At 36.7% G+C, this 522,739-nt stretch overlaps 26 protein-coding genes across 40 annotated transcripts; 10 read left to right on the forward strand and 16 right to left on the reverse strand.

Moving 5' to 3' along the window:
* The first annotated feature begins 1,648 nt into the window (after window positions 1-1,648).
* Window positions 1,649-35,251, forward strand: LOC134743035 (serine/threonine-protein kinase STK11). 2 transcript variants are annotated; one of them, XM_063676306.1, is made up of 6 exons: window positions 1,649-2,410; window positions 13,282-13,467; window positions 15,294-15,430; window positions 17,997-18,185; window positions 21,329-21,727; window positions 27,719-35,251. In XM_063676306.1, exons 1-6 carry the CDS (start codon window positions 1,868-1,870, stop codon window positions 27,756-27,758), a joined length of 1,494 nt encoding a protein of 497 aa, XP_063532376.1. In that variant the 5' UTR covers window positions 1,649-1,867; the 3' UTR covers window positions 27,759-35,251. The 2 variants fall into 2 exon arrangements, with proteins under 2 accessions (XP_063532376.1, XP_063532377.1); XM_063676307.1 differs by having other exon boundaries at window positions 21,329-21,483.
* An 11,175-nt stretch (window positions 35,252-46,426) lies between these two features.
* On the forward strand, window positions 46,427-56,874 carry LOC134743036 (protein asteroid homolog 1-like). The gene is made up of 2 exons (XM_063676308.1): window positions 46,427-46,564; window positions 55,139-56,874. The coding sequence occupies exon 2, from the start codon at window positions 55,147-55,149 to the stop codon at window positions 56,857-56,859; it is 1,713 nt and encodes a 570-aa protein (XP_063532378.1). The 5' UTR covers window positions 46,427-46,564; window positions 55,139-55,146; the 3' UTR covers window positions 56,860-56,874.
* Window positions 56,875-113,636: 56,762 nt separating this feature from the next.
* Window positions 113,637-124,985, forward strand: LOC134743037 (mucin-2-like). Of its 3 annotated transcripts, XR_010127986.1 has the most exons (4): window positions 113,637-113,723; window positions 119,425-119,679; window positions 122,174-124,709; window positions 124,745-124,985. XR_010127986.1 is itself a non-coding variant. In XM_063676309.1 (3 exons), exons 1-3 carry the CDS (start codon window positions 113,681-113,683, stop codon window positions 123,958-123,960), a joined length of 2,085 nt encoding a protein of 694 aa, XP_063532379.1. In that variant the 5' UTR covers window positions 113,637-113,680; the 3' UTR covers window positions 123,961-124,985. The 3 variants fall into 3 exon arrangements, 2 of the variants coding, with proteins under 2 accessions (XP_063532379.1, XP_063532380.1); XM_063676309.1 differs by having other exon boundaries at window positions 122,174-124,985; XM_063676310.1 differs by having other exon boundaries at window positions 119,425-119,649; window positions 122,174-124,985.
* Window positions 124,986-131,436: 6,451 nt separating this feature from the next.
* On the reverse strand, window positions 131,437-168,801 carry LOC134743114 (very long chain fatty acid elongase 7). The gene is made up of 9 exons (XM_063676447.1): window positions 168,639-168,801; window positions 149,136-149,281; window positions 145,988-146,095; window positions 145,079-145,159; window positions 139,326-139,382; window positions 137,754-137,859; window positions 133,050-133,186; window positions 132,562-132,723; window positions 131,437-131,854 (listed from the first exon to the last, which is right to left on the reverse strand). The coding sequence occupies exons 2-9, from the start codon at window positions 149,274-149,276 to the stop codon at window positions 131,714-131,716; spliced, it is 933 nt and encodes a 310-aa protein (XP_063532517.1). The 5' UTR covers window positions 149,277-149,281; window positions 168,639-168,801; the 3' UTR covers window positions 131,437-131,713.
* On the reverse strand, window positions 141,279-435,890 carry LOC134743136 (adult-specific cuticular protein ACP-20-like). 2 transcript variants are annotated; one of them, XR_010127992.1, is made up of 5 exons: window positions 435,800-435,890; window positions 433,604-433,855; window positions 433,170-433,342; window positions 431,959-432,123; window positions 141,279-141,289 (listed from the first exon to the last, which is right to left on the reverse strand). XR_010127992.1 is itself a non-coding variant. In XM_063676478.1 (4 exons), the coding sequence occupies exons 1-4, from the start codon at window positions 435,809-435,811 to the stop codon at window positions 432,066-432,068; spliced, it is 495 nt and encodes a 164-aa protein (XP_063532548.1). In that variant the 5' UTR covers window positions 435,812-435,890; the 3' UTR covers window positions 431,912-432,065. The 2 variants fall into 2 exon arrangements, 1 of the variants encoding a protein (XP_063532548.1); XM_063676478.1 differs by lacking the exon at window positions 141,279-141,289 and having other exon boundaries at window positions 431,912-432,123.
* On the forward strand, window positions 196,623-230,690 carry LOC134743038 (very long chain fatty acid elongase 7-like). Of its 2 annotated transcripts, none has more exons than XM_063676313.1 (8): window positions 196,623-196,765; window positions 215,591-215,669; window positions 216,699-216,889; window positions 217,419-217,499; window positions 217,999-218,161; window positions 223,621-223,757; window positions 226,626-226,808; window positions 229,730-230,690. In XM_063676313.1, the coding sequence occupies exons 2-8, from the start codon at window positions 215,621-215,623 to the stop codon at window positions 229,835-229,837; spliced, it is 912 nt and encodes a 303-aa protein (XP_063532383.1). In that variant the 5' UTR covers window positions 196,623-196,765; window positions 215,591-215,620; the 3' UTR covers window positions 229,838-230,690. The 2 variants fall into 2 exon arrangements, with proteins under 2 accessions (XP_063532383.1, XP_063532382.1); XM_063676312.1 differs by lacking the exon at window positions 196,623-196,765 and adding an exon at window positions 203,140-203,322.
* On the forward strand, window positions 259,118-313,171 carry LOC134743112 (very long chain fatty acid elongase AAEL008004-like). 4 transcript variants are annotated; one of them, XM_063676446.1, is made up of 10 exons: window positions 259,118-259,331; window positions 287,640-287,703; window positions 302,039-302,107; window positions 302,998-303,080; window positions 303,163-303,270; window positions 305,364-305,444; window positions 307,646-307,702; window positions 309,347-309,589; window positions 310,515-310,679; window positions 312,245-313,171. In XM_063676446.1, exons 3-10 carry the CDS (start codon window positions 302,050-302,052, stop codon window positions 312,392-312,394), a joined length of 945 nt encoding a protein of 314 aa, XP_063532516.1. In that variant the 5' UTR covers window positions 259,118-259,331; window positions 287,640-287,703; window positions 302,039-302,049; the 3' UTR covers window positions 312,395-313,171. The 4 variants fall into 4 exon arrangements, with proteins under 4 accessions (XP_063532516.1, XP_063532513.1, XP_063532514.1 ...); XM_063676443.1 differs by lacking the exon at window positions 305,364-305,444 and adding an exon at window positions 306,507-306,590 and having other exon boundaries at window positions 259,123-259,331; XM_063676444.1 differs by lacking the exons at window positions 259,118-259,331; window positions 305,364-305,444 and adding exons at window positions 283,479-283,502; window positions 306,507-306,590.
* Window positions 314,667-319,166, reverse strand: LOC134743110 (formylglycine-generating enzyme). The gene is made up of 4 exons (XM_063676441.1): window positions 318,459-319,166; window positions 317,939-318,110; window positions 317,213-317,372; window positions 314,667-316,019 (listed from the first exon to the last, which is right to left on the reverse strand). The coding sequence occupies exons 1-4, from the start codon at window positions 318,976-318,978 to the stop codon at window positions 315,879-315,881; spliced, it is 993 nt and encodes a 330-aa protein (XP_063532511.1). The 5' UTR covers window positions 318,979-319,166; the 3' UTR covers window positions 314,667-315,878.
* On the reverse strand, window positions 322,702-328,944 carry LOC134743109 (traB domain-containing protein-like). 2 transcript variants are annotated; one of them, XM_063676440.1, is made up of 9 exons: window positions 328,707-328,944; window positions 328,183-328,337; window positions 327,422-327,546; window positions 326,757-326,883; window positions 325,387-325,532; window positions 324,390-324,547; window positions 323,860-323,965; window positions 323,146-323,255; window positions 322,761-322,836 (listed from the first exon to the last, which is right to left on the reverse strand). In XM_063676440.1, exons 1-8 carry the CDS (start codon window positions 328,798-328,800, stop codon window positions 323,249-323,251), a joined length of 918 nt encoding a protein of 305 aa, XP_063532510.1. In that variant the 5' UTR covers window positions 328,801-328,944; the 3' UTR covers window positions 322,761-322,836; window positions 323,146-323,248. The 2 variants fall into 2 exon arrangements, with proteins under 2 accessions (XP_063532509.1, XP_063532510.1); XM_063676439.1 differs by lacking the exon at window positions 323,146-323,255 and having other exon boundaries at window positions 322,702-322,836.
* LOC134743039 (traB domain-containing protein-like) lies at window positions 329,811-342,518 on the reverse strand. 2 transcript variants are annotated; one of them, XM_063676314.1, is made up of 11 exons: window positions 342,355-342,518; window positions 341,615-341,835; window positions 339,622-339,717; window positions 339,028-339,158; window positions 337,510-337,634; window positions 337,159-337,285; window positions 336,559-336,698; window positions 335,564-335,715; window positions 335,209-335,314; window positions 334,221-334,343; window positions 329,811-333,045 (listed from the first exon to the last, which is right to left on the reverse strand). In XM_063676314.1, exons 2-10 carry the CDS (start codon window positions 341,814-341,816, stop codon window positions 334,229-334,231), a joined length of 1,194 nt encoding a protein of 397 aa, XP_063532384.1. In that variant the 5' UTR covers window positions 341,817-341,835; window positions 342,355-342,518; the 3' UTR covers window positions 329,811-333,045; window positions 334,221-334,228. The 2 variants fall into 2 exon arrangements, with proteins under 2 accessions (XP_063532384.1, XP_063532385.1); XM_063676315.1 differs by lacking the exons at window positions 341,615-341,835; window positions 342,355-342,518 and adding an exon at window positions 339,787-339,868.
* LOC134743041 (protein stunted) lies at window positions 342,995-344,515 on the forward strand. Of its 2 annotated transcripts, XM_063676318.1 has the most exons (4): window positions 342,996-343,129; window positions 343,203-343,333; window positions 343,591-343,618; window positions 344,396-344,515. In XM_063676318.1, exons 1-3 carry the CDS (start codon window positions 343,101-343,103, stop codon window positions 343,602-343,604), a joined length of 174 nt encoding a protein of 57 aa, XP_063532388.1. In that variant the 5' UTR covers window positions 342,996-343,100; the 3' UTR covers window positions 343,605-343,618; window positions 344,396-344,515. The 2 variants fall into 2 exon arrangements, with proteins under 2 accessions (XP_063532387.1, XP_063532388.1); XM_063676317.1 differs by lacking the exon at window positions 343,591-343,618 and having other exon boundaries at window positions 342,995-343,129.
* On the reverse strand, window positions 344,563-346,333 carry LOC134743040 (tRNA N6-adenosine threonylcarbamoyltransferase, mitochondrial-like). Its single transcript, XM_063676316.1, has one exon. It carries the CDS (start codon window positions 346,188-346,190, stop codon window positions 344,940-344,942), a length of 1,251 nt encoding a protein of 416 aa, XP_063532386.1. The 5' UTR covers window positions 346,191-346,333; the 3' UTR covers window positions 344,563-344,939.
* Window positions 350,248-373,649, forward strand: LOC134743103 (1-acyl-sn-glycerol-3-phosphate acyltransferase gamma-like). The gene is made up of 8 exons (XM_063676429.1): window positions 350,248-350,385; window positions 351,079-351,297; window positions 351,667-351,839; window positions 352,149-352,310; window positions 366,329-366,529; window positions 367,452-367,589; window positions 371,020-371,239; window positions 371,908-373,649. The coding sequence occupies exons 2-8, from the start codon at window positions 351,117-351,119 to the stop codon at window positions 371,982-371,984; spliced, it is 1,152 nt and encodes a 383-aa protein (XP_063532499.1). The 5' UTR covers window positions 350,248-350,385; window positions 351,079-351,116; the 3' UTR covers window positions 371,985-373,649.
* LOC134743042 (gonadal protein gdl) lies at window positions 375,364-381,107 on the reverse strand. The gene is made up of 4 exons (XM_063676319.1): window positions 380,853-381,107; window positions 380,601-380,761; window positions 380,128-380,261; window positions 375,364-375,583 (listed from the first exon to the last, which is right to left on the reverse strand). The coding sequence occupies exons 1-4, from the start codon at window positions 380,942-380,944 to the stop codon at window positions 375,449-375,451; spliced, it is 522 nt and encodes a 173-aa protein (XP_063532389.1). The 5' UTR covers window positions 380,945-381,107; the 3' UTR covers window positions 375,364-375,448.
* LOC134743044 (osteopetrosis-associated transmembrane protein 1) lies at window positions 381,952-384,462 on the forward strand. Its single transcript, XM_063676320.1, has 5 exons — window positions 381,952-382,266; window positions 382,449-382,762; window positions 383,059-383,294; window positions 383,752-383,923; window positions 384,257-384,462. The coding sequence occupies exons 1-5, from the start codon at window positions 382,196-382,198 to the stop codon at window positions 384,307-384,309; spliced, it is 846 nt and encodes a 281-aa protein (XP_063532390.1). The 5' UTR covers window positions 381,952-382,195; the 3' UTR covers window positions 384,310-384,462.
* On the reverse strand, window positions 384,451-385,969 carry LOC134743045 (chromatin modification-related protein MEAF6). Its single transcript, XM_063676321.1, has 4 exons — window positions 385,678-385,969; window positions 385,342-385,545; window positions 385,219-385,255; window positions 384,451-385,134 (listed from the first exon to the last, which is right to left on the reverse strand). Exons 1-4 carry the CDS (start codon window positions 385,822-385,824, stop codon window positions 384,698-384,700), a joined length of 825 nt encoding a protein of 274 aa, XP_063532391.1. The 5' UTR covers window positions 385,825-385,969; the 3' UTR covers window positions 384,451-384,697.
* LOC134743119 (cuticle protein 7-like) lies at window positions 386,143-430,339 on the forward strand. 4 transcript variants are annotated; one of them, XM_063676459.1, is made up of 7 exons: window positions 386,143-386,310; window positions 386,389-386,466; window positions 386,554-386,631; window positions 428,432-428,561; window positions 428,802-428,836; window positions 429,027-429,187; window positions 429,861-430,339. In XM_063676459.1, the coding sequence occupies exons 2-7, from the start codon at window positions 386,434-386,436 to the stop codon at window positions 430,105-430,107; spliced, it is 684 nt and encodes a 227-aa protein (XP_063532529.1). In that variant the 5' UTR covers window positions 386,143-386,310; window positions 386,389-386,433; the 3' UTR covers window positions 430,108-430,339. The 4 variants fall into 4 exon arrangements, with proteins under 4 accessions (XP_063532529.1, XP_063532526.1, XP_063532527.1 ...); XM_063676456.1 differs by lacking the exons at window positions 428,432-428,561; window positions 428,802-428,836; window positions 429,027-429,187; window positions 429,861-430,339 and adding exons at window positions 386,944-387,369; window positions 387,970-388,185; window positions 389,232-389,837 and having other exon boundaries at window positions 386,145-386,310; XM_063676457.1 differs by lacking the exons at window positions 428,432-428,561; window positions 428,802-428,836; window positions 429,027-429,187; window positions 429,861-430,339 and adding exons at window positions 386,944-387,369; window positions 387,970-388,185; window positions 389,232-389,837 and having other exon boundaries at window positions 386,146-386,197.
* Window positions 392,802-407,985, reverse strand: LOC134743096 (zinc finger RNA-binding protein-like). Its single transcript, XM_063676417.1, has 4 exons — window positions 407,660-407,985; window positions 406,377-407,504; window positions 393,960-394,059; window positions 392,802-392,971 (listed from the first exon to the last, which is right to left on the reverse strand). Exons 1-4 carry the CDS (start codon window positions 407,666-407,668, stop codon window positions 392,865-392,867), a joined length of 1,344 nt encoding a protein of 447 aa, XP_063532487.1. The 5' UTR covers window positions 407,669-407,985; the 3' UTR covers window positions 392,802-392,864.
* A 6,443-nt stretch (window positions 435,891-442,333) lies between the features above and the next one.
* On the reverse strand, window positions 442,334-444,841 carry LOC134742728 (uncharacterized). The gene is made up of 3 exons (XM_063675918.1): window positions 444,750-444,841; window positions 443,222-443,503; window positions 442,334-442,489 (listed from the first exon to the last, which is right to left on the reverse strand). The coding sequence occupies exons 1-3, from the start codon at window positions 444,756-444,758 to the stop codon at window positions 442,469-442,471; spliced, it is 312 nt and encodes a 103-aa protein (XP_063531988.1). The 5' UTR covers window positions 444,759-444,841; the 3' UTR covers window positions 442,334-442,468.
* Window positions 444,842-448,468: 3,627 nt separating this feature from the next.
* LOC134742804 (cilia- and flagella-associated protein 251-like) lies at window positions 448,469-454,201 on the reverse strand. The gene is made up of 4 exons (XM_063675991.1): window positions 454,158-454,201; window positions 451,803-452,010; window positions 449,853-450,025; window positions 448,469-449,540 (listed from the first exon to the last, which is right to left on the reverse strand). Exons 1-4 carry the CDS (start codon window positions 454,199-454,201, stop codon window positions 448,469-448,471), a joined length of 1,497 nt encoding a protein of 498 aa, XP_063532061.1.
* A 2,683-nt stretch (window positions 454,202-456,884) lies between these two features.
* LOC134743133 (histidine-rich glycoprotein-like) lies at window positions 456,885-461,073 on the reverse strand. Its single transcript, XM_063676475.1, has 4 exons — window positions 460,870-461,073; window positions 459,389-459,646; window positions 458,061-458,227; window positions 456,885-457,020 (listed from the first exon to the last, which is right to left on the reverse strand). Exons 1-4 carry the CDS (start codon window positions 460,879-460,881, stop codon window positions 456,954-456,956), a joined length of 504 nt encoding a protein of 167 aa, XP_063532545.1. The 5' UTR covers window positions 460,882-461,073; the 3' UTR covers window positions 456,885-456,953.
* A 3,329-nt stretch (window positions 461,074-464,402) lies between these two features.
* Window positions 464,403-479,615, reverse strand: LOC134742805 (histidine-rich protein PFHRP-II-like). The gene is made up of 7 exons (XM_063675992.1): window positions 479,525-479,615; window positions 478,866-479,102; window positions 478,209-478,375; window positions 477,093-477,225; window positions 468,662-469,003; window positions 467,218-467,384; window positions 464,403-464,529 (listed from the first exon to the last, which is right to left on the reverse strand). The coding sequence occupies exons 1-7, from the start codon at window positions 479,534-479,536 to the stop codon at window positions 464,472-464,474; spliced, it is 1,116 nt and encodes a 371-aa protein (XP_063532062.1). The 5' UTR covers window positions 479,537-479,615; the 3' UTR covers window positions 464,403-464,471.
* Window positions 479,616-488,847: 9,232 nt separating this feature from the next.
* LOC134742807 (cuticle protein-like) lies at window positions 488,848-494,851 on the reverse strand. Its single transcript, XM_063675993.1, has 8 exons — window positions 494,593-494,851; window positions 493,965-494,231; window positions 493,500-493,666; window positions 492,764-492,828; window positions 490,780-490,814; window positions 490,047-490,472; window positions 489,793-489,959; window positions 488,848-489,003 (listed from the first exon to the last, which is right to left on the reverse strand). Exons 1-8 carry the CDS (start codon window positions 494,602-494,604, stop codon window positions 488,934-488,936), a joined length of 1,209 nt encoding a protein of 402 aa, XP_063532063.1. The 5' UTR covers window positions 494,605-494,851; the 3' UTR covers window positions 488,848-488,933.
* A 9,608-nt stretch (window positions 494,852-504,459) lies between these two features.
* LOC134743134 (cuticle protein 7-like) lies at window positions 504,460-505,719 on the forward strand. The gene is made up of 4 exons (XM_063676476.1): window positions 504,460-504,705; window positions 504,927-505,175; window positions 505,326-505,492; window positions 505,602-505,719. Exons 1-4 carry the CDS (start codon window positions 504,694-504,696, stop codon window positions 505,672-505,674), a joined length of 501 nt encoding a protein of 166 aa, XP_063532546.1. The 5' UTR covers window positions 504,460-504,693; the 3' UTR covers window positions 505,675-505,719.
* Window positions 505,720-508,542: 2,823 nt separating this feature from the next.
* On the reverse strand, window positions 508,543-510,747 carry LOC134743135 (cuticle protein 8-like). The gene is made up of 4 exons (XM_063676477.1): window positions 510,524-510,747; window positions 509,493-509,738; window positions 509,058-509,224; window positions 508,543-508,712 (listed from the first exon to the last, which is right to left on the reverse strand). Exons 1-4 carry the CDS (start codon window positions 510,533-510,535, stop codon window positions 508,640-508,642), a joined length of 498 nt encoding a protein of 165 aa, XP_063532547.1. The 5' UTR covers window positions 510,536-510,747; the 3' UTR covers window positions 508,543-508,639.
* A 4,293-nt stretch (window positions 510,748-515,040) lies between these two features.
* LOC134742809 (sarcoplasmic reticulum histidine-rich calcium-binding protein-like) lies at window positions 515,041-517,622 on the reverse strand. The gene is made up of 4 exons (XM_063675995.1): window positions 517,255-517,622; window positions 516,099-516,404; window positions 515,852-516,018; window positions 515,041-515,758 (listed from the first exon to the last, which is right to left on the reverse strand). Exons 1-4 carry the CDS (start codon window positions 517,297-517,299, stop codon window positions 515,110-515,112), a joined length of 1,167 nt encoding a protein of 388 aa, XP_063532065.1. The 5' UTR covers window positions 517,300-517,622; the 3' UTR covers window positions 515,041-515,109.
* Window positions 517,623-522,739: the final 5,117 nt, after the last annotated feature.

The following is a 522,739-nucleotide window of genomic DNA, read 5'->3' on the forward strand; positions in this document are numbered from 1 at the left end:
CGTTTTTTCTTACTTCTAAATCCAAAAAATAAATAAACAAATGTTGTGAAGATTAAATGTGGTGTACATTAATTGGTGTGATTGCGATTTGTGATTTCTTTAAATTAAAACCCATAATACATTTTATTTTACGTTTTATTTACTAAACATGTTTAGTTTTGTACCACCTGCGCGAATTATAGGAGGTATTTCATTGTTTATACGCCTAAAAAGAACGGCCCATTGACATTTTATTTAACAATTTTTTAATACCGTCAAACAAGCTAACTTTGCCTCCAGGGTAATCGCCCCAACGTGATATCAAATATTGGGGTAATTTTTACCAATATGGTATCCCCACGTTTATGACGTCATCTATGTCTATCCCTTACGGGCGCACGCGTATAGCTGGTCTATGTAATGCTAGGTCTATGTATTTGTATGAGATGCATGCATAGACCTATGCATCTCATACAAATAGCAATAAAATCTATATTTATAACTTTATATTTTATCGACGTTTATGCAACGTTAAATGTAAAGTTCGTTTAGAAAATTAGTAAAATAATAAAATAATGATGCTAAATATTAAATGTCCAGGTTAATTTATAAATAGATTTAAATAATGTGAAACAATATAGTCAATATTAATTGACTATATGTCATTTTAGAAAATGCATAAATGTCAATAAATGTTTACAATAATATTTCAATAAAATTTAATTAATTCAATTTGGGTAAGTACATAGCATTATTTCAGTGTTTGGTCATTTAGAAATTCGTCTATTGTCTAATATGCTTTCTCTAGAAGAAGCTTTTTAAGCGTATTTTTAAACAGTTTACCATTCGGTTCCTGTTTTATACTGTCGGGTAGTTTATTTGTGATTCTAATACATTGATAATAAGTGACTTTAGTGACTAACAAGAGGGACGCCGCTATACGTGAGAAACGATAGGATGTATCTCTTATCGCGTCTCACGTATAGCGGCGTCCCTCTTGTTAGTCATTAAATTTAGCAAAGTGTAATAAGCCTTTTACTACACGCACATATAGTTAGTCAAGCAAATCTTGTCAGTAAAAAATGGCGGCAAATTTAAAAAATGTAGGCGCGAAGTTATCGACCCATAGAAAATTTTAATTTCGCGCCTTTTTCTACTGACAGATTTGCTTGACTAACTCAGAATAATGACTAAATTATTCTGAGGACTAACTATATTATATTAACGTGAACGAACGTTATTTAAAATTTTACATGCCTCTGAAGCCATTAAGAGAAAAAAAATTGCACGCAGACGGTGAAATATAGTCGGTCAAACCAAACTGTCAGTAAATAAGAACAAAAAAACTATACTCATCCTTTTCTTTTGGGTGCTAGTACTAGTATAAGACAAAGATAGTATGATTCTCTCTGAAACGACAGTATTTTGACAAACTATATGTGGCTTAAACAGTCCGATACGAATGTTACTAGTCCATAGACTATAGAGTAATACGTAAATAGTTGAGAATAAAAGTGCCTTAACTACTTATTCATATTACGCTACACTCGATCTTGTCGCTTTGTTTTACAGTACTTTTTTGTAAAATAATGGAGTTAGTTACGTTCTTGACAGATTTAACTCCGTAAGAACTGTCATATTTCATTCATTCATCTTGCATTCATCATTCATCCTTGTGGTTTCGTCGAATTTCTCGGTTTACTTACAGCTTTATTTACATTTATCGAAATTAGAAAACGAAATAGTTTTATACCCATCCATTTTCAATACGTTTCGATTGAGAAATAGTGTTCAATGTGACTAGAAAAGAGCTTAAATTTGTGGCAAAGCGGCCTTCAATACGCACAGATTCACAGACATTTTTCCAAATGTATTGTTTTGATAGATAATGGATCCGAGAATGTGCAGAAAAATCAGTAGTAGTGAAAGTCTTCCAGATGCTGAAAATGTGGAATACGAAGTTGCGAGCATCATCGCGCCGCAAGAGAGCGAGGAAAACCTGCTGGAGGGCAGCCCCGAGCTGCGCTCCGTCACCTGGCTGGACGACGACCAGATCGAGGACCTAGATCTTAATTTAGACCAAACTAACCTATTTTTCCATAGAGTCGATAGTGCAGATATAATTTATAGAAGTAAGAAGAAAAAATGCAAAATGGTCGGGAAATACGTTATGGGGGACATATTAGGGGAGGGTTCGTACGGGAAAGTCAAGGAGATGTTGGACTCGGAGTCGCTGTGCCGGCGCGCGGTGAAGATCCTGAAGAAGCGTAAGCTTCGCAGAATACCCAATGGAGAGCAGAATGTGCAGCGCGAGATACAGCTGCTCCGGATACTTAGACATAAGAATGTGATAGAACTAGTCGATGTTTTATTTAATGATGAAAAACAGAAGATGTACCTTGTCATGGAGTTCTGTGTGGGTGTGCTACAGGTGAGTTACCTTACCTTTTAATAAAAAAACCGCATCTATTGACTAATAAAATTGTAATGGAACCTAGTTAAATACATTTATGATTTAAATTAATTAATCATTCATTCAATCAGATCTTGTATGATAACATTATTGTTAATTATCTAATTCATATCATGTATGAGAACATTATTGTTTATTATCTATTTCTGTATAGATAATATTCTCCAATATAATTTATACATTTATTAGTAAACAATTTCATCATAACAACAAGGAAGTAATTAAACAACACTGTTTGTCTAATATTGATATATGTTTGGCCAGCAAGTTGAGTGTTCGCTTGACCTTCCTCTGTTTACAGGATCAATATTTCCTACTGTCCAGCTAGCACTATACATTTTATACATGCTTGAGTGTACACGTTGTTGTTTACATTTACTTTGCCATTTCAAATAAGTCTGACATTAATATTACAAAGTTGTTTTTGAGCTGACTTAGTGGAATCCTATTTATTATTAGATTTTGATGTAAACAACTCTCATGTTATTTATCAGTTATTGTAAAGGTACTCCTGCAAAATGTTTTCTTGCCATTATTGTTATACTTTGTTGTAAACAGATAATGAACAGGCAGCAGCAGAAGTTGCTAAGCGGGTGAGGTGTTCAAAATGATCTTGACGCGACTTTATTGTTTAGAGAATAAGAGTGTGTCAAGGTAATTTTGAACACCTTGCCCGCTTAGCAACTTCTGCTGCTGACTGAACAATGTCTGTTTATAATACAATATTTAGTCAGTTGATTTGTCATGTTGAGATATTAATATAGTCAGAAACATATGTATTATGTATATGATTTTGACTAGCCAGCATAGTAGAGGGAGAGAGGTATAAGTATAGTTCATCACACATTTACATTTTAGAAACTTTAATATGATAATGTTTTTTAGGGTTCCGTACCCAAAGGGTAAAAACGGGACCCTATTACTAAGACTCCGCTGTCCGTCTGTCTGTCACCAGGCTGTATCTCATGAACCGTGATAGCTAGACAGTTAAAATTTTCACAGATGATGTATTTCGTTGTTATAACGAATACCAAAAACAGAATAAATTAAGTATTTAAGTGGGGCTCCCATACAAGAAACGTGATTTTTTGCCGTTTTTAGGGTTCCGTACCTCAAAAGGAAAAAACGGAAACGTTATAGGACCCCTCGTGCGTCTGTCTGTCTGTCTGTCTGTCTGTCCGTCTGTCACAGCCTATTTTCTCCGAAACTACTGGACCAATTAAGTTGAAATTTGGTATACATATGTAAGTTTGTGACCCAAAGAAGGACATGTAACGTAAACAAATGAATTTTAAACATCGGGTCCACTTTAATGGTAAATGACAAAATTAAAAAATGAAGTTTTTCTAACTATATCATGTTACATATCAAATGAAAGAGCTCATTGTGAGAATCTCAAATATATATTTTTTATAATTTTAGGAAAAACAGTTTAGAAGTTATTCAAGAAAATAGGCAATAATGACCATTCCCCTTTATCTCTGAAACTACTGAGTCTAAAATTAAAAAAAAAAAATAACCAAAATAGTTCTTTACCTCGGGAAAACCTTTTTTAAAGGGTTTTTTAAAGACGTTTCACATAAAAAATACATTGTTTAAATTGTGTAATGTACGGAACCCTTGGAAGTTCCAAGTTGGAACGCAAGTCCGACTCGCACTTGGCCGGTTTTTTGCGTAATGGTACGGAACAGTACAGTGGTACAGGAAGGGTTCTGTGCGACCCTTGAAAAAGTGACCAAACACACTATGCAAATCTATATCATTAATCAAATAAGTTTTTCAAATTCTATTTGTAGAACTAATTTGTCTTACCCTTGACAATCATTGAGTTTTTTCTTATTTTACAAGATCAAATAATACCTCATCAATATTTCATAATTCATAATTTATACAATCCATACTAAAAAGTCATGACTTTGTTCATTTTCCACAAAAATAACTACATTACATAATCACATAGGTCAAGAACAACAAATTTTAACCCTCGTTTTGCATGTTTTTCCTAAGAAGAATTATTACATAGACCTAGCATTACATAGACCAGCTATACGCGTGCGCCCGTAAGGGATAGACATAGATGACGTCATAAACGTGGGGATACCATATTGGTAAAAATTACCCCAATATTTGATATCACGTTGGGGCGATTACCCTGGAGGCAAAGTTAGCTTGTTTGACGGTATTAAAAAATTGTTAAATAAAATGTCAATGGGCCGTTCTTTTTAGGCGTATAAACAATGAAATACCTCCTATAATTCGCCCAGGTGGTACAAAACTAAACATGTTTAGTAAATAAAACGTAAAATAAAATGTTGTTTAACTTCCGTGTTGTTCACATTCAACGAAAACGCAAATGCAATTTTTCAACACACATTTATTTTCCAAAAAGAAGACATTAATTAAAAATACAATCTTATTATATATAATTACCAGCGGAATGTCGTTAGCTAGTTTGTAGCCGGTACAACGACATCTAGCGAGAAATTAAGTTATTAAAAATAATATGAATAATCCCTGTACATTTTATAATAACATATCGTTACCTAGTTTGCCGTGGGAACAGCGACATCTAGCGAACGATTGGGCAGGGACATACGTTGTACGCACTCAGTTTGTGGCCAGTACAGCGAAATCTAGCACAAAATCTTATTAATCTAACAAACATTAATCTTAACACTTTAACATTCCGCCCACCAAGGACAGAATGTCCTTCTATAGAGAGACCGCCCACCGTGACGTGACGGTTAGTTTAGTTTAATAAATAATAATTAAGTGTAATAAACATGCGGGACACGAGCAGTTAACTAGAAACAGGTAATATACACAATTTAGAGGTAGGTCGTTTAATTATGGAGTTCCCACATTTCAAGGACACGACTCTGGTCAGGTTATCTGACCCGGGGAACTTCTGAACGATTCTACCAAATAGCCATTTGGTTGGCGGTAAATCATCCTCCTTCACTAAAACGATATCACCAACTTCTGGCTCAGGAGTTTTGACCGCCCATTTATAGCGATGCAATAGATGTACTAAATATTCACTCGACCATCTGCGCCAAAAGCATTGCAGCATTCTCTGAGTCAACTGCCATCGTTTCAAGGAACTGATATTGGACTCTTTATAGTTAACTTCTGGTATTGTTACTAGAGCCTCTCCGATAAGAAAGTGGCCGGGAGTCAATGGACTTGGATCATTGGGATTGCTAGGCAGCACTGATATTGGCCTAGAATTCAAGCAGGCTTCAACTTGGCTAAGAAGAGTGGCCATCTCTTCATAGGTTAGAGTTGACTCACCGATGACTCGTTTTATATGAAACTTGGTGGATTTTATCCCCGCCTCCCATAATCCGCCAAAGTTGGGCGCTCGAGGTGGTATGAAATGCCACGTTGTTCCTTGCGTGGCCAAGGCTTCCGAAATTTCTTGAACCATGGCTGATTGTTCTGACTGAAATAAGTCTCTTAACTCTTTGGAGGCACCCACAAAATTAGTGCCATTATCACTATAGAGTTCAGCACAATAGCCACGACGCGCAACGAAGCGTTTGAACGTCTCGATGAAGCCTCTAGAAGTTAAGTCACTAACAACATCAATATGCACGGCCTTGGTTACCATGCATACAAAAAGACAGATATATGCCTTATAAGCCTTGTGACCTCTGCCTTTGGACGTCCTTAAATGAATTGGACCAGCATAGTCTACTCCGCTCCGGTAAAAGGGTCTGGCTGGAGTAATTCTAACTCGTGGTAAGGAGCCCATCAGTTGGGTTTGCATATTTGCTTTGTTTCTTACACAGGTAATGCATTTATGCACATGGGTTTTAACTAGATTTTTTGCACCTATGATGCAGTATGCAGCCCGTAGGTAATTAAGCATCAACCGCTCTCCCCCGTGCAGAGTTTTGTTATGTGCATTGGCGACTAATAATTTTGACAAGGGTGACGTATGTGGCAGCAGAATTGGATGTTTGATATCCTCTTCTTCATCCAGTTTTGCTAACCTGCCCCCTACTCTAAGCACTCCCTTAACGTCTAAGAACGGCGTGAATGACAAAATTTTTGAAGTCTTAGTTTTAATTAATCCGTGTTTTTCTATTTGGGAAATTTCTAGTTTAAATTCATTATTTTGAGCTATTTTAATGCAGGTGCTTAGAGCTTCGTTTATTTCGGACGCGTTTAAATGGTTACTTCGCGCTCTCGACTTCTCCAATCTCTCACTTCTTGATCTCAGAAATCTCCTGCAATAAGCTATTACTCTTATGAGCTTTTGAAGTGACGAATACTTACTAAGTATACATTCATCTACTAAACGCTGAGCGTGATGAGATTTAATAGTTTCTTCCAGGTGTGTTTCGTTGTCAGTTGGCTTGGTGTATATAATAACATGTTGTTGTAAGAACTGAGGACCATTTTGCCATAACGAATTGCCGATTAGTTCTGCTGGACGAACTCCACGAGATGCACAATCCGCTGGATTCTCCTTCGTCGAAACATGGGACCACTGACAAGGTTCCAGCAGACACAGAATTTCGGAAACTCTGTTGGCCACGAATGTCTTCCAGTGGCTGGGGTGCTTATTTAGCCATGCAAGAACGACGGTTGAATCTGTCCAAGCTCTTAGGTTGCTCTTCGGAACATTTAACACCTTTGCGACCTCCGTTAACAGCTTCGCTAGCAGTACGGCACCGCATAGTTCTAAGCGCGGTATGCTGACTTGTTTTACTGGAGCAACTCGAGTTTTGGCTGCAACCAGCTGAACTTTAATATCCCCTGATCCACTGATCACTCGAAGGTGCATGTAGCAGCGAACGCCAGCTTAGAAGCGTCTGAAAACCCATGCAACTCCACACGGACATCACCTGCTTGAACGTGAAGCCATCTCGGAATGATAAAGCCGGACAGTTGACTCAATTCCTCGCGGTAAGTATACCCATCATGTAATATTTCTTTTGTTGGTTCTTCGTCCCAACCTGTACCAGCTAACCATAACCGCTGAATAAATATTTTTGCTTTTATAACGCATGGTGCGATCCAACCCAAAGGATCGAAAAGTCGTGCGACGTCAGATACAATCTTCCTTTTGGTTACAGGAGCAGATACAGGTGGCAATGTGACTGAGTACTGAAACTCGTCCTTCGTTTTATTCCAGGTAAGTCCTAAAATCTTAACTATATTATCTTGTTTTATTTCCTGATTCCGTACTTCCCTTTCCAGCACTCTCTCCCCCTTCTCATATAAATCTATAGTTCTCTGTACGTCCTCTTTATTACTTGCCCATTTTTGCAAAGTAAAACCTCCTTTCTTAAGCAGAGCCTTCATGTCTTTATAAAGTTCTATACCCTCTTCTATGGTTTCACATCCTGTCATTAGGTCATCCATATAAAAACTACTAGCAACTCTTTTTGCTGCTATTGGGTGTTCATTTGTATGGTCAACGGCGACCTGATTAAGTGCTTTCACAGCAAGATATGGTGCCGATGCTGTTCCAAACGTAACTGTTAGTAATTTATAATCTTGTATTTCTTCGTTTTGGTTATCTCTCCATACAATGCGTTGATAGTCAGCGTCCGGATCAGCCACTCTTACCATGCGATACATCTTCACTATGTCTGCAATCAGACATACGGGATGCATTCTCCATTGCAGAATGAGATGACGTAACTCCGGCTGTAGTGTAGGTCCAACCATTAAACTATCGTTTAAGGATATACCTTTCTCATTTTTACAGGATGCGTCGAATACCACCCGGACCTTGCTAGTTGACTTATCCTCCCTTATAACAGCGTGGTGAGGTAAATACACAGACTGATTTTCACTTTCTCTAGCCGCAGGGACTAACACCATGTGGTCCAACTGTAAGTATTCTTTCACAACCGCTGTATACTTTTCTTTTAGATTATTGTCTTTAGCAAATTTCCTTTCCAGTGACTTTAACCTCTTAATAGCAATTTCTCTTGAATTTCCTTCTTTACAGGCTGGACTCTCGTCACGAAATGGTAATTTAACTACATATCTGCCAAGGTTATCTCGTGTAGTTGTAGCTGCAAAGATGTCTTCACATCGCTGTTCTTCGGTCGTCAACATCTCTTTTGAGTTTAATAAAGGTTCTGATTCCATCTCCCAAAACCGTTTTATTATTTCGTTGTCCGTATCCACTTGTGCATGCAATACAATTTTCCTTTCATTATTATCTGCTGAACCTCCAGACAAGATCCATCCAAAACTAGTACACTGCGCTATTGGAGTTCCAATAGGACCCTTCTTTACACCCTCCTGCAGTATCTGGGCATATACTTCTGCTCCCAATAAAATATCAATTTTATTTGGTGTGCCGTAACCGGGGTCAGCCAGAACCAAATTCTGTAAATGTGGCCATTCCGACACATCTACCTTGCGTGCAGGGAGCATCGTTGTGATTTTCGGCAACACATATGCCATCAACTGAACATTGAAATCCGGATTTATCAACGATTTGAGTTTCAATAATACCATGTAACTTGTCGTTACCGATGCTTCGTCTAACATCGTTATTGTGGACTTGATGGGAATCTTTTTTAGGCCTAATCCTTGTACTGTAGCCTCTGTAATGAATGAGGATTCAGACCCTTGATCTATAAAAGCTCTATAAATTTGAAATTGACCTGTCTTAGACTCGGCTTTTACCAAAGCTGTAACTAAGAGGACTTGGTGCTTTACCTTTCCTTTAGTGAATAGAGTTACTTGTGGCGATTGCGACGTAATATCGTTAGCTGAACTACCAGCCTCCACCTCTATCTCAACAATTTCCTCAGAGGACGCTGCAACTGCTTGATCTACGTTCCTTACATGAGCAGTTGAAGTTGAAATCCCCTTCGGATGAAGGAGTGAATGATGCCGTTTATTACAAATGCGACAATTCATGGTAATTTGGCAGAACCGTACAGAATGATTGGCCCCTAAACAATTATAGCATATACGATTGTTTGCTACGAATTCGTGTCTTTTTTCATAATCTTCCGCAGCAAATTTTTTACAGAAACATAATTTATGATTCTCACTACAAAATTCACACACTACATTTACAGAATCGTTAGCATAAAACGTTTTTGAACTGGTCGCATTAGAAGTTGATGGCTTAACATACATGTTTTTCCCTTTACTTCCAGGCTCAAGAAACTCTAAAGCTCGATACCTACTGGCCAAAAAATCTTTGAATTGTGTGAATGTGGGCAAGTCATTAGGGTTTACATTCGATGTGACACTTAATTCCCACTGCTTACGAGATTCTGGGTCCAATTTTGACGATAGTAAATATATAACAATAATATCCCAAGTAGATACATCAATCCCTAAATTAGTCAACGCGCTCAAGCAATCGGAAGACGTATCCAAAAGTTCCTTTAAGTGGCTAGCCGATTCCGTATTAGCGGTACGTTGGTTTAATAAACGTTTCAAAATGCTATAAGAAAGGTACTTTTTATTACTATATCGCTCTTCCAATAGCTTCCAGCACGTCGTGTAATTTGCCTCTGTTGTCGGTGTATACCTAATTATTTGCTCTGCCTCCCCAGTCAAGTACCCCTTGAGATAATGCAACTTTTGAACGTTATCTAGTGATCTATTATTGTGAATTAAGGATACAAATAGATCTCTAAATGTTATCCACTCGGTGTACTTGCCTGAGAAGCTTGGTATACTAATCTTTGGTAGACGAATATGACTTTGGTCATTATTCACAACACTAAGTTCATTTGATTTACTTATGGTTGCTGGCTGAAGATTAGCCAAAATGAGTTTTAAATCGCACTTATATTCCATATACATTTCTTCGGTTGTATTATAAACATCCTTTTTAATGTAGTCTTGAGATTTTAGCAACGTCTTGTCTATTGTTTGCGATAGTTCTTTATGCCCAACTCTAAACTCTGACCACAATTGTTCTAACAGTTCTAATCTTCCCTCCACATAAATTTGTGTAATCCGATCCTTTGGTGACTTTTTGAAATTAACCTTTGCCTTAGAAATGCGGTCTGAGATTTCCTCTTGATAAGAAATTAATGATTCCATAGTGAACACAACTTCAACTTAACTTACAAATTTTAAATATAGTAAGTGTCAGGTAACTTGTAAACAACACAACTGATATACCTAATAACAGATATTCTAACTACAATCTCCACTCCGCAAATTTTTACAAGTGCTTAAAATCATACAAACAACACCAAATAATTCTAAGTCCAATTCAACTTCTCAAAAATTTTTACAAGTGTTTAGGACTCTGTAGAAAATCGGGCATGGATTCCCCGTACCTCCGTTTTTACCGTAACTATTCTAAGTCCTTAAATTAAAGTTAGTAATTTTTCTAAGTTCAAATTAAATTATCACGAAATAGTTAAAGTCCCAAATTCACTAGATGTTAGTTGAAATTATCTTGACACTTCCTTTTTTTTCTCTAAGTTTTAATCTTCAATGAATTAAGGTTCAATTTTGCATAAATGATAATTCTAAGAGTACTCACGGTCTTCACTTTGCATCACTCAACTGAACATAAACAACACTGTGACGTAGGAGCTCCTTCCTCGTTGATCTCTCCTGACGGATGCGTCCTTGCCGCACCGCCTGTGACTCAGCCTGGACACCGCTAGATGGCACCACTGCACGCTGCTTCACTGAACTCGTTCTCGTCTCCGTCGTATCCCTCTGAACAGCGATCCACTGCTACTATGGGAACGAAGCGAAGAATGGCTCCACGCACTGACTTTTAATTTAGTCGCAACTAGCGCCAAAACTGTCCGATTCGTAAGGACCAATGTTTAACTTCCGTGTTGTTCACATTCAACGAAAACGCAAATGCAATTTTTCAACACACATTTATTTTCCAAAAAGAAGACATTAATTAAAAATACAATCTTATTATATATAATTACCAGCGGAATGTCGTTAGCTAGTTTGTAGCCGGTACAACGACATCTAGCGAGAAATTAAGTTATTAAAAATAATATGAATAATCCCTGTACATTTTATAATAACATATCGTTACCTAGTTTGCCGTGGGAACAGCGACATCTAGCGAACGATTGGGCAGGGACATACGTTGTACGCACTCAGTTTGTGGCCAGTACAGCGAAATCTAGCACAAAATCTTATTAATCTAACAAACATTAATCTTAACACTTTAACAAATGTATTATGGGTTTTAATTTAAAGAAATCACAAATCGCAATCACACCAATTAATGTACACCACATTTAATCTTCACAACATTTGTTTATTTATTTTTTGGAATTAGAAGTACGAAAAAACTTCGAGGTCAAAATTACCCATAAAATTATGATATTTTCATCTGGTATCCCTAACATGATTGTTATGCAGCTAAATTAAGAAGAAGTTTAAAAATGGCTTTTCTCAGACTCCTACCTACCTACGTAATTTGGGCGGATAATTTTACAAATGTTTTGTTAATTTGCGTAAATAATTGTGATATTTTTATTGAAATCGTTTGATTCCACATTGCTTTTAATGTAACGTAATTTTACGATGTTATTCTCACATATTGCGTTAAGAGGAAGGTGTAAAATACCGTACTTACGTGTGAAAGGTTATGATCTCATATTTTTGCTCAGAGCGGCTATTACAGCCGATTACAGAACAATTCACCAGTATTTTATTAAAGTTCAAGCATTCAAAACGCTAACCATCACTATATTTCATAAGAGAAAGCACAATTTCATACAAAACAACGATAATTAAACAAGCAACGAACAAACATGACATGTCACGTACTTATTTGTTTGCCACAACCTCGGTTGTGGCAGCGGTGGAAAAGTGAAACTATGACAAGGACAAACAATAACAGCGCTTTCTCTGCTACTCCTACTGAAAGATACATAAGACTATCCCGTTCGGTCATTTTCCCCCACTCCTCATGACCGATCCAGTTATACTAGATTCATGAATTATTATTATTATTTAATAAGCAGACAGGCAGTTATGGCAACTGATATGGCCTGTATCCAGTAATCATAAAGATATGTAGTTATCATGAACGAGTATTAGATTTAGTGTTATGCTTGTCTAATTTATTTTTAAACTGGTTTACATTTTGTGCTGAAACTACGTCTTCTGGGAGTTTGTTCCAAGCCCTTACTACTCGGTTGCTCAGAAAGTGTTTGTAAGGGTTACTGTGAGACCTATGCCTTTCTAGCTTTAAGTGATGACCTCTCAGACGGTCGCATTAGTAGGACAATTGAGCGCCACGGAGACTTGAACTCACTACCTTGACTATTTTGTGTGCATTAAGACGAAAGTGGAGGACCCGCGCTAAATCGGCTTTTCATACAAACATAGTCCTCATTTTCCTCTGGATATTAACATTATTGAAAATATTTTGTCACAATTTGTTGTATATCAACCACAGCTATGCCCCTACGTTTGATTATATCGAATTTTTAATTATTATAATAGTTAGGAGTATTAAATTTTTTGTATGAAATCTGTTTTTCGCTCCTAATTTTTGCTATAATCAAAAAATCCAAAAAAGTCAAACGTAGGGACAAAGCTATGGTTAATTAATATACATCAAATATGTAAAAAAAATAAAATGTCAATATCCAGAGAGGAAAATGGGGACTACGTTTGTATGGAGAATTAGCCCAGTGGCGTAGCGTGAACTAATCTAGCCGTGGGCGAAATCGCATCCGCGAGGCCCTTTTCTTTCACTGTGCCCGAAGAGGCCTCGCGCGAGGCCCCCTTTGGGCGACGGCCCACTTCGCCCACGCCTAGCTACGCCACTGAAGCGGCCGTCCCATTTCCTCTTAAAGGTTTAAACAAGTGGCATATTTCTTTGTTACCAGGACATGTTAGAGTCAAGTCCGGGCAAGAAGTTCCCGCAGCAGCAAGCCCACGATTACTTCACGCAGCTACTAGACGGGCTGGAGTACTTGCACGGGCAGGGAGTTGTGCACAAGGACATCAAGCCGGGGAACCTGCTGCTGACTCTCGACTCCACGCTGAAGATTACAGATTTTGGTGTAGCTGAGGTGATTCTAAAAATTATTCATGACTGTTTTTTTATCTTAAATTATTCATTATTTTAGATTAATTTTACGCAATTCGACCTAGTCCATAATACACTGAACGATATATGAATCACTAACACTTTATAAAACAAAGTCTCCCGCCGCGTCTGTCTGTGTGTATGTATGTTCGCGATAAACCTACTGAACGGATTTTCATGCGGTTTTCACCTATCAATAGTGATTATTGAAGAAGGTTTAGGTATATAATTTGTTAAGGTTTTGTGTAACCCGTGCGAAGCCGCGGCGGGTCGCTAGTATAATAGATAAATAATTACATGGAAAACATCCATAATCACCTACTTAAGGGAAAAACATTGAACCTGGATTTTTGGTGGCCGGGTGGTCTAGTGTCAGGACACAGGACGTTAGCCGCGTAAGCTGAAGACGCGGGTTTGATTCCCGCCTCAGCCACCGGTGGACTCGCTCACTTTTTCTTTAGTGTATGTTATCTATTTCAGTTTATAATTTATATATAGTAGTGTTACTACTTAAAAAACACAAATCAACAAATATTTCATAAAATAATTTGATTTGTTCCCTAGTTGTATTACTTAGGAATATGAAGTCAAAAGAGTATAAGACTCCTAGCTATATAATTGTTACATATTTGCTGTGACTTATTTTTCCGTGTTTTTCAATAAAAATACGAGTAAAGATTGTTTACTCTTTCTCTAATGCTAAAAAAACGAGGTATAGTGATAAACCTAAATAATTGCATAATATTGTCTTCGGTTACCGCGATAGTTACTCATGAAATAAAACTATGAAAACCCGTTGACCACGAACGCTGTAAAGAGTTCGAAACGTCGGGATGTATTATAAATTCAATATACGCGCTAAATAATTGCCTTTACCGAAATTCAAACCTCTAAAATTAAGGACCTTCAGGTTCGTAGACACGCCCATTTTCTATCCATTCATCAAGGGTATCTAAATTACAGTTATATAAAATCCAACATTCCCTTATGTTGATAGATAGTTAAATATTTGTGTACCGTTTCGTCATCGCGCAATCAATTAATACAGAACGTAAATAAAAGTTATCCAATGCCAGGTAAATATCGCAACACATAAATAAGATGACAATAGATAGCTCGAGTAGATCGTGGATTGTCAGTTTTGTGTAATGATTTATTGATGCAATCCTCTTTAGACACAGCTATTGGGCAATACAATCGAACTAGATAGAAGTCTCTTTGATTATAGGTCGAGATGTTGCTCTTACATCTCAAAAATCTCAATTCAGGGTGGCTAAAAAATAAGTGTATTCCCATTGGTTTTGGGATTATACTGAGCAACTTTTACTATGGGACCAATCACGTATCGCAAATATTGCCCTCCCGTGGAAAATGGAGCAGCCAAAATGTATAAAACAGCCAAATTTTTTTTTGCGATTTCGGGGTTGATTCCATAGTAAAAGTTGCCCAGTATAATCCAAAAACCTCCCTGGCAACGGGAATGCACTTATTTTTTTGCCACCGTGTATAAGTCAAAGTCAATATATTCTTTATTCAAATAGGCCTAGCAACAAGCACTTTTAAATTATATTACGTACAACCCGCTTTCTGAATTATAGCGTTAGTACATATTTATTGGTGGTATGCAATTATGTATCCTGTTGCTACGTTATTATTTTGCGTACCAAACGAACTGCGGTTTTAGAGAAAAAAAGTATTGGTTTCTTGGTTTGAAGGTTTTGCAAAAAAAAAGAACTGATTTCTTACCGATAGTCTTATTAACATCACATCAAATTTCCAGCCAGACTACATTAAGGATTCTGGTTGCAGGCACTAGACATGTTCTTGCCGGAGGACACGTGCTACACTGGGCAGGGCTCGCCCGCCTTCCAGCCACCGGAGATCGCTAACGGCGCTGAGCAGTTCTCGGGCTTCAAAGTCGACATTTGGAGCAGCGGCGTCACACTGTAAGTTCTCAATTGTCACTGTAATTCATCTCTCAACCAATTCACTACACATCTCTTTCTATTTAGTAATACTGTGCAAAAGAGACAGAAGATGTCTCGTGAGAATTGCGACTTCACAACTACACTTTGCGCATGAAGTCTGTACTAGTCCGTAGATTCGAATCGGGAGGATGTGAGTCGTGGGTATTTGACGCGGGGGCGCCAGCGGAAGCGAGATTTGCGAGATCATTTTGCATCCTCGGACCTCGTGTTCGAGCTACTCAAGAGAGAAGAGGGGAGATAACTTTTCGGGAATGGGACCGAATTCGGAGTTGTAGATTTACTGATACTATTAAATCTCTTACGACGCCTAGCAGAATTCTTTTTTTATTTATTGGAAAAATAGATTTTTTGCTTTAAAGTCTGGATTTGAAGCTGTACCGTTACATTCTAAGTTCAACATCACTGTAAAACCTAGAGGGTAAAAAACCTTGTAGGGTCTTCAAAAACGAGAACACATTTTTAGGACTGCTAGAATGCTTCAAAGATTCAAAGATTTATTTGTTCAAAATAGGTATGTTTAAGAGCAACCACTGTACAATACTTTTTTGGATAAATTATTTGTATTTGTAAGATATTAAATAAATATTTCAGTATTATTATGTCGTGCCTATTGGCATACAAATTCAATAAAAATACACACTCTAATCATAATATCACAGACAAACAATAGTCAAAACAGGGTTATCTCATGCAGTAGATCTTAATTAGGTAGGTACCTAATTAGAAAAATAATTATTATGATAATAGTGGTCAGGATCCATTGTCAAAAGTTCAATACATTTTCATTTACAAAGCAGTCAAAAATTCATGGTCTTCGGCCGCTTACGGCGATGAACAGATTCGAGCTACAAGATAGACATTTGGAGCAATGGCGTTACGTTGCAGTGGCGTAACTAGGCGTGGGCGAAGCGGCCCCTCGCCCACGGCCTCGCACTTATCGGGGCGGGGCCCCGCGGGAGGCAACCCTTTTTATTACTTTGGCAATACACAATGAAAGAAAAGGGCCTACAGCTAGATTAGTTCACGTTACGCCACTGTTACATTATAAGTACCTAATTTAGCAATACTTGATTACTGTTACCCTCCGACCCAATGGACATTAAACCTTCAACGGCACAATTGGTGTAGCGCTACATTGTAAGTTCGTTCAGCAATATCACGGTAATGTCACCTGACCGTGCATGCCACGTTGTTTACGTCTAGCTAATCCACTCGCCGATAAATCTATTAAAAGTATCATCATAAATATGTATCACGAGTATGTGTGTTGAATGTTTAAAGTGTGTATTTTGATTGGACTAACTATGTAAATATAAGACTTAAATAATTGGCTAACTGCTTCTTTTTTGAAAAACCCTATACCGAAGTTCTTCGATGAAGCCTCTTTAATCTCCTTGGATAATTTTTACAATGTATTGAAAACTGCAGTAGATTATACTAGTTTTTTTTTCTAAATCAGCAGTTGCTATTAATATCTACACAAATATTTATAGTTTGATATTGGTAGCCTTTTGTATGAATCTGCGCATGAACATATTTGAGGTGACTCACATACTATACGTGTTTCTGGTTTCAATACAAGTGTTAGGCAACAAAAGCTATTTTCGGACAATGATCCGACGAACGCTCTGGATCCATTCCATTTTGGATTTGCATATATATTTAAGTATATTGTATCGCAAGAACGTTATATACTTATTTTGTGCGAAATTCAAAAGGATGCAGGCATCTGAAATGTTTGTGTCCCGTTTATGTTATTGTTCCATTTAAAGAAACGCTTTTTGAATACGCCATGCATTATTTATTGTTTACAAGGAAACTGCTTAAGAATTAGGTATTATGTATGACTATAAGATGTTTTTTCCTTTTTATAATCGCATGTGCTACGCGTTTGTATTGTATATTATTGATAAGAGAGACTTAATAATAATAAGTAGGTTTATTTACCTTCTTATTAATTGTTTTGGCATGTGTAGGTACTTATACTTAAGTTAAGAATACTTAGCTATTGTTGGTCGTATGTACCTAAACCTTTAAAAAACGTTTTTCTTTCAGGTACTTATATAAAAAAAACTTTTTATACTCGTATATGAATTGCTGATTGCCATTTGTTTCTATTACATTTAAATAAGTATAGGTAAATCAATTTAAATTCCCGGTGAATAGTTATAGTAGTTACGAGTACACACGAATTAGTTATAAAAAGATTAACGTTGTAGTTATAAATATGTATATAGATGGCACAGCAAATATTCCGTGCTAATAGATGGCTTTGTTGTCCTTTTTAATTTTTTTATCGTCTCAGGAGGTTCTAAATTGATTAGTCTATTTTTTTATGTATGTTCCCCAATTTGTAGTAGAAAGCTCGACCAATAAATTAACCTTTGTTTGAAATACTTTTTAGTTATTATAAGTAAGGATCCGATATCACACGTGTTTTGGGAATTTGCACATTTATTTGTTTTCGCAAAGTAAAAGTACCATTCTACAAGATTATTCTATTGTACAAGCACTTTGTCCCCAGATACAACATGACGACGGGCCGCTACCCGTTCGAGGGGGACAACGTGTACCGGCTCCTGGAGGCGATCGGTCGCGGCGAGCCGGCGCCGCCGCCTGCGAACTTAGGGCCCACATTACGGTCCCTACTTATTGCGATGTTGCAGCGCGAGCCGCTGCGGAGGCCTAGCGTTCATGAGATCAGGAGACACGAGTAAGTAGACAAACAAGTACAGCAACAGTAGCTAATCGCTCTCTGTCTTTTCTTACTAGACTGAAAGAGGTTTGTGAGCCTAGGCTACCTACGGTCACTACTAACAGCAGCATCGTTATTCGCTCAGTCTTTTCGGACAGTGAAAGTGAAGCACTGTATATCGAGAGTCTACGCTGCGGTCGCAGCTCATCGCAATGCTGTAGTGTGAGCCGTAGAAAACAAATGTATAATAAACAGCCATTTTGTTTTCGCGATTTCGAGGTTGGTCCAATAATAAAAGTTGCTCAGTATGACCTTGTATATTCACTTCGCAAAATATGGATAACGGTTGAAACAACATCCTGTTAATAGAGTTATACGTTTTAAATAGAAAACATTTTCTTCTTCTCCTTCTTCTCGTGTCGATGGTTTCAGACTGTGCGGGACCAGAAGGTAGCGACTTTTATCGCCCTGTCTGTCGCATCACGGAGGTCCCGCTCAGAGCAGGCCTGCGGGCACGCTGGACAGGATATCATGTGCTCCATGTGTTTGTGGAGCCGTCTCACATGGGCATTGGGTGTCTGAGCCGCTTATCAGCATGTTCAAAACATTTTATTACGTTTAAATCTGACATTCTGCGGAGTCCTTTTTCAATCTGAGTTACGTAACTATTACGGTCGACGCTAATTGCGTATTTAATTTTCGTACAATGTTTTTATCTTGTTTGGAAATTCCAATAATACAGAGATCATTATTTATATATCCAAAGTGCGGGTACAAATAACTAAGCAAACACCTGAACAAATAACTCACTAGCATTCCGCCACCTCAGAAAATTATTGTGTATTGTTTAACAGAATTCTGGTGGTAGTTGTAATAAAAGGATAAACTTTAATATTTAAAAGGTATTTTTTTAATTCTAACTACAATACATATACCTACTTCTATATGTATTTACAATACTTGATTATAAACAACATTTTTCATTTTGTCAACCGGGGTGTATATTATACGTATATTTCTTCGAATTTCCAACTCTAGAGCAAGGTACGTAACTACGTATAGTTAGCTGACCGTGAGAAAAACATAGGGAATAGGGATAGGTAACTGGAAGTGCTTGTCGAAAATCTCCTGAGAGTATGAATAGTACACAATGTTCTAGAATATTCGATAACATTCGTGTGTTCTGGAACGTTGCACAATGATCTGAGACATCCTTTATTATGCAGTAAAAAAACTTTGACCTTCAAAGTGTTAAAAGCAAAAAAAAAGATTACCTAATAGGTAGGTATTATACAATCCAAAACTAATTGGCATCAACTTTTAGGTGTTTGAGAAAATAAGAACCATAGGTAAAGGAATTTTAAAAGAATATTTTATGACATAAGAATTTATATGATTTAGAAATAAGACATTTTATTTTTAAACTGATTATGAGCCTCGTAGCTCGAAATAAATGTTTTTTTTTTAAAGGTACATTAGGTACGTAACGTAGTTTGAAGTCATGATTTTCTATTTTGTAAACAAGTCATGACAAAAAAGGGGTCATTCATTGATTGCATCACACGTTTAGGGTGGGGGGGCAAATGTGGCATGTTGTAACAAGGGGGAGGGGGGAGTCACAAACTTTGTAACGTCACTAACTTATTTAAGTTGTTTTATTCGCTGTACAGTTAAATAACATGTTTTTGGAACGATAATCGTTTTAAATGATTTAAATTTTTTACCCTTATCTGTTTTGGGTTATAAAATTACTAATATTTCTTTTGCCAAAAATATTTTGATAAAATATTAATAATACTTAATTCGTTTTGCCGATTTCATTGAAAAAATGTAACGTCACACCAGGGGGGAGGGGTTTGCCAAATGTAACCAAGTGTGATAAGGAGGGGGGGGGGGGGTCAAAAAACCTCGAAATTTGCGTGACGTACTTAATTAATGGATGAACCCAAATGTACTTTGTGTGGTATCGTTAATAATTCAAACAAAAACCATTTTTGAATTTAATTGTGAACTAACTAATAATTGCTAATTTTTGCCAGAAAAAGTTATATGTCTAATTTTTAGTACACATTGTACACATTTAAAATATCTACTTAAATTAAATGGAGTGATTCTAAAAGAAGTAAATTGTATTTATTACACACTTTTATTTAACTTCACTGCGTATATACCTTTGTATATATATATATTATATAGTCCCTCAAATCTTGTAACTAAAATTTGAACCAAACGGACTTAACGGAAACGGAGCTTCGTAACATCCCTGGTTTATGTGTCGTTTTCAAGTAAAAGGTACCACATTGTCGCTTGCCATACGCGGCACGCACATTGTACACTTTCTTTTATATTATATATTGATTGCGGTAGGCAAACAGGCTTACTATGAAATAATTTAACTTTGTTTACAACGGATTTATGATGCTTTTTATGTTTATTGCACAGATTAATTTAACAATACAATAGGGTTGTGGACACATGTTGACATGTATAACTAAATCCAGCTAAATAGATAGAAAATGAGCAATTTATCACAATAAATTGGAAACTTAAAAATATATGGGAATAATAAGAAAAATACAAGACCTCAGTTTCAAATTTTTTTAAACTTCCAAATAGGAAAAAAGTAATGGTACCATTCTATTCCTTACATTTTTTTAAAAAAAATATTGTGTGGCAACAATATTCATAAATAAACGCAATATTTTACCGACAAAATCGCAATTTCCTTCTTTTCCATACATCGCAACAGCTTCTAAGCAAAAGCGACGTTACACAGTGACGTCACGGTGTATTGCCATTTTGTTAGAAGGGTTTCGTCAGTAAAGTGCGGGTGCCAGATTTTGACCATCATTTGTGACTTTTGTATTGCTTTAAGACAATGGGTCCCGTACAGACATTTGATCCTCAAAATAAACCTGATCGATTGATACCATTTATAAAAAATAAAATAAACCGGGCAAGAGCATGTCGGGCCATGCTCAGTGTAGGGTTCCGTTGTTAGTGTTGTCACCCTTCCGTCACAATAGGCTAAACTGGAGCTATTAGTATAGAAGATTGTTAACAACCCTTTGGGTACGGTTTTTACCCTTTGGGTACGGAACCCTAAAAACTACAATACACGAATATGAGAGGATATGAAACGAGTGATTGTTTGTTTTCAGATGGGTTCAAGCGACGCCGCCGCTGGAGGCCGGCGAGCGAGCAGTGAGCCCTCGATCACGGCGCTCCGACGACCTGCACACCTCCACCGTGCTGCCCTACCTCGTAGAGCGGCACTACGGCTCGCAGGACTACTTCACCGGCGACCTGCACCACGGTCAGTGCCACATCATCTCAGGCGAGCGACCCTCCACGACCTGCACACCTCCACCGTGCTGCCCTACCTCGTGGAGCGGCACTACGGCTCGCAGGACTACTTCACCGGCGACCTGCGCCACGGTCAGTGCCACATCATCTCAGGCGAGCGACCCTCCACGACCTGCACACCTCCACCGTGCTGCCCTACCTCGTGGAGCGGCACTACGGCTCGCAGGACTACTTCACCGGCGACCTGCACCACGGTCAGTGCCACATCATCTCAGGCGAGCGACCCTCCACGACCTGCACACCTCCACCGTGCTGCCCTACCTCGTGGAGCGGCACTACGGCTTGCAGGACTACTTCACCGGCGACCTGCACCACGGTCAGTGCCACATCATCTCAGGCGAGCGACCCTCCACGACCTGCACACCTCCACCGTGCTGCCCTACCTCGTGGAGCGGCACTACGGCTCGCAGGACTACTTCACCGGCGACCTGCGCCACGGTCAGTGCCACATCATCTCAGGCGAGCGACCCTCCACGACCTGCACACCTCCACCGTGCTGCCCTACCTCACAATACGCGTCTTGATTCTTTTAAATTTGAGCCATTGCTTGAGCCGCATTCCATTCCGCTGCGGTGACATCTGTAATAAATATTTTCGTCATGGTGAATTTTAACTTTGCAGAGGCGGGCGCGGCCGACGGCTGCGATAGGGTGCGCGCTAGAATTTGCTCGTTGAGTTAGGTTCGTCGCATGCGTGTGAGGGTGACTCCCCCTTACTCCCTTACCAGGAATTATGTCCCTTAAGGTGGTTCGATTTTCATACAAAATTCAATCTGCTTTAATTAAGGCACTACACACTATTACTACAGAAATATTTGCTCATTTATCTACTTTCGAATATTCGTTTGCGCTAAATTAATAGAAAAACTTTGTTTCATACAGAAATCATACATAAATCAACGTAATTTTTTCATCAATTTTACGTATGTGTGTGTCACAAATGTCGTGTACAAATACGTTGCGTGCGGCGTTGCCACTCTGACGTTGGCGACGTTGCCTGGCCGACCTGACAGGATTTGCAGTGCCGTCATGTTTAGTGCATTTTTATTTGACAGTGTTGACACTGACACATAGGGTCATGTTTATTGTGACATCAATTTGTTTGTATAAATTGAAAATGATAGCAACGTCTAAATCAAGTTACAAAAATCATCGGTGTTCTGGTCCGCGAAAATCCAGAAAAATTCGGACTCAATTGAAGCGGAATTCATGATGGTGAAGTTTCGTAAGGTGGGTACAGTTTCATTCCGTCATTGTACATTGTAATTTTCTCGTGCCGATCTTTTTAGAAAATAATTCTCACTTCTTCCGTAATGGTAGATATAAGCAGTGAACAATACCTATATAATGTAATTATTACTGTTTTGGTTGCCGAATAGTCAATGTGTCACTAACTCTAGGTTTTTTTAGGTATTGTGCAAAATGAAGAGGCATTCTTGGAAAGAAAATGTTTTCCTTCATTAGCCAGAAAAAATCAGGACATCCTCACTGCAATGAAGTAAAATAAAACATTTCCTGGGGATGAAAATTATGGAATTTTGTCTATGAGTGAAAAACACAATTATTACTAGGTAAGTAAATGATAGCTTTATTAGAATCCATATTGTTGCATCATCTTTCTTCCTATAACATTAGAGAATTTGTGCTATCATGATATTATTTTTCTTTCAGGTACAGGGACAACTACGGATAACAAATATGAAAAAATGTTATTTCATTTGTTATGTGAATCCATCTACACCAACAAGACATCCACTGCTGGACATAGGCCTCCCCAGGGATCTCCACAACGACTGGTCTTGCAAGACCGGCCAAAAAATCGAGAAATAAATAATATAAATAAACATGATAAATATCCCGTTTTCTATAATAGTTATAATTAGAAGGCAATGTTGTTACTCACTGTACCTACTTGAATCCAAAAAAAAATATATAAAAAAAGTTTTAATTTTATTTTACAATTACTAATTTATTATTAGTACATTACGATACAAGTGCGAAAAGTAGGAAATTGGCAACGAGTGGCGATAAATTGAAACACGACCGAAGGAAGTGTTTTAATCGACACGAATTGCGAATTACCTTTTCGCACGTGTATTGTACAACGTTTTACAGTACATAATTAAGGCCCTTTACATTTTCGATATATGCACGTATTGTACTAATTACCGCACTAGGGCGGTAACGTATATGTAGCACCATATGTACTAAAAAAGTATTTTACAGTACATATGTTGCAACTTTCTCGCCCTAGTGCGTAAAGACCACTTTTCATGCATATGTCGAAAGTTTAAAGGGCCATATGTACTGTAAAACGTTGTACGATACACGTGCGAATAGGTAATTCGCAACTCGTGTCGATTTAAAACACTCTCTGCGGTCGTGTTTTAATCTGTCGCCACTCTTTTAGAATTTTCTCTTTTCCGCACTTGTATCGTAAATAACTATTTCAAACTGCAAGGGTACGATGATAGATCTCAATTCAATATAATTTTGCAACATTTGGCATTATTAGGTTATAAATTGTATGGAGATGAAATCTATCATCGTACCCTTCCAGTTTGAAAAATACTATAGAGGCTGGGCAGTAAGGGATTGCTTTACTTGTAGAACTATATTTAGCGCTTTAAAAAAAAACTGATACCTGACACTTACAAACCTGGACTTCCTTGGGCTAGTGCTACTAAGAATCGTCAGTATTCTCCATCCTTTCTGAGTTGGAAGAACCCAAAAAGGTGAGATTTGTGAAAGTCAGGTTTTCAATATATGTGGCGTTTGCAACCAAACGGGTACCTACTTATTGTTGTCATATTTCCATAAAGCTTCAAAATGAAATCAACCTAATCGACAACCGACAATGTGGTACCTTTTAGTTCAAAACGTCACATATTTTTATAAAACGTTATAAACCAATTTATTAATAATACTGAATATCTGGGAGAAAAAGAAAACATAAGTAAAAACTCAAAAATGCTCGTTTTCCCAGAGATAAGACCTAGCTAGATCGAACCCCTTACAGCAAATTTCATCGAAATCGTTAGAGCCGTTTCCGATATCACTGAAATATATTTCGGTTATATCGGAATCGGACAAGAATTCGAAGACTAAAAGGTATAAGAAACATAACACAAAAAGGACAAAAAAAAGTACCGCTGCCGTACCAGTCTCGAACCCGAATCCTCTTGCACGTATTTCCACGAACATACCGCAACGCCATTGCAGCATACTTACACTGCATGAAATTGTCTACTACAAGCATCACGGAAACACTGTTTGCATGTGTGAGTAATAGTAGGAAATAGCATGACAGAAACATTCTGTCGACTTTAAAAGTGTTTTTTGCACTAATGAAGTATTCAATGTTTATTATAATAGTTCAATATGTATGTAAAGAGTGCGCTAAACATACTTTTAAGTATACAGATACCAACACTATTCCACAAAAAAATAAAACCTGAAAATTTGCGAAAGTGACGCCATCTAGCGGGGTTTAAGCTTTGGGTAACCTAGTCGAACCACCTTAAATTATTTCCTTTACTGTTTTATGTGAATTGCCTTAACGACTAAATTAAAATGTTGCATATCACATAAATATAATGTTAAATTTGGTCTTACCATCGAAAGTCCAATTGGTCTTTTGTGTTCCTGAAAGTTGAGAACAACAACACGAAAAAAATACCTAAATTCGTGACTAGAAATTAGGCACCACCGACATTTTCAGGAACAAACGAGACTATAAACGAACTGAGATAACTTATAACAACGAGTTTTATGTGTGTTTATGACTCCCTTTTTCGAGAAATTTACTAATCAGTCAAAGTGGTATAAATAAAGACAAACTGTCTTTGTTTTTGATTACATGCATCTGTGGTAACGCATTCTGCACTGGTGCCTTAGTAATCCTCTAACAATAGACTTGAAAAAATAAACCTTGGGCGTCAATGTTACCTGAGTAATCCGGCCTACTTTACTTAAGAGGCCGGTGTCGATTTTAGTCGCAAAAATGTAAAATTAATAGATTTAGTCGATGAAATTGTACACCTTTTGTTACCAAATTGAAATAACAAGTACTGGTTTCTATTAGCACGTCTTCTTATCTTGCCTTTTATCAAATCAAGTTTTTGAAAACAGACACTAAATTAGTAATGATTTTTTTTCCGATGGACGTTTAGGTAAACGCGCGTAAAGCACTGATTTTGTCGCTCTTATTTGTAAATTTCGTAAAGTTTGGACTGCTAAAAAAAATTTGTATTACGCATATTCTGTGCTTGACGTTTATCAGATTACATTTTTGTTATATGACTTAGAGTTCCGGGAAATGAAAGTTAAACGAATTCAATTTTCTCCAGAAATTACTTGAAAACAAGTGACAATTTCTCTGAAAATCGACTTAATTTCAACGTAATTTTGATACTTAAACAATCTACAACATTTGCTGAAACTATTCTTATACATCAATTTGTATAATTGACCACCATAATTTTTGATGAATTTTTAAAAACTGCCCCTTCTCTTCATATATTACCGGTGACGCACGCTCGCGACCTCATTATTAAAAGGCAAGATGAGAAGACGTGCTAATAGAACCCAATACTTGTTATTTAGATATTACGTAACAAAACGTGAATAATTTCAACGACTAAATCTATCAATTTTACATTTTTGCTCCAGAATCGACTACGGCCTCTTAATGACTCACTGACTTTAGTAATCAGGGTTTGATTAACATTTTCAGCATAATTTATTCCTTATTATAACTTTCAAGTGCAAGCTGAAACCAGTGGACATTGAAACACACTGTCATTTTGTTGTGATTTCGAACCTCGGACGTTTACTCAATATTTCGTAACGATGCGCGATATATTGTTTTTTGATTTATTGCGATTAGTTTTGCATGTTTTTTTTTTTAATATCCGCATTGTGCTTTAGACTTTTATTTTTCTTTATGCAATTTGGTTATGTTTTATTAACATAGGTTAATGTGCGTTATCCAAACCCTGGTTCACTTGGTTTCTTGTTCGTCCAACCTTATCTGAGGAACGAACGAATGAATCAAATACGATGTTTAATATAGCTTCTTCAGTGTAGGAATTTAACTGACATCATTTTTAAAGTAATTGCGTAATACTGTAAAAAGTAAGAAAGATACTACAACATTATTAAGTATTTCATTCTATTCAATACCAGGTGCTAAAGATATCATTCTGTTTAGTGCCTGTTTCTATTGTGAAAGCAAGTCACGTACCTTCAAATGTGTATTACCTTTGCTCTCTTAGATCAAAGATAGATGGGCCGATGAGATACAGTACTGTTTATTGTAAAAACAGCACGTTATTATTTACTGCTCACACATAACAATTGAAACCTACTAATGTACTTCTACATCTAGTCTAAGGTTCTAGAATAAAGTCATAAATCGAATTTATTTTAATCGAATTTAAACTAACAGTTTATAAATTAATACCAAAGATAGATATAACTCCGTAATAGATGGATACAGTCTAAGGAAAAAACGTGCCTCGAAAATCAAGAAAATTTGATTCTCGTTCAGAGGGCGCTACTAGCTTTGGCTTACTGTCGTATAGATGGCGTTGACGGTTTCGTTTGTTATTTAACAATTTTAACGCATATCAGTGAAAGAACATGGGTCAAAATCATAAAAATAATTAATGCAAATAAAAAAAAACATTTATCCATATTTAAATACATTTTATCGTATTTTTATAAATCTTCATTTTTAGTTTTAAAGTGTGTCGACAGATGGCAGTGAATTTACTGGGGTTACAAAATTTACTATGACAGTACCGCTCTAGTATAAGTTACTCTATGGTAATGCATATACTTGGAAAAATTCGACCTATGCCGCCGTGGCCCGGTGGCCGAATGGCACAGGCACCTGCCGCGATAACAGAGGACGCTGATTCGATTCCAACCTTGGGCACTGGAGGCCTTGGTCACTTTTTCTTAGTATATGACATTTATTTCAGTTTTAAAGAAGTTATTATAGCCATCTACGGATTGCTTTTATCATTTTTATTTTAAATCACTGCGAAAGTTTTTTTTTTCAACCACTTGAGATAAGTGAAATATACATATAGGGGGCACATTTTCGAATTACATAGAAATTAGAATTAAAAAAAAAAAACAGTAGAATACAATCTATAACTCTTTGGTTTGGTGTTTCAGAACTCGGCGACGGTGGCTCCCGCACTCTGTCTACAGCTGAATTATCGGAGCAGTCGTCACGCAAGCACCGCTGGCACTCCGCCTGCGGTCGTCTCCCCTCCTGCCGCCTCACGTGATCCAACTGTCCCCGACCCACTATCAAGGACCATTAAGGTTTAGTCGCCATACAATACCTCCAGAACTCGATGGTGGCTCCAGCACTCTATCAGCAGCTTAATCACCTTCTAGGACCAGCCATTCTACAGTTGCTAAAACGGGAATATTACTTGGGTAGATACACTTTTTCTTGACACTTATTGCCATGGTTACATTTCCTTGCCGCCTCAGGTGATCCTTGCGTCTAAAACCCATTATCTGGGACCATTGCGATGAATTCGCCAATTGCCATACAATAAACACAGAACTCGATTGCTCCCGCGCTCTATCTAAAGCTTAATTGTATGAGCAGTCTTCACTGCTGGCACTCCGCCTGCCTCCCTGCCGCCTCACGTGATCCAATCGTCTCCGACCCACTATCTAGGACCATTGTGATTAACACCTACCACCTACATAACTCGATTGCTCCCGCATTCTATCTTCAGCTGAACTATCCGAGCAGTCGTCACTCAAGCACCGCTGGCACTCCGCCTGCGGCCGTCTCCCTTCATGCCGCCTCTCGTGGTACATGCGTCTAAAACCCACTAACTATTACCAGTACATTCTCTACTCACCAAACAAGGAACATTATTTGGATGGATGAACTTTTTCTTGACACTTACCTTGGTTACGTCTCCTACCTTACGTGATCTAATCTAGAACCATTGCAATTCGGTTGCCACACAATACTTACAGAACTCCATTGCTCCCGCACTCTATCTGCAGCTGAATTATTTGTGCAGTCCGTCTTCGACCCACCGTCTAGGACCAGTAATTCTGCAGTCGCTAAACCAGGAATATTACTTTGGTGGATACACTTTTTCTTGACACTTGTTGCCTTGGTTACATCTCCCTGCCGCCTCACGGAATCCAACCGTCTCCGACCCATTATCTAGGACCATTCATTGTGCAGTCACCAAACAAGGAGCGTTACTAAGCGGTCCGGAACTTTACTTGAGTGGATTAACTTTTTCTTGAGACTTGCTATGGTATCGCCTCCTGTCGCCTCACGTGCATCTGAAACCCACTATCTAGGACCATGGCGATTTAGTCGCCCACACAATACCTACAAATTTTGACGATTGCTTTCGCGCCCTATCTACCTACAACGGAATTGTGGGATCCATTGGCCCGCGAATTTACACCATTCTTTTGTCGCCATTTATATAACCTAAGTATTAGATCAAAACTTACGGTAAAATATGTGAGTGAAACTAACGGCCCTCAATTATTGTTGTAGGTAATTTAAGATTTGATGTAAAATGAATGTAAATTAATTTTATGGTTGATGTAAATGTATTGTAATTATGACAAGATGCCAATAGTGTGCGCCGTAGCGAACGAAACGCTAATGTCTCCCTGTCGCACTAATATGGAAGAGTGATAGAGAGAAATTACCGTTTCGTTCTCTACGGCGCAAACAATGAGGGCTATCGTTTTCTTGCTCACCAGTTGGCGCCTCTGTTGATGGTGGTCCAAAAGACTAAAGAACAGCTGTCAGTCTCAGTCATTGAAGTGACAAGTGACATTTGACATTTCGAACTATGGAAAAGACCCCCCTAGCGCCCCTAGCGGCGAATTCATACGCGTTAGCCCTCATTGGCATCTTAGCTAGGTCCTCTGTACTAACGCAGTTTGGTTCGTTCATGTGCTTTTCTTTATTGCTCGGATTTTATTCGCTATTTGTATGTAGATATATTATGGTTTTCATTTTCGTGTAAGCCCCTATAATTTAAATTTTTGATTTACAATTAACAATTTTTTTACTAATATACCTAATATTACTGTAAATGACATTGTTATACTTAAGGGCTTTAAGTGTTTTCGGCAAAGAAAAAGAATTTTAATTGTAACAGATACTGAAGGGTATTATTATTTAACATTTGCATACACAATTTTGTAATCGCTATCAGATATCTTAGAGCAAACAAGCGCTTAGAAACATTTGAGCACGAACTTATTCAGGACGTTATAAATCGTTCGGTTATTTTTGAGTGCGTGTTTGATGGCGACTACAGGCTTAGAAAGTTCTTGAACTTTGTCTTGTCTATACCTCATGACAATAAATACGAAATGATATTGATAATGCACGAAAGATATAAGCTATAATACATATAAAAGAGGTACTATCCAGATATACAAACAACGTATAAAATATCTAATTAAATCTGTGTAACCCTTAACTCCTATGTAGTATAATCAAAGATTCAAAGAGGATATAATAAGATAGAGCGGTACTGTCATAGTAAATTTTGTAACTACTGTAAATTCACTGCCATCTATCGACATACTTTAAAACTAAAAATGAAGATTTATAAAAATACGTTAAAATGTATTTAAATATGGATAAATGATTTTTTTTATTTGCATTGATTATTTTTATATGGTTTTGACCCATGTTCTTTAACGGACATGCGTTAAAATTATAAATAACAAACGAAACCGTCAACGCCCTCTATACGAGAGTAGGCCAAAGCTAGTGGCGTCATCTGATCGAGAACCAAATTTTCGTGATTTTCGAGGCACGTTTTTTCCTTAGACTGTATCCATCTATTACGGAGTTATATCTATCTTTGGTATAATACATAAAATGTTGTAGTCTACTGACCATTAGTATCCCTTGTTGCAACGACATAAGGACCATTTGTCGTGAAATTTGTATGTTTTGTTTGTGCGTAGGTACCGATAAAGTAACGGAATTACTCGGTTATCATGTCACAAGCGGGTCCGTACGCCACTCCGGAGTTTGAGCAAGACAGTGCTATGCACATATGTAATTAGCATGGACGAATAAAACAACTCATAGTGTTTACACAAAGTCGCGTTCCTCTAAAATTCAGCGCCCTCTATTGAATGAAAGTTGAGTTATTTTGACCAGAGGTCTTAAGCACCGATCATAATGGACGGAACTAAATCTTCTGGTCAAAATAACTCAGTTTCCGTTCTATAGATGTCAGTGCCGAATCAGTTTCCGTTCTATGTATGGCGCTGCGGAAAGCGAACCCGAAATCAGCGATCTCAGTGCCGAAAAATATGGATGGGACTGAGACCTGCGCTAGTGACGCCAACTGGCAATAACCTGAATATTGGAGGAGCGCGTTTTTGTATAGACGTTGTAGGTCTTGTTTTATTCGTCCATGGTATATAATGTTAATGATGTCCCACTCGCAGAGCGGCGTGCTGATCCGCATCCAATATGAAGACCGCTTTATTGTTTTGGGATATTTTTTCAAAGACCGTAAAGCTGCTCTCGGCAAGACAAAATTTCACTGCCGCTTACGATTTGACGGGCATCGTACAGTTATCGCATGTACATGGTCTTTCTCTTGGTATCGTTGAGGCTAGACTATTAAATACAATGGATGTGTCAAAAGAAACCATGTCTCTAGATATGCCAAGTCCAAAGAAACAAACCACAAACTTTTGTATGGTTGGAAACAGTTGCCGTCTCTTTGAAGGGTGATCTCTTGAAAGTATCTGTACTGTTATATTAGCTTGAAAGCAGCTGTTGTTACTTTTAAGACAATCAGAGTTTAGAAAGAAGTGCAATACGAATGTTGGGTCATTAAACCTTTTCGACGCCGTATCAAAAGCTGTCACTCAAACCCCACGTCACCGAAGTGTCAAAACTGAAGTTGAACTTTATGCATATGCACGTAGGTCTATGTTTCTATTGTTGCTCTGTGGTCAGTGACGGATTAATCCGTCTTCGGCGTTGGACCTACGGTGTGCATATACCCGTCATTGGTGTCAAAAAGGTTAAGGTCGAGATATTTCGCGCCTCGAGAGGTGACGAGAAGTGAGTACATTGAAGTTAATATTCTTGCACTGTAGAATAAAATAAATAAATAAACAAGTTAAATTTCGTAGTATTATATTTATAATAGGGTTTGTTAACTAATGGGATTTCACAGAATCTTATTTATATATGAAGTGTCGAATACTTTGGGGACGTTGAAGTATAAATATACATCGCAACTGGTCGATGCGATTTTCTTTTGGGTGTTGCAATTAACGAATGTGTTATATGACATAATAAATGGTATTGTGTAAATGAGATAGCATTAAAAGCAATGAATTATTGGTTGTAGAAGAGCCATCAAATTTAGGAAAAAAATCGTTGCCCTTAGTTCGACAGATAGCGCTATAAGGCGCCATCTGTCGAACTAATTGTAACGGAATAGTTGATTTTGTGTTGAGTTTTTTCCCCGAGGTCCTACTCAACATCAAGGTTCGATAGGATTCCTCGAGGAGCCGGGCTGGCAGGACTAGCCCACCCCGCCATGTCACGCAAAATAGGCGCCAGTCGTCGAATTTCGGAAAATCGCCCGAACTACAATACAATAGTTGATTTTAAGGGGGTTTAATGCTAACTGAATAGATCTTGAAACTCGTGTTACGATTTCTCTTCTCTTTGAATAAAAGTTATGTGTGGCATACTAAGTGTACCGATACAACACGGCAATCGATCTTGTTAGTTTAATTCTCTTGATTTTAATTAGTATCCATATTAATTTGAGCTTCACTGTATAGTGCTTATATAAATTCGAATAAATCCTATGTTCGGAATAAATATTGGGTATTTATGATCCACTTAAGGCCATTAAATGTATAGGTATCGTTTTGTAATAATGCAAAACATGATCTTAAGCGGATCATCAGTATTTATATCTGTGTCGTAACCATGGCTAAGTGTATGAATGGCGCTACACGGCGGCTAAAGGTCACTTTAGTTAATTGTCAGTGGACGAAAGTTCACATTTTTGTTCAAAGTTTGTTGCTTTTAGTTCCCCCACTATACTTTCGTAAATAGCCAATTCACGTCTCTAATCTGGATGCCGATTCCGATGTAACAATTTGTGAAGGTTTGTTAAAATACTACCTTGACGATCGCTTCACTTCGAACGACGATCGATTGGTGAGCGCGAAATGGACTGCATGAAGTTGTGTCATTAGGCATCTCGCTCGCACTAATTATTGCGCGTGTAAATCGCGTCAAGATCGTATCATAATAAGATCAAAAGTTTAACAAATTGTATAATCAGAATTGGCCTTTAGATTTATTATTGCACAAGGTTTCTATGTGAAGCTGGTTACGTGGATCTCAAATTGAGGAATGGTGTATGATTATTGTTATTTTTTACAGTGTGAGTTGTTGATGTATCTCTGTCTATAGTTCTTGCCATATTGCGACTCACACTTCATTACATCTGTTTATCGGTATAATCCATTCGCCGATTTATTGTCAATTCTCGGGTTCCTATCATTATCGCTTAAACACATGACATGAACGCTAAATGTTGCATTCAGCATATTCTAGCAGTAAAACATTTGGATCTTAGAGTCTTTATTTATTACTTTTAAAAAATGGTTTTAAATATTTGATTTTCTCCTTTGGGTATTGTTTGCATTCAAACGATTTATATTTCCAGACGTCTTGTATCTTGCTCATGCTAATTTCTTGTCTATATTGTCTTTAGGCGATATGTCAATAATTCTGATAGGTAACCAAATCTCGCTTAACCATAGTAGATAGGGGATATGGTTGTTTTGATTGTTAACTTTAAAGCAAAGAGTTATTAATTGTAGATTAATAGGTGAAAAGTGTAATAAAAAATCGTGCTAATAATTGCTCGAGGCGAACGGAGCCGAAAACGCCCGAACGCTCTAGTTTCGCCCTACTGTGCCGCACTGGTACGGGGCCGTATAGCATCAATAGCATTATTCACTTTAACTGTCAGTCGAAGCACGAATTTTTCGTAGACTACGATTATTAACTGTTTGCTTTTTAGTGAAGTACAAGTTACTGTGTGATCGCTGCAAACTTAATTATTTGCTAACTGTCCCAATACTTTTATTTTAGCGTACAAAGCAGCCGTTTGTTGAAGTGTCGGTTTTGGTTTAACTTTATCGGAAGCAATGATAGATAATATTTTTTATATAGTGTTTTTAGTTTTCTAATATCAGGTTTACTATGTTTCTTCTTAAATATAGGCAGACCTCTCTTTTCCAAATGCGATGTGTTTTATATAAAATTGTTTTAGCGGGTAGGTATAGATATTATTAATGTAGAATAAAATTTCATGTAGATAATTTTGATGTTAAACGTGTCGAATTAGTCATATTTAGAATTGGTTTACACTAGCCGACTTACTTAATACACTTCTTCGTCCAAACGATAAATTGAGGCCTGACAAAATGATAAAAAAGCTTCAGTAAATGCTGCTGATTGAGGGTCCTATGATAAACTGATTTAGAAAATAAAATACATCAGCTCGACGTTTGATCATCAGAACCACTTCAGCCACATCTAGTGTAGTTTTGTTACTACGGCTCGATTTTTCTTTGACTTAGCACTAGCAGGTTTGTTGTTATCTGTGTTTATATCTAGCTGATTTGTTGTTTGCTGATTATAACAATCGAGCATTACTAAACGATACTTTGTGTGAACCGACTCTGCCGTGACATATATTGACGTGTATTGTTGTTCGATCTAACTCAGGGTTTCCCAACCTTTTTCGATCGAGCATCCCTAAACTAAATGTCATGTTCTCAATTCAACATGGAAAAATAAATTCCACGGCTCTAATTTCCTTGCCACGTACCCTAGGGGGTGCTCAATTGGTTAGGAACACCCGATCTAAGGCCTTGGTCTCCGGTTGTAGGTACTGGAAGATAGTACAGTCGCCATCATATATATCGGAGCGGCCAAAGTGCTCACAAGTATCTGAACACACCTTTGTTGTCAAGGCGTTAGGGTGCGTGTTCAGATATTGTGGACACCTTGGCCTCTCCGATATATCTGATGGCGACTGTACCATTTCTATAGAACGTGAATTTGTACTCAGCGTTACTTACGGCGCCAACCGGGGCCAAGACCTTAACGCGGTTATTACACTGATGCGCATTCGCAGTTCGGCCCGTTGTGCGAGCGAGACAGCGCTATGCACGTGTATAGCGCTGTCTCGCTCACACACCGAATCGGCATGCGGATCCACATCTAATGTCAAAGCCGCCTAATATTTTAATTAATTGTATTTCTAGTTTTGTACTTAGCGTTTACCTCTGTTAGTATTCGGTGTGCGCGCAGTTGTTACGTTGTTCTAGGTGGTTAGGACTGTTCAGCCATATTGTATTCGAGATTATAGCGCGGATGATCTCACATCGCCAAAGGCGCTTTATTTGAAAAACTCAAATAGTCTTATTAGATATATGTATACCTGTTAGGTTATCGTGAGGTAAAAGTGAGGTCTGATTTATATGGTAAAGTATATATGTATTATGTTTACGCTTTAGAACTAAAAACAGATAATGTACAGTGCCTGACTGAACTGATAATGTGAAACAAAACAAAGAGAATATTAATATATTGTAAATAAAAAGCGAAAAATAATGTAATCTCGAGTTTCTATACTATCCCTGCATGCACGATTGAAATAAACGAGTACCTAAACTAATAGTGTCATTCAAGGCACTAAGCAATAATATTGTTCGATTAGGTACAGTCGCTATCAGATATATCGGAGCGTCCGAGGTGCTCAAAAATATCTGAACACGCACTTAACGTCTTGACAATAGAGGCGTGTTCAGATATTTGTGAGCACCTTGGTCGCTCCGATATATCTGATGCCGACTGTACTTACCTACTTTGGAAGTCAAGAACTGTGTTTGCAAAGAGTCTGACTGACCAAGTCAAGCCTAGACAAACTTTATGATGACGAAGTCTGAAAATGTCACGATAAATTATGTCTTTTATGGCGGTTCCACACTTTGTCACGCCAATGTCGGTGCCTTACCTTAGACTACTATAAAATAAACTGTTCAATTTCACGATTAATTAAATTCAATTCAATTATTTATTTAATTCGAATCATTTTGATCCATATAGTGTTAGTAAGTAGATACAACAAAACTTAAAATTAATATAGTTATTTGTTATACAAGGGTGCAAAGTTGTATTTTACCTGCGAGTGTGGACTTAAAACACGAGCAAGCGAAAGGATTCTATAGTTGAACCACGAGCGAAGCGAGTGGTTCTAAAATAGAATCCTGAGCGTAGCGAGTGTTTTAACACACGAGAAGTAAAATACATTTGCATCCGTGTGGAACACAAAACTTTTCCCCTCACTATAGCGAGGAAAGTGCAACATCCACAGGCGTTAGATCATCTTCATCAACTGGAATCACTCATTTTTTTACGATATTATAACAAAAAACTCTGGAAATTCTGTACTACGTGAGAAGTTTTTAAGTAAAACTTTTGTTGACAATGTTGACATTTCTGACGTATGAAATGTCAATGATGCGTTTTGAAATTGCATCGACTTAACTTGTGCGTTCAGAATTATATTTAACATAATTATTAAAAAACAAACGTTTATTATGGAATTTTAAGGTTTATGACTTAAAATCATTAAATAAAGCTAAATCTGGTATTTTTTATTAGATTCTCAAACCATTTATTTAATGATAATTAATATCGAACGAACCATTATTATGAGCGTTTTACGTTTTGTTATCTGTCAAGCTACTTAAACACGCTCCATCCAAGGTCAAATTACTTTCCCCACTAGTGGATAAAATGCGTTTTTCCCCGCTTGTTTTAAAGGATAAAAGACGGCTTTCCGAGCTAGTGAGGGGAAAAATATATTATGTGTGCAGTGTGATTTGGAGAAGGTATAGATAGACTACTGACTAGCGATTGTGTGCTCTATTTATAGATCACGCTACCAGTCACTATTTGAAACATTAATGACATGGGTTCACACTTTAGCTGCGACTGATGTATTATTAAAGTCATAGTTAAAGATTACACGGAAAGCGATTATCTTAAATCGCCATCGGGTTACAAATAATGACAGGCTGCTGACTGGATTCTTAAACTGGTCCTTAAATGTTAATTTTTTTCATACAATTAAAGCCGTTCCATCGGTTTGCCGCTATCACTGTCACATTTCGCAAGAAAGAACGGGAAAGACTATGCGCACCAAGTGTCAATGTTGGTCGAATTTTGTCGATTTTTATTTATTTTGAAAACGTTGCGTTACAATATCGAAATTCGAAAGCGGTAAAACTAATATTTAAGTTATGATTGTGTTTTCTTATTTTTTTGTTTATAGTGTCACATAATAAATAACCGAGTAAAGTTGGATTGAAAGACCTAGTTAGAGGTTACTTTGGGAATTAATTGTACACATATATTTTTTCATGTGAACTACATATATTTTTTCCACGTCTATGAATATCAACGTCTCTTAGAAAAATATGATCATATAAGAAGATTTTTCGCCTTCTGGGTCAGGGAACCGCCTTAAAGGAAAAAGTTAGGTAAGTAGATACACCATAACAGTAGGACAAAACGCGTGTTTAGCACGTCTAAACATATCTTCTAATGTATAAGAACAGTTTCAGCAAAAATTGTTTAAGTATGTAAGGTTCCAAAATTGTTATCACATGTATGTTCACTTTAGTTACATATATACGTTTCATATGTAATTTATTTAAAATACAAAACACTCATTTATTTAATAATGTCTAAACGACTTGACAATTGAGAACAAATTTAATATCAGCGTTGGCTGTAGGTTCGAAAATTGGCGGGTCGTTGCCCACTGGCGGGAAACTTAAAAATTAAAAAAAAATAAAGTAGAAAAAAGGTGAGCGAGGAAAACAAGGGGAGAGGAGCGGAAGATTGTGGAGCGGACATACCTAATTGTTTGTTTTAAATGTTTATTATTATATCTGAGTATAAATATAAGTTTGTCCTGCATTTGTTGGAGTTTTACTGTCTATATCTTACAGTCAGAAGTGAAGAACGGCAAAATTGTAAGTATACACGCCCCAATATTGATTGTGAAATGAATATAGTCAGTAGGTATATTATTTTTCAATAGTTATTGATTGAAAATAAATTACTATGATTGCCATGCAATCAATCACTTTTGAAATTTAATAAGTAATATTTTGGTTTTAAAAACTAATGTATCCATTGAAAATATACGCAGATAATTGTATTGATTGTATAATATTATTGTTGAATAATAAACGTCCTTGAAGTAAATACAACATTGTAGAAATATTATATAAATATAAAACCGCCTTTATTTGCTTAAAACTTTGGAATGATAGATATATCTCCATCGGGATAAGCTAGACTCACAATAGAGATAAAAGATAGTAAATGATTATTTTTTAAAGTGTTCAGTTAGCAACATACTGTTGAAGGATAATTACGTAGGCTATAATTACGATACTTTTATCTATTTAAATTGTAGTAAAGTGTAACGAGTTTCTTATACCTACCTACTATTAACGGATGAAATTTGATTTTATAAAGTAAATCTAGTTACTCAAGTTTTATCTCAATTTCACCATTTTACAAGTTTTTATTTAACTTGCAATGTACCTATGTAAGAATATATGTAACATGTTTGTAAGGGTCAAATTTTGCAAGTTAAATTTGACCCACTTCCCGGTTTTCCGATGAAGCTGAAAATTTGCATACATATGTAAATCGGGTGACAATGCAATATTATGGTACCATCGAGCTGATCTGATGCTGGAGACAGGTGTTGGCCATAGGTACTCTGCACATTGCCTGTGGAGAAAAGTACAGTCAGCGATAAAAGCTTGTACCAAAAATGAAATTTTTGCCAAAAACTTATTTAACTTAAATATAAGTAAGCCACAATCATTACATAATGTTTTCTTTCATGTGCATAACTATTTACGGAGATGGCTGATCAAATGGACAACCCAGATGTTGAGCGACGTATCCTGGCTACGCCGGAGTTCCAGGGCGGAGTTGACGAAGCCGCAGCGCGTAACCAAAGCCACAGTGAGCGTGCGGTGGAGCTCGTGCAAGAAGAGGAGTTGGTGGGCGGTCAACTTTGCGACAAGGAACTCGATCGTCAGGCGGAGAAATACATGCACAGCTACGAGCTTCGCCAATCGCGCAGCCGTGAGCGCCGCAGCCATCGCAGTCTGCGCAGCCGTGAAAATCTCAGCTCGCGGAGTAGTGTGCGTCGTAGTCTGCGCAGCCCAGAGTATCGTAGTCCAGGTAGTCAACAAAATCGAGAGCATCGTAGCCCATGGAGCGAGCGTAGGCGCGGCCAACGCAGCCCGCGCAGTTACGAGCATCGATCCCCATTCAGCACGCGCCGCCGTGAACAGCGCAGCCCCCGTACCCACTGGCAACGAAGCCCGCGCAGCCGCGAGCGCCGTGATCCGTATAGCCCGCGCAGCCGCGAGCGCCGTGATCCGTATAGCCCGCGCAGCCGCGAGCGCCGTGATCCGTATAGCCCGCGCAGCGCGAGCGCCGTGATCCGTATAGCCCGCGCAGCCGCGAACGCCGTTACCCGTATAGCCCGCGCAGCTGCGAGCGCCGTGACCTGTTTAGCCCGCTTAGTCGCGAATGGAATAGCGAACGCCGGCGCCGCATCGTGCATCGGGGCAGTAACGAGCTTCGTTTTTTACCACCAACTTGCGATGTACAACGCCACTCTCGCGAGTATGAACTTCGTAGAACACAGCATCGCGAGGAAGTTGGTTATGTTAAGGTACCTGAAATAAATTCACGACGTTCGCGTAGCCCCTTATTCTGTTCCAAAGACGTAGCGAATCTAATAAACGCTCTTAAATGTAAATCAACATCATAGCCATCGACTCCAGTAGCACAAAACAGTACTATTAAACACATAGGTACAAAGAATATCCTTCCTTAGTTCAATCCTTCAAACAAAACGCAACGCATTGATATTTGGCTCAAAAAGGTAAATGAATGTGCTACTGTCTATGGCTGGGATGAAAGAACAACCATACATTTTGCCATGCAAAAACTACAGGGCTTAGCAAAGACTTGGTATGAAAGTTTGAATACAATTTTATACACTTGGAAAGAGTGGCAAGACAAACTTACTATGGCTTTTCCTTGTGAGCAAAATTACGGCCAAGCCCTGGAGGATATGCTAATACGTAAAAGTAAGTATAACGAAGAAATTGAAACGTATTACTATGAAAAGTTAGCACTTCTACATCAATGCGACATTACTGGGAAGCGTGCAGCCGAATGTGTTATTCACGGTATCAGTGATAGGACAATTAAATCCAGCGCACTAGCTTTACGCTGTAATGAACCTGAACAACTTGCAATTCTTATTGAGTCACAGTCACAGTAATAAACCACAAACTCCTTTGTCACTTGCTGTCAAAAACAAAAATCAAAGTAATGATCTCTCGAGTTCAGCAGATAGTAGTCAAGATACCCAGCATAACCGATCGGTATCCAAACCAAGATGTTTTAATTGCAAGGAAATGGGCCATTCATACCTGCAATGTTCAAAACCTTTACGTCATTGTAATTGTTGTAAGAAAATTGGCCAAACAGAGGAAACTTGTATCCATAAACCAAATAAGAGTACTTAAGCCTGAACAAACTTAAAAAAAAACGAATTTGGGAGCGAGGCGACACTGATAAAATCGTATTTTCTAATAGGTTTAGGGTAACTCATGATGGAGAACCTTCCACGCTAAAAGGGTTTGGTAATGGCTTATGGCGTTATTCATAAAAGTCTTACTGGCCTGAATTTGTCATGAATCGTTTCTTTATCTGTCATTTTGACTTATATATTTATAAGAAATGGATAAAACATAATTTAACTAAATCAGGCCTGTAAAGTTTTATTAGTTATTAATTTTATGATTAAGGGGTTAGTGAATAGGCTCGATGACAATTTTTTGTTAATTGTATGAGTCGATCAGGTCTGTTTGTAAGATCAAATGTCTATATGGGACCCATTGCATTAAGGCCGTTCCATCGGTTTGCCGCTGTCTTTGTCACATTTCACAAGAAAGAACGGGAAAGAACATACGCGCCAAGTGTCAATTTTGATCGAATTTTGTCGGTTTTTATTGATTTTAAAAACGTTACCTTACAATATCGAAATTCTAAAGCTATGAAATTACTATTTATGTTAAGATTGTTTTTTGTTTTTTTTTTTTGTTTATAGTATCACATAATAAATAACCGAGTAAAGTAGGATTAAAAGTCCGAGTTAGAGGTTACTTTGGGAATTAATTGTATCGAGCGAAGTGTCATAATTCGTGTATCGGAAGCTATGTTGTTAAAGATAATATAGTCAAGAACTACATATATTTTTTCCACGTCTACGAATATCAACGCCTCTTAGAAAAACATGATCATATAAGGAGATTTTTCGCCTTCTGGCTCAGGGAACCGCCTTAAAGCAAAACTAAAGTCAGAAATGATAGTCAAGGTCCGACAGTCGTACTTTGCTCGCGAAGCGCTCCTAGCAAGACGATGGGTGAATGTAACGTCACCGTCTAACTGAGAACGCATCTTAGTATGGAAAATAGTAAAATTGCGATTTTGTTGGTAAAATAATGCGTTTATGTATGTAGCTGCTATACAATCTTATTTTTGATGAAATGTATGGAATCGAATAGTACCATTACTTTTTACCTTTTTGAAAGAAAAAAAAAAAAAAAAAAAACAAATTTTGACTCCTGTATTTTTTTTTATCATATCCAAATATTGTTTTGATGTCCACACTATTGTGATAGATTGCTCATTTGCTATCTATGTTGCTAGATTTTGTTATAAAATTTAACATGTGTCATCATCCCTATTTACTAGGTTTTACTATTTTACTACACTTAATACATATAACAGTCGAAAAGTTGTAGATAAACTACATATAGTTGTGTATAAAGATTGCAATTTTTTTGTTATTGGTACGGTTATGTCGGTTATACCCAGTCGCAATACTCACAACCTTAGTGATGATAATGAAAAGCGTTTAGTTCGTCTTCGGTTAAAAAGCACCAATGGCCATTTGGCAGTGCAAGTGTTAAAGCGACTACTGAATTCATTTTTAAAGGAAGCTAATATTAACTTAATTATTTCTATTTTTATTCTTCTTGTGTGTTGGGTTTTTATTGTTTAGTGTAAGTTTTGACATTGTAAATTTACTTATATTTTGGATTTGTAAGTATTTACATACTTACTCTTATTCTAATTGTGTTGATGATTCTATGATTCTAAGCGAATGATTTGAACTTACTGTTATCGCTATGTTGTTTACAAAAATAGTTTGTGACTAACATTTTTTCGAACAAGTGTTACATGTTTAAGTATTTGTGGCATGTAAACGAATAGATATGATGACTGAGCATTTAAGCCCTTCTGAACAGAATAGGGTGCCGGTAAGTCCTCACGAACCGAGAGGCAAAACCAACACCTCATGAACCGAGAGGAACAACCAACACCTCATGAACCGAGAGGCATAACTAATCCCTCATGAATCGAGAGGCGAATACGAGTGTTTAAAATATGTGTTAAGAATATTTGTATTGTTTATCTTTGTGGTCAATGCTTTTATGGTATCTAATTGTAAGGATTTTTATAAAAAAAAAACATGTTTTGTCTTTGAAAAAATGTATCTATTCTATATTATTTTTTGTCCTAATGGGCCAAGTGTAAGGTTTCACCGGATGCGTGTATGGGGGCATACACGTTATCAGGATGGTCGAGTGTAAGGTTCCAAAATTGTTATCACATGTATGTTCACTTTAGTTACATATATACGTTTCATATGTAATTTATTTAAAATACAAAACACTCATTTATTTAATAATGTCTAAACGACTTGACAATTGAGAACAAATTTAATATCAGCGTTGGCTGTAGGTTCGAAAATTGGCGGGTCGTTGCCCACTGGCGGGAAACTTAAAAATTAAAAAAAATAAAGTAGAAAAAAGGTGAGCGAGGAAAACAAGGGGAGAGGAGCGGAAGATTGTGGAGCGGACATACCTAATTGTTTGTTTTAAATGTTTATTATTATATCTGAGTATAAATATAAGTTTGTCCTGCATTTGTTGGAGTTTTACTGTCTATATCTTACAAGTATCAAAATTACGTTGAAATTAAGTCGATTTTCAGAGAAATTATCACTTGTTTTTTGAAGTAATTTTTAAAGAAAATTGATTTCGTCTCACTTTCATTTACACTACTTCAGTCATAATACCCAAAATTTTGTCTATTTAAGGTCGAGTACAAGATAGGTGTAATACGAAATTACCATTTTTAGCAGTCCAAACTTTACGAAATTTATAAATAATAGCGACAAAACAGTGCTTTACGGGCGTTTACCTAAACGTCCATCAGAAAAATAAAACATTACTAATTTAGTCTGTTTAAAAAAAACTATTAAAAGGCAAGATAAGAAAACGTGCTAATAAAAACCAGTACTTGTAATTTCTATTAGGTAAAATTTCACCGACTAAATCTATCAATTTCACATTTTTTGCGACTAGAATCGTTACCGGCCTCTTAGTTAAGTTGTTGACTACGCGCAACCACGCAACACATGTTTTGTTTTTTTTTTTTTTTAACATTTATGGCCTGGATGCGAGTCCTTTAAGCCAGCGCAACACATGTTTTACAGGCGTTACTAAATATGGTATACTTGTGGCAACCGTCTTTATACGCGCATTACCTACCTAACACCGTAGAGTTGACCTCAGAATAATGACTAAAGCAAAGAAGCCGGGCAAAAATAAAAGCTTGGTAAAAGATATCGTATTCACAACACGTTATTACTTTTTGTCTATGAGTGAGTGAGACAACAATCCGCAAGTTCTTTCGTTTTTTTCAGTATTGTCATAAGATGAACTGAGGGAAATGTCAAATGGTCCTATGTGGTTCTATAATATAATCCAGCCAAATAAAATATATGTTCGTTATTTCACAGGTAGGTGTCAACTGTAACAACTTGACATAGTCGTTTTATTTTAGTTGAAATATTTCGGGATGTTTCAGCGGTCATCTTGGTTTATTTTAATTATATTGTTGCTATTCCTGAAAGATTGCTGGAGAACGTGCTGAGTTTTTATTTGTAATGGTTTGAAGTTCCCTTTGTGATAATGTCTTGTGTGATCGAGGGCTGTAAATCGCATACAGGAAGAAAAGAAAATACGCACGAACCGATAACCTTTAATCGGTTAGTTTTGTTCAATTTTGAAGAAATTAATTTATAGGACCTGACCCTAAACATAGAAATCGATATGTTGTTTATGTAATTATTACTTGCATTCAAGTCTATATAGATTTTTGCATATATTTTAGAACTTTTCTGCTAAGTATGAAAGGTTATATTTTTGGCATAGTGATGTATCGACCTCAGATCAATAACCTATCGACATTTACAGCTTTCTTATAGTTTGGCCCAGGACTGTCTCATTTTAATTGATGAGTACAGTCAAGGGCATAAATATATATACATTCCCAAAGTCTCAAAAATATGTGTACGCTCAGACAATAAAATCGTGTTCACATATTTTTAAGCCATTTGTCTGGATCGATATTTTTGCCTTCGACTGTACCTATAGTTTTCTTTGTTCTTACTTACTGACAGATTGTGTTTGCCAGACTATAGTTTAATACTAAAAACCGGTCAAGTGCGGGTCGGACGCGCGCACCAAGGGGACCGTACTTTTTAATATTTGTTGTTATAGCGGCAACAGAAATACATCATCTGTGAAAATTTCAACTGTCTAGCTATCACGGTTCATGAGATACAGCCTGGTGACAGACAGACGGACAGCGAAGTATTAGTAATAGGGTCCCGTTTTTACCCTTTGGGTACGGAACCCTAATAAAAAAGACATTAATGATCATTGATGAATGTTCCTTTTATTAATATTGTTGGTCACAAAACTCAACTTTTTATTTCAGATTTCCAAAGGACGAGGAATAGGGGATATTACTGCAATGTTCTGCCACCAGAGTGCAGCACTAGCTTTTTTAGTGCACCGTAGAGTAACTTATTCATACTGTACCTTTAACAGGGTTTTGACAAGTTTTCAGGGGACCTACCGGAAAACTCGAATCCGAAATTTCGTTATCTAGCAGCCTCTTTATCGCTCGAATACGCAAGAGTGACAGAGATGTTAGATAACGAAAGTTCGATTTTCTTATTTCGCGATAGACCCTCAGATTGTGATAGTGGCGCCACCTACGCCGAGTTTCACGTAATATTCCCTATTATTAAATTAAAAAAAATATATTACACGAACGTTTTTTTTTTTTCATTTCCTATTTGGTACAGTCAGCTGCAGAGAAAAGGTACCCCACGTCCATACTAATTTACAGAACTGTGTATGCAGGGGGGGTGCCTTTTCTCTGCAGCTGACTGTACATGACTAGAAACTATACTTAGTCTTTTAGCATTAGAAAAAACGGTAAACCATTTCCACGTGTCTTTTTATTGACAAGTTTTTTTATAAATATAGCAATATTTTACTTATGAAAGCAAAAGTATGTAAATGATCGTATATTATATTTGTTGTGACTTATTTTCAAAGTGTTTTTCGATAAAACGACACGTTAAGATCGCTCGCCTTCTTTCTAATGATAAAAAAACGAGAGGTATAGTTAGACGGTTCTGAGTGGTAGACTGCAAATTAGATAAAAGCTATATTAGGTACATGCATTAATCCTCATATCAGGCGGCTCTTTGATTCCAAGGACTGCATAGTTTTTATACTTTTTAATTATTTTTAGAATATGAAAATTATAAAAAGTATAAAAGTTATGCAATCCTTGTATTCCACGCATTTCATTTCAACGAGCCGCCTGCTACATATTTCTTGAAATTGCCGCGTTTTTTCATGTTCAACTTTCATTAGCCAGACTATTATCAATTTGCCAATTTCGTGATTATTCTTTTACACGGCACATAAACTTATGCATAATTTATCGATATAGAAAGTCGACACAGTTACATGCCTAGCAAATTATCAAACTTATGACACCGTACGTAAATGAGAAATAACAAGCATATATGCATCTCTTTTCGGCACATTATCTAATTCGTAAGGAAGTAAAGTACGGGTATAGATATTTGCGAAGCATTTTTGCCCAACTTCTATGCTTTAGTCATTATTCTGAGGAGTTGACTTACATAAAAGGCGGGTGCGTACCGGTTATTACAGTCATAACCTTTGACTTGCGTGTACTGTTATGTAACTATGTAACTAAATATTATGTCGGCTTCCTTGTAGTTGCTGGTAGTAAACCGGGCGCTTCTGATAGGCTTTCCAAACCTTCAAATCGGTTTTACATAGAAAAATATTGAATGCAAAATGTGCCGACATGGTGCCGACTGTGCGCACCATAGCGATGAAAAACCGAGCGACGACCTCCACCCACAGTAATATAGGGACAAATACAGGCATTCCGGTACTTCCCCTTAAAGATTATGTCAAGCGCCATTGCGTTCCATTTTACGTCACTTGTTATTTCGCTTGTTATTATTATGAAGAAAGTGATAAATAAAAATGCCACTTAACTGAAAATTTATATTTTATGATTTTTACAGCGTATTTTTATTATCATAAGACCTATCAAAAAAATTAAGTATATCTATTTTTTTGTTTGACAAACTACAAAATGGAATTATGGAACGTATTAGGTAAGGTAACATTCGAGCAAATAAGTGACATTTGATGACAAATATAAATAGAGCAGATTTGTTCATTGTGCATTGAATGTGTTGTGAAGTGTTTAATTTAATTCTCAAATATAGGTAAGGTTACATTCGACAGCTACCTATTATTGACCGACAGAGTTATATTACCTTAGTACGTGGGTCCATAGTCGTGATAAGAAAAATCATTTGAAGCAGATAAAGTGTAAGTATCTATAATATTTTTTAGGGTTCCGTACCCAAAGTGTAAAAACGGGACCCTATTATTAAGACTCCGCTGTCTGTCTATCTGTCCGTCTGTCACCAGGCTGTATCTCATGAACCGTGATAGCTAGACAGTTGAAATTTTCACAGATGATGTATTTCTGTTTAGGCCAAGCAATAAGAAGGTATAGAGGGAAATGCTAGGAACACAATTTTTGACTTCATAGCTTTGTTTTGACTAGTTAGATGAACATATCAAAAGTCCCCGACCGTAACCCTGGTGCTGGGGGGAGGGGGGTTTGAAGGTTAAATTTTTCGGTTTTTTGATTATATCTCGGAAACTATGCGTCTGAGCGACTTGGCCACTTATACAAAATGAAAAGAGATTTATTTTTGTTACAAGTTTTATTAAGTCAAGTTTTTCGATATCTTGCATAGTTTTTGAGAAATCCGCTCTTGAAGGTTTATTTAGGGCTCTCATTTTTATCTTGATTATCTACATCAGTGAAGCTGCTAGGTCAGGTTTGGTAACGTTTTCGTATAAATCGGGGGTGCTGAATTCATTTATGGTATCAACATTGACACCTTTCCGAATTAAAAAACAAGCAATTATAAAAAACTTTGAAGGTGTGAAATTTGGTGTGAAGGGAATTCAGCTTCTTCGCCGAAGTTGAATTCCTGAGGTTAATACTGTTTAAATTTAGGTTTGAAGTCATGTTTGGTATCATTTTTAACTAATTCAAACGTGTAGACCATCCCAAATATTATTTAAATAAGTTCAACGGTTATTGATTCCCCATACAAATTTCCACCCTACTTTTCACACCCTTAAAAAATGATTTTGGTTATAAAAACTATCCTATGTAATGTCCCGGGACTCAAACCATCTCTGTACCAAATTTCAACGAAATCGGTCCAGCGGTTTAAGCGTAAAGAGGAGTTTAAAAAAAATCATTTTTTTAAATTTTGTTTTTAAATGGTGTCAATGTTCATACCAAAAATGAATTCAGTACCCCCGATTTATACCAAAAACGATACCAAACACGGCCTAGAAGCTTCACTGATGTAGATAATCCAGATAAAAATGAGAGCCCTAAATAAACCTTCAAGAGCGGATATCTCAAAAACTATACAAGATATCGAAAAACTTGATTTAATAAAACTTGTAACAAATTAAATCTCTTTTCATTTTGTATAAGTGGCCAAGTCGCTCAGACGCATAGTTTCCGAGATATAATCGAAAAACCGAAAAATGCTACCTTCAAACCCCCCTCTTCCCCAGCACCAGGATTACGGCCGGGGATTTTTGATATGTTCACTTCCTAAATAGTCCAAACAAAGCTACGAAGTCAAAAATTGTGTTCCAAGCATTTTCTTCTATACCTTTTTCGGGCATTCATTTCCTGGCCTAGTTGCCGCTATAACAACAAATACTAAAAACAGAATGAAATAAATATTTATGTGGGGCTCCCATACAACGAACGTGATTTTTTTGCCGTTTTTTGCGTAATGGTACGGAACCATTCGTGCGCGAGTCCGACTCGCACTTGGCCGGGCTCAAGGCGTTAGCCCGGATTACTAAAGACGCCGTTTCGAATCCGGCTTTCACCAGAGGGCTTCGTCACTTTTTCTTAAATATTAAGACGTCTATTTCTAAAAATGGAGATGGCGCTCGCGTCACGTAAACATTGGCTCTGCGATTAATATCAACAAAAAATAGTTTTAGCCGTAGTTTTAAGTGCTGTGAACTTTTATAATATAAGACTTAGTGTAAATTGACTGTGCTATTGTTATCTTAGTGCTAAGTGAACTAATTATCGAATTAATAGCATTCTTTGGTAAAATGAAATACGGTCTACAACAAAAGACTCTAATGTCAGTGAAAGCTAAAAATAGTGGTACTCGGTAAAATTACTCATAAACACTTAACTTTATACCAATAAACTTCTTACCGTGAACATATTTTAGTGATAAAAATAAAGTGCTAAACAAATAACTGTGAACAGCGAAAATAAAAAGGGTAGTCAGGACAAATTAAAATCACTACCGTACTCTCTACCGGACTTAACCCCTACGAATCAATAGACTTTTTCGCCAACGTTCTCCAAGAGTATTTGGCTTAGCGGTCTAACATAGCGACTTCTATAGACAGTTGACTCCAAAAGTTCCGGGTTCGAGACTTGCGAACGTTAAAACTTTTTGCTTTTTTTATTTTGTTTCTTTGTGCCTGCGTTCAAATCCCGTGGACGAGATAACTTTTTGCTTTTTATTTTTTATTAATTTCCTTCACAATGGATTGTATGGCGTGTCCGAGACTGATCACGAATAACCTAGAGCTGCTAACATGCGTAGCCTGCAAAGGAAATTACCATTACCAATGCCTAAACATGACCTCGGCGACGTTTAGGGAAAACCAACATGAACTGATTCGAGCGTGGCGTTGTCCTATATGTGTTAATGTCACAACAAGGCGGAAGAATGACTCCACTCCAGTTCGAAAACAGTTTGATATGACCTCATTAGACAGCACAACCATGTTAGTTGATGGTGAAGCAGAAATGAGCCTGATAGAACTAGACCTGCCTGTTTCAAAACCCCCGAATCATTCGCCTAGTAGTCCAAGCGCATCAATTGAACAAATAAGCGCATTGTTGGATGTCAAATTAAATAAGAACAACATAACCATCATCAACGACCTGAAACAATTAATACACACCGAAATAGGCTCTGCAATAAACGACCTTAGGGCGGAATTCTCACAAAAAAACCAACGAATCATAATAGAGCAGCAAGACCTGAAAAATGAACTTTTAAACACAAAGATTAAGATAGAAGAAATGGAAAAGGATCGTATTTTGTTGCAAGAAGAATTAAAAGCGCTTAAGACTCAATATAAAAACTTCGACAATGCAGGACAAGATGATACATCGAAAAAATTTGTATTATACGGCCTTGACGAATACTACAATGAAACGGACCAGGATCTATACGAACGAATTAGTAACATGTTTGGTGACATTTATAACATAAACGTCTATAGCTCGATAGAATCAGTTAAGCGGATAGGAAAGAAAGGTAACCGTCGTCCACTCATTATTGAAATGTTAAGCAAGCGCCTAAAAAATCACATCCTGCAAAATGCGTATCTTTTTAGGAATACCGGTTACGCTATTGCAGAAATCCTTGATAGCGAATCGCGGAAAAAGAGAAAACACCTGCGAGAGTGTCTCATGATGGCCCGCCGGAATGGAAAACACGCGATAATGCGAAATGATCGCTTATTCATAGATGGTGATGAATATACCCCTCCCACCACCCACATACAGCACCATCTCTATCCTGCTGCAGAATGCGCACCATCTGCAACAAATTTGTTAGTGACAGGCAGCCCCAAGATCAACGATGTAGAGCATGATAAAAATGAAAGTCGGCCGTTTTTTCGAGCAGAAGCCCTCCAAAAGCCGTAGGATTGATATTTTCTACCAAAACGTTCGAGGGCTTAAAGGTAAATTGGCGACCATCAAGAATCTGTTAGCGACGTTCGAAAGTAATATAATAGCGTTAACCGAAACAAGGCTAGATAACTCAGTACACGACTCCGAACTGTTCCCCGGCGACTTCAGAGTGGTGCGCGGCGACCGCGCCGGCCGCGGAGGCGGCGGCGTCCTGCTGGCCGCGCGCGCGCCCTACTCGCTGCGCGCACTAGACTGTGGTGCGCACCCGGAGGATGAAATAATTTGCGCACTCGTTACTAAAGGACACTTCCGTTTTATTATGTGTGTTATATATTTAGCGCCTCGAATACATGAGGATCGATATTACTCCACTTTTCAATGTATAGAGAGAATCATAAATACTTACTCTTATCCTATCATTATTGTAGGTGACTTCAATTTGTACTCGGCCACGATGAGTGTACGAAATGCCTTTGAAAGTGTTCTGTCTTATTGTAATCTTACACAGCAAAATACTGTATTAAATAGTCTTAACCGAATATTGGACTTAGTCCTATCAAATGAAATGATTACTGAGATGACTGTTACTGAGGCTACTGCGGGGCTAGTTTCATTTGAAAAGCATCATACTCCTATTAGCATAGAAATTACCTGTCCTACGATATTTAATAAGCGACCTACCCATCAAATTCACAGTCGATCTACTATCACAACTCGTGAGAGAAATTATCGAAAAGCAAATTTCTTAACCCTATATCATAGGCTGGCAAATTATGATTGGTCGGAACTATATAACATAAGCGAAGTAAATGACTGCGTCGAGTGTTTCTACTCCATTTTGAATGGTATATTGTCTGAATGCGTCCCATTTAAAAGCCCCCAAACAACTAAAGCTCGTCAAAGCTATCCTGAATGGTTTACTCCCGATATTATACAGTTAAACAAAGTAAAAAACTCGTATCACAGACTATTTAAGCAGACGGGACATCAACTATACTACGCTTTATTTGCTTACTATCGAAGAATGATAAACGTCCAATCAGAAGCTGCTATGCTAGCTTTTATCAACAAGTTACAAAATAATATTGCAACGGACCCCTCCTCTTTCTGGGCATATGTTAAAAACCGCCGTGGTTCTAACCAACCTGCTACGTTTGGCGACATGCCTCCACAAGAAGTCGTAGACTCATTTGCCAAATTTTTCAAAAGCGTTTTCCTCCAGAATGCCCCCGCACTGGACGTAACGGCAGCATGCACTTCTGCTACGGCAGAGTCACAAGATACAAATGGTCGGATCGTTAGCATTGACTATATTAGTGATGCGGATGTTCGCACAGCTATCAATCGTCTGCGTCCCAGGTCTACTCAAGGCCCCGATGGCATTCCTCAATTCTTAGTAAAGGACTGCCGTGATGCATTCGTCAAACCACTCAAGTATTTGTTCAATCTGGCATTAAAAAATAAAGCATACCCGTCGGTTTGGAAAACATCAAAAGTCCTACCAATACACAAATCCGGTTCCAAATCTGATATACATAATTACAGACCGATTGCAATATTATCGATATTCGGAAAAGTATTTGAGTCCATTATATATGCCCAAGCAAGAAAGCAGCTGAATGGTTGGTTTTCTGACGAGCAACACGGTTTTCTGCAAAAGCGATCAACCACATCAAATCTGATTAATACTGTCACATTAATAGCCAATAACTTGGATCAAAGAAGGCAAGTAGATGTTGCCTACTTTGACTTCCAAAAAGCATTCGACAGAGTAGATTGTGATATTTTACTTAAAAAACTGTCTATGGCCGGATTTACTGTACAATTACTTCAGTTTTTAGCCAGTTACCTCTCAGATAGGCACCAGTACGTTCAGTTTAATGGCTGCAGATCTACCCCATTCGTAGTCACTTCTGGTATTGGACAGGGAAGTAATCTGGGACCCCTAATGTTCCTAATTCTCATAAACGACTTGCCGACAGAAATTAAATTCTCGACCTGTCTGTTATTTGCCGATGATTTAAAATTAGTTCTCCCGATTGTCGATCCGAATGATCCCACATTGCTTCAGCTTGATATAGAAGCAACTTGTAACTGGGCGTCAAAAAATAGCCTTACCCTTAACATAGACAAATGCTCAGTAATGACATACGCCCGAGTTCGCCAGCCTATAACCTACCAATACACTCTTCAGAGCAAACCTATGAAGCGTACCAATGAAATTAAAGACCTTGGTGTCACTTTTGATTCCCAACTAACATTTAATCCACACATAGCCAACGTTAGTAAAGAGGCTAGAAGATGTCTGGGATTCATAATTCGGCAAGCTAAATCATTTACCAATCAGCACGCCATTACCATCTTGTATAACGCTTACGTGCGTAGCAAGCTGGAGACGAATGCCATCATCTGGAGCCCACATGAGCAACAATACGTGCTTCTATTGGAAAGAGTGCAAAAATCGTTTGTGCGATTCCTATACAAGAAAATATACGGCGCATACCCTTTCCTATATCCAACGCTCTTCATATATGGTATGGTAAACTATACATCCCTTGAAGCCCGAAGAAACATATACTTAATTAAATATTTTTTCCATCTAATTCGCGGTCAATTAACAAACTCCCAGCTGTTAGCACAAATACCGTTACGCGTTCCCCGTTTATCAACTAAACAACTGCGTACTCGCCGCCGCGATCTCTTCTCCATTCCTCCAGCGCGCACGCGCGCGCTCGCCTCCTCTCCACTGCACCACGCGTTAAAATTGATGAATGACATACTGGACAGCGACAAGCAGCTTGACATTTTCTTCTCCCCGGAGACTAAATTTTTAAGTGCAACATCTCGTTACTTGGAAAGTATTGTAACCCCTAGCTCTATTGTAGAATCTGTGACATAATTGTTGTAAACGTTTGTAATTAAGTTTAGATTATATTATGTTATGTTGTATCTTTTATTTGTTAATGTGAATTTAATTTATACTGTGAAAATAATAATGATTTGTTGAAATTTCGTTTGGATTAAATTGTACTGTAATATTTGTTACAATAAAAAAATAGTTAATAATGTGACATGTGACATACATAATGATGATAATTTAGTATAATTTCATAATGACATAATAATATAATATAAGTATGTACCTATTTAATGATATAATTCGTAATGAAACATTTGATAGAATTGTATAATAACAGAAAGATGAATATGTAGAATTATATTAGTGTATAATCACATGAAATAATTACTAACAACACTATTAGCACGTAAGGTTTATCTGTAAGTGCTGATATGTATAATAATAAACAAATAAACAAATAATAAACAAATTTCAGTTCACTCTGCATCAACTTTATTTATTATTATTAACTAATTTTAAACATTACGCCAAATTACATAACGTGATAACCAAAGAAGATATCGATATGTAGAGTTTTAGGTAGGTACGAGCAAAGATAGATATAACTCCGTAATAGATAGATATAGTCTAAGGATAAGAAAAATTACTTATTACGATTTTGACTTATTTACAATATTAGTGGTGGTAATTGCTGTAACTGTTTCAAATTTTAGGTATCTACGTCAAATGGTCTTTGAGAAAAACGCATTTAACTGATTTGCAAGACCGAAGTGATCCCATAAGTGTTCTGTTTGTCAAAACAAAGTTTTGCACCATAGAGTAATTGATACTAGAGCGGTACTGTCATAGTAAATTTTGTAACCCCAGTAAATTCACTGCCATCTGTCGACACACTTTAAAACTAAAAATGAAGATTTATAAAAATACGATAGAATGTATTTAAATATAGATAAATGATTTTTTTATTTGCATTAATTATTTTTATGTTTTTGACCCATGTTCTTTCACTGATATGCGTTAAAATTGTTAAATAACAAACGAAACCGTCAACGCCATCTATACAACTGTAGGCCAAAACTAGTAGCGCCCTCTGAACGAGAATCAAATTTTCTTGATTTTCGAGGCACGTTTTTTCCTTAGACTGTATCCATCCATTACGGAGTTATATCTATCTTTGTTTGCACGGAATACTAAAAAAACGTGCCTCGGAAATCACGAAAATTTGATTGCCGATCAGATGGCGCCACTACCTTTGTCCTACTCTCGTATAGAGGGCGTTGACGGTTTCGTTTGTTATTTAACAATTTTAACGCATATCAGTGAATGAATATGTGTCAAAATCATAAAAATAATTAATGCAAATAAAAAAAAACATTTATCCATATTTAAATACATTTTATCGTATTTTTATAAATCTTTCATTTTTAATTTTAAAGTGTGTCGATAGATGGCAGTGAATTTACTGTGGTTACAAATTTTACTATGACAGTACCGCTCTATCCTATTATATCCTCTTTGGTACGAGTACATAATTAATTACGCCTCATTGGCAACCTTGGTTACCTAGTGTAACTTGTGATTTAGATGGTTTTTTATACGATTAATGAGAAATAATTTACCTCCTTTTAGGGCATGCTTAGTTATTCCTGGTTTCTTTATTTTAAACACGAGAGGGAACGTTAAAGGATTAAACAATGTATCTTTGAGGTCGGGGCCATGGCCATTCTGTCACCATAATTGCTTATTGACGTAATTTAAGGATGTGTGATCGCGTGCCCGTTGTGACTCAATTAATCGGTATCAGTCTTAAAAATAGGCCGTTGAGCTGTACAAGTAAATGCATTCATCATTATTATGTATCCATTATCTATTGTTCGTCCTCATTTGTATTGTATGTATCTCGAGCTCGATAGCTTAAACATTTGCTGTACGTATATTTAATACTATTTTTTACCGGGCAATACGTTTCAAAACTTAATTTTTGAATTCGAGCGCAATACGATTGTACTTTGCGCAATTAAAGAATAGGTACCTACCTATATGCCTAACTAAATTATGTCACATTCTTTTTTTGTTTCTCAAATAAAGAAACTAAAAATATATCCTTTAATCTCATTAAAGTGTCAAAAGGGCTTCTACGTGTTGGCTTCGGCTCCGCGCACGGCTCCCAAATGTCCGGAACACCATTGTTCCGTGATGGGTAAAGACATACAAATAATAATGACACTGGTATCTTAAAGGGTTTGCAATCGTGTTTCAGATATCATCATGAGAATACGGACGTTCTCTAAGTTAGTGGAGGTGAGGGAGCTGACGCCGCGCGAACTGCGAGATGAACCCATCGTGTTGGACGGTCAGAACCTGTTCTACAACTCCTACCAGCGGGCAGGCTTCTCCGGCGCTTTCGGGATCGAAGCCGACCGCTACGCCTGCCACCTCAGGCAATACCTCCAAATGTTTAAAAAGGCTAACGTCAAATGCTACTTCCTATTCAAAGGAGGACACGAGAACATGGAGAAGAGGCTGAAGAAAGAAAAAGACAGCAAAATCGTCCCTGTTCTCATGAAAGAAACTTACAAACAGGTCTTGAAGGAAATGGATTTTGAATACGTGGTTTGTGAGTATGAAAGCAAGAAAGATATCGTTGAACTGGCTCACAAACTCAACTGTCCCATCTTAAGTTATGACATCGAGTATTGTTTTACCGGACTCCAGTACATACCTTTCACTACACTTGAACTTCAAAATGATACCATTCACTGTGGTTACTTCCTATTAGAAACCTTTTTACGAAAATATAAATTGACTGTAGACAAACTCGCCGTATTCATAGTATTGACAGATGAGAATATTTTTCCGGAAGGATTTTTCTCAGAGTTCTTTAAAAGCATTAAAGCTCCTCTTGGGCCATTCCAATGTAATTTGCATTTGATGAGGTGGCTTTCTAAGGGCAGCAAGAAACAGATCTTTGCAACTATCTTCAGGTTTATATCAGCTGAAGACAAAAAGACGTTCATTGAAGAGGAAGCCAAAGTTGGGGCGCAAATAGAACGGCGTGAGTGCGGCGGGCTCGGCGCGGCGTGCGTGTTAGACCGCGACGCCGCCTTCGTGGCGCGCGCCGACCCGCGCTGGTTCGCCAAGGGTGTCGCCGCCGGACATGTCGCTATTGACTACGTCAACCTTTATCGGTCCAAAATATTTGTTGGAGCTCCTCCCATTAGAGGATTTCAACAAGACAACCCCACGCTTCTGGCTTTGGATATTATAAAGTACTCATATGATTTATTGACTAATTTCGAAAACGATGGTTTTAATTTTGTTTATGACGCTGGCCTGGAAAAAGAAACGATTCTCGTCGGAGACACGCATTCCATTCGAAAACCGGTTTACGAAGCGGAAGTTTGTGTATTCGAGAACGGATGGGAGTCAGTGCGTTCTTTTGGGCTGCTCGAGCACTTCGCGCACGAGACGCTGCAGCTGAAGAGCCTGGAATGCCTCGAGAGTGCGCCAGAGGAAACGCGACTGCTGTTACTAGCGCTTGCTTACTTCTCGCGACACAGGCCTTCGTCGCCCGCTGCACTCTCTTCAGCTGTGCTGCTCGCCTACGTAATGCTCGACGTGGTGGCTGACAAGGTCGACAAGAAAAATCTTCCGAAGTTCCCCTTCGACAAGAAGCCGATTCTGGACTCGACCACAGATAGGAGCGTCGTCACTGAGGCCGACTGCGGGATCGCGGCCGCTATAATGGAGGAATACTCCACCACATCCGAAGGTGACGCTGAGCTGATTTTGGATGTAAAACTGCTCCATGCATTGGCGGAATTCCAGCAATGTCTGCTGCAGCTGTCATCACTGAGCGTGCTGTGCGGCGCGGAGGTGCCGGCACCGGTGTTCGCGCGCACGTACAACGGCACGCTGGGGCCCTATTCGAGATGCACAACTGTCAGTTTCGGCTTCAACATCAGTTCAACAGTGGAATGAATCATTTGTTCATCAACTGTGGAAAGTATCATTTGGTTGTACACCAAAACTCATTCATTGAAAAAATTATGCAACAAAAATCAACTTTGTTTTCTTACTACTATACGGTTTAAAATGGCTCTGAACTCTGCGTGGTTCGGTTTGGTTTCGTTGTCACCTAACTGTGGATTGCTAATGTCAAATTTACCTATTTGACAACACACGATTTCTTCCATTCAACTGAAGTTCAACACGAAACGTCACTTAAGAGCCCTTATTCCCTGGAGCGTTCATCGATTTCACGAAATAACACTCAATAGATGGCGTTGACGCGCGGTACGCGAGCGCCGGCAACTATAACGCGTTTTGAACGCAGAGAAGAATAATCTTGATCTTTGTCGATTTCAACAGCAAGTAACATTATTTTTATTGTTATAGCCTCTCTTTTATTTTATATGCATGGTAGTAGTAATTTCAGTTTATTATGTTAAGAACATATACATACTTGTACCCAGGGATGACCAGGGTGCCTAGCCAAGATGCCAACCGTTTAGGTACTTATAGTTTACATTAAAACCAAATCTGCAGCTGGCCTCTGAAATGGGTAATAGAAACGCGATCCGTATGTCTTTCATTTTCCAAATGACCAGGGTGCCTAGCCAAGATGCCAACCGTTTATGCTCCGTAGCAAACGAAACTTAACTGTCTCTGCCGCACTAATATTGAAGAGTGATAGAGAGAGATTACGCTATTGTTCGCTTCGGAACGAACGACTGGAATCTTGGCTAGGCACTCGGGTTTAGTACCAACAGTTTACGTTAAAACCACTTAAAACCAAATCTGTAGCTGGCCACTGAAATGGGTAATAGAAACGCGTTCCGCATGTGTTTTGCTTTCCAGATAATCAGAGTACCTAGCCAAGATGCCAGTCGTTCGTTCCGTAGCGAACGATAGGGTAATTTCTCTCTATCCCTCTTTCATATTAGTGCGACAGAGACGGTTGCGATTCGTTCGCTACGGAGCGTAAACGGTTGGCATCTTGGCTAGGCACCCTGGTCATCTGCATAACGAAACACATACGGAACGCGTTTCTATTACCCATTACAGTGGCCAGCTATAGATTTGGTTTTAACGTAAACTATAATAGGTACCTAAACCTGGGTGCCTAGCCAAGATGCCAGTCGTTCGTTCCGCAGCGAACGATAGGGTAATCTCTCTCTATTACTCTTCCATATTAGTGCGACAGAGACGGTTTCGTTTCGTTCGCTACGGAGCGTAAACAGTTGGCATCTTGGCTAGGCACCCTGGTCATCTGCAAAGCGAAACACATACAGAACGCGTTTCTATTACCCATTACAGTGGCCAGCTATAGATTTGGTTTTAATGTAAACTATAGGTACCTTAACCTGGGTGCCTAGCCAAGATGCCAGTCGTTCGTTCCGCAGCGAACGATAGGGTAATCGCTCTCTATCACTCTTGCATATTAGTGCGACAGAGACGGTTGCATTTCGTTCGCTACGAAGCGTAAACAGTTTTCATCTTGGCTAGGCACCCTGGTCATCTGCAAAGCGAAACACATACGGAACGCGTTTCTACTACCCATTCAGAGGCCAGCTACAGATTTGGTTTTAATGTAGACTATAGGTACCTAAACGGTTGGCATTTTGGCTAGGCACCCTGGTCATCTGGAAAGCGAAAGACATAAGGAACGCGTTTCTACTACCCATTTTAGAGGCCAGCTACAGATTTGGTTTTAATGTAAATTATATTATAGATACCTAAACGGTTGGCATCTTGGCTAGGCACCTTGGTCATCTGGAAAGGGAAACACATACGGAACCCGTTTCTACTACCCATCCAGAGGCCAGCTACAGATTAGGTTTTAATGTAAACTATAGGTACCTAAACGGTTGGCATCTTGGCTAGGCACCTTAGTCATCTGGAAAGGGAAAGACATACGGAACCCGTTTCTACTACCCATCCAGAGGCCAGCTACAGATTTGGTTTTAATGTAAACTATAGGTACCTAAACGGTTGGCATCTTGGCTAGGCACCCTGGTCATCTAGAAAGCGAAAGATACAAGGAACGCGTTTCTACGACCCATTTTAGAGGCCAGCTACAGATTTGGTTTTAATGTAAATTATATTCTAGGTACCTAAACGGTTGGCATCTTGGCTAGGCACCTTGGTCATCTGGAAAGGGAAAGACATACGGAACCCGTTTCTACTACCCATTCAGAGGCCAGCTACAGATTTGGTTTTAATGTAAACTATAGGTACCTAAACGGTTGGCATCTTGGCTAGGCACCCTGGTCATCTAGAAAGCGAAAGATACAAGGAACGCGTTTCTACGACCCATTTTAGAGGCCAGCTACAGATTTGGTTTTAATGTAAACTATATTCTAGGTACCTAAACGGTTGGCATCTTGGCTAGGCACCTTGGTCATCTGGAAAGGGAAACACATACGGAACCCGTTTCTACTACCCATTCAGAGGCCAGCTACAGATTTGGTTTTAATGTAAACTATAGGTACCTAAACGGTTGGCATCTTGGCTAGGCACCCCTGAACAGACCCGATCACCTAGGCGGAAAAATTTAATATTTGTGCTATAGAATGTACCTATGATTACATTGATCACCTAAGGATCAAGATTTTCTAATCGCAGTATACACCACTTCTCGGAACTAGCTCGTTGATTACGAACGAAACAAACGCCTGACGATCGAGCACAGGTCCGTCCCCTAAGCGCGCCCGGCGGAGACTGAGCGCGCAGTGTCGGTGCAGCGTGATTTATACGTCTTTTAAAAATATTTAAATTTACGGTAAAATAGGTCCTATAGTTATGATTATTTTTTTATGGGTTCACATGAAGTTAGAGTTTGCTATAATATTATTTTGAGTTCAAAATATAAGTACAATTTGCGATAAAAAAATATAATGCGACCCTGTTTTCACCGAAAAAATGAAGAAAACTCGGAAGGTATTTTATCAATTTTTTTAAATGAATCTTTGATTTTTAATCATTTTAGCCCCTCGTCCAAGATATGGTGAATTGAATTGTAATCATTCATGTACCAAATGATTCTTGTTTACTGCAAAATTGGCAACCGAAACGACACCTTTCACTGCAAATTTTGAAAAATACTCCCAGGAAAACTCATTTATTTTAGGTTTAAAAAGAGAAAATGCAAACTTTAATTATTTCAGCCGCTAGTTTAGGAAATGATTATTTAAGAACGTTAACAGTTTTTGAATAAATACTAATAGTTACGTCGTAATGTTGAATGAAAAAGGAAGCATTTTGCAAAATACGCTCGTTTGTAGGAATAAGGCCTCTTAACGCATGTCGAATACCGCTCCTGGTCTACAAGGTGCTGCGCGCCGCGCACTGCGCCACGGACCGCCTGCTCTTCCTAGACGAGTTGCTGAGCCCTGCCCCCACCGTCTATGCTTTTTTTAATGGCCTCTTAGAGGCTTATGACAATTTTTTTTAATTATACTTAAAGCAGTTTAAATAATTCTATTTATGTATCATATATGTTACTACATAAAGCTAAAATTAAGGAATGTATCCTATATTATAATCCTATATTACTTACATCACAAAAAAAGTACAACTAATAATTAATAAATCATTAAAAGTCATTTCAGTCGTTATTATTTCTTTTAAGTATTATTAAATTTAGTCTGCACTAATAACTAGGATATTGTTTGCCATAATTCCTACTTTGAATGTTAAATAAGCGACTTAGAGCATCGGTTTTTTGTCTAGAAGTCTTCTACAAATCAATTTTCGCTCATGTCATCTCGGACATGGGTATATTTAGTATCAGTGCATTCAGTATGATGTCCTGAACACAAATATATGAGATAACAAGCGCGAAAGTGGTGGGGGTAGTTGCTGTGACGTCATAAAGTGGGCAGGCAGTACAAAGTTTTTGACTTTTTCTTTTTAACATACCATATGGGATACCAAATGAAAGGGCTTTGTGAGCAGATCACGGCAAATAAACACATTGGATTTATACTAATGTACCGACAAACATGGTACCGACTGCGCTAAGAAGGTTCGACCGTGTGTTCTTATTAGGTACCTATAGAAAATATGTTCATTGCCGTCGTGTAAGGCAATCCAACGTAGGGTAGAAATGGATTTTGGGTCAGTGAGGGCAGCTACCAGATCCCGTGTTGCTAGGGGAAAATGGTCTTAGGAGACCTTCCTTCGATTTCAAATTAATGAAGATTGGCGTTTACAGATTTTGGAAAAAACATACAGGATGCGAGAAAATGGTCATTTTTGACAAACTTTTTTTTTGATGCCAATCGATCCCATTCCTGTCCAGGATTCCAGCCAGAAAAGCCATAAATCGAGAAAAAACTTTCCCCATACAATTTGTATGAAAATGAAAAAAGTTTTTTTTTTACATGTATTTTTTTTATGTCAATCGATTCCATTTCTATCCCGTATCAATAGTTTCTTTCGGGTCAACTTTCGGTAATGTACAAAAAAGACAGAAATTAAAGAAAACTGTTTTCAGACATTTACTATGGAGAGAGAGAAGTAAAACTTTATTCTCATTTATCTGTCACCATAATTCGTCCTCCTATGCTGAATGACCGTATGAAAACACTACAGTACTAAAATTTTAAATAACAATAAAAGGGAATTGTAAGTTATTTCTCTTGGTTCGATTAATTTTTTTACAACAAACAGCAATGCTGGAAAGCTTGAAGCCAATTAGCACCTTAAATTTAAAAAATCGAGCGGGGTATTTTGCGAGCGTTTGTAAAGTGTTATAAAAATGACGTTGAATCAAGAAAGGTTAGAGTTGTAAAAAACCAAAATCCAAAATCTGTAAACGCCAATCTTCATTAATTTGAAATCGAAGGAAGGTCTCCTAAGACCATTTTCGCCTAGCAACACGGGATCTGGTAGCTGCCCTCACTGACCCAAACTCTATTTCAACCCTGTATACATATGTATATAGCCGCATCCTTATTGAATCGCACCAAAATGGTACCTATGCTTCAAAATTTGACTTGGCACCGACTTCAAACATATCAGTTGGTAACGCATATACTTAAAACAGGATAATATTTTATTTTATCCTTTTGTTGTGAAAAGTTTTTTATCTGATGCATCATTTAGCCAAAATGTCGCTTACGAATGCTAATCTTGATTTTTCTGAGAATGGTATAAGGAGCTACGTCAGTTTTATCATTTTACCAGCCGCTTTAAAAAAAAGTACCATTCGATGATTCCTTACATTTTATTAAAAAAAAAATATAGCAACTACTTATATACATCGAAACGGCTTCTTAGCAATAGTGACGTCACAATGTACTTATTGCTATTTTTAACCGACTTCAAGATTTCAAAAGGAGGAGGTTCTCAATTCGGTTGTATGTTTTTTTTAATGCTTGTTACTCCATAGCTCTCTCATTTCTGGACCGATTTTGAAAATTCTTTTTTTGATTTTAAGTATATACATACAGATTGGTCCCGTTTTTGTCAAAACGCAGTTCTGATGATGGGATCCATAAGGAATCGAGGGATCTTCTCAAATGTTAAAGGCATACATATAGTGATATAGTGATATTTTTATCAACAAATCAAGCAGTGTGCAACGCGCACCGATGCATTTGTGGTATGATGGTTGAGGAGAATGGTCACCACGGGCTGAGTTGCCAGAGGTGCGCCGGTCGTTTCCCGAGACACCACTCTTTAAATGAAATTGTGCGGCGGGCAATGGTGTCGGCCAATATCCCGTGCATATTGGAACCTGGTGGTGAAGCCTGGTGGCTTGTCACGGTCAGACGGTAAAAGACCCGACGGGCTCACCTTAGTTCCCTGGCGGAGGGGGCGGTGTCTTTTATGGGATGCAACATGTGTTAGCACATTTGCTGCGTCCCATCTAAGACACACGGTAAAAGCGGCAGGTTCAGCGGCAGAAATTGCCGCCAAAAATAAGCATGCCAAATACTCCGGGTTACAGGGGGCGTACGATTTTGTGACCGTTGCTGTCGAAACAGCCGGACCATGGTGCAGCGAGGCGTCCGAATTGTTCAGAGAACTGGATCGGCGGCTGAGAGAGAGGGAGAGCGATCCCCGATCTGGGTCTTGGCTTGTCCAACAAGTCTCCATTGCCATACAGCGCGGCAACGCTGCGAGTGTGATGGGGACTTTTGGACCAGGCATGCCACAGAATACTTTATCGTTTAGTTTAGAAATGACATCTGTACCTACTACCTATTATTATTCTGATTTAATAAACTATATTTTTATAATATGAAAAAAAAAACAAGCATTTATATTTTAAAAAGTGACATTTGATGAAGTAGAACTGCTGATGATGATCAGAACGGAACTCTTCAATGACGCATAGTTCACGTTTGGCGATTTGTCCTCTTCGTTATGTTTGTTAAGCAAGTTAGGTTTTCAAGACACATTTTTGTCAAACTCGTGTTCTGATGATGGGATCCATAAGGAACCGAGGGAACTCCTCAAATGTGAAAGGCATACATATAGTGATTTTTGTATTTTCATCAACAAATCCAGCATTTACATAAAAAAAGTGCCATTTGGTGATGTGGAACTGCTGATAATGATCAGAATGGAACTCTTCAACGACACATACTTAGTTCACGTTTGGCGATTTATTCTCTTCGTTATGGATCCAGACCCAAACTTGGACCTGGACTTTTTTTTGAACTGCGATCCTCACAGAACCCTTACAAAACCGAACTGCTATCAGAAAAGTGGGTTAGGTTAGAACTGTGACCCTTACAGAAACGAAATGCTACTAGAAAAGTGGGTGGTTTTATCTCCTTTTAGTTAGGCAAAAGATGCTGTCTTTTTCATTTCATTGTCTGGAGTGCACCATCAACAATAAGTAACCTTTCAACGGCATCCCCCATTGAAGTCGGTTTTTTTTTCTTAAAAATTATATAGGATCCTAGCGTTTCGTCAGTAAAGTGCTATTGTCAGACTGACTATCATTTGTGACTTTTGTAATATTGCTTCCAGGCAATAGGTCCCATATACACGTTTGATCCTCAAAACAAACCTGATCGATTGATACCCTTAATAAAATTTGTCAACTAGCCTATTGCAATGCAAGTGTGTGGTGCACTGTGACGTCTGTGACGCAAGAGTCGCGCGGCGGTCGCAGGCCATAATGCGCGGAAGCTGGGCTCCGCATCCAGCCGCAAGTGGACCACTAGGCGCCACGCCTCTGACGCCTCCGCAACCGCCTGGGACGCCTATTTATAGAATCACGTGCACTGTGATGAATGACATTCCAAGATTATATAGGATGTATACCTAGTTGTGCCGTTCTACTAGAATAGAACCAAGTAGATAGATAGTTAAGTATTAAAAAAAGAAAACTTATGTAGGTACTAATGCAGCATTTTAGATATTACGGTATAAAACATTAAATAGGTAAGTATTACATACTCGTATATTGCCATGTGAGCCTATGAGCTATTCATTTGTCAGGTAGGAATTTAGGTACTTTGTCTGCAGCAGGTGTCTATGCCAAATAACCATAATCGAGAGATTGTATTTAGTTCATCCAAGGTTGTCGTAATGTTTTGAAGTCAATTACCTCGGTACTCGATAATTGAATACTCACAAATACTTATCTTATAATGACTTTTCATAAATGCCAACATAGCACATACCTATGCAATTATGAGTTCTTAGTTTACAACTGACCTCACATCGAGAAGCTTTGTGAAGATACACAATAATGATCCAATCAGACCATTTTTCATGACTACAAAAATCAAGGTAGAGTTTTATTAAGAAAGGTAATTATATAGAAAATTATTTATATCGTTTATTAATTTTGTTAAATGTAGATCTATCCACTTCATACATTATTATTAAATCCGTAACTCTCTAAAACCACTATGTGCACATGTGCCTACTTAATACAACTACATTATAGTTTTGTTTACAGCGTATGATATGAAGTGGTTACTCGAACGAACGTAGGTCGTGAAAGGATGTGCCGAGGATAACAGCTTGTCGCTAAAGTCCTTGACGAAGCCTCTAAGTAGGCAAACAGACCCATCGGACCCATCAGACCTGTTTGTATATACACTTAGCTAATGTTTGCGTCTAGCTACAATGTTTTATCTCAAATGTTTTTGGATCTAAGATGCAACAGATACCGAGACGAGTACATAACTGAGTGTGAGTACCTATACTCATAACAATATAATGAACGTTACCGAGGTTATTTAACTTTCAAGTAACCGGTTAGTCATTTGAATTTTGAGACTAATTGAGAAGGTGACCGTCCTTCCTCAACTTTGTTGGTTTTTTCATAGTCTAGGGTTCCAGAGGTCAGAGCAATCTTTCCATCGTCGCACAAAGCTTGTCCGGCGGCGGCGACCTTCTCCAATTAAACACGGGACAAATGCGCGAACATTCGGAATGCATTATGTGAAACAATATAAACTGCAGAGCCATTTAGCACAAAATGACCTTGTCCCTATTGCGATGTAATTGTTTACGTTTACCCGCTTTTATGAGGAAAATTATAAATACTGGAGAGCTTTTTAGGGTTTCGTACCCAAAGGGTAAAAACAGGACACTAATACTAAGACTCCGCTGTCCGTCTGTCCGTCCGTCTGCCTGTCTGTCACCAGGCTGTATCTCATGAACCGTGATAGCTAGACAGTTGAAATTTTCACAGATGATGTATTTCTGTTGCCGCTATAACAAAAAATACTAAAAACAGAATAATATAAATATTTAAATCGGGCTCCCATACAACAAACGTGATTTTTTTGCTGTTTTATTCCGTAATGGTACGGAACCCTTCGGGCGCGAGTCCGACTCGCACTTGGCCGGTTTTTTTAACTAAGTATGTTTATAATACTTCCTAATCCTAAACTTACTCGTACATATTTATTTTAGTATAAAAAGTTGAAAGCGTTTTTAATTGACAAGGCATTTTTCACAGTGAAAGAATTTTATACTAAGTTTAACATGAAATGATTCCCAGTGTATTTTATTTTATTGACATTTGTATTTTTGATTTTTAATGGTTTTTTAATTTTTGACATTTGTATGTATAACTATATTGTGTGTTGTGTATTTTTAATTTTATTTGTATTGCAATTTTTGAGATGTGTTTTTGACATTAAAGATTGATTGATTGATTGATTGATATAAATAAAGTGAAGAGCACTGGTAGAAGAGAGGTTAAGGGGTGCTTAGCTTCGCATCCTGGTTCGTAACAATGATAGTTACCAGCAATATATGAAGGAAAATTGAGAGGGATCAGGCAATCTGGGTTTAAATATCAGATGGATGTCACTTCCATACAACAAATCTTGGAATTATTAGGTACCAACCAAGCTCTGGGTTCTAATATATTTAAATTAAATATTCGTTCAGGCCTGGGGCCCATAAAAATGTTGTTAATAAATAACGAAAAAAATAAATGAATGAATGAAATGTTGCTAATATAATGAAAACAGGAAAGTGCTAAGAGATAAGAAAATCTTATTTGGTGAATACCTACATACTTTTTCATCACACCATCTAGTAAAGGGTCTCTTGATTGTTCAAAAACTGATAAGAAAATTGCATTTTATCCACATGTGAGGCAAAGTAATCAAATGCAAATTTTGAATTATGTTTGCTAGTAGAATTGGGATTTAAATTATGATTTTGAATGATTAATATTATATCCTCTTTGATATTTAATAACATTAATTTTGAATCGATTTGCTTTAATTTTGTTTGATATTTTACAGTTATTTTCTAGTGTTGGTGTAGTGAAAAATTGTGTAGCAAAATTTGTTTAACCCTCGTGCCTTGATACCCGAGCAAGCGAAGGATCCCAAAATAGAACCACGAGCGTAGCGATCTTGAGCGTTGCGAGCGAATATTAGCACGAGAGGTTAAACAACAACTTTGCCCCCTTATAAATCAAATAACTATTAAAAGTATGCGTCTTATACGAATGGAAGACATGTCAGATTATCAGATACGAGCACGTGGAATTGTAGAAGAACGACTGAGCGAGCGCACACGGCACATGCGCCGCTTCATGCATGCTTCGATTGGCTAAAACTGATCATTGCATTAGAAACGGATTGCATGAACTAATCGAACAGGCGTACACTACCACCTATGTGGTGTTGTGTCATCTTCCAAATGGTATTCATTTCCCATAAACGCAAGTATCCCGCGGAGGTCAACTAAATGCCAATAGTTGGTATGCGGAACTGCCGTCGATGTGAGAAAATCCATGAAGATAATTGTCTATTTTATGGGCTAATAAATCGATAACGTTCACCAATTGTTATTTTAAGATTATAGATATAAAGTGTTTGTATTTTAACGAATCTTTATTATAGGTATATTGTTCTTAAGTCCTTAATATTTTGTCATATGGGCATATATCTTAAAATATTAAGGAGAAGTTGTGTTCTCGGTTGCAGCGTTTGATTCGTTCTGGTTCCGGGTTAGATCTCTTGTAGCACAATCGGAATAGGACAAACCTCGAAATCTCCTGGACAGTCTTAGTGGTTAGTCATAGGGACCTAAAATTAGTTTTTGCCGTCACATTATTTAGCCCTAGGAATTTCTCCCACATTCATTTTACTAGATTTGTATTGCGTAGACTTGTATCAGTAGATGTTCCAAAGTTTCAATTAGTGACCTACCGATGTATTTTTTATTGAAATCTGCTCAATAGTTTAGGCACCAGAAGGAAAAATATGGTTTAATATTCGAAGTCCTCTCAAGATTTTTTAAATTGCCGTTTAGGGTTCCGTACCCAAAGGGTAAAAACGGGACCCTAATACTAAGACTCCGCTGTCCGTCCGTCTGTATGTCTGTCTGTCTGTCTGTCCGTTTGTCACCAGGCTGTATCTCATGAACCGTGATAGTTAGACAGTTGAAATTTTCATAGATGATGTATTTCTGTTGCCGCACAAATACTAAAACACAGAATAAATTAAATATTTAAAGGGGCTCCCATATAACAAACGAAATTTTTTGCCGTTTTTATAGATAATGGTACGGAACCATTCGTGCGCGAGTCCGACTCGCACTTGGCCGGTTTTTTTAATGAAATATATGTAAACAGATCGTGAACGTCAAGAGGAATCTATCGATACGTAATTTGAAGAAATCGATCGGGTATCTCGGGCTACAGGGTGTAGAGAATCTTCAGTTGTGAAACCCATTAGCCTACTTTCTGGTTAAGTCGCAGTCAAGTAAAAGGTTGATATTGGGGTAGATCGTGTACAAATGTATAGACAAACATGGAATTCCTATTAATCCAAGTTTTATATCAAGAGAATGTCCGCTGAATTCAGCAAGTATTTTCTAGAAGAAGATTAAATTTTTCCGCCAAGGTACGTAGGACTTTTTTGTGTAGAATTTAAACAATAATGTTTTACACTATATTTCCACAGAATACGTAGATTCAGAGGAAAATGCGAATTTCCCCAGGAAGGCACACATTCCAAGATGGCTGCGGTTCCTCGAGGTCCCCAAATGTCAAACAATCAATTCAATGGACATGAAAAAGGGGCCTTTAATTAACATATCTACCAAATTTCATAACTTTCCAAGAGACTTCGAGGTTTGGCCTATCCCGATTGTGCTATTGGAGTTGGAGAGATCCATGAGGTGGATATCAAAAAATACCCAGCATTAGAAGCTTTCTACCTACACTATGTAGAACATATAATGATACCAATATTAGGTATGTAGAACATTAAGACAATACTGTATTTATTAATCGAGGCATGCATCTCACTTAACAAGCGCAATGACATTCATCCTCTTTATAATCTTTGGTATTTAACCTTAATTATCATGTTCATCATCAAACATGCAAGAGACTTCTATTACCGATCAGTTCAAAGAAGGTACTCGTAGTTCGATAGGTCATGTCATGTTGCGCCGTTCCATGTTTCACAAAAGGTCGCATTGACGCTCATCTTTATTATAGCATTTTTAAGAGCCAATATTTAAAAATTAATGATTTCTAAGCATTGGGGATTTTAGAATATGTAACCCGTAGGTATGATAAAACTTAAACACTAAACGAGCTGCAAAAGTGAATAACAACTTTATGAATCGAATTCATTCATAAAGAATGAATGATGAAGATGAATGAATTCGATTCATAAAGTGGGTATGCAATTTTGCTGCTGGGTGTCCGTAGTAAGCAGATACATTTATCAATATATCCACAAAGTGATGTGTTGATAGCTTTCCTTGCCTTATTTAAATCGGATAAATTACACTTAATACCTACTTGTCCTTAATTACACATACCATAATAGATTTGCCTCTGTAGTGTGCCTCATTTATACACGTAAACATACAATAAACAGCAAAACACAACATACAACAACATTTAATTGTAGACATTTTATTCCTACTTACTTACCATGTTGAAATTCGTCGAAAGAAACAGACAGAGTCCGATATGCCATTATTAAAATTGCGCTTACTTTGCGAGTAACGTTTTGACAATGTGTAACATGCATAAGGCAGGCAACTTACCTACTATCAACAGATATTTGCTAAACCACGCCCAGTTGTCGCCAGTCCCGTCCCGGTCGATCACAATGCAATGTCTCGAGCCATCAGTAATTGATGGGATCAAATCTTAGACAAATGGTTCATAGGTGACGAAGGCAGTGAAAGCGAACGCAATTCTATTGTGAGTTGATTGATTTGATAGATAGACGTGAATCATTTAGATCCATTGTTTCGTTTCCGGTGGTATTTGAATTTGAGAAAACGTTAAATTCGTAATTGAAACCTTTAAATTGCTGTGAGAGTACGCTGTTATCAATTTGTTGCGGACGTTGTTGTTTAGTAATCACTTTTATGTAATAAATAAAAACCGGCCAAGAGCATGTTGGGCCATGCTCAGTGTAGGGTTCCGTAGTTACCTTTTCGTCACAATATTAGGCTAAACTGGAGTTAGTGTAGAAGATTGTTAACAAAGGGATGAAGTTTGGTGCCTTTCACCCGAGTTAAACAATCTACTTTTCATATCTAATACGAGAAAACCAAAAAGGCAAGGCAAATTTGCATCATCAGTATTAGAACTTACTTTCAATCGGAGACTGCATGTCTGGTCATAATAATCCATAGCAAAAAAGCATTAAATTACAATATTTATGAAACACACATAAGTATTTTAGGAAACTGCAGTAATTTTAAAATTATTTGTTAATTAAATATGAAAATCAGCGGGCTTCACTCTTACTTTTTATTTTTTTACTTTTTCTTTCTAAAACTGCCATTAATTAGTCAACGGCATTACTTATTCAGCCAATGAACCATTTGTATCTTAAATTTGACTTTACTTACAATTACAATAATGTCAAATAACTTTAAAAAACCATTTAATGTGTTAATAACGTGTAACTGTGGCTGTAGTACAATGTTTTTACTTCTCTTACTACTTCTAAGTCAAAAACGGCTGAACTGATCATGTTCGTTACAGTTTTCATTTAATTTCTTTTTTGTCATATTTTTTGGACCCATGATTCAAAAATTCCGAAAATATTTACTTTATTAAACAATGTTTGCTAAAGACCCCTATTCGTTTTGAAAGACCTATCCAACGATACCACACTGGAGGGTTGAAGCAAAAAAAAAGATACACCCCCACTTTACGTATAGGGGAGGTACCCTAATTTTTATTGTAAGACTGTTGGATTTATTGATTTATATATCCATGCCAAATTGCAAAAGCCTCGGGCAGACAGTCCGACAGATGGACGGACATGGCGAAGCGAAACTATAAGGGTTCCTAGTTGACTATGGATTATGGAAACCTAAAAAGTGAAGAAGTTACACCAGCAGTAGTAAGGTACTGATAATAACATCTAAAACTAAACGCCGGTAACGTGCCTTCTTTCCTAAGAACGGATGAGCTCAATTAGGTATAGGTAGTAACCGCTCAAACTGGTCACCCATCCCGAAACTATTTATAATAATCACTAACGTGCGCAATCGACGCCACATGGGGGAGCGTTATATAGCTTTTTTACAGAACTTTAGCGCAAACGGGTAGGGTGGCTAAAACTTGGCACACTACTGGAACCTGATTGACACAAGATATTCGTATCGAATTAAGGGGCTCGAACAGGGGTGGAAGTTTAGATTGCGAAAGTACGAAATTGAGGGTAATCGAGGATACCTACTTCAAATTTGATATGTATTCTATAAGTAGTCACCTATGTAAGAGACCAAAACGTGTGCATCTCGGCAACTATTCGGGCCACGCTTGACACGCGCGCACGAAGGGACCGTCGTCGCGTGCCAGTTACCATCTGCGAAATCTTACGACAGGTAATTAAAAGACACAGACGGTAAACAGGGGCCCTATTCGAGATGCACAACTGTCAGTTTCGGCTTCAACATCAGTTCAACAGTGGAATGAATCATTTGTTCATCAACTGTGGAAAGTACCATTTGGTTGTACACCAAAACTCATTCATTGAAAAAATTATGCAACAAAAATCAACTTTGTTTTCTTACTACTATACGGTTTAAAATGGCTCTGAACTCTGCGTGGTTCGGTTTGGTTTCGTTGTCACCTAACTGTGGATTGCTAATGTCAAATTTACCTATTTGACAACACACGATTTCTTCCATTCAACTGAAGTTCAACACGAAACGTCACTTAACGCATGTCGAATACCGCTCCTGTATTACCTCTCTAAAAAATGTAAACAAAAAATTACATGTAGCTTACAATTGGCCGAATTATCAAGTCACGTCACGTCACGTGGGTTTATTTTACATTTTATGATCGATATGGAATAGGTACTAGTTAAGTATAGTAAATTAACTGGCGATGCTAACTTATTAGACGGATACTGGACGTTGTAGTTTACAATTTCAGATGTCATTATCACACACTTTAATAATTATATGTAAGTATACTGATAATGGCAATGATAACGTCCTGTATAAGCAATCAGATTTTTATGTAGTACTACGTAGTACGTAGTACATGTGCAAGTTGAACAATCTTTGTCGATTCCACATGTCGCCTATTTTGTTTTGCGAAATTGGATAATTTATGACATCACCAAACCACAAAAGTGGCAAGTTAGCTACCTATGTTTAGCAGTATTTTATAACTAACTTTGGCATTTTTCGGAATCTAAACAAAATGCAAATCAGAAAGTAGTCGCATTCCGATTGCATACCTAATAGGTACGCAATGTATATTGCTTAGTATGTCATCAGTTCGACTAAATCAATTCAAATCGTAAATCGGGTACACGTTCATAAATATCGATCAATAATTCACACCGGCGAATCAATCGGACAATCGTTGCGAAAGAAGTAAGAACGTGCGCGAGACGAGCGGTAAGTGTGGGAAACACCGCTTCGTGTCGACTGTCGAGTTTAGCCTACTCTAGCTAACTGGAGACGTGTTAGTTATAAAGAATGGAAATCTCCATATTACGCACTCGCGTTTCTTGTCATTTCTGTGTTCTCCCTATACAATTAGTCATGTGTCGGAGGACACCCATGTTTAATTATCCAATTGTAGACGTACTTTTAACGATACTTAAAATCACTGAAAATCCGGAGCATGACAAAGGCCAAGTAGAACCTTGTCAGTTTATATAATTTATTATTATTATATTAATTATTAGTAACACATCTGTTGTTTTTCTATTTGTGTAAAAGTAGATTTGACACAAAGCTTATTATATCAATGATGCGGGATACATACTCATGTGGATTTTCCGGTCCTTATTTTTAACTTGTCTGCCCTAACTAAACTACTTGTAAAGTTATTGCTAACATATGGGTTTACTAAAGCGGTTATTAGGTGGAGGGGGGGGGGTTGCCGTTTACGCTAATAGTAATTAGGTACGAGGTGTAGTAATTGAATTGTGTTCATATTTTTCAACGTTTGTGCCTCATATTGTTACTTTTATTGTTATATTACTTATTCTCTCGATTTATTTATAGGTAGGTACTAGGGCTCCCGGTATCCGTGCTACACGCCAACCCGTGCGTCAGTGTTCTTAGCCCCGGCGGTGCTAAGCGTCCGAACTACACGAATCCGTCGAAGTCCGTGCCCGTGTAGTGCGTTTGGGAACGGACCTGCGTTTGGCTCCGGAGCCGCGGTCCTCGCGGTTTTGTTTTTTTTGTTTTGTTAATGTGTTATTGCTCGATATTAAACTTGTGATTCTTCGTTCTTATAAAGAACCGATAGAATACGCAGAAGAATATGTATACCTAGGTAAATTAGTGTCCTTTGAAGCAAATAGCAACGAAAATGAAATAGACAGACGAATAAGTATAGCTTGGAAGAAATACTGGGCCCAAAAAGAAATCCTAAAAGGGAACTATAACCTTAGTATAAAGAAGACCATAATGGACTCTTCCATTCTTCCCAGCTTAACATACGCTAGCCAGACGGGTCTACACTGAAAAAGTAAAAAACAAAATACTATCTTGTCAACATGCGATGGAACGAAGTATATTGAAACTCAGGAAGATACAAAAAACGAGAAACGCAGACATCCGCATAAAAACTAGATTAACAGATGCTCTTCATTTTAGTTTAAAACAGAAGTGGAATTGGGCAGGACACTTGGCAAGATATGAAGATAGGAGATGGACGCGTCAAACAACTATATGGCTAGGCCCAAAAGGCAAAAGAAAGTGGGGAAGACCAAAGAAAAGATGGGCCGATGACATAATAAGCACAGCAGGAAAAAGCTGGATGTATACGGCAAAGGACAGGGAAAGGTGGAAAAGAATGGAGGAGGCTTTTACCCTCAGAGGGGCCACATAACAAAGACAGTTATAGATAAAGTATAAATTGAAAAATACATTGTTAAGTGGAAAACAAAGCTGTAATAATAATAATAATAAAGAACGTGTCCGATCGTCACTATAGTATACGTCGAGAACGGGCCGGACCCGTGTGTAATTAATATTCGTGGATCCGGACACACGGGTAACCCGGGTACACGGACATTAATTACACGGACCCTAATTACCCGTTCCGAACGAGCCACAAATCCAGTTTCATGTAACCCGAGAACGGGACCCCGGCGACGGATACACGAAACCCGGACGCGACCGCGAGCCCTAGTAGGTACCTATATAACTTGTAGTAAGTATACGAAAAGTGGAAACAATATTTAAATAATTTTTAAGAAAAAAAAACCGACTTCAATGGGGGATGCCGCTGAAAGTTCACTTATTGTTGATGGTGCACTCTTAGATTCCAGACAATGAAATGAAAAAGACAGCATCTATTGCCTAATTATGTAGAAAAGGAGGTAAAACCACCCATTTTTCTAGTAGCATTTCGTTTTTGTTAGGGTCGCAGTTCTAACATCACCTAACCTATTTTTCTGATAGCATTTCGTTTCTGTAATGGTCATAGCTCTAACCTAACCTAACTTACTTTTCTGATAGCAGTTTTGTTCTGTGAGAATCGCAGTTCAAAACCCACCCACCCGCCTAACCCACTTTTCTAGTAGCATTTCCGGGTCCGGGTCTGGGTCCGGATCCGAGTCCGGGTCCGTGTCCGGCTGTCCGGGTCCAAGTTTGGGTCAGAGTTCGGTCCGGGTCCGGGTCCGAGTTGGGGTCCATGTCCAGACCCGGGTCCGGGTCCGAGTCCGAGTCCGTGTCCAAGTTTGGGTCTGGGTCCATAAGGAAGAGAACAAATCGCCAAACGTGAACTATGTGTCATTGAAGAGTTCCATTCTGATCATCATCAGCAGTTCCACTTCATCAAATGTCACTTTTTTTAATGTAAATGCTGGATTTGATGATGAAAATACTAAAATCACTATATGTATGCCTTTAACATTTGAGGAGTTCCTTCGATTCCTCATGGATCCCATCATCAGAACTGCTTTTTGACAAAAACGGGACCAATCTGTATGTATATACTTACAATCAAAAAAGAATTTTCAAAATCGGTCCAGAAATGACGAAGTTATGGAGTAACAAAAAAAAACAACGGAATTGAGAACCTCCTCCTTTGAAATCTTGAAGTCGGTTAAAAACAGACTGGAGCAGAAGCTTTTTTCATACTTATGCTTAAGTTACAAAAATATTTGTAACCTATTTATGTATTGTTGTTTAGGTCGTTGTATGTCAATTGCTTGTCGATTTAGATTTATCGTCTTCATAAAGATTTCCTTTATTTTAAATTTCATCGAATTTATGACCTATTTATGTACAGATTTACGTGTTATTCAACGTTTTTGTAAAAAGTTAACTAATTATGCTGCGTGATTCCTAAGCCTATCCATTGCAACTACGTTAATAATGCCTAATTAAACGTACACACATAACAATTAATTGTTTCAACATGATAAGTTATCTGCTTTCCTCGTGGCCCGCATATTACAGGCATTATACTAACATTATATAAAATTAGAATTACGCAGACGGCAACGGAAAAGGAAGCGATGCACACGCAGCCCGTGTTCGTGTCACTGGAATACGGCCCAGAAGAAAAACACGCACTATGTATCAACGGCACCCTACACTTATCACGTTTCGGAATTAAACAGCTGCATTATCAAACAAAAACTCTTTAAAAACAATCGTTCTCTATATCTTTTTACTAGAGGATTTGACTTTGACAATAGTATGTTTGCTTTCTTTAGTGAAAAGAGCGATGTTTTACCACATTTGGCGTGAAAGTATATAATACTATAAAGAAACGAATTTGATGCGTGCAACCGTAGGTACAGTAGCTTAATTAAAATTTTACATTGTTAAGGCGGATGTCTAGTTATCTGCCTGAGTTGTAAATAACTAGTTGAAGAAATGCATTGTTATTTAAGTTACGTACCAACGTTAACAAAACTGAACACTTTATGGTATCAAATTCACTGGATACCTACTAAGTGGGTAGCGGCGTATAATTAGCCTCATGCATGAAGTTTATATTTGAACGAAATATGTTTTATTCGATGTTTGTTACCGTTATATCATGTTACAAATGCATTTCCGTTTTTAAATTACCATTTAATCACTTAAAATTATAAATAAAAAGTACAAAAATTTGCCCGCGAAAAGCTAGTGAGCGAAACGCTCGAAACGCCACGTGACGTCACGCGTTCGACAGATTAGTGTCATTAGTAGCAAACGTCAGTTGGGCCGCCCAACGTGTGACGTCATCACGCTCTGTCGAATTCGCGCCAAAAATTATGAGCGTTTCAACCGCTCAAAAATTTTCAACATTTTAAATATTTTTTAATAAAATAATGTTAAGGTTTACAAAAGTATTTTTATCATTTCCGGTGTTCCAACGATATAAATTATGAATCCAAAAATAAAAATAAATTCATGCATGGAGCTAATTGTTACTGCTTCTACGGACAAAATAATAATAAACAAATACGTTAGTGTTAATAAACAGATTAGGATGTATGTAGCTAAGAACATCGAACACAGCCCGGACGATTCCGAACGTGCGCGCATTCTGGCAGTTTCGGCCCCCGAGTCGGGCCACTGGTCAAAAGCTCTCCCATCTAGACAGATCGGCACTGTTCTGGACCCAAGTAGCTTAAGGATAGCAATATGCTTGAGGCTTGGGTCCAGAATACATATTCTGGAACACATGTTCCTCATACGTGCGTCTGCGGCAAGGATGTGGACCAGTTGGGCCGCCATGGCCTCTCATGCTCAAGAAGCGCCGGCCGAATATTCCGCCACGGCACTTTTAACGATTTGGTCCATTGCGCGCTTGCCACCGTGTCTGTGCCTGCGGTTTTAGAACCCGTGGGCATGGCAAGGGAAGACGGCAAGCGTCCCGACGGAGCGACGTTGGTGCCGTGGAAATTAGGAAGGGCCCTGGTGTGGGACGCAACATGTGTCGACACCTTTGCGCAGTCCCACATTCAGGGCACCCGCATTCGGGCAGGCAATGCGGCTGACCAGGCCCAAGTACTCAAGCGCCGCAAATACTCAGCGTTGCTCAACGACTGTGAGTTTGCGGCGCTCGCGGTTGAGACTTTGGGTCCCTGGTCAGCCGACATGAAAATATTCATGGGAGCACTGTCGGCGCGGCGGTAACGCCGCCAGTGTCACGGGGTCCATGCCGCAGTCCGACTTGTTAGAAGGGGTATTCTCTTTGTAATTGCTTTTGTTTTTTGTAGGTAAGTATATTTTATAGTTTGTTTTTATTTCATTGTCATTGTCATTTACATTATTTATAGTCTTTGTACTGAACTATTCAGTTTTAAATAGTTTTAATAGAGATCATTAAATAGCTAAGTAATGAGATACTAGCCGACATCGTTTTCTGCATAATTTATTTAAATTACTCTACCAACCCTAAGAAAATATTAAAAATGTTTTGCTTAACTTTAGTAACAAGAGAAAAAAGTACGTTAACTTAATTCTTAATAACGTTCTAATCATAATTTTACTTCGATTAAGTTATACTGGTTAATCACCAAGTTCCAGTGTCCCATCCCGCACCCGCTAGCCTGATTGCTAGTCTACTGAAACTACTATTTAGTAATAAAACAAAACAAAAACCTACCTAAACATAAAATTGTTACCATCCCCTATGCTGTATGCAACATGTCGACAATCAGTTGTCACAATCAAGTGTCTTTAGCACTTAGTTTAAGGGTTTCTCCCTTAAACTAAGTGCTAAAGACACTTCACACGCCTTGCCATTTTGTTACTTGAAATTTCATAATGTCTAATAATACCTACGTATCAATGCGACGCAATACCTAATAAAAATGTCGACCTCAATTGAAGGTAGGAACACAAACGAGCTATGACGATTTCGCCATTGCCTAAATTGAACGCATTACCTACATTATGCCTACATTAATTTCGCGTCGTACTTATTTGACATTTGAAAGAAGATACCTATCTTTATCTTCCACCTTTTGACCTCAAATGGCAAGTTAGATTGTTTGAATTAAGTTTTTTCGTGATCTGCAAATTGTTTGCTTCAATCAATAATTACAATCTTTTCTCATACTAACATACTCAAACTAGCGCTCAGTACCAGAATGGAATTGAATAGAGATCCATAATGGACTCCATTTCAAGAGGACAAGGCGAGCGCATTGAAATGAAATGAAATGCGATGAAAACTTTAGGTATTCATGTTAAATTGCACACTTGTACAGATTACGCAACCAAACATTTAATTTTTTCGATGATCTAGGTAGGTATTCACTGTATTCAATCAGTAGACAGCTCAACAATAAATTAAGTATGAAGCCAAAATTACTGTTACATTTCTTGACACTATTAAAGTATTTCAGTATATATCTATATCTGCCTATTTATTACATATATCGTCGTCTAGTACACACAATACAAGATACAAGCCTTATTGAGCTTAGGCCAGGATTACACTTGTAAGTTTTACTTACGTAAGTAGAGACAAAGCTATTTGCTAGAATGAGATAACGATATTCATATCTCATTCTGTAGTATAGCTGTGTCCCTACTTACGTAAGTAAAATTTACAAGTGTAATCCTGGCCTTACCGTAGGGCTAGGTCGATCTGTGTATAATATTAATTTGTAATATTAATATATATAATTATATATAAATATATAGCCATGTACATAAGTAGAGCTATAAAGCTCTACAGCTCATAATGAAACCTTAATGGTCACAGTTATTTCTAAGTTCATTGTGCATGCAAGATACAACTGCAGTGAGAGTGACCTCGCGGTGGTATGGGTCGTCAGTGAGGTCGGCCCGGCTGCCGCCGACCAAATCAACGTAATCGCACCGTTCACCTCAAAACAAACAAATGCAAAACCTTAGTGTACCTTCGTTCGGAACAATAAACATACTCACACACAATACACACATACAATAAACATTTAGATAATTCATGCGTGATGGCAACGCTTTTAAAGCCGTTTAATAAAAACTATTTAGAGAGAATAAAATCGGCCCATCATTCAGAGAATATATCTGCAAATTACTCTTTATTTGCTATAAAAGCATATGTATATAAACATTTTTTGCATTCGCGGAACAAAATCGAAATGGCCAAGCCGGAGACAGCGACACCAGCCAGGTTTTGTCATGCTCGAATTTATCTAATTTGCAGTTAGGCTCTCGGATCAAAAATTTTAAACAAACAGGTTTATTATGTAAGTACCGAACCAATATTGTATCTAAAAAAGTTATGCCGTATGCCTCAGGCTAGGTTTGAAAGCCTGCGAGCCATACGCTAAGCTCCCGCTGTGGAAGCCATGTTGACGCTTATGGCACCACGGACTCCACTGCCAGTCAAGCGTCGGCCGATTTTATAGACACACGGCTCTTTAGAGCCGGTCGGTCGGCTGGTCGGTTTCGGTCGTTTACGACCTAATCCGCAGAGCTCTCGGTACCGTCTCCATACCAGCAACCCTGGAGCCAGTTGGTCTATCTGCGGCGGATGGCAAAAGGCCCGACGGCTGCTCGCTCATACCTTGGTTCCTGCGGCGGCTCCTGGCGTGGGATGTAACATGCGTTGACACGCTGGCCCCATCTCACGTCTGGCGCTCTGCCAGGAAGCCAGGGTCGGCAGCAGATGACGCCCAAATTGCCAAGTGTCGCAAATATGCATTTTAAAAAACTAACTTTGTATTTGCGGCACTTGCGATTAAAACTTTCGGTCCTGCAAGGACCGCACCGGTCCTTGGTCGTCAGACATCAAAAAACTAGTAAAAGAAATTTCTACCAAACTAGTCTGGGTGTCTGACGACGTACCTACGAGCTGGCGCATTTTTTGCGCAGAAGCTCAGCCTCACTGTGTAGAGGGCGAACGCGGCCAGTGTCCTGGGAACAATGCCTCAGGCTAATTTAGGTTTAGATTTTGTTTAATCTCTGTTTTGAAATTAGTCAAAAAGAAAAAATATAAATGAATTCTAAAAAAATATTCGAAAAGTTTCACAAATAATTTCCGACTGTAGTAAGATGACATAGAATATGTACTTCCGTAAAATGGCGCATTGACGCAAGCGGCGACATACCCGTAGAAAGTTCAGCGAGTAGTGCCTTTTAGCGCATCAGCATGCCTCGTTGTGTCGTTGTGAAATTACCATTCAAATACCAGCCGAAGGGTCATAGGGTATGCCAAAAACATTGCCTAGTGTGAGAGCAAGTGCGTTGACATCTCTTTTTATAGAACGAAGATTTTATTTAGGCGTTGCCAAGTCTGGGGAATGATAAAATGAAATATTAAAATTAATCACCTAGCTAATTAATTCACCGTTTTTATTTTCGACACCAGAAACCGGATTCTATATACCAGTGTAAACTTCCTGGAATGGCAGTTCAAAAATCTGTTATTGATTTATGATATTACTACTTACTTGCATTGAATCATCAGGCAATGGTCGAACGCATGAACGTGTCACTGAAGGCAGTCTCCGATTGGGGTGAAGCCAGCGAATCAGCATTGTCATCCAGCGGGGCAATGCGGCTAGCCCCCTGGGCACTCTACCGAGTGACTACGACTTAGGCCAATTTTTTTATTTATAAGTATTTAACTTAAGTGCTTTATGTTTTACAAAGGTTTAATTAATTATTATTTAATACACGGATGCTGAAGAATAATATAAAATCAGTAATAGATTTTTAAGATCTAAAAGCCTTTCTTGAGTTAATAAAAATTGATTGAAGAAATTGTAAGGTAAAATTTTACTGAAAGAATTTTACCAAGTATAGGAAATTCCTACCATTAGTACCACACTTACTAGAGTTATCAAGTTACTATGCCATCTCTTTCCTAGGTTAGGTTAGTTCTTTGTCCAAGCGAGATGCACCGGTGCACGCGGAAGTATAGGGGTCGTGATATACCGCGGGTGAAAGCGCGCCCGCGGCCCTCGGGTCAGCCGACCAATACGGATACTGATATCAATATCAACGCTTATCCGACTGTTCCTGACCTCCAAGTTGTTTTTAACAAACACTCGAAAAAGCTAATTAAGAGGTAAATTATTTTTCCATGCAAACGTTTTCTCGGCTGTTTACTTGGTGTTCTTTTTTACCTACCCATATACCATATACCTATCGAGTATATGGTTTGAATAGTTATTTTTGACCACCAATTATTATATCTTCAATATCTGTGTTTAAAGAAGTTTACGAAAATTAATGAAAAACTTAGAACAGCCAGATGCCGTTTGACTACGTTTAACGGTTATATTTTGGAAATATACGTATTGTATAGGTATGTTTGTAGATGTAGGTGATAATACGGATATGTAAATAAAAGACACCAAGTATGAAAAGCATTAGAGAGGTACCTACTGAACTATAGTTATTTGTTTTACAAGAGGGCAATATTTTTGTTTAAACGCTCGTGCTAATATTGATACACGAGCAAGCGAAAGATACCAAAATAGAACCACGAGCGTAGCGAGTGGTTTGAAAAGCGGAATCTTGAGCGTTGCGAGAGTTTCAAGGCACTAGGGGTTAAACAAATTTAGTGGCAGTAGTAGTAGTAAATCACTTTATTGTACAAAAAAAATTTTAACATGAAATTCATATACAAATTTTGCCTCAGCGAAACAAAATTATTCACGACACCACACTTTGCCACACATGTTGATGAAATGCAACTTTCTCAGCAGTTCAATCAAGCGAGCCTTTACGAGCTGCGTGGTGTGGTGAATAAATTATTATAAATAAACGATTTATTTTTCACTAATCCCCTAACCTACAGTTCTGATTGCGAGGCATGTGAAGATTGTTAAGATTATAATTTGAATGAAAGGGATATAGGGAGTAGGTGAGATAAGTAGGAAAAGGGTCGGCAGGTACTAACATTGACTATTGAAACTGGCTTCTTAAGATTAGGTAACTTGATGAGTTCATATGTAACAATAACAATACCATAAAGGAAATTGAGAAAGGAAGGAAATAATTATACCTAACCCAAGGTGTATAATCTTAGTGGAGATTAAATTGCATACGTTATTTTTAGGTTCCTTTTAAGATATCCAACCTAAAGTGCTGGGTTAAGGTCAGTAGCAAATTGCTTACATAATTTACATATCCATTTTACTCTGGTTAACGTTTCAAATTCAAATTGGGCTGTTTTGTTCTAATATTTTACTAAGAATTACGAATTAATTACGAACTAAGAATTACGAATTCGTCGGCGTCTACTTGTGTTGACTTCAAGTAATTAATTATCTATCTATAATACCAGAATCTTTTCATCGGTCAAATTCAATAGTGTCTACCGGCATTTATTGTGGTTGTATCAATACATCTTAGTAGGTATTATAGCGGCGTCTAAAATATATTGAAATATAATTAAAGCCTATTGAATGCATTTCTCAAGATGCACGCAGCGCATATTTTTTGCTGCGAGGGTCAGCACTCGGTATCATATACCTACTCATTACTGGTGTTGGGCAATCGAGAATCTCACTGCTTAATATATTAGTTACGCGGGCATAACTTATACTGACATGCCTGTTTGTGCAAGAGATGCTAATCACGGACAACTCTTAATGAATGTGATAATAAGCGTGATGTGAGGTATGGATAGTGAACATAAACATTTAGAAATAATTTTGTATTACATCAAAGTTCACGTTCCAATCCAGAGTTTGCAGAGGTCATAAGCTAATTAAATTAGTTTCTCAGACCTTCCGCATAAAATATCATTTGACATTTACGCCAATTTCAATGGGATGACTGCCGGTGAGAATGACCAAGTGACTGCGCCAAATCTTTGGGTTAGGCTGTGATTGACCCTAGGCTCTCTTAAGATCTTTAAGGAAAGCGCTAAGATAAAGAGGAGGAACGCAGTAACATCTGCGAGTAGCTATCATCATCGTTTTAAAATAACAGAGCCGTTAACAGCTCTTAACTTGGTCTTCTTTGGATGGATGGTAAGATGAAAGTCGCTCTCGTGAAAACTAATGAACTGACTAACTGCGCAGTCTTCCGGGTTGCATTTCACTTTGACGACTTTGATAGTCATACTCTGTTACTGAAGCATATCAAGAAAGTCATCAAGTATCTTTTAGGAAAGCAATCCTATGATGGTAATAAAAATAAGGTGTAATTCAGCGCAAATACAATCATGCGTGCTCGACCTCCGTGGCAATGGTTAAAAATATTAAGTTAATGTAGGATTGTTAGAGGCAGTTGATGAGAACATTTAGTGCGAGGCGGCGCTCGCGGGGCGTCGAGCCGTCGAGGCTAGTGATGGAATCGCCTCGAGCCTTAGTGACTCAGAGTATAGTAGCTAGGTGCCTACTTAGACAATATAGACCCTATTTTATAATTTACGGCAGCCTATGTGGTGAAGAAGGTATATTTGCAAGTAGGTGACCCGCTTTGAGTAGAGCGGTGTACAGTTAGGCCATGCAGAAACGACGCGTAAAGTACAGGGTGCGTAGCCAACGTGCCAATCGTTAACGCTCCGTAGCGTATCGTAGTCATCTCACTCTCTCTCTCATTCTTCCACACTAGTGCGACAGTGACAGTTGCGTTTCGTTCGCTACGGAGCGTTAACGATTGCACGTTGGCTCTATATACGCACCCTGTACTGTACGCGTCGTACCTACAAGTGTAACCTGGAAATATTACATACGATAGACGTCGCAAAGGCACCACGCAGTTAAAGTAACCTTTTATTTAAATAAAAACAATACAAATATTAAGGAGCTATAGATCTACCTATATGTACCATAATACTTAACTTGTGATTTTCCGAGTTTTGTTCCTAGGGATTGTCTTAATTAGAATATTATTTACGTAATTTCTTCATTGGCACATGCTTTGACACATATGGAACGGGCTCGAATCAGAATCTGCACGGCGTTTCGTCCCATCTCCGATAGTGGGCCCCGCGGCGCATCGTCACGCGCGCGACACCCACGACTCGCGACTCTCTCATATTGCCGTCACGATCAGGTTTAGGGACTGCTGCCACGAACTTTTATTAACAAATTGATTTAATGCTTTATTATTCTACATAAGTACAGTAACCAACTCGTATAAAAAGCTGTTGTTATTTAGCAAGAAAATTTAGAAAATAAAATAAAAAGAATAATTAGGTAGAGTAGGTACTTTTAACAAACTAAATCATAGAGCAAGTAGCTGGTAGATAGCGTCCCGATTTATGTACACTATTATAAAATGTTTGTCTCCTTTACAGACCTATAAGTCTGCTGTAAGCTACTCACAGAACTGGCTGCAGGCACCCTATTATACTAGTTTTATTAAGGCACTAAATATTTATAAGTGGATTTATTACACGCCGCCAGCAATAGTTACGATGCTAAATTTTACCTAAAAACACCCAGTAGTTCAATTGGAATAGGTAACATTAATAACATAATTACGTCTGATCGCTTCTACGTTTGCCAAAAATTATTGGATGATTCCTAGAGTCGTTAAGAACCGCCTCAGGGTAAGAATGTTATGAAATGAAATAATTTAAATCGTGTTGCAATGGCGGTGCTATCCACGACCTTCGGCAGCCGTGAGAAGCTCGGCGGCCGCGCCGGCGTGCGATCAACATTGTCTTGGTTAAATAATCGACAAGCAGCGGGTTGCGGCAACTACATCGGCGGACATTTGCGTGTGTCAATACATTATTCGATTGACAAATTGGTTATTGTTCGGTAACCAACGAGGATGTTGGGAGTCGAAACATTACGCGGTTGTTAAGTTTGTAATGTAAATTGAGAATTTATTCAAATAAACATTAATATTAAATAACTTAACAATTAAAACTAACAATAAAGACTAAACGTCTTAAACTAAACGTCTAATATGCGCCTCCACCTCGCATCGTACCCGGCTCAAAAGTCCCCATGATGCCTGCAGCATTCCCTCGCTGCACTACAATTGAGAATATTGAGATCTGTTGAATCAGGTACGATCCGGAGCGGGGGTACCTAGCAGCCCCTCTCCCGCAGACGCCCCCTCAGTTCACCAATCAGACGGCGAGCCTCAGAGCCCCAGGGCCCCGCGGTTTCAATTGCCACCGGCACGAAATCATAGCTTGATTCCAGGCCGGAGTATTTGGTGTGCTTTAGCTTGGCGGTGGATTCCGCCGCCGAGCCAGCACACCCTGCGGTTTGCCTCTATCAGGTGGGCACGGCAAAGGTGCTTACACAAGTCGCATCCCACAAGAGACAGCGTCCCCTCCGCCAGTTTGTAATTGAAGTAAATCTTAAATTGTCTTGTATTGCAAGTGTGCCGCAACCAGTCGTACTTAAGTATATGCCGTTCTTGAGACTATACTGCTTGAACGAACTGAAAACATCGCATTTATTACTCGGAGTATAAATATCAGCCGCTAGTAAATTAAAAAAATGGCTTTAATTAATAAACAAAATTATGGGTAATGTAGGTAAATACGTAAAACTCACTGAACTCGTGCAAAAGTTTTTAATGAACGCAAACGAATATCCGAGCTTTCTTTTACAATCTTTCGTTACTTAAGTACTCGAAGGAAGAAAAATATTAAAAATAAAACCGGGAAAGTGCGAGTCGGAATCGCGTTCCGAGGGTTCAGTACATTACAGAATTTTTAACAAAGTATTTTTTATGTGAAACGTCAGTGAAATGTCTTTAAAAACCCGTAGGGGTCGGATCAAAAACTAAGTAACTAAGTCGACTCACGCTTGACTGCACATTTCTAATAGGTTTTCCTGTCATCTATAGGTAAAGAACTATTTTGTGTATTTTTTTCAAAATATTAGACCCAGCTTAGTTTCGGAGATAATAAAGGGTCATTTTTTGCCTATTTTTAACCGACTTCAAGATTTCAAAAGGAGGAGGTTATCAATTCGGTTGGTTTTTTTTTATGTTTGTTACTCCATAACATCATTTCTGGACCGATTTTGAAAATTCTTTTATTGGATTTTTTTTATATACATACAGATTGGTCCCGTTTTTGTCAAAAAGCAGTTCTGATGATGGGATCCATGAGGAATCGAGGGAACTCCTCAAATTTTAAAGGCACACATATAGTGATTTTAGTATTTTCATCAACAAACCAAGCATTTACATTTAAAAAAGTGACATTTGATGAAGTGGAACTGCTGATGATGATCAGAACGGAACTCTTCAATGACGCATAGTTCACGGTTGGCGATTTGTCCTCTTCGTTATAATTGGTAAGCAAGTTAGGTTTTCAAGACACATTTCTGTCAAGCTCGAGTTCTGATGATGGGATCCATGAGGAATCGAGGGAACTCCTCAAATGTGAAAGGCATACATATAGTGATTTTTGTATTTTCATCAACCAATCCAGCATTTCCATTTAAAAAAGTGACACTTGATGAAGTGCAGCTGCTGATGATGATCAGAAATATCAGAATGGAACTCTTTAACGACGCATAGTTCACGTTTGGCGATTTGTCTTCTTTTTTATGTTTGTTAAGCAAGTTACGTTTTCAAGACACATTTTTGTCAAGCTCGAGGTCTAATGATGGGATCCATAAGGAACCGAGGGAACTCCTCAAATGTGAAAGGCATACATATAGTGATTTTTGTATTTTCATCAACAAATCCAGCATTTACATAAAAAAGTGACATTTGATGAAGTGGAACTGCTGATGATGATCAGAATGGAACTCTTCAACGACACATAGTTCACGTTTGGCGATTTATTCTCTTCGTTATGGACCCAGATCCAAACTTGGACCTGGACTTTTTTTTGAACTGCGATCCTCACAGAACCGAACTGCTATCAGAAAAGTGGGTTAGGTTAGGTTAGAACTGTGACCCTTACATAAACGAAATGCTATCAGAACATTGGGTTAGGTTAGGTTAGAACTATGACCCTTACAGAAACGAAATGCTACTACAAACGTGGGTGATTTTACCTCCTTTTAGTTAGGCAAAAGATGCTGTCTTTTTCATTTCATAGTCTGGAGTGCACCATCAACAATAAGTAATCGTTCAACGGTTTCCCCCATTGAAGTCGGTTTTTTTTCTTAAAAATTATCTTGAATAACTTCTAAACTGTTTGCTCTAAAATTAAAAAAAAAATATTATATAATAATATTGAGCTCTTTCATTCGATATGTAACACGATATAGTTTGAAAAACTTTATTTTTTAATTTTTCTATTTACACCATCCCCCACGTTGGCTCTAAATAAAGGATGAGTCACGCTAGAACGGCCCGGGCCGGGCGCCCGACACATCTTTTTCTATGACAGGTGACGGTGATCACGTGACGCTTTCTATAGAAAACTGAAGTGTCGGGTGCCCCGGCCCGGGCCCGGACCGTTGTAGCGTGAGTCACCCTTAATGTGCATTGTGGAAAACCATGGAAAGTCCGCAATAAACAGTCAGCACAATGGGCGGTAGTCGTAAAATTCTGAAGGTGTCATTTTCTCGCTATTTCACACTGTAAAACGCCTCATTTGCCAATTTAATGAGCTTACGTCACATTATACGCAATTCTCGTAAAATTCTCTAACAGGATTATGCATACTAGAATCGGAATGATTATCTCGACCAATCAAAGCACTTTAATTGTGGGAAAGCTTTAAGAATGGAGCCCGGAAAGAAAGTGAGATCGCTGTCGGCGTCCCGCCACTAGTTAGATGCTTATACAGAAGATTCAGTTTGCTAAACTAGAGCAAAAGCTGAATAGGTACCTAACACTAACCTAACACGTTACTTGAGTAGCAAAAGCGTCGTAATTATGTTTTTACGAAAAGCCTCCTCCGAGCGGAAATAACAAAATTAAATCTGCGGCTGCAATGTGTCATAATTTGCCGTGAGATAGAATTTTACAACATACCTACTTGCATAAAGTTCAACCGAATCTAAAAAGACCAGTTTCGGTTAAGTACTAGCTTAAATTACCTTTGCTTAAGGTTTTTTCACTTTTACACTACACTTACCAGCAGCAGCAAGCCGTTTTCCGAGTGAAGGTGAGCGACCTTTTAACCGGCAGCTTAACCATCTCTCTATTATAATAAGGAATACATTATATTTTTATAGGTAGTGATTGTTATCCTGTAACCTCAACCTTAGCTCCGCGATGAACTCACGTAGAGCATAAGGATGTAAATATCCTTTTTGGTTGAAATCTGTCTATTACAGGGGAACATAGTTAACTATAAAATAATTGACTAAATGCGTTTAGTACCTTAGACTTGGAACCTAGGTAGTAATCCTATCGATTTCAAGATAACATGGAACTTTTGAGCCGGGTACGATGCAGGGTGGAGGCGCATATTAGACGTTTAGTTTATTAGTTTTAGATTATTGAATTGAATTGAACTCTCGGGTGTCAGAGAGTCCGCCGCAAAAAATGAAAATCGGAATTGCTGTATCTGCCTCTCTTTTATTTTGCATATTCGACCGAAAGAGTGGCAGATATTTAAATTATTTTCGTTTTTCGCGGTTGGGCCTCTGTTATCTATTGATCTGCAAGTTCACGAAGAGAGAATTTAAGAGTCAATTTCGGCAAAAACTTACCAGTTTTTGGGTAAAAAATGACACTTTTGACACTGACAGATCAGTATGAATACGGAAACAGATCGAATAACTAAAAGTCGAATTGGCCTGTAGGTGCTAACTTCACAAAAATTTACGACAAGCTACGACGGAGTGAGTGATTTGCGCGCACGCCGGACGGCTGCACCGATTCCCACGCTTCGCTCATGTTATCAGCGGTTATCGGGTGCATCGTGGTCGGCACCCCTGGGGGAGCTCAACCTTTTAAAGTTTCTTGATTTTGAAACTAGTGTTGCGGTTAAATCTCGGATTCCTTTTTTATGTAGATGAATCAACGAGTTATGACGGTTCATGTGAAATGTAAATTACCTATGTGGAATGACGTCTAAAAAACCGGCCAAGTGCGAGTCGGACTCGCGCACGAAGGGTCCGTAGCATTACGCAAAAAACGGCAAAAAAATCACGTTCGTTGTATGGGAGCCCTTTAATTAAATATTTATTTTATTCTGTTTTTAGTATTTGTTGTTATAGCGGCAACAAAAATACATCATCTGGGAAAATTTTACTGTCTAGCTATCACGGCGCGGTTCATGAGATACAGCCGGTTGACAGACGGACGGACAGCGGATTAATGTTGTAAAAATTACACATTTCTATTTACAATCGTTACACTACCTACTACATTACCAGTATTTATCTTGTAAAATTTTGATTTGTAAATTTAAACCGCAAGCATTATGTAGAGGTGATTCAGTTTAAGCACAATTACCAAAGTACCTAATGATTAATATCAGTCTTGCGGTTAGCTGTCCTCATAGTCATAGGTATAGGGTAGGCATGGCGTAGTGAAGTGACACTCACGTTGCAAAACAGTAAATGAGTTTTTTTCACAAGTGCAGCACATATTCACAGCAACAATGCGTGTTCTGGGAAAATCTTAGACGACAATGATTATGTGTGCCTAGTTAAATCTTGATTATAATTTTGAAATCTTTGTGTTTATAAGGGATTTTAATCTTTGAATAAAATTATCCTAATGTTTAAGATATTTGTGTGCTCATGTCAAATGTGGTTAGATTACAAATTTAACTTACTGCCTTGCTCTAAAAGTATATAGGTAGTTATAATCAATTAAACATGTAGGTAAGTACATAGGTACAATATACATATATACCTACATATTATGCATGAGTGGTAGACGCAAGTGGTCGAACTATTTTGAAGGTACCTAACATATTTACTTGTAGGTATTAAGTATATCAAAATTAAGGGTTTATGTACCTAAATATTTTATTTTCATATGCAGGGGTACCTAATTATTAAGAATCTAGTAACTAATAGTTATGCGCGAAAGTTAAACTTAAGTACCTATTAGGCACTTAATAGTCATAGGTATTGTACATTTCACTGCGACCCGTCAATATTTTAAGAGGTTTCATTGCTTCTAATCAGTCTAATCACACTGAACTTTCGACACGCTAGCAAGATACTCGTATTTACAGTCAGTCGATAAGTTTCGACACTTTCGACACTTTGTACTTAATGAAAAAATAACAATAGATCATCAGAGATGCCTCAACAGGTTGCTTCAGTTTGTCCGCTCGCTGGAGCGTCTCGGCAGAGTGTAAAGACAACAGTATACTATCTAAGGCCGTTCAGGAATTGATTTAAATACAATTTTCAGGAATTCTCGTTAGAAGTTCAAAGAACGCAACCACTACCTTACCCCTTACTTATCCAAGGGACGTAGCAAAGGTGACAACTGTTAATCGTTAACGGAAATCGAAATGTAAATATTTTTTGGAAATCATCAAACGACTTTGTTGCACCTGTCATTCTACTTGCTTTTTAATTTGCGGTACCGATACATGACTGGGTCCTTGAATACGCCTTCAGACATGCTAGAATGAGTTGCATTCTCGTGCGTGACTCCAACTCCATGCACCTAGCATGACTTCAATATGGACTTGCGCGCGAGAACGCAACTCATGCTAGCCGGTTAGTCCAAGCTGGCGGTGCCCTTGAAATTTGTAGTGTCATTTATTTCTTTGGGAAAGACCGTGTTCACTCTAGTTTGAAGATGGACTACTTTATATAAATATGTACTCCGCCGCCTCAGCACCTCGAACCATGAACCGTGAAGAGCATTTGGTTCACGGCCACCCATATAGCTAACGGCCACACACATTGTCTTTTGTGTGTTATTCGATTCGGCGCGGGTCAACTTTACTTTAAGAAGCAAATTAAGCAGTTTTGTTCCGGTCAATGAAAACCTGTGTTGTGAACAATAAAGTGACTACTACTACTACTACTACTACTACTACTACTACTACAATGTGTGTCTAATAACACAAACAAAAAGAGATTTCAAGGTTTCAAGCCCTTGTTATAATTTGTTTTAGTAACAAGTAACTAAGATATGGCTGAATCCTTCAAAACAATTGATTATGACCATCGGGTAGCACTCGCTTTTCCACAATATTTGGATCATTGAAATTAAGCTCGTCTTTTCTGTGGACATACCCATAGTTAAGGTCTATAAATAAAGACTTATTTTTTGAACCCTTACCCGCCTAAAAGAATAGATCAATCCTTTTCTATTAACTGATGGTACACCTGGTTACACTAAGCTATTCATGTTGTCCACAGGAAACAGGAATGCCATTTTTTTAGGGTTCCGTACCTAAAGGGTAAAAACGGGACCCTATTATTAAGACTCCGCTGTCCGTCTGTCCGTCTATCTGTCTGTCACCAGGCTGTATCTCATGACCGTGATAGCTAGACAGTTGAAATTTTCACAGAAGTACGGAACCCTCGGTGCGCGAGTCCGTCTCGCACTTGGCCGGTTTTTTATAGTTGTGTAGGTATGCCCCGTTCCATCGTTATATACCTACATTATTTATCCTCCGAGTTTCAATACCTACTCTTCTTCTGCCATGGCCATACCTACAGACGTGCGTTCAACGAATCAATGGCCACGAAGATCTCAATAAGTTCGGAATCTCATGTTTGCCATTAGAATGGGAGCCGAAGTGGGTCATCTCGTCATCTCTCGTCACGCTCTGCACTGCAATCTATTCATCAGACATTATGCACTCGAATAAGAGCCCATATCTTTTATAACTTGACTCGGGGATTCTTAACATATATTTCTATCGGTAGTCCGATTTAAGCTGGTTTCCTCGAGGCGATAAGCTTAGTAAGTTAGCCCCGTGCTGTATGAGTGGATAATAAACAATGCCACCGGGCTCTGAAGTTATTCTACACAGTTAACCGGCTTCTAATCAATGATATATTGATAGGTTGATGAGTAGCATCGTCCTTACGTGGGAAACGAAAATAATATAGGGTCATTCAAGTCTAGAAATCCTAATTAACTTTGATAAAATATTGTATGAAGAATTTGACAGTTTTTTTTTGTTTTTTTGTCGTTTATTCAGAAACCAAACAGTCATATAAACATATCAAAAATGTGATACAAAAGATGTACCGCAACAAAAGAAAAGTACAACAAAAAAACCGGCCAAATGCGAGTCGGAATGAGTATATATATCAGAATATTAGATTATGAAAACTGCTATCTGTGATTATGTACTAAAATAACTTACGTTTAAAAACAATATTTTTTAGAGTAGCTAACGAATTTTGAAAACAATCTATTTCGGATATATGTTTATTATGTATGCCTCGAATTGACAGAAAGCGGACTTTTTTTATTCGATATATTTAGCAGTCCATCAAATGCGGTCGGTGTACCTGTATTGTGTTAATTACTCCAAGGACGTGGTCCTTAAAAAAATAATCCGTCGTAGATAAAGCAAGGTGTCTATGATAGAAAACTAACTTTAGCTTTAACCGCTTGTGGTTGTATCCTGGTCTGGCCGATCTTTAACCCCTGGAGCAGCACCCTAGTTTCACAGTAGGTAGTATGGAACTCCTATACTAGCTACTGACACGCGTCTGTCAGTAGGGCGCTCCACGGGTTAAGGACGACTCACGGTAGACCGGGACGTGTCCGGGCCGGAGCTTCCGGCGCTTCGTTTTCTATGGAGGGCATCACGTGATCACCTGTCATGTCATAGAAAAGTAAGCGGAAGCTCCGGTCTGGACACGGCCCGGTCTAACGTGAGTCATCCTTTAACCGACAAGCTAAAAATATAAAAGTCTAGTAATATTAAGTCTAGTCTCATTAAAAAAAGTCTAAGTATATTACAATATCAAGAAGGGGCACCTAATCTACTTCATCAGTCACTTTATCAAACTTGAAATAACATTAGCGAAAGATGTAAAAATATTTCTAATTCAATGTCTACTTAATGAAATGTAAAGGTCAAGTAGATAATCTTTCGTTACTTAATACTTACTGAGTCGCATGAAACCGATACTCGTTCCTCGTACAGGTGAATTACGTTCAAGTCATGTTACGAAAAATTCAATTATAATAAATCATTTTGCGTTATAGGTAAAGTGTTTAGACAGCTTAATTATATGCGGTTGATATAATTATCGCGAAAGTTTATTCTCACCTCACATTCGTTATTGAATAGGTTAGGCCTATAAATGACTGATTGATTACCTAGGTTTAGGTACTACATACTTATTATAATTTAAGAGAAATATTTATACATTCTTATTGATATTTAAGTAGGTACTCACAATAAGTAAACACTTGTATTTTTAATGCAATAAAGAATATGTTTTTTTTTATAAAAAAAAAACAACTAGTCAATTTTCCTCTCCAAATTTTTATTTCGAGGCAACAAGTAGCAGCTGTGGGCCATGATTGCAGTGAAACCCACGTCGTTTTTGCCGCTGCACAAAGAGCATTGTTAATTAATGAATGGCTAGATAATCAAATTAAATGCCTAACGGTGTCATAACCTGGGTTTACAATAGCGTTTGGTTTTACCACAACAAAATACACATGCTACTTAATTACGCTGGATCAGAAATCAAAGTCTAATACCTTACCTTATTCTTCTCATTCACTATTGGAATAAAACATGAACGGCTTAGTTTTTCGCATGTTTATACCATATATTCACATTTAAAACTTTCGAATACCCTGCTGATTTATAACTGTTATAATATGTAAGTACATGGAGTTAGGATGTTATCATGAGCACAGGATGAAGTTTAAAAATTTGAACATTTAGCTACTTAGTTTTTCAATTACCAACAGCATCTAATCCATGAAAGGATCGATACAAACGAATTGCGACAACCCCAGAAAACATTGAGTATCCAAAGTTAATTATATAGGTCTCATTAGCCAACCATTAGTTAGATAGCCTAGCTCAGGGGTCGACAAAACACGGTTCTCAAGCCAATTGCGGCTCTTCGAGTCATCCAAAAAAATTACATTTGTATAAGTCCTTAGATCACTAAACAGAACATTTGTGACTATTTGAGCTTCCTATATAACTGGTGATTTCTACTGTCGTTGGCTCTTCTTCCTAAATGTTTACCAACCCCCGGCCTAGTAATTATTAACGATTACTTTTGCTTGCTATCTACGAAAGCAAATTCTGTCACATTATTACCAAAGTTACGCTATTCACTGGAAGAGAGGAAGCGTTTCTATGATGCAAACCACGCAAACCTGAATATACATACAGGTATGATATGAGCAATAATTTTTGCTCAATAAGTATTCCGGTGAACATCGAGTATTTTGCTTAACAATGGCACACCCGAATATTAGGCCAATGGCCACATCAATGAATCAAATAATTCGACAGCCAGCTTTAGATAATATTTTGTAAATAGATACCTACTTAAATCGAAACGATTGGCATGGCACTAGTCTATGATACTTTTTAGGAAACAAGTAGCAATTTATTAAAAACCTTTTAATTTTTCAATACATTTATGTTTAGGTAGACATTATAGGTATCCCAATTAAATTGAGGTTTTTGTATTCTTTTTTAAATTAGTGAATGGTAAAACCTTAATGATTACTTACTTCCATTGCACAAAAACATACTAAGACGTTTATTTTCTACAGATAGCCTCCACTTACAATAACTCATCTCTTAACCTTGTTTGTGGCGTGCTTTGTTTTCGGACAAATTAGTTTGAGTGATTGCAGCTAAATGGTTAATAATAATAATTTGAGCGCATCCTTCGGACACGGAGCTGTTTAAAATAATGTAGTTCGGACCTCGCTTCAACGGACCTCCTATAAAGCTAGCTGTGCACTATCCAGCGCATAAATTATGAAATTTGGAACTTATATACCGTAAAATGGGGCTAACGGCCAGGGGCTACTTGTAAAAAAAAAGTTTTATCCATTAATAATAAAATAAAACATATTTTTGATATAAAATATGGAGTTATTGATGTTTTACTCCAAAAACTGTACCGAATAGCTTTCGTTATTCTTTATTTTAGAACTTATACTTACTAGTGGCTCTCTGAGCTGTAGATCTCAAGAACCCCCATGGCACCTTTTTGAAAAAAATCCATAATCTGAATCGTCAAAAAAATTACATAATTATAGAACCTGCTCACCAAATTTCACAAGAATCGCTTAAAAATGCGCACTGTAGAGGAGAACATCCACGAAAAAATTTTTACCCGACCTGAAACGGAGACCTTTGATTTCGATCGATGAATATCTATTGCGTTTGTTCTTTCCGCCAATGTGCCCTTTGTATAATTTTTGCCCCAATGATACAAACTGCTGAACGTAAGTAAAATCTTTATAAATTAAACAGAAGTATTTTTGCAGAACCAAATAACGCGTAACTACATATAAATGTAACCTACGGGAAATATTGAAGTAAGAAAGAACTAAGCTAACTAGTGGTGAATGGAAAAGTAGATAGTAAACTATCACATCGGAAAGGGAGAGAAACGGCTAATCATAGAAGTCACCAAGAATTTTTAAGACAACTGCTACCTCTGGGTTTGTATTAGCTGGCTTTGAAAACAACTACCTGGATGTTGCTCATGCTGGTAGATATTCCATAGCCGGCCTTGGGCTCGACGGATCCGATCCGTTGTGTGCAGCGCAAGAGATTAAATATTCTTCTAATTATTAGTAGTATGTAGCCAGTGTGGGAACACATTCACTACCCTGTCTGATCTGAAGCATGAAATACCTACCTAGTTTGATGGACAGTGTTTAAAAAACAATCTGTAGAAAAACTTCATACCGAAAATCAAACATCCTCTGCTCTGCTGGATATTCTATAGCCTGCCTCGAAGAGCGTCGGATGTAGTCATCCGATGTACGCGAGCGTTGATTAATGGTTCGTCTAATTACGAGCAGTAGGTAATTATCCAGTGTGGGAACATATTCACTGCACTGTCTGAAATGAAGCATGCGCTGAAAATGCTTATGTTTTGGTTAAGGCTACAAAATGAATCGTCCATACAGTTCCCGCAGGAAGTTTACCGTGGAATCGTAGGGTGCCCCGCTTGCCCTCGGTGCATATTCAACCAGCTGCAAAAGTATATGTCCACTGTATGCACAGTGCATGCATGTGTGCATGTAATTTTGCAGCACGCTGTGCAATATGAGACGTTTTTAGAGTAAAATAGCTAGTATAATATTTTTTTAAACGACGCCTAGCACTATACTATGGTCACAGTAAAATTTATATGGCATTCAATCTTATACCTATAATAAATACCTATATAAAAATACCCTTATATAATAAATACCTAGCTAATATAATCTAATGGATTCTTATTCCCTTCTTTTAATAAATATATATTATAGGACAATTTTACTCAGATCGACCTAGTCCACAGTAAGCTCAATAAGGCTTGTGTTGTGAGCACTAGACGACATATATAATACGTAGGTATATATAAATACTTACATACACAGAATACATCCATAACTCAGGAACGTGATGAGCTCACAAATAAATGCCCTTACCATTATTCGAACCCGGGACCTCCTGCTTCATCAGCACTATTGCTACTGCTGCTGATGACTCGCAACAATGCCGTCATTATTGTAATAATAGAATCAGTTCATTTTATTATAACACCTTAACTTATAACAAAAGGTGAATCACAAACATAAAAACTTCCTTTTTAAATTGGAATGCCAAAACAATGGATGAGCTTGGGAAATGTTCGCGGATCGGAATGCGCAGTTCATCCCGAAAGGTCACCGCGAGGTCGCGGAGATTACGATTACGGCTGAATTATAAACACATACAATAGCACGTTAAGAGCAGAGATGTAACGTAATGTAGTTTATTCAATTCAATTCAATTCAATTATTTATTCATAAAATTTTATATTTTAATACATTATGACATTATAATAGGCAAAAATTCCATTACACGTAAAAATGATTAGGCTAATATGTTTTGATGTGTGGTGTGCCTGTATGTTTATTTATATACGACTCATTATCACAAATGCCTATGACGAATGCAGATCTTTACGAGTAGTACAATGTGAACCTAGGAGGGACTGAAAATTTTTAAAGCATAAAAGCTCCTGAAAAAAAATATGTTTAAAAAAAAGTAAAACCGACTTCAAACGGGAAAAAATGAAATATTATCTCGTTTTATATGAGCTAGCAAACTGATACGTTTGAAGTCGGTGCCAAATACGGTCGAATTGATAACCTCCTCCTTTTTTGAAGTCGGTTAAAAAAGTTCTGGGAATTATTAAGAGACTGATTTTATATCTATGTATCTTGTTACGTAGATAATAGGTTAAATGGAGGTGTTTTTGATATAAGTGTCGTGACTTGCCTAGCCCTTTAAACCGTAGTGTAGTATTTTGGAAATAGGAGAATGTAGTTCGAGGTAAATCTAAATTGCACTATATCCATGTATACAGCTACCATGCCTAGATATCAAAGTGATGTATCAATGATAGAGCCATATCAACATCAATTAAGGTGATATTTGTCAACATCAGAATGACAATCATGAGGATTAACTGTTGCTTTATTTACTTGTCCTAAGGCATTTATAATAAATGTTCTCACAATTATAATATTCAAACGTCATATTGTAAGGGAAAAATTCTGGATTTCTTATATGCTCTTACATTAATCAAAGAAATGAAATTAAATGAAATGTCACGATGTTTATGGTACCCTAATATAGCCGAGATCATTTTCTTTTCAATTTTTAACGATGATGGCAGATTTGTGACTTCAGAGGAGTCACGCGTTGCGACGCTTTATTAGCTACATAGTATAAAACAAAGTCGCTTTCCGCTGTCTGTCCGTCCGTCTATCCACGCAACGAATTTTGATGCGTTTTTTAAAAATAGATAGTGATTCAAGAGGAAGGTCTATATATTATGTATAATTTGTAAAGGTTTTGTGCAAATTAGTTGAACTACCCGTGCGAAGCCGGGGCGAGTCGCTAGTTAGCTAAATAATCAAAACTCACTGCGGTGAAGATAATGAATCGTCAAATACCATCGTCATCATGTTTTATTCGAATCTAGAGTAAGTATTTAAAGGAATTTGCAAACGTCCATTATTCAAACAATTATAGGTAACATTTTTTTAGCTTAATCAAATACGTCTTAATGCATGATTTCGGAAGTGTTTGAGTAACCGGAAAACAAGCCATTCAGAACTAACGTTTACCGTGCTCGACGAGTAATTAAATCTAAAATAATTTAATCTATTATGTACCTGGGGCCCTTTTCTCAAAAACTGACAAAAAGTGACATCCGCTTGTATTACAAGTTACAAGCTTTTGAGAAACGGGCCCCAGGTCGTAAAGAAACAACATAAATTCAATGAGAACTACGCACTCGGCCGGTTTTGGGCTATCATAATCATAATCATAATCATTTATTTGCACATAAAAAGGGTTTTACATAGATATTATAAAAGTTACATTGGTCTAGCCTTTTTAGCTGTTTTTGGCAGCATGCAAATGGGTCCTTATAATACATTAAATTTGTATTACATAAGACTACCTTAAATTAACTTAATTAATTACTAACTACATTAACTTAAATTAAACTAGAATAGGATGCACAATAAGTTAACTTTACAATTCAATACAAATTACAATACAGTCCCAGCAATTGATAATAAAATAACTAAGTTCATATGTAATGTCCAGGTAATAAATATTTATAATACAAATTTGACTAATATTATTTTAAACATATGCGCAATAAATTCATTAATAGAGTAGAATGATTTTGTCAGTAGCCATTTAAAAAGCGCTGTTTTAAATTTAGTATATGGCAGATCTTTTATTTGCTGTGGTAGTTTATTGTACCTATATATAGTGACACCCATACAGTAACAGTTTTTCTTAAAAGAAGCAGTTTTTTGCTGTTTGGGTACAATAAGCCTGTTTGTATTCCTAGTGTTTCTAGGAAACACCTCCATGGCTGTCTTAAACAAGTTAATATTTAGTTTTACAAGTTTAGACTTCAAACACATAGAGACAGGGTAGAGGGAGAATATTTAATTCAGAGAAACGAGGTTTACAAGAATTCATTGGGCACACTCCACATATGGCACGAATACATTTTTTTTGACAGATGAAAGCCCTTTGAACATCAACCCCATTTCCCCACACAATCAGTCCATATCGAAGCACTGATTCCACGTAGCCGTGATAGGCCATCAATGCTGTTTTTTGATCTGCCGTTGAGCGCAGTCTGTTCACAACAAAAACAAATCTATTAATTTTGTTACATACATGTTCGATATGTGTTCTATGTTCAGTGTAGAGTTCCACCAACACCAAAAGGTATGGAATCTATGAAGTAAATGCTCGTAATTGTTTTCCACTTACTCTTTAATTCTTCATTTGATTAATGTTACTTAACTGCAATTAAGATGCTGTATCTTTTTATGGTCGACCGACCACTAAATTTCAGGTGCTTATCTTCATAGCGCACATGACTGGTATCAGGCGCGCGTCCATCGCGGCGAGGGCACGACCCGCGCGATGACCCGCGATGGCGCCCTGACAAGTGAAGCAACATACGCATCCAGCTATCGTGCCTTTAAATCAACAGTGCGGTAACTAGAAAACTATCGAGGTTCCAATTACAACCTTAATGCGACACAAATGCGTCTAGAATAAGAATTATTTTTGCAATATGATGCTGTTTTGTTTTTAAAGAGTCTGTTAGCTACTCAACAGCCGGGTTTACATCAAGCAAGTTGACGTACGAGCATGTAAATGGACAAGTTTGATGAGCATTGAGAAGGTGGAGCAAGGCCGTATTATTAAATGTAGAGTATCTAGCAATACGAATGTACCTATTATGAATACAATTCTATTAGAATTTTCACTCCCACCACATGAAGGGGTTTAGGGGTGTAATTAAAGTTCTGGATTTATCTTGGCTATTTATAAACTAAATTTTAGAAAAGAAGATAGACAAATATAATTGTATTTAATAGCCGGTACGTATAAAAACTAACCAACTCAAATCCTGATCTTTAATTACATCCCAAGTGAACTAGAACTTGCCACCCATACTTATAAATCTCAATTCTTTTGCCGGCGAAGTCAACAACGACGCATATTAGGTATTAATATTGAACTTGGCTCTCACTTCACATTTATGTTTTTGATGGGATGACATCAAGGGCCTGACTTACTATACATATATTATTATACTCTTTGGGCCTGACACTCTTTGATAGAGAAAGATAGTCATATTGCGATTCCTATAAGAGGAAAGAGAAAATAGTGCCATGCTTTGTCCTTATCCTTATCACCGACCGGGTTTTTTTTTTATGGTCGGGTTTATGGCAGCATAGGTAGGAGGCGATGGCGAAATACCAAAATTTAATATAAGTGAAAGAGAAAAAGGATTATGCTGCCATATTTTAACATGTCAATACTATGAATATGTCGATCTCTTACCCCCTGGTCGCTCGGTTTCATGTCTATAACTACTATACTATGTCTATTTATAACATTTACTTGGACAGTGGCGAGCACTCGTACATCGTCTACCTACCTATACGGCTACCACCAGTTTGACATTGACATATTCACTAACGTCTACGTAACTGACTTTTTATGCATCTCGCTCGTACTGGCATATTAGTGCGAGTGAGATGTATAGAAAGTAAGTTACGCGGACGTGGGCAAATACGTCAGTTTGACACTGATAAGGCAGTCGTGGTAAAGCTACTTATAGCAAAGTCTAACGCCGCATCCCGCGCTCGTTGCGCCACTAATCAGTCTAATCACCCTCGTGGGCGCCGTAATTGCCCCCAGTTATCGCACTCACCAAATTCCATGCAACTAGTTTGGATTTATCTCACTCGTGAGTTTGTTTTGCAATTTTAGCAAATTGACCGTTTTTTACTCAACTATCACGGTTCAGATGGTGTTAAGTAACGTGTCAAGGGTTAGGTAATGAATATGAGTTTATAATTTACTTGTTTAGTTTACGATTAGTGGTGAAGGGTACACTTAAATATGCAATATTCTTTCCTGTACAATGTGTTCACACTGTTATACTGAACAACATGCAATACTTACCCCAAAGTTGCGAAAAACAATTTGGCTTTCCCATTGAAAATATCTATAGGTACATCTAATCAGACGTAAGGTCAAATCGGCCAATTTGTTTCCCGATTACCTACGGTATGTATTATATACGTATTCACCTCACCAACATGGCTAAGGACTGAAACTATAGAGTAATACATATACATATGTATCAAAGATATACAGGGTGTCCATTGGACACTGCCGAAATGTACATATGCATTAGGGTATTTAGAACCGGTATACAAAGTATCATAACAACACAACTTAACAACTGGTGTAGCGGTTACGTAGAAATTAACAAATTACAACTCGTACTTTGGAGCACCCTGTATGTGTTAGTAGCTCCTCTAAGGTAATAAATAGTATGAAACCTTCTTCGACCTTTTTGATTACCTTTTTTATTTATGACACTACTAAGATTCTGACTTTTGATAAATGTCATCGTTGCTAAACATTTTCGAACGAATAGTCAAAAGCACTGCCTATGATTAATAATACAGCGTGGTTTTTTTTTGGTGTCGATTATTGGAAATAACTTGTTTGAAAATTATTATTTTTATCTTGTTAACTATTCAAAAAAAATATTAACGTTCGAGCATTCCTGAGAAGTAACTCTACGTGGGATTTCAGGGTTTGTCCAATGGCTAAGGACACCTGTATACTTACATATCTTTCTTTACAAATATCAGTAGCCTATGCTACTACATACCTATGTATGGCATATAAAGTAGTTAGCGATCCTTTATATTGGTTAATTTTTACATAACCTATTTAATCTTTTTTTGGGTTCCGTACCCAAAGGGTAAAAACGGGACCCTATTACTAAGACTCCGTCCGTCTGTCCGTCTGTCTGTCAACAGGCTCTATCTCATGAACCGTGATAGCTAGACAGTTGAAATTTTCACAGATGATGTATTTCTGTTGCCGCTATACAAAAAATACTAAAAAGTACGGAACCCTCGGTGGGCGAGTCCGACTCGCACTTGGCCAGTTTTTTTCTATGTATCTTGAATAGGTACTACTAATATATTAGCATATCAATAATGTACTGTAACATTATTAATACACAAGAACAGAGTGACAGCCATACTGTTTTTCGTGATCTATTAAAGAATGGTGGTGCAAGTGAACATGCAACAATATTGCTTGTGGTGATCTCACTGTACGTGACTTTACGTCTCTGTCAATAATCATTGAGTGCAGAGAATCAATCATTAGTCATCAAATCAGACGAGCCCGCCGCTGATGCATTCGTTGCATAAGGAGAAAGAAAAAAATGATTTATTGAAACTATTTTTTGTTCTTCCCCCACTAGACTCGCATCACTACCTGCGCAAAAATAGGAAAGGAATTTTCCGATAATTAGTTTAGTTTTATTTATTGTTCATTGTTACTAAACTGACTGAATGATGATGACTGCTTCCCATCAGGCGGCTCGTCTGCTCGTTTGCTGACTATAACATAAAAAAAAACTAACACTATTGAGTCGACCTAGGTCTGCAGTCTGTGAGCATGTCATGGATAAAGCCAATCACTCAATCAAGTTTGATAAGCCTCTGGTTCTTGCCAAGGAGAAGCGTTACATACCCAGAATGCTGCGCAAGGCCATTGAGATTAAGAAATATCCAAACTTTAATAGGGAAGATGGCTTTTCTCTACCACCAGCTTGGGATCCTGTAGTCCATCTGATAAAGGAGCAAGCGAGACATAGACTGTGAGACCTTAGTGTTGGATGATGCTGGACATTCTGATGTTTTGAAAAGATGTGTCCCGCCGAGTTTGTTGCCGGTCCCATATTGGGATACCCTCCTACAATTTAGGAGGGAATTAAATCTTCTCGGGTCCGTGGTGTAGGGTTGGAATCCGGCGTAGTTTTTTTTTTATCGCGTATATATATATATCTTTACTTGAAAATAATTGTAGTGTATAACTAGCCTTATGAACCGATTTTGCATGTACAACCAGCCTTAAAGTTTGTAGTCTATGATTGTTCATTATTTTAGTATGTGGGTATTTTTGCACTTTGTAATTTTTCCTCAGTCACCCGTTGACCACGAACGCTGTAAAGGGTTCGAAACGTCGGGATGTATTATAAATTCAATATACGCGATATAATCCGTTTTCATAGTTTTATTTCATGACTATTGAGTAGTTCACAGTATCTAAAAAGTATATACAGATGTAGAATTTTAAGAATTCATATTCAGACCAATAAGATGTGCATATACGAAGTTCAGAGGAAGCGATGGTTTTTTTGATTAATTAAATAAAATTAATTAAATAAAAATGGTTTGTAATTTGGACATGAGCCATGAGCATGTATTCTACATATGTATCTCTATCTAACCACGCAATAAACGCCATGTTTCATAAATGGTATGTTTGTATGTAAATTGCTGTGCCCTAAAATGCCCTCCAAGGCGCGCCGCGCGCCACGTAGTGCCGTAGACTTCAACGCGTGCGCAAGTGCGCATACCGAGATCTTCGCAATATTATGACGTGTACCTAAGTGTCCTAAGTACCAATGACATAGCGTACAAAAATTACCTAATACATAAACCTACTTACATAACGAAAGCAGAATTTTTATTTTTTATTTATTAATAATATGTCATTTGATTATAAGAAACAATATAAGTTTAGTTTTATCAACATCATATATTTATGAGCTGAGCTCTTGTCGGTGAAGTTTAGTTTATTTTGTAACTATTTATGAATGCAAAATTACAAAAAACTTTTTACATGACCTTGAATGTAGAACAAGTTGATTACTATTATTAGTTAGTAAAGTAAATAATTTAGTCGTAATTTAAAGTATTTTTACATGCTTTTTCACAATTTGAGATTATGTCCTATATAGATAAATTTATTTAATAGTGTTGATTATTTGATTTATAATTTATAATTTTGTCCTATATTGTATAAATACCTAAGGATTCATTGCGGTGTGAAGGCTTGCAGATGAGCTCTATCATATTCCACGATTACGCCGGGGTTACCCCAAAAAACCCGGAGTTTTTTTTATCAAGTGTATTTCCTAACAGTAAACCTTCTAATCTCTCAGTTCTTCTTTCAGACGAAGTACCTAACCAAAAAGGAAACAAAACGAATGCTCTACAAATAAGATAGTTCACACGTATTTACATGTGTTTCATTTAACAAATGAGCGTTATTTGTAATATCCGCTGATTAGTGAACCCGAGTAGCCCGACCCGAGCTGATTCATACCGTGTACTGACGGCATCGCTACAGGTCAACCAGAATAAGTCTGACCTCTGATTACCTATAGGTTTACTTAGCCATTAGGTAAAGGGTAAAATGGGCGCGTTTTTAAGTCCAAAAAGATTTAATAATTGAAAGTTTGTGCGAATTAAGGTTTTCCAAACGCCACTGCTATAGCGTGCTATAAAACTATCTGAACATTTGATTGCCTCTGTGTATAGGTGTATACCTAGTATATGAGTATTCATATACTACTGTGGTGTAAAAAAAACTCGGTAATAGATGTTGCTAGGTTTTGGTTGGCGAGTATGAGCGGCGAGGGATAATAAGTCATTTCAATGAAATAGGTACCCATTTGGAAAAACCTAGCATAGTATATGATATTAATTTAACAATCTTTGGGTGACGTGTCCCAAAAATCGAGTATATAATTTTTTTTTTTTTTTTATAGACACCTTTAGTTAATTCATTACTATTTAAACGCAAGTTTATATAAAATGCTAACAAACCTGATAGTGTGGTGGGAACCCGAGAAATAGAACTTAATCAGATGCGCTTCTTCGTTGCGCCACTCCATTACGTGTTTAAGGCAAAGAAGTTTCATAGAACTAAACAGGGCTTAAGAGGCCGTAGTCGATTTTGGAGCAAAAATGTAAAATTGATAGATTTAGTCGTTGAAATTATACACGTTTTGTTACGTAATATCTAAATAACAAGTATTGATTTCTATTAGCACGTCTTCTCATCTTGCCTTTTAATAATGAGGTCGCGAGCGTGCGTCACCGGTAATGCATGAAGAGAAGGGGTAGTTTTTAAAAATTCATCAAAAAATCATGGTGGTAAATTATACAAATTGATGTATAAGAATAGTTTCAGCAAATGTTGTAGATTGTTTTAAGTATCAAAATTACGTTGAAATTAAGTCGATTTTTAGAGAAATTGTCACTTGTTTTGAAGTAATTTCTGGAGAAAATTGATTTCGTCTAACTTTCATTTACACTACTTCAAAGTCATAATAATAAAAATGTAGTCTGATAAACGTCAAGTATAGGATATGTGTAATACAAAATTACCATGTTTAGCAGTCCAAATATTACGAAATTTACAAATAAGAGCGACAAAATCACTGCTTTACGCGCGTTTACCTAAACGTCCATCAGAAAAGCAAACATTACTAATTTAGTGAGTCTGTTTTCAAAAAATTGATCTGATAAAAGGTAAGATAAGAAGACGTGCTAATAGAAACCAGTACTTGTTATTTGAATTAGGTAACAAAAGGTGTAAAATTTTACGGACTAAATCTATCAATTTTACATTTTTGCGACTAAAATCGACACCGGCCTCTTAAGGGGCCCACTGACTATCAGTCCGCCGGACGATGTCGGCCTGTCAGTTAGAACAAAAATTTGACAGTTCCGAACAACTGACAGGCCGATATCGTCCGGCGAACTGATAGTCAGTAGGCCCCTTTACCGAGCAAAACCCAATAACTGAAAACATATGTACTTACTTCTGTTTAAACTCTGGCTCGTCCGATCCCTGGGCTATATTACTACCTACAGCTCTATTTTTACTAAAATTACACTACTATGGTATGCAGGGTATATTACTGTAAATAAATTTTCGTGATTTATATTTATAATCGAGCCAATTTTAACCTTTTAAGGTTTTGGTTGGAGTCTGCCCTTGCAAGTATAGTCTAGTTTCCGTGTTATTTTATAATGGCATTTGCCCTTGATTAAAATGTAGGTATAAGAATATTCAATATTTATAAATACTACAATTTTGAATTAGCCCCGTCGTAAACAAGTCTAAGTAAGTGCATTCCATCTTAACATACTGATACTTGAGTGCTTTGGCTAGAGAAATCAGTGACAAAGTACATGTCAGCTGGATTTCATCAGGCTGTCCTCGTAACTAGGCCTACGACGAGTAAAATTCCTGAGTTTAATAGCAGCCAACTTTGCTTTGCTTTGCTTTGTTATTGTCATTTACTCTGTACATACTTTTTATTTAGAAGCAAAACCTACAACCAATGCATAAAGAATTTATAAGTGAAGGCTAACATTTATTATGTATAGTTAAAAGAATCATTACATGTTTCTATACCCACGTAATATGTATAATTTAAATAACTATTATTTAGTTTGGTAAACAGTCTAATATGCTAATAGCTATGTATTATGTTTAAGGACTACGATTTAGAATTATGCACCTACATCTCAGTTCAAAAATATTTGTATGATGTATACATTAGGTATAGGGAATGAGGAGCAAAAAACATACCCTTATCTTTGTCGTTAACTATTCCCGCATAATTATATGGACATCTTTGACAATGACAAGAAGCATCTTGTCATTGTCAAAGACAAGATCAGCAGATTTAAACTTTCACGATTTTTACTCATTATTATTCACAACGACGTTTCTTCGAAACCGTTCCTCCTGTCGTTCCCGCCGTCTTCGAAACGTCGGAGGTAAATTTAAAACTTGTGAATAATAATGACAAGATTTTCTTAAAATTACGTAACAATTTGATGCTGTCCAATGGAAGATCGAAAGTATGATTAAATCAATCCCAATCAAAACCCAGCAGGTTGGAACAGAACAATGATAGGCGAGCCGCAGACTAATGATCATAACGCACGGAGGTCAACTTTCCTACCGCTTTGTCTGCCATTCATCAGCCATTGCGTCGTCGGCGCATCACAAAACTCATAGATAGCGGACCTTTCGCGTACTAAGGCATCCACTATATGTAAGTGGGATCTGTGACTACAAATAATTGTTACGGATACCGGTCACAGTTATACTGGCCAGCCTGAAACGAGCATTTTACCATGATTGGTAAGTGCGCATTCAGAGCCTTAGGTGTAGGTATTCGCCCGTTAAAAGTTCACAAGACACGGGTGTGACACGTCGTACTTTGCGGTCAGTTTTTGCGGTGCCAAAAATTCAAAAGCTTTCGGCAGGATTAATAATTCAGTATTACAGGTATTTTTGTCCTATAAAAGGTGTAGGAGAAAATATTTTAATTTGTATTGTTTAAGTATAGGCTAGTCCTGAAAACTGTAAGTATTCGACCTCGAGGGGTCAGAGCGTTAGCCGCCATCTAATAGAAGGGCCCAAAATTTGTTATTTTTTAAATAATGCTTCAACAGTTGACTTTATGGCAAAAATGTCTATGACGAGTATAAAGACAATAAAAATACGGACATGTAACGTAGACAAATGAATTTTAAACATGGGGGCCACTTTTGGGGGGTAAATGAGAAAATTAAAAATAAAGTTTTTCTAACTTTATTGTGTTACATATAAAATGAAAGAGCTTGTGAGAATTTCAAATATATATTTTTTATAATTTTAAGATATATAGTTTAGAAGTTATTCAAGAAAATAGGCAAAAAATATTATCATTTTCCCCATTTATTTCCGAAACTACTGGGTCTAAAATTTTGAAAGAAATACACAAATTAGTTCTTTACCTATAGATGACAGGAAATTATATAAGAAACGTGCAGTCAAGCGTGAGTCGGACTTAATTACTTAGTTATTGATCCGACCGACCCCTACGGGTTTTTTAAAAACATTTCACTTATATTTTACATATAATAATACATTGTTAAAAATTGTGAAATGGACAGAACCCTTGGAACACGAGTCCGAGTCGCACTTGGCCGGTTTTAAATTTATCGCAACTCGTTGCGAATTTCCTATTTTTCGCACTTGTATTACATACTATAAAGGATTAGTAGGGTGCGTTGGGGTAAGATTGAACGGGTTTTTCAGGCATGGTAAGATGAAAAGTCGCCCGTAATGATTCGGCATACGGACGATTTTTTGTCTTACCCCTCATGAAAAACCCGTTCAATCTTACCCCAACGCACCCTAATGAATAACAATGCTATATGCTATATATACGTAAGTCATTACATACAGTAGTGTGTTATCGTTATAAACTAAGTTATATTATTTTTAATACAAGACGATATATCTAACGTAACCTAGTTTTTTACGATTGTATTCTTCACTAGTTCTTTTTAAAGTTTTAAAACAGTCCCCCACTGCGTCTGTCCGTCAGTATGTTACCGATAAACTCTAAAACTACTGAACGGATTATCATGCCGTTTTCACCTATCAATAGGGTGATTCTGGAGGAAGGGTTAGGTGTATAATTTGTTAAGGTTTACCCGTGCGAAGCAGGAGCGCGTCACTATGTAGGTAGGTATCTAATATTATAAAGGAAACCATTTTTTTTTGCGATTTAATCCTTACTCACTTATTTGTACACTATCAGTATATTTTGTACATGCGCACTGTCTTGTTAACAATCGAAAAGAAAGTGACAAGCACTTGACACGACCTTTCTAGCTCCGCATCGATCGAGGATCTCACGTCTCCCAATTGTTCGTTGTGATCTATTGTCATCTGCACTTGCCAAACGCACTGCCGATGCCGCTGTTGTGGTTTGCTCTTGTGAAAATATATTTTTAACCTGCTTGTATAAAAAAAAGTTGAATGTCACATATTTTAGTTTTAATGTGCAACCACATTACAGTTGCCATACGTAGCAGCAACACGCGCGATGCAGGTTCTGCAATTGTTGTATTCCTATTTTGAAAGATTACAATTGTAAGTCTCAAAACATACATACATGCAATGTGTATAGATCTCCTCTGTCGTACCTACATCGTATGTATTGGTCGCGTGACGAGATACTGTGTAGGAACTGAGATTCAACCAAATATAACCTACCTACCTCCATATTACTGAAATTATTAGTAGATTTTAATAAAATAAATCCATTTGCAATCTAAAAATGTTTTTTTAAATGGAAAACAATAAGTACGAGTAAGTAGACACATTTCATTAAGTTTCAGCATAGTTAATTAACACGACTCTTAACAAATGGCATCTTAAACGTTCCGCAAGAAACTTGAAAGCGTTTTGCAAAATAAAAGCGCTGCAATGAAATAATGAAGTGCTAGAGAACGTGCGACAGATTATCGCGCGTCGTGCACCTAAGGGGGTTATTCTAGAACACTTCGCTTCGTTTATGATTTCTTGAGATCGTTTTTCTTTGCTGTTTTAGGGTAACGTTTTTGCCCTTTTGGCAACGGAATAGTTTCGTCGTGTCGTCGTGTCCATATAGTATCGGTCCGTCTGTCTATCCGTATGTCACAGCCATTTCACTGGTATGCTGGTGAAATATAAAAAGCATATTAAATTAAATTTGGAACGTAGGTTTATTTCGTGTACCGCTGCATAGTTCTTCAGTTTAAACTATAAAAATAATAGTTTTAGGATGGTGCTCTATATATTTAAAAAATATATAAAAATTTGATAGGTTTTCGAGTTGAAATTAAAACCATAATACTCAGGTCTACAGTCCCTTGAACCTGTAAAAAATCAACCTTATGTTAAAGTAAAAAAAATACGGCCGTTTATTCCGCAAAAAACGCATATATTTCGACACACTCACGGAAATCAATATTTATAGGGTACCTACTTCCTGTTGACCTAGAATTATGAAATTTGGCAAGTAATATCGTCTTAAATTACAAGTACAGGGAAAAATCTGAAAACAATAAATGTGTAAAAAAAAACACGCATTTGTCTGTTTTTTTATTTATTTAGAGAATACCTATTTTTGGAAATATTTACTCCGAATCAAGTCTAATATAATGTGTGAAATTTTAAAAGTATCACTGAAATATCAAAAATACTCAAAATTTTCGCTTAAACTTCATTATTGACATAAAAATAAAAATATGTTCCTTTAAAACAGAAAACAGTGTATTTGAAAGCCGAGATATAAAGTGTGTAAATCCAATACGGGCAATAAATTAAACCAGATATATAGAATTTATTCGTGTACTCATTAATTTAGAAGTTTTTTTAAGTTATACTTTATTATGACCCCGTAACTATTTTTTTTTAATTTACCGAGCAGCAATGTACTGCAAACATTACGAGACGTAATATGACATGGCATAGTTAACATTACAAGATACAGGTACATTGCGGGCCGAATTATTTTATTTGGTTAATATTTTCATTGTATTTCTAAGAATAATTATCTCAATATAGGTACTTCTTAGGTCCTATGCTAACCACCGTTTAAATATTCGCCCATATTTATGAACCCAAGTATCACTTCAGGCGCGGCCAGGAGCTCCACGTTCCTAGAACGCGGCTGGCAAAGGCGAAAAAGTGTCTCAACTACATCGGTCCTAAAATCTACAATCAGGTCTCCGACGAGATAAGGACTGCGAGAAACAATAACCTGTTTGTATCTAAACTGAAATCCTACCTAATCGCTGCTGCGTACTATTCGTTGCAAGATTTCTTAAGCAAGTAAAATTATAAGAAAAGTTTATAAAAAAAACCGGCCAAGTGCGAGTCGGACTCGCGCACTGAGGGTTCCGTACTTTTTAGTATTTGTTATTATAGCGGCAACAGAAATACATCATCTGTGAAAATTTCAACTGTCTAGCTATCACGGTTCATGAGTTACAGCCCGGTGAAAGACAGACGGACAGATGGACAGATGGACAGACGGACAGACGGCCAGATGGACAGACGGACAGTGGAGTCTTAGTAATAGGGTCCCGTTTTTACCCTTTGGGTACGGAACCCTAAAAAGTACTGTCGAGTTACTATATGTATAAATACATTCATGTGACATTCATACTCGGACTCAAACTCAACGCAAATACGCATGTGATATACTTAGCTATAAATACCTACTATTATTAATACTAATTATTGTTTTATATGGAATATAAATTATAATTATAAATTTGAAAATGTAACGTGTAAAATTATTATTTTATAAATAAATAAATTGAATTGATTTGAATATTGGATTTACATACACACACACACACACTAGGCATGGTATTGAAATGAGACCTGTTCTGACTTAAAATGTTAAATCAATAACATATCAATTAAATCAAGTAAAGAGTTACAATGTTCGAATAGGCCTCCAGGGCAGTATAACGGAAGATTGCAAGAATAACCCCTGTGGAACACGGAACCACGGGGTTGGGCAACCGCCCCTCATGGGAACCTCACGGCACTAACTGCCGCTAATGAAGATGATTTACTGCTTAGTGGACCTGTTATTACGCCGATTACATCTACAGTTACAGAGAAAACAATGCGTATTTAAATCTTCAACATGTCAATTTATATTAAGAAATATTTACGCCTTCTTTCGGTTTCAAAACTAGACCACGAAAAGACTGCAACGATTTTGTCAGCATACGCAGTACAAGTGTTATCTATACGCCATAAGTTGATAGAAGTTTGACGTTTAATATAACACTTGCACTGCGTGTGCCATCAAAATGGTTGCAGACTTGTCGTTGTCCAACTCTACCTATTATTATATATAATACGGATAAAGCCACGTCATTCAAATCAATAATTAAAGGGGCCCACTGACTATCAGTTCGCCGGACGATATCGGCCTGTCAGTTGTTCGGAACTGTCAAATTTTTGTTCTAACTGACAGGCCGATATCGTCCGGCGGACTGATAGTCAGTGGCCCCCTTAAGGATCGACCTCTCGGAAATATTTGCCACGACCCCGAAAATTAATCTTGCGTACTAATTACCTCTCGTCAATGCCCACCATAGATGTTAATAGATGTTAGTGGTGGCGATCGGTCTCGCCTAGTGGGTAGTGACCCTGCCTGTGAAGCCGATGGTCCTGGGTTCGAATCCCGGAAAGGGCATTTATTTGCGTGATGAACACATATATTTGTTCCTGAGTCTTGGGTGTTTTATATGTATTTGTATATTATACTAGCTTTTGCCCGCGACTTCGTCTGCGTGGACTTAGTAACAGCAGCTAAAGTAAGTATAGCGCCTGGAAAAATCCTTATAGCAATCAATCAATTTGAGCATATTATGCATCCAAATTAGCAGGCACTTCATTAATTATCTCAATTCCACCCCGCTTTTTACTTTCTTAAGGGATGATTTTCGGGATAAAAACTATACTATGTCCTTCTCAGGGACTCAACCTATCACTATGCCAAATTTCATCTAAATCGATTCAGCGGTTTAAGCGTGAAGAGGGAACACACAGACAGAAAGACAGACAGACAGACCGACAGACAGACTTTCGCATTTATAATATTAGTATGGAAGTATGGATATACCTATCGTTGTCTGAGTACCCATAACACAAGCCTTCTTGAGCTTACTGTGTGGGACTAAAGGATCTCACGTTAGACCGGGCCGTGTCCGGGCCGGAGCTTCCGGCGCTTCGTTTTCTATGGACCACCTGTCATGTCATAGAAAAGTAAGCGCCGGAAGCTCCGGCCCGGACACGGCCCGGTCTAACGTGAGTCATCCTTTAGTCAATCTGTGTAAGAATGTCTTAGAATATATATATTTTTTTAATAGATCGTCTCTAATTTCAGTAAACATTAAAACATAGATTCTGACACACGCCCATTCTGTAAACGGAAAAAAACCAGCAGAAATCATAATTGATAAACACCCATACTATCAATGAAATAAAGTGAGCAGAATTCATATTGATTGCTCCTTTGTTCTAACTAATATTGAGACCTTTAATTGATTACACATCTTTGGGTAATGAGTCAAGCAAACAATGCTTCCTATTACATGTAGTTTCAAGAACAATATGATTATTGTTCACTTTCATAGCAAAATAGTACCTTATTATGTTGTGCGTAAGGTATAAAATTTTATTTCAGTGAGACTGGCAATAGTCTTTTTCCATTTTAACTACATATTTGTATGATGATGCACCAAACGGTAGGAAGCGCGGTATGTGTGTAGGCGCGCCCCACGCCCCACGCCGACGGTTTACACGACCAAAATGTTTCTTGTCGAATAATAAACGACAAACAGTTAAGTTTATTGCAGTCTTCTGTCAAGTTACGGATTTTTTTTTATTTTTCATTCTTGGTATGTTATGGTAACGTAGATTGTTACAGCCACCAAATAGATAAGGGGTGTGATTGTTATAACCAGGCGATAATTCCGTAAATAGGTACACCGTAAAATGGGGTGAGTAAGGTTCGCGGGGAGAGTTGGGTAATGAATGGGGAGAGACGGGATGAAAGGGGGGTGAGATGGGATTTTAAGGCTACTGCTACAAAAATAATGTATTCCAATTTAAAATGGAGCTATAGTAATACTTATAATAAAAAAAACGATCCAACAATCTTCCAAAATCACCTTTGTATGAAAACCCATCCCCAATCCATGTATATATGTAATATTTATGAAATCATTTTCCAGTAGATTGATTACCTACAAATTGTGCTCATTCTGAACTTTTATAGCTACGTATCTCATACTATTAATTAGCGAATGCAAACATAACGCAAACGCAACTGATGGTGTGGTCATGCAACGACGCTGCATTTTGATCGGGAGGTCTATTCAAATAATAATATCTTGATATCAAACCGCGTTTTGGGTATGATCTGTCAGCTATCAACAGTGACATTTCTGCAACTGCGACTGTCACAGCTAACAAATCATATCCATAGCCGTTTGATAACAAGAAATTACTATTTGAATTGGCCTCCGGAACGCGGGGGCGCGCGATTGAATGAGTCGGGCGGGCGGCGAGCTTTCAGCGCCCCTCCACTAGGCGGGCGCGCAGCCGCCGTCGGCGCACCGCCAGTCCCTTCGCGACGCTCGCGCCGACATGTCTCCCCTGTGGATCGTGCTCACACTGCTCCCCATTCTCGGTAAGTGTGTGAACAGGTGACAAGTGAACGGAAGTGACTAAACAATTTCCCAAGTGAAATTTCAGTGACTTTTTCTTTCAGCGTATCAAGTTTTTCCATTGTCTAATGTGTGTTGCCATGGATAGCGGAATTAATTGTGTTTTGCGCGATTGTTTGGTCGCGTGCGTGTTCGTGGAAGTTTTTACGGTGCAGGATGTCCGGGCGCATGGATATGTATTTATTCGACGCATCACATTTTGCTGCACGTAACTTTGATATAGACCGACTAAAAACAGACAGCATATATAAAATTCAATGTTTTCAATAAAAACAAAAAGTTGGACAAAGTTTCTATGGATAAAATAATTATCTGAAATAAAGAATTAATAATAATAATAAAAGATACCAATTACTTATTGCTTACCTTAATACTTCATGACCTATTCTCAAATTCAGAATAAACAAAAATGATATGATATCGATCTTAAAATCTCGACTGTTTGAGACCTTTCGCAATATTGCGCGCCCATTAGTGGCAAAGTGCATGTTTATAGGTAATTACGTAAACGCGTCCCGTGTGTGCATCTCCGCTTCGCCTTGCGCAACCTATGCACTTTCCATTCTGCGCCCGCGCCGCCGCGCCGCGCCGCGGTCGCCCATCGCTCGGTAATCGATTCCCCGGATTTGCATAAGCGATTTTCCCACGCTCCGTTCTCTACAAAGTAGAGCGTGATGGTCGCTCAAGGCTCTGTACATATAAAATATAAAAAAACCGGCCAAGTGCGAGTCGGACTCGCGCACCGAGGGTTCCGTACTTTTTGGTATTTGTTGTTATAGCGGCAACAGAAATACATCATCTGTGAAAATTTCAACTGTCTAGCAATCACGGTTCATGAGATACAGCCTGGTGACAGACAGACAGACGGACGGACAGACGGACAGCGGAGTCTTAGTAATAGGGTCCCGTTTTTACCCTTTGGGTACGGAACCCTAAAAACAGTAAAAAAAAAATTGATGCACTTTTATTGCTGACTGTACTTCTTGAGCCCTTTCTAATGAGCCTATACTCGATGACTTTTAGTTGTCCATGTCAGTTCCTATGTCTACCTTCCGACTGCATCATCAGAACAGCTCCGTATTAATATTTTATGGCATTGTCATTATTGTCAGCAAAATTACAACAGTACGCGAAATTTGCGCCAATCCGATACCGGGAAATGTTTCAAATTTGGGTTACAAAATTTGAATTCATAACATATAGGTTTACAAATGTACGGAGTATAGCTAATTAAAATTGTGTAAAAAAACCTACAAAACATATAAAGGTCACCGCAGAGATCTGTCGTAAAGAAAGGTGATAAGGGAGAACTAATTTCCTACGTAACTCTGCTTTTAGATTAAGTAATTAATTGACATAATTAAAAGGTCAGGTTGCTAATTAATCTTCACGCTCCTTCTTGAGACATTCAATTTTAAATTGACCTTAATTTAAAGTAGTAAATAAATCGTTACGTGTGTCGTCAGGTAATAACTAAAACTCCCTATAATACCCAAAAGTTCAAAGCTATCGTGAACCGCAATATGTAATAACAAAACAAGGTTACAAATTATATAGTTAGTGTATATATATTTAGTATATTTTTATAAATGTATTTATTCGTTTTGATGTCAAAGGTATTTCTTTTTTTGTGTACCTACATATTTTTATGCGATTAGCAAGTACCCAATATAAAAGGACAATTAAATACCTAGGTGAAAGTGTTAGAAACTCTTAAAACAATATTGCTAAAGAAGTGTAACTAATCAATCAAGCCTTTATTTGCACATAACAGTTAATAGACGCTACACTTAAGTGTTCGATAAAGTTTTGATAAGTTTCGTAAGACAGTACCTATAAAGTGCAATGATGTTTATCGATCGGGTCACGCACGACACTATGGGAAGATTGCGCTCAAAAAGTTTTCCAGTAAACTAAAATAACCATTTGTAATATAAGCATAGTGCAATTTTAAATGACACTTTTTATTAACTTGTTACTTTTTGGACATGGGTCTCCGGTAAACGTTCTAATGTTACGCTGACTCATCATAACAATGCGTTATGTAATTAACATATTCATCGTAAACCAACGCGCATCTTGCACCTATAGTGTATATAGTTCCTGGTAGGTATTAGGAATTGCAATAGGTCACCATTATGTTACATTCGACCTTTTTGATGACAGCCCTGGCCTTGATGACCTGGCGATAGCTTATATAATAGTAGAGCAGCAGGCAAAGATGTCACTAGTTAATATTAATCAACAATTGGTTTCTAAAATACAATCATGTTGCAATTTGAGATTTCATGGACTACCAAAAAAGACATTCGAATAGCTTACCAGGTCATTAGATTATTTTCTTGTATACATATAGTAAGTAAACAAAATTATATATCTACTTAAATTAGGAATCAGAGTGGGCTTCTATTGATGTTGGTTTGAACATTTAAAATTATTCTTCCGAAAACATATTCGTTCCATACAAATCATACAACACATATAGTATCTGTTGTCATCAATATGTTGCAAGTATATAGGTATCGTGCTAATTTCGGTTTGATACATATTTTACCACATACGTATTGCCCAAACCGTCATCACGAGAGACCGGAAAATCGTGCTTACAACACTGTCATTTCACGCTGCATACTGCATACTAGACAATAAGAGCTTTCCACGCTGCGCCTTCGGTTTCTACCTTTGTTATAGTCTTAATACACAGTCATTGTCTGTATAAACGCCGCGCGCCGTATTCGTAACATTAGATTATACGGTGTTAGGTACGGGTGCTAACGCGTTATATGAAAGTGGTTGTAGACAGAGGTTTTTAGTTAACCGCATTTGTTGATGTTACCTACAACGAATATTTCTTACGGTTAGATAGGTCGGTACCGACCAACGCAATGTCCTAAGGTACTTAGTTTCTAGACACCAATTTATTGGACCTGCTGAGCTGTAATTTGTAGAATACCCCCAATATTTCTTAATAAATTGAGAATACAATGCTCATTAAGAAACAATAAAATTATATATCCACTAACGACAAGTCATCAAACCATGAACGCAAACTAAATACCAAACTATAAATAAGTGGGTAACCATACAAATAAAGAACATACTTAGAGTTTATTCATTATGTAACAGCATAGGGTCTAAAGAGCAAACTACGAATGAACCCATCGTATTTGCATGCAGGCCGGGTGACCTTTCGCCGAGGATGCTACGGCACCTTGCAGCGCTCACTTGCGCAATCCTCGCGTGCGATGGTATCACCCCCCTCCCCCCACGCATGGGAACCTCGGTTAACCTCCACTGGACTAGGTACACGTTCACCCGGATTTAGTGCATGTTAGAGGTAGTTTACGTGAGGCAATCTCATCTCATTACGTTGGTCTACTTTGAGATGTTTTTGCGAGTTGTCAGTTAAGCGGTGATGCGTTAAATGTTTTCTGAGAACGAGGAATGTTTAGATTGTCGTGTTGCGAAAAACACTTAATTTTAAGTATGTACGTGCTAATCTTACACGTAGATGATACTTTATAATAATAAACTTGATACGGGAGGCTTATTGTTATGGCAGGTGCCCGGACACCCAAACTTCAATTCATAGACAACGGTCTATGGATTGAAGTGAAAAAGTGAACAGTATAACGAAACTGTTCACTTTTTCTACAATAGCCAATAGTGTCTATTGTTGCGCCTGTGAATGGGTTCCAGCAGGCGTTCTACCAAGGGGCCTCTACGTGTATCTATATCCCCACGCAAGCCTATCAAAAGACCGGGATTTATAGGCCCGTGAAATCCAAGGAAACTTGATACCATAGCTTAATATAAGTAGGGAACAATATCGGTGCACTAGGGAATGTGACGAAACAAATCTATTAACTCAGCATCACCTGCCCTGCGCATGCGCTGTGACATGTCAGTGACCGCGGTAATTGGATACATCATTATGCAACAGCAAAGCACATTCGCACAATAATTTCACTTGCGACTTACTATTCGGTGTTCAAGTGTTCACTGTTCATGTTTGTATTGTCAATACGGATAACATAGGCATGGAAATGTAAAGTATGCAGCTCAGTAAGGTTTACCCCAGTTATGTTCCTATATTTTTTACTCGCGTACGATAAAACATAACTCGGTACGGTATAAGGTAAACGTACTAGTGTTTGATAGCTCCTTTATCACATCTCTAGCTTAGAATCAAACATTTGGATTAGGACAGTGTACAGCACTGGGACATTTAAGTATCGTAGGGATAGATTCAAAAGAGTTAGCACCATATCTATAAAAATATTGACAACGTAGTAATATAAACTTCGCACCAGCTTAATATTATGTGTCGACCTGTAGGAATTACTCATATATTTTGTTATTCGCCTAATTGTTTAACTCATTAATCCACGTAATTGAAAAGGACATATCCATTGGCCGTTTTATTTACAATTCGTTTTTGTCATTAGCTCATTCGGCAGGAAATGTCTCTTATTATCTAATCCCATTGTAAAAATATAATGTCTGAGAAAGGTCAGGCCTAATGCTGATGCTCAAGATTAGGCAGTTAGTTGCAACACACTTGTGGGTTTGGTGTGAAACCGTGGCGAACTGGCAAATAAATGCAGCTCACATGTTTCTGTAAACGTAACCATGGAAACCGGAATTCCTCTATCTCCGAATCGCAAAATATTATCTTCATTACGTAAGTGTGTAGGAGGTGCACTTCACAATGACCTGACCACGCGCTACCGACATCTCGTTGGTAGGTACTTATTATACTTAGGCAGTAGTGTGCGAACTAGGTGCAATGTACCATTTACACTAACTAGTAAGCCTTAAACCAAAAAACTATACTGGCCTAATCTCATCAGTAAGTAAATGAACTACACGACCCGTTGGTTAACTTGGTTTTAATGAGTCTACCGCAAATTGCACTCACATTTCATTGCAGAAACCTGTGCATGATACAATGCATTAACATAATCATAATGATATCTTATTACTTTGTGATATGGTTCAAAGATTTGATCAACTAAGTGATTAACGTATATACTCATCATTTACTTAATATAAGTAGGTGCTTACTTTTGATCTTTTTAATGTTCCGTGCAAAACTTTGTTTTGACAAACGGAACACTTATGGGATCACTTCGGTCTTGCAAATCAGTTAAATGCGTTTTTCTCAGATAGTGTTTGACGTAGATACCTAAAATTTGAAACAGTTATAGCAATTACCACCACTAATATTTTATAAGGGCTATAAAGTTTTAGAATGTGGATTTATTATTTTCTCATTAACTAATATTAGACCTATTCAACTTATTACAAAACACAATAATTCGTAACAGTTGTTAAATGACAAATAGGTACAAATCATTTATTGTTAGAAATGCAATGGTGTTTGCAATGTTTCTAAAGATAGAAATTACATATAAAACGTATTGTAAAGTACCTATTTTCTTATTAGAATATACTTTTCAAACAAAACTACGTTAACTCACAACTTCTTTTTATTTATTACGGTCACTATTCGCTGTTACAGCTTGTACTTATTTTTATCTAACGATCGACCCTATTAGTATCAGGCTAAAAGAAAAAAAGAAGCGTCTTGCTTCATTATGTAACCAGGACAGCTTTAATTCAGATAAGGATCAGCTGTTCTAACTTTTCCCTTGTATCCAGGGGGCGCGGAAAGGTTCAACTGTCGGGGCCGCATCCTGGGCGCCTACTACGCCGACGCCAAGACCAACTGCAAAGCGTTCCACGTTTGCGTGCGCGTAGCGGGCGGCGGCATACGGGACTTCAGGTTCTTCTGCCCGCCCGGCACGCTGTTCCACCAGGAGGCGCAGACCTGCACGGACTGGGGCGACGACGACCAGCTTGCCTGCCCCGTTGACCTCTACGACGGTCAGTTTGATCTCTACAAGATCGGATCCGGTGAGCGCTTCGCTACTAACAAGGCCTAAACTCGCTAATGTATTTAAGTGATCAGTTGGTTTGTTGACAATAATTTTCTTGCTGGCAAATTGAAGGAAATATTAACTGTGTGAAATCTTGAAACTGATATATTTAAGTACCTTCCTCATGATTCTCTCCGTTATACGAGTACACTTATTATATTAGATTATTAATTTACATTTCAGAAATTTGAACATGAATGATATTATTATTTTTAATGGGCTCGATACACGCTCGACATAATTATTTCGATCTGTTTCGAGGATCATCTGTACCTACCCGAGCAATACCCGTTATACCCGAAGCGAGTGCCCGGCGGCGCGGCGTGTACCTACTTAGTTTAGTTCCACTTGTAGGGTTCTGCTCCGATAGATGATACTCGAAGAAATGAAATTTATCGATAACCGACTTAAATTCAAAGTAAACCGTTTCAAATAAATTTAATAAGTATATGCAAGTCTCACGGGAGTTTTATAGTGAAAAGTTCCTTCTTCCCTTCAGAGCTACGATCATTTCCTATGAAATATGAAAAATTGTATTATCGTGTTTGTTCATAGGTAGTAAAATGAAGTTTCTAACATGTATATATTATACAATTATATAACTAGTATGTAGATAATAGCATAGCAACCACTTAACTCTAATAGTTTCATCCTAATTGTCAACAATGTCAACAACCCAATTGATATTGTAATAACATTTGATCTCAAGGTAATAAGTACATTTGCGAGTGATGCTATAGCAATAATATCAATCAACCAAGTATTTACTTTTAAGAGTAATTTTTATATACGAATGTGTGGTCTGATGGTCTCATTAAAATAAAATTAATTAGCAACATGCAATCGACCTTCCGATTATTGATCTAAATACTAAAGAACCCGGCTGTAATTAATGAAGATGAAGCAATACTAAGCTTATGCATATAGTCTACTAGCCGTGTAGCCATTGCCTATCCAACGGGCCAACCAGTTTAACTGTGACCTAGAGATTCGTATAATCTATGCTTAGTCAAAGAGCGCAATATGGTATTTTCCACATGTTGAATTTTATAACTAAATCTAGTCGAAATAGAAAGAAAATGAGCAATTTATCACAATAGATTGGAAACTTAAAAAATATATGGGTTTAATAAATAAATAAAAACAAATAAAAATAATTTAAAAAAAACTTCTAAATAGGAAAAAAATGGTATCATTCGATTTCTTAAATTTTATTTAAAAAAATGTATGGCAGCAATATACATAAGCGCAATTATTTCACCGACAAAGTCGCAATTTCCTTGTTTACCACGGCGTCTAACTCTTCCAAGCGATAGAGACGTTACATGCTGACGTCATACACGATGTAATATGTCATTTTGTATGAAGCGTTTCGTCAGTAGTGCGGGTGCCAAACTTTGACTATCATTTGTGATTGTGACTTATGTATTGCTTTAAGACAATGGGTCCCATGCAGACATTTGATCCTCAAAACAAACCTGATCGACTGATACCATGCATTCATAAAAATGTGGAATACTCTATATGCTGTCTCATCTGTCTACAATACACGTGCTCTCGGTAAGTGGTTGGAATAATACGCTTGGTGGTAAACGCGGAATCGAATTAATTGCACTGACATTTATACCACTGACCCACTCAAGCGCAGCTGGTACTATGTATCGTTTATATTACTTCTAAATCATACATTTTTTATGAGGCTGTTTTTTAATAAACGTGTAATATGTGATTATCTTAGAAACAACAGTCTGTACGCTAAATTAGGGCATAAGTGGAGATGACCGCTTGCATCATGACTATCATGAGGGCTTGAAAGGTTAAAGCAAACTCAGTCGATGTTAACGCTGTATTTCGTAATGGATTGCAAAAAAACTAAACTTCAGTCTGCGTTGTGCTTTTTGTGGTGATCTTGAAATGTGTAGGGTGACTGCTATAGTTATTGGCTACTACATAGTAATTAGCCACTCCTAACAAATCAAATAGAAACAAGCCAATATAAACCTTATTGTTAAGATGGATGGATGGATGATAGGTCGGCCAAGTACTATGTAGTGGCTAATAATTATAGCAGTCACCCTACCTAGGTATTTTATAAATTACGCTTTTATAAATTGCGCTGCTACCTACGCCATTGCATTGTTATATTACTTATATTAGGTATATTAATACTCAAATCATACTAACTTAATTTTGAAAAATGTACGGCGTGCGTATATTATTAAAATTTTTGCAGTTCAATGCGATACCTACGCGTGATGACGCGATAATTGATTCATGAATAAATTAACTCAATATAATATTTCCTAATAACTGCAGCAATTCATGTATTATACCTACTGTGTAAAATAAATAAAGATTTTAGGTATATTACATTATATAAATACATATATGTTACATATGTACGAGTAGGATAATCAGCAAAAAAAACAGATTTAACAAATATAAACCAATTGAAAATGCTGTGTTCACAGGATTTGACACTAAGAAATTGTCGTCGCCTGGTGCCCGCGAGGAAGAAGCGGAATTTGGTTTACAGCGCGCCGAGACCGGCGACCGCCGTCTCGCCCAGAACAACGGTAACGCCCCCGCGTCAGACCTCCGCGCCGCCCACTCCTCCGACTTCTTCAGCGGACAACGCGACCGCGGCCGCGACGACTCCGCTCCGCCCGCGCCCCAGCCCGCCCCCTCGTCCCCCGCGCCCTCCGCATCCCAACGTGTCTCTTTCAGAAGACCCACCAGCCCCAGGACTACCCCTACTACACAATACACAAATCCGCCGCCCCCACCGCCACCGAAACCATTCAGCAATAACCAATACGACCCAAAACGGAAACTCGTGCGCAAACGCCCCCTTCATGCATCAACTCTAGCTCCCTCGACATTTGTACCTAGCACTCCTCAACCTCAATTCCCAGAATACCAACAACCTGCGAACTTCGAACGTCGGGTCCCGCAGCAGAGCAGACCGAACCCTACTACGGCACCGGCTAGCGTCCCTCCTCAGTATAAAGATGAGTACGTCGAAGTCAGCCGCGTGACCCCTAAACAAAACCGATACTTCTCTAACAATCCCTCTCCTGCTCCTTTCTCCCAACCCACTACCCTGAATCCCTATTTCAGGAAGAAGGAAGGACTTGTTGAGTTGTACAATTATAACGCACAATCCACTCCGGGAATCAACGTTCAAACTGACAACAAACCATTCAAAGTGAGAAACAGCTTCAGTGTGGCGACAGATGTTCCTCAAGAGCAAGACTTTGTGCGTACTAACGTAAATAAAAATAACAATGGTCGAGGCACTCCCACCACGATAGATTACACCACTGCTGCTAACCGCGGCTTTAGCACAACTCCTGCTTACAGAAACTTCAATAGCGTTTCCTACGAGCCGGAAAAGAACAACTTTGTCCAACAGTCAAATGCCAAGAATTTCTTCAACAGCCCGTCGACTCCGGCAACAACGACTACGCTGTATACTACTACTCGCGCAGACCCATCGTATAATCTGAATACGGTAGCCTATAATACGAACGTTGGCTTTAACGCGCAGTCATCCAACTTCGCTGAGAGCGACGAAGACGACGGCCAATACCGCCCCCCGGCCGGCGAAGACGATGGTCAATACAGACCCGAACTGTACGAACGTGAGCGCGAACGTGACCGTGAACTCCTATCTGGAGCTCACTCGCTCAACATCGCTGCAAGCGGAAATAGATTGCCCGAAGATCAACAAAAACAAAAAGGAAAAACGCAGAAACCATCCAAGCCAGTATCCCAAACGGCAGCGCCGAGACCTTTCAGACCCGCTACCACGCCCTCGACTACCGTCGCGCCGCCGTCGACCTTCGAACCCACATACACAACTACGTACAAGCCACAGACAAGCACTCAGCGCGTGTTTGATTACTACCAAACTTACACAACTACCGTGAGGCCCAGTGAGCCACCAGCACCCATCCACGTACCGACTACGGAAAACTTGGAGAACGTGCGCGTGAGGTCGTCGACGACGGCGCCGCGCACCCCTGAGCCGCGGCCGACGACGCGCGCGCCCGCGCCGCCGACGCTCGCCACACGGCCCCCGCCGCGGCCTGCGCCGCAGCCCACGCCGCAGCCGGCACCCAAAGCGCCACACTTCGCCAATCCCGCCAAACCCAAGGAGGATACGAGCTACGACTACGCGTATTACGACTCGGACCCTGGGTTTTCAGAGTACGATCACATAGAAGAATTCGGTAAAACAAAAACAAAAGCGTAATACTGTCGTATTAAAAATTTAACTACTGCCATTAAATTATATAGTCGCCTCTTTAGATGATAATACAAACGTATGTTATGAGTTCATCATTGGTGTGACAGCTACCTTCAGCCTTAAGCCAGATGTAGTCAAGAATTAACTTTTCCTTAAAAATATTCTGTAGGTAAGTCAGGTTATAATACAACTGACCACGCGAATGTTTGCCCCGTGGCGAGTAATCCATCTTCTTTTATTAGTTATTGTGTGAGATAATTGGATTACAGCACGTTACGCAACCAGTGACAAGATATTTATCGCGGATAAAAAGTACAACATAGCAATGTAAGTACATACTAATTGATCCTTTTAAAAATATAGTTACGTTACACCAAGATAATGTCCAATGGCTGCTACTCATAAAACTTTAATTATTGCACCCTAGTAATTTTTAAAAGTACGTAAAAGAAATCGAAAGAGCAGAGCAAAATATTTAGACTGAATAAACCGTGCCAGTTGTATCGATATTGCGTATATCTGAAGAGGCTTTATAGTTACCCGCCCTAAATTATTTGTGATATTATGGATGTTCGAAGTTACTCTTGTCAGTTGGGTAAGTCGCTGTGTACTCACAGGCCTACTTGTAAGAATTAGTATCGGAGCATGCTAGACAGCGAGTCAACCCGCTGTACTCCAATCAACGAGGAGAATTATTATAATTATTCTATAGAAACCCGACAAACATTTTCTCGTCGCTAATACTTTTGTTTTCAGTGATTAAAATGTTACACGGATATAAGACAAATAGATACTCGTAAATGAAAAATATTTGCTTTTATTGTAAAAATTTAAGACTTCAATGGACGGGACAGTTTTTGTCGGGAAACTTCTTCATTGATTGTTAACCGATGTAAAATGCTTGTCAACATTGGTATTTATAACGCTATTCGCGAATAAGAGAATATATGTCCTATGTTTGTACAATAGAGAGTAAGTTATAACGATAGATGTAAAATAATTCAATGTAAATAAAGTTTTCTTAAATACAATGGTTTGCGTAATTGTATTCTCAACCTGGAGCGGTATTCGACATGCGTTAAGTGACGTTTCGTGTTGAACTTCAGTTGAATGGAAGAAATCGTGTGTTGTCAAATAGGTAAATTTGACATTAGCAATCCACAGTTAGGTGACAACGAAACCAAACCGAACCACGCAGAGTTCAGAGCCATTTTAAACCGTATAGTAGTAAGAAAACAAAGTTGATTTTTGTTGCATAATTTTTTCAATGAATGAGTTTTGGTGTACAACCAAATGATACTTTCCACAGTTGATGAACAAATGATTCATTCCACTGTTGAACTGATGTTGAAGCCGAAACTGACAGTTGTGCATCTCGAATAGGGCCCCTGTGCGCGTGTGAAGCTGGTAATGCTTACCCTGCTATACAATGTTTCGCATAAGAAACTAGTCACTTGCCTTGGTACACGCATTATGTTTTCTCATTGACATTAAGTATACCTATTTATCGTAAAATTTTATAAAAAAACCCGGCCAAGTGCGAGTCGGATTCGCGCACCGAGGGTTCCGTACTTTTTAGTATTTGTTGTTATAGCGGCAACAGAAATACATCATCTGTGAAATTTTTTCAACAATATAGCTATCACGGTTCATTTGATACAGCTCATAAAGCCTGGTGACAGACAGATGGACAGCGGAGTCTTAGTAATAGGGTCCCGTTTTTACCCTTTGAGTACGGAACCCTAAAAAGTCAGATAATTTAATTGTTAGTACTTTTCCGCTAATGTCAGTTTGTTTTAGAATTAGTTTTTTTAGAAGTTGGAACTTCATATTTTTATGTTTACCACAAAAGTTAAATTTTATAACAGCTGTGTAAACTTATAGTTTACTCGTACATACACTACATACCAATAAAACATTACGTTGCCAATATTTTCGAAATGGTTATACTCGCATACTCTGTTTACCTCGCAAGGCCAACTATCCACTATACAAAATTTTCCTGTTTTCTTATTTTTAATTAGAACTTGTTTGTACTTATACTTAATTGGGATGAATTTCGTTTAAACAAAAGAAATACTACTTTATAGTGTTAATGAAAGATTCTAATTACCTACCTAGATTGAAACGGAGTGAAAATTGTAATGTACATTGGGCCTTACGAGATCAAAGCTAATGTATAACACTATAGATATATCTCAAAGAAGATAAATAATATTGGGTTGGACTGTGATTGAATTAACGATCGAAAGTTGCTTTATCTCCCATATTATAGTCTCTAATAAGGTCCCTTGGAAATATCATGGGTTCTTAACGAGAAGAGTATCATATTAAAACAGAGTTGGTATATTTTATAGGTTACATAGGTGAATTAATGAATTTTTTCCTCAAATACTGTTTATATATAGGTTTCTTGAAACACTGCCATCTTTTGATGAATAGCGGAACTCCGTAGGTAATATATTGTTAGGCTGAACTTAAAGGCGCTTCATACCATACGCTACTCAACGACAGATGGCGCTTAGTGCAATTAAACTTTAAAGTACAATCAGCTGCAGTGATTACCTGTAGGCCATAGAGTAACTTATACTAGAGCGGTACTGTCATAGTAAATTTTGTAACCCCAGTAAATTCACTGCCATCTGTCGACACACTTTAAAACTAAAAATTAAGATTTATAAAAATACGATAAAATGTATTTAAATATAGATAAATGTTTTTTTTTAAATGCATTAATTATTTTTATGATTTTGAGCCATGTTCTTTCACTGATATGCGTTAAAATTGTTGAATAACAAACGAAACAGTCAACGCCATCTATACGACAGTGGGCCAAAACTAGTGGCGCCCTCTGAACGAGAATCAAATTTTCTTGATTTTCGAGGCACGCTTTTTCCTTAGACTGTAAACATCTATTACGGAGTTATATCTATCTTTGCTGTAGGCCGAGCACGTGATTGACGCGACAGTATCTCGCCGCGAGATGGACTACCCGTCTTTTACTAACTGTATGAATTAAAGGGGGACGGGTAGTCTATGTCGCGCCGAGATACTCTCGCGCCAATCATGTGCTAGCCCGGCTGGGGGCCATAGATATTCATATATATGTCGGCGGAAGATTGTAAAATCGGGCATATCGAGATATTCCTAGGCATATCATAAAACGCCGCCATTTCATGATCTGACTAAGATTAACCCAGGCACATCACGATCTGCCTCATAAAACAAGAACAAGGCGGCAAATCGATCAGACGTGGATCAGACCAATGCATTCGTTGATATTCCTAGCTTCACACCGGGCGCATCGTAAAATAACTTGATCGAGATATTCCTAGGCATATCATTAAACGCCGCCATTTCATGATCTGACTAAGATTAACCCAGGCATATCACTATATTCACGATATGCCTTATAAAAGAGGCGGCAGATCGATAGGAGCAATGTATTCGTCGTAAGTTTGGTTTGCGGCAAGATGGCGGAAAAGCATCAGCTGATCGAGTTTAACTGTTAGTTATCTACGGCATCATACCTACGTGATTTAGCTGTTTTTCTATTCTGTTTTGTTGTAAAAGCGTTAAATATAGCCGCTTAATACAATATAATTCTAATTTATAATTGATATTTATCTTTCCACTTGAAACCCTTGAAGTTTGCACGATATGGCTAGTGGTCGCTAGTCAGATAATGAAACGCCAGAATTTCATGATCTGCCTAGGAATATCATACCTTGAAGTTTGCACGATATGACTAGTGGTCGCTAGGCAGATCATGAGATGCCGGCGTTTCATGATCTGTCTAGGAATATCGTCCCTTGAGGGGTGCACGATATGGCTGGTAGTCGCTAGTTAGATCATGAAATGGCGGCGTTTCATGATATGCCTAAGAATATCTCGATATGCCCGATTTTACGATCTGTCGCCGACATATCTATGGGTAAGAAAAAACCCTTTTCCGAAATGGTAATGTGAAAAATCTATTTTCTACTAGGTACTCTGTAGCAGTCAAAGGGGAGTTCGGTACACCATACTAAATATATGGTATACCGAACTATTTGAGTACTTTGGTTGCTACAAAGTATTGGACGCTGAGTGGTCATTTTTCCATACAAAAGTTCTCGACATTTGCCTCTGGATTTTGGCCCTAGATGAATAATTTTATTATACGAGTTCAATATTACCAGTACCTATTTATGTCTGTACGTTTAGCTTTTTTTGATATTCTTGTTTTTATAAGAACTAGGTTACTGCAAACAGCACTAAAACGGCCAAACAAATGTGCCGTAAATAGACGCTTAGAACACAAAATCGGCATTATTACGCAGGATTTTTCGTCTGAGCTGCAGTTGTCCTTATCGCACTAATCTAAGGAGCCGTTCCCATCAGCCCGAAGATATTTACCTAAAACTTTCAAATCTGAGAAGGGGCTCAGCAAAACTTCGTATCGTATACCAACCTGTGTAAGATCGCATATTTTTCACTATGGGCTCCTGACTCGAACTATAACTATAACGACTTAACACTTTAGTCAACTGTAATAAATTCAACCAATCACGTGTCACCGCGGTCAAGAGAAATACATCAAAGGATAGAACAAAAGACATTAACGCGCTACTATAAGAAGACTATGTACTGAATAAGAAGTGCGTTGATGTCTTTTTTACTATATTTTGTAGTATCTACTGAGATAATTACCTAATTTTGTTTAATTAGTTAGGTTTTATAGTAGAAAAAGTAATACTTCTCATTTATTTAGTGCAATTTTTTTATTTGTAAATTAAAAGAAAAAATACGAGTTTTACTTTAGCTGACTCGTAGAAAAAGTATTGTATACAATAGTGATATAATCAAGCTTTTCAATCTCGTGCCTTACTTAGGCCTAAACATGGTACTCGACTGAAAAGCTCTCCATTAATTACGATTGTATAAAATACTATATTACAACTACAATTATTTTGTAGAAAAATGTAAAAAAAAACTCTTTTTATTATCTTACTTTTTTATTTAAATAAGTATCACAAAGTTTGATAACGTAGCGTTATTTTGACCATTACCTATACACATGATATTAACAATGTCAATTTTGTGTCACTACACTAATTCATGATCAGAAACCTTAGCGATCACCTGATCTTTCAGTGGACAACTAAGGTAAAGGAATTCTTAAATAGGCCAGCCAAATAAGGATAAGCGCCACTTGCAAGTGGCCCTAAGAAATCCAAACCAAATGTGTGAATAAAACGGAGAACACATTTGGTTTTGGTTGTTTGAAAATCGTGTAAATTCAGTTAAGTACTTCAATATTAAGTGGGGGCTCTCACAAAGATGTTCCTGTTACAAATTTAGGTATCAACTAATATAGCTGCCCAGAATCATCTAAGTAGGTACAACTGATTTATCATAGTTTTATTCATGAATATTTACCAAGAAAATTATAATCTTTCATTTGCTTTGTAATGTAATATTATGAAATAAATAAATATCATATCATATATCATATATAAGAAAATTAATCAAAATATACGAAAATTATATTTTTAAATTGCCAATCAATAACATTCCAAATGAACTGATAGTTAAGTCTGGTCTTTTTAAGTATTTACTTAGGTATTTAATAGGATTTAAGCAAAGAAGACTATGCGAATCGGTTAAGTAACATTTAGTTTTTACTTAGAAAAATAACCATGCAAAGAGATACGGGTTAAACTCAAAACTATGGTCAGGTCTTTCCTGTGGACGCACCCAAAAGTTAAGGCCTTAAAGGTTCATTTTCTTATTTAACCCTTATCCATCCATCACAAAAAAAAAAAACAAGTTTGTTTGTCCACATACAATGACCAAAAAAGTGATCGAGCAAACAATACTATTAGGCTTGAATATTATTATAAAACAGTCTTGTACTTAATTAACAACTAGAAAGAGATAATTACTTTCAATTATAAAGATTAACTAAACTAAATTAAGTTGAACTATTTTACAGGCTAGATAAATGGCTTGATACATCAGTATGCTACAAAACTTACAACAATGCCTTGATTATAATAGCCTGACCTAGACAGAAAAAATCCAAGGGTAACCTCCGCGACTACGCTGGAATTAAGTACTATATAATAATGCCGCAGTAGTTCGACAAATGTAAAACCAACCACAGTGTAGCCTTACATTCAGCCGTGAAATATTTACTAGATTTCGTGATACGTCACGTAGTGGCTTGTCAAATCGTAAGTTGAATGAGGAGGCAAATAATTATAACATCGTGAAATAGGTAAGTTAGCAAATTCTAATTAAACATTGAACTTGTACTACAAATCAAACCTTCAACCTCTACGTTCAATCCACCTCTATTTTAAATTTCCTGAATTCTCGACTGAGATGGAGTACGATGTACTATTTACATCGTTTTGTATTGGCATTTTCATCATTATATTTAACGTCTATCTTTACCGGAATAGTTGGATTATGTACACTAGCAAGGCGTCGGTACCTCCCAATGGCACTAACACATTAGACACACACTCGTCCTATTCGACGGAATCGTTAACAAAAATGTTTTCGTCTTTCACGTATAGTTGGATAAGAAATTGTAAAAAATAAATGAGGGCGCCACTTCCTACGTAACTGTCACATTTTTGACGTAAAATTCTTAAACATGGCAACAATTTAGTATGGAATTTTTTAGTTCCATTTTATTTAATTTCCACTATTTTATGTCGCACTATACTCGCACAATTACTAGCAATGTCAACACGATAAGTAGCATTACTGGACTATTACCTCTTTTACCGAGTACATTGTCTGAGAAGAAGCTGTATAACATATGACATCGAAATCCGTTCAAACTAAGCGTAATCGCAGACCATACTAATAATGGTGCGCCTGAGGCGCAGCGCTCGGTACATATTGGAAATACGAGCTGCAGTCATAATCATAAGGAAGGTAATAAGTTCGTTACAGTATAATTAAACTAAGATCAATGCCAGATTCATAGCACGGGAAATCGTAGAAGCAACAATGAGAGGTTTCTGGCGTAACGTAACTATTGTTTTAAAAGGTAGTGTTGAGGTACAATGAGCCTATATATTTTTTGTAGATTATGATTACTACTGATAACCATGCAAGGATCCCAATTATGTAATGGTCACAAATAAACTCGCATGATTTCGGGACAGGTTGCATAAAAACGAGGGTTAAACGACCCTCTCATTTTTACAAACATCGGTCGGTCGTCTCAAACGTGGACGGTTGCTAATGCTAAGCAAGCAACTTTTAGACAACAAAACATATCGGAACAAATTAAAGTTGAACGGTCATCTAAACAGGTAGACGGGTTTTTCCATTGACCTTACAAAGATGTCTAGACTACACTAACCGCAAACCAGATTGATGGCGTGGACGTAAATACTCAACTTCACACAAAAAAAAAATACAGTAAGTAATTAGGTATTACTCCAGTCGTCTATTGGTCTGCGGATAGTCTTAAGTATCTACGTTGTAAATTACGCAGTCACACAACATTATCTACACTGATACTTTATAACAATTCTATATCTAATTATTAACAATAACTTATGATTACCTAATTGAGCTTTCTCCATCGGGTACTCTTATTTAAAGGGCCAGATAAAATGCGAAACGTCTACCCCTTTCGCTCTCCGGTAGCGTTTGGTTACCGGAATGAGGAGCAGAGTTGGCTATTTGAGTCGGTAGTGCCCCCGTGGTTGCGGGTGGATTGTTCTAGGATCTACTTAAGTGCGCGCGGCGGTCACTGCGCGGCGACGGCGCCGGCGACTCGCTGCCGCACGTCGCCAAGCGCGGCGCCATTGCTGAACCCGTTCAGGAGTGGGTACATCATGTCTTTTGATTCCGATTTCGCTGCTTCCGCTGCTACTTTCGCTTTGGCGATCTGAAAAGATATATGATGTTCACAAAACTACCCTTAAATACAATATTTATCTTATCTAAGTTATCTATTTTCTACTGTCAAATTTGGTTAGCGAATTGAGATGTTTGAAATAGTTTTACTCCCACATTATACATTTTAAGAGCTGGATATGTATATTTTTTTGAGTATTAACCTTTGATTTCAGGGTCCTCACAATCTAGTTATGCTTGAAGAGGTTTGTTTACCTAAAATATTTACCAGCAAAGGTAGCACGCCATGTCAAACACGCCTACTTATCATAGAAAAAGGAAGTGGTCATATACAAATTAGGTTCAGTCTTGAACATCAACCAGGAAATATGTTTTAAATATTTCCAGTGACCAAGAGAACAGGTTACGGAAAAATTGCCTAGACATGCAAATGATCAAGGGTGTGACCCTAGGTTATACAATGTAATCAGTAGGTATTATAATCATGATCGTATATGGCAGTTAAATGAATCATCGTTTAAAGTGTAGGCGTTATGCCAATAATGGTAATTTTTATTAAGTTTCTGCTATAGACAGGTATCAAGTAGTTTTGTGATATTAGCATTGAAAAACAATTTGTATTCCTTTGGCAATCATCTAAAAGTAGTATGTACCGTACCGTACAATTAACTTTGCTTTTCTTCAACTAAGCTCCTTTTAAAAGTCGAGAAGAGTTCGAAGTAGGAAGTAGGTACTCACTTTAGCTTTTTCCTTCTTCAGATAAGCCTGTTTGTAGAAGTCGGAGAAGAGGTAGTAGAACAGGACGGAGTGCATGCCAATCCACCAGACAAAGGCGCGCGGATAGTCGCACTCCGTGAATAGCAGTTGGAACGTGTGGAAGAACACAAGCACGAACTGGACCTGAAATAAGCAGTAACAAATTAGTAAGGGTACTAGCAAACTGGACGGGTCAATTTTGGTATTTTGCTAGGATTATACGTTTTCCTCTGGGCGTCACAAAACAAATAAAGCCTGCAGCTAGCAGCCTAAAGCTTACAGCGATACCTACACTTAATTTTGTTCATGTGCATTGTGTGTACCTACTATTTTATTATCCGTTAAACAATAATCATACATGACATAATGCATCTTACCACTCCACCTTCTCTGTACCACTTTTTCGCATTTGTGCGTACTTTAAGTTTTACTGAGTTTTATTTTTAACCATTATATATTAATGTACTAACCATCTGCAGTGCGGTGAGGTATTTCTTCCACCACAGGTACTTCTGCACCTTAGGTCCGAGGGCGGCCAGCAGGTAATACGAGTACATAATGATGTGTACAAATGTGTTCAGCATGCCGAAGAAAGTTGAGTGACCACCTGAAAAAAATAAAAAATAAATTACAGATAAGCATTTAATTTTAGTATAACTAGTGAAACTTTTAGGTTGTATTAGAATTATTTTAAGACACCTAAATCATGAAAAGAAAATGGAGACACAATTAATAAAATTAAAAATATAAATTCGAACTAAAATACACCTAAAAACCGCTGCATATAATGAAATCACGGATGCTGGCAACGATTCCTCGGTTAGGGCAATAGTGAATATGGTGAGTAAGTGATACAAGCGGAAGCTGGTAGTCCCGGTTATAAGTAATTAAGTGCTTGGGTCCCACGGTCCAAGAGTCTGGACACCATGGTACATATTTAGAACAGACACACTGTAGCAGGACTCGAATAATCTCAAAAATATGTTATTGATGAGACGGTTGCTAGTCTGGCACGCCACCTGCGTCGATACACTAGCCCCGTCCCATCTCCCCCAAGAACTTCGACCAAGACTGGGGCGGCTGCCGAGGCGGCTGAAGGCAAAAAGTTCGCTAAGTACCGAGGTCTCAGCCCACAATACCACTTTGTGGCATTTGGTGTCGAGACACTCGGGCCGTGGGGTCCAAGCGCAAAAGTTATTTTTAAAGAACTAAGCAAAAAGCTCGTCGACGCACCTGGTGACCAGAGAGCTGGCGGCTTTCTCTCGCAGCGCATAAGTATTGCCATTCGGCGAGGGAATGCTGCCAGCATCTTTGGCACAATGCCGCGGGGGCCTTACTTAGATGTTTTTTTTATTTAAATTAGTTTTTATAAAATAAAACTATGAAAACGGATTATATCGCGTATATTGAATTTATAATATATGCCGACGTTTCGAACCCTTTACAGCGTTCGTGGTCAACGGGTGACTAAGGAAAAATTACAAAGTGCAAAAATACCCACATACTAAAATAATGAACAATCATAGACTATAAACTTTAAGGCTGGTTGTACATGCAAAATCGGTTCATAAAGCTAGTTATACACTACAATTATTTTCAAGTAAAGATATATATATATATATACGCGATAAAAACTACGCCGGCTCCAACCCTACACCACGGACCCGAGAAGATTTAATTCCCTCCTAAATTGTATGAGGGTATCCCAATATGGGACCGGCAACAAACTCGGCGTCTCGGGTCCGTGGTGTAGGGTTGGAGCCGGCGTAGTTTTTATCGCGTATATATATATATATATCTTTATGAAATAAAACTATGAAAACGGATTATATCGCGTATATTGAATTTATAATACATCCCGACGTTTCGAACTCTTTACAGCGTTCGTGGTCAACGGGTGACACCGACCGGGTAACCGAAGATAATATTATATATATCTTTACTTGAAAATAATTGTAGTGTATAACTAGCCTTATGAACCGATTTTGCATGTACAACCAGCCTTAAAGTTTATAGTCTATGATTGTTCATTATTTTAGTATGTGGGTATTTTTGCACTTTGTAAGTTTTCCTCAGTCACCCGTTGACCACGAACGCTGTAAAGGGTTCGAAACGTCGGGATGTATTATAAATTCAATATACGCGATATAATCCGTTTTCATAGTTTTATTTCATGAGTAACTATCGCGGTAACCGAAGACAATATTAGTTTTTATAATTTTTATTATTTATAAATTGTTATTCTTAGTTAGTTTTAGTTTTATGTTATAATACATACAAGTTGTACGAGAAATGAATAAATTTTTATTGCTAGACATATTGACCGGGATATAGACAGTGATTACCTTTTGTATTGTTTATGAGCTCCCAATATTTCGACGCAGTTACATGCATCTTGTTCACGGGTAACTGAAGATAGCGGGTGGGTGTCAAAGTTGTGTAGACCGCGCTCGGTCTACCCTCATTCTTGCGCGTCGGCTGCGTTCGCTTTCAAAGTTACCATCGGTCGCATTCACACGAGTGCGACCGATGGTAACGGTGAACAAGATGCATGTAACTGCGTCGTAATATCGGGAGCTCATAAACATTACAAAAGGTAATCACGGTCTATATCCCGATCAATACAAGTCTAGTGAAACTAACCGTGAATTATTCAAAACTCTTAAATTTTTATTGATTAGATGCTCATTTGATTTGATACAAGCTGTGCAGCTTTACTAGCTTACATGGTTATAAATAATAAGTACGTATGAGAGTAATTTCTAAACATTATTAAATATAAATAAATGTACCAATAACGCTGCAAATTACTGTAGGACGGTGTAGGTTAACCATAACATGAATCGTTGAAAATGAATAAAAGAAACTAAACTAGGAAATTTTCTCATGATATCCTATGATTTACGTCATACGACATCATTTATTTAACTCTCTAATATACTAATGACTAAATATTTATTTGTAACATGAACATATATAGACATTGCAAGTAAATATGACCGTTCTACAAACATTCATGAATAAATTTCATTATAACAGTTTCCTTAACTAATTTACACTTTACCTTATAACACTAATCTTATAAATACGTATACAATGTCGTGTAAATGTATTAAAACTATTAAAGTCATTATTTACTCGATTCAAGTGCAACTAGAGCTGGATCTGGTCTATCATCATTGTCTTCCTGATTCCACGCAGATGAAGTCGCGGGCAAAAGCTAGTATCGAATAAATAAGACTATGAAATTGAATTACCTATTTATAATACGCATTTACGGCGTGACAATATAATAAAAAAGTATAACGCCTGATGTTGTCTACATAATTTTTACATTTATGGTCATTTTAATATTTTATTAAAGAAAATATAATCTGCATCTAATAACAAATTTTAGTTCAGAATTCCATAGGTAATAAATACATGTCTTTGGATTATACTTAAAAAATGTGTAGTTTTTAACGTATTACGCAACTACATAGTATTTACAAGAAACTCGTTCGAGGAGATCCCAGTATTGCTCTAACCGGTCGTAACAACATAATTATCGAAAAACCAGATAACGCTTTGCAATTGAAGCCGATTTTGATGTTTCATTATAATAGCCTAATATATTTGATATTGCGAAACGATACCGGTTTCAAATCAAGTCGCTAATTATCAGAGAAATTTATTGATGTTAATATTATTCCATAATAATCTTGAATTATTATACAGATCAAATTGAATACTAAGAATTTCACAAAAAGATCGTCAAATATATATATTTTTAGTGTTCCGTGCAAAACTACCACTAACTAATTCACATGACTAAGGATAGAACGGCATATAGGCATAAGGTCGCCAACCTCTGGGATAGAGAAGGCACTTGAAGAAGAAGAAGTGCAAAACTTTATTTTGACAAACGGAACGCTTATGGGATCACTTCGGTCTTGCAAATCAGTTAAATGCGTTTTTCTCAGAGACCGTTTGACGTAGATCTACCTAAAATTTGGAACAGTTATAGCAATTACCACCACTAGTATTGTAAATAAGTTAAACCCGCTTATTTCTTATTTTAGGGGGAAATTTAGGGGGTTGAGGGGTAACCAGATTTTTTATTTCATTTGTAAGAAGGGTACCATTAGAAAACTTGCAAAAAATTGAGTCGATGGACTGATTTTGACTTCATTTTAGACTGCAGTAGTTTCGATAAAAAATGCATTTAAAGTTGCAAGTTTTCATACGCAAATATTCGCCTCTGTATGGTTGATCTTAAAAAAGCAACCTCATTCGAATAGAAATGTTTAAACTTGGAACGGGATTTTTCACATATTTAAGTCATTTAGTAAATTTGTTTGTGGAATTTTATGTGCATAGAGTTACTAAATCGTAGATAGCTAGATAAATTAATTTAGTATTTTTTTAATAGTGTTGATGATTTCAAATTTTGACTATGACTGACAGTTCAGGATCTGATTAGTCAAGTTACTGTCGAGTTAATAAACCTGGATAAGGGTTGTGTGATGGACAGATAGGAACATTCTGAACTGACCGAACAATTATCAGTATAATGGCCTTTATTTAAATCTATAACACGTCTGCAGCTCTATAAAGTGACAGTCGTTAGAGGGGAGAATGATCGTTTAAATATGATCATGTCTATTGTTGAAAATTTTCCAAATTAGACTTATTGGAATTTTTAAAGGAATTTAATACTACGAGTTAAGTGATTTAGATTGTGGTTAAAGATTGTGCACGTGCTCGAATCACGAAACCACTAATTTCGTACTTTAATGTAGGTTATTAACTTTTAAAATAGTTGTAAAGTACTTTAAATAAGTACTATATTGTTACACGTTCCTACTTACTATGTAATCTTTATCATACAACATATTCAGTCTCTTAGACAACATACTCAGGTATAAAAAGTGCTTCTGTGAGGAATAAATGTAACTTTATTGTACTTAGTCTATATTGATCCGGTCAATAACGCCTTTACATTTTCGAACAAACTAGGCCTATTTAGGTAGACCAAATCAGTAATAAATTTATAAATCGTCAAAAAACAAATAAACACATTTTTAAAATTACACACAGCCCTACAGGCTTAAATGCGTCAAGCGATAGCTTTAAACTTGTATTTTACTTTTATGGTTTTTAAAATTGAGAATGTTTGTTAATAAAATAGGTACCTGGTGTGAACTTTACTCCGAACCACACGGACATGGGCATGATGCCGTGGTGGATCACGTGTAACTTGGATACGTGGTCAAACTTCTTTCGCATCACGAAGAAAATCTGTAACAAGCGTCGAGTTCAAATTATGGACACCGTCCGTCTAAAAATATCTTGGTATGAAACCGGTCAGCGGTCAAGAATGAAATTCCAGGCATTCTGGTTATTTTATAATCTATAAATAAAGTGTAATTTACATTCTCAATTTATTTGAAAAGGGCCGTACCGTGCCTGTTGCGCGTGTTGCGAATCTGGGACTTTTATATGAGAAAGATATTTTAATTGAACTTCTTTGTCAAGTTCTTTGTCTAATTCTGTTATAATACAAAATATCTATTGGAAGGCTGAAGTTAAATGTGAACTGATATAATTAGTTTAAGGTAAGATAGAGCTCAAAGAACGTAGTATATTTCCGTGAATAAAACTCAAATATTCGAAAACATCTCATTTACGACTACGATTCATAGAAGCTAGGCGAGGCGAAGCGTACGTAAAGGAAGCCAACAAATTCTCACCTACAATATTAATCAGACTCATAGACTTATGCAAATGCTGCGGTGTGACCATAAAGGTTGCGGAAATAAACATAATCGCCAACAAGTTGCCTTGGTGTTGGTGCACCTTGGCAGTGTTAAGTAATTTATAACTTTTACAAGTCTAACAAAAACTATTTAAAAAAATGCACTAGTATATAAATTTTCACCTCAGCAGCTCGAACAAGCCTACTTTTCTTTTTTTTTTTCTTGCGAGTTTTCTCACTCCAGGAAGTGAAACAAAGTAGCTTTTTAATTTAGTGAAAGCCATGAACTGCCACTTCATACTTCTATTACAATTTTTTTTTTGTTTCTCTGTATTATTCTGTGTAATTCGAAATACATTTTAACCTTTAATATGTTCTCACTACTGAGGTGAAAAATTATATGTGCAACACGAGAGCAAAATTATTTTACATCTCGTGTTTTTCAGTCTTTCGTTTTCTCGGGACTCAAAATAAACACTAGCAAGAAAAACCAACTTTCCTCTCTTGTTGCACAAATAACTATTTCTAATTTGTTTCCAAATCCTTCAAATAATATGAATATACTCGTAACGTCTGTATAACTAGGGAATAGATCAATTATATTTATTAAATATTTTGTTTGTGATATTTTTAGTGACCACTAATTTGTAAATTATAAATACAATTATAGATTAAGATTAAGAATAAATAAAAAAATAATTTGAAACATGTATTATAATTGTATTATAAATGTACATATTAATAATAATAATTATTATAGATACAATTATATACGAAAGAAAATTAACCGCTGTCTGTTCCCAAGGTTGCGAACGAAGAAGACGTTGCTTCCCCCAGCCCTGGGCCTCGATACTTAACTTTTTTTTTCGTTGGTACCTATATAATGTTTCAGTTTATATAATGTATGTATTGCTAATTTAAATAAGTTACATAATGTCCAAGTCAATTTTATAATGTTACAACTTATAATAGTTATCAACATATCACACTTAAATAGTAGAATACTTACAGTATCGAAAAACTCCGTGAATTTAGAAAAGTAGTACCACCAACATCCGGACGCTGTCTGTAAACAACCAATGTATGTTATCATTAAAATATATCATTTACTAGCTGATGCCCGCGACTTCGTACGCGTGGATTTGTATGTTGGTGGTTATATATTCATAATCATAATCATAATATATTTATTGTGACTATAGGTAAAAAAATGTTGAGTACATGTACTCAACATAAAACTTAGAGACAAGAAGAGATGCTCAGAAATAAGAAACACAACTAAAGTGATAGATGCACTCGACCACTCAAGATCCTTAAAATGGAAGTGGGCAGGCCACTTAGCCAGATTAGAAGACCAGAGATGGACCAAAGTGGTGACAGAATGGCATAGACCTCATGGAAAAAGACACAGAGGGAGACCAAATACCAGGTGGATAGATGATATTGTCCCAATAGCTGGACAAAGTTGGATGAAGAAAGCACAAAACAGAACACATTGGAAAAAGTTGGAGGAGGCCTATATCCAGAAGGGGTCCTTAAATTAAAAAATAAATATAAGTAAAATGAATTGTAACTACATGTATACTTAAGGAATAAAAGGCTCTATTATTATTATTATATGTAAAAAAAAAACAAAAAAAAAATTTAAATTTTAAATGAGCATAGAACATTATGCAGCAATGATATCAGTAGGGACGGTAAATCATTTGTTAATAATTATACAGCGCATGAAATTTGTCTTTCACAAAGTACGAAGTTTCAAGCCCCTAACTGAAAAAAAAAATGTTTTCGATAACTCAACACTTAGATTTTCAAGTCCACTATTTAAAAAAAAAAAAATTAAAAAAAAAATGCAAACTTTATTAATACAAACTTTTCAAACACGGTGCAATCAGTTTTCGTCTATTTTAATATAATGCCCTTTTACCAAGTTTCATGTTCCTAGCTTAAACGAAAACTTGTACTACATATTTAAACTTACATCCCCTTTTTAACTTCTCAAACGCCGGAACGTGGATCCAATTAATAATTAGAGTTCAATACCTACTAACGTGGATCCGCGTTCCGGCATTCGAGAGGTTAACACTCTTAGGGGTAGAATTATTAAGAACGTTGAAATATCTTTTTTGTAATATTATACAATGCCTTGCTAAGAAGTTTCAATAAGCATTTGTAATGGATTCAAACTTTCATCCCCTTTTTAACCCTTTTAGGTTATGAATATTTAAAAACGCTTAAATTACTTTTCTTGTATTCTAATAATATGCCTTTATACAAAGACTCAAGTCCTGTACTCAAAAAAAGGTTTGAGCTCCATACAATCTTTCAACCTCTTTTTTACCACCTTGGGGGATGAATTTTCAAAAATGCTGAAATAAGTTTTCTTCCCTTTTAATTAAATACCTTTCTACGAAGTTTCAAGTACCTAGCTTAAAATAAAATTAGGAACTCTACAAATTTTCTACCCCTTTTTAACCACTTTACGGGATGAATTTTTAAAAACGCTAAAATCAGTTTACTACTCTTTTAATGACATACCTTTTTACGAAGTTTTTAATTCCTAGCTTAAAATAAAATTTGAACCCTATACAAACTTTCAAACCCTTTTCAACCCCTTTAAGGAATGAATTTTTAAAATCGCTGAAATTCCTTTTCTTCTATGCTAATAATATACCTTTATACAGAGATTCCAGTCCCGCACTCAATAAAATGAATAAATGTTTGATCTCCATACAAACTTTCAACCCCCTTTTCATTACCTTAGGGGATGAATTTATAAAAAACGCTGAAATTAGTTTTCTTGTATTTTAATAATATATCTTTTAACGAAGTTTCACATTGCTAGCTTAAAATAAAACTTGAACCCCATACAAACTTTGAACCCCCATTTCGCCCCCTTGGGGGATGAATTTTGAAAAACCCCTTCTTAGTGGATACTAACGTTATAAGAACTACCCAATGTGAAAAATGCAGCTCTCTAGGTCCAACGGTTTGGGCTGGGCGTTGCTTTAAGTGAGTCAGTCAGTCAGGACTTTTACGTTTATATATATAGATTAGGGTTCCGTACCCAAAGGGTAAAAACGGGACCCTTTTACTAAGACTCCGCTGTCAGTCTGTCTGTCCGTCTGTCACCAGGCTGTATCTCACGACCCGTGACAGCTAGACAGTTGAAATTTTCACGGATGATGTATTTCTGTTGCCGCTATAACAACAAATACTAAAAACAGAATAAAATAAATAGTAGACAAACGAGATTTATTTGACGTTTTTTTGCGTAATGGTACGGAACCCTTCGTGCGCGAGCCCGACTCGCACTTGGCCGGTTTTCTATTTTATTTAACTAAAATAACAATTTCGCTTGTACATATAATTAATTCATAAATAACTTCCTAATGAACAAATTGAAACATGAGGAAATGAACATATTAATTTTCGTCAAACATACGTAGGTATTGCTTCGTTTATTAAGCCTTAGAAAGGACTCCGTAGAACTAAGCATGAGGATTTTTTGGGGCAATGAATACGGAAAAGAAGCAGTTTACCGAAAAACCTGATGACGTTTTTACCAAAATATTTTTTTTCTATAGGTACGTTTATACGTTTTATCCAAACAAACATCACGTCGGCTCAAATGGGTTTTACAAACTACTTACGTTACTAAGCAAATACAAGTTCCCACAACCAAATGTGTTAATCAAAAGTAAGTAACTGTCGTGTAGGACCTTTTCTTACACTTTTCGACTGATGCTATATTAGGCAGATATGAAGTCCGCCTTTGATGCTCATCAGGACAGTGTATGTATGTAAATTTGCAATTTGCGAGTTATTTAATTACGTCTGTTTAACTACTCTATGAAGAAGTGTGAAACGATTACACGTTTACACGAGTTAAACGAGAATAAGCTTTAATTTATATCATTTACACTCGAAATAAGATGTCGTTTATATTTTTTATCACATACACTTATAAGGACAAGTTCTTCTTCTTGCTCGTGTAGAGGGATCAAACTTCTTAAACTAAATTTTTGTCTGCCAATGTTTTGCCACTTCTAGCCCTCGGGGTGTGGCCCTCAGGAGATCTTAATAATAACATAAGGACAAGTGTAAAATGATTACATGAGTAAAACGAGAATAATAAAGCCTTTTTTTATATGATTTACTACCTGAATGAAAATAAATATAAATTTTTCTACTCCAACACTCTTACTCTGTAGATCAAATGACTGCCAGTGAGATTGAAAATATTGAAATCGACTTCATAAGAAGTACGGCGCGCGGGGCCCCGGTGCGGCGCAGTGTTCTTATAGGATCCTAACAGTGTTCTTTTCTTACGTTTTTAGGAACATTCATTCATACAATATTATGTAACGGTTTTTTTTTATTCTGACTTCTAGGCAAAGATCTACAAACAATTATTTACTTTGATTTTATTTATAATTTTTGATGTTTGCTGTGTCTGAGAAAAAACGGTACATAACTGGTCTTAAAATTATCGTTTTGTAATTTCGGCCCTTGAATTATAAGAACCCTTATTATTATTATTTTTTATTTATTGATAATGGGAAACAAACAGCGAAAAATGACACATATAGATAATTACACTTAAATACATACATAAGCCAAAACAGTTTCCACTACTGAAATTAGATAAGTATGGTTGCTCAGACAAGACTTGTTTGTTAAACTATCTCTAGATCTAGTGCTAAAGAACTAAACAATGCGAATTTAAAACCACAAACGTGACATGCATAACTATAACTTAATTTTACAATAGTAAACTATCAAAATCAATTATATTATTTGCCCTAATAGTAGCAGAGTAATATATTATATTATTTGTTCATTTGCTCTTAATTGTACATACCTGTTGCACAATAGTACATTATGATACAAGTGTGCTAAGTTGGTCATTACACACGAGGCGATATTATGCGCGCGAGCTGTAAGCGAGTGCGCAATAAGAAAGCCGATGTGTGTAATGACCAATGCACACGCGTTTCATACGACGTATTTCAACATACTTGCGAGAAAAAAAATTTTAATAGTTAAAACAGTTAGTATTGTGTGTTGCATCTGTCATACTGCCGGCCGCCCCTCGCCCCGGCCAAGGGCGGCGCGGCGGGCGGGCCGGCCGGGCTGCGCACCGCGCAGGCGGTCGGGCGCGCCGGTGCCCGCCAGTCTGACCAATTAAAGAAGGCTCCCTTTCCATGCATAGTATTAGCAATCAGTTACCTTCTTAACTCAGTCGGATAATATAATGAAAAAGCACGAGTGGAATAATACATTGAAAGAGCACGCGTGTTTAATATCTAGGATTATGAGCCAAAAATCGGTGGAATAAAAACGTCGTTTTGAGCAAGTGTGTTGAAAAATACTATTGTATAACCATCATTATTGGTGATGCGTTCATAGCAAACCAAGGACGTACAAATATCTTTAACCTTAATGTTAATCACAGCTAATAAATAATTTGTAAGCATTTTTTTTGCATAATTATTTACTTGCAGCTCACGTGCTAAGTTTTAAATAAATCATGCTAAATGTTAAACACCGCTATTACCCATTCACAATCTTCAAGGGCTCATTACTGTTTCCGTAATCCGTATAACCGACAGCTCACCAACAATGTGTAGATTCACGCCTACTCTGTAGCGATTCTATCGAGTTTTCCGGTTATAAACTTCATCAAATTTACTGGTGATGTTTTGCAGCATATATTAGCCGGTCACTTGATCATTGTTAATGTCAATAACGCATAGGTACGAATTTGAAGACGAACCAACCTGTCGTGTTACTCCCGATTCGCTATTATAACGTAGCCGACAATAGACCTCTTACTCTAATACTTTTTTTTATCTTATTTCTCTTATGTAACTGTAAATGAATAAGAGTTTTTTCCTTCAGACAAGTGGCTAATCTTACAGGAAAAGATAGTGGAAATACTAATAAGCAAAATAGGTGTATAATGACAATGTATGTCATTATCACTAAGCTTAGAACAAATTTAAAAGTGGAAAAATTACTGCCTTGGTGGCTGAGTTGGCAGTGCGCTGGAGTATCGATCCACAGGCCGTGAGTTCAAGTCTCACCCAAGGCAGTAGTTCTTCCGCTTTTAAATTTATTCTTAGCTTAATAGTATCGTTCGCAGACGTTTCTGCTTGTCGAAAATTAATGTCTGTCATTATCCACCTATTTTGTCTGTCAATTTGGGTATACATATTTACAATATCCTATATCCTTTCAAAATAATATAACTTTAAACCCACTTTTACGCATAAGCTGCGAAAACTGGACGTCCGAATCAATTAAATTTCAAACTATATTCGGAGTAAGGTAACAATAAATTTTTAACAGTTATGAACTTATTGATTGACACTTATAGGCATATATGAAGCTAAAGGCTATAGCTAAACGGTAAGTAAGTAGATGTTAGCTTCATCTATATAAGTGTCAATTCATAACTGTCGTCAATCAATTGTTGCGTTACTCCGACTATACGGTCGGTATGTATTAGCTAACGTCTTCTAAGTACCTATTATTTGCGTAATACTCACTGCTAATTAAGCATAAAATAGGTATGTAAAGCGTCGGCTAACAAACATGACAATGAGAGTTTATATGACTCAAATCCGAGTGGACAGAAAGCTTGGGCCTGAACTAAGACTAACCTGAATTAATTAACACAGAAAAGTAACTGTAGTGTAGGTACCTAAGATTTCAATTGATCTCATTGAGTATTAAATAATAAATAATAATGCTTACCCTCATTGCCAATGGTGACCGTGAGTAGTCTACAGGCTGGCATCGGAAACTATGCGTCGTGAACCATCCACTGGCTATGCTCTGTCACGGGAAAAATATGCAACTATTTATTAATCACATACTCACATCAAATAGCCTTGACTACATGTAACTTATCAAGTTACATGTACAATCTTATGTTAAGATCTAGGTGCAAAATAAATTTAAACGTTTAGGTACGAAATATGTCTGTAAAATTGTAAACATAAGCCCAATACATTATTTACTTATTTTAAATAATGGCTAACCATTCGAATGTCATTTGAGACGTTTCAATCTCAAAGTCTAGGTGCCGCTGAACTCACACCGCAAACAGCGGCAGTAGTAAACTAAATGCAAAGATTCATTCATTGTCTGAATAAGATGAGTAACGTCTAAACAAGTAAAAATTTGACGATTCTTGTGTCGATTAGGTACTACAAAACATATGACGCTGTGCAGCGCCACTAATTATAGGCTGTCACACTCGGGATCACGATTTGTTTTTAGACTTTATTCTTAGGTATTAGTATGTAAATATTTTTATTTTATATAGGTAAATTAACGATTAAACCCCCTTATTTATAAAACATCAATATTTTACTAACCTTTGTTTTGTCTCTTTCTAACAAACAGAAATAATGTCAAGATAGGACGGATAGGGAAACACATTACAGGCAGGTTTGACAAACGTTTATGAATAATGCCATAAAAATATTAACCTTTAATCGTAAAGCCACTGGGCTAGTGCTTAATAAAATATCTTTTATTTATATTTACGTTCTAAACAGCATCGGAGTCATCGGACATGCAACTTAGGTAGGTACCTGTACCTACATATAAGTATACTTAAGGTCAGTGCGACCACATTATAACTATAAAAATAATTACCTCCTGAAATAACCAGATACTGAAGAGCACTTGAAATAAATTGTACCATATAAGCACTTGTTTGAGTTCATACGGCTTTCTGTTTTCCATAATTTTTGGCCCCGCTACCTGTAAACAAATAAAACTATAAAAATTACATGAATCACTGTTTAGTTTTTTTTATCGAGAATTAAGTTGTTGTTTCCACTGCATTCCTAGCGTGATCACAGTAGTTTGTATGAAACCTGTTTTTCGCTCCTTACTTTTATAATAATTAAAAACACGAAAAAAATCAAACGGTCGGGCATAACTATGACTAAAATACGTAAAATTCTGTAAAAATATTTTCCATAATGTCAATATTCAGAAAGGAAAATGAGGACTACTTTTGTATGGAGATTCGATCATCCCCTTTCCTCTTAAGAGTCCCCGGCAAGCTCGGCCGAATTTCACCTTTCCATACAAAGGGAGTTTCGTTCTCGTTTTAAAATTACGTGTTAGATTGTAATAGACCAAAAAATCATGACGATCCACCTCAATGTATCTCTATCGCATATGTCTTTATGTTTACATAAAAAGGAAAAAGTATCCCAATCTGGTAAATGCCATAATTTCAATTTTAAAAATAAAAATAATGTGCGTAGCACGTACAAAGTCAAGTTTCGGCCACTTATAGTGTTAATAAATATGTTAATAACATGGCATTTAAAGTATTTAACAAGTTAAATCCAGACATAAAGAATTGTAAAGATTTTAGAATATTTGACAAAAAAGTAAATGACTACTTTACTAATACGGCCAGTATTACACAATTAATGAATTTTTCGCGAATGCACTTAACTAATTACTCTCGACATTATTGTAATGATTTTTTTAACTTAGTCCTATTGAATGACATGTGCGTACCTATAATTTTAATATGCATAACTTACATACATAACCTTAGATTAAGCAATTTTAGCATGTAAGTACTGTAGAGTATATTGTATAACTATATTTGCATGTACTTATACGTGAAAGCAAATAAATGATCTGATTCTGATTTTGGTTCTAAAACTTTGCACATACAATGACATGCTCCTAGATATACTAGGTCTGTAATTAGTTTATATAGCTCCAGTTTATAAAACAAAAAATAGAGCAAAAGCAACTTTTGTACGAAAAACTTAAATTTTGTATTGTAATTTTGTAGCTACATAAACTAATTACAGACCTTATCCTATTGTAAGTATAAAGTTTCAGAGCAAACTAGCTACTCGTTTTAAAATGAGAGCGTAACTACCTTCGTATGGAGAACCGAGCGGTAGTACTATTAGTTATTCTGTGACCAAGCTTGCCGAGGACCCTTAAGTAACTTTCTTAAAGAAACCGGTATTCTAATTAACTCCATTTTGGAGATAATTTATGATTTGTTTTTATCTGATAAAGCCCCTACGAGCGTGTACACTTGCCTAAGGGCCTGTTTATTTAGTGTTTAGTATGACTAAATTATCTCGGACGATCGATATTCGAAATGTCATATAGTTTTTAATTGTTTGGTGGATTTTAAATATGATGTAATTTTAAAATAATACAAAAAAATATGCCATTCAGTTTCATAGACATAGACAGAAAGAATCATATCTTCTCATCATCATCTATCTTAGACTAGTACTAGCACCGAAAAGAAAAGGATGAGTATAGTTTTTTTTGTTCTTATTTACTGACAATTTGGTTTGACCAACTATACCTACTTACTACCTGCCATACCCCGAAGTTACCGGAGTTTAAAAAAAACATGTATAAATACTATATGTACACTTAATGTATCCTGTAAAGGCATACCTATGTAAATATTAGAACCCATTCATGTTAATAATGTCTCCGGAAAATATTACATGTTAATTACATGTATCATTTTAGTGTATCTACAGTCAAGTTAGTCAAGTGTAAAAATATGAGTGCATACAACTTACTCAAAAATATTTCCCATAGTTCTTAATTCGCTAACATAAGAGCTATGGGACATATTTTTGAGTATGATGGGTGCACCCATATTTTTACACTTGGCTGTACTTACTTATATACTGTCTTGTTTACCCTAATAAGACGACGAGATGACGGAGCTTTTTATTAGAGGAAGGCTTACGTATTATTTTTAACGAGGTAATTTATTTACATTAGTTCGCTCTAAGTCAAGATGCTTTTTGCGCTTAAGCTTCTTAAAACTATTTACTTAGGTGATTTAAACATAATTTTAACGAAATAGATTCTCCCTCTAAAGTTCTAAACAGTTGTCATAAAATGTATTCAGTTTAAACTCCAGTGGGGACTATTCTAAAAGCACTATGAGGGTTCATTTAACATCGCAAATAATAAAATCATTATTGTTATGAGTAGCTGTACCACGAGGTGACACTTGAGGTTAAACTCGATCGCAGTCCAACTCGCTCGCACTGATGCATTAGTTCGTGCGGTAGAGAGGGAATGCGCTAAAGTTCACGCATTCGCTAACGTAAATGTCAAATGCCAACTCAAGGTAGCCGTGTAGGTATCTTCTTAGCTTAAATCATTTGATTTTTTTGATTAAAGTAATCTTGAGTCAGAATCTGCAAAGTCGTTCATATATGGGTGAATCAACTTTTTGTGTTGTTATCCTGTCCCGTTGTCCAAGGGACAATACTGGCACATTGATCGAAGAGATGTTGTATGCCATTCTATTAACATGCTTAGTAGATTGCCCGTTATGGAAATTGGTTATACCTACCACAAAAATGCATATTTGATTTTGATACATTTACATGTCCCGTGTACAACTAATCTTAACCATGGCAACGAGTGACACTAAAAAGTTAATTCACCCAGTCTATAATTATGTTATTATTGGATTAGTTATAACTCATCATTCTCATCAACCTTTATAAAATAGAACTAAACCCAAGCTTAATACAATATCTCGGTCTTTCATGCAACAAAATGTCTTAGAGATCTTGCCCACTGACATCTAGTGTTTTGCGGGATACGGTTTTCTGCAGGATTCCGTTGTAGTAGTATACGTGCTAATATAGTAACGTTCACACGAGCATTCCGTTTGCGGGATACTGCACGCATGCTACAGAAAACGGGATCCTGCAGAAAACCGTACCTGCAAAAACTGGACGTTAGTGGGAAAGCGGCCTTAAGTACTTACTTTGACTACGAATACATATGTAAGACATATCGCCAGCGTAGGCAGAGGGGACGACATCAGGGGCCAGTCTTTGACCCTCGGGTCACTTTTGTTGTCCATCAGGTCATGGTAACCCGCCACTAGCCTACTCAACGTCTCCATTTTCACTGCAACAAACAGAAACTAATTTAAATTTACGACAGTCGGGCAGGTGATCAGGTAAGGTAACTAGCAGCCAGCCAGGCCGAATGTCAAGACAAACTGGCTCTCAGATTAGGTTTAGGCATTTAACGTTCATTCGACCAAATTATGTGTAGTGCCCTTGTACTCATGAACTTACGCAGTGAGTGGACTGATAACAGATGGTTTCTTAAGTATAAAGACAATATATATTACCTAGGGTGTATCACTTATCTATGAAGAAAAAAAAACTTATTTTGTAACTTCTAATAATTACTAAAAGTTAGGTTTAGGTCTAAAATACCGAAATATGTTTAAAATTTGTTTACGGGCCACCATTTAATAGGTATAAAATTGAATATAGGGTTAAAAATATAGTAATTTTGGACTTATTTACAATAGACTTATATTGACCAATATAAGTCTAGTGAAACTAACCGTGAATCATTCAAAACTTTTATTTACAATATTTTATTAATTGTATATTTTAAACATATCAAAACACCCATTTGAATATTTAGGTTTGTATTGCCTCAAAAATTGCCTTACGAAACTCTATACAAAGTTTGTATGGAGTTTTCAAAACATCAAGGCCGGTGAGCGAGCTGCTAAAAGTGACAGCTAACGTAGATATTTTTACCCCCTTATGTACCCAACTTTGTTTGTGTTGGGTATGGTAGGGTACAACCAGTTGGAGGTTAGGCGGGAGCTTGCTCTAGCGTCCTATATATTTAAATTATTGTGCGTTAAGATCAGTAACCCGGAGGTAGTAGGAGGTAGATCAGTAACAGAGGTACTGGCCACGGTGGCGCCGACACCAACCACAGCTGCTAGCCGTCCCGTGCCGCGCGCGCGCACCGACCTACTGCACGAGGCGCCGTGGACGAGAGCCTTGCGGCCCTTGCGCATGCTCAATCAAGTTACTACCCGGATTGATGTGTTCCATTGTTATGAGAATGACTTCATCAAAGTCACTTTGTTTGTGGTCTGTTATACTTAGAAATAGTTTAATAAATATTTTAATATGTCTCTAGTTTACATTTTGCTACACTATCGCAAACTGTTATGATAGCTGTATCGTTATTATTAATAAATAAAATAAAATAAATATTTTGGATACAGTTCGTAATCCGGTTCATATGAGAATCTAGGTAATAAACCTTTTTTTTTTTTCAATACGAATTAAAACAAAACTAAAAATTAATAGTTTATCATACCATCCACCACCTACATGAGACAGTCACCATTCAAGCACCAAGTTAATCTCAATTAGTCATATATTTTTAATAATCGTACATCGCTGTTTTGTTCATGATAAAACTATGTAACGGAAGTTACGACATCTTTTTGCCAGGCGTTTACAAATTAGCTCCTGCATATACTGTAATCAGGCACATACTTATGAAATATCAAAGTTCCTAAGACAATCATAATTAATCAGTTATCTATGAATCTAAACCCGCTCACTAGCCAGCAAGCAAGGCTAATGCTACATGTGGACATATTAAACGCATACCTTTTGTCAGTCATATTGTCTACCGAGTGTCATATACAGTATGTGACTAGCCCCCTCCCCCCCTCCCACACCTGTCACGCAAAATAGGGGCCAGCCGTCGAGTTGCGGAAAATCGCCCAAACTACAATACAATACAACTGAATTTCAAATGTATGATTGATTTATATATAATTACTTTAACGTAGAAAAAGTTAAATAATAACATTAATAACTGTATGAGTAGGTATACTTTTTTTTTTTGTGGATCAATTTTTGTGATCATGTAATATCTAGTACAACTCGAATTTACTACACATCCGAGTGAAAAGCGGATCTAGTCTAGAGAAAAGTTGTTGCCACTGTTAAATCTGTTTGCGAATTTTTGCATACATTCAAGCTTTGACGTCAACAAAGCGGTTAATCTGGTCAAGTCGGAAAATAATAAAAAAAAAACCGGTCAAGTGCGAGTTCGTTTCACTCGCGCACCGAGGGTTCCGTACAAACTAAATTTTCTCATGTAAATAGAATCACGAAAGACTTGACCAGAAGTATACTAAGCGTAATTGTAGACAGCGCCATCTATCGGCTAACTAAATTGCGCGACCTGTATGTATGTTGATTTTTCAGGGATAATTCCTTATCATGTGAACCGATTTCAACAATTTTTGTTTTATTTGAAAGAAGCAGATTTTAGTGTAATCTCATAGACATTTCAAGTATAACATATATACACCCGCAAATGGGCTTAAATTGCAAATTAAATTAGAAAATGTTAATGATAATTTAAAAAAATGTTTTCAATTAGAGGTGTGAGTTTATTTTTCCTGTAATATTTATGATAATGTTATTATTTTTCGTTGGTACGTAAAAATTTTATAATTTTTCGTTGGTAAACTTCGGAGATAAGGGGGGGGGGGGTATTTTTTTCACATTTTCCTTCATAAGTCAATTTTTTATTTCTATGAAAAACTAATAACAAATTGTTTTGTTATGTTTAATTCCAGCTCTTTCAAATTATATCCCACTCGACCTAGTAACTAGACTTTGAAATTTTACCCCCTCTTTATATTGGACATTTTTCATAATTAATAAAAATAAAATAAAGAAAATAACACTTCCAATGTGTTTGGGTTAGCGTTGTTCATAACTATTCCAAATTTCAAATCGATAGCTTCAGTAGCTCTCGAGATATTTAGCAATATGACAGACAGACAGACGAACAGAGTCGCACCATAAGGGTTCCTTTTGTACCTTTTTGGTACGGAACCCTAACAAGATTTGAATCAAATCGGGTTGACCTCAGAAGTTTGCGGCCGCCAACAGGTTTTCGAGTCGAGTCACAAATATTTAATGAGATGCGGAGCAACGAACTTATTTAACGTCATATCAACGTTTTATAAACCATCTCAATTAACTAAAAAAAAATATCTTATCAATTATCATTTAAAATTAACACTACTAGAAACATTTAGACAGCTGTCGCTTCTAGATAATATAACTAGTGTACGAACAGGTGGTGGCATTATGGACAGAGAGGGCAATGGAGTCGCCTAGGTATATTTTATAATTGAATGGATAACGATTAACTGATTGATTTCTCTAAAACGTACCCACACACATAACACAACACACAACAATACGCGCGGTAACGCGTAACATGTCGCGCGAGTGACTAAAACAAGTGAGTCTAAACCGTGATATTATTTAATGTCTAAAACGTACCGTTTCTTATTCAAATAGTATTAAATAATTGAATTTTCAAATTATTTCTCTATTTAATTGGGTGAAAGTCAGACAATGACTGTATAACAAACTACAAATAAAATGAACAGTCTTAAATGGATATTGTCAATTCAACATGCTATAATGTGAACTAAACATGCAATCGGATTAGGACTAACCTCTAAATCTCTTGGGCAGTTATGAGATTCCTAAACATTTTTCCTCCATTTATTTTAGTAAATTTGTATTGCATAGCACTCGTGTACCAATTATGAATCTACTGATGTCTATTTTATTGAAATCCACTCAATAGTTTAGGCGTTAGAAGTAAAAATATGATTTAATATTCGGCGTCCTCTCAAGACGGCTGTATTCTTTTTTCTTTAATAAAACAAGTGTAAACAGGTTGCGAAGGGCGAGAGGAATCTACCGATACGTCATTTTTAAAAATTCATTGAGTATCCTGAGCTACTGATGTACTGATTATCAGTATTTAAACCCATTACCCTACTTTCTGTTTAAGTTGCAGTCGAGTAAAATGTTGATATTGGGGTATAACGTGTACAAATGTATAGACAAAAGTGTTTTTTTTATTTTTATAACAAGATATATTTTTTCGCAAAGATATCTAGGACTTTCTTGTGCAGAATTTAATAAGCTTTAATGTTACACCATTACTTACACCATAATTTCACAGAGACTGTAGATTTAGAGTAAAACTCTATGCTAACATTGTAACTACTTGCAAGACATATAAAAGGCTTTTTTTTATTTTATTTATTAAAGTGAAACTTTTATTCTATCGCCCTAAATTTTTTGGGCTGTCTAGCATGTCGCATAAAATTCTACTTTATTTCTTGTACTTAGAGTTCATAGTCTTTAAAATAACCATTCGACTTTTTGTTTTCGAACATAATGGATACAATACTTAATTAATTAAGGCTGATATTTGCTTGTATTTTCATACAAAGTTTTAAGGACAGTAGACCTTATTAACCTTAAATGAGTGGGTCAAATTCAGGTCAAATTTAACTTGCATGATTTCTTGCAAGGGTTTTCTTCTTCTTGGGCTTTCAGACGGGCTATTCTGTAATAATATCCTATGTAATATGTTTACTAATGTATAGGTACATACGTCGTATATCGTCGGTCTGTTAGATTCTAGATAATTTCTAGACGATAAGGCGCCATTAATTTATTACGTAAGACGATTTTTGCTAGTTTTTGACCCCCTCCCACCCCTATATAAGAAAAAATATGAATAGGCTGACCCCCCCCCCCCCATCCCTATTACGTAAGAATCTGAAGAAAAAAAGAATACACGTTAAAAAATCATTTTTGGAACGTTTATTTTTACCTACAAAGGTACTGGAGCCCGTTTACTAACTCTGCACCGTGTTTGATAGCATAGAGTGTGGAAGTATTATTTTAAATGACATAATTTCATACAAATAAAAAAAATCGCATCTTTGTGATCTTACGTAAGAACTATGAAAACCCCCTACCTCCCCCTTGTAAGAAAACATAAGGTATGTTTACCCCCCCTCCCCCCTAAATCGTCTTACGTAATAAATAAATGGCGCCTTATTGCGAGATAATCAATGCATCTTATTAATGCATTTGCATAACGTAACTGGTTAATGCAAACGATTCCATAAATAGATTCAATGCAACGTAAATATATTTGGAAAAATCCTACAAGTTTAAAAATAAACACGCGATTTCGTCAACAAATCAAAATAAGTATAGGTATTTATTTAATTACTAAAATGTTCTGGAACATTGCAGATGCAGATCAATTCATTATTATACAAACATTTTGCATTCACTATTATTCGCACTGTTCGAGGGTTATACAAAAAACACCTCTCTGTTTCCATTTTCGCTTCTAAGCATTTATTTACATATAAGTACATCTACGATTAAATATACCTACAGACTTATTAAATAAGAGGAAGAGGAAAGAACTAAATGGAACATAATATTTAATATTGTGCAACTTTGACCGTGACTGTTTTAACTACATTACGAGTACTGCCCACTCGGTAGGTATCCTTGCGATGCGAGTTTTTTTATTATTAATTTTTGAAAGCAATTTCGGCACAGCACAAACGTTTACTATATACCTATTTATTTATTTAAGTAAATTAATGCTATTTTTTAAGTTACCAACTTTAAAATTTATATTTTTTCGGTTTAGTGCTCCATTTAGCTCATTTACTGCATTGTCTCCACCACTTAGGTTGTCTGGAAAAAATCGCTTGTTAGGGATAAAACCGTCTTTTGTCTACCAATCGTATTATTTAGTTATATGTTTCCCCTGTTTGGTAAGCAATAAAAAATACATTGTATTGTGTATACCCGCAAAGATCTGATTTGATCTGACATTCGGAAATTTGCCTCCATGTATATTATTTGTAATAATATCCAATAGGACAAGGTGCGCGAAAACATCTACTTTATTGCAGAGGCCTAAAAGCGTGGCAATTTTGTCGCTTGTAACGCTCACCAACAATGGCCACGCGCTTACCAACAATGGGAACGCGCACACACAAAAGGAACAAAGGCTTTTGTTTAACAGATTAGGGTCTTTGGCGAAAAAATCATTTGAGAAGATGCAGACTATACATACGGGGTATTTAATCCAAGAGTGAGGAATATTTAATACTAGATTATTTTTTTCTGTGTTCGTTTTTCGTAAAATAGACATGAAAGTACGAAATCATCTATCGGCAGTTGGTTGGTTTGGGTTCCGTACCCAAAGAGTAAAAACGAGACCCTATTACTAAGACTCCGCTGTTCATCCGTCCGTCCGTCTTCTTTCACCAAGCTGTATCTCATGAACCGTGATAGCTAGACAGTTAAAATTTTCACAGATGATGTATTTCTGTTGCCGCTATAACAACAAACACTAAAAACAGAATAAAATAAACTAGCTACCCGCCCCGGCTTCGCACGGGTAGTTCAACTAATTTACACAAAACCTTTACAAATTATACATATAAACCTTCCTCTTGAATCACTTATATCTATTAAAAAAACCGCATCAAAATCCTTCGGGTAGTTTTAAAGATCTCTACAGAAGAACAGGTCCCTATGTATGCTTAGATCTTTAAAACATACAGACAGCGGAAAGCGACTTTGTTTTATACTATGTAGTGATATTATTAAGTTGTACATATTAGTAACTCTACATTATCTTATACCTTTAAACGAGCAATTCCTGTATATTATGTAAATGTAAAGAAAATCGTAATAACTATTTTCTTAAGACGAAAGGCGACGACTGCCCCGAAACCGCCTGTCCATACAAACGTAATCCTCATTTTCCTCTCTGGATATTAACATTATTTAAAATATTTTTAACACTTGATGTATTTTAATCATAGCTATGACCGTATGATTTTCGTTTGATTTTTTCATTATTATAGGAGCATTTAAAAATTTGTATGAAACCTTTTTTTCGCTCCATACTTTTATAATAATTAAAACACAAAAAAAACAACCGGTCGGGCATAGCTATGACTAAAATACGTAAAATTCTGTAATTTATTTTTTCTATAATGTCAATATCCAGGGAGGAAAATGATGACGACGTTTGTTTGGACAATCGATCATCCGCTTTACCCATAGAATCTTTCTTTAGAGTTTACCTATAGCCATAGAATGATATTGACATTCATGATTGGCAAAATATGAATGATTGCTCATTACTATAAGATAAATGTGATTGATTTTGTGTAAAAGAAATACCTAACAAAACCCTAAAATAGAGACTTTAAATGTTGTTTCTTCTTGTCTACAGGTAAATTATTTTGTATAAACAAATATTGTAGTAGGTTAGATGTTATAAGTTCGATTTCAAAATAAATTGTCGTCTTTACAGAAAAACGCAATTTCGCCTTTGTTTTATTCACAACAGTGAATTATCATTATACATATTTATATATTTCGGGGATCTCGGTAACGGCTCTAACCATTTCGATGAAATTTGATATATGGGGGTTTTCGGGAGCGAAATATCGATCTATTTAGCTAGGTCTTAGCCGGATGGAAAGTGGAAGCCTAGGAACAGGGTTCTGTTTGATGTCCTTTGGAAACTCGACTAAAAATATCTAATTGAATTCCTGACCCCAAATATGTATATTTAGACACCAAGTTTCTGATTCTAGGTGACTTAGAACTCGAGATATTAATAATTAACTATAATTCAAAATGGCCACCATAATATTAAATATGGCCGACGTTGGACTTGGTTCCTATCAAAAACTTACAGCTATGGACCTAACAAGTTCCTGAAAAAAAATTGGTGCTTTTGTCCAGCGTGTCCACATTTACGACAATTTGTTCGAGCACTCTGCCCCACTATTACCTGTTGTTTGAATTCTGAACTTATTTTATTTCAAAGTGTTAGTATCAGAAGTCGTAATAAAATATTAATCAAGTATAGGGTTTCCTGTAATTAGGCCAATTGTATTAGTTAGTTACCGTACTAACCGACTATGCGGTGCGCAGAGCCAATTTAACTACCCATTTTGTAAAAACATGGAATACTAGGTATTAAATGGGGCTAGCGTTGTCTTTATCCTAATCCAATTCGATACTTTTATCTATTCTGTGCATCACGTTCGCACACATTTAGTTCGATATTAACGAAAGAGTGCGTATTATGTATTAAATTGATTTAAATGCAATTAAAATTTGTCAAAATTTTATTCGAAAATTACCCCCTGAGCCTGGTGTACTGGAGGCGTATTCGAATTATAATAACTCAACTTGATTTATTATCTAGGTACTAATACAAACTACAGAGAGGGGCGAAAAGCCAGGAAATTCGCAGCTTGCAACGGAAGTCTTGGAGATCGCGCGGGTTTTAAGACGAAAGTGGAGGACCCGCGCGAAATCGCGTTTTTATACAAACGTAGTCCTCATTTTCCTCCTTGGATATTAACATTATTAAAAATATTTCGACACAATTAGTTGTATCACAGCTATGCCTCTACGTTTGATTTTTTTCGAATTTTTAATTATTATAATAGTTTAAAAATTTGTATGAAATCTGTTTTTCTCAATGATCAAAAAATCGAAAAAAGTCAAACGTGTAAAAATATTTTCCATAATGTCAATATTCAGAGGAAAATGGGGACTACATTTGTATATGGAGAAAGCGGCCGTCCCCTTTCCTCTTAACGTTTTACCTCATTAACTTTGATTAAAAATTTGCTTGTCAAATCCCTCGGCTATATCACTAGCTATTTTATGCTAAAATTTTATTGCCGTGGTATGCATGGTAACATACAATTGAAATTAAATGAAAATTAGGCACGATTTAGTGCTTATAGGTGCGAGCAAGAAGCACTGTGTATCGTCAATAGCAAATCGAATGAAGATTCGAACCTTCGATTATGCCAGGATCGTTTGTTAATTGCGTATTGACGGGCGGCGCGCGGCGCGCGGGCACCGCATACACACGACGTCGTTGACGCCTCGGCCGGCCCTGAGCGTGGCCCTGTCCGCACACTACCCTGTTATATGACACATTGCAATAATCGTATCATACAGAATTATACTTCCATTTCGTATTGTAAGCGAGAAGGATATAAGATGTTACCTATTTTAACTGTATGTGAAAATAATTGCTTAACCCTTAGTGTGGGAAACGGTCGATCAAGTCAAATTTGAAAAATAATTAATTTGCAAAAAGTCGTCTCCAACAATATACGTATGCCATCTGAAGGGCATAACGAATTGTTTTTTGTGCCGCTTTAGACTTTAATGGAAAGTTCCAAATAGCACACATATGAATGACTGTCGTGTTGCGAATAACATAAACAACGAAGTAAACAAATTCAAATTCTTTCCGATTATACAGGGTGGCTAAAAAATAAGTGCATTCCCGTTGCCAGGGAGGTTTTGGGATTATACTGAGCAACTTTTACTATGGGACCAACCACGAAATTGCGAAATAGTTATTTGTTATACAAGGGTGCAAAGTTGTATTTTACCCGCGAGTGTGTAATTGAAACACGAGCAAGCGAAAGGATTCTATAATTGAACCACGAGCGAAGCGAGTGGTTGTAAAAAAGAATCCTGAGCGTAGCTAGTGTTTCAACACACGAGAAGTAAAATACATTTGCAACCGTGTGTAACACAAAACTTTTGGCCTCACTATAGTGAGAAAAGTGCAACATCCAAAGGCGTTAGATCATCTTCATCACTGGAATCACTCATTTTTTTTCTCAAACACGCTATGTAATATTGATATTACGTTCTTTATATTAGGCTGGGAAGTATCACGTCTCCGGCGCGGCTAGACGAGGGGCCTGTAATGAAATTTCATACAAAGTTGCAGGCCTAGGCCGGGAAGTGGCTCTTTTTTAATTTCCATTCTACATATATTTGTCACACAGCATCATGGCATTCAGCCAAAAAAAAAACTATAACCAATATTTGCTTATGGTTCGGAATGACATTCTGCCAATACCCCTTTAAAAAACTAACAATAAACGATAAAAATATTAAATGAATACCTGTTAATTATACTCCATGTTTAGGCAACGATGTATGTGAAGCATAATATCAACATAAAAAACTATGTAATCTTAGTTATGTGGCTAAAACTACAGTCAGAAGGATGCAAGGCGAAAAATCAAAGATACATAAATATGTCTTGAAAATTTGTGTAATAAATTGATAAACTACATGTGTAAAATATACGACACGTGTGATAAAGATAGGTACAGGTGGTAGTTATATTTTGTGCCTAGTTTACTTTTAGTTTCTTTAGAATAAAAACTTTGATTTCGTGGAGATTTCTTTATTTATTTCATTGCATGTTTGAGAAAAGCACTATACATACATCGGCGTGAAAAAGGGTTGTCGGCTTCATAACTATCTGGCCTCACTACGTTCGGCCGTATATATGCATTCGGACGGGGGCCCCTTACTTCCCGGCCTCCGTAGTAATGTACTATTACGATATTATAATAGAAAACTGGAAGTTATGTATTTTCCCCTCACTAGCTCGGAAAGTTGTCTTTTATCCTTTAACACAAGCAGGAAAAACACATTTTATCCACTAGTGGGGAAAGTAATTTGACCTTGGATGGAGCATGTTTAAGTAGCTTGACAGATAACAAAACGTAAAACGCTTATAATAATGATTCGTTTGATATTAATTATCATTAAACAAATGGTTTGATAATCTAATAAAAATACCAAATTTAGCTTTATTTAATGATTTTATGTCATAAACCTTAAAGTTCCATAAGAAACGTTTGTTTTTTAATAATGATGTTAAATATAATTCTGAGCGCACAAGTTTAGTCGATGCAATTTCAAAACGCATCATTGACATTTCATACGTCAGAAATGTCAACAAAATTTTTACTTAAAAACTTCTCACGTAAAAATACAGAATTTCCAGAGTTTTTTGTTATAATATCGTAAAAAAATGAGTGATTTCAGTGATGAAGATTATCTAACGCCTGTGGATGTTGCACTTTCCTCGCTATAGTGAGGTGAAAAGTTTTGTGTTACACACGGGTGCAAATGTATTTTACTTCTCGTGTGTTAAAACACTTGCTACGCTCAGGATTCTATTTTAGAACCACTCGCTTCGCTCGTGGTTCAACTATAGAATCCTTTCCCTTGCTCGTGTTTCAATTCCACACTCGCGGGTAAAATACAACTTTGCATCCTTGTATAACAAATAACTATTTACGTGTCAGAGTCAGTGAGAACGGTTTTAAAGTAAAAATTTTGTTGACACTTGACAATGTTGACATTTCTGACGATGCGTTTTGAAATTGCATCGACTCATTTACTTCACTTATATGCAACATCATTAAAAAAAACAAATATTTCTTATGACTTAAAATCATTAAAAAAAGCTATATTTGGTATTTTTTATTAAATTCTCGAACCATTTATTTAATGATAATTAATGTCGAACGAACCATTATTATGAGCGTTTTACGTTTTCTTATCTGTCAAAAGCTTTCAAATTACTTTCCCCACTAGTGGATAGAATGCGTTTTTCCCCGCTTGTTTTAACACATTCACTGCCCCCAACGCACATGTGCGTTCCCCGTCATACAAGTTTGTTCCTAGGCCACGCCCCCTGGCAGTGAATGCGCTAAAGGATAAAAGACGGCTTTCCGAGCTAGTGAGGGAAAAAAAATTACCCTCCCATAGAAAATCGACCAGCGAAAATCTATGAAACAGCCAAATTTTTTTTCGCGATTTTGGGGTTGGTCCCATAGTAAAAGTTACTCAGTATAATCCCAAAACCTTTCTGGCAACAGGAACGCATTTATTTTTTACCCACCGTGTATAAAAAAATTACCACTGTTAGTAACAACAAAGTGCTTCCTGTTGATGTTGAATAAGATCAGCCTTTGTCGCTATAATTATAATATCTCGTCGTCACGGCAAGATTGAGCAACATTAAGTACCTACTTATAGAGTGTCAATGAAACAACCATTGCTAATAAGGAAAGCCTCTTTGGAGCAAAACCATTAGCAATGACTGAACATTAATTGGAATAAAATCTACGGTGATATCATTACCGCGCAGTTCTTTTCTTAAGGATATCATGTTTTTATAACATCATTCTGTACAGAGTATTTTACACAAAGCCGTACATTATAGGTAACCGTATTCGTCATTTTATCCGCATTTTGTAATAAAGAAAAAACAAACAGCAAAACATTTTTTTATTACGTTGGTCCGGTTTTGCGCAGCGACGGTGAAGATGTTGCCCTTGAAATATTACTCTGTATACATTATACAGGGTGACCTTAGCCATTGGACAAACCCTAAAATCCCACGCAGGGTTACTTCTCAGGAATGCTCTAACGTTAATATTTTTTTAATAAGTACAAAAGATAAAAAACTAATTTTCAAACAAAAGTTATTTCCAATATTTAATCGACAACAAAAAGAAACAACCTGTATTAATCATTAGCAGTGCTTTTGACAATTTGTTCGAAAATATGCGGCAATTATGGATGGTATAGAAAGGATGCCAATCTCTTATGGCAGAATTGTTGCAAAAGTGACCGCTTTCAGCTTTAAATAATAGTTCCTAATCTCTCCGGTGGCGCTAGTTAGGCTCTGGGACATGAGTATAACATGAACCATATAAGGCAACAAATAACCCGACCAAATTACGTAGGTTATTTTTGGTAGTATTTCGGTGTATGGTGGCGCCGCCTAATTACTGTTTTTTGATGGACACTTTTCATACATAGAGATTTGGCTCCTTTATATAGTCTCCATGGCGGCAATGATGACTTTTGTCAAAAGTCAGAATCTTATTATTGTCATAAATAAAAGGTAATAAAAAAGGTCGAAGAAGGTTTCATACTATTTATGACCTCAGGAGCTACTAACACATACAGGCTGCTCCAAAGTAAAAAATCGTAATTTGTTAATTTCGTCGTAACTCGTAACCGCTGCAGTGGGTTATTATGATACTTTGTATACTGTTTTTAAATACCCTAATGCATATGTACATTTCGGCTTTGTCCAAGAGCTAGGGACACCCTGTATAATAACAGGGCTTCTATGTTTTTCTACATATAAGAAAATCCAAATGTCACTATATATTATATCTATTGAGCGCAAATAGAGCATATTTAAAGTACTAAAAACGATTGACGTTTCATAAAAAAAGTCCGGAATTTATTATATATTTTACTAATAATGAGTAATAATACACATTGAAATTAATTAAGGGTTAAATTGGATTTTATTAATATTTCTGTCACTGTTTTTAGGCCAACCAATCGTATTGTTTAGATATACCTATATACTGTCTATTTACATTTACAGCCGTAAAATATGTTTGTATACGGTATAATTTTTCAACGAGTGTTGTTATGAATACAAAATGCCGTTAATGTGTCACATACCTGTTTGTTATGTTTCCCAGATTTGCGTTACGCGCAGTCAACGAACGTTACACTAATGCTCGAGCTATTCCCGATACGAACACAAAGGATGATTTCAATGACAGTAATTGATGTAAATGGTCTAGTTATGTAACATGTCATTTAACTAGTTTAATAGAAAATGGCGCCGTTGTTACAAGTGTAATTATAAAAGAATGCAGATTAACAATCTAATTAGAGATTACTGGCGCTTCATTCGGCGCATCTATACGAGTAAACGCGGAATAGGTACCAAAAATATAATATTTCTGATGTTTTAATTAAATTTTATGGTGATTCACAGAATTTATCTCGTCAAGTGAATTGTACAATTCTTATGAGAATAAATGATCTTAAACCTAAAAAAAAATATCACAGAATTCACGCAATTTTACGAGGTGCTGCATGAGTGTGGTTCAAAATTATTACTCTGAGGTACGAGTAATATACAAATATTGAATGATAAATTAACAAAAAAACTATGTTGCGTATGTATTTTTACGATACTGACAAACGTTTTTGATTTCAGACGTCTTTGGCTATTTAGTTTGGCTCACGCCAGTCACCTCATCTTATTTTATCTAGGTTCCATAGATTATTAGGTTGGTAATTTTGTGTAATTTGATCTAACGCTTAATATGTTTTAATGCGATGGTAAAATAAGTACGTATGTAATAAAGAGCTTTACTTGCGTTTCGATTTCGATATTCCTTTTGTCTTAAACTTAATACTTGATAAGCTAATCTAAATTAAAAATAAAATGTTTAAATAGGAAATAGTAATTGCAATCAAAGTCCAGAGTGTGCCAGCAAAGTGACAGTGGCGGGTATTCAATTGCAACACTAAACCGCGGCGGCGTTGCTTGCGCCACGAGACCGCTCCGCCGTCGCCGGCACATTCCTCGGTGCTCAAGCTCTTGGAGAAGTTCAAAGTCACCAGACCAGTCCTCTCAGCTAACTGAGACGTCATCATGCTCGAGCCTAAGTCTCCATTCCGCAGCGCTTCGATGTGCCCGCCCGACACGCGAAGTTCAATACAATTACATAAGGCCTTCGCTCGTCTTGGGATTATTTGCCCCATGTTTCCGTTACGCGTAAATCGACAATTTCCATTGATAATGACATCTTGCAATAAACTGATCAATTAACTGTGACGCGCGTGCTGCAGGTATAAAACATAGTTATGATTATTATAATTTAGCTGGCTGCTATTTCAGTGTGTGTAGTTTTTTTCCCTACAAGTCGAAATCCAAGTTTATGTAGCTACTTATATTACTTGTGGTCGTTATCTTCAACTACTGTTTCCCTTTTTTATTATGATTCATTCTTAATTACTTAATAAACTTTTGTCAAAACTTTTTTTTTTTTATGTGTATTTCGTATAAACTCATGGGTATATACATCCCGGTCATTTGATAGGCGTGCGTGGGGATACAGATCCAATACGTAGAGGCCCTTTGGAGAAGTTTGCTGTTATGTAATACACCTGCTAGAACCCATTCACGGGTACAAATAGATACCCGTAAATCGGTCCTAACAGGCGTTGGAGCTGTTATAAACACAGTGGAAAAGAGTGCCGGTTATGGTATTGAAGTTTAGCTGGTCAAAAGATTGGGCTATTGCTGAGAGATCCGGACACCTGCCATAACAATGTCTGTACACGTTATCGAGGCAGGCGGTGACTTGCCGCCGACTAGATGGGCCCCTGAAACTGCCGTCGTGAAGACGACCAGAAGCAACACCGGTGTGAGCGGCTCAGGGGTGTCGAGAGGTGTGCGCCGCTTTCTACCCAGTGGCTGTAACCAGCCACTGTGCCAACTCGCGTCTTATGCATCTTTTACTTCCACCCCTGCTCTATATATATATAGCTCTAGCGACTCCTCTCTGGACGGCCAATGAAGGCAAGCCAGAGCTGAGAGTCCTGCGGGTCCCCTTGGGGTCCACTCCGACCGATGAAGACACGCCGGAGACGGAGACCCTGACCGACTCTCGGGAGCACTCGGGTCCGTGGGGTCGTTACTCCCCAACAGCTCGCCACAAGCTGCCTTTATTTTATTATTATTATAATGTCACTTACAGTATACACAAAACATGACACTTAGGAATATACGAATTGAATTATACATAACTATAATAAATTAACAACAACAACAGTTAAGTCAGAACTTAAATAATATTATTATTATCTAATCGGCACTAATGGTGCTCGGGGCGACAATAGCCTCGAGGTAGCGCCCGGCTGTGGCTATTTTGAAAATTACATTTATTTTCACCACACCGGCTGGAGTACTCGGCTTACTCGGGTATCAATATTAGGACGAGCGGTTAAACAACAACTTTGCCCCCTTGTTAAAAAAATAACTATTATTATCTACTAATCCCAAAGTGTCAGCTCGATAGCACCAAAATATTGTATTTAGAAATTCTAAATCGATAAGGATATTAGAAGTAGGTTATGTAAGATTTTTATTAGATTGTTAGTTTGTAACGAGATTTTTAAACCTACTTTAAGGATACTACTCATACCAAAAAATCTCGATTACGAATTATTTTAAAGATCTAAAACGTGCTTCCCATAATATCTCCTATTAGGTACTTGATTATATTGATTGAAACTAACACAATTTTCACTCATAATTTTAAACTAACACTTAATCGCTTAAAAATAAAATCGTGTCGTGTGTGTGTCGTGTGATCGTGTTAGTTTAAAATTATAAGTGAAAAGTTCACGGCTATATCATATAATAATGAATGACGTCCTCGTTCTCATATATTCCCGTGTTACAAGCGATTAACGCGCTTATTAATAGGTACCTAGAGTCCAGCTAAGCTAACTCTGCGACTTTGACAGAAAAAAGCGTGGAATTGTCATTATCATTAAATACGTCATATTATTATTTTATGAAATATTTTGATTTGTGTTTTGTGTGTTGTGTGTGATTACCGCCTCGGCCACCGGTAGACTTGGTCACTTTTTCCTTAGTGTATGATATCTATTTCACTTTACATTTATGATGACATGTTCACTCACGCTTTGTCATATTTATAACAAATGACATGCAGAATTAGCTTAGTCCAACAGCACATTTCTATTGTAATAGCGGCTACACAGAGCATAACATAATTAGGCATTAAAATACTCGTGTGATCCTTTTATAAAACTCATTTCATTCGTTTCATAAACCCACACTCGTATTTTAATGCCTTTCATTATGTAGCAGTCACATAAACTACTATTATTTTTAATTCGTTACTTGCGAAATATCATTTTTATGTGGACAGATCTATTGTTTAGACATTAAGGATTGCAATAAGTCCAAAACTGTGCGGTAAGTTAGGTTTATATTCAAACTATACGCAATTATTTGTAGCAACTTCGTCAACTGGACGGAAACTAGCACTGGACGGTATCTAGCACACCACCCTATTTCATTTAGTATTCGGTAACTTAAACATTTATGATTTTAAAATAGATCTTAACAAGCATTTTGTTTATCAAACAGCATTTTATGTTCTAAGCCTAAAATAAGTAGGTACCTACTTAAATATGAATTTTTGCTATAGATGGCAACAAATAGTGACTGATGGCCATAAGACACATAAAGTCTAAAAGATTTGATGCGAATTTAATAAAGCATTATTTAATTTCATAATTGAATAAGAACGCTATCTTAAATGGGGCATTTTCTATTAAAAGGGACCTTATTGTCGATGGCGCTTACGCCGCACAGCGTCGCGCGGCATTGTATTTATATCGGAGCATCCTTAATAATGGCGTAAGCGCCATCGACAATAAGGTCCCTTTTTATAGAAAATACCACAAATAAACATAAAAGTTTGATTGATGAACTTAAAGTTAACTCAAAGTTCATTGAGATAAAACAAAAAAAGTATTAATTCATTCACACTTCGATACTAAATAAACATTGGATGATTTCATCATAAATCAGAGACGAATGCTATACTAGCAAAATTCATTGAACTTATTATCATATACAGGTGAAGGCTAGTCCTTACAATCACACAAGCATTCAGCCATTAAGTACGTACGATCTCTGTAAGCCGCGAGTCCAAGTTAAGGTAAATCGAGGCCCCGGTCCATGCATGAGACCCATTTTGTTTAGATAATTAGCCAAATTATATAAATGCTTTTTTATATCTATGCCAAGGTGCTACGAAGTATCACGGCTATGTTATAAGTTTACGGACCTATTCGAAATTCAACAAAGTTAAACCAGAAAAATATTCACAAAAAAAACAAGAATGACTGCAAAAAATAAATTTATAATATATACACTTAATTAAACTTGTAAAAGTTGTGATAATTCGACCTTGAAAGCATTAGTGAAAAATTATTATTGATTGAAGTAAAGTTCAAGGGTAACTCGAGCCGGTGTCAGTCATTTCGGACGTCACGCGTAGCCGGTTCAAGATGAGCCGTCATTTTTATTGCAAAATTATTAGCCATGTAAATTATGCCCAAGTTATCAACGAACCATGATGTTATCAAAAAACAGGAACAATCTATCTCGGTTGAGTGATTATAACTAACTGTACCTACGAGTTACAACTTTTCTTTTAATTGAAATTAAATGCTCTGACTTAAGTATAATTTAAAATGCAGCTATAAATTTGATTAAAATTGAAGATGAAGTAACATGAAGTAGGTATTAAGAAGTCAATAGGCGGTAAACGTTAGTTCAGGAGTACTATACTAGTTTACTAGTTAGTGGGAGGAGGGGGAGGGGGTAGTTTTACAATTTCTACGCGGATGAAGCCACAGGTAGAGCCTAGTGTTAAATAAATATTTTTATCCTCACATGGTTCTAACTTCATGAAAGCATTGTTTTGGATAATTGCACTTAATAAGTATGATAATTGAGGATCATGAATGAGGATGAAACTATGAAAATACAAAAACCCTAGTCCTCTCCTCTACCTACCCTTAAAACTGTTACCTTTGTTTTAATTACTTTTTAGTCGCAATTTTTTGTTAAACTTAGCACAGGTAATGAAGGAAGAAAGAATGATGAAATATAATGTATGTCTACCGATACAAAAACGATCGAACTTCGAACGCATGTCTATTGCCAGAAGACAACGACGGTGAAGTAAAAGATATGACATATAAAGCACCGTGACTAACGAAGAGTGCACGACATAAGTCGTCCAAGACAATCATACACTACGATTTGGACTTTCACATAGAAATTTGTACTTAGGATTTGCTATGGTATTGTCCGCTTCTCGACACATTCTGCATAGACTTTACTTTCCGCGACACAAAGAACTTGTCTGTCACCTGTAAGCAAGTTCTAAGAACGATTTAAGCCCAAGACATCATCGTCAATATGGTTCTCGGAGCCAGTCATTATTTACTAGATAAATGTTGAGCAATCTAGGTAAAGCAATTAATATCAATGCTGTCCATTTGAGGACTATTTTCCTTATCTCATGTTCATTGTTAGTAAACAATATCTGGGTGACCGAGAAAACTCGAGGGAAGAATTTTCGCAAGGACGAAACCTAGATAGACTGATTTTCCGTCTTCGTAAGCAGGTTGAGGATTTCAAGAAATTCTTCCAACCATTTTTGACTGATATGTTATGTTACGAACGCCAAGTATACTATTTGTTAATTATAAAATAGTTTACTCAGAGTTTCTTCATTTCGTTTGTCATTTTCTTTAGTTCATGTAAAATTTAAATTAGATAGTTTTCAATTAAAATACTTACCTACTTATAAAGTAACAAACATCATAAAAAATTGGCTTGTAGCTTTGTAAGTTGTAAATCCTAAAAACAGGTACAAAACTATTCGGATTTGAATTTTTGTTTATTTACTTAAATTTGTAAGCACAAAGAAGGATCCGGATTCTACATCCGTTTATATTTTTCCAAATGAATCACTATTATGGCAGGAATGTTTATTGCCTGTATTTTAATCTAGACTGACTGGTTTAGTACTTCATGGCAAAGTATGTAATAACATTATGTACTTCGTCAACTACCTAAGTGCCACTAGATGAAAACACTGCTTGACTTACCTAGTTTTAATCGCAGAGTAGTAAGTATATTAACAACTATTCTTCAATTGAAAGATCAATAAAAAAATAAAGATAATGAACGGTAATAAAACTAGATTACCGAAATGCTAGGTTTTGATAATGAATAAGTATAATCTAAATCTTACCAGCTTTATTAATGCTCCAGCACAGAAATGTTCACTCACGGCACTGGTGCAATAATTCAATAATATTTTATGGATACCTATAGCACCGTCCGCAGCGATCTAGATCTGTCGTGCGAACTGGCGGCGCGGGCGCTTGCGCGGGTCTATTGTGGACTAATAATGAGCGCGCGCGCGGCACGCCGCCGTATATATGCCTGCCCCTGACGTCACTCAGAGATAAGGACTTCGCAGCATCAAACTCCCATAAAGAAACGTGTTTAATCGCGGATTGCCGACTGTAATCCGATAACCGACAAGGGTGCGACGCTGACCAGAGTACAACTCCGACTCTCGTCGTTGTCCCCTATTAGAAGCAACAGTAAAAACCGCTTTCGTAATGTGACGACACAATATTTTTCAAGCATAAGGTAACGAAATGTTAGACATGACGTGTGTGACGTGACGATGCAATTGACATTTAATTTTCTTTTTTTTTATTGTATGCTTTTAATTTGACACTATGAAAGAAGTTTAATTATGAGAACTTTTTAGTAAACACTATATTCTCTAATTCCAAATTAAATAAAGTACCATCAAATATACAATTATACCTACGCTTGCCTAAAAAACGAAGGTATACTTCAAGCTCGTTAATTATTGAACATTTAAAAAATCCAATTTTAAGCTACTTTTTTACTACAATTTTTTACAATTAATATAGTATTTTACACAATCGCGATATAATAGAGAGCTTTTCAGTCGAGCACCGTGTTTAAGCAACGAAGTTGCTTTATCCGTAATCCGTATCGATAAAATTCTTATGCTTGAGTCGGAAGTGCCATAGACTATCCAACGTTGAAAAGAGTAAGGTTGTAGTGTTGCATATGAAGTTGTAATACACAGATTATAGTCGACGAGTAGAAAAACTACCTAATGTTTTTGGAAGAAATTTATTTATTTTACTAGTAATCATCAACATTCAACAGTATCAGAAAAGTGGGAAAACTTAGGCAACCCATAATTTTAAAGAGAGAATATGAAGAAAATAAGTATTGTGTACTATGGGATTGAATCTCATTTAAATAACGCTCTCTACTCACACAACTTTTTTTTAGATGAAATTAAAAACCAGACTGCTGCGGTTCAAAACTTTCATTATCAATTTATAGACTGAAAGCAAAGAATGAGTTCTAAAACAAATCTAAATCAAACAGTGGACAGGTCGGCAGTTTGGATAGCAGGCAAGTCAGAGAGTCAATGAACTTGTTACAGTGCAATTTTTTAAATTATTTAGTGACTAGCTGTTGCCCGCGACTTCGTACGCGTGGATTTGTATGTTGGTGGTTATATAAGTATTTTACATAAGCATAGAACATTATGCAGCAAGAAATATCAGTAGGGACGGTTAATCATTTGTTAATAATTATACAACGCATGAAATTAATTTGTCTTTCACCAACTACGAAGTTTCAAGCCCCTAACCGAAAAATAAAACGTTCTCGATATAATCCCTCTCAACCCTCTTAGAAGATTTTCGCATTTGCAATGGATTCAAACTTTCAACCCCTTTTTGACCCTGTTACGAGATTAATTTTGAAAAACGCTGAAATTACTTTTCCTGTATTCTAATAGTATGCCCATATACACAGTTTCAAGTCCGGCACTTGAAAAAATGTTTGATCTCCATACAAACTTTCAACCCCTTTTTCACCACCTTAGGGGATGAATTTTCAAAATCGCTTAAATTACTTTTCTTGTATTCTAATATTATACAAAGTTTACAGCCCTTATACAAAGTTTCAAGTTTCGCACTCACAACAATATTTGATCTCCATACAAACTTTCAACCCCTTTTTCACCACTTAGGGGTTGATTTGTTGACTCTTCGAAATTACTTTTTATTTGTAATCGGCTATTATGTGTTTTAAGAAGTTTGAAAGCATTTGTAATGGACCATGGTACTCCAAACTTTCAGAAAATACGTGTTATTATTACTGCTATTTTCTGCAATAATTATTATAAAAAATATGGGTCTCCATACAAGGAACTCATTAGCGTCGGTATTAATGGCCGCCATTTTGAATATCTCACTTCTGGTCAAGATTTCCATCGAGGAACCGGCAAATTCGGATTAATCGGGGTCAAATTAGGTTCAAAACCCGGTTGCCAAAAAGTAACATGATTTGCCAGTCGAAATCGATTTTATCGAAAATATGACCTGACTAGACCCATGCGCTTGGCAAAGAATAAAAGCCTATGGAGGAATCTGGTCTTCAACAGAAGGACATGATGTCACTATCCTCAGTATTGAGGGACCGACTGAAGAAGAAGGGATGCACTGAACAGTGCTAAAGCATAGGTACCTACCAAAAATTTATGTACTCTGCGTTTTAAATTTTGTTATCTTTCATTTTATTGAAGTCCTTATTTATTTTAAGTACCTATATACAAGTAAAATTATATATGTAGGGTACACGGAAATAACATGTCTAGTCACTTTAGTAACATTTTGAGTAATCGCGGTTTTAAAATTTGGAACCATGTCAGCATGTATGGTACTTCCGTGACCAGGTTTTTTTTAACAAAAAAAAAGTTGTGTTACATATATTAAGCAAAAGATATAACTAATAGTTTATTAGGAGCTCTACATTTTGAGATGAAAATGTTCTTTCCGTGTACCCTTCATATGGAATCATAAAACAAAACACATTTTTGTTTACACCATGTAATAATTTATTAAAATTTAATATATGAAATGAACTCACCTCTCTTAGTGAAGTTATTAAGAATTCTTACTGGTTATTTTTTTTAGTGACATGACAACTTTTTGGGTTGGCGCCAATTTCGTAAAAAATAACCGAATCTCATAAAAAGTCAAACTTAAAAAGCTCTATGACTCTTGTTTTTGGTAAAATATTACGAGTGTTTATAAACTACTTTTAGATACTTATTTTAGAGGATTTGTGGTTTTATGTCCCATTATAGGGTCCACTACTATACACATTATTAACATAGTTAATCTAAGTAAGAAATAAATTGATATTAGTAGCTATTTAAGCTATCAAACAGTGCGAGTTATGTTTTCTTGTCAAATTTCTCTCAAAACCCATTTCACCGCTATGGGCCAGGCAACGACACCAAATCACCTCTAACGGCGCTATCATTTTATGGTCAAAAATGTCGCAAATCGAGATATAACACGGATCAAAGAATTAAATAAACTAGAAATATATATTTTTTTTTTTACTAGCCTAATTTAGTGTCCCACTGCTGGGCAAAGGCCTCCCCTCGTTTCCTCCACTCGACCCTGTCGTTTGTAGTGTCCCGCCAATCCGGATAAAATGCGTCTAAGTCGTCCCGCCATCTCCTTTTCGGCCTGCCTGCACCCCGGCCAGCACCATCTATGGTGTTCCGTGGGTCCCACTCGGTAACCATTTTGGCCCACCTTTCAGGGTGCATGCGGCAGACATGCCCAGCCCAGTCCCACTTAAGCTTAGCGGTCTGGACACCTACATCTACAACTCGAGTTCTAGAGCGCAGTTCCGTGTTTCTGATTCTATCAGTTCTGCGAACACCTAGTATGCTGCGCTCCATCGCTCGCTGGCAAACCTTGAGTTTGGACTTTAACGCCTCAGATAATGACCATGTTTGAGCACCGTAGGTTAGGATAGGCAGGATACACATGTCGATGAGTTTGCGCTTGAGACACAGGGGAAGGTCGCCCTTCAATAGCGCCTTCATGGACCAGAAGCTCTTCCAGGCGTTGTCAATACGTCTATTGACCTCTATGGTTTGCCTGTTTTCGAAGGAGGCTATCTGGCCCAAGTAAATGTACTCATCAACATACTGTATATCCTGCCCATCTACCGTGACCCTGTGTTTTGCTCCATTGGTCATCAACTGAGTTTTCGCTCTGTTCATTATGAGTCCAACCTCAAGGCTCGCTGTGCTGAGATCTTGTAGCATGTGTTGTAGTTGAGATGCCGTGTGGGAGAAAAGGACGATGTCTTCGGCAAAACGCAGGTTAGTTAACCGTTTATTGCCGACGACAATGCCCAATCCTTCCCATGAGACCGCCAGCTTTTTGAATATCTCCTCTAGGCAACTGGTGAACAGTTTAGGAGACAGCGGGTCGCCCTGTTTAACGCCTTTCTCTATTTTAAATATAGGACCAGGTGCGTGTAATTTAATGTTGGCTGTGCTGTTATTATAAATTGTTTCAACGAGTCCAACGTATGTCGGGTCTACACCCTGATTCTGCATGGCGGAAAATATAGCGGAGTGTTTGACGCTGTCGAATGCTTTGCTATAATCTACAAAACCAAGGTATAGAGGCACGCTGAACTCGTTGGACTTTTCTATTAATTGAATTAAAGTATGGAGGTCCTCTATCAACTGCAACGTGTCCTTTGTTAGTTTATTGTTATTTTTCCGGATTGGTTTTATTTTGTTGCTAGCTGATTTAATACTGTTTATAATAGTATCATATTGTATTTGTACATCGGTTTGAGTATTTGTGTTATTATTAAATGCATCGAAACTGTTTCGTAACTCTATGTTGAATTTATCGTGATTAGAAATGAGCGTGTCTTTGTTTAATCGTCTTATCTTTTTCAGATATTTTTTGCGATGAATTTTGATATTGAATTTCAATTTTGTTCTTACTGGTCTATGGTCAGAACTAAATTTGAATTTGTTGATAGTGGATACGTTTGTTATTAAAGTCCTATCGGATGAAAGCATATAATCAATTTCGTTTTTGACGTTTCCATGTGGTGCGATCCAGGTCCAGCGACGTTGAGGTTTTTTGGGAAAGAAGGTATTACTAATGCTCATGCTTTGTCCAAAGGCGAATTGAATAAGCCTAGCGCCACGATCATTTCTGCTACCAAGGCCGTGTGGTCCAAGTATGTCAGTGTTATCCAGTTCAGTCCTTACTCCGACTTTGGCGTTGAAATCACCGAGGACCATAGTCCATGTTCCTCGGTTTTCATCTCAAGCTTTGTTCAGGAGGTCGTAATACTCTTCTATCTCGTCATCGCTATGCGAATATGTCGGTGCGTAGGCCTGGATTAGAGTCAGAGTGTGATTTTGGGATATACTTAATTTCAACACAGCCACCCTTTCGGAATAGCCTAAAAATTCAACAATATTGTTCTTCCACTTTTTCTTAACGAGAAAGCCAACCCCGTACAGTCCGCCGGCTGTTCCAAAGTGGTAGAACACATTGTCTTCGCGCTCTATTGTTTGTTCGCCGTTTCGTCGAACTTCTGACAAACCTACAACGTCCCACTTAACTTCTTTCAAAGCATGTTCTAATTCAATGAGACGCTCTTCCTTTAACAAGGTACGAACATGGTAGGTTAAAACATTAAGCGTATCGGAATCCGTTTTTCTTGCCAGGGTCGTTGTATTATTTCGTGGGAAATCTCCGCTCGGGGATTCTTAGCACCCCTTTTGCCGGGCACTCGGGGCCGTAACGGGGAGTCGTACTTCATGAGGGGGATATGGACCGTAAGCCCACCACGCTGGTCCGGTGCGGGTTGGTGGGTCGCCAGAGCCTCGTTCGTTATTTAGCAGGGTGACCACGAGCAGGGGAGGTTGGCTTGGGATCCGTGAGATGGAATTTGGACCCCTTACACCCCATACTTTAAATCAGAAATATAATTTGGTATAAGAAATTATTTACAGTTATTAATAAAATTATTAGTAAATAGTTTGTACTACGAAAGATAAAACCACCCATTCCATCCAAGGCAATATATCTACCCTGAACCCTGATATGAGAAATTAACTACACTATTATATTGAACTATTTCACATAGCTTCCATACAATTTTTATTACCCTTAAATATGTATAAACTGGTGGCTTTGTGAGTTTTTTTTTTAACTTGACTACACACTTTGGTCGACATAGTGACCAGTGACTGCTTTTGTTATAGGAAGATTGGTGACACGGCCGAAAGGGCCGCGTCACCACCAAAACGAAAAGGAAAGGAAATTTACAAAAATAAGGATAGACAAATGCAAGAATAGAGAAGAGAAGTTAACGTGCAGCAAAACAATGACGCTATTTACAGAATGGTTTTGAGTCGACTGCAGAGTTACCTACTAAACTACTAATAATTAGTATTCAACTCCGGCAGGGTCTGTTCCTTTCCCAATGGGGGCGGGTAGAGTAGTACCCACAGGTCTGCGCAGGTTAGATTTGTAGCGAATAGTAGGGGAAGTATGTAGCGAATAGTAGGGGAAGTAGGCTTTGTGAGCTGTAGACCTCGCTAACTGCCACGCGCCATGGCCGCCAAACGCGCCAAACAAGCCGCCATTTTGAAAAACCAAAAATTGAATCGACAATAAAATATCGATTGCGAAAAAGCAACATGTAGGGGAAACCAGCCGGGCATTTTACTCAAGCGGAAAAGTTGAGTATAAAACAGGTAAAAAATCTATGAGGTGACACGGTGACAGTGGTGTCATCGTACTTCAGCGGTCTGAAATAATTCAGGGAAATATATATATATACGAGTAGGTAGAGTCAGAACGAGATAAGTCTGCAATGATTTGGATAGCACACGCAGTGCAATTGTTAATTTAAACGACGAACTTCTATGAAATTATGACGTATAAAAAACACTTGCACTGCGTGTGCACATTTCACTTACCTCGGTTTAAATGTTTTACTGCGCGAAGTGTGAATGAGAACGTGGCATAATCACCAGCAATACAAATCATGCTCAATATCCATTTGATTCCAACACAACATTTGATGGCGGACACCTTTGGCCTATTCTCGGCTAGATGGCGTTGACGGATTCGCTTGTAACAATTTTAAAACATATCAGTGAAAGAACATGGGTCAAAATCTAAAAAAAAATATTAATACAAATAAAAAAAATATTTATATCACATTTTTGGTATTTTTATATATATTTTTTTTTAGTTTTGATCGTGTGTCGATAAATGGCAGTCAATTAACTGTGACTACAAAATTTACTATGGCAGTACCCTCTATCCTGTAGGTATATTCTCTTTGGTAATAGCTTTATTTTCCACATAGGTACAACAAAACTTGTTCTCGCGATTGTGGTAAACGGGACTGATAGCACAAATAAGTACAAATTGGCTAGAATTATTTATTTTTGACTTGGCTAATGTTTCTCCTCTTATGTAATGTATAAGTTACTTTGCGCAATAAGGGCGATATAAAATGTGTCCTTGTAGGTGTTATAGGTGTTATGTCATGTGTGTAGGGTCGGTGACGCGGCTGTAATAGTAAATTGTTAACCAAGGGATGAAAGGCACTCATCCCCGCCGAGGTATTTTGGTGCTCGAACGCAGTGAGAGCGCCAATAGTCGGAGGCAGAAATGATGCCTTCCACTACGACTAAGTATACATTTTTATAGTATTTCTTGAGGGTACTTTCAATTAACAATTCAGGCAAAAGTATCGTTATTTATGGAATGGGGAGTCAAATATCAGAATGGAAATTGTATAACAAATCCATTTAAACTCAAAATTTAATTGCTTATCTTAAAAAATTAAAAAAGCCATACTTCGAACGTAAAATGCTCTACTGCAGACACATATCATTTTCTGCACACCTTTTAGAACAACAATGACCCTCTTTCAGAGCATGAGAAATGAAAAGTGTAAATCCACTCGTCTTATTTTAAACGTCAAACTTCTATGAAATTATGACGTATAAAATAACACTTGCACAGTCTGTGCTGTCAAAATCGTCGAAGAGTTATCTTGGTCTAACTATTAATTTTATTTTTTATTTCAAATTCTAATATGCAGTAGTGTTAGACCAAGAAAAGTCTGCAATGATTTTGATAGCATACGCAGTGCAAGTGTTATTTATATGTCATAATTTCATAGAAGTTTGACGTTTAAAATAACACTTGCACTGCGTGTGCCATTACAATCGTTGCAGACTTGTCTTGGTCTAACTCTACCTACCTATATATAGATGTTAAAACCTACACAATTATTGTCTTAAGTAAGCATCCTAAATAAAATAATTGATAAAGAAGATTTATACGTCTCGGTAAGAACCGGTGCGGACCGAAATCGGGTTTGGCCGGCAATGTATACTAAATGTTTGCACTTTGACCGCATATTTGACCTTGTATGTACACTTGTACCGTAAAGTTCATTCCCAGTACGCACTTCCACGTGTACCTTATTAGATTGAGTGCGTGATAAAGATAATAATTATGTAATTATGTATGTATCTGTATCATGTTAACTTTGTTACAATGTAGTTTGCAAATGTTTACAACGGTGACACATGGAATTACTTAGTTATGTGCTATGCCCCGTATTACTGCAAGAGAATTATGTTGTCAGTAAAGTAGGTATAAGTAATCGAATAACTTTTAGCAGCCGGGTAAATAGTGTTATTTACATTCACTTCTAGTTAGATTATTCGATAAAAAAAATTTACACCTACACTTACTGTGACGCGTGACGTCACGAAACTCACGAAAGTGATTCATAAATTAAAAACCACTTATTAGGGTTTCGTACCAAAAGCGTACAAAAGGAACCCTTATGGTGCGACTCTGTCCGTTTGTCTGTCTGTCACATTGCTAAATATCACAACAGTAAGTGCAAAAAGTGAGTTTCGAGAAAAACGCAAAAAACCCTTTCAAGCCGGTTTTTTTTTGGTGTTCTCGTAGTACAAATAAGGTATGTTTATAAATAATACACGAATGTATATTAAAAAATGTAATTCACAATTTCACATCAATCATTAAAGTGCAATTGTATTATACATAAGAAATTAAATTAAGTATCTCTTACTAAGTAGTTGTAATTACTAATTAGTAGTAACCCGTAGAGTATCACAGAAATCAGACTTTTCTCCATGGCACTTAATCTTTGTAACCAATTCCTACAGAGTAATATAATCTAACTTTGTGACTATTTCACATACAAATTCAATGAAAATAAGATCTTTATCTTAGAAACGTAAGTTTCATCTCATCTATATGCTGAATAAAAATACTGGTAAAAAGAGTACAGTAAAACTGTAAAATTTTGAAAAATAGCAATAAATTATTGAATAATTGTTAAAATAAAAAACTGTTCACGTATTCGTATTTCATGCTATATTTTGACATTGAAGCATTTGTAAATAATCATCGAGAACACAAAAAAAGAAGGCGGTTAAAAACGGTTTAAATGGGTTATTTGCGTTTTTCTTGAAACTCACTTTTTGCACTTACTGTTGTTTAAGTATTGCACGGCAGAATTCAGGATATGACATTTTTACTGCATTTTAATTAGTAATTATGCTGAAAATCAATAACTTTTCAAACACAGTACAAATATTTTAGAACATTTATAATGTACTGCATTTTAAACAGTTTTTGGCGTAAGTATTAACTTCTCTTTACTTGTTATTTCAGTATTGACATGAGACCTTTACTGTATTTTAACCAGTAAAGTCTCAAAATTCACAGCCGACAACTTTATTACGGCAGTTTAGTTAGTTTTACCTCAATAATTTACTAAATTCTTCTGATTTACTGTACATGATGGCTTCGATTTTTATATTCCCATTGTCATAATCGCACGTGGACTATATACACGTGTGCGTCTTGACATGGTGGTCCAAGATCAAGAAAAAACAAAAAATCGCAAAAGTAGCACTTACTGTTGTTTAAGTACTGCACGGCAGGCTAAAGCTATCGATTTGAAATTTGGAATAGTTATGAACAACGCTAACCCAAACACATTGGAAGTGTAATTTTTATTTTATTTATTAATTATGAAAAATGCCCAATATATTGAGGGAGCAAAAAGTCAGTCTAGTTACTAGGTCGAGTGGGATGTCATTTGAAAGAGCTTGAATCGAAAATTACAAAACAATTTATTATTTGTTTTTCATAGTAAAAAAAAATTCCTTATGAAGGAAAATGTGAAAAAAAAATACCATTCCCCCTTATCTCCGAAGTTTGCCAACGAAAAATTATATTTTTTTACATAATAATAACATTATCATAAATATTACCGAATAGTACATTATGATACAAGTGTGCTAAGTTGGTCATTACACACGAGGCGATATTGTGCGCGCGAGCTGGAAGCGAGCGCGCAATAAGAAAGCCGATGTGTGTAATGACCAATGCACACGCTTTTCATACGACGTTTTTCAACACACTTGCGAGAAAAAAAAGAAACTCATTTTATCAAATTTTAATAGTTAAAACAGTATTGTGTGTTGCATCTGTCATACTGCCGGCCGACCCTCGCCCCGGCCAAGGGCGGCGCGGCGGGCGGGCCGGCCGGGCTGCGCACCGCGCAGGCGGTCGGGCGCGCCGGTGCCCGCCAGTCTGACCAATTAAAGAAGGCTCCCTTTCCATGCATATTATTAGCAATCAGTTACCTTCTTAACTCAGTATAATACACTGAAAGAGCACGCGTGTTTAATATCTAGGATTATGAGCCAAAAATCGGTGGAATAAAAACGTCGTTTTGAGCAAGTGTGTTGAAAAAAATATAATTACACCTCTATCTTGAAAACTTTTTTTTTAATTATCAGAAAACATTTCCTAATTTAATTTGCAATTTAAGCCTATTTGCGGGTGTATGTTATACTTGAAATGTCTATGAGATTACACTAAAAACACCTTTTACACAAAAATTGTTGATATCGGTTCACATAATAAGGAATTATCCCTGAAAAACCAACATACATACAGGTCGCGCAAATTAGTTAGCCAATTTGCCGATAGATGGCGCTGTATACATTTTACGCTTGGTATACATCTGGTCAAAAGTCTTTCGTGATTCTATTTACATGAGAAAATCTAAAGTTTGTACGGAACCCTCGGTGCGCGAGTTAAACGAACACGCACTTGACCGGTTTTTTTAACCGACTTCAAGATTTTAAAAGGAGGAGGTTCTTAATTATCTTAAACTTCCTATCAACATGAAACGTTTTTTTTACAGTAAGTACACATCTGACATAACATTATTATTATTATTTTTTACCTTTATTTTCGACATTTACGCAGATTGCGCAAGTTAAACTATTCTTGGTCGCGATGGCTGATGTCCCAGCAAAATGTCAAAACCTGATCTGAACAGAGAGACTTCTACGGGTAAAGTATAAATACCCCACGAACGTCTATGAAAATTGGGGTTTAATATCACAAATATCAAAAATCACACGTAATAAATAAATTAAAAATATTTTAACCAGGGAATCCCTGACGGCGAGCGTTTAATAATCGACTTCCTCTTATTTATAAAACTTAACAAGCCTCAATCATTTAATTTATGTATTAACCTTTTTTACAAATACTTAAGGTGGTTCGATTTTCATACAAAATTCAATCTGCTTTAATTAAGGCACTACACACTATTACTACACAAATATTTGCTCATTTATCTACTTTCGAATATTCGTTTGCGCTAAATTAATAGAAAAACTTTGTTTCATACAGAAATCATACATAAATCAACGTAATTTTTTCATCAATTTTACGTATGTGTGTGTCACAAATATCGTGTACAAATACGTTGCGTGCGGCGTTGCCACTCTATGACGTTGGCGACGTTGCCTGGCCGACCTGGCAGGATTTGCAGTGCCGTCATGTTTAGTGCATTTTTATTTGACAGTGTTGACACTGACACATAGGGTCATGTTTATTGTGACATCAATTTGTTTGTATAAACTGAAAATGATAGCAACGTCTAAATCAAGTTACCAAAATCATCGGTGTTCTGGTCCGCGAAAATCCAGAAAAATTCAGACTCAATTGAAGCGGAATTCATGATGGTGAAGTTTCGTAAGGTAGGTACAGTTTCATTCCTTCATTGTACATTGTAATTTTCTCGTGCCGATCTTTTTAGAAAATAATTCTCACTTCTTCCGTAATATAAGCAGTGAACAATACCTATATAATGTAATTATTACTGTTTTGGTTGCCGAATAGTCAATGTGTCACTAACTCTAGGTTTTTTTAGGTATTGTGCAAAATGAAGAGACATTCTTGGAAATAAAATGTTTTTCCCCTCACTAGCTCGGAAAGCCGTCTATTATCCTTTAAAACAAGCGGGGAAAAACGCATTTTATCCACTAGTGGGGAAAGTAATTTGACCTTGGATGGAGCGTGTTTAAGTAGCTTGACAGATAACAAAACGTAAAACGCTCATGATAATGGTTCGTTCGATATTAATTATAATTAAATAAATGGTTTGAGAATCTAATAAAAAATACCAAATTTAGCTTTATTTAATAATTTTAAGTCATAAACCTTAAAATTCCATAAGAAACGTTAGATTTTTTGTAATGATGTTAAATATAATTCTGAACGCACAAGTTGAGTCGATGCAATTTCAAAACGCATCGTTGACATTTCATACGTCAGAACAGAAATGTCAACATTGTCAACAAAATTTTTACTGTTCTTCTCACCGACTCACGTAAAAATCAGAATTTCTAGTGTTTTCTGTTATAATATCGTAAAAAAATGAGTGATTCCAGTGATGAAGATGATCTAACGCCTGTGGATGTTGCACTTTCCTCGCTATAGTGAGGGGAAAAGTTTTGTGTTACACACGGGTGCAAATGTATTTTACTTCTCGTGTGTTGAAACACTTGCTACGCTCAGGATTCTATTTTAGAACCACTCGCTTCGCTCGTGGTTCAACTATAGAATCCTTTCGCTTGCTCGTGTTTCAATTCCACACTCGCGGGTAAAATACAACTTTGCACCCTTGTATAACAAATAACTATTCCTTCATTAGCCAGAAAAAATCAGGACATCCTCACTGCAATAAAGTAAAATAAAACATTTCCTGGGGATGAAAATTATGGAATTTTGTCTATGAATGAAAAACAATTATTACTAGGTAAGTAAATGATAACTTTATTAGAATCCATATTGTTGCATCATCTTTCTTCCTATAACATTAGAGATTTTGTGCTATCATGATATTATTTTTCTTTCAGGTACAGGGACAACTACGGATAACAAATATGAAAAAATGTTATTTCATTTGTTGTGTGAATCCATCTACACCAACAAGACATCCACTGCTGGACATAGGCCTCCCCAGGGATCTCCACAACGACTGGTCTTGCAAGACCGGCCAAAATATCGAGAAATAAATAATATAAATAAACATGTTAAATATCCCGTTTTCTATAATAGTTATAATTAGAAGGCCATGCAATGTTGTTACTCACTGTACCTACTTGAATCCAAAAAAAAATATATATAAAAAAAGTTTTAATTTTATTTTACAATTACTACTTTATTATTAGTACATTACGATACAAGTGCGAAAAGTACGAAATTGGCAACGAGTGGCGATAAATTGAAACACGACCGAAGGAAGTGTTTTAATCGACACGAGTTGCGAATTACCTTTTCGCACGTGTATTGTACAACGTTTTACAGTACATAATTATGGCCCTTTACATTTTCGACATATGCACGTATTGTACTAATTACCGCACTAGGGCGGTAACGTATATGTAGCACCATATGTACTAAAAAGTATTTTACAGTACATATGGTGCAACTTTCTCGCCCTAGTGCGTAAAGAGCACTTTTCATGCATATGTCGAAAGTTTAAAGGGCCATATGTACTGTAAAACGTTGTACGATACACGTGCGAATAGGTAATTCGCAACTCGTGTCGATTTAAAACACTCGTTGCGGTCGTGTTTTAATCTGTCGCCACTCGTTTCGAATTTTCTCTTTTCCGCACTTGTATCGTAAATAACTATTTCAAACTGCAAGGGTACGATGATAGATCTCAATTCAATATAATTTTGCAACATTTGGCATTAATAGGTTATAAATTGTATGGAGATGAAATCTATCATCGTACCCTTCTAGTTTGAAAAATACTATAGAGGCTGGGCAGTAAGGGATTGCTTTACTTGTAGAACTAGTAGTAGTAGTAGTAAATCACTTTATTGTACAAAACAGAAATTGATAACATGAAATAGAACTATATTTAGCGCTTTAAAAAAAACTGATACCTGACACTTACAAACCTGGACTTCCTTGGGCTAGTGCTACTAAGAATCGTCAGTATTCTCCATCCTTTCTGAGTTGGAAGAACCCAAAAAGGTGAGATTTGTGAAAGTCAGGTTTTCAATATATGTGGCGTTTTCAACCAAACGGGTACCTACTTATTGTTGTCATATTTCCATAAAGCTTCAAAATGAAATCAACCTAATCGACAACCGACAATGTGCTACCTTTTAGTTCAAAACGTCACATATTTTTATAAAACGTTATAAACTAATTTATTTATAATACTGAATATCTGGGAGAAAAAGAAAACATAAGTAAAAACTCAAAAATGCTCGTTTTCCCACAGATAAGACCTAGCTAGATCGAACCCCTTACAGCAAATTTCATCGAAATCGTTAGAGCCGTTTCCGATATCACTGAAATATATTTCGGTTATATCGGAATCGGACAAGAATTCGAAGAATAAAAGGTATAAGAATCATAAGATAACACAAAAAGGACAAAAAAAAGTACCCCTGACGTACCAGTCTCGAACCCGAATCCTCTTGCACGTATTTCCACGAACATACCGCAACGCCATTGCAGCATACTTACACTGCATGAAATTGTCTACTACAAGCATCACGGAAACACTGTTTGCATGTGTGAGTAATAGTAGGAAATAGCATGACAGAAACACTCTGTCGACTTTAAAAGTGTTTTTTGCACTAATGAAGTATTCAATGTTTATTATAATAGTTCAATATTTATGTAAAGAGTGCGCTAAACATACTTTTAAGTATACAGATACCAACACTATTCCACAAAAAAATAAAACCTTAAAATTTGCAAAAGTGACGCCATCTAGCGGGGTTTAAGCTTTGGGTAACCTAGTCGAACCACCTTTTACGGATTAAGACAAACGATTAATAGCTGACTGAGGTTTGTATTTAGCGTAATTATAAATAACACCATGGACTTGACAACGACATCGACAATATTACTGCCTCTCTTTACACTGTACTGTAAATTCCAATACGCCACTGCAAATGGGAGTGCCTTTGCTTACACCGCTTACACATATTATAGTGGAGCTTTGAAAGCCAACTTTAATCATAGAAAACTTATAGTTGAATTCAAAAGCATACCCAAACACAGCAGTACTTCAGAATGCATACTCTATCTGAAGGAGCGGCGGAGAAAGGAGACATACTTATTGCTTTTAAGGATGACTGATGCGCCACAATTCGGTAGGTACATTTAGTCGATAGTGACGATAGTGAAGCAGGAGCTCCCGGGTTCGAATCCTGGTACGGGCATTTATTTATTTGTGTATTTATCATATAGGCGTCTAAAACTGAACTCGTAACGCTGCAATGCGTCCTTCTGGAGTCACGCTCCGACATATATAAATAACGGTTGCTAGGTAACAACATTACGAATAAAGAAAGGTCTTAATTGTATCAATTTTTTAGTGACATCTGGTGACGTAGTTTGCTAATCGGAAGTCTCCTTTACGCAATTTTTCTTTCATTCTTTCAAATCTACGGTATACGGTATAGGTATATTCCTAGTGTCGTCCCCCCCCCCCCCCCCTGCTTTATACTCTATTGTTAACTCACTTAGAAAGGGATGGAGATAGAAAATTCGAAATTTACGATCTTCGCGGTAGCTGGCCTGTTTCGACATTCAACCTTGTGTAACTTATGTCTTCCTGGTATCCGGGACCGGGACGCTTACATTTACGTGCCAAACAGTCACCGGCTACGGCGGTTATCACACTAAAGATGAAGCTTCATAAGTTCATAGTGATTCTGATATCAGGAAGGCCAGGAAGACATAAGTTACAAAGGGTCAAAATGTGTCATTTTCATTTAATTATGGAAATTGTGGTTTTAGCAGTTTTATAGTGGTTTTGAACTTTTGATACGGAGTATATAAGTTATTCACAGTTGGCCTTCTATCGACTAATTGTTCGGAACTGTCAAATTTTTGTTCTAACTCTGACAGGCCGATATCGTCCGGCGGACTCATAGTCAGTGGGCCCCTTTATAGGGGATGCACGGCGCCGACCAAGCGGACTCGAACGCAATACAAGGTACCAGGCGAAGGAGGTTTAGAAAGTTATATTAAATATAACTAATAAAAAACTAATAAAGTTTGTCTTAAAGAAACAATATGAGTTCACTAAAAATCAATTTCTACTCCTTCCTATTTTCATTTCCACATTACGAAGTTTCACTTCTTCCGCGCGGAGGGACCACGCACTGTTTTTTTTTAACCAAGGGATGAAAGGCACTCATTGCTGATGAGGTATTTTGGCGCTCGAACGCAGTGAGAGCGCTAATAGTCCGAGGCTGAAATGATGTCTTTCGCCCGAGTTAAACACTCTACTTTTCATTTCGAATACGAGGAAAGTAAAATGCATGTGTTTTTTTTAAACATGACCAAGTATAAACTTTTATAGTATTATTTAAGGGTACTTTCAGTTAACCATTTAGGCAAAAGTGTCATAATTTATGGAATGGAGAGTAAAATATCAGAATGGAAATTGTAAAACAAATCCATTTATACTCAAATTTTAATTCGGTTTGCCGCTGTCACTGTCACATTTCGCAAGAAAGAACGGGAAAGATCATGCGCGCCAAGTGTCAATTTTGATGGAATTTTGTCGATTTTTATTTATTTTAAAAACGTTACCTTACAATATCGAAATTCGAAAGCTATGAAATTACTATTTAAGTTAAGATTGTTTTTTCTTCTTTTTTTGTTTATAGTATAAAATAATAAATAACCAAGTAAAGTTGGATTAAAAGTCCGAGTTAGAGGTTACTTTGAGAATAAATTGTATCTAGCGAATTGTCATAATTCGTGTATCGGAAGCTATGATATTAAAGATAATATAGTCAAGAACTACATATATTTTTTCCACGTCTACGAATATCAACGCCGCTTAGAAAAACATGATCATATAAGGATATTTTTCGCCTTCTGGCTCAGGGAACCGCCTTATGCTAAAAAAATTAAAAAAATCGTACTTCGAACGTAAAATGCTCAGTGCAGACACGTACTATTTTCTGCACACCGTTTAGAACAACAATAAAATAAAATATAAAATATAAATAAATATTGGGGACATCTTACACAGATCGACCTAGTCCCAAACTAAGCATAGCTTGTACTATGGGTACTAGGCGACGATATAAACATACTTATATAGATAAATACATACTTATATACATAGAAAACAACCATGACTCAGGAACAAATATCTGTGTTCATCACAAAAATAAATGCCCTTACCGGGATTCGAACCCAGGACCATCGGCTTCGCAGGTAGGGTCACTACCCACTAGGCCCGACCGGTCGTCAAGTACAATGACCCTCTTTCAGAGCATGAGGAATGAAAAACATATATAACTAACTACTACAGTACATACGACATCAACGTGCGCTCGATTAGATGCTAAAATATAATTTTTATCTTTTATTCAGTCGCAAATCCCTTCGCGCCTACATTTTTTAAATTTGCCGTATTTTTCTACTGACAAGATTTGCTTGACCAACTATAATTTGGAAATATGTAGGTAATCTCTCCTATTAGTTAAGGTCTCTAGCCAGAGAAAAGGTACCGTTCGGAAACAGACTGCAGCTGCACCAGCATTACTGCTGCAGTATTGCAGCGCGACATTATGCCGACTGCATTGCTGCCGCAAATGTCATAAATCCTGGCAGCAACATCGATTTTGACATTTGCAGCAGTAATGCCATCGGCAGTAATGTCGCACTGCAATATTACTGCAGTCGATGATGCATTACTTACTGAATATTATTATTATTGATTATTTGGTATTTGATTGCTACCTACAGCTTGTAGACCGGCAGATACGGGCTTATTCGTCCCTGGCAGCAGCGGGAGAATGGCAGATGTGCACACTTGTCCAAAATGGCGTTTGGCATACGAAGGGATATTAGAACATCACTATAGATATCTCGATGTTGTTCCATTATCCAAGGCATTAATGTCGTGATTTAAATAATATACCTACCTAATAACGTATTCTAGCAAATACATGTTTTTATTCTAAAAGCTATTTGAATGGTGTTAGGGGTTGTCCATAAATCACGTCATACGGGAATAGGGGAAAGGATCTGAAAAAAGACACTTTCTATAAAGCGATCTCTTCTAAACAACCTTAGACTAGCATGGCTGCTAAATTATTTAATAAATTACCTGACTCATTCAAAGATCAGGATGTAAAGGCGTTTAAAAAACCTTTAGTAAAAGTATTGAAAAAGAAGATGCCTTACAATGTAAATGATTTTTTCAATATAGATTTCTCCACAAATTTGTAACTTTATATGATAGCACTTGCCTTATTTTTTCTTATTATGTAAAATTAGGCTAAAAAGGAAAATATGGCAAAAGAAAACGTTGTAAATAGTGTAAATAGATAATAGTAGCAAGGTAACATAGATTAAAGTAAACAAATATTGTACGCCTTAAGGCAAATTATAGTGAATTTGATGATGAGTTACCTTTCTGTAACAACCTATAATTATGCAATAAATGATTATCTTATCTTATCTTATGTGATAAACGGCATTGACAGAATGCTCCAAGCATATGTATAGCAAAAAATGCCAAAACTGAAAAAGAAAAAAGGCCTTGATAAGATTTCGAGAAACTAACTTTTAGCAATGTTTTGGTCCTAACCGCTGCACGCTGTAAAACCACAACTGCTCATCTGAGCTACATCGCGTAGGCATGTATTATGGAGTTGGTTACAATGGAAAATCGACTTATTTTCCTATAGGTAGCGTCTAGATAGTTGGCGTAATATAGACGCTGTGTCAACTGACCTTTGTGTCAACTCATCTCAGTCACCCCTAACATGTAAGTCATCATTTTGTTGACAACAAACAAATGGCACAATATAATTACATTATAATTGGGTACCCGTGAACGCGACCGTATTTAAAACTACATATTATCCAAATAAAGAGATAATGGCCGATCCATGTGATAGGTACTATTTAATTTAATTTATTTATTTTGCTTGAACATACACAGTTGTCATGGTTATACATGTCATTGAGATGCTATAGGTACATATTGTAGCTATAACACGTACATCTAACATATCACAAATAAAGAAACAAATGTAGCCATGAGTGCCATGACAGTTCCTCACTGAGTAGTGACACAGTATTACATAATTGTAATACTGTGGTAGTGAGTACGGTACGTTGCTACGTTGTTATCAAAAGTTGGGATGACGTCAGTCTCTATTTGCCAAACAATTAGTAGGTAGGTGCCACTGATACAGATGTAGTGCATAATTGTTTTCCATCGTAGGTATTTTCTCGGAAACGTTCGTATTTGTCATGCTACTTCAGTCAACCTCGGTACTTTTTGTACCGAGACTGATTGAAATAGTAAGTCACGTTCGTACGTTTCCGTGAAAATACGATGGAAAATAATTATGCACTACATCTGTACCAGGCTGTCGTGATTCGGTGGATCTGAAAAACCGGAGGGCCTAAAAAAATGTTATCTGCCTGTCTATCGCTCGAATATGCAAGAGCTAGAAAATATAAAACAGTAAAAAATAGTTTAATATAAATATAACACCGGAGCAGCAACAATGTTAGGTTAGATTTACTTCACATTTTAATTATAAGGTCTATCTAGCGGGTTAATATTAATACTATTTTTTGCAACGCCCATGTGACACCTCTGTAGTTGCAAGCACTCATAGACTATAGTCGGTGTAAGTTAAGAAGTAAATTGACAGTTATGAATTTATCCTTTTATTTACGAAGCTAAGACCTCTTAGCCTTATTGTCATATATGTAAGTATAATAACTGTCAAAATTTACTTCTTACCTTACTAATAACTGACCCCGCTCAGCACTAAGATCGTACACTTGTTTGTAGAAATAACATCGAATTAATTAAACTAAAAGGGTAATAAATAACCTTTGTACGAGGAATTAAAAAAACCGGCCAAGTGCGAGTTGGACTTGCGCACGAAGGGTTCCGTACCATTACGCAAAAAACGGCAAAAAAATCATGTTTGTTGTATGGGAGCCCCACTTAAATATTTATTTTATTCTGTTTTAGTATTTTTGTTGTTATAGCGGCAACAGAAATACATCATCTGTGAAACTTTCAACTGTCTAGCTATCACGGTTCATGAGATACAGCCTGGTCTTAGTAATAGGGTCCCGTTTTTACCCTTTGAGTACGGGACCCTAAAAACGGCACCCTGAACCTTTCGTGCGCGAGTCCGACTCGCACTTGGCCGGTTTTTTAAAGTACCTACGCACGTAAGGACATAACATGTATTTGACGGACAGACGGACAGCGGAGTCTTAGTAATAGGGTCCCGTTTTTACCCTTTGGGTACGGAACCCTAAAAATATCTCATCTCGAATATATGACGTCGCGTCGCAACGAGCATCGTCATACTAAGTCTGACGTAGCTTGTTTGTGACCTTTGCAAATATTTGACGGACCACTGTTTGATGTTAATGAGATTATGAAATATTCGGTAGGTACCTAGAGTTAGACCAAGAAAAGTTTGCAACGATTTTGATAGCATACACAGTGCTTGTGTTATTTATGCAGGGTAAGATTAAAATTCGTAAGATGAAAGTATCACCTGTGTGATAAGATCAAACCCTTAGAACATAGTAATACAAAATAATACACATATCAGCAGTTAGATGTTTTATCTGTATTTATAATAAACGTAACAGTCCTTACCTTACCTATAGTATGAATTTTTCTACTCAGACCCTAATCCGTTAAACAAAAGTCTTTTGTTTCTTTTATGGAGAGGCGCCTTAGTCGAGTGCCGAGCGCGTGCCAAAGCAACCATGTCGTTAAAAAGCAGCTATCGTGATAGTATTAAGGTTCAAAATGTAACAACTCATTCTGAGATAACGAGTTTGGGTAATGAAGGACGATCGGTTGCCTATGTGTTAAAGCTGCTACATAAATTTGAACCATATTAATAGGACGGTAAAATTTCTTTTTAAACGAGTTTGTTCCCGGTCAGTCAGTAGCGGGAGCATTGGTTTAAGGCGTAAAAATCATTTGAGAAAATTCATACTATACCTACCTATTAGTTAAATCCTACCACTTTTGAAAATCGTTCCGATTGTTTGAATTTCATCGAATTTTGTGCAAATAAATTTATTTATTAATGGTCATAAATCAAATACGCATATTTAGGAAAAACTAGGGTGTCCCAGTTTTTTTCAATGTGCTTGGGCAAAACTGGTAGGTTTGGCCCATAATCGTTTGGCCGCGGGTAACATAATTAATTAATTATGTATACTTATATTACACGCTGTCGCGGTCACCACTAAGTCAGGTTTTTTATCATTTTTATTTTGTATAAAAGCCTATTTTTCAAAGCTTTCCAGTATAATGATTTATCCATCGCATAATCCAATTAGATGGATTATATGCCTTTCATATATTACAATAAATTATATCTAATTATAGGTTATAGGTTGTCAAATAACACTAAATGCCTAAGTATGAACCTAACTTTACCTATGAGTGCGCACAGATATCAATATTAACAGATTAATATGAGATTTTTAAAGTTTGAATTTATTCCAGTATACCGCCAGATTTTGACTTCTGATGATGTCACAAAGACTAAAGATGGTCATCACACACAATAATACATATTAATATGTATGTCCATTGTACATATATCTCGCACCCTACCGGCACAGAACCGAATAAAAAAATGCTACAAATATTAATTCCTACTAATATTATGAATGCGATTGTACCTAAATCTGTCTGCTTGTAATTCTGTTAGGTACCTCTTCTCGCTTAAACCGCTGAACTAATTAGGTATGGAGATACTTTGAGGCTCGGGGAAGGATAAAGGATAATTTTTATCATCAATCATCATCATATTTCCACGCTGACCAAATCGCAGGCAGAAACAAGTTTATAAAAAAAACTATTATGTAGGTTTAAATTACATTCCTCACTGACATAATATAGAAATGAGTAGCCATAGTCGAACACTTTTATAACTCTTGCATATTATTTATATTCTAACAATAGAGATATAATGAAATAAAACTATGAAAACGGATTATATCGCGTACCTATTGAATTTATAATACAGATACAGATTTATAATAGAGATATATTATAGTTACATCTGGAAGGGTATCCAACTAGCTAATAAATGAATGCATCTATGAGCACATGTTAAATTTATTATATTTATATACTTATCGATAAAACAATCGAATGAATGAGGTGGCAAACTGGCGATAATCCACGTCCTTGCAACGTGCTATATCAGAATCGTCGAAGAGGTACTGTATGTCTAGATATGTTATTAAGTAACTGACCGATTAACCCATACAAGTTTTACGCTATAACACATTGAACTCTCGCCCTTTGTACACATACTTATTTATAGATTAACGGGTCTAACTCGATATAATTTCATTATTTTTACCAAATTTTTACCTTATCCGACGTTTCAACTGGGTTGCACCAGCTGACCCAGCTGTGACCAGCAGTGACAGTCATCCGTGGTCACAGCTGGTGAAACCCAGATGGAACATCGGATAAGGTAGAATTACTATAATATGATAATAATATAAGTACTTAGGTCATACATTGTATTATTATCAAATTTCACTTCTTCGGGAACTCCGAACTTATTGAGCCTTCTTAACTAAATTTATTAGGAGACGGACATTTTCATGGTAAGGTACCTACATACATACGTATAAACCGTAGGTATAATGTAGGTAGGTACTTGCAATTTACATTCAACGGCGACCGGAGCACTAAACTAGTTTTATGGGGAATCCAGAGACGATGAAACAAAATAGATTGAAGCAATAATTACCAGCTTCAAGGGCTTCAAGGCATGGAACCCGTTCATGGAACTGGACTGGATGACTGGTCTTTATTTCTCATTACCGAACACAAACAATGGATGCGTTGGTATCGGCATCATTTGATATCATCAAATAACAATATCATTTTTCGGTAAATGAAAACGTCCTGAGGAAAGCGGATCTATCCCTATAAGGCTTAGTTTCCCCTCTGGGTTTCCTCAAACCCATATTTACCCTCGTAAATATTCAAGATTCAAAAATTTATTCTGCAAGTAGGCCTCAAGGGCTCTTTTACAATTCAATTTAATAGGGCCCTTTTCTACCGTACCTACTACTTGTTTCTCTCTTTCCTTCCCATCCATATTCGCCTCCTTTATGGTAAAATGTTCACGAGATTATTCAGAACTGAAAATCAGAATACATTTTTAATAGGTATGTTTTTTGGACCTCAAAACTGAGAATAGTGCTGAAATCAACCGAGAGGTGCACTAGTTGTGAGGGTTAGGCGCCTATCTCAAACGGAATGTCTCATTGGGGTTGGGGAACCCCCATAAAGAAAAAAGATCTAAGTTGCAAGGATCTCCCCTGCTCTGCATACTATCTACTAATACCTATATGCCCTACCGATCAGTCCAAGCGTCATAATCTGAAATGGTAGTGTTGATATGATTACACATATCAAAACTGCTGTACACACTAAACTTTAACCAATAGAGCGGTACCAAGTAAATTTTGTAACCACAGTAAATTCACTGCCATCTATCGGTATCGACACAGGATTAAAACTAAAAATGAAGATGTATAAAAATACGATAATAGTTATTTGTTATACAAGGGTGCAAAGTTGTATTTTACCCGCGAGTGTGGAATTTAACACACGAGAAGTGAAATACATTTGCACCCGTGTGTAACACAAAACTTTTCCCCTCACTATAGCGAGGAAAGTGCATCGACTCAACTTGTGCGTTCAGAATTATGATCAACATCATTATAAAAGAACAAAGGTTTTTATGGAATTTTAAGGTTTATGACTTAAAATAATTAAATAAAGCTAAATTTGGTATTTTTTATTAAATACTCAAACCATTTATTTAATGATAATTAATATCGAACAAACCATTATTATGAGCGATTTACGTTTTGTTATCTGTCAAAAGGTACTTAAACACGCTCCATCCAAGGTCAAATTACTTTCCCCACTAGTGGATAAAATGCGTTTTTCCCCGCTTGTATTAAAGGATAAAAGACGGCTTTCCGAGCTAGTGAGAGGAAAAATGTATTTATATATAGATAAATGATTGCTTTTATTTGCATTAATGATTTTTATATGATTTTGACATTTTTGACCCATGTTCTTTCAATGATATGCGTTAAAATTGTTTAATAACAAACGAAACCGTCAACGCCATCTATCTGAGAGTAGGCCAAAGGTAGTGGCGCCATCTGATCGAGCATCAAATTTTCTTGATTTCTGAGGCACGTTTTTTTCCTTAGACCAAAGATAGATATAACTCCGTAACTCTTATTATATCCTCTTTGCTTAGACTGTATCCATCTATTACCAGGCCTCCGTCACTCGCTCAAGGCCACGCGCTATATGCCTACCGCTCGGCGTATCGTCGACGATACAACCGACAGAGGGCCGCCGAACGCCCGCCTGAGCGCTCGCACCGCACGTTTCCCGCGCTTACGCTTCGAATCCACGTAATTATTGTGCAGTAGTCAAAAAGCAAAGGAAAATTTGTAGTTTTTTTCATTGCCGAGAGACGAAGAAAGGTGAAAATACTAATTTTAAATGTATCTTTATGAATTTTGTCACCATTTATTTCTTTGAACATAAGTAGGTAAATCGTAAATTAAGGAGTTTTTTGAGTCAGGTATTATAAGTGTTGTTTTTAAATATTTGATTGAGTAATAAAAAATGTGGTTGACATTCGTTTTATTACAATAATCATCATAGGTACAACCTTAGTAGTCTAACCCGTTCGTATAAAAATACCGCAAATCGATGTACAGGTTAGCCGTTTGGCAAACACATACTAGAGGCCAAAACAAAATTTTTGACCCGCAGTTCCTAAAAAAATTTCGCTAAAAAAATTTTTTTTTCATACAAAAAAATAATGTTTTACCACTCCCCCAGCGAAATTTTTTTAGGAACTGCGGGTCAAAAATTTTGTTTCGACCTCTAGTATGCGTGTGCCAAACGGCTAACCTGTACATCGATTTGCGGTATTCCTTTGAAATTGGGGTCGAGCGGCTTCCGCTATAGCGCATTCTTACGATGACGCGTTGGCCCGTGACTCGCACGGCGGGCAACACAGTCTCGACTCTTTGTGCGCGTACTTATGGTACATTTTTTCTCGTCCTGAGAAGCAGGTATTATTATTAAGATTCTGTGGCTATTATAGCGTAGGTATTTTCGCTTTTGTATGGGAATGATGTATCTGTTACGTATTATCTATTTATTAATCTGTGCTATTACAGTTATATCTGCTGTTCAATGTGCGCTTGAGACTTCTTCTGCCATCTGTTATCAAGTAGTCACAAATTACTCACTACAAATGTCTTTAGCACCACCATCGCACTGTATAAATACTCTTAGTCTATCTATTCAACACAAGAAGGCGCTAGTATGAAATATTTATATTATCAACGGGCGGAATTGTCATAGCAAAAACCGAGCAAAAACTTTAAAGCCCCTTTAGAAGAGAACAAAATATTTTGATCCATCATTAATGCAGCACGTCAAATAAGTAAAATAAATAAGAACAAAAGCAATAAAATAAAAGACATTTATTTATTTTATTTGATCATAACGTAAATGTTTTTATCCATTTTTCCAGTTAGTTGTTGATGTTTTTCGTCGAGTAGGTATACTCGGTACGATTTTTTTTATGGGTTTTTCAGGGTTCCGTACCTCAAAAGGAAACGGAACACTTAAAGGATCACTCGTGCGTCTGTCTGTCCGTTTGTCACGCCGCACCGCCGCACTCCTACCGACAATTATTTCACTAAACTTAATCCATAATATAACTATATCACTGAACTAAAGACGTATTATAGTTATGTTCCTAGTAAAATAGTAATCGCTTTCGTATAACTATGTTACGACATATATAATTTATATCCCTAGGATTATAACTATAAAACGGCTTTATCTATCGTACTGCGACAACTCTATTCATAGGTGAAAGCCGCATAAAAATCCGTTTAGTAGTTTTCATTGAAATTATTACGATTTACTTACTTCTCGCTTAATAGTTTCTACAAAATACGAGCCTCTACTTGCAACCGCTGTGTGGCGCTGTCATCGTGCACGGTCCCATATGCTACTTTACGTAGCTGTTTAGCGTGAGGAAAGTTGGTTTTCGCGAACTAGTGCTTTTTAACATTTAAAACTTTCGCGGTTTGAACACATATGCACTTTTCGTGGGGTAGTCACACAAATCTCTGTTTTGACATTTTGCTGGGACGTCAGTTAGCCGCGACCACGACCAGTGAAACCTGTGTCGAAACGTCGGTAAATAAAGGTAACAAAATATATTCGCGATAGTGCTTTTTACTTTTCTAGCTTTTTTTAAATTTAATTTTGACCGTAGTAGGGTAAATATAAGTTCCAACGCACAGGGGGTGGGGGGGGGACAAACACTTTTATGCTTTATTTGCTGCAATATATCGAAAATCGTATGACAAATCGATTTGTTACGAGTGGATGGATCCCTTATGATATGGACCATTTTGAATTGGCACATTGAGGCTAGAAGCGTCCATAGACACGGATAGAGGGTAGACATTATGGATGATCAGGATGATGGCAGAATTGTCTCAAAAGTGACCAGCTTTCAGCTGTAAATAATATAAATTATAGTTCCTAATCTCTCCGGTGGCGCTAGGTAGGCTCTGAGACCAAAGACTGTTGTAATGGCTATACCACACCATCGCACCGCACCAAGGGCATTGTGCGACGTACCCATAAGTAAGAGCGAGAAAGATATATCGCTTTCTCGCTCTTACTTATGGATGCGTCGCACAATGACCTTGGTGCGGTGCGACGGTGTGTGACGCCTTAAAGGTCCCTCCACACTCGTGCGCGAATCGCTAGTTCGCTAATCAGCGAAATCGACTCCACACTCGCATTCGTGGCTTCCCGCCGCGTAGTCTGGAGTGAGCTTAATATATAGGAGACTATGACAGTCTTTGTAGTCTGTGACTATGACATGAACCATAGAGGTATAATAATGTAGATATGAAATGGGGGAGGGGCAGCAAATAACCCGACCAAATTACGTAGGTTGTTTCTGGTATGTTGTCAGGAATGTTATAACGTGTTTTTAATTTTATCGCATTGCGTATTTCTGTTTCTCACGGTCGCACGGGTGCACATCTATATAAAATACTAGGTGTATGGTCTAGGTACAGTAGGTATATACTTCAGTGTATGGTGGCGCCGCCTATTTACTGTTTTTTGATGGACACTTTTCATATATAGATAATTGGAGATTGACATCCTTTCTATATCATCCACATCCATAATAGACATAATCGGAGGAATGCTTGCTTTGAAGATAAGTGAAACGAACGAGGAAAATAAATGCATTTCAAATGCTAAATATCTCGTTTTATATGTACCATTTTAGTTATGGATGGTATAAAAAGGATCGCAATCTCTTATGGCAGAATTGTTGTAAAAGTGACCGCGTTAAGCTTTAAATAATAGTTCCTAATCTCTCCGGTGGCGCTAGTTAGGCTCTGGGACATGAGTATAACATGAACCATATAAGGCAACAAATAACCCTACCAAATTACGTAGGTTGTTTTTGGTAGTATTTCGGTGCATGGTGGCGCCGCCTAATTACTGTTTTTTGATGGACACTTTTCATACATACTCATTGAGATTTGGCTCCTTTATACAGTCTCCATGATTTTAGTGACAAGTTGCTATAATTTTAAAACAAATGAATTTAGCTTGGTTTCCAGTTCAATGTTTAAATCCGTCAGCCGTCACATATCCTTTCGTTCTTTCTACTTTGACAAATGAAGCATGACAATATTGGGTTCTGCATTTTGTTTCACCAAGTGACAGCTATATTCATAACCTAAATTAGTCATCGAGTGTAGTTAAATGATAGTGGCGGTGCCTTGATTAAGTGCTAGTTATGTTCGTCAAATAATTTGATAATTAATGTTAAAGTACCATATTTTGGTTAAATAAGCCACTGGGGTTTCCTTCGCCATCGAGCTGTCGGCGACGCTAGCTGAGGTAAGAGACTCAACTTTTCTAATTCAAGAATTTATGTAAAGATCTGTACACGCCCATTAAAGAATTTACTTGTTGAATTCAAATACAATTAAAGCTGTACCTATTCAATTACTGTATTGAAATTACAACCATACTACCACTATGCTTTTTTTAAACAAAGAATAATTTGACTGCTAATTATTTGTTAGGTTTTTGTTTTTTGTATTTGGTAATGGAAATGTTTTTCTTTGTATTTGAACAAATTTTCATAAATAAATTAATAAATATTTCAGTAGTATAAGCTATACTAGAGACATATTCCAGTAATCATCTCTGTGGCTACTAGTTAAATATACAAAATATTGAGGTACAACTATAACATTTAAGCAAGTATAATGCTATGGTATTTGCATTTAATATTAACATTAAGAACAATTTCAATCAGTTTTCTGATAAGGATCCTGATCTTAGCGCTTAGCGAATAATGTTTAGGGTTGGTTGCACCAAACTGTTTGTCATTGTTAAAGAGTTCACAAAATTTTATTGTATGGAAAGTTGCATAGTAAACTGCCGCAGTGTGTCGGGTGACATTGATCAGTCTGTCAAGTGCGGATGGTGTAACTGGCACTTAACACTTAAGTGTTAAAATTTATTATAAAATGTAATAAACTAACATTATTGTATTGGACTGATCTGAAAGTATGAGAGGAAATGGACATAATTTAAATTGTAGGTTGCAATACTGTTCATTCCTAATGCCACCATAATGTGATGCACTGTGTACAAGTTCCGAAAATTTTGACATGAGTACACAAAAGATAGTGCTACAGATAGTACTACTATATAGAATTCTCACTATCTGATAACTAATGTTCCACAGCGAAAGTTCACAAATCATGTTATCCCTCTCTTCTTCTTCTCTTCTTCTTTTCCTGTTACCCCCTGCTGGGGTGTAGGGCCCGAATCTTGTCTTTCCATTGACTACGGTCTTGGGCAGCTTGGGTAACCTCCTCCCACCCCATCCCCAATACACCCAGTTCTTGCTCCACAGAACGACGCCAAGTGGATTTAGGGCGACCATGTTTCCGCTTGCCGGGCATCTTCCAGGTCAGGGCCACTTTGGATAGGTGGGTGTCAGGTTTCCTGAGGATATGTCCAATCCAATGCCATTTCCGCGTCTTTATCTCCCTGTGCACATCATCCCATCATGCATATAATCCCTCTCCCTCATCCCTCTCTAGCATATAATGCCAAAGACGCATTATTATTCTCGCTCACTAGACTGTGTGTTTAATGACTCCTTTTGGAGCAGTTGTGAGCTGCTCGGCACATAAGTAATTTGAAAATGGGGGCATTTCACGTCAAGCGGGCAGCAAAAAAATTGTCAGGTTCTGGATTTTGTTCATAGTTGGATTAATTGGACCTATATGTGAATTAAAAAATTTGGCATCATTACTTTTTTAATATATTGCTTCGTTAACAATTTATACGCATTTGAAAAAACTACAAAATTTGAGGAACGGATTTTTTAAAAATTATTATTGCAATTCTTTCAGTGGATTTAATTATAACTAAATAGTGATTATTTGAGAATATTAGTTGATTTCTTTGAAAATTTATAAAAAAAGTTTTTTTTATCTTTTTTTCATATAACAAACCGGAAGTTAGTATTAAATATCTTTTTTTTCCAATTTCGCATTTTTTTATCTTTTTTATTTTTACACAATAATGTAGCTTATGGTGTACTAATGTCCTATAAATTTTTTTATAATGGCATCTCGATTGGTTTTGAAGATTCATGAAGTAATTCGAAAGTACTGCGCGACGCTCCGTACTGAGAGGTAGTTCTATGTGGCAGTCTTTAATGGCCAATTACGGGTTTTTTTACTTTTGCGTAACGGAATTAAAGCAATAAACAATATTTCATCGGTTAAGATGTAGAAAAGCTAATGATGTATTATTCAATCGTGCCTTGTAGCGCTATCACTGATCAACCATATCTTGGAACTGAAAACAAAACGTTTATGTTTTAACAAAACGCTAGAGGTAACTTAATAACTATAGCTAGGTTTAGGCGGGGTATGTCACATGCTTAAGAGGTCACTTTCGAGTTAGGTCACGTTCTGAGGACGTCACTTTCTGTACGTCACATTCTGAGTTCGTCACATTCTGAGTACGTCACTTTCTGAGAACACCACTTTCTGAGGCCCTCGCTTTCTGAGTTCGTCACTTTCTGAGTACGTCACTTTTATAGCAAAGTAATATTTAAGCGTATACCTGCATTAACAATGGATACCAGCAATCATATTAGCTGTACGGCATAAAAACGGCCGTATGCCGTACAGCTGTTATGATTGCTGGTATCCATTGTTCATGCAGGTATACGCTTTAATCTTACTATGCTATAAAAGTGACGTACTCAGAAAGCGAGGGCTTCAGAAAGTGGCGTTCACAGAAAGTGACGTCCTCAGAAAGTGCCGTTCTCAGAAAGTAACGTACTCAGAATGTGACGAGCTCGGAATGTGACAAACTCAGAATGTGACGTACAGAAAGTGACGTCCTCAGAACGTGACCTAACACGAAAGTGACCTCTTAAGCATGTGACATACCCCGCCTAAACCTAGCTATAGTTATTAAGTTACCTCTAGCGTTTTGTTAAAACATAAACGTTTTGTTTTCAGTTCCAAGATATGGTTGATCAGTGATAGCGCTACAAGGCACGATTGAATAATACATCATTAGCTTTTCTACATCTTAACCGATGAAATATTGTTTATTGCTTTAATTCCGTTACGCAAAAGTAAAAAAAACCCGTCATTGGCCATTAAAGACTGCCACATAGAACTACCTCTCAGTACGGAGCGTCGCGCAGTACTTTCGAATTACTTCATGAATCTTCAAAACCAATCGAGATGCCATTATAAAAAAATTTATAGGACATTACTACACCATAAGCTACATTATTGTGTAAAAATAAAAAAGATAAAAAAATGCGAAATTGGAAAAAAAAAGATATTTAATACTAACTTCCGGTTTGTTATATGAAAAAAAGATAAAAAAAACTTTTTTTATAAATTTTCAAAGAAATCAACTAATATTCTCAAATAATCACTATTTAGTTATAATTAAATCCACTGAAAGAATTGCAATAATAATTTTTTAAAAATCCGTTCCTCAAATTTTGTAGTTTTTTCAAATGCGTATAAATTGTTAACGAAGCAATATATTAAAAAAGTAATGATGCCAAATTTTTTAATTCACATATAGGTCCAATTAATCCAGCTATGAACAAAATCCAGAACCTGACAATTTTTTTGCTGCCTACTTGACGTGAAATGCCCCAATGGTTTTTTGACTCTTTGATAACAGTTCTATGAATTAACCTCTTGCAGTCCACATATAAAAACCTACAGTAAACAAATACACTCTTAATAGATAAATGATAAAAAAAACTATATGAGAATATTTTTTCCTTTGTTTCATTTAGTTATTAGATTATAATCAAGGGGAGGAATTCTTACAGCAAAAATCAACTTAAAGACGGACTGAAGAAAATGATTTATCAATTTTTCCAGTTATCATTGTGCATTGCTCTGTAATCTATTTGCGTGATACTGACTTTACTGTACTCTTTGATAAGCAAATTGCATCACCATGGTGGAACTAAATCACATCAACATCATATATGTTTAGCTTAAGAGCTATCTGGTTGTGCTCTAAGAAAAAAAACATAAATTCAAATCAGCAATTTTTTTTGCTATTAAACAATTAAGTAGTATTCAAAAAGATTTTTTTGAATAATTAATGTTAAATATAGTTAAAAATAAATAATATTAATTCCCTAAAAATCAGGCAAAAATTTATGTTACATTATAAGCATTATTTATTTTATGTTTTATTCCTTTTATTTATGATCTTTATAGTGTAATTAAAATCTACCTATGTTTGCTAAAGTAACATAAAAATGCAGTGTTGGCATTTTAGGTATCAAGGTAGTTTAGAATTGTATTTTATCTCAAACTACTCTATTACTCTCTACAATAACCACTTTTCTTATTTCCAGTCACAAATGTATTTGTTGATTCGGGCTGTAAGTGATATAAAAGAGTGCATTCATATCAGCTATTAATATCTTCAATTATCTGCCAAACGAAATGAAATGCCTTGAAACGAAATGACAATTTAATGAAAAAGACAGTGCTCCCTCAGGAGCGGTCAGGTACGTGGAGTCGCCACTCCCCGACAGCTCATCACAAGCTGCCTGCGTTAAGTTAACGCAGCTATCTAGAAGTTATTCAAGAAAATAGACAAAAAATGACCATTCCCCCCGTTAACTCCGAAACTACTGGGTCTAAAATTTTGAAAAAAAAAAACACAAAATATTTCTTTACCCATAGATGACAGGGAAACCTATTAGAAATGTGCAGTCAAGCGTGAGTGGGACTTAATTACTTAGTTTTTGATCTGACCCCTATGGGTTTTTTAAAAACATTTCACTCACGTTTCACATAAAAAATACATTGAGTCCGACTCGCACTTGGCCGGTTTTTTCCTATGCGTTTTCTTTTCTGTCAGGGGCATGTAAGTGCACCCCCTTGCACCCCCTGCCGGCGCCCATGGCGTTAACTAAATATTTGCTGGTTATTTGTTGTTATGAAGGCTGTAGAAACACACTGCACGGTGTAAAATCCAGCTCTATCAAATTACTTACAATTTATGAAATGTACTTTATTAGCCATGAAATTGCTATATTTAGAGAAAAGTTACTACCCCTGCATAGAAGTTTGTATGCAGGGGTGGTACTTACCTTTTCTCTACTGCTGACTGTACGTGTTTACATACACACCATGGTTGCTGATAGAGATCAAACAAAAATTCTATATTTAGTGAACAAATCAGGTATTCTTGTTATCCTCTCATGTTTTGATTTAATAAAGTAAAATAAAAACTTTTGAGGTCAAAGACCTGAACACCAATGAATACCAATCTATACTTGTTTGTTCAAAAATCCGGCATCTGGACGAATGAATGTGCGTCACAAAATAAGCGGCAGAAACTGGTTTTCAGAAAATATTCCATTAGTTACTTTTAAAAAAAACTGCGGTTTTGGCAAAGATACTTATAAATAAATAAATATTATAGGACATTCTTACACAGATTGACTAAGTTCAACGGTAAGCCCAAGGAGGCTTGTGTTATGGGTACTCAGACAACGATATATATATATAATATAAATACTTAAATATATAGAAAACATCCATGACTCAGGAACAAATATCTGAAGTTCTAGATAAATGTCTGAGTTATAGATCTGATAAATATTAACACCTGAAATAAATTCTGCTTTACAATTTATATCAATTAATATACCTATGCAACAGAATGCGTGTGTGTTAGATAAAATAAATAAACTTGTATTGCAAATACCTACGCAAATAACCTGCAAAAAAATTTATGGAAATAGAGCTGACAGTAGACTAAATTTGGAGCAGCCAAGCTAGCTATGCATTTTTTCTAGAAACTTCTTATAAATCAGCTTTTAATGATATTTCTAATTTGGACAAAACGTTTACATTCATTACATAATTGTTTACGGTTTGTAGGCTCATGTTGAATCAATATGGCAGTTAATAAATATGTAATTAGGCAAGTAATTGTTTTTTTAAACTTGCGTCCTAATATTGCTTTATAATGCCAATGTTCATTTGAGGTGCCAAATATTGTTGCATTTACTACCGTTGGAGGTGGAGGGCGCTCTTTGACGAATTGCATAAAATATTTCGTAAGTTATTTTAATATTTTTAATTCAATATTTCTGTGTATGTACTTAATGTACTATGTATACATGGTGGATGTAAAAAGGATCAAAAATTGAAACATAAATTATTACGCCAATTACTTGTAATTTGACTTATTTATGTGAATTTGTTGGAATGTGTTGATTTCAAAGAACCAAAAACCGGCCATGTGCGAGTCGGACTCGCGCACGAAGGGTTCCATGTTCCATATCATTACGCAAAAACCGGCAAAAAAATCACGTTTGTTGTATGAGAACCCCACATATAAATAGGTATTTATTTTATTCTGTTTTTAGTGTATTTGTTGTTATAGCGGCAACAGAAATACATCATCTGTGAAAATTTTAACTGTCTAGCTATCACGGTCCATGAGATACAGCCTGGTGACAGACGGACGGACAGCGGAGTCTTAGTAATAGGGTCCCGTTTTTACCCTTTGGGTACGGAAACCTAAAAACGCCAAAAACTTCGATGTTTTAGCAAAAACTTTGAAGTCGATTTGAGGTGATCTTTTTGATATTGGACAGCAAATATTTAAATAAAAATGTGAGTGACGTAGTGATGACGCAGAGCAGTCGGTTGTCAGCGCCGGCGCTGCGCTCGCGCCGCCAGTCGCCTGCCGGGCTCGCCGACGGCACCACAGCCCTGCATACACCTGTACGGTGATACGCGAAAGTCGATACGTTATTATTTGTATTCACGAGGTGCATTAATCAAGCACTCCTGTATAAAGGATAGCCGTATACTTTTTCCGTTCGTCGGGCCTCCGAATAACTGCACGTACGTACCAAAATGAGAACATTACCATTTTGTTTTTATTTTGCAATTGGAGTTTTATTAAAAGCGGGTAGTACCTAACTTAAGCAAATTAAAGCTAATGTTTTCATTACTTTTTTGTGTCACGATGTTCAATTAATGTACTCTTTATCCTTAGGGGCCGCCCGCCCGTTAAATTTTTACTGCTCTGAATTAATTTGTTATGAGGTTCCTAATAAATTATTAACAAATTTAGTTCAAAAAAGGAAATTAACTAAGTTTGTTTACAAACATTTAGTAGATTTCATTGATAATATTGTGATCACTAAACCTTAGTGCATAACTATTTTGGTTTAATGATTATTGACCTAGACACGCATAGAAGCCAATCCGACCATTTAGCGCGGCAAGTTTGTTTACAAACTTTGTGGCATGTTGTTGCATACACAGCTAAACTTTCAAAATTAGCTAAATGATTTCAAGTCAGTGTGATTTCGTCTGTGTTACTGCCCGTGCCCGCTGCTATGCAATACTTTAGTGTCGAGGACGCCGCCTCAGTATATTTCAAAACTGAAATAACGCATTATCCTGACCATGTTGCTCAACTTAATTGAGTGTTAAATGTTGATTTTATACCGATTACATGTTTAAATGTACCATATAATGTATAGGTATTATATACCGACTTATAATATTGTTGCTAACAATATAGGTATACCTAACTTAAAATATAATATGAGTACGTATATAATTCAGTAATAAATTTGATTATATTTAGATATTTGTTCTTTTAAAAATAAAAACAAGGAAACTTGTATGTTTCCAATTTGATTCACCCGTTCTTCGTTATCAATGTAACTATACCGACATTTTCAAAAACGTTAACCTTGTGTTAGGTAACATTGAACTTTGGTGTCTCTGTCTCAAGCGTAGGCCTAACTTGTACACAGACGCTCGATCAAACTGGAATGAGGACGACCCTAATTTAAAACATGACAATTCGGTCTTCTTCAGTTACATAAGAGGTCGGCGTAGGCTTCGCGCGTCAAATTGATATGGCGGCTTGTCGTTGTCTTTACGCAATGTCCCAACCTCGCGCTATTGCCTGCCTCCTGCGCAATCAATACACTCTTATCCTTGTTTGCCCTCAGTTGGCCTGTTTACTTAACCTGTCTATCTCTTATTTACGTTATATTGGAAAGACCCAAGTGGCAGCATTGGCAGCCCTACCTTCACATATAAAGTCCCTACGCCTACGAAACAAATAAGAACAATTCACCGGGGGCTGTTTTTCCATCAATTCCAACTGAATTGATGTCAGCTCACCTTTGCATTTATATTAATAAGTTGTTCTAGCTTGCAGAACATTATTTGTATCGATGTTTTGAATTAAGAACATTTTATTTTTATTAGTTTTCCTGGTTGCGTTAACGCCTAGGTACGAGGGGTGCCTTTTAAGTAGTGTCGTTTGTATAATCTAAAGACAATTTAAAATCTCAAGTACTATTATTTATTGTTTTTCTAGGAACTCACCGTGATATTTAATGCACTTTTTCATTCGGTCGATCCAGTCTTGAATGAAACTAGTCTAACCCGTTCGTATAAAAATACCGCAAATCGATGTACAGGTTAGCCGTTTGGCATACACATACCTAAAAAAATTTCGCTGCGGGGGGGAGTAGTAAAACATAATTTTTTTTGTATGAAAAAAAAATTCCAAAACCTATGGTATGTGGTATCAAACGAAAGGGTTTTTTGAGGCGATTCTAAAAATATATCACATCATTACATTTCGGGCATTTTTTTTTAATTAAAACAAAAAGAATTTTCGAAACATACCAAGGTTGGGCTCCTCCAGACACGATATGGCTGATTTTTTTTTTGTACAATATACCACAAATGCTACTTGATATCCTCATGTCTAACTCCAAGAAAGCAATTTTGAAAATAATATCATTAACATTTTTTTTTTAATTTTTCAATTTTACAAAGTGACACAGTTCTACTTCAATACCTATTTCACGAGACTTATGGAACTATACTGCAGATACGGTACATATTAATCATAAAATGATACGTAATATCCATATATCGAACGGGAAATACCTCTTTAAACCTTTAACTGCGCCTTTCATCAGTTGGTATAGTTTGTTTAGTTTTTGACACAAAATATCAAGATTGTATCCTTCAGATACGATATACCCTATCGATTTTTCTTTGTACAATATACCACAAATGATACGTAATATCTTATTATCTAACCCCAAGAAAGCAATTTTGAAAATAATTTCATTTAGATTTTTTATTTTATTTCTCAATATTGTAATATTGAAAAATTATACACATGAAAAATATAAAAAAAAAACTTAAAGAAATTATTTTCAAAATTTCTGTCTTGGGGTTAGATATCAAGATATTACGTATTATTTATGGTATATTGTACAGAAAAAAATCAGTAAGGTACATATATCGTATCTGAAGGATACAATCTTGATATTTTGTGTCAAAAACAAAACAAACTATACCAACCGACGAAAAGGCGCAGTTAAAGGGTTAAAGAGGTATTTCCCGTTCGATATATGGATATTACGTATCATTTTATGATTAATATGTACCGTATCTGCAGTACAGTTCCATCAGTCTAGTGAAATAGGTATTGAAGTAGAACTGTGTCACTTTGTAAAATTGAAAAATTAAAAAAAAATGTTAATGATATTATTTTCAAAATTGCTTTCTTGGGGTTCGATATCAAGATATTACGTATCATTTATGGTATATTGTACAAAAAAAAAATCAGTAAGGTATATCGTAGCTGGAGGATACAACCTTGATATTTTGTGTCAATAACTAAACAAATTATACTAACTGATGAAAAGGCACAGTTAAAGGGTTAAAGAGGCATTTCCCGTTGGATATATGGATATTACGTATCATTTTATGATTAATATGTACCGTATCTGCAGTATAGTTCCATAAGTCTCGTGAAATAGGTATTAAAGTAGAACTGTGTCACTTTGTAAAATAGAAAAATTAAAAAAAAAATTGTTAATGATAATATCTTCAAAATTGCTTTCTTGGAGTTAGACATGAGGATATTACGTATCATTTGTGGTATATTGTACAAAAGAAATCAGCCATATCGTGTCTCGAGGAGCCCCAAACTTGGTATGTTTCGAAAATTCTTTTCGTTTTAATTTAAAAAAAATGCCCGAAATGTAATGATGTGATATATTTTTAGAATCGCCTCAAAAAGCCCTTTCGTATGATACCACATACCATAGGTTTTGTAAAAAAATTTTTTTTCCATACAAAAAAAATAATGTTTTACCACTCCCCCCCACCCCGCAGCGAAATTTTGTTAGGAACTGCGGGTCAAAAAGTTTGTTTTGGCCTCTAGTATGTGTGTGCCAAACGGCTAACCTGTACATCGATTTGCGGTATTCCTTTGAAATTGGGGTCGAGCGGCTTCCGCTAAACCACTTATTCCACTCCGAAGTTAGAGGTCCAAATGGCCGTTTTGTATACGTCTACCGCCTCGTCTTGGGTTCGGTACCGTTGACCACGAAGACATTGCTTGATTTTAGGGAAAACAAAGAAATTATTAGGGCTCAAGTCAGGGCTGTACGGCAGTGTTGGGCGTAATTAATTACTTCTGTAATTTAATTACAAATTGAATTACATGTTATTAAATTGCTTGTAATTGAAATACATGTAGTTGAATTACTTCCAACTGAAATTACTATACACAATTTGTAATTATAATTACATTAATTGGTAATTAAATTACTCAATTACTTTCTTACCGAAATACACACGTAAACCAAAGCGATAATTTTCTATAGAACAATATCTTGTGCTGTTTGTTAAATTTAAGCAGTCGTTATCGGTTCAGAATTGGAAGGTGTCGACTATCGGTAGGTACCAACTATTGGCAGGTGCCAAATATTGGCAGGTGCCAACTATTGGTAGGTGTCGACTATTGGTAGATGTTAACTATTGGTAGGTGTCGACTATTGGTAGGTGTCGACTATTGGTAGGTGTCGAATATTGGTAGATGTTAACTTTTGGTAGGTGTCTACTATTGGTAGGTGTCGACTATTGGTAGGTGTCGAATATTGGTAGGCGTAGACTATTGGTAGATGTTAACTAATGGTAGGTGTCGACTATTGGTAGATGTTAACTTTTGGTAGGTGTCTACTATTGGTAGGTGTAGACTATTGGTAGATGTTAACTATTGGTAGGTGTCGACTGTTGGTAGGGGTCGACTATTGGTAGATGTCGACTATTGGTAGTTATCGATTGTAGGTGTCGACTATTGGTAAGTACCAACTTAGGGATCATCCACATATTACCAAATGTGACGGTACGTGTTAACGAGATAGAAGCTTCTATCTGACGGTATAAGACATGGTGATCTTCGACGATCAGCTGCCATACAGCCTCAATGTTTTCCTGGTTTTCGGACGACCTTCGTCTGTCACTGAGACTAGAGCAATCGCGTTAAAATTTCTAATACCAGAATACCAGCGTTACAGTCAGAACAGAAGGCATCATGCTTTGTCAATGAAAACAGTAGTCAGCTCTTTAAAGCACTGAAGTCGCGTTAAACCTCATTTAAAGTTATAAAAAAATTATCGCACGAAAATTTTCCTATGAAATTATCATTTTCACAACTGACTTGTCAACTGACGACGCTGTACTAAAACGGTTCGGTAATTCGTTTATTTGTTTTTGAATTCTTAGTTCAAATAGTTTGAAATACGATGATAGTTTTTTTAAATAATTGTGAGAGATTTGCAAACGACAAGACTTAAAAGGCGGCCCTGGTATTTAAGTATTATTAAATCAAGTAAGTCGAGAGGTTTTTACATGGTGCGACCATTGGTATTGGTTGTGACTAAGGCCGTTTTCTTATTGTATTCTTATTACACCATCAAAGTATCCGCCCTTGGGTGCAAAATTTATTCTAGCAAGCTAACGTTGGAGAACATTCCATAGCATGCATCTAATAGTAGGGTGGCCGTCTAAGGCAGTGGGTCAGTGGTTCGGGTAGGGCGCGGGCGTTCTTCTGGCGCAACACCCTTACGTAAAGCGCGGACGGCTGCGCCCGCAGTCCGCACGGGTGAAAGTTGCCGGACTCCGCGAGATGGGCCTTCCTCGCCACATGCTCGCTTGTCCTCCAAGGGTGAACTGTGGACTTTGTGCACTTGTGTCACCGTTCGAATCGAGATCACCTGACCATTACCATCTTATGCAATACTTACCGGTGAATTATAAAAGACGACCTTGCCGACGTAAGCACTAGCCGTGATTGTTGTTTATTGATGATCGTGTGTAATACTCAAGGTCTCGGCTTGTTTTTTTGATAAACTGGTGTTAGAACCAGGTTTCATAAACCTGGTGATAAATTCTGTCCTCTATGTCTATAACATATTCAAACTATTTAATATTCAAATTATTTAAGATAATTATTTAGATAATACAGTTTTGTCGTCTAAATGCACATAGTCAATAATTGCTTATTTTTCAGTTCCAATTGAAAAATAGTATAATTCGTAATTTGAATAAGTTTCAAGTGTACGAGTGCATTTGCCGCGAAGATCAGGTCAAGGTCCCGCACAATAGGCGGATTGCGCAAGCGCCGACCGACGGCTAGACCGACTGCGCTGTGCCATCTCGTTATTTTCGGTTAATGTTGGTAATGCCCTAACCGCGTAAACTGACAACCGGCCTGCACTTGCCATTCAGACAATAATATTGTAGGGATATTAGGTATGTTAAAACAATTTGATTATTATACATAATCTAGTTAAATGGGTAGAAAATTAGCAATCTATCATACTGGCTGACGCTGTTATTGGATACGGGTTAATAGCTTATGGACGCACCTTCAAAACTTATTTGGATAAAATATTAAACTTACAACTACGATTGATAAAAAATACCTATATAATAGACAAAAAAACTAGAGCAAACTGTAGTAACGATTACACGATCTTATTTAAGAAATTGAACATCCTGCCAGTGCATGATAAAGTTAAGTACTTAATAGCAACTGATCAATTTAAAAATCCCGAATTCAAAACTCCGCGAGTATACACCCGAGCGCCGAGGGGGTTAAAACGTCGTAAATACGTGGAACCAACCGCTAGCAACTACTATGGTAAAAGGACGCGCAAGTATATCACACCGCGAATAATGAACAATTTATCAATAGAAGACGAGTGTGCTAGTAAAAACATCTTTAAATCAAAAATTAAGAAGTTGCTATTGGGTACAACGCAAGACTAAATATATAAGATAGGTAAATATTGTATATAAATAAATATTCTTTATTGCACCAAAATCATACATTTTACATACATGTAAAACTACAAATAAATTCTTAAAGAATAACAACATATATACCTACAACTTACACTTTGTTAATGTAATATAAAAGTATTAACCTTAGTAAGATAAGTAAAGTTAATCATTAAATTTAGATTAAGGTACTAACATTGAAAATGAGTGCACCATTTCGCCGTTAAACGCAAGTTTGGCGAAACTTGTATAAGTTTAAAATGTTATACTTTTTTGAAAAAAAAAAAAAAAAAAATAGAAATCAAAAATACCTACAAAACCTCAAGATTTCAAAAGCTAGTTTATTTATTTATTTCACAAATAAAAAAATGGTTCCATTCGCCGTGCTTGCGAACGTATATCGCATCAAATTTCAATAAGAGCACCACATAAATATTGTTTTACCTAAATATTCCTTATTTTCCTTAATCATAATGTTTTCCCAGTTTAACCTTTGAAAATAAAATTAATAGGTACGACGTCGATATTTATCTAACCGAAATCATTTTACGCAAGAATCTTCTGCGCTTAATTAATGTAAAAAATTACACTACAACACACACACAATTTGCGCCATTAACGCAAAAGTCACTCTTGCGTTGAGAACTCCAGTTTACCATCTCGTTCACCTCGCCTTTAATACCTACTGATAATCGCTGCACCATTATATTATCATCGCTAATATCGCTAACAATCATGTTGTGCTTCCTATGAACGACTTCGAAATAGTCTACCGTGTTTCCAGTACAATGGCGCATTTAGAGAAACTACTTTAGTACCAGAACCTATAAGAAATAGTTTTTTTTTTACCACGGGACTTAAACAAAATACATACTAAAATGAGTTATCGATTTAAGGGTCTCCGGCAAGCTCGGCCGAAGATAATACGGAAAACACGCGTTTGTGGGAGGCCTCTGGGGCTCGTGAAATATATACTCGTAAACAAATCACCAAATCACGGATTAGCAGAGTCAACTCACTGCATAGAAGTTAGTTTGTTTTAAAGTAAGTATAACTAGGTAACACTTGTTTCCCTCTAAAAACACCGGACAAGTGCGAGTCGGACTCGCCCACCGAGGGTTCCGTACTTTTTAGGGTTCCGTACCTCAAAAGGAAAAAAACGTAACCCTTATAGGATCACTCGTGCGTCTGTCTGTCTGTCTGTCTTTCTTCCTGTCCGTCTGTCACATTCTATGTTCTCCGAAACGACTGGACCAATTAAGTTGAAATTTGGTATACATATGTAAGTTTGTGACCAAAAGATGTAACGTAAACAAATGAATTTTCAACACGGGGGCCACTTTTAAATGTAAATGAGAAAATTAAAAAATTAAAGCTTTTCAAACTATATCGTGTTACATATCAAATGAAAGAGCTCATTGTGAGAATCTCAAATATATATGTTTTAGGATAATCAGTTTAAAAGTTATTCAAGAAAATAGGCAAAAAATGACCATTCCCCCCCTTTATACACAAAATAGATCTTTACCTATAGATCACAGGAAAACCTATTACAAATGTGCGGTCAAGCGTGAGTCGGACTTAATTACTTAGTTTTTGATACGACCCCTACGGGTTTTTTAGAGACATTTCACTCACGTTTCACATAAAAAATAGGTACATTGTTTAAATTGTGTAATGTACGGAACCCTCGGAACGCGAGTCCGACTCGCACTTGGCCGGTTTTTAGTATTTGTTGTTGTAGCGGCAACAGAAATACATCATCTGTAAAAATTTCAACTGTCTAGCTATTACGGTTCGTGTGATACAGCCTGGTGACAGACAGACGGACAGCGGAATCTTAGTAATAGGGTCAAATTTTAGTTTTTTACCCTTTGGGTACGGAACCCTAGAAAACGTCCCCGTAAAAAATAAACTGCGCCGAAGTTTTTTGTGTAGTGATTTCGGTTATCAACTTTGTACCTAATAATTTAACTTCTAAAGGATAAACTTATGAGAAACAATAATTAATGAGATCACTGTTGTCTTACAAATTAATAAACGAATTGAATTGAATTGAATAATTAAGGAAAAAATAAGGAATATTTAGGTAAAACAATAATTAACTACGCTAGCAAAGCTAATTTCCTTTAACGTGCGTGGCTTACTTTAATTTGCGTGGCTTCGGCTAATCAGCTAGTATTTATTCGGTACATTAAGGATTGTTGGTAGAATCAATTTGAGCTGTAGCCATTTCCTTAGAATCATCGTCATCTAGGATAGCCGATGCGTCGTCATACCAAGAACGTGACAATAGCGCGTCACAAACGTGCGCATTAGTGCAAACGTGCTAATATCACAAGCTACGACCTCATATTTACTTTCCATTATACCAATCATTCAATTCGTTAGGTGTGAACAATTGCCTCATACGTGGAGATGCTACTCTATTATTTTGTATGTTTTTATTGTAACATTATTTTTGTGCTTTATAATGCGTAATCATATAAACAGCGAAGATGCAAGTTCTCATCGTTGAAAATATAACTACTTTTGTGAATTACCTCGTACTCCTTTATACAATAATGCCATAGTTGACAAAATATAATTTGCTAATCTCTCGAACGACTTTTACTTACCTATATTTCTTTAAGTACCGTCAAATGGGGTGAATAGGGACGGCGGGGGAATAGGAACAAGAACCGGGAATGACATTTACCTGATAATTTAAAAGAAAATATGTAGGCACAAATTGTATCTTGCGATTGAAAATAATAGTAGATAATATTCTTTTGGTAATAGAACGACTGGAAAAGCATGAAAGTCGTGATATATTGTCAAACTAAAAGTTTAATACTGAGTCTGTCAACGCATGGTTGATATGATATGAGCTCTAAAACTTCCTATAAAAGTAAAGGTTTTACTTGTTTGTGACACTTCTGATAGTGAAAATTTGGTTGGGCATTTAATTGAGAACCTATTAATTACATGGTAAGTATGTATAAATAATCTTTGTTTTGTTAGCAAAAGGTGTGGAAATATATCCATTAAAATTTCGAAAAAATACGAGGTTTATAGGGACGCAACGGGGGTGAAACGGACGACTGAGGGGTAGAGCGGGACGCCTCTGGTAGTTAATAGGGACGCAATAAGTGGGAATAGGGACGCTAAAGGGTGAATAGGGACAGGGCTGCCAAAAATTGTTTTTAAAGTTAGTTATATTCTTTGTTTAGTGTTTTTTGGTAGTAGGCACTTCCGTCTTAAAACAAGCGGAATTTCTGAATGGGACATAGGTAGGTATATAAATATATTAAGTAACCCTTTTTAAATATTCTGACTTGTTACTTTCGTCCGTATGATAAGCTCCCCTTAATAATTAAATAACAATTAAGATTAATCATTCTGAGTGTGATATTTTTATATATATTTATGATTACCTACAACAAATAATTAAAAGTTTATTCTATAATCATAGTTTTATTCGTGTTTTAACTTATAATATTTACCTAAACATTTTAAAGTACGTAAGTACAATAAACTATCTACATAGACCACAGGTAAAGGTAAGTGGGTGTACTGTACTTACCTGTCAACTTATAAGATTTTTGACAACCCTGATCACTTGTCCCTATTCGTACCTTAGTCGTCCCTATTCATCCCGGATCCAGTATAAATAACAATGGCCTGTTTTTTTTAAAAAAAGGACATTAAAACGAAATTATTAAGAAATGTTTTATTATAAATCGATTCTCAAACATAAGACAAAAGTTAACCTTAACATTTGTGGCCCTCGACTAAGAATTCCTTTAAAATCTCTCTCAAAGTTCAAAATTGTCCCTATTCACCCCGTTTGACGGTATGTATACAATATATATTTTTTTATACTAGTGAATCAAGTTTAGTTAAAAGTGCGAAAAGACTAAATTGGTGACACTAAATTTTGATTATGGTCAATAAAACAAGGGAACCGAATATAGTCTTCATCTTCTCAAATGACTTTTTCGTCTAAGACGGTAATCTGTTAAACAAAAGCCATTGTCTCTTTTATGCGAGCTGTTGGCCTTTGTGTGCCATTGTGTGTTGGCGCGTGCGGCGCTCACACACAATGGCCGACCGCTCGCACAAAAGAGACAATGGCTTTTATTTAACAGATTACCGTCTTAGACGAAAAAGTCATTTGAGAAGATGGAGACTATACCTATACCTTACTTTTTATTCACGAATTTTATTATTCCCTGTAGGTTCCTAATGTTTAGTTTTTTTTCTGTCTAGCGTTAGTTTTATTATACAGGGTGATCAATCCAAATGGGTCAGTGTAATCGCGTGTAGTATTTGTTTGTATAATTGATCCTTAAAGTATAAGGACCAAATTTTGCTATGAAATTTGGCCATTTTTTTTAATGCCATTATTATTAAATCTAAAATCGAAGCCATGGTTCCTAGATTGATCGCCCTGTACCTACTAATGACGTATTTTGAAATAGTCGTAACATATTTTAATAGTTCAGTTAACGCAAGAAGTCTTTTATATTCCGAAATGGATTAGTCTTGGAACCCAGTTTGCTTTATTATTTATGTATTTAGGTACCAACTTCGTATTATTAGATTGTCCCATTAAAAATAAAATAATAAACCAAAGAACGTAATAATACTGGTATTTTTTGTATGAAGAAAAAACCGGTTCCGAGCCTTGGTTCTTATGTTATATATTTTACCACCATTTTTTCGCAGTAGTTTGGTTTAACCTCGGCCCTGGCACTTAGTAAGTTAGTATAAGAGCGAGCAAGTTAAATATTCATATTTGCAATAGCGTTACGCGAGATCGACGCGACGATGATATTTCCTATTCCGCATCCGTACGTCACGTTTGTTTCTGCGTACTCTATTCTCACTGCTCTAGCTATTCTGGGTAATCAAATCATTAAATTAGAACTTGTTTGTAACTTGATATTGTATAGGTGGTATTGTAGGTAGGTAGGTATTGTATAAGTATCATTAAATTAATGCCATATTACTGCGTATACTGCATAGCTACGTACCAATAATGGAATTGTTTATAGATACCTCAGTGGCACCTTATTGCTCGGTAACAAAAAAAGATCATATTATGACGAATACTCTTATCAACTTGTATTGTGTTATCGATAGGATTCTTAGATACCGACTCATAGTCTAGTCACTAAATACTCTTTTCGGGGTAGGATAATCATTCGTTATCTTATCGTCTTCGGTATTGGCGATAAATAGGTATTAGACCTGATAGCCATGTAAATAGTCCTGTTGTGATAACAATCTAGATTTAGGTGGTGAAGTGAGTCACCTGTTGATTCATTTTTACATAAGTAAACAGATAGTAATTATATGTAATATTTACTTTTTTTTTTCCCTTAAATGTATTTATATTCCAACAGTGCAGTTTGGGTTGAGAACCGGTATCTAAAAAGATAAAATTGGTCATAAAAACACATAATAAATGCGAATATATTTGAGCAGGCGGCCGATACCTTGGCGACCAAATCAGTAAATTAGAATATCTATTAATTTTTTCTGGTTGAGGTAACTGGTGACCGAAGAGCTGGCGGCTTCTTCGCACAACGTATCAGCATTGCGATACAGCGAGGAAATGCCGCCAGCATCCTTGGTACAATGCCTCAAGGGCCTATTTTAGATTTAAGCTAGTTATTAATTTCGTTTACGTAGTACCACTGTATATATCTTGTATGTAAATAAAGTGTTTATTATTAATTTTCCATATAATACTTTAAAAGTTTAAACTCGCGTCTTGTACACATAATTAGTGTCATTAACGGGTCTAACGCGATTAAATTTAATTATTTTACCTTTAAATAATGAAATTTAATCGCGTTAGACCCGTTAATGACATTAACTAATTTGCCAATTAACTTATGTATCAATCAAACGTCAATCATATATATATACCGCAATTACAGCGTTGTCAACTATAAATGATAACTTCATTATTTTTAATTAGGTCATTTACTTGTTACAGATACTGCGTATATAGAACCAGCTATTCAAAATGACGAGTATCTACAACTGGTACAGAGACCTCTTGGACAACAGGAGTGGTAGGTATTACTTTTGTTAATATGCTGGCTTTAGCGTTAATAAATACATATATCACACTTAACACGTATACAAATATTGAAAAATCACGAGTGACGCGTAAACCCGTACGTACATCAGTTAGATTCGGAATCGATCGATAAATAAACTTATTGTTGAAACTGTTAGTCTTTATGTGCTTGTGTTTCCTTACGTCCGATGGTCCACCTGTACACCTGACTGTATGCAAGCCAGTCGCTCCGAAAACTTTGCGCCAATTGCCAACCGCGCCGGTTGCTCCAAGGTTTACCAGCAAGAGTTTGCTCAACAAAATTACATAAGCCTTAGAATGTTCCACGCTCCAACTTCGCACCGTGGCGGCGTCTTAGCGTAACGAAAACGGAGTTATGTCAATGTTCTAAGCTTCAACACATGTGCCAAACCGGCATTGAACGCAGATCCGCGCTATGACGCCCAAACTAATACTTCTCCTTTATTTATTCACATTTGAATATTATTTACCTGCAATTCTAACTCTCATTACCTACAGACGTTTATATTTTTCAACTGTTGCAAAATCCATTAACCTTTCTGTGACAATTCCGGATATACGTACCTAATAGTTGACGTAGTTATTCTTGTTTACCTAAATGCGGAAAAATCATAATCGCTGCTTGGCTTGTCTAGGTAAATAAATGCAGGTCGTCCTTGTTGGTCCAATGGTCAACTAGTGCTATTACCCGTAGCGGAAGACTTATTGTAATCATCATATATCACCCATTATACTTAATTTGCAGTACGATTGTGTAAAATTCGTGCTCGTAGTTATACAATTAATTAGCGTACGAAATACCAAAAAAAATTATTCAAATTATTTGAGCACCCTGCACCGTTTTAGAAGTGATATATAGAAAAATGGGATGTTCCCACTTTGCGTGACCTGAAACAGTTAATTTATAACAACGTATATTTGAGGGACGATTATTTTTATGGAAATGATTATACACCACGCCCGCTCAGTATTGATTGAAAGAATTATGATTGTGTTCCAGATCCCCGGGTGAAGGATTGGCCGATGACGTCGTCGCCGTGGCCCACGGTCGCGATATGTCTGGGCTACGCCTACTTCTCCAAATCCCTCGGGCCCAGGCTCATGGCCAACAGGAAACCCTTCGAGTTGAGGGGCGTCCTCATAGTATATAACCTATTCCAAACCCTCTTCAGCGCCTGGATATTCTATGAGGTAAATCCCCAAAGTTAATTACGGACTAGATCGATTAGCATTCTGCTACAATACATTTCCGCCTCGACGTGCATGCTGCCTTCACGGATGGAAATGGGTTAACTGTTATGACGTATTGTGAGACAATTAACATTGACGTAAATGTAATTAAGTAATATTCAAACCAATTTAATTCTCCTTGTTGCTTTTTACCGGATTCCTGATAGAATCTGTATCAAAATGTCAATGATTTACTTGTTACCACAATAAGAGCTTATAGGAAGTTTAAATTGTATATCAATTTTATATTTGAACATGTACCTACCTACACAATAGTTTATATTTATAGTACCGAATATTTTATACAGAATGTGTAAAAGAATCGCTGTAGATTCTTACAATAAACGTTTTCTATTCTATTCTATTGAGTAAAAAATAAATTTTTGTGTGCCTAACTACTTTTTCTTGTACGATAATCGTCAACTTTTCACTCAAGATATTATACCTAAACCAAAAATAGTCTCGTGAGCAAACAATTTTTTGATTGCAGTACCTAATGAGCGGCTGGTGGGGTGAATACAACTTCACTTGTCAACTCGTCGATTATTCGCGGAGCCCAACAGCAATGAGGGTTTGTATTTGATCCATGTTATGACTGATACTAGTACTAGGGCCTTAAATCTCATTCTCTAATGCTTAACCAGCTCAATATAATACACATATGCACCATGATGAGAATTGAGAACTAGCTCGGTAGTATTTAATAGTCATAGTCGGAGTCATGCTAAAATGCATCAGTCCCAGAGGTAAACAACCATTTGAATGTTACATAAACTAAAACGAAAAATTGTTTATTGAATACGTGTGGGAACCTTGCTCATGTCCATTCTATTTTCTACTTAACGTTTTATGCGTAATGTCAGTGATAATCGGGGTCGTCATTACTGGTTTAATTAAGATAGAACATCATATAATTAATTTAAATGCATCTGTCCTTTATATCCAATAAGATTTGCGTGGTAACGTTAATCTTCTTTATGACATAAATAATTTAGTATTCATAAATTACCATACCATCAAAAAAGCTTGTGTCAAGGTTGTGTGGAATTAATGTGTGACGTGTTTTGTAGATGGCAGCCACGTGCTGGTGGTACTACTTCAGCAAGTTCACAGAGTTCTTCGACACGCTGTTCTTCATTCTGCGCAAGAAGAACGAGCAGGCTTCCACGCTGCATGTGATACACCACGGCATCATGCCCTTTTCAGTGTGGATGGGCCTTAAATTCGCTCCAGGTAAATAACACAACATACTCCCATACCGTGAAACCGTTCATTTTTGCCCTGTAAAGTAAACTTTCCCATTGAGAAATCGTGAACAAATACATAGCGAATTAAAATAATATGATGGAGCCTTTGCGTGGCAAGTTCTCACAGCGGGGCATGTCTATTTGAAATACATATAACTAATTGACAGATAGTTATAATATTAACACTCAATTTTCCATTCCAATTTTTTTCTTTGGGTTGTAAGTTCACACACGCGCCCTACCCCACCTACCCAGCGCGCGCGGTTGGCGCACGTAGCGTATAGAATAGAATAGAATATCGTTTATTAGCGTGAATTATGGTAGTTAGCAGATATGGTATGGTATGGTAGTTAGCGTAGCCAGTTGTACCTTGTGATAAAAACAAATTTTATTTTGCCTAATTTTTTTATTATTATTTTAATATGTTTTAGACGATTTCTTAATTTAACAAATATTTTATTCCATTTTAGACGTACCTATAAAATATAAGATAAATAAGAGACCCGACTATTGTTAAGTATTGTGTAATTTACGACATGCATTTTTTAAACTGCACGCAACTAATACACAGACATTAAGTTTTTTACTTGTAATACTGTTCGTTGGCATTTTCTCAGTAGCGAAATCTGACGTAAAGTTTTTGTTCTGCGTCAACAAGTAAATTCTAATTAGGAATTGTATTGTCAAAGCATGGGTGGAGCAGATTTTTGCAAACTACTTAATAGAAAAAATAACAATGCTTAGAACTAGCACATAGTTGTAGAAAACAATGAATTATTATAATCAATGACATACGGTGTCAACAAGTCTTAAAAACGAAACATCGCCGTGAAACTGAGAAATTCGACTATTTTCAATGAATATTGGTAGAATAATGAACATTTATAACATAATGTAAAATTATACTGTGGCGACAGCAGTCATTCAAAAGTAGGTAGCTGGAATAAAAACATTATGGTAATAAATTAATAACTTATCGCGAGGAACGGGGTTGATTGATGTTTTAATGAAAACCATAACATAGGATGCCTTTTTATTGTGCACCAAGTTTCATCAAATGCGTTCCGATGTTTCTGGGTGTTCTTTCCCACTTATAATATTAGTAAGATAATATACTTACTTTGTTTTATGATCGTTATAGTTTCTCTCACGAGTAAAATACAAGAACACAGATTAACCAACCAATTGTAATGTGATCGCATATATAGATTAATTTGTATGCAATAAAAAACATCTAAACGTTTCCGACGAATTATTTCAGTGGAAGGCCGAATGCAAGACTGATGCATCAGCGCTTTCTAAAACGATGTCACGTGAGTCATCGTACTTACTGGTGATTAACCGCTGTTCGATGAATTAAGCAGGCTACGCAACTCGGCCATCGCTGGGCTCTCGCGGTCATGGTTAATTTCGTTATATAACCGCTTTGTTACTGAAACTGTACTGGTTGTCGGGGCATTCAGAAGGGCAGGTTAAATAAACACAAGCTAAAAATGAATATATACACAATAGCGAGCAGAAAAACAATACGGCTACTTGAAAACTTAATTAATTGTTAATTTATCATTATTACGATAACACAATACCTTATTAATTTATTCTTCATTTTTGCATTATTTATTATGTATTTTTTATACAGATGCACCGGATATTCGGTTACTATCCGGTATCCGCCCTATCCGGCCCTTATTTTAATATCGGGCCGGATACCAGATAGTGACGCACTATCCGGCCGGATACCGGATAGTTACTTTGCTTGATTTTGGGGTATACAAATAATTTAAAAATTCACATGTAACATTCGCGTAACACATCCAACGTATTATTTGGTTATAGCAAAATACGCGAGCGCACGTGTACTGTAAACGAAGTTACTCCGTAATAACATGATAAAACTCGTTTCGAACCTAGAAATGAGTCCGCGCGAACGTTCCCTACGAAAAAAGGTCAAAACCTGCACGACGCGCACCGGCAATACTCAAAATGTTTCTACGGCCGAATATTCGGCGACCGGATACCGGATATTCGGCCGACGGTCATGCCGAATATCCGGCCAAAATTTTCTTGGAAAAGTTCGTATTTGCCATGCTAGTTCAGTCAAATGGCAGTACGTTTTGTACCGAGAGTGACTGAAATAGCAAGACACGTTCTTAAGTTTCCGTGAAAATACGATGGAAAATAATTATGTAGTGCACATCTGACTGCATAGCGCGTTATAATGCTTTATGTTCGAATAATATGGGTTTGGCTGCACGGTGCTGTTTACCCCGCGACTACTTCGCCGTTTATGTCTTTTGTTGTCCAATGTTCTAATTAAGGAATAATCAGGAATTAAAACTTTAAGATTTAAATATCATATAAATAAACTCCCGTTGCGTCAGCTAGTTTAGAAACTGTTTCATTAGGATCGTTTTCCGATGTGTTTTTTCCACTACACATAACCTTTCTACGTTTTATTTTCACAAAAGTAAATTCATACCCGGAACATACCTTTACTGTACCGTTTTATAATTAAAGTTAGTTTATATTGAATTTGACAAACAATGAATTATGACCACTGTGTTACTTATTCGTTCAGTTAGCATAGTCTACGTGACAACATACTTGTAGAATAATAAGCGGACGTCATTTTGAATAATGATCACAGTCAATATTTTTGATATAAGCGGACACATTGAAAAATATGGATGGGTGGTGGTCATTTTACTCTTTTTGTTGGCACCATCATGTTACATTTCATTCAACTTCTCACACTTGACCAAGTGTCCATAGACGTGTTACACGGTGTTTTTTTTTAAACTCCGTTAACTTCGGGGTATGGCTAAGTACAGTCGCCATCAGATATATCGGAGCGGCCGAGGCTCTCACAAATATCTGAACACGCGTCTATTGTCAAGGCGTTAGAGTGCGTGTTCAGATATTTTTGAGCACCTTGGCCGCTCCGATATATCTGATGGCGACTGTACATTAATGGAAATTGAATGGCATAGTTATTATTGTAATTTTTTTTTTTTTGTAAAATCTTAACTTATTTTGGTTATAAACGTGCTAACTCGGGGCACGTTCTAGGGATTTGATGTCCATTAAAAAGATGTCGATATATATTTTTACATGTGGTCACTGAAAAATCCTCGATTACTATAAAACCGCCCCAATATCAGACGTGATATCGATTTACATATTATGATTTTAAGATAATTCAAGTATACCGATGTAATGTCAACATCTAGATGTTGTTCAACATAAATAAAAAATGTTTTTCACCATTTAAAAATAAAAACATTAACAAACTAAAAAGTATAGTATGATTATTGTTGACAGTAACATCGATATATTTTTTGTGGTTAAAATATTTTGCTACATCACTAGTATTCATTCCCCGTGTTAGCACATGTATTGTTATAAATACATCTCAATCGATTATCTTACTCAAATACCATTATGTCATGTAAATGTCATAAACAATGGTTTCCTTATGATTACCTACTATTTTTCTTTTATTAATAGCATTAAAAGAACAAGCATTGTTTTTTGTGACACTGAACCCTATCAATTAGACAAGTCACCGTTTGACGCAATGAATTAAGTTCTATGACACGTGAACTATTCAAATTAAGCAAATACGCAAATCTCTGTTTACTGTGGAATTCAGTAGGAGTTTGAGTTTTATACAAATAAGGCAGCTAGGCACTTGCATAGAGAGGTACTCTTCTGGTTTTTATTTTATTTTGGTGTCTCCGCCACTTTAATTCTGTAACTTCGCCTTGTAACTTAGCCTGCCGGCTAGAGTAATTTTTCTTAAAGTAAACCAAGTATATAGTAGGTTGGTTTTTTTTTCTTTATTCTCATTTACGTTCCTGATTTTATTAGATTTAATTTAGTTAGCTTATATTTAGTCATATTGTATTTTAGTTAAACATAGTTTTAGTTATTATTAATTTTATATTTTGAAATTAATTCTTACCTGATTGATTTCTATAATAGTAGATAAATATCAATATCACATCATAAGTCTGGTAGTTGTATGAAAAAATTGCAATCTTAGAATTCGTTATGTGGACACCGATATCGATACTATTCTCTCACGGTTGGCAGATTACAACTATACGTAACAAAAGAAATCTTAATTGCACTGTAGTCTATTTACTTTTTATACTGGAGTGACAAATATAAAGCTAATACCTAAACATTTTACTTTAAATAAATTAGTTAAATTTAATCGTAATTATAATGATGCAACGGTAGTGTAACTGTAACAAGGCATGAAGACGGCTGAACGCTCTACTAATTAACCAGTCGAATTGTTTTATCTTATGTAATGCGCAATCCCTTTCAATTGGATCCCCGCGGGTTAACACTGTTTTGTTTATCACACACGGTAATTTATGTTTGGAAACACAATGAGGGCTACCGCGTTTAATTTCGACGCTAGGGGCGCTAGTGTAAATGGAGGTCTTTCAAAATGTCAAATGCATAGAAGTTTGGGGGGTTTCAAGCTTTTTTATCGGAAATTTTCACTCCTTATTCATAATTGTGGTAAATCTTTGTCCATCTTTGATTAATCATGGTAAGCAATAGATATAGCTCAATAAATGTTAGTGGTTTAAAAGAAGTGCCAAGTAAAATATACGCAAAATTAAACAGGTTGATAAAATTACACATTTAGACGTTTAAATACCTTTGTGTATATTAGAACGTAACTATTGATTTTATAAAAATAAGCATAGAATTTTTTTTGAGATCTGTTTTTCTAATTTTTTTTAAATCTACAGTGGCGCCAAACGGCGAGCACAAAAACGGTAGCCCTCATTAAACATTTTTCTTGATCTATACCGTGACACGAAATCTCCAACTACTTATAAAAGTAGTCAAAACTAATGCAATATATCGAATTTATACATTTATGAAATGAATACATAAACGTTAACCAACTATTAACTTCAATTCAAGGAAGATCTCAACGCAATATAATTTTATCCTTATTAAGATCAGATGCATTATTTATTACTTCCTCCAAGACACTAGGGAATTAGCATTAAATCGATACATATTAACCTTTAATCCAGTAGCGTTATTCAATATGTTGTTTTTAGGGTTCCGTACCCAAAGAGAAAAACGGGACCCTATTACTAAGACTCCTCTGTCCGTCAGCCCGTCTGTCTGTCTGTCACCAGGCTGTATCTCATGAACCGTGGTAGCTAGACAGTTGAAATTTTCACAGATGATTTATTTCTGTTGCCGCTATAACAACAAATACTAAAAAGTACGGAACCCTCGGTGGGCGAGTCCGAATCGCACTTGGCCGGTTTTTTAAAATTCCATAGCATCAAAATTCTGCCTTGCCATGTTATTTTATAAAGATTTAAATTAATTTTAAATTATATTAAGCGTGCCAGCATGTTCCTAGAGTTTGAAAAGTTTTAAATATTGTTTTCTTTTGTACAGGCGGCCACAGCACATTCTTCGCGTTGCTCAACACGTTCGTACATATCGTCATGTACTTCTACTACATGGTGTCAGCCATGGGACCCAAGTATCAGAAGTACATCTGGTGGAAGAAGTACCTCACCGCTTTCCAGATGGTATGTCATATTTATTGTTTATAAACATTTTAGTTTAACCCCTAGTAATAACTTGACGCAATTGCATCTATCTACGTCAAAGACAATTTTAAACAATGACAACCCAGATCCTATAAATACAAGGTAAGTGGGTGGATCTATTAAAGGTCTACCGATTAGGTAACTGAGGCGGCTGGTAAGAAGTTATTATTATGGTCTGATCTGGTAGAAGGCTTGGAATATTAAGGGCCCCCGGCAGGCTCGGTTCTCCGTACAAACGTAGTTCCGCTCTCATTTTAAAACGACTACCTAGATTGCTCTGAAACTTTGTACTTACAATAGGATAAGGTATATCTATGTCTGTCATTAGTTTATGTAGCTTCAGATACCATAGTTAAAAAAAAATACAGCGAAATTTAAGTTTTTCATGCAAAACTTGTTTTTGCTATATTTCGTTTGTTTTATGAACTAATTACAGACCTAGATATACCTCATGTCATTGTATGTGCAAAGGTTCATTACAATCCAACACGTAGTTTTAAAATGAGAGCAGAACTACGTTTGTATGGGAAGGTGCAATTCGGCCGAGCTTGCCATTTATTTCTAAAACTCAGCTACTACTACTAGAAAATCACCGCGCAACTTTACCAACCGCACAAGAAAAGTAGGAGATATATATATATATATATATATATATATATATATAGCTTGAGTCAGATTAGAAGAATATTACACTTTTAGACCGCCCCATCGGCATTTCTATTATTATACTGACTCGATTAAACAATGTTTATTATAGTCAGAACATCGTTCATTTCAATTTGCATCATGAATAAAAGGAAAACGCAATATAATGACGACTTGCGTTGCTCTCCTTGTGAAACGACCTCGATGGGAATTGGTTAACAAGTTATTTTGCCTATAACTATGTAATATAATTTTCCCCATTTCATACCCCCATTTGTGACCTGTAAAGTTTGCTTTTACCAATAAAGTTCTGTATTCTGTATGATTTTTTTTTATTAATTGTTACATGCCTTTATTGTGATTAATACAAATCGCGATACAGTTTTACGCGATAAGGTACAAGGAATTTGATTTTTGTGCCACTTCGTACCTTGTGGCATTGACAATCAGTACGAAAGCCGCTAGTTTCATGGTATTGCCACTGTGACAAGGTAGGATGTGGCGCAGAAATTAAATTCCTTAACCGTACATATTCAGACGTTGATATAGGTATACGAAATGTGTATGTGTATGGTTAAATCGTTTAACGCCTACGTCAAGCATTGCCTAGCCCTAACACGTGTAAAGGTTACTTGCGTCCATGTCACATTTGCATAGCCCTGAAGTTTCCACTTGTATGGTATTCACAGATTACCTTCCAATAGACCACACATTAAGGGCCGGTTGCATTGCACCAAACCGTTCGCTAAATTTTATTGGACGGGAAGTTAGCTGAAACCTGTGGTTGATGCAACCGGCCCTTAATCCATACTAATATTGTAAATGCGAAAGTGTGTCTGTCTTTCTGTTACCTCTTCACGCTTAAACCGCTGAACCGATTTAGTTGTAATTTGGTATAGAGATAGTTTGAGTCCCGGGAAAGGACATAGGGTAGATTTTATCCCAGAAATCATCCTTTAAGGGGGTGAAAACGGTGGTGGAATTTTGTAGGGGAAATCGATAAAAAGCGGATTGGCTAAAAAAAAGCTACCCAAATTACTAACTTCACGCAGACGAAGTCGCAGGCAAAAGCTAGCGTCATATAAACACTACTCGCGTTTAGTAGCCATAATAATGGTCGGAATAAAGCATTCTGCCGCCGCAAGCAGCATTGTCTAAGAGATCCTAATAGCTTTATGCGACAGTAAAAAAATTAAACAAAATGGAGTACGATGCAAAAACTGTACGGCTTGCATCGTAGTATTTTACATGTAGGCACCTACATACAAACAAGATACAAATATTTATGTTAGAAGAAGCGTGTTTTTCTATTATGCTCCGTGTAGTGGTAAGTACGTTAGTTAGTAACTTAGTAATCTGCGATAGGAAGATAACTTGTTTAGAGGAACTGGTTTCGCTTTCATTGTCATATTCATATTAGAACGGCAATAGATATATTTTGTGACAATGTAAAAACAACAGGTGTGTGATTGAATAGATATTAGTTGTAGGTATGTATTTCAATGTGTATGTTTGTTTTAATTTATAGGTTAATAATTCATCAACCAATTTATGTATTACGTATATAACGTTTTAACCAATCTAGTAGATAAATAATGAGAATTACTTTATTTAACACCAAAAAAATACAATACTTAAAATATACCTAAGAACTAAAAATAATCTATAAAAAAAAACCTTAACTATAAATAAAACTAAAGTAACCTATAAAAACTACTCGAATATCCCACCCCGCATCGCCATATCTATTAAATCTAATCGATTATTGTAACCGTAACTATTGTAATGTATAATCAGCACGGAGCTAGCTGGCAGCAGTGCCAGCACTTAAAATAACAATTTTACAATTCACAACTTATTTTCTCATTCCGTACTCTGCGTAACGCCCACCATACATTGTATTTGCTAGTGTATTTCGAGTCTAGATTTAGAATTTCTTTTGTTATGCTACCTGCTAAACCGACAGTATGTGCTATCATATCACCCTCCACACGAGGCAACTATTTGTTTGACAAGATTGGACAAATTGGAGTATGTGTATAGTTGCCTGTCTAAATTTTACAGATGTGATATGTGTGATGAATGTTGTGCATTGTAATGTTCCATGGGCCTTTAAACATATGAGGCACTCAGCTTGTCTCCCACCAAGCACCGTTGTTGAACAATGAACCTTATTACAACGGAGCACGTTATTGTTTGCAGGTCCAGTTCGTGATGATCTTCACTCACCAGCTGCAGGTCCTGTTCCGGCCGTCGTGCCAGTACCCGCACGTGTTCGTCTACTGGATCGCCATGCACGGCTTCCTGTTCCTGTTCCTCTTCAGCGACTTCTACAAGGCGAGATACACGCAGAAGGTGCAGAAACGCGCCGATGGACTTTGTATGGTAAGCTTAACATACAAACAGTATCTTAAACCTAAAGGGTTATTTAGACAGTGGGAGAACTCGCCTGCGAGTTTCATAACATTACCTACCTATTCGTCAACCACTATTTTAATTGGTTGCCTTAGTTGTCAACAATGTAACAAAACTTATATGCCTGTTCTCTCTGCTTTATTGATGGAAAAATACTTCCTAGTTTTTCTGTTCGAATTTATCAATTAACAAGACTCAGTCACAGACAAATCTCCTTATATGATCATGTTTTTCTAAGAGGCGTTGATATTCGTAGACGTGGAAAAAATATATGTAATTCTTGACTATATTATCTTTAATATTGTCTTCGGTTACCGCGATAGTTACTCATGAAATAAAACTATGAAAACGGATTATATCGCGTATATTGAATTTATAATACATCCCGACGTTTCGAACTCTTTACAGCGTTCGTGGTCAACGGGTGACTGAGGAAAAATTACAAAATGCAAAAATACCCACATACTAAAATAATGAACAATCATAGACTACAAACTTTAAGGCTGGTTGTACATGCAAAATCGGTTCATAAGGCTTGTTATACACTATAATTATTTTTCGAGTAAAGATATATATATATACGCGATAAAAATAAACTATGGCTAAACGTCGGGATGTATTATAAATTCAATATACGCGATATAATCCGTTTTCATAGTTTTATTTTATATTATCTTTAATAACATAGCTTCCGATACACGAATTATGACACGTCGCTCGATACAATTAATTCCCAAAGTAACCTCTAACTCGGATTTTTAATCAAACTTTACTTGGTTATTTATTATCTGATACTATAAACAAAAAAAGAAGAAAAAACAATCTTAACTTAAATAATAATTTCATAGCTTTCGAGTTTCGATATTGTAAGGTAACGTTTTGAAAATAAATAAAAATCGACAAAATTCGATCAAAATGGATACTTGGCGCGCATGATCTTTCCCGTTTTTTCTTGCGAAATGTGACAGTGACAGCGGCAAACCGATGGAACGGCCTTTATTATATTTCCTAATATTAGGTACACTGACATTGATGGTGGTGAGCTACTCCATTTTGGTCGTTAAGTCCATAACCATTTAAAAGTAGTGTGTTTTGTAAAAGTGTAAAGACTTGCGCGGAATACCGTCTTGCGAAATGACTTAAAGCCTCAAGGCCGCGACTGCCCGGAGATACTACTTTCGGACGCGATTCGATGTGTCATGCTAAACGAAGTTTGTTAATGTTATGCCCAAGTTGCAACACGCCGTTGAACTGTCTGCATCTTTTATGCTCGACTTGTCTCTAACCTAACGGGTGTCAAAAACTTGACACAGAACTACCCGAATAGCATAGCATTAATGTGTGTGGTGCAAGACATAGGGTGAGTTGCACGAAACCGTCTGTCACCCTTAAAGCGTTCGCAAAATTTTGCCGTGTGGAAAGTTTCATAGTTCACTGCTGAGTGACGTTGGTCACTCCGCGAATTCTGGTTGGTGCAACTGGGTTTAATTGAAGTTGCAAGATGAACTGACAAAACTAGACTAGTTAGTGGATACTGTGCGAACTCATTGGTAGTAGCAAAGATGACAATCTCAATCGAGAAACGCCAATCGGAATCGTCAAAAATGTGGCTTAAAACTAAGTTAGAATGGGAATATGTTTTTATCGAATTGGATTTTGCTAAATTAAACGGATGTATATTTACATACAGAAGTTATATCAGTGCGCTTACTGCGCATCTCCGACTTGCACTTATGAGCGATTAAAACCATTGATAGTATCAATTAACTACTCTTTTTATTGACCTATAATTGCCAAAAGACTAAAACAGGGCAGGAAGCTATACCAGGATTTTTCTCGTTCGATTGTTTACTTGTCAATTCACTAAGTGACTGGGAAGCGGACTAAAGGATGACTCACGCTAGACCGGGCCGGGGCCGGGCCGGAGCTTCCGGCGCTTCGTTTTCTATGGAAAGAAAGCACCACGTGATCACCGATCAGCCGTCATAGAAAATTACATGTCGGACGCCTCCTCCGCCCGGGCACGGCCCGTGAGTCATCCTTAAAGCATGGGAGAAACGTTCGGGAATAGTTATTCCATAGTAATTTTAATTTCATTTCTGAGTACGAGGAAATAAAAAGGATCACGCGTGTCTATACACGTGTCTGCAGTTTTATTTTAATTAGTATGTCGTTCAGCTTTTAAGTATTGAGATACTTGCGTCAAGAGACACCGCTCTTCCATTAAGATGTAGCTTTATTGGTACAAGGGGGAAGAAAATTATAAGCAGAGAAACAGGAAGAAAAAGTGCCACGAAATGGTCTCACCTCAGCATGTTGCTGGCGACTTCCAGCGCGGCGCTAAGTTCTACATTGTTTCCACGTAGGGAGAGAATTAATTTATCGATTTACGTCAATTTACAACTAGAGGCTATTGTGTGGAATAAGATGATGTAAAATGACCCATATTTCATTTAATATCGGTTCAGTTGATTAAGCGTGAAAAGGTAACAGACAGACAGTTACTTTCGCGTTTTTGATATAGTAGGGAAGTAATTGTTAATCAATAATCAACAATTACTTAGTTATTTAAAATGCACCGTGGCTGTCCAAATAAACGGGTAAAAATGGCCCTATAAGATGGGTTTTAGGAAATGCTTAACGAAGAAAACAGACAGTATGTTTTGTGTCTGCCTATGCTTCAGAAACAACAATTTGCCAACCCACTCATTTTCTTTTGGTGGGTGTAGCTACCAGTCAGCTGTCACCCTTATTACCTAGACTAGAGTTCAATAAGAGTCGCTAGTATAGTATAGGTGCACGCTGCACGCGCGGTACTGGGTACTGGGTACTGGGTGGGTACTGGAACAGGCTCGCGGTCGGTTTGACATTGTTTGTTCCGTTTGTTGCAGGCGGTGGAGGTGGGCGCGACGCGCGGGTACAAGGAGGGCTCGCAGGTGCCGAGCGCGTACGCGTCGTCGGCCGCGGACGCCTTCGTGCGGCGGCGGCCCGTCTCATAGTGCCCGCTACCGCTACACGCTACAGCCAGTACAGCCTGCACAGCACTGCAGACATGTTACACGAAACTTTCTTAATGCACAAACTCACCGCAACTCGAATGCCTTGTAATTTATCTAAGTACAGAACTATATTCCAAATGTATTATATGGTTTGTTATAGATTCGGCGAGATGTAGGATGTTTAATGAGGTGTGGTCTGTAATTTTTAGTCACAATTGTAGATCTTACTTTGATTTTTTCGCGATATCGTGGACGGGCATTGTGTATTATCGTCACTGTAAATAATAATGTTTTTGTAACGTTCGGGTCTCATCTTACGTTTTGAGGAGGGTAGTGGATTGTTTGTAAATATTATTTTATCGCTTAGGTAGTCCATAATGCGAATAACTGAAATACGTTACCATAAAGTTCTGTAAGGTGTCCAGTGTCCATATTATTTCGGCATTTTCTGAATGAAATGTATTTTCGTAGTTTCTTTCACGTATATGATGTCTATTGTTAATACCAAAAAATGAACAAGTATATGAATCGACACAATGTGTCGGGTCTGTGTGAATACTGTATAGATTGCATTTAAGTTGTGACATTAATATTGTACTTGTTCGCGAGTACGACGTACGGGAGCAGCGGCGCTGCGGCAGGGGCCGCGGGTAGGTTATGTGGATGTGTGCGCGGGCGATGAATCGCCGACTAAACTTAATTATTATTTTGTATCATGTTTTGGTGTATTAATGCTTTGAATGTTGTGCAATGTGAAGTGCCGGTTGCTTGTCGCGACAGATATGCTCAAATGATACTGCGTATTCACTGTTTTGCTATTCTATTTATTATTTTAATAAAGAAGTTTACAGTATTTTTCTCTTGTTTCATCGATTACCCCTACCACACTAGCTATAGGTATCGGCAACAGACTGCAGAATTGACAAACTGTCATCTAATTACAGCAAAATTTTAAAATTAGTGTTCATTTTTTTGTACAGATATCAAGTTGAATAACGAAGTGCAAAATTAATCAACAAATTTTGTCAATATAGTACATTTATGTTTTTACGAGTAGTACTCTATGTAGTTGTGTTTAATTATTCACATCCACTCTCCTGCCAACACCTTTATTAGACGCAATGAAGCATCCATTTTATCCCATTTTACCGATAAAAATGCATAGTAAATAGTCCTAGTATGGACTCGTCATCACCACTCAGGATTGGTGATCCATATTCAATGGCAAAAAACAAACAGTAAACATACCGAAAACCAAATTATCGATACTTAAATAGTTGTTAGCTAACCGACTAACTACCTAGCCTCGGGTCCGACGGGCGCCAATTTCCACATGAACTTTGCCGGCAAGGCTGCTATAATCTGCATAGCATTGCAGATGATTATTAGGGTCTTGAGAAATACATAATGTGGCCGTTTACTTGACCGAGTCGCTGCTAAATTTGTATTTTGCGTAGGTTACTTCTGAGCATAAACTTATTCATTGCCTAGTAAATGTTTAACATATACTACAATGCCGTCTTTATAAAATTAGTAAACTAAAATAATTTTCACTCCACATGATATAATGCAAACCTCACCTAAAGTAAGTATTATTGCTGGTAGGTTTTCATACGAATTCAAATCTCATTATTAACCAGCGGGTTATAACGAGATTCAGTACCGTACTGAATATCATTCAGTGCCGGATTGACCAAACAGCCAAATAAGCACGTGCTTAGGGCACCACGTTTAGGGTAGAACTTTTATAGTACATTATGATACAAGTGTGCTAAGTTGGTCATTACACACGAGGCGATATTGTGCGCGCGAGCTGTAAGCGAGCTGTATGTAATGACCAATGCACACGCGTTTCATACGACGTTTTTCAACACACTTGCGAGAAAAAAAAGAAACTCATATTAATCAAATTTTAATAGTTAAAACAGTTAGTATTGTGTGTTGCATCTGTCATACTGCCGGCAGCCCCTCGCCCCGGCCGCGGGCGGCGCAGGCGGTCGGGCGCGCCGGTGCCCGCCAGTCTGACCAATTAAAGAAGGCTCCCTTTCCATGCATATTATAGCAATCAGTTACCTTCTTAACTCAGTCGGATGATATAATGAAAAAGCACGAGTGGAATAATACACTGAAAGAGCACGCTTGTTTAATATCTAGGATTATTATTAATGTATCGATGTCAACAATTGTTGGTAAACCTTTTTGAGCAAGTGTGTTGAAATAATTATTATTGCACCTATTGCACGTGTATTTTTAAAAATTTTAAGTTGTTGAAAGTTACGTTTTTTGTGGCTTCGTCGCTCGATTTAGAACCGAGATTTTAATATGGGTAGGGGACAAGTCTGTCGTGAAAATGGACAACTTCTAGTACTTTGGATAAATACCTACTATGAATTTGACGCCATATATCACCGGGTCCAGCGCGGAGCGCGGAGTAATTGAATGACGGTAGGTTACAAAAGTTCTGCATTCGATTTTTGGAATTTTTCACTTTTTTTAACATCAAAACACTGTATTGTGTTTACTTTAACTCTGCACGAGGCGATTGGCATGCTTAGGTACATCTACCTATATGTTATCATTATCTAGCTACGAACTTTAGAAATTACTGCCACACCTCAAGTTTCACTTTAAGAGGAAAAGGGCCGGCCGCTTCTCTATACAAACGGACTACGTTTTCCTCTCTGGATATTGACATTATGGAAAATATTTTTACATAATTAGATGTATATTTACCATAGCTGCCCCATGCCCCTACGTTTGGCTTTTTGCGATTTTTTGTTTATTGGAAAAATTAGGAGCAAAATACAGATGTCATACAAATTTTTAAATGCTAACTTTTATAAAAAAAAAACGATAAAAATCTAACGTAGGGGCATAGTTGTAATTGATATACAACAAACTGTGTCAAAATATTTCCAATAATGTTAATATCCAGAGAAGAAAATGAGGACTACGTTTGTATGAAAAGGGGATTTCGGATCCTCCAAATAATACATATTATAGGACATTTTTACACAAATTGTCTAAGCCCCACGGTAAGCTCAAGAAGGGTTGTGTTGTGGGTACTCGGACAACGATATGTATATAAAATAATATATAAATACTTAAATACATAGAAAACACCCATGACTCAGGAACAAATATCTGGGTCATCACGCAAATAAATGCCCTCACCGGGATTCGAACCCAAGACCGTCGGCTTCACAGGCAGAGTCACTAGGTCACTACCCACTAGGCCAGACCGGTCGTCAAAATTTGTTTGTAAACATACATACATACTTACCTACATAACTCTGCATCACTACATAGTATAAAACAAAGTCGCTTTACGCTGTCTGTCTGTCCCTATGTATGCTACGCAACGGATTTTGATGCCGTTTTCACCTATCAATAAAGTAATTCTTGAGGAAGGTTTTAGTGTATAATTTATAAACGTTTTGTGTAACCTGCGCGAAGCCGGGGCAGGTCGCTAGCTTAATTTATAAAACTATTAAGTAGCAGACACCTCTTAACGCATGGATCTGACCGAGATACCTGACCTACTATTGCATCTGACTGTACTTGATATCTACTTGTATCGTCCCTGACTACGTCGTCAATAGCGTCATTCTTTAACGCTAATTATAATCAAATTTGCGCACAAATAAATAAAAAGGTAACTACCTACTTATATGATATGTAAAAACAGCTCCCCAAATTCCAATGTTGGTACGTAAATTCTAATAAGTTGAAATACGGTACACTTATCACCACACGTCACTTCACGGTGTCAATGTGAACCTGGTAAATAATTCGGGTAAGTATATGTACATACTTACACCAATCGAATCTACATACTTGATTTAATTTGAGTAGAAACCAAACATCCCGTTGACGTCAAAGCTTATTTAAATTAATTAATTTATTGGAGCATTAGCATGGATTTCTTAGTTTGCTACAGGTTATATACTTAACGAAATTATACATAATTATACATACAAAATACATACCTATCTACCTACATATGGGTACTTATAATGTAGGTAGATAGTTATTTTTTAGTGCCTGTAACACGAAGGTAAGTACTTACCAACCAGTAAACGTACGTACGTCAATAGCAAACTGTACTTAATTGCATTTTCCATTATCTATTTAAAAAAAACCAGTCGTTTCGGATTACGTACCTTATTGAGAATATTACTGTAACGATTATTAATTTTAACCTCAATTATGGCCGATCAGGGATATATTGTTGGAGCTGACGACACGTATGTACATATATATTTATAAAATAAAATACCTCATTCGTTTGTAATAAAGCTCAAAATCCTGTCTACTTTAACATTGCTACATCCAGCATATTATGTGGTATTCGCATATACAACTACCTACCTAATCCCACCAAAAACATTTTCATGTAAAATGTTGCCAAGACGAGATTATATATGGCTCGTACTGTAAAGAGATATTAGATGTCATGTAGCCGACATGTCTCAATGATAAAGGCTCCTTCTAAATTGTAATTTAAAAAAATGTAGAGCCAAGCTTCTAACTCTACACGCCCTAACTCTACAGGCGTGCTACAAGCCATATCTTCACAAACTCTACACCTAAGTCAAAATATGTGGCTTGACCGTTTCAATTATAGAATCTTTCGCTTTCTCGGGACTCAAAATAAACACTCGCAAAAAAACCAACTTTCCTCTCTTGTTGCACAAATAACTATTCCATGATGTCAATATCCAGGGAGGAAAATGAGATGTACGTTTGTATGGAGAAGCGGTCGGCGTCCACTATCCTCTTAATAGTTTTGCTTTCGGTTCCGCTCTCGCCTACAATAGGATCGTAACATTCCTAAACACTTTAGGCCCTTGAATTATGAATAACATTCTATAGTGCGACATAAAATAGTAAAAATTAAATAAAATGAAACTAAAAAAAAAAACATACTAAGTTGTTGCCATGTTTAAGCATTTGACGTCAAAAATGTGACAGTTACGTAGGAAGTGGTGCCCTCAATAATTTTCTACAATTTCTGGTCGGACTATACACTGGGACAATTATATTTACACCCATTTTTTAGGAAGCTAATAAATTAATTTACATACAACTATAGGTAATCAATCTGTAACCAACACGACATCATAAATTTCCATTCAATTTGCGTCACAGCTTATAATCTAATGATCAATTTAGTATAAGAACTGGCTGTATAGTCGTTATGTTAACATAACCGGTAGGTATTTACCTATATCTAAACACGGAGATAGGTGTAGTGGTAGATGAAGCTCGATGTCGTTAAATATGTATCAACAACCAGAGATGGGCAAAATTTATTCGAATGACGAATAACGAATAAGAATAACAAAATTATTCTACATCTTGGCATAACTCATTTTGTAGGATCTCTGGGTCGTTACAAGTATTGCGATTTCAAAAATGTATAGTCTAGTGATAGTCAATAGGCTAAATTTTTTTAAACAATGACCTACATTCTCCGGCGCTTTGTTTTCTATGGAAAGCATCACGTGTCATGTCATAGAAAAGTAAGCGCCGGAAGCTCCGGCCCGGACACGGCCCGGTCTAACGTGAGTCATCCTTAAGTGTTATAGACCGAAAATTATTCATATTTTACCTTGTCATCTTTTTCATATAACGGTTTTACTATTGACTGTTTTAATTTTGTGGGAAATTTCCCCTTGTGCTAGTATAGGAGCTATAAGATTTGCACTTAATTTTATGATTTGAGTTAGTATGCCATCAAAACTTACGGCAAGTCCTTGGAAAAGTTGATTGTCCGATTCTCCGTTTCGCCCTCTTGCAGCTCGGCCTTCGACCTCACACGTACATCAAGGCGGGTTTTCTGGGGCCGGAATTTCTACCTCAAGCTGAACTTAACTAAAAAAAAGGATAGTCAAGTTTTCGCAAAAAATGCACCTTTTTACTTATAAATACTCTTATTTGTTAACTCGAAACGCAACTGTCGCACTAATATGGAAGAGGGGGTCCCTTTGTTTGACATAATTATTGAGTCATAATGTAATGATTGCCATATTATCATTAGTCATAATTCTGAAACCGTTAACTTTTCAGGATTTTCCTCGGGTTATCCTATAGATAGGTTAGGTTAGGTTTGTTTTATGGCAATCCTGAAAAGTTCCGCGTTTCTGAGAAAAACCAAATTATGACTAATGTCATAATTATGTCAAACAATAGAGACCCAAGGAAGAGTGATAGACACAAAGCGATTCGACTATAATATCGTGTGAATCTTGACCTAATTTATCAAAAAAAAAATTAGGATTATTTTCCGCTGCTGCACAGCTGCACCAGCAACGCTCGGCTGCTGTAGCTTTTTATTTATTTAGCTGCAACTCGAATGTACCTTGGTAAATTTCGTTGATTGTGAAACGTTCAATCCGTGACTCATTTCATCAAAGAGGCTGGTGACATCTCCCATTTGCCGCTGCCGCAACACTGCATCAGTAACGCTGCAGCAAAAACCATGTCGCCATTCGGTTGTTGCCTTGACAGTGACATCGCCCGTTTCCATCATGGAGACTATATAAAGGAGCCAAATCTCTATGTATGAAAAGTGTCCATCAAAAAACAGTAATTAGGCGGCGCCACCATACACCGAAATACTACCAAAAACAACCTACGTAATTTGGTCGGGTTATTTGTTGCCTTATATGGTTCATGTTATACTTGGTTATACTCATGTTCCAGAACCTAACTAGCGCCACCGGAGAGATTAGGAACTATTATTTAAAGTTGAAAGCGGTCACTTTAGCAACGATTCTGCCATAAGAGATTGGCATCCTTTCTATACCATCCATAGTTTCCATGCAACTCACAGCAGCAACGCTACAACAGAAATGCTGCAGCAATTTTAATCTGAACCTTGTTGACCTTGTTGAGATTAGAACCTTATTGGAGACTTTACTACCTAAGTAAAAAGCTTAAACAAAAAAGTAAAAAAGTTATTATTATTACACCTTTGCACAGTGCCGGATTAAGCCAGCGCGGGGCCTGTAGCAAATTCTCAAACCATTTATTTAATGATAATTAATATCGAACGAATCATTATCATAAACGATTTACGTTTTGTTATCTGTCAAGCTACTTAAACACGCTCCATCCAAGGTCAAATTACTTTCCCCACTAGTGGATAAAACGCGTTTTTCCCCGCTTGTATTGAAGGATAAAAAACAACTTTCCGAGCTAGTGAGGGGAAAATAAAATTATAGTTGACGATTTTGATGCAAATATTTTCTTCTTAGTAATTGTGACTGAATCTAATATATAAATAATACTTTTTTATAGTCAGAAAACGTTGGTGCGCGGGGCCCGCAGCATTTGCTACTCTTGCTTCAAGGCTAATCCGGCACTGCTTGCATACAAACATGTATTCGAAACAGGGATTCGAAGCGAATAACTTAAGAGGTTATTATAATACATCCATTTAGCTGGACACTTTCTGCTATCTTGCTGCTAAGAGGGACAAGAAAACAACATACACTATTTGTCCCTCTCAACAGAAAGTGTCCTGAAAAATAAACGTAATAACCATTTTATCTGATCCGACTATTCATATCAATACCATATTGCGCATCTTAACCAATAAAGGAAGAGAAGTGCATGACAGGCCATGACTTTGGCTTCAACTTGACATTCCGTCACATGCGCCAACGTGGAACAAACACTACACTACACCCTGCCAATGAGTTAACCTTTACATGCGTAGATGTGTCAATAGTGGTCGGCTAATATTTGACCAACCATTATAACTTACAGCAATAAACATAGGTACTATATATAGTAAATATAGACGACGCACAGTGGTCCGGATTTCCTTGAAAGAGGAACTTGGGTTAACCAATAGGTTAAACATATTTTAGCCTATTAAAGCTCGGTCTCCCAGATATCAAAGATAGATATAACTCCGTTATCTCCTCTTTGCTTATACTCAACATCGGTATCAAAACAGACGAGTTCTCGAAAAAAGGGTGTCTACAGCCACTGAAAATTATATGTCATTCTATCTTCATTCATATTAGTTATGGACGGTATAGAGAGGACGACAATCTCTTATAGCAGAACTATTGCAAAAGTGACCAGCTTTCAGCTGTAAATAATAGTTCCTTATCTCTCTGGTGGCGCTAGTTAGGCTCTGGGACATGAGTATAACATGATCCATATAAGGCAACAAATAACCCGACCAAATTACGTAGGTTGTTTTTGGTAGTATTTCGGTGTATGGTGGCGCCGCCTAATTACTGTTTTTTGATGGACACTTTTCATACATAGAGATTTGGCTCCTTTATATAGTCTCCATGATATAAAGTCTTAAAATTTAAAAGCTCAAAGTCAAGGGTCAAGGGAATACGTCATATTATGTCTACGTGTCTACTAACGTCATATATATTTTGCTATAGATGACCCGAAGGTTTCATATCCGCAGTCCACTATATGGCGGCCGAAATGCCCAGCTCACCTTGACTATTAAACTAATCAATGACTTATTTACTAAACAATACCTACTTACTAAAATAATAAGTACCCACCACAACTGGACAAAATTCTGACGTCTTAAAAAAACGGAAGGCCAATCAACCGTCTCTCCCTAACGCATGAAACGTTCTCTTTCTCGCTTTACGAGTGGATATGTCTGAATTATTGTCTGAACAATCGTGAGCATGAAAACAGACAGGCCAATTCGAACGTACACTGACATCAAAATGAATTGTCCGATCCGATATCAGATTGTAGGATCCTTACATCCGCGTATTTGGACCGCAGCGGGGGCCCCGCCCCGGGGCGAGCTACTTTTAGCAGTCACATGACAGTCACGTACACTACGAACGCGGAACGAACGAACGAAAATGACAGGGGGATCCGACATGGCTGAAATTATCGGAAGTGCCAATCCGATATCGGATGTCGGATGGCCCCTGTGGCATTAAGTCCGCCTTTTTGCATTAAAGTTGTTTTTAGCAAGAGAGATTTCTTAAATGAATAAAATTAAACACAGAAAAACACATTATGGTGTACATTTCACTTCTATCCGATATAAAATCTTATCCTTTGACTATTCACCACAACAGCCGATCCGCCTGTGAGGATAATGCCTAAAGTAACTACTACAGTAACTTCCCAGTGACGATAATTGGTTTATCTGCAACAAAATAAACTTAAACAGAATTACGTTCAACGATTACACAATATATGTATAATAACATACCTGTATTTACCGACACGGTAGTTTGGTTTGACTCATTGTTTGAAAATGGTAATAAAGTAACTTTTATAAATGTTATTGACGATATTTCAATTTCAATTTATTTATTTTGCTAATATACACAGATACAATATTGGTCATGTCAGTGTGTTACAAATTCATGAGTGCATATTACGCCACAATAGGCATGCAAAATATTAATCTTACACTAAAATTATAATTAGCCTATCTTCTTAGCTAACTAATAGGTATACATTTAAACTTATTACAAATCACAAATTAATATATTATATATTATACATTAATAATCGACACATTGTGAAACATATAAATAATAAAATATTCAAAATTACAATTAAAATAAATGAAACAGCCATGACGATAAAAAAAAAAAAAAATAGTCAACATTATTATATTCATTCGTATATTTTTTCGAAAAATTCCGTTAAGGAATAGAAAGGCCTACTGATTAAAAATGATTTTAAATTCTGTTTAAATTTATCTAAATTACTGCATTCTGTGATGTCGTTATTTAAAGCATTGTATATTTTTATTCCATTATATTCTGGGCTTCTCTTAAAGTGTACGTAATTATTACATTTTGGTAACTCCTTAATGCATGCATCTTGTTTTCACCTTTGTACCTGTATTTAAATTTATTTTTATGAATATGTGTGCAAATTAAGTAGATAGAAAGCGATATTACAGTCATAATTTGGTGTTTTATAAAAAGAGGGCGACAGTGTTCTCTAGGTTTTGCTTTTCCAATACTTCTAACAGCTTTCTTTTGTAAAATAAGTATTGCATTTACGTGAACACTGCTTCCCCAAACCTCCAGACCGTACCTTAAAATACTCTTAAAATAGGCGACGGTATACTTCGCTTAAGGACTGCCGAAGTAAGAGTTTTGGATAAACTTTTAAGAGTATAGCAAGCACTAGCTAATCTTTTTCGTGTGGAGTCTATGTGATTAGACCATCTCAGTTGCTCGTCCAGTTCAACTCCCAGAAACTTTGTATTATCCGCTTTTACTATGGGAAGCGGCAACTCATAAGGTATACTATTGGTATGTCTAGAGAAAGTTAGGTAGTTTGTTTTATCAGTATTTAGTTTGAGACCGTTACTCTCGAACCAAAGAACAAGCTCAGACCAAGTTTCACTAATTTGGGATTTTAACATATTTAAGTCAGGATTTTGAAAAATAATACTAGTGTCGTCTGCATAAAGGTAAGTTTTGCCATAAGTTAAATTTTTTGGGAGATCATTTATAAAAATTATGAAGAGCAGTGGGCCTAGCACCGATCCTTGTGGGACGCCACAGTAGATATTTTTATCATCTGAATTAACTAGTTCTAAGCATTCCGAGTTATTTATGTGTGTTATTTGGACATATTGAGTTCTACCTGTTAGATATGATTTAAGGAGTTTTAGAACTGGACCACGTATTCCATAGTAATGCAATTTGTCAATAAGTATCTGATGATTTACGCAGTCGAACGCCTTACTCAGATCGCAGAAAATCCCAGGACATTTGTGATTTCGATTCAAACCGTTCATTACTTCCGTGACCAGGTCAGTGACCGCTGTGGTAGCGTTGCGATTTTGCATAAAACCGAATTGCTCAGAGCAAAAATATATATTTTGATTAAAATGGTCTATAATTCTAGAAGCAATAGCTCTCTCGAAGATTTTTGAAATTATAGATGTAAGAGAAATGGGACGGTAGTTATTTTTATCAGTTTTGTCACCTTTTTTGTGAAGAGGAATTACTTTTGCTCGCTTAAGCTGTAAGGGGAAAGTTTCTTCCTCAATACAGGAATTAAATATGTGACATAATGGTATACACATAACTTCAATATTGAATTTTACTATTTCATATTCTACCAATATCCCCGCGTGTAATATCCCCGGTGTTGCAGGCGTCCATAGGCTACGGTAACTGCTTACCATCAGGCGGGCCGTATGCTTGATTGCCACTGACGTGGTATAAAATAATAATAATTTTCGGTTAGTTATTATACGATGTTCTCAATTCATAGAATATTAAAGTACGGGGTCATAGTAAGATGTAGTGGATTTATTCCAACAGGTTAATGGGCGAATTGAGAGTAATGGTCTAATAATCGAGTTTAGACTCAGAAATCACATGCTGTGAACAGGCGTGGCTTACTCCGCGATTTGCCCGTGCCGCTACAAGTACATGCGGCCCACCCACACCAATTTTGGTGTCTAAATAGTAGTGGTTGCCGCGCACCGCTACGGAACGGATAATTTTTGATACATTTTTATATATCCGATAGATTTTGTATTAGGTAAATGACCTATGTATTTGACATCTCCTGCAGTAATGCAGTCGACTGCAGCAGTAATATTGCAGCCTAACAATACTGCCCACTGCATTACTGCCGCAATGTCAAAAATCCTGGCAGTGACATCAATTTCGACATTTGCAACAGTAAGGCAGTAATGTCGCGCTGCAATACTGCTGCCGACTGCGATATTACTGCCGACTGCACTTCTAGCACAAATGTCAAAATCCTGGCAGCGACATCAATTTGAAACTTGCAACAGCAATAAGGCAGTAATGTCGCGCTGCAATGCTGCTGCCGACTGCATTACTGCCGCAAATGTGAAAATTCCTGACAGCGACATCGATTTTGATTTTGCGGTATTGTCGGCAGTATTGTCGTGCTGCAATACTGCTGCAATCGGATGCATTATTACTGCAGGAAATTTCAAAATCTGTTAAACTAGTACTTTAAACATAACATACTAATGTGACTATACTCGCTTCTGAGATTACTGATCCAGGGATGATCGTTATCTCAGAAAGGATGAGCAGGGTAACTGGATGTTACTTGTCTACATTTTTTTCTGAAATGAATAACCATTATTAATAAAACATATGTGTATATAAAAAAATCCTTAACCTTTCCCGGTTCTTAGTGTCGTAGCCCTCGAAATGTAAAACTGTTTTAAATATTAATTATCTTAATATTGTCTTCGGTTACCGCGATAGTTACTCATGAAATAAAACTATGAAAACGGATTATATCGCGTATATTAATTATCTTGCTAAAAAAATGTACATAAAATTGAACCCTTTTTCTATTCAATTGAACCATCTCTTTAAAAAAAAATTACATCTTTAAGTATTCGTTAATGGTTCTATTACCAAATATCGTCTTTCTCGTAAATATAATTTCTGCCTTTATACTATTCTATATATTATTCTTTATATTACTCTACGACTGTAAAAACATATATTATTATTACTGTACATAGTATCGGTACCTCTGATAAATCTTGTCATAAAAAAAGAGCTAAAATAAATAATGGGAATGGTAACCCTGGGCATGGTCACCCTATACATATACATGAGCTACGCTTCCGTACGTACCCTTAACTCATCTCTAATTTTTCCACAATGAGCCATAAACCGAATGTCTTCATTGGGACCTTAATTGGGAATCGAACCCAAGGGCATGGTCACCCAACAATACAATAATATCGGCATATCAGGCCTCGCTCTCGGTTGCCTGTACCTAGAGACACAAATACATACCGACGTTGCTGGCGGGTGCGCCGCTGGTCGCACCCGGGGCCGGACGGCCATAACTGGTCCCTCTGGTTTGCTGGTGCCGTCTGCTCCTCTAGGACTCTACTAAGGTCTGCTCCTCTGGACTAAGCTGGCTGCTCAGTTCAAGGTAACTTGCGCGCCTTCCACGGTGATTCTTACTTCGGCCATTTTCCTCACTGGTTTCTTCTTTTGAGTGTAGACGGAGTGGCTGAACAGGTGAGCGGGAACGCAGTGGTAGCCGGATCAGAAGATTCTTCTTCGGTACTTTATTGCAGGGTCGCATTGAGATAACTGATCCAGGGATGATCGTTATCTCAGAAGGGAGGAGCAGGGTAACGTTGTCGTCGATAGGCAAATAGGTATAGGTAGTAGCTATGTCGTAATGTGTCTTTATTTTCAAATGCTTATCATATTCTACATGTATATTTTATACATGTAGGTTGTCGCTGACACAAGCAATATGCGTTTATGTTACGGTAAACCGGAGTGCTACCGTTAAACACTGAAAGTGGCTAATTGCCATATTACACTTCGGACGGTGGTTAATTTTCAAATTTCTAAATTAACCCGTTTCATGAAATACTTTGCACCTGAGTATAACAAAATGAGTATGTGCCATTATAAACGTCCATTTTTTTTTACATGAATGATGACATTACCACACTTTGTTTTTGCAAATGCAGTTATCTTGGTCCAACTCTAGGTACCATGATTTGCAAGTCATAAACTCGCTATTTATACTTTTTTCACGTAAGTTGATGTAAATAAGAGAACATTATCTAAGTACCTGTTCTAATAATCCAAGTGGTACCTAACCAATCTAACCATTTCCCTCTCGTGCTTTAGAGGAGGTCTCTGCCCAGTTTTGGGAAGTTATGTACCTAACTAAATTATTTTTATATACCTAATTTTGGAATCGTGAGGGATAAAATAAAATTAAAGAAAACTATGCGAGTTATATAGGTGTATGTTCTGAAGGGTAGGGTACCTACCTAAACATAATAATTGTGTGCAAAACTTCAACGTACATGGTCGCGTGTACCACAGCATGTATAATAAAGTAATTTACTCAGCGAGCAAGGTAAATAATCGCCTGTGAAGTGGTTCTCCTTACACTATGCTTAATTATAAGGATGTCTACACCTACGACGCACTCTTTAGTTAACTACGACTTAATGATGATTCCTACTCTAAACTATGAATTACGACCAAAGGATCTTGTAAGTATATGTAAATACCTAAGTAAAATATACAGATAACTGCAAGTTAATTACAATACTATGTACAGTGATTATGATTTTAGAAGCTCGTATTCGTATTACGTTTGTATTCTTACCCCAGTTACATTACGGCATACATTGCTCTTATAGCTACCGAGCCAAATCAGCTTTGTGACAAAAGTGCATACTCACTGCACTCACATAGCCTACGAATATAAGTTCAAAAAATTCTAAATCTTTATCCCGAAAACTTATAAATCTACAGACAATTCTAGTCTCGTATTGTAGCAAATTTAGTCATCTTTAACGTCTTGAGAAGGTACTATCAAAAACTAGTCCTTTAGGGTTATAATGGCCCAATTAAATGTAAAAAAAAAAAACGAAATTTTCGCGGTTTTTTAAATTTTTGGCAAAGTTACGTTCTGCGCTCGAGGTCTCAAACTTGGATTATTCATTGAGCCAACATCATAAACAAAGTCTGCAAAAAATCAGAACTACCGGATTCGACGTAAACGAGCTCCATTACAAGAGGCGACAAAGTTACTGGTATTATAGTACGAATCGAATGTAAAAGTTACTAGAAAGTAGGTAATGAAAGTACAGTCAGTTGCAGAGAAAAAGTACCCTCTCTGCATAGTACGCACCAAAATTATTTAAAAAAAATTACCAGGTACACACGAGGGGATAATTTTTCTCTGTAGCCGTCTGTAGTTACTTATTTAAGTAGTAAGTTGGTATCTAAAAATAATTGACCGTATACATTTCTCATCAATGAAACATGATTCTCTTATGAACTACATATGTAGGTAGGTGGGTACTGGAAACGCATATGTGATTAAGTTTGTAAGGGTTTACCTACATCTACTGTATAATTAGCCCTAAACCTACCGACGACAGTTCTGCACGACCACGACAGCAAGTGATATAAGAAAATCAAATTGAACGTGAAAAATTAATTACTTTTCGAATGTCATTTAGCGCCACTTGCACCATCCCGCTTACCCGGGGTTTACCGGTTAAACCATTAGGCGTTAACCCAGTGTCAAATTGTACTGGTAAGGTTTAACCGCTTAACCCCGGGTTAGTGGGATGGTGCAAGTGGCCCTTAGGGTTGTTATGTCTGGCGCCGCATTACGTCCCTAATAACACCTTTCTGAACCCGCTGGAGTCTTAAAAGGCAAATTACCCTGAACAACAATGAAGCTAGCTTTGCTAATTTATAGTGATTAAAAATGCTACCTGAGACCTGTCCTAAACAACGTTGAATCATTTTAGCATAAAGGTAATAAATACATAAATAGGTGGAGTAGAGTATATATATCACGACATCGTTTCTTCCAGTCCCAGATTTTGGAGCTACTCGTACTTTCATTGTCAATACACGATATTAAAAAATGCCATTAGAAAATCTAAGATTATATCGAACGATAGGTATATTTCAAATAGTACGAATAAGCAAAAAGCTACCTGGGGCTTAATCAAATTGAATACATGTTCCACAAACACAATACCAAATACTTTAAAGAAAATAGACGAAGATGGAACAACACTTGAAAACCCCCAGGACATAGTACAAGCATTTAATAAACATTACACATCCCAAAATATTTTAAATACGTTTGATCCTAAAGAATATAAATATAAATTAAATTGTATCCCAAATAGTATTTTTCTAGCTCCGGTTGATTGTAGTGAAATTAAAAAGATTGTGTCCTCTTTGAAAAATAAAAGATCCTCGGGTCACGATAACATACCAATTCAAGTAGTCAAATCATGTGTGGACTATATTGCAGACCCTCTTGTGCACATTATAAATCTTACGCTTGAAACTGGAATATTCCCCGATGACCTCAAGAAAGCAATAATAAAACCACTTTTCAAGAAAGGAAACAAAACCAATATGAGCAACTATAGACCCATAGCGTTATTACCTAGCTTTTCTAAAATTTTTGAAAAGGTGATACACAGTAGATTAACAAAGTTTCTTAACCAAAATAAAATTCTAAACTCATGCCAATTTGGCTTTCAAAAGGGGAAATCCACTACAACAGCCATATTCGAAACGTTAAAGCTTGTATGGGAGAGCGTAAATAGAAAAAACCTTTGTGCCTCCCTCTTGATCGATATGTCAAAGGCTTTTGACTGCGTAAGCTTTGACATTCTTCTAAAACAGCTCGAAAATATAGGAGTAAGAGGAAATGCTCTTCAACTATTTTACACTTATTTGTACAATAGGGAGCAGGCTGTAGAAATTGTTAGTTATAATGCTCAGACAAAAACAGTTGCACAGGTACAGTCATCATTTGAAAAGGTTCAATTTGGAGTTCCCCAAGGTAGTATTCTCGGGCCACTTCTATTTTTAATTTACCTAAATGAACTTACAAATATAGTTGATGTACCGTGTATTTTATATGCAGATGATGTTACTCTTTTGTTCTCAAATGAAAATACATATCAAAGCATGCAAGACCATATAAACAGTGTCCTAACAACAGTTTTAAAATGGCTAAACAGCCTTAACCTCCATGTCAACTTAGATAAAACTAAACTTATACAATTTAGAAATTATAAAACTGTGTCTGAATCTGTTGTAGTGTCAAATGCGAATACCTCAATAGATGACGTAAGCCATGTTAGTTTTCTCGGCGTTGAAATAGATACGCATTTAAATTGGAAGGCACATATAAACGAGATAAATAAAAAGATTTCTAGTAGGTGTTATGCTTTATCGATATTGTCAGAAACTTGTTCCGAAAAAATAGTTATCAGTGCATATTATGGAACAGTCTACCCACTACTTACGTACGGAGTAATTTTTTGGGGCAATTCTGTTGATGTTGATAAAACATTCATATTGCAGAAAAGATGTTTAAGAACTGTTTTTAGAATGTACACAGATGAATCGCTACGTGACGTGTTTAGGGAAAAGCGCTTTTTGACACTTACCGGTATTTATATATTAGAATTAAGTCTATTTGTAAAAAATCACCCTGAACATTTCACAAAGCGCTCATGCAAAGATAATATTAGATCGCAATATAAATATAATATGGTACTTCCGAGAGCTAGCACTTTAATATATAAAAAAAGCACATTCATATCCGCTATTAATGTCTTTAATCATCTGCCTAATGAAATAAAAAGCCTCGAAGGAAATACCTTTAAAAGATGCTTAAAAAACTTTTTAATAGACAAAGTCTTCTATAACCTAAAAGAATTTTATAACTCTGTAAACCTAAATGTATATTAAAATTTAGTTTAAGATTACTTAGTTTAAGATAAAATAAATTGTATGCCCGAAAAGGGTAAAACTGTTGATACCCATAAAAAAATGTACCTAGCTATACTTCTTGTACCTACACAGTTTGAACAATAAATGTTTCTGATTTCTGATTTCTGATTTCTGTTGATACGTGTCAGCCTCATTTAACTACTAATTTTAATAACTTTTTACCCAACTGTGCTTTAAAACGCAAGTGTTAGGGTCCGGAGGTTCAAAGGACAGAGTTTTTGAAAAATCGTATTGCTTTTTTAGATCACAACTTGTCCCGATAAAAAAAGTCACGACACGGTCTATAACGCACCTTAAACAATTGAAAAATGTTTGGCACAAAAGCTAAAAATATGAAAATTGCTTTCAAAATAAAGTTCCAAAATATGTATGATATCCGATCCCCTGCGGTGGCAGCAGTGCATCGCGTTTATACCATTGTGCACCAACGCAACCAAAGCAACAGTAGCCTTTTGGCAATGCCGGAGGATGGTGGGAAAAAGATGGGGACTTGCCCCTCACATTATACTGTGGCTGTACAAAATGGTAATAATGCCAATGATCAGCTACGGCGCGGTGGTATGGTGGCCCCGCACCCAGCTAACTACAGTAATAGACAAACTAAATAAAACACAAAGACTAGCATGTGTGGCTGCAACGGGCTGCATGAGAACTACTCCGACTGCGGCTCTAGAAATAATGCTAGGACTCCTGCCACTACACATATACATACAGAAAGAAGCGGCTGCCACAGCTCTTCGTTTGAAAAATCTAAACCTATGGACATCTTTCAGCTCATCGCACAAAAAGATCTATGAAAATACGATCTTAAAACTGCCCATGCTGGAAGCGCCCATCGACAAAATACCAAAAACTATGATCTTCTGGAAAGATTACGCCATATCGTTAACAGAAGATCCGAAAGAAGGACTAAACCAAATAAACCTAAGAATATTCACAGATGGCTCAAAGACAAACGAAGGGACAGGATGTGGTGTCTTCTCAGAGGACCTGAACATACACATCACAAAGTCCCTTGGTGAACACAATACGGTATTCCAAGCTGAATGTTTAGGAATAATAGAAGCTTGCAATGCTATTACAAGACGACAAGTGAAACACGAAACCATACTAATACTGTCAGACAGTAAATCGGTACTACAAGCGCTATGCAGCGACAAACTTACTTCAGAGCTTATACTTGAATGTCATCGAAGCCGCACTGAAGTGAGCAAAGAAGGCAACAAAGTAACAATACAATGGATAAAGGGGCATAGTGGATCAAGAGGAAACGATGCAGCGGATGAACTGGCCAGGAAAGGTTCAGAAACACCGGCATATGGACCCGAGCCAATCATGCCCCTACCAATATCCTACATACACAACCAGCTAGAACAACATCACAGACAACTGCACAACAAGTACTGGAATGAAATGAAGACATGCAGGCAAACCAAAGAAATTCTACCGGAACTGAACCACAAACTTACCAAAATATTACTGAAAACACCAAGAAGCCAACTACGTAAAATAGTAGGATTAATAACAGGACATAACACACTAAACAAACACCTACATATTATGGGTAAAACGGACAGCCCCATGTGCAGAGCGTGCATGGCAGAAGAAGAAACAACAAAACATATTCTCCTAGACTGTAAACAGGTAGAAGTATATAGGAGCAAATACCTAGGGAATCCATGCACACTAAAGGAAGCAACTAGCAACCTGAAGACCTTGCTAGACTTCGTGGAGGAGCTGGGGTAGTTAGAGTAGCGCTACCTCGTTTCACGCAAAATAGGCACATTGGATGTCGAGTTGCGGAAAATGCCCAGCAAAACTAACTAACTAACTATACCATTGTGCAGGGCAAGCAAAATAAATAAGTAAGTATTATTTATGCTTAATGTCAATAAAAAACTTTTCTTCTAAAATCAGAATGACGCTCCTGTGTTGCTTTTCCCAAAAATTAACACTAATCCTGTTTCGTAGCACAGACTGCTACGAAATGCTACGAAAAGAAATTACGTAACGAAAGAGCTACGAGCCGTTATCCTTAGGTAAAGTTTAGTTTAGAGAGTACAAGGACAGGAGGCGTATTCCGATTGTAATAGCAGGCTATTGGAACGAAGTTTCTTATCGGTCTGTTTGCGAATGGGGGCTAGGCGAAAAATGAGACTAATGAGAACAGAACAGAACAGAACAGAGCATGAGCATGAACATGAACACGTCACCAGCCTTTCTTATATTCGTTCCAACTAGGGAATGCAATCTCGCACCAAGATTGGCGATTCGAGATCTCGCACGGAAAATCTGAATCGAGATCGGGTGTTTCGAGATCTCGACCGTCACACTTTCGAGATCGAGATTTGACAAAGTAATTAAAAATGTGTTATTTTGACTAAAAATCTCTAAGAATTCCGTATATACTACTTATTTAGAGTATTACGTCATTTTATAATTTCAAGATAAAAGCAACAAATTGAATCAACATTTAATAAAAATTCTACTTCAAATAAAACAAAAAATAAATATATAGGTTATTATATTATTACGAGCCTATTGTGTCCCATTGCTGGGCAAAGGCCTCCCCCCTCTTCTTCCACTCCTCCCGGTTTTGAGCTACATCTGGCCAGTCGCTCAAAAAGGAGCGACGGTTTTGTCGGTCTTAAATAAATTATATTAAATTTAATTTAATAGGTAGCTCTAATTTTTTTTTAAATATTTAGATCGTTACGGTTTCACTCACTATTATTTTAGTCGCTTTTGGCGACATGTTTCGCACAATTTTTTTTAAAACTGAAGTCTTGTATTTATTTATAATTCCCATATATTTTAAAGTTTCCAATGTATAGTGATAAGTTGCTCATTTTCTATCTATTTAACTAGATTTAGTTACAAAATTCAACATGTAGAAACAACGTACCCTATTTCGAATACAACTTCAATCTATGTACATGCAAAATGATGACATTTGTTAAAACATAACGTATTTATAGGTGTAATAAAACATAAGCGTTACTTTGTTTTCAATACACTCCATACTGGTTTGTAACTTTGTACTTTATGTACCTTTTCGACACGTGGCCGCGAGGTCGCACGCATGTTTGCTAGGTTTGCTTTAGATTGCGCACCTGAGGGCCTACCGCGAACACCGACATTCGTAAATTGCGTTCATGCCGTTCATCTGTCTATGTTACTCTAATTACGGCTTAGTTGTAGTAAAAGAGAAAAATACCCGCAATTTGCGAACTTCGATGTTCGCGGTAGGCTCTCTGATTAGCGCAACTCAAGCAAGGCTTACATACAGCGCAACCTATAGCAAACATGCGAGTCCGCATTAGCTAGATCCTAGATCAAAACGCTCCTTTGCACAGTGAACGAACTATGCAGAATGTTGTTTTCGATTACCATTATTATAATCAAACATGTATTTGTTTGATATGTATGAAACTTGTAAGATTATGTAGGTACAGCCAGCATCAAAAGTAACGGATCAGATTCTCTAAAAACTTGACAAAAAACATAATTGTAGAACTATTAGACTGTGACATATGTGTCACAATCTAATAGTTCTACAATTATGTTTTTCAAAAGTATGCTTTTGAACACAAACTGTAGAGATATCTCTACCTATTTGGAAAAGTATTCCAAAATGGCACACTTTTACATGGAAAAGTGGCCGTATTGTAAACAGCAATGTGTTCGTTCGTTTCTATCTTCTCTCGTAACTAATGAACATTGAACACCTGAACCGATTATAATGAATGTTCAAGGAGTAAAATTAAAATTATAAAAATACTACTTAGGTATATTTCTATACGTAACAATGGTGTTCCGGACATTCGTGAGCGTGAGTAGAGAGTGTAGAGACCCTCCAAGCGGATGCTGTGCCATGTCACGGGACGCATGCAGAGGCAGCACCCGCCAGGGTGTCAGGACTATTGATTTGATGGAATATGCCTAGTAATGCCTATATTATTATTGTAATTAATTAATTTCTATTTTTATTTAGGTATTCGTCAAGTTTTAGCCTACGTAAGTACAGTCGATGTCAGATGTATGTATATATCGGACAAGACAAGATGCTCATAAACCTAAAGCTAAACACGATTTAATAGTGTGTGCATAAGAGTGCATACAAATTTGATCATATGAAAGTAGAGAACAGCTAAATATACCTACATATATGTATTAAATTTTATGGCAACTATCTTACTGATTCCCACTATATGACTATGACGTCTTGCTGCTCATTGGTTTGTGCGGTTTTTCCACATTCATTTGGAGTTGGCATTATAGCCAGGTATCCGCTAAAAGCCAAATCAGGGGTCACTTGACCGGTGACTAGAGATGGGTAGGGGTGAGTAAATACTGAGTATTTACTCGATATTTACTCAAAGCATACAGGAAATACTCGTATTTACTCATTTTGGTGAGTAAAAACGATTATTAACAAAATTTAAATATTTTGGTGAGATTTAAGTACTAAATTGGTTTTTATTTAATTGTGTTAACGTGTATTAATGATATTTATGTTATAAGAAGCTTATTACGCTTAGTTTTTGGCAAAAAGGTTATTATCAATGAGAGGTAATTTGGAATTTAGCGTATAAAAAGCGATAAAGCATAGTTAACAATTTTGTTTTAAATAAGAAGGTACTTAATTACTTTCAAAGTTACTTAATTACTTACGTTCTAGATAAGTGCATGTTGCAAGCTGATTCACATATTAATATACAGTTTTTAACCAGTTGTTTATTAAAATAAAACTGCGACGAAGATACTTTACAATATTATAGCTCTTAACAGATAGCACGGCGATTGTTACGATAGTATGTATAGTAGTTCTTACGGCTAACTCTTTGTCTATTGTAAGTAAAACCGCACGTGCTACTACCTGTAAAAAAGGTTCGGTCATTGGCATATAATTCTAATAGGGTATTTGACTACTAGTCAAATCAGTTTCTGTTTTCGAACTGTCAAAACGATTTTGCTACTATGGAATTTATATGAAACACTAGCATGTGACGTCACAATCAAATTACCGACTCTTTATAGTTTTATACGGGCGTTAAAATAGAAATGGTGTCTAAAAATAACTGCTGTCTACAACTCGGTCACAATATCTGTGCACCTGACCTCGTGACGTCATATCGGCGGTCTGGGTACGGTGTGAAAAAAAGTTTTTTCGAGAAATGTGGAGGTGTAGCGGCAACGAAGATGCTAACCGTACTGTCGCACCGGGGAGTGCGCGGAGAGGTGACAGGGGAAGCGGGAGAGGCGCCACATTCCAGCGAGGTGCACAGATATTGTGACCGGGTTGTACGTTTCTCTATTAATCTTCTGGTCCTTTATTTCATGCATGGTGTAAAATAATTAATTTTAAATACAGTCAAATACCCTATTGGCTTATCAATATTCGGGAATCTAAAATATTAAACACGAACTTTCATTGGGCATATAATAATATAATTTGGTTGTGTATTAATATTTTAGCGCCAGTAATTTATATGAGCCTAAAATATATAGCCGTTTTCTTTTTAAAATGTGGTCTCCTCCTCCTTGCATCGGTTTCCTCATCACTGAGGGTCGTGGTCACTTCTAGGTAACTTCTAGCTTCTCTTGGACAATTTGCCGCCACTTCTTTCTGTCTGTCGCCGAATGTAGGGCACCGTGGAGCGTTACATTAAGGGCTGAGCGAATTTGGTCTGTCCACCGCATTGGGCTCCTGCGTCTCGGCTTATCGCCTTCGATATTACCAGCTTTTCCAGGTTATGACTGTCTTTCCTGGCAATGTGGCCAAAATTCATAAAAATACGACTCATATTGATTAATTTAAGGCTCCGTTTTTGTTGTCAATTTATTATTTTAGTACCCATAGCCAAAATGGTTACTGAGTGGGACCCACGGAACACCATAGACGGTGCAGGCCGGGGTTCAGGCAGACCAAAAAGGAGATGGCGGGACAACTTGGACGCATTCTACTACCCCAAATGGTGGGAAAATGCCGATGACAGGGTTGAATGGAAAAAACGAGGGGAGGCCTTTGCCCAGCAGTGGAAAGTAGGCTAATAAAAAAATAAAAAGTACCTATTTCTATTTTTTGAAACTACCCAAATTCGATTAATTAGTTGACCGGTTATACGTGCCAATTACAATGGAAAACTATTAATTACGTCCCACGTTTAGGGGGAGGGAGGGGGTCTAGACAATGTGACATGTTGTGACACGGGGGACAGGAGTTACAAACTTTGTGACGTCACTTTAACTTCACTTGTAGTCGAAAATTGTTTTGATTGTTTGTATTCGCGATACAACTAAATAAGCTAGTTTTTGAGACGATATATCGTATCGGTTTCGTGTCATAAAATTTCTAATATTCCTATTATTTAAAATATTTTTATTTAAATAACTATTTTTCATTCAATTTGCTAATTTCGTTGAAAACAAAATTGTCAAATATGTGAAGTCACACGAGGGGGAACGGGATTGCCAAATGTAAAATCACGAAATTCGTGTGATGTAATTTATGGATGACCCCCTAGGCCAACGCTCAAAAACCAGTGCAAGTGCGTAGTTCATTTTGAATCTTATTGCAAGTTCCATAGAAATTGTAATTCAATAACCGGTTTTTTTTTTTTTTTTTATCAGGTAAATACATATAATATGCAACTTAATTACAAAAGTACCGTTAAACCAGTAAGGTTTGTCTCGGTACACCATCCGCAGTAGATTTAATACAATAATAAAATATAACAACAACATAGGAAAGTTCATAACATGCTCAATTTAAGTAATCTAACTCAATTTAAGTAATCTAAATTGACCGAACCGTTTTCTATTGAGTGAGTAGCACGTGCGGTTTTACTTACAATAGACAATGAGTTAGCTGCAAGGGCCAGCTTGAAAATTAACGACTATACATATTATAGCCGTATAGTATACGCGGTCAAAGTTAGCGATTCTTTTTTTTGCAGGTAGTAGCACGTGCGGTTTTACTTACAATAGACAAAGAGTTAACCGAAAGGGCCAGCCTGAAAATTAACGACTATAATTAAATCATAGTTTAACCACACTAAATACATAGTTACGGTATACGGTAAATACGGGCATTTTAGGTAAATATTTGGTGGGTTTCTACTAACTACCCATCTAGTTGCGGTCAACTGCTGCTTAGAAAGCGTCGTTCAACGCTGGGTTCCACTCTCCCGTTAAAAGAAGTGACTGAGGACTGGAATAGAATCCACAGGTCCGCCTTTTAGAATCCTGAGTACACGCAAAAGTGCGTGTTTACGCGGCACTTACGTCCTTTTATGAAGAGTTTTTTAATGAAAACTCAAAAATGACCCGACGGAGCATGTTTTAAGTATTTTTTTCTCAGAGTATTTTCTAGGGTCTATTCTCCCGATATTTTTTTCATATTTTATTAAACTTTGTTCCAAAAGTTATAGAGGGATGAACATTATTTTGGCCTTTGGAGACGGGTTTTTCCCAAAAGTATTAAATTTATCGAAAAAAGTGCATAATAACATTGAAGTTATTTTTAAAGACCAATTTAATGATATGCCACACGTTGGTGGTTTCAAATTTTTTTATTGTGACACTTAGTTACATGTATGGATGGAACTCCCCTCTTAAAATATATTTTCTACTAATTGGACTACTAAATCCAGTACAAAATACACCTTTATTTCAGATTTCTATACCCTGTCAGCAGTGTCAGCACTCTAAATAGTTTATACCCACCAAATTGGGTATAAACAAGTAAATACGGGTAAATTGAGTAAATACTGAGTATTTACTCGCTATTTACTCTTGAGTATTTACTCACTACCCATCTCTACCGGTGACGCAAACGCGCCAGGTAGGTATGTTCGGGTACCTACGTAAATGACGGGCGGGTTTTTGTAGTTTTGCATTAATTTGCCGGTCTCTGTCCGTGATCGTGTGTTTTTAACACGCGTTAAAAACGTTTATGGCACATGTTTTAAAGCAGCGTTTCAGAAATGTGACAAATATCTATCTTAACATTGTAAGTTGTGACTAAGGCTTTGTTTTGTAGAAAACTATTACCTACACAAAAAACAGAAAGTTATTTTTAAAGGCTTTAACGGCTATTATGTACGTTTTCTATATAATCCCTTTTCATTAGGCGAATTTGTTATTTTTTTGCAGAGTAAGGACAATTTTGCTTAATCTTGAAGGTTTTTTTTAAGTGGGGAAGATGCGAGTTAATAAACAAGTTATCATATATTTTCGCCTATACCTACTCCTTGATTACTTCTTTCTAGGTGAATTGAGTAGGTAAATGGTACCTATAAATAAATATGTATCTGTAACTGTCAATTTAATGTTATATACTTTCACACGTAGAAACTTCTTAAAAATTATAGGATTTTTTTTCGAAATTTCAGGCAACTACTACATTGTGTTTAAGTATATAAATCATTATATACATACATAAGTGTATAAAACCATAACCTAACCTACACAAATAAATCTAATCTAATCAATACCTACCAAACTTACGTTTATTTATGTTTATAGACCTAATTTATGGTATATAGTATGTTATAATATGGTAACAAAAAATTTCAAATAGAGGCAAGTAGGCAGTTATCTTGAATAATTAAACATACCATAATGAGCAACACTAAAATAACCGTTCCACATTGTGCTACTCTTACGGTAAATGTCAGTAGCAGTAGGCACCTCCCAGAGGCGTGTAAACGATGAAAGGCAAATAAGGCTTACTAGAAATGTTACCAAATTTATGTAAACCCGCTAGTTCGAATCTTGCTCGTAGCATTTTTTACGTACTTAAAAAAATTGTAATTTGTATTAAAATTTAACTACCTACCGTTAGTAATTATCAGAAATCTCTGAAATACGTTGGGCATTTCTCTTCAGAATCTGACTATTGTCATTTTCATGTCCCGGCGCGGCACGGCGCGGCGTGGAGATGATGTATACAGTGTCTAATACGCTATCTATAGCTGTCGCGTCGTATGATGATTTTAGAAACAATAGTGCTAAAATAAAACTGTTTAAGGAACTCGGCTTTGGCATACAAAAGCTAGGTACTTTCATTTCTTACATGCCTAATATGAATATTTTATCGATGTATTATAAAATAATTAAAAATATATATAATGTTTAAGCCTTAACATCAAGTAAAACTCCATTTAGGTACACCTTATAATAAGATTGCCTTCGGTAAATCTAGATCCGGCTAAGAAATATGTTTTCGTGTTTCGTATTTAGCATTAAAACTTGTTTCGATGTTTGTAGACACGATTAGTTTAGTAAACCTTTAGACGAACTTTTTGGCAGCCATGTGCTACATAAAATGAGCTCGCGTATATAGTTGTGTTGTGCTGCACAGGTTTACGCTCCGCGGGGTTTGCAACAGATCATACTTACGAAATTATGATACACAAGTGTAAATTAGTTCGCCTACCTTGAGGCTCGTGCAATTTGGGGTAGAATTCGGAGTAACAGAAGCAACCAGCCGCGAATAAGACTAAATTAGATTTCAATAATTGGGCGATATCCATTATTTTCTAGTTACCAACTTTTTATAAAATAGAACTATTAATTAAGCAACCTAGGTCAAGCTTACAAGGCTGGTGAATTTCAGAAATGTAGACTAAGTACTAAGACATGCAAAAACGTACAATAGTAATTTCTAAATACTTGATTATTTCTGGAAAGGTCAATAAATGTACATCGAGTCAAATCATTTATTGGAAGAAGTCAGTTCTTCTGAGCCCTTCACACATCACCCAAAGCATAGCATAATAAAATGCTAGGTTGTAAATGGGCTTAGGTATCCGAAGTGCTACTTCTATGTTATCCCGAAGGATTTTACCAACAATATTTTTATATTCATATTATCATATATGCTGCAATTGCCTAAATAACATCATATGTAGTAAACTTATAAGTTATAACACCTTTTACATTACACTAACTAATAAATTCAATAAAATTTAAGTTTCTAAGTCGTACGCACACCAGTATCTTTATCATTATATTAGGTATGTACATTTTTAAACAATGACAAAATAAGTTGAATATTAATTAGCCCTATTTATTTTCTGGCACGTGATCGAGCACGTTTACTTATTTAATAAATAACCTTCATATTCAGGAGGGTTTATTTGAATCTCTAATTATAACAATTTAACAAAAAAAACAGATTTATTTTTAAATACCAGTTTAAATATTGAAATGATACAAAAATATAAATAGGTAAGCGAGAAGATTCGAATAATAGTTTTACGAAACTATGCGTTCCGTATGCAGAATTTAACATGATTCTTTTGTACATAAGTTACATAACTATGTAGGTAGTGGTACGTAGGTACCTAATTAATTGCCTTCAAAATTAGTAAGCAACACCCGATATCAAATATATAGTAGGTACATATTTTTAATATTTGCAGTATATTTATAACAAATATCTAGTCATAAATGGAAAACCTCTAATGAATACAGATATCAGGTGTTAAAAATCCCACTTAGTTGCTAATTATTTATGTATCAATTTTGTTTATCTCTGCATTTGTTAAAGTTCGATATACTTCTTCATTTAATGTATCTATGCCTAAATGGACAAAACACATGTATGTTAATTTTATAATTATATTAATGGATAATATTAGTCTCAAACCGGCAAAAAAAGGTAATATCAAAACAAGTAATTTTTCTTAACTAGTTTAAAAACCGGGTTCATTTGTTTAGCACTGGAAAATACTATTTTAGATTTTCACAGAAGCCTAAACATTTACTGAGGCTTTGTGTATTTTACCCGACTAACTACGGGAAATACTTTAGCAGTCTATGTATGATATGAAATATAGGTTTACATTTTTTGCCTTATTACAAAGCAGTAAGGTGCAAATATGTAAACATATCTTTGACGTCACCTGTACGTGAGCACCAGGTTAGTTAGTAGGGGTCCCGTCTGTCCAGCAAAAAAACTTGTACGAGTATGCAAGGGTAGTCAACTAATTCTGCAGCTAAATGTACACATGTATCTACGTAAGTGAGTAAATGAGTTTTCAATCGATTTGTTTTTATGACGCTGGAAACATTTTAAGCTTACATTTAAATTTAACCGACTTTAAAAGTGGAGGTTCTTTGATTAAAGTTTTTCATCGTTGTTTATCTTGTTATTTATTAACCGGCCAAGTGAAATTTTATTTTTTTTTGTCAGCTACCTACCTACCAAAAAATATATATTTTATGGTTCTAATTATACACGAGTTTGGTATATTTTATATTTTGTATCGTGGAGCCGTAAACATGGGTAAAGACCCATGATTTTTAAAACGTCTCGTCTGTTTACTCTCCAGGGTTAAAAAACCTTGGTTTCGTGGTACATTTCTGGTAATATAAAGTTTCAAAACAGAATATCAACAGAACTAGTGGCTCTGTGAGCTGTAGACCTCGCGATAAGATTCATAAGCTTAAAAATTATAAAAACAAGAAATACGTCGTTGAGTCATTGTCATAGCGTACTCAGTAAGTGCCATAGACCCTAATGACACCTAAGTCCTTTATGCCAATTTCTATCATTTTGAAAAAATTCCTAAAAAACCAGACGACAGAAAAATTATATCTGACTTTCCTGCTCACAAAATTTCACGAGAAGCGGTTGAGATGTTGAGAATTGCGTCCTGTACCTAGAGGAGGACATCCGGACATACACATACGAAAGCAATTTACCCGAGTCAAATCGGAGACCTTCGCTGACTCTTCGGTCAATTAAATCTTATCATTTGTTAAAAAGAGGCTTCCGCTTGTTTTACTGATTACCTATATGTGTATAAAATGGCCCACTGAACGATTTCTTGATACATCAAGTGTTAATTGGTACAGGGTTTCATTTATAAATCCTTCAAGATTGTTATGTTTCAGAAGTGCTGTAGGGTCAAGTCAGCTGGTCAGCAGCCAGGAGTAAAGTTGAAGACGCGAGCGCATGCGATGTGATAAAAGTACGAGGAATCGGCGCGCGCGGCCAGTACCGAGCACACCTGCAGCGTGACCGCCGGCACGCCGCGCCTCCGTCCATACCGTTCACTGCACCGTTTCCGTACGTTACGTCCCATCACCACCCGGTAGTGCATGTGCTCCCCTCTGGAAGATTCGCAAACAAGCCGAGCAGTGCCGCACTCTACGCCGAGCACTCGCAGGTAATTCAATATCATAGGATACCGACCAAGTTTAATTATCTTCTAAAACGCAGTGGCATATCCAGGTGGCCAACATTAAATTTGTGTTTGCTTTTATGGCAATTTGACCAATTATTGTGTGAAATATATTGCGACACTAGATTGTTTGTAAACATTAAATCCAGGTAAGTAATATTATAATTAATTAAGTGACTAATTATTCTCGCATATTCTATTGAAAGCATCCATTGGCTGACGATTTTATTAAAACATCTTCAAGTTACCTATAAAAAAGTGCTGCGATAAGATATCGCAAACTACTCTGGCCATCGAGCCCAGGTATATAAAACAATAACGATACCTAGAGACAGATAAGAAGTACTTAGTCTATTCCACGATAGAAAAAAATTGTCCATTACCTAAGCCATAAATTATAGCAGGTAGATTGAAATTTCTAGGTAAGATACGAAAGCAAACGTTACAGCCGTTTAGCTCGAGTACCCCCGGTGGCCTCGCCGAATGACCCAACCCAATATTCTAAGCTAAGTGTTAATGAGCGGTATGGGTACTCTTAGATGAGGTGGTACGGTCAAAGGTGCACTGTATATTAGAAGCAAGGCGTGGGACGAATCATTATGTTAAAGTACTTAGAATACGAAATTGCCTTTATCCAGGCGTTTATGTCACTCGTAGACTCATCATAATTGCAAAATCCGGTCAATGTTGATTAAAGTTTGTCAACATACGGCTTGAGGACATCCCGCGATTATTAATACGCATCCACCTCGGACAGTTCCAACAACAGTGTTATGCTAATAACGGCAGCGCTAGATTGGCTCTGATTACTAGAAAATACATCTTAGTGAGCGCAATAATAGTGCTAAGAAAGGAGCTCGGTTTTGAAGCCAAGGATCACCCAAGGCGTTCTGTTGGCGTTAGTATTCCCGCCGCGCGTGTGCGAAGCCGTGGGCGCGCAGCGTAAGGTCGCGCCGCTTGCCCATCGGACACTGACTTGACAGGATTATCATGTCATCTACGTACTGATGCCGTAGACAATTTTTAATTCTTTCACTATCATCTACATCGCATTTAATTAAAAACAAACGAATGACCTTAATGCATTTGCAATTGTCTATAGAGATGAAGGTGACCACTAATTCAAGATCATTTCTTTTTTCCGCGTTATTAGTTTTGCATATTTGACAAATAGCTCACAATTTTAGTTTCGTTTCCCTGTACAATAGTATTCGTAGAAAGATGATCACATGAGCAATTAAGTAGCATTATACATAGATGCCTATAAGTAGGTACACTTACCTCTTAAATCGTAGACACCTAACGTTTAAATGTTTGTTTAGTTCTGTTCGTTCTAATAGTGTTCGTTCTAATTACATTTAGTATCAAGTGAGCTGATTGGATTGCGGATGAAACAAATAGCCCTCATTTCTAGCAACTTAATTGATCCTATTAACTACCTACGTCATCTTTTTCCGACCTTCTGACTATCTTAGACCTTTTTAACATGTCAGTAGGTACATAATAATACATTACGATACAAGTGCGAAAAATAGGAAACTCGCAACTACCGATAAATTAAAATACGACCGAAGGGAGTGTTTTAAATCGACACAAGTTACGAATGACCTATTCGCACATGTATCGTACAACGTTTTACAGTACATATGGCCCTTATAATTTTCGACATAGTCACGTAATGTGCCAATTATCGCACTAGTGTACTGTAAATATAATTGTACTTGACCCTGACCGCTTCCGCGTTTATAAATCACATAATTTGGTATCTAATTCCACTAAAACTTAAACAGAGTTTACTAAGCAATTAGTACAAAGGCCTTAAAAAATAGGAAACTGCCGATCGAGTGCGATATAAATGGAAGACCAAAGCCAAGTCGTTTAGAAACACGAGACTGGTAATCCATATTCCAAATTTCCGACCAAAAAGACAGTAATAATCTAAAACTTTAATTAAAGTCGTGGTAGCGACTCAAGCCGTCTTAACAAACCTTTACAATATTTCTGGTGTAAATAGTCCTGAAATATAATATATTGTATTGAAAAATAATACATATATTATTATATTATAATATTCCATTACAGACGCCTCGACTTCCCACGCCCATAAATTGCTATTTTTGGTAAATCACTATGTTACCTCTAAATACCTTGGAAGGAATGAACGCGTATTTAATTGTTGGACTTTTGCACCCAGTTTCTAAGGAAAATTAATATTTCGATTGGTTTCAGCTACCTATTCAATATTTACATGCATACATTCATACATACATATAATCACGCCTATTTCCCGGAGGGGTAGGCAGAGACCACGGATTTCCACTTGCTACGATCCTGACATACCTCTTTCGCTTCCTTCACTTTCATAACATTCCTCATACACGCTCGCCGGTTGAGAGTGCTCTTGACCTGGCCTTACTTCAGGATTTCCCCGATCTGATCAGAGAAAGGAGGTCTGCCCCTTCCAACTCCCGTTTCTACCTCTCCCTTATACACTCTCTTTGTTAGCCTTCTTTCACTCATTCTTTCCACGTGTCCAAACCATCTCAACATACCTTTCTCAATTTTTGTCACTACATCTTCGTTCAGTCCACACTTTTCCCTTTATCACACTGTTCCTAATTCTATCTTTTAATCTCACACCACACACACTTCTCAACGCTCTCATTTCCACTGCATTCATTTGGCTCTGATGCCTCTTCTGCCATACCCAACTTTCGCTACCATACATAAGTGTAGGCACCAGCACCCCTCTATGCACAGCCAACCGTGCGTTTTGCGACACCTTCTGGCAGCTCATAAAAGCGTTAAGTGCCCCATTCACGCGATTTCCAGCATTCACTCTCCTTTCAATATCTTTATCATGCTTACCGTCCCTAGTGAACAAGGTTCCCAGATACACAAACTCTTTCACTTGTTCTACTCTTTATTCACCAATCAAAATTTCACAGTTTGTCGTATATTCTTCCTTTTTAAATACCATTACTCTCGTAAATTTTAAAACGTAATAAATATAAGAGCCTCGGTAGAGAGTATCATTTCGTTCCATTTGGAGTTGAAACTCTAGGTCCATGGGGTCCCAGCGCGCATAAGTTGTTTGCAGAAATCGCGAAGCGTCTGGTTGACGTAACTGGTGACCGAAGAGCTAGCGGCTTTCTCGCACAACGTATCAGCATTGCGATACAGTGGGGAAATGCCGCCAGCATCCTTGGTACAATGCCTCAAGGGCCTATTTTACATTTAAGCTAGTTATAAATTTCGTTTACGTAGTACCACTGTATATATCTTGAGTGTCAATTAAATATCATATGTCTTTCGTCTTACTTACATTTATTTTCATTCCTTTCCTTTCAAAAGATCCAAGCATTCTAGTTACCATCTCCTGCAACTCTTTACCCGATGACGCAAATATTTAATAAAGCAGATAAGGACATAAATATGAAAAAAGATATGAGGTAAATTATTCACATCACGTGTAGGGTAGCTGCAGCTAAATATAATATTTCCTATTATTTTGTAACCAACATGTTGGAAAAACATAAAATAATACCTACTGAAAATTTGACCAAAAATATCTATGAATAAAATTAAATATGCTTGATTTTGTTGATAGTCATAATTCTCTCATATTTCAATCGTCAAATTAATGCTTTCAAACATTAAAATGACTTATTGTATACAATATTTAAAGCTTACAAAGTTTTAGTTGTACTATGAAAGTGGGTAGGTACTTTATGACTTTCATTGACCGACAATTTGAAACATACCTATTGGCGTCTTGTAACTTGGAAATGACAACAGAAGGAATAAATAATTCTCGCTTAAAATTATTTAAAAAATTACCTAGATATATCCTACGTGCTTGCAAACTTGGTAAAGGGTTTAGTAAATAAATACAATCACGTTTTTAGACCAGTTGATTGATTTTCCGAAGACTACTCAAAATCTTAAATCACGAAATCTACATAATACAATTAATGTGCATTATCTGAAAGATTAAAAAAAAAACTAAAATTTCAAGAAAATTTCATAGGAAATTAAGGAAAGTTTCATTTTGGAAATTAAGGAAAGTTTCATTTTGGAAACGGAAAATTTTGATCTCCATACAAAAATTATAGAAGAAGTTTCCGAAAATTTTGAATGTGGAAGTTTCGCAATTTTGGAAACTTTCCGACGGCACATCAGTAATAGGTAGGGACTCGGGTATGTCCTTAAACTACGTCCAAAAGAGAGGTATGGGCACTGTGAATGACATCTCGCTTTGTGTGGTAGGGCACAGGACAGCGGATGTCATTCCAGATCTAGAGCAGAGCCCAACTGGGGAGGTACCTCCACCTTACAGAAAACCGCAGCCAAATAACACTAAACCCTACTAATAGTGTTGTGTTCCTAACGGTGAGTAAGGTTGCCAGAGCTCGAGGGAGAGGAGTGTTAGGGTCGGCAACGCGCATGTAACTCCTCTGGAGTTGCAGGCGTACATAGGCTACGGAGACTGCTTAACATCAGGCGGGCCGTATGCTTGTTTGCCACCGACGTAGTATTAAAAAAAACATACCTATAATAAGTACATACTTACCTTCGTTGGCTGTTCTCAAAATGACTAATATTAACAATTTGTTTATTATTCTTTGGTATCGTGTGGTATCGTTGACATTTAATTAGCAAATAACAAAAGAGTCGGTCAAATGTCAATGAAAATTATAAATGGCATTACAAGTTCGTAAAGACAACCAATTCAGATAATAAGAAAATAAGTAAACCAACAAGTTAACCAACAGACAACAGTATACAGAAATTAATTACATAGATGAACATAAAGTTGAAAATAAAGCAAGGTCAGAGTTGAAAGTCATAGAATACGGGGTTCCACAGGGAAGTATTCTTGGCCCACTTTTGTTTATAATATATATAAATGACCTACCTCGAGTTATAAATGACCAAATGATCTTGTTTGCGGCCGATTCGACAATGATAATAAAAGGTGACAAAAATAAAGACTATGAAAATACTATTAATAATTCGCTTAAAACTGTTATAGACTGGATGGGTGAAAACAACCTAGTAGTAAATTTAGGAAAAACAAAATGCATGCAATTTCACCTCCAAAAGTCAGGGTCCTCGGATGATGTTGTGGTCAAATATAAAGAACAAAATATAGAACACGTAAATGAAATTAAATTTCTTGGCATTCAAATAGATAGTAATGTGGGATGGAGAGGGCACATATGTAATATGTGTAAAAAAATAAACCAGTATGTCTATGTCATAAGAAGACTGACAGAAACGGTTTCTCAGCAGTCAGCTCTCGTCACGCTTATGTATCCTCTAATCTCAGATACGGAATTATACACTGGGGCAATGCTGCTGATTGTGATATCATGCCTTTATTTAAAGCCCAAAAGAAAATTGTACGAGCTATGTTTAAAGTTAACCAAATGACAAGCTGTAGACCTTTGTTTAAGAAATTAGGCCTGTTACCACTCCATTCTATGTATATTTACGAAGCATGTGTATTTGTAAAACAATATATGGACCGATTCACTGTACATGTAAATACTCATCCTCGCCCAGCTACAAATACGCTAAAAATTCTTCCCCCAAGAAATTGTATTTCAAAAACAAGCTTTTATACAAATACCATCTACACAATGGCCCCTAAATTGTTTAACAAATTACCGGATCTGCTCAGAAATGAACAGTCGACATTTAAGATTAGGTTAAAAAAATTATTAAAAGATAAATGTTATTACAATATTGATGAATTTCTGATGGACACTTTGACAAATGAATGATTGACTTATATAATTACCCATTAATCATTATTTATTTTAAATTATTAATTACAACTTATTGATTATTTTTATTTTAAATATAGTGACATTTTTAATAATATTGCATGCGCTAGGTAACCAAAATCATTGTACGTCGCAAGACATATTACAGAGAACAAATTGTTTATAACACCTGTATTCATTACCTGTAATGCACAATTGATGAATAAATGATTCTAAATGATTCTAAAGTAGGTAACTTATTTGATCACGCTTCTTAATTGTAACACTGATATTTAGAAGTAGGCACTGTTGGCAAGTCCATTATAATATATTAATTCCTTTTTACAGTTAGTGTTCTTTAACTTTCGATTTCGGTTACCATGTAAAGGATGACTCATGTTAGACCGGGCCGTGACCGGGCCGGAGCTTCCGTCGCCTCGTTTTCTATGGAAAGCATCACGTGATCACCTGTCATGTCATAGAAAAGTAAGCGCCGGAAGCTCCGGGCCGGTCACGGCCCGGTCTAACGTGAGTCATCCTTAAAAGGGGATAACTAAAAGACTTCACATTTCACCTTACAGGTGCTTATATTGTGCTTTGATATTATAAAATATATATTATGACCATATCAAGACGGCTTTTCGTTTCCTCGTCCATCAATTACTGAAACAGCCACTCGACCTCCGCTGAACAGGCACAAAGTATGTTTATTTGATTACCAATTTCTGTTTTTATTTTTTAAGAATATACGCTATTACGCACGGCATAATATCAGTATTACATGTACAAATTTTATTGATATGTTATCATTATTGAATCACTCCAACAAAAAATATTTGAAAGTTACGGCACTTGCGAGATAGCATTGCGACTAATGTCAAATCAACATCAAATTATTTTCGCCCTGATTTTGGATAGGTGATTATTAAAAAACCATAAGAAACCATTAATCATTAACCGTTACGAATATTTCAAAAGTCGTACATGTCGTAAACGCACAATTCGAAACTATAGTATACCTATATGTACATAGACAGCGGCAGTGCCCAAACAGCAATTTTAACAAGAGCTATAAAAAAAACGATTAAAACTGAAGGTCATATTTCTCAATTGTGTTAAAAGAATAATTGCACTGCACCGAATACCCCATATAATGTAACGCTTGGCTACGAAATGTAAGCTACCTAATGTATAAAGAAAACCCGGTATTGCGTAGCTGCTTGTAAATAATTCCGACACGCACGCAAAAACATAGGAGTTTTTGAAAACCGCAGTGATTCCCTGAAAACTGTACATGAGGCTTTTTTTATTTGACATATCGGAATTTACACGTACAATGACGCTGAATTTCCGTGAATATTTTTTATTCCAACTATTGTGAGGTATAAATGTTTGTTTACAATATTTCCAGGTTGTCTAAGCTAGCTGGCGTATGATGGACGTTAATTATCCACGTGACAAAGAGCAACTGTCATTTTTTATCAACGTCAGATAGAAAGTAATGGACGCTGTTATTAATAAGCTATCACGTGGATAACTGCGATGGTCATAGGTACCCGTACAGGTTATCCAGGACATCTTATCTTATCTTATGGTTTTCGGGGGCCCTTGCGGATACACTTCGATCCATAGGGATCTTTTGTGCATTACCCGCTAGGAAAGATCCATCCGCAACTCAAGAGCTTTTCCCACCATCTCCATGTGCCGGATGATGGAGCTCATGGGTAGCGTTTTGAATTCCTTTGGTTCCAGATAGCCTGTTCCAAAGTCTTTCATTAATTGTCTGGCGACGGCGTGACATTCACACATCAGGTGTTCTACTGTCTCTTCCTCTTCGCCACACATACGACAATCGGTGTTGTCAGCGTGTCCCATCTTGGCCAGGATTCCCTTGACCCCGTAATGGCCAGTAAACACCCCCGTTATTAGTTGGAGGACATACTCTGTGCTCTTGGTTACAAATAGCCCAAAGGTATTCATATTAATTAAGATAAAAAAAAAACCGGCCAAGTGCGAGTCGGACTCGCGTTTGAAGGGCTCCGTATATTACACAATTTAAACAATGTATTTTTTATGTGAAACGTGAGTGAAATGTCTAAAAAATCCGTAGGGGTCAGATCAAAACTAAGTAATTAAGTCCGACTCACGCTTGACTGCAATTTCTAATAGGTTTTCCTGTAATCTATAGGTAAAGATCTATTTTGTATATTTTTTTTTTATTTTAGACCCAGTAGTTTCGGAGATAAAGGGGGGAATGGTCATTTTTTGCCTATTTTCTTGAATAACTTCTAAATTGTTTATGCTAAAATTATAAAAAAATATATTTGAGATTCTCACAATGAGCTCTTTCATTTTATATATAACACGATATAGTTTGAAAAACTTTATTTTTTTATTTTCTTATTTACCCCCCAAAAGTGGAACCCATGTTTAAAATTCATTTGTTTTCGTTACATGTCCGTCTTTGGGTCACAAACTAACATATGTATACCAAATTTCAACTTAATTGGTCCAGTAGTTTCGGAGAAAATAGGCTGTGACAGACGGACAGACAGACAGACAGGCAGGCAGACAGACAGACAGACGCACGAGTGATCCTATAAGGGTTCCGTTTTTTCCTTTTGAGGTACGGAACCCTAAAAATGGAAATAAAAATAGCGCTTCGAGCATGGTTCGTACTTGTTACCTTTCGGATCATCGGTCCGCGGTCACTCTGACCAACTGAGCTACCGAAACGAGGTTGGCCCGTACGATTTTTTCCATTCCTTCCTTTATTTAAAAAAATGTAACTCGCTCGCAGACGTATCTGCTTGGGCACAAAAAATAAATTGGGTTGAATTTCCTAAGTTACGAAAACACCAACGTACTTACTACGTATGTGCGTACCGTTCCGTGTACTTCCGACCACGGTGCTTGTCGAAGTGCAAACATAATACAATAACATTAATAACACGACACGAAACGATAAATTTAGCTCAAAATGCTATTTATTGAGTTTGGTTTCGACTCGGCGCTTAAAATAATTGTAAATTTGAGTTGAGTTCGCGGAAGCGGTTGTAAAAGTTAGGAATCCCTGATTTCTGAACTTACCACTTACTTACTTTTCTTTCATATTATTATGACATCATGGGCTGAATTAACATAACAGATGTCCAGACATAGAAGTTTTTGTGGCAAAATAAAGTGATTGACAAAATGAAATATCGACATGTCTGTTATCAATGGTACCTTAACGTTATAGATATTTATTACATGTTATAAGAAGCTATAGTTATCGCGATACACAACACGTTCGATATCTCCTTATCTTTTGATATATTGGTAGTTTTCTATTCTTTTAGCACGGTATATTACGTTTACGTTTTAATTTTTAAGTATTAAATATGTATATGTAATAATGTAATAAAGAAATTAAGTATGTACCGCTTTGTAATTGATTTGCATTCTTGAAATTTCTCGGTAACTTACCTACAGCAAGTAGAAGTTACATCTTTTAAATATTAATTAATTACTTATCGATAACAGATTTATCGATGTTTTATTTTCTCAAACACTCGTTTGTGCCACAATAACTTCTATGTCTGCAGATGACGGTAAGAATTTTTCGTAATAGATCCTAGAATACCCAAAATGCAATAGGTACCTAACTTTAAAATTTACGTTCAATTCTTAATCGTATTTACGTATAACGTGCGTCATAAATGTCATAATAAGTAATTAATATTAATTATACCTACTTATACTAGTAATTAAACAACATTTGAATGTGATGTTTAGATCTGGCGATAATATGTCTTTGTGCAGAATGTTAACAAATAAAACAGTAAGTCTGACAAGGATATATAAACTCGTTTTGCCTGGTAATACCGGTTATATAATTATATTATAGCTTCACTAATTTATCGTTTTCGTTAAAAAGTAATAATACACTGAAAAAGACAGTAATTTAAAATACCGTCAACCGGGATGAATAGGGATGGCTGGGGTGAAGAGGGACAAAACCTAAATTGTATTTACCTGACAATTTCTTGAACCCCAGCCATGAGCCATCCCTATCCAGCCCAGTTGACGGTACTTGCTCTACTCATTGATTTTGATAATACGTTTGGAGATTTTAAGAGGAAAGGGGACGCCCGTTTCTCCATATAAACGTATTCCCCATTGTCCTATCTGGACATTGGCATTATGGAAAATATTTTTACATAATTGGATGTATATTAACCATAGCTATGCCCCTACGTTTGACTTTTTTAGATTTTTTGATAATGGTAAAAATTAGGAGCGAAAAACAGATTTCATAAAAACAATTAAATGCTCCTAACTCTTATATCAATAATTGGCACGAGAAATTAAACAACAACTTTGCCCCCTTGTAAAACAAATAAGTATTGTTGTACAATGGAATCTTGAGCGATGTGAGGGTTTCAATGCACGAGGGTTAAACAAATTTTGACACCGAGTGAAACACAAAAATTTCCACCACACCAACACATGGAAAATATTAACTGTAAAATATCAAACAAAATCAAAGAAAATCAATTCAAAATTAATGTTATTAATTATTTATCACTCAAAATCTTCAGTTAAAAGTCAATTCTACCAGCCAACATAAGGAAACAACTCAACATTTGCATTTGATTACTTTGCCCCACATGACCTACATGTGGATAAAATGCAGCTCTCATCAGTTTTTGAACTATCAAGAGAGCCTTTACCAGCTGATGTGGTGAAAAAACTTTGTCTTATTTTTACCCGTGTTTTATATTTACCCCACCTGACACTAGTTATGGGTTTATTTTCATAAAAAGCAACCAGTTACCAATCAATCAAATAGCTTGAAAGCAAATTTGTCATGAACCATTAATTCCACACTGCCCACCCAATGAAATCCACTCTACAAACAGGTTTATCATTTACGTCAAACACTTTTTATGCAAATTCGCGAATACTAAGGCTAGTTTATGAAGATGGGCCATCGTGAATCTATTATAGAAGGCCGAAGGCCGGCAATAATCGACCCACACCTCATAAATAGGAAGCAGTAAACTTCAATTCATTTAAAAACGTATAGATATAAATTCTATAAAATAATGCAGATTTTGAAGGGTATGTTTACTATTCTTACATTTTAACTAAAAAATATATTCAACTAGGGAACAAATCAAATGATTATTTTTTGTGTTTTTTAAGTAGTCACGCTACTATATATAAATTATAAACTGAAATAGATATCATACACTAAAGAAAAAGGTACCCCAAATCAAAATATTTCATAAAAATAATTTTGATTTGTTCCCTAGTTGGATAGATGGCAGCACCATCTCTCTCGCTATACCGTAATCCAGTAAACTTCAGTAAAGGATTCGTATAGGTGCAACTTGGTCACTTTTCTTTAGTGTATGATATCTATTTCAGTTTATATAAATATATATTCCTCATGAATAAATATAGTAGCTAGGTGTAGGTATTTAACTACTGTCATGTGGTATTAAATAGAGTTTAATTATTTGTTATACGTAAGTTCTTCCAACGCAATAGCGCGTTGAACTCTTATTAAATCAATTAAATTACAAACAACAAATCGAGTAGGTACAACATGCTGATCGATTGACGTTGTAGTAAACAAGTATTATCATTAAGAAACAATCAACAACTTTGTTTTGTGACTAGTCACGGCCAAGTCACACCACCGGTTCTATAACTATGATTTTACATCTGAATTAAGTACTTACCTGTACATATATGATCACCACAAATAGGAAATATGTGCTACGGACATGAGATGGAATGGAAACCTAAACAAGCCGTGTATATGGTATTGTACCCCACCGTTTTATTTATTTCCGGAATTAGATATGTGGAATAAAAAAAATGCGCTTGGTTTTTAGTGATTTACTCGTAGGTGGGTACGAATTTTTTTTTTAACCAAAATAAACAACAACAATTACAATCATCATCATCATCATCATATTTGTTTATTTATATTAATTATTAATAAATATTATTTGTGTATGAAATATAAAAATATACAAAAAATCTTCACATTGCCGGAGTTTTCTGTTAATCATAGTAAAGCATATATTTAGGTTGATTCGCATGCGAACGCTTGGTTGAACCTCGGCCAAACATGATGATACAGGTATTTGTAAATATGTACAAATCAGATAGAGCTCACATGATCATAACACAAGGAAATTTACGACATCACACCTTACGGTTTGCTTCAGGATTGGTTTCATTTATGATCTTTACCATTATATGTACGCAATGTAGCCGCCAAACTCTAAGCGTATATTATGTTCATTGTTAGACCATTGAATAAGAGGGTAGGCTTTTTTTTGTATGTTAATAGTGACTAAATGTAGGTACTTGTTAAACTTAAGTATATACTTACTTGAAAACCCATGAAATTTTCGGATATTTTTAAAGTTCCGTACCCAAAGGCTAAAAACGGGACCCTATTACTAAGACTCTGCTGTCTGTCTGTCTATCACCAGGCTGTATCTCATCAACCCTGATAGCTAGACAGTTTAAATTTTCACAGATGATGTATTTCGATTGCCGCTATAACAACAAATACTAAAAACAGAATAAAATAAATATTTAAATTTTATCCTTGGTACAATGCCTCAAGGGCCTATTTTAGATTTAAGCTAGTTATTAATTTCGTTTACGTAGTACCACTGTATATATCTTGTATGTAAATAAATGTATTGAGCAATATTTAAATTAAAAATTAAATTAAATTAAATTATCGTTTATTTCGAGCTCATGACTCATAAAATGTTAGTACTTACAATAAAACTTAAAACTTAAGTGGGGCTTCTGTAGTGCATAGCGTCTCGAGCGCTTACGTCATAGTGACGTCACTGACAGTTAGGGTCAGTCGATGACAGACCGCGGGCAGGGCGGGTTGTATCACGTGGTGTCTGCGTAGACGAGCCGTTGGAAATATATTACTTCGTACGATTTACCGTGGTAAATATAGTACTTTACAGCTCCCATACAACAAACTTGATTTTTTTGCCGTTTTTTGCGTAATGGTACGGAACCCTTCGTGCGCGTGTCCGACTCGCACTTGGCCGGTTTTTTTTTATTTTTTGTGTGCGGAAGCGTCTGTTATCTATCAACCAAGCGATATGCCTCATAGAACCAGAATATGTCTGACAATACGTACGATCACACAGTCGTTAAGATTCTAAGGATCAAATTGTACACTTGACGAACTGTCTGCCACGACAAAAGGTTTTGTGAGGTATGTAGTTAGCAAGGAGGCAAGCACGTCCGCGTCGGCCTCGGCAGCGCCCGCGCCTGCAAATGTTTACATTTGAACCGGCGACGTACCTCGCTCGCGCCCAACGGCGGTAGTTGCAAAATTATTGCGCCCGAATTGAGTTCAGGGTCGAGCGTGATGCCTCCGGGTCTTGCGTAAAATTATCGCGCACTTACTGATCGATCTTTAGCAGATAGTGTAAGCTGAAAGCAAGTCCCATTCATGAGTTCTGTGACTTGCATTGTTCTCTCCCCATTCGCAAGTCCCATTCAATGATCGATCTCTGTCACAAAGATATCTTTTGATTAAAAATGAGGATTCAATTCAAGTCTATATGACATTTTAAATTCTGCGAATAAGGAAAAAAACATCATGTGCTTGCTCCACGGCACATCCCTGAAGAAAATACGTTAACCACCATATTTAACTAAGAAATTACAGCATTTAATTCCTCAGGATATGTATGTATAGTACCGGCCAATAATACTTATATCACCTCCATGTTTTTACGGTATAACTTTTTTTTAATATTTTTAGTGACTTTCACCTCACTACTTTAGGTAGTCTAGTAGTATTCCTTTGTACGAGCGATGAGAATAAACGGTCTCATGTAATGTTTTTTTTCATGTTTTTTTTGTTTTAATGTGTTTTAAAGTTGAACATAGTCAACTTCATTTTTATTCGAGCTTTTTCAGTAATATAAGTTTCATTGCAGTAGGTACCTATTCATCGTGGGTATATTTGTATAAAATGACTAGTAAAAAATGCAATCTACAAATTAACCTATATTGTTTACTTTATCTATACAAGTTCATACAAAAACACACGAAGGTGATATATGTAGGTATTATTAGCAGTAATTATTTAGGAAATACATAACGGTGATATTATAAAATAGGTAAAAAAAATTGTCATCGCACTATTGAAACTTCAGTTCACAATTACAAATACACAAATACCTACGTCACATAGAGCAAAAGCGCAAACGGGTCACTCACGTATTACCCAAATATATAAAAAATATATTAAATTGCTGATATTAAAGCCAGAAAAGTTCCCAACTCACAAAACAAATCAACTTCTCATGACCAGTCTTTAGCAATCTCACCGCCATTCCATTTCGTTATCGTCTTCAAATCAACATCATGGCGATTGTTCTAGGTATTTTTATTTTATAATGAACTGATTGCCCCATCGCACCTATTGCCCTTGCGGACCCGCGACTAAGTCAGCGTGGATCATAGACGTCATTTTCAATCGTGACGTCAATTATCTTTAGAAGGTGCGAGATTCTGCAGACAGATACGGGCACAGTATTGCGTATGATTCATATTAAAAGAGTTCATTACACCGGCTCTAAAAGGTCATTCGATTAAATAATGATATCCTAACATTCAAAATATCCACGGACCTCATGCGGACCTGTGATCTACTTCCAGTGTCCGCATGAGGTTCTTGAATTCGGGCTGAGGAAGCCCGAGGATGTGCAGTGACTGCAGCGTTCACTGGGCTCGGTAACTGCCAAGGGCTCATTTCACTTCATTGATCTTCGTGTGCGAAGTGTAATAATAACTACATTTTATTTTATTATCATGATTGATATATAAGAGCGTCTATAAATGAACCGCCTGGGTCCGGAGGAACATAACACTTCCGAATCCGAGGTCAAGTGCAACTAGCATTTGTAGACGATTGAACCACGATTGAACTCACTACCTAAATAATGTGAGTCATATCATATTGCAACCGAGCGTATCGGCACAATTAGTGGGAAGAATTGAAGGTCTTGTTACCTGTCAACCTGTTATTTCGGCCATGCGTGGCCAAATTTTTACGTAATGTTTTGGCTGAATAGGTATCCACCTAAGTAAGTAACATTTAAAAACACAGTTATTGGGCAGGCCGCCATCGCCAGTGAACTTATTTATTTCAGTTTCATCATCCCAGTTTTTTAGGACAGTTTCGTGTTAAAACTTTTTTTAAACATTTTACGTTGTGCTATAACTATGAAAAAATCTCAATTATTCCTTTCTCGGGCATTGCTTGTTTATACATTTATAATAGCTTGCTTAGGAAATTGTTAATGTATATTTGTAACGTAAGTATATGGAACAAGAACACTAAATTGCCTCATATCTAACTCTGCAAGTTATTAGGTTTAAGTATGAATAATGTTCAGTCAGATTACCTAGCCATCGTTGCGAAATAAATGTAATGAGCTCATAGACCCGACAGCAAAGCGACAAATGCTTTCACGGTCGCGCGTAACGTACAGACGGATTTTCATTGAAAGTTATTACAAATTACAAAACGGAATTTTCGTCGAGTAATTGCGTGCAAGCATGCGCACTGCGCCAGTCGCCAGTGTCAATGCCGCGGTGGAGACGCGCAGGCGCGACGCGAGATGCCCCGGTTCGGCTGTTCAACCTGTCAGTGGTGTCAACATGCTTAATAAAATTTAATAACAACATATTTTCGTTGCTAGGTTACATAATTATAAAAAGAATAAGTTCATCATGCAAGGAATTCCAAAACCCTTGCAATTTAGCACATGCAGAATATCGATATTCATTTTAAATACATAAATAACGTTTTACCCGAGTTGGCAACAGTGGCTATTATTCGAGTTTTGATAAATATGCGCATGTCAAAAAAATATCGCAGGTGTTTATTATGGCAATAACGATTTGATGAAACGAGTTAGTCGATACACAAGACAAACACCGTAAATTTACATATATGTACATATATTACCTACTTAGATGATACATACATAGCCATATATGTTATAAAACAGTAGATACCATAAAGTGGGGCTATTTGGAACCCTACCAATTATAGAATTCTTTGAAACCCAAGGAGCCATTTTGAACTATAAAAACTACCTTTACGCGTATTCAGTGATTTTAATGAAATTCGTGAAAGTTATTCCATTCAAAAGTTAAAAAGAGTTTTTTTGTTAATAAAATGCAAGATTTGTTAATGAACGATTTTTTGCAGACTTATCTTGGTCTACCTCTATGTGAATGTAATGATTTAAACTGCATCAGAACTTATGGTTTTTGAAACCCCAAACTCAATTGACGGTAAAATAAACCTCAATTAAGATAAATGTATTTTTATCAACTTTTTCTTGGCTATTTTTACCCACCCACTTATTTAGTAGGAAGCCAAGTTATGCTAAGAATTAAAAAAAATAACTATTTAAGTATTCTGGCCTTAGGTCAAAACATTTTCAAGTTTATATACAAGAAAGAAAACTCAAACAAGCAAGCAGTATTTTACTCGTACCGTACTGGGGCTCAACGGTACAATTTTTAGAGTAAAACATCAATAACTCCATATTTTATATCAAAAATATTTTCTTTAGTATTTTTAATGGATAAAATACATCTTTCTCCATCATTGTATGTACTGCACATGTTTGAATTGTTAACACAGAACGAGTAATGATTTTTTAAAGAGGTGTTTCCAAATGTTTCATGGTTGGAGCTACATATATCGAAATTGATGGGTCTCGCACCGGTTTTTACTGAATTTTGAAGTTTGTGTTGTTTTTAACGTAACACACACACATTTATTTGAGACACTTTAGAAACGACCGCCTAAGGAAATAAAAACAGGTTAACCATAATTTTGTAATAAATTTCGGGACAAAAAAAACACAGTTATGCACACTAAACAAGATTTCCGAAATCTTTTTTTACCTACAAATACCTTTAATTTAACTATAATCACATGTATATGTACTTAAAATGTGCGCTTCTATAATTACATAAAATTTATGTTTTTACAGCAGTAAATCAATTTAAAAAAAAAAGAAAAAAGGAGAAAATCTGAACATATATTTTAGTCAAATCAAGATAGAATATTTTTCTTTTCCTGTCTCTAAAATCTTTATAAAAAAGTTACTAAAGTGTATTTGATAAATCTGTATGGTTCTTAAATAATAACAGACATGAATAGTAGTGTCAATAACAGTCCTATCGTTCGCAAATTAACTTTTTGTTACAGTCCACAAAAAACATATAAAACGTAACTAATGCTTCTTAAGTACATAATATGTAGGGTAGATTTTTGTCCTAGGGCATCTATCATACGTATATCTTTTTTTTTTGCAACACTACCCCGTTAAAAATAAAGCATGGACAACCTACCTTCATAGAAATGTTTACAAGGTGGGTATTTGTTACTTGAAACCAATTAACCTCAAAATATAAAATCGGCAAAATCGAATGCAAATAAACGCCTAAAATTACGACATGTAGCTCAAAAAACTCCCAATGATGTGTACTATTTGGTATGTACATTCAAAAAAGCCTTAACCTACCACGAAGCATAATCTGAATAGAAGTAGAACGATGTTCATTTGCCCTGATTTTCCAACAATAGGTACACTCAAAAAAAAAATTAAGGTTCATTGTGACCAATATTAAATTAGATTAACTATTGTCAGACTAAGGTAAGTCTCTACCACGGCCATGGTAGGATATATAATATATATATATGGGTTCAAAAATTATCATCATTTTTTTTCAGTTAGCCCCGTGGTTCTCAATTAGCCCCAGTTTACGGTTTACGGTACCTAAAACAAACTACCTATTGAATCTTAAACAAAATCACGGATGGCGCGTAACTGATGGTGATGACCTCATAAATAACAAACAATGTTATTGCTTACGTTATTTAAGAGCAATGTTCAAGTACCTGCGCATTAGCACCCCTATGCTAAACACAACCGTATAGTATGAATTTTCTCAGATAATTTTATCGGGCTCGGGCCCTAATCTGTTAAACAAAAGCTTTTGTTTCTTTTAAGAGCGGTCTTCAGCACTTGCCAAAGCAGCCATGTCGTTTTAAAAGCAACTATCGTGATAGTTGCTTTTAAAACAGTTCAAATTTATGTGACAGCTCATTCAGAGAACAATCAGGGTGGGTTTTTCTTTGGAGATAACAAAACGTGTTATCTCCGAATTTTTGCTTTTTGTAAATTTGCTTTTGAAACGGGTTTCAATCAATCAATCAAATATTTATTTGCTATAAGCACAGTTGCATGCATGCAAATACAGTTCAATTTACTTAAATTACAAAATAACACTGATAAAAATAAACAGAACACAAATTACAGTAGATATAAAATTTAAATATGGATCGAGACATGTCAAATTAAACATTAGCAAAGTATTCGTCGATAGAATAATATGGCCTATTTATAAAATATTCTTTCACTTTCATGTCAAATAGTTTCATATCGTCACAGTCCCTTATATCTTTGGTCAACTAATTATATATTTTGTTTGTTCCCGTTACTTATGTCGGGGCTATTAGCAGTACCTTTTGTTTAACAGATTAGGGTCCGAGCCCGAAAAAATCATCTGAGATAATTCATACTATACAGCTACCGCCAGTTTGGCACTGACATAGAACGCTAGCGTGAACGTAACGTACATTCTATGCATCTCGCTCGGACTGGCACATTAGTGCGAGCGAGATGTATAGAAAGTAAATTACCTTATTAGCGTATGTGTCAGTGTTGACTCTGTCAGTGACTCGTGGTACGGGTACTGGTCAACGTTTTATGAATTTTTTATTCCTTCCGGAACTGAGGACACGTGATAAAGAGGTGTAAGTGCCCGCGCCATAATAAAACAATTGCTTATTTAGTCATTTATATAAAAGGTAAGGTATGTTTGCTCTTAATCTTTTATTTATGCTCGGTGACGAAGCAGGCGTAGAGCACAAAGGCAGAATGTCAATAACAGTCGGGCCTCCCCACTGGTTACTTACCAGTTACAATAAATGGTCAATTTTGCATTAATATGCCATAAGACTTACAGGTCCGCAAGCTTTTAGCATGCGAATTCGAAGGAGTACGTACGTACAGTCAACTTAAATAATACCTATATTGTTACACAACAAAGGCCGCAAAAATTAACTGACACTATCTTATTTGTGGAGCCATAAGAGCGTGTCACATATTTTTGCGGTTTTCGAAGAGTAACATGTTATTGCTGGTGACTGTACCTATTTCATTCATTGCATACTACTTTAGTGATTCACATCTAATATTGTATATATAAGTATTAAGGACTTTGTTAACACGTGTAGCCTAGTAGGTACTTATCTATTAATTGGTTATGAATAGTATTGAAAAATATGAGATACAACATACATCATTTTATTACGAATTGATCTATGACGATGGAAAAAAACCGTTTAAATCGAGTCACTCATTATTTAATATGCTCATAATAAATTGACCAGTGATTCAGTCTTATATGGTTTAATAACATAAAAAGTATTATACATATAATATATACATGTCAAAAAAAATCGTCTGTTTCGTATGTTCTCTAGCTAAACCTAGATCTAGAATATATAGCTGTCAATTGAAGGCCGACAAAATTATGATTTCCCCTAATCATCAATTTGGGGAAAAAATCCTACAACCAACCACAAAGACACACTGGCATTAGGCCCATTTGATAGTAAGCGGACGAAGTAGCCTATGTACGCCTGTTTTATAGCCAAGCATTTATATAAAACAACTCAATATACAAACGAAATTTATTCACTAGGCGGGGCTATTAACCGGACAGGTCGTTAGATTTTCCTTATAGTCTCTTTGTCAGGTGCCTTCTACATTTTCTTTGCTTCTTGAAGGCTGTTAAAACTACATTAAACGTTGCGACGACAGTACAAGTTAGGAATATAAATATGTAATTCCAAGTACACTGTATTCCCACGAGAGGACAGTGCACAGTGGTGCGAACCGAGACAAGACTGTCACACTCACCACCGCTTGCTTGTTGATTGTTAGAAACATGAGGACAGTGGAAATATCATGATTGACGTGATTCGTAATTATAATACAAGAATTTGCTTTAGTTGCAGCTTTTTTGTTATTTTTCACTAAACCTGTATTGTATTAAAACTTCCACACCATTATTCCGAATTTTTAGTTAGCGTATTTCGATATTATCTATGATTAGGTATATCGATCGCGTAAAGTAAAGATGTCAGTTAAATTTAAAAATGTAAAGGCAGTAAGTACCTGCTTACAAAATATACAAACGGCAACTAATCATATACAAAAAAAAAATACGTCATACAATTCATAGGTACTTCACGTGCGTCGTCTTGACCGATTTGGACAAAATTTGGTATGGAGATAGTTTGGGCCCCGAGAAAGGACATCGGTAGTTTTTATCAATCATCATCATCATTCCATGCAAACGAAGTCGCGGGCTTCTGCTAGTCATTAATAATTCACAAGACATAACAAGAGTGAAACAAAATATAGGTACCTTGTCGAAAAATAGTCCCATCTTAACGTAATTCTACTATCCTATAGCATATATAGTCGCGTTTTTATTGCCATTTATGTCAAAACCTCACTAAATCTATATAGTAAACATAAGGTAACATTTTTGCAACATAAGTATGTATAGGTATAGAATAAATAGTAGGTAGCCAGCCTATTCAGTTTTATTGACCTTTAATGCATGTGAACTTGAACTGTCACTTGTCTTGTGAGTAAACCTGGGAAATGGATTTTTGGCACGCATGCATGACTACCCGTGAAATGCGTTGAAAGTTTGCTTCAAACGTTTAATAACGTATTTCGTTTCGTATTTGTATGGTAAGATTTATAAATGAACTTTGTATACAAAGACCTGAGTTGTATTTGGTGTAGGTACTCGATTATTAGATAAAGCTATTAACCGATATCGAATACTCCTATAATTATTTCTAGAGCCCCTATACTAGTTTAAACCTACTTACTAAATATATATGTAAGACTTAGATAAGATATTAATTATGTTGGATATAAACACACGTGCTATTGATGTTAGTATTATATGAGGTAGTGTAACTTAATTTATTTTGTGCCTAAATACCAGAAAGCCTCATATTTTACCAAGGATTGATTTCGCATACATTTCGAACGGTGCAGTGCAGGTGGATAGCCTTACTGGTCTCATTAAACCGTACAAGATTGCGTCTACAGATATATTTAGTCACTGTATTAATCTTACAACTGTTATAAATAAATATCCAAGCTTCGCTTTCTGTAATGCCGATTTATGTGTTCACATCTGTCTCAAAGCAATAATATTCAAACGAAATTTGAAATTACGCTGATTATAATCGGTCAAACCTAACTAATGCATAAATAAGTAAGTATGTATTTTACTATCTCCCACTATAGTTGCATTTGTAGGTCGTGACTGACTTTTAGCGAAAAGCATAACAATAGCTCGCTATTGAAGTTAATTAAGTTGGAGTTAAATGTGTCGAAAAGTGAATGTCATTGTGCGTTGCGCGGGAGTGCGGGCTGCTGCGGCCGCGGCGCGGGCGCCGCGCCGTGTCAGCGGTTACATAACCCTACGTGCAGCCAATGACCCACTTGATTCAATAGAACTAATCACAAAAACGAAGCCTTATTATTTTTAACACTATATATACATACCTATACCTACCTACCTATACACCCTATACAGTTCTAGACTTAGGCAAATGCAATCGTTCTTGTGGTTTAGAGATTATCGTTAATAATGTAGTACGATGGGCGATCCAAAAGTAATGATAACTGATATGTAAAACCACTAAAAAAAATTCTCAACATAATCTCCGAGCATGCCTACACACTTATTCCATCTTTTCTCCAGACCGCGAATTCCGTTTAAAAAAATTTTTTTTTCTCGACTCCAAATTGCCTCCACAGCAGCCATAACCACACTGTTGTCCGAATTTTTTTTGTCTCTGAGGTGTTCCTTCAGCCGTGGAAACAGATAAAAGTCGCTGGGGGCAAGGTCTGGTGAATAGGGGGGATGTTCCAGCAATTCGAAGCCCGCATCCTGGATTGCAGCCATTGCAACCCTGGCCTTGTGACGAGGTGCGTTGTCTTGGTGGAACAGTACCACGTAGTTTACCTCGTCGCTTCTCTTTGATAGCTTCCCGCAATCTTATTATTTGTTCTGCGTATTTGTCCTGTGATCGTGGCTCCCTTTTCCAGGTAATCAATCATTATGACCCCTTCGGCATCCCAGTAGTGTAAGCCCTTCGCATAAAAAAACCGCAAATCGATGTACAGGTTCGCCGTTTGGCTCACGCATACTAGAGGTCAAAACAAGATTTTTGACCCGCAGTTCCTAAAAAAATCCCTGCAGCAGATACATTGTTCATATGCAATTCCTCGGTTAAGATTCGTTGAATGCTGCCATACGAGATCCCTGTGACGTTATTTAAATATCTGATCGTCACTCAGTCTGATCAGTTAAAACTAAATCTTCAATTTTTTTGACGTTGTCTTCAGTAGATACGGACGATAGACGGCCGGCCCTCGCGGTGTTCGTCTTCAGTTTATGTCCTACCCAAATTAAACTCCTTGCACCAACGTGCAACTGTAGAATACGGAGGTGCAGAGTCCCCCAATGTTCCCGACAATTCAATATGTATATCTTTAGTACACATTTTTTTCAAACAGAAGTACTTAATAACGGCTCTTAATTCAGTTTTCTCCATTTTCGCGTATTTATTCCGACAAGTCATGAATAAATGGAATGAACTCACTGACAGATATATATATTTTTTTTATTTTTTTTTATTTACTGTCCAGTAACCGCTTTAAAAAATAAAACCTCTTTTTACCTTATTCCGACATTAAAAGTATTCAATTATCATTACTTTTGGATCGCCCCTCGTATACCGATAAATACATTAAGATAATTAACTTGGTAGTTACGACAGTAAAAGTGATGGATGTTGTACGAGTAGGTTATAGCCTTATGGATATTCGATTAAGTTAGCGGTTCTTAAGAGTGCCTATTAAAAACCAGGGCCTATCGCGAACCACGTTCGACGTGTCACATCTCTGTCGCACTTGTAAATTCGTATGTATTAAGTGTGACAGGGAACGTGGAACGTGGTTGGCGGTCGGCCGTCAGATCTCATGAGAACGGCCTTATCATATGACAGGTCATGTCCTATGTCCTATCCTATTTCGACTTTTTAACGCAGACATTATTCAGCCTCGCATTGAAACGAGCTATGGTTGAATGTTTAAGCTCTCAGCCCTAAGCTATTCGGATAAGCCTAATTACGACCTCAAAATTTCCCTCACCTACTTGGCAAACAGATAAGCTCTGGTAGATCAAGAAAGAGTGAAACCAAGTGAAACTGACGTTTTAGACGCGTTGAATAAAAACAAATGAACGCTGTTAGGGTAAACTCGCATTATTTGGTAACACGACTAATTCGGCGATACAAGTTTTGAAGCATGACACCCAGGAAAGCTAGTGAATTAGGGCCTTTTAAATGGGACCTCACGGCTTCACGGCTTCGGCGGCTTTGCCGTGAGGCCCATTTAAGGCCCTAATTCACTAGCTTTCCTGGGTGTCATGCTTCGAAACTGGTATCACCGAATTAGGCGTATCACCAAATAATACGAGTTTACCCTAGTTGTAAATATAAATAAAAAGACAAGCTAAGCAATAATTTAATAAATGTAAAATAAAAACGTCTTTCAATCTATATTTTTTTTTACTTTAGTAATCTGTATATTATTATCTGTTCGATTCGCGTAATGCGATGCTCAAAGCCTATTACAAGACTAAGAAGATAGATGCTCAATCTAAATGACACACAAAGTAATACGTTACACAGTATTGCCTGATAAGAGTAATGCTAATTGATCGACGTTATCTGATCTGAGTCACATGTGAAGAAAAGATAAACCGTGTAGTCGTTATCCAAGTGATAATTTTCTGCTGACGCGAGAAACGTGTTAGTACACCGTTTGCATCACAACTGTCACGAGAATCCCGAAACACGTACCTATCGCGGTGATAACGAAACCTTCTCATTGAGGCTTCTGTAAATAGTTTCGATGTGACTGAGTTTTACGGAAGTACTGACGTCTCGTTTTAACAAGGTATTAAACAATAAAATGTACAATTTGGCATACGTACTCGTACTTATCAGTCATGATTTTGGACATTAGTGAAGTGCCGAGCAGATTGTGAAACGGTAATAATTTGGACAGCAAGTTTTAAAAAGGCTAAATTACGTTAGCGCTGTCTAGATATCGAGACCTTGACAAGGACTGAAGTAAGTGCTAGAATATACTGTATCAAGGTTTTTTTATGTTAGTATCATATCATTCATATAGGGACAAAATCATGTAGAGAAATATAACACAAAATCACTACCTATGTTCTGAAGAATACCATCAAAACTGGGAACTTTACCATTTTAACATAGCTTTTCCCACTTGCGTGACGAAAAGCGAATCATTTTCATTTTCAACATCAAGGCAACACCGACTTTATGATCTTATTTAATGACTACATTTTGTTTTGGTTTTTTTTTTATAAAAATTTTTTTTACAACCAATGATACTGGTCTACACACTAAGTACTTTATTTATTTTAAACCATCATTATGGAAACGATTACTTACAATTATAATTTAATAATTATTACTACAACGATCATTTTTAAATTTCCCGTGAGATGTTTTAGTGCACAGCCATCTCATGAAATCACAAAAAGAAAAACTATTCGTAACATTCGAGATATTTATGTACCTACCTATTAATTAATTTTAATTATATATATGATTATAATTTATGATACCTATGCTTCCCGCATTTTCTACTGTAGAAACGGCGATCCGTGGAAAGGATTTAGGGTTATGCAGCTTCAATCCAGTGGTCCTGACTCCAGTAAATGGTCAGCCACGGCAGACTTTTTCACCTGACTAAGTCCCGTGTTATAGTTAATAAGGTGCAAAAAGCGTGAAAGTTTAAAGCAGTCTAAATATGTATGTCTATGTCACCTATGTTCGTTTCGTGTGTTCCACCGTAGCGTGCAAAATTAAAAACTTTATTAGATACTCAGCCGATTCTGGTGAATGAGATGTCAATCGATTCGTTTTTATGACGCAGGTTAATTTTTAAACCGACTTTGAAATAGGAGGTTTATTTGACAAACAACCTTAGTTGCATTTAAAGTTGTTTTAAAAAAAAAAATAAGTCTTAAGTTTCATTAGTTATTTGATTGTATGATGATACATCGACGTGTGGTAAATGTATTAATCTTGCGTTTATATAACGTTACACAGTTAACACTTACGAAAATTATCAGATATGAAAATTTAACTTTCTATAGAATTTTATTAATTTCTCATATTATCAGTAGTACAATGATATGATAAGAGTGACAATGATGTGTGCTCCAGCCCGATAAGGCATACAACATTGCCAAGAGCCAGACGCTCCTGAACTAGGTCATACCTAATCAAACAACATTAGGTATAAGTACTTGGCAACCTTATAAGTCTACCACTTATCGCAGGTGGTTGGCAAAATAGTTGCGTGGTGATGGTTTTCCTGTAGATGGTAGATGGTATACATAGCTTAGTTTTGTGACCGAATCTAGTTAGATATTTAGTTTTAATTAATCTAACCAAATATTAATCAGCTAGCTAACTATTTACCAGCATTAGTGGTAAATGTTAATTGTAGGTAAGTAAGTTTCTCAATAATTGCCATTGAAATTGCGCGTGACATTGAGTTAATTTACCAAAACAAAGTTGCATATACATAAATTATTCGCATTAGCAAGTACTTACTTAATTGTTGCATCGCTTTAATTAACTGAAATTGAATAGCTAAGTAGGAATTTTCCTAAAAAAAGTTAACGAACAGACCTGTTACAGAGAACTGCTATGTGACTTATGTATAGAGGTAAAGTAAGCTTTTGGATAGGAAGATAGGAACCATTTTTTTCCCCCCGGATGTTGTTTTAGGAACAGAGAGTAAATACAATCAGTATCTAATGGTAATAAAAATAAATAAAATAAAATAAAGTTCATTTATTTCGCACAATAAGGAATCCATATAACATATATAGGTACACAATCTTATAACTAAATTATATTAAGATTAAAAATCAACCTTGTGTCCTGTCACTAACATAAGATTATAAAAACATTAAATTAAAATTTACAACATGGTTTAAACTATAATTAAAATGAACTATTAAAATTTTAAAATTATTATAAAAATCCTATTAAATTACATTTAATATATTACATTTAATTTAATTTATTATATATTTAGGCTAACGTGCATGGAGGACCAGTGCTTCAGAAGGCCACTGTCCCACCTGTTAGCCACGACGGCCAGGAGTCAGCCAGGAGGCTGTGGCGGCTGTCGCGTACCTTGCCAAGCATCGCGGCGCAACGCTTGCGGAGCGTGGCGTGGAAACCGTCCACGCTCGCGTCCGCAAACATCCCGGACCATGAATCTAGTATAACTGGATCGGTCATGAGGGGCGGGGGGAAATGACCGAACGGGATAGTCTTGTATCATTTTTTTTATAAGTCGAGTTCTTAGAAAGAGATTTCAGTTTAAGGTTCTTTTTGTGTATTCTTTAGTGAATTACCTATTTTTTATACACAGACGGCGTAAGGTGAAGGCGCGGCGCAGGCGTGGCGCAGGCATGAGCCGCTTCAAAACGTTTTCATACAAAATGTCGTCGCTTGTCGCCTTCATACGAGTACATTTTGTATGAAAACGTTTTGAAGCGGCATCAGCATCATGCCTGCGCCGCGCCTGCCCTGCGCGTCGTCTTCACCACGCCGTCTCTGTATGATTTGCGCCGTAGGTACGCAAGGTACGTTCGTTGCTCAGTCAGTTTAGTATTAGTAGTCAATAGGGTATTTGACTGTATTTAAAATAAATTATTTTACACCGCGCACCAAGCACCACGCACCACGCACCACGCACCAGGATCGAGAAAACTGGCGCATACTCCACCGATGCTCTTAAATTATGATGATGACGCACCACGCATGAAATAAAGCACCAGAAGATTAATAGAGAAACGTAGTCAGCAGTTATTTTTAGACAAAACTCGACTCGTATAAAACTATAAAGAGTAGGTAATTTGATTGTGACGTCACATGTGTCATATAAATTCCATAGGAGCAAAATCGATTTGACAGTTTGAAAAAAGAAACTGATTTTATTTAATAATAATACCGGCGCATCATTACAAACAACAACTTTTACAGTACATATGGTGCTATACTTTCTCGCACTAGTGCGTCAAATAGCATTTTTCGCCTTGCATATGTCGAAAGTTTAAAGGGCCATATGTACTGTAAAACGTTGTACGATACACGTGCGAATAGGTAATTCGCAACTCGTGTCGAGTTAAAACACTCCCTGCGGTCGTGTTTTAATTTATCGCCACTCGTTTCGAATTTCCTCTTTTCCGCACTTGTATCGTAAATAACTATTTCACTTCTCACTCGCTGCGCTCGAACCAATGAACTGCCTCGGATAAAAATGGATCGCTTTATGCCCTTGTTGTACAATCTACTATTACAGTACAATGGTGCTACTTTTTCGCACTAGTGCGGGAATGAGCACTTTTCGTGCATATGTCGAAAGTTTAAAGGGCCATATGTACTGTAAAACGTTGTACGATACACGTGCGAAAAGGTAATTCGCAACTCGTGTCGATTTAAAACACTCCCTGCGGTCGTGTTTTAATTTATCGCCACTCGTTTCGAATTTCCTCTTTTTCGCACTTGTATCGTAAATAACTATTTCTCTACTCCAGCACTCTTATTTGTAGAGATCAATACGATAATAACCGTTTACCTCCAACTCTGTAGAGAAAATATCTACAGTTAATTCTATCCCGCTACCCATACCACTTTGGACATATTTTATCTAGTTTAATATGTTATGATTTTTTTCTATTATATTTATATGACGAAATACTTGATCTTATTTGATTGAAACAGTCCTGCCAAACGTGCCTTTAGGTTAGGCACATTTTCGTCCTAAAATTTGTTAAGATACCCTTTAAAAGCCTAAAAGGGCAAATAACTATAAATCTAATAAATCAATAAAGTAATGCACATTAACGCAATCAATAATTACGTATATTTAGTACCTAATAAGACTAATTAATTTGGCATTATTATGTTTACCCACTCACTAATCACGTGCTTAATATTTTTTTAACAAAGAGGTATAATTAGATTAAGATTAAGTATTTTACTGACACTTAAATGTGTGTCTCTGACACAAATGAGTTCGAGTGATATTCACTGATGTCACATTTTTTTAAGTCAGAATTCGCCCCCCTGTATATTTACTAACTGCTGCTATATGTTTAATAACAAATCACCATACCGGTTTTAATAGTTTGTATTGTTTGTTCACAGACACTAGTCGTGCCTGCCTGAGTGCAGTCAGTTTTGGAAGTTGCCTCGACAGTTTAATTATAAGGTAAGCAAATATACTTATTTTCTTACTTTTAATTCATTTTTAGGGTTCCTCAAAAGGAAAAAACGGAACCCTTATAGGATCACTCGTGCGCCTGTCTGTCTGTCTGTCTGTCCGTCTGTCACAGCCTATTTTCTCTGAAACTACTGGACCAATTAAGTTGAAATTAGGTACACATATTTCATTTCATTTCATTTCATTTATTTAGCATATAAGTGTTATACCAAAGCGCTTATATACTAGTCAAATCAAATAACATGTAATAATATGTAAGTTTGTGACCCAAAGACGGACATGTAACGTAAACAAATAATGAATTTTAAACATGGGGGCCACTTGGGGGCGGTAAATGAGAAAATTAAAAAATAAAGTTTTTCAAACTATACCGTGTTACACATCACATGAAAGAGCTAATTGTGAAAATCTCAAATATTTTTTTTTTATAATTTTAGGATAAACAGTTTAGAAGTTATTCAAGAAAAATAGGCAAAAAATTACCATTCCCCCTTTATCTCCGAAACTACTGGGTCTAAAACTTTGAAAAAAAAACTAAACAAAATAGACCTATAGATCACAGGAAAACCTATTAGAAATGTGCAGTCAAGCGCGAGTCGGACTTAATTACTTAGTTTTTGATCCGACCCTACGGGTTTTTAACCGACTTCAAGATCTCAAAAGGAGGAGGTTCTCAATTCGGTGGTTTTTTTAAATGTTTGTTACTCCATAACTCCGTCGTTTTTAGACCGATTATGATAATTCTTTTTTTGATTGTAAGTATACATATACAGATTGGTCCCGTTTTTGTCAACACGCAGTTCTGATGATGGAATCCATGAGGAATCGAGGGAACTCCTCAAATGTTAAAGGCATACATATAGTGATTTTAGTATTTTCATCAACAAATCAAGCATTTACATTTAAAAAAGTGACATTTGATGAAGTGGAACTGCTGATGATGATCAGAATGGAACTCTTTAATGACGCATAGTTCACGTTTGGCGATTTGTCCTGTTCGTTATGTTTGTTAAGCAAGTTAGGTTTTCAAGACACATTTTTGTCAAGCTCGAGTTCTGATGATGGGATCCATGAGGAATCGAGGGAACTCCTCAAATGTGAAAGGCATACATATAGTGATTTTTGTATTTTCATCAACAAATCCAGCATGTCCATTTATAAAAGTGACATTTGATGAAGTGGAACTGCTGATGATGATCAGAATGAAACGCTTTAATGACGCATAGTTTATGTTTGGCGATTTGTTCTCTTCATTATGGACCCAGACCCAAACTTGGACCCGGACTCGAACTCGGACCCGGACCCGGGTCTGGACATGTAACCCAACTCGGACCCGGACCCGGACCCGGACCAAACTCGGACCCGGACTTGAACCCGAAAACCGGCTCGGACCCGGACCCAGACCAAACTCGGGCCCAAACTTGGACCCGGAGAGCCGGACACGGACCCGGACTCGGATGCGAACCCAGACCCGGATCCGGAAATGCTACTAGAACTAGTGCTACTAGTGGGTTAGGTGGGTGGGTGTTTTTGAACTGCGATTCTAACAGACCAGAACTTCTATCAGAAAAATAGGTTAGGTTAGGTTAGAACTGTGACCCTTACAGAAACGAAATTTAATTAGAAGACCGAACACAGGCTTTTATCAATAAATAGGTAGGTAAATTAGTAAATATACACAGGTGTGTATTTACATACCTACCTGCTGTGTACATACCTGCATACAAGATGAAGATTGCTTAAATGCTATTAGTCTGACTTGCCTGACTACACCTTTTTACGAATATAAGTACCTTCCTAAAATACCAACATTTTTGACAACTTCATTATTTTAATAAGCTATTAGGCACAAATTCCCGGGATTCGTGGTAATAAAAGGCACATGCAAAAATAATGAAGTTGTAAGAAATTTAATTTTAACACGTTCGCGGACGCGGATTGCATAGCATCCGTTTTTGTACTACTCCTGGTGACGCGGATGCTATGGAATCCGTTTTTCGGTTTAAATTTCTGGGTTGATATGCTTACCAATCCGCTTTGTCACAGTATAATATTATTCACCAACATTTCCTCTACCAGTCACCAGTCACAGAAGGCATACTGTCATATTTCATAGTTTTATCGCAGTTAAAAATTATGCTGTGACGTCTGCAATTGTGCCCCCCTTTTCGTGACGCGGATGCACATTCGCATAGCATGCTATAGCATTCGCCTTTGTATGGGATTCTCTTAGTAGCCCAGCAGGTGCGTCTGGGAGTAGACACGTGCAATTTGGGCGAATTTCGCGCGCGATCGCTATTTTGATGGATTTTTGTAATATCGTAATTAATGTTTTTCTTACAATTTCTTCAAGTTTTTGATTGTGTTTTAATAAACAAACATGCGTACTTGCTCGTAATTGCACTACAACCAAATTTTGATAACGGTTAACGTAAAAAAGTGAGGCATGAATGTGTGTACCTATTATTCAAGTAATTACGTTAGTAGTCATAGTTTTGGTGATATAATTGAGAAATTATAGCCTGCTGGCGCTCAATGACCACCCCTCACAAGGTAAGCCCTATATGACAAGCATTGTGGCATACTTTTCTGTATATTTCACGTCTTGTATTTGGTGCAGATGCATCCGAAAAAGAATATAAATTTGGGTAAATCATCATCATCAATCAGCCTGACAGGGAAAGCGGTAAACACGTTAATTCTAGGACTTAACGTGGCGATGCCGCACAGAGGACGTAGAGCATTTGTTGTCACATAGCGTATAAAAAATATACTTTATATTGACGCGGATTGCATAGCATTCGACTTGCATAGAATAACGCGTCATATAGCAACCTAATTGATATGTGTGTAGTGACGGGAATGCTATAGCAGTCCCAAAATCTCCATACAAAATTTAGGTGTCCAACTGGTGTGACTGAGCGTCCGCGAACGTGTTAAGTGGGTTCTTATTTTCGTAAAGGTGTAGTCACAGTTAGGCATAGGTGGAACCCCGCTGACCGCAATGGGTCATTGAAAAATTACGTCACACGTCACATTAAATTCTAGGTACTAATTATTCAAAATATTTTTAGATAAAACTAATCAGTGAATTAACAAAACAAACTGAACTCAGAGCTCGCGGTTCGCCAAAAACTCTAGAGGGTAGAATTATACATCTATAATAGGGTATTTGACTACTAGTTAAATCAGTTTCTTTTACGAACTGTCAAACCGATATTGTTACTATGGAATTTATATGAAACACTAGCATGTGACGTCACGATCAATTTACCTACTTTTTATCGTTTTATCTTTTTCTTCCTCGGTTCCTCATGGCTGAGGGTCGCGACAACACGAAGTCGTTATTTTGTGCACCAAAGCTGTCCATTCTGCACGATTTTCCGCCGTTCTGATAATAGGCGCCTGGCAGGCCTTCTTCACAGTGTCTACCCAGCGGGTTTGTGGATGTCCACTACCCCGACCTCCATCCACCATGCCAACCATAATGCGCTTTTCAAGGTTGTCCGGACGGGTCTGGGCACGTGTCCAAAGTAGCTAAGGATTGCTGCAGGCAAATGGCTGATAAACGACACTGGATTTTCAATTCCGTCAGGATTGATGCATTATAGTGCGGCGCGCCGTCCAAGGAATATCCAAAATCTTGCGCCAACACCACACCTCAAATGCGTCAATCCTACTCCGAGTACTCGCTTTCAGAGTCCAGGTTTCCGAACCATATAGGAATATAGAGAAGACCAGGGTACGCATTAGCTTTGTTTTGGTTGCTTTGCTGATTCCTCTGTTCCTCCAGATCTTCTCTAACCCCTTAACCGCAGATTTTGCGATTTGAGCTCTTCTGATCACCTCTCGCTCACAATCTCCGTCCGCGGTGATCAGTGAACCGAGGTAGATGAAATCTAGTGCAAGTTCGTTTAACTCGCGCACCGAGGGTTCCGTACAAACTTTCAATTTTCTCATGTAAATAGAATCACGAAAGACTTGACTAGAAGTATCTTTTAAGCTAATTGTGTACAGCGCCATCTATCGGCAAATTGGCTAACTAATTTGCGCGTCCTGTATATATGTTGGTTTTTCAAGGATACTTAATTCTTTATCATGTGAACTGATTTCAACAATTGTTGTTTTATTTGAAAGAAAGTATTTTTAGTGTAATCTCATAGACATTTCAAGTATAACAAACAACCGCCAATGGGCTTAAATTGCAAATTAAATTAGAAAATGTTTTTTGATAATTAAAAAAAGTTTTTGAGATAGGGGTGTGATTTTATTTTTCCTGTAAAATTTATGATAATGTTATTATAATGTTAAAATTTCAAAAATTGTTGTTGATAAACTTCGGAGATCAGACAAGACAGAAATAAGACAGAAAAATACACGCAATTTGCGAAGTTCAGTGTTCGCGGTAGGCCTTGAACCCTTACCAAGGTTACAGTGGTCTTGGACCGTCGGATGCTTTCCAGCCGTATAGGCAAAGCTTTACGAAGCAGCCATGGGTGGAATGACACAGAAAAGTAGGTATGCTTACTCCCTCTAGCGAATAACTACGTCCCGTAGGCTTGCCGAGGCTTTGCGAAAGTATAAATACATTAAATACGCTGTTAACGTCTTTTTTAGTGTTCCGTACCTAAAGGGTAAAAACGGGACCCTATTACTAAGACTTCGCTGTCCGTCCGTCCGTCTGTCACCAGGCTGTATCTCATGAACCGTGATAGAACAGTTGAAATTTTCAAATGATGTATAGTTTGTCAAAGGCCTGTTTTATTTCAAACATAGACAGAGAGAATCATACCATCTTAGTCTTACACTAGTACTAGCACCCAAAAGAAAAGGATGAGTATAGATTTTTTTTTCTTCTTATTTACTGACAATTTGACCAACTATATTTCTGTTTCCGCTATAACAAGAAATACTAAAAATAGAATAAAATAAATATTTCAGTAGGGCTCCCATACAACAAACGTGATTTTTTTTGCTGTTTTTTGCGTAATGGTACGGAACCCTTCGTGCGCGAGTCCGACTCGCACTTGGCCGGTTTTTTACACGACTGTTTATCATTTCTATATAGACCAGCGGTGGAACAAAAATGGGTTTTGATAATATTAAAGTTTTTTCTTTTTCGATATGTCATTGTTAGCATGTTAAATAAGACTTTCGTAAAAAGTTAGAAATTTTTAGGGTGAGCGTTCGGATATATTGAAATATTTTAATTTCTGCTAATAACTTTGTAAATATAGAATTAAAGTTACAAAAAACTTTAACATATTCAATACCACTTTAATTTATACACAATATTCGGTTTTTAGAAATCTGGAACATGTGCTTTCTGGTGAACTTAAAAACATGAATTATTTTGTAAATAAATAATTAGAGTAGCTGATATTGCAAAATTACGATATTATGGATCAGCTTATTATACTTGTAAAAAATTAGAAATGTAGACAATGTGCTTCTCTAGATATTGATATCTGGTTAAGCAGTATAGCCAATATTGAATTAAAGTTTGTAGAGTTAATATTAAACGGTCATGACAATGATCTTAGTTCCCACACAAAAGATTAGAAATATAAAATTTGTGCGTCACTAAATACTGATACGTATGCATTCCGTTCTTATATTTACGTTACATTTCAAACGCGCGGCATGGTTGCGCGCGCCGCGCTGTGCGCCGCCGAGGCAGCGATCAAACGGTATTGATATATAGGTAGATCAACGGTATATAGATCAACGGGCTAGCGGGTAACCTAACCTTGCTAGACGCGTGCAAAATAATATTTCACAAAATTCAAAAAAATGTTCTAAAAGCAATCTGTATTTTTAACAGGTTAAAATTAAGTATCTAAATAGTCATAAAAATAATAAACCAGAACATTTGGTCGTGTCGTGTCTTTAACCTTGCCAGGCGATCTAAAAAGTATGGCACTTACTTGCACGCAAAATTAAGTTTGTTTACTATACAAATTGTATGCATTACAAAGTTATCTTTGCACACAAAATTAAGTTTCTCTACTATACAAAGCGTATGCTTCGCAGTTATTTTTGCACGCAAAATTATGTTTGTCTACTAAACAAAGTGTATGCATTACAAAGTTATTTTTGTAGTAAATTAAAGACCACTAGGTAGGATGTACAGTCAGCAATACTATTCGCTTAGCACCTTTGCATACAAACCTATACAGGGGTGGTATCTTTTCTCTGCAGCTAACTGTACAATGTGATTGTAACTATGAGGATGGTGTATATTTATGATGTATGAGGACATTTCTATTAAAAGTTATGTTAGATTTTGAAATTTTTATATTGAGTATATCTACTTATATAAAAATTTTAATTTCGGTTGTGGAATTTTATATTATATAACATACAAAAAAAACAACAATAAACAAAAAAATATATATAGGGCTGTATCTCCTAAACCGTCCGTCGCAGCGCAAAAATAAAAAAAATTTCGTTCCCCTCTTTCAATATACAGAAAACACAATAAATAAATAAATGAATATTATAGGACATTCTGACACAGATTGACAGTCCCACAGTAAGCTCAAGAAGGCTTGTGTTATGGGTACTCAGACAACGATATATATAATATACAAATACATAGAAAACACCCATGACTCAGGAACAAATATCTGTGTTCATCACACAAATAAATGCCCTTACCGGAATTCGAACCCAGGACCATCGGCTTCACAGGCAGGGTCACCCACTAGGCCAGACCGGTCGTACAATGAAACACAAAAAGAAAAAAAAAACTTTACACGGCTGTATCTCCTAAACCGCGCGTCGTAGCACAAAAACAATCATCAAATTTTCGATCCACTTTAAGAAACCCTCAATTAATATTTAAAAAAAAAAAAACAAAAAAAAACCAAAAAATCTTTATAAGGCTCTATCTCCTGAACCGTGCGTCGTAGCGCAAAATAATAAAATTTTCGTTCAACTGCAGTGGACCCTTAATTAACATTAAAAAAAAAGAAAAAAGGAAAGAAAATTCTTTAGAGGGCTGTATCTCCTAAACAGTGCGTTGTAGAGCAAAAATCGTGCGACGGAGCGCAAAAATAATCAAATTTTCGTTCCACTTTAAGAAACCCTTAATTAATATAGGTATATAAAAAACACAAAAAATCCGTATAAGGCTTAATCTCCTAAACCGTGCGCCGTAGCGCAAAATAATAACATTTTCGTCCGCCTGCAGTGGACCCTTAATAAACATTTAAAAAAAAAACAAAGAAAAAAAAAACAGAAAAATATTTACAGGGCTGTATCTCCAAAACCCTTCGTTATAGCGCAAAAATAATCAAATTTTCGTTCCCCTATCAGAAGCCCCTAAGTAACATACAAAAAACACAATGAAAACATAAAAGAAAAAAACAAAGAAAACAATCTTTTTATAGGGCTGTATCTCCTAAACCGTGCGTCGGAGCGCAAAAAAAGTAAAATGTTCGTTCCCCTCTAAAAAAGATAGATATAACTCCGTAATAGATGGATACAGTCTAAGGAAAAAACGTGCCTCGAAAATCACGAAAATTTGTTTCTCGATCAGAGGGCGCCACTAGTTTTGGCTTACTCTCGTATAGATGGCGTTGACGGTTTCGTTTGTTATTTATAATTTTAACGCATATCAGTGAAAGAACATGGGTCAAAATCATATAAAAATAATTAATGCAAATAAAAAAATCATTTATCCATATTTAAATACATTTTAACGTATTTTTATAAATCTTCATTTTTAGTTTTAAAGTATGTCGATAGATGGCAGTGAATTTAAAGCGGTTACAAAATTTACTATGACAGTACCACTCTATCTTATTATATCCTCTTTGCCTCTAAGAAACCCTTTTTTAATATGAGAAAAAACAAAAAAAAACGAAAAAAATATTTACACGGCTGTAACTCCTAAACCGTGCGTCGTAGCGCAAAAATAATCAAAATTTCATTCCACTTTAAGAAACCCTTAATTTATATTTAAAAAAAAATCTTTATAAGGCTGTATCTCCTAAACCGTGCATCGTAGCGCAAAATAATAAAATTTTCGTTCCATTGCAGTGGACCCTTAGTTAACATTAAAAAAAAACAAAAAAAAAAAAGAAAAATATCTTTACAGGGCTGTCTCTCCTAAACCGTGCGTTGAAGCGCAAAAATAATCTAATTTTCGTTCTCGTTTGAGAAACCCGTAAGTAACATTCAAAAAATACAATGAAAAACAAAAAAGAAAACAAAAAATTAAAACATCTTTATAGGGTTGTATCTTTTAAATATTAATAAGGGTTTCTTAAAGTGGAACGAAAATTTAATTATTTTTACTCTTCGCTCCGACGCACGGTTTAGGAGATACAACCCTATAAACATTTTTTTCTTTGTTTGTTTTCTTTTTAGTTTTTCATTGTGTGTTTTGTATGTTACTTAGGGGCTCTTCAAAGGGGAACGAAAATTAGATTATTTTTGCGCTACAACGCACGGTTTAGGAGATACAACCCTATAAAGATTTTTTATTTTTTTGTTTTCTTCTTTGTTGTTCGATTATGTTTTTGAATGTTACTTACGGGTTTCTCAAAGGGGAACGAAAATTAGATTAGTTTTGCGCTACAACGCACGGTTTACGAGATACAACCCTGTCATAGGACATTTCGATGCTAGTGCGGAAAGTGTGTCATTATTAGACATTTCCGCACGTGTATCGAACGACGTTTTTCAATACAGTTGCGAAAAAATAAGAAAAACAACAAGTAAGGAATTCGAAACTTTTATATTATTAATTCTGTGACATCATTGACATTGACATTATGAAGATGTGTTTTTAGCTGGGTGTTATTATTATTGAACCCACTTTAATGAGTTTTTTTTTTAAATGCATGTTCTATAAGACAATTGTACATATAAAACATTGTACTATTATTACCCAAATATCGTTAATTACGATTATTTGTGTATCGTACATTTATAAAAACAATATCGAATGTTGCCTTTGGAAATTTAAAGCAGAAATAAAAAACGCCTCTCCTTTGACAGGCGTTCCGTTCTATTCAGACAACTTATTAAGAACGGTTTTTCAATATTCAATATATAAAAAAATAGACGTGTTATACCTTAATGATGAAGAGGTAAGTAATAAAATATGAAATATGTATATTTTTCGTATTCTTACTTTAACAGTAGGTTTTTATGTTGATTACTGAGTATTGAGTATTGAAATAATCGTTAATAACGATATTTAGGTAATAATAGTACAATGTTTTATATTTGTAAAACAATACAATACAATGTGTAATAATGTTGTATGTAGTGGGTTCAATAATAATAACAAAATCCATTCTAGTCGAATAAAAGCTATAAAACACCTCTTCATAATGTCAATGTCAATAATTAGAGTTTTGAATGATTCACGGTGGTTTTGAAATATCGGGAGCTCACAAATAATACAAAAGGTAATCACGGTCTATATCGTCAATATAAGTCTAATGTCAATAATGTCACAGAATTAATAATATAAAGTTTCGAATTCCTTACTTGTTGTTTTTCGCAACGGTATTAAAAAACGTCGTTCGATACACGTGCGGAAATGTCATTCTTCGAAAGTATGTAAAGTATGACATACTTTCCGCACTAGCATCGAAATGTACTATTTCTGTTTTTTTTTTCTTTTTTTTTAATGTTAACTAAGGGTCCACTGCAATGGAACGAAAATTTTATTATTTTGCGCTACGATGCACGGTTTAGGAGATACAGCCTTATAAAGATTTTCTGTGTTTTTTTTAAATATATTACTTAAGGGATTCTTAGTGGAATGAAAATTTGATTATTTTTGCGCTCCGTCGCACGGTTTAGGAGATACAACCCTATAAAGATTTTTTCTTTGTTTTTCTTTTTAGTTTTTCATTGTGTTTTCTGTATGTTACTTAGGGGTTTCTCAAAGGGGAACGAAAATTAGATTATTTTTGCGCTACAACGCACGGTTTAGGAGATACAGCCCTCTAAAAAAAAATTTTCTGTTTTTTTTTTCTTTTCTTTTTAAATGTTAATTAAGGCCGTTCCATCGGTTTGCCGCTGTCTCTGTCACATTTCGCAAGAAAGAACGGGAAAGATCATGCGCGCCAAGTGTCAATTTTGATAGAATTTTATCGATTTTTATTTATTTTAAAATCCTTACCCTACAATATCGAAATTCGAAAGCTATGAAATTACTATTTAAGTTAAGATTGCTTTTTCTTCTTTTTTTGTTTATAGTATCACATAATAAATAACCGAGTAAAGTTGGATTAAATCCCGAGTTAGAGGTTACTTTGGGAATTAATTGTATCGAGCGAAGTGTCATAATTCGTGTATCGGAAGCTATGATATTAAAGATAATATAGTCAAGAACTACATATATTTTTTCCACGTCTACGAATATCAACGCCTCTTAGTAAAACAGGATCATATAAAGAGATTTTTCGCCTTCTGGCTCAGGGAACCGCCTTAAGTTGAAAGAAAATTTTATTATTTTACTCTACGACCCACGGTTCAGAGATACAGCCTTATAAAGACTTTTTTGGTATTTTTTTTTATATATTACGACGCTCGGCTTAGGAGATACAGCCGTGTAGAGTTTTTTTTCTTATTGTGTTTCATTGTGTTTTTTGTATATTAAAAGTGTTTTTAAAGGGGAACGAAAATTTTATTATTTTTGCGCTACGACGGACGGGTTAGGAGATACAGCCCTATATTTCTTTTTTTGTATATTTATATAATATAAAATTCAATAACCAAACTTCAACTTTATATAAAAGTAGATATATTTAATATAAAAATTTCAAAATCTAACATAATTTAATAATAGCGTCGTAGCGTAAAATAATAAAATTTTCGTTCAACTTAATTAACATTTAAAAAGAAAAGAAAAAAAACAAAATTTTTTTTAGAGGGCTGTATCTCCTAAACCGTGCGACGGAGCGCAAAAATAATCAAATTTTCGTTCCACTAAGAAACCCTTAATTAATATATTAAAAAAAAACCACAAAAAACCTTTTTAATTCTGTATCTCCTAAACCGTGTGCCGTAGCGCAAAATAATAAACATTTTCGTTCGCCTGCAGTGGACCCTTAATAAACATTTAAAAAAAAACAAATAGAAAAAAAAAACAGAAAAAAATATTTACAGGGCTTAAATAATCAAATTTTCGTTCCCTTAACAGAAGCCCTTAAGTAACATACAAAAAACACAATAAATAACATACATCATAAATATACACCATCGTCATAGTTACAATCACATTGTACAGTCAGCTGCAGAGAAAAGATACCACCCCTGTAAAGAAGTTTGTATGCAACGGTGCTAAGCGAATAGTATTGCTGACTGTACATCCTACCCAGTAGTCTTTAATTTACTGTACTACAAAAATAACTTTGTAATGCATACAATTATTATAGTAGACAAACTTAATTTTACGTACGAGTAAGTGCCATACGTTACTTTTTAGCTCTTCTGGCAAGGTCAAAGACCCGACCAAATGTTCAGGCTTATTTTTTTGTGACTATTTAGATACTTAACTTCAACCTGTAAAAATTACAGATTGCCTCACGAACTTTTTTGGAGCCCTAAAAAATCTTAAAAAATATAAGGGTTGATTTAGCCCCGCTACCCTGCAGCCAGACCTCCAGTGCTAAGTTAGGGTATGATAGGAGAAGTATCAGGCAAATTTTCAGCTTGCCTCAAGGACCTACTCCAAAATGTCTACCAGCTCTCGGACCACTAAGTAACTACAAATAATCAGTCCACATAACAAACATTTTGTACTCATTTTGAAGTCATAATTACATTAATTTCACGTAATATCGGCATCTAATTTATGTGCACGGTAAACAAACTAATGAATGACAAGAAAAGTACGAAGTACTTACGAAGCTGAGCGGGGGGTGGGGCGACCGGGCGAGGTACCTATAGGTATAGATAGATACGAATGCTACGATAGGCTCCCGCGTGCCGCGCCGGCACCTTAACGGACCAGCGCGGCGTATGTATGAATTTCGCGCCTTTTTAAATAGATTTGGCTATAACAATGGAAGCTACACACAGAAATTTCTTACTTTTCATAATATGGTTGCATATATTATTTTATAGTATGAAACTTATCTTTATAGACTTTAATTCAATATTGGACCTTACAGGACAAAAAACGCATATTAAAATTTAAGCAGCAATCCTATTTTTCTAATTTTTCGGCTTTGTCTATTAACTTAAGAATTTAGAGATATTATTGTGGATTTTTAAAACTTTAATTCAATATCGACAAAATAATAAGCTAATTTTAGTTTGACAAAGAAGCACGTTAAATTTTTTTCTAAAAATGTAACAGCTTAAAGAGTCATACATAATTTAAACGATGAAGCTTAAACTTTGCACTTTAATTCAATATTCAAAAAGCATCAATCAAAATATATAAATACCTAATTTATACCTAACGCTCGTTCTAACTTTTCCTCTTAAATTACAAATATGCTTAAAAACATGTCCCCTGCCATATAAGCATCACTTTTCCTTCTTTAGAATTATCATAACTTTAAGGTCAAAAATATGGTCCCACTATCGGTCTAATATATTATTGTAATATCCACATTATTGTGATTAATTGCTCATTTGCTATCTATTTTACTAGAAAAGTGGGAAGTGGGACGTCGCATTAGGGAGAGGGAGTCTGACGCCCGCGCGGGTTCGTACCTGGTGCAAAGGTTGTCCATCGCAATTCAACGTGGTAACGCGGCTAGTGTGATGGGCACCTTTGCGCCGGGGACAACTCGTGGGGGACTTTTTGACTAGGCTTAAGTTTAGTCTTAAGTTTATTGAATTGTTTTTGTATTTGTATTGACATTTATTGAATAAAATTATATAACTTTTACTAGATATTGTTATAAAATTCAACGTGTCATCATCCCTATAGGGTATTTGACTCATTTGACTGTATTTCAAATAAATTATTTTACACCATGCATTGCTAATTCAATTTTTGGCAACACAATACGGTTGCCAAAAATTGAATTAGCAATCTTGAGGACCTTCTCTAGTGACTTCATTGATTCGAATACAGATTTTTTTAGTGTTTCGTGCAAAACTTTGTTTTGACAAACTGAACACTTTGGGATCAGTTCGGTCTTGCAAATCAGTTATTTTGTATTTCGCTTGGTAGGAAAAAAATCACGAACATACAAAGGTCTAAAACATCATCATCATTATCTGGTCGGCCTTCTAGAAGGCGTTTGGGTACTCTGGCCTCGTCCATTCGTAACACGTGCCCTGCCCATCGCAGGTGTCCGATCTTTATGGTCTTAATGACGTTAGGGTCATTGTCCATTTGGTATAGCTCACTCTTACGCTCAGTGAGAGTGAGAGAAGAACACGAACCTAAGGGGCCTTAATCATTGTAACTTGTGTAATTGTGTATTATTTAAATATCTTCTTTAAAAAAATCCCAATATTTTCCCACTCCATGATATAGTTTGTCCAAAGATAGACATAACTCCGTAATAGATGGATACAGTCTAAGGAAAAAACGTGCCTCGAAAATCACGAAAATTGATAATTGACTACCTTTGGCCTACTCTCGTATAGAGGGCGTTGACGGTTTCGTTTGTTATTTAACAATTTTAACGCATATCAGTCCAAAGAACATGGGTCAAAATCATAAAAACAATTACTGCAAATAAAAAAAATATTTATCCATATTTAAATACATTTTATCGTATTTTATAAATCTTCATTTTTAGTTTTAAAGTTTGTCGATAGATGGCAGTGAATTTACTGTGGTTACAAAAAATACTATGACAGTACCGCTCTGTTTGTCAAAGAACTGTCTCATTTCAAACATAGACAGAGATAATCATTCTATCCTTGTCTTACACTAGTTAGTTAGTTTTTTTGTTCCTATTTACTGACAAGATTTGCTTAACCAACTATATATTTTTATTACTGCTATCCTTAAAAATTTCCAGGTTTTTTTTTATTGTGGCAAACATCCTGCCGCACCTGTCAGTCACTCAGTCAGTCCAGTCAGATCAGATCGGCCAAGAAATTGACGGGCTGGGTAGTTTCAGCGATGTTTTATATTAAAATTCCTTTAATTGCTTTCTGTTGTGCTAAATATTTATATAGCTTTAATTAAACTGTTTAAGTTTTATATATATTATCCATGCAAAATAAGTTCAGTGTTTGAATTCAGTCAACTTCTCCGTAAAAGGTACACTAACCTTACTTATCACTTTGTTGCATCGACTCCGCCTACCTAAAACCCCGGGTAAAATAAGTGACTATCAAGTACCTTATTTTTTAATCATCGTTTTCTTTTATTTTGCAGTCACCAACACAATGGCGCTTGTTTTAGAGTATGTAGACCGCATGCATAAATTTATGGATAAATATGGAGGTAAGTGAATTTCATAATTATTCATTTTAGTATTAAGTATGCGCAAGTTTTTTTTACAACTAATATAAAATATTTTTAACCAATCGGGTATATTTTTTAAAATTTTAATTATAATTAAATATTACCTAACATCTTAATGTCGTAAATAATTAATATAATATTATACTATACCCAGAGTAAAACACTTCTTAAGTGCAATAGTTTGACACATAGTGTGACACTGCTCCTAAAATTAACAGTTCAGTGTGTCCGGACAGATTCTATTTACAGCTGACCCATAAAACCCCACCGGTAGCTCTTCTGCAGTTTCATATTAAAACACAAATTTGGGTTATTTAGTTCACAAGTAAAATTTAATTAAGAATTTCTTGATGAAATAATACATGTAACACAAGCTTTTCTCTGCTGAAAGTACTAATTAGTGCTTTAACTTTGCAACTGCATTAGCAATAGAGATGGAGATCTTTATTTCCATCCTAGTACACATTTACATTACATGCTATTTAACATTTAGCCACATCCAAATTTCAAGTCAATCTGAGCACTGGTCTGAGTTTACTTTGTTAATACCTAGCAAATATAAAATAAAACAAGACATGTTAGTTCCTTACACCATGTGCCTATGTTCAGTAGGTTTTTGTGAACCTAACAAATATAATTCAGTTGTCATACCTCATTAAAATAAGGATTGTTTTCTGGTCCGAATGGTCTGGTTACATTTTTTAATTTAGCATTAATAATTAATTTTGATTTCCTAGATAATAACAGTTTCAATTTAGTTACTCTTCCTTGTGTCTATTTACCATGAAAAGAGAATATTAAAAGGGACAGGAAGAACTACTCTAGCCACACATACAATGTTTACTAAACTTTCTTTTCTTGTTTTACAGATTCCCGAACAAATCCATGGTTCCTGATGAGTTCCCCGTTACCTACATTAATATTATGTTTAAGCTATGTTTATCTAGTCAAGGTATAGTACAATTATTTTACATCAATCATATTAACTTATCTGCAACTTGTTCATAAACTTATGTCCATTCTTTTATTTGCAGGTTCTAGGACCAAGGTTTATGGAAAACCGAAAACCATACAATTTAAAAAATATTTTAATAGTATACAATTTTTCACAAGTGTTGTTCAGTACATGGTTGTTCTATGAGGTAAGACCAAAGCTCAAATTTTATATTTAATTTAACCCTTTAACATACCAGATTAAAAAATACACGATTCAAGCCTCATCGCCTCTTTAGTCCTAAAAATTCTGCATAAAATGAAAATACAAAAGATGATGTTGTAGGCAGGGACTGAATACCGGTATATTTTACATACACATTTCGGTATCATGGTTGTTTATGTATATTTTACTTAATTTAGCAAATGTGATCAATTATTATGCTTAGCTTAATACTATTCTATATTATCAAAGAAATGTTCTGAAACCTATGAGATTTAGATTTTTAGTAATACCGGTAACAGTCCTTGGTTATAGGGTGGTCTTTTTTGCCGCATGATACCTAAGTGTTCAGTTATTTAACTTTTTGGACGCCAATGACGGATATATCGGCAGCGCAGGTCCAACCCCAAAGACCGATTAATCCGTCACAGACCACAGAGCAACATAGACCTACGTGCATTCGCATAAAGTTCAATTTTACTTTTGACACTTCGGTGGCGTGCCGTCCGAGTGACGACTTTTGTGTTTGACACGGCGACGAGAAGGTTAAATTTGAAAAGAAAGTATGACGTGTAGTTTTTATGCTTGTTATAATAATATAAATGTATGATAGTTTCTATGATCAGCCTACTGTTCTCATATTAAGTTAATTGTCACTTGCTCAATGCTATTGTTCTGCGTAGGAAGGTCTAATTACTGCTTGAAACTTGTGACATTGTAATATTTGTAATAGCTCCTTAATGACGGTGACGATAGCTGCTATATGACCGGAGCTATCGTCAACAACGGTTCCTATTAGAAGCAGATAGTACCTCGTGTGGTAGCCACTAAGCGAAGTAACGATTCACTAAGCTAAGAGCGCGAGTGACGAAAAATACGCGAGGTAAACCGTTACCTCCCGGTTTTTGTCGTCACTCGCGCGACTTGTTTCGGAGAGCCTCCATTACGTTTCTAGGTTTCCTGACCGATACTCATGCACTGTCTGTGCTTGAAAATGAAGACCTAGGCTCTCCGAAACATGTCGCGCAAGCCACCAGAAATACTTGAGTTAAACCGTATAATGACTGTTAATATACGTTATTTTAACTGAATGTTTCTATGTTTGGATGTATGTTCCTCCATACATTTATACACAAAGATAGTTAATAACCTTGAAATAGTTGTTTACAGTACATATGGTGGTACTTTCTCGCACTAATTTCCTCTTTTCCACACTTGTATCGTAATAGTTATTTTCGATACAAGTGCGGAAAAGAGGAAATTCGAAACAAGTGGCGATAAATCGACACGAGTTGCGAATTATCTATTCGCACGTGTATCACGCAACTCCGGTTCGAGCGGGACATCGCTATATACGTGCATAGCACTCTCTCGCTTACACACAGGAGCGGCATGCGGATCCGCATCACTAACGTAACTGTTATTTTCGTAGTCCGCGTAACTGTTATTTTCACAATACTAGTCTCTGGTTTCTCATGGTCATGAAGAGGGCAATTAAATTAGACCTTCAATGATATTCTTATTGCATTATTTTTATACAAATAGGTATATTTATACGAAAAATACGTTATACACAGAACAACTGTGGAATTTGATGAATTCCGTAGCAAAGCTGGTGAAGTCTGCACCTAAAAAAAAAAACTATAGGTACACGGTATCTACTCAGACTATTGCTGAACCGTGCTTAAATAATTAACTTAACCATTGTAAGTTTATTGAACTTGAAACCTAATTTTCACTGAACATACGTGGGGGGTCAAATCGGTAGCTTTAAAGGTCCTCTATCGTTGGCTTTCGTCTGACCCGTAATAAAAGAGACATCCTGTACCTATAGTTAATTAGTAAACACCTAAGTTCTTATAATATTTAATCTAAAAATTAAATGCACTACGTGTAAGTATTAGCTTTAATTCAACAATAGAAAAAAAATACTTAATTTAACTCAAACTAGTGACTGATTAGTGATTACCTGTGCGGTGTGCCTAATTTATCACTAGTTCGCAAGTTTAACTTTTAGTACGTATAATCTAATTAACAAATCATCGAATCGATAATTTAATTTGAAATGCCCACGGCCAGTGCTTGATGGGGGGCTGGCTGCAGTATTACAGCTTAAGATGCCAACCCGTGGACTACTCGGACAACCCGCTCGCTACGAGAGTAAGTAGGCTACCAGGTAGCCGGGGACCACATGCGACGATACTACTAACCAATACTCACTGTACTTATATAATAATTTTACATTTCCAGGAATTATCTGTATATATAGGTATTTTTAACGTAGTTAGGATGTTCAAGCACTTATTTCAACAACTACCACAGCATGTATAACAAAAGCAAGACATTCGGAAACTTTTGAATTTTTAAATGGTTTTCCATGTCAGTTACATTTGATTATGCGTGACATTTAAATTTTTTAAAGTTATATGAATCTGATGTTGACTATTCGTCGTGCATTTCTGATTTATTAACGGCAAATTGTTAACGTCAGATGAAAAATGACAATTTGTTGAAATAAAGGCAAGATGTAATAGATAAGACCAGTCGTTGATTCACGCTACACGTACCTATGTGGCTCTATTTATTTACATGGTCCAACGATCACGTTTAGACAATTTTCATATCGCGCCGCCTGAATTAACGACTCAGTTGAAAAGTGAACCAAAGTCCTCAGTACAATGAAAAACGTAAATACCGCGCTGAAATACTGAGAACTCGCAGTTCATAGCTCAACTACAGGTGATAAGATGTAGAGCGCGTTAAATGACGTACGCTGACGCGATTATATGTCAAGGTAATGACTATCCTGTCTACGTATAACTCTCAATCGAATCCTAATAACCAAAACTACGGTCACATGTCTCTATACTATGCTAAAACCAAACTGACGACAGGGGTCATAAAACTTCTCATTCGCACTCGCGTGGTCGTGGCTGTCGTGAGAGAGATAGTGATATGGCCTCGGTCCTCAGTTTGGTTTGCGGCTACTATAGTTAAAATCATGTTAATTTCGTGTTGAGCGGTATAGAACAACAATAGTTCATTAGCGGCGTCACCATGCGTCATTCGGATTACGGGAAAGTTATCAAAGTTATACTGCACACTAACCTGTAACAGTTGATTTGATTATGAAGACGATATAGCATGCGGCTATTGTGCTAAGATTGTCGAAGATGTACATATACCAGTAACACAGGGCCAGGTGTCGGTGTATTGTTTCAGATCGGGATCTCTGGATGGTTCACAGGCAGGTATAACTATCAATGTCAGCCCGTCGACTACTCCAAACATCCACAGACAATGAGGGTGATTTACCAATTCAACCTTTTATTTTACTTTCCTGTCAGATTAGCCCCCTCCTTCTTTGACTACCGCTGTTCCCCTACTGTTCTGTTTATCTCTTCCACATCTCCGCACTTGTTTCCCTTTTAAACGTATATACCTCTATTGTTTCAAGTATTTGACCGAGAGACCCGAGAGCAACGACTCGGTGTAAATTTGAACCCTTGTTGTAACATAATTTTCCAATTAGAATCTTATTTACTGTACTGTAGATGTCTTAGCATGTAAACGCATGCATCTGTGTAAATATGAGAAATGCCTATTAAGAAAGGTTTCCATTTAAAATTGGAACCAAGTCGAGGTCATATTCATCGGAATTTTCATAACTTGTTCAGAAAACAAAGCGCCCTGTTTTTACTCTTTCTTTATTCATTATATGTACGTTCTTACGAGTAATTCGTTATTCTTGAATTTAGCGTTTCTTAATCGGCATTTTTCAAATAGATTGTTGTCAAGTCTATTTTATACGTCTGCCTTTGAAAGACAGGGGTGCTTATTTATTTGTCACCTCGTGGAGCCCCGAATCATTCATAGCATTTTGATTGTTATATTTTATTTGATAAACATGAGGTCAACCAGCCCCAGCAGGTTTAATATAGGTTACTATGTAGCCTAGAATGCTACAGTATTAGATACATATACATATAAGGTATTTTTATATAGGTATGTAGACCAGTTTTATGGTGTTTTCCACAAACGTTTTCACTAATAGACTTGACAACTTATCTTCTTGTAGATTCTCCTTTCTTAATACCACAAATGCACGAAGGACTGCACGCTCTCTTGCACCAACATTCTAACATCTTTTTGGTTTTATTATTTCTATGTTCTAACTACCTACCAATAATTCGAGCTAAGTATACAAATTCTATTGTTTTGATTTTTCTTTCTTCATCTTTTTTCACTCTTATAACTTTCTTTAAGAACAACAACTATTTTTTTGTTCATGGTAATAAAAATATTTTATCAATATTTTATTGTACAATATCCGGTTTTAATATATCTTAACACATTTTCAGATGGTACACGCTTGCTGGTGGTACTACTTCTCAAAATTCACAGAATTTTTCGATACGGTGAGTGCATCTTTTTATATATTTTCAATCTCTTGTAGATTTTTGGCCATTGTAAATAACTTTCGACACCAAATCAACTGTAAGACCTATATAAAACTATTAACCACTCGGATCGTCCCGATCAGTTATAGAACTCCGTGGCTACCACGAGTTTGGCATTGACATAAACGATATCGAGACCGTAACTTACTTTCTATGCATTTCGCTCGTGCTCGCATATTAGTGCGAGCGAGATGTATAGAAAGTAAATTACGTGGACGTTAGCGTATATTTATGTCAGTTTTGACACTGTCATGGACTCATGGTACGGGTACAGATTAAATCAATTTCACGGTTTCACATATACCCGATAAAAGTAAGAACCATTCTTTGTTTGGCATGAATTGTGTTTTTTATTTACTGAGCGATCCTGATATGTATTTTTTCTTGACTTAAGTAAAATATCAGACTACTTAAAAATAATTATTGTTCTTTAACGATCAATAAAATAGACTTCAACAACTTAATAAGTACTTATTATTAATTAAACTGAACTGGATTTTCTTTAGTAGGTACGGTTTGTAAATCCAGTACATCTTAAACATGCTGTTGTTACTATAATTACATAATTAGTTATACAGGCTGTAGTTAACTGTAATTAAACGTATTTTTATACATAAACTATTTAATTTATTTATGACAGAATCTACACGTCACACAAATACCTATTCCAAGACTGACTTGTCATATCCGCTGTAAAAGAAAATCTACTTCTCTTCCTTGTTACGTAAACAATGCTAGGATAAATGGTTCAATTAAAACAAAGAGAAACACTTAGAAAGGCCACTAGGTACCTATTCTAAACAGATTCTTTACTGCACGCCTATTTCAATTTAACTTTTTAGCGATAGAAAGAATATAAAAATAGGTACATACACAGTTTTTGATCAGGCACGTTCTGTATATCATATTAAAAAACAAACGATTGAGGCTTGTGCATAGCTGGGCACCGCCTAATTACTATTTGACTACTAGTCAAATCAGTTTCTTTTTCGAACTGTCAAAACGATTTTGATTCTATGGAATTTATATGAACCACTAGCATGTGAAGTCAAATTACCTACTCTATATAGTTTAATACGGGTTTTAAAATAGAAATTGTGTCTAAAAATAACTGCTGTCTATGTTTTGCTATTTCATGCATGGTGTAAAATAATTTATTTTAAATACAGTCAAATATTTATTTATTTATTTAATCTTTATTGCACAAAAGAAAAACTTATCGTACAAAAGGTGAACTTAATACCAAAAGCATTCTCTACCAGTCAACCTTAGGGCAGAGCAGAGAGATTGTGGGCGGTGCTACTACTACTAACAAAATATAATTCGCAAAGCTAAATTTAAATTTAACATACATATGCAAGACCATCAAAATATATATACAATACATATAATATATGTATGTACATATACCTAATATATATGATATACATAATATATAAATTATAAAACTAAAACTAAGAATCCTTCATTCTATCAGCAAAGAAAGCAAGTACAGATTTCTTAAAAGCGAACTTATTTGGGGCTTTTTTTTACCCTATTGTCGACACTTACCTTTTTCGAGCACTGATGTATACTTAAAATAGGTATTGGTTTTCCTTGCAGATCTTCTTCGTGTTAGCTAAGAAGTACGACCACGTATCCACCCTTCACGTGATCCACCACGGCGTGATGCCCATGTCGGTGTGGTTTGGCGTCAAGTTTACGCCCGGCGGCCACTCCACGTTCTTCGGGCTGCTCAACACCTTCGTGCACATCGTCATGTACACGTACTATATGCTGTCGGCCATGGGACCCTCTGTGAGGAAGTACCTTTGGTGGAAGAAGTACCTCACTGGTCTGCAAATGGTAAGTTTTATTTTACGTATTGTTACATTATGGTGGTTAAACACTGGCTGTTATAAAAGGGACAACATAATAAAACACTATCAATATTATCATGTTATACCTGTTACACGATGTTATAAAACGTTATATAACAGCTAGTGTGGGACCACCTTTACACATACATTACTAATATACAGTCGGAATCGGAAAAAACAACGCGCCAAAAGTATCTGCAATCCAATTGTTTTATATATAAGATATATGTGTTTTTGTAGTTACTAGATAATTAGATACTTTTGAGTCAAGACTTTTGACACACAGTCTTATCTGTGACATATCTGCAAACGACGCTTTTAAGTTTATATACGTTTGTTTATAAGCTAAATAGCTAACGTATTCCACTGTCAGACGGTACGAGTATTTCGATGGCGTGTCAACGCCGGGCAATACGCAGGCCGATGGCAAATTGTTTTTTATTTATTTTATACCTTAATGCTATTGGAATAAGAATTGCTTACAAATTATTTAGTTACTCAGATATGTAAATAGTAATCTCACTCAGCATAAAAGTTAGCTCTTAGTTCTAGCAACTTCCTTAAAAGAATCGATGGATGTTAGCATCGCAATCTACTTGTGGCTTTTTAGCATACACTTGGCACATCTCGCACCTGTATAATAGGGTATTGACTGTATTTAAAATAAATTATTTTACACCATGCATGAAATAAAGCACCAGAAGATTAAAGAAACGTAAACGTAGTTATTTTTAGACACAATTTCTATTTTAAGACCCGTATAAAACTATAAAGAGTAGGTAATTTGATAGTGACGTCACATGCTAGTGTTTCATTGATATAAATTCCATAGTAGCAAAATCGTTTTGACAGTTCGAAAAAATACTGATTTGACTGGTAGTGAAATAATTTACCCTATTGTCCGTTTCCAGCTCCAGTTCATAGGCATCATGGTGCACGCGTTCCAACTGCTGTTCATCGAGTGCGAGTACCCTCGCGCCTTCGTGTGGTGGATCGGCATGCACGCGGTCATGTTCTTCTTCCTGTTCAAGGACTTCTACAACCAGTCCTATGGCAATCGCAGATCAAAGCAAAAGGTAAGGTTTTTTAACCTACTGGTGTGGCTGGCGTGCCTCGTTATCGTTGGCAGCATTAGCTGTCTTTGTTGCGCGATTTATTTGAAAGGCTCCGGCAAGCTCGGTTTTCCATACAAACGTAGTTACGCTCTCATTTTAAAAAAAATAGCTAGATTGCTCTGAAACTTTGTACTTACTATAGGATAAGGTATATCTAGGTCTGTAATTCGTTTATGCAGGTTTACAGCGAATTTAAGTTTTTCATACAAAACTTGTTTTTGCTCTATTTCGTTGTTTTATATACGAGAGCTATATAAACTAATTACAGACCTAGATATACCTCACGTCATTATATGTGCAGTTTCATTACAATCCAACACGTAGTTTTAAAATGAGAACGAAACTCCGTTTGTATGGGAAGGTGAAATTCGGCCGAGCTTGCCGGGGACTCTTAAATACCCATCCGCTAACACAACAGGTTGTGGGTTGTGGACTTAGCAAAGACAGAGGGTGTATAAATGCCGTATATTAAATTTACCAAAGATAGATATAACTCCGTAATAGATGGATACAGTCTAAGGAAAAAACGTGCCTCGAAAATCACGAAAATTTGATTCTCGATCAGAGGGCGCCACTAGTTTTGGCCTACTCTCGTAAAGATGGCGTTGACGGTTTCGTTTGTTATTTATAATTTTAACGCATATCAGTGAAAGAACATGGGTCAAAATCATATAAAAATAATTAATGCAAATTTGACTTATAAATTTTAAATGTAAAGTAATGGAATTTAATGGATGTGTCATTTTTAATCAAATTTTATTGAATTGAAGCTAATTTATTTATAATTTTATTTTTAATTAATTTATTTTACAATTTATGTGTGTTTACTAATATATTTTTAAGAACTGTAAACTAACAAAATAAGGGCCGACAGACCTGAAATAAAGATTTTCAATTTCAAAATAAAAAAATCATTTATCCATATTTAAATAGGTACATTTTAACGTATTTTTATAAATCTTCATTTTTAGTTTTAAAGTATGTCGATAGATGGCAGTGAATTTACAGTGGTTACAAAATTTACTATGACAGTACCGCTCAATCTTATTTTATATCCTCTTTGAATTTACCAATCGATCCTTTCCAGCTTTGTAACTGAAATAGCTGCCGCCGACAAATTTTTTTTTTGAAAGTATTATCTACTAATTTATAGAAGAAATCGTTTAATGAACTAACCTAGTCCATTATGAATGTGTGAAGGTCACGGTTAAGTCCCTTTTGTCGATATGATATTATATTCAGGCAAATCAGGCAGTTATAATAAGAATTAAACTAAATTCAACAACAAACCATATTACCATAAGGCCCACTTGCACCACCCCACTAACCCGGGGTTAAGCGGATAAACCGTTAACCCAGTGTCAAATTATACCAGTAACTATGGTAACTCCAGGTTTAACCGGTTAACCCCGGGTTAACGGATGGTGCAAGTGGCCCTAAGTATAGTATTTTACGACGCAACTATCGTAAGCACCCTCTCGCTAGCATGTAAGTATTATTGAAGTGTAAGTATATTTCCGTCGCAGACGGCGTCCGGCGCGAACGGCGCGGCTTGGGCGTCGCCCGCAGCAGCGAAGGCGCTGTCCGCCTCGGCGCCGTACAAGAACGGCAGCCTGAGGAACGGGCTCCTGCACGGCACGCTGCGCGCGCGCACCGTGCTGCCGGCCGGCAACTGACGCGCCGCTGTCGTGCGCCTATCCCCCCTCGCCCCCCAATCCCGAGTTCACGAACCGAGCCCCGGCTCCTAGTGTTAAATGTGATTTTATCTAGTGTACATACGGTTAAGCGGTGTAAACGGTGTATATTTTATTCATAAGATAACGTTAAAGCTAGATTTGTGATCGCGTAAAGTTTTCTACATTACCCGACGGCCGAGCCGCCGTTTGCGTTTGCGAAATGCTTGGTGCTTGCGTGAGATCCGTGACGTTTCACCATATACGAATCGAGTACCTTGCCTATGTTCATTTTAAAGTAGCGCTAGCGATGTTATGAAAACCTAGTTAAAATTTATTGAGATGGTATGATATAATAGATAAATTGATTTTATAAGAATTGATGTAGTTGCTATTGTTCAAATTTTATTATAATTTAATTCCCACATTGCACATATTTTTACATTTTATAATTTTGAGTACAAAAAATGTACTGTGTACGTCAAATGTTCAATGCAAATATAAGTTAATTGAAGCGTTGAAAGGGTTGTGTTGGTTATTTATTGTTTTGTTTAATTTATGTTTTTATTTAAGTTTACCAATATTATTTGTACATAGGATCAAATTAGTAACGGGTTTTATAGTTGTAGGTGTCGATGTTCTTCCTTTGATATCTTATTAGTCTTCCGTTTTGTTTTGTACTTACACTGAATTATCAGGTGCTCTTTGGTTCTGACAGACCATGTTATCAGCTGGAAACGAACTCGCCATGTTAGTAAAATTAAATGAGTTATAAAACCATGTATGGAATCAGTTTTACCAGTTTTTCTTTTTTATACAAAGAAAACGCAAATAAATTGTAAGTAAAACTAATATATTGTTTCCATTTATTACCCCAAAGAGTACACAATCTATTGACAACTTCAGGTCTGGCGACTATAGTACATTACTACAGAGGCCGGGAAGTAAGGGGTTGCCGGCCGAATACACATAAGACTGGATAGTTATGAGGCCGATAACCCCTTTTCACGCCGAGGTATGTATAGTGCTTTTCTCAAACATGCAATTAAATAATAAAAATATGATGATGATGATTGTTTCATGTCCTAATGCGATAGTGGGGTGTTAAAGGGGAACGAAAATTTGATATTTATTGTGCTACGACGCACGGTTTAGGAGATACAGCCCTTTAAAGTTTTTTTCAAAGTTATTTAGTCATGTAGAAATCTTTATAGGGCTGTATCTCCTAATCCGCACCTTTAATACCCCTATTCAATAATAATTTAAAAAAAGCGTAATGGCAGAAAGTCATAACGAACCAAAAATATTGCTAGTAGTTTTTTTTCTTAATGGCTGAATGCCATGATGCTGTGTCACAAATATATATGTAAAATGGAAATTAAAAAAGAGCCACTTCCCGACCTAGGCCTGCAACTTTGTATGAAATGACCTCTTGTCTGGCCGCGCCCGAGAAACTTCCCAGCCTAATATGAAGAACATAATATAAACATTTCATTGCACGTTTGAGAAAATACCTCTATTTATATGCCTTTCCTACCTAAGAGTTGTACTCCATCTGTCCAATATCTTGGTTCAATGTGCATTGCGTCTCACTCTCTTAAGCAAAATGTGAGACCCAAATACACATTGGACCAAGATATTGGACAGATATTAAACCTTAGTGGCAGGATGAGACCACCCACACACGCAAATGTATTTTTTACACGTGTGCGAGATTCAGTGGGGTTGACAACTGTCAAAACTTTTTTATGGATGGCGCCAGCGTAGGTTTCCCCTGTTTCTAGTTCCGTTCTATGCGATTTGGCTTAAAAGCATCCGGTTCATAAAATTCCAAAAAAAAAACAAGAATTGGTGAAACCTATAGATATTGGCGCCATATGTAATAAACATCAATCGGCCAATCCCATTTATTCATCATCATCATTCGTTTCATTCGCCATTCACACTGGAGCCGCAACCGGATGTGGCGCGATACTTTTTTTTATGATATTGCCTCCTAGGCAAACGAGCAGACAGGTAAGCGATTACCGCCGCCCATAGACTCCCGCAACACCACACGGGTTCTAAGTGCGTTGCCGGCCTTTAAGATGGGAGTACGCTCTCTTCTTGAAGTTTTGAAGGTCGTATCGGTCCGGAAATATCGCAGGCGACAGTTCATTCCACAGTTTAGCTGTGCGAGGTAGGAAGTTTCTGGAGAAACGCACAGTTGAGGACTGCCAACCATCTAAGTGGTGAGGACACACTTGACCTTTGCTCATACATAAAAAATAAAGACTTGTAAATAAAAGAACATTTTATTTGGGCATAAAAGTACGCCTACTAATAATATTTTAAAATATCAAAATAATCACAATCCTTGGCAATTTGTAATAAATAGTTAGATACTACCTGAATGTAAAGCAGACATAGTAGTTTATAAATAAATTGGGTAGCAATATCTTAGGTATACGTACTGGATGTATCTACTTAAGTATATATTAAATCGCTAACGTTATTCATTTAGGTAATAGGCTAATAGGTATATTTATTTAATCGACAAAATACTTGGAAAACTGTAGGTAGTACAATTTTTTTTTCGTTTGTGTTTTTTTGTTTGTTTGTTGTGATAATGTGTTAAACGAATATAATATCGCAATTTTTTTAAGTCCACGCAAATTAGTGACAGAATTTTTTTAATGACAAAACTTAATATATCTCACATTAGCATACTTACCAAATATTTTAAGGACTAAAGGGGCCCACTGACTATCAGTCCGCCGGACGATATCGGCCTGTCACTTGTTCGGAACTGTCAAATTTTTGTTCTGACAGGCCGATATCGTCCGGCGGTCTGATAGTCTGTGGGCCCCTTTAGAGTTTCTGAAGTGCCACTGGAAGGAAATTTCCAAAGTCGCAAAATTTATACAACGGAAAATTCGGAAACGTCCCATATTTTTGTATGGAGATTCTAACTTTCGGTTTCCAAAATATAAATTTCTGGGAACATTTGCAACATTTAGAAAATTCACCGCCACTTGCTGATCTGTACTTAGGCTGTTTCGATATGTGTTCGATATGCGTCGACATCTATCTAAAGAAACAATGTGGTACGACGTTTGTTATTTTCTAAGTCACCTAAAGGCGGAAACCTGTAGTAGGTAAGAAGCGGGTCCATTTTCAAACATGGCGACTTCAAAACACGCGTATAAGCATGGCCGTGCGCTGCAGTGGGCATCCGCCTTTAACAGATAGCAAATATCTATATAAACTCAAACAAGGTAAGATTTACTGTATAAACTTTCAAAAGAGACTATCGCAATTTATACATTTTTTATAGAAGAACACTAAAGCCCATTCATGGGTTATGGTAAAGAGTTAACCCTTTGAACGTCACGCCTATTATATGTAACACCTATTATTATGTGCCATTGTAATCTTTATTTGAATGCACGAAGGTTCATACGACTGCAACCGTGCGCATCTGCGGCCGTCTTTAGCGGTCGAGGGGTTAAACTGACTTTGCACACCGGAAGCCCAAATTTCCTGCCGAGCTGTCTTCAGTATTGTGAGATCGCGCAGAGCACCTGTATCGGTAGCAGTATGAGCGATGGCATAAGTATGAACCACCTTTTTTCACCTTTTCTTTTGGCTGAAAAAAATATTAAATTATCAGTATACTATAGGTTTGAAGTTTAGTTATGATTATTATTATTAGTTTTAGTTCTATTGACGTAAGGGAGATATACCTCTGTTTAGAAAGGGTAAAATACAAGTTAACTCGTAGGAAAAGTATCAGAAAAAAGGCCCCCAAATTGCAGGTTTGTCAAAATCATACGAGACATTACCATGGAGTTTGCTAAATAGAACAATATCAAGAAGAACAGTTTTAGGTAAGCTTTTTCTTTAGTGGACTTTCAACTGAATATTTGTTCTCCTAAGGCTCACGGTCCTAGGACTTATTAAGTTTGATGAAATTTAAATTATTCTCAATAGGAACGAAGTTGCATTTGTATTGTTCTGTTGAATTTTCAAATAAAACTAATCAACTCTGTCTTACACGGTACATACGAATTTCACTGACAAATTTTGGATTTTTTCCTTGTATGGCTGGGCCTTAGGAGGCTAAGACATTGAGGTAAGTATTAGGTATTATTCAGAAACAGGACATGCCACCATTGAAACTTTGTTTATTATATACATTATACAATGCACCAACGTGAACTTTGTCAGAATGCACAGTAGGGTAACATCATTACACTGTAAAACGTGTGCCAGATGGTGGCCGACAAGCCCCTTCAGACCGCGTGGCCTTGGTCTGGACGGACCGTGTAGACAGTTGTGTCCAACTAAATTTCGTTTGACCTTCGGACTAGGCCATTTCGCTTAGAGGACGCGCCGTGTGCGCCCGTGTGGTTAGCCATGTGTACTCAGCAGCATTTCTAATAATTCATCAAATACTTTCCTCTCCATTCTCAGAAAATGTATGTTCAGAAATTCATTAAGTTGAAATGACTCGACAAATGCCGTTTTTTGAGCCAGCGTTTCATCCATACCCTTTTCTTTTTTTTGTCTATTGCACTTATGAGTACTAATGCCACGCCAACTTTCTGAAATGTTGATAGACTAGGGGCCATTTTGTGCGCTTGCAATACGTGTTGTCCGTCCGCGAGTTCTGAACACACTGTGGTCTGCCACTGTCTAGCCAGATAACTCAGCCGAATCCATAGACCAAGTTCGGATGGTCTGAAGGCTTGTCGGCGACCGTCTAGCACACACTTAACCCTGTGCATCTGTGGATGTCTTTGGAGGTCAAAGGGTTAAATAATATGTGGTCATACTTACAGCATCTTTAGACCAGGAGTCTTCAGTCCATTCCCACACATTCCCAGCCATATTGTGAAGACCAAAACCATTTTGCTCAAACAAGTTCACAGGATTGGTGCCAATGTAACCATCCTTTGCAGAGTTGTGATTGGGAAAGGTTCCTTGCCATATGTTTGCCCTGAAAGGTATATTGCGTACCATTTAGCAAAGGCATAAGCTCTTAATTAGTGCATTACTCACTACACAGCAGTTTGCTAGACTACCAATTAAATTGATAAGAACAAAAAGATTGGACCCCAATATAAATCTGTTATTTATGATCATGTACGTACCAAAACAATGCATTTTCATCAGAGATCATCTCAATCAACAGTAATTCATAATAAACTAGTCAATGCATACAAAAAAAGTGTTTAAAATTTTAACCTCCTAAGGCCCAGCCATACAAGAAACAACTCCAAAATTTGGCACTGAATTTGAACCTATAGTGTAGGAAATAGAGTTGATTTTGGTTTAGGTGAAAATTGAATGAAACAAAACTGTTCCATTTGGAAATTATTGAAACAACAAATTATTGAACTTTATAAGTACTATAGGTAGGACAATGACTACATGAGCCTCACGAGGTAAAGGCACCTAGCATGCAGCAGCATGCTATATTAAAATAGTAATTATCTACTGTGCACAAAACCAAATTAATATTCAAAAAAATAGAATTTTGGCGTTTGCACTTGTACCACTTACATATGTGTTCTATCAGGAAACAGCTTGTCTCCCCAGGGGTACTTAGTCCCGCGCTTACCGCCGCGGCAGGCGGCCTCCCACTCCCCTTCAGTTGGCAGGCGAGCCCCTCTCCACTTGCAGTATGCTTGAGCATCGCTCCAGGATACATGGATCACAGGATGGTTCATTGAGTCTGTAATTGGAAGGTACAGTATGATGACAATTACTTTTTAAATCTTATCCTTTATGCGCCCCGAGAGATCAAAATTACATTTATCTTGGCAACATATTTTATGACTATAACTTCTGTTAAAAAAATTAACTTCTACAAAAACAATATGTTATTAATTATACTGACAGTCGACCATGAAAACTCACTAATTACGAAATAGTAAATTAATAAAAATAACCTTATTTTGGTACTAAAATAGTTCACTAGGGCTCTTAACCTGTGTAATTACTGAGTTTTGGTTGTTATCTAACGATATACAAATATACAAAAACTTAACAGAATCTTCAGTTAATAATGCATACAAATTACCTTGAATATCTGAATCAGGGCCATAAGGATGCTTCCAATTGGCTCCATCAACTTTATACCACCATGGAGCTTGAGCCACTCTGAAGTCTTGTAATTTTTCTCTGAATGTTTCATTCAAAAACAATGTAAAAACAAAACTGTCCCCAAAAGTTTCTGCTTCAGTCTTATAACTGGTAGATGAAACAAATTTCATAAAGTCCTTATTTGAGATTTCATACTTGTCCATTACAAATTTTTTTAACTTAACAATTCTTTGCGGTCCCTCATTATCAGCTTGGATCATGACATCATCAGTTCCGAGTTGGTATTCACCTGCAGGTACAATCACCATGTCACTCGATGCGTCTTCTTCAACATTAGAGTGATGTTCAGACGGACAATGATCAGCTTCCGATTGCTGCTCATGATCTAGGTATTTACTTTGAAAGCCTTGCGCCCGGTCAACATTACATCCACATTTAGTGTTTTCATTGTAAACATACGCAGTATTCAGCATACAAATAAGCAACAACCTAAACATAATTGTTGTAATATTGATACTCGCAATGTAAACAAAATTCTAAATATGATCGACAGCCAGATATACTAAAGGTATGATATTTATGTTCATAGTTCGAAGAAAGTAGAATATTGCACTTATAATTATAGCAACATTATTTATGAAAAAAACAAATAAAAGGAGCATTAAAATAAATACAAATGAAACTTTTCACCATTCTTTTGAGTTTTTGACGAAGAAGCTGCAGAGAGAGGGACAAGACTATTGTTACTGTCAACTGTCAGTGTCAAATGTCAGAGAGATGTCATTGCAGGGAGCGTTCCTAAAGGGTTCCACTGAGCTTATAACTTACAACCTTCGCTTCGTACAACAAATTCAAAGAGTAGTATAATATATAGGGTGCGTAAGGTGGTCGCCGTACGTGCGTTAAGGACGCAGCTATAAGAAAGCGAGAAAGAGATATTTTGACCGCTCCAAGGTCGCGGTGCGATGCGGTACGGTAGTCTGTTACGACTTTCAGCAATGCATGTATCTGATGTATCTCAAGCCGCATAAGATTTGTACATTGTAGGTCTGTGGAGCGCCATAAGCTGTGTTGGCGGGAAATGAATTTATAGTTTGTCAAGGGACTGTCTCATTTCGGGCGTAAACGGGGAGTCATACTGTCTTTGTCTTGCACTGGTGTTGGCGCCCAAAAGAAGGGGATGTGTATACTTTTTTTTGTTGACTGTGTCAAGGACAAACAATAACAGCGCTTTCTCTCTCAGAATAATGACTAAAGCATAGAAGTCGGGCACAAATGCTTCGCAAATATGTATACCCGTACTTTACTTCCTTACGAATTAGATAATGTGCCGAAAAGAGATGCATATATGCTTGTTATTTCTCATTTACGTACGGTGTCATAAGTTTGATAATTTGCTAGGGATGTGACTGTGTCGACTTTTTATATCGATAAATTATGCATAAGTTTATGTGCCGTGTAAAAGAATAATCACGAAATTGGCAAATTGATAATAGTCTGGCTAATGAAAGTTGAACCTGAAAAAACGCGGCAATTTCAAGAAATCTGTAGCAGGCGGCTCGTTGAAATGAAATGAAATGAAATGAAATGCGTGGAATACAAGGATTGCATAACTTTTATACTTTTTATAATTTTCATATTTTAAAAATCATTAAAAAGTATAAAAATTATGCAATCCTTGGAATCAAAGAGCCACCTGATATGAGGATTGATGCATGTACCTAATATAGCTTTTATCTCATTTGCAGTCTACCACTCAGAACCGTATAACTATACCTCTCGTTTTTTTATCATTAGAAAGAAGGCGAGCGATCTTAACGTGTCGTTTTATCGAAAAACACTTTGAAAATAAGTCATAACAAATATAATATACGATCATTTACATACTTTTGCTTTCATAAGTAAAATATTGCTATATTTATAAAAAAACTTGTCAATAAAAAGACACGTGGAAATGGTTTACCGTTTTTTCTAATGCTAAAAGACTAAGTATAGTTTCTAGTCATGTACAGTCAGCTGCAGAGAAAAGGCACCCCCCCTGCATACAAAGTTCTGTAAATTAGTATGGACGTGGGGTACCTTTTCTCTGCAGCTGACTGTACCAAATAGGAAATGAAAAAAAAAACGTTCGTGTAATATATTTTTTTTATTTAATAATAGGGAATATTACGCGAAACTCGGCGTAGGTGGCGCCACTATTACAATCTGAGGGTCTATCGCGAAACAAGAAAATCGAACTTTCGTTATCTAACATCTCTGTCACTCTTGCGTATTCGAGCGATAAAGAGGCAGCTAGATGACGAAATTTCGGATTCGAGTTTTCCGGTAGGTCCCCTGAAAACTTGTCAAAAACCTGTTAAAGGTACAGTATGAATAAGTTACGATACGGTGCACTAAAAAAGCTAGTGCTGCACTCTGGTGGCAGAACATTGCAGTAATATCCCCTACTCCTCGTTGAAAAGTTGAGTTTTGTGACCAACAATATTAATAAAAGGAACATTCATTAATGATCATTAATGTCTTTTTTATTAGGGTTCCGTACCCATAGGGTAAAGACGGGACTCTATTACTAATACTTCGCTGTCCGTCTGTCTGTCACCAGGCTGTATCTTATGAACCGTGATAGCTAGACAGTTGAAATTTTCACAGATGATGTATTTCTGTTGCCGCTATAACAACAAATACTAAAAAGTACGGTCCCCTTGTTGCGCGCGTCCGACCCGCACTTGACCGGTTTTTAGTATTAAACTACAGTCTGGCAAACACAATCTGTCAGTAAGTAAGAACAAAGAAAACTATAGGTACAGTCGAAGGCAAAAATATCGATCCAGACAAATGGCTTAAAAATATGTGAACACGATTTTATTGTCTGAGCGTACACATATTTTTGAGACTGGGAATGTATATATATTTATGCCCTTGACTGTACTCATCAATTAAAATGAGACAGTCCTGGGCCAAACTATAAGAAAGCTGTAAATGTCGATAGGTTATTGATCTGAGGTCGATACATCACTATGCCAAAAATATAACCTTTCATACTTAGCAGAAAAGTTCGAAAATTTATGCAAAAATCTATATAGACTTGAATGCAAGTAATAATTACATAAACAATATATCGATTTCTATGTTTAGGGTCAGGTCCTATAAATTAATTTCTTCAAAATTGAACAAAACTCACCGATTAAAGGTTATCGGTTCGTGCGTATTTTCTTTTGTTCCTGTATGCGATTTACAGCCCTCGATCACACAAGACATTATCACAAAGGGAACTTCAAATCATTACAAATAAAAACTCAACACGTTTTCCAACAATCTTTCAGGAATAGCAAGAATATAATTAAAATAAACCAAGATGACCGCTGAAACATCCCGAAATATTTCAACTAAAATAATACGACTATGTCAAGTTGTTACAGTTGACACCTACCTGTGAAATAACGAACTTATATTTTATTTGGCTGGATTATATTATAGAACCACATAGGACCATTTGACATTTCCCTCAGTTCATCTTATGACAATACTGAAAACGACCAAAAGAACTTGCGGATTGTTGTCTCACTCGCTCATAGACAAAAAGTAATAACGTGTTGTGAATACGATATCTTTTACCAAGCTTTTATTTTTGCCCGGCTTCTTTGCTTTAGTCATTATTCTGAGCTTTCTCTGCTACTACTGAAAGATACATAAGACTATCCCGTTCGGTCATTTCCCCCTACCCTCATGGCCGATCCAGTTATACTAGTCATGTTCTGAACGTTCTCCTTTGAGGATAGAGAGCGCGCATGAAGTATAGGGGGCAACACAGGAGCCGTCACATTTTTAGCGCGAGGCGTAAATTTAATCTCCAACGCGCACGGTCCTTATAGGACAGTGAGCAGAGCAATATTAGAGTTAGACCAAGAAAAGTCTGCAACGATTTTGATAGCACACGCAGTGCAAGTGTTATTATAAACATCTAACATGGCATGATCAAGAGCAGCAAGTCAAGCGAGTGTTTAATACTTCTTTAGTTTTATCGACATGATATAATTCATTGCACCATGCAATGCTCTATGTATATGTATACCTCAGGTGTTGTTACAAAATATAGGTAGGTAGGTAGGTGTTAGGTAGGTATGTAGAAAAACCTCAATGATTGTTTGTTATTAAGTATTTATTATGCTTTTATAATTATTTACTTAGCTTAAATTATTACAACTGCAATTTTCTTTTAAAAAATATAACTACAAACCTGCCTCAACGGAGCCTAGCCAAATATCAATCTGAAGAAGAATGAAAACACCAGAAAATAAAACGTATATTTGAGGCCATTCCAAAACAATACAGAATACAACGGCTGCTGTGGAATCCTGAAAAGATTAAATTTGTTATTGGGATTCGGAGTAATCAATTCATACAACTTTATCAATAGTGCATTTACCTAATTGAAAATAAGGGCTGGAGAAAATGCGTACCCTAATGTTTAGAAATAAACAAAGAAAAATAAATAAAGAATCATTATCTCGGCCGAGACTCGAACTCGCGATCTCCGACATAGCAACCTAGCCCGCCATTCAATAGGGCGTATTACTGCAATGTACTGCCACCAGAGTGCAGCACTAGCCCCTTTAGTAAACCATAGAGTAACTTATACATATAAATACGGTAATAGTTCTCACCTTAATTATGAGATGGGTACCTTCTAGGTTAACATTTTTTGTGTAAATCGGTTAGAAATTTCCGTAACAAAATACATTTTTTCGAGTTGTCATTGAAATGAAATTATGTACTGAAAATAAGTAACAAAATTAATCTCAGTCGTACAATCTTTGAAAATACATGTAGCAATAATTTTATTACAAATGACATTGACAGGAGCAATGAATGTTTCACATACCCTCTTATATGGCATATTTTTAAAAGGCTTAATACTATTAAATATTTCATCAAATAAATGTGGCAAAGCATGTACGACCGTGACCCTACGATGAACTAAAGATGACACCACGACCGTTTTACTAACTACTTTAAGAAGCAATGATGAGAGCCGACATTTCCTATTTGGAGATAGGTTATTCTCGCCTGGTAACACTACCTACTTACAAATTGAATTTACCAGCAACATACCTTTATAACCCCGCAGTGGTGAAGGCCTCTACTCAGCTACTCACCTTGGAACAAATCGCATGCGATTTTAGATACATTGCCGGCTAAAGTAGGTTCAACGAATTTAATTGATCGATCAAAAGTCGCAATGTATCAAAAGTGTAATGCGATTTGATGCAAGGCGAATAGTGAACGCAGAAAAAATGGTCCGTTCGCTATTCACCTCGCAACTAGCGCGAGTGTGTAAGTGCAGAGTAACAGCTTTTAATTAAACAACGAAATCTTACCTAAGAAGTGGTATGATATCTTCCTGCTTCATATGGCCGTAGTATTTTATAATGCCATCAACATGGCCCATTCCTACGACGGCTAACACCCTTGGATTCTTAGCAGCTGTAAATTGAGTAATATTAAGAGTCTGATGACGTAGACCATAGGGAGAATAGCAACGAATGGAGACCAAGACTGTAAGACTGTTTTTTTTTTGTAGTAGCCATTTCAGTTTTACAAGGGCACTGCACTATTTTTCACAACATAATGTCAAAAAAAAACAGGACAAGTTACCTAAGATTGGTCAGGACCCTTACACCCTTAGCCTCGTTACCCGTTTTCGACTACGCTATTTCTCTGCACCTATTCCTCAAATATCCTGCCTCTCCCTAACCCTCCCTGTACTAAGTGCCCTAACCCTTTTTACACCACCCTATCCGACAATTAGGGTTCGAGAACCTACCCTATATTTTTATTATTTAGCCTATATTGTGTTAACCTACCTAGTCTAAGATACGTTTATGGGAGAAGATATGTATTTACTCACTATTACGAACACACTCCTGTAACGAATAGGCTAGACACCGGTCGCGTTCGTCTACGAACACATGAAATATCTTTTTGAAAGCTGGCACGTCCCGAGTGATCTCCTCAAATTGAGCTGCCACGAACTCTTTATCTTTGTATCTTTCCATTGCATGCTTGCTGTAAATATGTGCAAAATGACAGGTACACTATATCGATAAGCCTGTGACCCGCGACCTCCTTTATTATTAAAGCTATAGGTACCTACTCGTACTTAGAGTAAATCGTCAATTACTGGCCACTGTTTAATAACTGGCCGCTAATATTAAAAATGAATTATATTCACCTATACACAGAATTCATTTTTAGTATAAGGTGTCAATTTAGCCTATATTGTGTTAATTAATTGTCATAAATAGTTGTCATTGTGTTCGTTAGAATTAGAATAGAGTATGAAGTCGGGGAGAAATGAGAGAAATTACACAGGTAGGTAGGTACCTCTACGTATACAGTGTAAAAAAAGGTAATGGGCCCTGGAGGGAAAGTACCTCAAAAAAGTTAAAAGTTAGCTCATTTTACTTAAACTATGTACTCACAGATTTTTTTAAATTCGCTTTCCTCGTCTGGGAATAGGATCGATTAAAAATTGAAAAAATACTAAATATGTACCTATGCGATTTTATGGATATTTTGTACGACAGACGAGTGTAAGACCTAATTAAATTAAATGTTGACACCACGTTGTGTTGTGTTGTATGTTATTTAATGTTTCTTGAAGAAATTTTAACATTAACATGAACTGTATCGACTAGTGGAATAAAATTGCAAGTTTTTTTATTTATTTTAGTCGGTTCGATTCCTAGGCGATACAAGAATTAAAAAAAAACTGTGCATGCAATTTTGTTTATTTAAAAAAATAAAAGAATGTTTCCTTTAATAAAAATGAGCTAACTTAAGGTTGTAAGGCACTTTCCCTCCAGGGCCCATTAATTTTTTCCACACTATATAAAAATACATACTCTAACGGTTTCGATTGGCTTGATGACGTCAAATGGTATAGCACTTGGCCGAGCTCAAAAACGCTTAAAGACTGAAATGCTCTGGCTATCGTTATTTGTATGGGTCTATCACCAAGATAAAGTTTGCATCCTGGTATTTTCTGCATCTGAAAAGTTAAAGACGTCAAGTTACAAGATGTTTTTTTTTAAATTTCGTTAACTTTTAAGAAACTGAATGTCATTGTTCTTATTTAATGGCAATTTGGTTTGACCAACTATAATAGCTTTGTTGTAACACGGACATTATTTTATTTAAATCCGCCAAATAATTAAAAACTATGACATATCAATGATATTTCGAATATCGATCGTCCGAGATAGTAGATAGTTTAGTAGCAAATGTATAAACTCATACTAAACACTAATCAATATGTAAACGGCCCCTAAGACACGCTCGTACACGCTCGTAGGGGCCTTGTTAGATAAAAATGCGTTTTTTTGTACGCGGAATATTTTAAAATTATAAATTGTACGGAGGAGCTGTTACACTTGACAGCTACGCCACCAGTTTCTTTTAAGAAAGTTACTTACTTTAAGCTCGGGAATACACCCTTGAAATTAACGGGCTTTAAAAGAAACACCATGATACTTAAGATAGGTAATATGTATTGTAGTTGAATAAGACTACCTACAAAGGCTACAAGAACCGGAAGCAGCGTAGGAAGGCCCCCCAAAAAGATAGCTGTTGGAGAAGGAGGAGCAGCAGGAGCTTATGTAGGGGTATCAGTTTATACCTACATATTAACTCTAAAATAACCCTTTATGTGCCTTGTCCCGCATCCTTTCCAAGCTGCGTTACGAAGGTTAGATAATTTACTTAATAATATAACCATGTTGAAGATTATGATATTTGTGATGATGAAATACTTTATGCATGTAATTATAGTTAATTGATAAAAGACCGGACAAGTGTGAGTCGGACTCGCCCACCGAGGGTTCCGTACAAATTTATCTTTATTTTAATCAATTTTTAGTTTAGAGATTTTCCCTGTATTTGTAGTGTAAGACGATATTATATTAATTTTCATAGTTCTAGGTAAACGAGAAGTACCTAATACCCTATAAATTTTGATTCTCTTGTGTCGAAATATACGTTTTTTTGCGGTATAAACAGCCGAATTTTTTTAAAATGTTAACTTAGAAGTTTGATTTTTTCACAGCTTAGAGGAACTGTAGACCTTTGTATACGGTTTTAATTTCAACTCAATACCTCCACGCGTTCCCGAGATAAAAGTTCTTGGCAGACAGTCGGACGGACGGACAACAAAAAGATCCTATAAGGGTCCTCCTTTTGAGATACGGACCCCTAAAAATAATAAAAAGAGGCGTACTTCATGGTAGGCCCTGCGGAATTCGCCGCCTGGCGCCACACCCAGTTCCTTCGCTATGTCAGCGTATGTCTTGAGCAACATGCCGTGCAGCATGCCGGACACAACGTTCTGCCCCTTCATGGCGTGTCTAAAGGAAAATAATCATCGTTAGGGTGCGTTGGGGTAAGATTGAAGGGTTTTTTATGAGGGATGACAAAAAAAATCCGTATGCCAAAGCATTAGACTTCTCATCCCCTCATAAAAAGCCCTTCAATATTACCCCAACGCACCCAATCAACATTTAATCTTAAAAGCTAAGGTTTGTTATTGCCCTTATTGCATTTGGAACCCAAAATGTCACGCTTTAACTTAACGGTTTGTGAGTTGTGACGTAAATACGGTCAAGGAAATTAATTTCAGTACCATTTCGTACCTTGTCACAGTAACAAATAGTATGAGGTCCCTAGCGACTTTCATATTGATTGACACTTTACAGGTACGGAAATTAAATTATTTGACTGTAGGTACCTATACATATCTACGGCTATGTAAATTACCTTCAAACATTCATTAAACGGCCAAATTATATTTTTACAGATTAAGTAAGTTAAAACATATCCATTTATCAATTCTTAGGTTGTAGACCATAGTGTCCATAGTAGTAGTAGTAGTTAGTTTATACTTACTTCATTTTGGTTGCGTCAAATTTTTTGGCATCCTCTATGAACTTTTTTTCGTCTAGCTCCAATAACGAAACTCTTTGCCGGCACAATTCCACCAAAATTCCGTTAGGATTCAAGACTTTCACTATCTAAGAAAATAAAAATTAATCCCTTAGATCATCTAAAATTTTAAAGAGTGGCAAAAAGAAAGCTTAAGTAGTCACATTTTTTGATTAGGATTGATGACCTATGATGCAAGCTTTGTTTTCGGCAGTTATATTTTTTATGGACTACGACTTTACGAATCAAAAAAATTGTTAGGTAAACTATAATTGCGTTATTTATAAACGAGTTACTGGCCTGAATGAGGCCTGAATAGGGAGTATTACTGCAATGTTCTGCCGCCAGAGTGCAGCACTAGTACACATACTAAACCATAGAGTAACTCATACATACTAGGCCTTAAACAGTTTTTTGACAAGTTTTCACTTGATGATGATTGATGCATCAAGGCGGTTTGTTTACAGATGGCCTACCAAGAAACGCGAAAATCGAAATTTCGTTATCTGCCTCTCTATCGATCGAATAAGCAAGTGTGATAGAGAGGCAGAAACCGCTTTCGATTTTCGTGTTTCGCGGTAAGCCCTGTGATTGTGCTAGTGACGCCCTCTACGCAGAGTTTTGCGTAATATTCCCTAATGGATCGTTTGTCTTTATCTGTCATTTTAACTTATGTAAGAAAGGGATAAAACACAATTTAACTAAAAAGTTTTATGAATAAATACCTCGGATACATCCTCCACGGAATTTTTGCTAAAGTGCACGGTGCCGAGCAACACGACCGTCCCTTTTTCGTCATTTTGCAACAGAGTCGCAGCGGACGGGAGTTTTAGGGAACTGTTGCTAAAGTTTCTGGTCACTAACGAATTAGGGGCCAATACTGTAACACAAAATAATATTGAAAGGAATAGTATAGTTGTTCAAACCAAATTGGCAGTAAATAAGAACAAAAGAAACTATACTCATCCTTTTCTTTTGGGTGCTAGTACTAGTGTAAGACAAAGATAGTATGATTCTCTCTGGCTAAGTTTGAAATGAGACAGTCCTTTGACAAACTATATGTACTGGATTTACAAGTCACATCATCACATCAACATCATAATTTATTCAGGTCTGAAAGTGTCCTGAGGTGTGTAGTGAGTAGTGTACTATTAGTTATTCTGTGGTAGTGTTATGCTTGACAAACATTAAATATTAGGTATCATATCATTCTCACTTCTCACTTTTCTTTTCTCTCACTTTTACTTACATTGATTTTTTCGCAGAAGAATCTTCGGCAGCGAAAAATTTTCAGTCAAATGCCACCACAATTTGCCGGTGTGTGTCCATATTTGATACCGCATCTCATAATTGGTTCAAGAAATTACACAATAATTTTGGCATGTTCCAAAAGGATAAGGAGAATATGTAATTTAGGGCCTAAAATTCATTTTTAGTTTCATCCATACTTGTTAATTTTATTCACCTAATGTCACTTGAATTGAATGATATTCAAATGTCACGTTGATATAATTTTTTATTTAAAACCGTTGTGCCTTAAATTTATGCCAGTAATCAATCGCAGAAAAAGCGAGGTTTTAAACTAGCAAGAACTTCCATGCAATTTTCATTACATTGCCGTATCAGATAAACATTTTGAATGCAGTATACCTTTAGTAGTCAGCAATGTAACGTAAATTGCATGCAAGTTCTTGCTAGTCTAAACCTCGCTAAAGAGGGATGATGACATGAAATTGAATAAAAAGTTTTTTTTAAGGAAAAGGCTGCGTTGTTTTCTCATTTTTTAGGGTTCGGTACCCAAAGGGTAAAAAAGGGACCCTAATGAGCTGATGTGAATCAAATGAACCAAATGGTCGTAACATCAACTATGTGAAAAAAAATTACAAGCTTTTAATTTAGTTTCACCTGCCCCGTTGACGGTATGTTTGTAATCAAATCTTGCAAGCTAAATGATACCACTTTTCACTGTTCGATTGAGCTGAAACTTTACATTCTTAAATGCACAGATAGATATAATACTCTATGTTAAATGTAAGTTGGGTGACAATGCAATATTATGGTACCACTCTACCATCGAGTTGATCTGATGATGTAGAGCGGAGGTGGCTCTATAATAAAACAACGCAACCTCAATGTGTTTGGGTTGTGTCTCGATGAGTATTAGTTGACTATTAAAAGAAAAGTCAGCTATAACAGCTTGTATCGAAAATGAAATTTTAAATTGGTGGTTCGTAACAAGTCAACTTTTTGATATGAAAAAAAAAGCAAATTGATCCAATGCCTTGAAGAAGACAAGGGAAAAAAACCGTAACACAAAACTGGTTGCTGTATGGTCCAAAATAAAAGTGAGTAATTTAAATCAAGTCTCTTTAATTTCTCTTTACATTAATAATAACAATATGTAAAGCACAATATATTTGCTCACTCTTTCAACAACTAAATTGTTGCATACATTATACTTGAACAGTGCTTTTCTGAGCTCGTTTCGTTAAAGTTTAGGTACAGTTAGTTTATGAAATACGCTCCTGTCTTCAAAACACATCCGAAAATTGAAACAAGCACTTCAATAGTCATAGTACATCTCATACGGTTGCAAATTTAGGTGTATATTAGAAGTCTAAGCGGGTGAGGTGTTCAAAACAATCTGAACATTTACAGAACTTTATTGTTCAGAAAATAAGGGCGTGTAAAGATGATTTTGAATTTTGAACATCTGGCCCGATTAAATACATCTGCCGCTGAGTGTACACTGCGTTCACACCATTTAATTTCACACGGTACGTTATTTAATCACACCTTTAAAACTATAAAGTTATATGTCTAAAGGAATCAGCCGATCGTGAGGTCTAACTACTTCAGAGTTCAACAATATTACGTGCTCTGAAATCGTTAGGACTCATGAGCAACTACCGACTATGAGAACTTATATTGGTTTAGCTTCAGACGATGAATACGCACACTTCCTTAAACTTTGACTAAGTTTGACAATTAAGCTGCATCTTCTAACCCTCTTCATTCATAAAACTTTATTAGCCTCAATTAGTTAGGTACTTTGTTTTATCCTTTTCTTACAAACAGATAAGTCGTAATAACAGATAAAGACAAACGATTATTAGCTAATTGAGGCTGAGAGCGCGTTTAACGCCATTGTAAATATATATAGTTTACTATACTTCATTACTACTAAATATACTTCATTTCCAAGCAATTTTCGTCAATCGAAGTTAAACCAATACTTATAACTATGTGTGTAAACAGTTGTGATCACCAACGTAGTTTGACCCTGAGTGACCCCGACTAAGTTAGATGATATTATTTATAAAATCATAACAGTGACAACGTGTCGTGAGAAGAGTAGAACATTGATTTAACCATTATTGTGCCTTAATTTGATAATGAATTTCCGTATAATATTTATATGGTAATATAATTTCTAAGTCAAAATTCTAAACTATTGTTACGAGTGCGTTAATAAAATATAAACAGTTTTTAGGGTTCCGTACCCAAAGGGTAAAAACGGGACCCTATTACTAAGACTCCGCTGTCCGTCTGTCTGTCACCAGGCTGTATCTCATGAACCGTGATAGCTAGACAGTTGAAATTTTCACAGATGATGTATTTCTGTTGCCGCTATAACAACAAATACTAAAAACAGAATAATATAAATATTTAAATGGGGCTCCCATACAACAAACGTGATTTTTTTGCTGTTTTTTTCCGTAATGGCCAGGCTAAACAGTCAGTGCTGATTAATCCTTGTTTATATTTTGAACGCAACCGCAACAAGCTTGACAAGATTATCAAATGACAAGAACACGTGTTATTCTACCACGAATATGATTTCCTTATTTTATAAATGGATGGAGATAATTAATTACTTACATTATCACAGTCCTTATTAAATTAATTCAAAGAACGGAAAGAATTTAAACGACTCGTCTAACGATTAAAATAGGTATAATATATTAATATATTAAGGGTGGGTTGCACCACGCACAATCAACGACAACTGAATGATCGAGATTAATTATGGCGACTGCAGCTATCATCAGATATATAACTACCTAACATATTTTAACGCATTACGATGATACAGGCAGATTGGTGCACCAAACTGAACAAACCCTAAATCTCATGTCAATAAAAAATTATTTAAATGTCCAACCCAAGTGCAAATAATTAATCGATTAAACAAATCTACTAAAAACATATCCACAAAATTAATGTAGGTAACGAAAAGATGTAAGTTTCATAACTATGATAATTAAATGCAAAATACCAGAGGGCTAGTTAGTACTTCGTCAGAGTGACAATGCGGCCAGGCAGGCCAACTAATTTATTCTAGACCCATATTTTTAGGTTAATAGTTTCTATAAGTGCGTTCGCATAGGTAATAAATGTTTTTCTCTTAGTAAATAAATAGAATGTCATCAAAGAAAATTATTATTGCGTAAAAAGGTCGGTTCTAATTAATGATTTAAAACAAAACAACACGGACTGCATTTTCAACAAAGAAGACTTAAAACAACGAAACAAAACAAACTAAAAGCATTTTCATTATAATTAATTTACAACAACATAGGTATACAAAACCAAAACATGACATGTACATTTCGATATTTTACATCAAATTCCAATAATTATGAATCGAATATTTACAATATTTTCCGTTTGATATCAACTAACAAAGCTCACAGTTTGGCCAAAAGGAGCCGAACAACAAAATGTTTGGCCAAAAGGAGCCGAAAAACAAAATATGCTAAAGCTAAAGCCCTTTCCTGACTTGTCAGTATTATATCTGTCGGCGCCCGATCGTAAAGCTCCTGTGTAATGTTTTGACGGTGGTCACATTAAACAAATAGATAGGCAAGATATTTTCGTTAGATTGCTTCAGATGCCCGAACGGCAAACTGTCCAGAAATAGGAGCTCCGCGACTCAGGGAACGAGACAATGATTTTCACGTTTCAAGATATGCCTAGGGATGTAGGGATTTCATGATCTGGCGGATATTAAGATCGGCCGCTGACATATAGATACGGTACGCAGTATTTCTTCCTGATTAGCGCAGAGGCGCAAGAGCGGGACGCAACCTCGCGTCCATGATCCACCAATTAGGTACTAATGTGGCTTAAGTTCGTTGAATTAAAGTTATGGAAGGGCTGCCAATTTTACAAGCGCGTGAAAATTGGGTAAATAATGTCCTTGTTGCCAAGGTTTTTTTTCTTTCTTACAACTTACGCCATAAATTTATTAGTACCATTATTTAGAATTTGAATGAATGCAAATTTGGTACAGCCCGTAAGATCTTAAAACGGGTTTATAAGGAACGAGTACCATATGTAGATGTAGATCCATTTCACATTTCTCTCGATATAGGAAAGAGTGCAAATTAATATCTCAATAAACATACACCACAATAATTTTAGCAATTAAACTTTCTAATCAGAGACTCATGTTCGCACCTAACCTATTTATTAATAAAATAATAAATCAGATAATTGATGAGCGAGTTTTCATCCAATAATATTTACAGTTTAGTCTTCCTAAATTTATTATATGTGTGTTTCCGATGGTCCAATTAGGTATTCTGAAAATAAATGATTAGTTTTAAGTTGAGGGTTATATTACCGATTGTGTGATTTGTGTGATATTGTTACGTCTCGCCCCTTGACTTCGATTATCGATACGAAGTAATACATAATACATTTATCAGCAGGCGAGCGCAAGCTAATGCCGGCTGTACACACTCGTCGAGACACCCCGAGACAGGCCGAGAACGAGTGTGTACATACTACTCCCTCCTTAAACAACACACGGACCGACCGTGTACGCAATAGACGGTCGTCGTAAAAGCTGCTCGCACTATTAGTGCTTGAGAAAGGAGACCTAGGCTCTCCGAAACATGTCGCGCGAGTGACTAAAACAAGTGAGTAATGAAAGTGAGTGATTTAATGTTAGTATGTCTCACAACAGTTTAAATTCGATTACTCCCTCCTTGTCTCGCTCTTACTCGTCTCGCCGTTCTCCGTCCGTTCAAGAGACTCTCGGCGAGAGGTTCTCGACGAGTGTGTACAGCCCGCATAAGAACTTAAGGCCTTTATAACAAGACTAGCAGGCAAGTTGGTCGAAATATGTATATTTCCTATATATTATTTATTTTATCTTTACATGTATGGATCTCTGGTTATCTGACTTATCTGAAATAAATGTATTTTGATTTTGATTTGATTTTTGTGGAGGTCTGACGAACAGCGCAAACAATTTTGAGTTTTTGATACTACTATCGAATTTGTCAAATTAATATATTTACAATTTTCTTTGACTTATTTGAGTCGGTAACATCATTATTCGGTCGTCTGTGTAGACCAAGGATGTCCAAAATGTTTGATTCAAAATCTACAGTCATGCCTTTTTTCGCGGACACGACCGTATGGAATGGTTCTTTTCGCGGGCCGGATTGGCAGGCTCGAGACCCCTTGCAGTTTGGAGACCCCCAGTGTGGATAGGCGGGTGCATCCGGTACACGGTCACAGAATAAGTTATAGTATTATCATACAGAACGGCCACGCACCGCCCCGCCCCAATTTGAATTACCTCGCCCCGCGACAGCAGATTGACGACCTTTTGCCGACCGCTCAGTACTGTTTTTAAGCAACTTATTCACACAATGGCGCATGCCGCGTGTACAGACGTGCCGTTCACACATAGAAACGCAAGTGGTTTTTGATTTATAGCGCGTACGCCCTGTGAAACGGTACTCACCCGGTACATCACGGCAGCCAGCGGCGCGGCCACAGCCGGTAGCCGGCGTACACCAGCGCGCCCACGCACGCCACGCGCACGGACACGCGGATGATGCGAGTTGACAGTGATTCTGGCGGGATCCTGCGGATACAACATTTTTTTTACTGTATTTAGTTGGCGCTATGGCACGCGGCAGTCATATTAGGATAGATCGATTCTCTAATAAATATCTTATCCCTCCCCCTGCGTGTCAGATTGTCCAACTAAACTTCCAGAAACTTATTGTCAATGGAAAAATAAGAGTAGACAAGAATAAACCAAGATTGACCATGACCATCAGCATGAGAATCCGAATAGATGGAACTTCACGGTGTACTTGATGTCGGGGTGTCGTGACGGTGGTCACTGGTCACGATGGGTATTGGAGTATCAAGTATCGTAAAAGAGCACGCAAAAAAAACCTTTTTTCATGCTAAATGTATGAAGAACATTATCTTCCATTTGTAGATTTTTAGTGCCCTAACCTAGCAACTGGTATCTAAGAAGCTTTTGATCCTGGATAGATATGAAATCGATTGGCATGAAAAAAAATCTCAAAATTAACGATTTTATCGCTAAATTATTTCCTGTAAATGTCATTCGTCCTTAATTATAATGTTAGGTAAGATCTCCTAAGACCATTTTCGCGTAGCAGGACGGGATCTGGTAGCTGCACTCAGTTCCCCTATTAACCCTTTGAACGCTTCATAAACAAAAACGTCACTTACACGCCCCGGTCTCGGGCGCAAACGAGCTAATGTAAACCTTACTCAAAAGCGTGAAGGTTACTTTTGACAGCGTACACCGTAACACCTATCTAGTCGTTCATGGCGCTGTGGGCACGACTAGGTACGACGACTTTAGGTGTTATTGGCGTTCAAAAGGTTTAAAAAAACCACTGTGTATGTATGTATATAGTTGTGATGTGACGAAGCATAAAACAATAGCGTGTGTGTTTGGTACTGACTTGAGCAGAGGCGGGATGTCTTGCGAGCGCACTGTGCCCCAGTGTTGCACGATGCCGGCCACGTGACCGATGCCCACCACGCCCACTATGCGGCACGGCTCTCGTCCTGAAACATGACACTCAATGAGATTTTTTCGGGATTTCTAACCTTACTCACAGAAGAAGTACTGGTATTACGTTACAGAAGGTATCTCGCTTAATGCAGACGCCGCGATCTGACGACGCAGTGACACAGCAACGTATCGCAAATCGTTTGCGATTGTCGGTGAGGTTTGTGGAAACTGGGAATTCATCCGCCATCTCTTCTAGCATGTAGCAACATGTTACGTGTCACCATAGATCATAGAATACTCACGGGGCTGCAGCGCCGCAACCTGCAGAGAGTGGCAGAGGTACATGTCGCGCTCGAGCACGAAAACGCGCTTCAACGCTGGGAATTCTTCTGCCATCTCTTCTAGCATGTCTTCGAGCATCTTCTTTTGTTTACACTTCTCCACCTCCTCCACACTGAAAAAAAAAGATTAAAATACAGCGATACATAGATTAGATACGTAATTTTAAGATTGTGTTTATGTATTATATATAAGAAATAAGGATGATATTTCCACCTGTCCAATTTCTTGGTAAAATGTCATTGCGTCTCACTCTCTCATTAAGACGGCGTCGAGTGAAATCAGCAAAAAAGGCAGTCACCATTTAGTCGCTAGCGTTCACAGCTCTATATAAAAAGTGTTTTTTTACTTTCTTATTGCAAAGGAACGCTTAGCGTTTGAATTCTTCAAAGGAGGCCAGTAGTTAATACCAAACTCAAAATAGGACCTTTAAAAATTCATTAGGGGTCCCAGTAAATTGATGTAGTGTGCGTGAACTGTTTTGTGTGCGTAATGGGGTAATTTGACAGAATCTGAAAATTTACCCTCCTCTACCCCCTCTTAAGAAAAATGATAAACATTGGACCAAGATATTGGACAGTTGGAATACCACCGTAAGCCACTGTAGGGTGCAGCGGCTGACTCAAGTCATGCGGCCAATGACATAAAAACCATAAGAGAGAAAATGCCAAAAATGCAGATTCATTCTTTATGGTAGGAAATCTGGATGTTCACAAAGAACGGCTGCCTCGCGAGGATACAGCTGCGCGAATTACGATCTACATATGAAGATAGGCATGGCGGCCAGGCGTGCATTTGCTTCAAGCGAGGCAAGCCTCCACAGACTTGAGGGCCTACCACGAAGATCGAAATTATGTCATGCCCCTCTATCGTTCTTGCATATTCGGGTGACAGAGCCATTCGTTTCGCCCAGCAATTTCCTCGCGAGGCTGTTTTGTGTGCCTTATAAATCACTCACCTAATAGACTGGTTGGAGGTGAGCAAGTGCCATACGAAGCGTATGGTCTGCCCCCAGGTCAAGGACGCGATGGCTCTGTGCAGAGTGATGTCTATCGCGCGGTCGCCTAGCTGTACCATGCAGTTCGGTATTTTCTTGGCCTATGACAAATTTAATAACCTTTTATTAATTACCAAAAAATAAGTTTATCAACCACAGTTTTTTTAAATTCTTTAATTTTATTACCATAAGTCTTAAGGGGAAAGGGGACGACCGCTTCTCTATACAAACATAGTCCCCATTTTCCTCTCTCTATATTGACATTATGGAAAATAATTCTACCTACATAATTTGTTGTATAATAACCATAGCTATGATATAACCAGCCATAAAGTTTATCAATTGTTGTTTATGTGTGATTATGAATTAGTGATTACACAAGCAGCCCATTAACTCACCTCGCCCATGGCACGTCGGAATTCTCCGCCGTCGCCATGTCTAATTCGAGTGTGATATGAGCAGACATGTTCAGAAGTAGGATGTTAAGGATGTACATGAGGCCGTTGAGCACTCCGTTCTGGGCCATTGTTGCCCTGAAAACGCTTGAGATGTCAAACTCACCTCGGCCATGGCACGTCGGAACTCGCCGCCGGGCGCCATGCCCAGCTCGCGTGTGATATGCGCGGACATGTTCAGGAGCAGGATGTACATGAGACCGTTGAACACTCCGTTCTGGGCCATTGTTGCCCTGAAAACGATACACACTTGAGATGTCAGAGTCCGGTCAACAGATACTGAGACTTCGCACAGATGCAATCGCGTGGCTAAATAAAAAATCATCTGATATCAGTGATATCACACTAGAAAATAGAGTAGCCATATGTATCAATAGGTAACTGCTACTGGAGTTGAGTTAAAAAATGTAACCAAAACCAAATAAATAAATAGGTATACTCTTGAATATGACCTCACCTTATCTTCTTAATGTTAATATTTTTAGCTTCTCTTAAAATTATTTCTTCATCTAGTAATAGTATGTTGGTTCTCTGTTCACACAACTCTACCATTACAATATGCGGGTTCACTTCTTGTATTACCTAAAATATACAAGATTATTAAGCAAATATCAACCTAACTTGAAAAAAAAAACACATTTTCCAACCTGCTTGTATTACACTATTAAATGATTATATTATCTAAGCAATCAAGGTACAGTATTCCCTAAGTAATAATGACATAAGGTTTAATATTGCCTGGATAAACGTTTTTTAACTTCACTATTTTAGGAATCAACTGAGGCATTTGACATAGTTTTTAAGGTTCCGTACCTCAAAAGGAAAAAACGGAACCCTTATAGGATCACTCGTGCGTCTGTCTGTCTGTCTGTCCGTCTGTCACAGCCTATTTTCTCCGAAACTACTGGACCAATTAAGGTGAAATTTGGTACACATAATGTAAGTTTGTGACCGAAAGATGGACATGTAACGTAAATAAATTAATTTTAAACATTTGGGGGGTAAATGAGAAAATTGAAAAATAAAGTTTGTCAAACTATATCGTGTTATATATTAAATGAAAGAGTTCATTGTGAGAATCTCAAATATATTTTTTTTATAATTTTAAGATAACCAGTTAACGCATGATTTTTTCTTTTTGCCTGAAATTAATATATGTCTTACATAATTGTTTACTGATTCTAGGAAAAATAAAAATATAAATTAAAACATCGATTTTCACTGCTTAACCAGTATTAGAATTTACATAGGGTAAATAATAATTTATGTAAATTTATACAATTATTGGTAAAAGATATAAAAAATCTTACTACCATTAGAAATTTATACTATTTGTAATATACCTATAATAAAGATTTTAAATATAAATAATTACAAACCCCGAAAAAACCGCCTAAATTACATATTAAAAATCATTAAATTTTCCCAATTTTCCGCCATTTCGTGTTAAAAGAAATGTCATTTTTTTAAACTTAAATACTGCGCAAATTTCAATAAAACGAAGGAAAGTGTATTAATTTACGATCAAAATAATTATACAGGACCAAATAGAGTTTACCTAATTATGCATAAAATTATATGTTTTTTGTTGTGTACATACATACATCACTATGCATTTAAGGGTTAAGAAGTTATTCAAGAAAATAGGCAAATAATGACCATTCCCCCCCTTTATCTCCGAAACTACTGGGTCAAAAATTTTGAAAAAAATACACAAAATAGATCTTTACCTATAGATCACCGGAAAACCTATTAGAAATGTGCAGTCAAGCGTTAATCGGATTTAATTACTTAGTTTTTGATCCTACTCCTACAGGTTTTTTAAAATCATTTACATAAAAAATACATTGTTTAAATTGTGTAATGTACGGAACCCTTGGAACGCGAGTCCGACTCGCACTTGGCCGGTTTTTATTTATTCTCTATCCAATACAGCCTCTACTCTCTATTCTCCTTTGCTTTACTGATATCTTACCCTGGACACATCTTCTTGAGATTGCAAGCTAAAATGGGCAGTGCCCACCAAATAAACCTTTCCACCGTCAGGGGCATCCAACACAGTGACAGTGCTGGGCATTCCATCGTCCATGGGCAAGTCAGGGACTCCTGTAATTATAGAAATAGTATATCAGGGCTAATTTATGTAGTCATAGTTAGTACCTTTAGCTGTCTGGTATAAGAACTTTAGTAATAGTGGAAAATTTTATGCCTCAGGCGAGAGTAATGGCTGTGGAACAGCCGTTTGTGATCAATTGATTTGTTCGCCTCAGGCAGGCACGGGAGGTTACTTATCATACAGAATTTATTATAAAAATAGATTTGAGAGACAATTTGTTCAAGCGATAAAGAAGGAAATCTAGATGATTATTTTTAATTTTTAGATTCGTCTCAGCCGTGATAATGTCGTAATACTCATGCAATTAGTCAGAATTTTTAAATTTGTATGCTGATGGAAAAATAATAATAACAAGAAGAAAGAAATAACAACAAATATCCTGGTAGATTAGATACAATAAATCAGTGACAAGATAAAAATCATGACTCTTAATACTCTTAAAATTAAATTTACCTTCAATATCACATTCTGGGTTAGAATCAGCAATCTGATTATCTGAAGGGCTCTCTCTTTTCTGATCTGGTGTAGAGGTCACAAACTTAGGTTTCTCTGTAGGGAAAGACATTAAATTATATACTTATTTTTGGTAAACAAAAACTCAAATATTTTAAAAATTACTTTTTATATAATGACTTCTTCTTATTGCGTTTTTCCTTTTTAAAGACATTTTTAGAAGTGTGTCAAGTGTCAGCTGTAACACTAGCTACTGAACTTTTATTTACCCACTCAACTGCGGAGAAGCCCTAACAGTGCATCAGCTTGGATTGCAAGATACACTTATTAGATTACTACTCACTGTAGAATAGTCTGTTATAAGTTTTTGGCTTAGTCTGGTCTTATGGACTTAGTGTAAATTGTGTAGTTTAAGTAAGTTGGGTCAAATTGATGTAAGGATAAAGAAGGGTTCTGGAGTTTTCTTTAGTATTTGAGAATTATGCAATCGTAAATAGACAATACTATTTGAAATTGTGTTGCTCCCAATACGTATTTGCAAGAATGGTTTAAGTACCTACATAACATGTAGTGCATATTACACTGGCCTTTATTGTCATAATAGCCGTAAAAATATATTAGCTCATTCACACCATATAGTAAGAAAGGCATCTGTAAGTAATCAGTCAATAAATATATCTTCTCCTTATACAATATGCAGCTGGCTGTTTAGTAAGATTGCGTGCCGCTTCAGGTACATAGCCTGACACTATTGACTTTTTATAGCAATAAAAGTGTGTCATTATTATGTCTGTTGTGCAAGATATTATTGCAGGTTCGCAGGTGGACGGAATATGTTCATGGACACAAATGCTCTTGAGGACTTGCGTGGTACAGTACAATGGTAGTGGTGGTTAGTTTGTACGTAGTCTCACTACATAAGCAACTATTGTTTTTTTTTATTCTCCAATTTACATCTATATAGTAGATTGTAAAAGTCCTTAGTCATCACTATTTCTCTTTAAACAGGCTTTAATAAACCAAATTCATATTTGTTGCTTTTTGAAACACCAAAAATATTTTTTTTATTGATTTTTGCTATGGCTGTTTTTTTCTTCATAAAAGTTCACTAATAATCCCAGGGCCTCCTCAACAGATGTAAGGTGCATGAGGATAACTTCAAAAGCGGGTTAATTATGAAAATGGCTAACACTTCATACTTCTGCAACACTTATGCTACTATAAGGCATATCATGGCATCTTACTGTTGCTAAAACATTTCCCTTCAACAAGAAGGAATTTTGGCAGGAGGATGTCAAGTTCCGGCGGTTGCACGGCCAGTCCCTTGACACTGCGGGGTTGCGTAATACATCGCAACCATGATGTGTTTTGCAGTCTTTAGTTTTAATTAAAATATACTGTTTGTAATATGTACTTATGCTAGTTTACCCCGGATCGACCGACCTGGCGCTTGAGAACGAGGAGGGCCGACCCCAAATAATGGGAAGAGGCACGAAAAGAAGTAGATGTACTTATGCTAGTTTAAAGGTATTTATCTATGGGTCACTTGTTGCCTGAAATAAAGTTTTCATTTCATTTTAAGAATTTACTGTTGTAAAGTTTTTCTGGTTTGGTAGATATTTATCATCATTACCCCCCATTCAAAGTTACCCCTATGCACCTTAAAGGAGAAATTTAAGTGATTTTTGACAAGCTTTTAGTATGAATGTTAGTGTGGGTCAAATCTTGGAGGCAAAATTTTACCCACTTCCCAATTTCTAATTGAACTGAAATTTTGTATACATATGTAAATAGAATGACAATCATAATGATGACATGGAGCCGGTCTGATGATGGAGACAGGAGGTGACCATGAGAACTCTGTGATAAAACAAAGCAAACTAATTGTGTGTGGGGTTGTTAGAATTGTCTAGATGAATGTTAGTTTGCCATAAACTTATTAATGTTTTGAGTAACCTTGCAATCTTGATGTAAGTTAAAAAAAGTACATTACCACTAGTCCCTGGGCCCATGTTCCCTGTTATATTGAGATGTGTATCACCTCCTCCGTCTTCAGCCCTTATGAACACTTTGCATTCATTGACCAAGTCACACTTGACATTGGGTTTAGGGTTAGGCTTTAATAACAATTCCTCGTCTTCCCGACGCTGCTTTCCAGCCACAGTGTCACTTAGCAGGGAGTCCGCAGCATCCATTTTATATTAGAGTAGGCACCTGAAAAATAACATTATTTTAGCTTTACTCATCTATGGCAGGACTACAAAATCCTGTATATTTTGTACTTCTGTTATTTGTACACCAATGGTGGTAAACGAGTATATGACTGACACAAGGTGTCATGTCAAAGATGGCTCAAGTGCATTGATAACACTATACATTTATTGTATCTTGTTTTAAGTAGTAGAGTATTTTCTTGAGAGCTTTAGCAACCTTACTAGGCACCAGGAAACACAAAATTACATACATCCTTATAGAATAAGTACAAGTTTCTTGTGATTGGTGGCAGTGACGTGTTATTTTCATTTTTAAACCATGATGTACGGAAAATGATTCAATACATTATGTTGCAATAATACACGACTACGACAATATACATAATAAAACGCAACCGTGAGAGACATAGATATATGATGAAATACGCAATTTTGGCTAAACTAGTTTTAAATAAAACTTTTCTTCATTAAAATATAATGATCGAATAAATGTATTTTGTAAGAATTTTACAACACTTACTCTTTGCGCAGGCTTTAATGCACATAAGCGGGTTAGATATGTAACAAGATGCAAATAATATTTAGGGAAAAAAAGAATTCCAACTCTTTTTAAAATGAAAATATCGACATGAACACGAAATCGAAACGATCAACGCAACGCAACGTCACTCGAATATTTTTCGAAATGACACTTGTCACTTGCGTTTGCGTTACCAGTGCTGCCTCAAGTAAAGCTCAAAAATTTTTTGGTTTGGTTTAATGATTTCAAGTCATAAACCTTAAAATTCCAAGAAACACTTGTTTTTCTTTATAATGATGTTGAATGAATTACAATATAGTATTCAGGTTAAGGTATCAAAAACAGGATGTCAACTAAAATAAAATTAAAGACAGATTCAGTACAAACAAATAATGTTTTTTGAGATATGGTGCAGCATATAATATATTAACTTATTAGTACTCATATAAACCATAATATTTATAATGAAAATACTACTATAAATACTAAATGGGATTTCAGTAATTTTAGAGGCTTTTTCATAACCTGGTAACACTGAACTTGATCCACACTATTCAAGACTGAATTATAACCGCTATAAATTGTGATTATTGTCTATGTTTTCATCTTTATTTTATCTGTATTATAACCTAGTCGTCTGTCTAGCTAGTCTATGCCAACTGTTACATCACTTGCTGTGGAGAAGACCACTTTTCAGGGAATTTTCATCTTTTACTCTTGAATCTAGATATCAAAATCTTGCAATAATGAGTGCCTGGAGAGCAGCTGGTCTTAAGTGAGTTATGATCTTTCACTGGGAAATTGGTTTCTTTGGGGAACAGTGCAATGATAGTTTTATTTAATTTTAGCTACATTAACTACTCCAACATCGCCGCTAAGATGCTCCGTCGGGCCCTGAAACCAGATTTCCGAGCTGACGCATTAAAGCGAGATGCATCCCACATTCGCATCACCCCTTGGGCTAATGGCAAACCAGCTCGTGAGTATCCTCTCTACCCTCAAAATATAGGTTGATCCACATTGTTATATGGTATTTTAATGCGGTTGTACTCAATCTATGGATACCTTAAGGGGCAATATGTGGCCGGCAACTATTGGTGTCCCCCTCTTACTCACATGTTAGAGAAAGACACCAATAGTTGATATGGCCCATCTACAGGCCCCATTAGTCTCGAGTGAAAAATAAAAATGATTGCTCTTAAGTATGGATTTGATATATTTGATTTATGTTTTCAGATGAAAATTTATAAATTAAGTATACAGAGTAAGTTAGGAGATGCAGCAGAAATGTGATGAGATGCTTTATTTTATTTGAATAGTAAACATCTTCTGGTCTTATTTTATTAATGTAGTAGTAAGACCACTCAAATGAAGATGAAATAATATGCAATAGGGTATTTGACTGCATTAAATTATTTTACACCATGCATGAAATAAAGCACCAGAAGATTAATAGAGAAACGTAGACAGCAGTTATTTTTAGACACAATTACTATTTTAAAACCCATTTAAAACTGTAGTTGGTAATTTGATTGTGACGTCACATGCTAGTGTTTCATATAAATTCCATAGTAGCAAAATCGTTTTGTCAGTTCGAAAAAAGAAATTGATTTGACTAGTAGTCAAATACCCTATAGTAATTATTAATTAATTAAACCATTACTAACTATTAAGATTTTAACTAATAAATTTCCTTGAGTTGTTTTGATTTGCCCAATTAGAATTAAAAGTAACTTAGTAAATCAGACTGTGGATATGTTGTTGCCTTTTGACTGTGTCCTAATGATTCAAATAAAACTGATTTTATTGAAAGACTAACAAAATAGAAAATAAGAAAAAATGCTAGCAAATCTAACCTAGTATTTTAACGTTTTAACAAACATCAAAACTATCAAATATTATTAATAGGTTTGCTACACTTTTTTTTGTAAATCTTTGCTAAAGTTGATTGCAAGCACAATGAATGTGTGTGTATGTGTGCTCAACTAACATTTCACTGTCCATTTATACAAAATGCTAATTTTATCATTTATTATTGCAGATGCAAACCAGGCGGCACCTAAGTAGACTCAACGGAACCACTAGCAAACATGCATGATGATCGATAATTGTAATTACAGCAAGTGATAGTTTTAATTTATTAAAAACCATATAAGAACAATTTTTTATTTATTTCTTAATATATACATACTGTACAGCAATGTCAGAAATATAGTACACCTAATGCAATTATTTCATTAATAATAGTCATTCCATAGTATTGCTCTCCTTTTACTTTGGAAAGTGGAAAATAAATATAGTAATGGAGACAATTATAACCTCCTAAGATCCTGTAGTGTGTAATTTTTTTTGTAAATATTTCACAATTTTGAACTTTTACTGATTAACCAGTTTGGTGCAGATGGCACGACAGGTGTGTCATCAATGTTTTTAACGTATGGCGTATGACACGAAAGGCGTCCCATCATATTCTATGGCGTAAGGCACGCCTGTCGTGTCATGAAACAATTGTTCGCCAGCCACAGCCAAAAGTTTTTGAAAATGGAGGGTTCCAAATTCTAAAACAAAATAAATGCTTCTGGGTCTCAGGAGGATAAATGTGGCATTTTCTTTCTGATTCTTGTGACTCTTATTTGTATGTCAGCAGCTTTAACATTATTTATAATATTTTTTCCTAGTGTTGCATAAGGATCTACTATAACATCAGAATTCAACATGGCACAATCTTTCTTTAGTTTCAGTTTCTCTATTCCATTCCAGGCTATCATTACACCATTATCTGTACATACTCTAGGTGGTGGACGATAAACTTGATACCCTCTTTTGTCACCAATAACCTTGATAGAATTAAATATATAATCATTACAAGCAACTCCACCTGAAACTACAATGCTCTTATTAAAAGTTATAATTTTGTTAGCTTCACAAAATGCTGCAGCCCTCTCTGTTCTGTGTGCTATATGCTCAGCTACACCATGCAAAAAACCTGCACATAAGTTGTTTATTTCTGGAATAATTCTGTCACCTATAATTCTGTGTTCAGATTCTTTCTCCTTTAATTTTCTTTCAACAAAATCCTTCAGTCCGCTGAAGCTAAAACTACAATCTCTAAGTTTAACCAATGGCAACGGGAACTCAGACATATAAGGCTTGTCAGCCTTTTTTGCAGCTAGTTCAATTGCTCTTCCACCAGCAACTTGTGAGTACTCTGGGATGTTTCTGAGTTTCATGCGGCGAGCGACTTTGTCCATTATTTCTCCAGGTGAATTATCTAGAGTATCACCAAGCAAGAGTACATCATCAACATCTCTGAAAGCTGCTAGAAGACTATTGCCACCTGATATTAACAAGGCTAAGAAGGGAAAAGGAATGTCATGGTACATCCTGGCCACAAGTGCATGTGCTTCCATGTGATGTATAGGTATTAAAGGTTTTTTATGCAATCTCGATAAATGTTTTGCATATCTGACACCCACCTCAAGGCTGTTCATTAAGCCAGGTTTGACAGTGACTGCTACAGCATCTATGCTATCCATACGAATAGATGCTGCATGTAGTGCTCCGTTAACCGCCTTTGCAATGTTGTCACGGTGTAGTTCATGAGCAATTGTAGGATTTATTCCCCCATATTTTAGATGCCTTACATTTTGTGAATATAATGATTCTCCTAATATGTTACCAGCACCATTAACTATAGCACAGCCCGTATCATCGCATGATGTCTCTATTCCTAAAATTAGGGTATTTTCTGAGAAAATAAAGTTCTTCCGGTGAAGTAACCTCACTGATTTGTTTACATGCAGTCTTCTTAAAGGTAAACAGCACAAACCAAACATAGCTGAACATTAAAAATTGGTCGTATCCACTATGTTACTTGTGAAACGTTAAAACAAATTATAAGTTTATTCGATATGCAATAAATAAATACTATTGTTTCACGTTTTAAACTTTGACCTTACTCCTATTTTATTTAGCAATCGCTTTTTGGCAGTTGAGTTGACTGTTGACATCTGTCATTGTCAAATACACAGACCATGGAGACTATAATGGAGCCAAATCTCTATGTATGAAAAGTGTCCATCAAAAAACTGTAATTAGGCGGCGCCACCATACACCGAAATACTACCAAAAACAACCTACGTAATTTGGTCGGGTTATTTGTTGCCTTATATGGTTCATGTTATACTCATGTCCCAGAGCCTAACTAGCGCCACCGGAGAGATTAGGAACTATTATTTAAAGCTTAACGCGATGTCTTTGTAGTCTGTGTTAACGCGGTCACTTTTACAACAATTCTGCCATAAGAGATTGCGATCCTTTCTATACCATCCATAACACAGACCTCAACAGACCACCTCACCATCAACCATAGACATCGAAATGAGGGCTAACGCGTATGAATTCGCCGCTAGTGTAGATGGTGGTCTTTTCCATAGTTCGAAATGTCTAATGTCACTTCAATGACTGACAGCTGTTCTTTAGTCTTTTGGACCAGGGCCCAGTGTTCCTAATTGATTATGATGCTCTTTTGTTTCGTCCAAATATTATCTTTTCTCTTGGTATAAAAAAAAATACTTCTGGTGCTAATAATGTCTTTTTACAACTCATTGAGGAAAAGTGGCAGAATTTCCTTACAATATTTACAGATACCTCGAAACTCTCAACTGACCTTGCTGTTGGCTCTGCGGTTTGGATTCCGCGTTATAAAATTATATTAAGTTTCAAAAGCCCTCCTACCACATCGGTGTTCACAGGGGAAGCAATATCTATCTTTGAAGCTGTTTCATTCATTCAGTCTCACAAAGTCCCGAAAGCAATAATATTATCTGACTCCCTTAGCTGTCTTCAAGATTTACATAAGTTTCCACTTCGCTCCAGGGATAATCTTTTTATCATCCTTAAGACTAGACAGTCCCTATACCAATGTTCTCTACTTGGGCTTGAAGTTGTTCTTGCTTGGATCCCTAGTCATAGTGAAATTGATGGTAATGAGCATGCAGATGCCTGTGCTAAACAGGCGATTGAAATTGGTTGCTTTTCCTCTTACTCCAAGTGCTATATGCAGGACCTCCGTAACTCTGCTAAAGCAGATCTTGTCAGACAGTGGACTGAAGAGTGGGAGATAACTAGCAAATCCACTGGCAATCGCTATTATAGGATCCAACCGAATATTCTTGTCAGACCTTGGTTTTTCAAATACCATAAGATTCACAAGTCAGTTACCTCCTCTATTATTCGTCTTCGACTTGGCCACAATACTTCCCCTGCTTGGCTAGCTAAAATCCATATTCTAGATCATTCATTATGTGAATGCGGCCTGGAGGAAGGCACCCTTGATCACATCTTCTTCAACTGTCCAAATACTCATGCCAGTTTTTATGATTTTCTTCCTGACTATATTCAACGTCCTGTTAACATAAACCATATCCTTACTTTGGTTAACACTACCTTTGTTCATGTCCTTGCTAAGTTTATGAAAGATTTTAATATCAAGCTTTAGCTCCTTTTAAAAGTTTTTACCTGTTTGTTTACCCAAACTTTCCTGTAATGTTCCTTTAAAAAAAAAAAACCTGATCCTGGCAGTTGGCTCATTACTTTCTATAGTTTCTATTGGTTTTTCTGGCCGTCCATTTTTTCTATTTTTATTCCTATAGTAGTTTAGATTCTTCAACCGATCAAGCATCTACACGGACTGAATCAAGTTCTGATACTGAAATTCTGCTCCCACAACCTTGATGCTGGCAAAATTGTCCCAATGGACAGATGCCATAAGAACCAAAAACTGAACTGAACTGAACTGTGTTTTGGACCACCATCAACAGAGGCGCCAACTGGTGAGCAAAAAAACGATAGCCCTCATTGACCGACGACGAGAAAGAAAATTCATATAAAATTTAGGCAGCATAGGATTTTTCCTCTTTTACTCTTATAAATTTCGGTATTTCGCCATCGTCTCCTACCGATGATGCCACCCGGTCGGTGATAAGGACAAAGCATGGCACTATTTTCTCTTTCCTCTTATAGAAATTGCAATAAGACTATCTTTCTCTATCAAAGAGTGTCAGGCATAGACCTAGCATTACATAGACCAGCTATACGCGTGCGCCCGTAAGGGATAGACATAGATGACGTCATAAACGTGGGGATACCATATTGGTAAAAATTACCCCAATATTTGATATCACGTTTGGGCGATTACCCTGGAGGCAAAGTTAGCTTGTTTGACGGTATTAAAAAATTGTTAAATAAAATGTCAATGGGCCGTTCTTTTTAGGCGTATGAACAATGGAATACCTCCTATAATTCGCGCAGGTGGTACAAAACTAAACATGTTTGGTAAATAAAACGTAAAATAAAATGTATTATGGGTTTTAATTTAAAGAAATCACAAATCGCAATCACACCAATTAATGTACACCACATTTAATCTTCACAACATTTGTTTATTTATTTTTTGGAATTAGAAGTACGAAAAAACTTCGAGGTCAAAATTACCCATAAAATTATGATATTTTCATCTGGTATCCCTAACATGATTGTTATGCAGCTAAATTAAGAAGAAGTTTAAAAATGGCTGAACTCAGACTCCTACCTACTACGTAATTTGGGCGGATAATTTTACAAATAATGTTTTGTTAATTTGCGTAAATAATTGGGATATTTTTATTGAAATCGTTTGATTCTACATTGCTTTGAGTGTAACGTAATTTTACGATGTTATTCTCACATATTGCGTTAAGAGGAAGGTGTAAAATACCGTACTTACGTGTGAAAGATTATGATCTCATATTTTTGCTCAGAGCGGCTATTACAGCCGATTACAGAACAATTCACCAGTATTTTATCAAAGTTCAAGCATTCAAAACGCTAACCATCACTATATTTCATAAGAGAAAGCACAATTTCATACAAAACAACGATAATTAAACAAGCAACGAACAAACAGGACATGTCACGTACTTATTTGTTTGCCACAACCTCGGTTGTGGCGGCGGTGGAAAAGTGAAACTATGGCAAGGACAAACAATAACAGCGCTTTCTCTGCTACTCCTACTGAAAGATACATAAGACTATCCCGTTCGATCATTTTCCCCCACCCCTCATGACCGATCCAGTTATACTAGATTCATGGTGTCAGGCTTATGGATGGTATAGAAAGGATGCCAATCTCTTATGGCAGAATTGTTGAAAGTGACCGCTTTCAGCTTTATAATAGTTCCTAATCTCTCCGGTGGCGCTAGTTAGGCTCTGGGACACGAGTATAACATGAACCAAAGATAGATATAACTCCGTAATAGATAGATACAGTCTAAGGAAAAAACGTGCCTCGAAAATCAAGAAAATTTGATTCTCGTTCAGAGGGCGCTACTAGTTTTGGCCTACAGTCGTATAGATGGCGTTGACGGTTTCGTTTGTTATTTAACAATTTTAACGCATATCAGTGAAAGAACATGGGTCAAAATCATAAAAATAATTAATGCAAATAAAAAAAATCATTTATCTATATTTAAATACATTCTATCGTATTTTTATAAATCTTCATTTTTAGTTTTAAAGTGTGTCGACAGATGGCAGTGAATTTACTGGGGTTACAGAATTTACTATGACAGTACCGCTCTAGTATAAGTTACTCTATGCATGAACCAACAAATAACCCGACCAAATTACGTAGGTTGTTTTTGGTAGTATTTCGGTGTCTGGTGGCGCCGCCTAATTACTGTTTTTTGATGGACACTTTTCATACATAGAGATTTGGCTCCTTTATATAGTCTCCATGGTCAGGCTCTTGATCCCTTGATCCGAACATGATCCGAACTGAACTAGTGAATGAAATTAAAGAGTGACATCAAGTGAAGTACTTCGTTCGTTTCATAACTTTCATTCGCGAACTACTCGTGTCGTGTCGTGTCTACTGTCTGTGTCTAGTGCTAATAATGGTGATGGTGAATCTCATCTAAATAAATTCCGTAGTTATTTTAGTGATTCGTATTAACCTGCTTGATGGAATTTACGTACCGCATTTGGTAATCGGTAAGAATAAGACACAATAATGAAATCCTGTTAGGGGAACGTGTATTCTATAATATCGTCGACAGTAATAAAATTCGCGATGATGTATTTTGAACCGGAGATTGTTAATTTATTACTTGTAATTGTAAAGTTGTTTCTTCTACGTAGTAATAACAGCAGTTAAAATATTACTATCTGTTATGATATTGCTACACTATACGTACTACAGTAGGATATTTATATGCCGCTTTTATGAATGAATGCCTGTATTAACTTTGTTGCTGAAAGCGGACGGAAACTGTTATAAATAGCCCCCACGCAGTGTACCGTGCAGCACCATGTGATAAAAGACAACCAATTTTTTCCTACTTTGATAAATAAACAGCATGATAATCGCTAAGGGACACTACGAAAACTGAAAAAAAAAAGGTTTCTGATCAGACGCGAATTACGTACTAAGATGGTACTAAGTAAATAACACGATGAAATCGAATATTATGTACGTTGTTTTGTACTTTGTGCCTTGTAAGTTTGCAGAAAATAAATTTACTTTAGCATGCTATTATCATCAATACAAGGTCCAGTTCAGAAACACACAATACCAATAAACCACTTTAGGTTTCAATTGTGTATTCTGAACCGTTGTATTATTGATGTACTGTCCATACATATATTATTTTAAATCTAATTTGGTCCTAATACTTTTCTTTTCAGATTTAATGACTGCTACAAGTAGCTGACAAATTTGTAAAATGATAAGTTTAGATATAATTAAACAGTCAACCTTCATCCATGTCTGTTTCGCCATATCCTACTTTACGTCAGGGTTGGCGCTCAGCATGGTGCAGGCAACCCTATGGTTTAGCCTCAGACCATTCAACAAGAGGTTGTACAGAAAGATAAATTATTATCTGGCATACTCATTAAACAGCCGTAAGTTGACCATAAGACAATTTGTAAATATATATTATATATTAGACATAATAGAAATTTACCATAGCTATGCTTTTTTCTATATTTTGATTATTGTAGATTTGTAGCGAAAAACCAATTTCATACAAATTTTTAAATGCCCCTAAGTCTTATAATAATCAAAAATTCAAAAAAAATCAAACGTAGGGGCATCGCTGTGGTTGATATACAACAAATTGTGTCAAAACATTTTCAATAATTTTAATATCCAGAGAGGAAAATGAGGGCTATGTTTGTATGAAAAGGTGATTTCGCGCGGGTCTTCCACTTTCGTCTTAAAAATTGCAAAGTAACAATATTTATTAATATGTAAACACGTTTTTTTTTCAGAGTTGGTGTTCATGTCACAATGGTGGGCAAGGACAAAAATGTCTGTCTATATAAAAAAGGATGAATATGAGAAGTATTATGGCAAAGAGCATGGTTACCTTATTATGAACCATAGCTGCGAAATAGACTGGCTGATGGGTTGGCATTTCTGTGATGTGATCCAAGTTTTAGGGGTAAGTTCTAGCCTAGTTTGACTAATAATATTTGAAAGGCAAAAACTGGTCTCTCAAGTTGGGAGTCATTATTGAATGCCTGCCTAGTTGCTTCTCCTATGGAGTGCCCTCCTGCCCTCAATTTTAAATGAGTTAAAGCTTGATTGTTAGGTCTGTGATTGATAAAGTATAAAATGTATCATGCTATTCAGTGTGGTGTTTAACTTGACTTTATTGTTTTAATTTTAAGGCAGAAAATCTAATGCATAAAACCATATGTTTAATACTAAAACCTGGGGATAATTTACTTAGTGACTTAAAATCTTTCAGAATTGCAAAGCATATGCAAAGAAGTCCATTCAGTACATGCCACCCATTGGATGGATGTGGAAGTTCTCAGAATTCGTATTTTTGGAGAGGTCCTTTGATAAAGATAAGGAGATTATTAAGAACCAGATTAAAGAAATATGTGACTATCCGGATCCAGTATGGGTGAGTCAACTATTTATACTTTACCGGTTATAGCAATAACATTACTGATAACCTGCTACTAACTAGCATATTTTAATTTCTCAGTTTATAGACATTACTACATACTATAAAACAATAGTAGATTGTTAACCAAGGGATGAAAGGCACTCATTCCTGCCGAGGTATTTTGGGGCTCGAACGCAGTGAGAGCGCCAATAGTCCGAGGAAGAAATGATGCCTTTCACCCGAGTTAAACACTCTACTTTTAATTTCGAATACGAGGAAAGTAAAATGCATGTTTTTTTTTAAACATGACTAAGTATACATTTTTATAGTATTTCTGGAGGGTACTTTCAATTAACAATTCAGGCAAAAGTATCGTTATTTATGGAATGGAGAGTCAAATATCAGAATGGAAATTGTATAACAAACCCATTTAAACTCAAATTTCAATTGCTTATCTTAAAAAAACAAAAACAAAACGTACTTCGAACGTAAAATGCTCTAGTGCAGACATGTATCATTTTCTGCACACCTTTTAGAACAACAATGACCCGCTTTCAGAGCATGAGAAATGAAAAGTCGTTTTCCGCTGTCTGTCCGTCTGTCCCTATGTATGCTTAGATCTTTAAAACTATGAAACGGATTTTGATGCGGTTTTTTTAATAGATAGAGTGATTCAAGAGGAAGGTTTATATGTATAATTTGTAAAGGTTTTGTGTAAATTAGTTGAATTACCCTGTGAAGCTGGGGCGGCTCGCTAGTTTTTGATAAGTTACTGATACTGTATTATGTTTTTTTGTCTTAATCTCGTCTATAATGAAAATGATTATTTTTTTATCACTTTTATCAGCATGTTGCGCTTGCTAAATTCACGGTAACGGCACCATGTGCGCATGTTTGAATAACCTTACTAAATATACCTATAGTTAAAGTGTCTTGAGAGATCGGAGGTCTTCTTATAAAACACCGATGAGAAGATATTTACTATAGATTTAGATATTTATTCTCATAATATAAAATTACAATATTAATTATCTTAGACTAATCTACACGAATTTATATTATGATCGTCAGTACATATGTACAATTTACATTACAACTATACAACTAATACAACTATTATATTATACTATTATATTATACTATTATATTTAACTACAATTACGAGCTTAATTTAATATTGAGCGCGAGGGTGTACCAGTACACCAAGCGATTTGGAGCTCACGTGTAGCCTGGTTACTGATTCGTTGCTTCGTTTCGAACCGATCTTTGCCTTGAAACATTTTGATTCGAGAATCTTCTCACATGCAGCATCACATGTTGCGTAATATTTACTTTACCTCATACCTGGTATTATGAATAATGTAGTAGATAATGTTCCAGTCCAGACTGCTACAAGTTCGCAGGTTATCGCAATCGCAGCAATTGCGTGTAATATGCGCGTGCGTGCGGCGCAAACTTTGACCGCATGTGTTGAGTTGCAAAGCGATCGATGACTTGGGGTAGTTAGCACTATCTACTATAGTTGGTCAAGCAAATCTTGTCAGTTGAAATGAAATGAAAGCATTTATTTTGGATACAAATAATCCATATTATGTTAGTAGTAACTTATATTAGGTGTGTTAGTAGAAAGTATAATTATAATTACAATTGACATGCACGGACATCCAGTGAGCGAGGACATCAAAAAGACGCGAAATTCAAATTTTCTATGGGACGGATTTTTAAATTTGCCGCCTTTTTCTACTGACAAGATTTGTTTGACCAACTATAATTGCTCAAGTTACAGATGGCAAAATAAACCTTTGCTTTGATACATGATGCGCCAAATAAGTTCGCTTTCAAAGAATCCTTACGTGCTTTCTTTGCTTGCAGAATGAAGGATTCTTAGTGTATTATTAGCTTCATAATATGTGTCGTCGTTATTTATATATATATATATATATACATTTTTTATACTACGTCGGTGGCAAACAAGCATACGGCCCGCCTGATGTTAAGCAGTCTCCATAGCCTATGTACGCTTGCAACTCCAGAGGAGTTACATGCGCGTTGCCGACCCTAACACTCCTCTCCCTCGAGCTCTGGCAACCTTACTCACCGGCAGGAACACAACACTATTAGTAGGGTCTAGTGTTATTTGGCTGCGGTTTTCTGTAAGGTGGAGGTACCTCCCCAGTTGGGCTCAGCTCTAGATCTGGAATGACATCCGCTGTCCTGTGCCCTACCACACAAAGCGAGATGTCATTCACAGTACCCATACCTTTCTTTTGGACGTAGTTTAAGGACATACCCGGGTCCATATATATGTTATTGTCATTTTTTGGGTTTACTGTCATAAGGTAGGTACAAATAGAAAATCGTCCACTTGAAATGACCATTCTGAAGTTGGATCAAAAGTAATAGTATCCAAAGTGAATCTAGTCAAAATGTAATTGTGCTAAAAACCATTTTTAACCAAATTTGTAATCGGAATTTTGTCCATTATATTATGAATTATGTTTTTTCTGAGTGTTGCTATGCCCTTACGGGTGCATGTTGTAACCTAAGATAAGACCTACTGTAAACAGCATTTTTACAATTTACAAACTTTGAACAATATAATCACATTTCTAATAAGAACGGTAGGCATCTGGACCTAGTCCTTTCTAATAACTTGTGTGAGGTAGCTAGCGCGGACCCTCTTGTACCCATAGACGCTCATCACCCAGTCCTTTGTATAGCGATTGAAATTGGTTCGACTGAGCGTCTTTTAAAACAGGCACCGCGTGTAGTACGTCGATTTTTTGCCGCCGATTATAATAAAATTAATTTGAAATTGAGGGAAATCAATTGGGAGACGCAACTAGATACTAATAATATCGAGAGTGCAGTCAATGACTTTTACACCATTATAAATAATATAATTCAAGAATTAGTTCCCTCCAAAACAGTTACAAAACCAAGTAATTTTCCTTCTTGGTATTCCCGTAATCTTATCACGCTAATTAAGAAAAAAAACAAGATACACAAAAAATGGAAAATATATGGACGAGTAGCTGACTATAACGCTTTTTCTAATTTACGCTCTAAAATAAAAAACGAAGAAATTTCTTGCTACAATTTATTTATCTCTAGGGCTGAAAATAATATAAAAGTTAACTCTAAGTCGTTTTGGTCATTTATAAAATCCAGGAAGGATAGCACTGGTATTCCGGATTCGCTCTATTTAGACAATATTACGGCAAACGATGGAGTCAGCACGGCTAATCTATTTAGTGACTTTTTTCATTCAGTATTTGAACCTATCTCAACTTCCATGCCTAGTGTCAATAGCCCACAAAATTGTGTTATTAATAGCGTTCATATTGACGCACCTCTGGTGGAAAAATACTTGAAGAAATTAAAAGAATCCAAAGGCAGTGGCCCGGATGGCATTCATCCTGTGTTTTTAAAACGTTGCAGTAAGTCTCTTGCATTACCGGTATGTTTACTCTACAACATTTCACTTAGGTCTGGGTCCTTACCAAATATTTGGAAAAAATCTATCATTGTGCCTATTTTTAAAAGTGGTGATAAACATAATATTAGAAACTACCGCGGCATTTCCAAATTGTCTATACTTCCTAAACTATTTGAAAAGATAGTTTATGACACGCTCTACCCAACAATAAGACCGATGTTAATGACGCAGCAGCATGGCTTCATTAATAAACGGTCAACTGAGTCTAATTTGTGCGAGCTCCTTGATTATGTTCTGAGCGCAATGGACAAGAATTACCAAGTCGATGCTATCTATACCGATTACTCAAAGGCATTTGATAAAATTTCACACTCTGTCTTATTAAATAAACTTGAAATGTTCGGTATCCATGGAGACTTGTTGCGTTGGCTCACATCGTATTTGCGGGATAGAACTCAGGCAGTTACTATCAAAGGATACACCTCTAGTTTTGTGCCTATTACGTCAGGGGTCCCACAGGGCTCGCATTTAGGACCACTACTATTTAACATATATATCAATGATGTCATTGACTGTTTTTTGAATTCTAAAGTATTATTGTATGCTGACGATACTAAGATATTTACCATTGTGAAGTCCGAGGCTGATTGTGTCAATTTGCAGGATGACCTTAATAGATTGGACAACTATTGTTTATGTAATAACCTGTACTTAAACATAAATAAATGTTCAATTATTACATTTACGCGGAAGCTTGACCCTATAAACTTTAATTATACCATCGGAAACCAACAGCTTACTAGAGTTACGGAGGTTAGAGATTTGGGAGTGTATTTAGACAGTAAAATTCAATTGGTTTCACACATAGATAAGATAACATCTAAAGCCTACAAAATGCTTGGTTTCATTTTTAGGCAAAGTAAAGATTTTAAAAACCCCACAACGTTACTTCTTTTATATAATGCATATGTAAGGTCATATTTGGAATACGCATCTACAGTTTGGAGTCCCAACTATTTAGTGCACATTAATTCATTAGAAAGTGTTCAAAAAAAGTTTCTTAATCGTATGAAGTATAAATTCAAATCTTTTAAGCCCGAGAAATTTGAGTCCTTGCAAGTGAGAAGAGAAAAGCGGGATGTAATTTTCTTGTACAAAATATTAAATAATTTAATTGATTCGGAAGAACTTCTCAGCAAGGTGTCATTTAGATGTCCTACGTATCGTACACGGTCCACCGCTTTACTATCAGTTCCATTCACTCGCAAAAAATATGTAAACAACAAATTTTTAGCAAGAGCATGCAATATATACAATAAGAAATATTCACACATTGATTTGTTCCAGCATAGGTGTAATAAATTTGTTTCTGTCATCAAACAAAATAAAAAAATATAATAAATGGCAAATTTCGTTAACTCGTAGCTAGTAATAAATGGCAAATTTCGTTAACTCGTAGCTAGTAATAAAATTGTAATCTTGTGTTGTATTGTTATGATTGTTATTGTAATTGTACCTATTTGATTTCAAATTCTAAATTGAAAATTGTGCTTGTTATTATTACTCAATGTTATTGTTAAATTCAACTTTAAATTTAAAATACCCAATAATTGTACTTTTTTTTTCGGAGCAAAGGAATTTTGTATTAACTATAAGTGGAAACTCTTTTGGCCTATGTTCTTACTATATCTTTTACCTTATTGTATTATAATGTGCTGTATGTTTCCCAAATAAATAAATAAATAAATAATAAATAAACACATGTATGCAATAAATGATATGAATATGAGTGTACGTAAACAAAAATGGACAAATATTTTTCGACCTGTATCATATTTGACATTTTTACTATTGGACATAATTATTTTTCGACGTTATGCTGGATAGACAATTTTCCTAGTTGATGTATTGTAATTTTTCTACTTTTACGTATAATTTCGTGTGGACAATTTTCCATTTGTACCTAATGATAGTGAACCATTTTTAGGGTTCCGTAGCCAAATGGCAAAAAACGGAACCCTTATGGATTCGTCATGTCTGTGTCTGTCCGTCCGTACGTCACAGCCACTTTTTTCCGAAACTATAATTCCCCATACCAAAGATAGATATAACTCCGTAATAGATGGATACAGTCTAAGGAAAAAACGTGCCTCGAAAATCAAGAAAATTTGATTCTCGTTCAGAGGGCGCTACTAGTTTTGGCCTACAGTCGTATAGATGGCGTTGACGGTTTCGTTTGTTATTTAACAATTTTAACGCATATCAGTGAAAGAACATGGGTCAAAATCATAAAAATAATTAATGCAAATAAAAAAAATCATTTATCTATATTTAAATACATTTTATCGTAAAAACTGTAATAGATGTCATATATTAAAGAAAAAGTGACGAAGCCCTCCAGTGGTGAAGGCCGGATTCGAACCGGCGTCTTTAGCTATCGCGGCTAACGCCATGAACCCCTAGGCCACCCCGCCACGGCGGTGCCCGTCCGAATTTCTCGACTATATGCCATCTTAGCAAGACTAGGCGTCTTTGACCAGCTCTAAGGGCAAGCAGTGCGCGCCTGCACCTCCTAAACGAACTCCTTACGGATTTACGTTGTAGCGAGAGAGACTGGTGCTGCCATCTATGAACAAGTTTGGGAACAAATTAAATTATTTTATTAAATATTTTGATTTGTGTTGTTTTAAGTAGTCACACTACTATATATAAATTAAAAACTGTAATAGATGTCATATATTAAAGAAAAAGTGACGAAGCCCTCCAGTGGTGAAGGCCGGATTCGAACCGGCGTCTTTAGCTATCGCGGCTAACGCCATGAACCCCTAGGCCACCCCGCCACGGCGGTGCCCGTCCGAATTTCTCGACTATATGCCATCTTAGCAAGACTAGGCGTCTTTGACCAGCTCTAAGGGCAAGCAGTGCGCGCCTGCACCTCCTAAACGAACTCCTTACGGATTTACGTTGTAGCGAGAGAGACTGGTGCTGCCATCTATGAACAAGTTTGGGAACAAATTAAATTATTTTATTAAATATTTTGATTTGTGTTGTTTTAAGTAGTCACACTACTATATATAAATTAAAAACTGTAATAGATGTCATATATTAAAGAAAAAGTGACGAAGCCCTCCAGTGGTGAAGGCCGGATTCGAACCGGCGTCTTTAGCTATCGCGGCTAACGCCATGAACCCCTAGGCCACCCCGCCACGGCGGTGCCCGTCCGAATTTCTCGACTATATGCCATCTTAGCAAGACTAGGCGTCTTTGACCAGCTCTAAGGGCAAGCAGTGCGCGCCTGCACCTCCTAAACGAACTCCTTACGGATTTACGTTGTAGCGAGAGAGACTGGTGCTGCCATCTATGAACAAGTTTGGGAACAAATTAAATTATTTTATTAAATATTTTGATTTGTGTTGTTTTAAGTAGTCACACTACTATATATAAATTAAAAACTGTAATAGATGTCATATATTAAAGAAAAAGTGACGAAGCCCTCCAGTGGTGAAGGCCGGATTCGAACCGGCGTCTTTAGCTATCGCGGCTAACGCCATGAACCCCTAGGCCACCCCGCCACGGCGGTGCGGTAGGAGGTGCAGGCGCGCACTGCTTGCCCTTAGAGCTGGTCAAAGACGCCTAGTCTTGCTAAGATGGCATATAGTCGAGAAATTCGGACGGGCACCGCCGTGGCGGGGTGGCCTAGGGGTTCATGGCGTTAGCCGCGATAGCTAAAGACGCCGGTTCGAATCCGGCCTTCACCACTGGAGGGCTTCGTCACTTTTTCTTTAATATATGACATCTATTACAGTTTTTTAATTTATATATAGTAGTGTGACTACTTAAAACAACACAAATCAAAATATTTAATAAAATAATTTAATTTGTTCCCAAACTTGTTCATAGATGGCAGCACCAGTCTCTCTCGCTACAACGTAAATCCGTAAGGAGTTCGTTTAGGAGGTGCAGGCGCGCACTGCTTGCCCTTAGAGCTGGTCAAAGACGCCTAGTCTTGCTAAGATGGCATATAGTCGAGAAATTCGGACGGGCACCGCCGTGGCGGGGTGGCCTAGGGGTTCATGGCGTTAGCCGCGATAGCTAAAGACGCCGGTTCGAATCCGGCCTTCACCACTGGAGGGCTTCGTCACTTTTTCTTTAATATATGACATCTATTACAGTTTTTAATTTATATATAGTAGTGTGACTACTTAAAACAACACAAATCAAAATATTTAATAAAATAATTTAATTTGTTCCCAAACTTGTTCATAGATGGCAGCACCAGTCTCTCTCGCTACAACGTAAATCCGTAAGGAGTTCGTTTAGGAGGTGCAGGCGCGCACTGCTTGCCCTTAGAGCTGGTCAAAGACGCCTAGTCTTGCTAAGATGGCATATAGTCGAGAAATTCGGACGGGCACCGCCGTGGCGGGGTGGCCTAGGGGTTCATGGCGTTAGCCGCGATAGCTAAAGACGCCGGTTCGAATCCGGCCTTCACCACTGGAGGGCTTCGTCACTTTTTCTTTAATATATGACATCTATTACAGTTTTTAATTTATATATAGTAGTGTGACTACTTAAAACAACACAAATCAAAATATTTAATAAAATAATTTAATTTGTTCCCAAACTTGTACATTTTATCGTATTTTTATAAATCTTCATTTTTAGTTTTAAAGTGTGTCGACAGATGGCAGTGAATTTACTGGGGTTACAAAATTTACTATGACAGTACCGCTCTAGTATAAGTTACTCTATGCCCATACTTAACACAAAATTAAAAAAAATGTTTTTTCATCAAAGGTGTTCAAAAATGATGTTGAGGTTTCTAATATCATTTTTTTCTAAACTGAATAGTTTGCGCGAGAGAAACCCTGTAACTTCTAAAATCAGAGAATAATAAAACTAAAAAAAAAATATATGATGTACATTACCATGCAAACTTCCACCGAAAATTGGTTTGACCGAGATCTAGTAAGTAGTTTTTTTTTCGTACGTCATAAATGGTAAACCGCAATTTACCTTTTATTCAATCAACTCAAATATAAAAGTGGGACTCCCATACAACAGACGTGATTTTTTTTGCGTAATGGTACGGAACCCTTAGTGCGCGAGTCCGACTCGCACTTGGCCGGTTTTTTTGTTTGATTGGTTTTGCTGTTGTAATTGTAGCACCGCTCACAATCTCTCTGCTTAGCCTTATGGTTGACAGGTAAAGAATGCGTTATGGCATTAAGACCGCCTTTTGTAATGTAAGGTTTTTATTTTGTGCAATAAAGATTTAATAAATAAATAGGTACATTACCATCATGGAATCTGAGCATGAGCGATATTTTATGCCCCCTCTTTAGGACCGCCAAGAGGCGGGTCTCGCATTTGGCAGTTTTTGTGGGTGGGCAGGAGCCCAGTCAACATTGGGAACCACTGGCTTACAGAACTTACAACAGGATGTAAGACCTATACTCTTACATTCGTATTCTTATCTTTATTTACGAATAGTATTATCACCGAGTAAGGAAAACGTGCAAAGTCCATTGTTGAATAGGTAGGACATATCTATCCATATCTAAGATTATTATGTATTTTTCCTGGGCAGCTCAAGCCGAATTTCAAGGTCAGTTTTGCGACTTTTGCTCGGCTATGGAACGGCAAAACTTATAAAAGCCCTGGGCTCCAAAAGACTAGCTACTGCTTCAAATCGGTGATAGCAAATATAGATATATGTAGCACCTTATGGTTCGGAATCTAAATAAAACCGGCCAAGTGCGAGTCGGACTCGCGCACGAAGGGTTCCGTGCCATTACGCAAAAAAGCGGCAAGAAAATCACGTTTTCTCCTCACTAGCTCGGAAAACCGTCTTTTATCCTTTAAAACAAGCTGATAAAAACGCATTTTATCCACTAGTGGGGAATGTAATTTGACCTTTACGCGTGTTTATGTAGCTTTTGACAGATAACAAAACGTAAAACGCTCATAATAAAAGGTTCGTTCGATATTAATTATCATCATAGAGTAACTTATACTAGAGCGGTACTGTCATAGTAAATTTTGTAACCCCAGTAAATTCACTGCCATCTGTCGACACACTTTGAAACTAAAAATGAAGATTTATAAAAATACGATAAAATGTATTTAAATATAGATAAATGATTTTTTTTATTTGCATTAATTATTTTTATGATTTTGATCCATGTTCTTTCACTGATAAGCGTTAAAATTGTTAAATAACAAACGAAACCGTCAACGCCATCTATACGACTGTAGGCCAAAACTAGTAGCGCCCTCTGAGCGAGAATCAAATTTTCGTGATTTTCGAGGCACGTTTTTCAACAAACCTTTCAACAGCTTCGACAAGTGCGCTTCCCGAAAACAAAATATTATCAGCATCCGTATTATTATTTAAAACCGTAGTGTACTTATGAACCGAATTTAAACCGAATAAAACCGAATTGTCATTGACAGAGGTTGATGTATTCACCGAGACCGAATCAAATAAAGCCGCATTATCACTAACCGAATCAGAACCGACTAAAACTAAATTTTCTCCAACCGAGTTAAACATATTACCCGAAACCGAACCGAATGAAACCGAATTTTCATTAACTAGGTTATGCGAAACCAGGTTTTGAGCCGAAAAACCACTATTAAATGGCCCGAATACCGCATAGTCGAAAATCGTATTTAACGCATATGGCCCACCTGGCCCTAACGTTACAATTTCGCCGGTTAAAATCTCGCCTAAAATATCACATCCTATAATAATATCGATCCTTGATAGATGTAATAAATCCGTGTCTGAAATCGGAACCTTATTTATGAATTTTATTATATTCGCTAACCTGCACATATAGGTTGTAGGAATATTCATAACAATGGCCGTGCAAGATAAAACCTTATTATCATTACCTTTAGGCTTCAAATTCAATACTACCATTTGATCATTAAGCCTACCTTTTCCGCCAACACCGTAAACAGAGGTTTGACAGTTATGTCGCTTTAATAAAAGTAAATTACTAAATGCACTTCTAATTATTGTTAATTGTGAGCCAATATCTAACAAGGCGCGTGTAGGTACAAAGTTACCGTAAGCAGATTGTGCATAAACAATGACAGTAGGTAGTAATATGTTATCCGGTAACTTAGGAACGGATGAAGCGACACGACTGTCAATTAGTTGCTATGCGTTTCTATTCTGCCCAGCAGTGGGCGAAGTCGAGAAATGAGAATCGTTATTCTCGCGTACATTTTGCGTCGCCGGCGCCGGCGCCGTCAAACGATTGTCATTTGAGTCGAAACGGCACGAGTACTCACGACTCGTCTCAAATCGCCCATAAGCCGAATGCGGGGCGTTATTCTCAAATCTGTCGATCGACCGATTGTCGAAATGATCGTTATCATCGTTACAATAAGTATTGCGTTCACCATTGTAATCGAATACACCTGCGGATACGTGACGCGTGTTTTTATTTATTTTTTCATTTTTATTTAACTTGTCGTTTTGGGTCAAACAAATCAATTTATGATGACCAACGTTACCGCAAAAGGCACATGCTACATTACGTGTGCATGAAATAGCCGAATGTCCACCGAAACATCTAAAACAATACCCCTTTGTCTTAACCCACGTACGCCGTTCATCGGGAGTCGAGCCTAGAAATTTAAAGCAATCGAATACCTTGTGACTCGCATTACTACAGAATAGGCACCCGACGGATTGTTTACGTTGCTCATAAGTATTTAACTTTCGAGTCCGTTCATCAGGTTTCACTGTAACCGAATTGTAATCCGAGGCAGTGTCAATGAAATGGCATTCATTTTGAATAAACGTTATAAAATTTTTAAACTCCGGTAATCCATTATTTAACCCACCGTGTTTTTGTTCAAATCTAGTTCTTAACTCTGTGGGTAACTTCCCAAGCATCATATATAGAACCATGTAGTCTTCGATAGATAATCCTAGATTTTTTAGGGACCTGGTACATTCTAATAGCGGATTAAGTAACCCTACGCGAAGATTTCGCGAATTCGTCAAGACGGGCAAATTAATCAAGCGTCCTAAATATCGGTCAATCATCATCCTTTTATTATCATATCTACTCTTTAAAATTTCTAGGGCGGTATCTAGTGACTCGTCCGTCATAGTCAGGTGTTGTATAAGCGTCCGGGGCTCATCATAGACATGACTAAACAAATAGTGATATTTTTGCGTCTTGGAGAGATCATTTCTGGACAATATTAGCGAGTTGAACAAACTAATAAATCCGAACCATTCGAATGGTTCTCCGTGATAGTTTTGGAGATCAATATTAGGCAGACGGCCATGCACTGAACTTTCCGTTGTCATGTGTGAACCATCAGAATTCGGTAATTTTACAGAAAAAGCTTCAAGTTCATTGTAACAGATATTAGCCTTCTTATATTGCTCATCATATACCGACACGCGTGCCTTATCCTTTTCATCATCTAATTTTGTTAACAAGTTCTCATAAGAGTCCGATAGATTCTTATAGTGGTCTTCAAGTTTACGAATACGAGCCGATAATATCCCTGATGAGTAATCCTTTGATTTAATCATAACAGCCGTGTCCGTAAACCACTCGCATTCAATTTAAAATTTTACTTCATAACTTTTAAGCGCCATCTTGAATCATAAAACTTTTCACAACACAACAGGCACGCCGTAATAACAATACCAATACCTATGAATTAAATATGCACCGAAAGCACTATATTACCTACTTAACAACAATCTTAGATAAATCTACTAAAAACCGAACTAACCGCCGATATAGTAATGAATAGGTACTTAAATCAAATGTTCGCGCCGCAATCGAAGACGCGTCTACTAATAGGTACCTAGGTCGATCTCAAATCCGCGCTCTTAGGACCAAAATTTATGTTAATAACTATACTATCATAAACCCCATGTTCAGGCAAATACACATCATCAACTACACAAACAAATAACACGGTAATTACCTGTTGCTAACCGCCTCGAAGCCGGCTTCAATGGGGCATGGGGCAGAGCCCCCGCTCTCGTTGGTTCTTAAATTTAATGTTCCGAGTTCCTTAACACCTTTTACACAAACACAGAACCGCCACAGGTCAAATGTACAGCATTTTCACAATAAAACAGTTTTTATTACAGCGCGACAGCAAAAACGTGCCGCCCGTATTTTGTTTTCTCTTGCGACTTGATTCCCTTTTTAGCCACGGGCGGAGCTCACCGGAGAGTGGCGTGACTGTCGCGCGATCGGCGCAAGGGCGGCGTTTTCCCGCGTCATTTGAATTATGTAGCCGATAGACATGTTTTATTATGCCTGAACAGACTGTATCCATCTATTACGGAGTTATATCTATCTTTGTTATCATTAAATAAATGGTTTGAGAATTTAACAAAAAAATTAGCTTTATTTAATGATTTTAAGTCATAAGTCATAAGGTACCCAAATAACTAAAACGCGAAGCGGCGCGGCGGGCCCATGGCGTTCGCGCCGTTCGCAACGACATCGCCCACGTAAGACACTTCTATAGGTATAGTTTGAATCATTTGAGAATCCCCGCGCCGCATCGTTTTGCTTCGCGTTCGCCTGTTGATCGCCTACGTAGTACGTAGTAGGCTGCGTTACAGACAGACTTCAGCCATCAGCTTACAAGGCTAAAAAATAAATGCATTCACGTTGCCAGGGAGGTTTTGCGATTATACTGTGCAACTTTTATTATGGGACCAACCACGAAATCGCGGTAAAAAAAATTACCGTCCCATAGAAAATGGACCATGTATGAAACAGCCAAATTTCGCGATTTCGGGGTTGGTCCCATAGTAAAAGTTGCTCAGTATAATCCCAAAACCTCCCTGGCAACGGGAATGCACTTGTTTTTTAGCCACCGTGTATATAATATTTGACCTCCTAATGCCCCACATACCTAGATTTGTATTTGTATATAGGAGGCAAACTAGCAGACGAATCGCCTGATGGTAAGCAATTACCGTCGCATCGCCCATGGACACCTGCAACACCAGAGGCGTTGCCGACCCAGTAGATGAGAGTACGCTCTTTTCTTAAAGGTCAGGACCTCCGGAAATATCGCGAGCGACAGTTTATTCCACAGTTTAGCTGTGCGAGGCAGGAAGTTTCAGGAAAAACGCACATTTGAGGACTACACACTGCACACATCCACAGAATAAGTAATAGTATTATCATACAGAACGGCCACGCACCCCCCCCGCCCCGATTCGAATTACCTCGCCCCGCGACAGCAGATTGACGACCTTTTGCCTACCGCTCAGTACTGTTTTTAAGCAACTACACAATGACGCATGCCGCGTGTACAGACGTGCCGTTCACACATAGAAGCGCAAGTAATTTTTGATGTATAGCGTGTCCGCCCTGTGACACATCTTAAGTGATGAAGATGGGAATGGTGTCAAATCAAGAGGGTTAAGCCTAAGTCGAAATAAAGTCGAGTTTATAGATGTCATTGTAGTAATTTAGTACTGCAAATAGGACGAGGGGTATGTCTCCCATTCATGTTGGTTAGCAATATTTTGGTTTTAGCTTGATCGTAGCATAATTTTAAACATCACTTAAATTGTTTCCAGCTGTTGATGACTCCCGAAGGAACTCGCTTCACAAAGAAGAAACATGAGGCCTCCCTGAAGTTCGCTAAGGAGAAAAACCTCCCTCTCCTCAAACATCACTTGACGCCTCGAACGAGAGGGTTCACCACCAGCCTGCCGCACTTCAGGGGGAAGATTCCAGCTATTTATAACATTCAGCTGGCATTTGACAAAGACGCCAAGGTATTATTTTTTACATTTTATTTACTCTTTTCCCAGAGTATGTCTGTCATCAAACCTTGAAAATAAAATTTGAGCCATTTACCTTAAAGCTTACCTAATGTAGTTTGATTCGTCTTGATTCACTCTTGATTAGTGGATGATATCAGTCTAAAAAAAAGGCAGCTTAAATCTGCATAATATTTACCAACTAGTTATGATGTTTATTTGCCCAAATCTGTCATCTTTATCTGTTCTATGCTAATCTATGAACGGGTTGCACTGCACCGCGCACAATCGAAATGTGAGAGGATGACCGATACTCCATACCATACAAACGTAATCCTCATTTTCCTCTCTGGGTACATTAGGTACAGAAATTATTTTTACACAATTTGATGTAACCATAGTGATGCCCATTCGTTAGATGTTTTAAGGTTTTTTATTTATTATAAAAGATAAGTTTTTAAAAATGTTTATGGAATTTGTTTTTTGCTTCTAAATCTTATAATAATCCAAAAATAAAATAAAAAATCAAAGGAAGGACCATAACTATGGTTAATATACATTATATTGTGTAATAATATTTTCCATAATGTCAATATTCAGGCAGGAAAATTACATTTGAAATGTTTTTATGGAGAAGCGGGGTCGCCCACTATCCTCTTAACGGAAATATGTCATCCCATGTTACGATTACAAACGGTTTGGCACAAATCGTCGCTTTATGTACAGTCTTTTACACTTATTATTGAATTACGTATATGTTATGTGTGCTTTCGGTTTCCCGAAAATTTGGAACTACAGTACGGCTAGCATAACAATTAACATGCCAATGAACACAGTATGCGAATAAAAAAATGATATTAATGATAAGTACAGAAATAGGCCATAATTAGCCGTTGCCTATTTGACAATTTCAAACTAAATTGGAGTTTTTGTGTAGAACCCCCCGACCATAACGAGCCTGCTGTACGGCAAGCAAGTGCACGCACACTTGTACATCGAACGGATCCCCGTGGAAAACGTTCCGGAAGACGAGGCGGCGGCCTCGCAGTGGGTGCACGATTTATTCGTCATCAAGGTAAATTTCTAAATGCTATTTAATAAAAGACATAGTGTAAGGTAAGCTTAGCTTAAGTATTTTTTAAATGGCAACATATTTTGTAGTTGCCTTATAATTTGTATGTGGCAACTCTCTTCTTTCTCGATCCGAACCAACGACACATCCCGCGATTACTTTTGTAATTTTATTTTATTTAAAAAGTTCATTTAAACTTAATAAGCGCATTTTGTATTCTCCAAATGCCATAAAACTGTCGTTTATTGTATTTGTTTATTTTTTTGAGTTTGTTTTGTTAAAGGGTTACTCACCGCTGCTGTTTTAAATTAGATTGAAACTGCCCAACTGCGTTACCATTAACGCAGCGCATTCGTGCCGACATTAGGGTGTTTTACTTTACGTTCAGGCCGTGAAACTTCCGATTCAGATTTGCGCGTAACTGTAACTAGTCTTTTAACGCTTTTTAGGTCGACTATGTAATGGAATCTAAGGTAACTAATTTAACCATCTCGATGAGATTAGTAGATTCAAAAAGCCCTTTCGTATGATACCACACACGATAGGTTTTGGATTTTTTTTTTTCATACATAAAAAATAATGTTTTACCACTCCCCCGGGGAAATTTTTTTTAGGAACTGCGGGTCAAAAATTTTGTTTTGACCTCTAGTATGCGTGTGCCAAACGGCTAACCTGTACATCGATTTGCGGTATTTCTTTGGAATTGGGGTCGAGCGGCTTTCGCTACCGCATGCCCGTCATGTTTATCGTAAAAAATTGGGGTACAATATGAAGCTGAAGTGAAACGAACTATAAAAAAACATAGAATATAGATTAGTAGTGTAAGCTTTAAGTAAACACCGGTTTGTATTAACACTTGTTTTTTATTAAATAATTAGGTTTTCTTACATATATGGTTCTTAGCGTTGCGGCAGCTTCTAGGCAAAGAGGGCGGGGTCACCCATTTTACATTACATATCAATTTTTAAAAGATGCGTTCGGAAACGTTCTATACTGATACATTTGTTTCGGATACTATTACCACTGATATTACATCTTCCCCTTTCTTTTTTTAAAAATTTCATACAATCTCTTCCCCCTTTTCTTTTTAACTAACGCTGCATTACAAATGAAAATACAAAATTTAAGTTTTAACTACCACTACAAATATTCTTAAGTTTACTAAGTTGTCTTTACAAAAATAATTTTTTAAATTCTACCTTGTGCCTAATAATGTAAGTATGCTAAAATACACAATGTAAGGGTCTATGTAGCCACACACTCAACCAGTTGCATAGCACCGGAAGACTACCAATCACCCAGGTCGAACATGATACGAAGTTCTAGTGTACCTAACATTATTGTTATCAATAACATCATAGGACCTCAGTCCATTGTTTTTAACAATTTGGCCTTGTAGCCACTTATTACTATTACATTCTTTTTTAAACCAGACTTTCTGACCAACAACAAAATTATTTTTCCTTTTGGTATTAGCATTATAGTTTAGTATATTTCTAGAAACAGTCTTATGAAACTCACTTTTAATATTAATATTCAGTCTTGGCATTAAATATCTAGATGTGACTGAATCCTACCGACTGCGCCATGTAGTAGTGTAAGCTTTAAGTAAACACCGGTTTGTATTAACACTTGTTTTTTATTAAATAATTAGGTTTTCTTACATATATGGTTCTTAGCGTTGCGGCAGCTTCTAGGCAAAGAGGGCGGGGTCACCCATTTTACATTACATATCAATTTTTAAAAGATGCGTTCGGAAACGTTCTATACTGATACATTTGTTTCGGATACTATTACCACTGATATTACAAGTAGGTAGTAGAAAAGTTAGGATAGCTAAAGTAACCGACAATTTGCGTTATTAATTTCTAGGCCAAGTCGAAAATCACACAATTTCCTTCGTTCAAAAAGTCTCATTTGGTAATTGACGAAGAGCAAAGTAAGACCACCATACGTCGTGCAGTGCCGTTCTCTCGACTATAATATTAATGGACTCAAATCAAGAGTGTTTTAAAAGGGTATGATTAAACAGCCAAAAAACATTAACAATTCCAGCAGGTGTTGGCCTGGTGCAGGCAAATATGAAGAAAAACAGCTCCGTAAAAAGCGGTGCCACTGAATGGGCTAGCAAAAAGCTGCCTATCACTCCTACAGAAAATTAAATATAAATAAAAAAAGAACTGATAATTATCTAAATTGAATGTAGCTTTTTATTGTAGTAACCCTAATAACATAGTTTCATATCAATTGCATCAGTTTTTTTATTATTTGAAGTTTCAGTTTTTTTTTCGGTACACCTCCCTTATCTCATAAGACGTGTTGACTATCAGCAATGAGATTAAATTTCAATCGAAGATACTGCAAGCCATAAATTAGTTGTTGATATTTAGATAACCTTCAAGAGTTTTAACATTATTTTAAATTACCTACTTGATAAATACATCAGGCCGAGCTAAAATTTTGTATTTAATATGCGCTCTCTATCACCGAATAGGCTCTTTACATACTTACAGCGATTTGTTGCAGCAATAGGTACAGTCAAGGGCATAAATATATATACATTCCCAAAGTTTCAAAAATATGTGTACGCTCTAACGCCTTAGACAATAAAGTCGTGTTCACATATTTTTGAGCCATTTGTCCGGATCGATATTTTTGCCTTCGACTGTACTTACCTAGCAATATAGTAATAAGCCTTAGAACAGGCTAAGGATTCCATTGCCGACATCGGAGCGTCAACATCTCCTAAAGAGGCGAAACACGTGTTGAGTTTTGTTTTAGTGGTGGATGTTTGTTATATTTGTTTGCGTAAGTAGGTATTTCTTTTCGCGGTGGGAGGGTGGTTAACTTTAATTATAATAAATAAATATTATAGGAAATTTTTACACAAATTGACTAAGCCCCACGGTAAGCTCAAGAAGGCATGTGTTGTGGGTACTAAGACAACGATATACCCGTGTATATCGCACACCGTTGTCCACGAGGAACCCGAAAGATTTTTACCACGCTTTTCTGAGGCCAAAAGAAGGATTTGTCTATCTGTCATTTTGACAGTAAGGAATAAAACATAATTTGTAAGTAAGGAATAAAACATAATTGAACTAAATCAGGCCCGTAAAGTTTTATGAATAAGGGGGATAGAAAACAACTATGACTCAGGAACAAATATCTAAGTATGTCATCACACAAAGCTTTTATAAAATACGCAAGTAAGTATAACGGGTTAGCATTAATTTACTAACACCACGTTGACACGTTATTTATATCGCGAATTAGCAAAACAAGTAACGCCTGATGCTATAATTTATAGACCGCCGACGTCGCTATGCAATCGTGTGGTTATTAACGCGCGTTTGTATCGCTGCATAAAATCGCAGTGTATAGCAGCCTTTAGCAAATACATATGAAACAAATCTTGTTATCCTCTTTTCAGGACAAAATGGCGGAATCATTCCACAACACGGGCGACTTCTTCCTACATTCGGGCGTAGAACGGATCGAGCCGTTCCAGTACTCCATCCGGATCTACTCGCTCATCAACACGCTCGGCTGGGCCGTGATCACGCTCACACCCATGATGTACTACCTCATGGGACTGTTACTTAGTGGGAGACTGTTGTACTTTTCCATTGGTGTCGCTATATTTTTTGGATGTAAGTATAATTAGCTTGAATCAGTCTCTTATGACACGCCATTATAAAGTAATTTGTTTGATAATGATATTTTTTGTGTGAAAAATTTGATCATATTAATTAAACATAAAAATGCTACCTACTTTATGAAAGGTTTACATTATAGGGGAGAGTGGGGTACAGTGAATCTTTTGCAATAACCTTGCTAATAGACTAATAGTGATTGTTATTTCGGGGTTGGTCCTACAATATAAGTTGCTCAGTATGGCCTATTATATATTCATCTCGCAAAATATTGCCGGGAGTTAAAAAAAGAAACCTGTATAGTAGTATACTCTAGGCTAAGATAAGAAAACGATAAAATTTGAAGTAGAAATGGCGCAACTACAGCTCTTGCAAAAAAGTGATCCACTGTGCCGCACTCCCCCCTACCTTATGTAAATGTCACGTGAGAGTGACAGTTTTAAGCTAGGGTGACTCGCTTTGCTGGATCACAATAATTACCTATTCATTACAAACTGAAATATATGTAATATCATATATTAAAGAAAAAGTGACGATGACTTCCAGTGGTGAAGGCCGGATTCAATCCGGCGTCTTTAGCAATCCGGGCTAACGACTTGAACCCTTGTTTCCAAAGTAGTCTATTCATTACAGAAATAATATGAATGTGTACTTTTTTGTTTCAGTTTACGTCATCTTGCAGAAGTCTATTGGCATGTCAAAGATTAGCCAGGGCTCATCTTATGGGACTGAAAAGAAATAAACGTTACATTATATTGTTACAGTATTGACAAGGAATATTATAGTTCATACTATAAAATCAAATAACGAAAATTCTTTATATAAATAATGTTTTATACAGTTAACAATCGGCCTTTTCTATAGTTCGTTTTTTATTAGCATTAGAAAAAAGGTAAACCAATCTTGACGTGTCTTTTTATTGAAAAGTATTGTAATACGCTTTTAAAAAATTAGTTTATATTACTTATGAAAGCAAAATAATGTAAAAGATCGTATATGATTTATATTTGTGACATATTTGCTGTGACTTATTTTTCAAAAGTGATTTTTAATAAAAAGACACGTCAAGATCGCTTACCTTCTTTCATATGCTAAAAAAAACGAACTATAGTTGTGTTGAACACATTCAGTGCCAGCGCGTAACACGCGCTACGAGCGTAGCCGATAACGTGCAAAATCTCGCTCTTATACGACTACGAATAGAGAACCCGACTATCGGGTCACTGACACTGAATGTGTTACCTTGGTATTGTAGCTGTAATGTTGCAATACAAAACACAACGGTATTATATTTGGTGATAACGTAAGGGGCTAAACTGTTTATATTTGATTGTTTAGACTAATGAACCATTTAATTTGATACTCGGGAAAATGGGAAATTTAAAAAAAATTGACATGGTTTAAAGTTTTGGTTACATTCTACTTAGAATCTTGAGAAGTACTATAAATTCTAGTAGCAGAAGATTGTCTACAGACATAAATATGATATGTGTGGTAAATAAATAACTAAACCAACAAGAACATATACTATGTATAAGTGTGGACTATTAGAAATTAGTGGTGATATCATTTCTGAGCGGAATATGTCCTAAAATTCTCACAATCTGTTTAAATTTCCCACCTAGGTATTGTTTTTTATAAAGTCTATTGATTAAAAGCAGCGATCCGAAACAATGGATGCAATTAACTATTTCAATCTATTTATCTATTTGCTGAACGCATTCCTTACATTACATGTGATTTGTGAAGAATCACTTTTTTTACTTCTCGCACAATGTTTTACTACCAGCACAAATGCCCGAGGTGGGCTTATTTTAGTTTTAAAACTTTACCCATCCTAGCTAAGCTGATTTTAAAGACTGATACATAATTATGTCCTAACAGGACAGCTTTTTGTAAAATATCAATATAATTGCATCCACATAGTTTCGCGAGAATTCGTGTAAGTAATATTTTTATAGATTCATGTTCCCTTCATTTTTTTTTTAGAATAAGACTTGTGGTGTTTGAAATTGTCCAACTGGAAAGGATATTTTAACTCTTTATTTTGTTATTCAACGATTTTAGGAATATATCATTGAGTTTGGTCAAAAGCCAACAGTAGGTAAGTATTTTAGAAAGTTAGCCAAACCAATTTTAATGGTTGGATTTGGAGTTATAAGTATGCCAATACGTTTACGTTTTTTCTGAAGATTGTTTACAAATCCGTGCGCAAATATTTTCTAATGTCTACCTAACGTTATTAAGTAAGATAGTTTTGGCATAAATAAAGCGAAAATTTTTGAATACCAATTTAGGTACTTACTTACCTATACCCTATTTATTATAAAAAGCACAAAATTTGTGATAGGTTATTTGTATCATTATTGGGTTTATTTATTGTTTTTATTATATGGTTACAATCTTGCACTGTAGTTTTTATTTTGTCCCATAACCAAAAAATCGTTACAAGATCAATGTTGTGTGTAAACAAAATAATAGTTATTTGTTTTACAGAGGGGCAGTTGTTGTTTAACCTCTCGTGCTAATATTGATACCCGAGCAAGCGAAAGACCCCAAAATTGAATCACGAGCGTAGCGAGTGGTTCGAACAATGGAATCTTGAGCGTTGCGAGGTATTCAAGACCCGAGGGTTAAACAAATTTTGCCACCGAGTAAAACAACATTTTTTACCACACCAAAACAAGAAAAATACTAACTGAAAAATATCAAACAAAATCAAAGCAAATCGATTAAAAAAATATATTATTATGATGATGATGATGATGATCATTTAAAAGTCAATTCTACCATCAAACATAAGAACACAACTTAAAATTAGCATTTGACTAATTTGCCTCACATAAAAATCGAGCCTACCAGCTGCCGTGGTGAAAAAAAAAGTATCAAAAAAGTTGGTTGAACGAAGAATGTTCTTGTTATGTGCGTCTCTGGGGTCATGGGGTGCATGTGGAGTTAAATTTAAAAATGTACACTAACACTTATTAAAGTATTTTATTACTTTTTACAAATTATCCAACATACCTAACAAAACATTTAAGCTTCTGAAGGAGTTTAGGAAGTGTTTAACATAATACATATTAGAGTCTGTGCGGAAAGAGAAGAGTCGTAGAATGTATGCGCTCCCCTACATTCCAAGACTCTTCTCTTTCCGCACAGACTCTAACTAGATTATTATATTATAAAGTCAATATACAACTTTTATTGATGATCAAATTCATGTTCGAGTCCCAGTGCATCAAATCAATAAATAAAGAGTCAGAAATGAGAGTCAAAGTTGTACTTTCCTACAGTGTGCTTGAATATGTTATGGTATGGGAAAAAAATAAATTCCTCTTTTTATTGTAAAGTATTGATAAAGTCAGAAACGAGTACATTCGTGGCAGCTTCAAGGTAGCCCCTATACCTGAAAAACTCACAGAGAACCGACTCAGGTGGTACGGACACGTGATGCGAAGGGGCGAAGAGTACGTTGCCAAAAAAGCTCTGAACCTGCCGGAGAAAAAGAGAGGCCAGGAACGCCCGCCGTCAACATGGTGGACCAGCATGACCCAATTACTTAAGAGGAACAATTTACCCGATCCGACAACCCTCGACAGAATCTCGTGGCGCAAAATAATTAGGAGAGCCGACCCCACCTGAAGTGGGATGGAGCAAGGAAGAAGAAGAAGAAGATTGTAAAGTATTGCATTAAAGTATATTCAATTTGTAATGTAATATTAAAAAAATATCTTTATTTCAGACCAGGAGCGATCCATATTTGGTTAGTAACATTTTAGCCTTAACACTATGTTAGTAACCTATATCTACTTAGACCTCCCAATGAGTACTTCTGCCCAGTAACTAATGAGCGGGCAGTTGAGGCGCTCAATATAATTTTCATTGATAATATTAACTTACAATTTGATTCCTAATTTTATCATAAAAAAATAAAATCAAACCTTTTCTTCATATTTTAGCCCATATAACCCCATTGTCGTAAACGACCCACTGAATAGGAATCGCTCCTACTCATTAAAATTTGCAGGGAATGAGCCTGAGTTCAGAGCTAAAACAAGTTTTGGGCATATATGGGTTAGATATGCTATGATAATTATCATTCTCAATCCAATAAACTAAAATATGTTATAAAATTTAATGGGTCACATCTCTATTTATGTTAGGTACACATAAAAAAATATTTATCCATATTGAAAAACACAATTGTCAAGGAATGTCCATTTTGCTTAGCCTCAATATGAAATCTAGGAGATACATTTGCACTTTAACTTCAATAGGTTTATTTGTGACAAAAAACCCCGGCACTCCAGCTTTTTCCAGTGTCACTTGTTGATCGCTCACCTGCAAAATGATTAACATTTAAAAAAATTGTGACTAAAAGCACTTTACTTTTAAGGACAAGGGATTTGCTCTTTAGCCAACGATACCTAGTTGCAATCCTCTTAACTCCTTTTAAAAGAGATGAGAGGTCTGCAACTAGCTGACAATATGGCATATGTAAGCCATATAGATAGTGATGTTGGCATAGTTGGAAATATATATGGTCAATACAGAAGTGGAGTAGTGTTATTGATAATATTTTCAAAGTACAGTATAAACTCTATATAGCAACACTCAAGGGACCAGACACTTTTGGATGTTAAAGAGAATGTTAAACAGAGAGAAGTAAATATTAAATTAAACCAACTAGAGCCAAAAATGTTGATGTTAGTGTAAGGCCTGAGTGGACGCTCGAGTTGGGGGTGCAGTGGAGCGGAGCGCACGGCGCGCATGTTAAACAAATGCGAGCGGCCTCCATACACACTGCTCAAACCCCTTAGATGCCACACTGCACGCCCTGCTGAACGCTCTGCTTCGAGCGTCCACTCAAGGCCTTACACTTATAGGAAGTGAAACATTATATCAAGTGACGTTTTTATGCGGTTTACACTGTAGTTGTATGCTGCTACCTGTTTTATTGCTATCTCTAGTTCATATTAATTAATACCGAACGAGATTTAAACAAATTGCTTTAAATTGGTGTATTTTCAATTTATCGTCTAATTATGTCACTTGCTTGACGTTTTTGCTTTTGTTATTATTGTTTAATATTAACATTAAGCGAACTTGCCCAAGTTTGACGATCACTGACCGGCCCACCTGGGCAGTCTTTTGTTTTGCGCTCGGTCTTATCGCCATCTGCATTTGCTACCTCTTGTTTACGCCTCGCTCACTGTTCACTACCTACCTCTTTTCTTTATATTCATTGAATATTGCCTTTAATCATTTATTCTTTCGCGCTTATTATAACGTCCTTATGGCTTATTATAACTGTATGATTGACTCGCAAGCATCTATTATTTTTTTCATAATGAGAATACCGTTGTTTTGTCAATGTTGGGTGATGCAGTATTATATTTACTTCTATTTTTACTCAATTTTAGTCATTAAATTAATCTCAAATGGGTAGTTCAGTAATAGATAAACATCCTTGTATTTATTATCAGAACGTTAGGGGGTTGAGGTCTAAAACTTTTACATTTTACCGTAATCTTAGTACGGCATCTTTTGACATAATAATTCTAACGGAGACGTGGCTGGTGGACGGTGTGTTGGACTCGGAATTGTTCGACGACCGGTATGTGGTCTGGCGGCGGGACCGGGATCTCGCCCTGACCGGTCAAAGCCGCGGGGGCGGTGTGCTCATCGCCACCCGTCGGGAACTACCTGTGACCCCGCAGCCGACGTTCCAGTCGTCTGCTGAGGATTTGTGGGTTACACTTTCGCTTAAGGACACCTCCAATAGGTTAGTAAAAGTTCATTTGTGCGTACTATATTTGTGTAATCAAAATAATGGTAACTCATTTTCACAACAATTAGCTAACTTCTTAAATAAATTAAGTGAGTTGATGTTACATCGTCCAGATGACAAGTTTATAATAATTGGTGATTTTAATATGAGCGGTATCCGGTGGATAGGTCGAGACTCGGTGATGGTTCCGTCTTCCTATGCTAGTAATGATGAATGTAGCCTAATCGATGAAATTCATACTCTGAATCTAAATCAATATAACGGTATTTTAAACCGGTTCGGTAAGTTACTGGACTTAGTATTATCTAATGATTTTGTACGCGTTAGTAGTTGTGATGTACCCCTAGTTCCTATTGACCCGTATCATGACCCCTTAACTATTCGAATTAAGTTAACCACTGTCCTCCCGCTTCATACAGCCCCTCGGGTTAAATATTTTTACAACAAAGGTGACTACACGTCTATTAATAACGAGCTAGCTACCATCAATTGGGAGACTGAGTTTTCCGACCGTACTTTAGACCAGGCTTTGGATTTCTTTTACGTAACTTTTAAGAAACTTAGGGATAAATTTATACCCAGTAAAATAATTAAAAAGGATAACTATCCGGTATGGTATTCCGTTTCCTTGAAGAAAGTAATTAAAGAAAAATACAAATATTTCAGGAAATATAAAATATACAAGAATCTATCAGACTTAATTTCATATAACGTTCTTAGGGAAAGAGTACGTAAATTAGAAGATACATGCTTTACTTCGTATATACACCGGGTAGAAAATAATATTGCCACTAACCCTAAACAATTTTGGTCTTTTGTGAAGTCTCGTTCATCCTCTCAGAGTTTACCCAGCAGCCTTAAGTATGGAAACAGAATATTTAATTCAGGCTTAGATATTTGCAATGCTTTCTCAGATTATTTTTCTACCACCTTCAGAGCCTCAAATAATAATAATACCGATCATTCACCCTATCCCAGGTATGACTCAGTGGCTAGTTTAAATAGCATTGAAATTAATCCGGACGTTGTCTCTAATATACTACTAAAATTAGATCCTTCTAAATCAGCGGGTCCTGATGAGCTACCTGCCCAGTTCCTAATTAACTGTGCTAAGAGCTTGGTGTGTCCCATTGTTTTACTCTTTCGGCGTTCATTCGCCGAGTGCTCAATTCCCTCAATATGGAAGTCGGCTTTTATCACCCCCGTTCACAAAAAGGGTCCGAAGACGGAAATAACTAACTATAGACCAATATCGAAATTATGTATACTTTCAAAAGTGCTAGAAAAAATTGTGTTTCAACAAGTATACGATACTTTTAAACTTTCTTTTAGTGATTATCAGCACGGTTTTTTGCAACGAAGGTCAACTGTATCCAATCTTGTTTTACTTAATGATTATGTCACTGAAGCTATGGATAGTGGGCTTCAGGTTGACGTCATATATACTGACTACAGCAAGTGTTTCGATAGAATTGATCATAGGTTGCTTATATCAAAGTTATATGACATGGGAATACATGGGGATTTACTGAGGTGGTTCTCCTCTTATATCAATAATAGGTCTCAGGCTGTCGTGGTCAACAACTATATATCTGGATGGGTATCAGTCCCAAGCGGCGTCCCGCAAGGGTCACTGCTCGGTCCGTTATTATTCAACATTTTTGTTAACGATATAGGCAAGTGTTTTTTGCACTCTAAACTTCTCTGCTTTGCAGATGACATGAAGATCATTAACGAGATAAAATGCAACCATGACTCAATATTATTGCAGTCCGATCTTGAACGTCTCGATGAGTACTGTGAAGTGAATAAGTTAGAGCTTAATCCCTCAAAGTGCTTTTCAATTACATTTTCCCGTCAACGCAATGTAACCTCCACATCATATACAATAAAGGGTCACCCGCTTGAGAAAGTAACTTATATGAAGGATTTGGGTATTATTCACGATTCTAAACTTATATTTGACAAGCACATAGATAGTATTATTAGTGGAGCACTAAAAGCGCTAGGCTTTATAATGAGAAATTCTATATACTTCACCCAAGCTAAAACCCTGAAAGTGCTTTATTGCGCATATGTGCGGAGTAAACTGGAGTACGCGTCACAGGTCTGGAACCCCTGCTATAATACTTACGTTGACCGAATCGAACGCGTTCAAAAAAAATTTATAAAATATTTATGCTTTAAACTGAAATATCCCTATAGCTCATCTAATTATTTAAGTATTTGTAAGAAACACCATCTAGTCCCATTGCAAAAAAGACGTGACATATCTGATATTACCTTTCTCCTGAACATCACCAGTGGTGTAACTGACTGTTCCGAGCTACTTAGTAAACTTTCTTTTATTACCCCCTATCGCTCTAAAAGGTACCATCCCCCAATATCTGTTAAGACTGCATCCTCCAAATATAGACAGAATAGCTTCCTGGTTCGCGCGAGTCGAAGGCTAAATGAGCTATCGAAAGAACTTGATATCGATATATTCAACTGTAAAGTTCCTAATGTGAGGCATAGTTTGGTTGAGCGGTGTTTTATGTGAGCGACATTTCTATTAATGTAATGTTACTCGTAGATGTAATCTTTTTTTCTTTTTTTTTTTTTTTTTGTTTCGTTTTCATTACGCGATGAAATGCATGGAATTTATCAACTTAGTGTATTGGCGCCTTGTCACTAAATATGTATTCTTCATTTGAATCTGATCAATTTTACTTTAGAGTGTTTTTTATCTGGAACTATGTGACCTCTGTTGTTATTGAATAAGTATACCTATAAGTAGAAGCCCCTAGAGGGGCTAATGAACTAAGTGTTCAAAACTTAGGATTATTGTAAGGCTTCCATCGCCATTAATTTTCAATTTGGTATGTTTTTTATTTTATGTTATTTTTTCTCTCTTTTTTGTACGCATGTGTGTGTGCGTAAGTGTTAGCATTAGTTTAAAATTGAATATTTTGTTACTACCTGTGAGTTCCTGTAATTGGCTTCCTGTTTTAATCTTGTTGTTTATTGTAAGTGTATAGCTGTTGGTTCTCCTTAACATAAATAAATAAATAAATAAATATTTTAAATTGTGTATGCTTGCTTAGCAACTTACTTTTTGATCCAACTGGATTACAAGTTTCATATCTGTTTGTTTAATTTCTTCTTTGTGTTTTGTGAATAATATTGCCTTCTGCAATTCTAATTCTTCTTGATTTGGAGTACTATTGACCATATTTTGAATTTCCACTGAAACAAGTGGTAATATTATAGTTTCTGGAGGTTATTTTTGTAAGTAATAAATCTTCACTCAAAAGAACTTAAAGCTGGATAAACTTTATGTAGACTTGACTAATACACGTGCAAATTATTTGTTTTGTACAGACAGTATCAAATGGATGAAGTGACAACCAAAGTGGCTCAATATTTGCAGGTGTGTATTGGTACACATGCTTAATTATTTTTATTGTAACAAAGGTGTAATGATATTTTTGGCTGCCACTATATATTTGATGCTGACTGTACATTCAATGAAATCTTCAATAACACAAATACTTGTAAAACTATAAACATAAGAACACATCTTACATGTATGTCTGCTTATTATTTGCAACCTTTGCTGGAACAAATGTTTTTCAGTTACATGTTGTATTTCCATTAAGCCTTTGACTATTTCAAAAACAGTGTCGTTCAAAAGACAGTTAGCTAGCCCAGAGAGAAGCTCAATGGGCACTCTCATCTGGTACTTGCTGAAAGAAGGATTGAGGTTATCATGAAGTTATTGTTGCTATCATATAAGTATCATAGTGGCTTGAATCGAGCTGGAACACAGATCCTTACGGTGGGAGCTCCCTGGCCATATCCTGTAATTGTTCCAATAAAAAATACAGTTTTCTTTGCAAGACTTCTGGTGTCTGTTCAACAAATTCCATTGTTTTCCATTAAAGTAGGTAAATGTAACTTTCAGAGTAAATATAAAATTACTATATCCTACTATTACTGCTAATCTTATTCAACGACATTGAGAAGGAGAAGAGAAACTGAGAAACACGAAATCCTCAAAGCAAGTACCCAAAGTTTCACATTACAATTTACAACATTTACAACACAACAAAATGAATGAATGAGGAAATAATGAAGTTAACAATTGTCAAAACACGAAATGAAAGCTTATATTCTTAACGTTTTAGAAAAGATCTCAAATGGCATGAGCAAATAATGGGAAAGAGAAGTATATAAATACCAATAAATACAATGCCGCGCGACGCTGTGCGGCGTAAGCGCCATCGACAATAAGGTCCCTTTTCATAGAAAATGCCCCATATTTGTCTCATTCTTGTGGTTATGGATGGTATAGAAAGGATGCCAATCTCTTATGGCAGAATTGTTGCAAAAGTGATCGCTTTCAGCTTTAAATAATAGTTTCTTATCTCTCCAGTGGCGCTTGTTAGGCTCTGGGACATGAGTAATGGTATAACATGAACCATATAAGGCAACAAATAACCCGACCAAATTACGTAGGTTGTTTTCGGTACTATTTCGGTGTATAGTGGCGCCGCCTAATTACTGTTTTTTGATGGACACTTCATACATAGAGATTTGGCTCCTTTATATAGTCTCCATGCTTGTGGTCTTTGCATTTAGGGCACTCCACACTCATGCGCGAATCGCGGCGCGAAGCGACTAGGCTGATAGGCTCCACATTCGCGTTCGCGCATGAGTGTGGAGGACCCTTTGAGATGTATAGCTCCCTCCACACTCGCTTCCCTCGCTCCGATTTCGCTGATTAGCGAACTAGACTCCACACTCGCGTTCGCGCCGCGATTCGCACACGAGTGTGGAGAGGCCTTATGAGTACTATTAGTCATTCTGTGGTATGGGCGCTCTATCTCTGACATTGACGGGATAAATTTGACAATGACGTGACAATCAAATCAAAACCATATCAAAACAGACTCAAGACTTCGAACGAGAAATTTTAATCGCTAACCCTTTGTGTTGTGTTAATCCCAAAAGTTGAAAAAAAGCTTAAAACTCGGAAGAATACTTACATTATTTCATTAGCAAAATCTGTTGGTGTGCAATTGTAATCAAGTTTTTAATGTGTTATATGGATTTTCATTGCTGAATAAGAACATAGTTCAATAGTTTTATCTCGAGTTCACTCAGGAATAACAACCAAAATGTACCGAAATGGCTTTATCTGCGTTGTCTTCATCTTGAACTTCCAATTATTTACAGCTGATGTGCCATTGTAAGTAGTACTTGTTTTGCTGCTGATTAATACATATCCTGAATTAAACTGAACATTTTTCTTTCTTCATAGGTACTTTCTGACCAACCATTCGGTTTAAAACTAGTAAACAATGTATATGTACCTACTGTAATTAGCAGTTAATAGAACTTATTATTCAACGATTTGCATTATCTTTTTAGGTCATTACTCTACAGAAATGCAGGTGGTGGTGGGTTATCTAATGACTCAGTCAAATGTACAGAACTGCTGAAAGCATTCGCTCATTCGGCTTCCAACTTGACAATGTGCTCCATTATTTATGCCAGGCCTGTACGGCTCTGTGAGAAGTGTGTCAATGAATATGTTAATTTTGTATTGGATTTCAATGAGTTTTTGAGTGCAGAGGATAATGGCACAACTTGCAAATCTTTATTTATATCTCAGGATACATTAGATGCGGTGCTTGAGTTTCAGACTCACATAGCATCTGTTTGGGATAAAGGAAATTGTAACAGTAAGTATCACATATTGTGAAGCATTTATTATTATTCACATAGAGATTTTTTTTGGGTGGATATTTTAGGTACAACAGGGCCCAGAGGATTAGTTAGTTCCCGATTCGCCAGATTCTTGTTTTGTAAAATTTTTGTTTATTTGTGACATACTAAAGTAAATCTGGTAAAACAAGAATCTGGCAAATCGGAAACTAATTCCCCAGAGGTATACAAAACCCGTCATCTCTATTTTTTTTTTTTATGGTGAACTGTAGAGTATAAACTGCACTTTGCTTAAACTGATTATATATTTCAGATTGTTTTGAGTGGGATGGAAGTATCCCTACAACATCCAATAATACAAAAAAGTTCGACAAATTACACAATGAAACTATGGTTTGTATTGTTGATAACGTACATAAATATGGTAATAAAACAGACAAGGTGTGTGAGAACTGTATGCAACTGTATGTTGAACTGGATGAGTTCTACAAGTCACTGAGCACTGATGGCATTGGTGTTGATAGTGTTTGTATGGATGTCGTGGACTTGGTGAGTTATCTCTATTTAATGTATAATACAACTGTTTAACCGATTTGTTGTGTGTTCTATTTTCAAAAACTTGGCTGTGGTGGGTGAACAATTGTCTCAATGACACGACAGGCGTGCCTTACGCCATAGAATATGATGGCACACCTTTTGTGTCATACGCCATACGTTAAAAACATTGATGACACGCCTGTTGTGCCGTCCGCACCTAACCGGTTGATACAGGACTCTTGGTTTTTTTTAAAGGTCATCATGCTTAATAAGTTCTTGGGGGCCAAGCCTTAATGGCTGCTGATGCTGTCATGGGCACTCCAACTTACTTTCTATTTCTACAGGTGGAGATCCCTGGTATTATATATCAGTATTCAATTTATGCTTGTTCATAAGCTTCCAAATGTGATACTTAAGACATAATTATACTTCATTGTAAACCGGTTTTTTAGAATTATATTTTTTTTAGATGAACACCACAAGGTCAGTATGGAGTAAAAACCTGGACTGCTGCAAGTTAAGAAGGGCTCCAGAAATAGTATTCTTGTGCTGTTCTGCTATTATATCAGCTCTGCCAGTACTCTTCTATTTAGCTATGAGATATTGTGGGCCAATAAGAGATTTGCCTAATGTTTTGAAACGTAAGTATGGTTATACAGAGAATAGTTCATATATTTAACCTTTCGTATGCTTAGGAGCAGATCTGCTCCATATTCTATATATATTCAACTTAAACATGAAGTTGTCACGACTGCTATTTTTATTGAAGATCCCTGCAGTCTTAACAATTATAAGTTTAACATATGTAATTGTATAATCAGTATGGTCAAAGAAATGTATCTTTGGTATAGTTAACTGTACAAACTGATTTCTGTTTAGGAAAGGCTTTAGAATAACATCTTTATTTTTGTGTAGGTAAATAATGGATTAATTTTACTTCATCCATTTAATTTGTTGATAACTCTTAATTCCAGAATCCAGATTCAAGCAGACATTCATGAGGTCCAGTACTGGGAGGATTAATTAACACTTTCACTGCAAACAACTTGCTAGGTGGCTTCTTTTGTATAGCAGTCGGTAAACTAGGCAATGAGTGTTAAAAGTAATTATAAATAAGGGACAAACATATTTTGTAAAATAATGCCAAAGAAATCAGAAATAAAAGACATTATTTTGTTAACATCTGTATTTTATTGTTGCATTCCAGAAAGGCTATCACAATTGGCAGTGACTTCACAGCAAGACTTGTTTTCTTCATGCTGTATTGGATATTTGCGATGAAAAATTTGTTGCATGATAACATGACCAGTTGTCCTAGCCATGCCGGAATAATAGATTGTCCTTAGGCACATCATTCATAGAGTTGTAGTTGTACATTGTAATATTATTGCATTTTAAAACTCATCTAAAAAGTTTTATCTGTGTCTCGCTTTCTTGTTATTATTCTTCTTCACACTACTGCTACTATTACTATTATTTAGTTTATGTTTTAATGAGTTTGGTGTTGTGTCTCCCTTGTTCATCATGTTCATACTTGAATCTTTGTCTTTAGGGGTACCAGGTCTGCTGTCTAGACCAACAGCAGACAGCATTTTGCTGTCACTGCCAAATGCTTTTTGCAGCATCCCAGAAGAGACAGCTATTTTCTGGGTAGCATTTTGTTTAGTTTGAGAATGGCTGATGACCTTTTCTATGCCATTAGTATGTTGTTTGCCAGAAGGCTTAGAGGCAATGCTTTCTGTAGAACCATGAATTGTTGTGTGGTTCAAACTGCCAATGTTCAAGTTGGAGCTGATTTGTGTGTCTGATGAATCCTCATTTGTTTGAGACTCCGTTTCACTATGCCTTTCATCTGTAAAGAAATGGTAACAAAATCATTAAGTATTATCTTGATAATGGTGTTTAGTTGCGACATCATAAATATTAATATACTTACTCTTTGCTTCCGCTGGATCAACAAGTCCACTAACAGCCTGCAAAAAATTTGAAGTCAATAAATGAAATATTATAACTATTATTAAGTGTTTTAAACTACTAGTAGATTTAGAGAGGAACTTACTGCCATAGACGTAATGGAAGACTTAGAAAACAGTCGTTCAGCTTCTTTGAATTTCCGATTGCGCTTGTCTGCTTTTGAATTGGTGCTCTTGTTTGTAGTCAGGTATCGGTCCCAGCCACGGATTATGTTGCCATAGAGTTGCGTGTCTTCTAGGTAGGATCCTTCAAAGGCATATATTTGCCGTTCCAAGTTAGCCAGTGTCTCCTAAAAAGCAATAAATTTATAGAAACATCTCTGTATGTTTATGTTCATGATGTGTGAATGTGGTGTCATTTATAGGAGGTAATATTGTAAGACATTCCAAATACATTTTTTAGAATATTTGTGTATACTAACAGCCACTTCAGCCTTTCTCTTTACTAAATCAGCAAGTTCTGCTCTTGTGTCAGCAACAGACGCAGAACTTTGTTTTGACGCCATATTGATTTTAGCAGCGCGTACACTTTGGGTTTCATCAACAGGGCTTTGCGGTGACACAACCATATCGTTATTTGGTGATTATTTACTTGCTCATAATATCAAAAACAGTGATCAAATTAATACAGCAAAACTTTATATCACAACATAAAACGATAAAATAGGCACACAATATCCATTTCCAAGAAGCACTCGCTTTCACTTTTGACAGATAAGAAAAGACAAGACAACCAATGGGTGAACGAACTGAAGAATGATTAGAACGAATGTTTTTTTTCTATTTGAGCAATAGTTTAGTGCTGTTGAGTGTTGCATACTAGTAGTGTTTTAATGGTTGTGCCGAACAGTGCAGTTTTGACACCACTATCACCACTGACAGTAGGGTAGAGGCGAGCACGAGCAGATGAAAATATTGAAAATGAAATTGAAATGTGATAAAGTTTGTGCCTGATTTATTGTATCATTTGTATGTTTTTACTAATATGAATGAAATACTTAACTAATAATTTAAATGAACTATACTTGTCCATCATATAATATTCTATGAACTTTGTAAGTTTGGTGTATATTTTCGTCTCATATTCATCAAAGTAGGATTGTAGTTTAAGTATATAACATCTTATCTTTCAGGCAAACAAATTTCAAGGCAGATATGATAGATTCGACACTTAAGAAATGGCTATAAGTTACATTCCCCGTGTGACACAGGTATACAAAACCATATTGACAATAATATTCTTAAACAATATGTTTATTCTTTAGTGCAAAAAGTGTATTTTATTGTTTACATTCTAGTTGGACGCGGGCGAGTTAGATGAGCAGCTGGAAGAGCTGCTTAAACAACAATTATTTAATGCTACAAAATATTTAGAGGTTTGTTTAATCATATATTTTGTTAAATTAGAACTGAATTTCACTGTAGTAAACATTGAGTTATTATTACTGTAGACAACATACCAAACAATGAAATTGTCGCAATCACAACCTGCACCACGCGACCAAAAAGCGCGTAAGCGCTGTAAAATTCATAGCGCTTACACGTTTAGGTCGCAAGATTCACGCTCTGCTTCTATGGTTTGATGCCAAATCGGCAGCAACTCATGGCGCAAAATACTGGTTCTCTTTGCCGGTTCTATACGTTAGTTATAATAGTTCAATGATAGTAAATTAATATAATGATTTCAGCCAGGTATTCTGCAGCCAGTACTACCTGAATTAGAACTACTTCTCCGAACATGGATATTCAAATATTCAGTCTATGACAACAAATGCACTTTCGGACAAAAAATGCTTTCGTTGAAATATAACACAAATAACTTCTCCAAGTCCAAACTTTACTGGTATTATGGGTACACAATTGCATTAAAATATTTAAAAGATAGAGCTATATATAGTTGGACTTCTAATACTAAAGTACAGAATTTTGTACAGCAGTTAGAAACATTTCAGTTACTTGGAGACATTTTAAATTTTCTAAGGTTTATAAGAAGTGGCAAATATCCAGTGCTCGTAGATTTTATTTTGGGTTTGGAGTTGACGGCGGATAAGCTCACAAGAGAGGATCTGACTGATTTGTCATGGACACGAGAACTTCTATGGCATAATTTTATTGTAAGTATTTTTAAATATTTTTGTTCTTCATAATAATTATCATAATAACCTTTATTGCGGAAACTAAAAATTTTGGTCCATTTTTCCTTACTATCCCGTGTCATATGTATGTCATTTATCAGCTGCATTTCAAAACCCATTCACTTTCATATGTTTGACCATTATAAGTGCTTGGCTTAGTACACTCAAAGATAGATATAACTCCGTAATAGATGGATACAGTCTAAGGAAAAAACGTGCCTCGAAAATCAAGAAAATTTGATTCTCGCTCAGAGGGCGCTACTAGCTTTGGCCTACAGTCATATAGATGGCGTTGACGGTTTCGTTTGTTATTTAACAATTTTAAAGCATATCAGTGAAAGAACATGGGTCAAAATCATAAAAATAATTAATGCAAATAAAAAAAAACATTTATCCATATTTAAATACATTTTATCGTATTTTTATAAATCTTCATTTTTAGTTTTAAAGTGTGTCGATGGCAGTGAATTTACTGTGGTTACAAAATTTACTATGACAGTACTGCTCTAGTATAAGTTACTCTATGGTACACTAAATTTTTTTTAAATATTTTAACAAAAGCCCCTGTATCTTTTTTAGGAACTAATAGGCACCATCATATCTTTGATGAACATATTTGGTCTCGGAAGACGGCTCAGCAACATATTGAAGTATATGTGGTGGCATGTGAAGCCAGTGTTAAAGCCAGGGCCACCCCTTATGACCCACCTCACTGTATGTGCCTGTTGCTCTACCAGACCGGTTTTACCCCATACCATGGGCTGCTCACATATCTTCTGCTATTATTGCCTTTCGGTGAGATTGCCTTTGTGCCCTTTTTGATTACCTATGTACAGACAAACAATTTGATTTCGGACCAGTTTTATTCCTTGCCATACTGACAATAATGTGTTTTTCACATGTCTTTCATATTTATTGTCACTGTGACATGGGACTTGTTGTGAAGTGTAATAGAAGTCAAATTGGTTGTCCATACATTAAACACTACATTTCATTGAAATAATTATGAAATTTGGTTGCCAACATGCTTGATTTATAAATCATTTATAAATCTGGGATTTATATTCAATATTTGCTCGGAAAACATAAAAACTCAAAAATGCGCGTTTTTCCAGAGATAAGACCTAGCTAAATCGATTTTTCGCCCCCGAAAACTCCCGTATAGCAAATTTCATCGAAATCGTTAGAGCCGTTTCCGAGATCCCCGAATACGAAACGAGCAGTTCTTGTATACACGGTGTTACTTGAGCCACTAAAAACCTGAGACACCCCAACAATTTTTATTTATTTTGAACTCATCTTGAGTATTTATTCTTTAATCCGATAAATATTTAAAAAAAATATTACTTGTTTAGATTTCTTAACAATTCTATTCAACTGGTAATTCTACACAAGATGCTTCGTCGTGTTAGTGACATCAAACAATTGCTAGTTACCATCGTAAACACTGTTACAGATCATTTGCATACCTTACTGCAACGAGATAAGGTTTACCAATGGCCAGTTAAGGGTGTTGCTCATTGACAAAGAACGTGTCAAATGCTAGTTATTGATATTGTTGCATTACAAACCTGTAGAATGGGCATGTAAAAATAATAAAAATTATAAAAAAAAAACTACCCCCCATTCAAATATAGCGCGATAGATTCTCCTATCGATACTGAACAAACTGTTTTTAGGTTTTCAGTGGGTCATGAAACGCCGTGTATACATATAAAGTATGTATAATATTCAATATAAATAAACTACCTGAAACCTGTAAATGAACAGTTCAGCTACTTAATGCAATACTTGTAAATAACTAGGCAAGTGTTTTAATAGTTTCTCTCTTTTATTTTCAGACCAATAGAATGCTAGATCCAGACTTTGCATGTCCTAAGTGCTTTTATATAGGAAAGGAGATAAATAGATTTACAATGGCTTAAATGATTAAGAGAAATTAACATTTTATTGATTTATGAGGTGGAGGTATTAATATTTAACAGCTGTGGAAGTGTGGACTAAGGACAAGGGTACAGTCAGCATGATCAGCATCAAATAGATAGTGACGGCCAAAGTGGCCGAATATATCGCAACACACCTTTGTTACCATATAAGTAAGTAATAAACTGTAACATTTGGTTTTATTTGTGATATTTGTTAAATATATCAATTTGACTATTAGGTACATTCAACTGATGTGACCTATTCATATAATTTAAACAACTAAGTCATCACAGTGTAGGAGGAACACCACAAAAACGTATAAATTGAAAATAATTATAATAGAGTAGCTGGTAATGTTGGTATTTGTATGTATCTCGTTGCCAGCCTTGTTTTCGAAGGATATTCTGCTCTCATAAGCCAATTAGCAATTAGCGGTATTGGTGACTTGTTATAAAACAAAATGGTAATATAAAATTGTTTATTGTGTACAATTTGTACAATCTACGTATTTTGTTTACAAACTGCTATCTTTTATTCAATCGTTACATTCGTACGCAATCTACTATGTATAATAATACTTACATGAGATACAGATACAAATCTTACATTAAATTACTTACAAACTATAGAGCACATTTAAACTAGGTCACTTTTTAGGATAACTTGAGAAAATAACTTTTTAGTTTAGATAACTCAAGTTACTAAAATTACGAATCCGATGGAACTCCGGATGCGCTTCGATATGGTAAAAATATTAAATAAAAATCAATGAATCCATAGCATAGCGGGATTCCGAAATCTTCATACATCTATCCTTTTGCCGAACACTTTCCCTTATCTTCCTGCTGGAGGGACAGGGAAACAGTATGTAGGGCAAACCTTCACTTTTCGGTGATACTTGGTAATTCGGTGATACTGCATTATTATCTTACACAGCTCTCACCATGAGGAAATGCAAGCTATGAAATTGATGGCAGCTATTAGTTTTGATGCTTGCAATCGGGTTGGCAGTGATTTAATTGCTTACATTTCACCGTTGTGAGCTTAGCGTAAGATAATAACGCAGTATCACTGATAAGCCAAGGTTTGCCCTACCTACATTACTTTGACTCTCAGCAGAATATTTCCTGAAAAAAGGATAGATGTAATACCTCCATGTAATATCCCGTAGACCCCTACGACGAACGACCATCTTTTTCGCAATAAGCAATGTTGAAATGAGATAGATAACTAATAGAATAGACTATTATCCATTTCACATGCGCAGATGTCGCGGTGTCACTTGCTTGCCCCGGCTCCATAGTTGAGGTTAGCTACTGTCGAACGGCATATTCATTAAAGGCCCCGTTTAAGCTTCGTGTTCTTCTCTCACTCTCACTGAGCGTAAGCGTGAGCGAGATGGATGTGCCTGCTCGGGACCGCAGTCCCGTCAGTATCTTTCACTAGAGAAAATCTTCAAGATTGCTAATAAAATTTTTGCCAGCCGTATTGTGAATTTGTGATTTTAAAAAATGGTACGATTTTTCAAAAACTCCCGCTCTGAACTACGGCACCTTAAAGGAGCCCACTGACTATCAGTCCGCCGGACGATATCGGCCTGTTAGTTTTTCGGAACTGTCAAATTTTTGTTCTAACTGATATCGTCCAGCGGACTGATAGTCAGTGGGCCCCTTAAAGTTTCTGTTTGCTTAGGTACATGCTTAACATTTCTCAAGTAGTAACGACATGTGTGTCTTATTGCGTACACGCAATGCATATTAATTATAATTTAAAACAAACATTGCGGTCACGTCCGTTGATTATCTACTCATTGATTAGCTTCGGAAATGCTATTAAATTATTGATAAATAAAAAGTTGGCGCGTCCTGTTTTGGAAGAGGCCAAAAGTTATGGCACAATCCTATCCACATACAATCCATAAGAAGTAACTAAGTATTTACGATTTCTTACGAATCTATAAAGGAAATCTAGCAGTATTAAGTAGGTATCTATACTTAATACTAAAAAAATCTCAATAAACCTATAATTTCATTAAAATTCCTGTGTAATTTTAACAATTTCTAAAAGGCATACATATCATACGTACTACTGTTACATTGCACTAATGTTATTAAATTTAAGTAAGTAGTGAAAATTTAAACTAACTATTCTTTACAATTTTATTTTGCAGGGACTGAAAAATACATACCTATGTATTCTTTGGCACAGCGACCTTGTCAGTAGAAAAAGGCGACAAATAAAAAAATATAGCCGCGAAGAGTTGACTTCCCATAGAAAATTTAAATTTCGGGCTTTTTTCTGCTGACAAGTTGTGTGTGTTTCATGGTGTTTCAGTATAATTTTGCAAGCAGGCCTGATTTTTTGACATTAAATAAAACTATTTGTTAGCTAAGAGAGCTCTAGATAGAGGTAGAATTTAAAATAAGCCCTAATTTTACTTGTTTTTACTACATGTCGGAAGGATAAGATACCTATATATATTACCGTCGCGAAGGGTCGAAAGATAATCTTTTGATATGTTGTATTAGCCAGCTTAAGTTGTTTATTACCTTGGCTTATCTAATTGGAACTGTGATATAGTGATATTAGTGATATCTACATTTTCGCACATACATATACCTATTTCATCATCGGCGGGTATATAAGAGCAATTATTTATTGGAACTGGTTTCTGGTTTTGCAAAATTGCTTGTTTGTTTTAAGTGGCTCTATTTTAAATCGCCGATAACCTTAAATATTCCTATATGAAACACAGTCATGCACACTACTTTTAGGGCCACTTGCATCATTTCCTAACCCGGGGTTAACCGGTTAAACCTGCGGCCGTAGCACATTTGCATTATTATCACCTGTCACCATGCCTGTCACGTTCTAACAAGTATGTACTTAAGTGCGAAAGGGACAGACATAGTGACAGGCGATAAAAATGGAACCATGCTATGGTGCAAGTGGTGCTTAGATATCTAAATAAACTGCTTAGGGCCCCTTGCACCATCCCACTAACCCGAGGTTAACCGGTTAAATCTTTAACCCAGTGTCAAATTGTACTGGTAACCATGGTAACTACAGGTTTAAGCGGTTAACCCCGGGTTAGTGAATGGTGCAAGTAGCCCTGTTAATAAAATAAACAGCACCCATTCTAATCATAGACACGAGAGGATGAAGTTTTAGAATCCTGGGTAACTATAGTAAACCATAATTATTAAACTGTTCAGCGATTAGAGTAGGTATTAGAGCGATTAGAGCCAAGGTACTCAACAACTTTGCGTATATGGACGCCAGCAATATTAGGCGCCTAAATTGATGCTCCTGTGCCTATTTCCCATTTCTTGCAGAGCGGAAGTGAACGTTCACTTCAGAAGAACCTATAAGGAAGTGTAAGCTGCATATTAATAATATACTTAATTAGAAGTTACTCTGGTACTCTTTCGCCTCTATTTTAACTGCTTTTACACGGAAAGCTCTGTAATATAGCGTTCCTGGGTCAGTTCTTCAATTGCACTGTTATTGAAATCCATTGACGTAATCCCCATCGCCCATTTAGGGCACTAGTGGTGTCTGTCGTTGCGCACGTTGGCGTGGAAACCGGTCTCCCAGTCGGCGACGTAGTCGACGGTGCGCACGGAGCCGTCCGGCTCCACCAGCGAGTACTGACCTGGATAACGAGACACTTATTGACAGGATTGATGACACATTGCGCCGAAGGCGGCAATTTAGAAAGGATCGTGTAAATGTATCTGCCTACGCTTTAAATGTTTTCTGTCATTAATATAAACAAATCATCAATATCATTATCACATTATATCATCACATCTCAATCAGAACATTTAGCGTAGGTAGATGCTTTACAAATTCTGTCGTTAATATAATGTAATCATCAATAGGTATCATTATCACATTTATCACATTATATCATCACATCAATGCTCATTTACCTACTCTTAATAGTAGAAATCGCGATTGACAGGGCACGAGGATCATCGAATAATAATTTCGTTGTAAGTTAAGAACGTAGTAAGTATGACAAACATGCCAACACTTATTTCAGGTGCTACAGGTTGGCTCCAAGTAATGGCCAGATAGATATGGGTGAAATATGAAACCTTCAAAACCTTTCAGTTTATTCTATTTAACACTGAGGGCAGCTTGTCCTGTAACGACTGTCCCCATTATTTTATAAAATAACTACCTTTGACGAATCTCCTTCGTACTATTTCTTCTGGTGCTTCAAGTCGCCAATGTGCGGGATCTCAAGGCATACTCGAACGCGTAGCGAAGGTGCACATTCTGCAACGACCGCCATCGTTATCGTATAACATAACGTTACCCTTGACGACTTCTCCATTGCGCTGTTCCTTTTGGGGCTTGATGTCACCGGTGTGACTTGTTCATGACGTACCTACTTTACCACTGAGCGCGGGTGCACGTCCGGTAACAACCGTCACAGTTATTAGTTAGCACAACCTTAACATAACATAACGTTACCCTTGACGACTTCTCCATTGCGCTGTTCCTTTTGGGGCTTGATGTCACCGGTGTGACTCGTTCATGACGTACCTACTTTACCACTGAGCGCGGGTGCACGTCCGGTAACGACCGTCACAGTTTTTAGTTAGCACAACCTTAACATAACATAACGTTACCCTTGACGACTTCTCCGTCGCGTTGTTCTTTCTGGTGCTTGATGTCACCAGTGTGCGGATCGTTGACGGCGTATTCGAACGCGTAGCGAGGATGCGCGTCCTGCGAAAGATCATTATCATCAGTATTCGTTAAGGTTCCTACCATAAGGGCTAAATTAGTAAAAGCTATAGAAGTTATATTGTCTGTTCTACCTATTTATTGATAGAGCTAGGTACTAATGTTGTTTAAATTATAGGTATTTGGTATTTGTAACTGAGATTGTCACTAATCTTTACCTATTTCTGTGTTCGGTTTTATGGCAAGCTCCGTAATAGGTTTTGGCTACCTACCTAAATACCTACATTCAGAATGTACTACTTTTCGAATTCGGTTCAACGAATAGACAGCACATTATTGATATAAACAGTGTTACATATGTGGATTATGTGGAAATAATCTGATCGGTATATTTGATACTGCAAACAACTTTCAAAATCATTAGGGTTTGGATTGATGGTTTAGGTAAGAACCCTAAATACCGCAAATATGTTGACCATTATTTAGTTGAATAATTTTATGTTATTTCGGTTTGCATCAATTACATAATAAACCAACGTAGGTATTAAATGGCGAAAAAAATGCGATTATGAAAAAACTTGAGTATTGTCCCAAAATTGATGGTAATTGATTGTCAAATTGATCGATTGACAGTTAAAATCGATCTGCAAAACATAGGTAAGTACCTTAATTAATTTAGTACCTACAACCTACAAGAATCATATAGACAAATTAACACTAATTATTGACAATCAACATCCGGCATCATTGCAACGAAGGGCAGACAAACCAATAAAACATATTTAAGATGCGTGAAAAGCGCGAGCGGGGTTAGGCAGGCTTAGTTGGGCCGCCTGCGCATTTCGATCCACAATCCATCTCGCATAATGCCGTGGGAATGCCAGCTAAAGTTTAATCGAGCTTTCGTAAACCACAACCATGCGCTGCAGATTGTTACTTGGGAATCAAATTATCATTTCTGTTTCTTGTTGGTACTAATTGGTTATAAGCCTGATCATACTACCTGACCCACCTGTCACTGAATTGTTCATTAATTGAGAAATAAAAAGGTTAAGTTGCTTAACTGATCGTAACTATGGTGTTGTAAAAAGGGCTAGAATCGGACCAAGCTAAGCTGCATCATGGCATTTGCAATGACAAAGTGTGGCAATGTGATGCAGTGCATGTATAAAGACATTATCTCAATTTCCTTTATTTAATGTCACTAGGTACCTACGTTATAATACTTATACATAATTTGTCTGATTTTTCATTTTCATTCAAAGATTTCAAAAGTAAAGATAGGGCCCCGTTCATATAATTCTGAGCGAACATGTGTGCACCAACGAACTGGCCCACTTCATAGGGCCCGTCTTTACGAAGTACAATATAAGTTATATAAGTCAATGTTTGCTCCACAGATATGCGCACACGTTTAGCACTTAATAGGATTAGTTAAGGTATATTGTAATTTTTTGTCGACAAATTAATTGTCGTCGTTTAATAAGGCTTTGTGTCAGTCATGTAGGTAAGAAAGTTAATTAAGTGTCAACGTCCAAAGTAAAATGTCACGATTAAAAAAGTAGGTACGGAAAAGTACAAAAATCGATAACTTTTTTTAAATGTGAATAAATGTGACTCAGTACGAAAGTCGTCGGATTTACCGGCACAGTTTGTTTGGTTGTTTCACGCAACGTTTATAATAGAATGATAAATATAGTTATAGCAATATTTAGCAAAAGAATAATTATTTTGCTAAAAAGACTGAAGTATGAATTATACTTCACAGAACCATGTAATAACGACTAAACCACGTTTATCAGTATGAAACTTTAATCCGATCATTTAGGATCTCAAGTTCGACTCAAATCTAGGACGGGAAGATCGCCGACTATACATTTGTACACAATACTTACTCTATACATTTGTACAATTTACTAGGTACTTATATCCGATTATTCGATTCTAGTCAATATTAGCAAAGATAGATATAATATAACTCCGTAATAGATGGATACAGTCTAAGGAAAAAACCTGCCTCGAAAATCAAGAAAATTTGATTCTCGATCAGATGGCGCCCCAACCTTTGGCCTACTCTCGTATAGATGGCGTTGACGGTTTCGTTTGTTATTTAACAATTTTAACGCATATCATCGAAATAACATGAGTCAAAATAATACAAAAATAATTAATGCAAATATTGCAAATAAAAAAAATAATTTATCCATATATACCTTTTTTTTACAATGTAAACCTGTATATTTAGTGGTCATAAATACAAAAAAAATACCAAAAAACAAATAAATCCTTAAAGTAAAAATTATAAACTAAATTTAAAAACTACATAAAACTAATACTTATACCTTTTTTGATATTTTTATTTTTAGTTTTAATTGTGTGTCGTGTGTGTGAGTGAATTTACTGTGGCTTCAAAATTTACTATGACAGTACCGCTCTATCCTATTATATCCTCTTTGATATTAGATATAGGTATACCTACTAATTAACGTGTTATGTCTATACACATAAATAAATAATGGACTACTACTTGTGCCATATGTGCCTTTACATATTATATGATATAATTTCATGGTACCTAATGTACCTATCATATGTTTTCTTACATACCTTTACATAAATATTATATAAATACGTATCATGCTATTTAGTAAAACTTGATCATGCTGTTGCGTTTTGGTATCATAAACAAGTCATATTATTGCAAGATATCTACATAGTTCGATATTTGACACTTTTCTACTGTCAATGAAATACATGCCTATCGTATTCATGTATGTTATTGAGAAGCTTTCGTAAGTTGATTTACTACTTAAACCATACCCGATATTTTAGATGAGGTACTTATATGAAGAACAAGTAATTAGACACGGGATATATCTATTAAATCTAAAAGTCACATTGAAAAACAAGTCTTGGGAAGTGTTATATAAAGTTGAAATTCCTAATAAGTTTCCATTGCAGTGGCGACCTTTTTGTTTTAAAGTCACGATATAGACCTGTACCGCTGGCTATATTTTGACCCCTAGGTTATAAAAATATTAAAGTCAATTCTGTTTTCGCTTATGAATACTTTGTTAAGATGTAAATCTTACATTTTGTTTTGTGTCATATATATAATTTGCTTTTCTAGTAATTTGTTATTTTGTGGTAATTATTTTTTATTTTGAATTATTTTGGAGAAAAAAATATTCGATAGAAAACATGTAACTGTGTTGCATTTAGGATAGTTTTTTTAGTGTGAAAACATAGTTTGTGTCAATTACGTCCACTGCAATCTGATACTATGTCATAATATTCTAAATGAGACAAAAAAAAATTAGAGTTAAAAAAAATTACTTAGGTCGAATTTAATCGTTTAAATAGGTCCATTAAATGATTTTGTGTCTTATTAAGGCATAGCTTCATAAGATATTTGATGATTTTGTTGTAACAGGCTGTCACCGTTACAAAAGAATATTAAAGATATTAGAGTTTACATCTTATTAATTTGAAATGCGGGATAAATAAGATGTATGAATTTGTGTCACTTGCATCCACTGCATAAACAAATATTACAAAAATATTATTTGCGTTCAAACGAAGCTAGCGGGCGGTCTGAATGGGCAACGGAGGCCGTGCAGGGTGGGGCCGCGGCGTGACCTTGCCGTACGCAACGCATGTTTACTTCGCCTGTGCGCCAAATTAACGCCACTTATTCAAAGAAGTTACGCAAACAACACAACAACAAGCAACAAGCAAGCAAAGAATGCGTCGAATTATCTTTTACCTATTTAAAACTTATAGATATTGTACAATGTCACCATTATGCAAAAGAACTGTAAGTACATGTTTGATTTGCGAGCGAGCTGGCAACATTGCGCAGGGAAATCTTAAAAATATCGCGTTTACGTGAACGCCACATACATTTGTGACAGTGATAGGGAAAAGGTACCACTAAAGTAAAATTTGGTTATTAATACCGTGACTTTCTTTCATTCTTTGATAAAAAAAAATTGCTATTTATGCAACAAGTGCGGCAATCATCTTTACGCACGTGTATCATACAATGTTTTACTATGCATTGTGCGAGTAAATAAAAAAACATATCATGGCAAATAAGTTTAATTATTACAAGAAGTGTTTTAAATCGACACGAGTTGCGAATTACCTATTCGCACGTGTATCGTACGTTTTACAGTATATATGGCCCTTTAAACTTTCGACATATGCACGGTAAGTGCACTTTTCCGCACTAGTGCGAGAAAGTAGCACCATATGTACTGTAAAAAAAAAATTGAAAACAAAAAGCACTAGTGCGGAAAAGCAGTACTTTCCGCACGATATGGCTCCGTAGGAAACGCACTTTTCGAGCACATGCATTGTAAAAAAAAAATATAGGACTGTATCTCCTAAACCATGCGTCGTAGCGCAAAAATAATAAAATTTACGTTCCCCTTTATGTAACCCAAAAGTAATACATGAAAAATACAATGAAAAAAAGAAACAAAATCTTTATATGGCTGTATTAGCTGTATCTCCTAAATCGTGCATCGTAGCGCAAAAATAATCAAATTTTCGCTCCCCTTTAAGAAGCCCCTAATTAAGATTTAAAAACGCAAAAAAGAAAAAAAAGAGGACAAAATCTTTATAGGGCTGTATCTTCTAAACCGTGCGTCGTAGCGCAAAAATAGATGTTTCGGTCCCGTTTATGTAACCATTAATTTATATTTAAAAAAAAAACGCAATAAAAAAAAAACAAAAAAAAACTTTTTAGGGCTGTATCTCCTAAACCGTCGTAGCGCAAAAATAATCAAATTTTCGTTCCCCTTTATGGAACCCCTAACTAATATACAAAAAACACAATGAAAAAAAAAACAAAAAAAAATCTTTATAGGGCTGCATCTCCTAAATCGTGCATCCGTAGCGCAAACATAATCAATTTTTCGTTCCCCTTTAAGAAACCCTTAATTAATACTTAAAAAAAAACAAAAAAAACAGGAAAAAATCTTTATAGAGCTATATCTCCTAAACCGTGCGTGGTAGCGCAAAAATAATAAAAGTTTCGTTCCCCTTTATGCAACTCATAATTTATATTTAAAAAAAAACTCAAAAAAAATTAAAAAATCATTTTAGGGCTGTATCTCTTAAACCATGCGTCGTAGCGCAAAAATAATAAAAATTTTGTTGCCCTTTATGAAGCCCCAAAGTAATATACTAAAAACACAATGAAAAAAAAAAGAAAAAAAATAACAAAAAAACTTTATAGGGCTGTATCTCCTACACCGTGCATCGTAGCGCAAAAATAATTTAAAAAAAAAGCCTTTAAGAAACCCCTAATTAAGATTGAAAAACGCAAAAAAGAAAAAGAGGAAAAAAATCATTTTAGGGCTGTATCTCCTAAACCGTGCGTCGTAGCGCAAAAATAATAAAATTTTCGTTCCCCTTTACGGAACCCCAAAGTAATATACAAAAAACACAATGAAAAAAAAAACCAAAAAACTTTATAGGGCTGTATCTCCTAAACCGTCGTAGCGCAAAAATAATCAAATTTTCGTTCCCCTTTGTGGAACCCCAAACTAATATACAAAAAACACAATGAAAAAAAAAAACAAAAAAAAAACTTTATAGGGCTGCATCTCCTAAATCGTGCATCGTAGCGCAAAAATAATCAATTTTTCGTTCCCCTTTAAGAAACCCTTAATTAATACTTAAAAAAAAAAAACAAAAAAAAACAGGAAAAAATCTTTATAGAGCTATATTTCCTAAACCGTGCGTGGTAGCGCAAAAATAACAAAACTTTCGTTCCCCTATACGGAACCCCAAAGTAATATACAAAAAACACAATGAAAAAAAAACAACAAAAAAATCTTTATAGGGCTGCATCACAGAATAACTAATAGTACTACCGTACAGAAAATTCACTCCTTCACAAAAGCCAGATTTAGGTATAAAATTATACCTAGACTCGCCGCCTGCAAGCAAAATAGAAACTTATAACCGCGCACGAACCGTGAATCTTCTTTGCGCGCCGCAGTTTTATGACCGAGCTGCGAGTGTCGGCACGGGGTTGTCACTTGACAAGTTTTTGTACCTATACCTACTGATTTATTATTTTTAAGATAAATATGTAGGAATTACAAACGTTGATTCTGTAAACATAAAAATTTTAGCCGGAGATAGTATGTCTGATTCTCACGGAAGTAGGTATGCCACAGAAGTATGTATGTATGTAAACACTTTATTGTACATAAGACAGATTACAAACGCAATAAAAGAACAAAAATATATACAATGTACAAAGGCGGACTTATACCTATAAGGGATCCCTAAAAGTACTTATTCCTTTGAAAATATGTCGGTCAATATAGTCAGGAATTTAAAAAAAAGGTTTTTTCTGCTTCCTTGTTCTTCCGTTTATTCAGACATCCGTAAACAGAACATTATCTTTTATACAGATTAGATCGCGATTTAGGTTTCGAAGCCATTGCGTATTTACAATTTTGCGCGAGCGCCACGTGACACAACTATCGTGCGAGCCGAGCGGCAGCCCACTGCCATACACCGTCCCGGGCGGTGCGCCGGCCAAATATACCTAAACTGCGCAGTGACACCCCCCTGGCTGCATCTCCTAAACCGTACATCGTAGCACAAAAATAATCAAATTTTCGTTCCCCTTAAGAAACCCTTAATTAAAACTTTAAAAAAACCAGGAAAAAAACTTTATAGAGCTATTATAGCTATATACCTATATATAGATATAATATCTCCTAAACCGTGCGTGGTGGCGCAAAAATAATAAAATTTTCGTTCCCCTTTATGCAACCCATAATTTATATTAAAAAAAAACGCAAAAAAATTAAAACATTATAGGGCTGTATCTCTTAAACCATGCGTCGTAGCGCAAAAATAATTAAAAAAAAACCCTTTAAGAAACCCGTAATTAATACTTAAAAAAAAACAAAAAAAAACAAGAAAAAAACTTTATAGAGCTGTATCTCCTAAACCGTGCGTGGTACCGCAAAAACAATAAAATTTTCGTTCCCCTTCATGCAACCCATAATTTATATTTAAAAAAACGCAAAATTTTAAAAAATATCTTTATAGGGCTGTATCTCCTAAACCATGCGTCGTAGCGCAAAAATAATAAAATTTTCGTTCCCCTTTATGAAGCCCCAAAATAATATACAAAAACACAAGAAAAAAAAAAAGAAAAAAATAATAACAAAAAAACTTTATAGGGCTGTATCTCCTAAACCGTGCATCGTAGCGCAAAAATAATCAATATCCGTTCCCCTTTAAGAAGCCCCTAATTAAGATTTAAAAACGCAAAAAAGAAAAAGAGAAAAAAAAAAGAAAAAAATAATAACAAAAAACTTTATAGGGCTGTATCTCCTAAACCGTGCATCGTAGCGCAAAAATAATCAATATCCGTTCCCCTTTAAGAAGCCCCTAATTAAGATTTAAAAACGCAAAAAAGAAAAAGAGAAAAAAATCATTTTAGGGCTGTATCTCCTAAACCGTGTGTCGTAGCGCAAAAATAATAAAATTTTCGTTCCCTTTTATGAAACCCCAAAGTAATAACAAAAAACGCAATGACAAAAAAAAGAAAAAAAAAACAACAAAAAAAACTTTAGGGATGTATCTCCTAAACCGTGCATGGTAGCGAAAAATAATCAAACCATTAATTTATACAAAAAAAAACGCAAAAAAAGTGATTTTTTTTATAGGGCTTGATCTCCTAAACCATTCGTCGTAGCGCAAAAATAATTAAATTTTCGTTCTCCTTTATGAAACCCCAAAGTAATATACAAAAAACACAATGTAAAAAAGAAAAAAAGAAAAAAACAATAAAAAAATCTTTATAGGGCTGTATCTCCTAAACCGTGCGTCGTAGCGCAAAAATAATCAAATTTTCTTTCCTCTTTATTCAACCCTTAATTTATATTTAAAAAAAAAACGCTTTCACTAAACTGCTGTAACTCGGAAACTTAGAATCCACAAAGGGGACTTTACTAAATTATGACACATATTAAAGCCTGACCAGTAATATATGATCATTGTCAAGAGGGCGCTGTTCATTCTCATGTATAGGGTGACAGTTCAGTATAGTATGAAAAAATATTGTATTTAATGAACATCATCATCATTGTAATTAATGTTGCTTGCCACGCTTAAACATAACAAAAATCACAATACATTGCGTCTTAAAATAAACTTAAAAAGTCTACTAAAAATCGAAACAAAAGTAATTTTTAAGTCGCTGATGTGACATTCTCAATCAAAAGGTAGGTACCACTTTGTCGTTACCATAAAGACGAAATTTGATTATATCTTTATACAAATAACCTGTCAGAGAAAGTGGTACCTTTTGATTAGGAACGTCACAAATGTTGGTCAGTATGAGGAGTGCAGCCTACAGTTTATTTTTAATTATATTTATATACCTACTACGGTAAGATTGATAAGACAATGTAATTATGCCTCCGAATGAAATAAATACACTGTATCGCAAAACTAAGTGGCGAGACAGCTCATAATGCCATCTCTTTCACTCTTGGTTGGTCTAACAAGGGTAAAGGAGATAGTATTAAGATCTCAGTCGCAAGCTGATATTGCGGCAAGTATAATAAGCACCCCACCCGCGTAGGTACCCTTCCCCGCGCACGCCCTTCTTGCTCAATTGAGTTTTATTTTGCCAGATAGTAAAAAACCGTGGATCAAAATGACCCAAATTATGAATGATGTCTCAATGTGGTATTATAATATTGTAGACGTAAACTTAATAATATGAATTTTTTTTTGTGGCAGATACAGGGTGTTAATTAGAAAAAATTTTTTTTTAAATAAAAGCGGTGGATGAATTTGACACAGATTTGTTTGAATAACATATGTTCTGTAAAGTACAACACTTCACTTACCGACTCTAATATTTTTTTAGGCGTTTTAGGATCAATATTAGGTATTTATTAAATGCCATTATACCCGTGGATGAAAATGACACAAAATGCGTGTGTACGTCGGAAGCCACTTTGCCTTTACAGGGAAACAAAGAATTTCGTCTCGAATATTTTTTTTACAGAATGCTGATTGAAAAAAGAAATACCTAAATTTCTACCTAAGCAAATACCTAGGATGACACAAAATATTATTTTTAGGTTTAGTATATGGTCTGGAAACTATATATAAAAAATAAGCAACATTAATATTCTTATAACCTCAGAAGTTATTGGTACAGGTCTAATAGATGTTTTGCTGTTGTGATGCAACCCGAACTTGAGCTAGTTGATGTCTTTTGTGTGACGAAAAAAAAAAGCACTGCAAAGCTCGTTCTTTGACCTTTGTAAAGCACAGATGTTTTACAAATAGGGTACACATATTATGGTGAGGTGTGTAACTTAACCTAGGTGTATTTCTCTAGGATAATGTTCAAAGTACAATCTTAAAACTTGAACGACAACAGATTTTTCTTCAGGATTGACTAGGAAAACTTAAAAAATTAAAAATTTATGAGTTAGGTTTGCCTACGTTACGTTTTCTACGTTTCAAAATATTTTCTGAAATAAATATTTTTTTAAGCAAGTTAGGTAGGTAACAATCGGAAATATTGGAATTGCATAAGCGAACTCCCACATGGTCTCACGATTAAGTACCTACTTACAAAAACCGCATTACGCATAAGCGGGATTGTAACGAGAACTGCCTTTTTGTCTCGACTTTTATAGTCGAAATAAAATTCACAGCAAGTATGTTGTTTGTACTTTGCATCAAGCGGCCAGTCCTAATTCAAAAATGGAATAAGTTTCTGTCAACTTAAAGCCTAACTTAGGGCCAGTTGCACCCACCACAAATAACAGACTGATCAACGTCAAGCAGCAGAGAACTATGAAACTTCCCATACAATAAAATTTAGCGAACGCTATAACGGTGACAGACGGTTTGGTGCAACCCGACCTAAGTCTTTTGCGAGTACAAAGTTTTTGTGAGATTCGTCGGAACGATCTCAACACGGTATTTAACTGAAGAATATTAGGTTGAGTTTTTTGAGAATCCGTAACATTGCATCGGTACCTTGTGTCGTATTTACATGTCACAAGTCAACTCAAGTTTCTAAGATGACAATAGTTATTTGTGCAACAAGAGAGGAAATTTGGTTTTTCTTGCGAGTGTTTATTTTGAGTCCCGAGAAAGTTAAAGACTCTAAGTTAGAATCTTGAGCCTAGCGAGGTACTCAAAAACACGAGATGTAAAATAACTTTGCTCTCGTGTTGCACACATAATTTTTCACCTCAGTAGATTTCGAATTACACGGAATAATACAGACAAAAAAAAAGTATGAAGTGGCAGTTCATGGCCTTCACTAAATTAAAAAGCTACTTTGTTTCACTCCCTGGAGTGAGGAAAGTAGGCTTGTTCGAGCTGCTGAGGTGAAAATAACTACCATCCATTAGCAAAATTAGACAGTTCACAGACTTTTCACAAGAGTCGTCGATATGGTCGTCATGTCACGGACTGTTATTAAACAAGTTGAATTTTCACTTGAGATTGTTTACGTTTACGGAACATCGGTTTTATGCACCACGCACGTTAAAAAACATGAATTTAGTTTAAAGCAACGACGAACGGTTTCGAAATATTAATTTTGTCACATCAGTGGATCATCAACTACCATGGATCGTAATCTTTAATTTTGATGTTTCGTTTCGACATAGCGTCTTTTATCCATTTAGTTAATTGATGCAGGCACTAACTTATTAAAAGAGTTACTATTTTGATTTGATGCTGTCACTTGATTTAATGAAAGTGATAATCATAAAGGAAACACTAGAGAAACAATATGAACACAGTGGTTGACTGGTAGAGAATGCCCCAAGGCATTAAGTCCGCCTTTTGTACTTTTTACTTGTTCTTGTGCAATAAAGTTTGAAATACATAAATAACACTGAACAATGAGATATAAATTTGAATCGTGACATATTTATTGAAATAAAGATCGATGTACGCTTGCAGTGCATTGTGTGCTGATTTAAACCTTGCGAGGCGGAGCTTGATCGATTGAAGAATTAACAATAATAAACCAAAATGTAATTTTATTTCGGTGTTGAGTAGAACGAATGACATGATCGATTAATCGATTAGGTATAATATCATATTATTAGTTTGTTTCTTTGGAATAATTGAATATGTATCCACTTATGTGGGTACCTAGCCCTACTGGTATGGTTCGAGTTTAAGGCAAACAACTGGTGGTATTCTTTGCCCAGACATAGTAATTATTCAAATTCAGAAAAAAATACCGAATAAAGAGAAAACGAGTAGGTATTGCTTTCTGCTTACACGGGTAGCTTGGAATGTTTAACCGTGATTTGTGGCTAAACAATAACCGAGACGACACTTCAACAAGTTCAGACAATGTACCAAATTGGGTAACTAGACCATTTGAAGCTCCACCGTAGATAATGATGATAACTTTTAACGCATATTAATTTTGTAGAACAAACAGCGTGACTTACATTATTAAGAGGCAAAAGTAAATCAGCTAGGTCCTCTGTAGGTACATTTCACAATTTGCTACCGTTGCGGTACGGGGTAATTGGTCAAGATTTTGACGTGCGTAAAACTCGTCCTGGGAGTCAAATGAAGTCGATCAAATCTGTTACGTCACCTATTAGCCGGGATATGAAGTAATATCATGTGTACTGTAATCCGGGACGCGGTGATTAGGTGCATTTTGTACCGTGTAACATTTTTTAGTTTTAAGACCTCTGTAACCCATATTGACAAATAAATTATCAATCAATCATAAGATGCCTAATTATTGATAAGTGGCAGATTAACCGGTGAAGGAAACTTGGCTAATCGGAGAGATCTACATGATATTATTGCAAACACTTCGACAACGACAAATAACAGCGATTATTGATGGTTATTTTTTTAGTGACAGACGTTTCGATTATGCGTAAATTGAAGTTGTAAGAAGTTCTTATGTACTTAGTAAATATTTCCGCGTTGAAGTTATCTATATATATTTAATAATTTCACGGTTTACACATGTTATGCATGCATAGCATGTCGCGCGAGTGACTAAAACAAGTGAGCCTAAACCGTGAAATTATTTAATGTTAGTATGTCTCATAACAGTTTAAATTCGGTTATCTATATATATTTATTAAAGCGATAGCGCAGAGCCAAAAAGATTAAAAGGTACGAGAAATTAACTTCAATAATTTTTCGAGGATTTAAACCCGTGGAAACTATCTTTTTACTTCAAAAATAGATTTTTTTAAATTAGGACTGTACATCAGTGCATAAAAACTATGGATGAAACTCCTAATAAAAATGAATGTCTATCTACGAAATAAGGAAAAATTGGAAGAACTTACATAATTCTGCAGGAAGTCCGTGTGAACATTTTTGACATGAGCGATCCTCGCTGGAGCGGCCACGGCGATGTTGTGGTTGATGGCCACCGGCGCCGCGGCGTACTGCGCGATGCTCCCGCCGCCGGAGTGATGGCTGATAGAGGACGTGGAGTACGCCACTGATTGACCCGCGTGCTGGGAGATGACTGGAGCAGCAAACTGGGTTACTGCAGGCGCGACATGGGCAACTGCTGGTACAGCGTACTGGGATACAGCAGGGGCGAGCTGAGCAGACTGGTATTGAGCTATCACTGGCGCTCGGTATTGCGAGGCCACCGGCGCGACGGGCGTCAATCTAGAAATCGGGGCAGCTCTATACTGAGATACAGCAGGTTGCGCTACCGTGTATCGTGACGGCTCAAAAAGTTGGGGAGTCTGTTGTCTCAGGGCGGGCGATGTCGCGTACCCAGCAGATGGAGCCGCATACACCTGCGCCACGACTGGGCTACCCGTTTCCTCCGAACTGTAAGCTGCTGCTGACCCGGCAGCGTAAGACGCCTGTTGCGACACCAAGTTCTGAGACAAAAAGTTATTTTTGGGCGCAGCCAATGTAAATCTGGCAATCAGCGGAGCTGCTGTCACTTTGGCAATGATGGGCGCCTGGGCATACGTTGCGAGAGGTGTCACGGTTTTCCCAGAAGAGGCTGCTGCAGATAAGCCGGCGGAGGTGGCGTAGCCGTGAAATTCTCTCTGGGCTGAGTACGCAGGAGCAGCATTTGCGTGTGAAATCAGTGATGAGGTTTGGAATGTCGGTGTAAGTTGCGGTTGAATGGGTGCTGATACTTGATAAGCTGCTCCTGCTTGATATCCTGCTGCGGCTTGGTATGCAGCTCCCGCTTGATAGCTGCTAGATCCAGAATACTGATACGCAGGGGCTGAGAGCACTTGTTGCGATACTGCAGGACCAGCCACTTTTACTCCCGAGGTGGTGAGCTGAACGGCTGGTGGTAGATACGAGTATCCGGGACCGGAGCCCGTGTGGCCGTTGTCACAGTTCGGAGCGGCTTGCAATTGGCTCAAGTGGTAGTTAAGATCCGGATCGTGATACGCGCACACACTCGTAAGCGTCAACGCGACCGCCAATATTACCTGCAATAAAAATAAAAATCGCTTGAAGGGACAAAGGAAACACTTAATGTGTGTCAACTGTTCTGCATTCAGGACTGGGTCATTATGGTTTTTGGCAGTATTCAATTTAAAAGGGCTAGCTATAAAATAATATATTATTTTGAAATCCAGCTTACCGTATTCATTTTCGTTTTTTTTTATCTCAGTGGTAAAATTTACCTGAAGTCTATATCATACAAATTTTGTATCTCATAAAAAATTAGTTGATTCCGCCAAAAATATTGATGTATTAGCCAAAGTTGAGCGTGAGCCGAAATGAGAGCAAAGTGAGTCGGCATAGACTTATATAGCGATCTCATATGTGTAAGAACGGGTCATACTTTTTCACGTTCGCTTGCGCCGGTGGGCGCGGCCGCGCGCGCGGTGTGCGGCGACCGCCGACCTAGCACAACACACAAGCGCGCAGCCCGACTGAGCTCGAACACCGGTCATAGTTCAACAAAGTCCTTCAATAAACTTTAAGTACGTCCTTTGTCATCATTATCGAGGCATGGATTTGCAATTTGCTTAATTAAATCATTGTACTTGTTAACAATCAATTTGTTTTATAAGTACATAATAATAAAACTGACTATGTATTATTTACAAACTACAAGCAACATTTCGTACCCAAAGGGTAAAAACGGGACCCTATTACTAAGACTCCGCTGTCCGTCTGTCCGTCTATCCATCTGTCCGTCTGTATGTCTGTCACCAGGCTGTACCTCATGAACCGTGATAGCTAGACAGTTGAAATTTTCACAAATTATGTATTTCTGTTGCCGCTATAACAACAACGGTGCGCGAATCCGACTCGCACATGGCCGGTTTTTTCAAACGGCCAGATGGTCTACTTTCCTCTTTCGGTCGAAATCGGTCTGTCAGTTGTTCGGAACTGTCAAATTTTTGTTCTAACTGACAGGCCGATATAGTCCGGCGCAGCGGACTGACAGTCAGTGGGCTCCCTTAAAGACACTTTCGTGTTACGATGAGGGTGGTCAAGTGAAGTCGTGCTTGGCTTGGTCCTACCACCTCGCCTTATTTCTGTATCGACACGCACTGCTTTGCATATATACCTAAGTATCTATATTATTCGTGCCAAAGCGCATTCGGCATATAATAAACCTAATAATAACATTTAACGTGGATTATGAAAACTAGGTTTATTACCTACGATTTAAGAACATATGAGTAGAATGCAATGCGTGCGACATTTATAGTTCGCAGGTATAATGAAGTGACTTTATATTACGTTTGCAAATACGGGTGCGGAGAATTTAATACGCTCACATTATCCTAATCCCCTTTGATTAGACATTAATGCGGACTGATTTGTGTATACATTAATTATAACCACCAACCTACATATTTTAAGTTGCATTACACTTAAATTGATGTAGGTGTCATGCTGTTAAAAAGTTTAAATGTGTTTTTATTCTTAATGTGATTCATTATTTTTTAAAGTGTAATTTCTGGTAATCATTATTATATATTTCTTGTTTAGCATTATAAGACCAGGATTAGGCCCACACTATATACTGCATGTACATTTCACATGCAAGTTGTCAATTGTGCAATGCAGTTGAGATCAATCAGTCAATAACGAGTTGACAAGAGCAGTAGGTTCAGATCAGGCCTCAGTTCATCACCATTCAATTAGGCTAGAAATTTTAAAATTGGTAAGTAAGGTACCAGTCCACACGCGACCACATTGAATTTAATTGAAATAGGAACGAAATTACAAATTTTATTGCTAATCGTAGAATAAGGAACATGAGCATCAGTGAGCACAAATATGCGGGACTTCTTCTTCTTCTTCCTCGCGTTATCCCGACATTTTTGCCACGGCTCATGGGAGCCTGGGGTCCGCTTGACAACTAATCCTAAGAATTGACGTAGGCACTATTTTTTACGAAATCGACTGCCATCTGACCTTCCAACCCAGAGGGGGAACTAGGCCTTGTTAGGATTAGTTCGGTTTCCTCAAGATGTTTTCCTTCACCGAAAAGCGACTGGTAAATATCAAATGATATTTCGTTCATAAGTTCCGAAAAACTTATTGGTACGAGCCGGGGTTTGAACCCGCGACCTCCGGATTGAAAGTCGCACGCTCTTACCGCTAGGCCATAACTTATGGAGAAGCCGGGCATGGAAATGACATCTGAACAAGCCGAATTTTTCGAGATTCGGATCTTTCAAAAGGTTATTATGTTATTATTAATGCAATACCAATATTATTAAATGTAACAATTCTTGATTCAAAATTTGTGTTTAAAATGTATATTTTAATTGATTGTTACAGCTGCAAATACAAATCAATTATAAATTTATGATATAATATTCAATTTTCTTTAATTTAATTTAAATATGTTTAACGAGACTACACAATTAAATAACAGTAAACTATTAAACTTAAAATAAACGCCTTATAATTAAAAAATATCTTTTGCTCCATTGAGATAATTAGATATTTCACGGCACTTATCTGTATTATCTTATCATGTTCTCGGTCTCAAAAAAATCACATGCCAAGATCGAAGAAGTAAGTACGCGGGGATCAACGTACCTACGAATATAATCCGGTAATCATTGTTGCTACATAGGTATTAGTCACTTGTTACTTATTCATCTGTACTGAGATCGGAGGTCGCTCTATATGACAGTCGGCACACAATTCATTAGCGCTCGCTCGAGATAAAAGGTTATTAATTAATCTGTTAAGGGCTTGGGGCTATGTATTCCCACGTCAAGTTCCAACTAATTAGAGAAAAACGAGATTAATCGCATCGACTAATTGTTCTTTTCATTCATTTATTTAAGATTACAATGTTTGCATGAAAACTACATAGTTGCGCAACTGAAAGCTCTGTAAGGATTGTGAAAATCTATCTTGTTATAGTGAGACAGTTTCCTAACAGCCGAACGCACATGTTCCAGTCGGCAATTTACGTCGTTTAAAAGAGGTTTGGCGGCGCCTTGCACAAGGCTGCAAGCCCCTAAGCTCTTTACAGCTTACATGTAAATTACGACACCCCACGCATGCTCTTGGAAGGACTCGAAACACATTAGCTGGGCCGCCGACTCGCCGCCGTTTGAATGGCTAAAACCATTCAAATAGCGCTGGCGTGTTTGTGTTAATTGAATTGGTGCAGAGAAGCGGATATTACCAAATGTAGGGGCAGGAATTTCGTAGGTTATAGATAAAACTTATTTAATAGCAGCCTTCAAGTAACTAATCGGATCGCATTGAGTTTGCTTTATACATTTACATATGCACATACATAACTAACTTTTTATGTGTGCTTGTATGTTTGAAATTCTTGGATAATAATGTTTTGCATTCCTTTGACAGCTTCTTTATTTACTGTAGCCGCAACATCACTTTCAGTAACTTTCTCGAGTGAAACAGACCCCCAGGTTTAGTTTGGTTTGGCTTATTATTCAATCTTATGGTGCTGGCCGTAGCTTAGACTACTTACATAATATATAGGTATTAAGTGCATTATATCGTATTTTATACCTGCATGAGACCGGTAACTGTCAGCACTGAGCTGTTAATTATGAGGCTCGCTATCCTTTAAGTGTTTTGCAGAGACAGTAATAAAATTTGCAATTCGCTGATTAGGAGATAAGGCCGGTCACCGTGATATAGATTTGCCATCGGGCTTCTAATTGTGCGACAAACGAGTGTAGCCCCACGAGCTATAAAGAAACCTGATTGATAATAGATGTGTTCCAATTATCGAGTCTTTCTAAAGTACTCTTAAGAAAAAAAAAAAACATTTACGGCTTTACGTAATTTGGTGCGAGGTTCGCACAGCGATTGGGACAATTTATTGTGTTCGGCGAGGTCGGAGCTATCAAATTAATTAAAAGGAGGAAACCTTTCAATCCGCTCGCATAATTGACCTCATCAGCCCGCTTTGCTTTTTTCGCGGTCGCGATTAAACTGAATTGAAAACATTAAAGTACTTTTCACACCACATGCTCGACATTGCCCAATTATAATATATCATGCAAACCTCATCTAAAGTAAGTCATTATTGCTGTAGGTCTCTATTTGGATTTTTTTTCATACGAATTCAAATCTCATTGTTCACCAGCGGGTTATAATGAGATTCAGTACCATATTATGACCCGGCGGATTATAATGAGATTTAGTACAACCCGGCGAAATTAGAACTTATTTGAAAATCGGACTGGCCACTACAAGCCATATACGCAAAACAAAGAAAATAAAACAAAAGCCGCGAGTGTTGCAATACGCTGCTGTCAGGAGGTTGAAGTAAAAAGATTATAATTTGTAAGTTTTTTTTTAAATGAGGTACCTACTTTAAGTTTTAATAAAACGTTATTTCTAGTAAGTAGCCTTGTTTTTTCTTGTCTCGTAAAAGGTGAGAAAAGTAAAGTATCCTCCTTTGGGATAAAGCTGTTTTCGTCTTGGACGAGCTTGAATCCCTCGCTGCACTCAGGACTCCGTTATATCAGGGAATATCGCGCCCGTGACATAAAACACTGCTTTATACCCTCAGTGTATTATCTACTATTAAGTACTACTGACAGCATAAAGTCTTGATTACATAATAAATGTCAGTCTAAGTGCTAGTTGGTATATATGAGCTGAGGAATGAGCCCTAGGTGTTTAATCCATAAGCGCATTGAAGATTTTCTGCACTGACACACTTCTTCAATATGAACTTGAGAGCATGTATCTAAGCCACTTAAATAATCTAGTTCTAGATAAAAAAAATTGTTTATCACATGTCACTAGATATACTTAATGACATCATCACAACACATAAATAGTTTAGGTATATGAAAAGAAAAACCATGAAATCGGATTATATCGCGTATATTGAATTTATAATACAAATATATGTATGTATATATATTATAAATTTAATATACGCGATATAATCCGATTTCTAACTTCTTCATGGTAACTATCGCGGTAACCGACGACAATGTAAGTTTAGCTATAGCTAATAAATAAGTGTCTAATATCACTACCTATGTAAAGTTTTGCGTAAGTACCTAATTAATAAATCATGAACAGCGAAGAAAAATTTTGATCATTGGTATGTTAACTAAATATGAATAAAATCGTTAGGTTTGGTATTTATATGAATGAAATTCATAGCAATGTTGATCATAGCTTATGAACATAGCGTTCCTAATTAATAAGCGTTAATTATCGTTAATTTTTTTAATTATCGTTAGCTAGCCAGTGTGTGTTGTTGGCGTACGTGTCGCCATTATTTTTACACAGAAAACTAGCGCCACGGTTTGCCGCGGTACTATGCTGAGTGGGGATCCTTTTTGGCGTCCAAATGTTTTTTGTCTGCATGCTTTTCTTTTTTATGTACTATGTTGTGGCGTCAAATAAATGTATTTTCTTTCTTTCTTTCTTAATAGTCAAGCATGGCAAGCTTCATTCCAGATTTCACGCTCCGCGCTGGCCATGAGGCGCTGTAAACTTAATACAAATTTACACATGCTTTTGTAAACTGTCCAGTGGTTATCTTGTAAGTTTATCAACATGCAACCAGCTCATTGGACCGACACCCATGATTAGCGATTAATCCAGCTCTGTCGCAAGCTGCTGACTTCCTAGTAGTATACGCCTAATCGAAATTGAAAAGCTCAAACGTTCCAGTTTGAGAAATTTGCAGGCCACGTGCATCGTGACATAACTTAGCTATTATTTATAATCATATGTATTACAGCAAATTTGCATTCGGACACGTAAAACATGAAAATTTCTTTGGTTGTCTGTAACTTATTGATATAGGTTACCTAACCTTAAACAATCCCTTTATATCACATGACCACTGCGTTCACACATTGTATCGCACTAAATTGCCAAACTACATCTCTGGGCAAACCTAGGTACCGTCTCCATCAGATAATATATATCTGAGCGGCCGAGGTGCTCAAAAATATCTGAACACGAAACTGACGCCTTGACAATAGAGGCGTGTTCAGATATTTGTGAGCTTCTTGGCCGCTCCGATATATCCGAGGCGACTGTACCTCGGTACTTACCTAATATTTTTAAATTAGAACGGAACGATGCGAAAAGCACTGACATATATATATAAACAGGCTGTCGAGAACAAATTGTGTCCGCGAGGTGTCCGCCATTTTTTGCGTTTGTCGTCATTTACTAAGCTAAAGAATAAGCGCAGCTAGCCAGTAGCAATGAAGTGCATGCACTTATTGAGGTGCTGAAACATTTTCTTCGAGAGGCCGCCTTTAGTGTACATATAACCTCAATGGCGTGAAGTACCTATTTGAATGGTTACATATGCGTAAAGACTTGTCCTTTTCTGAATAAAGAACACGAAGTGTAGGTATCATATATGGTGTAGGTAATTTGTAATACTTTATTCAAATGTCAGAGGACAGGACACATTAATGAGTGTCCGAATTGTCGGTTCTTTAGAATATACTCACATGTTATTTTGCACCATTTAGACAGATATAATGAACACCTAACATTGACGTGCACTTTGTTAATGCACCTAACCTGACTCAAAATTTAACTATGTACGAAGGAATAAATAAATAAATAATTTTCTTGAAGCTAAAAGTACATAAAGGAATTCAGGGCCAACGTCCTTATGTTTAAGAGCCAACAGGAGCCGAGACCAAACTCAATTTTGAGATTTGAAAGAGAATATCGTCGTCGCGCTGACGGGGGCGGTACCGCGTACCGAGGGACTATCCCAGTGTGTGTGGTGCACGCACACCGACGCGCACGTTATTTGCGCTCCTCGCCGGCCTCACGCCGCTCGCGTTTTTAGTAACTAAATTCAATATCCTTCTACAACCTGCAATCTAATTAACATTTCGAGTTACAGAATAGTAAAAAAACATAACATAACATGGACATACAAGAAAACATTGTTGTATAAAAACATACAAGATAACGGCTGTTAAATTAATCCAATTAAATATTTTTAAATATGATAAACAAAAATATTAAATTATAGTCGTGAGTATTTTAAAAGTAAAACTCCCTTATACCTTGATTTTAAACAAAGTATTTTACTTATAACTTACTTGGTTCGTATGAATTAGTGACATACCTAATTAAAAAAGAAAGCTATAACTCCCGCGGGAACAATATAGGCCTTTTCCCTTCAGTACACCTGCATGAAATAAGATCTTTTCGAGCAAGCGTCTTGAAAAACAAATTTGCCGCTCTCCGGCTCCGTTGAATAGAAAAAAAGAAAGCCTCAGGTTAGATAAAATTATCATAATAAAGAAACATGTGACATGTGATATTTCTTACTTTGATGTAATTATACAGTTTTATTGATGGTCCGTTTTTTTATTTATGTGTCAGATTTTGACAAAAATAGGTATAAATTGAAGAGCTCCTAATTCTGATCGGAATAAATATGAAACCCAATAAATAAATAAATAATAATAAATATTAAATCAATATTATAGGACATTCTTACACAGATTGACTAAGTCCCACGGTAAGCCCAAGGAGGCTTGTGTTATGGGTACTCAGACAACGATATACATAATATATAAATACTTAAATACAAATAGAAAACACCCATGACTCAGGAACAAATATCTGTGCTCATCATATCATATCATCGAACCCAGGACCATCGGCTTCACAGGCAGGGTCACTACCTCCTAGGCCAGACGACCGGTCGTCGCCCAATATTTTGGGACAATAGTCTAGTCTACAAAAGGTTCAAGGTGGTGAAAAAAATAGTGTAAGCTGTTCGCATAAAAAAACCGCAAATCGATGTACAGGTTAGCCGTTTGGTACACGTATATACTAGTCAAAACAAAAATTTTGACCCGCAGTTCCTAAAAAAAATTCCCTTAGGAGGGGAGTGCTGAAACCTTTTTTTGTATAAAAAAAAACTTTTTTTTTAAACCTATCGTATACTTCTCATCTATCATACGAAAGGGCTTTTTGAAGCGATTCTGAAAATATACCACATCATTGCATTTTAGCCATTTTTAGGGTTCCGTAGCCAAATGGCAAAAAACGGAACCCTTATGGATTCGTCATGTCTGTCTGTCTGTCGTCCGTCCGTATGTCACAGCCACTTCTTTCCGAAACTATAAGAACTGTTGAAACTTGGTAAGTAGATGTATTCTGTGAACCGCATTAAGATTTTCACTCAAAAATAGGAAAAAAAAATTTTAGGGGTTCCCCATACTTAGAACTGAAACCCAAAAATTTTTTTTTTCATCTAACCCATACGTGTGTGGTATCTATGGATAGGTCTTCAAAAATGATATTGAGGTTTCTCATATATTTTTTTTCTAAACTGAATAGTTTGCGCGAGACCGAGAGACACTTCCAAAGTGGTAAAATGTGTAACCCAGGGGGGGTTACACACTTGGGGGGGTAACTTCTAAAATAAGAGAATGATAAAACTGAAAAAATATATGATGTACATTACCTTGCCAACTTTTACCGAGAACTGGTTTGAACGAGATCTAGTTAGTAGTTTTTTTTTAATACGTTATAAATCGTAAACCGCAATTTACCTTTCACTCACGTTTCACATAAAAATACATTGTTTAAATTGTGTAATGTACGGAACCCTCGGCGCCCGATTCCGATTCGCACTTGGCCGGTTTTTTCTTAAATTGAAAGAAAAAGAATTTTCAAAACATACCAAGTTTGGGCTCCTCCAGATACGATATGGCTGATTTTTTTTGTACAAATGATACGTGATATCCTCATATGTAACCCCAAAAAAGCAATAAAAAATTTATTTAGTTTTTTTTTTTCAATACAAAGTGACACAGTTCTACTTAACCCTTTAACTTGACCCCAAACTTGGTGTGTTTTGAAAATTCTATTTGTTTTAATTTACAAAAAAATGGCTAAAATGTAATGATGTGGTATAATTTTAGAATCGCCTCAAAAAGCCCTTTCGTATGATACCACACACGATAGGTTTTTGGAAAAAAAATATGTTTTTTTTTTCATACAAAAAAAATGTTTCAGCATACCCCTCCTAAGGGATTTTTTTTAGAAACTGCGGGTCAAAAATTTTGTTTTGACCTCTTAGTATGCGTGTGCCAAACGGCTAACCTGTACATCGATTTGCGGTTTTTCTTTGAAATTGGGCTTGTACGGCTGCCACTTATAGAGATACTAACTCCTAAAAATACGTATGATACCTCATTGGATTCAGAATGATGTCTAGAAAAATGTATTCGAAGCGTTTATTCCCACATAAAAAAAGTTCAAAGCTATTAACAAAAAACGGCCAAGTGCGAGTCGGTTTCGTACCATTACGCAAAAAACGGCAAAAAATCCCGTTTGTTGTTTGGGAGCCCCACTTAAAAAAATATTTTATTCTGTTTTTAGTATTTGTTGTTATAGCGGCAACAGAAATACATCATCCGTAAATATTGCAACTTTTTAGCTATCACGGTTCACGAGATACAGCCTGGTGACAGACGGACAGGCAGATTGACAGACAGACAGACAGATATTATTTTAAAGGTATTAAATATTCTTTTAAAATTAGGAAATAATATGGTGTATTTAAAACATATCATGGAATATACTACGGTTATAAATTGATATTATGTAAAGTAATTTTTTCAACAAGTTAGGCAATTATTAAGTAATATTGTCTTCGGTTACCGCGATAGTTACTCATGAAATAAAACTATGAAAACGGATTATATCGCGTATATTGAATTTATAATACATCCCGACGTTTCGAACTCTTTACAGCGTTCGTGGTCAACGGGTGTCACCACCCGTTATTAAGTAACCACATTTTTTTCGAACTTTCGTCTTTGTTGTAAATAAAAAAAGAAAGAAAATAATTGGCGTAAAAAGTATTTCGCCTCGTGGAGCCCCTTTCATGAGATCACGTCACAAAAGTTTTATAGTTATTTGTTATACAAGGGTGCAAAGTTGTATTTTACCCGCGAGTGTAGAATTGAAACACGAGCAAGCGAAAGGATTCTATAGGTGAACCACGAGCGAAGCGAGTGGTTCTAAAATAGAATTCCGAGCGTAGCGAGTGTTTCAACACACGAGAAGTAAAATACATTTGCGCCCGTGTGTAACACAAAACTTTTCACCTCACTATAGCGAGGAAAGTGCAACATCCACAGGCGTTAGATCATCTTCATCACTGGAATCACTCATTTCTTTACGATATTATAACAGAAAACTCTGGAAGTTGTGTATTTTTACGCGAGTCGGTGAGAAAAGGTTTTAAGTAAAAAAATTGTTGACAATGTTGACATTTCTGATGTATGAAATGTCAACGATGCGTTTTGAAATTGCATCGACTCAACTTGTGCGTTCAGAACTATATTTATCATCATTATAAAAAAACAAACGTTTCTTATGGAATTTTAAGGTTTATGACTTAAAAACATTAAATAAAGCTAAATTTGGTATTTTTTATTAGATTCTCAAACCATTTTTTAATGATAATTAATATCGAACGAACCATTATCATGAGCGTTTTACGTTTTGTTATCTGTCAAGCTACTTAAACACGCTCCATCCAAGGTCAAATTACTTTCCCCACTAGTGGATAAAACGCGTTTTTCCCCGCTTGTATTGAAGGATAAACGACAACTTTCCGAGCTAGTGAGGGGAAAATAAAATTAATACTTTGTTTAAAATAAATTTTTGAATAATAGTGAAAATTGTAAAATATAAAGCAATATAATAATACGTACTTAGAACTGATACTTTTCTAAATAAAGAATGAATAAACTAAATTGTGTAATTAATTTTTAGTGCAAATCACCACAATTTGCTTCTAAAGAGCAAATCTGTGACCAAAAATTATATATAGTTTTAATTTTTCGTTCGTATATTCAGATTTGTATATGAAAATGTGAAACTATTATTTCTAAAATAAATTATTCGTCCCTAATTTACACAAAATTTATACCAAATTTGATCTCATATCAAGAGATAGGTAGAAATAGAGGCAAACTGGACCGCAGAAGCCAACTTTTCCCCTCCCTTTTTGGGGGGTAGCCAGGACTTAATCTCGTAGCTAGTGCGTCAGCTCAGCTTTGTATGAACCAAGGAATAATAAATAGTGTTAAACGATATCCCCTGAGGCCAAAGTGCATACTCACTTTACTTACTTCGCCTACTAAGAGGCAAATCGCGACTTTGTTATGGTTTATCGATAACTTATCACATCACTAGATTATCGACTTTCAATGTCGACTATTGCCCATCACTTTTCTGTCCGTGTACGTATTTAGAAACTTGACCCCGCCCCCTTTTTTTTTTTTTTTTTTTTTTGAACCTGACGGGCTCTATTGCAGGGGTGGCAATTAGAGCGGTAGGACTGTGTGGGGGGATGGTAGCCTGGGGAAAATCCAGGACCCTTCCGCATCACACGAGACGGTTTTTGCTACGCTGGAATACTCCTAAAGAGTTTTCGCTCCAGCGCAGATCGGTTGAGCGGTCTCAACCTGATCTGAGGGTGTAAAGGGAATCGAGCTAATGGGAGTTTTGTCGCTGGTTCGCTACAACCTAGCCTAGCCGAGAAGACTCCAGCAAGAAACTCAGCTAGGCCCGACGACTGTCGGAATGATGCTAACCGGTACGCGGCGGTACCGGGTTGATAACGGACTGAATGTGTCGATGTGGTCGCGTGGTGGACGTCCCCGCCGGCGGGCAAGCCTTTGTGTACGCGTTGTGTCCGCGATGGACGCCGCACGCTCAGCGGCCATCCTAGTGATGGACGCTGAGATTGCGTCGTCCGGATCCGTGAGTGTGTGCCTGGGACGACGGACCGAGCGTCCCCTAATCAGTGTGGATCGGGTTACTTCAGAGGGGGGAGGTGGAGGAGTGGGAACGTAGTTCGAAGCCTTCCTAACTAACGGATTTCTGTGGTGCGGAGCGTTATCAAAGTAACGCCGCGAAGTCTGCTTAAAGAAACCGTAAATGGAGTTAAGCCCCGAGTCACGGTGCAAACTGAGGTTCGTCTGGTACCACGGGGCACCAGTCGCTCTACGGAGGAAACGATTTTGAACGACCTGAAGCGGCTTGAGACTTGACATACTCACGTGTGAGAATGCCACACTTGAGTATGTCATGATTGGACGAACACAAGTCTTGTAAAGGGTCAGCTTATTTCTAAGTGACATTTTACTAAACTTGTTAATCATCGACCCGAGCCTTCCTAATACGAACGACCCCGCCCCTAAAATTAGTGCGATAAGGACAACTGCAGCTTAGGCGAAAAATCCTGCGTAAAAATCTCAAAAATCGAGGTTTCGTACTCGACTGTTTCCTCCTCCAAAACTTAAGCAATCGTAACCAAATTTGGAAATCTAAATGATTATGAAATTGTCTGTGTCGGACTGTTTTGATTTTTTGGCTAATTGATACCAGTTTTGAATACCACGCCTCTCATTGCGGCATAGTCAGTGAGGCCATTTTTGGCCATGTTTGAAGGGCTCTAGCGCCTTAAAAAACAAAAATATCAAAAAAAGCAAAACACACCGACACAGATATTGACAATATTAATCTGTGTTGAAAAAATCATTCCTCTAGCTTCAAAAACCAGGGAGGAAACAGTCGAGTACGTTTGTATGGAGAAATGACCACTCCTGTTGGCTCTTAATGTAAACTCTTATGAATTGAGATCGACTGGCGAACTATTAGGACTTATTTAGGACAATGCGGAACACCGACACATTTATTTCAAGCACTTTTTAAAAACAATGTTGACATACGTGTAAAACAAAAATAAGTAGGTTACCTAGAAAAATCAATTGGAATCTACCGGTCGGTATATAGACCTATCTATCAATACCTATTAGGTACCTAGTGTACCATGTGAATCATGTGATTCATTTTTACAAAAAATAAAAATTGTATATCAAATATACAATTAAAAAAAAATCTTTATCTTAAAACTTTATGACGGATATTACCATTATTTTGTACACTAGTCTCTGGTACACAGGGTTTACTGCATTTCGAGCACGCTGTAGAAATAATGTAAGACTCTTGCTTGACTATCATTTCTCATTTTGCATTACTTTCATAGTTTCAGTCATGTTTCAGTAGTTATTATTATTCAGACATTACTGACATTAGATACTCATATAAATTAGGATGTATTTATCCGGGCAATATGTCGTTTTGAGCTTGTCACTTTACTTACTAGTTAAGTACCTACTTGCACTAAGTAAATAGGTACTATAACTACTAATGCGACCAAAACGTGTCACTTAAATAGACATAATACATACGACAAACAAATTATCCTTATCAGTAATGCAAGTCAGTCTATTTAAATTTAATAGAGCTATTTGATCTGTATCAGATTAGCCATTATTTAGAGGTTACATTATTAATTTTATTGTTCAGATAGTTAGTAGACAAAGTGCAGGTTCTCTATTCCCATCACTTACCGAGTCTCTGGATTAGACAAACCAGGATAAATTAAGACCTCGATATCAGCATTAATTGTGCGTTACGAAGGACGCACTTATACTGGCAAGCCTAAGTTGCGCCATCTTCTCGGTATCACAACAGCCCGGTAGGCATATTCAGATTCTAAACATTTAATATGAATGCGAAATCGTCTTTTCATACAAACGTAGTCCTCATTTTCCTCTCTGGATATTAACATTATTGAAAGTATTTTGATACAGTTAGTAGTATATCAACAACAGCTATGACCCTACGTTTTTTTTCGAATATTTAATTATTATAAGAGAATAAAATAAAATAAATTAATTAATAAATAGATCGTTTTTTTTTTATAGATAATCGAAAAAAAGTCAAACGTAGGGCATAGCTATGGTTAATTATACATCAAATTATCTACTTACCTAAAAATATTTTCCTAATGTCAATATCCAGAGAGGAAAATTTGGACTATGTTTGTATGGAGAAGCTGCCGTCCCCTTTCGTTTTCTTTCCTTTCCTCTTGCTCGCTGGTCCTGAGGGACGTCTTGGAATTGATATCATATTAGTATCAATCATCAAACAATCTGAATACGCCTCTGGTCGAATCGTTATAGATATCAGAAGGGTCGAACGGTGGATTTCGTGAAATACTTTCGTTTGATTATAGAAACTCTTATGGCCGTGTATCAGGGTTGGTTTTCACACGAGACGTGTGTGCTAGTGCTAGCTAGGACAACGGTATCTGGAACGTGGATCGGACGTGCCACTGACTGATGGATATTGAGCAACTAATCGGCCAACGAGATCTGTGGTTCATACATAAAGTAAATTAGCTTCTGCCCGCGACTTCGTCTCTGTATTATCCTTTATTATAACTTAAGCCGTTAATGGGTACCTACCTTTTTACGACTAAAAGGGTTATAAAAGAGTTAGTTATTGTCTGTTAAGAACCTTAAGTGCATAATGCAGGTGCTTTTTTTTATACCACGTCGGTGGCAATCAAGTATACGGCCCGCCTGAAGCCAGTTACCGTAGCCTATGGACGCCTGCAACACCGGAGGTATTATATACACGCGCGTTGCCGACGACCCTTTAAAAACATGTACACTCCTTTTTTGCTTACTGCTTATTAAGATCTAAAGGTTGTAAAAGTTGCTTAAGGCCATAACACAAACTGCCTAGGCTGTATTATAACGTCTAAATAGCTACAATACCTCTCTATGGGATAACTATCTCTTGTAAACCCTTTTTTACAACTGTGACCTATAAAACCGTTAATATAGCGTCGTTTTACGTCTTTTAGTTACAAATAAAGTGCTAAGTGTCGCCTAAATGTTTGTTGGGATAATATTGTCGAAAAATTTGGTTAGGTACATATTATTTCAGGTAATTTTGTACTTCTAAATTTCTTCCAAAGTTCAGCCGTTTTACAGACATATAAATTAAAAGTGGAAAAATTCACCATCTCGGGCGAGACTTGAAGTCGCGACACTCGATCACTAGCCCATGCTCTGCCAACTGAGCATCTGCATCTGATGATTTAGTATCGTTACTAGTGAATTTCCAATATGACTTGGAACACCGGTAGCCGTTTAAGAAGTGCAACACTTACGGTAGATGTCGCTAGGGTGCCTCCCTAAGGCGTTAATGGTGGAAATATTCGCTGTCCCGGGTGTAGTCTCGGTAGCTCAGATGGCAGAGCATGGGTTAGTGATCCAGTGTCGCGACTTCTAAGCTTAAGGGTCTCCGGCAAGCTCGTTTCTCCATACAACATACAGTCCTACATACTGTCAGTATTTACCTACAGAATATGTTAGTTGCATTAACTGGTGCAATCAATATTATTTTTCCAGAACTCTTAAATCTGCACTTACATGTAATAGCAGTCAATTTACGATAATATCTAATTGGTCACTTAACGCTTCAATTAAATATCAAATTCAAGGTTATAGACAATTGCATTAGAATAAATTGAATGAGTCACACTTATAAACCATAATTTAATTGACATCCTTGCGAATATTTGCGACAGAAACAAAGGTCAATGCAGATTCTGATCGTGTGGAGTCACGCCCTTATGTTACTCAATTCGATATCTCATGAAATTCAAATATAGAGCGCATTAGAACAGACCTACACACCTTCGGTCGTGACATTCGAATTTCAAAGACAAATATACTCCTAACCGCAAAGGTTAAATATGATAAAATTGGAAAGACAATGTTGTGCAAAAGAAGCACGTTATGTCGGTGGCTTGATGGATTATCTTGTTCACGACTTGACGCCAATTGCCTACTTACCTACCTACTCTGATCGCTGGCAAACAATGCTAATAAATAATAGAGTGTAGGTGTGTTGTGTAAATAAAACGTAAATATGTAAACTTTTGTGTAACATATCACTTTTCCAGTCTGTGAATTCATATATGCAAATTGTGTTTTAACCTGTAGTCTGTACAATAAACTGATTGTCCTGAAGACGACATACGACGAAAAGACGTTTTAATTGATTTTCTTTCTTAGGAAGACGCTCCACCTTTTTATCTTAGCGTGTCTTAGCACTAGCTTAACTGACCGTTAAAAACTACTCACACAAATTGTATCATGCAAAATCTAGTATTATTTTCAATCGCATTTTTTACATTTTTACGTTACTTGCTTGATCACAAATTTGACTGTCTGTGAACTGCGATTGGAAATTAGCAGCAGGAGCATTAACAGTAGATTGATAACCAAGGAATGAAAGGCACTCATCACTGCCGAGGTATTTTGGCGCTTGAACGCAGTGAGAGCGCCAATAGTCCGAGGTCCGAGGCAGAAATGATGCCTTTCACCCGAGTTAAACACTCTACTTTTCATTTCAAATACGAGGAAAGTAAAGTGGTAAAATGCATGTGTTTTTTCAAAAACATGACTAAGTATAAATTTATATAGTCTTTCTTGAGGGTACTTTCAATTAAAAATTCAGGCAAAAGTATCGTTATTTATGGAATGGGGAGTCAAATATCATAATGGAAATTGTATAAGAAACCCATTTAAACTTAAATTTCAATTGCTTATCGTAAAAAATTTAACAAAATCGTACTTTGAACGTAAAATGCTCTAGTGCAGTGCAGACATGTATCATTTTCTGCACACCTTTTAGAACAACAATGACCCTCTTTCAGAGCATGAGAAATGAACAATTTTTTAAATACGGTCTTGAATTGATAATGACTTAATATTAATTACATGACATCTCGCTCATTTTTTTGAGCATTTCTAAAAAAGTATGTGCAAATTTAGACGTTGATAAAGTGATAGATGTAATTTTTATACTCACCAAATTTTCTAATGATTTACAAAACTACTTTTGATTACTTTTACAGTTAGTACCTATTTTGTCGAGTATGTATTTTATGAATTATCTAACTTAGTCAACAATACAATAATAATAAAAACTGGTAACAAAATAGGAAAGTTCAATCTGTCATTTACCTATAGTATGTTTCAAACTCGATGGGTACGCTGATAGGTGTCATATGTCAATACAATTTTGCGAGATTTGGCTGTCATCCTATACTATATATAAAACCTACAAGAAATTGTACAAACATTGACTACCTAGGCGTCCGACATTTCATTTTCTATGACGGCAGATCGGTGATCACGTCGTGCTTTCCATAGAAAACGAAGCGCCGAAAGCTCCGGCCCGGCCCCGGCCCGGTCTAGCGTGAGTCATCCTTAATGTCAATGTCGCTGGCAAATTGTAAGAATCCGCCATTTACAAACGGCGCCGTCATTTTACAAACGTGAAACGTTAATCAAATTGCCGAAGGCAAATTGTAAAAAGTCGGCATTTTGTAATGGCTCCTCTGCACGATGGCCTAGCCACAGAATAAGTAACACGTACCCCGATTCGAATTAGCTTGCCCCCCGACAGCAGATTGACGACCTGTTGCCGACCGCTCAGTACTGTTTTTAAGCAATTTACTCACACAATGACGCATGCCGCGTGTACAGACGTGCCGTTCACACATAGAAACGGCGCTGCCGAAGAGCAGGCCTTCCGCCCTCACGTGGAAAAGCACGGTCACTACACTTCGGCGACCAGCCTCAGCCGCTCGCCTCGCTCGTTCTCGCGCTCCGTCACATCAGGGGCGAGGGGACTGCTCTCCCTCCGTGCCTTCGGTTTCGCAATTGCCCTCTAGGGGTAGGAAAGACAAGACTACGTAGATAGTGGGGTGCTCTGATTAGGTTTTTGGTGACCTTGAGATTTTGGTGGCCGTCTGGATGGTGGTGTGATATAAAAGTTAATATAAATTGCTCATAAAACAGCAAACCATGGTCACCCTCAGACAATCATCACGTTCACGTTGACACTATTGAGCGCACTAACAATTTGCCTTCGGCAATTTGTATACCGTTTCACGTTTGTAAAATGACGGCGCCGTTTGTAAAATGTCGAATCTTACAATTTGACTGCGACATCAATACCTAATGTCTTGTGTGTCATTGCAGCTGCCAAATAAATGATTTATCTATCTATCTATCTAATGTAAATAATGATCGTATTTTTGAAACTGCAAATCGCTTTTGGTAATTTGTAAATGTCCGCGTTCTGAATACAAGTTTTTATCCGTGTAATCATTAATTAAGAAGTATTTTTAAGTTACACTACCTATGGATAAAATCATAAACATAATTAATACTAAACTTAATTATGTACAATAAAAAGTAACCTAAAATTAATACTACCTACAAAACTAAAACTAATACCTAAAAAAGAAAAAAAAAAGAAAATGGGTGACCTAGCCCAATATGTATATATTAGGCTAGATCACCCAGGTCCGATCCCTGTGAAAGAGTTCCCATAAGGCTGGCTGCGTTCCCCCTTTTGATGGCTATGCCGATCCGTTGGGCGTAAGGGTGACCTAGCCCAATATGTATATATTAGGCTAGATCACCCAGGTCCGATCCCTGTGAAAGAGTTCCCATAAGGCTGGCTGCGTTCCCCCTTTTGATGGCTATGCCGATCCGTTGGGCGAGGAACGAGCCAGCCCTATGGTCCCCGGTGACCTCAAATATTTTTTTTGAGAGCTGCCGAATACAAGTTGCATCAGCGGATGTTACAAACAAAATAAATGTACCTAAAACGAACCTTGCCGAATGTAAATTAATGTTATTTTTGCTCCATAAAAATTAATGCGAAGCAAGAAATCAAACCAGTACGCTGCTTAATTTACTGGTAGGTACGATGTTATTTATTTCAGTGGAAACCTTGAAGTTGCCACATAACAACTAACTTTAACTTTTGACTGCCAGATAATTTGTATCTATTAGGTATGAAATTATAAATACTGAATAGAAGAAATATTGAAATTCTTTCTTTTTATCGTAATAAATTCGCGTTTTTGAAAACGGATTTAATAGTTTCCATGTTTAGTACCTAAGTTAGCATATTTTGTTTTGTTTTCCTTCACCGAAGAAATTTACATGTGTTCAACCAAGAACTTGTGCGATGCTCGGTTCGAACTTCAAACCGCCGAACAAAAGTCATGCCTTTGGTTTGTAAGTTTAATAATCAATTAATCATATATTATATAAGTATATACCTAATGTACTTACTTACCTACTGAAAAATTAAGGTTTTTAATTATTACCTTGATTATTGCAAACGACGCCCTCTAGCGACGTACGTTCATACTTTTAAGAATGGTGGATATCGACGTATTGAATGCTGTTGGAGCGAATCACGGAGCGAATATACTCGAAAGTATGCTACGCCAACAAGCGCGAGCGTTTCGTATAAATCGTACAGATGTAGCTGTAGTCGCGTGTCGGACTCGCGCACTAAGGCCGGAACCCTTCCATTACGCAAAAAACGGCAAAAAAATCACGTTTGTTGTATGGGAGCCCCACTTAAATATTTATTTTATTCTGTTTTTAATATTTGCTGTTAAAACGGCAACAGAACTACATCATATATGAGAGCATAAATAAATGAAATTAAATCATCTATGAAAATTTCAATTGTCTAGTTATCACGGTTCATGAGATACAGCCTGGTGACAGACGGACAGGCAGACAGACAGACAGACAGATAGACAGACAGACACATAGACAGACAGATAGCCAGACAGACAGACAGCGGAGCCTTAGTAATAGAGTCCCGTTTTTACCCTTTGGGTACGGAACCCTAAACTAAAAACGAAGTATTCGATAGGGTATTATACTTATTATTTGTGTCTATCATAATGTAAAGTGTCGTTTTAGTTACTGTATTGAATTGCTCCATAGCACTAACTTTTTGTAAAGCAAGCAAAGGCAACCGTCACGCAATAGGTGCAGGTTTTTATGTTACAATTCCTTAAACTAATGTGATAATTAAACTAGTTAACGACCCGTACACTTAACCCCTTCCTAATAATAATCAAATGAACGAAGATCCCCGATAACAGTTAAGTAAATAGACTGGAAACATTTTCTGACATGCCTGAATATTAAATAGACATTCTAGTTTTCTGCCGTCTGTACTTTGATGGACTGAAATATGCATCAACATAAAAGATTGACGTTCCTAATGAACATATAATGGGCCGACATGAATAGAGACCGTTGTAAGAATTTTTAGTACCTCATTTATCTAGTCGAAGGTTTGCATACAGTAACATCAACAATTTTAATTAACAACAGGACCTTTGTCGGTGCATATACATCCGCCGACATCACATTGTTGCACTTATCTGATGAGATGTCCCTATAAAACGAGGGCTCTATGAGATGAGTCCCTTCAATAGAACAGTTTACGTTACGGGTGCAATCGTTCGTAATAAGTGAAACATGGATATCGTTTGGTTAAAGGCTCGTATCGTTATCAATATGGAGTGTTGAAATTAAAAAATCATGTCAGACGTTGTCACAAGACTTTTTCGGAACAGTCAAAATAGTTTGCAGTGCCTTCCTTGAAAAAGCGTTTTACAGTACAGTATTTTCTCGCACTAGTGCGTAAAAGAGCACTTTTCTTGCATATGCGGAAAGTTTAAACGGCCATATGTACTGTAAAACGTTGTACGATACACCTGCAAATAGGTAATTTGCAACTCGTGTCGATTTAAATCACTCCCTGCGGTGTTTTAATTTATCGCCACTCGTTTCGAATTTCCTCTTTTCCGCACTTGTATCGTAAATAACTATTTCATTTCATATTAAGCTGGAAAACGTTTTATTGTAGGTCTATTTAAAAATTTGATCTTCGTTTAAGTACTGTCCAAAGAAAATCGGCCCCATCACGCGTAAGAGCTAAGAGATTTTATAGTATAAGCAATTAATTTAATGGAAAATCCATTAAATTAATTGCTTATACTATAAAATTCAAACTGGTGTTCCAATAGCTGTTTCGGCCGTTACGTTACAGAGCATAAATGCTGTCCGTGTTTGCTGGTACAGACTTCTAGTCCTCGCATGTATGCTGTACAAGCAATGCCGTAAGTAATTCGCCTGATTTGCTACAGGTGGTTATCCTGCTGAACGGATGGCTGTTCAATATCAAGGGATCGTCTATGGCCATGCTGCAGCACGCCACGTCCTCGCAGAGCATCGTGTTTCACCAGGCGCAGCCGGTGCTGCCCGCCACTACCACCCGTAATTATAACTATTTGTATATTAATGCTAGTATTTTGTGCGTGAATTGCGTATTTATAAATTTAAAAATACCAAGTAGATACTTTACTCTTGCTCAAGTTTGTATATTCATTATTTTTTTTCGAAATATGCTGAAATGTAACTAATATAATAACACTTATATACTTAAGGCCACTTTGGGTCTGATAAATGGATCCAAACTACCGTTTTTTTAAGATTTTAATATGCACCTTTTTTCAGCTATATCTTCTTTAGACCAGTACAGCAGAACTCAAGTAAGTGCGTAAAACTTCTAGTTAACTACTAAAAAAATATTATTAATTTTGTTCTTAGTAAAGTGTTACTGTAAAATATGGCTTTACCTTTTTTTTAACTGAAACCATACTGTTAAAAAAGGTACACAGATAATTTATATCATTGTTAATATATACAAGTGTATATTTATAGGTAAATTTATTGTTTTAGCCAAAATACGAGTATAAATATGAGGTGTCAGACCACCAAACGGGCGACAGAAAGAGCCACTGGGAGCGACGCGAAGGCGACAAAGTGCGCGGCGCGTACTCGCTGTATGAGCCCGATGGCGCGCTTCGCACCGTTGAGTACACCGCGGACGCGGTCCACGGGTGAGTAGTAGGACTAAGGGACAACAGGAGCTACTGGAGACGGTATGAGGGTTATAAAGTGCGAGGCGCGTACCCAATATATGAGTACTATGAGTAGTAGAACTAAGGGATAACAGAAGCTACTGGAGATGGCATGAGGGTGATAAAGTGCGAGGCGCGTACCCAATATATGAGCCCGATGGCACGCTACACACCGTCTAATACACCGCAGACCAAGGCCATGGGATGGGTGATTTACTTTACTCGTATTTTATGACGGTGGGTTTTTTTAACACACGTGGTGACACGCAGGTCGGCGAAGAGACATTGGGGCGTATGCTACTACTAGGTACCTACTTTAACTTTTACTAAAATAGGTACTCACGAAAACTACTAGTTACCTACATATTGAAAAAAATCTTTAAACGAGGAATGTTTTCGAACTTATACCTAAGTGCCCCTAGAATAACCTCGACTGTTAATATTAATACGCTCTGTATACATATGATTTTCTGCCGAATAAATCAAAAAGTTGGCTGTTGTTTCATATTTTAGTAGATCTCGTAAGGTTGACGAAATATAAAGTGAGCCGGCTCACTTTATATTTCGTCAACTTTACCATCGTATTACATTTATAGAATGAGTTACAAGTTAAGTCATAATAGTTTCAATAAATTTCTCACTTTAATTCCAGATTTAACGCCGTTGTGCGTCGTGATGAGCCACACCAGCAGATCAAGCTGCAGCACCCTCGTCTGCCAGAATCTCGCAGCCGTGCCCTGGCCAGCAGAGACTACCTTGATAGCCCACAGTACCTGCCCGAGAAGAGCCAGCCAACCAGCCCGCGATACGGGCCCAGTAGCAGTGCCAACTCTAACGTGGGCTTCAGTGTCAACCATGTCTCTGGTCTACAAGGCCCTGAGGATAATTATAATTACTAGAGACGAAGACAACTAAGCACAACAGGGAATGCCAATGTGTACCTACGTACGAGTATGTACTTACACTCGAACTGTACATTGTATACCTCAAAATGAAAAACAAACATGTACCTACTAGGTAAGTATTTATTGTTGATGTTGAAGTGTCACGTTGTAGTGGTTGTATTTATAATAACGAGCATTTAACACATTATATTTATCTGAATGGGATTTAACGAAGTAATTAATAAGTATTTTTGGAGATTAAGCACCGTTTAGTTAAAATAAATTCATGGCATGAATGGCAAAACCAATGTTTTATTTGTACTTTACGTAGCTAGTTGTAATTCCCGTAATTTTGAAAACTTAGTAGGTCTGTTCGACTTCATTATTTTGCGATTGGTTATGTACCGCAGCAATGTCAAGTGTGAGTGGTATAAATTTTTTTGCTATTTAAAGTGCATTAGGCAACTAAGATATAAAAGGTACAGCGAGCTGCAAAAGTTGCATCAATTACGAAATGGAAGTCCCACGGAACTGTCATGTATTCCCTGATTGTAAGTACATATAGATTATTGATTGAAAAAATAGTATTTGTTGTCATTCGTTGTAGTTATTGAGTCGAGATCAATCAGAAATTTAAAGTTCGGAAATACCTAACTAAAACCTGATAAATTATTATCATATATTCCAAAGCAGCTTAATTAGCTTCCAGAATCCCGTTCAAAATGCGCTAGCAACTGTAACGTTTGAAGTCGGTGTCAAGCCAACTAGTTACAATACTGGTTCTTTCTTTCTTAATTAACTACACTAGGGTTTGCATTTGATTAGACGGGGTGTTGACGCTTTTAAAATTTGGCTTGGCACCAACTTCAAACGTTTCAGTTGCTAGCGCATTTAGCGCATTAGCGCAAAACGGGATAAGTAATATTTTATTTTATCCTTTTTGAAGTCGGTTTATGTTTTTTTCAAGATTTATTTTATTTTCCATTTTTAGTTTTGTTTTTCTTATGAGATATGCTTCATTCTGTAAGACTCGTTCCTGTCTGGCCAAACTGCCCCATGTCACTAAACATTTTTGCGCTTTTTTTTAATACCACGTCGGTGGCAAACAAGCATACGGCCCGCCTGATGGTAAGCAGTCACCGTAGCCTATGGACGCTTCGGGTACGTATCAATGTTCAAGGTCTGGATCTGAAGCTATTAAGATTTGAAGAGTTGGACCTCATGGAACCCATCATCAAAACTAGATCTTCCTTCAGAACAAAACGGGACCAACTTGGGTCTACCTATATATACATTCAAGCAAAAAAATAATTTTCGAAATCGGTTCAGAAATGACGGAGTTCTGAGGTAACATAGATACAAAAAAATACGATCGAATTGATAACCAATACTTTTTTGAAGTCGGTTAAAATAACATAGTTTTAAGGGTCTCCGGCAAGCTCGGTTCTCCGTACAAACGTAGTTTCGCTCTCATTTTAAAACGACTAGCTAGATTGCTCTGAAACCTTGTAAACTCTGAAACAATAGGATAAGGTATATCTATGTATGTCTGTAATTAGTTTATGTAGCTTCAGATACCATAGTTAAAAAATACAGCGAATTAAAGTTTTTTATACAAAACTTGTTTTTGCTCTATTTCGTATGTTTTATATACCTCATGTGATTGTATGTGCAAAGTTTCATTACAATCCAACACGTAGTTTTAAAATGAGAGCTAAACTATGTTTGTATCGGAAAGTGCGATACGGCCGAGCTTGCCGGGGACTCAAGTCGCTGCTGCATATAAATGTAATGAAATAAAACAATGAAATTCATAAAAATGCTTTTAATCGTCAGCGCTGACGTTCCAAATGTGAGGGAAAATGCAGACAGTTTCACGATTTGTAGTAGCTGTGGCACCAGAAGTGCCATCCTCACAAGAATAAATGAGAGCGAAAGTTCTGGTCGAGATCAGTTTCGGTAGGTTGTTGAGTCTAATGATGATGATGCAAATGATGATGGGCCGTCGTGTGATGAACATGAGCATTGAATCTGGAATTATAAACATAAATTTAGAATCGTAGAATTATAGCAGGCCTATAAACATCTGCACATAGAATAAAGCTGTTTCCCAAAGCAGAAAGGTGTAGTAAAAAAACGGTTATTTTTTCTTTTTAAGGGGATTCCCGTAAATACTGCATAGAGGAATACCAACAATTGATACTTTATTATTGATACTATATTATTATAATAGTGTGATATGATGGCCTTTTGTAGTTGTCATCAGGTAACGCTATCACATGACCTGAATACCTGCATGCCTTGTTGTTAACTGGTGGTGGCGCTATTGCGCTAAATTCCCTTTGGGCACCAACCTTTTTTGTATAAACTCGGAAGTTGACTAACTGGCCACCGAGATATGACGCTGACATAAATACAAAAATTTACAACATAAAAAAACTAAACAACTCGGGTCGCTTTCGAATGATCCACGGAACATTTTTTGCATTTTGCTGTTTAATGTATAATTTTGATAGTACCTATGCAGTGAATGGCAAGCGCAATGGGTCTGCACCCATTGCGCTTAATGAAGAATTCTTCTGGATATGCGAATAACTAATTCTTTCGTCGCTATTATGCTTTGTACTGCTGATCCAGCTATCCTCCAGTGCATCGTAAAGGCCTCGACGGATGACTGACTATCGATATATATATCAAATACACTTGACGTTTGGCAAAATGTCCTGGTAGCAGAGAAGCTATTATTTCGAATAAATAAAATAACTCGGTCGACAAAACATTTATTGAACGCAAATAGTGCTAATATCCAAAATATTTAATAATTATTAATTACGATTTAGTTATGTTATCCATTTAATTCTATACCTGTCTGCATCGTTACGATCAAGAATAAACTGGAAAATTGGAAATATGTTGACGAGGACAAAATCTGGACGCGGACTAAAGGGGTAAGTCATCTTCTGGATATAAATCTCTTTTTGAGTAATTTACATATCGCATCGTAAGCCCATACCCTCATCCTCAAAATTCAAAAGTGGCAGTTTCGTCAAAGTTTATCAACTGGCAGCTAAACTTACCCGTGGTGGTCGTCAGCAGAGTAGTGCACGGAGCGCAGGTTGCCGTCGGGCTCCACCAGCGAGTAGGAGCCCTTCACATGGTCCCCGTGCCGGGTCTCGTGCTGAGATTTGTGGTCACCGGTGTGCGGGTCCGAGACGGAGTACGCGAAGTTGTAATTAGGATATGCCCATGCCTGAAATAACGAATATGTAAAATTGAAAAAAATTACGATGTTGATGGTGCTAATTTCAAATAAGCACATTATGAGACTAAAATGTATATTATTATATTTATTTGTTATCACAGTTTTGACGGTTTATTTAAATTTCCAACACTACGAGTGTACAGTCGAGTTCACAAACATCTTTAGTTACAAGTCCGTACGACTGATTACTAGGTGTCATTTGTAATTTGAGAACCTATCTCTATTTAGGTTAAAGGGAAAACATCTTACGTGATGGCCATGGTCCCAACCTCCGTGGTGTCCATGAGCGATGCCAAGGTGGTTACCTCCCCAAGCGCCCATGTTGCCGCCCCAGCCTCCCCAGCCGCCGAGATGGCCGAGGTGGCCGGCGTGGCCGAGGTGGCTCACGTAGCCGAGATGGCCCATGTGGCCGACATGGTGGCCGAGGTGGTCCACGCGAGATGTGTGGGATACGGCGACCGGGTGCGCGTGCGCCGCGGCGAGAAGGGAGAGGACTACAATCTGGAATTGCACATTAATTAAATAAGGGGTAAGGTAAACCAAAATGTATTAGTACGTTTATGATGATGTCGATGTAGGTCATTAGCAAGTTTAGCAACAACCAACGATATTCAATCCAATTTGGTGTTAAGAGTAACATTCGAATGTCAACGGATAGCATTACTGCCGCGGCATTGACGCCAGCTCTGTCACTGTCAATTTGTTTGATAAAATGAGTGACGGATCATTAGACGTTCTAATCGCGGTAGTATTGCGGCAACGAACGTTACTTATTTTGCCTAGGAAATTAACGATAGTGCAGCTGCAATTGACATCCGAATATCATCTTACCACTCGAGTAATTAACGCTGCCACGTCACGCAACACAGCGACATTGACAATGACAAGACGACACTAACTGTTTACGAAAACGGATAATGCCCCGTTGAGTAAGTAAAAGTTATCATACGGCTCTGTGTAACTGCATACTTTTCACAGAGCATAAATATATTTTTTATTTATTTTATTATAAAAGGCATTGAAATATTTCACATTATATATGTTTCAAATTAATTACACAGCATAGGCTACTCGTACTTTGCACTTTTTGATTGCTTAGGTAGTTAAGGCTGGGTGAGGCCAATAACAGGAGCAAACAGTTGAAACTGAACAAGCTGTACTGTAAGCTGTACTGTTGAAAATGAACAAGTAACGGCTGAAAAAACACTTTTATAAATAACTTGTTCACAATGTGTTGCAAAATTGTTTATGTTTGTAGCATAACAAGCAATGTCAATTAGACTGATGATAGGCATGATGGCGTACATTGAAAATACTATTTACATTATTTACAAATATGAAAAAGAAAAATATCTAAAGATTTCATCATATATTTTAAAGTTGTTAAATAAAATTGTCTTCGGTTACCGCGATAGTTACTCATGAAATAAAACTATGAAAACGGATTATATCGCGTATATTGAATTTATAATACATCCCGACGTTTCGAACTCTTTACAGCGTTCGTGGTCAACGGGTGACTGAGGAAAAATTACAAAATGCAAAAATACCCACATACTAAAATAATGAACAATCATAGACTACAAACTTTAAGGCTGGTTGTACATGCAAAATCGGTTCATAAGGCTAGTTATACACTATAATTATCTTTCAAGTAAAGATATATATATACGCGATAAAAAAAAAAAAAAAAAACTATGCCGGCTCCAACCCTACACCACGGACCCGAGAAGATTTAATTCCCTCCTAAATTGTAGGAGGGTATCCCAATATGGGACCGGCAACAAACTCGGCGGGACACATCTTTTCAAAACATCGGAATGTCCAGCATCATCCAACACTACGGTCTCACAGTCTATGTCTCGCTTGCTCCTTTATCAGGTGGACTACAGGATCCCAAGCTGGTGGTAGAGAAAAATAAAAATAATTATAGTGTATAACTAGCCTTATGAACCGATTTTGCATGTACAACCAGCCTTAAAGTTTGTAGTCTATGATTGTTCATTATTTTAGTATGTGGGTATTTTTGCATTTTGTAATTTTTCCTCAGTCACCCGTTGACCACGAACGCTGTAAAGAGTTCGAAACGTCGGGATGTATTATAAATTCAATATACGCGATATAATCCGTTTTCATAGTTTTATTTCATTGTTAAATAAAAGTTTAATTTTTTGAGGAGTACAATCATGTTTTGCCACACCCGGTATATTCGCAACTATCATATAATTATGATAATACACACATCGTTATTTTGTTATTGTTTTCGGATGTGTGGTTAATTTATTCCATATATTTCTATCACGCGATTCAAACCATTTGTAGTACTTAACTCTATTTCTTTATTTTACTTAACAATTTCGTATAGTAACTTGATCACTACATCAACGTTTAAGGGAAAACAATAGATACTTTGACTTGTTTTTTAATTATGCACAACGAGCTAACCTGGGACCACATGTTGACTTGGACTTGTCTAATTGTGTGCAGGACTACAACTACGAAAAAAAATAATGAGCCGTCACCTTATAAAGAGGTTTGCTTGCCAAATTTGTGGAGCGCTACAAATGAGTAGGGACAGCTAATTAAACTCTACTACAGGGATGTTCTTCTGGATGCTTACCGAGCGTAGGCATATCAACGCTTCGACGTGTATGTACGTACATACGTATAAAATGCGCTCTCCGATTACGTATAACGGTTACACTTTGGGCCATAGTAACACTGGTCCGCCTAAACGCTTACCTCGCCTTTGATCGATAAGCATTTGCAATACACAGCCAGTAGACAATTAACGATAACGAGCTCATTCCGTGAAATCCAGGTCTCGTCTTCGACTCCAAGGATCCGTCACGAACCGTTAAGCACTTTAAACGTTATCCATTTAAGTGTGCGTGTAAACAAACCGGTGCTGGTGTATGCTGTGTATGCAACTCTGCTAAATATTTTAAGGTATTATTTCAAAGGTTGCAGAAAAACACAACTACTTACAGGTAAAAACAAAGTCATGCATTTATATTTTCGTGGCACTAAGATAGGATGCGAAATGTAGGTGATTGTAAACCTTTTCACGATAATCTACGGTCATAACCTTACAGTCCTTTCCCTTCTGTAAGTCACTCGAGTCTCAACTGTAAATGGCGACTGTTAGTCTAGCGATAACCAAATAAGCCGAGTTTCTTGACCATAAAACATGGTTTACTCAACATTTTGCGTACTACCTAACTGATGTATCAGATACATATATTATTCACACTTACATACCTGATTGTCTAACCTATAGGGTAAACCATAGCGGAAGCCGCTCGACCCCAATTACAAAGAAAAACCGCAAATCGATGTACAGGTTAGCCGTTTGGCAAAAAATAATGTTTTACCACTCCCCCCCCCGCCCCGGGAAATTTTTTTAGGAAGTGCGGGTCAAAAAATTTGTTTTGACCTCTAGTATGAGTGTGCCAAACGGCTAACCTGTACATCGATTTGCGGTTTTTTAATTCGAACGGGTTACACTACCAGGTCTATTTGTGATTATAAAGTAAAATAATAGTAGATTGTTAAACAAGGGATGAAAGGCACACATTTCTGCCGAGGTATTTTGGTGCTCGAACGCGCCTATAGTCCGAGGCTGAAATGATGCCTTTCACCCGAGTTAAACACTGCTTTTCATTTCGAATACGAGGAAAGTAAAATGAATGTGTTTTATTTTAAATATGACTAAGTATACATTTTTATACTATTTCTCGAGGGTACTTTCAATTAACAATTTAGGCAAAAGTATCGTTATTTATGGAATGGAGTCAAATATCAGACTGGAAATTGTATAACAAATCCATTTAAACTCAAATTTCAATTGCTTATCGTAAAAAAAATAAAAAAGTCGTATTTCGAATGTAAAATGCTCTAGTGCAGACACGTATCATTTTCTGCACACCTTTTATAACAACAACGACCCTCTTTCAGAGCATGAGAAATGAAAATACCTTATAGTCTGTTTTTAGGACAATAAACTACTACGCCATACATTTTCTATGCAAGAAACAAACGAGCGAACCGTTTTTTTTCCTTCATAGTTAAAAAACCGGCCAAGTGCGAGTCGGACTCGCCCATCGAGGGTTCCGTACTTTTTAGTATTTGTTGTTATAGCGCTGCGGCAACAGAAATACATCACCTGTGAAAATTTCAACCGTCTAGCTATCACGGTTTATGAGATACAGCCTGGTGACAGACAGACGGACAGACGAACAGCGGAGTTAATAGGGTCCCGTTTTTACCCTTTGAGTACGGAACCCTAAGAAATAGTTTTTGGCAAAATAATCATTTTTGATATGTTTTTATCGCTGACTGTAGGTACTTTTATTTCCACAGGCAATACTCATCGAGACAATTCTAACAACCCCAAACACAATTAGTTTGAGTTGTTTTATCACAGAGTTCATCTCCATGTCATAATAATATTGCATTGTCCTCCGATTTACATATACAGTGAATCTAAGACCCTGGGTAAGTGGAATACCTCTTTAAGTGAGACAAACTTGTTCGTCCCTTGATCTCCTACTTATCCAGGTTTCACTATGCAAAATTTCAGCTCAATCGGAAATCGGGAAGTGGGTCAAATTTAATGTCCAAGACTAACTAACAAACATGATACATAGGTACTTACATACTAACAGTGCGTTAAATAAAAGCTCTTAAAAACAGACGTAGGTAGTAAAACATACTAATATTATAAATGCGAAAGTGTGTCTGTCTGTCTGTCTGTCTGTTACCTCTTCACGCTTAAACCGTTGAACCGATTAAGGTGAAATTAAGGTATGGACATAGTTTGAGTCCTAGGGAATGGCATAGGATAGGTTTTACCGCAGAAATCAACCCTAAAGGGTGTGAAAAGGGGGTGGAAATTTGTATGGGACCCAATAAAACCGATTTAGATGAAATTTGATATGGAGATAGTCTTAATTGTTGGGAAGGGTGTAGAATAGTTTTTATTCCCGAAGTCATACTCTTTTCTTATCTTCTCTTCTCTTCTAACACTCGCTCAACGTGCCGCTCGTAGTGTATGATGGATACAGCTCAAGACCTGGAACACCTGGAGTGATGCTGGGTGCAAAGGGTCAGGGGTAATACTCGCTCAAAGTTCCGCGGATAATGTTTGATGGGGAAAGCTCAAGACCTGGAACACCTGGAGTGCTGCTGGGTGCAAAGGGTCAGGGATAACACTCGCTCAAAGTGCCGCGGATAATGTTTGATGGAGAAAGCTCAAGACCTGGAACACCTGGAGTGCTGCTGGGTGCAAAGGGTCAGGGGTATCACTCGCTCAAAGTGCCGCGGATAATGTTTGATGGGGAAAGCTCAAGACCTGGAACACCTGGAGTGCTGCTGGGTGCAAAGGGTCAGGGATAACACTCGCTCAAAGTGCCGCGGATAATGTTTGATGGGGAAAGCTCAAGACCTGGAACACCTGGAGTGCTGCTGGGTGCAAAGGGTAAGGGGTAACACTCGCTCAAAGTGCCGCGGATAATGTTTGATGGGGAAAGCTCAAGACCTGGAACACCTGGAGTGCTGCTGGGTGCAAAGCGTCAGGGGTAATACTCGCTCCTCGTGCCACTGGTAGTGCATGATGGGGATAGCTCAAGATCTGGAACAGCTGGAGTGCTGCTGAGTGCAAAGGGTTAGGGGTAACACTCACTCAACGTGTCGTTGGTAGTGTATGATGGAGACAGCTCAAGACCTGGAACACCTGGAGTGCTGCTGGATGTATCGGATGAGGGGTAAAACTCCTTTAAACTGAAGTTGATAGAGTATGCTGTAGGTAGGATAAGTTCTTCAAGACCTGGAACACCTGGAGGGCTGCCAGATGAAGCAAGCGCCTGACCAGAGCTATCACACGTTTAACGTGCAGTAGGTACTGTTTGCTGTAATTAAGTTGAGTTCTCCAAGACCTGGAACACCTGGAGGTGACTTCCCACGCGTCCTGCAAGACTGCTGAACAAGTTTCTGCTGGAAACGCTGCTGATGGGAGACCGGCCTACCACAAGCTGAATATTCAGCAGGTAAAATTTAGGTAGTGAAAAGGTGGTGGAAGTGTAAGAGGAAACAATAAATATCTGATTGGTTAAAAACTAAGCTACCCAAACTACCAATTCCACGCAGACAAAGTCGCAGGCAAAACTAGTACTTCAATAAATGTGCACAAAGGCTCACTTATCTCTTTAAGAGTCCCCGGCAAGCTCGGCCGAATTTCACCTTCCCATACAAACGGAGTATCGTTCTTATTTTAAAACTACGTGTTGGATTGTAATGAAACTTTGCACATACAATGACATGAGGTATATCTAGGTCTTTAATAAGTTTATATAGCTATAGTATATAAAACAAACGAAATAGAGCAAAAACAGGTTTTGTATGAAAAACTTAAATTCGCTGTATTTTATTAACTATTGTATCCGAACTTACATAAACTAATTACAAACCTAGATATACCTTATCCTATTGTACCTATGAGTAAGTACAAAATTTCAGAGCAATCTAGCTAGTCGTTTTAAAATGAGAGCTTAACTACGTTTGTATGGAGAACCGAGCTTATCGGGGACTTAAGGGATGTTCCATTCCAGCTATTATTTAAGCAACTGAGGTTATTCTAATTGAGATTCAGATTAGTGTGGTATCCTCACGATATTTTCCTTTTCTGAAAACGAACTGGTCAGAAATATCTAATGATATTTCGGAAATCAGATTCAAGTAACTATGGGTAAAGAATTAACGGATTCTTAGAACGAGGAATATCTTACATACACTCGCAACCTGTTCCTATCTCTATCGCTCGCGCGTACCTAATTATATTGCTATCCCGCCCATGATAACGGCGGTCAATGACACTATGCAAGTCATAGCAATATAATTTATTATGCGCGTGCTATTGATAGGAACCTGCAAGTGAATGTACGAAATTCCTCGTGGTAAGCGTCCTTTCTTTAATTTCAACTATTCTCGTAGCACTCCTTAGAGAAGACAACATCAATACGCTTGGCCTCATTATTCTTCACAAGCATTTGCCCGCGACTTTGTCTGCGTGGAATGAGTAATTAGAGAGGAGAGGAGGATGACTTCGGGAATAAAAACTATTCTACATCTTTCCCAACAACTATCTTCATATCGAATTCTTTCTAATTCGGTTTTATTCGGTCCCACCCATACAACTTTTCACTCCCCCTTTTCACCCCCTTTAGGGTTGATTTTTGGGGTAACACCTACTACGTCCTTCCCCAAAAATCAAAATATCTCCAAATCAAATTTTATATAAATCGGTTCAGCTGTTATTGATTACCTATACAAACCTCCACCCCCCTTTTCACCCAATTAAAGGGTGATTTCGTGAATAAAAATTCTCCTCGTCCCTGCAAGCTGTGTTGTGCAGGGTGCGGGACTCAAACTATTGTATCTACTCTATACCAAATTTCAACTAAATCGTGCACCAGCGCCGGCGCGGGCGGGACAGTTCCTACCGATAAAATTTGTTATGCAGTTGTTGTTAACACCCCATACAAAATTTCACCCCCTTAAGGGATGATTTCTGGGATAAAATCTAACCTATGTCCTTCCCCAGGAATCAAACTATCTGTTTACCAAATTTCAACTAAATCGGTTCAGCGGTTTAAGCGTGAAGAGGTAACAGACAAACTTCGTTTTATAATATTACTAGTATGGAAGTATGGATGGATGGATATGGATTAGCAATATGATAAAACAACATTTTCAATGGTAATTATAAAAATACTATCATAATATGCTATCTTCAACTAAAACTAAAACGTCTTCAAAATATTATCTGTAATAAGTCGTTTTGACCCTAAAGATATCAATCAATCAATCTTTAATGTCAAAAACACATGTCAGAAATTGCAATACAAATCAAATTAAAAGATAACCTTAAATTTTGGCAGCAGCTCCTTTCTGGTAGGCTCGAGTAACAATATTCTTACACACAATGTTTTTCATCACACTTGCAAAGAAAAAAACTAAATTTTAAGCGAAATAATTCTTAAATACGGTGACATTTCAGACATTGGTCCGCCATATTGTAATTTTTTGACTAGTTAGGCATCGAAGGCACGGACCCGTTCGCATTCAGCCACGATTGAAAATTGTGTAAAAATATTTTATAAATATTATTAAACATAAACAACAATTAAATTATAAACGTTAGTATTTAGAAAGTAAAAGTTATTTTATACCTTGTCTTTTAACAAGTATTTTACCTGGAACGTACTTGGTTCGTATGAGTTAGTGACATAATTTAAAAAAAAACAGAACTTCCGTGGCAGTAAAATGCGCTTTACCTCCCGCTGCACATGCGTGAAATAGCTCACTTACCAAGCATGTATGTGATGAAAATTTCTTAGCTGTTTAACTTACCGCGGCTCCGCACCCCCAGCCTCCCTCTTTTACTATATACCACAGCATTAACAATCTTACTATGACACTCACAAACACGAGTATATATTTACAGAGGAATCCCAAAGGGTTTCATAAGTTTAATTTTAAAACGTTTATTATTTAAATTTAATGTATATTAATTTTATAATACTTCAGTACCATATTCAAGCATTCAATACAAAATACAATTACGAGAATTGAAAGGGAGTAGAAAGAAGTATCCTTTATAATTTTCAACTTTAATAAACTTAAATATAGTGTCGTAATGTATGCTGGTATTATAACATTTCATTTTGTCCAAATAGTAAAAAATATATTAGTACAGTGGGTTATTATTAATGATATCCATGCATATGTCCTGTTTCCCGGTGCAAATTCTCTCTTTCCCGGTACATTGGTTCTCTTCCCATGTCACTATGTTCATATTCTCCATATCCGTGGTGTGGTTGTCCATGTCCATGGACGCCGAACCCGTTCTCGCGCATCCTCTTGTTTTGTTCGGCAATCAATTTTAAGCGCCAAAACTCGACCAATTGGTCGTAGTCACCAGTGCCATCCCCCTTGTAATGCTTGTAGCTCCTCGGAAGAATAAGGACCTGTCCTCCCGGTCCACGCGTGTACCTCCTGCCACCTGACTTTAGGAATCTGTAGTCCAGAACCCAAATAGGTTCGTAATACGCAGGGCTATATGTGAACTTGATGATCCTGAAAGTAACAGAATATTGAAAAGTACCAATTATAAAATTGTGTATTCGGATTTTGAATTATTGGGTTGGGTAGGTTTTGGGTTGATTATTGCGTCCCTTGCGCATCAACTGATTAAACAATCCACGTAACTGTGCCTGCGAACTTAGGCAATTTGCACGCGTAGCATTATATTTCAGTGCAATGGGTTATTTATTACCTTCTAAGGCTTATAAATAACTTGTTATTAAGTGCCTTATTCATTTATCTTGGATAACATGTCCATTGCTCAGAGTGCGCTGAATCGCTGAAAGTGGATCCCAATACATGATTAATTTAATATACTTACCTAGTTATTTTTACCTTCTTATACTTTAGGTAAAAAAAATTAACTACGAGTATATGTCTGTACATAAATATTTGTATTTTATTTATATATTATTAATAGGTAGGCAATTAAGGTTAAAATACGTACTCGTCTTGCTCCGCAATGTTAACGTGTCCCTGAGAAATAAACAGATAATATGTATCAGGTGATAAAAAAATAATGCAAGGAAAACAGAAATTAAGTAGTAATGATTTTGCATTGAAATAAATATTAATATTCTTTAATTTATAATACCTATGTAGATTGTTATTGTTAAATTGAGTATAACTTCTGAAATTCCTTTTAAGATTTAGACTCGCAGAATTAGAAACTACAAGACATTCAAAAAGCAAAAGCAAACATTGACTAATAAACGTAAGTTATACCTTTTCGTGAGAGTTCGGAAGATTGCGAGCTATGATAGGGCCTTCACGATGGCTTTCAGGCCCGTCAAGCTTAGCCTTGAGGTAGAGAAGGTTGTTATGGTCGAGATGGTCATAGTCGTCGAGGAATTGACGGTTACGATGTATGGACTCCGCGTCTTTCATTACAGTCTGCTCGGCATTCTCAGACGGCTTCGCCTCCAGAGGCACTGGTTTTGCCGCCGCTTCCGCGGGCTCGGCCTCTTCGGCCACCGCAGCTGACGCCAAGAGCGCCACTACTAGTAACTGAAACAAATAACAAGCGTATTTAGAACTGAAGTAGTACCTACATATTTAAGATCATCAAAAAAATATCAAAACGCAGGCATATCAGAAACTTAAACTATCAAAGCTGTTTGGTGCATAAAGTTTGGTGGGTTGTTTTAAATATAAAAAAAAATATTATTATTTCGAATGGAGCATTTGTTTTTGCACAGTTCCTGTGCGAATCTAAGTCAAGTTAGATCAAATATTATAGATATAATTTGGCAATATATTTTCAATTAATGTGTCAATCAGAATGAAACTCGCCAACCATACTTAAAGACACTGCTTATAAACATATAACGTTTTATAAGATTTGATAAATTAACTTTTAACAAAAAAGAACCAGCTTCACAAGACAGTTGAAAATGCCATTCACTTCACTACTTAGAGATACTTGTTGAGAGCAAACGCATGATAAAAAAAACATACAACCGAATTGAGAACCTCCTCCTTTTGAAATCTTGAAGTCGGGTAAAAATACCGAAATCACTATAAATGTGCCCACTATAATATTTTAAGAGTGGTCTCGATTTCTCCAGGATAAAGGGACCAACTAGAAAGCATAAGCTATCAAACAAATAAAGAATTTACGAAATCGGTCTCTCTCATTTGCTAAAATCTAATAATAATAAAATTAATTTGTTTTAAATGAAACAGTAATAAAATCAGATCAGATAATAACAAGCATCAGGAAAATGCATGTCTAGACTTCAGTACAAAGACAAAATAGTAAGGGTAAGAATTATAATCACCTCCATCGTGGGACACTTTCTCTACATGACTGTCTGGGTAACAGTGACAACCAGACCCAGACTTCAACCAGAAATGCTACTTTGACAGCTGACAGGTCATATCCATAACAAATCCAGATCAATTTCATAAACTGTTATTACAATAAGAATAAGCCTCCAGGTGAACTCTGGCTCGGGCTAGTCGATTGAAAAAAGTCCATTTAATATTTACATCCTATAGTTGTGTGTAGGAAAGTATTTCAATTTGTACTATGGCTACTTCATCTGCTCTCAGTATGAATATTAAAAGTATGTGAAAAGAATTTCATTTTCATAAACACACCTAGTCTACTGTACTTGGTACCAGATTATACAACACAATTAATAGGTTAAAATCGACTCGCAAGATTTTATTAGGGGCATAGTTACAAGCGAAGTTCAAATAAGTGTGTTAAAAAGGAGAACGTTAAATAAATAATATTACACTTACTCACCTGTAACATTGTTTTCAACTGACGGCTCTTAAACCAATGTTTGAATGGTATATTAATACCAGAACTGTTAATTGCCTGTGTGGCCGATATCTCCGGATTACATCGATTGACGCATCCTTCGATACATACATACCTAGGTAATTATATTCGTGATTTAATTTGATTAATTGACAGCATGCACCAGGTTTCGGATTTATTTGTTACACTACAAATGATGGGTTATTCCCACTTATTATCACTAAGTAAGTTGTTACCAGTGGTAGAGTTTACACCAAGAAAAGTCTGCAGCGATTTTGATAGCATACGCAGTGCAAGTGTTATTTATATGTCAAACTTCTATGAAATTATGACGTATAAATAACACTTGCACTGCGTGTGCTATCAAAATCGCTGCAGACTTTTCTTGGTTTAACTGAGATTTTTTTCCTCAGTAAGTAGTTACTACCAATAGTTTGTGTGTCGAATAATAATAAAATACCTGGATAAAATATAGACTGCTTTAAAACTGTAGATTGTACAACAACGGCGTAAAGCGATCCATTTTTATCCGAGGCAATTTATTGGTTCGAGCGCAGGATAAAAATGGACATTTATGCCTGAGTTACACTGCTTTTCACTTCGAGTGTGAGTTAAATATACAAAAATGTCCAATATTTTAGATTATTTTACCGTATTTATGTACTCGGTTGTGTCGGGAGCGCGGGACACGCGCGCCGGTCGGGAGCGCGCCTGTTGGGGGCGCCCCGGCAGGGCTGGCAGTTTGTATGGCAGATTTTGGACTTTATTGCTAAGTCAATAAGGGACGTAATAGATGATTTTACTTTATGCTCTAGAACATAATAAATAATAAGCAACTTTATGTCGTCTACGCACGACTTAAAGTCGAAATTTACGAGCATGAGAAGTGAAAATAACTAATTAGTAAACTGCTTTGAAACTGATCCAAAGCATTTAAACGATTTTACCGAAACAAGTTTCAAATTAAAATAATTAAGGAGAAATTAACGTTTATATTACGACAATTTATCGACTTTATTGTATTAATTGTAAATTTAATTACTTATACAATGCAATTGTCGAAAATTAATTAATCTATTAGATAATGTATTTTATTAAATAAGCGGGTGTAAGGGGGCCCAAACAACATCTTTCGGGCTTCAAGTCATCCTCACCTGCTCGCGGTGCACTCTGCTAAACAACGAACGTGGCTCTAACGACCCACCAACCCGCACTGGACCAGCATCGTAGGCTTAAGGTCCAAACCCCCCCCTCATGAAAATACACAACTCTCCCGAGGGCCCGGCATTAAGGGTGCTAAGAATCCCCGGGCGGAGACGATCCCAACAACCCATCAAATGACCCCGGCGAACAAAATGGACTTCGATATACTAAACGTGATGATTTACAATGTCCGCAGCACTTTGCTGAGAGAAGAGAGGCTTTTCGAGCTGGCGAACGCTCCCACAGGAATTAACACACAGGAATGCACCACTCCGTATACCTACATTACGAGTTACATGAGTCCCGCTTGCGTCGGATTGCTGTGTGGTGTACCGCAATCACGCATTTAGTCAAGAGGATGGGGAAATTGAGGAAATTTCTCAACGTGAAGTCACATTAATGTTAAGAATAATTTTTCATTTGCATTAATTTTATTTGAGTAATTTGGTTGTATTTGAATTATTAAGTCTCATTCAACGTTGACTTTTCATTTAATCGGCAATCATCCCAGAATAAATGTTTTATTAATATTGCGTAGGTAGCTGCCTTCGTCTGACTGACTCTTGTAGAAAGGCAATCTGGTATTTTTTCGTGTAGCATGTAGCATTATAGTCACTTGCTTCTTCTCGTAAAAAATACAAAAGTAAATAGGGAATATTACGCGAAACTTTACGTAGGTGCGCCACTACCACAATCTGAGGGTCTATCGCGAAGCAAGAAAATATAAGTTTCGTTATCTAACATCTCTGTCATTCTTGTATATTCGAGCGATGAAGAGGTAGATAGCGAAATTTCGGATTCGCGTTTCCCGGTAGGTCCTCTGTAATCAAACCGCCTTGATGCATCAATGTCATATTTTATTATCTCTGAAAACTTGTCAAAAACCTGTTAAAGGTACAGTATGTATTAAGTTACTCTATGGTTTACTAAAATGGCTAGTGCTGCACTCTGGTGGTAGAACATTGCAGTAATATCCCCTATTAGTATTTTATTTACACGCTTACATTATATATGACGGCATTGACAAGCCATCAACGTACGCTGTTGCGACTACACACCGCAACAGCCGCGGTCGCCGCTCGGCTGCAGCACGCTGCTGCAGTAGTGCTGCGCCGGTAACGTCGCAACAGTAGTGCAGCTTCAGTCAGAAATGGACTGTCACGTTTTACACAAAAAAACGATCTAATCACTGTGTAGGTATTGAACAATTCCTCCGATACTTCCAGGATCTTATCATCAAATCCTGACGTAAACCAACTGTGGATCCCAACTAATTCAAACCCCTCTTTTAAAAAATCTGTAATATTATTATGATTTGATTGATGAAATGCCGGTTCAAGTGCGGGTGAAAGGTTCAATGGCGATAATGAGAATTATGGGATGATTGAATAGGTGAAACCTTAAGAGTCCCCGGCAAGCTCGGCCGAATTTCACCTTCCCATACAAACGGAGTTTCGTTTTCATTTTAAAACTACGTGTTGGATTGTAATGAAACTTTGCATATAGAATAACATGAGGTCTGTAATTACTTTATATAGCTCCAGTTTATAAAACAAATAAAATAGAGCAGAAACAAGTTTCGTATTAAAAACTTAACTTCGTTGTATTTTTTAACTATGGGATATGAAGCTACATAAACTAATTACAGACATAGATATACCTTACCCTATTGTAAGTACAAAGTTTCAGAACAAACTAGCTATAGCTACTCGTTTTAAAATGAGAGCGTAACTACGTTTGTATGGAGAACCGAGCTTGCCGGGGACCCTTAAAAGGAAGTGAGTGACGTAAAATACAAACGTCCCCCTTATTTTCTGACTGAGTTTGAATTTGCCTTTTTTATTTATTATAAGAGTTAGAAGGTTAGAGGATATAACCAAACGCCTTGTCTGTAATTTTCTGTACAAAAAAGTCTGCCGATTTTTGCGGGGGAGGGGAACGTTAAATGTATACGTAACGTAAAAATTGCCATGTCAGATAAATGTCAGTCTATACATTGGCCGACTATTTTCGACAGAAAGGAACGCCTGTTAATGACTACTCCATTTGATCAATATCCTCTGAGGTTAGAAGCGATAAAAAATGCGAACGATGGAAGCTCCTAGCTTTTATAATAATTTAAAAAATCCGGTAGTTCGTCCAAAAACAAGGGTAGTTTTTTAAAATAAAATAATGCGCAATATTTAATACGTAACATGAAAATAGATTAGTTTTACAGGTTAACTAATATGATATAAGAACAAATCCATAGTTACGGTCTAATTTTGCATAAAATTTGGAGTATAGTATATATAGATAGGCGTTTATTATTGTAAAGACCATTTGTATGAAGCATTTCTTTATTTGCATATACTATTATTGTCGCGTTACAATAATTATTTCCTATTGTGTGAAAAGTATGCTTCATTTGAACGTTGAATACATAATTCGTATATTTCTCTTATTTATCAAACTAGCACATTCTTCAAGGCAGCACGTCCTACGGAAACGGAAGTTATCTAGCTCGCATTCTTTGTGATCCTATTGCGTTGAACTTTCTTACTGTGGTCACGGTGGTACCGAGGATGATGTGCATATTCAGGGACGATGATAGGTTTGTGCATACGTTGGAGCTGAACGTGAGGTTCATATCTTTTGTCGGACCTCTCCTCAATTCGTATAGGTCTGCTCTTTTCTGAATATTTATGATTCTCTTTAAAATCGTGATGGGGTACCCTAAATGGACGCATCAACATGGGCAGAAGATCCTTATGTTCAAGTTCTTCATGACTGTGGTGTTCGTCCCATCTATTAACTTCATTATGACCTTGGTGTGCTTTGTGACCATAATATTCTTTGTGACCGTATTGTTTTTCTTGACTGCGTTGTTCTTCTCGACCACTTTGTTCTTCTCGACCGCGTTGTTCTTCTTGACCGCGTTGTTCTTCTCGACCGCGTTGTTCTTCCCGACCGCGTTGTTCTTCTCGATCGCGTTGTTCTCCTCGGCCACGTTGTTCTTCGCGACCTCGTTTTTCGTCACGGCTGTGATTTTGTTCTTCCTCACGTTCTTCATGATGGATCGGTTTTTCGTGGCCATGATGTTCATTGTGAATAGGATGGTGAATCATTAGGTGGTTTTCGATGGGAACTGGTTTACGGGGCTCCTCTTCCTCTTGAGTGGGAACTTCTTGGCCAGAATCACCGGCGGTTTCTTCTATGTGATGCTCTTCTTCATGGTGTTCCTCCTGTTCAACAGGTACTGCCTCATTATGTTTCAAATATTCTTCGTGATGTTTTCGCAGTTTTGTATTAACGTAGTACTCTATATGTATTGGCCTTTGTGGTTTATGGTACGTAGGCTCGGGGCGTTCTTCTTCACGCTCTTCCACAACAGCTTCTGGCGCTTTTTCCACTACGGCAGGTTCAGCTTCCTCTATTTTCCTTTCGGGCTCTTCGTTCACGATTTCTATCACTGGTTTAGTAATTTCTATACGAGGCTCCTCTACATGCGGTTCTTCTGCACGAACCTCCTCAATACGAGGCTCCTCTCGATGTTCGTGATGTTCTGAGTAGTGGACGTCAGCGTGAAATCTGTTGATACAAAACAATTGAAATGTAGGAATATAAAGTAAAAAGATCTGTTTTAACAAGATAAGTAAAAGAGTCTGGAGTACTTGCTCATTATAGCATTAAATTAAATTAATTAAATATTAAATATTATAATTAAATATTATAAGGACATTCTTACACAAACTTATATTACTTCCTTTCATTATATTAAAGAATTAATAGTTGTACGGACATTTTAATCAGGTAAGTATATAAATAAACTTCTACGTCCATCCAAATCCGCTTCAGAACACTGATAAATACAAAATAAAATAGTAATTAAAACTTACGAACCCTTTATGCTTGTCGGAGTGGTATTTGACAGTACGTGTCTTACCATCTGGCTGCAGGAGCCAGTACTCGCCCCTCACTTCATCCCCATGTCTATGCTCATGTTGACCTTTGTGGTCATGGGTGTGGGGGTCATTCACCTTGTAAGAGAATTCATATGACGGATACGCCCAAGCCTGAAAGGTATAAAAGTCATTTTCAATGAGCACAGGAGGCTATTTTAATTTAAATTTAATGACGTTGATCTGAAGATTTTCCTAAAAAGAGGCGATACTGCTAAAGACAGGTCTTACAAGAAGATTTGGGTTATAGCCCCCAAGCTAGTAAAAATGTGAAGTGGGGATTTCACACGCACCTAGAGGACCTATTACGGATTTTTAAGAAAGAAGTGTAAAAGTTCTTAAATGATCAGCAACACACATGTGAAACGTAATGCTAAAGATAAGATAAAGAAAGATAAAGATGAAGAAAGATAAAGAAAGTTTATTATTCAAGTAGGCATATTACAACGTCAAATAAAGCTACGACGGCTCTAACCCTACACCTCTGCCCCGAGAAGATTTAAATCCCCCCTCAATTGGAGGAGGGTATCCCAATATGGCCGGCAACAAACTCAGCGGGACACATCTTTTTAAAAGAATACGTCTTATAATTAACATGCATTACGATAAGAAAAAAATACAATTAAAATTACTATTGAATTCATGCAATAATTACATACAGTAGGTTTTTTTCTTTATAGAAATATGCTGAAATAAAATAATATAAATACTAATGCTGTTATTATGATTTATTTATAAATAGGTACATTATAACGTCTAACAGGTAAATGTAACTCAGACTATTTTTGTATTTAGGTAGGTAGAGTATAAAATCTATTAAACAATGCAAACTAAACAAAACGAAAAATGTATCGGGATGGCAGATACGACGAAACGTGTGCATTATTTCAATTTGTTAGTTATTTTCTATTATAAAATTTATAAACAATTATTACTTAGCAAGCCCTCCTCCAATTATTACTGAAATCGGTGGTGGCCGAGTGGATATGACGTCCGACTTTCGCGTCGCGGGTTCAGTTTGAGTTTGAGTTTTTGAGTCACCAATGAGGTTTTCGGAACTTATGTACTTACGGAATATCATTTAATTTTGACCACTAGCATTTTGGTGAAGGAAAACATCGTGAGGAAAACCTGCATAAATCTTCGAAGAAATTTAAAAGGTGTATGTGAAGTCCCCAATCCGCATTGGGCTAGCGTGGGGACTATAGCCCCAGCCCTCTCGTGCATGAGAGGAGGCCTGTACCCAGCAGTGGGACGTATATAGGCAGAATTATTATAATCACATATAACACAATTACAATCACATATATTATATAGGCCCTCCAATCGATTATATAATTTATGAAACTTATATACCTAATACCTTTAAGAAAAGTGCTCAATAGTCTGAAAACTATATAGACAAGACAGTGGAAATGTAATTAAATAGAGAGAAACATAATTTGGAATACAGCAATTCTTGAATTAACTACTTAATAAACTAAAGTTTAACATCTTATAACTTTAATCGAGCAATTTTTGTATATATGTATACAAATATATGTATATTTATGTATAGGTATATATTTCGGAGATCTCGGAAACGGCTCTAACGATTTCGATGAAATTTGCTATATCGGGGTTTTTGGGGGCGAAAAATCGATCTAGCTAGGTCTTATTTCTAGGAAAACTCGCATTTTTGAGTTTTTATATTCTTTCCGAGCAAAGCTCGGTCTCCCAGATATTATGGCATTATTCGTAAACGCACTACGAGCCACAAAAAGCTAATTGTTGTTTGTCCTAGTCTGTCATTTTGACGTACGTATTCGTCAGAAAAAAAAAACATAAATTAACTAAAAGAAGCTTGTAAAGTATTATGAACAAGGGGGTAAGTATCGCACGTGACTCTTACGTATTCTCCATGATGCTCTGGCGACTGAGCTCCGATATGATCGAGCTCACCGTGATGTCCGTGATGAACAAACTCCTGCTTCAGGTTTATCTCCGAGGTGGCGTGGCCCTGGGCATAAAGCGCAAGGCCCAGCACAATCACACCATGCGCCTGCACAAAAATACCTATATCATCTGCCCCTCTTCGGGTTTTTTGTGCGAAAATGTGACTTTAATATATATATTATTTGAGTTTTACATAAAAAGTATGTGTTTAATTTGTGTCTTTACGAAGCCACAATTAGTCTATGTCCTCATTAACAAAACTCATGCCTTACATTCTTTGATATGATCAATATAGTTAGATACATATAGAAATTATTTATTTTTATTTTTTATATAATTTAATATATAAATATAATTTAATTTCATATATTTATTTTCCAAATTGACATGACATGAAACCTCTAAAGATTTATTTTATAAGAACCTAAATAATTCTGATAACTGATGCGTTGTATAATTAATGTATTTTTTATAATAATGTTTTTTTTTCGTCTCTACTCATATATAAAAATCACACTGCACCAAAAAATCCGATGTTTGTAAATATCACGATTGCTTATCACTTTTTGAAATTTATACTTTCAAATCTTTTTGAAATTGTAATTGATACTTTCTTAGTTATGAATTATTTTAAGATGTTACCTTCCAAAACATAATTGTGTCTTACTCAAAGAGTAAAACGAAATTGATAACGATTATGATGATTCTCTACCTTTATACACTATTTTGCTATTGATGTTAAATTGACGATTTCCTTCGTTCGCTCATTTTTTGAGTGCTCTTATGATTGATAATTCGTCTGTTACACGCCTTTGAAGGGAAGCTGCGTCTTTATGTTACTGTTTTTTTAGCTCTGCAGTTATCAGTTTAAGGGTATTATGCGGGAAGTATAAAATATTGGTTGGAAATCCGTTATTTGAGCTATTAGCAGAAGTGTTTGGGCGTGGCCGCATCGTGTCTCGGCTCATCATGTGATTGGAGAACAATTATCTACTAATGGTACATAAGCATGTAACTAAATTATAGGCTCATACGAACGTACATTTTTATATGAAAATAATGTCATTATGTTATCATTCGACGTGCATCTCGCTTTTACTTGTTCGCATATGTATTGGTAAGAGCGAGACGCATTGGCGAATGATAACAAAATGATATAATTTTGACATCAAAATGTAAGTCTTCGTTGAAATAGTGTGATAAGGCCTCCAATGCAAGTTAACATTATGTGTACGCGATGCGGTTCTGTATATCTTTTGTATTTATTACCTAGGTATTGAAGGTAGTTTACAAATACGAGTAGGTTGACAAATACCTACGCTTACGATCCAGTGAGTTACCGATTTAGCGAATAATCAGCCATAAAAAAATAACAACCATACTTTTACCGCAAAAAATATTACAAACTAGTAGTTGGAATATTAATGGCATTTTAGGATTTAGGATTTAAAAACAGAGCGTAGGTATTTTTAAATCCTAGACCTAGATACTAAAATAAAATTTGTATTGCCTAATCTACTACTCAATTTAACAATTGGACTGCATTATGAAATAATGAACTAACCGACAAAATCGAAAAAAAAAGTTATTAATCCAGGCCGAATCTGGGTAATGAAAATCTATGTGCTCGACTATTTCTGTGATCAAAAAATCATGTTTATAGCCTTATTATAAGGGGTAGAATCGAGCGACACATGAAAATGTATTAGGGCCTATGCACTAACTCGTTACAAAGAAAAAAAAGAATTAAGCGCCGAAGTTACGTTTACAAATTATAATAACCATATATTTAAAATTGTAAAAACGAATTTAACACCTAAAATATGTCGTTAATTCTTTTAGTTTCAAAGTTTCAATGATTTATAAACGCAATATCGACTTAATCGCCTCCACAATGTATCGTTTAATTCGTTATAACATTTCCTCAAATCGCACTATCTTTAGCTTCCGCACCTAATACAAATCGCATTATTAAAGTATCAAGCGACAATACGTATGTCGCATAGTACGTTACTACGAAATAAATTACCCTCATCGTAGATTTAGTGCATTAAATAATTAAGCGGAAAAACGCTAATAACTTCAAAATTATAAAAGTTAGTGTTATTTTTACTAAATATATAATTTATAAAACTTTTACAGGTCACAGTAAAAAATTGAATTTTTTTTACTTTAAAAATTCACTTACAAAAACCAATTTAAATTTCAAATCTTTCCAGCTCATTTTTTCGGTTTCAACTGATTGTCGCTTCGCTTGATCGCTTATTCCATAACGCTGTCCAATTACAATTAGCCCCAAGACGTTAAATACTTGTGGTAGAGGAGTTCCATTCTGGTCTTCATGAGCAGTTCCATTTCATCAATATCACTGTTTAAATAAAAATGCTTGGTTTAAATATATATAAAAAAACGCTATAAGTAAGTATGCTTTCATGCGCTGGTGGCCTAGTGGTAAGAGCGTGCGACTTGCAATCCGGAGGAAAATGAAAATGAAAAACCAATATAATTTCATATTTACCAGTCGCTTTTCGTTGAAGGAAAACATCGTGAGGAAACCGGACTAATCCTAATAAGGCTTAGTTTACCCCCTGAGTTGGGAGGTCAGATGGCAATCCCTTTCGTAAAAACTAGTGCCCACGCCAATTCCTGGGATTAGTTGCCAAGCGGACCCCAGGCTCCCATGAGCCGTGGCAAAATGCCGGGACAACGCGAGAAACATGATGATACCTATGTTTTCAGCCCGTCCGTAGCTAGAGTTAGGACCAAGAAAAGTCTGCACTTCTGCATCGATTTTGATGGCACACGCGACACGCGGTACAAGTGTTATTTTAAACGTCAAATTTCTATGTAATTATGACGTATAAATAGCAATAGCACTGCGTGTGCTATCAAAGTCGATGCAGAGTTGTCTTGGTCTGACTAACTATAATTAATTTTATAAGCCGCCTCACCAGTATACCTAGTAGTAGATACTACGATGTGGTGCAAATGACAAAAATCTGCGCAAATTAAAAATGAAAATTGATGTGAGAAAACATTACGCGCAGCTCGCGCCTGCATAATTATACATATAGGTAGTTTACTGTCTGTTGCCATTGACATTGCTCTTTCCATATGGCAGTAACGTTATTGGGTTAGTCGCAGTGGCCCAATTCGACTTGATAAAGTGACAGAAGGTCACATTGCTACTATACGCATGGTAGCCGATAACGATAAAATGATTTCTGACTAAACTGCAATCTGTATGACGAAAAACCAGAACATTTTATTAACTTTATTTGACTTGGTTTTACGATAACCTAGGATTTCGTTTTTGATCGGCCTAGTAGCTATGAAAAGAAATATCAGTTAGTCTGTCTTTCTTACAGGTATATCACACTTACTCGAAAATTACCTAAAAACCGTTACATTTATAGAATCATGAACGTTTCTGTAGTAAAACTCCTAAATTAATGGATAACTTTTAAACCACCGACGGGGCACAAATTGTCAATAGGGTAGATGACAATTTTTTTATGGTATCAGTTGATCAGGTTTGTTTTAAGGATCAAATGTCTGTATGGGACCCATTGTCTTAAAGCAATACAAAAGTCACAAATGATGGTCTAAGTCTGGCACCCGCACTTTACTGACAAAACGCTTAAACAAATTGGCATTACATCGCGACGTCAGGTAATGACGCTATTACTTAGAAGCCGTGGAAAACAAGGAAATTGCGATTTTGTCGGTGAAATATTGCGTTTATGTATATTGTTCCTGTAAAATATATTTTTAAATAACATGTAAGGAATCGAATATGGTACCATAATTTTTTTCCTATTTGGAAGTTAATTTTTGTTTTTTTTTAAACTTTAAAGTCTTGTATTTATTTATTATTCCCATATATTTTTTAAGTTTCTAATTTACTGTGATAAATTGCTCATTTTCTATCTATTTAACTAGATTTAGTTTTAAAATTCAACATGTGTCAACTACCCTATTGTCAATTGTTATAAGAAAAAGGAAAATTCGTTTATCTCGAAAACCACGAAACTGTTGCGAATCTTAAGTTCATTTTCTGAACCGGCCTAAGGTGCCATGCCGGTGGTTAATAGTTAAAAACTTGTCCATTGTTTACAGGACAGCATGTGCGTTGCAGCAATGCTGCAGCTGATTTTGTCATAGGCGCCTTCCGACATTCGATATCGGAAAGGCGCTTCCGATAAATTCAGCCATGTCGGAGATAATATTTGTGTGTGTGTGTGTATATTCATGTTCATATTTATTAATAATATACACATATATTACAAGTCAAAATACAAAATACAATTACAATTAATAGAATAACAATTAAAATTTCAATTTATTTCTACATCGAAACAATAAAAGTAAAATTATTTACACATGTTCAAAAATGTAATTACAAAAATCATATCATATTATATTCTACATTTCCAATAATAATAATAAGTCATAAAAGGCGTTGTCAATTAGCAATTTCTTCAATTTAATATAAAATACATTATCATGTGATATCACAGTTATATTTTCAGAGATAGAATTATATATTATATGTAGTATATGTAGGCATAATGCTTGTTGTAGTGTGCGTGACCGCTAAAGACGGCGCCCAGGCGCGCCCCCGCGATTATTAGTAGGATTCTACATTCGATGTCGGAAAACGCTCAAAAAATCCGATGGCAGAAAATCACAAAAATTACACAAAGAAAATTGTCACTACGCTGCGACTCGGGGCAATTTTTTTGTTAACCTTTCTCATGCTTGGCTTGTATGTAGGAGGTTTTCACGGGAAGCAACATGTTATTCTAATTAGCCCTCTTGCATAACAAATACCCAACTATTACATGTATTAAACACAACTTAACAACAACCGGAGGTCCTGAGTTCGAACCCCGGCTCGTTTCAATGAGTTTCTTGAAACATACAATATCTATAGGTATGTATAAATTTCATAATCAGGTCGGTAGGAGATTAAATTGAAACACAATTTTAGCGCTAAATGTAACAAATTTTATTACTCATAAAGCTATCAATAGACATGAGTCAGTCTTAATATAGTTAGTCGCATTGGTCGTTCCTTAGGGGCGTCCTGTTTTGGCTCCATAGTTTAGATATGGTGATGGGCGAAATGAACATGATGATGAGGCGACGAGTGATGGACAATGGCGTTGAAGCTGTAAAAAATAATATTAGAAGTCATCATCAAGTTTATCAATTACTGTAGTTTTCAGGGTCTAAAAAGCGATTTCATTTTATATAAAATACATAATACATGTATTATTCTATTGAATAATGAGCCTGATAATTAGTCGATAAATAATAATTATAACGAAAGAAAGATAGTTGGAGTCGGACGGTATTCTTAGACTGCACATGTTATACCGGGTGTTTCCTGTAACAGGAGCAATAAATTAAGCTGTAGGCTAGTTTTCTATTAGTTCCAACTTTTAAAAATAACTTGTGTTTTGGTTTTATTGTACACTAAAGTTTATTCTAAGACGCAATGTATTGCAAAATTTGTTATGTTTAAAGAGTGACAAGCAACGTCAAACACACAGATGGCAGCGTACATTGAAAATAATATTTAATTAGTATGAAAAAGGTATAATCTAAAAATTTCATAATATTAAAAAGTTGCTGAACAAATGTTGGTCAGTTTGAGGAGTACAGCCTACAGCTTAATTTATTGCTCCTGTTACAGGAAACACCCGGTATAGTGAATGATTTCGACTGGCATATCGAAAATAGAACGGACACCATTCATTGAAACAAAATAAAATAAAAATATTATAATGAAACTACCTTAAGAATTAAACTTCAATGCATGAAGTAAAAGCATACGGTTACATAAGTTACATTCGGATTCACTGTACTAGCGTTCCTGCTGCGTCCAATTTATTGTCTTGATATAGATTACTTTTTACATTACTGCAGCAACGCCTGCAGCAAACGTTGGTGCGTCTGAATTAGAATATAACCTTAACCCGGGCATAGACATCGCGTCGTCACATAAGCGTTACCTACCTACACTTTAATTGAGATACATCAAGTGAAATAATTATATTACTTAGTATTAAAGAAAGCTAGTATCCTGGTCTCCGGCAGGTACTTACTTGGCATGGTCGACAAAATACTAGGTATTAGATTTAGCGAGGCAGAGAGCACTCAATACAGGTAGAAGTTGGAGCTGCTTTTGTTACAAACTGGTACCTACCCGGTGTGGTCATCAGCCTTGTACTCGACCTTCCTGAGACGGCCGTCGGGCTCCACCAGCTCGTAGCCTCCCTTCACCAGGTCACCGTGGCGCTGCTCGTGCTGCGACTTCACGTCGCCCGTGTGGTGGTCGTGCACGGCGTATTCAAACTTGTACTCGGGGAACGCCTGAATGGAGATAAACAGTTTTTCATGATATGTTTCATGGAATCTTTGTATTAATTTTTTTCATTACATACGCCTAAGGTGGCGTCGTGCAACATCTAGGGAACGTGAGTACTCTTCCCCGTCCTAACGGCACCTATATTGTGTATATTCTGCCAAAAACAACGTGGTAAACATTTAGTGCCAATTTAATAAACTGCATACCTTCTGCCTAAACTCTTAGGTGTAAATAAACACTATAAATCAAATGAAAGTGTGGAAATCATTTGCATTTGCTTGCAACCTCGTCACAAATTCACGTCTCAACTTATTATTACGTATTTATTTTGATACGACGATCGCTATTTGTTTGCTGTTTGAGAAAAGTAATTAATAGTTTAGAGTTACTACTCGTACCTATATCAGTTTCCCATGTGTTATGGTTATGACAGTCGTTTACTTACTGTTTCAATTAATTGCTAGACTAGTATGATTAGTCTGACTGGGTCGGTTAGCAAACTTGTTGAAATTGGCGGGAAGTCGAAAGATTAATAACACCGCAATAATAATTTAATATATACCTAAGTAATCTAAGCTAACTGTTAGGCAAGTTGTTTGTTGTTGATTGTGAAGTAAGACACTTTTTGAATATTTAAGGAGCCAATAAATCTTTCAGATTTTGGATAATACAAATACTCACTAATTGATTGTTAGTAAAATGATTTATTGAAAGGCTTAATTTGATTAACTGCACTGAACACGAGATATCGTGACTGATAAAATATTAGTTAAACATTGTTTTACAACATAATTAGTAAACTAGTTCCACCATTTTTATGGAAGTTTTGTAGAACAATCATATCAAAAAATACACAGTCAAGTCATTTATTATCTATTAGGAGGAGAGAGAGTGAGAGAGAGAGAGAGAGAGTTTAAAAGTGACACTTCCATAATTCTTCTTGTGTTGATGGCTTCCGATGGATTCATAATTCTTGAAATCTTATTTGTAAATAATTTATTTATATAAATATTTTAATAACAATAATCTAATCCAGGGAAAACACCTTCTTGGAGTTCTTGGCAGTGACAATGCATACATATCCCATCTCATATGCGCTCCATACTTTATTACATGTCATTTGGGACAAAATTAGCATCGTCCGATTCTAGTTTCATGTTACTTACATAATGGTCATGATGCGGAATGTGGTGAATGGGCACATGGGGCACATGGGGCACATGGGGCACATGGGGCACATGGTGGTGCAGCAGCGGCAAGTGATGGTGGATGGGAATATGGTGGTGTATGGGGATGTGTACGGGGTGGTGGGGCCCGTCGTGCTTCTGCAGCTCCTGGTGGGAGATCGCCGGGTGGTGGTGATGGTGGTGGTGGAACGGGAAGATAGCTTGGCAAGCCGACACCAGAACGCAAGCGGTTAGTACCTGGAACAAACATTTTTGAGTCATAGCATTGGTCATAGCATCATCCTTTTGCCCTTATTTTTTAAAGCACTGTTCGAATTGTAGCATAGGTAAATTCTATTTGTGGCGGTCAACTATATCGACACTACCTACGACTGGTTTGTATGGTTTTCTATGAAATACGTTCGAATTGCGGCTTCAGTGTTTCGGAGGTAATGAGGTAGGATTCTATAACCACGATCGCAGACCACAATACTACTCGTTTTGCCGCACCGTCGCACATCGTTAACAATGAGTGAATCAACTGACAAAGACGTTGAATAAGATAAATCAACCAAACACGTAAATTACCTAAATATTTTTATTAAGTAAATGACATTGCCACGCGGTAATTCTGCTTGCGGAACACTCGTTTCAGTCACTTCCTTCCTTTTCGTATCGTGTCCATTCTTTTCTTTTTTGCCTTTTTAAATTTATTAGCCGTACAAATTTATTACTATTACCTTTCTAATCACAACTTTCATCATCGTTGTACACTAGGCGATTCAACTTTAGCAGTTGGCAATTGAATTAACTACTTATTGATATGATTTAAATTTATTTAAATTACGAAATTAATTAATAAAACAAACTTAAACTACACATACAGTTGGACGGCATTAAGGCAAATTTGAGAAATGGGTATTGTAAAAAGCAAATTTTTTTTGTGCCTCCGTTGTTTTGCGCGGGTTGCTCGGAGCGGCTGAACGCCTATTTATTAAAAGTTGTATGAACAATGCTAACCGGTGCGGACGCGTCCGAGGGATTTTACCCGCAATGGTACCCGCAGGTGATAAATATTTAAAAGCGTTCATTTAGATTATTGTTTACAATTAGTATTTTCCTCGCCCTGGTGTGGTGAAATTTTTTGTGTTTCACTCGGTAGCAAATTTCGTTTAACCCTCGTACACCTTGAAACCCTCGCAACGCTCAAGGTTCCGCTTTAAAAATCACTCACTACGCTCGTGGTTAAATTTTTGCTTCGTCTTTCGCTTGCTTGGGTATGAAAATTTGCACGAGGAGTTAAACAGCAACTTTATTTTCTTGTAAAACAACTATAAAAACTTATTAAAACACTTCCTAATAACCTTGACACCGTATCTGGGGGCACAATTTACCGTAAGTCTATAATCCTACTATATTACGAGTATGTTTATTTATTTTCCTAGTCACTTAACACTTAAAACTTTCTCAAAGCAACTTACGCGAGACAACATCTTGGCGTACGCGGATACTATATGCTTTGTCTAATGAATATAAGACAATAGTGCACACGTTATGCGTTGGTTCATTAGCTTATATAGGAGACTTTAATTGTGGGAATTATTAGAGCAAAAAATCTATTGATCAATTTCACAGGGTTTGCTAACGGCCCTATCGTAATATCGGTTTTGTGTAGTGCATAGGTATGCATACCTACACATTGCACATGTGTCGAGGGCACAATTAAGTCAGCTTTGTAGGCTGTATCGCCATCACATCGGAACGTACAATCAGCATCAATAGTAGTGGCCTCTTCTTTTCTGTACTCTCTATATTGTTTTCTGTAATGAGGTGTGCAATAAAGAGTATTTTTTATTGTATTATATTGTATTGTAATGGGTGAAACAACGCCAATAAGTGCAGACAAATGTGTACAGTTCGCGTTCAAAAGTATTTGCCAGAATCTAATTCCTTTACATAAATTTTATAGACATATTGTCTCTTTTTATTTTCAAATAGATTGGGAACGGTGACAGCTGCCTTCTCCTTACAATTATGCAATTTATAACCTTAAAAATAACCTTAAAACACAAGATTTTTGAAAAATACTTTAAGTTCGGCGTCTGCAGGAAGCTCGTTTCTCCATATAAATGTAGTTACGCTCTCACTTTAAAACGACTAGCTAGATTGCTCTGAAACTTTGTTCTTACAATAGGATAAGGTGTAATTATGCCTGTAATTAGTTTATATAGCTTTAAAAAAATACAATTTAAGTTTTTCATACAAAACTTGTTTGTTGCTCCAGGTATTTCGTTTGTTTAATAAACTAATTATACGCATAGATATTACTACCTTGTCATTGTATGTGCAAAGTTTCATTACAATCCAACACGTAGTTTTAAAGGTCTTCGTAGCTCAGATGGAAGAGCACCGGGCTAGCGATCCGGTGATCGCGGGTTCAAGTCCCACCCAAGGCAGTGAATTTTTCCACTTTTAATTTGTTTCTAAGCTTAGTATCAATATATCTTACTCGTAATGTATTATTATTAGGTTTCGGAAGTTCAGTGGAATGCGATTATATCGATCGAGTAGACACAGCGTAAATCCGCTTTGGTAACCCACACAGGTATTTAAGGCCGATGGTCTTGTATTAAATTTAGTAACCAATCAATTGCAAATTGCAATACATGTAGGTTTTTAACAGCATACAGATACAGTGTCGAAATCAAATATGCATATTTATCGTCACATGTTTGAACGGGAACGAAAAGTAAAAAAAATAACCACACTAATATTTTACTCGCAATATAATATAATAAGCAGGCATCGTAAACTGCGAGCGAAATCCATTGAAGTAGTATAATTTAAAAAGTATATATTTTTTTTAAAACTAGGGTTGTAACTGGTTGTCATACGTCATTTCAATGGATTTCGCTCGCAGTTTACGATGCCTGATAATAAGACAGCTATCCACCCATTATCAGCGATTTCTGATTTTACTTATATTTGATTTACATTGCTGGTAGATATATTTTCTATAAATTACCAAGTAATTAGGCTTAATAGCCATATATAAATAAAGGCTAGTAAAATATAAAAGACTGACAATATCCATACAACACCACGTACCCATAATGCGTCATCTTTGTTGTAGGTGGCGCTATTTACTAGGTACTAATTCATGAAGCGTTATGCTTATGAAAACTGTCACCTTGCTGCTATTTATGACTTCAACACCTAATATTGGAATTATTTGACCGCTGCCATACTTCTTTGCCATGCTTCTTTGGGCATCAAAGTAGAATTCGGATGTTACGTTTTATTTGAATGGCGACTTATGGCGAATAATAAAATGAATGAAAGATTGAACTTTTTTTAATCTCTCCAACAAAGCAGTAACGATAGCAACGCAAGTTATCAACGAAATTGACAGTGACATCGCTCGCGTCAAAGCAGCAATAGTAAAGGTAACGTTTAGACGCCAACTGCAACTACATTTCTGTTGCGACGTCGTTGTTGCACGTCGGCGCTATATCTGTCAATTTCGGCGCTGCATTACTGCCGCGATTATGACGTTCTTTCCGTCGTTGATTTTGTCAAGTAAATTGACTGATACAGCGATGGCAACAACGACGCCGCAACAGTGATGTAGAGTTAGACCAAGATAACTCTGCAGGGAATTTGATAGCGCAGAGCGTGGAATGGATATCATAAACGTCAAATGTGTATGAAATTATGACGTTTAAAATAACACTTTCACAGTCTGTGCTATCAAATGCGCTGCAGAGTTAGATTAGACCGACTCCAACTGTGTTGACACCCAAACGTCACCTTGAGCGTTTTCACTTTGTCCGATCCGATATCGGATGTAGGATCCTACATCCGCGTAGTCAGGCCGCAGCGGCGCTCCCGGGCGCCGTCTTTAGCAGTCACGAACACTAGAACAAGCATTATGCCTACATATACGGACAAAAACAGATATTATCGCTCCCACAGCGGGCGGAGGCTCCGACATGGCTGAATTTATCGGAAGCGCCTTTCCGATATGGGATGTCGGAAGGCACCTATGACAAAAACAACTGCAGGAGAGTGCCATTGGCATTAAGTCCGCCTTTTTTGCATTGTTTATCGTTTTTAGCAATAATGATTTATTAAATGCATTAATAAATACAGAGAAACACATATATCTTACAGTTTACTTCCTTCCGACATCCGATATCGGATGGGACAATGTGAAAACGCTCTTACGCTGCTGCAGTCGTTTCGCTTTGAGATACAATGAACATGGCGATAAACCGATAAACAACAATGTTTACCGCAACTGTTTCTGTTTCAGAAACATGTGATTTCTGTTTCTGAAACCGTATTTTTAAACAAAATGTTTATAGTGAATACGCGTCTTAATTCTCCTGTTTTGTAAGAACTATCGTTAGTAATCAGCGGTCAACATCAAACATCAAACATTTATTCAGCAAATAGGCCACAGGGGCACTTTTACATGTCAATTTTTACAAACAATAAAATTAACCCAAAATTACAAAAAAATAATTACATAAATATAAATGTCAAATTACACAAAAAAAAGAATACCCGAATTCGTAGGTAACGTTGGAATTTATTTTCTTTCTTAGATTACCTAAATTATTATGCAACGCTTAGTAAAACCGCAGCCAAATAACACAAGACCCCACTAATAGTGTTGTGTTCCTGCCGGTGAGTAAGGTTGCCAGAGCTCGAGGGAGAGGAGTGTTAGGGTCGGCAACGCGCATGTAACTCCTCTGGAGTTGCAGGCGTACATAGGCTACGGAGACTGCTTAACATCAGGCGGGCCGTATGCTTGTTTGCCACCGACGTAGTATAAAAAAAAACACAAATGATTACTAAACAAGAACATAATATTTTATTATTAACGATTAAATCATGTTATATTTTAAAAAATTGAAAAAAAAAAATTGGTAGCATACAATGTTTCGGTAATTGGGCTAGTATCTCTTTTTAAGTATTGTAAATACTTGTATTAAGAGAATACCGCTCTTCCACTATAGGTAAGTTATATAACTATTATATTTGGAGCTTATCAACTAATTTGATTAAATATAAGAGATCAGTGATAAGTCGTCGTGTGAACGGTCGGGCCGGTTCGCTCCACCACCGCATTGAATCTGGAAATTAATAAAACATACAGTTACATTTATCCACGTATATGTCAATTCAAAATCTTAGATACCTTTTCGTCATTATATATAACCTTAGTTTCATTAGAACCCCAAATATTTTTTAATGGACATGAATATTATTTTGCCCTAAACTGATACTGCCTAGCAGCTTTGCCCTGGAGGTTCTTAAAATAAGCAAAATGGAACTGATCCGTGTTTAAAATTAGTGTCTACGAATTGTTTTAAATCTTTTGTGTATATTTTTCATTTTTTCTCGTTAGGAAAAACCCTACAGGGCAAAATGGGCGCTTTCATAGTACTCTAGAAGTACATTTATAACCTAATAATAACTAATCGTAAACACACTTTAATTTACGTTAAATGTGTTGAGTGTGATAAGAAACATGCAAATAGCTCAAACGTTGCCTAACTGGTCTCATTTAGATTGTTTTAATACGTGTGAGAATGTGAAAAAGCGTGACAATGTGACGAGAGTATGGTACGTTAACTGGTCGTTAGTACCTTCATACCTTGTTTGTAAATTGAGACATTCCACTAATGGCTGCTTAGTTAGCGAGCTCTACAATACGTAATAAATAAATATTTCTCTGTTTTAAGTAAACTTTGACGTATTTTCTTGGCATATTTTAATAGACTTAACATATAGGTATTTGTGTGATAATTTTGAATTGTAATTTATATTGTGGGTTGGAATTAATTATTCTTACCGTACCTCTCCGTAAATCTCTTGAGAAATATCATGCAATACAATGACTAATAATTTAATAGGTACGTATTTTATTGGTACATTTAAATTATTCAGTAGACTTAACCTGTGATTGTGTGACGATTTTAAACTGTTATTTATATTTTTGATTAAAATGATGACTCTTGCCGTAGAAATACTATTTGGGAGAATTCACACAAAAAAATCGAAAATATTAAGTACTTGGATTCCCTTTGGTTCTTTCGATAGTATCTGTTGACAATAATTTCGGCGGAAAGACTTGTAGCTAGTAGCTATACGAGTAATAACGAAAAGGCTAATATTATGAATACAAAAGTATGACAACGTTGAAATGTGTTTACGCCTTAAAATTATGTCGAAATTGTAAATTAGTCATAAACACCGGCTGTTGAAAATGCCATTAAATAAGAGTCCGTAGTTAGCGAACATGTACTTAAGTAGGTGGTAGAGTGGTATATATATATATATACTATACAGAGTGGTGTCTACTTTAAATTTAATACCTAGATTTATTTACTTAACAAATGTTATCGTAATAAATAAAATGATATGAGTTAATTCCAAAACATTTAATAAGTACATAATATTTAATCTGCTAAAAACTGGACCAATAATTATGAGCAATAAACAGGAACAATATTTACGAGTTTTACTTATAATATTGCAGAATTTGTAAATAACATGTCATATCAATATACTTTATGTTTCAATAACGACATCGTCAATGTATTTACAAGGTGAACAGTAATCGGAGAATTGCTCTGTTTGGGTATTATTGTATTATGTAAGTAAGCAAATAAAGCGAATCGAATCGGTCGTGCGTTCTTCGGTCTAAACTGATGCCAGTATCAAGGCCATTCGGCATCAATGACTCGATTCATGTCAATAACTGGGTTACGCTCGCTGTTCTTTAATTTGTGCGACCAATGGATTGTAAATGGCCTGTGTAAGTGTGCATTTGCAAAGGTCGTGGGTTCAAAACTTTATTGTCTCAGTATCGATTGTCTAGTAACTGATTTATTACCACTGAATAACTGCAGTTGTTTAGTAGTTACATTAGAAAATATGTAACTACGAGTATTTATATTTCTCAAGAACACATAATATCGTGGCCGAATTGTTTTTAGACTTTGTACCTTAAACTTAAAATTTTTCGATCTCCAAAACTTTTATTTTTAAGTACAACAGTCCATTTAGATAAAGGGTAGATGGATAAAATTAAAACTTGTAAAACACAAAAATGCATTCCTATAAAAAACAGCCTGTATAATGTAGCTGGATTTCTTGACAAAGGCCTTATTAGCAATAACTTTGTTTAGAGTATTGTTATGAATTATTAACCTATCACGTTGAAGAGCTCATAAATATTTGTATTTTACAAGCTACGAGCAAAATATTATATTACCAACTAGGAAAACGAAAGTGGTTCAAAACTTTTCTCGATGAATATCGTTGGGTAATCCGGAGAATTACATAAACCTTGCTTTAGTAGGCTCAAGGGCTGGATTCAGGTCCATTAAATGGCTTAGGTTTTCCGTGACATGATTTATGTGCATGCGCAATGAAGCCTAGATCTAGATAAGACTGCTAATTACAATTACCTAAGGGTGTTAGGAGCGCCAATCGTAGCCATATTGATAAGGTTAGGCAGGCCATAAAAGAAACTAAGCTGTAACGTCAGGAGAACACTATTATGCACTTAAATAAAATCACGATTTCGACCTGGTTTAAACGTACATTGTCGTAGTGTTAAATTGGGCTGGTAGGCCTTTTAAATTATAGACCAGCAACATAAGGCTTAAGCCCTTTAAATTAGTAAAGATCGTCTTTGTCATCTGCAATGCAACTGCAATGCAAGCAGCGCAGCGCCAGCAACGGAACTGCAGTCCCCATCCGGATATAATCTCAATTTGTCTATTCAGAAAAAAATGGGTGGCCAGAGTTACCCATTGACGTCGTCAGCGGTGTAATGCACGGTGCGCACATTGCCGTCCGGCTCCACCAGCGAGTACATTCCCTTCACGACGTCGCCGTCGCGCGCCTCGAACTGCGACTTGTGGTCGCCGGTGTGCGGGTCCGACACGGAGTACGTAAAGTGGTACTTCGGAGGAGCCTAGAATATAAAAAAATCTCATTAACTTAAACATCACACAAAACGCTAATGCCGCCTTTCGGCCCGATGCGAACTTTAAGATATAGGTACGTCAAATATTAGGTCTAGAAATGATATGGATTAGATGTGTCAGTGTCAAAAGTGACGTTTCTTTAAACAAAAACGGGCTGTTTGTCAATATTTCAAGTATAACAAATACATTAGGTATACCTATACAGTTGCCATCAGATATATCGTAGCGCCCGAGGTGCTCACAAATATCTGGACAAGCACTCTAACGCCTTGACAATAGAGGCGTGTTTAGATATTTGTGAGCACCTCGGCCTCTCCGATATATCTGATGGCAACTGTACGTTCCGCTAAAACACAAAGGCAATCCGGTAAATTGACTGAGAAGAACAAGCGCAGACTTTGCTATTGTTTTTAGTTAGTGCTGTATGTACTTTCACAGCGAAATAGGTGGTTATGATTAGTTTGGTTTTGTTTTGTCATACGCCATTGTAAGGCGCTAGTGAGTTGCTCAACGCACTTGGTGTACCAAACAAACCTTACTACCTAGATTATAATTGTAATACTTCGTTTTCAGGTCAATGCCCAACCGAGAAGGTGAACAAAAAGAGCCGTCCGGCCGACGCCACCCGCGAGCCTGGCTACGTACGCGCTGTTATCTCTTGCGACACTATTAAAACATATAAAATTCCTTTTATTTAGCATTGGAGTGTTCCATTTCACGGTCGCCTCTAGTTATCGTTACGTGACTATCGTACCTTTCGTTAACCGCAAACCATTATAAGTAATTTCTGAAACGCCAGCTAGATTAGCCATATCCTACACGATATCTGCTACTCGGCTGCTAACGAATAATTTGTTTGAAATCCAAGGTCGTTAGTTCGATTTTTAATATTTAATATCCGGACACGTAACAATACAACGTACGCCCATTTTCGGCAGGTACATAGTCATTTTCCGCCATGCAAGTACTGCTTGTGAGAACAGCCGCAAATTGTCTGACTGTTTGGACAAATAAGACATTTGTGTTGGTAATTACTTCAAAGATAACGCATTCAATTCAAATATACACTTTAATAAATGGGTACGTGTTAAACTGCTATGCTTGTAATTTTGTAAAAATTTAAATGTCAAATTATGATGTGGTTCTCAGAACTAATGCACGTTAGATTTCAACTTTGATATTAGGAGTTGGATGATAGCTATCGTTTGTTATAGGTCATGAAGGAGCAGTGCGCCAAACAGTACTTATTGGTTATAAAACTTACGTAGTTATTGTATCCGGACGCGTATGTTGCAAGAGGCTGGTATGCTCCATGAAGTAGAACGCCAGCGGAGTACTCTTCATAAGCCTCGTTCTGTCCGTGATAGTAATCTTCAGATTTGTATCCTGGGTCTTGGTATTCGTAGTGTGCTTCATTTTCGTAGCTCGGCTCATAGATGGGAGTGCCGACATCTCCGATATGACCAGCATGTGAGACATGTCCGGCATGTGCAATGTGTCCGTGTTGCTCGAGTTCGTCGTGGCGAACTACAGTTTGTGACGAGGTCGCATCCAACCCGATGTAACCTGCATGGCAGACGGCCATTAGCACACTAAACAACGCTACCTGAAATGAAGAAGGATTATTTTTTTTAAATTTATTATTTTACAGGACCTTTATACTGTTGTACATATCGGCCCTATTAAGCCCGCTTCTTATAATTTCAGAACAACCACAGAATCCATATGCTTAAATGAAATTTAAAATTACTATAATCTATTTATTAATTAAGCCTAACTTCAGCCAATCTATACACCGTTTGTGGTGAAGGAGGATTTAGTTGACTACCTTTTTGTCAAGAACTTACAAATAAGGCAAGTAGTCAGACTTCGGGGGAAAGCTCGGTTAAATAGGTATAGTATTGAACCAAGCTTCAAATATGGCATTTAACCAAACATTTTGAAAAAGCCGCTATCTACGTAATGTGTTGCGGAGGATTGCAGCTTCTCAAAATAAACGTTTGGAATCCCTCTTCGCGCCTTGCCACTTGGGGCTCTTCAAGGGTGAGGGTGACACATTTTTACTGCCTTGACTAGGGTTGCTGGCAGCGCGCAGCGCTGTAGTTGAGCGTCTGTAACTCAGTGGTTTTTCATAAGTAGCATTCATACACTATCAACTTCGTCTTATGACAGAAGAGGCCATTCAATCCCACTTAGCACAAAACTGGACACTTAACACAACACTTAAAATAGGTACCTAGCACTTCACTATCAAGGGCTAAATAATATATCACTTGTAACCTACTTTGAGACACATTGTGCTGAACCGCTGATGTCTTGATTTGAGGTGTCAGTACAATAATGATACGGTGGTTGAGTATGTTGGTTTTTATATTGGTATCTATTTGCAATAATATACTTAACAGCTTGTGACTACAGCGCAAGTTATGGTAGAGTGCATCTGCTCGCAGGGGTAAGCAACCGGGGGGTTGTTTTACTTATTTTACTAATTTATACATGGAAATAGTAATCGTGTATAAATACTAGGATTGTTAAATAACAATTAATCATAAAAACGTTAACAAACAGGTCGTAGGTCGAGTCATTAAAATAGATAATATTTAAAAGCTTTAATGCTGTTTTATCGAATAATGTATTTAGTTAGGTCCATTTACCGTTCTACTTTTCATCAAGGCACTTTTCATGATAGTTTTAACATAACATTGGTGACTACATTTATCGATTCACTGTAATTTTTCCAATTAATGAATTGCAAAAAGTATTAATTATGAAAAAAACCATACACAACCGTGCTGAAAGTGCTAATTTGGACGTAGGGCAACCTTAAGTTCATTACATTTGCAAACTAAATCGAACCTGTTTTAAACTATTTCTTACTTAGGTACACGACAAACGAGTATGAAAACTTTGAACTTTTATACTTAACTAACTAGTAAGCAAGATACACTAAGCTAGCTGTAGCTTAACTAATCTTGCTTATCAAAAAATTATGCTTATCCAATGTTTGGAACCTCTGCCTCATAAACACCTAGTCCTCGTATTTTCTGTTCTGTAGGCTGCCCTTGTTGTTTCATCACTCTCTTTCGTCACGAGGCGCTTCCTTCAAGAAGAAACTGTCGATTTTCATTAAAAATATTTTAATTAACGATTTAATTTTTAAGTGCAATGTTTACATATAGATAGATACCTCTATGATATATGGTAGGTATGTGATATATTTATGGCTTTCTGTATAGCGTTTTTCTACGAACAATAAGCATAATGGGAGCGAGTGCATACTAACATTCAAGCATAAATTCTAATTTTAACTATAGGATATGAATTCGATCCATATCTAATAAATATCGAATTCACGTCCCATAGTTAAAAATAGAGTACGCCTAATAGTAAACATTTACGGTTCCATAGTGTATTTTCCCTGACATATCGAACCGAGCTGAGTCTCTTTATTTAAACAAGAGTGTCAGTTACCTATATCTACTGTCTTGACAAAGGTACAATCATCCGATTGGAATTTTATGTAATAGAAATACCAATGAAACACCAATCCGGAGCAATGTGACACAAATGCATTAAAATGGTAGGCAATAAGGCCGCAGCACGAATATCGCTGCACGATTCTCAAATCCCGTCCACAGTGTCTACGTAGACTTCATGTTTCTATCTCCGCCCGTCAAGTTTAATAAAATTAAAGTTAAGGAATATTAATCTAAATTATCTCGACCAATATACACTCAGACCTATAAATGCTCGCGGTTACCAATTGCGATTACTATCATTTAAATATGGCCGTTTGACTGTCTGACCCACACTAGTAACGTAACTAGGTTGGTGGTATTTACTTACACTATATGCACCTAAGAGGTAGATTTACTAGTAACAAACTACATTGAGAAGACAAATAACTTGATCTAACGACATGATCTTCACCTAATGACGTAATTATTACAGTGTCTCAAATCAAAAAGAAAAGATAGGGAGTGTCACGCAAAAAGGCGTAGGAGGTACCTAACCAATATAAATGAATCAAGAGTGGAGTGAAACCTAACTACTTAACCTAACCTTTAACAAGATTGCCCAACCTCCCAAAATAGTATGGTATCATTTTATGGTTGTTATCATCATTTCCACTATTGGCCATATATATCGCCTACTGAGCTAAAAATATAAACCTAGTGTTGTCGGTTGCCACTAGACATCATTAATATTAACTCATTCATAAATCCATTCATTGCGACGCCGACGCTACGTTGAAACTCATAGACGAGTATAAATGTTACGGACAACTTGATAAGTCCGGTCACTATGAATAATGACCGGACAAGTGGGCAATGTAACTAAAACTGCATGATTAATCACTTTGACCGGTCAGTATGAAATGACCACCCTACCTTGGGCAATGTAATAAAACAGATGAGCTTAGAAAAGTTGGTTAAGGTTAGGTTAGAACTGCAATTCCACACAGAAAGGAACTGCTTACAGAAAACTAGGTTTAGGTTAGGTTAGAATTGAATCCCCCTACAGTAAAAAACTGTTTTTAGAAATGTAGGTTTACTTAGATTAGGTTACACCCACAGAAATAAACTGCTTCCACCACGGCGCGACCGAATTTATCAGCGGGCATTATTAATATGGAGGGGCCAAAGTAATAAATTTATCACTTTGCTCGACGCTCTTGGGCATTATTCATAATGACCGGTCATTATTTATACTGCCCAGTTAATCAAGTTGCCCATAACATAAACATGCGTACACAGACTATCAAAACATATTCAAGTACGCATTACTTGTTACATTAAAGGGGCCCACTGACTATCAGTCCGCCGGACGATATCGGCCTGTCAGTTGTTCGGAACTGTCAAATTTTTGTTCTAACTGACAGGCCGATATCGTCCGGCGGACTGATAGTCAGTGGGCCCCTTTAGGATAACATTAGGGTGCATTGGGGTAATTACGATAGAAATTTTGACGAGTTGAGTAAACAACAGCATATCAGTAAAAAAATATTTTATTTCTAAATTGTACTGCCTATATTTTCGTATCTCTTGAACATTGATGAAACAGACTTATGATTTGTGGACATTACATACAATGTTGTTTCTTTTTTATGCATATTTATTTTCATGTCCCACTTTTTTGGACATTTGGGGTAATTCCGAAATATATTAGATTATTTTATACCGGGTCACTCACGTATTATTAAGTCGAATAGCTCGACATGTTTCGGTCCAATTTACGAGGACCGTCTTCACCGTCTTCGTCGTCGAGGATCTAATATGTTTGAGTCTCACGGGAGTTTTATAGTTAAAATTCCGAAATAGTTAAAAAATAGATCTTACTACTTATAGACTGATGGTTCATATTTATTTTTCATTTGTAATTGCCCCTTACTTATAATATTGTAAACTTTGTTAATAGTTTCGCTTATACGGTCATTTCGGATTGATTACTTCGGATTTACCCCTGTAAATTGCCAAACAATATTTTCGATAGAATATTGCAAGAAAATATGAACCTCACATATTTAAATATTTCTTTATCCTAACTATGTACCCAGTTTGAGAACCATTGGCCATTTCTATGAAAATGAAAGGTGTGATTATTACGAATGCATACGTCTATCGTAATAAACCCAGAGGGGTATTTCCGAAACAAAATAAAAAACAACACGTGGACTTCGTGTTTCCCTCAATCAATAGTAAAAGACAATAACCTATAATACTAAAAAACAATTATTTTAATAAGTTCCCTGGGTTCCGAGAAAAGAGTGTTGGGGTTATTGTGAATCACCCAAAAAGGCGCGAAAATCACTTGTCTGTCGAGACGGCACGTTGCTCACTCACTTACGCTAGCAGCGACGAACGGCGACTGCAGCGTCAAAGCCGATAACAATGGCGTCTATAGTAATGGTGCCAGTAAGAAAATATCGCTGCGTTTGGTAGTTTTTATAAACTTTCGGAATATACCCAATTTCGGAATTACCCCAATGCACCCTATTAAATTAATTTTGTATGAAGCCACAATGCTTAGAAATAAAGGAAAAGTGGAAAGCTCACCCCCCTAATGCGCTTATAAGGGTTAGGTTCAAATATTCGGCGTCAACGGGTAAGTTTCGGTAGCTCAGTTGTTGGTTGAGTTGAGCGGCGGCGGCGGGCTGGTATACCGGAGTTTTCCACTTTTCCTTTACAAGTATATCCTTATTCTTTATTCTTTATTGTATTGCAGTCATGTTCATAATACATTAGGTGTGTTCTAAGAACTATGTACATCATTATATAAATAAATAACTGTACTTTGTCATGTAATATATTTACATAGGTATTACAGAGTTTAAGAATGTAGTCCACAAAAAAATGGATGTTGGAATAGGTACGTCGAGCCATATTCAATGGATAAATCGTTTCAAGTGTTTATTTTATTTTATTCATAATGTCCCTACAATTCAGTTTCATGATGGTATCACATCGTATATAGGTTCAATGCACGAGTTCATCCCATACGCTGTGGTTTCACACACATACACAGACTATAAAATTGCTTCCTCAGTACCTTTATCTCGTCCAATTTCACTTTCGCGCTCACGTTGTGCGGTAGGAAAGTGAAAATAGCTCGGTCAGGCGGTCAGCGCGGATGCAGTTCGCTCTCGATAGTCTCGATGTTATCTGTCCAAGGTCGCTGCTGTGCGCCTAATGCGATTGACGCGATAACAAAGCTTTGTTGTTGTTTAGATTGGTAAGCTGGATTCGTTTTGCTAAAAGAGAGCTTATGTTGTTTTGTTCATAGGGCTAATGTATATTGACCGTACCTTTGGCTATACGTAGGTATATGCAGCTGATATGTATGCGTAAGAAATAAGAAGAAAAGAGATCGATATTCATTTACTCCGTTAAGTTTATACAACATAGGTAAGTAAACAAATGCATTAGTCTCAGGCATAAGTAGATAATCAAAAGTTATTAACCGCTTTTTCAATACTGGTGTTGTTCCTATGAATAGGATGTTGTTCATATGGAGTATATGGACAGACTGATTATATCGAAGTCTCAAGACGAAGTCGACGACGGCATTTGTATACTTTGCAAATAATGTAATATGGTGGTATAGTATAAACATGTCGCGCGAGTGACTAAAACAAGTGAGTCTATTAAACCGTGAAATTATTTAATGTTAATAGTATGTCTCACAACAGTTTAAATTCGGTAATATGGTCCGTAGATGACAAAACCGATTCTTTCTGTAAAAATTAGATGAAAAGTAAAGATGCTATTATGTAGGTATTTCTATTATAATTATGATAGGCTATTTAAACATCGTTTCTGTAGAAAACTGGAGTTGGTTAATGTTCAACAATATTGGCAAATAGGTAGTTGTTGAAAAGTAGGTTAGGTAAAGAAGCTAGAAGTTTAAGTACCTAACCCAATCCTCCTTTGAATAACCGAGGAAGTTACGGGCATCTGGATTCATAGATAAGAAGTACAAATAAGATCTAGTTTTCTTTTCGGTTTAGGAAATAGGATTCTAACTTCTAACAACTAAAAACAGGGTGTACGACAAATATTTGTAATAAGCTAATTTTATGATGCAACCCGGCAAGAGTTAGGATTAGGAGGAATGAGAAGTCACAGTGGTTAGGAATCGATTTAGTTTGTTTAACAAGTAACTAGGTAGGTACATTATGAAATAAAATGAAAAACTTTATTTCAGGCAACTAGTGGCCCATTGATAAATACCTTCAAACTAAAACTAGCATACATGTATGTTACAAACAATATATTTTCCATCTCGTGTTTCTGAGTCCCTCGCTACGCTCAAGATTCTAACTTAAAATAACTCGCTTCGCTCGTGATTCAATTATAGACTCTCGCTTTCTCGGGACTCAAAATAAACACTCGCAAAAAAAAACAACGTTCCTCTCTTGTTGCACAAATAACTATTAAAACTAAAAACTACAAAACACATCATGGTTGCGTATGACGCAACCCCGCAGTGTCAGGGAACCGGCCCGGCCGCGGAACCGCCGGAACTTTACACCCTTCCCCCAAAACTCCTCCTTGTTGAAGGCCGCTAGATTATGCTTTCTAAGAGGATAATAATAAGTTAAGGAACTTAAGGATAATTATGCATTACAGATGTAGTGCATAGTTATTTTCCTTCGTATTTTCACGGAAAAGTACGAAAGTGTCTTGCTATTTCAGTCAGTCTCGGTACAAAAAATACTGAGGTTGACTGAAGATGCATAACAAATACGAACGTTTCCGAGAAAATACGAAAGAAAACAATTATGCATTACTTCTGTAGCTTGCATTGTTTTCCTACAGCATAACCAATGTGAGTTGATCAGTGAGTGTAGAAATAAATTCGACTGAACAGGTATTCGGTATTTCTAGTAGAAACACCGAATACCTATGTCACATAGACCTGTTATGTTTCTGTTTCTACAGCTTAGGTAGCACTGTAATGACTACGCTCCGCGGTGCCATTTCGTAATCTAACCTTTGTCGGCTTGTACCTTTCAAGACAATCGTGGCAATTTGTATCATTACCACTTCTACTCATATTGTGATTTGTGTGTAAGCTTGCGAATTGGTAGTCGTTAGCCGTGATTACATTTAAATTGGCTTTATTGTATGGGACTTAGAGGAAAAGGAAATGTGTACAATTCATAATAATTATGTCAAGTTAAATGTCCTTGCCGTAAAGGTCAGCTTCTGTTTATGAAAACGATTGATTTGGATTGACTGAAATGCTCCTACGTAACTTCATTAATAAACCCACTAAAAGATACTATGTAACTGCGTTCGTAATAAAGGTTTTTCTAGGCCGTTGAGCATACGTAGTAGCAACCGTTTATTTCACAAGTTCCCATATAATGTGTGTAATTATCTCGCCGAAACTTCACAGCCAGCGGGGCACGCAACTTGCGTCCTACGTATAACTAGACAAATTATTATTCTAATACCTTAGCTCACCGTTCAAGGTTAATGTTTAATTATTCTCACCCGGCGTATATATCTCGAATGCCGAAATAATGACAAGCAATTTTTTCTTACACTGAACAAAGCCACGAAAGATAATAACAGCCCGGTGTTTTAATTTGTTGATAATGTTGTTGTTGTTAGTTTATTGTTGTTTGTTGTGTTGTGTTGTAATGTTGTTTGTTGGGCGAAGTGGAGAAGGTTAAGCAGGAAAGCTGACCCCACCACCACGTGGGATAGATAGCTAGGAAGAGAGAGAGAGTTCAGAGAGTTGTACTATTTACTTGTACCTACTTGTTTACACTTACCATGTAAACAATTGACTAACAATATCAAATTAATTTGGACTACAAATACCTATAATGTATATATAATGTATATATATATTATATACTGAAATTAAATTACTGACATCAACTACTTAGAATCAAGTGCACGATAAGTAGTGCATTAGTAGCAGAAGGATTAATTTAGACGCCTTTTATTTTGAGTTCAGATCAAATCGTGTTATGATACTTATGATCGTATTTAGTCGTGGTTTAGTTAAGAGTTAGGTACTTTAGTGGTTGACTAAGACAACAGAATACTGTTCAGCAGCTGAGTATTTATTTACAGTTGAGTATAAAATCACATTTCTCATTAACATCATCATCATTATGCACACATAAATATCACAATCATCAGTCATCCATCACGAGAATAAAGCTAAGTCGTTTAGTAGTGGAGTCCATGGTGGCCATGCGCGAGCGGGGCATAGGCGAGGTGCGCGAGGGGGGCGGCGTGGACCAGGGGGGCGGCATGCACCACAGGGGCGGGGTGGTGGCCGGGGGTCTTGTGGACGACCGCGTTGAAACTGAAAACAGACACAAATCCTTCAGATGCGGCATATAATGACATAAGGTTCAAAGTATTGGGTTGTTGTTAGGTTGTTTGGTGCCTATTGTTTTTTAAAAGGGTGGTGGCAGGAGGTCTTGTGGATGATCGCGTTGAAACCATCCATCCATTCCGTCCATTAGTGTGGATTGTGGTAGATAGAAAGTCATGAGGGTTAAATAATAGACTCGAAGCAGTGGATAATATTAATCACTGCTCTTCGACTGTCAAACGGTGTTCATATTATGTTCATGGGAGTAAATTTGTAAACGTTAAAAGCATGACATGATCAGTATTCGGTATCAAACTAGATTTTATTACGTAAGTAGCAAAGACCTATATAACTCCGTATAAAATGAATATAGTCTAAGGAAAAAACGTGCTTCGGAAATCAAGAAATTTGATTCTCGCACAGATGGCGCTACCACCAATACCTTTGGCCTAGATAGCGTTGACGGTTTCGTTTGTTTTTTAACAATTTTAACACATATCAGTGAAATAACATGATTCAACATCATATAAAAATAATAAATACAAATCAAAAAATGATTTAGTTATTCATATATATATATATACATTTTATGATATTTTTATTTTTAGTTTTAGTCGTGTGTCGATAGATGGCAGTCAATTTACTGTAACTACAAAATTGACTATGACATTACCCTTCTATCCTATACATTCTCTTTGGTAAGTAGTAAACATTCCACTTAAGCTGCTCAAAATGTTGATGTGCAAGTCTTTTGTTGTTGTAAGTCCAAATAACGTTTTATTTTTGTTTTGCAGTCCCCGGTAAACTAAGATTTAAAAGCATTTAATATAGTATTCGTAGTTACAGGCATACTATTATTGAATATTAAAATTAAGCGTAATTTCAGGAACATAAAAAAATATTTTGTCTCAATATCTGTATGATGCTTGTATCGAAGTCATAAGTTTTATAAAATCAAAAGGTGCTCTTACCCATGGTGGTCATCAGCGGTGTACTCGACCTTGCGCACGGAGCCGTCAGGCTCGACCAGGGAGTAGCTACCGTGCACGGCGCCACCGTCGCGGGACTCGTGCTGCGACTTGTGGTCGCCGGTGTGCGGGTCCGCCACGGAGTACGCATAGTCGTATTTGGGGTGGGACTGGAATTATATAAAAGCTATTAAAATATATTTTACGTTTCAGGTTGTTAACAATACCGCACCATTATCCAGTTGGTTTTTCGCGTTGTAACACTGAGCAAAATGGAATTTCAACTAAGCATGCATTACAAAAACACTACGGGTTTTGAAATAAAATAATTACGAATTTCAGATCAGAAAATTAACTCGCAATATATAGAACTTACTGATATCAAATCAATCACAGTATATACCTACCTGGCCCGATTACGCAGCTTAACCTTTCGTATGCTTAGGAGCAGATCTGCTCCATATATATTCAACTTAAACGTGAAGTTGTCACAATTGCTATTTATATGGCAATTTTTTGACACGAAAGGTTAAACAACTTATAGGGTTATGTCCCAGGATTGAAATGATACGAATACTAATTCGTTTTGTGTCACTTAAAAAAAGTTATTGAACGTTAACAACGGTGTTAGAAAACCGGCTTCTTTCTTTAAAAACTTACGTGCTCAAGGTGGATGGGGGCAGCGTGGACAATGGGGGCAGCATGGACTAAGGGGGCGTGGTGGATGAGGGGAGCGGCATGGACTAAGGGAGCATGGTGCGCGAAGGGGGCATAGTGAGCCGGGGCGTAGTGCACGGGCGCGTCGTGGCGGATGATGCTTTGCGAGGAGGTAGCCCCGTGGTGCAGGGGCAGCAGACCGGCGTTGGCGGCGGCCAACACGGCGCTAAGGGCGACCACCTGTAACCAGAAGAGGGTTACCTGCTGTGGAATTGTTAAATTTAGATGCAGCCTGTGGTTACACGTTAGGTATCTAATTTATATGAAAACCTGTGGACCCTTTAATCAATGAGAGACCCAGTGAGCAGGTAGACTGAGCTTAATTCTAATTTATGCTCAGAAAAAGCTTTTTGGTAAATACACATTCAATTGTGTTGAGTTAAAGATTTGGATCTAGTAACGTCCCATTGGATAAATGGAACAAAGCCTGATGTAACTAGTCCTCTAGATTATAGAAGACTACATTTTCCTGGAGACTCGGATAGGGAAAATCTTTTTAATCTGATTTCCCAGTTATAATTTTTTTTCTAAATAACTTTTTTTTTAATATTCTAAGGACTTGTTGTTCAAAATAATTTCACACAAAATGCTTGCCGACTTACTTTGGTGAACATTTTGCACTTAATCAGAACAGGTGACTGATACTATTATCGACTCGGACTATGTCTTTTATATGAAAAGCAAAACGGAGCCGTTGTCCTAGGGAGTGGGGAGGGCGGTCACTTCAGTTCCGTAACTTTGACACCGCGAGGTCGCGCATACCTTCGATAATTCACCGCCCTCCCGCCGCTGCGCCCTCCGGCGACACTATAGGCACCAAGTAGTTGTTATTATAGATGTTGCCTGAGTAATGCCGGATCCAGATTTGATACACAGCATCAGGCTCATTGTGATGGTAACACATTTTGCAGTGCGATTTTATAGCGATATTGTCAGTTTTGTGATATTGTGACAATTTTATCAGCGACTTGTCTGCGAAATGTTAGAAATGGAATTAGTGCCTCTAGGCATATACGAGTGTCTTTAAATAGGGCATTTTTCATAACATTATCAGAATCTCAGATTGACGAAAAGGCAAAAAAATCCTAGTAATGGTTCATATTAACCCCACCAACCCATCACGATAAAAAATTGTAAGTGACATTCGCAAAATCTATAAAATTGTTTACCGTTTTTTATTTTTGCGAAATACCAAAAGTTTTGGCTTTTTTTAATGACTATTCAGATATTTAAGTTTGCTTGTAAAAATGACAAAGCAACGTGTTAATACACATTTCCATTTTGGAAGGCTTAAAATTTTAATAGTGCAATGCCCGGAGGTTTAGATATTCTAGAAATTAAAAAGGAAGTACCATAATTGGCGCACTCGGCAGCTAGCGATGAAAAGACTAGCTATGAAAAAGACCGATGACATTCTGCAAAAAATCATGCGATTTGATTGCGATTTGATTCCTGGAAGGAACTAGAGCGCATCCTGCGCATCTATGGAGGTACAATACAATACAATACAAATCTTCTTTATTGCTCACCAGTATAAAAAAGGACATGACATACAAATTAAGCACTTAAACTATGGTAGACAACAGGCGGTGTGTTATCGCTAAAACCTGCCTGGTACCTGCTGAAACAAGAAATAATACCTATGCCTGAAATTCTTCAGTTACAAGATGGATCTGAATTATGACATCATTACTCACGTGTTAATTTTAAACAATAACTGGAGCAAACTGTGTACGGAGCGCAGAGCGTGGCGTGGCGTAGGTATTACCCCAAATTCTCCTAATGTGACAATTAAGAAAATTGATATATGTAGATTATGTAGAGTCAGAACCTGCAAGCGATAGATTCAACCTACTTGGTACCAGCTTGGTACTTACACCTGCTCTTATTAGATACTATCTTTGTATGCCAAATTGAAAGCAATAAAAATACTTACTTTACTTTACTTACTAATATGTTTTTGAACAAGTTTGAGAAGAAATCAAATTATTTTATTAAATATTTTGATTTGTTTTTTTTTTAAGTAGTCACTATATATAAATTAAAAACTACAAGGGTAGTGGCGAGGTGGCCTAATAGGGGTTCATGGCGTTAGCCGTGATAGCTAAAGACGCCGGTTCGAATCGGCCCCTTCACCACTGGAGCGCTTCGTCACTTTTTCTTTAATATATGACATCTATTACAGTTTCTATTATGTTTTTGTTAAATTAATTCCACTCTAAAAGCATTCCTACATCTACATATAAGGTCTACTTGGACGGTTTACGAGGCATTTTTTTTGTTTGATATCTTGTTATCAAAAATTTTTCATGTTAGAAGAAATCAAACTAAAAATCAACTTGTAAACCGCCCAAGTAGACCTAATATTATGTAGGAGGAAAGTACACGTACGGATGCATATATGTAGATGTGCACGCACACATAGTTAGTTTCGGGAGCAAATCAGAGATGGTGCTTTCAAATGAGATTCCATAAAATGCTTCAAGAGGGCTATCTTTACCTATTATACTTACTTTACTCTTTGATCTAACCTATCGGGAACATTCGTTAGGTAAGTATAGTTAAATAAAATTTGCGTTTAAATTTCTGATTCTCAACGGCTATTAGATATGCCACTAACGCTCTAACCTAATTAATTTCACAGTCCAACCACGCACTTCAAAGCAAAGTATATTAAATTTTATTGAGCAGTGTGATTGCAATATTGTTTAACTAAAAATATACATGCTTAGTACAATAATTGGGTGACAATGAAATCCAATTATGGTTCATTAAGTGCCTCATGAAGGTGAAACTCTACCGAATGCCCACAGTGCCCCTTTGTTAAAAAAATTCGAGGCACAAACACAAATCAATATGTATAATGTTCTTAAAATTAAACGAAAAGCACCCGAATTAAGGATGACTCACGTTAGACCGGGCCGTGACCGGAGCTTCCGGCGCTTACTTTTCTATGACATGACAGGTGATCACGTGATGCTTTCCATAGAAAACGAAGCTCCGGAAGCTCCGGCCCGGTCACGGCCCGGTCTAACGTGAGTCCTTTAAGTTAAGGTTACTTTACATGTTATCTAGCACCTTACCTATACTTGCTAAAGTGAAATAACATAATGTGTGTGTAAATAAACATTAAAACATCCATATTTTCATATTCATATATTTTATTGCGATCATGTTCATTCAACTAGGGAACAAATCAAATTATTTTATGAAATATACTTATTTTGATTTGTGTTTTTTAAGTAGTCACACTACTTTAAAAGAACCAGAAAAAGTGAAAAAGAGCTATCGAGAATACATTACAATAGTTATTTGTTATACAAGGGTGCAAAGTTGTATTTTACCCGCGAGTGTTTCAACACACGAGAAGTAAAATACATTTGCGCCCGTGTATAACACAAAACTTTTCACCTCACTATAGCGAGGAAAATGCAACATCCACAGGCGTTAGATCATCTTCATCACTGGAATCACTCATTTCTTTACGATATTATAACAGAAAACTCTGGAAGTTGTGTATTTTTACGCGAGTCGGTGAGAAAAGTTTTTAAGTAAAAAATTTGTTGACAATGTTGACATTTCTGACGTATGAAATGTCAACGATGCGTTTTGAAATTGCATCGACTCAACTTGTGCGTTCAGAATTATATTTAACATCATTATAAAAAAACAAACGTTTCTTATGGAATTTTAAGGTTTATGACTTAAAATCATTAAATAAAGCTAAATTTGGTATTTTTTATTAGATTCTCAAACCATTTATTTAATGATAATTAATATCGAACGAATTTATCATAAACGATTTACGTTTTGTTATCTCTCAAGCTACTTAAACACGCTCCATCCAAGGTCAAATTACTTTCCCCACTAGTGGATAAAACGCGTTTTTCCCCGCTTGTATTGAAGGATAAAAGACAACTTTCCGAGCTAGTGAGGGGAAAAATTAATTATAATAATCATAATAGAAATCTTAATTAAGGGCCAGTTGCACCAAGCACAATTAACAGACTGATTAACGTCAAGCAGCAGAGAACTATCAAACTTTCCATTCAATAAAATTTAGCGAACGGTAAAACGCTGACTGACGGTTTGGTGCAACCGACCCTAAATAGCGTTCATAATAAATTGTACAATATTACTTACCTATTTTATTATTATTTAATTCAACATACTCGTAAAACCCAACAATGATAAATAATATAATGATGAAGAAAGCAAACATGATTAGGTATTTCTTAAGGCTCAGTAAGCTCGTGTTCTTCTCTCACTCTCACTGAGCGTAAGCGTGAGCGAGGTGTAAGTGCGAGCGCGGATATCATGTTTTTGAAAAAAAAAAAAATTGCGTTTAAATAAATAAAAAGTAATCGATACGTTCCCTCAAACATAATGTTGACGATTATTAGAAGCAATTTTCATATTTTTAGCTTTTGTGCGTAATTTGTTACAAATTTGTGTATTTTAGAACTGTGTTCGTGATATTTTTCTATCGAACGAAAGTCAAAAACAGCATTCGAATCGATACAGTCCCTCGAGGAAGGCCTTAAGATCGCTAATTATTTTAAATTTATGTCAGCCGTATTGTGATTCAAAAAACCGCGACCACTTTTAAAAAAACTCCGTTTTCCGAACGCAGTAACGTTAAGGTGACATTCAGATGTCAACTGCAGCTGCATTACTGTCGCGACATTACTGCGGTGGCGTAGATGCCGCTGCAGTTGACATCCGGAATGGCGTCTGTAAAGTAGCTGACAGTCTGCCACACTGCGCTATTCTTTCTTGATAAGGTAAATTCGACATTCTAAAGTATCTTGTTAAACCCAATTCTGTGTAAGATACTTGCACCAAAGAAGTCCCGGGTCTTAAGCTTGCCTGATTTAAAAATTTCATAGGTACTTTTAGAAGTGTTAATGGGTTCATGCGTTCGCTGATACCATAGACAAAACTGTAAGTTCATAATAAACATAAAATAAAAATAACGATAGGCCTTCTTTGGTGCAGGTACCTTAATTCTTCCGTTTCCCTACATAAAGTTCAATCAGAATCGTAAGATAAATGTTACAAGTGATGTTAGCGTTTAGCATAAATATGCATTTTCAAATAATGTAGACCTATTAAAGTTCAGTAATTATCTATAATTTTCATCGAAATTAATTTACTTTTTCAGCAATACCAGCAATCAATTACAATGCGTATCTACGAGTAAATAGCCTGCATATAATTAATAAAAACTATGCCCTTGTATGATCTCTATTTATGAAACAGTTAATAATAGCATTACAATATGTTATTGCGACAATGTTGTATCGAATGAACTGCGAGCGTCTAAATATTAACCGCACGCGGTCAGCGGCGCGGGCGTCTATTCGTTACTTCGTTAGGTATTCCGTTTCCTAACCGATGCTCGTAACATGATCACAAACAGGGAGTCGATATCATAAATTTGGTGTTGTAAGATCGCTGCATGTATTTTAGTCACCCATAAAAATCATTGTTTATTTATAATTGGGACTGAAAATTATCGCTAAGTACTAGTAATAAAAAAACCGGCCAAGTGCGAGTCGGACTTGCGCTATCATTACGCAAAAAACGGCAAAAAATCACGTTTGTTGTATGGGAGCCCCACTTAAATATTTATTTTATTCTGTTTTTAGTATTTGTTGTTATAGCGGCACCAGAAATACATCATCTGTGAAAATTTCAACTGTCTAGCTATCACGGTTCATGAGATACAGCCTGGTGACAGACGGACTGACGGACAGCGTAGTCTCCCGTTTTTACACTTTTCCCGTTTTGTACTCCCTTTGGGTACGGAACCCTAAAAAGTACTAGTAGCGCCATAAATTTTTTAAGTAGCTAATAATTTCGTGCAAGTAGCCGTAATATGTAAATTGAGTCATAAAATAATCAATGATTTACGACATTCCTGCATATTATCGGCATTCGAAATGCCAGTAGGTATTAATGCTGCACGATCGTCGTGCATAACTTATTTAATTGTTTAAAATCAGATTTTGTAGTTATTGAACCTATTCTACCGCCCACTCTACCGCAAAGGTATTTAGGATAAAGGATCTTTCAACGGATTGCAATTTGCAATCAGTTCAAGACTACCTACTTCACGGTTCACGGTTGTTTTTATCTTAGTCGTATGTTCGAGAAGGATACCTAGACTAATCTCATGCCATTGTTTTTCTGTGGGTATTGTATCCATACCAAAGCGGTCACGGAAGCGGGATAATATAAAGATAACTATTTTCATACACGGAAAGGTTTACTTTGTCGTTTTCAAGGCGGCCGGTAACTTATTGAAAGGCTTGATTTGAGTTCAGAGGTTAGTCACCCGCACTTAATCGAGCGTGACATCGAGAGCCATTTATTTTCTCGTCGGTCTTTGTTGACTGCTGCTCGTATTTTAGATAATCTCATTACGCACCAGGATTTGAATTCGATTTGTGTTCATGATTGATTTACTACCTGCGTACGTCATTATCAGGAGGTAGGTGCTTTTGTCAAATTCTAATAATCGTAATTCATGTCCGTGTTTTTTAATCAGTCTTTACGATTAGGATACATTTAAATAAATAGAGGTTTTGTTTTTGGAAACAGTGTAGTAACAACTGTTGTTACTGCATTGTTACTAACTTGTTACTAACAACAACAACAATAAAATTGATATATCTTACTAAGTGGCGAATGGCATTTAAATGAATAGGATGAGTTGGGAAATGTTTGTAATTTTGTTGATTACTGGTAGGCATAATAGAATCGGAATTTATAGTCAAAGTTAAAAGGTTTTTCCGGCCGTCCTGTATACTTCAATAATGTTCTTTCTAAGTTCGTAAGGTTTTATTTAATTAGTTTAGTAGCGAGAGTAAAGTAAATAGTATTATTTACGTAAATGTCGTAAATACCGTGTATTATTGTACCAAACCCTCCAAACGTACCTCGGAACGAGTAGTGCCTATCGAATAGCGTAAAGTTTCAGATAAGCAAGTTCACAGTTACCTTATCATTTTTGGCGCAAATAAAGGAAGCAAAACGATCTTATAATATACGTAAATAAATACAAGTTGTACAGTATGGGGAAATCTGTATGTTAATTTGTTTTAAGAGTCACGAGGCCGGTGTTTTAAAGCTTCAATGAAGGCTCAACAATCTAACCAGGCCAATTTTGGCAATAATCGAATTTCGTCATTAAAACTGTTCAGAAGTCACAACGTCGATTAAAAAAGGATAATATATAGTATGTTCAGTCCGCAATACTATTAGCTTAGCACGTTTGCATATAACTTCTATGCAGGGGTGGTACCTTTTCTCTACCGCTGACTGTACATAAGTTACTTTACTAGGGATTAAATATTTTGACTTTTTTGTCCTTTACGTTTTTGTACTTATGTACATATTTATATTGACTTTCTCCGTACTAACCCACTCTAAGTACTCATTGACTAATTATATAGATTAATTTTAATAGTACCTAGGATTCGGGTTCTAGAGATACAATTATTTTTTAGAAGCTACTATATCAATTACCGTAATAAAACTTTTTCTCCACTCATGTCGTTTAAATCCATTAATCCTTTAACAGTACCCATTTCTTTTAAATCATTTATTTCAGTTTTTGCCTCGATGCTCTATCTTAAAAACACAACCTGTATGTATTATTTTCAATATTGCCGAGTTTCATGCTTGTTGCCGAGTAAGTAACGCGATATAATTTAATAAAAATACCTATTTATGAATAAAATCGCATTACCGAAGTTTAAGTATCTGTGTCCCGTTTAATTATAATAAAACTAATTCTGATTTAATTTATGACAAACAACCTAAAACTGCTGTAATAATAATAAAATTAATGTAGATTGACATTTTAACTTGGCATTTTAACTACTCTTTGTGATATTGATTGTATTGTTAAATGACTTAAATGCACTTTGCTTAATATACAATGTTTTGTTTCACAAACGATAAATCTATTCGAGTTTTAAAATTGCTGGTTAAATTTAATGAAGTTGTTGTAAAAGGCTGTGCATATTAAGAAATGCTCTTGTCTAAGTAGTTGCGTGTAGTCGCAATAGAGTATCTATTTAAAACAAGCTGTCGAGATAGGGTATCTATCAAGCATGGGCGTAAAATCTGGATCAGGATTACTGCCCTAGAAATTAAAACTTTCGACATAAGGTAAACTTTCAAGACGTTTTGTAGCGATAATAGCTAAGCGGTGAGGCGTGTGCTTTACAAAACAAAGATCGTTGGCGTCGGTTTGAATACTTTGAATACTTTACAGTCAGCATAATATATAAGTTGCTAGAGTCCCTATGGTTTGCACAGACTTAACAGAACAAAGGTATAAACGTCATAGAAATTTGACATTATATAGTGATGACATCGCCACCTTTTGAGTCAGAGTTAGCTTAGTCCGACCCTAAGCAGGCGAGTTGTTGAAAATTATCTGAATAGAACTTATTTTCCAGAGATTAACAGCAAATGTAGATAATGCTGACCACCACATCTACTTAGCTACTGATTTTATTACCTACCAAAGAGTTTTTCGGTACTTACCGTATCACTGATTTAAATTCCGATTCCATGTGGACAAGTAATTTTAAAAGTTTTCGGTGAAGGGAACGATGTGTAGTTTCAGGAGCGTGCTGGTCTACCTATTATTTAAAAAAAATTATATGATATTTATTGCATTAAATAATATCCATAGTTTTTACACAGGTAGGTACTAGATACAGTTGACGTCAAAGATATGGTTACACTTTTGCACTTTACTCCTTTGTAATACGGCAAAATATGTAAACATATCTTTGTACATACATGTAATAAGTAGGTACCTACGTCAAGAAAAGGTAATTTGTTTAATTTTCAGTTTCGAATTACTGCAGACCATTTGAATGTGTTTAGTACAGTCGCATTAACTACCTAATAGGTCCTTAGTTAGGTGCCTAGAGGTAATATTTCGTTCGAAATTGAGCAAACAGTTTAGAGAGCAATACGGTAGTCGATTATGAAAGTAAGGCAACAAAACGGCATTTAATTAGATACAACTTTATGTAGATTTTAGAATTTCATTGAGTACTTAAAATAAGTCGGTACGAGTAATTTAGACGTGATGAAATTGTTAGTCCGTCAAGTAAATCCCGATATCAATATAATCATTTACTCAACTGAGATTTGTGTGTTGTTGAATAATATTCGAGTCATGATTGATCGGTCAATGCAACTATGTATCGATTTGATAACTAGAGCAGTGAAGTACTATAGACGCGATTAAAACGCCTATACCAGCCTGTTTTATTGGTAAGAGATGAATTTTAATAAACTCTCGCAACACTGAAGTACTAGCTGCGTACTAGGTGTTTCTTAATATGTCAATATTTTACATTGTTATGTAAATATTAACATAGGTTGACCGTTTATTATTTGCTCCTTCAATTTGTGTCACTTACTCCTTTCTATTTCATAAAAAAATATTTCAAACAAAAAATGGGTTTGTTATAGGCAGGTACATTAGAATAATGACAAACCAATTCACAAAAGGGGCTCTGAACAGCTCTGAATGCCTGCGAAAAATAATGAAGTTTTGGCGATAGATCTTTTCAAGGTTTTGGCGATAGATCTTTTGAATCAACCTACATAATTATATTTGACATCACCAAATCGTACACTAAGGCCTACTTGCACCATTCCACTATCCCGGGGTTAACCGTTTAAACCTGGAGTTACCATGGTTACCAGTCTGCCTAAGGGCCACTTGCATCATCCCACTAACCCGAGGTTAAGCGGTTAAACCGTCAACCCAGTGTCAAATTGTACTGGTAACCATCGTAACTCCAGGTTTAACAGCTTAACCCAGGGTTAGGTAACGCTGCAAGGGCCTAAATATAGAACAAATTTTAATTATTTAAATCAGTATCTTTAATGACTTCATTGTACATTAAAATAATAATAATAAATAAACAAGGTACAAGTCTTGTTTGTAAAGCTTATTCGTTAATGCGAGATCTAGTAATGGTGGTGCTGAGAAGAGTACACGTGGTGACTAGGTCCAGAGTTCTCCACGACTGCGTTGAATCTGCAAAAGAACAAAAAAAAAACCTTTTTTTACCCGGATAGCACAAACAAAGGTGCGGTCCGTCTGATTGTAAGCACATACCGAAATCCACGTACCTAAAACCTTACGATCTCATACACATAGTGCACAGTTTATTTATCAGTACCTTAAGACCCTAGGCCTTAAAACTCAATTGTTCTCGTAATCAGAACTCGTTCGTGAACGGGTTTGTTATTAAACACCTGTTCTGGCAGCCGACGACGCAGGGGTCGCGTGAGGTCATTACTCATACGGTAGACACCGGAACGTGCGCGGTACCGGTTTGACCACCATATGATAACATGTAAACATGTGCAAAAGTTACGACCGTATTACGTACAAAGCTTCCTGGGAAAGCAATGTCAAATATAACCAGCAACTCGTTAAATGGTCATATTTACGCAATTTGGGGAAAGTTGCAATGTCATCAACTCGTGCTGGACATTGCGTAGAATTTAATGACTACGCAGAGGTTAAGTGCGAGACTCACATGAACGCAGCTGTAACAATGCGTCTTATTGTTAACATGTCCTTGCTGGTCAAGTACTTAATGATAGTAATCGCAAAATTTTCAATACCCATGACTGAGGTTGGGAAAAGATTACTAATCATGAGGTCGAATTGTACTATTTGTATTAGTTAAGTAGCTACATATTATTTATTGTTCCGGTTATTTTTTCTTAGTCAAATTGACCTCAAGCTTCAAAAGTACCTAAGGACGTAACTGAAAAAAACGCAGTGAGAAAAAGAGGGAGAGTCAGAGATTCTTACCCATTGTGGTCGTCAGCGGTGTAGGTGACCTTGCGGACGGAGCCATCGGGCTGCAGCAGAGAGTATCCGCCCTTCACGACGTCGCCGTCGCGGATCTCGTGGTGAGACTTGTGATCACCGGTGTGGGGATCCTCAACGGAGTAAGAGTACTGGTATTTGGGGTGAGCCTATAAAAAATGCGTCTCTTATTTGAACAGTACCGGATAATAAACTTCAAGTAAATGTATTTTATTTCTGTTACTGGGAATACTTACGTATGTGTCATGTCCGTCGTGGTGGGAAGCATAGCCGTGATGAGCAATGGGGGCGATATGAGCATGGGCCAGAGGAGCCGCATGGGTCAAGGGGGCAATGTGAGCGATGGTTGAACCATGTGAAATGGGTCCAGCATGGGCGAGAGGGGCAGCATGAGCAATGGGAGGGGCGTGGATCAGGTGAGCGGTGTGGAGTAGGGGAGAAGCACCGTAGTGGGCATCATGGGCGTGGGGAGCAGCGTAGTGACCACCATGGGAGTACTCCTCATGAGCAATAGGGGCGTAGTGTGCTTCAGGAGCGTAGTGGGGATGGTGGACTATGTTGTGCTGGGAAGATACTGAATATCCATGATCGTGGCCGAGGCCATGGCCTAGTCCCAGAAGACCAGCCTGAGCGGCCGCAACCACAGCACTGAGAGCTAAAATCTGGAATAGATAAACTGGTTAAACTGTGTCTAACTGCAAATAAATTGCGCGAAACCTTTTGAGTTCCTAGGCTGGTATTTACTTTAAAATAATTAACTTTAGCAGTTTAAAAGACAAAATCTGGTTTAAGTAAAGTTAGTAATTCAGAGCAGCCTTATTGCTTTACTCTTATCTCAAACTAGGTATCATTAAATTCTATTTACTGAGCTATTTCAAGCAAAGCATGAGCTAAGTCTGTATTCACCGCAACGATTAACTTGTGACCGCTTAACCCTACTTAGGCAGCTTATAAATATTGGCGACTCACTTTGGTGAACATGTTTTTTGGACAGAGATGCGTGACTGACATACATTTGATAAGCAGCAGTGGTTTTTATAAGAAGTGGTGTAAAGCCGGTGGGGCGTGAGCTCTCAGCGCGTCCCCAGAGCGCAAGGTCGTCGCTTTGTTTTGCGCTCTCACATTACCTACATACTATCAACCGAATGATCATTACTTAACGAAAATACGCCCAACTAAGATAGTAGGCAACCTGATAGGAAAACGTTGTAACTTTCGTGAGATTTAGACGTAGTTACTCTGTTCTTATTTTCAACGTTGCCTTGTTATTGTAGGTCAATGAGGTCTCAGAAGCATGCGCGATCATTCGATGTCTGCTTCTGATATTCTTAGGAGGACGCCGCGTGGTGTGTATAGGCTATTGTTACAGATAAATACATTGTTGGGTTATCGTTTAAATTGTAGGTAAATACTTAAGTATATATATCTTCTTCTTCTTTCTCGCGTTATCCCATCAGCATTTTGCCACGGCTCATGGGAGCCTGGGGTTCGCTTGACAACAACTACTACTAGGTACTAATGAAATAGATTTTCTTTCATGGAGGTTACTTAATCATAACCAAGATAAGTGGTGTCAAGTACCAGTGTGGCTACCACCAGTTTGGCACTGACATAAATGCTATCGAGAACGTAACTTACTTTCTATGCATCTCGCTCGTGCTCGCATATTAGTGCGAGCGAGATGTATATAGAAAGTAAATTACCTAGACGTTAGCGTATATGTCAGTTTTGAACTTTTGATACTGTCAGTGTTTCACGGTACGGGTCTGTACCCGCCGGGTGTGTGCCTGTACCTGTACTACAGGCCCTTGTTTCACCACTGTGTCAATTGCCATCTGACAATCGCCATTCTCCTTATAGTGAAGTTTGTACTGCACTTCCCTTTTTTGTTCTGTCATGTCATATAGGTATGTCTTCTAACAGGTAATATAAACAGTATTTTGAGAAGTCGTAAGATTCTAGAAATTTACGACTGTACTATTATAGAAACCGGTAGAGCGACAAATTTTACCTAATTAGGATGGCTTCAATGATTGATATAGTTTAAATGTCTTTTGCTTAACGAATACTTTTTTTTAAGGCATTTCGTATCTTACCATCGGAAATAACGTAGTTTTTCAGTAAAATGCGAATTGGATTTTATCTTTAACGAAATCCAATTTCCAAGCCCTATTTTCACACCACTGTCATTAAATTTGTAATCATCACTTATTTATTAATTTTTTTTAAAAACGTTATTACCAGGGATGTTACAGATCTATCTAGGTCGTATAATTATATAATTATGACCAATTACAGCTGAAACATTTATTATACGAAAATTAATTAATACATAGTAAAGAATAGATTTTCTTTAGTTCGCCGCGAATCCACAAATGTAAACAAATTCTTACATTTGAACTAACGATTCTAATAGTCATACTCATTTAAAAAATCTTTTTCTAAATTACAAAGCGGACACACACGCTTCATCACGGTTCACGGCCGATAAAATTAAAAGTACCTAAGTTTTCAAGTTCAAAACCTTTAGCGCATACAATACATACATGTTATGTTCTTGTAAATTACGCTATCTTCAATACGATCACATTCTGCACTTGACCTTGTAAACCAGTACCTATTTTTGGAAAATTATATCAGTTTATTGAGAATCGAAGTTTTATTTCCTGACCTGCACGGCGGCGGCTACATACATTATTGTTTTTTGTCAGTTACTCAATTTTTTTTGGTGGGCGGAAATTTATTTGCACAGCCCTTATAATAATTATGCACCTTTACAATAATATTATATGCGAAGCTATTTTACCATTATTATGAACACGAACAAATTATATAAACAATGAATAGTCAAATTCGTTATATAATATATTTAATAAATTATTATTTACAAGTTCATAATTTTGTTTAAGATATCACAACAACACTAAAACAGGAGAGATCTTCTTATCTTAGTAATGGTGGCCGTGGTAGGGCTCGGGGTGGATGGACGGGGCGGAGTTGTGCACGACCGCGTTGAATCTGAAAACATATAACAATAAAGGTCAATAACGTATGATGCAGAGGTCACTAAAAAGTTTACTGGGTTTAGGCCTATGCTTTAATTCTTTTACGTGAAAAAAAATAGCAATTATCATGAGTTCAAGCCTCTTTGATCCTCAATTGTACTTATAAAACTGATTAGAAAGAATAGAAAGATGAATTGTTGGTGTTCCTAACGTATATTACGTCATAAAGGCTTAATTCGTCTAACAACTATTTGGGATCACTAAACTTACTAGTTTAAACTTCACTTAGATAAGTAGTTTGCAATTTATTTCTAATCTAACGTCTTCGGTCAAGCTAGTATGAAGTGTTTTTTGCATAGGTACTATTTATGCTAGAATAAGTATTTATGCTATTTATGCTATATTAGTGGAGAACATTCATTTATTCACAGAAAAAACATAAATCTCCTCTAAACTCAATTGTTTTTGTGATGGTGTATAAAAAGCTGTATCATCCACGAACTTAATGTAGGTATACTGCCTTGGTAAGAAAGCAGTTTTTATCCCGAAAAAAGATTTAATATTTTTTTTTTGTTTACGAAAAGTAAAACGGAAGAGGAAGTAGGTGTAATATACTGGGAGTTAATTTACTTATTGAATTCCATCAAGAGTGCCAGACAAAAACGTGTGATGATTATTTCTTACCCATTGTGGTCATCGGCGGTGTACTCGACCTTACGCACGGAGCCATCGGGCTGCACCAGCTCGTAGTAGCCGTGCACGGCGTCGCCGTCGCGAGACTCGTGCTGCGACTTGTGATCGCCGGTGTGCGGGTCCGACACGGAGTACGCGTAGTCGTATTTGGGGTGGGCCTGGAATAGCCATCAAGTTAGAAATCAGTTTGATTAAGTACGGTAAATTGGCCGAGTCACACACTCCGTAATGATGGTTGTCATCTCGTCAAGTGAACACATTTGCGTGGCGAATGAGTTTTCTTCTTCTTCTGTTACTTATATAGACTGAGTTTTTGCAGTGTTTTTTTGTAAGCAGTAATTAACGACTTCATAGAAGCGGATTGTTTCAACACTGGATTCTATGCGTAATTACTTTCAGCCTTAGAGCAAGTAGGTATTGATACATTAGGTGGCTGCACATTTTCTGCTAACTTACATATTCATCATGTCCCTCATGTCCCTCGTACCCATGACCGTAGGCGACGGGGGCGGCGTAGTGAGCCAGGGGAGCAGCGTGGGCCAGAGGCGCGGCGTAGTGGGCGGGCGCGGCGAGGTGGCCGTACGCGTAGTCACCATCATGGGCGTAATCACCATGGGGTGCGTAGTCGCCGTGGTGCACGATGCTCTGGGAGGACACCGCGTGTCCGTACTCAGGAATCAGCCCCGCATAAGCGGCTGCGACCATGGCGCCGAAAGCTACGATCTGGCAAATCAAAATTAGGTTACAGGTTATTTTATTATGATTATGAGACAATTTTATATATTTATGTTAAGTATGAGACACTGAAATGTGAATAATATTGGAACAAGGTCAGGGTAAGTTGACTTAAGGAGCTTAAAAAAACTTGGTGTATTTGAGAGTAGAGGACGCTTTTTGCTGCATTAATATAATTTATTGATAAAAAAATTACCCTGTCTGTATACCTAGAAGTTCAAAATTGAGTTGACTGCAAAATTGAGTTAAGTTGCTACGTAAAATTTTTTGAATTGTTTTGAAAATACTTTGCCGTAATCGTGTTATGAAAACGGCTTGAATTAAAATATGCGTCATTAATTAAACTCACTTTGCTGAACATTTTGCTCTAGTTATCTTCAACGTTGGTCGCTGATTGATGTCAATACCAGTGGCCGCTGGTTTTTATATTATTAACACTGAACGAGAACAAGTGGGGCTGCAGGCCGCGGACCGCGACAATAGACAAAGGTCGAATCAAAACCATTATGGAATTGCAATATGTGTCATGGTATCGATATCAATTGCTTTTGGACATGCGAAGCTGCTGAAGCGTAGTGTAACATTGACAAAGCTCCCAAAAAAGTGTAATTTGATTATTCTTTTGTTTGGCTAATTCTACCCCGATGACAGCTTTGGGCAACCGAATGGATTCGTGAATATTTTATTTTTCAATCGAGTTGTATTTTTAGATACATATATTACTGGATCAATCAACCAATTTATAAATAGGTAGTGAAGAAGATACTAATTAAACCTAATTAGTCTGGTTTGCTTTTTTATGTAAAAATATTGATTAGTTAGTAGGTACCTTCTATGATGTTTTTGATAAATTCGTCGTGTCGTATCAGGTGCCCAAGCATCTTTCCTCTTCTATTATCTATAGTTCTTAACAAAGTCCTCTTTTCTCCTACTATACGTAAAACCTCTTCGTTGGTTTTTTTTTCAGTCCAACTGATCTTTGCCATTCGATGCCAGCACCACATCTCAAAAGCCTCCAGCCTCTTCCTATCACGTTGCCTCATTGTCCACGTTTCGCTTCCGTACAGTGCAATGCTCCAGATGTACACTTTTATGAGCCTTTTGCGTATATTGTCTGATATCCGGGCTTTAAATAGGCACTTCTGTGTTAAAAGCTTTTTTAGCCATCGCTATTCTAGTAGTAATATGTTGAAAGAGGAAGGAGGAAAAACCGACGTCGACGTCGTGTCGTATCAGGCTGTCAAAGAGAAGGCAGAGGACCGCGAAACATGGAAATTGCTCCACCGACAAGAGACTTAAGTATATGATGATGAGTAGGTACCTATGTTTTTTGTTAAAATAACGTTTGGCGTTTGTCAATGTACGATTGGCATCTTGGCTTGGCCCCTAGAGTGTGCAGTTCTCCTATAGAATACGCCTAAACTCAATTAACTATTACCTTTGGTTGCTCATATAACGTAATATAAGTATGTATACATACTTCATATAAGTAAATGTTTTGGATTTCCGAAATAAAATACTTATTAATAAATATTTGACTTGCCAGTTGTCTCCTGCCAGAAAACATCTCCAATTGAAAGTTTTATTAGTAGCGGTCTAATATGTTTTAACCCTTACATCTTGATCAAACGTTATAACTACGGAGCATACATTTTAATTCTTATAATTTATGTGCTTATACGGATTATCTTATTTAATCACATTATCTCGGTTTAATCAGCAGCGGAAAATTTAATTTCCTTACACAGGATGCGATCAGCTACGTTGCATACCGATCTGGATTAATAATTAACTATTGCACACTATATTCGCCATAAAAAGCACAACTGCCACGGCCTTGTGGCTTACAGAAGAAGCAATTGAGACGTGACAGGAGGTCAAATTAAAACATATGGACAGTTTATGACTTATTTCCGCCATCTTGGCTGGGGGTCGCATCGTTTTATCATACTTGCTTATTATCTAACTTATTTATTATCGTTTTGGTCTAGGGGCCTAGAAGCCTTAATTTATCGTTTTGAATACAGGATGATTCAGAAGACGTGACCACTTCTGAGCAAGACCCGCCCTACACACTCAGTTAATGTTAAGGCATCGCTCACCATCGTATTTAAGTGAAGCAACAAAACCTTAAAATTCCAGTTTTTTTACTTTTCGTTAAGTAAAAAATTATCCTCTACAATCATTGTCATCCTACAACACCCAATTAATAAAAATAAATCTTCTTTCACCGTTATTACAGGACAGTGATTATGAAAAAAATAAAATGTCACACTTCAGGGAGATACAATGCATGGAGACTAGATAAAGGAGCCAAATCTCTATGTATGAAAAGTGTCCATCAAAAAACAGTAATTAGGCGGCGCCACCATACACCGAAATACTACCAAGAACAACCTACGTAATTTGGTCGGGTTATTTGTTGCCTTATATGGCTTATGTCCCAGAGCCTAACTAGCGCCACCGGAGAGATTAGGAACTATTATTTAAAGTTGAAAGCGGTCACTTTTGCAACAATTCTGCCATAAAAGGTGTATCCTTTCTATACCATCCATAATACAATGTTTAAAATGTAACTGATAGGTACATAGACATAGTAATAGTATAGTAGTTATAGACATGAAACCGAGCGACCAGAGGTATGCCATAACCCGACCATGAAAAAAACCCGGTCGGTGATAAGGACAAAGCATGGCACTATTTTCTTTTTCCTCTTATAGGAATCGCAATAAGACTATCTTTCTCTATCAAAGAGTGTCAGGCCCTTGGATAGGTACCATTCAATTTGACACCTGTCGCGAATAAAGTAAGAGTATCGGTGTTTGACGGAAGTATTCTAATTGTAGTGACCATGCATGTCATATTTTTTTTTGTTTTTAACAGAAAATAAAAATGTTAATTTCACTAATACTCGTAATAATGATTGGGTAGGTAAAGTTTTTTGAAGATAGGCAAATAGTAGATTGTGTCACAAGGGAGCAAAATGACATATTTACGGCGAGGGCGTACATTGAATCCTAAACGAAGCGAAGGATTCTATAATAGAATCCCGAGAGTAACGAGGGATTCTAAAGCAGAATCCTGAGCGTAGTGAGGGATTCAAGTGTGCTACGTCCAAGATGGAAATAATTTTGGTACCATGTGACACATACTGCTTTTCACATCACCTATGAGGTAATTATGATGTTTAAGAATATTATTTAAGCTAAAGAAATAATGGGCAAAAAATGTAAAAATAGTGTCCTAAAACAGAAAAGTGTTATTTTGATCCCACTTTGATCCCTCCTAGCAGGGAAGAAAAACCCCTTTTTCGAATTGGTGATGTGAAAATTATATTTTTATCCGATAGTATTCGTCATAACGATCACGGAAATGCAGCTCTTTTATTGACCGAAGCGTAGCGAAGGGGTCTTCTTTAAACTTTGGGGTACCTTAAATTGGTTTTCCAGAATAAAGGGATGTGGCCAGTTCGTAGTGATGTGACACAGTCCCATTGCTTGACATTACCTTAATAGTTGTCATCTACAGTTATAATTGCCACACTTTGTCATTGCAGATACCATGCAGAGTTAGCTTGGTCCAACTCTAGTCACTTTTAAAAGTGACTGGACAAAGTCCAAAACAGATGATTTAAACCGACACATTTGTAGTAATGTATGCTTGTAACAGAACGCAACTACAGACTGCTTATAATGACCCAATGCATACGGGAGTGGGGGGACAACGAGCGTCGTTTCTGAGTACAGACGCTGTCAGATTATAATGAACTGTGTAACTATAGGATTAGCAATATTAGATCTCTCTCTCTTGTCTGGACGATCAATGGTGGTACATGTGTAAACGAAACATTAAAGGATTATTATAATAAACTCGGTGTTAACTGAAGAAACGTTTTATTACAAAACATTACATGGCGCAGCCGTCAATCGAACATATTAAGATTTATTGTGAATAATAAATTAATACAAAACGGAGAACAAGGAAGGCACAGAAGAAACAATTATGTCGGGTATAGAATTTAAAATGCCTGCACCGCTGCAATTGGATTCAGTTGGTGATATGTTGCTAAAGTGGACGAATTTCAAGCAACAGCTTAAGATTTTTATTACGGCAGCTGGATTAACAAACGTGAATGAAGCAAGAAAGTCGGCAATTTTGTTGAATTGTATCGGACAAGAAGGGCTGGAACTGTATTATAACTTAATAAAAGACTCTGAAGATACCCCTAAATTTGATGATCTGCTCAAATTGTTCGACCAATACTTTGAACCCAAGCAAAATGAACTCATTAACACATTTAAATTCAATAGCAGAAAACAAGAAGATGGCGAGACTTTTGACAACTTCTACATCGCTATCAGAAAATTAGTAAAAAATTGTAATTTCAAGGACCTGGAAGATAGAATGCTGAGGGACCGAATTGTCATGGGCATCAGGGACAGAAAGCTGCAACAGAAATTATTGGAAAAACAGGACCTTACTTTAGAACAAGCGGTGGACAAGTGCAGGGTCGCTGAGCTGTCGAAGGAACATGCAGAGGTGATCCGGAAGCAAGAACCTGTGTCGGTTGATCTTGTGTCAAGTCAGCCAAAGCGTGAAGCTAAGTATTTTAATAATTCTAAGAAAAACATGAAGTATAGTAGTAAATTTTATAGGTGTCTGAAATGTAATCTAGAACATGGACCAGCTGAATGTCCAGCGTTTGGCCAAACATGTCATAAGTGTAAAAAATTAAATCACTTTGCTAAGGGTTGCAAAAATAAAAATGTAACTTCAATTGAAGTAGAGCATACTGAGGATAATAACCTAGTACATGATTTGTGACTAGTTAAGTTGGTTCACTCTATAGGAAGTACTAGTAACATTAATAATAATGAATGGTTGTCAAACTTGCACATTGAAAATAAACAATTGACTTTTAAATGTGACACAGGGGCTCAGGTAAATGTCATCTCATTAAATGATTTAAAAAATATTGTCAATGATGAAAATCCTAAGTGGTCTGAGACAAATATAATATTAGAAGTATTTGGGGGTAATAAGCTTAAGCCACTAGGGAAAATAACATTGAAAACTGGGGTAAATAAATATGAAAAGGTTGACACTGAGTTCATAATAATTAAGAAAAATGTGAAACCAATTTTGGGTTTAAACTCATTAATTGAATTAAATTTACTACAGAATAGTAGCATTAACAGTATTAATATTAATAACAAGGAGGCTATAGTTAATAAAAATTTGTCACTTTTCCAGGGAGTCGGAGAATTTAAGGTACCTCTCGAACTACACATTCAACCAGGCGCACAGGCGGTAGTAAAGCCACCTCGGCGAGTTCCTCATACAATAAGGGAGCGTCTGGCTTGTAAATTAAAGAGTCTACAAGAACAGCGAATTATTGAGAAAGTCGAACATCCGAAATCCTTTGTAAGTAATCTTGTAATAATTGAGAAAAGTGATGGTAATTTAAGAATCTGCCTCGACCCACAGGAATTAAATAAGGTATTAATAAGGGAGTATCATCTCATACCAACATTAGAGGAAATGCTTACAAAGTTAAGTAACAAATCTGTATTTTCGGTACTTGATCTGTCAGATGGCTTTTATAACATTAGATTAACAAATAACTCAACAGATCTGTGTACTTTTAGTAGTCCTTTTGGTTGTTATAAATTTTTAAGATTACCTTTCGGTTTGTCTGTAGCTCCTGAAATTTTTCAAAAATATAGCGAACAAACTTTTGGTGACATTCCTGGTGTGGTCATATACTGTGATGATCTGTTGATTTGTGCTGATAATGAAGACGAACATGATAAAATATTAGAACGAGTTTTTGAAAGAGCCCGAGTAAGCAATGTAAAATTTAATAAAAGAAAATTTCAACATAAAGTAAACGAGGTCAAATATTTCGGTCATGTATTTTCAAAAGAGGGAATGAAAATTGATCCAGAAAGAATAAGAGCATTATTAAATATTAAAAGCCCTTCAAATAAAACTGAACTGCAATCTTTTTTGGGCATGGTAAATTATTTAAGAAATTTTATTAGTAATCTGGCAGATTTGGTAGCACCTTTACAAGCATTAATGAAGAAACATGTGGGTTGGCTTTGGACAGAAATACATGAAAATGTTTTCTGTGATATAAAAAAATGCATAAGTTCGGCACCTGTATTAAAAAATTTTAATGTTTCCCTACCTGTAACAATACAATGTGACTCTAGTAAGGACGGCTTAGGTTGCTGCTTAATGCAGCAGGGCAAGCCAGTATGTTATGCATCAAGAAGTCTTACCAGTGCAGAAAAAAATTTTTCACAGATTGAGAAAGAATTGTTGAGTGTAGTTTGGGCCACGAAAAAGTTTCATTATTACATTTATGGAAAAAAATGTACTGTCCTTAATGATCATAAACCGTTGGAAACTTTATTAAAGAAAGGAATACATGAAATCCCTTCGGCTAGATTACAAAGACTTAAACTAAAATTATTAAAATACGATATTGATTTTAAATATTTAAAAGGCCGCTTGATGCATATTGCAGATTTGTTGTCACGTAGTTATTTAAATGAAGTAGATGAAGATCAATCATACATGTTTGAAGTTATACATTGTATTGGATTAGGAAATTATTTACAATGTACCGATGAACAGAAACAAGAATTAATTGAAGAAACTTCAAAAGATGACACTTTAACAACATTGTTGTTGTACACACAGGAAGGATGGCCAGAGACTATTAATATGGTACCAGATACTGTAAAACATTTTTTTAAATTGAGACATGAAGTTACTATAGATCAGAAATTGCTTTTTATGAATGACAGATTAATTGTTCCAAAGTCACTAAGATTAACAATTTTAAAAAGGTTACATGAAGGTCATTTAGGAATAACCAAGATGAAGCAAACTGTTAGGGGTTTATATTATTGGCCACAAATGGATGCTCACATTGAATCATTTGTTAAACAATGTTTCATCTGTCAAATGTATCAAAATAATAATATAAAAGAACCATTATTATGTCATGATGTACCATCCTTACCATTTGTAAAAATTGGAATTGATATAATGGAGTTTAAGAGGAAAAGTTATCTAGTTATTTATGATTACATGTCGAAATGGTTAGATATTAAACCCATTTCAAATAAGTCCTCTCAGTGCATAATTAATGTGTTAACAGATGTTTTCAGTTGTTTTGGCATACCATTGGAAATAGTAGCGGATCATGTTCCATTTGATTCACTTCAATGCAAACAGTTTGCGAGTGAATGGGGTTTTAAATTCATTTACTCAAGTCCAAGATATGCACAGTCCAATGGTATGGCAGAACGAGGGGTGCAAATTGCTAAAAAAATGTTAACAAAATGTAATGAAGATAAAACAGACTATAGAATGGCTTTGTTAAAATATAGATCATCTCCTGTATCGGGCACACATTTTACACCTTCTCAATTAATGATGAATAGGAATTTAAAAACAAAATTACCTTGTACTTATACATATTTGAAACCAAAGTTAAATTATAATACTAAGATGGAATTTGATAAAGTTAGGAATAGAAACATAACTAATTATAATAAAAATACTAAAGAGAAGCCTCATTTTCAAGTAGGCCAAAATGTTTGGTTTAAAATAGACCCTAGTTCTAAGAAATGGTTGTTGGGTAAAATTGTTAGTAATAATAATTTTAGATCTCATAATATAGAAGATAGTTATGGTTCTAGATATACTAGAACTTCATTTCATGTTCGACCTCAATAATTCGGTGTTACTGTGTTTGTTGTGAATGTGTAGTGCGGGAGCATTGCATTTCTTTGCTGTAACTTAAGTTAAGGATGATTTGAGTTTGTAAGACTGTTTTGTTGGTCTACTTAGCTTATGATTTTATTTTTTATTTTTTGTAAAAGGGGGATGATGTAGTAATGTATGCTTGTAACAGAACGCAACTACAGACTGCTTATAATGACCCAATGCATACGGGAGTGGGGGGACAACGAGCGTCGTTTCTGAGTACAGACGCTGTCAGATTATAATGAACTGTGTAACTATAGGATTAGCAATATTAGATCTCTCTCTCTTGTCTGGACGATCAATGGTGGTACATGTGTAAACGAAACATTAAAGGATTATTATAATAAACTCGGTGTTAACTGAAGAAACGTTTTATTACAAAACATTACACATTAGTATAAAATGAATTATTTACCCAAGTTCTAAATAGAATCTTTATTAAATGGTAAACCCAAGGGTAATGTATAGACATTAGAAGTATCAAAGAGACAGTATCAAAGATGCATACAACGAGTTGCTTATAATATTGGAGTTTTCAGGCAGATTTACCCGGGCGCCACTACCACAATATCTGAGGGTCTATCGCGACACAAGAAAATCGAAATTTCGCTAAGCCGCCTTGATGCATCAACGTCATATTTTGTTATCTCTGAAAACTTGTCAAAAACCTGTTAAAGGTACAGTATGTAATAAGTTATTCTATGGTTTACTAAAAAGGCTAGTGCTGCACTCTGGTGGCTGAACATTGCAGTATTATCCCCTATTGTTATTGATATTGGTTGCACCAATATGGCTTTAGGATCTGGGAGTAATTAACAATCGAGGTTTTAAGAGATTGTGTAACTGGATGAAATGGAGTTAATATTTTGCATCAGCATTACGTAAATAAATAGCCTTCATTTTTACTTTACTCACAAATATTTGGATACATACATGTATGTACTATTTTATGATGAAAATGACAAAATAACTGGTCAGTGGTATTGAGTCACTTTCGGTGTATTATTATAGTGTACACGTGATAAAGTGATAAATAATTTATACGTTATATGATATATGTAGTATTTTTCAAATTCGATAGGTAGGATGACAGGTGTATACCCTAAAAACGCCAAATCTCGCAAAATTGTATGGAAACGACAGTGTCAGCGGACCCACCAAGTTTGAAAAATACTATAGGTAACCGTTAAGTAAGTATATTATTGTTAGTATAAGTTTGGTCACGTATTTTTTTTATTTATCTAGCGTATTTGGTCACTCTGCGTGAGAAAAAAAGGGATGCAAACATTGCAAACTACATAGTGCTATCCCCAACACGCAAACTGAAACATTCGGGTGTATAATTAACGTTGACATAATTAAGTAGAATAACCTTTACCTATTTTAAGGGATCTCTTTTTGGAGTTCCGTACCTCAAAAGGAATAAAATGGAACCCTTATAGGATCACTTTGTTGTCCGTCTGTCTGTCTGTCAAGACCCTTTATCTCGGGAACGCGTGCAGGTATCTAGTTGAAATTAAAACCATGTACTCAGGTCTACTACAGCTGTGAAAAAATCAAATTTCTAAGTTATCGTAAAAAAGATACGGCCGTTTATGCCGCAAAAAACGTATCAGTCAACACTCTCAAGGGAATCACTTGGCCGGTTTTTTCTTAATTGTATTATTAAGTCGAAAATGCGCGAATTCAAATTTGCGACAGTTACCTAAAGGATGAGTCACGCTAGACCGGTCCGGCCCCGGGCCGGGCGCTGTCATAGTTTTCCTTTATGTGGGTGCAATGTTTGGTATGTTTTTTGTAGGTTTATGATATTTATTATGCCCCAATTAAATTACACCTTTCTACTGTTCATAGTAATAGTTCACTGCGTTAAGCCTCATACGGCTAGACGAACATGACAAAACTGTAATGATTATTTAGTTATTAGTATCCACAAAAAGCGTTTCAGATATTACAATACAATACAAATATTCTTCTTTGCAGACAAATAACAAGAGAAACGGTACAATCAGTACATCATACAAATTAAGCATATAAAAAACAAGGTAGAGAACAGACCGTCTTATCCCTAAAGTGGGATCTCTTCCAGGCAACCTTGGGTAGTGGAAACAAGTGGTGTGAGTAGGTGATGCAGTAGGTGATAGAAGTTGAAAATAATAATCCAATTGCATAGAAACAACTAGATTAAAAAATAACACACACATATATGAATAAATATCATATCAATATATATATATATATATATATATATATATATATAAATTGTACCAATGCCTCAATGGTCCCAATATTGGGACTGTAATTTTTAATTTAATCCCCGGTATGCAACTAGGTACGTAAACAGAAACAAAGCCTACTATATTGTTTTAAATTCAGATTTTACTTAACTAATGGTTGACTAAATGACTATCTATTTACGAGTATCTACTTAAGTAGTTTTCAGAAAAATTCTACTCCACAGGACACAATTTGTAAGTTCCGCATCCTGCTCTGTATCCTATCCTTAAGTCCCAAAGCACGCACTATCAGCAAAGTCAAGGCGCGTACGCATTTCTCCGCCCCACCGCGTGCGCCGGCGGCGCTGCGTTATCGTGATCTACATAATATATAAACCTTACCACTGTGCCATTTACATCAATCAATTGCAGATAGCAAAACAGCCAAAATGTTCAGCAAAGTAAGCGCACAGGCATGATATTAAATACTACTACAATTTAAATATAAAATTAGAAAATTACCAATTCATTCACGAACTAATCATTCTTTTTAACAGCCAGGTTCTTCTAGACTATTTACACAGAATATTTACTATGTATGGATATCCTTTATATTATGAAAGTTTTAATACTTTCTTACAAAATACCTGTATGTGTCTAATTTCTGTTTTTTTCTTTTAAGATCGTAGCTTTCGGCGCCCTCTTGGCCGCGGCTAGCGCTGGCCACCTCGGCTATGGCCACGCTGTGTCCTCCCAGAGCATTGTCCGCCACGACGAGAGTCACTATGCCCCAGCCCACTATGCCGCCCCGGCTCACTACGCCCCGGTTCACTACGCTGCTCCCGTAGTCCACGCCGCCCCTATTGCTCACTACGCTGCCCCTTTCGCCGCACACGCCCCTGCCGCTCATTACGATGGCCATGATGAATACGTAAGTCAAGCTTTTCAATCTCGTACCTTACTTAGGCCCCTCAGTAAGCTTCTGTACTATTTGGGCCACTTTAAGAGTGCAGAAAATGGACATGACATATGGTACATTCCATTGAAAGGCTATAAAATTAATAATTGAAACATATTCTAGGCTCATCCTAAATATGACTACGCGTATTCCGTGTCGGACCCGCACACCGGCGACCACAAGTCGCAGCACGAGTCTCGCGACGGCGACGCCGTGCACGGCTACTACGAGCTGGTGCAGCCCGATGGCTCTGTGCGCAAGGTCGAGTACACTGCTGATGACCACAATGGGTATGTAGAAAAAACATCATCTTTTCTAAATACTAATCAATGTTTCATAAACATTTTATCAAATACTAGTCATCAGCCAGTTAGTAATGTATTCCGTTTTGTTTTTCAGTTTCAACGCTGTGGTGCATAACTCTGCCCCCACCATCCACGCTGCTCCTGCCCATGACTACTATCATTATTGAAAGAAATAAGCATCGAGTTATTTATGAGAAAACTATTTATATTTTTGTAAATAAGGAAGTCAGTAAACAAATAAATCTTAATTTAATAAAACAAATGAAAGTATATTGAAGTATTTTATAATGTTTCATCCTTTTGTCATTTCGTGAAACTTGTTGAACAATTTTCACCAAGGGCCGATGAATAGGAACCACCCATAAATACTGAAACACTTCAAGTTCCAATACAATCATTTTAAGGAGACGCCATGAAATAAAAGTCAAGGTGTTTTCATATTTTGCAAATCTGAATATTAATCCTGAATAACTACTTGAATAGGTACTCTCTATGCATTAACGACTTAACGAATACTAAGACTTAACGAATATATAACATAAACTTATTAATTACTTGCACATAAAGCAGTAACTAATACATATAAACTGAACTAAAAGATTTTCAAATAATTCAAATGTATCTTTCTATATTATATTTGTAGGACAGCTTCCAGCCGCAAGTATAATGAACTGGCGATATTAATTGAAACTGTTTGATAAACCAATCACATAAAATATATTTAAAGGAAATAACAATTAATAGATCACGCTGTTACGAAGTTCAGACTGCTATGGTTACGTACTCGTACATTCAAATTATTCTATTTTAATATGACAAGGTTCTAAAACCAAATATAAAATAATGTATGAAAATAAACCATAAATAAAACCTTTTTGTAATGCGGAGCTAAATACGTCAGCAAGAGTAAGATCCTCATCGTGCCCGTTTCACTGTCACGCACGTTGAATTGAAAGAAATTTGCAAATCAATTTCAATGCTGAAAAAATCCTTATTCTCTTATTTATGCTCTATGGTATAAAATAGATAAATTGAACACCTAAAAAATCTTATTTTTATTACAATCAATGATGATATAGGGATGTGATGTCCCATCGCTCTCTCGTGGTGGCTTGTGGCGGGCTGCTGTAGAGTAGCGACCGTATGTACATAGTATGTACAGTACACCTGCGCTCCTGGAAGAGCCCTTGTATGAGTCCTGACTCTGGCTTGCCTTTGCCTGGCCGTCCGTCCAGAGTGGAGTAGCGAGAGCTGCGTTCTCAAGGATATAAATATGTGCAATCATGATTGACTTTCAATAATTAGTCTAAAACTTGATGGGTGCTGCCTCTGCGTGCGTTCTACACACGGACAAGGGCAGCTTCCGGTCGTACATTTAATTAATGTTTCCAAAAATACTCTACTTGCGGCTACGGCTACGGCTACGGCTTTGGCTTTGGCAGGGAGTATAGGTTGAGAGCCTGTGGTACCCACACATCAGATTTTATTTATAATAACTACGTAAAGGTTAATTTCTCAATTTCTAACGTACGCTGAAAATTATGTTAATCGAGAACATAATAACATATTTATAAACTGAACTAAAAGATTTTCAAATAATTCAAATCTTTTTCTAACCGTAAAATGGGATTAGTAGGGTTTGCGGGGAGAGTTAGGTTATGAATGGGGAGAGAAGGATTGAAAGGGGGGTGAAATGGGTTTTTAAGGCTACTGCTACAAAAATAATGTATTCCAATTTAAAATGGAGCTATAGTAATACTCATAATAAAAAAAAAGATCCAACAATCTTCCAAAATCACCTTTGTATGAAAACCCATCTCACCCCAATTACGAGGGACTACGGATGAGGTGGAATTTCCTGTTTATCGTCAAAGTTATGAAATGGAACTACCCAAAATAAAATAAAAACTAAAATACATACGTCCGGAACACTTATTATATATACCATTCAGTTTGCATATGTAAAAATAAAATTTTATCGAGGTTTGAATGTCAGTTTTGCTCCTACACACCCCATTTTACGGTATTATATTTGTAGAACAGCTACCAGCCGCAAGTGTAATAAACTCGCGATATTTATTGAAACTTTTTGATAAACGAATCACAGAAAATATATTTAAAGGAAATAAGAATTTTTAAGTCACGCTGTTACGAAGATGTTTTTTAGACTGCAATGGTTACATACATTCAAATTAGTACCAGTATAATGCGTCATGAATTGATGCTGTTTTGGCATCGAACCATAGAAGCGGAGCGTGAATCTAAGCGCCATGAATTTTAGAAGAAGAAATTAAATTTTAGATAATTTTAGATGAAGTTGCTTACGATGTTTTGGTCGCGTGGTACAGGTTGTGATTGCGAGTTGCGACAATTTCATTGTTTGGTATGTCGTCTCTATAGTAATAATAAATAAAATAAGACTGAAAATAAATAAAGGAATAATAAAATAAAAATACTTATTAAATATTATAATAATAAAAAAATAACTCAATGGTAAGAGCATAAGACTTTCAATCCGGAGGTCGCGGGTTCAAACTTCGACTCGTACCAATGAGTTTTTCAGAACTTATGTACGAAATCATTTGATATTTACCAGTCGCTTTTCGGTGAACAAAAAGATCGCAAGGAAACCGGACTAATCCCAATAAGGTCTAGTTTACAATCTGGGTTGGAAGGTCAAATGACAGTCGCTTTCGTAAAAACTATTACCTAGTGCCTACGCCAATTCTTGGGATTAGTTGCCAAACGGTCCCCGGGCTCCCATGAGCCGTGGCAAAATGCCGGGATAACGCGAGGATGATGATGATGATATAATATCTTTACCTACCTACACATTTATAACCAAATCGTTTCTGTCAATAGGGTTTACTAGGACATATGAACCTCGACCTTTACAGTTCTTTGGTGGCTTTGCCACAGTCAGCGTTGCCGCAACAAATACCTAGGTCTTGCACATAATGTAATACATAATTAGATAACCATCATGTAATGGGAAACGATTAATGTTGTTTTTAAGTATAAATAAATACAAAACATATAATTGAATTACACTTTATTTACAAGTTTTTCACACACATACAAAGACATAAATAGCGTTCAAACAAATAACATATTAGGCATTCATTCTTTAATTTAATAATGGTGGTAATCGTGGGTGGGAGCAGCGTGGATGGAAGGGGCTGAGTTGTGAACAACAGCGTTGAAACTAGAACAAATAACGGTTTAAAAATATGGTACAGTAGTGTGTCAGGTTAGTTGTAATAGTTGAATAAGCACTGGGATAATTAAGGTCGCGCGCGCGTACGAGCGCGTTTTTCAAAAAACACGAAGTATCGACTATTTCAGCAGTCAAAAGCAACTGGTAGATAACGATTGATAAAAAATATGCTCGTGAACGGAAGTTCCCGTACGACAAGCTCATTTGCTCGCATTGAGCACCAGTTAGTCAGACATGTAGGTATGTAAATAGGTATATTGAGTTCTTTCTTTTTGCTTTTACTCCTCTCAGTTTTCCAAGACAGTACAATATTTAATAAATATTTTATATTACCCATTGTGGTCATCGGCGGTGTACTCGACCTTGCGCACGGAGCCATCGGGCTGCACTAGCTCGTAGTAACCATGCACGGCGTCGCCGTCGCGGGACTCGTGCTGTGACTTGTGGTCGCCGGTGTGCGGGTCAGCCACGGAGTACGCGTAGTCGTATTTAGGATGAGCCTGGAATATATCGCAATTCTTAACCCTTAAATGCATGATTTTTTGTATAACTTTTTAATAAATTGAAATAGATGTGTCATGTTGTATAGATTGAGGGAAAAATAAAGAAAAAAATCATAGTATTTAAAAAAAACCATCAAATATACGATGCATATATACATCATTATGCATTTAAGGGTTAAACTTGTGGCCGTTACAATATATAGCATCTTCCATGTGAATAAGTAGCAAAAAACCTTAATTTTTCTTTTATTACACCAAAACTTACGTATTCATCATGATGATCGTAGTGAGCAGCAGGGGCGTAGTGAGCGATAGGAGCGGCGTGGACGACAGGGGCGGCGTGGACTACGGGAGCGGCGTAGTGAGCTGAGGCGAAGTGAGCCGGGGCGGCATAGTGCGCTGGGGCATAGTGGCCCTCGTCGTGACGGACGATGCTTTGGGAAGATACGGCGTGGCCATGGCCGAGGAGGCCAGCGTTGGCCGCAGCCAGGAGTGCGCCGAAAGCTACGATCTAAAAAAATACATTCTCAAGTTTCGATTTCTTTATACATATATGATTAAGTGGTAAAACGTGATGTATAAATTAAATAATAATTGCCGTATAATCCGTTTAAAATCGTTTTATTAAATACTGTATTTGAACAATAGAACATATTATGTTTTTATTACTTATTTTAATTGGTACCGAGGTAATTTAAAGTACCAAGGGGAAGGGTTCAAAAATGAAAGACAACATGTAAATTCTTTGACAAATAAATAATAGTGTTATTAATATTGCTTGTTTCAAAATTTTGGGATGTAACGATTCCTAGGTTGATTTCGCCGATACGATACCGATCTTAAAAATAAATAATTGCCGATACCGATACCGATATCGATGACTTAGTAGTTACTTAATAAATCAAATTAATGAATAATTATGTACTTAATGTCCATAAAACTTATGTTTAATAGACGCTCGATTTTGTGAAGTGTGAAAAACTGAAAAATATAAGAAAAATGCAAAATGAAAGCAAAAGTAAATCAAAATCAGTATTTTAAGTTCAGTTTAGGACCTTTAGGTACATTTTTGTTAAGGAAACAAAGTTTATTTAAATTATTAGCAAATAATCTGTTGCGCAAATACGAGTAGGTATATATTTTTTGCGCTTTTCAAATTGTGATATCGGGTGTATTTAAATCGGCGATGTCGATATATCGGCCTGCCGATTATATCGGCCGATATATCGATATGGGTGTCGTTACATCGCTAATTCAAATTAATTTATACTTCTGAATTAATGCCAACACACTTACTTTGCTGAACATTTTGGGTGTATTGTTTAACAATCAGTTATTGATTGGTGTCGACAGTCCAGTTGTATAGGTTTTATAGATCATGCGCGTGCGTGCGGTGGGGCGGCGAAATGCGTGTGCACCTTGACTCTGTAGCTTTGACATGACGTCAAGGTCACAGTTCCGATAATAATGTGAAGCGGTTAATCATTGTGTCCGGTGTGGCTTTCAGCGTCTGCCGGGTTATTGTATCTAACTAATAATTAAGCAATATTTTTTTCTAATAATTAGCGTGTATTGTGTATGGGTGAACAAGGTTATTAATTTATTCTATGGAAGCCTAACATTATGACATCAGTTACTCATCGGGGCGATTCCAACTAGCCTAAAGTTAGTTGATGACCACCTTCTGTCTAAATCACCAAATGTGGCATTATCTATGAATAAAACCGACCAAGAGCATGTCGGGCCATGCTCAGTGTAGGGTTCTGTAGTTACTCTTCCCTTCCGTCACAATTGGCTAAACTGGAGCCATTAGTATAGAAGATTGTTAACAAAGGGCTGAAATGATGCTTGGTGCCTTTCACCCGAGTTAAACAATCTACTTTTCATATCGAATACGACAAAAGCAAAAAGACAAGGCAAAGCAAGACGTATGGTCACGATTTTGCCTTAAAACTTACTTTCAATCGGAGACTGCATGCTGGCTGGTCATAGCGAAAAACATTAAATTACAATATTTATGAAAAAACACATATTCTGGGAAACTGCAGCAATGTTAATATGATTTGTTAATTAAAGTATGTAAATCAGCGGGATTGCCTCTTACTTTTAATTTTTTTACTTTTTTGTTCTAAATCTGTCAATAAGTACCTAGTCAACGGCAGTACTCATTCAGCCAATGAACCTGTTTTAGAGAAGTTAAATATAAATAACAAATTAATGAGTAAAATGAGCAATTTTTATGTTACATTTTACTTTATTTGCCCTTACAGAACGAGGCCAAAAATGCTTGGACGTAAGCCTGCCCGGAAAATCCAATCCCAGCCTTCGTTCATTCACAAAAACTTTGGGATGAGCCCCTCTTCAGAGCCACTTTAAAAGCACTTATTGATAATACTCATAGCCCTGCAGAGAGCGCTCGTCTCCTAGCCGTATCAGAGCCAGAGTCGGGGCTCTGGCTCCATGCATGGCCATCCCCCAACATAGGCACCCTCCTAGAGAGAACGACCCTCGCACTCGCTACCAGTCTGCGACTGGGGGTCAAAACCAATGAACCCCACCGCTGCCGCTGTGGATCCAATGTTGACGAGCTGGGCCACCACGACTTATCCTGCCAGAGAAGCGCGGGCCGCATCTCTCGCCACGCCTCCTTGAATGATGTCATCCGGAGGGCGCTTGCTTCCGTTAGCATGCCGGCTATCCTAATAGAGCCGAACGGTATCGCACGCGACGACGGCAAGCAGCCCGACGGAATGAGACTCAAATCGTGGAGGCTGGACGCTTGTGTGGGACGCCACCTGCTGTGTTGACACGCTCGCGCCGTCCCACCTACAGGCGACCTCCGTCAAGGCGGGAGCTGCGGCTACAACCGCAGAACAGAACAAGCGGCGCAAATATGCTGTCCTCGGCGAGGGCTACATATTTGCGTTTGGCGTAGAAACTGGGACCGTGGGGGACCAGCGCAAAAACCTTTTTTAAGGAAATTTCCCAGCGCCTTATTTACACCTCAGGTGACCAGAGGGCTGGCAGCTACCTCGGCCAGAGGAAAATCCAGGCCATTCAAAAAGGTAACTCTGGCAGCCTTCTAATAAATAAATAATTTACATAAATAATGCCAAATAACTTTAAAAAGCCCATTTAATGTCGTAATAACTGTGTCTTTTTACTATGAAGGGGACAATTTTTGCAATAACTCAAAAACGGCTGAACTGATCATGTTCGCTATAGTTTTCATTTAATATCTTTCTTATGCTCTATTTTTACGTTTTTTTTTTGGACCCATTGTTCAAAAGTTAGGGGGGGGGACACACATTTTTTTTCTCTTTTGGAGCTATTATATATATTGAAAACCCCTATTCGTTTTGAAAGACCTATCCAACAATACCCCACACTATAGGGTTGAAGCGAAAAAGCGTGTAGGGGAGGTGCCCTAAAAAAAAATTACGACATTGTTGGACTATTTGCTTTATATATCCATATCAAATTGCAGCTTTCTAGTACTAACGATCACGGAGTAAAGCCCCTGACGGACAGACAGACACACAGACAGACGGACATGGCGAAACTATAGTTGGTCAAACCAATTTGTCAGTCAGTATCAACCAGGAAAATTATACTTATCCCTTTCTTTTGGGTGCTAGTACTAGTGTAAGACAAAGATAGTATGATTCTCTCTGTCTATGTTTGAAATGAGACAATCCTTTGACAAACTATATAAGGGTTCCTAGTTGACTACAGAACCCTAAAAATGACAATATGTGTCGATGGCGCGTACGCCGACTGCGTTGCGCGGCGCGGTTTTGTATTTATATGGGAGATGGGAGCATCGTTAATAATGGCAGAAGCGCCATCGACAATAAGGTCCATTTTCTTGGTAACGACACAAATCAGCTTCATTTGCATTGTATTGTTACGAATCTTATATAGCTACCTACTTAAGTTCCTATAGGTACAAACATACACGATAATATAATAATATAATAGTATATATAGTTAATTTAAGGTAGTCTTATGTAATACAAATTAATTGTATTATAAGGACCCATTTGCATGCTGCCAAAAACAGCTAAAAAGGCTAGACCATGTAACTTTTATAATATCTATGTAAACCCTTTATGTGCAAATAAATGATTATGATTATAAATATTTATAGATGAGGGTTGATTACTGTAGATTGTTAAATTAGCCCCCCGTTTAGTTTCTATTTTAGGCCACGACCGGAATATAGTAGGATAGTTTTTTCTACATCGTCGTATGTTTATTAGGAACATATATATTTCTCACGGCAGTCACGGCTCAAAGCCTAAACGGCTTGGTAGACGTGTACCGGAGTAAGAAGCGTTAAGGTAAATATTTTGAGGTCAAGATACCTAGTTTTAATTCAGTTTTAAAATAAATAAATAAACTTTTTTTTCAAAACTAACAAAAAATCCATAGGTATCGTGTTAAAACTCAACACCTTGTTGTCCCGCTTGAGAATATTATTGACTTTTACTTACCTATTTAAACCACCAAAAACCTAAATCTGTATATAATTTGATAAGAAGATTTGCTAAATAAAAACCTTTTAGTAAATAAAAACATCATCTACTCATCGATGAATTATTTTATTTAAAAAAAACTCATCAGTTTAAATTAACGGTACATGGATTTACTATTTTTTGCCAAGAAATATAAACTGACATGACGTGTGACATAATCAGATTACTTATTCTTTAAACAGTTATTTTTTAATTACCAGCTGTACGCGTCCTTGAAATATTTAGATCACTGTTTCGCGGTTAGAAATGACGAAAACACGTCTAAAAATTAACATAATTAGACCTTGTATGTTCCAAAAACTATACTAACATTACCTACTGCAAATAATCTTGCACAATTTCAACATGTACATTTCTAAAAAAAATACCGTAGTTTTAAAACGAATTACTTACTTTACTGATTAAGATTAAGGCATATTGATTGATCAGATATTTAACCCAAAAAAGTTGCCGACATTGAATTTTAAAGACATTAGAATCTACAGTCAATGCGTGACATAACCAGTGGTGCTGCTTTTAATAAAATTTGGCTATCAGTTTTATCGCAATCAATCTGTTTTAAGTACCTACATTAAAAGGTATGTAAAGAGGTTTGACAAGACATTTGATCGATCTATTAATGTGCAAGTGTATTGCTATAATGTGTACATATGAGTACCGTTGTTAACCTACATGTAAATTAACTACTGGAGAAAACAATAATAAGTTTTTGGCAACAAAAATATTTTTTGTACAAGCTTATTACGCATCGAGACAATTCTAAAAACCTCAGACAAAATTAGGTTGCGTTGTTTTATCACAGTTCCTATGGCCACCTCCTGTCTCCATCATCAGATCAGCTCGATGGTACCATAATACTGCAGCATTGTCACCCGACTTACGTATGTATGCAAATTTTTAGCTTAATCGGAAACCGGGAAGTGCGTCAAATTAAGCTTGCAAGATTTGACCCGTAAACACATAGCTACATTGTACATACATACTTACATAGGTACATTGCAAGTTAAATAAAAGCTTGTAAAAATAACTACTGATTAGTTGTCAAAGGTTCTGTGTGTTTAAATGGTTTGTCGAATTGTATACCATACGTAATTAGGCTATCAGAGGGCTATCAGATTTGAAGTTGTTAAACCAAGCTTAGCATTATTAGGTGTTTTTGTAATAACGAAGACATTACGATTTTTGTTACAGTATTAGTTACAGCAACTGTTTTTTCTCTGTTATTTTATTATAATAATACAACTTCAAGTGAAAAACATTAGGAATTTGGTAACATAAAGTATTGACTCAGAGACTAGACGGCAATGTCAATTTTGAAAAATAAGAATTACAAAACAGTTGTACCTAACAGGGCTTCTTCAATACAATGTACGTTAGTGGAGAAGCTAACAGTTGCGGCGTATTCGCTCGATTAATGGCAGATTGTATGCACTTAATGACGTCGTTGTAAGAAACAAGTGCATCGGTAACGATCGGTAACACTTCAATGCCCTGTGTTGCTCTCGGCTCTTCCTTTCCTTCACCCCCATGTTCCTCAGCACTATGGGATTCTCCATGACTTTTTGGTTCTGCGTGCTCTTCTGGAGATTTATGCTCTTCGTTTTTGCCGTGTTCTTTGTGTGTAGTCTCCTTGTGATTCTCTGGTCCTGCGTGCTCTCCATGCTCCTTACGACTCTCAGGTTCCGCAGGTTCTTCGTGGCTTTCATGTTCCCCACGTCTCCGGTGCTCTTCATAACCTCCATGATCCTCATGCTTTTCAGGTTCTAAATGTTCTTCATGTTTAGGTTCTGCATGGGCCTCGCGCTCTTTATGACTTTTACTGTCATAACCATGTCCTTTTTCACGAACTTCTCCATGTACCTCAGGCTCGAGATCATGTGCTTCGTCTGTTTTCTCTTGAGCTTTTTTTAGCGGTTCGCTTTTTATTTCAGGACATGGTGGGATGGCTTTAGCTTCGTCTTCGGGTAAAAAGTTTTTAACGACTGCGTTAAATCTGCAACAACGTAAATAATATATAGGATTTAGGTGTCTTATTTACTTGCCGTAAGTATTTTAAGTTAAGTGTGAGTAAAAGTTAGTTATTTACCCTTTAATATCATCTGCAGTATACTGCACCTCTCGGACATATCCATCGGGCTGGATTAATGAGTATTGGCCCCGCACTACGGAGCCGTCACTTGTTTCTTTTTGAGCTTTTTGGTCACCGGTGTCCTCATCATAAACCACATAGGAATACTCGTAGCTCGTAGCATCCTAAGGAGAAAAAAATACAATCATTATATTGTACACAGAAAGTCTAACTTGCAAAACTAAAGTTAAGTTAAATTACTTACATCATTACTCGGCGCTACAACAACTGGGACTCTTATCGGAGACTTATACGTAACAAAATTGTCACTACTGGTTGCTACTGGAGTTAATGCAGCCACTTGTTGACTAGGAACGACACACGGTGATACACAAGGCGGTAACAAACTTGACATTAGAGGGGACAGGGGAGCGAGTTGCGCGCTTCTTAAAGCCGCAGGGCCGTAGAAACCCAGACTTGGACCGCTTTGCATGTACACATTTGAGTACGACGTGCCGCCCGCAACTGACTTTATCCAAGCAAAACTTAACACTATAGCTGCGACGAAACTCTAAAACAACAAAAACCATTATTAAAAGTATAAATTATTATTATTATTATTTGTATCTCATATAAACTCACGGGTATACACATCCCGGTCATTTGATAGGCGTGCGTGGGGATACAGATCCAACACGTAGAGGCCCTTTGGAGAAGTTTTCTGTTATGTAATACACCTGCTAGAACCCATTCACGGGTACAAATAGATACCCGTAAATCGGTCCCAACAGGCGTAGGGGCTATTATAAACACAGTGGAAAAGAGTGCCGGTTATGGTGTTGAAGTTTGGCTGGTCAAAAGATTGGGCTATTGCCGAGAGGTCCGGACACCTGCCATAACAATGTCTATACACGTTATCGAGGCAGGCGGTGACTCGCCGCTGACTAGATGGGCCCCTGAAACTGCCGTCGTGAAGACGACCAGGAGCAACACCGGTGTGAGCGGCTCAGGGGTGTCGAGAGGTGTGCGCCGCTTTCTACCCAGTGGCTGTTACCAGCCACTGTGCCAACTCGCGTCTTATGCATCTTTCACTTCCACCCCTGGAGCATATAGCTCTAGCGACTCCTCTCTGGACAGCCAATGAAGGCAAGCCAGAGCTGAGAGTCCTGCGGGTCCCCTTGGGGTCCACTCCGACCGACGAAGACACGCCGGAGACGGAGACCCTGACCGACTCTCGGGAGCACTCGGGTCCGTGGGGTCGTTACTATTATTATTATTATTATTTCATTTTAGACAGGCAGCTGATGCTGGTACGTCTAAATCATAGTTCACTTAGCACAGTTAGCATAGTTTGTCTAGTCTATTTTTAAATTGGTTAACACATTACATTTGTTTCTAAATCAAAATCGGTACCTACTTACTTTTAAAATCATCTTTCCAGCTGATCGATGGAACACTACTGTCATTTTTCAGAAAGTGACTCGTCTTATAAAAGGTGCTTTGTTTGTCTTAAAATATGCTGTTCGGTAATACCGAAACAAACCATCAATGTCATTACTGGATGAATAGAGGTGAACAATTAAAATGTTAATGAAGATTTTAACACTATAGTACTTGTCTCATCTCCTGTATTCAGCTCACGAGGCTCACACTTAGTGGGTAATATAGCGTGGCATTTGCTTTTGTCTCAGATAGTCCGGCTAGTGATGAAATGTGACCGGGAACAACTGCGAGTTATTTCTTTATCCCCAAACGGTGCTGATCTTTCAGCAGCCGTGGGCTTTATGACGAGGATCCCTTTAACCATACACTGTTTTAATCTTACGTTTGTATATAGTTTTAGTCTACGTCACATGAAATTTAGCCATTTCTTCCTGATAATACGTTTTTACATATTTCATTAACGATAGTGACCACTTTTAACATGTAATTATCACATGTTATCACATAATAACTCCTGCAATAGAAATCTGTTTTCAGGAAATATAGAAAACAAATAAGCTAGACTAATTTCGTGTCAAAACTACTGTTAAGCACAGCTCAAATTTTACAACTCATTATGTTAATACATTTAAGTATCTGTAAGTGGACTAGGTCTGATTGAATAACGTCAGTAAAAACGTCATGGCTACTAATTCTCAGATCTAGTGCCTATGCAATTAAAAAAAGTTTTACAAACGACCTTATGTGCTTTAAGAATTCTGTGCGTTTTTTATTGCGCCTCTACATTATGTCTGAGCAAAGCATCGAATATATGCCATAGTGGAAGAAGACAGTCGTAATAATGTGCACACCTAAATGTTGTTTTAATAATTAGTAATTTTAATAAACATAAAGCTTCTATAGGTATTAAGTATTTAGTTCAATTCATTTTGAGGATAATATTTAGGCACATAAAATAGTGTCTTACTTAAATACAGATTAAAACAATATTGTATTGGTGCTTTTTGGTTTTTTCTGAGTTAGTTCTAATAATTATTTTTATCAGGATATCTAATCAATATACCTGGTCTAACGCGATAAAATTTCATTATTTTACCTTTTTCCGACAGCAAAATTGATTAATTATGTGTACAAAACGCGAGAGTTTAAAGTGTTATATCAGGATACTTTTGTTAAGATATGTATTACAAGACCAGTTTTTATAGAAATAATAGGCGCACACAAATCAATCAAATGAACGATACCATAGAAGTTCTGGGTTATATTTAGAGTCTATTAATTCAGACCATAGTTGAGAGCTTTCGAATAATAGTTGGGAGGAATTTTAAGTTAGTATTTTTTTGTGATAACAAACCTTCGTTGTGATCTACGATAACATATTTTCTGGCTTTCCGAAGTATTTGTGCGTTCGTTTTGAATCAGGCGCATACTTTAAGTAGGCACCTATACCTACGTATAAATCGTGATTCGTAATCTAGGAGGATATAACCAAACGGAGTCGCCACGTCTGTAATTTGCTGAACAAATAAGTTTGCCAATTTTTGTGGGGGAGGGGAACGTCAAATGTATACGTACGTCAAAATAGCCATGTCAGATCAACGTCAGTCCAACCATTGCGTATGACCATTGGCTGACTATTTTCGACAGAGGGAAATGCCTGTTAATGGCTACTCCGTTTGGTTAGGTATATCCTCCTAGTTCGTAACGGAAGAATTTACTATTGTAAGTACTGAGTTGACATTGACCTACAAGTAGGTGGCTAATTTCAGGGTGACGTTGAATGAAAATACTATTTATAATAAAAGCGTAGTTTTTAGGCTACGCGCGCACTGCGGTGCGGCGAGTTGGGGTGCGTTTTTAAAACCGCAAAGGAAAAAAACCGTTTGTGTCCAGTACGCGCACAGCGGTGACATATCCGCACGTTTTGCTATTCTAGTCCCAACTCAAGTTAAGAACGGACGATGGAAATGGACTACTACGCTAGGCGACGACATGACTGCGCAGCACCATGTCGCGAGAATAACTGCGTCACTGGATGGCTGCCGGCCGGTGTCCGCACGGATTTTATTCCGCAGTGCGCGGATTTATTTAATAGTCCATAGGATGCAGAAAATTCGTGCGGCGCCGCACCAATCTGCAGCAAACCACAGATTTTAATCCGCATACAGATTATTTTCCGCAATGCGCGCACTCGGCGCACTTCAAGGAGGTTGCATACTTCACAGATTTTGCGGAAAAAAACGCACGGCAGAAATCCGCAGTGCGCGCGTAGCCTAAACGGTTCAGTATTTCAATAGAAAAAAAAAACCGGCCAAGTGCGAGTTGAACTCGCCCACCGAGGGTTCCGTTCTTTTTAGTATTTGTTGATATAGCGGCAACAGAAATATATCATCTGTGAAAATTTCAACTGTCTAGCTATCACGGTTCATGAGATACAGCCTGGTGACAGATAGACCGACGGACAGACGGACAGACGTACAGAGGAGTCTTAGTAATAGGGTCCTTTTTTTACCCTTTGGGCACGGAACCCTAAAAAACGGAACCGTCAATTATGTTATAACAGGGGTCTTTTAAAATTTTATTAATTTGATATATGTTAATATCATGGCTTGTCTTAGCTTAACCAATGAGGATATAATAAGATAGAGCGGTACTGTCATAGTAAATTTTGTAACCACTGTAAATTCACTGCCATCTATCGACATACTTTAAAACTATAAATGAAGATTTATAAAAATACGTTAAAATGTATTTAAATATGGATAAATGATTTTTTTATTTGCATTAATTATTTTTATATGATTTTGACCCATGTTCTTTCACTGGTATGCGTTAAAATTATAAATAACAAACGAAACAGTCAATGCCCTCTATACGAGAGTAGGCCAAAACTAGTGGCGCCATCTGATCGAGACTCAACTTTTCGTGATTTTCGAGGCACGTTTTTTCCTTAGACTGTATCCATCTATTACGGAGTTATATCTATCTTTGGCTTAACAAAAGTAACTGCAATTTTATATCGATTGACTGAATTGAGAGACTATACCTTATGTGTCGACAGGTTGATGTATAAATAAATACCTGACATCCAATATCTTTCTTTTACTTAGGCATTATTAATAAACAAGATTGCCATGAGTCTGTGTGTGTATATTCGTCATCTTTTCTGTCAACTCTGTATCTATTCTATCAAACTACACAGTCATAAGAACCGTAGATGTTTGAATTTGGAATTTATTCTTCGAGAATGCGGTGAACAATGAGGGCTACCGCGTTTAATTTCGCCGTTAGGGGCGCCAGTGTTGATGGAGGTCTTTCAAAATGTCAAAAGCATAGAACTTTTGGGGGTTTCAATCTTTTTCATCGGAAATTTTCACTCCTTATTCATAATTGTGGTAAATCTTTGTCCATCTTTGATTAATTTAATAAATTTTATTAAATCTTTGAATAAATGTTGGTTTAAAAAAAGTGCCAACTAAAATATATGCAAAATTAAACATGTTGAAAAAATAGCACATTTAGACGTTAAAATACCTTTGTGTATTGACTTTATAAAAATAAGCAAAGAAGAATTTTGAAATCTGTTTTTCTGGACCTACTTACCTACGCCAACTGGTGAGCACAAAAACGATAGCCCTCATTGAATGAGTTTGCTGTCACTTAACCCTTAAATGCATGATTTTTTTTTCGTTTTGCCCGAAATTAATAGTCAATCCAAGAAAAGTCTGCAGAGATTTTGACATCACACGCAGTACAGGTGCATTTTTAACGTCAAACTTCTATGAAATTATAACGTATAACAATGGCACTGCGTGTGCTGTCAAAATTTCTTGCAAACTTTTCTTGGTCTAACTCTATATGCATCACATAATTGTTGGCCGATTCTAGCAAAAATGGTAAAAAAATATATAACATCGATTTTCACTGCGAAATCAGTGTCAGAAGTTGCATAGGGTAAATCTTATTTATGTAAATATATAACTACTAGTAAGAGATATAGGAAAAATCTTACTGCCATCAGACAACTATTTGTGATATTTCTATGATAAAGTTTTTAAATATAAAATAATTACAAACCCCGAAAAATCTGCCCAAAATCACATACTAAAAATCATCAACTTCCGGGTTTTTCCATGTTTTCTGAGATTTCGTCTTAAAACAAAATGTAATTTTTATAAATTAAAATACTGCGTATATTTAGGTAAAAATTCAGAAAATGGATTAGTTTTACTATTGAAATAATATACAGGAACAAATAGAATTTGTCTAATTACCTATGCATAAAATTTGATGTGTTATGTTGTGTAGGCTGCATCCTACACTATGCATTTAAGGGTTAAGGTTGTTATGCTTGGTGCCACAGTATGGTAGGTATTCAGAGACTTCGCACTTAAATTCTGTAAAGGGGCCCACTGATTACCAGTTCGCCGGACGATATCAGCCTGTCAGTTGTTCGGAACTGTCAACTTTTTGTTCTAACTGATAGACTAATGATATCGTCCGGCGGACTGGTAATTAGTAGACCACTTAACCGGAGCATAGGATAGTCTGTGCCGAATGCTTGTAATAGCTCCATTAAAATACATTAATAATTGTTTTTAATATGCGTCGGGAAATAGGGAAGGCCCATCCAAGTGCGATAAAAACGAGCGAGGAAAGTATGAGTAATTCCGGTAAAGGTTCGTATAGTGTTTTTTTTTTTATAATAAATAAATATATGTAACCTAAAAATACAAAGCGGGATGAAGCGTCTACTTTTGTAGCTGTGTTTTCGAGGCCTCTAGCTAGGGTTCCTAATAATATAACAAACTTCAGATGCCTAAACTCGATGCGCCTAAAATCCGATGTTTGGAACACATTCTTTTTTATAAACAAGAAAAACATTTAACTTAAATCCTTATATATCATTTCTGAAATTAATTCAATTTGCCCGTAGTATTTTTATAATGGCTTTTAAACTACTTGTATATTCAGGAACTATTATGTATTTCTTACATGATCTGACGGCTGATAATTCACGCTTTCGAACCAATATGCAACTCTTCCTTGGTGACGGCTTTTACTAATTAATGGATCGATAATTATTCGTTTCTCATGCATGATTAGGTTTTGGTCAATTAGGTTCAATATACTTATTTTACCTGACCAAATAAATGTTTCAGTAATGAGTTTCTAGTTCGATGCGAGCCGAGCCGAATGACGACTTTTTCGCTCTTATTGCGCAGACATCGTTACATATCAGAATACCGAAAATTGATTTACCTAATCACCTATGCTCGATTCAACTATTTTTAAATTACCTAACGATCATTTTACCTAAACATTAAAAAGTCCAAAAGTAAATAAAATTAAAAAATAAAATACATACTAACGTATAATATTGCCGTCGATTACCGCGATAGTTACTCATGAAATAAAACTATGAAAACGGATTATATCGCGTATATTGAATTTATAATACAT

This window comes from Cydia strobilella, chromosome 7 (genome assembly GCF_947568885.1).
Source record: "Cydia strobilella chromosome 7, ilCydStro3.1, whole genome shotgun sequence".
NCBI lineage: Eukaryota > Metazoa > Arthropoda > Insecta > Lepidoptera > Tortricidae > Cydia > Cydia strobilella.

What these genes read in the sequence shown, in the direction of transcription:
- LOC134743035 (XM_063676306.1), top strand. Translation starts at nt 1,868, where the DNA reads ATGGATCCGAGAATGTGCAGAAAAATCAGTAGTAGTGAAAGTCTTCCA. An exon ending in CAGATTTTGGTGTAGCTGAG is followed by an intron (nt 13,468 to 15,293) that starts GTGATTCTAAAA and finishes TTCTGGTTGCAG; the next exon opens with GCACTAGACATGTTCTTGCC. An exon ending in TGGAGCAGCGGCGTCACACT is followed by an intron (nt 15,431 to 17,996) that starts GTAAGTTCTCAA and finishes CTTTGTCCCCAG; the next exon opens with ATACAACATGACGACGGGCC.
- LOC134743036 (XM_063676308.1), top strand. Translation starts at nt 55,147, where the DNA reads ATGAGAATACGGACGTTCTCTAAGTTAGTGGAGGTGAGGGAGCTGACG.
- LOC134743037 (XM_063676309.1), top strand. Translation starts at nt 113,681, where the DNA reads ATGTCTCCCCTGTGGATCGTGCTCACACTGCTCCCCATTCTCG. An exon ending in CACACTGCTCCCCATTCTCG is followed by an intron (nt 113,724 to 119,424) that starts GTAAGTGTGTGA and finishes CCTTGTATCCAG; the next exon opens with GGGGCGCGGAAAGGTTCAAC. An exon ending in TCTCTACAAGATCGGATCCG is followed by an intron (nt 119,680 to 122,173) that starts GTGAGCGCTTCG and finishes CTGTGTTCACAG; the next exon opens with GATTTGACACTAAGAAATTG.
- LOC134743114 (XM_063676447.1), bottom strand. Translation starts at nt 149,276, where the DNA reads ATGGAGACGTTGAGTAGGCTAGTGGCGGGTTACCATGACCTGATGGAC. An exon ending in TCACGGAGTTTTTCGATACT is followed by an intron (nt 137,860 to 139,325) that starts GTAAGTATTCTA and finishes CGCTTGTTACAG; the next exon opens with ATTTTCTTCGTGATGCGAAA. An exon ending in ACCTCACCGCACTGCAGATG is followed by an intron (nt 132,724 to 133,049) that starts GTTAGTACATTA and finishes TGCTTATTTCAG; the next exon opens with GTCCAGTTCGTGCTTGTGTT.
- LOC134743038 (XM_063676313.1), top strand. Translation starts at nt 215,621, where the DNA reads ATGACGAGTATCTACAACTGGTACAGAGACCTCTTGGACAACAGGAGT. An exon ending in ACCTCACCGCTTTCCAGATG is followed by an intron (nt 223,758 to 226,625) that starts GTATGTCATATT and finishes TATTGTTTGCAG; the next exon opens with GTCCAGTTCGTGATGATCTT. An exon ending in GCGCCGATGGACTTTGTATG is followed by an intron (nt 226,809 to 229,729) that starts GTAAGCTTAACA and finishes CGTTTGTTGCAG; the next exon opens with GCGGTGGAGGTGGGCGCGAC.
- LOC134743112 (XM_063676443.1), top strand. Translation starts at nt 302,050, where the DNA reads ATGGCGCTTGTTTTAGAGTATGTAGACCGCATGCATAAATTTATGGAT. An exon ending in GCTATGTTTATCTAGTCAAG is followed by an intron (nt 303,081 to 303,162) that starts GTATAGTACAAT and finishes TTTTATTTGCAG; the next exon opens with GTTCTAGGACCAAGGTTTAT. An exon ending in ACCTCACTGGTCTGCAAATG is followed by an intron (nt 309,590 to 310,514) that starts GTAAGTTTTATT and finishes GTCCGTTTCCAG; the next exon opens with CTCCAGTTCATAGGCATCAT.
- LOC134743110 (XM_063676441.1), bottom strand. Translation starts at nt 318,978, where the DNA reads ATGTTTAGGTTGTTGCTTATTTGTATGCTGAATACTGCGTATGTTTAC. An exon ending in CCCTGATTCAGATATTCAAG is followed by an intron (nt 318,111 to 318,458) that starts GTAATTTGTATG and finishes TTCCAATTACAG; the next exon opens with ACTCAATGAACCATCCTGTG. An exon ending in TTTCCTGATAGAACACATAT is followed by an intron (nt 317,373 to 317,938) that starts GTAAGTGGTACA and finishes TATACCTTTCAG; the next exon opens with GGCAAACATATGGCAAGGAA.
- LOC134743109 (XM_063676439.1), bottom strand. Translation starts at nt 328,800, where the DNA reads ATGCGGTATCAAATATGGACACACACCGGCAAATTGTGGTGGCATTTG. An exon ending in TCTTCTGCGAAAAAATCAAT is followed by an intron (nt 328,338 to 328,706) that starts GTAAGTAAAAGT and finishes TTTGTGTTACAG; the next exon opens with TATTGGCCCCTAATTCGTTA. An exon ending in TCCGCAGGGCCTACCATGAA is followed by an intron (nt 325,533 to 326,756) that starts GTACGCCTCTTT and finishes TTAACTTTTCAG; the next exon opens with ATGCAGAAAATACCAGGATG.
- LOC134743039 (XM_063676314.1), bottom strand. Translation starts at nt 341,816, where the DNA reads ATGGATGCTGCGGACTCCCTGCTAAGTGACACTGTGGCTGGAAAGCAG. An exon ending in CATGGGCCCAGGGACTAGTG is followed by an intron (nt 339,718 to 341,614) that starts GTAATGTACTTT and finishes CTTTCCCTACAG; the next exon opens with AGAAACCTAAGTTTGTGACC. An exon ending in GGTTGCGGCGCTGCAGCCCC is followed by an intron (nt 335,315 to 335,563) that starts GTGAGTATTCTA and finishes GTCATGTTTCAG; the next exon opens with GACGAGAGCCGTGCCGCATA.
- LOC134743041 (XM_063676317.1), top strand. Translation starts at nt 343,101, where the DNA reads ATGAGTGCCTGGAGAGCAGCTGGTCTTAA. An exon ending in TGGAGAGCAGCTGGTCTTAA is followed by an intron (nt 343,130 to 343,202) that starts GTGAGTTATGAT and finishes ATTTAATTTTAG; the next exon opens with CTACATTAACTACTCCAACA. An exon ending in GGCTAATGGCAAACCAGCTC is followed by an intron (nt 343,334 to 344,395) that starts GTGAGTATCCTC and finishes TTATTATTGCAG; the next exon opens with ATGCAAACCAGGCGGCACCT.
- LOC134743040 (XM_063676316.1), bottom strand. Translation starts at nt 346,190, where the DNA reads ATGTTTGGTTTGTGCTGTTTACCTTTAAGAAGACTGCATGTAAACAAA.
- LOC134743103 (XM_063676429.1), top strand. Translation starts at nt 351,117, where the DNA reads ATGATAAGTTTAGATATAATTAAACAGTCAACCTTCATCCATGTCTGT. An exon ending in ATGTGATCCAAGTTTTAGGG is followed by an intron (nt 351,840 to 352,148) that starts GTAAGTTCTAGC and finishes AAAATCTTTCAG; the next exon opens with AATTGCAAAGCATATGCAAA. An exon ending in ACGATTTATTCGTCATCAAG is followed by an intron (nt 367,590 to 371,019) that starts GTAAATTTCTAA and finishes TCCTCTTTTCAG; the next exon opens with GACAAAATGGCGGAATCATT.
- LOC134743042 (XM_063676319.1), bottom strand. Translation starts at nt 380,944, where the DNA reads ATGGAATTTGTTGAACAGACACCAGAAGTCTTGCAAAGAAAACTGTAT. An exon ending in ATGGCCAGGGAGCTCCCACC is followed by an intron (nt 380,762 to 380,852) that starts GTAAGGATCTGT and finishes TCCTTCTTTCAG; the next exon opens with CAAGTACCAGATGAGAGTGC. An exon ending in AATAATAAGCAGACATACAT is followed by an intron (nt 380,262 to 380,600) that starts GTAAGATGTGTT and finishes CACTTGTTTCAG; the next exon opens with TGGAAATTCAAAATATGGTC.
- LOC134743044 (XM_063676320.1), top strand. Translation starts at nt 382,196, where the DNA reads ATGTACCGAAATGGCTTTATCTGCGTTGTCTTCATCTTGAACTTCCAA. An exon ending in GTATGGATGTCGTGGACTTG is followed by an intron (nt 383,295 to 383,751) that starts GTGAGTTATCTC and finishes TATTTTTTTTAG; the next exon opens with ATGAACACCACAAGGTCAGT. An exon ending in TTTGCCTAATGTTTTGAAAC is followed by an intron (nt 383,924 to 384,256) that starts GTAAGTATGGTT and finishes TCTTAATTCCAG; the next exon opens with AATCCAGATTCAAGCAGACA.
- LOC134743045 (XM_063676321.1), bottom strand. Translation starts at nt 385,824, where the DNA reads ATGGTTGTGTCACCGCAAAGCCCTGTTGATGAAACCCAAAGTGTACGC. An exon ending in AGAGAAAGGCTGAAGTGGCT is followed by an intron (nt 385,546 to 385,677) that starts GTTAGTATACAC and finishes ATTGCTTTTTAG; the next exon opens with GAGACACTGGCTAACTTGGA. An exon ending in TGATCCAGCGGAAGCAAAGA is followed by an intron (nt 385,135 to 385,218) that starts GTAAGTATATTA and finishes ATTTCTTTACAG; the next exon opens with ATGAAAGGCATAGTGAAACG.
- LOC134743119 (XM_063676456.1), top strand. Translation starts at nt 386,434, where the DNA reads ATGGCTATAAGTTACATTCCCCGTGTGACACAG. An exon ending in ACATTCCCCGTGTGACACAG is followed by an intron (nt 386,467 to 386,553) that starts GTATACAAAACC and finishes TTTACATTCTAG; the next exon opens with TTGGACGCGGGCGAGTTAGA. An exon ending in ATGCTACAAAATATTTAGAG is followed by an intron (nt 386,632 to 386,943) that starts GTTTGTTTAATC and finishes TAATGATTTCAG; the next exon opens with CCAGGTATTCTGCAGCCAGT.
- LOC134743096 (XM_063676417.1), bottom strand. An exon ending in CGGACTTCCTGCAGAATTAT is followed by an intron (nt 394,060 to 406,376) that starts GTAAGTTCTTCC and finishes GATCTTTCGCAG; the next exon opens with GACGCGCATCCTCGCTACGC. An exon ending in CGACGGAGAAGTCGTCAAGG is followed by an intron (nt 392,972 to 393,959) that starts GTAACGTTATGT and finishes CTCGTTATCCAG; the next exon opens with GTCAGTACTCGCTGGTGGAG.
- LOC134743136 (XM_063676478.1), bottom strand. An exon ending in GTTGGGACCATGGCCATCAC is followed by an intron (nt 433,343 to 433,603) that starts GTAAGATGTTTT and finishes TCGTTATTTCAG; the next exon opens with GCATGGGCATATCCTAATTA. An exon ending in TCTGCTGACGACCACCACGG is followed by an intron (nt 432,124 to 433,169) that starts GTAAGTTTAGCT and finishes TTATAATTCCAG; the next exon opens with ATTCAATGCTCATGTTCATC.
- LOC134742728 (XM_063675918.1), bottom strand. An exon ending in TTCCGAACTCTCACGAAAAG is followed by an intron (nt 442,490 to 443,221) that starts GTATAACTTACG and finishes TGTTACTTTCAG; the next exon opens with GATCATCAAGTTCACATATA.
- LOC134742804 (XM_063675991.1), bottom strand. Translation starts at nt 454,201, where the DNA reads ATGGAACTGCTCATGAAGACCAGAATGGAACTCCTCTACCACAA. An exon ending in ATGGAACTCCTCTACCACAA is followed by an intron (nt 452,011 to 454,157) that starts GTATTTAACGTC and finishes TATATATTAAAG; the next exon opens with TCACATTTTCGCACAAAAAA. An exon ending in CACTCCGACAAGCATAAAGG is followed by an intron (nt 449,541 to 449,852) that starts GTTCGTAAGTTT and finishes TTGTATCAACAG; the next exon opens with ATTTCACGCTGACGTCCACT.
- LOC134743133 (XM_063676475.1), bottom strand. An exon ending in TTCCGCATCATGACCATTAT is followed by an intron (nt 458,228 to 459,388) that starts GTAAGTAACATG and finishes ATCTCCATTCAG; the next exon opens with GCGTTCCCCGAGTACAAGTT. An exon ending in AAGGCTGATGACCACACCGG is followed by an intron (nt 457,021 to 458,060) that starts GTAGGTACCAGT and finishes TATTTTTTACAG; the next exon opens with CTTCAACGCCATTGTCCATC.
- LOC134742805 (XM_063675992.1), bottom strand. An exon ending in ATGGCCACCATGGACTCCAC is followed by an intron (nt 469,004 to 477,092) that starts TACTAAACGACT and finishes TCTTCATTTCAG; the next exon opens with GTAGCGTTGTTTAGTGTGCT. An exon ending in ACCGCTGACGACGTCAATGG is followed by an intron (nt 464,530 to 467,217) that starts GTAACTCTGGCC and finishes ATTAATTTCCAG; the next exon opens with ATTCAATGCGGTGGTGGAGC.
- LOC134742807 (XM_063675993.1), bottom strand. An exon ending in ATGAGGGACATGATGAATAT is followed by an intron (nt 493,667 to 493,964) that starts GTAAGTTAGCAG and finishes TGGCTATTCCAG; the next exon opens with GCCCACCCCAAATACGACTA. An exon ending in ACGACGGACATGACACATAC is followed by an intron (nt 489,960 to 490,046) that starts GTAAGTATTCCC and finishes CATTTTTTATAG; the next exon opens with GCTCACCCCAAATACCAGTA.
- LOC134743134 (XM_063676476.1), top strand. An exon ending in ACGATGGCCATGATGAATAC is followed by an intron (nt 505,176 to 505,325) that starts GTAAGTCAAGCT and finishes AACATATTCTAG; the next exon opens with GCTCATCCTAAATATGACTA. An exon ending in ACTGCTGATGACCACAATGG is followed by an intron (nt 505,493 to 505,601) that starts GTATGTAGAAAA and finishes TTTGTTTTTCAG; the next exon opens with TTTCAACGCTGTGGTGCATA.
- LOC134743135 (XM_063676477.1), bottom strand. An exon ending in ACGATCATCATGATGAATAC is followed by an intron (nt 509,225 to 509,492) that starts GTAAGTTTTGGT and finishes GATATATTCCAG; the next exon opens with GCTCATCCTAAATACGACTA. An exon ending in ACCGCCGATGACCACAATGG is followed by an intron (nt 508,713 to 509,057) that starts GTAATATAAAAT and finishes TATTTGTTCTAG; the next exon opens with TTTCAACGCTGTTGTTCACA.
- LOC134742809 (XM_063675995.1), bottom strand. Translation starts at nt 517,299, where the DNA reads ATGACAGTAGTGTTCCATCGATCAGCTGGAAAGATGATTTTAAAA. An exon ending in CTGGAAAGATGATTTTAAAA is followed by an intron (nt 516,405 to 517,254) that starts GTAAGTAGGTAC and finishes TTGTTGTTTTAG; the next exon opens with AGTTTCGTCGCAGCTATAGT. An exon ending in ACTGCAGATGATATTAAAGG is followed by an intron (nt 515,759 to 515,851) that starts GTAAATAACTAA and finishes ACGTTGTTGCAG; the next exon opens with ATTTAACGCAGTCGTTAAAA.